The sequence below is a fragment of the Mesoplodon mirus genome (genome assembly GCF_964341445.2).
Source record: "Mesoplodon mirus genome assembly, chromosome: 1".
In the NCBI taxonomy this organism is placed as follows: Eukaryota; Metazoa; Chordata; class Mammalia; order Artiodactyla; family Ziphiidae; genus Mesoplodon; species Mesoplodon mirus.
This window is the reverse complement of record NC_138976.1, coordinates 71,194,440-71,713,455: the sequence shown is the minus strand read 5'-3', so window position 1 is coordinate 71,713,455 and position 519,016 is coordinate 71,194,440. Positions and strand designations below refer to the sequence as shown.

Here is a 519,016-nt window from a genome sequence, read left to right as displayed (position 1 = left end):
ATCTCCTCCTCCCAAGCCCGCAGTTCCCTCCCCTCCCTTTCCCTCTCCTCCTCTGCTGCTGAGCGACTTTTCCTGCTCCCTTGCTTTCTCACGCAGGCCGTTAAGGTACGTTTATCTAGGTAGAGTCCCAGTGGGTGGCAATGAACCAAAAGGGCCTTCCTCCTCATTTCACAGAAGAGGAATCCCAGTTGAAAATAAGTGAGGTGCTCTAAGTCACAGGTCTGTTGAGGGGTGTCTCTTACTTCCCAGGAGCACACTTTCGGATTCAAAAGGAACTGTTGCTTTTACGTAGCCGAGCCTAAAAGTACTGGCTCCTCCTCAGGCTCCACTGTTTGCACTGATGCCATAAATATTTATTCAGTAAAATTCCTGCTCCTTGGATTTGAAAGTCTAGTGGTGGAAGCAGGTCATAACAAGGAAACAGATAAATTAGCAGGGTAATTTGAGATAGTACTCTGAACAAAATAAAATACAATGTGTAGAGGGAGGCTGTCTTAGATTGGGTGGTCAGTAAAGCTTTGAAGAAATGCCATTTGCCCTTAGCACTGAATGGGAAGGTGGAGGGAGAGGGACAAATTCAAGGGGAAAAGGCCCTAACGTGGAATGTTTGTCATGTTCCAGGAATAGAAACACAAGACAAAAAATTTCCTACCTATTTCCTCTGTAAAATGGGCATGGAAGATTAGTATGGAGTTGTTAAAATAATGTGTGTAATGCCAGCTACAGGGTAGGTGTTCAATATTACATTAAAGTAATCCACTATTATTATCGTTTCTTTGTGGAAGGTCACTATGCTAAGGCAGAGAGAAGGCTCTGTGAAAATAAACACAGTTCCATCTTCCTCAGAAGTTGCCTAATGAGTGGCCCCAAACTGCTTTCAATTTAAAAGATAGAAATTATTTCAGAGTGAGGTGGTAAGGGAAATCTTGCTCCCCAGTGAATCTGAGCTGGGTGAGTGGATGGGGGATTTAATAGGTAGACAGTGCTGTACTTGGAAAGAAATTTAGTAGCTCGTACATATTTATTACTAAGAAAGAAAGAATGAAAATAAATGAATTAAGCATTCAACTCATATAGTTAGAAAAAAGACATCAAAATAACCCATGGAAAGCAGAGGAAGGGATTAAGTAAAGAAAAAGAACATAAATGAAAGGATCAGAGAACTTAAGAAACAGAACTAACAAAAGAATGAAAAGATCTGGACAAGTACAAGTTACAAAACACTAGAGAACTAGGTGCATAGAGAGTCCTTCTAATCTCCAAAGCTGGGAGCATTTGAGGGTTTAGCTGCAAAAGAAACCTGAAAGAAAATCCTGGGGATATTTGGCTTAGAAAGAAAACAAAATAGCAGAGAAATCATCCCATCACTGGGGAGGAAAAGCTGAGTGTTGTGGTCACATCACCAGGCCCCACAAAATGCCAACTAACTGCAGCTTTGCTAAAGTTTGTGGATTATGAATGAGGAATGAATAAGTAACTGCCAAACTGAGAAATCTCCTGGCAGCTGGGCTTAGCACAGTCATTTGGCCATGCACACACACATTTGTATGGGCTGGTTCTTCACCCTTGAACTTGCCCCAGTGGTAAAGACACTGAGCTCAAATAATACATTAATACAACAGAAAGTGTGAGTCAAAAAGAGATTTTAAAATGCTTGTATGTCGGGGCTTGCCCTCTAGGACTCCTGAGGAGGCCAGATCCAAAGAAGTCTGAGAGAAGACCATGTGGAGAGAGGGCCAGCGATCTGAGTCGGTCCAGCCATTCCAGCTGAGCTGCCAGTTGTAGCCACAGGACTGAACCCAGGGGTAGGTGGATTAGAGAGTGGAGAAAGAATTTCTCCCTGAGCTACTAGAAAAATAGAACTGTCATTACCTGAGATTGGAAAAACTGTAGGAGAAGCAAGTTTGGGGAGAATATCAGTGTTGTTTTGGGTAAGTTAAGTTGGAGATGCCTTTGGGACATCCACAGGAATTGATAAGGAAGCAGTTAGATGTACAGATTTTGACTACATAGTAGAGGTCCAGGCTGGAGATATAAAATCTGGGAGTTGTTGATATATTTAAATTCATGAGCTAGTACAAAGTCACTTAGGGAGTGAGTTTAGACAAGAGGAGAAGAGGTCTGAAATCTGAGTTCTGGGGTTCGCCAAAATTTTGGGATGAGGAAGAAACACTGAAGGAGCCTGAGAGGAGAGGCAAGTTAATTAGGAAGAAAACAGGTGAGTGCAGTATCTTGGAAGTCGATGGAGTGTGTTTCAAGAAGGAGGGAGTGATTAAATGAGTCAGATTCTGCTGATAGGACTGAGAACTGACTGAAATTATTTCTAAGTGTAAAAAAAAAAAGATTATTTTTCATTTACAACGCATAGATGAAAATATCAGAGGATAGTTTTGCCAAGAATCCCATAGCTATTCAACAACTGAATTAGTAATTTCAAAAAATGTTAGGTGAAATATAGAAAATGCTTTCTCTGAGAGGGAATTCTGGGAGTAGAATTCAAACTGTCCAGACAAGGATATTAGAGAAAAAAGAAAGAGAAGATCTAGACAAAAGTAGGGGAAGAGAACAGAGGAGGCACAAAGAAACGAAAATAAAGGGCTCTATTTAACAGCCCTTGAAAGAGCCATATGAAAAGATGTTAAATCATAGTTATGACAAAGGAAATGCAAATTAAAACTATAGTGAGATACTATTTCTCAACTATTAGATTGGCAAAAATCTAAGTTTGACAACGTAATGTGTTGACAAGGTAGTGAGGAAACAGGCATTCACATTTTGCTAGTGGGAATACAAAACTGGTACAATCCATGGAGAGAGAAATTTGGCAATATCTAGCAAAATTTCATATACGTGCACTTGTCAATCCAGAAATTCCATGTCTAAGAATCTAACCTAAAGATACACTAGCAAAAATACAAAAAGATATATACATAGGGTTGTTCAATGAACACTATTTGTAATAGCATAAGAGTGGAAACAATCCCAAAGTCCATCAGAATGGTCAAATAAATGAGGATCCACTCACATATTGGAATACTACGCAGCTGTAAAAGCAAATGAGAAATATGTCTATAGAGTGCTATGGCATGATTGCCAGTGAATAAAAGGCAAGGAGGCAAAGCTGAAGGTTATATACTACCACTTAACCGGGGTGGGGGGAGGAAGATAGGAATATATCTTTATGTTTTAGGAAAATGGAAACAAAATTAAAAAAAAAAACAAAAATTTTGTTTTATTTAAACAAACAAAAACTGATTACCTCTAGGGGAAGGAAGGAATGGGGCAGATGGAGGTCAGACTTCTCCGACTGTACTTTGGTTTATATGAGTGACTTTGTTAAGTATGTAGCAAGACTTAATTTTTTTTAATGTTTCCAAAAGCAAGCCTTAAAAGTTAAAGGCAAAATGAAACAAATGAACATGGCTGTGTAATGACTTGGTTCTGTCTATTTTTATAAATTGCTACTCCTCTTTGAATAGCTTGCAGAAATCTGAGTTGCTTCCTTTGCTACTGAGGTAACACATGTTCTGAAGTTTCATCTTGGAATTTCCCATACCATCTCACATAGCTCACTTTGTCATTCCTGCCGGGTGACAAATACTGTAACTTGGCCATAGAACATACTTCCTCACCATTTTGTCCTAGCCTGAGGCATTGTTTGTCCTTTGGGACAAAACTACTCCTATCAGAGCACTGACTTCCCTCCAGAGAGGAGACACTGTGTTACTCCCCTAATAACGCCTCGTCGGTTCTGAAGTTGTGGTCCACCCAGGGTATTTCTGTCCCAGGACCCAGGGATAGGGTAATCATATGCCCCTGAGGGTAGTCCTCCTCCTTGAAATTCAAGAGTTTTCTGGGTCACAGGATTTGGAGTTGCACACAGCTAAATTTGACTCTCACAAGCTGAGGGACCTTGAGCAAAATAATTAACCTCTCTTAGCTTCAGTTGCCTCATTTATGAAATAGGGGGAGGGTAATATTAATCCTGTGGGGTCATTGTGAGATTTAAATGGGATCGTGTAGGTAAAATGCCAGGCATATGCTAGGTGCTGCTTCTCTTCTCCTTGCTCTGCTTCCCTCCTCTTCTTTCCCACCTTCTTTTCATTCAATCTTCCCTCCACCCTTTTCTTCATTAAACAAAATAAATTAGACTAGGAAACTTTTAAGGTTCTTCTCAAACTCTGAGGTCCTTAGAAGTATTGATGAAGTGCAATGCATTCAGATGGAGGCTTGGCCACTAGAATTAGAAATTCAAAGATAAATGTAGTAGAAATGTGGGTGTAGAGGTCAATGGTGATTTTAAGTGAAGAGGCATTTAGGGGTTAAAAGCACAGAGGAATGGATTTCTTGGTGGAAATACTTTAGTCCCAATAATATTATAAATTGTGCAGATTTGTCCAAGGGAAGAGAGGAAGTAGGGAAATAAGGGAAGGACAGAAGAAAAGAGAAAAACTGGAAAGAAAGGAGGAGGTTAAAATTTAAAAGTCAGATAACAACAAGTGTGGGTGAAAATATGGAGAAATCTGAGTTTTCATGCACTGCTGTTGGAAATGTAAAATGATTCAGTCACTTTGGAAAACAGCCAGATAATTCTCAAACAATTAAACATAGAGTTATCATATAACCCAATTTCACTCCTAGGTATACACTCAAGAAAATGGAAAACATATGTCCACACAAAAACTTGTACATGAATATTCATAGCAGCATCGTTCATAATAGCCAAAAGGTGGAAACATTTCAAATGTCCATCAATGGATGAATGGATAAATGAAATGTAATATATTCATACAATGAAACTTTATTTGACCATAAAAAGGAATAAAGTACTGATACATGCTATAACATGGATGAATCTTGAAAACACTATGCTAAGTGAAAGAAGCCACATATTATATAGTTCCATTTATATGTAAGTCCAGAGTAGGGAAATCTATACAGACAGAAAGTAGATTAGTAGTGTTTGGGGCTGAGGAATATGGGGAACAAGGGGGATAGGGTGGTAATAACTAAAGGGTACAGAGTTTCTTTTTTTTTTTTATTTTTTGCTTTATAACAAATTTAATCAGTTATACATATACATATGTTTCCATATCCCCTCCCTTTTGCGTCTCCCTCCCACCCTCCCTATCCCACCCCTCCAGGCGGTCACAAAGCACCGAGCTGATCTCCCTGTGCTATGCGGCTGCTTCCCACTAGCTATCTACCTTACATTTGGTAGTGTATATATGTCCATGCCGCTCTTTCACTTTGTCACAGCTTACCCTTCCCCCTCCCCATATCCTCAAGTCCATTCTCTAGTAGGTCTGTGTCTTTATTCCTGTCTTACCCCTATGTTCTTCATGACATTTTTTTTCTTAAATTCCATATATATGTGTTAGCATACGGTATTTGTCTTTCTCTTTCTGACTTACTTCACTCTGTATGACAGACTCTAGGTCTATCCACCTCATTACAAATAGCTCAATTTCATTTCTTTTTATGGCTGAGTAATATTCCATTGTATATATGTGCCACATCTTCTTTATCCATTCATCCGATGATGGACACTTAGGTTGTTTCCATCTCCGGGTTATTGTAAGTAGGGCTGCTATGAACATTTTGGTACATGTCTCTTTTTGAATTATGGTTTTCTCAGGGTATATGCCTAGTAGTGGGATTGCTGGGTCATATGGTAGTTCTATTTGTAGTTTTTTAAGGAACCTCCATACCGTTCTCCATAGCGGCTGTACCAATTCACATTCCCACCAGCAGTGCAAGAGTGTTCCCTTTTCTCCACACCCTCTCCAGCATTTATTGTTTCTAGATTTTTTGATGATGGCCATTCTGACTGGTGTGAGATGATATCTCATTGTAGTTTTGATTTGCATTTCTCTAATGAGTAAAGATGTTGAGCATCCTTTCATGTGTTTGTTGGCAGTCTGTATATCTTCTGTGGAGAAATGTCTAGGTCTTCTGCCCATTTTTGGATTGGGTTGTTTGTTTTTTTGCTATTGAGCTGCATGAGCTGCTTATAAATTTTGGAGATTAATCCTTTGTCAGTTGCTTCATTTGCAAATATTTTCTCCTGAGGGTTGTCTTTTGGTCTTGTTTATGGTTTCCTTTGCTGTGCAAAAGCTTTTAAGTTTCATTAGGTCCCATGTGTTTATTTTTGTCTTTATTTCCATTTCTCTAGGAGGTGGGTCAAAAAGGATCTTGCTGTGATTTATGTCATAGAGTGTTCTGCCTATGTTTTCCTCTAAGAGTTTGATAGTGTCTGGCCTTACATTTAGGTCTTTAATCCATTTTGAGCTTATTTTTGTGTATGGTGTTAGGGAGTGATCTAATCTCATACTTTTACATGTCCCTATCCAGTTTTCCCAGCACCACTTATTGAAGAGACTGTCCTTTCTCCACTGTACATTCCTGCCTCCTTTATCAAAGATAAGGTGACCATATGTCCGTGGGTTTATCTCTGGGCTTTCTATCCTGTTCCATTGATCTATCTTTCTGTTTTTGTGCCAGTACCATACTGTCTTGATTACTGTAGCTTTGTAGTATAGTCTGAAGTCAGGGAGCCTGATTCCTCCAGCTCCATTTTTCGTTCTCAAGATTGCTTTGGCTATTCGGGATCTTTTGTGTTTCCATACAAATTGTGAAATTTTTTGTTCTAGTTCTGTGAAAAATGCCAGTGGTAGTTTGATAGGGATTGCATTGAATCTGTAGATTGCTTTGGGTAGTAGAGTCATTTTCACAATGTTGATCCTTCCAATCCAAGAACATGGTACATCTCTCCATCTATTTGTATCATCTTTAATTTCTTTCATCAGTGTCTTATAATTTTCTGCATACAGGTCTTTTGTCTCCTTAGGTAGGTTTATTCCTAGATATTTTATTCTTTTTGTTGCAATGGTAAATGGGAGTGTTTCCTTGATTTCACTTTCAGATTTTTCATCATTAGTATATAGGAATGCCAGAGATTTCTGTGCATTAATTTTGTATCCTGCAACTTCACCAAATTCATTGATTAGCTCTAGTAGTTTTCTGGTAGCATCTTTAGGATTCTCTATGTATAGTATCATGTCATCTGCAAACAGTGACAGCTTTACTTCTTTTCCAATTTGGATTCCTTTTATTTCCTTTTCTTCTCTGACTGCTGTGGCTAAAACTTCCAAAACTAGGTTGAATAAGAGTGGTGAGAGTGGGCAACCTTGTCTTGTTCCTGATCTTAGTGGAAATGGTTTCAGTTTTTCACCATTGAGGACAATGCTGCCTGTGGGTTTGTCATATATGGCCTTTATTATGTTGAGGAAAGTTCCCTCTATGCCTACTTTCTGCAGGGTTTTTATCATAAATGGGTGTTGAATTTTGTCGAAAGCTTTCTCTGCATCTATTTAGATGATCATATGGTTTTTCTCCTTCAATTTGTTAATATGGTGTATCATGTTGATTGATTTGCGTATATTGAAGAATCTTTGCATTCCTGGAATAAACCCCACTTGATCATGGTGTATGATCCTTTTAATGTGCTGTTGGATTCTGTTTGCTAGTATTTTGTTGAGGATTTTTGCATCTATGTTCATCAGTGATATTGGCCTGTAGTTTTCTTTCTTTGTGACATCCTTATCTGGTTTTGGTATCAAGGTGATGGTGGCCTCGTAGAATGAGTTTGGGAGTGTTCCTCCCTCTGCTATATTTTGGAAGAGTTTCAGAAGGATAGGTGTTAGCTCTTCTCTAAATGCTTGATAGAATTGGCCTGTGAAGCCATCTGGTCCTGGGCTTTTGTTTGTTGGAAGATTTTTTATCACAGTTTCAATTTCAGTGCTTGTGATTGGTCTGTTCATATTTTCTATTTCTTCCTGGTTCAGTCTCGGCAGGTTGTGCATTTCTAAGAATTTGTCCATTTCTTCCAGGTTGTCCATTTTATTGGCATAGAGTTGCTTATAGTAATCTCTCATGATCTTTTGTATTTCTGCAGTGTCAGTTGTTACTTCTCCTTTTTCATTTCTAATTCTATTGATTTGAGTCTTCTCCCTTTTTTTCTTGATGAGTCTGGCTAATGGTTTATCAATTTTGTTTATCTTCTCAAAGAACCAGCTTTTAGTTTTATTGATCTTTGCTATCGTTTCCTTCATTTCTTTTTCATTTATTTCTGATCTGATTTTTATGATTTCTTTCCTTCTGCTAACTTTGGGATGTTTTTGTTCTTCTTTCTCTAATTGCTTTAGGTGCAAGGTTAGGTTGTTTATTCGAGATGTTTCCTGTTTCTTAAGGTGGGATTGTATTGCTATAAACTTCCCTCTTAGAACTGCTTTTGCTGCATCCCATAGGTTTTGGGTCGTCGTGTCTCCATTGTCATTTGTTTCTAGGTATTTTTTAAATTCCTCTTTGATTTCTTCAGTGATCACTTCGTTATTAAGTAGTGTATTGTTTAGCCTCCATGTGTTTGTATTTTTTACAGCTCTTTTCCTGTAATTGATATCTAGTCTCATAGCATTGTGGTCGGAAAAGATACTTGATACAATTTCAATTTTCTTAAATTTACCAAGGCTTGATTTGTGACCCAAGATATGATCTATCCTGGAGAATGTTCCATGAGCACTTGAGAAAAATGTGTATTCTGTTGTTTTTGGATGGAATGTCCTATAAATATCAATTAAGTCCATCTTGTTTAATGTATCATTTAAAGCTTGTGTTTCCTTATTTATTTTCATTTTGGATGATCTGTCCATTGGTGAAAGTGGGGTGTTAAAGTCCCCTACTATGATTGTGTTACTGTCGATTTCTCCTTTTATGGCTGTTAGTATTTGCCTTATGTATTGAGGTGCTCCTATGTTGGGTGCATAAATATTTACAATTGTTATATCTTCTTCTTGGATCGATCCCTTGATCATTAGGTAGTGTCCTTCTTTGTCTCTTCTAGTAGTCTTTATTTTAAAGTCTATTTTGTCTGATATGAGAATTGCTACTCCAGCTTTCTTTTGATTTCCATTTGCATGGAATATCTTTTTCCATCCCCTTACTTTCAATCTGTATGTGTCTCTAGGTCTGAAGTGGGTTTCTTGTAGACAGCATATAGATGGGTCTTGTTTTTGTATCCATTCAGCCAATCTGTATCTTTTGGTGGGAGCATTTAGTCCATTTACATTTAAGGTAATTATCGATATGTATGTTCCTATTCCCATTTTCTTAATTGTTTTGGGTTCGTTATTGTAGGTCTTTTACTTCTGTTGTGTTTCTTGCCTAGAGAAGTTCCTTTAGCATTTGTTGTAAAGCTGGTTTGGTGGTGCTGAACTCTCTCAGCTTTTGCTTGTCTGTAAGCGTTTTAGTTTCTACATCAAATCTGAGTGAGATCCTTGCTGGGTAGAGTAATCTTGTTTGCAGGTTTTTCTCCTTCATCACTTTAATTATGTCCTGCCACTCCCTTCTGGCTTGTAGAGTTTCTGCTGAGAGATCAGCTGTTATCCTGATGGGGATTCCCTTGTGTGTTATTTGTTGTTTTTGCCTTGCTGCTTTTAATATGATTTCTTTGTGTTTAATTTTTGACAGTTTGATTAATATGTGTCTTGGCGTATTTCTCCTTGGATTTATTCTGTATGGGACTCTCTGTGCCTCCTGGACTTGATTGACTATTTCCTTTCCTATATTAGGGAAGTTTTCAACTATAATCTCTTCAAATATTTTCTCAGTCCCTTTCTTTTTCTCTTCTTCTTCTGGAACCCCTATAATTTGAATGTTGGTGCGTTTAATGTTGTCCCAGAGGTCTCTGAGACTGTCCTCTGTTCTTTTCATTCTTTTTTCTCTATTTTGCTCTGCATCAGTTATTTCCACTATTTTATCTTCCACCTCACTTATCCGTTCTTCTGCCTCAGTTATTCTGCTATTGATCCCGTCTAGAGTATTTTTTATTTCATGTTTTGTGTTTTTAATCGATGCTTGATTCATCTTTAGTTCTTCTAGGTCCTTGTTAACTGTTTCTTGCATTTTGTCTATTCTATTTCCAAGATTTTGGATCTGGGAAATAGAATCTTGGATCATCTTTACCATCATTATTCTGAATTCTTTTTCAGGTAGACTGCCTATTACCTCTTCATTTGTTAGATCTGGTGGGTTTTTATCTTGCTCCTTCTCCTGCTGTGTGTTTTTCTGTCTTCTCATTTTGCTTATGTTACTGTGTTTGGGGTCTCCTTTTTGCAGGCTGCCGGTTTGTAGTTCCCGTTGTTTTTGGTGTCTGTCCCCAGTGGCTAAGGTTGGTTTAGTGGGTTGTGTAGGCTTCCTGGTGGAGGGGACTAGTGCCTGTGTTCTGGTGGATGAGGCTGGATCTTGTCTTTCTGGTGGGCAGGTCCACGTCTGGTGGTGTGTTTTGGGGTGTCTGCGGACTTTTTATGATTTTAGGCCACCTCTCTGCTAATGGGTGGCGTTGTGTTCCTGTCTTGCTAGTTGTTTGGCATAGGGTGTCCAGCACTGTAGCTTGCTGGTCGTTGAGTGAAGCTGGGTGCTGGTGTTGAGATGGAGATCTCTGGAAGATTTTTGCCGTTTCATATTATGTGGAGCTGGGAGGTCTCTTGTGGACCAGTGTCCTGAAGTTGGCTCTCCCACCTCAGAGGCACAGCACTGACTCCGGGCTCCTCAATTTGGGATGATGTGTTGTCTATTCATGTATTCCACAGATGCAGGGTACATCAAGTTGATTGTGGAGCTTTAATCCGCTGCTTCTGAGGCTGCTGGGAGAGGTTTCCCTTTCTCTTCTTTGTTCTCACAGCTCCTGGGTCTCAGCTTTGGATTTGGCCCCGCCTGTGCGTGTAGGTCGCCGGAGGGCGTCTGTTCTTCGCTCAGACAGGACAGGGTTAAAGGAGCAGCCGCTTCGGGGACTCTTGCTCACTCAGGCCGGGCGGGAGGGAGGGGCATGGAGTGCGGGGCGAGCCTGCAGCGGCAGAGGTCGGCGTGACGTTGCACCAGCCCGAGGCGCGCCGTGCGTTCTCCCAGGGAAGCCGCCCCTGGATCCCGGGACCCCGGCAGTGGCGGGCTGCACAGGCTCCCGGAAGGGCGGTGTGGACAGTGACCTGCGCTCGCACACAGGCTTCTTGGCGGCAGCAGCAGCAGCCCCAGCGTCCCACGCCCGTCACTGGGCTCCGCGCTTTCAGTCGCGACTCGTGCCCGTCTGTGGAGCCCCTTTAAGCAGCGCTCTTAATCCCCTCTCCTCGCGCACCAGGAAACCAAGAGGGAAGAAAAAGTCTCTTGCCTCTTCGGCAGCTCCAGAGTTTTCCCGGACTCCCTGCCGGCTAGCTGTGGCACATTAGCCCCCTTCACGCTGAGTTCTCGCCACCAGCCCCAGTCCTCTCCCTGCGCTCTGACCGAAGCCTGAGCCTCAGCTTCCAGCGCTGCGCGCCCCGGCGGGCGAGCAGACAAGCCTCTCGGGCTGGTGAGTGCCGCTCGGCACCGATCCTCTGTGTGGGGATCTCTCCACTTTGCCCTACCCAGGTATGTGGGGAGTTTCTTGCCTTTTGGGAGGTCTGGGGTCTTATGCCAGCGTTCAGTAGGTGTTCTGTAGGAGTTGTTCCACGTGTAGCTGTATTTCTGGTGTATCCGTGGGGAGGAAGGTGATCTACGCGTCTTACTCTTCCGCCATCTTACCCGGAAGTCCCAGAGTTTCTTTTTGAGGTATGAAAATGTTCTAAAATGGACTGTAATGATGGTTGTACACCTTTGTGAATATATTAAAAACCGCTGAAGTGTACACTTTTAAAGTGTACACTTTAAATGAATTGTATGATGTGTGAAATATATCTCAATAGCCATTTAAAAAATCAATCAATATAATTCACCATATTATCAAATTAAAAAGAAAAACCATATGATTATCTCAATAGAGGCAAAAAATCACTTTATAAAGTTCAACACCCATTTATGATTAAAAACTCAGAAAACTAGGAATAGATGGGAACCCTCTCAGTCTGGTAAAGGGCATTTATAAAAAACCTAAGCTAACATCACAGTTAATGGTGAATGTATTCTCCCAAATGTGGGGAACAAGACCAAGATATCTGCTCTCATCGTGTCTCTTTAACAGTGTTCTGGAGCTCCTAGACAGTGCAGCAAAGCAAGGAAGATTGAAAAAGAAGAAACAAAACTGTCTTATTCACAAATAAGCATGTATATAAAAAGTCATAAGGAATCTACAAAAAAGCTACTAGAACTAATGTGTTCTGGATTCAAAGTCAAATACAAAGCAACATTGGTATCTCTACACACTAGAAACAGACAATTGCAAATAAAAAGTCTTTAAGATGCCATTTGTAATAACATCAAAAAATATTTGGGGGTAAATCTAACAAATTGAATATAAGAACCGAATATTGAAAACTACTTATTTCGGAGAAAAATTATAGAAGATCTAAATAAATGGAAAGACATACTAGTGTTTATGCATCAAAACACTCAGTTTGGTTACAATCTCAGTTGTCTCCAAATCATCTATAGATACAACATAGCCTCAATCACAGTCTCAGCAGGTTTTTTTTAAAAATAAAAATTAACAAGCTGGGCTTCCCTGGTGGCGCAGTGGTTGAGAGTCCGCCTGCCGATGCAGGGGACACGGGTTCGTGCCCCGGTCCGGGAAGATCCCACATGCCCTGGAGCGGCTGGGCCCGTGAGCCATGGCCGCTGAGCCTGCGCGTCCGGAGCCTGTGCTCCACAATGGGAGAGGCCGCAACAGTGAGAGGCCCGCATACAGCAAAAAAAAAAAAAAAAAAAAAAAAAAAAAAATTAACAAGCTTATTTTAAAATTTGTAGAAATAAAAGGAACCTAGATTAGCCAATACAATTTTGAGAAAGAACAAAAATGGAGAACTTTACCTGATTTCAAGACTTACTATAAGGCTGCAGTATTTAAGACAGTGTGGTGTTGATGTAAAGATAGGTATATGGATCAATGAAACAGAATAGAGTCCAGAAATAGACTCATACATAGGGTCAATTCATTTTTGACAAAGGAGAAAAAGATAGTCTTTTTAACAATGTTGCTGGAATAATAGGATATCCATGTGGAAAAACATAAACTCAATTCTTACCTCATGCCACATGCCATAATTAACTCAGAATGGATCATAGACCTCCATGTAAAAGTTTAAAATGATAAAACTTCTACAAGAAACCTAAGAGAAAATCTCTGTGACTTTTGTTTAGGCAAAGATTTCTTAGATAGGACACAAAAAGAATGAACCATAAAAGAAAAACAATATAAACTGGAGTTTAACCAAAATTAAAAACTTATGCTCTTTGAAAAACAATGTTTAGAGAATGTAAAGGCAAAACATACACTAGGAGAAAATCTTTGCCAAATATATATCTAATAAAAGGCTTGTATCTAAGATATGTAAAGACCTCTTACAACTCAATAATAACAAAACACACAACCTGATAACAAAATGGGCAAAAAATTTGAACAAATACTTCATCAAAGAAGCTATATGATTGAAAAACAGGCATATGAAAAGATGTTTAATATCACTGGTCACCAGGAAAATGTAAAATAAAACCATAATGAGATACCAGTGTATACCACCAGAACAGCTAAAATTTTAAAAACCAGGTCACACCAAATATTGGAGAGGATTTGGGATAACTACAACTCTCATACATTGCTGATGTGAATACAAAATGGTACAACCACTCAGGAAAAGTTTGGCAGTTTCTTGTAAAGTTAAATGCACACTTACCAAAAAACCCAAGCAGTCTCTCTCCTAGGCATTTACTCAAGAGAAATGTAAACATATTTCCAGCATTAATCTGCCGGGGTGCCGTAACAAAATACCATGGACTGAGCGGCTTAAATATTTATTTTCTTACAGCTCTGAAGGTTGGAATTCCAAGATCTAGGTGTCATTAGGATTGGTGTCTGGTGAGAGCTCTCTTCCTGGGCTGCAGATGACCACTTTCTCACTGCATCCTCACATGGCCTCTTTTCTGTGTGTGCATGCCATCATAACAGATGTGACATGTTGATTTTTTTTTACTTTTCTGTTTCATTTGAAAAAAATTTTAATGAGCATATATAATTTTTACCCCCCAAAAATCACCTTAAAAACCCCAACAAATCCCATCTAATACATCACCTTAAAAATAAAAAGGACAGGGCTTCCCTGGTGGCACAGTGGTTAAGAATCCTCCTGCCAATGCAGGGGACACGGGTTCGAGCCCTGCCTGGTCCAGGAAGATCCCACATGCCACGAAGCTACTAAGCCCGTGAGCCACGACTACTGAGCCTGTGCTCTAGAGCTCATGAACCACAACTGCTGAAGCCCACGCGCCTAGAGCCCATGCTCAGCAACAAGAGAAGCCACCGCGATGAGAAGCCTGCACACCGCAACCAAGAGTAGCCCCCACTTGCCACAGCTAGAGAAACAGAGAAAGCCTGCACACAGCAACAAAAACCCAACACAACCAAAAATAAATAAATAAATTAATTAATTAAAAAAAAAGACAGTGGATTTTCTTCAGCTTTTTAAAACTTTATTGAAGTATAATTGATGACATCATGCTTTTATTATTCATGAATTAGATTCATTTTAATCCAATTAGCATTTACTGATGTTCTAGGAATGTAGCAGCAGTGAACACAGCAAAACCTCTATACTCAAGTTTTCCTTCCCGTATGTGGAAGGGAAAGAGGCTGGTAATGAGTACTGTGAAGAAAATAAAGAATAATAATAATAATAAAGCAAAGGAAAATTTAAATCTGCAGGCAATTCTTCTAAATATCACTATCTCTTCAGTGAACATTTGCAATATCTGCCTCATCAAATACTCTCTACAACAGAATGAAGTGACTAAGAATGAAGTGCACAGTAGAAGAGCTGGGTCCTAGTCCTGCCTCAGTCACTCATTAGCTCTGTAAACTTCTGCAAGTACTTGACCTTTCTGTGCCTCACTCTCAACAGTAAAATGGAGATCACGCCTGTCCCAGAGTGGTGGTGAGGCTCTTCCTTAGGATCTTAGTGATGTGGGCACGTTTTATCATTATGTAAACAAAGGCTCTGTCTCCAAGTTATCTCTTTAGGCAAAGCTTGTAATTTGAAATTGTAAGTCTCTTTCTCTTTATTCTCTACCACCCCCATTTTCGACTCAAGGTTTTAAAGATTGCTATTAAAAGACAAACGTCTTTTAAGATAGCACATTAAGATACTATCACCTAAAATATATTTATTATAAAACAGATTTATTAAAAAATAACTTTTTAAATGTTAGTTATTCAAGTTAGTCTAAGCAGCAGAACTGTGATGCCTCAGGGCACAGTGAGATTGGGGTTTGGATATGGTGGCGGAGAATTCTAAGCTGCTCTGAAGATCCTGTGCCCAGACAGACTAAGCCAAATTGAGGGATGGGAGAGTGGTGACGAAAGAAACCAGGAGGAAAGTTGTAAAGCAACTGATGATGGGAACCTGAGATAGGGGAAACCTGTAATGCCTGAGGCTCCAAATCCCCACTCTGGATGAAGGCTGCCCCTCAGTCGTGTGTTGCAGTTCCTGAGACGCACAGAAGGAGGCGCCATTCCCGAATTATTCCTCCTCCAACCCCCGAGTAATGAAGTTCCTAGTGATAGGACTTATCACTTATATTTCATCTTACAGTTTTGTGAGCACTTTCTCATTTGGTCCTTATAACTAGTTGATAATTAGAGGCTGGTTCTATTATCCCCATTTTACAGATGGAAAACTGAGAGTCAGCCATTTTAAGTGAATATTCAATGTCAGACAATTAGGAGGCAGAGCTAGTCTTTCAACTCCTGACCCAGTGCCCTTCCCACTCTTCTGTGTAGAGTAAAGGAGGATTGTCAAATACAGCTGAGAAATGGAGTTGTATTTTTTTAATTCTTTTTTTAAAAATTAATTTATTTCATTTATTTTTTTATTTTTGGCTGTGTCGGGTCTTTGTTGCTCTGTGCGGGCTTTGTCTAGTCGTGGCGAGCAGGGGCTACTCTTCGTTGTGGTGTGAGGGCTTCTCATTGTGGTGGCTTCTCTTATTGTGGAGCACAGGCTCTAGGCACACAGGCTTCAGTAGTTGTGGCACGTGGGCCCAGTAGTTGTGGCTCACGGGCTCTAGAGCGCAGGCTCAGTAGTTGTGGCGCACAGGCTTAGTTGCTGCATGGCATGTGGGCAAATGGCTTGTCAAATACAAGAGCTCCTGACAAAGGGAAAGAAGACCCACTCTAGTAGCCAACCTATGCAGAGAATGGCTTTGGGAACAGTGCTGCTCTTAGGAGAGGTGGAGGTCAAGTTGAGCTCACCCCCAGGTTTCAAACATACAGTTAAATTTAGCTTTGTTGGGTCATTCTGTGGTCAGGGCCATGAGTTGAGCTTGGTCAAGGGGAAGGAAGGGTATAAGCAGAAGTGGGTTGGGCACCTGCCACTTTTCCGGCTCAGTGCCTCTCTTCTGTGGACATGAAGACACCCAAAGTAACCCCTCGGTGGCTACCACTTGGGAAGCCTCTAAAACGATTACTCTTGACAAAGGCTGAAAAGGCCTGGTATACTGTCAGAGATCTAGGATGCCTAGGCAGCCTCTGCTTGAGAGGAACCTAGTGTAGAGACACAAGAGTCTCTGAAACAGTGTAAAAGTTTGGCCAGAGAATGTTTTCCCGCATCAGTGTATTAGTTCACAATTGTTACCATAATGCTCTGTAACAACAACACTCATATCTTAGTGACACACAGCCAGAAACATTTGTTTTCTTGCTCACAAGTCTACAGGTTGGCTTGGCCCCCTCTGGGTTGAGGCTGCTCCCTGGTCTTCATCATTCCAGGCCCAGTGGCTAACAAGGTCATGGTTGGTGAATGGCATAAGCACAAAAGAGCAAGCAAACCTCACAAGCACCTTTAAAGCCTCTGCTTGTGTCACAGTGTCACTAATACTGCACTGGCCAGAGCAAGTCATGAATGCCAAACGGGAATGTACTCTAGCCTAGTGCAAAGTCCTTTAGCAAAGGACGTGAATGTAAAATTCTAAAACATGGAGGGACTGAAGCATTGGGAGCAATGACCCAACGTTACCACAATTAGTAATCTGGCAATAAACATCATTATGAATAATATATAAAAATTAATAAAATGATAGCTAACATCTACTGAGTCTTATTAAGTGTTGGGCACTTTTGTTAAGTACCTTGCATGTACTAACTCATTTAATCCTCACAACAACCCTATGAGGTAGATACTAATACGATCTGTATTTTACAGACGAAACAACCAAGGCATAGTGGGGTTAAGGAAGAATTAAGATCACACAGTAAACGGCGGAGGAGGGCAGTGACAATTATATTAGAAAGGGACACTGTCCATTTCCTCTCTCCCTTTTGTGTCTCTCCTACTCTTCCCTGCCCCTCCCCAACCCTGTCCCTCCCTTTGTGTGCCTTGTCTTGGGAAATGACATCTAGTCACCCAGACCAGAACCCTTAGTGTCATCCTAGGACCCCTCTCACCTGCTCCCTGCCCCGTGTGTCAGCCATTAGGTTCTACTGTCTGTACCTTCTTAACTCCTCCCGATCTGCTTCATCCTCTGCCATTGCTTCCACTCACAGCCCTGCCGCTTCTTTCCCAAGGGATGCCCTGCTTTTAGTCCTGCCCCCTGAGTTTGCTGCCAGAGGGATTTTTGCAAAATGCAGATCTGGCCAGGTCATTCTCCTGCTTAAAACATTTCTGTATTCCCTGGAGCTTTTAGGATAAAGTTAGCCTAGTATTCCAGGTCTTTCATTTTCTGACACTCTGCCACACTTCCAACCAGCTTCCCACACTGCCTGCAGTCCCAGGAAGTTGCATGACCTTTTGCCTCTGCATATGCTGCACCCTCTGCTCCCCTTCTTCACCTCATCAACTCCTATGTATCTAGAGTCTTACCTTTTGGGAAGCCTTCTCCAGTCTCTTCCCTATGCTGATTAGACATCTTTTCTCTGTGCCTCCAGTAGACCCTGCCATAGTATGTGGCATTTACCAGGCTAATTTCAATATTAGATTCCACTGTCTGCTTCTCCATCATTAGTGTCTCTCAGAATATAATCCGTGGATCCCCTGCTTCAGAATTACCTGGGAAGTTTGTTGAAAATTCAGGTTCCTGGGACCTATCTTGGTCCCACCAACTCAAAATCTTCACAGGGTAGAAGCCCAGGAGTCTGCATGTAGAAATTTCCTGAGAAGATTCTGACTTGTGCCAGGATCCTGACCACACTAGACAAAACAGTGGCCATGCTTTCTTGTACTTCTAACATCTAGCATAGTGCCTGGCACAAAGTAGGCACACAATGAATGTGTTCCGAATGAATGAGTGAAATGGGCAGCACTGGTCAAGGCAACACAAATAAAAAGCGAATATTCGGCTACTGCGATTCCAGATACCAGCAGATGGCGCTGTGACGACATATATGCTTTTACGCCGTGCGGGCGGTGGGGGGAGGAGGAAGATGGGAAATTTTGTTTTACAGGAATTCAAGACTAGACTGCTGAGTAATTGAATTTATTTTTTCCTACCCAGTTTGCTACCATTGTCCCACTTGCATGAATAAATTGCTTTCTGAAGGCATAAAGACTTAGACAAGAAAAACAAGTGGAAAGAGGCTGGTCACAGAAAGCTGAGCAGGTAATGAAAGAGAAGGGAAGGATATTCTAATTACCCCTATTCCATCCTCCTGATGGAAAGCTGCTCCCTGCGAGCGCTAAGTGTTGTGAAATTACCCAAAGCATTCAAAAGAATAAGCCATTTCAGTAAGAGGGTGGAGCCATCCTGTAATTCTGTTAGTCATCCACGTTTCCTTTACAGACTGTCAAATGCCTATGTGACTAACCTTTTAAAATCATTTCCCTTGCAATGCAACGTCTGAAAGCCTGAGTCTTCCTCCTGGGCTGATTCTCCCGAGGTGTTGGAAGTGAGCCTCACAGTCTAGAAGCCAGGGGCCCCATAGCCCACTCTTGCTCCCCCTTCCAGCCTCCCCTCTCGACCCCCAGGGGCATCCACGTGTACAGAACTGATAGGGCTGGTGTGGGGCCCTGGGAAGACTATCAGGCAGGGCCAGAGCTAGAGGCTGAGCTGTTTTCCTCCCAGCACGGAGCTTTCTGCCGGAAGCCCTCGGCAGGGAGGGGGGCCGGGTAGGGGCTTCTGCCCGAGGCCCTCCGCTGGGAGGATGGCTGGGGAGGGGCTTCCCAGTGCTCTGCAAAGGGAGGGGAGCAGTAGACACAGTGATAGACGCAAAGACGGAGAAGCAAAACCCCTGCCCTCAGCGCAGTCTCAGTCTTACTGGGAAGGCACAATTTAAAGGCATCACAGTAATTTCGACACGGTGGAAAGAACTTTCAAGTTCTGAGTGACCCAGCGTAAACTAGATGGAAGTGCTTAAAAGGAATGAGAGAAGATACAGTTTCCCTTTCTCTTTCTTTTTACTCCTTGAACTGTCAATTCAAAACTCATTAGGTGGGGAGCTAAGCAAGTTGGGACTTCCTGGCCGGCTCCTGGTCACAGCAGCAGGTGGGAGCATCCTCCCAGATCCCCCACGTGGGTTTGGTTGTCATGATGAGGGGTAGGCCCACAGCCACCTTTGGATGGGGCCAGTGGCCGGGAGGTTGGAGAGCACCACGAAGGAGAGTGTCAGGTGGCAGATGTTCTTGTCTTTGTCCAGTGTCCCCTCCCCCAAACCGGGAGGAAGGGCATGTCTGGGCCCAAGGGAGCTGTCCCCTGGAAGCAGGAGAGCCAAGTCTGCCTCAGCTGTGGACAGCACCGATGGTTTCTGGTCAGAGTGAGCCCTGGGCCTCAGGGAACATGTTTTACAGATTCTGGGCAGCCTGAGTGGTAAACGCAGCAGCACTACCAGTAATCTTTCTCTCCAGGAAGTCCAGGGCCTTGCCCTGGTGGCTGAGTTGAGAGTAAGCAGCTGGGGGCAGGTTCCAGGGGCCGCACAACACAACACGTGATGCATCAAGGGAGGCAGATCTGGCTCATGTTGTCCAGGGAGGGCCGCCTGGAGGAGGGCAGGAGGCCAGCCAGCCAGAGGCCCTATCCACACTGGCCAACGATGCCAGAACTCAGCCTCAGGACGGCCGTGGACCAGTGAGGGGCTGACGTTGACTCTCTCTGCTCATAGCAGGGAGAGCACATCCTCCAGATCAGAGAGAGGAAGATAACCTTCCTCCTGATCAACAGGGAACTGTGGAGAACAATGCTTCCTCCTGGAAGGGATCCTACCCTTGGAAGGCTGGGAGGGAGGAGCTCCCCTTCTATTGCACAGCAGTCTAGAGAGGGTGGCCCTGCTGGATGTGGGAGCCTTTGGAGAAATCTCCTTCCCTTAAGCCAGGGGAGGGTTAGGAGCAGGTGCTGCAGGGGAAGAACTTTGACCAGATTCGTCCTGCCCTGGAGGCTGTAGAAGAGAAACTCACCACTCTGTCAAAGCTGCCCTGGGCTGGGTCCCCAGCTGGGATAAGGATCAGCCACTGGCTGCCCAGAGGATTGGGTTCTGTCTGGGAGAGCTGGGTTTAAGGGATGGGGTCACAGGAGCCTGCTCCCCAGTGGCTGTTACTATTGTGATCCTAGGGCTGGTTCCTCCATCTTCTTAGATGGTTGAGTAGCTGCAACATGGAACTCCTTATTTTAATCCCCAAATCCATTCTTCTTTCATATTCCTCATCTCAGAACTGGTACCACCATCTGCCAAATTGTTTAAACCAGAGAGCTAGACATGATCTTTGATTCAGACCTTCCCTTTCATATCAAATCTGTTAGCAAGTCCTATCATTTCTACCTCTTAATCTCTACTATGACCACTTCCCTCTCTCTCCACTGCCACCACAATAATCCAAACCATTGTCATCTGCTGCCCAGACCATGGGAGGAGCCTCTTTGTTGGTCTCCCCACTTCCTCTTTCAGCAACCCCCTGCCCCCAATCAGTAGACTCTCCCTGTGATTCTTGGGCGCCCTGGTCATTTCCTTCAGAGCATCAGTCACAAGTTGCACACTTATCTTGTCATGTACTTTATTGTCTGTCTCCCCGACTAGATGCAGCACCAGGGGGCAGGGAACCTTGTCTGTTAAATGCATCCTTGTATCCTTTCTGCCTAGCACAATGCCTGGCGCAGAGTGAATAGTTTTAAAATGAATGACATTAGGTCAAATAGTTTAGATTTTAGTCAACAAACAATGAGGAGCTATCACACAGTTCAGAAAAAGTACCGATAAAACATAAGGACGTGTTGGGGGAATAATGGAGGCAGCTGGATGAACATTAACTTGAACCCTCTTACTAACATGTTTCCCATTGATGAGGCCTAGTGTGGTGTCAAGATAGAATTCTAGACAGTTTAAAGGAAAGTTCTTTTTTCCCCCCAGTTTTATTGAGAAATAATTGACACACATCACTGTACAAGTTTAAGGTGTACAGCATGATAGTTTTATTTACATATGTTGTGAAATGATAACTAAAATAGGTTTGGCTAACACCCATCTTCTAATAAAGATACAATTTAAAAAAGAAGAAAAGAATAAAGGAAAACCTTTTTCTTCTTGTGATGAGATAAAGGGAGGATTTCTATCTTTGTGAATATGTTGGGAAGAAAAGAGAAAGGCATTGATGCTGTAAGTCTGGTGAACCAGAAAAATAACATTACTTCATCTCTTAAAAAGAAAAAGGATGGGACTTCCCTGGTGGTGCAGTGGTTAAGAATCCGCCTGCCAATGCAGGGAACACGGGTTCAAGCTCTGATCTGGGAAGATCCCACACACCGAGGAGCAGCTAAGCCCGTGCACCACAACTACTGAGCCTGCGCTCTAGAGCCTGCGAGCCACAACTACGGAGCCCACGTGCCACAACTACTGAAGCCTGTGCACCTAGAGCCCATGCTCCGCAACAAGAGAAGCTATCGCAATGAGAAGCCCACGCACGGCAACGAAGAGTAGCCCCCGCTCACCACAACTAGAGAAAGCCTGCGTGTAGCAACGAAGACCCAATGCAGCTAAAAATAAATAAATAAATAAATAAATAAATAAATAAATAAATAAAAGGGGAAAAAAAAGAAGTTTTTTTCCATGACTGGAATAAAACCTCAGATTTGAGTGGAAGAGTTCAGTTTTTAGATATGTTGAGTTTGAAATGACTATAAATATTTCTTTTGGGCCATTGAAAACAACCAAACTGGGAAACTTCTTTGACAGTTTAGTCAGCCATGAAGTAGTCATAAGGTTTATTAAATTAAGGAATTACAATAAATTATTTAATTCTAGCAGAAAGGAGAGAGTTAAAACTTGAAAATTATGAATCCTGTGTTTAAGGACACAAATAATTTTGTGCCATAATTTTGTTCCATAGAACATGACCATTAGTAGGTATGCTGTTGTCTCTTGAATGTGGAAAGATTTTATTGTATGAGTACCTGTCACATATGATTTAATCTCTACTTATGTATATTTTTTTGTGTTTTCCAGTTTTTTTGATAATGTATAGTACTTTATAAACCAGGAAAAAAGTAAGAAACATTTTTTTAACTAAAAAATAAAGGCTCACTATATCTACTTCTGAATGAATATCTTTGGGGTGAGCACTTGCCTTTACACACCAAACATACGTAAATACAGAAGTTACTAAATGTACCCAGAACTCACTGGAGATCTCCCTCCAAGAAGTACACACATGTTGATGTTTCTTGGAATTCCCTACAGCTGGTTTCCCTTCTCTGGTTTTAGACAGCTTTGGTCCCCAAAATCAATGGGCTGGAATTATGCAATAAGCCCGTTGTTCCAGTACTTCTCCCTGAAGGCAAAATTCAGGGATTTGTCCTTTTTTCATTATTCTAGTCCCAGACCTAACTACTAGCTCTTCTACTCTGTGTGGTTTTGATCTCTTAGGGGATTGTGACAGCAAAAGTGTCTTTTACTGGTTTTACTATGGGAGGGCTTCCAATCCTGCAGCTACCAGCTTGGGAAGGTGGCAGTGGGGAGGAGCGAGCAGTGGAAGTGAGTAGAGACTAGTGCATGTCAAATTCAGAGTCCTCCTGATTATTAGACTGAAGAATGGTCCAGAGCTGAGGGACTGGGAAAGAGAATGGTCTGGAAATAATGACATTGAGGAACAGTGCAAATGAGCTATTAACTGCTGCAGAGTTGCAATAGCAAAACCCTGGAAATTGTGGATTGTTTAATAAAATGGCCCATCCACACAAAGGAAGTTGTAAAGAGAAATGAGAAATAACTCTATGTATTGCTGTGGAGTGATTTCTAACATATATTAATCAGTTGAAAACCGACATGAAGAAAATTCCATGTGATACGGTACTGCTTATCTAAGAAAGCTGAAGGGAGAGGGAATAAAATTATATTTTACAAAATAAGGATAAACTAAAAACTTTTTAAAAATCAGTCTTTTATGTGGGGAGGGAAGGGACAGGGTAGAAAGGATGGAGATAGTAGCTACATTTTTCTATATATACAATGTTCTGTAAATTTTATATAATTGTGAAACAAAGTTAAAATTTTTTTTTATATCCCTAAAAATTGGAAGCAAACTGAAACAAATAAGCCTAAGTCTATATTGAGTAGATGGCGCAACTACACAGAGCAGAACTATTCAAGACTTTTAAAACACAGTACATTCACTATACATCCCTCCTGGAGTATACTCTGGGGACAAAAAAAATATTGTAAACTCTTTTCTGTAACTGTATTGTTGGTGTTAGTATTGTTGTTCTGAGACTAGTTTTGCGTTTTGTGGGATAAAGCAAATGAATAATTATGTTGGGGTCCTTGGGAACCAAGTTTTTTTTGCAATGGGAGCAAAGAGATACAAATGTAAGAACAATGACGTTAACTTAAATACCTTGAATCCTGAATTTGAATGGGAAGTGCCACTGTGAATTCACAGTATATTTTGTCTTAAAAAAGAAAAGGTGTTTCTCTGCTTTGCCTACTGAAAAAGCCTAGAAACAAGGACAAAGTAGCAAAGAGTGCCCAGATTATGGCCTCTGATTCCCACTAAAAGAAGTCAGAGTTTCTTGGGGAAATGGTTGATTCCAGATTAGAGACAGAAAATATGCAAGTTGAGGCTGGAACATCTTCTCATCCAAGAAAGCAAGGAAGTTACCAGGATACACTTGAATAATGCAAAAATCCTCAACAACCAAGTTGAAGAGTCACATCTTGGAGAGAGGGGATAATTTGAACATTATTAAGAATATTAACTGCAATGGATTGAAACACATCAAATATGTTTAAATTAATGAGCTCATAAAGGCTCACACACCCCCAAATCCCCAGTGGACTCCTTTGAAGAACTCATTATTTTGAATATTGGTAGATAAATGAAAAGGAACAAACACACATCTTACCTTTCCTCTATGAACTGCACCTCAGATAACCAAATAGTGGATGAGAGTAAGTTTCTCTTTATGGAAATATTTGAGATAATAAATGGAAAATAAATAATTGAATTTGAATATTACCATTTTGCAACCTCTAATGAATTAATGGAAGTAGGCAGTGCTCATCAATGGCTGCCAACAGGCAAAAAGAAGAGACATCTAGACATTACACGCCTTATGACAGAAGTGCACATCCTACCTGTAAAGTATGCCTCCTGTTCCGTAGCCCCCTCCAAATTTGAACCTGAATCTTCTGAGTCGTCCAATATCAGTTACTCCTAGGAGATATTTAGCAACATCTGGAGATTGTTTTTGGTTGTCACAATTGGGAGAGGGAGTGCTATTGGTGTCCAGTGGTTAGAGGCCAGGATTGCTGCTAAACATTCTACACCACATAAGACAGCTACCCACAGTGAAGAAATATTTGGCCCAAAATGTCAATAGTGAGAAAACTGAGCCTGAGGAAACCCACTTGAGATAAAAAAAATCAATTTATATACAATTATATATACTGTGAACAGAGGAACATGTCAAATGACATCTTAGGGCCGCAATCGACAAAATCCAGATTGTGGGAAACTCTACATAAAAGACAATCAAAGTAGTTCCTTCAGCAAAGAAATTGCAAGGAAGAGGGAAGAGAGAGAGAGAGAGAGAAATGAGGGGCCATTAAATTAAAAGAGACCTATGAAACAAATCAAGCAGTTGATCCTGATTCAAACAAACTAAACAAATTTTCAAACCTTTGAATAGTGACTGGATATTTGACAATATTAAGAAATTATCCTTTTAGGTGTTGTAAAGGTATTTGTTTATGGTTTTTTAAAATAGATTTATTTATTTATTTTATTTTTGCCTGCATTGGGTCTTTGTTGCTGTGTGCAGGCTTTCTCTAGTTGTGGCGAACGGGGGCTATTCTTCGTTGCAATGTGTGGGCTTCTCATTGCTTCTCTTGTTGCGGAGCATGGGCTCTAGGCATGCGGGCTTCCGTAGTTGTGGTTCACGGGCTCTAGAGCACAGGTTCAGTAGTTGTGCCACACGGGCTTAGTTGCTCCATGGCATGTGGGATCTTCCCGGACCAGGGCTCGAACCCATGTCCCCTGCTTTGGCAGGCAGATTCTTAACCACCGTGCCACCAGGGAAGCTCTGGTTATGTTTAAAAGAGGGTATTTATCTTTCAGAGATATGGATCTTTTAGAAATATTTACAGATGAAACATTATGTTGTCTGGAATTTCCTTTGAAATAATTAAGATGGATATGGATGGATAGATGTGGGTCTAGATGAAATAAAGATTGGTTGTGAATTAATAATTGTTGAATTAGGTAGTTAAGTACATGAGGGTTCTTTCTCTGGTATGTTAAAATTGTACACATTAAAATGTTAAAAGATTTTAATCATGTATTTTATAAAATGATGGTTATAATAGATGGTAGTTTTTTTTTTAATGTCCTTTACTTTAAAATAAAAGGGTGGCATCTTTTTTCGTCAGTGTATTAGCTATCTATTACTGCACAACAAATTATTCCAAAACTTTGCAGGTTCAAACTTTATTATCTCATATGGTTTCTGAGTGTTAGGAATCTGAAAGCCGTGTAGCTGGGTGATTCTGGGTCAGTATCTGTCACAAGGCAGTAGTCAAGATATTGGCTGGGGCTGCAGTCATCTGAAGGCTTGACTGAGCCTGGATATTCCTCTTTCAGGATGGTTCACTCACATGGTTGTTGACTGGAGGCCTCAGTTCCTTGTCACATGGTCTCTCTACAGGGTTGCTGGAGTGACCTAATGGCATGGCAACTAGCTTCACTCACAGCGGGAAATCCAAGAGAAAGAACAGGCAGAAGCCTGCAGTGCATTTTATGACCTAGTCTTAGAAGTCAAACTGTCACTTCTACCATATTTTACTCATTAGAAGTGAGTCAGTGAGTCACTGAGTCCAACCACTCTAAAAGGAAGGTTAATTAGGATCTACCTATTGAAGGGAGTATCAGAGAATTTGTGGACATTTTTAAACCACCACAATTGGTCTCCTTTTTCCTTTTAATTTTATAGGTCTGTAACATCCTAAAGTGATAAAGCTATAGTTTCAGAAACTCTCCTAATATAAAAAAGAGTACAGAGTTGGTTTTCAATATATTGAAGGACGGTACCTACCTTTTACTCATGAGGTTAAGGTGCCTTCTTACTTATGATCAGAAGAGTCAATCTAAATGGAAGCCTAGTAGTAGATTATGGTAAATTATTTTTAAAGGTGAAAATTATATGTTGAAACAATTTGAAAGGAACATATAAGGATGAAGATTTTCAGTTAAGAAACTACTGAAGGGTAGGATAAATTCTGAAGGGTAAATTCATTTGTAATATCACTAAAAATGCTCAGTGGGATTAAAGGAGAGCAAATATACAGGATTATTACAAGTAGTGAATGAAGCCAGCTCTTAGCTTCTCATCTCTCAAATATCCCCAGGCTCGTCATTATCAGAAACATTCACAGTAGGCTGGATATAATCCTATAGTTTCCTTTATTGAAAACCCTGTCTTGTGCAAAATGTGTGATATAAGCTAAACAAGGGCACTACTTCCTCTGTACCTCCCAGACATTCATATTGGTCGTATAGCTACTCTCAGATGCCTTGTATTTTCCTTTTGCTTGTCTTTCTTCTCCATCATATCAGAGAATCTCAAAGAGTAGTTCCTGGACCCCGTGCAGCATGAGCACCTGGGAATTTTTAAAGATGTATTTCTAGAGCCAATCCCACACCTAACAAATCAGAAAATCTTAGATTGTGGCCCAGGAGTATGCATTTTTAATAAGAGCCCCAGGTGAATTTTTTGTACAATAAAGTCAAGAATCACTAGATTAGGCTGTGAATATCCTGGAAACAGGGTCTGAGTCTTTCTCATCTCTACATTCTTAGTCCTTTATCCTGTATCCTTGTACATTTCTTGGCATGGCCAACCCTGGCACTCTAGTAGGTGTTAGATAAATTTTTATGGAATTGAATTGAGTTGGGAAAATATCCACATATTGTGAAGTTTTAATTCCACAAAGTCATGAAGAGATTCTAGATAATGAGACTCTTGGGCTTTGTGTGGGTTTGGTGAAGTTGTCATGTATTGTTTTTGCCTATCTAGCATCTGTTACCTCTTGTGATAACAGAACTTTAATTTTCCTTAAGGGAGCCACTCCTCTCTCTTGCTCCATTCTTGTAGTTTGAGGGACACTGATACTACTTTTTCTACAAAGGAGAAGAGAATGTGACTTAGATTTGGCCAGTCAGAGCACCATACTCCTCCAGACAACCGTGGTCAGTTCAGAAATGAGTATGTGATCCAAGCAGGGCCAGTGAATGCTCTACCCCACATTTGCTGATGCTGCTGGGAAAGAGGTGGCTTATTCATAGTGGGTTTGCCAAACTGGTAGAACATGAGTCTGGATTTTCTAATGACCATGTTTGCCTCCATCTAATGTACTTTCTGTCTCTATAGATTTGCCTGTTTTGGACACTTAATTTAAATGGAATTATACAAAATGTGTGTGTGTGTGTGCGCGTATGTGTATAGCTTCTTCCACTTGGCATAATGTTTTCAAGGTTCATCCATGATGTAGCATGTATTAGTGCTTCATTCCTTTTTATGGCTGAATAATATTCCACTATGGATATACTGTATTTTGTTTATTCATTCATCAGTTAATGGACATTTGGATACCCTTTAACTTTTAATGAATCAATACACTCCTTTTTATGGTTAAACTTTTTTTTTTTTTTTTTTTTTTTTTTTTTTGCGGTACGTGGGCCTCTCACTGTTGTGGCCTCTCCCGTTGCGGAGCACAGGCTCCGGACGCGCAGGCTCAGCAGCCATGGCTCACAGGCCCAGCCGCTCCAGGGCATGCGGGATCCTCCTGGACCGGGGCACGAACCCGTGTCCCCTGCATCGGCAGGCGGACTCTCAACCACTGCGCCACCAGGGAAGCCCGTTAAGCATTTTTAAGACAGTGGAAGAGTTGTTATATAGATGGTTCTGAATCAAATATTGGAACATGTGATTTGTTGAGTGATGAGTGTGATTTGATGGAGATAGTGAATAAAATATAGGGACTTAAGACAGTCCTAGAAAATCAGGAATGTATCATTTATGTAACAATGCCACATTTGTGTATTAGGCATCAATTACCATTTGAAGTTTCATAGTTATAAATCCTAATATTTAATAATTATGATATGGGGCTTCCCTGGTGGCGCAGTGGTTGAGAGTCTGCCTGCTGATGCAGGGGACACTAGTTCGTGCCCTGGTCCGGGAAGATCCCACATGCCGCGGAGCGGCTGGGCCCGTGAGCCATGGCCGCTGGGCCTGCGCGTCCAGAGCCTGTGCTCCGCAACGGGAGAGGCCACAACAGTGAGAGGCCCGCGTACCCCCGCCCCCCAAAATAATAATAATTATGATATGATGGCTTCAAGATTGGCAACTTGCGGGACTTCTCTGGCAGTCCAGTGGTTAAGACTCTGTGCTTCCACTGCAGGGGGCACGAGTTTGATCCCTAGTTGGGGAACTAAGATCCCACATGCCACGTGATGTGGCCAAAAAAACAAAAACACACACAAAAAGGATTGGCAACTGGTGCCTTAAAAATTCTGCTCTGATTGTTTATCACCTGCTGATCATCCACTTCTCTTTCACTCTCACAGTCAATGAAGAGAGTTTATGATTGTGAAACAAGACTGAGGTCCCCCACCCTGCTCCTCTCCCAAAGGCTCTGAAACAAGCACAGAAAGTTTTTCAAATTTTATCAGTGTTTTTACTGTTAACAATTATAGAAAAACAGAGGTTAAATATCACAATCAGGGTGTCTCTGAGAATCATAAGCATCTTTAAAAGTGTTAGTTATGGTTGTCCCTAGTCATCATTTAAATATAAATGGGACTCAGGGTGTTGTCTTATAGTTCAATGTCCCAACCTTCTTAGACAGGCGTCCCCAACCCCTGGGCCACGGACTGGTCTGGTCTGTGGCCTGTTAGGAACCGGGCCGCACAGCAGGAGGTGAGCGGCGGCTGAGCGAGCGCAGCTTCACCTGTATTTACAGCCACGCCCCGTCGCTCGCATTACCACCTGAGCTCCGCCTCCTGTCAGATCAGCGGTCGCAATAGATTCTCGTAGGAGCGCGAACCCTACTGTGAACTGCGCATGCGAGGGATCTAGGTTGCGCGCTCCTTATGAGAATCTAATGCCTGATGATCTGAGGTGCAGCTGAGGCTGTGATGCTAGCGCTGGGGAGCGGCTGCAAATACAGATTATCGTTAGCAGAGAGGTTTGACTGCACAGAGAGTATAATAAATCATTTGCTTGCAGACTCATATCAAAACCCTATCAGTGAGTGGCAAGTGAAAACAAGCTCAGGGCTCCCACTGATTCTGCATTATGGTGAGTTGTATAATTATTTCATTATATATTACAATGTAATAATAATAGAAATAAAGTGCACAATAAATGTAATGCACTCGAATCATTCTAAAACCACCCCCCACCCCCGGTCCGTGGAAAAATTGTCTTCCACGAAACCAGTCCCTGGTGCTGAAAAGGTTTGGGACCGCTGTTCTTTGATGTTCCCTTGGGAGAGGGGCATCTGTTTATCATAGAGAGGCTGGACCATATGACTTGTGTTTCTTGAAACTTGGAAAGTCTATCACCTCCATCAACTCCTCGGTTAACACCTTTCACGAGACGTTTAATCAGGTGTAGGAGAGAGAGCACAGACTTTGGAAGCCAGACAGACCTGGATTTGAAAACCAGTGTAGTAATTTTACATAGCTGTGTAACAAATTACCACAAACTCAGTGGCTTGAACACATACTAGTTATCTCACAGTTCCTGTGGGTCAGGAGTTCAGGCATGATTTAGTTGGGTTCTGTGCTTCACAGCCTCACAAGGTTCTCATCAAGGTGTCAGCCAGGACTGGGTTCTCGTCTGGAGGCTCCACTTCTAATAAAACTTCAACTTCTAACATAGTGACTTTAACTACTTGGATGTGTAGATTTATGTATTTCATCAAACTTCGGAAGTTTTGCCCACATATTCTTTCTGTCCCTGTCTCTCCTCTCCTTCTGGGACTCCCATTCTGTGTATGTAAGTGTATGTCTTTTTTTTTTGGCCGTGCTGCATGGCTTGTGGGATCTTAGTTCCCAACCAGGGAATTGAACTTGTACCCCCTGCAGTGTAAGCGTGGAGTCCTAACCACTGGACCACCAGGGAATTCCACCCCCCCCCTTTTTTTTTAATCTTCTCAAAGTGTGATCCTTAGGCCAGAAGCATCAACATCACCTGGGAAGTTGTTAGAAATGTAAAACCTCAGGCCCTACCCCAGATGTACTGAAGAAACTCTGGGGATGAGGCCCAGCAATATGTGTTTTTTTTTTTCTTTTTGCGGTATGCGGGCCTCTCACTGTTGTGGCCTCTCCCGTTGCGGAGCACAGGCTCCGGACGCGCAGGCCCAGCGGCCATGGCTCACGGGCCCAGCCGCTCCGCGGCATATGGGATCCTCCCAGACCGGGGCACGAACCCGTATCCCCTGCATCGGCAGGCGGACTCTCAACCACTGCGCCACCAGGGAGGCCCGCAATATGTGTTTTAACAAGCCCTCCAGGCAGTTTTGATGCATGATAAAGTTTGAGAACCATTGTTTTAGACAGTTTGAGTTTATTGATTTAGGCTAGCCATGTGTGTTTTAATTAATTATAGTCACACTTATTAAACTAGAATTAATTATAGTCACACTTATTAAACGCCTACTAGATGCTAAGCACTGGGCATACAATGATAAGACGATTTCTGCTTTAAGTGATAGGACACAGTCCTCACACTCACTGGATCACAAAGTATTATTAGGTAGGCTGCCACATAAACAGGTTTCAAGAGGTTATAAGAGGATATATATGGGGGCTTCCCTGGTGGCACAGTGGTTAAGAATCTGCCTGCTAATGCAGGTGACACGGGTTCGAGCCCTGGTCTGGGAAGATCCCACATGCCGCGGAGCAACTAAGCCCGTGCACCACAACTACCGAGCCTGCGCTCTGGAGCCCGCAAGCCACAGCTATTGAAGCCTGCATGCCACAACTACTGAAGCCTGTGCGTCGAGCCCGTGCTCCGCAACAAGAGAAGCCAGCACAATGAGAAGCCTGAACAATGCAACAAAGAGTAGCCCCTGCTCGCCGCAACCAGAGAAAGTCCACGTGCAGCAACAAAGACCCAATGCAGCCAAAAATAAATAAATAATTAAAAAAGACAATATATATGCAGAAATGTACTTGTGAATAGTTATTGTGGGAGCCCAAAGGAGGAGCACTGGACACAAACATTCATTCTAAAATTGGAGTGGTGTAAGCATTAGTTCCAGGCTGAGGTGAGAAAAAGCCCATTGAACCATTATGATTTGAATAAAGGAGATGATGAGATAGCAGATGGGTAGAAGTGTGGTGTTGAGTAACTTTCTTTATGGACTGGGAAGAGTCTGTTTCTACTCTGGCCCCCAAATCCACTACTGAGCCAAGTACACTTTTATCATTATTAAAGTGGAAGTATTTGTGGAAGTGATTACAAAGCAAGGTATATGTCATTTATCATTTAGTGTGAAAGAAAAATCTATGAGCAGATTTAAAAAATTGTAATGGACGATTTTGAAAATAAACAAAAGTAGAGAGAACTGTATTATAAACCCCTATGTACTTACAACCCAACTTTTGAGGTAGTTGGTGTGAGGACCAAATGAGATCATGTGTGTAAAGCCTTTAGCATAGAGCCTTAATCTCAGTAGGCTTTCAGTAATGGCTTGTGCACCAGTCAGGGTTCAATCAAAAAAGCAGAACCACTCACTAGAGGTTTATTGTAGGGATCTGACCTTATGCTATTGTGAGGGCTGGTTTCACAGTCTGTATGAGGCTGTCGTCTTTGTGCCGGGTGATAGAGCCCAAAGTCAGAAGGATGAGCTGGAACCTGCATCAGTCTCTCACTGACTCCAAGCCTCTGACTCCAGTGATGGGAGTGACCAGCAGAAGATGGTGTCCTTTGTCATGGAGGTAGATACACAGCTGGCCCAGGAATCGGAGTTGCTAAGTAGGATCAGGTGGAAGCTGGAGGAGCTTTGGGCCTGGCTGCTGCTCCATGCCAACAAGGTAACTACGTGAGCTGCAAGAGAGCCTGGTACCCTGCAGTAGCCTTTCAAACATAAAAAATGTGGCTGTGACTTTACGTTTGCCTTTGAAATCTCATGCAAGATGTTTCTTGTGGTTTGCTAACCCAGAATTATGCAGGGAAGGGGATTCTGGGATATGTAGTTTCATTATCCATTACTGTGTAATAAACTGCCCCTGAACCCATAGCTTAAAATAGTAACAATCATTTATTTAGCCCAATTTGGGTAGGCCCCAGTGAGGATGGCTCATGTGTGCTCCATATGGTGTCAGCTAGGGTGGCTCCAAAGACTTGTCACAGGCTGGCTGGGGACTGGAATCATCTGAAGGCTTCCTCACTCCCATGTCTGGCAGATGATGCTGTCATCTGGAACAGCTGGCACTAAATCTTGGTGGTCTCTCTGGCATGGCAGCTTCATGGTAGCCAGACTTCTTTATTAGAGGTTCAGGGTTCCAAAGATATGAGATGACAGAGACAGACAGACAGTGACAGAGAGGCAGACAAAGTTTTTATTCTGGTTCTTTCATTTATTAGGGATGTCACTTTAAACAAGTCATTTATTCTCTCTGAACCTCAGTTCTTTTTTTTTTTTTTTTTTTTTGCGGTACGCGGGCCTCTCACTGTTGTGGCCTCTCCCGTTGCGGGGCACAGGCTCCGGACGCACAGGCTCAGCGGCTCACGGGCCCAGCCGCTCCGCACATGTGGGGTCTTCCCGGACCGGGGCACGAACCCGTGTCCCCTGCATCGGCAGGCGGACTCTCAACCACTGCGCCACCAGGGAAGCCCCTGAACCTCAGTTCTTAAATATTAAAAATCAGAACTTATATTGGAGGTGCCCAGAAGAAGACCCTGAGGCAGTAATTTGAGTGAAAGTAGTTTATTTGAGAATTAATCCCACGAAATATCAGAAGGGAGCTAGGAAGGATACGGGGAAGGGAAGGAAGCCAGTAAAAGGTACTTAAGCAAGTAACCCCTGTAGGCCAGCGGTCACCAACCTTTTTGGCACCAGGGACCGGTTTCGTGGAAGACAGTTTTTCCACGGGGTGCAGGCGGTAATGCGAGCGGCGCGGAGCGGCAGATGAAGCTTTGCTCGCTCGCCTGCCGCTCACCTCCTGCTGTGCGGCCCTGTTCGTAATGGGTCTCGGACCGCTACCGGCGTTGGGGACCCCTGCTGTAGGCAACTGAAGATTAAAAATCTCTGGGGGTCCCTGGGGAAACGCTGTAGAATCTGTGTCTCAGAGCCATCTCACCCAAAGTTTAAGGGCGCTGGGATATTTATACATCAACTCCCATCAGCCATTGGTTGAGGACTCTGGGGGAGGGGGCGGGGCATTAATTCCCCAGCACCTATGCCCTGTTGAGTTCCGTACTGGTGGGAAAAACCCTCAAAGAGATCTAGGTGCTGTTGGAGGATAACTAAGCAGGTTTGCACTGAAAATAGTAAGAACTGAAGGGATATGAACAGGGCACAGACAGGGGTTGCTACAGAAGATATTAGTTGTTTTTTAAGGTTGTTGAGTAATTAAGATGAGATGATATACAAAACATACACTCCTGGTGTGATGGTTCCTCTCCTTGCTTTGGCATCCTCCACAGCAGGATTCAAGGGAGGCCCTCAGAGGTTCTGGAACTTTCAATACTTTCAACTTCCTAAAAGAAGTCTCAAGAAATGGCAATAATGTGCATGGATTACTCACCTCCCTCAATGAACTTCAGGGCTGATTCTGTTAAACTCAACATACACCTCTAATAACCAGTCACCCTATAGGAGTTCAGACCTTCCAGTGGTTCCTCATAACTGAGTCTTACCCACATAACGCTAGCCACCTTCTTTAATCTTACTCAAGCTCTGACCCCTTCCAGAACCCCCTCTTCCCCCATGTGTTCTGGAACTCATAATCTGGTGACATTGTCCGAGAATCGCTACAAACCAACCGTATTATGGTATTGGACTCCCAAGTTTGTAATCATTTTATAGATAACTGCGTTATCTTTGAAGGTTTTTGAGCAGAGGAGTGACATAATCCAATCTTTGGGAAGCTTTTGGTGTGCAAATTAGAAGAGGATGGGAAAGAGGGAAGAGCTGTGTGTGTTTGTGTGTGTGTGTGTATAAGTTATTACAACTATCCATTTTGAGGCATGCAAAATGGGAGGACCTGACTTGGCAAAAAGCACAGTGGCTGTAAAGGGAAGCCACTGATGTGAAAAGGGCAAAGCCTGGTGTCTCATAAGTAATGGCCTGGTGTCGGAAGACTTTGGTTCCTGTGCATGCTGCCACTGCTAGCCTTGCAATGTCCCTCGAGTGTTTCCCCAAGTGTAGGGCGGGAATGGCACTACCTCTCAGGATTACAGCGGGCGCGAGGGGATAGGGCCGGCTGCGCGCTCAGCACGGTGTCAACAGGGTAAAGCGCGCCAATCCTGTTTTCTCTTCTACTAAGAAAAAGGCGGGGGAGCTAATAGCATACACATCCCAGAGGTTGCCGTAAGTAGTGTGGCTAAATACCGGGCATGTAGGAGGAACTCAACGCCGGTCCATCGCCTCCCCTTGCCCCCACGCGGGGAAAGACCCCGCGGAAACTGATGGGGAAGGCGTGCTCCAGCGCCTCCGCTCCCAGGCCGCTCCCCCGTCCCGCGCTCCTCCAGCCAAGCGCTGTTGCCGGGGCCCGGGCACCGCCCCGCTCCAGCGCAGGCCAATGGTAGCGTGGCCCAGGCACCGCCTAGCCCCAGTGCAGGCCTATAGCGGTGCGTCCCGGGCACCGCCCTGATCCTGCACCAGCCAATAGCGGAGTGGCCCGGTGCGGGGTCCGCCCCCAGCCGGGCCGGGAGGCGGAGAGGCGGTCACCGGCTCCGCCCCACTCCCCTCTGACCCGGTGTATCGTCTCTCTCCCTTCCTGTTCCAAACCACGTGGACGCGCCTGGGGCTGCGGGGCTGCGGGAGGGAGCCCGGGCCGCCACTGCCGCTGTCGCCGTCGCCGCCGTCGCCGCGATACCCGCGCCCGTCCAAAGTCGCCTCGCCCCGGCCGCCCGCGCCGTTGCAGAGGGCGTGCACATGGCGACCCAGGCGCACTCCCTCAGCTACGCGGGCTGCAACTTCTTGCGCCAGCGTCTGGTCCTGTCTACTCTGAGCGGGCGCCCTGTCAAAATTCGAAAGATTCGGGCCAGAGACGACAACCCCGGCCTCCGAGGTAACTCCGGGGCGGGCAGCGCGCGGCGTGGGCGTGGGGCGCGAAGGGAGACCTCGCTGACGCCCTGGGGGCCGTCGCACAAGGAGTCTCCGAGGCGCGTTGGGGAGGGCTTATTGCGTGTCGCCCCCACACCCGAACGAACGCGCAGGAGGCTGTGTGGGAGGCGGGGCCGCGCACCAGGGGCTGAGCTCTTCTGCGCTCGGCGCTCAGCGTCTCCCGGGAGCTGGTAGTAAACAGCTACACGTTTTCCAGCATTACGTGTTGCAACATATCCCAGACATCGCCCCCTCGTTTGTCTTGAGTTCCTCTTGCTCTCGCTGTAAACCTCGCAATGGAGAAAAACAGTTTGTTGGACCGAAATGTGGTGAATGGGCAGATGTAAAGATGGAAAGAGATTTGGAGAGAAAAGTACCACTGGTTGGTTTTGTCCCCTGTCCCAAAACAGGTCTCAGAAGCAGCTGCCCCCTTGGACACCACCGGCTGTCCCTGTCGTCATGATTTCTCGGCTGCCCTCACACATCTCCTTGGGTGTGGATTAAAGAATTTTTTTAAATTCTGTGTTTTTTTTCAGCAGTGGCTGTGATTGATTTGTGCAAGACAGGAGCTTTGAGATAAAATTTTAACAATCATGGGCCTAATTGCCTTGACTTTAGTAAAGGATTGGTGACAAGCGCTAAACTATAGGCTTCCAAGCTCTATTTTTGCCCTGCGAAGGTGGACAGATGAAAAATAAGGCCCCATTTAAACCCATATGAAGTTTAATTGTCTCCGAGTTTCAACTGGCCCCCTGGAATGACATATATTTAAAAGCTTCTGTCTAGTTATCCCAAATTGGGAAAATCAGTTCAAGAAAAAAAAGGAAAAACCTATCTGCAAATTGAAGGAGGAGAGGGTTTGTGGTTGGTCCTCAAAGCTTTCTGGGCCCTGTTGATGTGTTTAATTTTGCACTGGCTCCTGTACAAGGTGGCCAGCCTATTTCATCATCAGTCTGAATGCATCTTCTGGATGGTTACATTTCTGCTTCTCTTGAATGGTGATTGGTTGCACATAAGCGGAAAATGCCATGTCATTGATGGAGATAGAAGATTAGGAAGGAAAGAATCAGATGAACCTCTGTACCATGGAGAGGAACCAGGTGACAGTAACAAAGGCTTGTGTTGGTACATGATTATTACTGCCCTCACTACTGCTCGAAAACACTGAAGGAGTTGAGGGACCCCTAGCATGGTTTATGCCAGGTGCTCTTCCTCTCAACATTCCTTGCCTTTATTTTGAGTCTGGCCCTTGGGCAAAGCAGTTGCTTGACTGCTCTACTCTGTGGCCTTCCCAGCCAACTCTCCCCTTCACCCCTAAATTAGCCTAGAGAACTCACCACTCGCTGGATGTGGTAAGAAGACAGGCTTCTACTTCTATGGAACACTGGGCATAGCTTTTTTCCTAAAAGAGAAGTAGAAGTACTTTAGCCTGGAGACCTGCAATTTCTAATGGAAATATAGTGCCCATAAAATACAATTTAGTGATGTTTCCCTTTCTCCCCCGTGCACTGTTCGTGAGCATCTCTTCACTGCCACACACGTGAACGGGGCTTGGCCACTTGGCATTTTCCTGAAAAGATAACAGACTCTGGTACCTGGGGAAGGTAGTACTGGTTGGCACATGTGCTGGTATTTTATGAGGAATACTATGTATAGCCTTATTTGCCTTACCTTATTAATACACTAGGGGGAAAAAAGAGACCCCTAATTTAGACTTCCTTGGCTGGATTCAAGGCCTCAGGAGCACTGCTTAATTTCTAAAGAGGGAACTGAGATATACGTATATACATGCGTTCATAGACATATATATGTGTCTTTGTATACATACCCAAGTGTAAGTATAAGTGTATATACATGCACACATATACATAAATACATGTAGCCCCTGACACATGATATGTGATCATAGTCAAACGAGTCTGTGGTAGCTTGATTGGACATGTAGCCAACGGACTGTCTTATCTGTCATATCCCTTTCTGACTCTTCCTGTCTCAGATTCTGAGAGTTGGAAAAAACTCAGCATTTGCAATAAAATCTTCAGCTCAAGTGCAAGAATTATATCTCCTGAAGGTGCTTAATATCCCCTTAAATATCCCCCTTAAATATCCCCTCTGGTGTGAGCTTTGGAGGGTGGGGATGGTGCCTCTGGAACAGTCATTCAGTCATTCAGAAAAGGTTTATTGAGCCCCAGTATGTGCAAGGCTTTGTGGAGTTGTAAGTGTGAGAAGCTAGTTGCCCCACTCTCGAGGAGCTTTCTAAGGAAGAGCTGAGATAGTAGCCTGAGTACTTTGAAGTAGGAAGTTGTAAAGGGGCTCAGCAGAGTTAGAGCAGAGGCTTCCCCTGAGGTTATGAAGGAAGGCTCTCTGGATTTTCTGATTTGAACGGATAGGATTGAGATGGTGGCTGCAGGAATCATGGGTGGTGAAAGAAACAGCTTTTAAGCCAAAAAGTTCTTCATTTTCTTTACTATGTGGAGGTAAAGTCTTCATTTGTCATGGTCGTAGTAGCTTGGGAGTTAAGAGCTTGAGCTCAGTTAGATCTCAGTTTGAGATGGGGTTCTGCTTTTGCTATTAGCTATTGGACCTCCTGAGCCTCAGTTTTTTCATCTGTAAAGTGGGGCCAATACTACTGACTTCAGAGGGTTATTGTGAGGATTAAATAATATTTGAAAGTGCACTCAACAGTGACTGGTGTGTAGGAAGAATAGATGTGAGCTGGTTTTATTATTATGTAACTTCTGTCCACTGGTATAGTTCTATTCTCTGGCATTTGAAATCTTTTCCTGCTTCTATATGGAAACTTTTCAATTATTTAAAGAGAATTATGTCTTTTCTGTTTTCTTTTCAGTCTAAAGGTTTCCTTTTAGGTGATGGCTTCCAAATATTTGTGTGTTATATGTAAAGTGTAGCGGTTCTTAACCAGGGGAAGTTTTGTTCCCCAGGGGATATTTGGCAGTGTTTGGAGACATTTTTGGTTGTCACAACTGGGAGGCTGCTCCTGGCACCTAGTGGGTGGAGCCCAGGGGTGCCGCTAAACATCCTACAGTGCACTGGACAGCTCCCCACACAAAGCAGTATTCTGTCCAAAATATCAGCGCTCATGTTGAAAAACCCTGGTCTACTAGACTTAATTATTAACCTTTTTCTTTTCCTCGTATCCCTAGTGGTTGGGAATAGCAGCATGAGGTACTAAGAAAACTGCATAAAGATTCAGAAAGGGATGAGACACAGGTCAAACTCTGTGACTTCTGGCAGATTTGTTAATTTCTTAAATAAAACTGCCTCCTTTGAAAGAGGAATTGTAAAGAATGAGAAGAATTTGAATCCCAAAGAAAGATGATCCTGGAATGGTTTTTATTAATTATGCAGCCACATGTGTAATTTTTACTTCACTCTTGAGGAACATGAAGGATTATATTGTCTCATTATACTCTTTCCATCAGTGAGGAGGAAATAAATATTTTTTTGTTGCTGTTTTACTGAAGGTAGAAAGGCAAGACATAGTTAAGTAAGATAGCTGGTGAAGTTGAATATCCAGTCAGTGACAGAGCCGGAAACAGACAGCAGCCAGCTCCAGCCTGGAAGGCCTGTTCTCCCATCTGACTGCTTAGTGGACTTGAGTGTTCCTCAGATTATAAAGCAGCTGTCCAAAGTGCTTCTGTTTCTGGGTTTCACGAGGGCTGTATCTTGCAGGGTTCAGTTGAGTTAACATTTTCTGGATAAGGTGAGGTCCATATGGAAAGAATTCCACAAGAATGATAATTTTTTAAAGTGGGAATACAGAAATGATGGACTTGGGCAAGAGCCCTGGTTTAGCAGTTAGGACGCAGGACTGCTGCTACCCAAGTCCCTGAGTAGGTCACATGACTAAGCCTCGCTGTGAAACTGGAGAGAGGAGTTATTTGGTCTTAAACAGATGAGATTCTGAAAAAGGAGGGGTAAGTGGAATTTTAATGAAGAGAATCCTTTAAAATGTGCCGAGGAAACATACTACATAGAGATCCTTAAAGGTAAAATATCTTTTGGCAAACTGATATATTGTTTTGGGGATAAATCTGGCTGTTCATAAATTGGATCTTCTAAAAGGAGGATTGTAAGGGAAACCTATTTTTATCCTCTACTTTCAATACTTCTGACACCAGATGTGTGGGTTTTTCTCACCACACCAAGTAATTCTCCAGTTCTCAGTGGATGTTCACTGGTGTCCCAGAAATTTAACTCAATTCTGACACTGTCCTGGTGGTGATAGCCTCAAATCCCACAGGTTAAGGGCTCAATCCCACAAGACTCCCCTCCACCCCCTCAGGTGCCAGTCACAAGTCCCAGTCGTAAGTCCAGGTCACTCATACCTCTGGTTTCCCAGACCCCCTCCTGGGGTCTGATAATTTGCTAAAATTATGTCTCATGAAGCTCAGGGAAACATTTACTTACATTTACCAGTTTACAATAAAGGATATTATAAAAGATACAGATGAACAGCCAGATGAAGAGGTACATAGGGCCAGGTCCAGAAGGGTCCTGAAATAAGAGCTTCTGTTCTTGTGGAACGGGGTTGTGTTACTCTCCCAGAATGTGGATTTTTTTTTTTTTTTTTAACCAACCTGGAAGTTCTCTCCTTGTTCAAGAGTTTTTATAGGGCTTAATCTCTAGGCACACCTCGACACCCCCCCACCCCCACAGAAGTCAGTGAGTAGGACTGAAAGTTCTAACCCTCTAATCATTTGGTTTTTCTGGTGATCAGCCCCATCCTGAGGCTGTCTAGGGGCTCCATCCTAAGTCAACTCATAGCATAAACTCGGGTGTGCTCAAAAGGGCCTCTGTATATGAATAACTTAAAAGAGACTCCTGTGGCTCTGGAACTTCAGGGGTTTTAGGAGCTCTGTGCCAGGAACAAAGACCAAATACATTTCTTGTTATACCACAAGGATGCACCTATACTTTATTTCAGTATTGTTTGGGACTCAAAGTTGTTGATAACTAGAATTGGGGGAGGCCTGACAGCTATACTAATGATAAGTGTGGATTTTATATTCCTACCAGCAATGTAGGAATGATTCAGTTTCTCTGCATTCTTGCCAGCATTTGGTGTTGTGACTATTTTTAATTTTAGCCATTCTGATTAGTGTGTAGTGCCGTCTTCTAGTTTAATTTGCATATTCCTGATGGCTAATGATATTGAACAAGTTTTTATGTCTTTTGCCATTTTCTAGTAAGATTTTTTTCTTTTTCTGTTAGGTTTTGAGAGTTCTTTACATATTCTAGTCCTTTGTCAAATATGTGGTTTCCTAGTATTTTATCCCACTCTATGGCTTGTCTTTTTATTCTCTCAACATGGTGTTTTGCAGAGGGAAAGTTTTAATGAAATAGAATTTATCAAAGTTTTCTTTTATTGCTTGTGCTTTTGGTGTTAAGAACTGTTTGCCTAGCCCTAGATCCTGAAGATTTTCTTTTTTTTCCTAAAAGTTTTATAGTTTTACATTTTATATTTAAGTTAATTTTTTTGTATGAGGTTTAAAACTTAGGTCGATGTTCATTTTTTTTGCCTATGGATATCCAGCTGCTCTAGCACCCTTTGTGGAAATGGCTATCTTTCTTCCATTTAATCACTTTTGCACCTTTGTAAAAAACCAGTTGGGCAGACTGTGTGGGTCTCTTTCTGGATTCTCTGTTCTGTTCCACTGATCTATATGTCTATCCCTTTGTCAGTACCACAACTGTCTTGATTACTATATGTATATAATAAATTTTGAATTTGGGTAGGCTGATCCCTCCAACTTTATTCTTATTTTTCATGATTGTTTTAGCTATTCTAGTTCCTTTGCCTTTTCATATAAAGTTTAGAATAATCTTGTCTTCATCTATACAAAAAAATCTTGTTAGGATTTGACAGGAGCTGTGTTAAACCTATATGATAACTTAGGGAGAGTTATCATCTTTACTGTATTTGAGTCTTCCAATTCATAAACATAGTATATCTCTCCATTTATTTAGATCTTTGTTTTCGTTCATCAGCATTGTGTAGTTTTTAGCATATAAGTCCTGTACATGTTTTGTTAATTTACACCTAAATGTCTCACTTTTTTGAACAATTGTAAATGGTATCTTATTTTAAATTTTGGTCTACATGTGCTTATTGGTAGTATATAGAAATACAATTCATTTTTTTTGGATGTTTATCTTGTGTCCTGCAACCTTGCTGAATTTACTTACAAGTTCTTTTTTTTTTTGCTGCACTGGGTCTTTGTTGCTGCGTGCAGGCTTTCTGTAGTTGTGGCGAGCAGGGGATACTCTTTGTTGCAGTGTGCGGGATTCTCATTGTGGTGGCTTCTCTTGTTGTGGAGCGTGGGCTCTAGGAGCGCAGCCTTCAGTAGTTGCAGCACATGGGCTCAGTAGTTATGGCACACGGGCTTAGTTGCTTCATGGCATGTGGGATCTTCCCGGACCAGGGATCAAACCTGTGTCGCCTGCATTGGCAAGCAGATTCTCAACCACTGCGCCACCAGGGAAGCCCCTACTTAAAAGTTCTAAGTGTGTGTTTTTGCTGTTGTTGTTGTTGTTAGATTCTTTGGTATTTTTTATGTAAACAGTCATGTCATCTGCAAATAGGAACAGTTTTATTTCTTCTTTTCTGAACTTTATACCTTTTATTTCCCCCTTATTGCAGTGGGTAGGACTTCTAGGACTATGTTAAATAAAAGTAATGAGGGCAAGCTTCCTTACCTTGTTCCCTATCTTAAGGAGAAAGTGTCCACTGTTTTGCCACAAAGTATAATGTTAGCTGTATATTTTTTTACATGTTTTTTATCAAGTTGAGGAAATTCCCTTCTATTCCTATTTTTCTAAGATTATTTTTGTGTGTGTGTGAATGAGTGTTGTATTTTGTCAGATGCTTTTTCTGCACCAATTGATGTGATCATGTGATTGTTCTTCTTTAGTCTGTTAATATGGTATATTGCATGGATTGATTTTCAAATATTGAAGCGGCCTTGCATTCCTGGAATAAACCCCACTTGTTCATGGTGTGTAATTCTTTTTCTATATTGATGGATTTTATTTGCTAACATTTTGTTAAAGATTTTTGGGTATATATTCATAAGTTATACTGATTTGTAGTTTTCTTTTTTGTACTGTCTTTGTCTGGTTTTGGTATTTTAAACTAGAATAATACTAGCTTAAAATGAATTGGAAACAGTTTCCTTTTGGTCTTCTAAAAGAGATTGTGTAGAATTGATTTTAGTGCTTTAAACATTTGGTAGAATTCTCCAATGAAACTATAAAGGCCTAGAGATATCTTTTTGGGGAGTTTTAAAAAATATGCTTTCAATTTCCCGAATGGTGATAGGGCTATTTAAATTATCCATTTCATTTGATGAGTTGTGGTAGTTTGTGTTTTTTGGAGAAGTGGTTCATTTCATCTAAATTGTTTTATATATGTAGAGTTCATAGTATTCCCTTATTATCCTTTTGATGTCTGCAGGATCTGTAGTGATATTCCCTGTTGCCTGATGTTGATGATTTGTGTCATTTTTTTTTCAGTCTTGCTAGGGGTTTGTCATGTTATTTATCTTTTTAAAGAGCCATCTGTTTCACTGATTTTTCTCTATTTTTCTGTTTTCAATTTCATCTGTTTCTGCTATTTTTATTATTTCCTTCACTTCCTTTGGATTTATTTTGTGCTTTTTCTAAGTTGAGGTGATACAGATTATTGGAAACCTTTTCTCTTTTCTAATGTAGGCATTTAGTGCAATAAACTTCCCTCTCAAGACTGGTTTAGCTGTGTCCCACAAATTTTGATATGTCATGTTTTAATTTTCATTCAGTTCAATGTGTTTTTTTCTTGCCTTTAAGACTTCCTCTTTGAGGGCTTCCCTGGTGGCGCAGTGGTTGAGAGTCCGCCTGCCGATGCAGGGGACATGGGTTCGTGCCCCAGTTCGGGAACATCCCACATGTCGTGTAGCGGCTGGGCCCGTGAGCCGTGGCCGCTGAGCCTGCGCATCTGGAGCCTGTGCTCCGCAACGGGAGAGGCCACAACAGTGAGAGACCCACGTACCGCAAAAAAAAAAAAAAAAAAAAAAAAGACTTCCTCTTTGATCCATGGATTATTTATAAGTGTGTTGTTTAACTTCCACGTGTGGGTATATTTTCCAGTTATCATTTTGTTATTGATTTCAGTTTGATTTCATTATGTTTGGAGAACATGCTCTGTATTCATTTCAATTACTTTAAATTTGTTGATGTTTTTTAATGGCCCAAGATTTGGTCTATCTTCGTGTATGTTCCATGGGCTCTTGGAAAGAATGTATATTCTGCTGTTGTGAGTTGGGTGTTCTATAAATGTTGATTGGATCCTGTTGGTTGATGGCATTGTTGAGTTCTCCTTTCAGTTTGAACAGTTTTAGTTTTATATATTTTACACCTTCGTTGTTTGGTGCATTTAGGCTTGCTTTGTCTTCTTGGTGGATTGGCTCTTTTATTATTATGTAATGTCCTGCTGCATCTTTAGTAATTTCCTGAGGTGGAGGAAATACTCTAGTGCTTTAGGGTTAGAGAAAGGTTAGGTTAGAGAAAGGAAAGGACTAGAACTGAAGAAATTGGATGCAAATAGGAAACTTGAAGGTGGTAAAAACAGCATAAATCAGAGAAATAAGTTGCCCTTTGTTGATTTCACTTCTTTTACAGGTTTTTACATAAGCAAAATAAAATATCTAGGAAAATTTGAAGGTATGGGGCAAAAAAGTAACCTTCAGTGATGGTTATTATATGTAAAGCAGCAGTAAAAAATTTTTTTGTGCAATAGTCTAGCATATTTCTATTTCTGTGGGATAGAGTTCTAGATGTAGAATTGGCAGGTCAAAAATTATGCTTTAAAAAAAAATGGGAATGTGGGGTCAAATCAAAGTGTGTGAAATCCTTTTGCTTAATTGGTAAGATAGCCTTTCCCTCAATTGTTATTTCTTCCTTGTAGTGATGCTATGTTTTTTTGAGATATGTTTAACCACATTTCTAGTATCATGGTAAATTTGAGAGATGATTGGGTTTCTTTGCTTTTCTCATATTTTAAAAGATGTTATTACTTTGAACTTGATTTTTTAAAATAAACTTATCAAATTATACTACACATTAAGAAAAGTGCACAAGCTTAATGAATTGATGAATTATAACTAAGTGGATATACCCAGGTAGCCATTATGCATGTCAAGAAATAAAACATGACCAGCAACCCACAAAACCGCTCTCATGCTTGTTTCCAGTCACACCATTTCCTCCCATCCCCAGTGTAAACATTAAATTGACTTTTTACACCATAGATTAGGTTTCTAAAATATTAACCATGGTTTATATAGGTGGAGTCATAGAGTATGTATTTTGTGTGTGTCTGGCTTTAATTCTGTATTGTGTTTGTGAGATGCATCTTTGTTGTAGCAGCAATAGTTTGTGGATTTTCATTGCTGTGTCATGATACTACATTTGATTAATACGTCACAATTTATGTACTTTAGCTATGTTTAAATAACTTCATCAGTGCTCTTTTCTGTTTATTACTTGATAAATTTTTGTATTCCCTTTGTTTTGGGTTTATCTTTTTGTGCCTTTTTTAAAATTTGTTTTATCGGTTTTGATTTGTTATCTTTTTACATAACCATCCATTTTAATTCTAAATGCGTCAGTAAATAATAGAGAATAGTCTACCATAAAGGCTCTCAATCTTTTGTATTAATTATATTTTTTATTTTATTAATTCACATTTTCTTTCCTTGTACAAATGAATGAGGATATTGATTTGTGTTGTATTTCTTTCAGTGAATGAGCTTGATTTTTTTCTGCTATATTTTCCATTTTGTTTATCTCTTCTTTTGTCATTTTTTAGCTTGAAATTTTGTTCCATTTTTAAAATCTCAGTTCATTGTTCTCTTGCTTTTCTTTTTCTTAATTACTAAAGTGTTTAGAGTGCTAAGTTTTTCTTTTGTAGACTCCCATATATTTTGATAAAATTGATATGTCTCTTTAATATATTTTTCTTGACCTATTCATAATTTAGGAAAGATGTTATGTAAATTTTTCTTTTGTTTGTTTTTTTTTTTTTTTGCGGTACGCGGGCCTCTCACTGCTGTGGCCTCTCCCATTGCGGAGCACAGGCTCTGGACGCGCAGGCTCAGCGGCCATGGCTTACGGGCCCAGCCGCTCCGCGGCATGTGGGATCTTCCCGGACCGGGGCACAAACCCGTGTCCTCTGCATTGGCAGGCGGACTCTCAACCACTGCGCCACCGGGGAAGCCCTGTAAATATTTCTTTAAGTTAAAATATAATTTATTATCTATCACATTATGCATAATTACATAAAATATGTAAATTTTTATATCTACCTTATTTTCAAGTGAGCAGACATCTTTTCATTTATTCTGAGACTTGGGTATATGTAATTTCTACCTTTTTGGATTTAATGATGAAAATAATGACTCCTAATTTCATGTGTTAACAGTTTGCTGTCTTACCTTTTAGTTATCTCTAACGAAGTTGAAGTCACACTGTATATATTGCTTAAAATTTTTTCCTTAATATAGTGTGAATATTTCCCTATGTAATTAAGCAGTTTTTAAAAAAAATAATGGCTATATTGTATTATAAATATCTTTCATAGGCTATTTAATGAGAGCATTGTTTATTGGCTCTTTAAATTGTTACAATACCTTTATTTGTATTTTTCAATTTAATTTTTATGTATTTTTTAAAAACGCATACACATGACATGAAATTCAAAGGGAACAAAATGGTTTACAAAGTCTGTCTCTGTTTGTCTGTCTGTCTCTTTCCCAATCTTCTTTCCCTGTGAAGCAAACAGTGTCGTTGGTTTGTTGTGTTTCTTTTCAGGGCTGTTTTTCCCATAAATAAGCAAGTACACACTTTTTCCTTTCTCAAAGACCATCTGCATCTTACTTTTTTTCCACCCAGTATATTATGGAGATGTTTCATATCAGTATATTAAAAAACCTTATTAATTTTATAGCAGCAGTGTGTTCTGGTATGTAGATGTGTCATAATTTATTTAAGCAGACTAATATTTCTAGAATTTGAGTAGCGTTATAATACTTCTAAGTGAAACTGCTTATTGAGATTTGCTCCTTGTTTTTAAAGTATAGATCTTTTCTTTTTTTTTTTTTTTTTTTCTTTTTGCGGTATGCGGGCCTCTCACTGTTGTGGCCTCTCCCGTTGCGGAGCACAGGCTCCGGATGCGCAGGCCCAGCGGCCATGGCTCACGGGCCCAGCCGCTCCGCGGCATATGGGATCCTCCCAGACCGGGGCACGAACCCGTATCCCCTGCATCGGCAGGCGGACTCTCAACCACTGCGCCACCAGGGAGGCCCTAAAGTATAGATCTTTAGATTGTATTCCTTCTCTTGCTCCCCTTCTTGGAGACATGGTTTTGCCTTTCTTAGTTAGGAATGGGTCGGGTTGATGACCGCCACTAAGTCTTCTAGAAGTTACCAGCCCCTTTAAAGAAATGATGAGTTCACTTCTTTGGGGGCTAGGGAAGTGGGGAGGGCAGTAGGTATGGGAGTTAGTATTTAAGAAATCCCAAAACTGATGGTCCTGATAGTACAGATTTGTTTAAAATATGAAATACAATAACATAAAAAATTCATAAGACATAAAACTAGTCTTATAGGATTATAAAATGAACATCTGTATGATCCCATCCAGGTCAAGAAATAGAACATTGTGCACACCTGTGTGCCTCTTTCATTCACCACCCCCTTCCATGCCCCTAATGGTAGCCAGTCTCCTGACCCTTGTGGTCTTCATGTTTATTCTCTTTCCAGCTGTGTAACCTAATTATGTATTCCTAAACCATCCAGTAAAATTGTGCTTGTGCTTATTTTGGGGATTTTTCCCCCTAATGTTAGATATCTGACATTCTGTACTCTTAGGAGCAGTCTTGAAGAAGTGAAGGGGCAAGGAATCCTTATACATCTTGTCTTAGTGAAGTTTGAGACTTCAGTCTGACTATTATTAGGTGAACTTGAGATCTTTTTCATACCAGGTGATGCAGCTATATCTTCACTGTTACCAGGATTCTGGAACTAGCTCTGGGTTGGTTCTTTGAAGTACTGCTTCTGAAGCACCTGTTTACTGTGACCAGGGGATGGTCCTGCCTGGAGGTCTCTTTAGGTGCCCATTCTCTTCCTACTCATGTTCCTCTGCTGGGCATTTTTGGTTTTTTTTTTTTTTTTTTTTTTTTTTTTTTCGGTATGCGGGCCTCTCACTGTTGTGGCGTCTCCCGTTGTGGAGCACAGCCTCCGGACATGCAGGCTCAGCGGCCATGGCTCACAGACCCAGCCGCTCCGCGGCATGTGGGATCCTCCCGGACCGGGGCACGAACCCGTGTCCCCTGCATCGGCAGGCGGACTCTCAACCACTGCGCCACCAGGGAAGCCCTGCTGGGCATTTTTAATTGTGTTCATGCTCAAGAGCCCCTGTGGACTACAAAAAAAAAAAAAAAAAAAAAAAAAACAGCAGAAAAAAACTACTTCTAAAGTCATTTTGTTTTCTTTTCTTTCCTAATCTGTAAAAGCTATGGAGTTGATAATCTTGGGCTTTATTCATAAATGCTTGTTCCTCTCTCCCATTTAGGCACTGTGAAAGCTTGAGCAAATCAAGGGTTTTCCTTTTTTGTGCAGAATACCTTGCATTTTCTGTAAACATAAGTAGAAAGTGACATTGTGTTATGTAGATCATGCCTACTTTTTGAAAACAGAATATTCTATATAAAAAGACCATAGAAATAATTTCTAGTTCGATTTTGTAGTTGAGTTACTTTTGAACTTTTGTGTTGCTACTTATACCACAACCTAATACACATACAACTATATGTAGAACTGAGACTAGAATTTCATAAACAGCACCCTTACTATGTAACTCTGATATTGTTTATTCTGTTCTAATTTCGTTAAAAATAAATGTAGACTGGGAACTTATTAAATCATCTGCAGGGTCCTTCTGTTAAATCACTGCCTACAGTTGAAAGGTACCATGATTTTCTAGAGGAGGAGGTCGACTCTGAGGGATTAAACTGAGTATGGTATGGTTCAGAGCATGGACTTTGGAGAAGGGCAGGCTTGGGTTCAAATCCTGGCTCTGCCACTTGCCAGTTGTTTAACCAGGGCAAGCTAGAGGGCATTCTTGGGCCTCAGCCTTCTGTAAAATGGGAAACGCTTCCTGCTTACTGGTTATAAGGATTACATAGGTAAGCATTAATACACAGCTGCTGTTATTAGCCATTATGCCTTGTTTAAGGACTTAAGGGAGTTTCTCTGACTTCTGGCCCAGTGCTCTTTGTACAGATTGCAGAATCTGCTATGACAGGAGTTATGGGACAGTGTTAAGTAACTGAACAGGTAGATGGGAATTGCTTAGTCGATCTGCTTCACCCTTTGGGATCAGTTTAGGTGACTTCTAAGGTCTGTGCTCTCAAACTCTGCTAGTCTATTGTAGGAGTAGGAGCTGCCTGAAAGCGTCAGGCAGTCACCATGCCTTCAGTGCAGAAGACTTGGTCTTCCTTGTCCCTGTTCATGGGAGGGAGGTTGAAGCTGAAGCGTGTGTGTGTGTGTGTGTGTGTGTGTGTGTGTGTGTGTGTGTGTGTGTGTAAAGAGGACGTTTAATCCTGAGTCTTCACTCTACCTCTTCCCATATTTCACATTTAAAATCTACCCTCCTCCACCTTGTAAAGAATAACCAGCTTTTATATTCTTCATAACAATTTATTCATAAAAGTAATTGAAGCAAATTTACACATTAAAATTTAAACAAGAAGACTAAATTCATATAATATCCTACTATGAAGAGAAACCTATTTATTAACATTTTGTATTTTTTCTTCCAGTCTTTTTTCATGCATTAAAAAGGTGGCAGTAATACTGTATATTCAGGCACCTTTGTAATAAAATTAAAAACTGAACTGATTAGCTTCTAGATCAGTAAACGATAGAGGAGAGGAGCCAGGGATGCTTTGTTGAATGGGAGAGACGGTAACCTCTTACTGCCTCTGAGACTGAAGGGTGGTCCTCGATTTAATTTTCCTTGTCAGGTGTTCTGCGGCAAGTAAGAATTTGAGTTTAAAACTCTTTCCTACTTTCTGTTCTTTCTCCCTTATTTGGCACACACTCCTGAGGTCAGAAGGACAGATGGGTGTTATTCTGCTAAAATTAATATCCCATTAGATTGCTGGTAGAATTGCTATTTTTTGGTGGAATACGAAAACTGAGTTGTTTCTAATAGTTCTACTAAACACATATGTGCTAGTCAGTGCTTCTCAACTGCTTCAGATTCCTTAGCCAGTGAGCCACCCAGGTCCTGAGAAGAACCCAGGTATGATGCAGGAAGTAACCTACCCCACACTGCAGTACTTGAATGGGATGTACTCTGGAAATGGTGACCTAGCATGAGGCCAATCTGTTTTCTTTTCTCCCCACAGATTTTGAAGCCAGCTTCATAAGGCTGTTGGACAAAATAACTAATGGTTCTCGAATTGAAATAAACCAAACAGGTGAGCTTCTTTTCTTCCCATTCCTGAAAGCACCTATATGTAATACTTAAATATTCCTCTGTTATTCACTGTTTTTGATGGTATAAATATTGTATTTGGATGGAAAGACCCAGTTTCCTATCTGTGATACAATTGTCTGGAGATGGTATGTGAAATCTGCCAATTTAAGGAGAATACACTTGATTTAAGTAAGTTAGAAGAGTGAAAATTTCAGATCAACAGACGAGCACCTCTTCTTTTTAAACAATAAAAAATTTTATACCTAACATTTATATACAACTTTTCAATGTCCATTTAACTTATGTTGTCACAATAAAATCTTCCAACAAACTGTCTGAGGTAGTTGTATGTGCTGAATTTTTTTTGTGTGTGTCTTTTAAAGTAAGTTTTTACAAGTATATGCAAAAAATGTGAAAAATCCCTTCACCCTGTTTCCTCTTCCATTCTCTCTCCCAGGGGCAGCCGTGGTCACAGTGTGGGGACTGTGTCCTGGTCTCCTTTATGTGCATTTGCTTACGTGGGCACTTTTGTATGTCAAACCATCAACAGGGTCATGCTCTTCATGTTGTTCTGCAGCCAGTTTTTTTCATTAGCACAGATGTCTCGGAATTTTCTTGCCAGTCACATGCAGGTCCATCTCAGTATTTCAGTGGGCCTTATATTGTATTCTACCGTATGGAAGCATGATAACTTATTTAGCTGTTCCCTACTGATAAACATTTAGGTTGTTTCTAGTTTTTTGTCTGAGTGGTTTTTTGTTTTTGTTTTTGTTTTTTTGCTGTTGGAAACTCTTTTTTTAAAAAATAAAATTAATTAATTAATTTATGGCTGCATTGGGCTTCGTTGCTGCACGTGGGCTTTCTTTAGTTGTGGCGAGCAGCGGCTACTCTTCGTTGTGGCGTGCGGGCTTCTCATTGTGGTGGCTTCTCTTGTTGTGGAGCAGGGGCTCTAGGTGCGTGGGCTTCAGTAGTTGTGGCACACGGACTCAGTAGTTGTGGCTCATGGGCTTAGTTGCTCCACAGCATGTGGGATGTTCCCGGACCAGGGTTCAATCCCATGTCCCCTGCATTGGCAGGCGGATTCTTAACCACTGTGCCACCAGGGAAGCCCCCTAGAAACTCTTTTATCTACATCATAAGACGATCATGGCAAGCACCCTTTGGTTCCATTTACTATGTGCCTTTGTTCATATATTCAACAAAGGAAACTGAACTTTTCTGTGTGTTGGCTCTCTTAAGAAAGAAGACAAGCTTGGCTTCATAAGTGGCCACGGGACTTGTTGATCTGTAGCAGGTTTCAGGCATAAAACATCAGATGCCCTTTGCAAACTATGATTCCCTTAGTCTTCCTTGGCTCGTTTACTTTGAAATTGCTGGGGATTTTTTTCAGCTATTTTTATTGGTGATTCAGGGAGCAGGTAATTCTATTCTTTTCTGGTCATATCTGCAACTTAGGTTGAGAAGTAAGACATTTACATGATCCTGCTTCTTTCCACCTCATGTGTCTGTCCCCGCTCCCCCCACCCCGGGAAGCCTTCATTCTGATCATCTGGTCAGTTTATCATTTGGTTAATTTGCAGGCATAACAGATTTGCAGAGTTTAGTGGTTATAGAGTCTTTTCTGGGGGGAGGGAGGAGAGATTTTTGACCTAAAAGAAAGATTGTTTTGTGACTTTAATAGTATTTAGAATAACTGATGTAGAGTTTTTCCCACTTTGATCAGAATATGATTCTGATTGTTATGGTTGGGATTTTGGTTTTTAATATAGTAAAACCTATATTTTTTTAATGAAACTCCCAAGAGCTGCTTTTATTTTTTTTTAAAGAATGTAGGGATTTTTAAAAAATGTCTTTTTAGTTCTTTTTATTTATTTTTAATTAATTAATTTTATTTATATTTGGCTGTGTTGGGTCTTCGTTGCTGCGCGCAGGCTTTCTCTAGTTGCAGTGAGCGGGGGCTAGTCTTCATTGTGGTGCGTGGGCTTCTCATTGCAGTGGTTTCTCTTGTTGTGGAGCACAGGCTCTAGGCGCACGGGCTTCAGTAGTTGTGGCACACAGGCTCAATAGTTGTGGCTCACGGGCTCTAAAGTGAAGGCTCAGTAGATGTGGCACACGGGCTTAGTTGCTCCACGACATATGGGACCAGGACCAGGACCAGGGCTTGAACCCGTGTCCCCTGCATTGGTAGGCAGATTCTTAACCACTGCGTCACCAGGGAAGCCCAGAGCTGCTTTTCTTTTGGTGACTGAACATAGTTCCTTCCTCTGATGTTAAATTTCTTTATTGGTAAGTTGTGCCAGAAGACATTGGCCAAAGATTATTAGCATCAAAAATACTGTGTTCACTTATTCATTCTCCCTGAATCATCTATTTTATTTGGTTCTTCCTCTAATATGTAAACCTAGTAAGAAACTTTTTAGATGATGTGAATATTTGAAAGAATAAATAAAGATAACAAAGAGTTTCCACTAAAGCTGTTCAATAATTTTAGCCATTTCCATTTGTTACTGTTAAATTAAAATAGCTACTATTAATGGAAATAAGTGCCATAAAGTACTTGCCTTCTCTAGATACCTTGTTTGGTGAGTGTGGTATATGGGGAAATTCATTTCCCGGGCCTAGAAGAAGCTGATTGCCAGCATGATGATTTCAGAACATCACTTGTAAACCCCACATCAGCACAGTCTGAGAGTGTGCTGTTGGGAGACTAGGGTGCCTGTTAGGATCCCTGCCACGGCTTTGGCAGTTCAGATGGCTCAGGGAGGGGTTTAATTTATTACTGTTTATTAAATTACACTCACAGTTTATTATTGTTACAGGGGCTTGACAGTAATGAGTCAGCTTTTGGAGTGAAGTATGTGGACTCTTAGGAATGGCATTTTGAACTCTCTTGGATGCCCTTGCCAGACTTTCCCCTTGGGACTTACTGCCTTTGTTGCCTTTGTGACACTAAGTTTTTTTCCTGCTGACTTTCTTTTCTCCGGTGTAAGGAACCACCTTATATTATCAGCCTGGCCTCTTGTATGGTGGTTCTGTGGAACATGACTGCAGCATCCTTCGCAGCATTGGGTATTATCTGGAAAGTCTTCTCTGCCTGGCTCCATTTATGAAGCACCCGCTGAGAATAGTTCTGCGAGGAGTGACCAATGACCAGGTGGACCCTTCGGTGAGTAATGAGGCCACACCAAGATGTGAGTTTTATTTGTCTCTTGTCACAACCCAACTTTTGAGAAACCAGTTCCTGATAATGCACAGGTGTATTGTAGAGAGTGTTTGTTTTGTTATTTACCTAGAAATTTAGAGGTTGATCACTCCAGGAGGGAGAGGAGCCAAGACTCATAATCACCACATTCAGTCACGATGGTTAATGTTCGTCAAGGTGCCTTTCATTGTCATGTCTCAGAACCTTCAGAACAGATGCTTGCCGTCTCATCGTGGTTGACATGAAATACGACTCTGTTGGCTGAAGTGCATGAGAGTGGAGTTTTCAAAAGGTCGTGTGATGGTTGAGGTTGGAAGGCAGCAGACCAACATTTTAGGCCGAGAATAACATCTCCTTGGCATTGCTGCAGTATGATCTGGACTCAGGCTTCAGCCATACACTTTAGGACTTCCTTCTTCTGAGAAGAGTCTGCAGGTGTAGAAAAAGGGCAGGGAAGGTATATATGAGCGTTGCTAGTTTTGGGGCACCGGCACACTTCTTATTAAGCATGCTAATTTTCCTGCCTGTGTAGGGAGGATAGCTTAATATACAGATAGAGCAGTCATTGTGGCTACCACAGCTGTCTTAATGCCAGTCTGGGATGAGTTTGTTTTGTATGTGTGTGGGAGGGTGAAGCAGAAGGTGAGGGAGATTGACTGATTAGAGCAGGCCTGCCTTAGGCCTCTCGTAGTGGGGCAACGATCCCTCCCTTCGGCTGCTCTGCTGTTCAGAGAAGCTATCTTCAAGCTGAGGGCCATGATGTGAAGTTCCGACTGAGGACACTTATCTTCACCTCTGCAGACATTGGACCAAGGCCACTGAAGGGGTGGCTTCTGAGGCAGAATGTAAAGTGTGTGGCTTCCCTGACCAGGGAAGTCCAATTAGGTGGTGCAGTTAGCCCCAAAGTGGGGACTGCTGGTATTTACCAGGACACTGACTAGGGTATAAACACAGTTAATATGTTCTTAGGCATTAAGAGAATTATTCCCCAATTCTTGAATTCAGGTGCATAAACTCTTCTCAGGATCCTGAGTACAGTGCAAGATCTGAAATTCTTAGCTGTGTAGGAATGTTGCATAAACTGTTGAGAATTTTCAAGTAATTTCAAATGATTGTTTTTTTCCAGAAGATTCTAGGAAATGGGTCCTTCAGTTAAAAGTATGAGAGGAGATCTCTACCATTTCCGATTGGGATGGGAAGGGGAAGGTGCCTTGAATGTTGGGAAAAGGCCCTGAAGCAGACAGGAGACGCTGGCACTGTGTGTCCCAGTTTTGTTCTCTTTCTGTAATTGCCAGTGATCTTAAAAGCTTTTATCACTGGCAGTATTAAAATTTACATATTAACAGTGACAAAGATTAATTGATGAATTCCCTAGAAAGGGTACTTAATTCTTTTTTTTTGCAGAGTATTAAAAAACTTTGTTTGTTTGTTTGTTTTCACATGCCACAGGACTTTCTGCTTTTGCTAGCTGCATGACTAAAATGACCTTGGTTAGTACCTGGCTCCAGCCCAGGATAAAATAAATACATCTAATCCCGGATAAAGAGTAACTTCTTCAACCTGTGGCTTCTTCATTTTGAACTTTCTCTTTAACGTGTGGTTTCCCCATCAGCTTATGTCCACATCTACTGTCTGCACACAAGGATGAATACGATGAGTTCTGCCCGTAGGGAACATGGCCTCATGGGGTGGACAGCTGTGAACACAGCTAGGGAGGCCACAAGGCTGAATACCTCTGGGCTCTGGTAGAAGCACAAGCAAAGTGCTGAGGGCTAGGGAGGGCTTTCTGGAGGAAGGGAAGCCCCAGAGTCAGTCCTGGTTTTAGGAAGATAACTATGGAGGTTGAGAGAAGGATGAATTGCAGAGGTGTCCACTAATTTGAACATTATGCAGAGGGAAGTGGAAGGGTAGGGACAGATATGAAGGGCAGTGTGGAGGGAGGGACTTCATAACTATATAACTAATTGGAGATGGGATAGGAGGAAGGGGTCATAAATAACTCCATGATTTCTGTCCTGGTTGACTTGAAGGATAGTGATTAGAAAGAGGAAGATTGTGGTGGGGTGATGGATGATGTGTTTGATCTTGGTCCTGTTTCCTGAGATATTGGGGGGACATCCCTAGGGGATGTCCAGTTGAAAGTTGGAAATTATTGTCTGGAGCCTCAGAGATAGGTCATCAGGATCTTACCTACTGAAACTTCACTCCCTAGGAGACCGAGGTTGACCAGTGCCGAGGCTGGACCCTGGCGGCTTTTCGGCTCCGTCCCTCTGACAGGTGTTTTTCCTGTGGCCTGTGCAGTGCGCCGGTAGTGGTGGTGGTGTGCGTATCTGAATTGGTTGCTCACGTGTGAAACCCCAGAGTTTACATGCTCGTAGGTTGGTGTGGCAGCACTGGATGGCTGTTTCTCCACCACAGCCGTCTGTTGGAGCTGAGTAGCACCTGCCCTCTTTGGGTGAGGCATGAGATCTTCAGTTGGATACAGGTCTTAGCTGACCTCACCATTCATTTAACTTCCCTTTCTGGCCTCTGTGGGCAGTAGAATTTTGGCCCCATGGTTCCAGGGACTGAGAATAATAAAGAAGAGGAATGAGTGTGTAAGGTGTGAGTTGGGGGAAGAGGAGCTGCAGACAGTGACCGTGGAGATAGAAGTATTTGGAGAAGCCAAGCAGGAGTTGAATTCTGAGAAGCCAGGGATGATCCAAGAGTCAGTCCTTGTAGGAGCTGAGTGGGAATTGGGCAGGGAGATTCGGCAGCGAGAAGTTTTATTGACCTTTGAGAGAGCACTGCCATTGGAATGCAAGGGCAGGCACAGGTTCAGAATGAGTAGGAAATAGAACCATGGAAGGTTAGGAGATTCTTCCAGAAGTTAGATAGGATGATTCCTTAAGAGCTGAGGTTGGGAATTTTTAAACGAACAAAACTTGAACTTGTTTGCAGGCCGAGGCGAAGGTGTAATGGAGAAGGAAAGAGTTGAAATAAAAAGGGTAGTGGGGGGCTTCCCTGGTGGCGCAGTGGTTGAGAGTCTGCCTGCTGATGCAGGGGACATGGGTTCGTGCCCCGGTCCGGGAGGATCCCACATGCCGCGGAGTGGCTGGGCCTGTGAGCCATGGCCACTGAGCCTGCGTGTCCGGAGCCTGTGCTCCACAACGGGAGAGGCCGCAACAGTGAGAGGCCCGCGTACTGCAAAAAAAAAAAAAAAAAAAGGGTAGGGGGATTTGATAAGGGTAGCTCTGTAGACATCCAACGAGGATGAGAGTTGAAAGCGGCAGCAGTGGGATGTGCCATATAAAGGGGTAGGGACATTTTTCCTTGGAGGCAAAAAGATAGGAAATGGGGAGAAATTTTGAGAAGAAAACTTCTAGGAGGTCTCCTTTGAATCTCGGTGATTTGACATTAGAGCCCCCCGTAGATATTTACTGGTGCCAACAGCTGGCCAATTGGTGTGTGAAGAGTCCATTCTTTTTCAGTACTGTCCTGAAAGGGCAAAGAAGTCTACTGTGTGCTGGGCACTGTTCTAGGTGTACTTACGTCTGTATCCATATTTACTTGATTTGTGAGGTGAGGTGGGTGTTCTTATCACTGTTTCAGACAAGGGAACTGAAGAGCAGGTCGCTTCCCTTTTTCTATTTGGTGCAGTCTGATCATATTTCTACCTGTTGATTGACTGGCTGGACTGTAAGGGTGACACCTTTGCCCTGAGGTGCTACTTGGGTCAGACTTCTGCCTTTCCTCTCTGAGCACAGAGTCACAGCTTAGTTTCCGTTAAGCGAAACCTACAGACCACCCTCCCCCTGCTAGAACCAGTGTGTGGAGCCAGGGGAGGCTGTGGAACTTGTCCAGTCCAGCCCCTCTTTATACAGCAGGAAGCCAAGGCCTTGGGGAGGTAATGTCCAGGTCTCAGAGCTGGTAAGAGGCAGGGTGGGGCTTCAGCCCACAGCTGCCTTTCCAGCCTTTGTCACACCGAACCGAGTTGCCTGCCTTCCACGTCAGATGGAGAGTGACTTAGGAGACAGGACCGCATCTGGAGTTACACTTGGGCTCCTGGCTGACCCTCAGTGATTTGACCTCATCCTTTATAACTCCAGGTGTAACTAGGATGACCTGAAGGGATATTCTGTTCTCTTGCGCTTCTCTTCCCCAGGAGAGCTGGAGGCTGCCTAGTTCCAGGAGTCATGTGGGCAGGAGTGCCCTGCATTCTTGCAGCCCTCACGTTTTCCAGAATCTGGCTTGGCCTTCTCCCCAGCTGCCCTTAACACTAGCCTAGGCTGATTCATCTTGGTTCTGGCAATCCCAAATGCATATTTTAAGTTTGTGGATGTGTGTAGCTTTAATATTTAATTGAAATGAGCTCATCTTTAATGAATTTTCCCGGTAACTGCTTCTGCCCCACCTGATCCATGCTGAACATGTTCCCAGGCTTCATAGGTCATTGCTACCTCTGGTTAATTTTCTGATATGAGAATATTTAGCTGGGGCGCATTCTCTGCCGTAAAGCCTTGCTGGAGTATCGTCTATTGACTCTTAGCACGTTAGAGTTGGTAGCAACTCAGAGACAGGCAGGCTGAGCTCCTTACCTTAGAGACAAGGAAATTTAGACAGTTGAGATTTTCTTGTTTGAGGCCACGCAGCTCACTGGAGACCGAGCCTGGGCCAGGATTAGGGCTTTTCCCTGCAGCCTCTGCTTGTGCCTCTTGTGCCCTCAGCGCCTCCTGCTATAGAGTCAGCCCCCGCAGGGCCGAGAAACATCTCTTTTTCCATTGGAAACAAGCAAGGGATTGCTGTTCTTTGGCGAGTTGCCATTGATTTGAATGTCACCTTATCCTCTATGAGCAATCCACAAATGAACAAGGAAGGAGTTTTGATTGAGGAGGGGATAACAGTTACACTTGGCACTGTCTTGTCATCAACTGTGGATGCTGTCATTGCACTTTGGGGTTTGTGTCGCTTTGTGCAGTTTGAGGCTGTCCTTCCCCCGAGGCCCTCACTGCCTTGTAGAATCACCACCTTTAAATGCCTTTGTGGTGGGTGTCAGCAGGATTCTTAGGTAGGACTGTTAGGTTGAATAGTTCATTTGGTTTGCTTTAGTCTCGAGTGCCACCAGCTCTAAACATTAAACAGTCATGTTGGAAATAGAATACTAAAACAGGTGATTTTCTTGCATAGTGTTTATACCTATTAAGACTGAGCATAGGTCTCTGTTTTCTGTATGAGCCCAGCAGTTTCTTGGTGCTTTTTGCCTGATGCACGTGATGCTCACGATGACTCATAAGGTAGGTGTATGATATTGTAAATGTGGAAAAGGGGCCCACAGGAGCCCGTGGCTTATAAAGTCACAGTCTGTACTCGGGAGCAGAGCCGGCCCACACCCTCAGTTGTAAGCCAGCCTCTTTTCTCTTTACTAGACTGCTTCATCTACCTGGAGGCTAAGCCTTCACCTGCTTCGCGGGCTCTTTCTTCTTTCCATCTCTCAAGGTTTAACTAAGCTTTTTTTTTCTGAAATAATTCTACAGGTTGATGTTCTTAAGGCAACAGCGCTCCCTCTATTGAAACAGTTTGGGATTGATGGTGAATCGTTTGAGCTAAAGGTAAGAATGTACAAATTGTTAGTGGTATATATCAGTGTGAAAGATTTTCTTACCAACTCATTGGAAGAGCTATATGCCTCACGTGTGTGTGGCACATTTGCAGTCGCCATTTATTAGATGACCCACAGGATTCATGAACCAAACATTGCAGACTTTGAGCTGAAAGGGGCCCTTTAGTAATGACAGGAGTAGCCAGCAGTTATACTGCACTTATTTCATGGTAGGCAATATTGTAAGCATTCTACATGTATTAACTCCTTGGCTCATAACAACTCAGCTAATAAATAGTAGAGCCAGGATTCTGACCATGCTGCCTCTCTGATCTAGATCATTTATCTTAATTTGTGTCCAGAGCCTCCCAACCTGAATGTCCCTGAGAATTTTTAGTACATTACTTTCAAAACTTAGTCAAAGTAATTTAAGCATGTTTGCTATTTAAGGGAATTACATCAACCCAGTGTGATAACACCGGATATCTTAAGCTGTTTAGCATCTCTGTTTTTTTAAATGATGTTTTTAAACAAGGAAAATGACTTCATTTTTATTTAATAATGTAGAGTTTTGATAGATCAGTTAATTCCAGAGGAGGAGAAAAGGGTTCCTGATGGTTAAGAAGTGGGATAAGCTGATGAACTAGGCCAGTCCCTCATTTTAAGGTTGAACAAACAGGTTCTGGTGGTGAAGTGACCTGTCTGGCTTTGACTGGGCCATGCAGGCTCTGTGTCCACTGCTCTTTCTGACATACCACATGGTCTCCTTGCTTAGCACATGCCCCCATGGAGCTAACATCAGGTGCTGTTCATCTTGAAGGGACTGACAAGTTGTGTATGAAAGAGCTTGCTGCTTTCTAATGGTGGTTTTCATTCTTGGTGTAAACCAGCCAGGTTGGGTGTCATCCACTCTACTGAACCCTCACCTCTTCTTTCTCACTTGGTGCAGATTGTGCGACGGGGAATGCTCCCTGGAGGAGGAGGCGAAGTGTTTTTCTCATGTCCTGTAAGGAAGGTCCTGAAGCCCATTCAGCTCACAGATCCAGGAAAGATCAAACGTATCAGAGGAATGGCGTATCCTTTGCATTTGCTTCAGATTTCTTATTTTTTTCTTGCCTCCCTAAGATAAGAATAACTCATAACAATTTACTTCTTCCCAGGGTTATTTACATTTTAGACAACAATCTTGGAAAAGTCTTAACAATTAATTTATAATTATTGGCTGAGATAGGATATTTTATTACCTGCCTCACCATAACTAGATTGACTGATTGATTCATTTATTTTTTTAGTTAACACTTAAGCAAACAGCTCCAGTGTATGTGACACTATCCTGAGGGCTTCGATTTGGGGGCCACCAATGCATCGCAGTTCCTCCCTTAGAAGAGCTCATTGTCTGGTGAAGGAAACATATACAAACACATAATTCTGCTATACTGTGTAAAGTGATATAGATGATGTGCAGTGGGTTGAGGGAGCTAAGAGTAAAGAGTAGCAAATTTGTCTGGAAGATGTGAGAGGAATGAATAATAATAACATCTGCCATTTATTAAGTGCTTACTCTGTGTGCACTATGATAATTTATATACTTAATTTATTTTTATTTATTTTTTAAAAACCACTTTATTGAGGTGTGATTGACATAAAAAAAGCTGTATTTATTTAATGTGTACAACTTGATGTTTGGAGATACATATATACCTGTGAAACCATCAACATGATCAGTGCCATAAACATACCTATCACCTCCAAAAGTTTCTTTTCACCCTCTTTATTATTTTACATTTTTAAAATTTTAATTGTTTTGTGATAAGAACACTTAACATAAGATCTACCCTTCTAGCAAAATTTTAAGTATAGAATACAGGCATTACAGTGTACAGTAGGTCTCTAGGACTTACTTAGGTTCCTCATATAAATGGGATCATGTAGTATTTGTTCTTCTTTGTCTGGTTTATTTCATTTAGCATAATGTCTTCCAGGTTCACCCATGTTGTCACAAAGGACAGCATTTCCTTTTTTAAGGCTGAATAATATTCCATTGCATGCAAATATCACATTTTCTTTATCCATTTGTTTGTCAATGGACATGTAGGTTGCTTTCATGCCTTGGCTACTGTGAATACTGCTGAAAAGAGTATGGAAATGTGTGTATATTTCTTTGAGATCCCGATTTCAATTCCTTTAGATATACATCCAGAAATGGGATTGCTGGATCAGATGGTTAGTTCTATTTTTAATTTCTCAAGGAATCGCCATACTGTTTTCCATAGTAGCTACACTAACCTATCTTCCCACTAACAGTATACAAGGATTCCCTTTTCTCACCAACACCTGTTATTTATTTATTTATTTTTTGATAATAGCCATTCTAATGGGGTGAGATGATATCTCAGTATGGTTTTGATTTGTAGTTCCCTGGTGATTAGTGATTGTTGAGTACCTTTCCATGTTCCTGTTGGCCATTTGTGTGTCTTTTTGGGAGAAATGTCTATTCAGGTCTTTTGCCCATTTTTAAATTGGGTTGTTTGTTTATTTTGCTACTAAGTTGTATGAGTGTCTTATATTTGGGTATTAATCATATATATGAATTTCAGACAACCATTGGTTGTTCTATCCATTATTGAAAGTGGAGTACTGAAGTCTCTTATTATTATTGCATTGCTGTCTATATCTCCATTTAGATTTGTGGATGTTTGCTTTATGTATTTAGGTGGTCCGATGTTGAGTGCATATATTTATAACTGTTATATCTTCTGGTTCAACTGACCCTTTTATTATATAATAACCTTTGTCTCTAGTGACTTTGAAGCCTTTTTTGGCTTAAAGTCTATTTTGTTTGATATAAGTATAGTCACCCCTGCTCTCTTTTGGTTACCATTTGCATGGAATATCTTTTTCTTTGCCTTCACTTTCAGCCTATTTATGTCCTTATATCAAAAGTGAGTCTCTTGTGGACAGCATATAGTTGGATCTTGTTTTATCCATTCAGCCACTCTATGTCTTTTGATTGTGGAGTTTAATACATTTATATTTTATATACTTTATTCTTTTTTTTTTTTTTTTTTTCCGTACGCGGGCCTCTCACTGTTGTGGCCTCTCCCGTTGCGGAGCACAGGCTCCGGATGCGCAGGCTCAGCGGCCATGGCTCACGGGCCCAGCCGCTCCGCGGCATATGGGATCCTCCCAGACCGGGGCACGAACCCGTATCCCCTGCATCGGCAGGCGGACTCTCAACCACTGCGCCACCAGGGAGGCCCTATATACTTTATTCTTAAGCCTCAAAGTGAGTTTGAATTCTCTTACATCCTGTTTTGTAGATGGGGAAACTGAGGCTTCAGAAGGAATTTGCTCCCACGTCACATTGCTAGTAATGGTAGAGCTGGGATTTGAACCCTGTCTCTGTTAAAAGCCCAGGCTTTTAACCTCTGCTTTTTCCTATAGGGAGGATAGGGCATTTGGACTGAGCCTTGAAGAATAAAGGCTTGTAAAGTGGGGCAAAGAAGGCGGAGTTCTTCAGGCAGAAATGTGGGCCTGTGTGGAGGGAGCAGTGCACAGTGGTTCTGGGGAGTGGCAGGCAACGTGGTGTGGCCTGAATGCAGGTCAGTCAAGGGTATTTGGTAGTAGAAGATGGGACAGAAAGTTGGGGCAGGAGCCTGTAAAGGTGGGAGGCTGTGCCGAGGAGTCGACCTTCATTCAGAGTCAGTAATTTTCTTTTGGAGAGAGAATTGGCACATCAAGCAGATAACTCTGGTGGTACCGAAAGAACTTTTGGCTATTTTTGGCTCGTTGTAGAAATTTTGGTAGGTACAAGTTAAAAACAAACAAAAAAACAAACAAAAAAACCACCTAATCACCTGATGGCAATCACTTAGAGGCAAAGATAGTGGGGAATTATCATGCCCTAAAGAGAGCTGGTGAGGGTAGTGGCTGGGGGACAGGTGAGGGCTGCTAGTTTATGGAGGCCCTAGAGGCAGGATGGATAGGATGCAGCGATCACCTGGGTCTGTGCTAGAGGAACAGGGAATCCTTGAGTGTGACTTTGATGTTTCTCACTTATGCACCTGAAAAGACATATTTGTTCAGATAGAAGCTACAAATGTTTGGGGTGGCGGTGAAGATAAGTTTAGTTTTATTCATGTTGGGTTTGGTGGTTCCAGGTAGGTAAGTGGATAAGTCTAGAAAGGACTTATTAGAAGTTAGGAATGTAGAACTGTAACTGAGGGGCCAGGAGAGCTAGAAATGAAAGGTTTGGAGTCAGGTACCATGTAGAAGGCAGGCAGGAGGGTGGAACCGTGAGAGATCACTAAGACTTGAAAGCAAAAGCAAAATAAGTGCTCCCAGGAAGGAAGACTAGGGAGAATCAGAGTTGAGAGGAGAGTAAGGAAATCAAATAACTATATTTAATTTTTAAAAAATACATAAAAATTAAAAAAAAATTTTAAACTACACTGAGGTACCATCTCTCACTAATCCGACTGGTAAAAAACTAAAGTTTGACATCATATTCTGTTGAAAGGCTGGTGGGAAGGTCAGACAGTATAACCCCTATGGTTAAGAATTTGACAATATCTAGCAAAATTCGCAGAAATCAAGGAAGCTGTCACAGGCTACTAGAGTCACGTCAACTAGGCACAGAAGCCAACTTGAAGAGGCTCCTACTAGCCAAAGGTGGGACAATCCAACCACCAATAGGAACAATTACAGTCGATTGAAACACATTAAATAAGTTTACATCCACAAATTTATTATGATACTTAAAAAAAAATAAACCTTTATTCATCACACTTGGAAATCAACTCATTCTTTTGAAAACTGGTAGAGACAAGCATTTATTCTGCTTTTCCTGTACAAACTGATGAAGGGAAGTTGGTGAGGGAAAGTCTGTGTATATCAGGGATGTTAACTCTTTGTTTATGAATAAATTACAAATCGTTTTTTTCTAAAAAGAGGTAAAAAAGAAAATGTAGCTTCTTGGAAGCCCACCCAGGTCAGCGCCTTGGAAGGGCTCAGAGGAGTCAGCATTAGGATGGGGAGCAAGCTGAGGGACTCACAGCAGGCTGCTACTGATAACCCTGGGAGCTCTTTCCAGAGGGTGGTAGAGGCAGAGGCCAGATAACCAGTTCTAGGTTACAGGGTGATGGAGGGAAAGGGTGAAGAGCAGAGGCCACTCTTTCAAAAACCTTGACAAGAAAGAGAATAGAAGGAAAGATAAGGTGGTAACTTGAGGAAGAGAATTGAGAAGATTCCCTTCCTTTTTAACAGAAAGGTTGGTGATGATTTGAGTATATTTGTAGCTTGGGCAAAGTAGATTTATATATGAGAGAGGGAGACTGATAAAGCAAGGTAACAAGGTGATTAAAGCACAGGTACTAGAGTCACACAGATGTGGATTCTAACTGGCTTTGCCACTCACTGGTGGAGATGTTTGGCCCCAAGTCTTGGTTGACGCATTTATCATTGGGCCCGCTTACGACTACTCTGTGGCGCTGTAAAGAAGGTTAAATGAGGTAATAGACATATGGTACAAGACACTGGGGTGGTATATAAGTAAGTGCTTGGTAAGTTGTGGCTGCTGTTATTTTTATTACTGTTTGAGAGGGGATGGATTGAAAATGGCGGGATGGTAAGGATGGAGCAGTCTGACGATAATTGGAAGCCAGTGGGAGGGGTTTTCAATTTTACTGAGTTAGGGTGGGTTCTAGGATAAGGGCATCAGCACGGGTATGATAAGGGAATGTAACGGGGTGGTAAAGATGTGCTGTCACAGTGGCATAGGGGCCACTATGGGGGGTGGGGTGCCCATAGGGACATAGTAACTAAAGATAAGAAAAAGGCTGTGGGACTTCAATAAGGGCTCAGCTGAAGTGAAATGTTATCATGGTGCCAGCTGCGTGGCCGTGGGTCCAGCAGCAGTTGGCAGCCTAGAAAGAGAAGTAGAGGAGGCAAGGGGGCCATTTTCATCCAGGGCTGGGTGTGGATTGACAGGGTGAGTGGGTTATGCAGAAGGACGGGTTAGAGGGCGTATTGGTGAGCGTGGCATTGGAGTGACGGCCAGTGCACTCCTTACTGAGTAATGCAGCAGCGGCTCGCCAGCCTGGAGAAAGCACCTGGTCGTGGGTTTGGAATCCTTAGCAGGTTTAATGGAAGTAGATATGTGTACTGTGTAGAAGAACAAGAAATTAGGGAACTGTGTTTTGGGGTTTCAGATATTAAGAGTGGTAGAATTCTAGGTGCCAACAAGGTCTGGGTGAGGGCAAGTGTTAGAGGTGGGGTGGGGTGGGGGCTGAATGGCGTTGGGTGTGGCTTTCCTGGTGGGAATTTGACAGAGTGGGGTGGACCAGGATGTATGCTTCTTGGGGTGATAGGGGCTTAAAGTCAAGTTTTGTATTTCTCAGGAGGTTTTGGGGTGGTCCTTCTTGGAGGAAAAGAAGTATGGAGTGGACTAACTTTTCAGAGGCCTTGAGTAGATTGAACAGTGAGTGGTGAGGGCATGGTATGGGGGCGTGGCATAGCCACAGGGCAGAGAGAGCCATTGATGAGATAAAAGATCAAACTTGGGGTGCTACCTGAAGTTCTTTGTAGGCATCATCAAGAACAGAGGAATTTATAACAAAGCTTCTTCCATGGATTATGGATCAAGACCTGTGTGTATGAGGAGAGAATGGGGGAGAAATGGTTCCTGTCCTGGGGAGCCCCCAGGTTGATGGATACTTCCATTGATGTCCCAAGGTGATGTTCAACTCTCAGGTTCTCTGATTCAGAGGAGGTAGAAACAGGTTATAGAGAAATGGAAATGTGATGTGAGTAGGTGGGTTTTTTTTTTTTTTAAATATGCCTGTTCTGCTTGACCCATGTCAGTTACTTATAGCTCAACCTCATTCTCATTAACATTGTATTTCACTATGTAAAGAATTCCAAATTAAACCCTGTTGTTGGCCATTGGGGTGTCTTCTGTTTTTCACTGTTGCCAAAAATGCTGCGGTTAATGGGTTAATAGCCTTGTACACGGAGTCCTACACACACTCAGGACTATTTCAGTTTGTTTTTTCTCTTGAGATTTGTTTCCTCAATGCTATGTCGTGGCAGTGAACTCTGCTTGGAATCCATTCTCTCTAGTTTGGAAATGTGATTTCCAGCATGTGCTCTGTTTGTTTACCACAGTCCTGTGGTAACAACATGGGTTTCACAGAGGCAGTTACAGTGGGATCGCACCTGTACTCGCTGTACCGGGTGCAGAAGCCTTGTGAGAGTCTTGAAGCCTTTGATGAAGACGGCAGGAAACGGGGTTGTACAGTGTTTTACATAAAAGCTGAAAGAGCTGTTGTGCCCCGGGCACCTGGGGTGCAACATTGTTCCTCCCCGGCTTCTCTCTGGTGGTCTTCGAGCCTTCCCTGTGTAGACTCTGAGCCAGAAGGATGCCGGTGAGGTCCCAAGCCCCTCACCTTCCTTGAGGCTGGGGTAGGACACCTGAACCCTGCCCGTTACAGCCCCGACTCTAGAGCCTTCCTCTGAACTCCCCAGGAGAGTTGACACAGCACCCTTGCCTAGATCCCTGTCTGCAAACCAAATGTTCCAGCCACTGGTCTGCAAAGCTGCCTGTTTCTCGAACACCTCAAAGGAATGTGGGTTTGAATTGAGATCACCTTCTTGGCCAGCTTTGGAGCCTGGGAAAAAAGATCTGCCTTTGGAAAAAGCTTTAGCTGGTTTTGTGGTTTGTTACTTGCAAGGCCGGTTAACGGTTGGGCTGAGCTTGGAGGTTGTATTCCCCATAGGAGGGCTCGAGCTGGGAGAACTAGCCCCGCTCTCCGGTGTGTGTTTGTGGTTTTAACTGGGCTCCCCGCTGCCCCCTTCCACCCCCCAGCCCACCCACCACAGCAGAGTGCAACTCTCTGTCTCTCTGACTGATTGGCCAGGGACTTGGAGGGAGCTGGTGTTGTTCCTGCCAGCAGCTGTGACTGGACAGTGCGGTTGCCTTTTATTTACTGCCACCCACTCTCATTCTTCCCCTGCCTGAGAGAGAAAGGAACACTGTGTTTTAGTTTTGTGTTGCTGTCCCAGTAGCTCATGACTGGGTACATAAGAGTTAAGTGAAGAAGCTGGAGTAGAGGCAGAAGGGGGGCGTGAGGTAGAATTTGTTGGACAATCTGGTTTCCTTTCTCTAACTATAGGGAAGGTACTTAGAGAATCAGTCTCTTTCTTTGTACACACACACACACACACACACACACACACACACACACACCCCTTAGCTTTCTCTGACTTGTAACACCAGGGAGTGTGAAGGGCAGGAGTTCCATGTGGGCTGTAGCCATGAACTTGTGTTTCTTGGATATGAGTTCTCAGCGTGGTACTCATAAATGGCCTTCAGGACATTCACCACCCCCCAAAATTGTCTGCAAAATTATGTGTTCACGTGTTCCTTGAGAGAGGGTTCATAGCTTTCATTAGATTCTCAAGGAAGGTCTCTTACTCCTGAGAGGAAAGAACCTCTGCTTTGGGATTTGAATTTTGGACTATCAGTAGGAAAAGCAATTGTTGACATCCACTGGGCTCCGACCACACACCAGGCACCGCTGAGCACTTTACGTGCATTACTTCATTTGAGCCTCCAGACCCTGTGAGGAGAGTATTATGATTATCCTTTTCTTACTGATGAAGAGGTGGAGGCACCAAGAATAGCACATTAGTCCCAGAATGATGCAGTTTGCTGGAGCTGACACTTAACACAGATAATCTGATTCTAGAACCCTTAGCCAATCATGGTAGGGCCTCCACGCCAAGCCAGATAGCTTCATAATGACTCTGGGATGCAGCCGGCTTTAAAGTCCCTTTCCTTCCTTACTCCACTGCCTGAATTCTAGTATATGCTTCCACTGGCCCTCATTAGCACTGTTTTTAGCCACCTGGTTTCCACATCCCTGGAAGGGTGGGGGAAGAAGATTGTTTCTGGGAATATGGATTTGTTTAATTTTGAATCTTAGTTCCGTGACCCAGCTGTCCTAAGTGTGAGCCCTGGAACCAGGAATATGTGGCCCTTGCCTCAGGGTTACCATGAGCATAAAATAAGATGATCACGTACCTGAAAGAACTTTGGAAGACATGAATGCTGTGGGCTTATGTGTCAGGATAACGACATCTATATTTTCCCACAGAGAGTGGGCAGCTTCAGACCTCAGAAGGATAGCACCCACCTGGTCCAAAGGGTATGAGACCTGGGACTGTTTGTCTAAGCTGCCTGTGGTCAAAAGTACGTTCTGGACAGAAGAGGTGGTGATGTAACTGGGCTGTGTGTGTGTATTGAAAAATCCCTCTTTGCTCTTTCCTCATTTCGGGTTTGTCCTTTGAGTCAAGTCAAATATTTATCGAGCATTTCTGAGTACAAAAGTAGTGTATTAGAGACTTGTGAGGGATACAGAAGTAGAGCCCCTTTCCTTATGGAGTGTGCGGTCTCATCGAAGAGCAAGGACAGCATGAGAGTATACGAAGGGAGACATGTGGTAAGTTCAAGTGCAGGCCACAGTCGGTGCTGCCTGGAGGATTTCAGGAGGGGGGGAACTCTGGGTTGAAGAATGAAGGCAGGCAGATCAGGCTGAAGGATTTGAACACTTTGGTTGGTGGAGCTGGGGGTGGTGGTGTCGGTTTGGGGGTGAACACCGAGCAGACTAGGGGGTCCAGTCTCAAGGTCTGGGAGGGCTCGGAGTTACTGGGAGATTCTCCTTAGCATGAGGAAGCTGGATCTTTTGTGGATGTTCAGGATGGGTCAGAAAGGGGAGCCAGATGCCAGTCAAGTTCTTTGCTCAGTCTCTGAGCATATTGTTTCTGCAGCTCAAATGAAAATTAAATGTGTTATTGACAGGAATTTTCGAACAGTTGGGCGAGGCTGGGCAGACTACACACCTTGTTTTCCCTGTTGGACTTGCTGCATGGGGTTTGGATCAGAGTAGTGGGAAGATCACATGTTGTTACTTCTCTGTTTTTGGTAGCCCCTCGTCCCACATACGCAGCTGCCCCTTGACTGTACAGCGAACATCGGAAGTGCTTAGTACATACTTAACTTTTTATTTGGTAGGTGGAACTGGGGAGAGCCAGTCTCTGTAAGAAAGTCTGATTTTAAGTAATAGTTTCCACTTTCTCAAGCACCAGCCTTTTCATTTGAGTTGCTAATATCTTTCTCCTTTCCTTTCTGAGGGTGCCCTGTTGTAAAAGTGCTAATTACCAATATTTTGACCACAGGGTAGCAGTTGTGAGGAGCCTGTATCATCCATAAATAGAATCATCGATACTTAAATAACTGAAAATAGGCTCTAAAGTTAAACACAAAAACCTGTTTATACCTTTATAAACAGCCCCACTATGCTCTTTCACTAATGTTTTTCTGCCTTTCCTGTCAGCCTACCAGGGGTGGATTGGGTCACACAGGGGCCCAGGTCAGTCCCAGTGTGGTGTCTGTTCCGGCCTTAGGTTCCTAAGAGAAAGACTCAATGGTTACAGCAGTGGGGATGGTCAGAGAATACTTCAGAGGGAGCCTGGCTCATGCCCTACAGGGGGGCAATTGCCTTTACTTGTTCCAAAATTGAGGTGAACCATTTCTAGGGGAGGAGGGATGGGTAGGCAGTCTAGAGTAGGATTGACAGCTTTTATTTTATACTTTCCAAGTGTCTATATTGTTTAGATGTTTTTCACCTAGGGCTTTTTATAACAATACAAAAAATTATATAATAATATAATAATAATAAATAAAAAGAATAATGTAAAAATGAAGTTATGGTACTACAAAGTTAAGTAAATAAATACAGGTGGAGAATAGAATGGATTAGAAGTCCCAGTTTGTTATGACAGTTCCACAAATATTTGCTAGCTTTATGACTGACTTTTCTCTGTTGTGGAGTCCAAGCAGAATGACACCCTTAACTCCAGGTTGCAGGTATTCGGTACGCGTATCACCTCAGATGGCAAACCGGATTGTGGATTCTGCAAGGAGCATCCTCAACAAGTTTATACCCGATATCTATATTTACACAGACCACATGAAAGGAGTCAACTCTGGGAGGTAAGTGTCTGTGCGTTTTTGGAGCCTAATTCCCTAGCCACCCTAGCCTTTGTCATACTCCTGGTCTGATTGAAGCTAAAGTTGCCAGCTCTGAGGTTGGGCAGCCAGAGGAAGAATGATTCAGTTTTTTTCCTTCCAACTTACCGCCATTGTTACCAACAGGCATCTTTTGGGCACCTATCGCATGGAAAGCGTCACAGTGCCCAGTGCTGGGTGATGAGGGGTTGAGATGCCAGCCTAGGGGAATTAAAGCCCAGCTATTAATAAACAGTGCCGCAAGCTTTAAATCCCATCTGTCCTCTGTTCCCACAAAAAATTAAAGTAAACAAGTTCTTCCATCCTGTGTAAATATCAGTTTAGGGGAAAAAATCCTTTGTTGGTTTAAGTGCCAGTCAGCTTCTCTCTCCATCAAGGGGAAAAACACCCCTAGAGCCAAAGAAAGTTGTTATTGCAGATTTGAGTTTGGTTTAGTTAGAGCCTTTGCAGAAGACCTTACTTTAGAAAATAAAAAGTTAATGATGATCTGTGTAATGAAAATATCTGTTTTAGGCTTTGGTTGTATATTTAGAAACCAGCGAGTTAGGGAAGCAATTAAAACCTAATTTTTTATTATGAAAATGTTAAGTATACAGAAAAGTTGAAAGGGTAATACAACAAACACTTGTATATTTCTGCTACTTGTAGTTAACAATGAAAATTTTGCCAAATTTGCTTTCCTTGTGCGTGGATTTTCTTTGTTTTTGCCTAACCATTTCAATGTGAATGACAGTATCTTTACACATTGAATCTGAAGTTTTCAGGTTGTGTCTTCTAAAAATAAGAACATCAGAGACTGACTGTTGTGGGATAAAAAATCAGTTTTTTCCTAAGTTGTACTACAGCTCATCCTTTTTTCATAGCTCTTCTGTCTGAGCTTTCTTTAACTTCAGGAAAAGAAGGAAAAAGAGGGTAAAGGAGGGGTGAGTGTGTTATGGGATCTCAGACCTTCATGAGGCCCAAGGGAAAGATGAAGGTGACTTCAGAAATGCAGTGGTGGCTCATAATCCAGAGCAACAGTGGTGGTGATGTCAGAGGTTAGAGTTGGGAAAGGGTTTGTGTGCAGAGCTGGCCCTTTTTCTGGAGTTGGAAAGGTCAGTGATGGTCCCAAACCTTTGGTGTATTGCTCAAATACCATCAGTGTTTTCCTCATTCATAATGTGGGAGTGATAATAACTGCATCGCTAGGTTACTGTAAAGATGAAAAGGTCACATATGTAAGCCACCAATGCAATGCCTGGCACATAGTAGGTGCTACAGAAATGGTAGCTGCTAATGCCATTACTTCCTTTCTCTTCTCTTCTTGGCCACAGGCCTGGAACTATGTGTCAGCTGTTTTCTGGGGAGAGGGGATTACGAGGGATGGGGGAGGATAGGTAGCAGTAGCGGCTGTCTGAATGACCTGACTCGATAGTGCCTTGTCGTCCGGCCTCTCACTCTACAAAGAAGCAGAGCAGACCTGAAGGCCATGCTGCCTCCAGCTAGAGTGTGGCTTTTTATAATGCCATTGACTCAGCGGACTCTAGTGCTGGTCAAGGCCCATACTTGCTAATAATGAGAGGAAGCTCACACGTGGATGGAGATGTGGGCACAATGTAGCCTTGTGGGTTATCAACTCCAAGCTCCACTTTAAAATTTACCTCTAAAACCAATGCATGATGTTAAGTTTGTGTTCCATTTTCTAAATCTCAAGCTACAGTTGACAAACGGTGATCTTCCTTCTCCATTATGAAATTATAAAGTCGCGGGTAGGTATTTTCCTCTTCTAATTCAGTGAAATATCCACGTAAGTTAGGCTTATTGAAGTCTGGGAGTGAGAGTTATGTGTGGCCATGGCCTGGAACCTTGGTGGCCAGCAATTTTTGGTGGGCTGTGTCAGCTCTTTGTCCAGTGTACATTTGTCCAATGTGGTCCCATTTTGATTCTCACAGTCATGACTTTTTGAAAAATCTAGTCCCTCACCAGTTGGAAAGCTTTGGAGGCTGTCATTTGCAAACTGTACCGGTGTGCATCTTCAATGAGATCACTTGGTGATCAACTACATTGTTAACATGACCTGAAATAGGCCTGATAATACACATACCCCAAATTGGGGGGGGGGAATTGGCGTAGAGTACATAGAGCTTAATATGTTATTGTGTTGTTTTCTGTAAAACAAATACAATATCAAATGGAATGGTCTTGATTAAATATGAAGTTCATTGCAATAAGTACACACGCCTCAAAAATTTCACATGGATGGAAAAGTTTAGAAGTTTTTAGGAAATGCATGTAAGTGGGTTAGAGCAGTGATGGTGGCTTATCTCCTGGTGCTTCCTCCCTGCATTTTCTCCTCTTCATTTTGGCATGCCACTGCCTCTACCCACTGCCTCTACTGGTGAGCTGGGTGCCCAATCCCTCCTCCTGGTCAAGTGACTCATCGGCAACTTGAGATTGAGCTTTAAATGTCCCATGATGATGCTGGGTGGTACGGTGTTAGATTGTTAAGGGTGACTCAGAGTGCCCTGGAACCGGCATTCTCACTGCACCCTCTTCCCTTGGCAGGTGTTATTAATCCTTGGCTACATAGACAATCACTTTTTCTTAAAAGAAATTAAGGACTGACCAGTATAGTTCCTCCCTATTGTGAGCTCATATATAGTACATTTGAAACATAAATTTTACGCGTAGTTTTTCTGAAACAAATATTTTGGCTGGTTTAGTGCTAGATGCATAGAAAGTGCTTCATGAATATGTATGTTGGATTGTGTTAAAGGAGGCTTTATTAAAGCTGTATTGTGCTTGCATGTGGAGTGTACTGCTGGGAAGTAGGTACAGTCGACCCTGGAACAACGCTAGGGTTAGGCGTGCTGACCTGCCCCCGCAGTCAGGGGCCTGCGTGGGACTTAACGCCGTTGACCCTCCATATCCTCCGTTCCTCCACATCCTCGGATTCAACCAACTTAGGATCATGCAGTACTGTAGTACGTATTTAGTGAAAAAAGTCTGTAAGTGGACCTGTGCTATTCAAACCCGTGTTGTTCAAGGGTCAACTGTGTGTGTTTAAGAGGCACTGGGCAAGGTAGACGTGAGGTGTCAAATCCGGAAATTTTGTGGAGAGATGCTTGTTTTTATTGTTTGTGGACTGATTTTGTTTTGCATCAAACTGGTTGTTACTAAGCCTCGTGAGAGCAGGGACTCCTGTGCTTACCGTGGCGCCCCAGTTCCCGGGTCTGTGGAAGCTTTCCCCCAAATGTTTGTTGGATGTACACGTACATGAGACATTTGTGGTCCTGGACAGGAAGGGTGTTAGGGTCTGGCTGTTGGTGGTTGAAACACACAGGCGAGAACATGGTGCTGGCTTGTTGGTTATATTAAGTGAATTCTGAGTTAGAGATGTCCCTTGGGGACAAAAACATAAAGGTGGGCCTTCTCTAGGCCCTTTCTCCTCCTGTGGTATTTCTCATCACGGGGGAACAGCCTGCTGTCTCTCAAGGAGAGCTGTAATCAGATGGTCTCCAGGCCGCTTGTACTTCTGGGCTGGTTGTGACTGAGGGCTGAGCGAGTGCCATGGTGGAGAACTTGCATGGGCTTTGGAGTCTGAAAGCGCATCTCAGTCTCTTTCTAGCTGTATGCACTTGGTGCAGGTCACTTGATTTGTCCATTTCCTCAGTTGTAAGGTGGGGATGGTATTATTTACTCTGCAGAATAGTGTCAAGCCCCTGCCTCAGAAACTAGAGGCTCTATATGTTGATTGTTACAAACTCTCACAGCAGGATCTTTTACAATGTAGTGAGTGGGGAAAGGTAAGGGAGAGCTAGGGGAAGGGAGGGCTGAAAAGAAAAGCAATGCAAATTTGCATCACCTTTGGTTCTGTCACGTGTGTGCCCTCACTGCGTCATGTATATGTCCATTGTGAGCTGGGAGGGACTCTAATAAGACCTGATGTGACCAGACAGAATGCCATCAAAAAGATGTTTGTCTTCTCTTTTTACTGGTGAATGTGAACCCCACTCGTATGCTACTCAGTTTCTGTGCCTTTGAATCCCCAGGTCTCCGGGCTTTGGACTGTGGCTGGTTGCTGAGACCACCAACAGCACCTTCCTCAGCGCTGAACTTGTCTCCAACCACCGGGGCCAGGGGGCAGCGGTGCTTCCCGAGGACCTCGGCAGGAACTGTGCCAAGCTGCTGCTCGAAGAAATCCATAGGGTATGTCCTCCGCTTCTGCAGGTCCGGGAGAGGAGCCATCAGGGCGCAGTTCTTTCTCTGTTATTTTTATTCGTTAGCAACTTTCTTCCACTTTTAAGGGCTTCAGTCAAGGAGTTAGCCTCTTCCTACCCTTTAGACAGTTTAGCATTAACTAGCTTAATGGATTAGCTAAACTAGTCAGTGAGCAGAGGCCCAGCCCCACTGGTTTGTTACATATGGCAGGTAAGTTTTTTTTTTTAATATAAATTTATTTATTTATTTATTTTAAATGTTTGGCTGCTTTGGGTCTTTGTTGCTGCACGCGGGCTTTCTCTAGTTGCGACGAGCAGGGGCTGCTCTTTGTTGCCGTGCCCAGGCTTCTCATTGCAGTGGCTTCTCTTGTTGCGGAGCACAGGCTCTAGTGCATGGGCTTCAGTAGTTGTGGCACGTGGGCTCAGTAGTTGTGGCTCGTGGACGCCAGAGCGCAGGCTCAGTAGTTGTGGCGCACAGGCTTAGTTGCTCCACGGCATGTGGGATCTTCCTGGACCAGGGATTGAACCCGTGTCCCCTGCATTGGCAGGCGGATTCTTAACCACTGCACCACCAGGGAAGTCCTGGCGGGTAAGTTTTAATGATCGGGAGGGCAGAGAACTGGAACAGAGTCATACAGGAGAGAGAAGGTGAAAAATGAAGCAGGTTAGGCAGTGACTGGCCAATTGAAGAGCACACACCCCCCGGAGCAAAGCAGGGACCTTCTCTCAGCCCCCTGTCGTTGCCATAGGGGGATGGGGGCTCATTCTTTTCAGATTTTTCAAGAGAAGCTGGAAACCTGGATTTGCGTGATAGTTAATTCAGATAGAAAACAGTGTCAACAGGCTCGATTTTGTAGGGTGCTTGGGAGCACATAGAAGAGTGTCTAAGGGAAGGCCAGCCTGTGTCAGAGCACAGTAGGGGCTTGGGAAGAGGAGACAAAGAAAAGGTGACATGATGCTGAAGACAAGACTGCATTGATTACCATTTTGCTTCTGCTGCCCTACTGGTGGGACATGGCGTAGACCAGTCTGGCCAAGCCTGTCCCCTCAGTTGCCACAGTCCTTTTTCTCTGTTGATCCATAAGAGCAACATGCACATATGTACACACACACTTTACTCTGTTTCTCAGGGACAGCTGAGGCACGACCCAAAATAAGCAAGGAGGAACTTGGAAGAGAAGGAAAGATGGTGGCAGGAGAAATAAGATAAGCTGCCTGAAAATTCATTCTTTAAGATCCTGTATACTTGGTTAGAGGAGAGTCACAAACCTGTCTCCAAGATTTCTGTTAGTCTGCACCTCAGGAAGGTGAAAGCTTTTCCTTGACATGCAGAACCCAGGACAGGCTCCAGGGATGATCAGTCCTCTGCTGTGGATGCACACTGGGGCCCACATTCTTAAACTGAGCACTGGCAAGAACTATACACTCACCTCTTGGTGTCCACAGGTGATTGGTACCAGGACCCCTCCTCCCCCCAGTGGATACCAAAATCTGTGGATGCTCAAGTCTGTGTTTCATTACTCCCTGCCGCCCCCCGCCCCGGCCCAGTATCCACAGGTTCTGTATCCACTGATTCAGTCATCTGAAATTGAAAATCAATCTGTGGTTGGTTGAACCTGTGGATGTGGAGGGCCGACTCTATTCTGGATGATTCGCTATTGGATGGTGTAGAGTGTTTGTAAATTGTCTTTTTTCTCCAGCTGAAGAGCTGAAGAGCCTCTCATCTCTGTACTATCTGTATTTATTCTCAGTTATTAGACATCTCTGTGGTTCTTTCCTGAAGTCTTCTAGGAAGTTTTGCTCTGTTTAAAGTCACAAAAATCACACGTGAGCCCAGTGAAGTAAAATCAGTAAGGCTGGTACAGTGGTGATTTTGTTCTTTAATTCTTCCTTTTGCCACTGTAATTTATTAATCAGTGTGGCAAGGTGATGCCTGGGTCATGGGTATTGATCCCTGCACAGGCCTCACTAAGGAAAACAGCTTATTGCCACAGTCTACTCCCCTGGTCAAAGTCAGCATTTTTGAAAATATCTCATTGGTCACAAGGTGGAACAAGTAGGAATGAACAGTTTCAAAGTTCATTAAAATTTCCAGCTTATTTAATATCTATCTAATTAAATGGAAGACAAAGAACCTATAACTGTGTCTTCAGTAGAGGGACCCCATTCCCTCTACTCACCATTCAGCTAGGAAATAGTGGAGGAAGGAAATAGTCTATCACAAGAAATCCCTCTGAGCGAGGAAATATCTTCTCATAATTCTTGAGCAGTCAAGATCTGGCCTCAGCTTTTTCAATGCAAAGTCTTTCCAATGTTTGATGCTAAATTTAGTGATTTTTGAAAAATGGATAGTAACTAAAATTTGGGAGTAAATGGAGTAAATGACCAAGAGGTTGCCCTGCCAGTTACTCAGTTCAGGAAGTTTGTCATCTAGATATTTGTGAAGAAAGACTGCTGGAGACACGTGGGTCCCTCAGCCGCTATTGACTCGTGCAGGTTTCCCTGCCTTGGTCCTGGGGTGGCTGGCAGGCCTTCTCTCTGACTGTGGGGACACATCCCTCTCTTTCCAGTGGACTTGCGGGATTTGGATGTATCTCATTACAGGATAGCCCAGTGGGAGCCCCCGGACACAGCTTGAATATGGGTTTTTTTTTTTTGCAGTACGCGGGCCTCTCACTGTTGTGGCCTCTCCCGTTGCGGAGCACAGGCTCCTGACGCGCAGGCTCAGCGGCCATGGCTCACGGGCCCAGCCGCTCCACGGCATGTGGGTTCTTCCCGGACCGGGGCACGAACCCGTGTCCCCTGCATCGGCAGGCAGACTCTCAACCACTGTGCCACCAGGGAAGCCCTGGAATATGGGTTTTGTATCTCCGTAAATGGCAGAGTAAAAGCCTCAGGGTGAAAGCACAGTCCACCAATCCCCAAGAGCGAAAACATGCAGTGTGGATTAGGTTATTTTATTTTACTTTTTCTTTACTCTAGTTAAGTTCTGCTTTAAACCATTCAGTAGTGGCTGGACTGAGTTTTTTGTTTTAAGTCATTAAGAAAACTTCTTTTGTGTGTGTCTATGATCTTTATTTGCTAAAAGGATGAAAATGCATGCAGTTTTTATGATAATTCTTTGTAAGTTTGTGATGTGACATGGTTTAAATAAGTAATAAAAATCCATCCCCTTTGGTACCGTTCATTTTTACCAAAGCTTTAATCCTCTGATCTAATTCCTCTTGTTCCATTTCTGTCTCATCAGTTACCAAGCCCTCTTGATTCTGTCCCAGGCTTTCTGGAACTACCCTTTCCTATCCTTCTCTCTGCCCCCATCTACCACCCTCCTCCCTTCCATTCCCCCCTCCCCCAATATAGGTACTGGCTCTCCCTACTTGCAGAGGGGAAATCCTTTCCATACTCCTCCAGCATCCTCTTCAGCCTAAATCTCCCCCTAAAGCTGCGATCTGATCTTGGTACTCCTGTGCTCGGAGACCTTCACCAGCTTCTCACTTCCCCAGGATAAAGTCAAAACCTGTGGCCCAGTTAGAAAAGCCCTACCTCAGTCTGCCTACTCCACCTTATCCCTGCAATTCCGCATACTTCTCCGCAGAGAGCCACTCTCAGGCTGGCCTCCTGGCTGGTCCTTGCCGGCCCTGGGTTGTATTTCCCCCATCCTCCTGCTCTTCCTACCTCTCCAAACCCTGCTCATTGTTCCAGGGCCAGCTCAAGTCCCCACCTCCCCAAAGCCTCCCTCTGGTGCCAGGGGAGTGACAACCCCTCGCGCACCACCTTGGCAGTCCCGGTGCCCACAGCCCCTAGCTGCTGCATAACTTCGTCTTCACCTTCACTTGTTACTGGTTCCTGCTCATATTTCGTCTTCGTAATGAGATTGAATCTACTTTGCACAAGGCTTGTGTCCTGCTGTCCGGGCGGCCCCACCACTTCCTGTGTTGTATCCTGTACACAGACCCTAATATATTTACTGCAGTAAAACTAAAATCTTGGTTCAGTACGTAATAAAAATCAGTTGAGAACAGCAGAATAGCATCATAGCTCTAGGAAGCGGAGACTGAGGAGAACAGTTTAATTTTAGGCAGTCTTATGAAAAGGAGCAAGTTCTGTAAAACGGATAGTTTTGTTATATCTTCTCATATTAATATATTTTGTTATATATTCTTTTATTCTCCATGGGTCAGGTTTTCCGTTTAGATGGAAATACGTGTGCTGGAACTCCTCTCGTCCTAAAATTTGCTAAATGAGATAAATATTGTCCTTTATTAACTCAGGTAGATGAGGAAGAGCAGTAGATTTCATAAAGGCTGGCAGTAGGATCCACTTCTGATTTTCCTACTCCATTGTCCTCAATGAAGTCTCACAGCAGAGAATGAGTGTACCTGAGAATCGATTTATTCCCTACCTTACGTGCATTAAAAAAGGAGAGAGGTGTACCCACATAAGCAGCAGTGGTGACCACTTATCCCATTCCAAGTCTGGGAGAGTCTAGCCTTGAACAGTGATGTGCCATGGTTAGAAACTGGATTTCTTGTTGTGAAATATGCAAAATATGTAGACATTCAAGGTCATTCTGCTTTCAGTATGTACAGTGTAAATTTAAATTGTTTTAAATAAAGTTATCCCAGAGAGGATGATCTGAAATAAAGACAGTCTTTAAGGCATAAATGGAAGCAGCAGTAATACATGCATCAAGCAGAAGCAAAATGGTTGAAGTGGTTGAAAAACTCGAGAATGAAAGAAGAAAGGCAACCAAAGCAGTTGTACTTCAGGAGAAAGTTTTTGAAGAGAATTTTGTCCTGCTTATTGATTTGGAAGAACAGGGAAAATGGGGGGAAATAATGCATAAATAATAAGAATGGAGGGATCTGGTCTGAACAGTTCTCCAGTTCTAAGGCACACAGGAAGAGTTAAAGAGGGGAATCTAATGTGACGTGGCAGGCAGTTTCTGAATGTAATTGAATGTGTTGTAGGTAAGACCCTTGAAAGGGAAAGGTCCTCTCATGTCAGATTAGCTGTGGTGTTCTATGACAGATTAAATAAGTAGAAATGTCATTCACTTAACCCTTGGTAATTAACTATGCATTGCCTATAAATGATTATGCTTTTTTGCTTTTATGCCCTGCTATGGCTTTAATTACGAAGGGAAAGTTTCATTTTTCACTAGATATACCTTGGTAAACTTAAATGTCTGTTCACTCTGATAGTCTCAGCTCTTACAATTGTTTTGATTAACCGTTAGTTTAACGCCCTACAGTTACTTGATATGAGGATAACTCTTTAAAAGACACTTATTCTGTTTTATTATTGCTTGAACTTTGCCATCTGCTCTTCTGTGGTTCTGATACTCTGGGCATCTGTGTCTGTTTTTTTTTCCCTCTGTTTTGTTGGTTTTCCATTATCTGGTTTGGTACAATGATTAATCCTTAAAGTGTTTGTGTTTACAGGGTGGATGTGTGGACTCGACCAACCAAAGCCTGGCTCTGTTACTCATGACCCTTGGACAGCAGGACGTTTCCAAAGTCCTTCTCGGACCGCTCTCTCCCTACACGTGAGTTGTTTTCTTTCAGCCTCCTTATGCTGTCCAGTTTAATCCTCCAGTAGAACAAAATGATGAGCACTATCCTGTTCCCACCTGATTATGCTGATCCTTAAATGAGCTGGAGGTTGTCGCTTTCATCTGGTGTTTAACAAGGATTTTGCTTTCCTTTCTTTCCTGCAGTTTCTTCCTTCCCATCTGTCATTTCTGTGTCATTAAAACTGCGTGATCTATACTAGACAGTTCTGTCTGTGCTTTAGATATTGTTTCCATTTTGGAGGTAAACCCCCGCTTCTGTTATAGCTTGGGTTTTATTGTTAGTTTTTAAAAATCCCTCTTTTTCCTAGCTTTAGCAAAAAGGACTGCCTTTTTGTCCAAGAGGCAAAGTTCATAGTAACACCACTGGACTAGGAGGGAAATGCAGAGGTGAGTTTGAGGCCATGAGTTGTTATCAGAAGTTGACCGTTGGGGTATTAAAGCAGGCATTCTCCATAAAAGAGCAGATCCTCAGAAGACTTGAATTCTAAACAGCACAGTGAAAGAAGCCCTCCTGTTGATAGTCAGTGAGGTTGCTGTGAAACAGCCTGTTTGAGCACTGACGTCTCTGTACATGTGTCTATATACTTGAAGATCATTCTGTGGCCACCTGTGGGTGGGAAGCTGGCGGGGGGAATGTGCCTTGGGTTCGAGGAAATATTCAGGTAGATATGAGACTGAACTGTCCTTTTTCGGTTATCATGGTACCGATGCTGTATATCTGAAAGGTACAGTACTGTGATAACTGAAGAATGGTGGTGCCATCACATTGAGAAAGGAGCGGGCACTGTAGAGGGGGCAGTGTACCATTGGACCCCGGAACTGGGAGTACAGAGACCAGGAGATTCTTTTGGAGGCTTTTTTTTTTTTTTTCTGTAAGTTGGTGGTGGAAGGCTTTTTGGAACAAGGAAATGGAAGAGAATACATTGTTAGCATTGCGGGAAGACTGAAAGCAGGAAACTGGTGAGGACCGCATTATCTCCCGATAACTTGTGTAAAGTATTTCACAGGACAGGAAACCTGAAATTGAGTAATCCTAAGTGGCATGCTGACATCAGGAATCAACATTGCCGAGAGAGACTTTGTAGTTAAGGCACTTGGAGAGGAGGTGAGGGCTGGGAGCACAGCACCTTAAGTGTAGAGTTTGGCTTCCCAGCGAGTTTGCTGGAAGTGGCTGACAGCCGTGTGGCCTTCACAGCGCCCTTCACCCTCTTAGCTGGTCTTGTGGCTGCTGCTTTCCCAGCCTTGGCTTCAGGGCAGCAGAAGGCCTGGCTGCTCACACAGCATGAGGCGGTGTCTAGAAATGTGTGTGGTCGTGGGGCATGGGGTTTGGCAGAACATTATGTGAAAAATGGAATGTATATTTTTATTTTTCCTTGACACTTTTTTTTTTTTTTTTTTTGCTTTTAGAGATTTTTTTTCAGTTTGGCTACAGGGCCTTGTATAATCTTTTTAAGTCAGCAAACTCTGTGGAGACGGTCAAGATGTGACTGGACATTTTTAAAAGTTCCTGTGTCCCTGACACACCCCCTCACCAAACATTAATTGCAGTGTCTTGTCTTCCAGAAACCTTGCCTAAAATTACACATCTCCTGGGAAAACAAAGTGGTCTGCTCTGAATGGAGCTTTACAGGAGTGGGACAAATTGCAAAATTTTGTGTTTTGAGACCTGGGGCTGGGACTTGCAGGACAGTCTTCCTCTGGATTACCTGCCCACCCCCCCGCCAAGGGCTTCCTGCAAGAGGGGCGGCCAGGGGCTTGGAAAGGGCAGCCTCCCTTCTTTCAGTAAGCTAGCACAAGGGAGGAGGAGGGAGTTTCTTTTTGAAAGCTGTATCTATTTGGGACCCTTCTTGCCTTTAATCATTGTGGAAAGCTCTAGAAGCCCAAAGAGATGAAGGGCAAAGGTGGGAAGAAATAGGCGTGCTCCAGGACAGGCAAAATTATCATCGTGCGTTTGCATCCAATTAAGGGTGAAAAGGACAGAATCCACAGTCAGGATGATCATGGTGAGGGAATAGCTTATCCTAGTTGGATTCAAGAGCTTTGGAGACCATAATATCACACGTATTTTTATGTGCAATTAAAATCATAAAAATCTGCTTGCTGTAACCTCAGATTTCTGAAGAAAACCAGAAGCAAGACCCTCCTTGGTTTAAAGAAATGTATTTTTTCTGGCAGTTTGCATGTTTTGATTTGTATAAATAGCCTTTTAAATGTCTATTTACAGAGCACTGGGGATTAAGCAGGATAGTGTTTTCTAGCAGTGTTGCTTTCAAACCCTTTCTGGAAAATAAGGGTCTTTCTGTTTTTCCCCTTTCCTCTTCTCTCTGTTTTACTGCAGGACGTGGCTGGTAATGGTTTTCTGTGTTATTTGAGAAAGTAAGTCTATATGTGTGAAATTCTTTGGGAAGGCCAGAGAGGTTTTTTTTCAGTGGAATAAAATAGTATTGGATAACATGCTGGTAGGTGGAGAATCTATTTCTTTTCAATTTACTGAGTTTTAGGTGGTTTACAATTAGTGATGGTGTTCTACTTTCCCCTCAAAAAGCTTAATTTTACAGTTTAAGGATGATTTATACTTTATTTGAAAGTAGGAGTATATATCAACAAGCATCTTAATTAGCACTTTCAGAAATTGTTTATGATCAGAGACTGCAGTGACTGGAACTTTCTGCGTTCTGCCAGTGCACAGGTATTGGAGTCCAGCCTATCTGGATTTCAGTTCTGGCTCTACCTTGCAGCACTGGGAGACCATGGACAAGGTCTTTGGCATCTCTGAGCCTCAGTTTCATCCACAGAGAAAGGGAATGGTCCTGAAGTCATGGGCTTGTGAAGGTGGAGCGAGGCTTAAATGAGGTCGGGCACTTAGCTCTCCCAGCAGTGTGGTGTGCCTGGCAGAGCTCCATCAGTGCTGGACGCACATGGACGTCCAGTCTCCTGTGAAGTTCATTTTGAACACCAGGAGGCCTGGTAAACTTGCTTTGGGTAACCTCAGGCCTGAAGTTGGCTGTAAATCGTCTGCTTAGCTATCTAAATCTGTATCCACTAATCTTTATTTTTCTTAAAGATTTTAAAAATATTTATTTATTTATTTATTATTTTTTAAAATTTTTGGCTGTGTTGGGTCTTCGTAGCTGCACACGGGCTTTCTCTAGTTGCGGCGAGCGGGGGCTACTCTTTGTCACAGCGCGTGGGCTTCTCATTGCGGTGGCTTCTCTTGTTGTGGAGCACGGGCTCTAGGCCTGCAGGCTTCAGTGGTTGTGGCGCGTGGGCTTCAGTAGTTGTGGCTCGCAGGCTCTAGAGTGCAGGCTCAGTAGTTGTGGCGCACGGGCTTAGTTGGCGCACGGGCTTAGTTGCCCCACAGCATGTGGAATCTTCCTGGACCAGGGCTTGAACCTGTGTCCCCTGCATTGGCAGGCGGATTCTTAATCACTGCGCCACCAGGGAAGTCCCTGTATCCACTAATTTTTAAATTTATGACTAACTTCCTGCAGTTACATTACTAAACAAACTGCATACATCTTATTTACTGTTCCTGAGAATTCTGTAAGTGGGTGTTTATTTAACAACACTTAACAGTGTTCGCTGTGGGCCACATGTTGTTTTACGCACTTTACAAACACGAACTCTTTCAGGTTTCATGATAACCCCGCAAGGGTGGTAAAGTGATGAAGGCAGGTACACTCCATTTTACTGGTGAGCGGATTGAGACACAAGGTGGTCAAGTCATGTGCCCAGGGTCACACAGTCAGCAACTGGGGTTCGGACTCTGACGTCTCATCCAGAGTGCACGCCTCCCTGACCCACTGTGCTGTTTAGTAAAAGCTGGGGTTTCACACATGTTATTGGACTCCAGGCACCTCCCTGCCTGAGCCCAGGGTGCCCTGCTGTATCTTTTCAGAATCCTCATTTCAAATTGTCATAAAATGATCTCCTTCTGTCTTTCATTGGAAGTCTAAAATAAACTACGTCACTTTGTTTTATTCTAGTTTTAATAAATGACCTCTTTTCACTTTTGTGACGTGCTGGGGAGCGAGAGCCCAGGGTCCTTGTCAAACATGGACTGATTGGGGTAGTTGGCTCACCCAGTGTGTAGCACAGTGACGTGAAGATCAATGAGATGCTGCTCTTTGGGTTCTGTTGCCCAACCCTCTCTGGGAGCCAGCATAGCACACGCCACCTTACATCTGGGAAATGGTTTAAATGCTGCAAAGCCCAGTCTCCTTTATTATGCTCTTTGAGCCACAGGACATATTTGGCATATGGTAAAACAAGTGATATCCTTACTTTTCAGATGACAAAGAGGTCAGTCACCTGCTCATAGTGAGTTCTTGGCTGAACTTGGCCTGGTATCCATGTCTCCTGAGAGTGTAGCCAGCCTGGCTCTCTGTTTCCTGCTGCCTTTATAACGGAGTTTAATAACTTCATTCCTGGAGCAGAGGTCAGCTGGTCTTTGGGAAAACAGCTCTTCGGCAGAAAAAGTACCACCGATATATTTAAAAGATGCCGTGTAGTAACTACAGGGGGCCCTGTTGAGCAGATTCTCTTCCCACCCCCCGATCTTCCATCCCCTCAATTTGCAGAGCAACTCCTTAGATCTGAGAAGTAGGTGACCCCAGTTTCCAGGTGGCTTGGTGGAGCAGGAGGCGGGGCCCTCTATCATGGTTTGTTGTTGTAGAGCCGCCAGAGAGAGCACGTCGTGATCCCCGTCACCACCATGCTCTAGCAGGCTTCAGAGGGGGACCTGGTATGAGGGGCTGTATTTTAAGGGGCAGGGCCGGGCAACCTGGCAAGTTCCAGGCAGTTGGGATCCAATGGGCAGATGACTGTGAGCCCAGTGGCCTTCACCTGTTGACCAACAATGGTGGGAACAACCCACTCTTGGAAAATACACAGGAAGAATTACCTCTGTGCTCCAGGATTCCCTGAAGCCTGCTTGTCAGACGGACTGGAGGCGTTCATGAAAAGTAGGTTGTTGGTGGTTTTTTGTTTTTTCTTTTTTTTTTTTTTTTTGCGGTATGCGGGCCTCTCACCGTTGTGGCCTCTCCCGTTGCGGAGCACAGGCTCCGGACGCGCAGGCCCAGCGGCCATGGCTCACGGGCCCAGCCGCTCCACGGCATATGGGATCCTCCCAGACCGGGGCACGAACCCGTATCCCCTGCATCGGCAGGTGGACTCCCAACCACTGCGCCACCAGGGAGGCCCTGTTTTTTCATTTAAAAAAAAATACAAATCGCTTTGTTCTGGGGGAAGAAAGCTCACTAAGGATACTTCTCATAAGTCAGGAGTCCCAGCTGCCTAAAAGGGTTAGTCTGAAAACCTTCCAGTCACACTGTCGCGGGGATTATCTGTAGAGGAGCAGAGCTGCCCTCGGTGTCCCGGGGGTGCCTCTCCTGCCTGGCTCTGTGGCCAGGGAGCTGTGTCTAGAAAGTGTGGGTCTACTGTATGGTGTTTGGAAGAGAAAGAAAGGGGAGCGGTGCCGCGTGGGGCTGTGGAAAAGGACGCGGACCGGCCCTGGACCTGACTTTGTTCAACTGCATATAGATGTGGGTGAGTTTATTCTGTTTGGTTTTCATTTTCTTAAGGATACTGTTAGTATTTCATATCGCCTGAGGTTATTTCTCAGCTTCTGAGCGTGGTTGCTTTTCACTATCCTAGCCACAGGAGACTTAGGGAGAATGGGGCTGGCGGTGGAGGGCATCATGAAATGTACCTTAACTCAGTCCTTACACAGTCTTCCTCAGACAGGCTGAAGGGTTGGCAGAACATTATGTAAAAAGTGGAACTGACTTTGCTTTTTCTAACGATTCCAAAGGCTACAAATACCCCAAAGCTGCAACTATGCAGGCCTGCACACTCAAGCCTGTGTTTCTCCCCTCCTTCTCCAGGAGATCAGAGGCAGGCTGCGGCCTCTTAGGAATTCTGCCAGCTGGGGAGGGTGTCTGGTTTTTCCAGCACAGTTGAACGATTCAGGGTGAAGTATGAAGTAGGCTGGGGAGGCTCTGGAAGCAGAGCGTGCCTCGGGCCTGTGTTAGAACCGAGGCAGCAGCGAGAGAGAGCAGGCTGTTTCCTCCTTAGAATGCAGACAAGTGGGTGAGATGGCTGGCGTTTTCTGCGTTGCTGCCAGCCGGAAGCTATGCCCACAGATGTGGACTGTTTATCTATGGGATTTTTGGATGTGTTTGTTTTCTTTCTTTCCTAGGGCAGGATTAGGGAGGTTGTGAGGCTGGGACAGAGCAAAAACCTGAAAATTTCAAGTGGTTAGTAAAATGGGAAAGCCAGCAGGGGAAGAATTGACTTCCCTTAATTGCAAAGAATGTTGAAGTCATTTCTCAAAAGTATCCCTGGGGCTTCCCTGGTGGCGCAGTGGTTGAGAGTCCGCCTGCCGATGCAGGGGACACGGGTTTGTGCTCCAATCCGGGAAGATTCCACATGCCACGGAGCGGCTAGGCCCGTGAGCCATGGCCAGTGAGCCTGCGTGTCCGGAGCCTGTGCTCCGCAACAGGAGAGGCCACAACGGTGAGAGGCCCGCGTACCACAAAAAAAAAAAAAAAAAAAAAAAAAAAAGTATCCCTAAACCCTAACCTCCACATTCTGTTGGGTGCCCCATTCCTGAGTGCCTTATATATAGTGCCTAGCAGGTGTAATGGGTTAAGGTCATTGCCCTGGAGGTGCTTATATAATTTACCAAGAGCGGGGCGAGGGCAATTGTGAGACATTTACACGTGAGCATTTCATTAGACTCCATAAGCAGAGCCAAGAATGCTATGGAAACCCAGAGGGGTTACTGGCTAGAGAAGGCTTTGTAGAATAGGTGGCAAATTGGACATTATTTTAAAGATGGAGATGAAGTAACACAATCCAAGGTGGAAGAGAGAGCAAAGAAGTGAGGGATTTTTCTGTGAGCATGCAGCCATCACCGGGACTCCTACTGTCCAGGCTAGTTACTGTTCCATCTCTTAGCCCATCTCGCGCAGACAGGATGTGGAATTCTTCAGACCTTCTTTTCCCCTTTTTGCCTTTTCCTCGTTTGACTAGGTTAGCTAGGATAAAGGGACAGGAGAGGGTGGAAAATGCGTTGCAGTAGGCTTTATAGTTAGTTTGGTATATACTGTGTGAGGACGGGAGCCATGTATCAGTTCTTTTTTTTTTTTTAACTTCACAAATAAGTTATTTTAAGCAACTTTATTGAGATATAATTCACATACCACACAGTTTACCTATTTAAAGTGTACAATTCAGTGGGTTTTTAGTATATTCACAAAATAGTGTAAATGTAACCACAGTCTAATTTTAGAACATATCCACCACCCCGGAAAGAAACCCTTTTGCCCATTCACAGTTGTTCCTGATTCCTCTCACTCCCCCCAGCCCTAGGCAACCCCTAATCTGCTTTCTGTCGCTATAATAGATTTACCTGTTCTGTCCAATTCATATAGACTCAAACAATATGTGGTTCTTTGTGACTGGCTTGTTTCATTTAGCAGAATGTTTTCAGGGTCCATCCATATTGTAGCATGTATTAGTACTTAATTCCTTTTTATGGCTGAATAATATTCCATTGTACAGATAAACCGTCTTTTGTTTATCCATTCATCAAGTGATGGCCATCTGAGTTGTTTGTACTTTTTGACTATTATGAATAGTGCTCTTATGAACATTTGTGTGCAAGTTTTTGTGTGGATGTATGTTTTCATTTTTCTTGTGTGTATACCTTAGGGTGGAATTGCTGGATCATATGGTAACTAACTCCTTGTTTAACATTTTGAGGAACTGCCAGACTGTTTTCCACAGTGGTGGTACCATTTTACATTTCTACCAGCAGTGTTTGAGGGTTCCAATTTCTCCACATCCTTACCCACACTTTTGTTATTATCTTTTTTTTTTGATTGTAGCCTTTCTGTTGGTTTTGATTTGTGTTTCCCTAGTAACTAATGATGTTGAGTATCTTTTCATGTGGTTATTGCTATGTGCATATCTTCTTTAGAGAAATGTCTATTCAGATCCTTTGCTCATTTTAAAATTAGGTTATTTGGTTTTTTATTATTGAGTTGTATGCGTTCTTTATATGTTCCAGATACCAGACCCTTATTAGATAAATGATTTGCAAGTATTTTCTACCATTCTGGGAGTTATCTTTCCACTTTCTTGATAGTGTCCAGAAAAGATTTTAATTTTGATGAAGTTCAGTTAATCCATTTTTTCTTTTATCACTCTGCTTTTGATGCTGTATCTAAGAAATCATTGCTTAACCCAAGATCATGAAGATTTACTCCTGTGTTTTCTTCTGTGAGTTTCATAGCTTTAGCTCTTCCATGTAGGTCTTTGATCCGTTTTGAGTTAATTTTTGTGTGTGGTGTGAGGAAAGGGTCCAGCTTCATTCTTTTGCGTGTGAAGCACCATTTGTTGAGATTATTCTTTCCTCTTTGAATTATCTTGTTACCTTTTTGAAAATCCGTTGACCACGAGTGTGTGGGCTTATTTCTTGACTCTGAATTCTGTTCCATTGATCTGCATGTCAGGATCAGTATTTTGAAAGCTCCTCGGGTGATTCCATGTACATTCTGGGTGAGAACTGTTTGGATGGTTTGATTGGGAGGCAGCACAACACAGGTTGCTGAAGTACTTCATTAAAGACGTGCAGATCATCTGTTCTTAACTAAACCAGTGTTTTGCAAACTGGGCTGGTAAGAATCAACAGGGAGGATTCTGGCCCCTGTGCCCTGGGGAGACATGGCCTGTTAAGCGGTGAGGAGGGGACATGTGGCCTGTGATTCTGGGCTCTTCCACATGGACACTTCCTCTCCAGCAGTTGCCAATTGATCGAAACCTTCAGGAATCTGCTTGTTAAATGAACTCTCCAGGTGAGTCCTATAGTCAGTCTAGCTAGGTTGATGCTGAATCTGCTAGGCCAGACCAGTACCATGGTCCTTCCACGGAATTGCTGTTCCCAAGGTACTCTTGGGGTGAAGCCATCGCTCTGTCTTAAGGGAGATGACAAGAAAGAGCCCCTTGAACCTCCTCTGCATGTTTACTGTGAGCACTTCCCTGGCCACCTTATTTAGTATTGCCTTCTGCCATATACACACAAATATTTTATACCTACGTTTCCTTCTCATCTGCCTTGTTTACTTTATTTAAATTCTGACTATGGAGGAAGTATATATATATTTCAAGGACATAGATTGAAAGCTTCATGAGAGAAGGGATTTTTGGTTGACTGCAATATCTCCAGCATGAAGAACAGTGCCTGGCACATAGTAGGCACTCAATAAATATTTGTTGAATGAATGAAAGTGCTGTCGGGATTGAACAATGGAGAGAGAGACTTCTCTCTTTCAGCATCAGCAGCAGTCACCCTGCTTGGTTTTAATCTCATGATACTGTGACTCATTAAAGCACGTGTTTCTCTCTCTGCATGAGCCTCTTGAAGATTAATGCCATATTCACGTCCACTCTAATGCATGTGTAGGACTAACCTCTAACCTTTTTCTTTATTTAATTTGTCTTATGTTGTGTGCATCTCTGCAAGCTGTTTAAAATCATCTTTGGAATCTGGCAGGCTGTAAATAAATACTGCTTAATCAGCATTGATAGAAGTTCTTAATTTCAGTTATTCCTCCTGATCTGGGAAATTAAAAGCTTCAGTTCTAGGCTGGAGAAGAATTTTTTAAAAACCGAATTCCTCTTTCATTTCTCCCTCCCTTTTTTAAATTTTTATTTTTATTTTTTAGGATAGAATTTTTGCGGCATTTGAAGAGCTTTTTCCAGATTATGTTTAAAATTGAAACCAAGCCATGTGGTGAAGAACTCAAGGGAGGAGATAAAGTGCTGATGACATGTGTTGGCATTGGCTTCTCCAACCTCAGCAAGACCCTCAAGTGACACTGTCACAAGATGAAAGGCCCCAAGGCCTCTAGACACAGCAGAAGCTGCCAAGGAACCGAAGGGACCAAGTTCATCCAGGACAGGATGGCCTCTTATATTAAGGACTTTAAAAATTTTCCATTTAAAAACCATCAGCATGTCCGAATAAAAGATGTCTCTCTATCTTGTGGTTTCCAGCCATTTCTCCAGGGCAGACATTCCTCAGGAGGCCTAGTCATGATGGGAGCTCCCTTGGCTTACCTGGATGAAGAGTGTGCCTTCAGGATACAGTCGTGCTGCTAGAACAACATCACAGCTGCATTTCAGCAGTGCTTCCTCAGCCCACATCCCCAGGCTTCTGCCATATGGCTGTTTTTCCAGACCTGTGGAGTTACTGTTCGTTCTGCAAGGACTGACCTCTCTGAACCTTGGTTTCTGTGTAGGGATTAAATGAGATAATATGGGTGGAAGCCCTTTATGAGTAGTGCAGCGTTATACAAATGTCAGAAATTGGTGTAGTAGACTATTTTATCCCTTGTCTTCTGAGTGGACTGCTATCTTGGAGACATACTGCTCCCCATCTGGTTCATTGTATGTGGATTTTGGAAAGGATGAGTGACTAGGGAGAGCAGGGATCTAACGAAAGTTATTGGATGTTTTCTATATCTCAGGTGTGCTATGTGTTTTCTCATTTTATTCCCACAATAGCCCAGTGATGTAGATTTTATTATCTCCACAAGAAAAATTTAAAAAAGGGTATTTTGTTCTTTTGAAATTGATAATGTAAAGATAGTAGATCTCCTGATTTAAAAGATCTAAGTGTAATAGTGTCAGAGTCTAGAATTTCACCCTACTTGCAAGCTAATAAGTTAGATTATTACTGTTTCGTGGATGCTAGCAGAAGAAATGGGTATCTCAGGTCAGAGATAAGGAACTTTATTACTCAGAGCACAGCAAGCAGCATGAGCTTCATGTTTGTATTGGTTTTTTTCTCCCCCAAGTCCCACACTGGTGATGTGTAGGGGCCGCAGGTAGATGCCATGCATGCCAGGGGTTTGCATTAGAGCCAAGGAACATGCACACTTGGGCACTCCACCTCTTACAGCAAGCCTGCTCTTTGTTCCAGATGGGGACATTACTTCACCCCTCAAGATTGCTTGCTATGAACACATGATGAGCAAGTGTCGTGGTAAAGGCCTCCCCAGCAAGAATGTGCAGGAATACTCAGGACCTGTGGTGATTTCGTCTGCAACTAATAGAGGCTACATGTGGTGTGTGTAAGGGGTCAGAATTGGTAGAAGGGGAAATATCTGATTCTTTCTATTAGGATTCCAAATGGTGTTTTCCACCTAGGGTGGGCCTTTGAAGTAAGGAACCCCCAGTTCTCTTGCTACCCTTTTCTTTTTCAGTAAAAGGGGTCCAGAAGGAGTCTGTGCTCTCGTGTCTGGGGGTGTGGGAGGATGCGGAGGGGAAGGGCTAACACTGAAGGAGGTCAGGCCATTTTGAACTGTGGCTCTCTACTTACGGAGAGCTCTACGTAGTGTGTTAGATTTCTGTTGCTGCGTAACAAATTACTACAGACTTAGCAACTTAAAAGAATACCATTTATCATCTCACAGTTCTGTAGGTCAGAGGTCTTGGTAGGTTTGCTTGGGTTCTCTGGCTAGGGCCTCAGAAGGCTGATGTCAAGGTGTTAGCCAGGCTGGGCTCTGGGCAAGAATATGCTTCCAGCCACGTTCAGGTTGTTGGCAGAATTCAGATGGTGGGACTGGGGTCCCTGTTTCTGGCTGTCAGCTGGGGACAATTCTCAGCTTTTAGAGCCTGCCTGCACTCCTTGCAACTTGGTTCCCTCCATCTTTAAGCCAACAACAATGCACTGAATCCTTCTGTGGCATTGAATCCTTCTCATGCTTGAATCTGACTTCTTGTGATAGCAGAGTAATCTCCTTATTTTAAGGTCATCTGATTACAGCAGTACCTAGATTAGTGTTTGCATAGCCAGGGCCCAGGACTCTTGGACATCTGAGAATTCTGCCTGCCACACATACTGCAGTTTTATTTACTGCTGCTGACGTTTGAATCCAGATCTGCCCATGCTCAGATACAGAACTAAGGGACCATGTGGCTTTGGCTGTGTCCTGCAGGGGCTTCCTGTCCCTTGGGACAAGCTCTGGAAATGGTACTGTTGGTCAGTTTAGGGTAGCATGTAGACTCCAGGCAGATCATTGCAAGCAGTAGAAGGGACGTGTGCCCCTCTCTGCTCTAAACAGGGAAGTGTCCCAGCCCTCATCTGGCACAGCTACTTCTAGAGTGGTAGTGGTGATGTTATTGCCAATAGGAGGACAAATTTAATATTTATTTAAACGGCCCACTGCCAGCCCCTTCTCAGGTGCCCAAGAGAAACAATTGCACTCTTTGGGCAGAAGTTGCTGGTACATCTTAGTGACATTCAGCTCCTTCATTCTCTGCCTTATTCTTAGCTTAGCTCCTGATTGGTTCAGCTACCCCTGGTGCAGTTTGATGGGAGATTCCAGCATTTTGGACTTGGCTTTCTATCTTGACCTGTCTACTCCTCTCTGCTGACAGAGACAGACCACTCTGACTTCAGTGAGACTAGTGATTTTTTTTTTTTTTTTAAGGCATATACATCTGTGATGTTTTGGGGCTCATGGCAGAATCACAGCGTTTGCCTTCCTGTCATGTACCCGGCCCTGCTTCTGTCTTTCACCGTCCTTCTGTGTGAACACCAGCCAGCCTCCCTCCATCATGATTATTTACCATCTTCATCAAGACAGTTGATAAGGGTAGGGGGAAGCTGAGGTATTGCAACATGACGTGCTGATGGGGAAAGAGCAGTAGGAGGCACTGCTGGTATCCAGATTGCCCTCAGAGGGCAGCTGAACCTCGTGGTTTGTTTGTTTGTCTTAATCTTTTCTGATAAAAAGTGGTGAAGGACATCACTGATTACAGACCCAACCAAAAAGCCCCCAAACTTAGGTTGCACCGTGGTGCCTGTCCCCACTGTCATGCTACAATGAAAGATCGTGAGGTGGCCATTCCGCTAGGTCTTTTGTGTTTGGAGGCTCCTAGGTGAGGCCAGTGCTGGCAGTTAGTTTCGTGGTGACCGAGTAGAAGTGTTGAGGGTGTTAAAGGTCAGGGAAGGAAGTAGCAGATTGGAGTAGAGGAGGCCTGGGGAAGTGGACAAAATTGAAGGTAGATGGAGAAAAGGAAATACCAGGAAACGAAGGGATTGCTGCAGTTTTAACCATGCCCAAGGTGGGGGCGGGATTCACCTGGGTGAGGTGAGGGCACCAAGGTGGGTGCAGAAGTGGATTTTTCCAGGGTATTGGTCACGGTGGGAGGATTAGAATGTGGTGTTCCACTGACTTTACCTCTTGGTGTTTTGCTGGAAACATGTGGATGTGCCAGTGGGCAATTTTAGCCAGTCTGTGGTGAATGGGAAAGCAGCACTGCAGCCTGTGTGCCCAGCCTGGACCTCTGTTGTTCCTCACCTGACTCCAGAATAGGGGAGAAGTAACTTGCGCTTAGTCAGAGTTTCCATGTTTAGACCACCTGGCCTGTTCTTTAGAAGTGACTTAACAGTTAATAGGAATGTCAGTAGGCAAGCTGGGTCTTTCTGTACTCTAGCTGGCTAGGTCTAAGAAGCCATGTGAGGGACTTCCCTGGTGGTCAGTGGCTAAGACTCCACACTCCCAATGCAGGGGGCCCGGGTTCGATCCCTGGTCAGGGAACAAGATCCCACATGCTGCAACTGAAGATCCCGCATGCCGCAAGTGAAGATCCTGCATGCCGCAACTAAGATCCAGTGCAGCCAAATAAATAAATAAGTAAATAAATAAACACTAAAAAAAAAAGAAGCCATTTGAGTGGGACAATCTATCAGTGTTTGGCATCTTACAGAGGCTAAGCCATGTCACTCCTTTACCCAAGCAAATAAAAACTGTCATTTTGTCAGGGGCTGCCTGGGTCTGGGGATCCTCTAATTCCATGTCTCATTTGGCCCTTAATGGTCAGATAGCCTGATCCCATCCCCGAGGCACAGGCCTTGGGTCAGCACCTGTGGATGGACCAGGGCAGGGTTTTTTTGACACACGGGCCACTTCCTCTCTTTCTGGTTCTTCTGATACTGGTGGCTCTGCATGTGGATCTTGCTCTGCTGACACCCTTCTGTTGAGTCTGCAGTGGAGGTGATGGTGACCTCGCGGGCTAAGTAGCCCAGCTTGCTTTCTGGCCCACTTCAGCTACTAACCAGCTGTGATGGGATAAGTAATTCACCTCCCCACACTTGGTTTCCTGTGGGAAATCAGGGTGGATGTGTGAGATGGTGCCCTCCAAAAACAGAAAGATGTGCATCATTGCCTGCTCCACTCCTCCCCCATCATTATATGTGTTTACTTGGGGTGGCAGATAGGTTAGTTGGCGTGAGTATTTTTATTTTAAACATCAAGATGTTTCTGAGGTCTCAGGACACTCTTTATTCGTGTGTTTCTTCCCCATTCCCAACCCTCTTAAAGAGCTTTACTTCAAAAATTTCAGGTTGATTAATTTGTTAGTAATTTCTGCTGTGATTTGGGAAATCATACATTCAAACTGATGAAGGCAGGTGAATTTCTAGAAATTAGAGACCAACTTAAATGAACAAGCCCAGCAATGACACATGTGGCAACTTCATGTGTCTACTCTGTGAGTAGCCTGTCACCACAGCCGTGAGGGTGCTGGGCCTGCTGCTGGACTCATTGGTGGCTGTTTGGGTAACTGGTCTTGTCTTGGGAGTAGATGCTGCCCCAAAGGAAGGGGAATGGCAGAGGCAGCTTCCTGTTCCTGCTGCATCTGTGGAGGGTAGGACATTCCTGAAGACATCTCTTTATAGTCCTCAAGGGAAGATATTGGTGGGGATTGCGTATTTTGAAATGGTGCCTGGCTTGCTGCTTGCAGGGATCCAATTTCAGATCATGACAACTGACCTCACGCGGTTTTAAATGCTGAGTGTACTTGGCTCCCATCCTTCCTGCATTCTCTCTCCATGCTCTGTTTCCACCTCTCTGCTATTTTACCCGTTAGGCAATTAAAGGCATCGTGCCTAAGATCTGTAAGTTTTAAAGAACCAACGGAAAGGCTTGCAAAAAATATACATATATATATATATATATATATATATATATAGTGGCTCCAAATTCTGCGAAAAAAGAGCAAAAATAATTAAGTATCCACAAAACGAAACATTTCCAAACTTAAAACGTTGAGAACAATATAGCTGAGAGTTTCTTCACAAGTGTTCCCAAGCACATGCAGTGATTGCAAGGAATCATTGCTAATCATGTATTAAATGGGTTGCTGGTCAACCGAGCAATTTTTTTTTTTTTTTTTTTTGCGGTATGCGGGCCTCTCACTGTTGTGGCCTCTCCCATTGTGGAGCACAGGCTCCGGACGCGCAGGCTCAGCGGCCATGGCTCACGGGCCCAGCCGCTCCGCGGCACATGGGATCCTCCCAGACCAGGGCACGAACCAGTATCCCCTGCATCGGCAGGCGGACTCTCAACCACTGCGCCACCAGGGAGGCCCAACCGAGCAATTTAAAAGGCAAAATTATAAAGAGGCTTTCAGAAATTTGGCATGTGGCTACATTTTAATACGTGTGGTTTGGCGACACTGTCATGAGAGGCCTAGAAAGTAAAACCGCATAAGCCCTCCCCACTCCCTGAGCTACCTCTGCAATCTTAGTGCCTCAGCAGTTCCTGAGGGACCCGCCCCAACGGGGCCCCCCCAACTATACGTTCTCATACACCCCTGGGTGCCTCCCCTGTCTTCACACTTCACACGCTCAGTTGTTGCTTAATTCTCCTCTGTGTTAACCTATTATGGTGTGGAGCGGATTGATCTTTTAAAGTTTGGTGTGGCTATGATTTTAAAGTTTTTTTGAAAACCTTTATTTAAAAAAAGGATGAATTCAGTCATTTGTGAGGAAAGATTTTGGTTTCTTGAGTTTCACTAGAGCACTGCAGAAGTAACACAGGCTTAGGAATGAGACCTATGTTTGCATCTTAGCTGAGTTGGTAGACACATGGCATCAGGCAGGTCCTCCGCCTCATCTGTAAAATGGGAAATAGCTGCCATCCACCCTGGTATCGACAGGATATATTAAATGTAGTGGTTATGTATTAAATGGATTCCTTTTAGCTGATAACCCCCTGGTGAGGATTCAAAGCAGTCTTTTACCTAACAGGTTAATGTCTACATAAGTCATAGGGTTTACCTTTACATCTGGTACTTGGATGGACTCAGCCAGAAGACCAGAAGCAAGATATGGCACCTCTACATGGGTTGGGGTCAAACTGCCCCATGACAGATGTTACAGAGTTAAAAAGAGGCTTACAGGCATCTCTGTGAAGTTCTCCATGTTCCAACAGGGCCCATCTAGTCAGGGTGAAGTGAGCAAGCAGGTGGCCTCAGGGCTGTCAGAGCCTAGAGCTTCTGTGTCCGCCAAAACAAACAGGAGCTCCAGTGTCATCAGGCCACAGTGTAGCCTATGACTACCATGTAAGCAACTGCATGTCGTCAGAATTCAACTGTCTCCCATCTCCCAGTTCTGCTTTCGGCGTCTTTCCCTTCTCCGGCAGGCATTCTCTTTAATAATCAATTTTCTTAGCAACCCTCGTGGACAGACTCTCTCTACCCAATATTTTTTTTAAAAAATCCCCCAGAATTGTGTCTCCCTCTGTTGACTCCAGAATGCTTTAATTGACCAGATCTGGGTCCTGTTCCCATCCCTGGAGTGGTAGGGATGTCGGCCTCACGCAAATTGTGTGGATTGAGAGGAGCAGGAAAAGTGATTCCCGCAGGAAAAGTGATTCCCAAAGGAAAATCTGAATGCTTTTACAAAGAAGAGAATGGACACTGGGAAAGCAGAAATGAAGTTGTCCACTATAGACTACATAACCTAATTCCCTGAATACTCTTGAAAGGATATCCTACAATACTGCTTGCCCACCACCATCTTTCACCATCCAAAATCTTCCGGGATTATGGTATAGAATTGGGTGGACAAGGATGAATTCAGTTCAACACATGTTGCCTGACAAAGGCAAGACTATTGTATCCAGAAGGCCAAAGTTAATATGGACACTGGGCAAAAGTTTATCATTTTGGGTTTCCCTGGTGGCGCAGCAGTTGGGAGTCCGCCTGCCAATGCAGGGGGCACGGGTTCATGCCCCGGTCTGGGAAGATCCCACACGCCACGGAGCGGCTGGGCCCATGAACCATGGCCGCTGGGCCTGCGCGTCCGGAGCCTGTGCTCTGCAACGGGAGAGGCCACAAACAGTGAGAGGCCTGCGTATCGCAAAAAAAAAAAAAAAAAAAAAAGAAAGTTTATCATTTTAGCCAGTGGGCTAGAAGGGGGAGCATACCCAGGATGATAACACGGAGGAGAAGTGGCAGTGACCAGTTGGGTGTGGGAGCACCAAGTGGGTTGTGGGCCAGGAGGAAAGGTAAGGGCCAGCCTAAAGGAAAGAGGGGTCCCCGTGCAATGTCCATTGATCATGGTTCTGTCTTTCTCAGCCTCTGGAAAGACAGATTCAGGAGTGGGGAGGAAGATCAGGACTTTTTTTCCATTGCCAGGAATACAAGAACTAAAATGATGACTACGATGATGATGTAAAAAGCTACCCCTGGAAGAGCACTGAAGACATATATAAGGGATGACAGGAGTTAGGATGGGGGCATGATAGGTATTTCTATTATTTTCTAATAATTTGCACAATTTTGTTTCCATAGTTATATACCTGTTTCTATATGTGTATATGTTTACTTATATTAAGAATCTCAGGTACAACTCCTGTGATCTTCCATCAGCTCCAAGGCAAATAAAGATCAAGCATCCCCTTTGTCCCACACCTCTGCACCTTCCCTTAAAGAAACACACACACACACACACACAAAAGCAACTTACCTGTGATGTGGCTGGGGCCTGTGAAAGGAAGTACCACAGATGGAGAGGAATCTCAAGTCCAAGGCCTGCTCATGATGCTACCTAAGTGGCTTACTTGTACCTTGCCTCTCCAGGATTCTGGGTCAGAGCACTATGCTTCACCTCCAAATTAGATCACATTAGGTCTGCTGTAGTGCTTCCCAGAGCATGTTCCCTGGTACACTGTCATCAGGGGCTGCTTTCCCTGAAAAGCACTTAGTAGAGGTGTAGACAGTGCTGCAATCTCTAGCCCAGGTTTGGAGGTCACAACGTGCCCTAACATAGCAGAAGCTCTGAGAAATCCTGTAGCTGAAATTCTTTCTTTAGCCTACTGCTTTTCAAACTGAGTTGAGCATAGACTTTTCCATACCCTACTCGCCCCCCACACAAGTCTTACATGTAGTGCCCTTATTCTGCAGCTCATACTTTGGGGGTACTTGCTCTAGTAGGATTTTTTAGGAAAGTATAAACTCTTCCGTTTTTGATGGGAGTACTTGTAAGAAGCCGAGCAGTTGTAGGGAACCTGGTGGCTAACCCTTCCCCCACCTTACAGCACCAACATGCACACACAGGAGCTCCAAGTCACTGGCTCCACCCAGTCCCATACCATCTTCCCTTGTCTGGGCTTCTGGGAATTACAGTGGTCAGGTATGTGGTTAGGCTGGGATTTTTTTGTGTGTCATGTGATAAATTACAGTGTCTCCAATTTCTTGAGAGTCACACTGACTGTTCTTTCCTTCTTGGCTCAGAACCTTAACATATTAGTAGAACCCACTTGAGCTCTCAGTAAGAAGGCGTCAGAAGATGTGTGTAGAAGTTCTCCTGACTTGGGGGTTCAGGGAGAAGGCCAGAGCCTTGTGGAGGCTTAGCCCAAGTCTTGGTAATAGGGAGAAACCCTTGGGAAGGGAGCACCACGGAGAAAAGGTTGGCCGTACTGTTAGTACTGCCAAGGCTGAGCCCCCAAACACCTGGATTTTCAGAACTCTGACCTGGGCACCACTTGTCAGCAGCTGTCACCAAGATGTGAAGACAGGGCCCTCAAGGCAGTGAACCTGGGAATGGGGAGAGGAATTGGGCTTTTTAAATGGTCATTTTAAAAGATACATTGCACTTAAAACAAGCTCCTACCGGCCCTGCTCCTCTGCTGATGGGCTTTCCAGGAAAGAGCCTGAGTGGATACTCTGAGTGTCTTTAAAATTTAGAACTTAAGTGGGTGCTTTTTAAAGCTGTTGATGCTGTACGTCAAGGAAAAGCTTTTGCAGCTCTTAACAACCTGAGTGGGTACTATTGCAGTCCTGAGGTTTGTCTTTTGGGAGTTCGGAAGGTGAAATAGCAGCAAAGGTTCAGTCAGAGCCCTGAATGTGACCCAGGTTAGGAAAGAACAAAGCAAACTTGAACTCCTGTTCACCCACCTGAGAGGAAGAAGAGTGCAAACGGGAGTTGGAAAACAACCAAACCTCTGATGGAGGGTGTGAGTGGGGAGTGCCTTAGTTAACACTAGCAAGAAAACAGCCTTGGTACAACAGGGAGGGCTGCTGGGAGAACAGCAGGGGTCAGTCCCTCACGGGCTGTCCTACTTGTCTCATCTGTTTGCCCCTGAACTGAGGGGACTGAACACCAAATTCCTAATACCACTTGTACATTCTTGTGCGACTCCTTTACCAAATGTTAAGAACTACTGCTATTATGAATAATTTACAAATTCATGTTAAAGCAACACTGAATTCATGCTTACTCCATGAAGTGCTTTCTCAGTCAACAAATTCTATCTTGTAGAAACAGGTCTGTCTGTGAAAATTTTAGATGTTTAAAAGAGGTCCTCATACTTTCTTGAAAAGGGTGGAATGACTGTTAATATTGTGTGTAATTATTTTCTGCCCAGTAGTAGTCTCCTGTTGGTTACCTACTTGGTCATGTGATTGTTCTGGAATGTTCTGGAATGTTTGAACTTCTTGGCACAAACCTTGGCTGTCTGCTTGTGTCTGGGGGAGGAGTAGGTTAGGAGAGAGAGGCAGAGGGAAGACTGGAGGTCAGTTCAGTTATTGAGCTATTCTCAATAATCATTCAAAGAGATGAAGTTCCATTTGGCATCACAATCTGCTGATACTAAAATGTTTCCAAGCTCAGCCTCCTTGCTTCGAGATAAAGAAAGTGCTGCTTTCTTCCCTCAGAATGTTTTCTTCCACAAAGTAGCAGCCTTCCAAGGTGGCAAGTGTTCAGATTTCCTTGACTCAAAATTGTCACTCCTTTATGGATTTCAAAACACTTCCACGAACGTTATCTCATTTCATCCTCACAGGCACATATATTTAGGCTTAAAGATGCTATGAGACTTACTAATCAAGTTCACATGGTTAGTGGAGAAACTGGAACATGAACACAAAGCTTTTGGTTCCATTAGCTCCAAACCATGATATACATGTGTCTCTAGCAGGTCATACCTCTATGCCCTTTCAAATGGGTATTCGTAAATATTTGTCCAGATTTAGAGTTGAAGAGATAACAGAAATAACTCCTGTGAAGAAAGGGTAGAAAAGCAGAATGCTAGAGGTAGCATCCCAGTTTTTTACATCTCAGCAAAACTAAAGCCCTGCTTTATCATCTTTGCAGCCCAAGCATTCCCCTTGGAAGTTATATTAGTCAGGATTTTTTTTTTTTTTTTTTAGCATAAGGGACTGAAAACAAATAGGTTTAAGGAAAAAATGGGAATGTATTGAACATTTAAAGTCCAGGGAAGTATCTCACTTTGGGCATAGCTGGATCCATGGGCTTGAATGATGTCATCAAAACCCATCACTTTTGCTCCATGTCTCTGTCCTTTTTTCTCTTATTTCATTCTCCACCAGGGTCTTCTCACTGACGGTGGCAAGAGGCTCTCAGTTCTTGGCTTACATCCTATCCTTTCAGCAGCCCCAACAGAAAGAATCTCCCTAACAGTTCCCAGCAGTGTCCCCAAAGAGTTGATCATCATGGAATTGACTTGGGTCACTTGCCCAACCAGAAATCACTTACTATATATAACCAGGGGGATTTGCTGCTCTTATTGGCCACGCCTGGGTCACATGCCAATTCCTACAGCCAGATGGCGTCAAGCCATGTGGGAGTCAAGCTCCCAAACCATTTGCACTGAGAGTGGGGGAGGTGATTCCCCAAGGAAAATATTGCTTCTGGTGCCAAAAGACAAGAAGATGGATACTGGGCAGGCCAAGGCAAATACGTACTATAGAAACGTTCTTCTGTCCCCTTTAACACCCGGCAGCTTTTCGGTATATTCCTTTAAGCAACATTCAGGATGCTCCCTAAGCAGAGTGCTGATCAATACAATTTTCTCTATTCCATTACATTATAGATTAGTTCCCTGGGCATCTTACCAACTGGCTTCCTCTTATTCCACCTCTGTCTTTACCAGGTGAGGAAGTTGGAGAGCAGAGGAACTCGGCCAGGACAGGGCAGAGTTTAGATCAGATCCTGGCCCTAGACCATTGCCTGCTGGAACTAGCAAGCACCACTGGCTCTGCCGCTTGGGCAGCCCAGCAGAATAGCTTCCTTTGTCCCACAACCCACCTGGGTTCTGCTAGGACCTGAGGTTGGTGTGGGTTGTAGCTGTTTGAAGAGATATACAGACTTAGAAATTAAGCCATCCTGGCCTGAGGTAATCACAGCCTACTTAAGGCTCTGCAGTGGGTGGGTCAGTGTGCTCACTGCACTGGACTCTTTCTATCATTCAAAATATGTGCATTGATTTAGTTAAAAGAGGACGTTTAAGAGTCCCCCAACAGAAACCACGTGGGAGGAAACATGCTAGGTGTTACTAGGAGTAGCCTAGGCTTGTAAGATTGGGGAGGGGACTTTCACTTTTTGCTTTATCTCTTCTCTGTTGTCAGAGTGATTTAGGAGGAGGCACCAAGCCATAGTAGGACATCTGGGGGAATCCCTTTTGGCCCTGAACACAAGGTTTGAGGAAAACTGGCAAAGTACCGCTGATGGGAACTGGGTGGGACCTGGGGGTTGGAGAGAAGACTTGGGACCCAAACGTGAGTCTATCACAGACCCAGAAAAGTGAAGGTCTTCCAAGGATAAGGACTTTCCATGGCACTGACCCTGCGAGGAAATGTACTTGGTCCACTGGACCTAACACTGTCAAGACCTGCTTGGCTGTTGGGCATGATGATCATTGCCCCACCAGCCTGGCCTCCTCCCTTCTGGGCTATTTACAAGGTATAAGAGAAAGATAATTGCTAAGCCAGCCACACCCAGATTTTGACCTAAAAGGGAATTGCCTAGCTTCTTGGTAAGGCTTTACTCCCAATGACTTTAGACTTGTTGCTGTACTCATATGTGTCCTGAAATGATAAAGATTTGCCATTGCTGAGGACATCAGACATCTAGCATAATAAAGTATAAATCCTATAAGCAACAGAAGGTTTCCTAAATATTTATAACACAGGGCTTCTCTGTTGAAATAAGGATCTCACCTTCACAGATGATTACTTTGGGAAGATCCTGTTCATTTACGTAAGCAGGGGCGCCCTTCACACCATTGCCTGAGAGTGTCTGGTGGCTCCAGCTATATTTGGGACTTCTTCTTGCTCTTCTCTCCCTCTGCTCATTGCTTCTCAAAAAGGGCCTGGTTCGGGCTTCCCTGGTGGCGCAGTGGTTGAGAGTCCACCTGCTGATGCAGGGGACACGGGTTCATGCCCCAAAACACAAAAGAGATGTACCTGGAGTAAAGTGAAACTCTAAACTTTCATGGGGTGGGCACTAGAAGGAGATGCCCAGATGGGTGGGGGTGGGGCACAGGAGTTTGAAGGCAAGCTGGGGACAGAGCAGCTAGTCAAACCGCTACTGCGCCCCTTGGGGTCTTTTGATTAAATTTTCACTAGGCCTACGCTGGTGCATGGCATGGTGTGGGAGTGGGTTGTCTTTAAGGATAATTCCACCTTCAAGATTTGACACACTTTTAAGTGGTATATCCAAAACTGAAAGCAATGCAAAAAAAAAAAAAAAAAAATCCCAGATCCAGGATTTTATTTCTGCTCCCCAAGACAATCTCCATTGAAGAACCATCTTTGGTGGCCTTGGAGACACCAGCCTTTCTCAAGCTGGTGAAGAACTTGGTGTGGTGTGATCCTCTCCCATAGCGCCCTCATCCCTACACCCAGAGATTTCTAAAAGCTGAGGGCTCAGGTTGGGCTCACAGGTGAGTGAAGAGAAGAGTGTGGGCTGGACAGGGCCCCTGAGGCATGGACAGGTCTGGGGTGGGGTGAGGGAAAGAGAGAAGAGGCTGCTGGTCACTGACAGTGCCTGGGAGAGACATTCTCTGCATTGTGCAGAGAACCTGACCTGTACTCACTTACTGCCTGTGGGATCTCAGTTACCAAAACCCATCTGGACTAAAGGACAAGGACAGCTTTATCTACTCGTTAGAGCTGACCTCACTTGAATACTAAATCAATAGATGACAATTTAATGGAGCTGTTGCTGGGAATCAAGTATCTGACGTCTCCTAGGAGGAGTATTTTTTTTCTAAAGCCACAACTTGCTCCTTGTTGTTCTTTACGTTATTCTCTTTCGGTAGGAAAGTGGCTTCCCACCCTCTCCCCTCCATGCTCCCACCCTTTGATGAGGCTTGAAAATGCACTCAACAGCTGCTCCCACAATTAGCTGGAAGGGCCCATAGTGTCCAGGTCAGGGGGTCCTCTCAACTTGTGGAGTGAGGACTTAGAAAATGAAGGAGGAGATTATTGTCTTTTCAGAAGAAAACCTCTAAGAGGAGAAGTATTTTTTTTGTTTTGTTTTGTTTTGTTTTGCAGTACGCAGGCCTCTCACTGTTGTGGCCTCTCCTGTTGCGGAGCACAGGCTCCGGATGCGTAGGCTCAGCGGCCATGGCCCATGGGCCTAGCCGCTCCACGGCATGTGGGATCTTCCCGGACCGGGGCACGAACCCGTGTCCCCTGCTTCGGCAGGCGGACTCTCAACCACTGCGCCACCAGGGAAGCCCTAGAGGGGAAGTATTTTGATACCAGTTCATCTTCTGAATCTCTCTCCAGCTCTCTGAGACTCCACCTCCAGTGGAGCCATGTGGCTCTCAGCATGGTGCCTTTCATCTCCATCTTCCGTTAGTTTGCTGTGGAGAACAGGCAGTCAAGCTGGGTCTTCTCTCTGTTCGTCTCTCCTAGAGACAGAGATGCCAGGTTTCATACTTGCTTCACTTCTTGTCTAGCCTTCCACTCCTCTCCCTTTTTCTTTTTTAATTTATTTTTGGCTGCGTTGGGTCTTCGTTGCTGCGCGCTGTGCGCGGGATTTCTCTAGTTGCGGCGAGCCGGGCTACTCTTTGTTGCAGTGCGTGGGCTTCTCATTGGGTGGCTTCTCTTGTTGTGGAGCACGGCCTCTAGGTGCGCGGGCCTCAGTAGTTGTGGCAGGTGGGCTCAGTAGTTGTGGCTTGTGGGCTCTAGAGCACAGGCTCAGTAGTTGTGGCACACAGGCTTTGTTGCTCCGTGGCATGTAGGATCCTCCCGGACCAGGGCTCGAACCCGCGTCCCCTGCATTGGCAGGCGGATTCTTAACCACTGCGCCACCAGGGAAGCCCTCCTCTCCCTTTCTTGTGCCCTGGGAGGTAGTGTTGGATTTTGGGGCTGGCTGTTGGGAATAGAGAAGGACAAGCCCCATGTTTTCCAGGATGGTTACCAGACACACTGCCCAGACAAAGTCTGGGAATGGGGCCTTGGGTACTAGCTGTTGTGGGTGCCTGGCTCGCTGCTGGCTCTGCCAAGGCACGTGGTTCTCATCGTCTCTGTATTCCCACCTTGCAGCCAGTCAATGAACTCCCTCTTCCTCAGATGCTTGCGTCCCTCGAAACTGGGCTCTGAACCCAATTCCACTGGAGATGAACCTAGGCCACCCTATCAGAATTTTCATCTAGCCTGCAGTTTCCCTAGAGCAAAAGGAAGCTGAGAGGGGAGTAGTGGAATAGGAAGGTGGTCTAAGGACAGTTGTTCTGACCTAAATAAAATTACAACCTTGATGGGAGGCAGCGAGTGCAGCACCTTCTGTACCTGCAACCATCAACCAAACAATGAGTCATGGTTTGGGGACTGGCTTAGTTTCCTAGGGCTGCTGCAACATAGTAGCACAAATTAGGTGGCTTAAAATAACAGAAACTTATTGCCAACCAATAACCAATCTTATTGGCAGATTTGGTTCCTTCTGAGAGCTCTGAGGGGAGAATCCATTCCATGCCTCTCTCCTAGCTCTGGTGGCCCTAGGCATTCCTCAGCTTGTAGATGCATCACTCCAATCCTCCATCTTCACATGATGTGCTCTCTGGGTTTCTGTCTTCACATGGCCATCTTATAAGGACACCAGTCATAATGGATTCGTGGCCCACCCTACTGCAGTGTGACCACATCTTAACCGATTACATCTTCAGTGACTGTAATGCCAGATAAGGTCACATTCTGAGGTACTGGAGTAGGACTTCAACATATCTTTTTTTTGGGGGGGGTGTTGAGGAGAACACAGTTCAACGCATAACAGAAACCAAAGGCTGATGGATCTGCAGCAAGTGGACTGGAAGGAGTTATGGGGTTGGGAGCCCCTGCCAAAATAATGGTCTTTTTAATTCTATAGGCATAGTTTTCTAAACTCCAAGACTTCATAAAACCTTGTATTTGCTTATATTGCTCCTTTAGTTAGGATTTTGGAGACAAGTTAATAGAAATGAACTTACATGGGTCAGGGCTGTTTGGATTGCAAGTGACGGAAACCTGATTCTAGTTGGCTTAAACAAAGAAATAAATATGTTGACTTACATAACCAGAAAATCTAAGAATGGATCTGGCTTTAGTCAGGATAGAATCTAAGGTTCAGTGTTTCAGAGGTTTCTCTCTCTCTCTCTCTCTCTCTCTCTCTCTCTCTCTCTCTCTCTCTCCCTCCCTCCCTCCCTCCCTCTCTCCCTCCCACTCCCTCCCTCCCTCCCTTCATCTCTTGGATTTGGCTTGTTTCTGCTGGGTGTCATTCTGCAGACAGGGCCTCTTCACAAAGAAGGTAAAATAGTAGCTGAGTCCCAAATGCACATCATCTCAGTTTAGCCACCTCAGCAGAAACAATTTCTCTTTCCAACTCCCTGTATCAATCCTGGGGAAGACATTGACTGGCCTTCCTTGGGTCATGTGCCCATACACTAACAAATCATTGTGGTCAGGCAGATAGGGTGCCTTGATTGGCCACTGTAGATCATGTGCTCACCCTTGAGGGGAGTATCCATGATGGTTTATCCTACTGGAACCTCATGAAAATTGGGGGAGGAATTCCCCAGGGACATCCAAAGAGGGGGGTAGGGAAACACATTGTTAGACAAACACAATACCTGGTACAGTCCACTATATAATTCAAGCTAGCTTAAAGGAAAAAGGGAATTTATTAAAAGGATATAGAGGTGTCTTGTGGAATGTAAGGGAAGGCATACAGCTGGCCTTAGGGCCAGGGCCCAGGCAGCTTCATTCTGCCAATATATTTCATTTTTCTCTCTCTGAAGTCCTCCTTTCTTTGCTTAGTCTACCCAGTGGGAAGAAAGTGGTTTCCCTACAACCTCCCAGTTTTTATCTCCTTCATTCCAGGAGCTAGCCTAGTTTAAAATTCCCAAGGAATAAAATCTGATTGGCCCAGCTTGAGTCAATTCCCACCCTCAAACCAATCAATTATGCTCTGGGGGTTGGAGGGGGGAGGTCATACCCTAGAAACATGGTATACACAGAGGAAAAAGGTCCAGTAAATCCCCAACATATGTCAGTTAATCTTCGAAGAGTATACGAGGTCCCTAGAATCATCCTAAAGATCATTTATTCTAAGACTCATTTTGCAGATGAAGAAATGGAAGCCCCAAAAGGTTAAAGACTCAAGATGTCATACATACACACAGAAGCCAGATAATGACTTGGCTAGATCATGACTAGTGCGCAGGTCCCAGAACTTCCATTCCAAGTTTTTCTACAACATCATGTTTAGGCTTAATAAGTCCCATCATTCTAGTCCATAGAGAAAAGTGAGAACAACAAATAAAACCGAAGATGCACACAAAACACTGGCAAACAGGAACCTTGCCTTGCTTCTTCAGAGTCCTTACTCTTGCTGTTCCCTCTGCCTGCACCTCTCACATCCGACCCTTGGCTTACTTGATTCCTACCCATCTTTCAAAACTCTGCTCAACCATGACTTGCAGACAGATATTCTCTTGACCTCTCAAACCCGGTCAGTTCCTACCCTGTTTTATGTTTTTGTAGTACTTCTGTTCAGTCCTTCTTTTGTCATTGAATTATTTGTTAGGAAGGTTTGTGTAATTTTTTCAGTGGGTGCCTGCCCTTGAATTACAGGTGCTACAGAAACCAAGACTATGTAATATCCTGTGTTCAGCACAATGCTTCAATGGTAGGTGTGTGATGAATATTTTTCAGGAAAACCATAAAGAATGAGAAGGGAAAAACAAGAAAAAAGGAGCTTCTACCTCTACCTTTTCTCTAGGAGGAAAGATTGCTTCTGACGAGCTTCAGAAGAGCTAAGGGAATTTTCTGGGACCCTCTAAGCTGTGATAAGCACTGACTTTGCTTTGGGTGGAGACTGTGGGTGCTTCTATTTCCTTGTAAATTAAAATCCTTTAAAAGGTACAATCACACAAAGAGTACAGTTTATTTGATTTTTCTGAATCTGTTCTTTTTAAATGGGTACTTATGGCCATAAAGCGTGCCACCAGAAACTGGTTAATTGTTTTCAAACTCTTTGGTGCCTAATGTCTCACATAGTCCTCTTAGCAGCAGCCTCCTGAGGTGTGGGTGACGACTACCAGACAGGGTACTTGCAAGGGTGGACAAGGAAGCTGAGAACCAATAGGACTAGTTTCTGGTCTTACTCTGAAGCTAAGACAAAAACTGCACCTGAATCTAACCTCTCAGCCCAGTGGGCCCAGGACCTCAGGACTCTGCCGTCTGCCCATCACTACTGCCAGGATCTTATTTTTTTTTATCTTGGGCATTGTCAACCTGCAGGTTTAAATAGGCAAATTGGTTCTGAGCTGAATGCATCTCCACAAAGACCTAAGGTTGCCCTGGCTGATGCTTTTCCAATGAGGGTATGAGCATGTATTAGTTCATTTCTTCATTTATAAAAATTCACTGAGCACCTGCTATGTGCCAGGCACTGAGCTAGCTACCAGAGATACAATAATGAACGAGATACACAAATGTTGCTCTCATTGAGCTTACATCTAGTGTGGGAGTGGAGTATTAAGTAATTATAAAGTATTCAATTACAATTCTGAAAGTGGTTCCAAGGAAAATGTACAAGGGGAAATATAGTAGGGAACCCACCTTAATCTGAGGCATAGGTGTGAGGGAAAGAGTAGTGTGAGATTAGGCCAGAAAACCAGGTGCACACTAGATCACAGGGGCCTTGTTGGCTAAGCGTTTCAAGGGCCTACAATTTAATCCCAAATACAAGGAGAAGCCATTGGAGGGAAGTGATATGATCTGATTTGCAAACTCAAAAGATTTCAAAGTCCCCATGGAGAAGGGACTGTAGCAGGCTAAGAGCTGATGTGAGAGACCACGTGCAAAGGCTATTGGGCAGGGTTGGCTGAGATCCAACCAAACTGCTTTAGGGCATTTGGCTTCCCTTCTGCCCAGCCCAAGTCTGGTGCCCTTTGGCTCCTTTACCAATCTCTAATTCAGAGACCTGTGGCTAAGGCAGCATGTCTGGCTTCACCTGGTGGCAATCACAAGCCATGGCAAGTTAGGCAGGAAAGAATGAGTTTGGTTGATATTTTTCAAGAGGAGTGTGTATTTGCACCACACACCTAGGTTCTCATGGATTCTTACATCTTGTCCAGTGATATATCCAGCAGAAGGAGATATAGAACAAGGAATGAGGTGCTTACAAAATCATTGAAAGGGCTGAAGGAGAGGAAGTCACTTGGCTTTTGGTCTCAAGGTCATTCCACTGCAGCTGAGATGCAGATGTCTGCTGACCTGTCAGTCTGCCCCTGTTGTCTGTTAGGCTGTCACTGTTGTCACTGCCACCCACCCACAGTGGAGTGTGGAGTCTGGCCCCTGCCAGCACTCCCACTTGTCAGAGCCCATTTATTGACCTGAAGCTCCATGGAAAGATGGCAGAGTGGAATTGCCTTCTTTCCACTTTCCAAATCTCTCATGAATACACCTAAGTGGCAGAACCAATTCATACCCAGAAGCCTAGCTCTGAGGATACCAGGGAAATATGTTCTCCACTTTCCAACTTCTCCATATAGGAGATAGAATTTGAGAAACCAACTTAAGTATCCAGCCTGGAAGGCAGGCCAAATCTGCATGATTTCTGCCATCTCTTTTTTAAATTGAGGTATAATTTTCAAATAAACATGCACAGGTTTTGGGTGTACAGTTTGATGTTTTGACAAATGCATGCATTTATGTATCCTACACCCAAATCAAGATACAAAACATTTCCATCGTGCCAGCCTGTTCCCTTATGCCTCTTTTCAGTCAGTCCTTCCCACCTCCCACTCAGAGGTGATCACTACTCTCATTTCATCAATTTGTTTTGTCTGATAATCACAAATCAATATTGCCTGTTCTGAGACTTAAAATAGATAAAACCATGCAATATGTATTCTTCTGTGTCTGGCTTCTTTTGCTCAAAATAATATCTGAGAGATTCAACCATGTTAATGTAACAGTAGTTCTGTCCATTTTAGTGCTTGGAAGTATTCCATTGTATGAATATATCATAGGCATTCACCAGTTGATGTATGTTGACATTGTTTCCAGTTTGGACTATTATAAAAATAGCTGCTTAAGACTATTTTTTTAAAATAAATGTGCCTGGTATTTCTGATGCAAGTGGACCACATTTTGAGAAATACTGCTCTAATGCAGAAAACTGATGGTTAGAAAGGTTAAGTAAATCGTCCAAAGCCCTGTAGCCAAGAAGCCCTTGATGCCAGAGCCCAGGTTCTTCCTTCTTGCAGAATAGACCTTAGCATAGCAGGGAGACCTTCATGACTGAAATGGGATTCTTCCATGACAGAGTCAGAGAAAGGCCTTGAAAATAAGGCATATGTTTCAGTTATCAACTGCTGCATTACAAAACAACCAAAACTTTGGCTTAAACAATAATTATTTTTTATGATTCTGTGGCAAGGCTGGGAGGTTCCTCTGTTGGTCTTAACTGGGCTCTCCTGTGGCTGCATTTAGCTGGGAGGACCACTCGATGCTGGGCTCAGCTGGGCTTCTCTCTCCAGGAGCTTTCATCCTCAAGGAGTCTGGACCAGGCTTCCCCACATGGCAGTGGCAGTATTCCAAGAGACAAAGCTGCAATGCTTATCAAGCCTGTGTTTGCGTCGTGTTTGATAATGTTCACTGGCCAAAACCAAGTCATATGGCCCAGCTCAGTTTCAATGTGGGAGGGAGCTCTCCTGGGGAATGGTGTGATTCCTTGGGGATCATTAATGTAACAGTCTGTCATAGCCTGGAAATTTATGTTTCAGAGGCAGTGGGGAGCTAGAGAGGGTAGAACTAGGGAGTAAATAGTAGAGGATTAAAGAAAATTTCAATGGAGTCAGAAGAGGTCAAAAGAAGTACTCTATGAAGGAAGGGCCAGTGTTCTTCCTAGTCATCTCTGTGGCCCCCACAGCACTCGAGGCAGAGTTTGACACATGGTAGGCACTCAGGAATATTTTCTAAATTGAATCAAAGTATCTTTGATACACTGGGGTGTTAGAACCTAGAGGAAGGATGGCTAAATGATAACACACCAAAAGAAGCCAGACTTCTTTTTTTTTTTTTTTTTTTTTTTTTTTTTTGCGATACGTGGGCCTCTCACCGTTGTGGCCTCTCCCGTTGCGGAGCACAGGCTCCGGACTCACAGGCTCAGCAGCCATGGCTCACGGGACTATCTGCTCCGCGGCATGTGGGATCCTCCCGGACCGGGGCACGAACCGGTGTCCCCCTGCATCGGCAGGCGGACTCTCAACCACTGCGCCACCAGGGAAGCCCCAGACTTCTTTTTTGAATTGAAGTATAGTTGCTGTACAATACTATATAAGTTACCAGTGTACAATATAGTGATTCAGGATTTTAAAGGTTACACTCCATTTATAGTTATTATAAAATATTCTATATTCCCCGTGTTGTATAGTATATCCTTGTAGCTTTTTTTTTTTTTTTTTTTTTTTGCGGTACGCGGGCCTCTCACTGTTGTGGCCTCTCCCACTGCAGAGCACAGGCTCCGGACTCACAGGCTCAGCGGCCATGGCCCACGGGCCCAGCCGCTCCGCGACACGTGGGATCCTCCCGGACCGGGGCACGAACCCGTGTCCCCTGCATCGGCAGGCGGACTCTCAACCACTGCACCACCAGGGAAGCCCTTGTAGCTTATTTTATACCTAATAGTTTTTACCTCTTACTACCCTATCCCTATATTACCCCTCCCCCTTCCCTCTTCACACTGGTAACCACTAATTTGTTCACTATATCTGTGAGTCTGAGAAGCCAGACTTCTTAAGCACAGAAGGACAAGTGCTAACAGGAGAAAAAATTAAAACTGTGAAATGAAGACAGACATGATAGAGAACATGCACACAAACTTGTTCCATAAACAAACTGTATGTCCACCATTTCAACCAATGTTTATTATTCCTAGATGCTATGCAAAGGACTGGAGCTGTGTTTCTCAAAATGTGGGTCACCGGAGCATGTGGTATACACCCATGTAGTTGGTTAGAAATGGCTGAGAGAGGTATCTAAGTGGATGGGGCTAAGATAATGTTCTTTGTTCCATGATCTTTCCAGAACTTGTAGGGGGATGTGGAAGTCACTGTCCACCCCAACAGGGGACAGCAGATATGTGTGTCCTAACCATACCATCTTACTCTTATCACTTCAGTGCAGGACAGAACTTTCAACTGCCAGCACCTGAATGTTCTGTCTGAGGGCTCTCTGTGGCCATTCCTCAGCCAAAGACTAACAGATGTTGGCATAGAATATTAAAATGAAACTAATTATTAATTATAAATCTACAGAGAGGCAAAGGGTGCCTATTATTCTACTAATCAAAATACAAGTTCTGCTGAAAATGCAAAATACTACAATCTTGCTAATGTTCTTCCACTCAGAAAAGTTCAGTGAAGATTAAGAACCACCTCCTTCCTTGCATTTCTGAAACTGCTTCCAAGCTAGTCTTCTGGCTCCAATCTTGTTTTCCTCCAACCCACTTTCTGCACATGAGTGACCTTTGTAATATAAACATGATCATTAAGCTTTGTGAGAACAGAGATGATGCCTATCATTCTCTCCTGTAACTTCAGTACCTAGCAATGCCTGCCCATAGTGGGTACCCAGTAAATATTTATTGACTAGATATTATTGGAAACTTCCAACTCATGAACAGATTATATCCCAAACAATTTCTCTTGTAAGGAGGTCCTTTGGAATTTGGAACACATTTGGCCTTCCAAAGATAGGTGGTTTTTAGCTTGTCAGACTAGCTTATAAAAACCAAGTTCACCCATGATGTAGCTTAACCCTAGTCCCAGCTTTCCTGGTTCCTTTGAGCAGGAGAGCATACAATGAAGGAGGAAAGAAGAAGGAATGAAAGAAGGATAGGCCTTAGGAGTCATTTGGAATTGGATAAGTTATCATTAACATCTTCCTTTTTCACACTTCCACTTTTGCACTTCTCTGTCACTGTATGAATGCCTTCTCTGCCTCTGTTCCCCACCAGGCACTCCCCCAGCTATAGCAACCCTCCCTCACCCAGGGTCCTCTTATTCCTCACACTGCCAACCACAGTCCTATCCCCTGAGTGCAAGTCATTTCAGGTATTAAGAGGAAAGTGGCCTGATGGAGCAAATTCACGTTCCAGATGAATGTTTAATAGTTCTGTAACCTTCCTAGAAATATTTCCAATTTTCTAAAAGCAGCTTACATTAAATCAATCTCTAGCGGAATTCACTGTAACAAGATAAAATGAAAAAAAATATATGGTGAAAAATATTTTGGAGTATGTATATTCTCACCAACTCTTAAGCCTTTTTTCAGATTCTCCCCTTAGGGCTAACTATCTGTATTATTCTGGATTGTCATAACTTTGTGTGCTTTCAAGATCCCTCACTGCGTCTTAACCCCCATGCCTGTTCCCACAGGCCGGGTTGGGGAGGGGACATTTGAGTGAACACAGCCACAGGTGGGACGGTCTATAAAGTGGAGCCTTATTCATTGGCATCACTGATGGCTTTGCCCAGCAGTGTGCACCTTTGACATCACTCTGCCTGTGGGGACACTAGAACCAAGCCTAACATCAAACTGTGGTCAGTACTCAAAGAGCAGAAACAGGGACAATGGGAGGGAACTTCTATCTGGACAGTCTGGGGTTTTCCATCCTGACATTTGTATCCTCTTTAATTCTGTGTTATTCAAATACATTTATATTTGGCCGTGGCAAAGAACTCTGTGAGCAGGGGATTTCTGCTTTTACAGCTATAGGGAAGAAATTGGATCAGAAAGGATCAAAGTACTATTTACCCAAGGTCACACAGCTATTTAGAAGAGAGCACTTTTTCCTACCTCCTAATCCTATGTTATTTTGTTCAAAAGTAGATGCTTCATATCACTTAAAATATAAGGGTTCACTTAATAAGCTTGAAGTTTAGCTCTTCACTCTTGAGTCAGATAAAAATAATAAATATATATTTGCAGCTTTTTCCCATTGGCCTGAGATAGCATTTCTCAAAGTATGTTGTTCTACTGAACACTAGTTAATTTTAAAAAGGGTTTCATATACAGAATTCTACTGTCTGACATCTTACAGACTTATAATACACATTAGCATACTAAAGGTTCTGGGAAGTCCTGTGACAAATTAAATCAAAGTTTGTTGAAATCAGCAATCCCCAAATTTATTTGGTTAAGAATTACCTTCCTGGGCTTCCCTGGTGGCGCAGTGGTTGAGGGTCCGCCTGCCGATGCAGGGGACACAGGTTCGCGTCCCGGTCCGGGGGGATCCCACGTGCTGCGGAGCGACTGGGCCCTTGGGCCATGGCCGCTGAGCCTGTGCGTCTGGAGCCTGTGCTCTGCGACGGGAGAGGCCACAACAGTGAGAGGCCTGCATACTGAAAAAAAAAAAAAAAAAAAAAGAATTACCTTCCTTCCATCCTCCCTCCCTTCCTTCCTTCTTTCCCATAAAACAGGATTATCAAGTAATACACTTTGGGAAATATTGGATTGAGGTAAACAGAATCAAAAATCAATCTATGGCAGGCCAATAATTTTCTTCTGAGATCAAGAACTTTCTTATTGCTTTGGCTGTGTCTGTACTGTGAACAGCATGACCAAATGATAACACTGAGGTGTATAGTCAATTTGTATCCTTGGGAAGGCTTTGACTTAACTTAGGATATCTATATGCTGTCCTTTCACTGCATAAAAGACTCCTTGGTGGGTGGTGAACGGGTGTAGGTAAGGCAGATCAGCAGGTGAGATGTGTTTCTGTTGCTTTATGGTAAGTTTTGAAATTCAGTAGTTGAAGTCCTCCAACTTGTTACGCTTTTTTTTTCTTCAAAATTATCTTGGCTATTCTAGAATTTTTTTCATTTGCATATACATTTTGAAATTAGATTGTCAATGTCTGCAAAATATAAGCCTGGTAGGATTTTGATTGTGATTACATTGAATCTGTTGGCCAATTTGGGGAGGGCTGATGCCTTAAGGATACTGTGTTTTCCAGTCCATGAACATGGTTGTCATATTGTGGTATAATAAATATTTACTTGGTTTTTGTCCCTGGTTCCTGGCACAAGAACTTCTACAGAGGGATGAGTGTCTTTTTGCATGCTAATGTGATGACTGGTGGTGGTGGGGCGCCTAGATAGCTTCAAAATGGGGATTTGTTGCCAGAAAGACCAACACATGATTAGAGGGTTGGAACTTTCAGCCTCCCCCCACCTCTGTCTGACCTCCCAGGAGGGGAGAGGAACTGGAGATTGAGTTAATTACCAATGGCCAATGATTTAATCAATTATGCCTATTTAATGGCATAAAAGCCCCTCAACTAAGGGGTTTGGAGAGCTTCCAGGTTGGTGAACACATCCACGTGCCAGGAGGGTGTCACACCCCAACTCCCTGGGGACAGAAACTCCTGTACTAGGGTCCCTTCTGGACCTCGACCTATTTACGTCTTCATCTGGCTGTCCATTTGTATCCTTTATAACATTCTTTACAATAAACGGGTAATAGTAAGTAAAGTGCTTTCCTGAGTTCTGTGAGCCATTGTAGTAAATTATCAAACCTAAGGAGGGCTTCAAGGGGAATGACCAATTTATAGCAAGTTGGTCAGAAGTAGGGGAGGCCTGGGACTCTGATTAGTGTCTGAAGTGGGGGCAGACTGAGTCATAAGCTGTGGTGTTTGATGCTAACTCTGGGTATTTAGTGTCAGAATTGAAGTGAATCATTGGATACCCAGTTGGTGTCTGAAGAGCTGGAGAATTGGTTGTTGGTGTGGAAACAAACCAATACACCTTCCTTTCTTCTGACTTAGTGCTTGAGTGATTTCATCTACTCCAGTGGCTTCATCTATCATCTATATGCTTATTCCTCTCAACCTTTCATCTCTAGCCCATATCTCACTCCTGATATCTAAATAAATGTATCCAACTAACTGCCTACTTGATATCTTCACTATGAGAGATTCCATACAGGTCAGCTGAAGCTAGAAGAGACACTTTTAGCTACAGTTCACTGAGGGAGAGGCAGATTTGACATGGAGTTCAGCTAAGTTAATTGATAAAATAAACAAATCAGCACAATTCAGAGGAATATAGCAGAATCAAGAGCCTCTACAATGTTCATAGTGTCCACGTAAAATCCAAAATTTTTAGACACATAGGAAATGTTATTCCATACTCAAGAAACAAAGAGAATCAATGGAGACTAACGTTAAAATGACTCAGATGTTGGATTTGGAAAATAAATGTTTAAAAGCAGCTATTATAACTATTATAACAACAAATAGAGATAGATAAAAATATGCTCATTATATCATATATAATGATATATATGCTCAAGATCTCACTAGAAAAATAGAAATTATAAAATAAAACAAAATGGAACTTCTAGAACTAATAAATGCAATATCTTAAATAAAAATTTACTGGAAATATTAATAGCAGAATAGAGATAGCAGAAGTCAGTTAACTTGAAGATACAGCAAATATCAGACACCAGGGTAAAACTGGTAAACAATGAGGCTCATCTGGGTAGATGTCCAGTAGTATAGACTTCAGGTGCAGTATGATCAGGACTTTCAATCCATTTCTCTTCAACTGTCTTGGCTCTTTCTTCTCATATGTTTGTCTGTCCTGAGGCTGGTTTCCCTCATGGTTACAAGATGGACGCCAATAATAACTACAGCTTCTTTTCACATTCAGCAGGTAAGTGACACTGGTCTCTCTTAAAGCCAAGAAAGAATTTTCCCAGAAGTTTTTCAGCAACCGTCTACTTGTGTCTTATTGGCTGAAAGTCAATCATATACTCATTCCTGAACCAATCACTTGCTGGCTTATACTAATAATTAGTTCACCTCTGGGGTCACAAGTTATGCATGAGGAAGGAGTAGATACCTGAACAAAACTGAGGTTCAGTTAGAAATGTTGAAGGGGAGAACAACGGTGGATTCTGGCAAGACAACTGACAATATCCACTTCCCTGTGCCTTATTTTTCTTGTTCATGAAAGAGTGATAACAATCATACCTGCTTCAGAGGGTTGACGTGAGGATTAAAAATGCAAATCCTCAGTACATGGCCCAGCACATAGTAAGACCTTAACAGATGTTAGCTATATTCATAATCAGTGTTTGTTTGTGTGGTTTCTGTCTTTGGTATCATGCCCAGAAACGTCTTTCCCTCCCTAATATGATATATTCACTCAATGTTTCCTTTGATGGTCTTATGTTTTACATTTAAATCTTTTTCAAATTTTATTGTGGTAAGAATATTTAACATGAGATCCACCCTCTTAAATTTTTAATTTTATGATACAGTATTGTTAACTTAGGTACAATGTTGTACAGCAGATCTCTAGGGTTTATTCATTTTCTTTAACTGAAACTTTATACCCACTGATTAGCATCTCCCCCTTTCCTCCTCCCCCAGCCCCTGGCAACCACCATTGCACTCTATGATTCTATGAATTTGACTATTTTAGATACCTCATTCAAATGGAATCATGCAGTATTTGTCCTTCTGTGGCTGGCGTATTTCACTTACCATAACTTAGTTAAACTCACACAGCCAGAAAATGACTGAATTAATATTTGAATCCCAGTAGTCTGACTCAAAAGCCTGAAAACTTAATGAAATATGATACAGAATAGTATTTACTGTGTATACTGTTTATTTCTTGAACATAGGGGTGTTGAGAAAGCCAGCTCAGTTATTGTATGTACAAGTGCTTTGTAAACTGTAAAGGACTATGTAGTGTCGGTGAGCAGGGATTCACCTCACTGCTTGCCAGGGTATAGCAAGGAAGAGCAGCCAACATCCAGCCCATGATTGCCCAGCAGCCTCCTCTCACCTTTCTTCCTCTGGCTTCTTTCAGTCCCTGTCGTTTAAAGTGTGAAAAAAAATGTGATGAGAACACTAGATAGATAGATAGATAGATAGATAGATAGACAGATAGATAGACAGATAAAGTGTGCTGCTCAGTTGCCCACATGGAATCCCCTCAGCTAATCCAGCAGTACAAGGTGCCTCCGCAGTCCTGCCAAAAAACTCAGCAAAAAGCCTCCTTCCTATTCTCTGGGGGTGGGGGCTACTCTTCCTTGCGGTGCGCAGGCTTCTCATAGTGGTGGCTTCTCTTGTTGCAGAGCACGGGCTCTAGGCACGTGGGCTCAGTAGTTGTGGCTCGCAGGCTCTAGAGCTCAGGCTCAGTAGTTGCGGCGCATGGGCTTAGTTGCTCTACAGCATGTGGGATCTTCCCGGACCAGGGCTCGAACCCGTGTCCCCTGCATTGGCAGGTGGATTCTTAACCACTGCGCTGCCAGGGAAGTCCTCAAAGTATTTGTTTTGACTTATTGCTCCTAAAGCATGAAAGAAATAGAAAACCTGCCCACTTCTAAATGCAAACTTCTGTGGTTGACAAGACTTGGCATGGTGAAGAAATGGATCCCTGACAAGAATGGCGGATGGGAATTTCCAAATCTGCTACATTCCAGTGGATGAATGGTCAGGAGTTATGAGTGGCTCCCCAATGGGAAGAAAGCTGTTGGGATTACTGACCACAAAAAGGAAAATTTCAAAATTTCCAGTTATTTGTCACTTTAGATTGCTTTCTGTCTTTGGAAAATCCACTCTTACCAGCACTAAAGGCAATTTCTAAGGAAAAAGGGGGAAAAAAAGGAGATGCCACTTTGGAAGATGTCATTGCTTCATCCTTCAAATAGCCACATGGGGGAATGTGCAGCAATTTCCTTGTTAGGAAATTCTGTCCTGTGCTGCTCTACATGCAGACTGGAACTCTCCTGAGAGCTAGACTGACAAACCTATCACCTGATGGAACTTCGCTCATGTGGGCTACAAGGAAAAGTTGCCTAACTCAGAAGTCAGCAAATCTCACGGGTGTTTCCGAGTGAGCTCCAAACCCTGAGGCAAAGCAGGTAAGTGTTTGACTCACAAGCTCTTTGTTTTCTTATTCTTAACACATTTCTCCACAGGTGATTTCATAATATAATGGGGTTATCTAATTAATAACTATGTACATCTTTTGGAAAAAATAGTCTATATGTATAGGACATTATTATTATTGGTGTTGGGATTAAGTCTCATTACTTAATAAGTATTAGTAAATTAAGAAAAAGTGTGCAGTTCATACCATAGGCATAATGTAATACTCATTTGAAAAATCTTTAATTTGAATAATTGCTTGAAAAGGCTACTACTTTAAGATTAGGTTCACTTTACTATTGTAACCTAGAAAATTTAGAGAAGTTTTCATAACCTAAGAATCACATACCATCTCTGAATGATCACATATTTTAAATAGCTTATTATAAGTGAAGTGTCATTGTAAATTATTAGAGATCACTAGCCAGTTCCAAAGGTAGATGTTTTCCTGGAGTATGTCTAATTTCTAGGCTATTGAAGGGGAAGCTGTTGGATTTATTCATTTCATTAAAAAATAATATTTATTCTGTTTTCTAATTAAAAAGCAATACATGTTCATTGAAGAGCATGAGAGAAACATTAAAAAAACATGGAGGATATAAAATAAGGATCACCTATAACCCTTAGAGATAACTCCTATTGATATTTTGCTATTAACATTTGTCTTCCAGTCAGTATTTTCCTATCTTTCTAATTGTTTTTAAACTTACAAAAGAAATATATGCTGGGACTTCCCTGGTGACGCAGTGGTTAAGAATCCTCCTGCCAATGCAGGGGACACAGGTTCAAGCCCTGGTCCGGGAAGATCCCACATGTCGCGGAGCAAATAAGCCTGTTCACCACAACTACTGAGCCTGCACTCTAGAGCCCGCGTGCCACAACTACTGAGCCCACGTGCCACAGCTACTGAAGCCTGCGTGCCTAGAGCCCGTGCCCTGCAACAAGAGAAGCCACTGCAATGAGAGGCCCGCTCACCACAGCAAAGAGTAGCCCCCGCTCGCCGTAACTAGAGAAAGCCCGCATGCAGCAACGAAGACCCAATGTAGCCAAAAAATAAATGAATAAATAAATTTAGGGCTTCCCTGGTGGCGCAGTGGTTGAGAGTCCGCCTGCCGATGCAGGGGACACAGGTTCGTGCCCCAGTCTGGGAAGATCCCATATGCCACGGAGTGGCTGGGCCCGTGAGCCGTGGCCGCTGAGCCTGCATGTCCGGAGCCTGTGCTCCACAACGGGAAAGGCCACAACAGTGAGAGGCCCGCGTACCAAATAAATAAATAAATTAATTAATGAATTAATTAATTAAAAAAATACGTGCTTATCATAAAATTTTGAGACTAGACAAAATGCGGAAGTCACCCTATTATAGGCTGAATTGTGTCCCGCCAAATTCATATGTTGATGTCTTAACCCCCAGTACCTCAGAATGTGACTATTTGGAGAAAGGGCCTTTAAAATGTGATTAAGTTAAATGAGGCTGTTAGGGTGGGCCCTAATCCAATCAGACTGGTGTCCTGTCTGAAAAAGCCACGTGAGGATGCAGCAAGAAGGTGGCTATACACAAGCCAAGGAGAGAGGCCTCAGAAGAAACCTGTGAGCACCTTGACTTCTAGCCTCCAAAACTGCGAGAAAATAAGTTTCTGTTGGTTAAGCCACCCAGGCTGTGGTATTTTGTTACAGCAGCCCTAGCAAATGGATACACACCCTTTACCCTCTATCCTACTGTTCTCCTCAGGGGTAACCATCACCAACACTGTTCTTCCAGACCTATTTCCTATGCTTTTTCACACATGGAGTCATACATAGGAAGTTTCTTTGTTGGGCTTGTACTTTAAATAATGCTCTGTTGACTTGCTTTTTTCATTTAACAGTACATCATAGACAGCTTTCCACATCAGTACACATAGAGAACTACCTACCACATTCTATTTTTTTAATAAATTTGTTTACTTTATTTTATTATTTATTTTTGGCTGTGTTGGGTCTTCGTTGCTGCGTGCAGGCTTTCTCTAGTTGTGGCGAGCGGGGGCTACTCTTTGTTGCGATGCGCGGGCTTCTCATTGCGGTGGCTTCTCTTGTTGTGGAGCATAGGCTCTAGGCGCTCAGGCTTCAGTAGTTGCGGCACGCTCAGTAGTTGTGGCTCACAGGCTCTAGAGCACAGGCTCAGTAGTTGTGGCACACGGGCTTAATTGCTCCATGGCATGTGGGATCTTCCTGGACCAGGGCTCCAACCCGTGTCCCCTGCATTGGCAGACGGATTCTTTTTTTTTTTTTTTTTTTTTTTTGCGGTATGCGGGCCTCTCACTGTTGTGGCCTCTCCCGTTGCGGAGCACAGGCTCCGGACGCGCAGGCTCAGCGGCCATGGCTCACAGGCCCAGCCGCTCCGCGGCATGTGGGATCCTCCCGGACTGGGGCACGAACCCGTGTCCCCTGCATCGGCAGGCGGACTCTCAACCACTGCGCCACCAGGGAAGCCCATCAGGCGGATTCTTAACCACTGCACCACCAGGGAAGCCCAGAGCACATGCATTTAAAATTTGACAGCTGTTTGTCAAATTGCCTTCTACAAAGGCCTAACCAATTTCTAGTCCTATTGACATATATGAGACTCTCTGTTTCCCCAGTTAGGCTTTTTCTTTTCTTTTCCTGTTTATAGGTATGAGTGTGTGGATATACATAGACTTACAAAAATTGTACTATCAGTATTGTTTTCAGTCATAAGCATGTTTAGGACTCATTTTCAGTTTTTATGTATAGAATAATTTTGGGGGGGAAGCTCTTGTCTACATCAACGACCATTATTGCCAATGTTGGGTATTGGAACTGTGGATTTAGACCAACCTACACATACCTCTGAAGGGTGTGTCTCTGGGATGAAGATAGAAATGAGAATGTTTTTTCCCTGGAAATAAGTGAACTAATGCTTTGAAATAGTTGGCTAAGTTATCCCTCTGAAAGTTAACTTCCAATTTTCTTTTGGAAACTAGTTAAATTATTAAAATGGCATTCAAACCCTGTAGGCTTCAGCTGCCATAACAAAATACCACCAAATGGGTGGCTTAAACAACAGGAATTTATCACAATTCTGGAGGCTGGAAATCCAAGATCAGGCAGGGTGCCAGCATGGTCAGCGTCTGAGAGCTCTCCCCTCAGACCCAACAATTTCATTCCTATATATTTACCCAACAGAAATACATATATACGTGCACCAAAAGACATACAAAAGTTCATTTCAGCACTATTTGTAACACTCCTTAATTGGAAAGAATGAACAAACCACAAATATAGTGACAATATAAATTTCACAATCATGATGTTGAGCAAAGAAAGCCAGACACAGGAAAGTATATATTGTATAGTTTCATTTATATGAAGTTCAAAAAAAAAAAAAGCAAAACCAATTTATACTGTTCAAAGACAAGATATTGGCTCACCTTGTTGGAAAGAGGTAGAGTCTGGGAAAAGAACATGAGAGGGATTCTGGTATGTTAGTATGTTCTATTTCTTGATATTAGTTACCTAGTTACCATATGTTTACTATGTTAAAACTCTTCAAGCCATACACTTATGATTTTTACATTTTTTGTACGTATGCTGTCCATCATTAATAATATACAGATTTCTAAGCCCTATCTGAGCAAACAAGATAAGTGTAGCTTCAAAGCAAATGAGATCAGAAGAATATACCCAGTATCTCATGAGGATTTTGCCTATATATTGACAAGTTATGACATGCAGAGCTGATATCGTGAGGTTAGTTGTGTTACCTTGGTTTCTTATCATTCATGGAATCATGTTGAACAATATATATAAAAATATTTATAGTATTAGTGCTATACTATTTATAGTATTAGAATAGTAGAAAATAAAAAATATATATTTATCCTCTACTCTTCTATCCTGTTTAATGTCTTAAAATATAATTGTTGTGGCTCACTATGTTGATTTCATAACCCACTAATGGCTTGTGAGATGCAGTTTGAAAAACACTGCTTTAGGCTGTATCCAGTCCAATTCTAGGAATTGAAGCACAGAGAAGCTAAGTGACTTACCCAATGGCACACAGAAAAGAATAAAAAGAAGAGACCCATATTTCCTCCCACCAACTGTTTTCCCTTACAAAGCAGCTCAGTTTTTTCTGAAACTGATTTAGACAATCACTTAGACTTACCACATTTAGGTAACTGTCATTCACTTTAGACTAAATTCATGTTCTTATAATTTAGTAAATAGCCTGTAACCTGCCCCCAGAGAGAGCCATTCTTTGGGCCACTGTTTAGTGAAACTGGTAGAAATGAAGTTTTTTTTTTGGTCCTAGTCAGAGAGGAGTGTAAATGATGGAGCTCTTTAGGGCTCAGAATTTGGAGTCACACAGACATGGGTATAAATTCCAGCTCCAGCTCTCTCTAGCTTTGTGATCTGTGGGCAGGAAGCTTCTCTGTGACTCAACTTCCTCAACTATAAAATAGAGGTAATAATAATAATAATGATAATAACCTTATAGAATTGAGTGAGGTCATTCATGTGAAGTATATGTGTATTAGTTACACAATGTCTCAAGCATGGTAAGTACTCAACATATGTTGACATTATGATGATGATGGCCATCAAGGAAGTCTAGTCTAAGGGAAAATGAGGCAGTCCTGTGAACAGAACCCTGAAAATCCAGGAGAGACCAATGGAAACTACCTACAATTAAAGCTGAAAAGAGGGAACTCTACTTGGTTTCCATTGATTTCCAGGCCCATGGGCAATGAATAAGGTACTAACAAACCCACACATGGAAATTACTTACGTTGATTTACAATAGAAATGACAATAGCAGTCAATTAACAAATGATGGATTTAAATATGAACTGGCATATAGGGACTCAGTGATAAATATTCAGTATCAGTGCTCAACCCAGAATGGACTGGATATGGAGAGACACTGGACTTTCTTAAACAGGCAGACTGTAGCAGATGGCTCTCTTCTGTTGCAGTCACCTTTCAGGGCAGATGATACCAGAACATCAGCTGGCTGGAATGCTCAGTCCTTTGGCTAAGGGCTCAACCCATTCCCCTCTTCCTCTTACCTTATTACACTTCATCATAAGCACAAAGCTCCATAGGTAGCTACCTGCAGTGCGTCTGTGTCCAGCTGCCTGTATAGATGGAGAACCTAATAACAAAACTTCTGTGACTGTAAGAATTTCAAACTGAAGATAGAATAGATACTTCATAGACAAGCTGTATCTGTATCATTTAAAGGGGAATCCGAGCCTTAGAAAAGAGATTGCCAAATAGGCAGGGGCCTCTGAGCTTTTGTGTTCTGACACACTGTGATAAGAAGCATGAGAGCATCTGTGGAAAATAATCAGCTTTGGTAATTGAGACAACTTTTATGACAATGAAAGAAGCAGATAATCCTGGTATTCCTGACTTGAGCTGTTTTGGACAAAGGTAAAAATAGTCTGGGTAAGAATGAAAGTAAATCCAGTGTGCCTGAACCTCCTTGTTGGAAGTCAGTGGTGGTCTGAGGTCAGCAGTGTGACTAGAGTGCCCACATTATTTTCAAGCCTCAAATCACATTATCACTACACCTGGTAACAGTGCTGCCGCTCTTCAAATGTGCCTGGGCATTGTTGATGGTGCCCCAGAGCTGGATTCTGCAGCCGGAGGGTCTTCTGACCCCCTCATCCTTCTCATGAGGGATGAACTCTGCCCTCTTATGTAATGATGATATTGCATTGAGTCTTTGCAAATGTTAGCTCAGAGAATTCTCATTCTTCCATTTTACAGACAGGTAGTGGGGTTAAGTGACCCTTTAGGAGCAGAAATGGGGCTAGAAGTCAAATTTGGTAGCCAAACCCATGATGAAGCCACAGGGGAGGCGGTGAGCACAGAGGTGTCAGAATCAGAGGCCCAGTGTTCATATCCCAGTTCCACCTCTTACTAGCTTAGAATGTTGGAACATTTTCTTAATCTCGGTTTTCCTATCTGTAGGGTGAAGGTCATAATAGTAGCTACCTCAAGGCATTGTTTGATCACGTGAGACAATGCATGTAAATTACTTAGCACCATGTTTGACACATAGAAACTGCTCAATAGGGCCTCCCTGGTGGCGCAGTGGTTGAGAGTCCGCCTGCCGATGCAGGGGATACGGGTTCGTGCCCCGGTCTGGGAGGATCCCATATGCCGCGGAGCGGCTGGGCCCGTGAGCCATGGCCGCTGGGCCTGCGCATCCGGAGCCTGTGCTCTGCAACGGGAGAGGCCACAACAGTGAGAGGCCCGCATACCGCAAAAAGAAAAAAAAAAAAAAAAAAAAAAAAAGAAACTGCTCAATAAACATTACCTATCATCTCCTCTTTCTTTCTGGGCCTTGGAAACTAAACTATGTCCAAATTGCTATATTCAATCTCTAAAATCCCTTCAACAGATTATTTCCGGTATATTGCTGCTGGCTTTCTGGTTCTGAGCACATAATATTCTGAAATAAAATATTTAACTTTTTGAGAAAAGAAAAGTTGCAAGCAAAATACGAATTCTTGTGGACTTATTATGAATTTCTCTTGCACTGCTTACTTTAAATAGCCATCTAATCACACACAACCACCTCTGCCCTCCTTGAACTGGGTAACTGATAGGGAAAAATATCATATTGTACGAAGAAGGCTTTTTACATTTTCAGTGTGCTTACCATTAACATTGGTCTGTCATTTATGATCACTCATCTGGTAGTGATATTCCCAGTGTTGGCATTACAGAGCTTCTGGGCTAGGCCAGAGGTGGGGCTCAGGTGATTCTGATAAGAAAGCCAGACACTGATTTGCACAGGGGCCAAGGAGCGTCCTGGAACACAAGACTTGGATCCTGACACCCCTGGCTTCAGGCAGCATGCCTGATGGACTAGAATAGCTCCCACAGAAGCCCGACAAAAGGGAGAAATGACTGGAGCACTGGAGTGCTAAGTCACCATAAGGGAAGAAGGAAGCTGCCATAGCAAAGCCAAACCCAGCAGCAAGGCCATAGTGTTTTATGGAGTGGTTGCTCCTGGTGCACTATAGGGATTGCTACCAAAATCCTGACCTTACCAGCCTGGTGAGTAAGGGCCCCAAGGAAAATGTCTGTTTCTAACTTGTGAGTGAGCTGTCCAGAACAATTTGGGGACTGAACAACTTTACTGTGGAACATCCCAAACTCCCTCTCATTTTTCAAGGTCAGTTTTAGGTGACTAGGTGTCCAGCATTGGCAGGATGGTGTGACCCCCATGGTGAACTGTCAGTGCCGAAACTGCTAATAAGATGACAAAGAGTTTGCTGGACTAACCACTTAACACTTTGAGGCTCAAACAACTTTGCTATTGTGTCTTTCCCTTCTGAGTTCCCCAGCTCAGTGTTTGTGGATGTTTGTAGGTAGCTTTGCAGACTCTAGGAAATGACTTTAAAGGGGAGATTCTAAGAAACTGGACTTCCCATAGTCAAGCCAATGGGAGGCTTGGAGCTGGTGAAATTTGGGTATTAATGTTATTATTATCCTTGTTCTAATGGTGAATGAAGGCTGAGCTCTTCGGATTGCTTTTTTAAGTCTCAACATCAGAGGATTCAAAGAACGCTGATTTCTTTCTTTCTTTGAGTGCTGATTTCTTATAAAGAAAATTTCAAGTTAAGCATTCCTTATGGTCAGACACTATATCCTGTATTTTTAAAAAGAGTATTCACAAATCTTAGAAGAGTGCTAGTACACGGTAGGCTCTCAAAGAAGAAACTTAGAGTAAAATTTGTTGCTGATTCCATTCTCTTGTGACCTAAAGGCTTGGAGTGCTTATTAGTGGACCTTGGTTTCTTCTTGCAAATCATCAAATTCTTCTCTGCTATGACTCATACTAACAGGAAAACTGATGAAATTTCTTTTCAGCAGTAACCAGAATGTGTTCTTTTCTTTATTACTTAAAAGTGCAGTAGATTCACTAACACTGAAATCAGATATGGCCAAGGCTGAATGATAACAGAGAGAAGTGAAACATTTTCTTAGGGGACTGTAGTGAAACTTGCTCCCCCACCCCTTTTGTTTTTCATCAGAGGAATGCTTATAAGTGTAGCAGTAATTATATAGTCAACTGGTGTTTTGAAAAATGTGTCTACCTGCATTGAAGATGCTTTCCAAATGAATTGCAATTACTTACCACTAGGAGTAAATGATCTACAACAGGCATTCATATTTTTTATGCAGAACAAATATTAAATGTTTGGAAAATTCATTAATTAGATAAAATTACCCCCTCCCCCTCAACCACAGTACACCCATGGGTTTTGGGGAGTTTGCTTTGTTAGTTAATGTGTGAAAGACAAGAGCTTTTACTACCCTCTGAGAATTTGAAACTGTATTGATATTGGAGTGGGTAAGGGCAGGAATAACATCACTAGATTTCTTTTTCTCTTGAGAAGCCAGTGAGTAATTGGGGTGTGTCAGTTTTGCTGTAATTTTTGTCTAAGAGCATTTTCCTCTTTGAGATTTGTATTCCAAATACAATGTTATTGCTTAGATAATTTCTCTGGAATAAACGATAAATCCAGTATATGAAATATAAACTGTCATCTCGATGTCTTTAATTTTGATTCAGTAGCTAAATTAGGGATTGAGATTTAAGGTTTAGTATTGTTTTGCCTGCACTCTAGCCTCCCAGCCTTCTTTCCTCTCCCCACTCCTATGAATTTAGGCTAGAGGGGGGGAAAGTGGGAGAAAAAACTGGAGTATGACCTTTCTCTTCCCTTCCTTGGTTTTCAACCATAGTTCCCTAATAGTTATTATTTGCTGAGTGCCTACTTTGAACTAGACATTGTACAAACAATATCTTATTTAATCCATACAACAACTCTCTATGGGAGCTGCTACTATTGTCTTTGTTTACCTGATGAGAACACTGAGGTGCAGAGATTATAAGTGTGGAGCCTGATTTCAACCCAGTTCTATTTAATTCCCCAATGCTCACTCTTTCCAAACATGGAATGCACTCAGTAAATATTTGACCGCTTCTGACTCCTTCATTCCTATACCACAGAGGACATGACTGAGTTAGACACAAAACCAGGGCTTCCTCAGCCCCCTTTGACACCAGGCTTAATGGGAGAGAAGGGAGAACCTTCTAGATTTAGAAGAGAAGAAAGGAAAGAGGGTGGGAAAACAGACGAAAATAAAAGCAAAATAGAGGTGAGGCCAAGGAGAGAGAAAGGGATATTTGGGAGAATTTGTGGAGAATAGGAAAGGAAGAATTAAATTCAAGTCTTCAAAAAATCAGGAAGCTCTCCATACTTTGGCTATTTTGTATGGGGGATATTTCCTAATATTTTCACCAGTAATTCCCCAAATACTGAATACTCTGCTCTAGAATTTTTATCATTTTGAAATTTAAGGAATTCAGATAATGATGATTTAACCAGAGAAAGGAATGCATAAGAGAGGCTCAAATGACTTGTCTCCACCAACCTTTTCTGACCCTTATCATTCCACTCCTCTTTAGTTTGTTTTCCATTTCCTTCTTTCTTACCCATACCATCTTGAATTATCAATTCAAGTTGATAATCATGGTGTATCTACTGCACCCAAAATATTGTGGGGATGGCACACAAAGAGGAAGTTGCTGATCATATATAGAGGAAATAAGATACACACACAAATAATTCTGATACAAAAAATAATGGTACAGTTGAATAGAAATAGAATGTACTGTGAATATTGTAGGGATCCCTCCATGTCAAAGAGGATAGAGATCTAACAAGATAATTCCCAATGAGGTTCTGGTGACAAGTTAAAAGTGTGGCAGATGGGGAAAGAGATATTGGTGGTGGTGGTGAGGTAAATAGAGGCTCTTATGCTTCCATTTCAAATATTAGTTTTCATAAAACATGTATTTGTCTGTATTTTGTTTTGGTGGCCAATCCTGAGTCCCAAGAATTGACTTTACTTTATATTCTTATTGGTTATTGCTAATGTAGGACAACTAATGATTTTTGTATTGTCTGTCTTGAATCTTGCTATGTCATTAAATTTTTTTTTAAAGTTAATTTCCTTAGATTTTTCAAAGTTAGATATTTGGAACTAATAACAGTTTTTTTCTTCCAAGATATTTACCTTTTCTTGTCTTGTTACATTGACTATGAACTCTAGTACGGTGTTCAAAGATAGTGGTGACAGAGTTCATTCTCTTGTTTTCTCTAACAGAAATGCTTCTAATGATTCATCACTAAATATGGTGTTGAGTTTTCTGATTCTCTTTACCAAATTAAGGAAATGACATTCTTGGGAAACTCAATCACAGGGATGGACACAAGATCCAAACAGAGCCAATCAGAATCTTCTCCTGGATTGATATAAGACATCAGAGAGGGGAATTTTTCTTTTTCTACTTTGGTTTTTAAACTAGGAAGATGAAATTTTGTGGCTGTAGATGTCCATTTTCTCTGATACAAGGAGAGAGATACATGAACTGAGAGATAAGCTGAGCTGAGGGATACAGTGGGGAGAGAGATAGTCTTATGACACCGAGCCCTTGGACCCAGCCATATTGGGAACCAGCACTATTCTATGGACTTCTCAGGTATATGAATCAATATAGTACCTTTTTGCTGTAGCTATTTTGAAATGAGTGTCTGTCATTTGCATCCAAAGCAGTTTTGACTAATAAACTTCCTAAATTTTCAAATTTATGGATAGAAATAATATAGATAATTCTCTTATAATTTCAAAAATCTCTCCTATACCTGTAGTTAAGTATTTCTCATCCCTAAATTGTATTTTTTTGTAGTTCCTTTTAAAAAAATTATAGCTGTCTATAGTTATTGGTTTTTAGGAACATAGTTTTATATATTTTTATTTTTTATTTTATTTTATTTTTTTTGCGGTACACGGGCCTCTCACTGTTGTGGCCTCTTCCGTTGCCGAGCACAGGCTCCAGACGTGCAGGCTCAGTGGCCACGGCTTACGGGTCCAGCCGCTCCTTGGCATGTAGGATCTTCCTGGACCGGGGCATGAACCCGTGTCCCCTGCATCGGCAGGCAGACTGTCAATCACTGCGCCACCAGGGAAGCCCAGGAACATAGTTTTATTGATCAAGACCCCAATAATCTTATAAATTTAATAAAAATTTAATTTTTCTTTTTCCTTCCATTTATATTCTTTATATTACTTTTTAATTACATGTTATTTATTCATTTATTACTTCGTATTACTATTTTTCTTCAATTCTGTGCTCAGTTTATTTCAAACTTTATTATTTTCTAAAGGATACACTTAAGGCTACAAATATTAATTTTCCTCTGCATATTGCTTAATCCATATTGCAGAACTTCTCAGGTATAATGTACTTATGTTGTGTATTTCTAAATTATTTGTAATTTTTCTTGCCATTTTCTCTTTTACCCAAGTTATTTAGAAGGATATTTAAAATTTTCAAACTGTGCAGATATAAAACCTTCAAAATTTTTCAATTTTTATTTTTTAGAAATTTCCAGATTTACAAAAAGATTGCAGAGGTAGTACAGAAATCCCATATAGTCACCACCTTGTTTGCTCTATTATTAACATCTTACATTAATATGGTACACTTGTTATAATTAATGAATCATTACATACATCATTATTAACTAAAGTCCATACTTTATTTAGATTTCCTTAGTTTTTATCTAATGCTGTTTTACTGTTTCAGAATCCCATCTAGGACACCACATTACATCTAGTTGTCCTGTATCCATAAGCTCATCCTGGCTTTGTCAGTTTCTCAGACTTTCCTTATTTTTGATGACCTTGACAGTTTTGAGAAGTATCAGGTTTCTCAATTGTAAAGTTACTCTTTTCTCCCTTTCCACGTTGTACTCTTTGGAAGAAAGTTACTATATACTGCTCACACATAAAGAATGGGGAGTTATGCTCACCTCTTTGAGGTTGGAATACCTACACAATTTATTTTGAATTGTTCTGCAAGGGAGATTTGTCTCTTCTTATTAATTAATTCAGTCACTTATTTATATCAGTATGGGCTCATGGATATTTATTTTATACTTTGGGTTATAATCCAATAGTACCTTACTTATTTTGTTGCTTAAATTGATTCAGTTTTGGCTGTTTGGAGATATTTTACTTGGCTCTGGTGTCCCTTTTCCAAACACCCATTATTGTGGTATTGTGTATTTTTTGTAGCACTTCCTTACTTTCTGCCACTGTAAGATGCTGCAGGCTCATCTTGTATATTTCCTGTTCTGGTCCTAGAATGAGTCATTTCTCTAAAGAGCTCTGCTTCCTTTCTTTGGAGAATGGTGTTAAAAACCAACATTTGAGCACTAGATATGCTTGTTGCTACTGGGGTGTCATTGTTTCTAGACCCTCTCAGCTGACTGAACAAGGAAATATATGTGTGTAGATAATCTGTGTATATACACATATAATAAATATTTCTATATGTAATTATTTATATCTATATTAAGCTACACATGAGTTCATACTGATGTCTCTAACTCAAATCTATTACCACATGGATCATTCTAGCTTTCTTCCCTTGCTTATCTGTCTGGACTTCTACCGTCTGCCATCCATTTCCTTAATTGCTCAGTTACAATATGTAAGTATAGCAGTATCAGGATTATTAACCCATACCGTCATGGACTATAATTTTAACAACTAAAGCCCCCACTGCCCCCAAAAGTCCCCTATGCTTCATCTATTCAGATATCCCTCCTCTCCCCCTCAAGGTCCTGTGAACCACTGATCATTTTTACCCTCTATAGTTTTGCCTTTTCCAGAATGTCATATAAGGCATTATTACAGAATGTAGCATTTGCTACTGGCTTTTTTCACTTGGCAATATGCATTTAAGATTCATCTCTGTCTTTTCATGTTTGATGGCTTATTTCTTTTTATTGCTGAATAATATTCCATTGTTTAGATATGCCATAGTTTGTTTATTGATTTGTCTCTTGAAGGGCATCTTGACTGCTTCCAACTTTTGGCTATTATGAATAGAGCTGCTATACATATTTACATGCAGGTTTCGTGTGGACATAAGTTTTCAAATCAGTTGTGTAAATAACTAGGAGCATGATTGCTGGATTTTATGATAAAGCTTTGTTTACCTTTATAAGACACTGCAAAACTATCTTCCAAAGTGCCATTTTGAATAAGTGTTCCTGTTACTTTTTGCATCCTCATTAGCATTTGCTATTACCAGGGTTTTTTGTTTGGTTTTGTTTTTGGATTTTGGCTATTCTAATAGGTGTAGTCTGCCTCATTATTGTTTTAGTTTGCAATTCTCTAATGACAGGTAATGTTGAGCACATGCATTTTTGCCATCCTTACATATTCTTTGGAGAGGTACCTGTGCAGATCTTTTGCCCATTTTTAATTAGGCTGTGTTCATACTGTTGCACTGAAGAGTTCCTTGTATATTTTGGATAACTGGCCTTTATCAAGTATGCCTTTCGCAAATATTTTTTCCCCGTGTGGATTGACTTCCCTTTCCCTTGAGTGTCTTTCACATGGCAGAAGTTTTTAGTTTAATGAAGTCCAGCTTATCAATTATTTCTTTCATGAATTGTGCATTTTGCGTTGTATCTAAACTAAGTTCATCTTGATTTTCTCCTAGGTTATCTTCTAGGAGTTATATAGTTTTAGGCCTGTGATACATTTTGAGTGAATTTTTGTGAAGGGTATAAAGTCTGTGTCTAGACTCATCTTTTTGCATGTGGATGTTAAGTTGTTCCAAGCACTATTTGTTGAAATGACTGTCTTTTCTCCATTGTATTGCCTTGCTGCTTTGTCAAAAATTAGTTGAGTTTATTTATGTGGGTCTATTTCTGGGCTCTCTATTCTATTCCATTGATATATTTGTCTATTCTTTCACTAATACCACACTGTCTTGATTACTGTAGTTTTATAGTGAGTCTTTTTTGTTTTTTGTTTTTAAGTGGATCAACACTTTTTTAGATATTAACATTTAACACACTCATATAGCCATGTATAGGTGATCATTCTTCATTTGGCTGAAGAGAACCCCTTTGCATTAGACAGTTGGCTAAATGTTTTCCTTTTCTGACATGTTTCAATTAGTACAAGACTAGTGCAAACAGATATGTTAGCTCTTGGCTGGGCTGTCTGACACTCAGGCTTTATTAGTAGGGCACCTAGAGAATGTGAATTATAGTTTGTTTCAGCCTCGGCGTCCTAAACACATCACTCAGTCTAGTTGATTATTGAATTTCCTCCAGAGCTAGGGCCTCAAGAACCCTCTCCAAGCAGGACTCCAACTCTCTCCAACCCATAGTCGCTCCTGTGGCCAAAGAGAAATTTGAGGAAAAGGATACAAAGTCTGAGAAGGTGGAGCAGAAAAAGACAGACCCAGCCTCCCTAGAGCTGAGGTTTACAGCTGCTCTGTTGAAGAAAACATACTCTGCTCAGCCCTCTACTAAAGAAGATGGTATGGCAGCTGAAATGGGTGATAAAAATTTCTGGAAAATGAAATCAGTACTCACAAAGCTTGAGACCAGAATCTGTACACTGCGTATTTGAATACAGAGTGTCCTCTCATAGCTAGAGTTGGAAGTAGCTGCGTGTGGGGCTAAGATCACTAAAGGTCCAGTCTGACACACCCACTGCATCATGGGAGGCCTTATGCAGATGACCCATGTGCAAATGAGCAGCATGCAAATAACACATGGCAACCCAGTGCTGTGGGATTAAGGAAACTCCCTACCAACCACTGTGACAGCAACTACTATTATAATTACTGTATTACTACTGTATTACGATGATGACTGCTACTTCTTAACAGGTAATTGTGGTCATGTAATACTCTCCTAAATTGTCTCCCTGCTTTCTCTACTCTTCTGGTCCCCCCTCCCCCAACCCGTTGTCCACACAGCAGCCAGAGTGCTCCATTTAAAACATAGGACATATCACGTGACTTGCCAATTCTAAACCCACATAGCTTCCCATTTCACTCAGAATAAAAGCCAGTAGTTTTTATGATTCAACAACCCATGTGGTCTTGGCTTCTGTCCTCTTTCTGACCTCATCTACTACTACTCTCCCCTTACCCACTCCACTCTGACCACACCACTCCTGGCCCTTCCTTCCTTAGGGTCTTTGCACTTGTGGCTGCGCTTTACACCAGTCTTCCCCAGATGCTCTCATTGTTCCTGCCCTTACTTCATTCTGGGCTCTGCTCAAATGTCATCTGCGCTAAAAGTCTTTCCCTGACCCCCTACCCAAACTCACAAGTGCTCTATTTCCTCCCACCCTGTTGTCAGGTTGAGTTCTCCAAAAGGAAGTAGACACAGACATGGAGTTTGGGATGCAAGATATTTAAGAGGAATCAACGCCGGTGCAGAGGAGAGGGTGGAAGCAGGACTGGGCAGAGGAAGAAATGGAACTGTGATTTGGGGAGCTTGGGAACCGGTTTTGCCCATCAGAGATGGCCTAGGGGCCAAAATGACTAGGCTTTTCCAGCTTATCTTGCTTAGTTCCAGGTGGAGGCTGCCCCAGGAACAGTGGGTTGTCAGGGAGGCATCTCTCTGCAGCTGAGGCAGGTCCTGAAGGGGTGCACAGCTAGAGGCCATCAGCTGACCACACTTCCTCAGTTGGGTAGCAAGCCCTTCCCTCCTGAAGGTGGATCTCACCTCCACCACACCTGACTTGGTTTTCTTCATTGTACTTAGTACTACTTGAGATAATATTGGATATTCACTTGTTTATATGATTACTGTCTTTCTCCAGAAGGGCAGGGCCTTATTCATCTTGCTGTGTTCCTTGAGGCTAGAAAGTTGCTCAGTAAATAATTGTGGAATAAGAGGCTGCTTACTAAGTATCTTCATATATAGCACTTCATATTATTCTCCCAATGATCCTTAAAGATCAGTATTATTATTTACATTTTACACATGAGGAAATGGAGATTTAGAAAGACAATCAGACCTCAGATCCAGGGGCTGGACAGCATCTGATTCAAGATTTTTTTTACCTTCTTGTGATGAGAACTTTTAAGATTTACTTTCTTAGCAACTTTCAAATTTGCAATAAATATTATTGACTATGTTATTGAACCAATGCTCAGTAAAGCCAATCTACTGACACCAGATTGTGGTGAAAGGAAGTATAGTGTTTATTGCAAAGCCAAGCAAGGTGAATGGGCTGCTCATGCTTAAAAGACTCCTTGATGGCTTTCAGGGAAGGGCTTTTAAAGGCAAGGTGAGGGAGAGGATCACAGGGTGTGTGAACAGCTCAGGTATATCCTTCTGATTGGCTGGTGGTGAGGTAACAGGGTGGTGTTTCAGGAATCTCAATTATCAATTTTCTGGCTCCAGCTGGTCTGGGGTCTATGTAGTAGTGATCAGCAGTTAACTCCTTTCACCTGGTGGGGATTTTAGTATCTGCAAAAAAACTCAAGGATATGGCTCAGGATATTATCTATAGCCCTTGAGGAGGAACTAAAGGTCTTTGACTTTGTTTTATGGCTAAACTATTATTATTTTGTCTTGCTTGACTGTTTTCCTTTCTTTCTGCATTTTCTCACTTCTCTGGTTAAATTTGCTTTTTGGAACTTGGGGAAGGCTTAGGACGCTAGAGCTTTTCTACATACAAGAGGCAGATGAATACAGGGGATCTGCCCCTGGGAAGGCCCTGCAGTATCCTGCTCAGTTTCAATTATAGCCCCCATACTGTATATTACATCCCCATGACTTATTTATTTTATGACTGGAAGTTAGTACCTCCTGCTCCCCTTCACCCATTTCACCATTTCACCCATTTCCCACCCCCTTCCCCTCTGGCAACCACCAGTCTTTTCTCTGTATCTATGGGTTTTGTTTTGTTTTGTTTGTTCATTTGTTTTGTTTTTTAGATTCCATATATAAGTGAAATCATATGGTATTTGTCTTTCTGTAGTGAGTATTACTCTTAGGTCATGTCAGTCTTCTGGCTTTCTTCTTTTCCTTCAGTGTTGTTTGGCTATTCTGGATCTTTTTTCTTTCCATATAAACTTCAGAATCAGTTTGTCAACATCTACAAAATAACTCTCAGGGATTTTGATTAGGATTGCTTTGAATCTGTAGATCGAGTTGGGAAGAACTGACATCTTGACAGTAACTCTCCATGAACATGGACTACCTCTCCATTTATTTAGTGCTTCTTTGATTTCATTTATCAGAGTTTTGTGGATTTCCTTACATAGACCTTGTACTTATTTTGTTAGATTTATATTTAATCATTTCATTTTGGGGGTTGCTACTATAAATGGTATTATGTTTTTAATTTCAAATTTACCTTTCACCGCTGAATATAGAAATCAATTGAATTTTGTATATTACCTTTGTATCATGAAAAATTGATTATAGCAATATAATAATTATTAGTTCCAGACGTTTTGTTGTTGTTGTTGATTCTTTCTGATTTTCTACGTAGACAATTATGTCATCTGCCAACAAAGACAGTTTTTTTTTCCTTCCTTGCCAGTGTGTATACCTTTTATTTCCTTTTCTTGTCTTATTCTAATAGCTACGACTTCCAGAACTACCTTGAATAGGATTGGTTGTAGAAGACATCCTTGCCTTGTTCCTAATCTTTGGGGAAAATCATCTAGTTTCTCACCATTAAGTATGATGTTAGATATAGATTTTTAAAAGGTGTTGTTTACCAGGTTGAGGAAGTTTCCTTAGTTCTACTTTGTTGAGAGGTTTTTGTTTTGTTGTTTATTTTTAATTGCAAATGAGTGTTGGATTTCAGGAAATGTTTTTTCTGCATCAATTGATATGATCATGTGCTTTTTTTTCTTTAGCTTGTTGGTGTAATGGATTACATTAATTGAATTTTGTGAATTTTTTAAAATATTTTTTCACTCAGGTAAAATTTACCAACAGTGAAACACACAGGTGTTAAGCTTGCAATTAGATGAGTTTTATAATTAGATACAGTTATGTAACTAGCACTCTAGTCAAGATATAGAACAGTTTCTTCATCCCAGAATCATTCTCTTGTGTTCCAGTTAATCTTCATCCCTCATAAGCAACTTCTGTTCTGATTTCTATCACTTGAACTTTATAGGGATAATACAGTGTTTGATGTCCAGCTTTTATTGTTCAACGTAGTGTTTTTTGGATTCAATTATGTTGTTGTATGTATCAGTAGTTTGTTCTTTTTTATTACTGAATAGTATCCCATTGTATAAATATACTATAATTGTTGATGATCATTTTGATTATTCCTAGTCTTCAGTTATTTTCATTAAAGCTGCTATTAACATTTTCTGCAAGTCTTTTTTTTTTTTTGCGGTACATGGGCCTCTCACTGTTGTGGCCTCTCCCGTCGCGGAGCACAGGCTCCGGACGCGCAGGCCCAGCGGCCATGGCTCACGGGCCCAGCTGCTCTGCAGCATGTGGGACCCTCCCGGACCGGGGCACAAACCCGTGTCCCCTGCATCGGCAGGCGGACTCCCAACCACTGCGCCACCAGGGAAGCCCTTTCTGCAAGTCTTTTTGTGGACATGTTTTCATTCCTCTTGAGTATATAGCTAGGAGTGGAACTGGATAGATACATATTTAGTTTTATAAGAAATTCTTTTTTTTTCCATTTTAATTCCAGTATTGGCTTTACAGCTATATCTTTTTATATAATTCTTTAAATGTTTGCTCTAGTCATTAAAATATGTATTCTTAGTTTATCACGGTCTGCTTAAAGATAATATGGTGCCACTTCACATAAAAAGTAAGAATCTTACAGCAGTAATTTTTCCATCCTTTGACCTATTGTTGCTATTCATTTTACATCTACTTATGTAATAATTTCCACAATAATATCATTGTTTTTCCTCTAAACTGTCAGTTTTCTTTCACAGAAATTAAAAGGAGAAAAAAAATCACCTTTTATATGTTCCTACATATTTACCATTTCAGGCACTCTTCATTCCTCCTATTGATTCATACTTCCATCTGATACCATTTTCTTCCAGCCTGAAGAACTTCTTTTAGCATCTCTTGCTGTGTCAGTCCTCTGGCAATGGTTTTTTTAAGCTTTTCTTTCTCTGAAAATAGTTTAATTTCACCCTCAGTTTTAAAAGTTTACATTGAGAGTGTTTTTCTTACAGCACATCTGAGCTAGGGCCTGAAAATTTGCATTTCTAAGATTTCCCAAATAATGCTAATCCTAGCAGTCCCAAGGATATCCTTTGAGAACATACTCAATTTATTATCTTCTATCACTTTAACACCACTGTGCCCTTTTTACTATTAAATCACAAATTTTTGATGACATTCATTGTCAGTACTGTGTAGAAGGGAAACATGTTTATCACTCAACACCTAGTATAATGCCTAGAGAGTATAGCTCTTTGATAAAGAACTGTAATTTATTGCATAACAGTGGGAGAATTTAAGAGACCTCTCTCACAAATTAACAACTCATGCAGTCAAAAGTAAATAAGATCACTTCACACACACACTGGGATGGCTATAATCAAAAAGACAGATGATAAGTGTTGGTAAAGATGTGCAGAAATTGGAACCTATATATACTGCCAGTAGTAATGTAAAATGGTGCAGCCACTGTGGAAAAGAGCCTAGCAGTTCTTCAAGACATTAAACACAGAAATATCACGTGATCTGGCAATTTCACTTTAAGAATATATCCAAGAGAAACAGTGGGCTGCAGGGGGCAGAGAATGAAATGAGTTTGGAATTATTAGCAGTCCAGATAAGATAAGGCTTTGAGAACTACAGTCAAGAGTTTAGATTTAATTCTAAGTACAGTGGGGAACCTTTAAAAAGGTTTAAGCAGATAAATCCCATGGTCTGATTTATATTTTAAAAAGATCTCTCTTAACCATGCAATTGTACAAATGAACAAGGAGGTTTCTGTACATTAGATAGGTTATCTCTAGGATATATTTTAAATGAAGGATATATTTTAAATGAAGTATATATTTTAAATGTAGAACACTGTTTACAGTAGCCTAAATACTTTGTGTAAGGGGGGCATAAATATGTATATCTTATATTTTTAAAGCAGTTAGTTATAAATAAAAAACTAATAAAATGTGTTGCCTATGTAGAGAAACAACATTTAGGGGGGCAGGCAAGCATAATGCAAGACTTTTGTCAAATTACTTTGTTATATAGTTTTAACTTTGGAACCATGTAGATGTTTTACATATAAAAATTGAATTACTAAAGAATAAAAAGAAATCCCTAAAAATTGAAAACAAATGGCCATAACTATAGATCACGTTGATGCTAAACCCACATAAAGAAAATCATTACTAGAAGTGACTTTAAGTGTAGTATCTTGAGTTTACATCCCTAGTAGGATATATCCTAGGAACAAAACCCACAAAAATATTAAATTGCACTCAGTAGTCTTATTGTTTTAAATAATACGGGTAATGCTATTTTTTAACTATTATAGGTCTGTCATAGGATAAAGAAAGTAAATAATCATGTTAATGTTAGAAACCAAGATTTTCACTTTAGGAGAAAAAAGACATATAAATCTAGAGAAGTTAAGTAAATACTCTGTAATCTGAACTTTGAAATGGATGTATCAGTTTAATTTATGATTTATGAATTTTTTCTTTCAAAAATCAGTGTGTACTTCCTAACTCTGTCCTAACCTTCCTAATTCTGAAAAGACCTAAAAGCAATAACAATGCAGTAGCAATGAGCACCCCTAGTTTCCAAATTGTGGATTTTCAACTAAAAGGAACCTGGGCTTCTTGGAAAAATGGCTGATTGAAGGTTTGTGGTAAGAAATGTATCTAGATAAACCTGGATTATTTTATTGTACCAGAGAATATGCAAGCTATCAAAAACTAATGGAAAAAATCTAGACTTCAGAAAAAGAACAATAATTGCAATTATATCAGATATGTAAAATTTCCTAATAATGTAAAACATAACAAACCTCACTGGTTGCCACAGAAGGTTACTAGGGCACCAGCTCGTCTGCAAACTGATAAATAAAAAGAAAGAATCAGCATTTATTCTGCCTTTCAAACTTTATTTCAGAATAACCAAACCATTGATGAAAGTTCTTTATGGAAGAAGTCCAAATAATAAATGCAGAAAGAATGATAGAAGTAGAAAATCACCAGTTTGCAACCCTATGGACCTAAGCAACATGTTTGTCAGTGAATATTAAAGCCATAAAGTGAAAATTTAATGGGGGATTTTATAGTAGAGGAGTCAAGCTGTCGCCACCTTAACCCTCTGATTGCTTTGACATTCATAAAAGGAACAACCAGACATTACATCTCATGATATGACAGGAAAAATTCAGCATTACCTGAAGTATTCTTATCTATGATGTTAATTCTTTATCTAGTCAAACCCCTTTATCAGTTTACCACCCTCCCTCCCCGCAACACACATTAACTGAGACCAAGAGAAAGCAATCAACCAAAGCCCCCACTCACTGCAACTAGAGAAAGCCCACGCGCAGCAACAAAGACCTAAGGCAGCCAAAACAAACAAACAAACAAAAAACCCCCAAAATGTCAGCGAATCTACAGGACAAATCTAGAAGATAAATGACTCAGTTTCTTTAAAAATTCATGACATGAACTACAATATATCCATACAATGGAATATTATTTGTCAATAAAAAGAATGTACTGCTAAAACATCAGTGAGCCTTGAAAACATGCTAAGTGAAAGAAGCCAGTCACAATGGACTAAATATTTTATGATTCCATTTATATGAAATGTCCAGAATAGGCAAATCTATAGGGACTAAAAATAAATTGTGGTTGCCTACAACTGGTAGACAGATGGTAGGACTGGGGGATGATGGTTAAGGGGTACCAAATTTATTTTTTTAAGGGTGATTAAAATATTTTAGAATTGATTATGGTGATAGTTGCACAACTTTGCAAATATACTAAAAACCATTGAATTGTACACTCTAAGCAGGTAAATTGTATGGTGTAATTATATGTCAGTAAAGTTGTTGAAAAATCTAAGACATGAAAAAATAATAGCAGGGCCAAAAAGGTTTAAGAGACAAAACAATCTAATGTAATGTGAGAACCCTATTTAGATCTTGAGTCAAACAAATCGACTGTAAAAATATACCTTTGAGACCCTCCGGGAAGTTTAATTATGGGCTGAGTGTTAAATATTGCTATGGTCTTAATGTTTGTATCCCCTCAAATTTATATGTTGAAGTTCTAAACGTCAAGGTGATAGTATTAGGAGGTGGGGCCTTTGGGAGGTGATTAGGACACAACAGTGGAGCCCTTATGAATGTGATTAGTGCCCTTATAAAAGAAATCTTAGAAAGGTCCATTGCTCTTTGCCCTGTGAAGATTATAGTGAGAAGGCAGGCCATCGAGGAAGAAGGGGGCTCTTATGAGACACCAAACCTGCCAGTCCCATGATCTTGGACTTCTGAGCCTTCAGAAATGTGAGAAATAAATTCCTATTGTTTATAATCTACCCAGCCTGAATGAACTCAGACAGATTTTAAGAAGTAGTTGTCAATTTTGTTAGGTATGGTCATGTTATGTTGGTTATGAAAAATGTTACCAGATAATGTGCATACTGAAGTATTTATAGGTGAAACAATATGATGTTTTGGATTTGCTTTAAAATACTCAGAAAAAAATGAGGATTAGGTGAAATAATAATGGCTATTTAAACTGGGTAATGAGTCCCTTACAAAGGGACTCATTATTCTTCTTTCTTCACTTTTATAGGATTTTAATTTCTATAAGAAAACAATTTAAAAACACTATTTGTGCATTAAAAAGATCACAATGAGTGTTTTTTAAGGAACCTCAATACTGTTCTCCATAGTGGCTGTATCAATTTACATTCCCACCAACAGTGCAAGAGGGTTCCCTACCATATGACCCAGCAATCCCACTACTAGGCATATACCCTGAGAAAACCATAATTCAAAAAGAGTCATGTACCACAATGTTCATTGCAGCACTATTTACAATAGCCAGGACATGGAAGCAACCTAAGTGTCCATCGACAGATGAATGGGTAAAGAAGATGTGGCACATATATACAATGGAATATTACTCAGCCATAAAAAGAAACGAAATTGAGTTATTTGTAGTGAGGTGGATGAACCTAGAGTCTGTCATACAGAGTGAAATAAGTCAGAAAGAGAAAAACAAATACTGTATGCTAACACATATATATGAAATCTAAAAAAAATGGTTCTATTAATAATCGTTATTTTCTTCATAGCCTTTTCTTGTGTTCATTTTTTCATTTGTCTTCAGGTAATTATTTTGGTCAAAGTTCATGGACTGTAAACTTTATGAGTTCCTTCATATCTAAAAACACCTTTATTTTGCCCATATATATGAGTGATTGTTTGGCTAAGTATATAATTTGCGGCTCAAAATTTTCTTCTCTCAGGATTTAGAAGAAAGTGTGTCATTGTCTTCTGGCATTCACTATGGCAGATGAAAATTCTGACGCAAATTTTGTTTTCAGTCCTTCATAGGTATTCTTTTCCTTTCCTGTCTCTTACAGGAAGCTTTTAGATTTCTCTTTTACTTAGAAGTCATACCTCTTTCCAAGATAGGTCTAAACGTGTTTTTCTCCTCCTGACTGGTACTTGATGTGCCCTTCTTTCAACCTGAAGACTCAAGTATCCACTAAGGGAAATTTTCTCCTGTAATTTCCTTGATTATTTCTCTCCTTTCTTCAATCTCTCCTCATTTTCTGGGACTTGTGGATATATCTCCCATGTCTTTACACTTTTCTCTTGTACTTTTTCCTCTTTGCCTCTTTGCGTTGCATTCTGGGAAGATCCCTCTGCTTTCTCTGCCAGTATACCTATTCACTCCTTAGCTGTCTCCATTCAGCTGTTGAGCCCAGGGTAGAGTTTTTAATTTTGGCAATGATATATTTGATTTCCATGTACTAGTTTTACTTTTTATAGCAATATGTTCTTTTATATCACCCAGTTTCTGGGGATTTGAATTACAAGTAAAGTTCTCCCTGTTTAATCTATATTGGTAACTAGCGTGTTTTTCCTTATCCTGAATGAGCTCCCTTTTTAGCTGACAGTGACTGCAGATTCTTTTACAAGAACCCTGGGTCCATTGTTCGTTTGCTTGTTGTTTGTAATTGTGGTAAAATAAGCATAAGGTAAAATTTACCATTTTAACCATTTTGAAGTGTACAATTCAGTGGCATTAAGTGTAGTCACTATACTGTGCAGCTGTCACCACTATCCATTTCCAGAATTTTTAAAATATCCCAAACAGAAACTCTGTACCCATTAAATAACTCCCTAGTCTCTTCTTCCCAAGACCCTGGTAACCTCTATGATACTTTCTGTCTCTATGAATTTGCCTCTTCTAGGTATTTTATATAAGTTGAATCATACAATATTTGTCCTTTTGTGTCTGGCTTATTTCAGTTAGCATAATGTTTTCAATATTCATCTATGTTGTAGCATATATCAGAATTTCCTTCCTTTTAAATTTAAGGCTGAATAATATTCCATTGTATATATATAATATATTTTGTTTATTCATTCATCTGTTGATGGAATGTTTAGGTTGTTTCCATCTTGGCTATTGTGAATAATGCTGTTATGAACATTGATGTGCAAGTATCTGTTCAAATGTCTGCTTTTAGTTCTTTTTTAAAAAAATTTTTATTGGAGTATAGTTGATTTATAATGTGTTAGTTTCAGGTGTATAGCAAAGTGAATCAGTTATACATATACATATATCCACTCTTTTTTTTAAATATATTCTTTTCCCATATAGGCCATTACAAAGTATTGAGTAGAGTTCCCTATGCTATACAGCAGGTTCTTATTAGTTATCTATTTACTTTCACTTCTTTTGAGTATATCCCCAGAAGTGGGATTAGTACATCATATGGTAACTCTATGTTAAATTTTTGAGGAACCACTTAGTTTTCCACAGTGGCTGCACCATTTTACATTCCTACTAACAGTGCACCAGGGTTCCAATGTCTTCACATCCTCACTAACACTTGTTATTTTCCATTTTATTATTTTCTTTATTATAGTCATCCTCATGTGTGTGAAGTGATATTTCATCGTGATTTTGATTTGCATTACTCTAATGACTAGTAACATTGAGCATTTTTCATGTGCTTTTTGGCCACTTGTATATCTTCTTTGGAGAAATGTCTGTTCAAGTCCTTTGCCCAGTTTTGAATTGGGTTGTTTGTGTTTTTGTTGTTGTTGTGTTGTAGAAGTTCTTTATATACTCTGGATATTAATCCCTTATGAGATATATGACTTGCAAATATTTTTCCCAGATCCACTGGTTTTGGGGGGGTGTGGAGGTAGGAATATCTGACGGAGCAGGCTTCCTGTTAGAGTTTGCAATATCTTCTCTTCTGGGTACAGAGGTGGAAGCCACTTCTTTGCTGGGTTACTGTCCCACTTCTCAGGGAGCATCTTTTCTGGGAGTCTTCATCTTCAGAAACTCTACTCTGGAGCAAAGCCTGTAATCACTTACTCTGAGAAGAAAGAATTAGATAGGTATCACCACTTATATCATATTAGAATGCTTTCAGTTGCGAATACAGAACACCCAAATGAAACTGGCTTAAACAATAAGGAAGTATATTGTCTCTCTAAGAGCAAACGCAAACAGAGGATGTGCCTCAGAACTGATTGAGAAGTTCAACAGTGTCATCAAAAGCCCAGGTTCTGTTGGTTTCTCAGATTTTTCTGTATACAATGTTAATTTCATCCTAACCCTCTGTTGTAGGTTGTCTATCTTTGACAATCAGGTCTGCATACTTTTCTGTCCAGCAAATATCCACTTGTCTCCTTGGCCATTTCTGAGTCACATGCTTATTCCCGAACATGAGACATGAGACTGCACTTAGACCAAAGTCTCCCACCCTTGAAGCTGAGAGGGTTAGTCTTCCCAGAGGTATATGCCCTGTTTGGGGGAGGAGTGAAACAAAATGGGGGTTCCATTAGGAAGAAGGAGCAAATGAGTGCTGTAGGCAATCAATAATATTCACTACACCACTATTAATAAATTACCAAGCTCAAAGCTCACTATTTCTCCCCTATCCTATTATCTCTAATCTTGAGGCATTTCAGGGTTCTTTTGGGAAGCTAATTTTGGGGTGAGTGTCTTTTCTGTTGTCTGTTAGGCTTAGTAGGTTTCACTATCAACCTGCTTTATATCTTCCAATAATTTCTCACTCTTCAGGGGTCTAACAACACCCCCTTTTCCTTTCCATGTTTGCCTTGAAGTCATTTTTATGTTTGTATTTCCTCTATCATTCTAGTGAGATATTGGGAATGAGAGGAAACACAAGCATTTGGTTAGCCATATTGAACTGGAGGTCAACATACCTCTGAATTCAGGATCTTCCTATCTCTTATTCCTGACCCAATTATTTGGCTTAAAACTCTTCAGAGGGGACTTCCCTTGTGGCGCAGTGGTTAAGAATCCTCCTGCCCCCCTCCTGTGGGGACATGGGTTCGATCCCTGGTCTGGGAAGATCCCACATGCCGTGGAGCAACTAAGCCCGTGAGCCACAACTACTGAACCTGTGCTCTAGGCCCCACAAGCCACAGCTACTGAGCCCATGCGCCACAACTACTGAAGCCCACGCACCTAGAGCCTGTGTTCCGCAACAAGATAAGCCACCGCAATGAGAAGCCTGTGCACTAGGGTCATACATCTTGTAAGTGGCAGAGCCAGGAATTGAACCTAGATAGATGAACTCAAGCCCAGATAGCCTCAGAGTCCAGCTGAGGAGTCCTTTCCATTCAGGTTTGGCAAATGCATCATGTTTTTGTGGAAAAACAAGGTTATACTCTCTGTTTGATTTTCAATACCTTTATGAAAACATCTAATGGTAGTAGTTTATTATTTTTTTTGTTTGTTTTATTTTTCTCTTTGGCCTCAGAAGCAAAATGACTACAAATTTGCAGCTGATTTTTCTTAAGAATTGAAGAGGCAGATTTTTTTTAATGAGCTTATAATTGATACCTTTGAGGACACCATCTTATAAATATGTTTTGATTCAAAGCCTTGAGACCACTTTCTTTAGTTTATTCCCATCTAATTAGCATTTTTCATCATGTAGAAGAGTTATACATAATTAATATATATAAAATGTTAAGTAATCAATCATGGTACTGATCCCTAGGATACAACTAGTGTTAAAACTTCCCCACTTTCTATAATAAAAGAACCATTTAGCTTACTAATTTCATGTTTAATATGTTTTTTTATCCTTGCTCTAACTGCTTGAGAATCCCAAGTGCTGTTTTTTAAAAAAATCTTTTGATAGAGAATCTTGTTAAGAGTTTCTAAAAATGTAAATAAATGTTTATTTGTTCTCTTTAATTTGCATTCTTTTTGCTAAGATGACTTCTTGTGTTGTTTTGGAAGAAAACTGATGACATCAGGTATCTGTCCCTGTTTCATGTTTATATCTGTGAATTGCTAGAGGCTCTAAAATTTTTAAGTTTGTTCATCTGGGGAAAGAGGATATTGAATTGGGATATCTCTTTGGGTGTTACTACCCTCCTCCAAGATGACACACAATTCTTTACATATCTATTAAATAGTGAAAAGGTAGAAATCCAAGGAAGAAAAAAATATCAAGGAAAAGAACAAAAGCTCTTCTTGGTTAATTTTCCACTAGATTACTATAATCGGGCTGTATTTGTTCCTCAGCTTCATCTAACACCATGTGGTTTCCCTGTTGCAAGGGGAAGAGTCAAGGTAATTTTGATCCAGTTAGCTGAAGGAATTAGCTAGATCCTAATATATATATGACCCAGACTTCCAAACGCCTTTCTTTTTAATTTTTAAAATAAATTTATTTATTTTATTTATTTATTTTTGGCTGCATTGGGTCTTCCGTTGCTGTGCGCTGGCTTTCTCTAGTTGCGGCGAGCGGGGGCTACTCTTCGTTGTTGTGCGAGGACTTTTCATTGCAATGGCTTCTCTTGTTGTGGAGCACAGGCTCTAGGCACGCAGGCTTCAGTAGTTGTGGCACACGGGCTTCAGTAGTTGTGGCTCACGGGCTCAAGAGCACAGGCTCAGTAGTTGTGGCACACGGGCTCAAGAGCACAGGCTCAGTAGTTGTGGCACACGGGCTTAGTTACTCGGTGGCATGTGGGATCTTCCCAGACCAGGGCTCAAACCCGTGTCCCCTGCATTGGCAGGCAGATTCTTAACCACTGCGCCACCAGGGAAGCCCAAGAATTTAGGACTTTTAAAACCCAATGTATGTTCAAGAGACATTACAAAGTTCTTAGATACAGGAATCAAAGATGCATGCTATGTGCCCCAGAGTGTCTCCTAAGGAATTTACATGCATTATCTCATTTAACCCTCACAAAATAATGGAGTTAAATGATATTATTGTGATCCCCATTTTTTAGTGATGGAACCTGACACCTGAAGAGATTAAACAATTTACCCAAGATCACACAGCTAGTAGGTGCCAGAACCAGTAACCATCCCAAGCCCATTAGATTCCAGAGCCCAAGTTCTTAATCTGTATATTAACTTTATTCCAAAGAATAATTTAGATTAAAGTTTAAAATCTTTTGCCTCCAAAGATAATTGTATTCAAATAGAGAGAGACTTGAAGATGCAAAGGATTTAGTTAGAATGGTGGAATATCAGACTGGCAGAGATTTTTCTTGTCCCTCAATTTACACCAACTCTGATTATTTTCTCCTTTTTTTTACTCTACTTTGCAAATTTTTGGTATTGTATATATATTATTAAGATTTAAAAAATATAATTCATGCCACCAAGCCACCTGATTAGCTCAGGCTTCTGTCCTGTAGGTGCCTGGCACTGGCTGGTGGTAGATGAGCTGGGGTGGGCTTGCCCCCTCCCCACACAGCAGAGCCAGGCTGCCCTCTAGCTCTCCAACCAGGACCAGCAGTAGGGCATGGGGGCCTCAGGTGTCCCAAGCAAGGGTGGTGCCATCTGAGAGCATGTAGGCATTGGCCAGACCCAGTGCAATGCACAGCAGCTTGTAGCCAGTGCCCAAGGCCTCCCAAATCCCAAATCCGTACAAAGTCCAGTGCCTGCTGCAGACACCTTCTCCTCTTCACTCAGCAGGAAGCACCCCTGCCCGAACCCACTGGGAGGGGCCGGATCAGAGACCTGCCACTAGCTACATGTTTGGTAGGGAAGTGAAAGCTGGACCACCTCCTCTGAGGAAGAAAGAGGTGACACCACATCTGCCCTCAAGGAGTTTGCAATTTTGCTGAGGAAATGACATCCAAGAAACATTTTGGAGAACAGGATATGCCAGAATATGTGATGAAGTCTCAGTTCCCGTACTCCATGGAACAGATCATCTCTTCAAAGCTCCCCAGCTTGGTCTTCCTCATCCCTACCCAGCCTTCTGCCTTCACACCTGGGCCCCCAGTTTCTTCCCTCATTCCAATACAGCTCCCCAGCCCAACTCTGTCCTTACACCCAGTGCTCCATCTAATCCAAAGAGGAAACCAATGTCCCTCTGGTCTGCCTGAGAAGCCCAATAATGTTCATCCACGTATTCAATAAACATTATGTGTGCCAGGAAAAAAAATAAAAAAATAAAAAATATAATTCATTTGTTAGATTTTAGGTTCACAGCTAAACTGTGCAGGTGGTACAGAGATTTCTCATATACCACCCCCTGTAACCACTTGGCCTAGCCTTCTCTATCATCAGCACCCCCCACCAGACTGGTACGCTTGTTACAATTGATGAGCCTACACTGACACATTGTTATCACTCAAAGTCCATAGTTTACATCAAAGTTCATTCTTAATGTTGTGCATTCTATAGGTTTGGACAATGTATGACATGTTTCCACCATTATAGTGTCATACAGAGTAGTTTCACTGTCCTAAAAATCCTCTGTGCTCCACCTGTTCATTCGTCTCTCCCCGCCTAACCCCGGGCAACCACTGATCTTTTTACTGTCTTCATAGTTTTGCCTTTTCTAGAATGTCTTATAGTTGGAATCACACAGTATGTAGGCTTTTCAGATTGGTAATACACATTTAAGTTTCCTCTGCATATGCATTATTTTAAAATGGGAAAATATATGATAATTTTTTTTTTTTGAAAAAAAAAGGACCCTTCCTTAGGTGGCTGTTCTGTCTGTAAGATGGGTACCACTCTGATTTTGCCAAAAGACTAGAGAGATGTCAGGCTAGAGCTATTTGAACCATCAGGCCAAGCCCCCTCTGAAAGGAGTTTGCGAAGTTGTTGTCAGAAAAAAGCAAGCTAGAGGGAAAATCAAGCCTGCTGGTAAATGAGATGGGGTATGTAATCAAAGCTGACTTTAGAAGACCTATTTTTAGAAGAGTTCATGGCTCTCAAGAAGACTGAGTGAATGGCAGTGTTTTACTGAGAATAATAGCAAAGCTAGCATGACAGGAGCCTGGAGAGAAGACCTATGGAACTTTTAGACCCTCTAGAAAACCAAATGGTATTCCCTGAGTGGAATACGTTATAGCAATTTTAAATTGTGATACATGGTGGCAGCTGCAACATGATATCTCGGGCTCTCTCCCAAGGTCACAGGTAGGAAGAAGTTTTTCTTGCCTTTGCCACGTGCTCCTCTCCTGGGGCAGCTGGGTTAGGCTAGGCAAAAAGAGGAAGAAGTCTAGGTGTTTTCCATACCCCCTCAAGTCCTTTCCAGGAAACTGAAAGTGACTTCGGCTCTCCATGTAGCTGGAAACGCTTTTAGTTTCTGTAATGAATTTCCAGTTCAGTGGCCCACATCTCTGACCGCTTGGCCTGCCAACTCCCTGGCTCTCCTGTGTTATCTTTTCTCTCCTCAGATCCTTCTTCAGCCCTCAGTCCTGTCTTCCTCCCTACTCTCCCCTCGTCCCACACACAGGGCTTGTGGGACCAAGCTGCCAGCTTATGCCTTTAGCTTATCACTCCCCCACAGGAGTTCAGAAGAAATGAGAAGTTTCTGTCAACCTTAGAGGTGCCCTCTGCTGGTTGTTGGCAATGCAACATCAAAATTAATGTTTGGAAGCAGAGTTGTTTCATTTGTTTAATAAAAATTTGGGTTGGGGACACTAGTAGGTAGGATAAAACACAGAAGAAAAGGTTGTTATGAATTCTAAAAGCTTCTAAATGCCACTGAATTGTGTTTGATTTACTGCGGCGTGCAGTAGAGCAGTGGTTCTCAAATGGGAGTAATTTTGCCCCCTAGGGGACATGTGGCAGTGTCTGGAGACATTTTTGGTTGTCACAACATGTGGCGGGGGGGGGTCTGCTACTGGCATGGGGTGGGTAGCAGAAAGGGATGCAGAAGAGAGGCCTCCCCCCGCCCCCCAACAGATAATTATCCAGTAGAGTGGTCCTAAGTTAGATATGCCTGAGAAAGCTGAAATTAGACTTTTTGGAATTTTGGGATTTGAAGCGATTTAAAGATTAGTTGAGCCATTCTCAACCTTGATAGCCCATAGGATCACCTAGGAGGCTTTAAAATACTGACACTTGGGTCCCATTCCTGGGGATTCTGATTTAATTTAATTTCTGGTTTGAGTGTGGCCTGGGCATCAGGATTTGTAAATCTTTCCAGGTGATTTTAATATTCAGCCAAAGTTGAGAGCAATCAATGTTGTCCAAACCCTCATTTTTCTGGATAAGGCATCAGACCCTGGGGGATCAGGTCTCAGTGTTACAAAGTGGCAGAACTGGGAGTGATACACAATCTCTTGAGGAAAAGAAGATAAGGTGGCACTAGCTTGACTACACATCACACTTCGAAAGCAAAAACTGAAAATATCTTATCAGTTTTTGGAAAACTCTAAATCTTTTTTATGATCTATCCTTTCTTTAATAGTTTCAATAATTTTTTCTAAAATTGACATTTCTTTTTTAAAAATTCATGCTCAGGGAAATACAAATTAAAACCATGAGATGCTACTGCACACTTATAGTTAAAAATTAAACACACACACACACAAACACACCCAAATAACTAACAATACTAAGTGATGATGAGAAAGCAGAGCAAATGGAACTCTCACATTGCAAATGGGAATGCAAAATGGTACAGCCACTTTGGAAAACAGTTTGGCAATTTCTTATAAAGTTAAACATGTACCTACCATGTGAACTAGCATTCCTACTCTTAGGTACTTATTCAAGAGAAGCGAAAACTTACATTCACACAAAAACCATTAATACATTAATGTTTACAGTGTTTTAATTCATGATCACAAAAATAGGAGCAACCCAAATGTTCTTGAACGGGTGATGGATTAACAAACCATGGAATGTCCTTACAATGAAAATCAGTACTAAAAGTGAACAAACCACTAATACAACAGTGTAGTTGAATCTCAAATAGATTACGCTACGTGAAAGAAGCCAGACTCAAAAGACACATACTGAATTATACCATTTCTAAGAAATTATGGAAAAGCCAAAATTATAGGAAGAGAAAATGGGTTAGTGGTTTGAGGGCCAGAGAGTGGGAGGAGGAGTTGAATGCAAAGGAGGCTCAAGAGGGAAGTTTGTGGGGTGATGAAACTCTTGCACGTCTTGATTTTGGTGGCAGTTACATGACTATGCATTTGTCTGAACTCAAAAGAACCATATACCAAAAAGGGTGAATTTTACTCTATGTAAATTTTAAAAGTGACTAAAATCATGCATAAAAGGTTGGGAAATATAGAAATATAAGAAGAGACAAAAGCAGCGATTCACCTCATCCCAAAATGAGGGGGGCATTTGGTTAACTTATTTTCAAATCTCTCTCTCTGCATACAGATGAGAAACAGAAAAGGATCGGTAGAAATAAATACACCTTATACTCTGGAGTTCAACTCTATAATTGTGTTATAAATAGTATTGCTGTTTAATGTTACTTGAATTATACATAAAATCACACTATAAATAGTACTTTAATTTTATTCAAATTTAACAAAAGCAGTAGAAACTGAAGGGGTTGGTAAATTTCAGATAATGATTTTTTTCACTACAAGGATTATTTTCTAGAATATCCCTCTAGGGTTAAGAAAAGAAATTATGAAAATCATTAAGTTGGTAACTTGTAAAATAAAATATGCTTAACTTTAGACAGTACAGATGGACTCTTTGTTGGGGGAAAGGAGGTCCTATGGACACTTGTATTTGCTCCCATGTCCCTTTGCATTTACCTTCTGATTTTTGTTGCTCATGTATTTCAACATTGTTAAGAATGATAACATTTGCATTCTGGATTACAATTGTAATTCCCCCCATTGTTTAGTCTTCCCTGTTTATTTTTTGTTTTCCTAAGAAGTTTTAAAATTTAATTAATTTAAAATTTTTTACTGAAGTATAATTAACTTACAATACAGGTATACAGGTATACAACATAATGACTTGATATTTTTGTACATTACAAAATGATCACCACTGTTCAGTCTTAATTAAATATATACAAGACTTCTGTAATTACCATTAACCCTTTTACCATGACTTTTACATTTCTGAATTTAGTTTGGGTCAACTTTGGTTGGCTGGACTACATAGTTAAGTAGTTTTTCCAAGAAGAGTTTTATGGATTCTGTGTGATCTGAGTTCTCTAAAATTTTGAGAAATAATATCTGCCTGTTTAAACAAGAACTTTGCAGTCTGTGATATTTCTGGGTTACCCTTTCCATAGAACTTTGTAAGTATTATTCTCTTAATGTTGCTGAAGAGTTTTTTGAGACTAACTCAATTGTGTCCCCCAAAGTTGACAATCATTTTTCTCTTGGTCTATCATCTTTTGTCTTAACTTCCTTAATTTCTCTGTGTTTTTCTTCAGCATTAACTCTGATTATCTTTTCCTTCATGCCATCAATTCAAATTGTCATTGTTTCCACCTTCACTGGGAAAAGATTATCTTTCCCATTCTACCCCTTTTAGGAGCAACATATTGCTTTCTATCCACTTTCTGAAAACCAAGAGTGTGGGTATGGGTGTAAAGGAGGAAAGAGCTAGTCTGGACCAGGTACAGTCTTTAGCTGGGTTCTTATACGTCTGCTGAGATTTTGTGGAACCTCAGAAGAGTGAGATCAAAGAACTCACTCCATTCGACCAGTGGAATACCCTATTTCCAAGGGCTCTTACTCATTCCTTTGACTCAGCGCAGCACCCTGGAAAATGACAAGCCCCAGCAGACCTTCCTATCTCTGCAAACCCCGACTTTGACTTTTCCCAGGACTGCTTATTCATCTCTCACTTTATTTACAAATTGAGGATAATTAATGAGTTCTTACGATGTCATTGACTTAACTTTTCCTCAGTGCTATGCTTCTGTTTTTCTCTTGGTTACCAACCAAGTTTTGAAGTCTATGGCATAAGATCAATGTTCTGTAAGATTGGAAGTATCCACAGTGCTCTCTCATGTTTGGTAAATTTTTAGATTTTCTTCTCTTTTTATTGATTTCAATAATGTTGCCAGTGAAGATTCTACAGTCCTGCTTTGTTGTACCATCTTTTCCTGAAATCTGTTTGTTCCACCACTTAATATCTGAGGTCCATTTTCTCATCTATACAAATAGGAGGAGAGCCATCACTAACTGGTAAAAGGTTAAATGAGACTTAAGAAAATTCTAGCTCTCTCTCTAAATTATTTTGGGCCTAGTCACCCATCAGTGGCTCCCACTAAGGAATCCTATCATTTACTTATTTGATCTCAAGAGCTTAGAGGTCTGTCATAAATCAGCAGTATATTCCAGATGTTGGCAAACTTTTTCTGTAAAGGGCCATGTAGTAAATATTTTAGACTTTGCAGGCCACACAGTCTCTGTAGCAACTACTTCACGTTGTAGTATGAAACAAGACAAGATGTAAGTGAATGAGTGGCTGTGTTCCAATAAAACTTTATTTATAGAAACCGAAATTTGAATTTCATATTATTCTCACGTCACAAAGTATTATTCTTCTCTTGATTTTTTTCCAACAAATAAAAATATGCAAAAATATTCTTTCCTCATGGACCATACAAAAACAGGTGGTGGGCCATATTAGGCCCACAGGATATAGTTTTCTGATCTTGGTATACCTTCAGCACTCCAGGATTTTGCTAGAGAGAATAATCTGGATCTTCACAGCTCCTATTAAAATCCCCTTTGAGAGGAATGAATTTAGGAAACAGAACTCAAAGACATACTATCTATACATTCTTCTATTAACTTTAAATTCTGTCTTTTGAGTCAGGTTCAACTCCTGAAAGACTATTAACTTGGACCAACTCAGCTCAACTCCAAACAGAATCTCCTTCACTGAATTAAATTTGAATATTATGCTTTCTAATTTAATCAGTTGTTACTACAAGATAAAACAGTTTTATTTCAGCTTTTGCACTTGCAAAACAACTCCAACAAATCACTCAGTTTTCCTGTATATGGTATCCTGCAAGGAATTTGTCTCAGAATTTGTCTCTTTCCTTTCAGGCATTTTCACAGTTTTTTCTCTCAGCTAACTACACACAATTCTTACCAAGCTTTCCTCTTTACACTGGCTTCTGGGGATCTTAGAGTCAGATTTTATTCTCAATCACAGCAACAATATTCATCCAGCGCCCCTAAATTAGGAGGCTAGTGCAGACATTTAGGTGAGAAAACTGATCTCTGGAAAAGTGAAGGCCGCCTTTCTAAATCTGAGTCTGGACCTACTTTAAAGGCCTTCTTCCCTCTACCCCTTACCCAGCTGTCTTTTATTCTTCCCTAAAATAGATTATTATATTCTCTTAGAAAAAGATGGCAAAGGACACTTTCTTAGAGGAAGGTGGTAAAGGTCTCTCTTGAAACTCACCTTGAAGGGACTCACTTTCCATGATGGGTTAACTGCACAGAGAAGTGCTAGGAAAAAGCTAGAAGAAGAAACACTTGTCAGAACCTGGCAGGCCATTACTCTACTTTCCTTATGTCAAACCTAAGACAGAGGGCACCTGTTATTTGCCCTAGACTCTGAGAGGCCCTAGGTCATACAGGTCCTACCCTTACTATCCCATGAACACATGACTAAGCTTGTGCAAGATCTGATAGTTTACACAGAGGTACTCTGTAAATTTCCTAGGAAATGGTATTCATTGACTCCTCAAGCATTTCAATAATCTGAATCTTTTAGTGGTTAAGGAATAATTTTAAATAGTATTTGGACTAATATCTCCAGAATTCAGAAGGTAGTAGGGTGTGTGTGTGTGTGTGTGTGTGTGTGTGTGTGTGTGTAGATTTGAAAAAAAATCCTTCTCTCTCCTCATCTACTTTGAATTAACACTGTCTCCACTTCGGGGTGAAAGGCTACCTCTTTGTTTTCTTCTTCCTCTCAAAAGCACCCCATTGTCTTTCCTGAGATCTTTCACAGTGGGACTCTGGTTGGTTGCTCTGAATTAGGTATCAGGCCTTCTGTACTTCTGGCTACCTAGGTCAGCTGTCAGCAGGTCAAAGGAAAAATATGATTGATTTTCCCACTTCTGGGACTTGTCAAATGCCTCTAGGGACTGAGCATTTTTACTTATATTCCAGTTAGTTTTACTCCATGAATCGAATGTATTGGGACAGTTTAAATCAACAGTTATAAAGGCCTTTCCCCGTATTTGGAGTTAGGATCCATGTTCATTATCCTTTGAGTCCAACAGTGTTTCTTGAGCTGTTGGCATTATCCAGCCAACATTTGCTTCATCCAGCCTGTTTGTGGCTCACTAATCTACTTTGGCTTGTCTCTTGGTCATCTGGGCCCCTACATGCTGTTGCACTGAGAGGGGCCTGAACCCTCTATTTGGGGAAGAAGTGTACCCTATACCCACCCTTAGAAAACCAAATAAGAACTAGAGAAATGGAGGTCTGTGGGCTGCAACTCCAAGACTTCCAGAGAATCTCTCTTTTTCTGTTTTTCCTTTTGGGTTATCATACCTCCTTTCCATGAGTGGTGGGTCCAGGGGAATCGGGCCAAGAAGATGATTTTGCCAAATTTCTCTCCAAGCCACCCGACTTGCTTCTAGCCTGCACAAATGGACTCCTTTAGGTCTTTAGGTATAAGGGTGTAGAATCAATAACCAGCTAGTAAGAAAAGGCCAGTGTATGTTTAGAGTCATCTTCATTTTTTCCTCCAGCATCTGTGGTCAGTAGAGATGTCAGTGATCTGGGATCATGAATCTTCAACCCTTCTACCATCTTTCCCCCTTTCCCTCTTCTTTTCTCTCCCTCTCCCTTTTTCTTCTCCCTCTCTCTCTTTCCTTCATCACTTAGAAACATGGCTCACCCAATGTATCATAATCCCTCCCAGTCGTGCTCCTCCTATATTGCCTGTCACAGTGAATGGCACCACCCTTCTGCCAAAACCAGGCCCTGCATATTATCCATGCCTCTTCCCTGCCCACGTCTTACTGTTTGGTCATCAGATCTCATCAATTTTACCTCATCTTTAACTCTTACACCTGTATACCTCTCTCATCTCTACCAGCTCCCATTTCTAGTTCATTTTCTCTCCCGCCCACAACAGCTTCTGTCCTGCCCTGCCCTTACTCATCCTTCAGGTCTCCCTTACTCAGGAAATTCATCCCATTCCTGCAAGACACTTAGGGGACTCTTGTCTGTGCTTCTACAACATCCTGTACTTATTCATTTTATAAGTAGAGTTTCTTCCCCCACTGAACAGCAAGCTCTTTTTTTCTCCTTCACCCTTGTATCCCTAGTGCCCAGCCCAGATCTGACACACAGTAGATGCTCAATAACTCTTTGATAAGTGAATGAATGAAATATATAAAAGAAATTTGGAAAGTTGCGCTTTTAACTGGGGAGAGATATTGAGGCTAAGATAGTTTGTAATTCTTTTCTTTGCACAGATTTTGAGACATTATTAGCATTTCTACCTGTCTTTATTTTTTTTCCAAGTTATACACCATTATATGGAACTGATACATTTTATAATTATGAAGTGCTTTTTTGGTTGTTTTTCATTCTGTAATCCACATTATTGAAAGAGACACTTGGAAAGAAAGCATGTGTTTTGAATTCCCTTGATTCCCATGTGACTTTCATGCTGTCTCCCGCAGTGCCAGGACGAAGGCTGGCTTGATCAGATCTGGGCAGTGGAGGAGAGTTGGCTCTTGGAGGAATTAGCCAGCTTTCTGGATTCACTAGGTGAGAATGGTTCTTAGTAAGGTTGCCAGTAAATGTTGGAAAAAGATCAGTGCTGTGGAGCCAAAGTGGAGACAGCAAGCCAGGAACTGGGAAGGAGATGGACCACCTCATGCACACAAGGCCTGTCAGAGATTCGGATTCAAACAGTAGCAGCAGGGATTATATGACAGGGTCAGTGAAAGGATCTCACATCTGAACCAGGATTAGGCTGTACACTTTGATGCTGGTTTATGCAAATGCTAAGGAGTCTTTTAAAAGCCATGGCCCAGGGAAGCCTGCCTGGCCCTGTCCAGTCTTAAAAGAGCCCATTCTGAGGATGGCCAGGGATTTCCAACAAGTCTGTACAATTTGTTCTATTTTATTAGATGCCATGTTCAGATCTGCATTTATACTGATTTATTTTTTATGATATACTTTCAAAAAAGGATTTGAGGTGGCTTAGGATAAAAGCACAGATACACTAAGACAAACAACCAATAATACAGCTTAAAAGGCAGAAATCCAAGTAAGAGGGGGAAAATTAATACTATATTAAAAAGTTGTGGCTGAAGAAAAATGACATCAATGACATCATTAGGATCAAAATTTGGCCCTGAGCTTTCTTTTTCTTTTTCCTTCTTTTTTTTTTTTAAAGCTATTGCATTTTTGGACTTCGCTGGTGGTGCAGTGGTTAAGAATCCGCCTGCCAGTGCAGGGGACACGAGTTTGATCCCTGGTCCGGGAAGATCCCACGTGCTGTGGAGCAACTAAGCCCATGTGCCACAACTACTGAGCCTGTGCTCTAGAGCCCGTGAGCCACAACTACTGAAGCCCGCACACCTAGAGCCTGAGCTCTGCAACAAGAGAAGCCACCGCAGTGAGAAGCCCATACACCACAACGAAGAGTAGCCCCCGCTCGCTGCAACTAGAGAAGGCCCGCGCACAGCAACAAAGACCCAACACACCCAAAAAATAAATATAAATAAATAAATAAATAAGCGATTGCTTTTTCCATTTATTTATTTATTTATTTTGGCTGTGTTGGGTCTTTGTTGCCACACGTGGGCTTTTTCTAGTTGTGGAACGAGTGGGGGCTACTCTTTGTTGCGGTGCGCGGGCTTCTCATTGTGGCGGCTTCTCTTGTTCAGTAGTTGTGGTTTGCGGGCTCTAGAGCACAGGCTCAGTAGTTGTGGTGCTCTGGTTTAGTTGCTCTACGGCATGTGGATCTTCCTGGACCAGGGATCAAACCCATGTCCCTTGCATTGGCAGGCGGATTCTTAACCACTGCACCACCAGGGAAGTCCCTGGCCCTGAGCTTTCTAGTAGCTGCAAGAAAACAGGAACTACATGGATTTTGTATTTTTAAATTTTTCTGAAATAGCTCTAAAGGTTTGTATAGCTAAAAAAGAGTATCTGTTCATCAGGAGAGGAAATTCTATCTTGGGTGTGAGCTCTGAGAGGAATTTGCCATGCAAACCTTTAAGAAGCACTGAACAATATAATTAATTATTCATATATAATATATGCAGTATCCTTATTAATGCTCTATCTTTTTGATAGTGTTCTGAAAGCAGATGATTAAAATCTTGGTTGAATCTTGATCATGGTTACATTTCTACTTTATTTTTATGTTTTTACTTTAGGTATTTATTACTATATTTGCAACATACATTCAGGATTTTTTTGCACTATTTATTATGGCTTCTATTAATATTAGGTCCTTATTTATTGCTCTAAGTCCTGACTCTCAATGCCTTTTGCTATAAAATTGACATTATCAAATATGATAATTAAACCCTTAAATTGTCATTATGAGTTTGCTTAAGTTAGCCATATTTTACATAATTATTATCACAAATATTTGCTCAGTTGGTTTGATTCTCTTCTGTTCCTCCCATCAATGTTTTTAGATTTTATACCATCTTTACATGTACATTGCTATCATTCGTTCCTGCTGCACATTTCAGGTTTATGAACTTTTTGTGGCTCTTGAACTATGTATTTTCTAGATGGACTCTGCCAGTTAAACTGGGATTGTATGTACCAGCTTCAGGCAAAAGTTAATTTAGAGTGAAGCTCTGAAATTCCTCTTCTATTCTCCTTGGTTTATATATGATCTGAAAAGTTGATGCTAAAAGTGAACTGTGTTTTGTAATAAATCCTATTTACCACCCCTTCTACAAATGCCTCACCAATGAGTTTTTCAAACCTCTGGCTGCTAATATTTAAATTCCTAATTGTAATCATTACCGGAGACCTCATGCATTTTGTTTAAGATCCTTTGGAACCAGAAGTCTCTGCATCTTCTCTGTCAACAAAAGTGTGTGATGAAATCGCTTTATTTATAAATAATTGGTATCGTTTTACAATTCATTTCCTTGCAAGCCTTAAATATACTTTTTCAACTTTATTACTGCTTGATATTGAGAAAGGGAATGGGTTTTTTTTGGTTTTTTTTTTTTGCGGTACGCGGGCCTCTCACTGCTGGTGGCCTCTCCCGTTGCGGAGCACAGGCTCCGGACGTGCAGGCTCAGCGGCCGTGGCTCACAGGCCTAGCCGTTCCGCGGCATGTGGGATCTTCCCAGACCGGGGCACGAACCCGTGTCCCCTACATCGGCAGGCGGACTCTCAACCACTGCGCCACCAGGGAAGCCCGAGAAAGGGAATGATTTTGACATCAGTAGCAAAGCTATCAAGATCTTGTATAATTTATTCTTGAATTATCAGACACAAGTCTCACTGAAATGTTGATAGTTATATTTTATATACTGCAACCAAGATGTGGAATTAACTTTAGCTCATTAAATGGATATTTCTGGATCCATACTCAGATCTACAGGAACATGCGAAATCAGACAAAAATGGAAGTGATGATAAGAAATATTCAGTAATTCAAGGTAGCTGATGATAACAGCTGGGCCTTTGGAGGAAGGCCATGGAGGAATGTTTTATTAGGCTGAAGAAATATAGGTAATGAAAATGTGAATGGATATAAAGACCTTCCTAATAATGAAGGTTGTTAAGTCTTAAAATCACTTTTTAAGTGCTGATGTAATTTTCTTTGTTAAAAGGATAGATACATAACCGGCCAGGATGAGTCTTAGGGAGCTGCTACTCAAAGTGTGGTCCACAGACCAGCAACACTAGTACCACCTGTGAACTTGTTAGAACTGTGGATCCACCACAGGTCTACTGATCAGAATCTGCATTTTAACAAGATGTCCAGATTAGTTGTATGTACGTTAACATCTGAGAAGTAAATTGCCTTGGAGCACTCTTCCCAAACTTTGCTGCATATAGGAATGAACTGGGGAGATTAAAAAAATACTTATGCCGGGACTTCCCTGGTGGCGCAGTGGTTAAGGATCTGCCTTCCCATGCAGGGGACACGGGTTCGATCCCTGGTCCGGGAAGATCCCACATGTCACGGAGCAACTAAGCCTGTGCGCCACAACTACTGAAGCCCATGCGCCTAGAGCCCATGCTCCGCAACAAGAGAAACCACTACAATGAGAAGCCTGCGCGCTGCAAGGAAGAGTATCCCGTGCTCGCCACAACTAGAGAAAGCCCGTGCACAGCAACAAAGACCCAACACAGCCCAAAATAAATAAATAAATGCATTTATTAAAAAAAAAAAACAACTTATGCCAACCTCCAGAGATTCTGATTGACTAGGTCTGAGATGTGGTCCTGACAGTGGGAATTTTAAGTGTTCCCCAGATAATTCTAATGTGCAGCAGTTTCCACTGCCTTAGAACTGTTTTAGTGGCATATGGAAATTCACTGAAACCCTGGACTCAGACATACTAATTTTTTTTTAATTGTGGTAAAAAAATACATAACATATAGTTTACCATTTTAAGTGTAAAATTCATTGGCATTAAGTACTTTCACAGTGTTATGTAACTATCATCACTATCCATTTCCAGAACTTTTTCATCATCCCAAATAGAAATTCTCTACCAATTCAGCAGTTATTCCTCATTCTCACCAACCCTTATTAGTCTTCTGTCTTTCTGTATTTATTATTCTGGAATGTTTCATATAAATGGAATCACACAATATGTGGCCTTTGTGTTTGACTTATTTCACTTAGCATAGCGTTTTCAAGGTTAATCCATGATGTAGCACATACCGGAATTTTGTTTCTTTTTATGGCTGAAGGCCTCTCTCCCCACTTTCTGATAGCAGTGTTCTGAACCTCCACAAGGCTGAGGTTGCATGGGAATTTCTTTAAGGTTGGAGACTGCCTTACCTGGTTGGGGCCTAGCAGCCTGTGGTGCACATACAGGGTGATTGCGCTTTTGTTCACAAGGAGACTCACTTGAATTATCACAAGTAAGAAGAAGGAGGGCATTTTAAGGATACAAGAGAGGTTGCATCCTTCACCATTCAAGGGAAAACAAGACACCTCGATCCTTGGGGAGACAAGAGCTTTGGGTTGGTTCTGCATCCCGAGAGGCTCTGGAGACCTCTCTCTTGAGTGAATGGAGCTTTCCTCTGGCGTGCCATCATCAGTGGATCCTAGCTACTCTTTTGTATGTCTGCTTCTTTCTGTTATGCACTTGTATTCTTTCACTTTTTGATGACTATATTTCCTCTACTGCAACTTCTGCTTCTTACAAATTCATTTTGCATAAGGCTTACCAAGGCTTCTTTTAGCTCCTACAGCTGCCATTGCTAACCACCTCATTCTCTCCAGCAAAATTCTCTAGAGATACCAGAAATCTGATTGGTCCAGCTCAACTTTCTGTACCAGATAAAGTCCATCACTGTCAAGCAGTGGTCCTTCTGGTCCAGTGGTTGTTTCATAGTCTCCTTGGGCGGGGGTGGGTGGGCTGTATAGGGCAGTTGTACTTGGAAGTTGCTGGAGGGAAAGGCAGACAAAATTGGTGTGTCTAGAATAGCATGTGACTTGGAGTTGGCCTCTCTGTACTTATCACTTGTGTGCTCAGGTTGAGAGTGAACATATTTTTACATGGGAAAGTACTGGTTAATCATGAAGCCTGACTTTCCTATCCAGTGTAAAGGCAAGTGTATTCTTGAAAACATATTTAAGAAACAGTGAAAATAAGACACAGGACACTTAGTTAAATTTGACCTTCAGGTAAACAATGAATAAATTTCAGTTGAGCAACATCAATGTTTGTGACATACTCACACTAAACGATTATTCCTTGTTTTTGTTGTTGTTGTTTTCTAAATCAGGCAACCCTAATTACAAGAGATTTTTCAAAGGAAAAGCTGTTCCTCAGGTATGTTATGAAAAAGTCTGAGAATTAGGAAATGGTCTGTGTCTGAGATATTCCAGCTACCTTCTGCAGGTAGGGGAATGTACTGCATTACACCGTGTAGTTTGCAGTGTCTGTAAAATTCATTTGGTGCTTAACTTCATGCTCCAAATAATCTTAACTATGGCTACTGCTGCTGCTGGGGTTGCTACTGTGGTTCCCTGGCTGTTTTATCACATGATGCACGCCAGCTGGGTAATCTAATGAGAGTTTAACAAAGGGGCTATTTACAGTCCTGTGGGAAGTGTGTAGGAAACCACGAGGGAGACTGCAGTAACCCCAGGCAGGCACGGTAACCTCATCTAGGCCTGATGGCTGTGTGAACAGGACCACTTCATAGGCTTTGTGGCCACCTGTCAAGGGACCTCGACAGCCCCATGGCGACCCTGCAGGTAGGGACCTGGAGAATATACATCTCACCTTCACTCTCCTTCCTTCCTTCCTCCCTCCGTTCTGCTGCCAGGGCTCTCAGGTGACTAAATCCAGGCGTAAGGCTCACAGGCCAGCCTCCCCAGTGCACAAGGCGGGTGGAGAGGAGCACAGAGTGTATGGAAGGGCAAATGGAAGACTCAAGCTCAAATCCTTCCTCTGCACAGACCCTCTTAATCATTTTATGTAGTCACCTCACTTGATCTCACAGCAGCTTTATGGTGAACGTACTGCTAGTGCCCCTGTTTTACTGATGTGGTTAAAGGATTAGTAATATTGAATAACTTGCTCAGGGTCACATAGCTAGTAAACAGTGTGAGAATCTAAAACTATCTATTCACCTCCATTTCACTGTACAAGACTTCCTGGTGACATCTTTTCATTGTTATTCTTTTTTTTTTAATTTCATGGTGTTTAAATTTTTCATTGTTCACATGTCATGTTGCCAACTCTTGAAAAATCCCCCCAGATCTAGTTTAGCAGCTTATATACAAAATGTGGTCACTCAGTGTTTGTTCATTTTCTGTTTGACTTCTGGTTTGGGGTGGCAGCAGAATCAGGGAGCCCAGGTTTAAGAGTTGGGTCAGTCAGTTGTTTCCTTGCAGGAAAGCTGACAAAAGAAGACGCCTGACTCAGAATCCATGGTTCACGTGGCACAAGTGAAGTCCCGACAAGTCAAGACTCTCAGACATCCCAAAGAGTAATTTTACAGAATCTTAGGTTTGGAAGGGCCCTTAGAGGTCACCTACAACCTCGCCCTAATGTGTGACTCCTATTCAAGATTCAGTCCATCTCTTCGTCCCTAGGGTTGTCCTCTAAGTAAATACATCAAGAGAGTGTCTGACCAAGAGATTTAGGGAAGGGTCCATAACTCCCTTGAGTGATTCTTTTTTTACTACCTAAGAGTTCCATTTCACTGCTGAACTTTGAACCTTGGTTTGCCCACTGATAAGACGGTGGTGGGTAATATAAGATATAATAATCTCCTTAGTCTCCTTGAAAATTTGCAGTGCTTCCTGAAGAAAGTGCCAAGTTGTGCTGTTGAAATAAGTAGGAGCAAACTTAGACTCCCTAAGTTAATTTAGCTAAATTCCTGATTTATAAAAGTAAGGAGAAGGAAATGTGGGTTCGAATTTTAATTATGAGACAAAACATGAAAGATGATTCAGTTAGTGTATAATATAATTCGAAAAGTGGAAATAATGGACTAGAGACAAGTGTTTACTTTTGGAAAGTGAAACAGAAAGAGATAAAAGCCAAATGACTTTTTTTCTATAAAAAGCCAAGCCCATTACTCTCAAAAGCTGAAATCTTCCCTTTTATTTGGATTTTTTTTTTTTTTTTTTTTTTTTTTTTTTTGCAGTACGCGGGCCTCTCACTGTTGTGGCCTCTCCTGTTGCAGAGCACAGGCTCCGGACGCGCAGGCTCAGCAGCCATGGCTCACGGGCCCAGCCGCTCCGCTGCATGTGGGATGTTCCTGGACCGGGGCATGAACCCGTGTCCCCTGCATCGGCAGGTGGACTCTCAACCACTGCGCCACCAGGGAAGCCCCTTATTTGGATTTTTGAATCATTACACCCCTAGAAAAATAGTTTTTGAGTTTGCAGTTCCCGTAGGATTGCATAAGTTATTTACACTATTAAATTTACTTTAATTTTATATAATTTATATATATATTTTTTCTTCCAACTTGTATGTTTAGGGTTTTTCTAATAGTCAAAGAAGGTAGTTTGAGTTTAAAACTTGGTTTCAGAGGAAGGTTAGGTTAAGTGGGGAGAATTCTGCTGTTTGGATGTGGCTTTCTCTCTCAGTCTGTTATAGGAGCACAGGTGTCGTGGGCCTAAATTCTGTGTTTGCTGTGCCTATCCTGCCACCCCTGACTTCCCTCAGCTACTTTCAACCGGGATTCCCCCTTTCTGCTCCTGTGACACCTTAGGCATGCGTCTTTATGGTACTTGTATAAGTCCTTGTACGTGTTCAGTACTTGTAGAGGGTCGTGTGGGTAGAAAGAGCATCTCATTGATCTTAGTAACCGAACATGCCCGGCATGTAGTAAATGCTCAACAAATGCTTGTTGAAAGAATGAATGGATTCTCTCACTCTCTAATGAAGCCTTCCTACCTGCAGGAGCTCCACAGTACCCTCTGCATGATGGCGGGGGGTGGGGGAGTGGGGGAGGTGGGGGGAGGTAGTTGCCTGAGTGAATCTGGGCCACTGCAGATTTTCTGCTGCCAGTACCTGTGCCTGAAATTTCTCCCTTTGTTTCTATTTTCTTTGACTTAAGACAAATAGAAGCTTTAGTCCTACTTAAAATGCGTATGTCCTTTGAAGAGGTAACTCTTTAAACTTTATGAAGATGTAAACCTCATTCTAAACCTTACAATTTAGTGTAAGTCCACTTGTGACCTCCAGTTCTTGGAAGAGGGTTTGTTATAGGAGATAGGAGAGATAGAATGAAGATACCAACAGCTTGAAGAGGGTGCAGAGAAGGGGCAGCTGGGGATACAGAGGGAAACCTCTAAATAATTTTGTGTCATCCTCACCAGACTGGTTTTTTATGTTTTTCAAAAGGTTCTTTAGGTTACGCGATAAGAAGAAAGTCCTAAAAGCATCTTCCTTTCCAGGTTTGGGCTTTGTAACAAAGTCCTTCTAAAGATAATGTCTGGGCCTTTGATGTCTAATTCTAGTTGAAAAGAAAACTAATGTAAGGAATGACTCTAATGGTGGAAATTGCATGTCAGTAAAGAGGATAGTGCTATTAGAGTCTGGAGTAATTTGGGAGACAGAAAGGCCTTTCTGATAGCTCTTAAATTGTACAAAGTCAATGGCAGTTAGCTTAATCTACCTGCTTGTAAGATCGGCCCTGGATAATGCCGTGACTTATTGGTGGGAAATAAGTAGAATTGTCTTGGTTTGTCTGAGACTGTCTCCATTTTAGCACTGAAAGTTCTCTGTATCCTGGGAAACCTCCAGTACAGGTCAAACCACAGCATTTGGTCACTCCAAAGGACTCAAATATGAAGGTGCATTATGTTCTCTTAATTTTAACATTAATACAGCTTCTAACTTGGTCTCCAGTACCTGTGGGAAGAAGATACATTTTTAAATAAGTAAACAAGTCACACAGTTTGGGAGGATGTCAGCTCTCCTATCTCATTTTGATAAGGCAATCTCATAATCAGCAGAGAACTCCCAAATGTGGCTATAAAAATAGCAACAGTTACATAATTATACTTACCTGGTTTAAACCACTAATAAAACATTGCCAAATTTTAGCTTAGTGTGTGAAGATAAATATTTTTATCTGCAAAGATAAATATCTGCAGATGAAATATCTTCATCTGCAAAGATGTTGCATTACATGCACAAGAAGAGTTTTATTTTTCTGGATTAGCATACTTTTGTTTTAATTACGGCTTCCATCATTTTTCACCACATTAACAGAACACAGTTGATTTATTGTTGCAGGATATAATTTCAATGGACACCTATTGCTTTTGTTTACTGAAAGCACTATACTGTGTTATTTATTTTTAAAATATATTTAATGAGGCATCCTTTCACTTATAGATCACCTGTACTTAATATAAACTTTTAAGAGTTAGTGTCATTTATAGAGCTCTAAATATATAGAGAAGAAATAGAGAGGGGAGAGAGAGCCACCAGATGCCTGCTGCCTTCTAACACCTAAAGTGCTACATTTATTTATTATGTGAATATAGAGACAGTAAGACTATTCATGAATCACAAATCAATAATATCCACCAAAGCCATGCATTAAAAACAAATCAAAACACATTACTAAATAACTCTTGGGTTAAGGAGAAAATCAAATGGAAATTACAAAACATGTAAAGATGAATGGACACAGAAGCATTGCAAAATCTATGTAAAATCTTTACAAAATCTGTGGTTCATAGTCAACATGCTACCCAGAAGGAAACCTATAGTGTTATGTATATAGAAAATAAGGGATATTGAAAATAAATTAAGGGGACTTCCCTGGTGGTGCAGTGGTTAAGAATCCGCCTGCCAATGCAGGGGACATGGGTTCGATCCCTCGTCCAGGAAGATCTCACGTGCTGCAGAACAACAAAGCCCATGCACCACGACTACTGAGCCTGTGCTCTGGAGCCCACGAGCCACAACTACTGAGCCTGTGCACCACAACTACTGAAGCCCGTGTGCCTAGAGCCTGTACTCCGCAACAAGAGAAGCCACCTCAATGAGAAGCCCGCACATTGCAATGAAGAGTAGCCCTCACTTGCCGCAACTAGAGAAAGCCCGCGCACAGCAACAAAAGTAAAAAGTAAATTTATTTAAAAAAGAAAATAAATTAAGCAAACTTTCAAATCAAAAGTTAACCTCCCAATTCAGCAAACAAACAAACAAAAACCCCAAAATGAACACAAAAGAGAATGGAAAAATGTAAAAAATGTAATGGCAGAAAATAATGCAATAGAAAATGATAGTAGAGGCAGCTGAACTTGAGAAAGTTCTCCTTTTACATTAGAATCTCAGCTGCCTGTTCTCTGATTTGGATACTCTCCTCCCGGCCCAAGGAATATGGATTATGGACATTGAAACAGAAACAGAAGGAAGAGAGCAGGAAATCCATGATTACCTTTTTCTGGGAGACTGCAGAGGGGAGAAGAATAACTAGCATTTACTAAGATATATGTCAAACATTATGGTATGCAGGTTATATACATTTTTTGGTTTAATAATATATCTTACTCATTTACAGATGAGAATATTGAAGCTCAGAGTGGCTTAGTAATTTCTTCAACTTGACCAGACAGTAAGTAATGGTGCTTGAACTTGAATTCTAGAAGGGTTATTAATTGGAGTTTAATTTACCACGTGTTGTCAGTTAAAGATGCCATTGGTTTTAGAAACATCTTGTTTTGAAAACTCATATCTGTCTGGGAAGGTCATGGGGCTATCAGTCATTCACATTTTAGAGTGAAATGGTTCAAACAAATTGCTTTCCTCTCAACACTTAGCTGAGGTTAGCTTAGCTGTATTAAAAGAATGGGACATTTGAAATGGTTGGAGAGGGAGGAGTAATGAAGTAGGAGTGGTCCTGCTTGGAGGCTGAGGTCTGGATGAGACTGTAAGCCAAAAGTACAGAAAGGGAAGTGGGAAGATGCCAACGATAGAGTCTGACTATTTCAAAATTCTGGCTAGGGTCAGCCCCACCCACAGGAAGAGCAAGATAAGTTCTTCCTCTTCTCTCTCCTATACAAATCAGTCCCTATCCCTGGGACAAGAGGTCCAGGTCCAAGGGCTGCTCTAGGGAAAATAGAGTCGGAATGGACTTTAGAGGCTATGCATGCTACTCCCCATCAGGCTTCCCCCACACCCATACAGTACCCCCAAATTATCCCTGACATCCTTGTTGGACCAGAGTGATAAGAAACTTGTTCCCTCAGAGGACATCTCATATCCACTTTGAGTTTGAGTTTATTGTTAGAAAATCCTTCCTATCATTAGCAAAAATCTTGTCTCCCTTCAACTTCCCCTCATTGGTCTTACTTCTGCCCTCTGGAATTGCCCAGTCTGTGTGGTATTTGTTCAAATGGAATTTGATCTGTCATGTACTGTTGTTTTTGGCTGATTTGCTAAGTTGATTAGATTCCTCTATAAACTCAATGTTTCAGATCAAGGTAAATGTGGTAAAATGTTCTAGCAATTATTTTTTCAGAAAGACTGCCACTGCTTTCTTAAAATAAGAATGCTCCCAATTTACAGATTCATTTTGTGAGAACAGGCTTATATACAAATCCATAGACTAACCCACATAAAGCATCCACATAAAAAAGAAACAATCAGTATATTTTTACTGTTGATAGGCACTGCCTGAAAGCTACCTCTGTTCTTGTGTGGCAAAGTAAAATAACTAGATATTGAGAAGAGATCATCTAGTTAACCAGCTTGGGAAAATGTTCCACTTCACTTTTGATTTTAAAAAGTAACAATTAAAATGATAATGAGGTACCTTTTTTCTTCCATTCATTTAGCTACAAAACAAAGCAACACCCATAGTAATATTTAATATTTGTTGGGAAGAAGTAAAATTAGTACTCTCATCCATTACCATTAGCATTGCAAAAATCTTCTAGGAATCAATTTAGTAATATCTATGATTTAAAAGTATCAGATCCTTTGGCCCAGTAGAATCTTCTGGGAAATTGTACTAAGGAAATAATCAAAAGATTTAAAAATATGTGATGAAAATTTGCATTCTGTTACAGAACAATTATTTGTAATGGGGAAAAATTGTTCACAACGTAAAAATCCAACAATAGGAAATGGTTAATTCGATTATGGCACATCCGCTCAGTGGGAGATTAGGCAGCCATTACAAGTAACGATTACAAAAACAACACTTGGTGTAATCCTAGAGGAAAAGTCTTAAGTAAGTCATTGGGGTGGAAGCAGAAAAATGCTGAGACTCACTAGTGTGTAGGCACATAAAAAATTCTTGCAGTATATAAAAAATCATGTATACAAAGAAACACACTGAAATTATTTTTATGATAGAAAGATGAGAGAAGAGTTTTATAATTAATCAAGATAATGACCCAATGCCTCATTTTTAAACCAAAAAGTACTGTATAAATTAATTTTCATCTGGACTGTTGCCAAGAACTGCATCACTAACCTTGAGCAGCAGAAATATACAACTATTACTATAATCTTTTGGGGGATGTGTCAAGAATATACATGTAAAAGCCTCTCTCTGAAAATAAGCATCTTAGGTATATACCCAACCCCTTATTTCTTCCCGTGCTACTCCTCTAACAAAACTGGAGGAGACCACAGAGTAGAAAAGGAGCTTTTCCAGAAGCAGAATTTTGAAGTATCAATAAGATGCTAACAGATAAACCCCTTCTCCTCTCCTCTAGGATACCCTGCTTACTGCACTGAGCTCTGGGAGGAAAAAGTACTAATGTGGCTAGTTACAAATGAAGGAGAGGAAAAGGGAGGAGTTGCTGGGAGAGTAAAACACTCTGGGTCCTCTGACACCCAGAGGAAAATTCAGAGCTGGACTACATTGCTGATTCTTTGGCCACTGGAGCAGAAGGCAGATTGCTTGGTTAAATACAAACCTTCTTTCCTGCTCTTGCTGTTTCTATTGGACTTTTACAGAAGCTAGGATTTTTGCACATTTTGGCTGACTTCTTTATTCTGTTTTTCTTCTCCAACTTTATTATGGAAGGTTGTCTAGTGTTTCCTGTTTGTCTGAGGTCCCCATTGGTAGTAGCAAGAAACACTAGTTATTGGGATGTGCTTGATTATTTGAGTCTCCAAAGCTCCTGGTCATTGCAGACTGTGGGACCAAGAGTTAACATAAGGATATGACTGTCAGTCAGTTTTCAGATATGTGTATGCCACTGGGCACACCAAAATGTGGGATATATTAGTCAGCTGTTGTTACACTAAAGCTGAGTAACAGCCTCACAACTTAGTGGCTCATAAAAAACAAGAATTTATTTTCCTTGTTCATGGCTCATAGATGAGCTAGCACTGCCCTGTTTCTGCAGGTCAGCTAGGCTTGTATCAAAGCTTCAGGTTGGGATCAACTGTGCTCCATGTGTCCTCAAAATCCCATTAGCTACATGAGGTACATTCTTTTCCTGATGGATCACCAAGCACAAGAGGCAGGCCAAGTCAAACTGCTCATTTAGGGCTTGTACTCACATTTGCTGTTATTCAGTGGCCAAAGCAAGTCACATACATGACTATACCCAACGTCATTGGGATGGGGAAATAACTTTCATTAGATGTTCATGTGGCAGAGGGAGGGGGTGAAGAATTGAGAACAATTATCTAATTTACTATAAGGAACAATGTGTAAACAGATTAATTCAAATACTTCAAAAGGAAAACCCACTGACTTGCAGAATAAATAGAATTATTGCCAAGTGTGAAAAATGTTCCATTTTTCTAATTAGACTAATGAAAACAATAAAATATCTCAGTTACCTCATATTTCTTTTAAAGAATATACAGGCTCACTACATTTTAATGACAATTCCTGCTTATGACTATGTTGGGTGTCTGGCCAAGTAGGAATTGGTTCACTTGTAGGTGAGTTTCTGATTTTAGATTTTACACACACACACCAACCCACCCACAAACACACACACACACACACACACACACACACACCCCACTTGTTTTTAGGAGTTTGTAATCAGTGAGTAAAATGTGCCCTGAAAGGAAATCACTTGGTAAGAACTGCTATATGGTAAGAAAAGGTGACTCAAGAAAAGAAGTTCCTTGTGGTTGTAAACTTTACTATGTTGTGGATCTCTACAAAAATAAGCCTTCTTTTAAAAAAGAAGCTGATTTAAGGCAAAAGTTTTAAACTGGAGGTTTCTGTTTTAATTTTTCAAAATGAGAACACTTCTTAGGAAATTTTTCTATTTGTTTTAATGTAAAAAGCAAAGGCAAGGGATAAATAAAATCTGAGTTCAAGCTAGATAGGTTGCAACAACAACGATATTTATTTTTTTGAAAGCTAAATTCTTTTAAGATATTTTATTTATTTATTTATTTATTTATTTATTTATTTAGGTTGCGTCGGGTCTTAGTCGCAGGCACTCGCAGGCACATGGGATCTTCGTTGAGGCAGGCGGGATCTGTTTGTTGTGGCATGCAAGCTCTTCCTTGAGGCACTTGGGCTTCTCTCTAGTTGTGGCGCATGGGCTCCAGGGCACATGGGCTCTCTAGTTGAAGCTCAGTAGTTGTGGCACATGGGGTTAATTGCCCTGCGGCATGTGGGATCTTAGTTCCTGACCAGGGATCAAACCTGCATTCCCTGCATTGGAATGCAAATTCTTTACCACTGGACCACCAGGGAAGTCCCGCAACTATTTTTTTTTTTTTTTTTTTTTGCGGTACGCAGGCCTCTCACTGTTGTGGCCTCTCCCATTGCAGAGCACAGGCTCCGGACGCGCAGGCTCGGCGGCCATGGCTCACGGGCCCAGCCGCTCCGCGGCATGTGGGATCTTCCCGGACCAGGGCATGAACCCGTGTCCCCTGCATTGGCAGGCGGACTCTCAACCACTGCGCCACCAGGGAAGCCCAGTCCTGCAACTTTAAACTCTAGGGGAAAAGAGCTGATAGCTCAGAGTAAAACCAAGTAATAGATTCAAGGAAAACTGGTTAGGGAATTTTTTTTTGTCTGATTTTTTTAATTAACAGCGGCCTTTCTCCATATTTTTCCTGTTTTTTAAGATTCAGATTAGAAGTTGTATAGTTATGAGGGATTAGAGAAATAACAGAGAAAGATGGAGTAATTTCAGTTTCAGAAAGTTCATCTAGCTTTGCCTAGATGGATAAATGGGGGCACTAAAGCATGAGTCTGACATTTCTTGTCCCAGCTTAGTGGACTTCCTCCTGAAATGGAACTGGCACTTTAAAGCACATCTCTTTGCCTTTTTTCTAAAGAAAAAGGAAATTACATATTCTAATTAACCAGCAATTATCCCTCATTAATGAAGAAAGCACAATTTTCAACACTCCCGCTACTTGGCACTCTGGAAGCAATCAAGTGAGGCAAGATCCCTATAGCCTTAAGGGCTTTTTTTTCTTGAACAGACAAAACTAGGGTAATTTAACGAGTAATAGCAATCATTTTTTACAATCAAAAGGACTGCAGGATTTAATTAGTTCTTTGACTAATGCATAAAAGTGATATTTATGCTTTTCCAAAGGCCAGTATTCAGCATGGACTAAGAGAGGAATGTGTTTTAATAACATCTCAGCAGAGTTTTATGACTTTAATTTTTTAAAGTGTCTTTATATCCATCATTCTATTTTATTTCATAGTATTTTGGAAAGTGAGTCAGGCATTTTAATAGCCATTTTAAAGGTATCTCTAATAGGTTACATTTTCTAAATAAAGTGACAACTGCTTAGTACTAGCGCTATAGTCGGAATGTGAAGCTCTTGAGGACATCTAAACTCTGACCCCTGAAATTCATATAATGCCCTATGACTGCTCAAAGAAAATGTGCTTCGAGTAATTTATCCTTATTAAAATGATTTAATTGTGACAATAAAGTTCATTTTCTTGTGTCTTTAACATTTAAAATGGATTAATTGTTTAACTAGAAAGTTGTATTCCACTGATTAGTATAGTCATGAAAAAACCACCTATTTGTTTCTTCTTCAAGGAAATGTAGGAAGTTTTAAAAATATGAAGTACATTTTTTGTTTAAGATTAATATGCAACGTTATAAATAACTTGAAGAGTCTTCCAAAGTTGCAACATCTGAATTCAATTGTGTGTTTCCTATCAGGCTTTTTTATACATAGTTTTTTTCCAACATTTTATTAGGAAAATTGTCAAATATACTGAAAAACTGAAACATCTACATGGTGAATTATATATACTCATCAACTAGATTCTACAATTAGCAGTTAGTTTGCTTTATCACATATTTATCCAACCATCTATTTATTGATCCCTCCATCCATCAATCCATCTTATTTTTTGATGCATTTCAAAATAAGTTTAAACATCAGTATACTTCAGCTAGTACTTCAGCATACATATTATTAATGGGTTCAATATTTATTTATGGGTTTTTTTTTGAGCTAAGATTTACATATTGGGAATTCACCATCTTAAGTGTACCACTCAGTGAATTTTGACAAATGCATATACTTTGGTAACATAAACCCCTTTCAAAATATAAAATATTCCCACCTTACCAGACAGTTCACTCATGCTTCTTCTCAGACAATTCCCACATACCTATCCCTGAAAAGGCAACCACTGCTATGATATTTTTCAACACAGCTTAGTTTAGTAGCATTATATAAGTGTTTCAGTTGTTATACATCTTCTCTGATATTTGGTATTATCAGTCTTTTTATTTTAGCCACTCTTATGCATTTAGAGCAGTATCTCACTGACTAATGATTTTGAGCACTTGTTCATGTATTTATGGCATTCCTATATCTTCCTTTGTGAAATCTCAGTTTAAATCTTTGGTCATTTTTAATTGGGTTGTTTGCTTTTTTAATATTGAATTTGTAGGATTTTATATATTTTGGATAAATCTTTTGTCAGCTATATGATTTGCAAATCTTTTCTCCCAGTCTGTATCTTACCTATTCATTTGCTTAGCAGTGCCTTTTGATGCAGAATATTGGTTTACTGATTTATGTAGATCTTTCAAATGTTGACACATCTGATTATACAAAATTTAAAAGATGACATTTACTCATAGTGCTATCAGTCTTATCAGAAAAGTGTTTAAGTATTGAAAAGCTGTCAAGCTAATAATGTTGGCAGATACTAGGGTTCCAAAATTCAAGAAAATGTCTGCCATTACCCAATTCCAAATAACCATAGTTTACTGGTCATTCTTTTTTTTACATACTATTTTATTATTATTATTATTATTATTATTATTATTATTATGTTTTTGGCTGTATTGGGTCTTTGTTGCTGCATGCAGGCTTTCTCTAGCTATGGCGAGCAGGGGTTCCTCTTCGTTGTGGTGCGCGGGCTTCTCCTTGCAGTGGCTTCTCTTGTTGCTGAGCATGGGCTCTAGGTGCGTGGGCTTCAGTAGTTGTCCCGCACGGGCTCAGTAGTTGTGACATGCGGGCTCTAGAGCACAGGCTCAGTAGTTGTGGTGTATACGCTCAGTTGCTCCACAGCATGTGGGATCTTCCTGGAACCCATGTCCCCTGCATTGGCAGGTGGATTCTTAACCACTGCGCACCAGGGAAGCCCTGATTTCTTTTTTGATGTAAGCATCTACAGCTATAAATCCTACCCTAGGTCGGGCACCCCCTCCCTGGCTGCTCCCCCAAATCTCAGGGAATCCCTAGCTACCAGCCAAGGTTCTGATGGCCTTGGTAGGAGAGGGATACAACTATTTTAGATTGACAGAAAAGTTGAGTGGAAAGTACAGAAATTTCCCATACACCCCTGTCCCCATATAGGCACACAAAACCACCCCATTATCAACATCCCACACCAGAGTGATGCATTTATTACAATCAGTGAGAATACATTGACACATCATCACCCAAAACCTATAGTTTACCTTAGAGATCACTCTTGGTGTTATACATTCGTGGGTTTGGACAAATTTACAGTGACATGTATCCACCATTTTAGTATCAAGCATAGTTTCACTGCTCTAAAAAAATCCTCTGGGGCTTCCCTGGTGGTGCAGTGGTTGAGAGTCCGTGTGCCGATGCAGGGGACACGGGTTCGTGCCCCGGTCCGGGAAGATCCCACATGCCGCGGAGCGGCTGGGCCCATGAGCCATGGCCGCTGAGCCTGTGTGTCTGGAGCCTGTGCTCCGCAATGGGAGAGGCCACAACAGTGAGAGGCCCGCGTACCACACACACACAAAAAAATCCTCTGTGCTCTATGTCTATTCATCCCTTCCCCTACAATCCCCTGGCAACCACTGATCCTTTTATTGTTTTGTCTTTTCCAAAATGTCATATTGTTGGAATCATACAGTATGTAGCCTTTTCAGACTGGCTTTTTTATTAGTAATATTCATAGTAATAGTAATTTCATTAGTAAAATTCATTAGTAATATGAATGTAAGTATCCTCCGTGTCCTTTCAAGGCTTGATAGCTCATTTCTTTTTATCACTGGATAATATCCCATTGTTCTAATGTACCAGTTTATTTATTCATTCACCTACTAAAGGACATTTTGGTTGCTTCCAAGTTTGGACCATTATGAATAAAGGTTCTGTAAATGTTTGTGTGCAGGTTTTGGTGTAAATTTTCAACTCATTTAGGTAATACTAAGGGTCATGATTGCTAACTATTTGGTAAGGGTATGTTTAGTTTTGTAAGAAAATGCCAAACTGTCTTCCAAAGTGGCTGTTCCATTTTGCATTCCCACAAGCAATAAATGAGAATTTCTGTTGCTTCACACCCTTGCCAGTATTGGGTGTTGTTAGTGTTTTGGATTTTGGTCATTCTAAAAGGTGTGGAGTGGTATCTCATTGTTGTTTTAATTTACAATACCCTAGTAAATCTATGTGTCTTTGGATTTAAGACGGGTTTCTTGTGGACAGCATATAGTTGGATCTTGTTCTTTGGTCCACTTTGACACTGTCTATCTTTTTAATTGGTATATTTAGACCAATGATGTTTAAAGTTATTTCTGATATAGTTAGATTAATATCAACAGTATTTGTTACTATTTTCTGTTTTTTGCCCTTGTTCTTTTTCCTGTTTTTATCTTCCATTCTTTTTCTGTCATTTGTAGTTTTAACTGAGCATTTTATATGATTCCATTTTCTCCTCTTTCTTAGCATGGAGGTGGTACTTTTTTTTAAAACTATTTTTAGTGTTTCCCCCTTGAGTTTGCAGTATACATTTACAACAAATCCAAGTCCACTTTCGTATAACATACCTCTTCGTGTGTAGTACAAGTACTTTGTAATAACAAAATAATCCTAATTCCTCCCTCTCATCCCTTGTATCATTGCTAGCATTCATTTCACTTATACATAAACATGCATAAGGATGTGCATATATATGTTATATATTACATATATGGACATATATATTCAAATACACTGTTGCTATTTTTATTTTGAACAAATTATCTGTTAGATCAATTAAGAATAAAAAAATAAAAAGTTTTTATTTTATTTTCGCTTATTCTTTCGCCAGTGCTCTTTCTTTCCATATATAGATACAAGTGTCTGACATATATCATTTTCCTTCTCTCTGGAGAACTTCTTTTGACATTTCTTGCAAGGCAGATCTATTGGTGACAAATTCCCTCAATTCTGGTTTGTCTGAGAAAGTTTTTATTTCTCCTTCACTTTTGAGGATAATTTCACAGTGTACCAAATTTTTAGCTGGTGGTTGTTTTCTTTCAACACTTTAAATATTTCACTCTACCCTCTTCTGCTTCAATGGTTTCTTTGGCAAAGTTGTATATAATTTTAATATTTGCTCCTCTCTATATAAGGCATTTTTTCTCCTGGCTTCTTGTAAGATTTTGTCTTTATCTTTGATTTTCTTCAGTTTGAATATGATATGCCTGGGAGTAGGGTTTTCTTGTTTATTTACTTGTTTGTTTTGGCATTTACCCCACTTGGTATTCTCTGAGCTTCCCGGATATGTGGTTTGGTATCTGACATTAACTGGGGGAAATTCTCAACAATTATTGCTTCAAATAATTCTTCTGTTTCTTTCACGTGTTATACCTTTTATAGTTGTTCCACAATTTTGGGATATTCTGTGCTGTTTTATTTTTTCCAAATCTTCTTTTTGTCTTTGCTTTTCTGTTTGGGAAGTTATACTGACATATCCTCAAGCTCCGAGATTTTCCTTCAGCTGTGTGTACCCGACTAATGATCCCAGCAAAGGCATTCTTCAATTCTGTTACAGTGTTTTTGATCTCTAAAATTTCTTTTTGATTCTTTGTTACATTGCCCATATGTTCATGCATGCTGTCTACTTTATCCATTGGAACCCTTAGTGTATTAATCGTAATTATTTTCAATTCCCAGTCTGGTCATTCCAGCATCCCCACCATATCTGAGTTTGGTTCTGATGCTTGCTCTATCTCTTCAAACTGTGTTTTCTGTCTTATAATATGTCTTTTAATTTTTTGTTCTCATTGTTGACAGCCAGACACAATGTATTCGATAAAATGATCTCTGGTAAATAGGGCTTTAGTGGTGTGGTGGTAAGGTATGGGAGGAGGGGAAGCATTCTATAGTCCTATGATTAGGTCTTAGTCTTCTGGTGAGCCTGTGCCCCTGGACTGTGAACCTCACAAATACTTCTCAGTCTCTGTCTCTACTCCTGCCATGTTAGGTGGGACAGGATGGCTAGAGTGAGCTAGAATTGGGTATTTCCCTTCTCCCACGTGGAAGGCTACAATGGATTGGAATTGGGTATTTCCCTTCCTCAGGTCAGTTAGGCTCTGATAAAACCCCAGTAGTTTAGGCTCTGGTAAAATAGTTCCTCTTGAGGGTAGGCCTTGTTAAGAACAGTGGAATGCTGTGCCGTATTTGAAAATGGTTACTTTCCACCTGCCAGAAGCTAGAGGGGATTTTTCTCCAGTATTCACTGTGAGAACAAAGTTAAGCTCTTGGAGGTAAAACGTGCGAAAATGTGGTGGTCCCCTGACTGAGTCTTGTCCCTCAGGCTTGTTCACACCGAACCTCCAGCAATTTGTCAGTTACAGTTTAGGTTTTCCTAACCTGGCACTGGTTCCCTTGAAGGTTTCTACTTGAGAGTTTCTGCTCTAGTAAGCTTTGATTGTCTGTATCTGCCTCTCTGTCACTCCAATGTTTTGGGTGGCAGTTTGCTCTGTGAGTTCACTTCTCTGATGGGTCAAAGAAGAGTTGTTGGTCTTTTGTTTGTTCAGCTTTTTACTTGTTGTTAAGATGGAATGATGACTTCCAAGCTCCTGGAAGTTTCTCTTTCATTTTTGAAGCATAGTTTTGCTTTTTTTTCCTTTCAACACTTTATTTTTTTTTTTTAATTTAATTTTATTTTTTTGCTTTATAACAAATATAATCAGTTATACATATACATATGTTTCCATATCCCGTCCCTTTTGCGTCTCCCTCCCACCCTCCCTATCCCACCCCTCCAGGCGGTCACAAAGCACCGAGCTGATCTCCCTGTGCTATGCGGCTGCTTCCCACTAGCTATCTACCTCACGTTTGGTAGTGTATATATGTCCATGCCGCTCTTTCACTTTGTCACAGCTTACCCTTCCCCCTCCCCACATCCTCAAGTCCATTCTCTAGTAGGTCTGTGTCTTTATTCCTGTCTTACCCCTATGTTCTTCATGACATTTTTTTTTTCTTAAATTCCATATATATGTGTTAGCATACAGTATTTGTCTTTCTCTTTCTGACTTACTTCACTCTGTATGACAGACTCTAGGTCTATCCACCTCATTACAAATAGCTCAATTTCATTTCTTTTTATGGCTGAGTAATATTCCATTGTATATATGTGCCACATCTTCTTTATCCATTCATCCGATGATGGACACTTAGGTTGTTTCCATCTCCGGGCTATTGTAAATAGGGCTGCTATGAACATTTTGGTACATGTCTCTTTTTGAATTATGGTTTTCTCAGGGTATATGCCCAGTAGTGGGATTGCTGGGTCATATGGTAGTTCTATTTGTAGTTTTTTAAGGAACCTCCATACCGTTCTCCATAGCGGCTGTACCAATTCACATTCCCACCAGCAGTGCAAGAGTGTTCCCTTTTTTCCACACCCTCTCCAGCATTTATTGTTTCTAGATTTTTTGATGATGGCCATTCTGACTGGTGTGAGATGATATCTCATTGTAGTTTTGATTTGCATTTCTCTGATGAGTAAAGATGTTGAGCATCCTTTCATGTGTTTGTTGGCAGTCTGTATATCTTCTGTGGAGAAATGTCTATTTAGGTCTTCTGCCCATTTTTGGATTGGGTTGTTTGTTTTTTTGTTATTGAGCTGCATGAGCTGCTTATAAATTTTGGAGATTAATCCTTTGTCAGTTGCTTCATTTGCAAATATTTTCTCCCATTCTGAGGGTTGTCTTTTGGTCTTGTTTATGGTTTCCTTTGCTGTGCAAAAGCTTTTAAGTTTCATTAGGTCCCATGTGTTTATTTTTGTCTTTATTTCCATTTCTCTAGGAGGTGGGTCAAAAAGGATCTTGCTGTGATTTATGTCATAGAGTGTTCTGCCTATGTTTTCCTCTAAGAGTTTGATAGTGTCTGGCCTTACATTTAGGTCTTTAATCCATTTTGAGCTTATTTTTGTGTATGGTGTTAGGGAATGATCTAATCTCATACTTTTACATGTCCTATCCAGTTTTCCCAGCACCACTTATTGAAGAGACTGTCCTTTCTCCACTGTACATTCCTGCCTCCTTTATCAAAGATAAGCTGACCATATGTCCGTGGGTTTAACTCTGGGCTTTCTATCCTGTTCCATTGATCTATCTTTCTGTTTTTGTGCCAGTACCATACTGTCTTGATTACTGTAGCTTTGTAGTATAGTCTGAAGTCAGGGAGCCTGATTCCTCCAGCTCCATTTTTCGTTCTCAAGATTGCTTTGGCTATTCGGGGTCTTTTGTGTTTCCATACAAATTGTGAAAGTTTTTGTTCTAGTTCTGTGAAAAATGCCAGTGGTAGTTTGATAGGGATTGCATTGAACCTGTAGATTGCTTTGGGTAGTAGAGTCATTTTCACAATGTTGATTCTTCCAATCCAAGAACATGGTATATCTCTCCATCTATTTGTATCATCTTTATACATATACATCTTTATACATATACATGTATATACATATACATATACATCATCAGTGTCTTATAATTTTCTGCATACAGGTCTTTTGTCTCCTTAGGTAGGTTTATTCCTAGATATTTTATTCTTTTTGTTGCAATGGTAAATGGGAGTGTTTCCTTGATTTCACTTTCAGATTTTTCATCATCAGTATATAGGAGTGCCAGAGATTTCTGTGCATTAATTTTGTATCCTGCAACTTTACCAAATTCATTGATTAACTCTAGTAGTTTTCTGGTAGCATCTTTAGGATTCTCTATGTATAGTATCATGTCATCTGCAAACAGTGACAGCTTTACTTCTTCTTTTCCAATTTGGATTCCTTTTATTTCCTTTTCTTCTCTGATTGCTGTGGCTAAAACTTCCAAAACTAGGTTGAATAAGAGTGGTGAAAGTGGGCAACCTTGTCTAGTTCCTGATCTTAGTGGAAATGGTTTCAGTTTTTCACCATTAAGGACGATGCTGGCTGTGGGTTTGTCATATATGGCCTTTATTATGTTGAGGAAAATTCCCTCTATGCCTACTTTCTGCAGGGTTTTTATCATAAATGGGTGTTGAATTTTGTCGAAAGCTTTCTCTGCATCTATTGAGATGATCATATGGTTTTTCTCCTTCAGTTTGTTAATATGGTGTATCACGTTGATTGATTTGCGTATATTGAAGAATCCTTGCATTCCTGGAATAAACCCCACTTGATCATGGTGTATGATCCTTTTAATGTGCTGTTGGATTCTGTTTGCTAGTATTTTGTTGAGGATTTTTGCATCTATGTTCATCAGTGATATTGGCCTGTAGTTTTCTTTCTTTGTGACATCCTTGCCTGGTTTTGGTATCAAGGTGATGGTGGCCTCGTAGAATGAGTTTGGGAGTGTTCCTCCCTCTGCTATATTTTGGAAGAGTTTCAGAAGGATAGGTGTTAGCTCTTCTCTAAATGCTTGATAGAATTGGCCTGTGAAGCCATCTGGTCCTGGGCTTTTGTTTGTTGGAAGATTTTTTATCACAGTTTCAATTTCAGTGCTTGTGATTGGTCTGTTCATATTTTCTATTTCTTCCTGATTCAGTCTTGGCAGGTTGTGCATTTCTAAGAATTTGTCCATTTCTTCCAGGTTGTCCATTTTATTGGCATAGAGTTGCTTATAGTAATCTCTCATGATCTTTTGTATTTCTGTAGTGTCAGTTGTTACTTCTCCTTTTTCATTTCTAATTCTATTGATTTGAGTCTTCTCCCTTTTTTTCTTGATGAGTCTGGCTAATGGTTTATCAATTTTGTTTATCTTCTCAAAGAACCAGCTTTTAGTTTTATTGATCTTTGCTATCGTTTCCTTCATTTTTTTTCATTTATTTCTGATCTGATTTTTATGATTTCTTTCCTTCTGCTAACTTTGGGATGTTTTTGTTCTTCTTTCTCTAATTGCTTTAGGTGCAAGGTTAGGTTGTTTATTCGAGATGTTTCCTGTTTCTTAAGGTGGGATTGTATTGCTATAAACTTCCCTCTTAGAACTGCTTTTGCTGCATCCCATAGGTTTTGGGTCGTCGTGTCTCCATTGTCATTTGTTTCTAGGTATTTTTTAATTTCCTCTTTGATTTCTTCAGTGATCACTTCGTTATTAAGTAGTGTATTGTTTAGCCTCCATGTGTTTGTATTTTTTACAGCTCTTTTCCTGTAATTGATATCTAGTCTCATAGCATTGTGGTCGGAAAAGATACTTGATACAATTTCAATTTTCTTAAATTTACCAAGGCTTGATTTGTGACCCAAGATATGATCTATCCTGGAGAATGTTCCATGAGCACTTGAGAAAAATGTGTATTCTGTTGTTTTTGGATGGAATGTCCTATAAATATCAATTAAGTCCATCTTGTTTAATGTATCATTTAAAGCTTGTGTTTCCTTATTTATTTTCATTTTGGATGATCTGTCCATTGGTGAAAGTGGGGTGTTAAAGTCCCCTACTATGAGTGTGTTACTGTCGATTTCTCCTTTTATGGCTGTTAGTATTTGCCTTATGTATTGAGGTGCTCCTATGTTTGGTGCATAAATATTTACAATTGTTATATCTTCTTCTTGGATCGATCCCTTGATCATTATGTAGTGTCCTTCTTTGTCTCTTCTAGTAGTCCTTATTTTAAAGTCTATTTTGTCTGATATGAGAATTGCTACTCCAGCTTTCTTTTGATTTCCATTTGCATGGAATATCTTTTTCCATCCCCTTACTTTTAGTCTGTATGTGTCTCTAGGTCTGAAGTGGGTCTCTTGTAGACAGCATATAGATGGGTCTTGTTCTTGTATCCATTCAGCCACTCTGTGTCTTTTGGTGGGAGCATTTAGTCCATTTACATTTAAGGTAATTATCGATATGTATGTTCCTATTCCCATTTTCTTAATTGTTTTGGGTTCATTATTGTAGGTCTTTTACTTCTGTTGTGTTTCTTGCCTAGAGAAGTTCCTTTAGCATTTGTTGTAAAACTGGTTTGGTGGTGCTGAACTCTCTCAGCTTTTGCTTGTCTGTAAAGGTTTTAATTTCTCCATCAAATCTGAATGAGATCCTTGCTGGGTAGAGTAATCTTGGTTGCAGGTTTTTCTCCTTCATCACTTTAAGTATGTCCTGCCACTCCCTTCTGGCTTGTAGAGTTTCTGCTGAGAGATCAGCTGTTATCCTGATGGGGATTCCCTTGTGTGTTATTTGTTGTTTTTGCCTTGCTGCTTTTAATATGATTTCTTTGTGTTTAATTTTTGACAGTTTGATTAATATGTGTCTTGGCGTATTTCTCCTTGGATTTATTCTGTATGGGACTCTCTGTGCCTCCTGGACTTGATTAACTATTTCCTTTCCCATATTAGGGAAGTTTTCAACTATAATCTCTTCAAATATTTTTTCAGTCCCTTTCTTTTTCTCTTCTTCTTCTGGAACCCCTATAATTCGAATGTTGGTGCGTTTAATGTTGTCCCAGAGGTCTCTGAGACTGTCCTCTGTTCTTTTCATTCTTTTTTCTTTATTTTGCTCTGCAGCAGTTATTTCCACTATTTTATCTTCCACCTCACTTATCCGTTCTTCTGCCTCAGTTATTCTGCTATTGATCCCATCTAGAGTATTTTTTATTTCATGTATTGTGTTTTTAATCGATGCTTGATTCATCTTTAGTTCTTCTAGGTCCTTGTTAACTGTTTCTTGCATTTTGTCTATTCTATTTCCAAGATTTTGGATCTGGGAAATAGAATCTTGGATCATCTTTACCATCATTATTCTGAATTCTTTTTCAGGTAGAGTGCCTATTACCTCTTCATTTGTTAGGTCTGGTGGGTTTTTATCTTGCTCCTTCTCCTGCTGTGTGTTTTTCTGTCTTCTCATTTTGCTTATGTTACTGTGTTTGGGGTCTCCTTTTTGCAGGCTGCAGGTTCGTAGTTCCTGTTGTTTTTGGTGTCTGTCCCCAGTGGCTAAGGTTGGTTTAGTGGGTTGTGTAGGCTTCCTGGTGGAGGGGACTAGTGCCTGTGTTCTGGTGGATGAGGCTGGATCTTGTCTTTCTGGTGGGCAGGTCCACGTCTGGTGGTGTGTTTTGGGGTGTCTGTGGACTTTTTATGATTTTAGGCCACCTCTCTGCTAATGGGTGGCGTTGTGTTCCTGTCTTGCTAGTTGTTTGGCTTAGGGTGTCCAGCACTGTAGCCTGCTGGTCGTTGAGTGAAGCTGGGTGCTGGTGTTGAGATGGAGATCTCTGGAAGATTTTCGCCGTTTGATATTATGTGGAGCTGGGAGGTCTCTTGTGGACCAGTGTCCTGAAGTTGGCTCTCCCACCTCAGAGGCACAGCACTGACTCCGGGCTCCTCAATTTGGGATGATGTGTTGTCTATTCATGTATTCCACAGATGCAGGGTACATCAAGTTGATTGTGGAGCTTTAATCCGCTGCTTCTGAGGCTGCTGGGAGAGGTTTCCCTTTCTCTTCTTTGTTCTCACAGCTCCTAGGTCTCAGCTTTGGATTTGGCCCCGCCTCTGCGTGTAGGTCGCCGGAGGGCGTCTGTTCTTCGCTCAGATAGGACAGGGTTAAAGGAGCAGCCTCTTCGGGGACTCTGGCTCACTCAGGCCGGGAGGGAGGGAGGGGCAGGGAGTGCGGGGCGAGCCTGCAGCGGCAGAGGTCGGGGTGACGTTGCACCAGCCCGAGGCGCGCCGTGCGTTCTCCCAGGGAAGCCGCCCCTGGATCCCGGGACCCCGGCAGTGGCGGGCTGCACAGGCTCCCGGAAGGGCGGTGTGGGCAGTGACCTGCGCTCGCACACAGGCTTCTTGGCGGCGGCAGCAGCAGCCCCAGCGTCCCACGCCTGTCACTGGGCTCCGCGCTTTCAGTCGCGACTCGCGCCCGTCCGTGGAGCCCCTTTAAGCAGCGCTCTTAATCCCCTCTCCTCGCGCACCAGGAAACCAAGAGGGAAGAAAATGTCTCTTGCCTCTTCGGCAGCTCCAGAGTTTTCCCGGACTCCCTCCCGGCTAGCTGTGGCACATTAGCCCCCTTCAGGCTGAGTTCTCGCCACCAGCCCCAGTCCTCTCCCTGCGCTCTGACCGAAGCCCGAGCCTCAGCTTCCAGCGCTGCGTGCCCCGGCGGGCGAGCAGACAAGCCTCTCGGGCTGGTGAGTGCTGCTCGGCACCGATCCTCTGTGTGCGGATCTCTCCGCTTTGCCCTACCCAGGTATGTGGGGAGTTTCTTGCCTTTTGGGAGGTCTGGGGTCTTCTGCCAACGTTCAGTAGGTGTTCTGTAGGAGTTGTTCCACGTGTAGCTGTATTTCTGGTGTATCCGTGGGGAGGAAGGTGATCTCCGCGTCTTACTCTTCCGCCATCTTGTTTCTAGATCTCCTTTCAACACTTTAAATATGTCATCCCACTGCCTCATGGCTTCGTGGTTTTCAGTGGAAATCAGATTATCACATTAATCAGATTATCAGATTATTATGGATTCCTTGTACATAATGAGTTTCTTCTCTCTTGCTGCTTTCAAGATTCTCCCTTTATCTTTAGCTTTTGACAATTTGACTCTAATATGTTTCTGTATGGAACTCTTTAAGTTTATCCCACCTGGAGTCACTGAGCTTCTTGGATGTGTGGATTCATATCTTTCATCAAGTTTAGGAGGGTTTTAGCCATTACTTCTTCAAATATTCTTTCTGCACTTTTCTCTCCTCTCACTCCAGGACTCCTATTATGTGTACACTTGATGCCCCACAGGTCCCTTAGGTTCTGTACATTTTTCATCATCCTTTTCTCTTTCTGCTCCTAAGACTGTATAATTTCAACTGACCTATTCAAATTCACTAATTCTTTCTTCTTCCAGTTCAACTCTGCTGTTGAACCCTTCTAGTGAATTTTTCATTATGGCTATTTTAGTTTTTAGTTCCAGAATTTTAACTTCCATTTCTGAACGTTTGTATTCTTCCAAAATTCATATGTTGTAATGGAATCCTCAGTGTGATGGTATTTACAGGAGGGGCCTCTGTTAGGTAATTATGTCATGAGAGTTGGGCCCTGTGAATGGGATTAATGCCCTTATTAGAAGAGGCCAGATAGCTTGCTCACTCTCTTTCTGCCATGTTGAGGATACAATGAGAAGTTGACAGTCTGCAACCTGGTAGAGGTTTCTCACCAGAACCTGATCATACTAGCACCCTGATCTCAGACTTCTAACCCTCAGAACCGTGTGAGAAATAAATTTCTTGTTTATAAGCCATCCAGTCTATGATACTTTGTATAGCAGCCCAAACTGACTAACACAGTTTCTTTTTATAGTTTCTACCTCTTTACTGAGAGTCTCTATTTGGTGAGAAATCATTCTCCTAGTTTCTTTTAGCAATTTGAGCATATTAAGATGTTGATTTAAAGTCTCTGTCTAGTAAGTCCAATGCCTGGGCTTCTTCATGGCCAGTTTCTATTAATTTCTTTGTTTCCTTGAATGAGCCATACTGACTTGTTTCTTTCATGCCTCATAATATTTTTAAAATTAATTAATTTATTTATTTTTGGCTGTGTTGGGTCTTTGTTACTGCATGTAGGCTTTATCTAGTTGTGGAGAGCAGGGGCTACTCTTCGTTAGGGTGTGCAGGCTTCTCATTGCGGTGGCTTCTCTTGTTGCGGAGCACAGGCTCTAGGTGCACAGGCTTCAGTAGTTGTGGCACGTGGGCTCAATAGTTGTGGCTTGCGGGCTTTAGAGCGCAGGCTCAGTAGTTGTGGCGCATGGGCTTAGTTGCTCCGCGGGATGTGGGATCCTCCTGGACCAGGGCTCGAACCCATGTCCCCTGAGGCTTCTTACTGCATCTTTGAGGTGGAGGTGGGAGAGAGGCAGGTGTGTCTGTGGAAGGCACATTTGTCCTCTTTCCCTTGGAATTAGGATGGGAGGGTAAAGGAGAGGATCCTAAATAATCCCTCCCAGTTTGCTGGGGAGGAAGATCAGGCTCTTTTCCAGCTGCTTCTCCCGGGCCTCAGGATCCTCTAGCTTCTGATTTTTCTAGAACTCACACATGCCGCATAATTTTTTTTTTGTTGAAAACTGGACCTTTTGAATATTATAATATGGCAACTATAGAAATATGATTCTACCCCCTCTCCAGGGTTTGTTGTTGTTCTTTGTTATGGGTTGTTGTTATTTGCTTATTAACTGACTCTTCTAAACTATTTTTCTAAAGTGTGTATTCTTTGTCATGTATGGCCACTGAAATCTGTGTTCTGTTACCTAGTCATTGGTTGTGTTTTGACAGAATTACCTTAAGTGCCTGGAGCCAATGAAAGAAAAAAAGAAGGAAAAAGTCCTCTTCCAGTCTTTATAGATTGGCTCTGTGTTGGGGCACTCTGTCAATGACTTGCCACATGATTTATAACCCTGCCTTAGCCTTTAATTTTTGCTTGCATAGAATTTGCAGGCCAGCTGAATGTGAAAGCTTTGGATCTTCTTGGGGCTTTCCTGAGCATGTGTCTTGCCCTGTGTATGTTCACGGTCTTCCTGATTCCCCAGTAAACATGGGAGCCTGTACGATCCCTAATCTCCTATGTATCTCCTTTCCCAATCCCTTTCTTTCCATTGCTCTCATTCTATTTCTTATCCCAAGTGTTGTCCCTTTCTCAAGGTTGCTGTGTCTAATACCTTTGACTTTAAACACTTTCAGCAAAAACTGCCCAGGAAGTGGCCCCAGCCCTGGGAATGCTCTGAGTAGGATGAAATAAAGGGAAACCTTTGTGTAGGTCCTTGATGGAGCCATCAGAGAGGTCAAGACCCATAACCATAGAAGTTAGAGAATAAAGTTTATACTGCTCCCCTCTGGCACTAGCAACCTGCACCAAGACTGCAGGCTGCCATCCTCACCACCATTTTTCATTTGTTTGTTTGTTTTCTTTGTGGAAAAATTTTTGAACTCCAGATTAAATTTTGTATAGACATTGGACTATTCAGTTTACTCCTTCTTGAGTGACTTTTGGTAGTTTTTTCTGTTTCATCTAAGTTATCAAAATTACTGGCAGTGTGCTGTTCATAATATTCTCTTAATACCCCTTTAACTATGTGGTATGCAGTGATGTCCTCTTTCTTATCAAAATATTGGTAGTTTTTGTCTTCTGTTTCTTCTTTTTTTTTTTTGTTTTTTTTTTGTTTTTTTTTTTTTTGCGGTACGCGGGCCTCTCACTGCTGTGGCCTCTCCCGTTGCGGAGCACAGGCTCCGGACACACAGGCTCCGCGGCCATGGCTCGCGGGCCCAGCCGCTCCGCGGCATGTGGGATCTTCCGGGATCGGGGCACGAACCCGTGTCCCCTGCATCGGCAGGCGGACTCTCAACCACTGCGCCACCAGGGAAGCCCTGTTTCTTCTTTTTTATTCAGTCTATCTACAGGCTTATCAGTTTTATTGATTTTTAAAAATAACCAGCTTTTGTGTTTATTGATTTTCTCTGTTGTCTTCCTATTTTTAATTTCATTGCTTGAGAGTCTTATCTTTATAACTTTCTACCTTCTGTTTGCTTTGATTTTAATTTGCTCTTTTTTTCCTATTTTAATAAAGTAGAAACTTCTATTATTTTTTATTATTTTTTTCAAAACTATAATTTTTCTATTCACAATCAAATCTTTTAAAAAAATTTTTATTTATTTTTGGCTGTGTTAGGTCCTTGTTGCTGCACATAGGCTTTCTCTAGTTGCAGCGAGTGGGGGCTACTCTTCACTGTGGTGCATGGGCTTCTCATTGCAGTGGCTTCTCTTGTTGTGGAGCATGGGCTCTAGGTGCACAGGCTTCAGTAGTTGCAGCACATGAGCACAGAATATCTTTCCTTTTATTTGTGTCTCCTTCAGTTTCTTTCAACAGTGCCTTACAGTTTTCAATATACAGGTCTTTACCTCCTTGGTTAAATGTATTTCTAAGTATTTTACTCTTTTTGTTGTGATTGTCAATGGGATTGTTTTTCTAATTTCTCTTTCTGCTAGCTCATTGTTAATGTATAGAAATGCAACAGATTTTTGCATGTTGATTTTGTGCCTTTATTATATGCATTTATTAATTTCTAACAGTTTTTTGGTGGTATCTTTATGGTTCTCTCTATATAAAATCATGCTATTCACAAATAGTGATAATTTTACTTCTTCCTTTCCAATTTGAATGCCTTTTATTTCTTTTTCCTGCCTAACTTCTCTGGCTAGGACTTTCAATGCTAGGTTGAATAAGAGTGGCGAGAGTGGACATCCTTGTCATGTTCCTGGTTTTTGGGGGATAACTTTCAGCTTTCACCACTGAATTTGATGTTATCTCTGGGCTTGTCATATATGGCCTTCATTATGTTGAGGTATATGTCAAACTTTTTTAAAAAAATTAATTTATTTATTTTTGGTTGTGTTGTGTCTTCATTGCTGCCTGCAGGCTTTCTCTAGTTGTGGCAAGTGGGGGCTACTCTTCATCGCGGTGCATGGGCTTCTCATTGCAGTGGCTTCTCTTGTTGCAGAGCACGGGCTCTAGGCACACGGGCTTCAGTAGTTGTGGCACGCAGGCTCAGTAGCTGTAGCTCGTGGGCTCTAGAGCACAGGCTCAGTAGTTATGGTGCACGGGCTTAGTTGCTCCACGGCATGAGGGATCTTCCTGGACCAGGGCTTGAACCCATGTCCCCTGCATTGGCAGGGAGATTCTTAACCACTGGGCCACCAGGGAAGTCCCTGTACTCATTTTGTTATTGAGAAATTTTGTCATAAATGTGTGTTGAATCTTGTGATTCTGACTGTTTTAGCCAGCTCATAAGTTGCTTTTGCAGAAGGACAGAATCCTGGAGTTCTCTACTCTACCATTTTCACTCCATGATATATATTTTAATGAGCAGAATTTTGGTTGTTGAATAATATTCTATCTGGTAGATTGCCATAATTTATTTATCATTTTTCTATTATTGGATTGGACTTTTAATTTGTTTCTAATTTTTTGCTCTTTTAGATATATCTACAAGGAACATCTTTTGTACATAAAGCTTTTATCATTTCATTGGATTCTTTCTTTAGGATACATTTCAGAAGTGTAGTTACTAGGTCTGCAAGTATAACCATTTTAACATTCCTGATACTATTACTAAATTGTCAAAAGGATTATACCAACTTGTACTCCAACCTCATAAGTAATTTTAAACTTTGAATTTTTCTGCAGTGGTTCTGTAACTGACAAAAGACTTTTCGAGAAGTAATATATACTTTTACTTTCTCTTAATGTTTTAGAGAAGTGCTTCTCAAACTGCAAAAATGTGCGTAAAAGTTACCCCCAGATCTTGTTAAAATGTGAAACCTGATGCAGTACAACTGTTTGGAGACTAAGACCATGCTTTTCTAACAAGTTCCCAAGTGTTCTGATGCTGCTGGTCTGATCCCACTGTGAGTAATAAGGCTTGAGGCTTAAGCTGTGACAGAAAAGGAAGTATGAGAGCCTTTCCTGAGATTTAAAAAATAAAGCAAGTTTGAAAAATCTCACTTAAGAAAATGTTCCAAAGAAAGTAATCTCCCCAAATTATCTAAATTAATTTGAAGATTAGGAACAGAATGAAAGTTTGTTATTGATATTAGTAAAGGCAAAAGAAAAAAGAAGTAAAATTAGACATACTGCCTGTGGTTTTGACTAGAAAACCCAGCTTGAGAGCTCCTCTCTTTAAGGGGTATGTTGAGGCTTAAAGCCTGATATTAAAATTAATGTTAAAGATAGTCTTTTATCCAGATAAGCAATATTTTCAGTTTTGTCATTCATGTGCATAGGTAATTTGGTATCATGGATTTCTCTGCAGAAATTTCATATAGTATACAAATGTGTCTAAGAATATCTTTTCCATATTAAACATATTGATGTTCATCAATACCTTTATTTTTCATTAGGTCAATTTTAAAGATTACTGTTAGTCTAAATAAACTCAAATTTCTTAATAGGTGTTTAGATATTTACTCAAGGTATACAACCCACCCTCACTCAAGACATTGGATAATTTAATCATTTACTTAATGTCCTGGAAAATAAAGGATAAAATTATGTAGAAAATTATTTTAAGTTTATATAATTGAGCCTCATAATTTATTTATCCATTATCATCATTAACATGATAGAGGAACTTTCTTTTTTGTCCTCCCTGATGGGAGTGCTGGAAGAGTCGGGTAAAAGAGTTCTGGACATGCCATTTGGCTTTTCTATATCTCAAGTCAATTCAATAAGTATGTATTGAGAGAGTATTTATTGTTTTAGCTTTGTGAGAACTACAACAACTATAAGATAAAGTCCTGGACTTCCCTGGTGGCGCAGTGGTTGAGAGTCTGCCTGCCGATGCAGGGGACATGGGTTCGTGCCCCGGTCCGGGAAGATCCCATATGCCACGGAGCGGCTGGGCCCGTGAGCCATGGCCGCTGAGCCTGCGTGTCTGGAGCCTGTGCTCCGCAACGGGAGAGGCCACAACAGTGAGAGGCCTGCGTACCGCAAAAAAAAAAAAAAAAAAAAAAAAAAAGATAAAGTCCTATTCTTCAGTTGCTTCCAAATTACTTTGTGAAGTAATCACCATGTATTCTTGTTCAGAGAGAAACGTGGCAAACAAATCACTGTGACAGTCCACCTTTCAGTATTCTACAAGTTGTTTTAGTTTGGGATTTATATGAAGCACTAGAGATTTCAAAGTGAAAAAAATTCAATGCCACTCTTTACTAGCCATATTTCTGATCACAAAAACAAATGTCAAATGTTCATTCAAGAAACAGCTGTCTTTAGATGCTCAGCATAAGTAGGCTTAATACTATGCTGCAGTGGTGAGGACAGATTCCCCTGCAGAGTAATGTTTCTCAGCCTGTAATTTATGCCTCTTTTAATAAACATAACATTCACACACACACATACACACATATCCAGTGAGGTCCTGATACTAACCTCCTTTCCCTCATTGACAAGGGTCAGTCTAGAAAGTGCTGGACCAAGCATGGTATGATAACAATGGTTTTTCTTCAGTAGCCAAGAGGCCTGGCTCCTTGAGGATTATATATTATGATCAACTATTTCAAACATGTAAAAAAATCTAAGTAACTGCGTCTAGACCTAATTTCAAGGGCCATGTCAATATTGAGTCATACCCTTAAAGTAGTGTTAACTTACTGGTATTGGCATTGATACCTTAGAGTTCCATGTAGTACAATTCATCCCCCCATGTTTGGATGATAAATGAGGGTGAGAATGCTTTTGCTCTATTTTAAAATTTGGTCGATGATTCTATGGAAGGTTCTGCTTCTTTCTTGTGCTTTTAATTATTTTGTGGTTCCTTTTCCAGGTACTCCTAACTTTTACCTTATAGACCTGGACCTACATAGGCAGGGATGCTGGGGATTCTCGTGCTGAGGCAGGCAAGGTGCTGAAAGGTGAAGGAAATGGCAGAAGGGCTTTGTTAGAGTAGGTTCTGAGGAAGTATTTTCCAAGTTAAGTGGCTATCTTTACACAAACTGTGTGTTCTCCGTCTGAGCCTTCAAGCCTTTTGAGGGCTGCTAAATGAATTGGGCTTCACTCTATGCCACAGCTATAGATCTCCAATAGAGCAGAAATATTTAGGGATATTGCTGGCTATGCAAGGCCCCAGAAATTAAGTATGAGTATTCACGAGTATCTTTTTTATGCCTGCTGGATTCCTATATCTTATGAGGCAGGAGGTGGTGAGGGTGTTTTATCAATTCTAGTCTAATATTATGAATTTCACCTTAATTTGAGAATGTGTTTGTCAGCATCATGTAAAGTTGTGTTTAAACTCTAGCTGTCCATTGGGACTAACTGGGAAACTTTCAAAAACACTAGTGCTTGGGCGTCTCCCTAGACAAATTGAATCAGAGCCCCTGGGGGTAGGGTCCTCAGCACTGGTATTTTTAAAAAGCTCCTTAAGTGACTCTCACATGCAACCACACATTAGGAACCTTTAATTTAGAGAAATGATTCTCAAACTCAGCTGCACATTAGAATCACCAGGGGAATTAAAAAAAATCCAGATACTCAGGCTTCACCCTGGGCCAATTGAGTCAGAATCTGTGGGAGTGAGACCCAGGCATCAGTATTTTTTTTTTTACTCTCCCCAGATAATTAAAATGTGTGGCCAAGTTTGGTGACCTTTTGAAAACAGCCTCCTCTTCTCCATGTAAATTAGTTCACGCCTAATATGGATATGCTCTTTGCTCTGAATTAATTATATCAGTGCTTCTCAAACATATATGTTCATACATGTTTGTTCATATATGTATGTTCATATATGTCCACATGTTCATGTATGTATACCTTGGGATCTTGTTAAAATGCATATTCTGAATCAGCAGCGGTGGCACTGAGATTCTGCGTTTCCAATGAGATCCCAGGTGGTACCAGTGCTTCTGGTTACGTGGACCACACTTTGAGTAGCAATGAGTCTTGCCATTGTATGGCCATCTGGATGAAACTTCAATTAAAAAATTAAAAAGATAGAATATAGGATTTTATATAGAGGTCTGTACTTTAAGATAGTTAATTATAATTAATTAGCCTACACACTTAAAATTCTGGTAAATGATATTTTATTTGGGAAACTTAATTAAACAATTAGGGAAAAATGTGTTGTCCCAGATAACATTGAAATGTTTCAGATACAACCACTTGTCAGACAGGTTTTAAAAAAGATTCAAGCATTGGGTGGTTCACCGTACTAGAGCAGTGGCAAAGTTCTTTAAAAATTTATCTGCAAAACCCATTGTATAAAGCAGACATAATAATTATACAAATTTTACAATGCTGTTTAAATTTTTTTTGTTTGATGGGAAGATATGCCACTGTTTCTGGAAAGCCTGAACCGTTTCCATACAACCTCTGATCCCTCTGAGCACAGACTGGAATCCTTTGATTCAGTGTACAGAGAATACAAGAAATCTATTCTGAGGAATTCAGTTAGACTTAAGTGGAGCATACATCTGGAAATCTTCATTTATATAATAGCTTGTAACCATTAGGTAAATTTAGTTGTTCGTGATTTATTTAAAAACTTTCACTGTTGACTTTTTATGAGTCAGCCATAATTCTAGGAAATGGAAATACCAGTGAGAAGATCTATTCAAAATTAACAGAGAAAATAATTTTTATTCCCAAATTGAAATATATGTGATTATGCAAAAATTCAGAAGAACTTGCATTAAAGTACAAGGTGAAGTAGAAAGCACTGATGTAGAAGCTGCAGCAGGTTATCCAGATCTAGCTAAGATGAAGGTGGCTACACTAAAAAATAGATTTTCAAATGAAACAGCCTTACTTTGGAAGAAGATGGCATCTAGAACTTTCATAGCTAGAAAGGAGAAGTCAGTGCCTGGCTTCAAAGCTTCAAGGACAAGTTGACTCTCTTGTTAGGGGCTAATGCAGCTGGTGACTTTAATTTGAAGCCAGTGTTCGTTTACCATTCTGAAAATCCTGGGACCGTTAAGCATTATGCTGGGGACTTCCCTGGTGGGGCAGTGGTTGGGAATCCACCTGCCAATGCAGGGGACACAGGTTCAAGCCCTGGTCGGGGAAGATCCCACATGCCGCAGAGCAACTAAGCCCATGTACCACAACTACTGAGCCTGTGCTCTAGAGCCCGCGAGCCACATCTACTGAGCCTGTGCGCCACAACTACTGAGCCTGCACTGTAGAGCACAGAAGCCACAACTGCTGAGCCCACGTGCCACAACTACTGAGGCCCGCATGCCTAGAGCCCATCCTCCATAACGGGAGAAGCCACCGCGATGAGAAGCCCATGCACCACAATGAAGAGTGGGCCCCACTCACCACAACTGAAGAGGGCCCACACGCAGCAGTGAAGACCCAACACAGCTAAAAAATAAATAAATAAATATTTATCTCTCAAACCTATACACTTAAAAAAAAAGAATTATGCTAAATCTACCCTGTCTGTGCTCTATAAATGGAACCACAAAGCCTGAACAATAGCACGTCTGTTCACAACATCATTTACTGAGTACTTTAAGCCCTGTGTGGAGACATACTGTGCAGAAAAAAAGATACTTTTCAAAATATTACTGCTTATTGACAATGCAGCTGATCACCCCAGGAGCTCTGAGGTACAGTGAGATTAATGTTGTTTTCATGCCTGCTAACACAAATACATTCTGAAGCCCATGGATCAAGGAGTCACTTTGACCTCAAGCCTTATAAGAAATACATTTTGTAAGGCTATAGCTACTCCTCTGAAGGATCTGGGCCAAGCCAACTGAAAACATTCTGGGAAGGATTGACCATTCTAGATGCCATTAAGAACATTCATAATTCATGGGAAGAGGTCAAAATATCAACATTAACAGGAGTTTGGGAGACGTTGATTCCAACCCTGATGGATGACTTTGAGGGGTTCAAGACTTCAGTGGAGGAAGGTACTGCAGATGTGGTGGAAGTAGCAAGGGAATTAGAATCAGAAGTGGAGCTTGAGGATGTGACGGACCTGCTGCAGTCTCATGACAAAACTTTAATGGATGAGGACTAGCTTCTTATGGATGAGCAAAGAAAGTGGTTTCTTGAGATGGAAGCTACTCCTGGTGAAGGTGCTGTGGAGATTGTTGAAATGACAACAAAGAACTTAGAATACTATACAAACTTAGTTGATAAAGCAGCAGCAGGGTTTGAGAGGATTGACTCCAATTTTGAAGGAAGTTTTACTGTAGGTAAAATGCTATCAAACATCATTGCGGGCTACAGAGAAATAGTTCGTGAAAGGAAGAGTCAATCAATGCGGCAAACTTCATTGTTGTCTTATTTTAATAAATGGCCGCAGCTGTCTCAACCTTCAGCAACCACTACCCTGATCAGTCAGCAGCCGTCAACATCGAGGCAAGATCCTCAACGAGAAAAAATATTACGACTTGGGCTTCCCTGGTGGCGCGGTGGTTGGGGGTCCACCTGCTGGTGCAGGGGACGCGGGTTCGTGCCCCAGTCTGGGAGGGTCCCGCGGGCCGTGGCCGCTGGGCCTGCGCGTCCGGAGCCTGTGCTCCGCGACGGGAGAGGCTGCAGCAGTGAGAGGCCCGCGTACCGCAAAAAAAAAAAAAAAAAATTAGGACTTGCTAAAGGTTAAGTTGATGGTTAGCATTTTTTAGCAATGAAGTATTTTTTAAATAAGGTATATACATTGTTTTTTTAGACATAATGCTATTGCATAATTAGTAGACTACAGTATAGTATAAGCATAACTTTTATATGTGCTGGGAAGCCAAAAAATTCATGTGATGTGCCACTATAGCCAAAACCTCAGAATCTTAGAGGTATGCCTGTAATCGTGAAGCAAAAATATGAGGAGGGACTGTGTGAGAGAAGACTCCTCGTGGCTGCTGAACTCAGACTAGGTCAGCAGACGATAGCTCTCCAAAGCATGAGGCACAGGCAAAACCTGTTTGGAGTATAGTCGGCCCTCTGTAGCCATCGGTTCTGCATCCGTGGATTCAACCAACCACGGATTAAGAATATTAGAAAAAAAATACCAGAAAGTTCCAAAAGGCAAAACTTGAATTTGTCACATGCAGGCAACTATTTACATAGCATTTACATTGTATTTACAACTATTTACGTAACATTTAGATTGTGTTAAGTATTATAAGTAATACAGATGATTTAAAGTATACAGAAGGGTGTACATAGGTTATGTCCAAATTCTATGCCATTTTATGTAAGGGACTTGAGCATCCACCCATTTTTGGTATCCGAGGGTGTCCTGGAACCAATCCCCCTTGGTTACTGAGGGATGACTGTAATAGGAATAGAGCTGGAAAGCTGACAGCAGAAGCTTCCCTGAAACCCTACTACCTTCTGTAGTTCCACCTCCTCTATTTCTAGGTCACTCTCTCAGGTACCCTAACTCCAAGAGTCCTTCAAACAATCCCCTACTGGACAAACCACTAATTCTTTTCTGTTGCTCTCACCTACCTCGTATCTTCACTTCCTTGCTTACCGAATTAAAATTCCATGATCAACTATTATAATCAGTTATTTGCATACACCCTCAACTTCCTTGCCTCTTTTTCACTTCCTCTTACTCATCCAGGAAAACTTCAACACCGTTTTAATTAAGCTTTCTCTATTCTGAGCTTTGTCTCATACAGCTGAATGTGGGTGGAGAAAAACCCACAACCATGCTGATGAGTCTAACTTTGAATTCTTGCCGTCTAGTGGGCTCTTAACACTGCCTGGTTTTCAAACTACATCTCCTTGGTCTTTTCATCCTTCTGTTCTTCTAGATGACTTCTTCGTGCCTTCTCTTTTATCTTCAAACCTCAACATCTCTACCCACTCCCACCCAAATTCACTGTCGGTTGATGATCTTGCTTCCTATGCATAGGAAAAAAAAATCAGTTGGTGAACAGAAGCCTCAGCTGTCCGTATTGTACCCATGTAACCTGCTTTCTTTTACTTTGGGCAGCCATGGAGGTGCTCTGCTGAAGGGAACCTGCTGGGAGGTGTGGAGTTGGCTTACGGCCTCCAGTTGGTCCACTTTTAGTTTTACTGCAGAGTTGACACTGAGAGCCGTCTCCCCCCAGCTCCCTCAGGCTTCTCCTAGCCAGTGACTCAGCATGGTAGGAGTACCAGAGATGGGTCATTTTTGCTCCACGTGCAATTCCTCTAATAGGCAGTCTCTGCTTGAAGACTCCCTATTGACCCGGTCAAGACTTTCTGAGTGGTACTGCAGTTTTGAGTCTTGCTACCCAATCCTCTATTTTTCTGTCTCATTTAAAAAATCTTTATGGAGATATAATTCACATACCATACATTTCACCTATTTACAGTGTACAATTCAATCATTTTCATTCTATTCACAGAGTTGTACAACCATCACCACAATCAATTTTAGAAAATTTTCGTTACCCCCCACAAAGAAACCCATACCCTTTAGCTGTCACTCTCCAAATTCCCCATCCCCCACAACCTTAGACAACCATTAATTTACTTTTTGTCTCTATAGATTTGCCCCTTCTGGATAATTCATATAAGAGCAGTCATATACTACGTGGTCATTTGTGACCGGCTTCTTTCCCTTAGCATGTTTTAAAGGCTCATCCATGTTGTAGCATGTAACAGTACTTCCTTTTTATTGCTGAAAGTATTTAATTGTAGTGATGCACCACAGTTTATTTATTGACCCATCAGTTGATAGACATTTGGGTTGTTTACACTTTTTGCCTATCATAAATAATATTTCTGTGAACATTTGTGTACAAGTTTTTGAAAGGATATTTGTTTTCATTTCTCTTGTGTCTATACCTAGGAGTGGAATTGTTGGTCCATATAACTCTGTGTTTAACCCTTTGAGGAACTACCCAATCCTCCTTTATTCCTTCTATTTTTTTTTTAAAGAAGGTCATCAGTAGTGAATTCCCCTCTTTATTTTATTATTTTTATTATTATCTTTTTACAGAATGGTTTTTAATTTTATTTATTTATTTATGGCTGTGTTGGGTCTTTGTTTCTGTGCGAGGACTTTCTCCAATTGCAGCAAGCGGGGGCCACTCTTCATTGTGGTGCGCTGGCCTCTCACTATGGCGGCCTCTCTTGTTGTGGAGCACAGGCTCCAGGCGCGCAGGCTCAGTAGTTGTGGCTCACGGGCCTAGTTGCTCCGCGACATGTGGGATCCTCCCAGACCAGGGCTTGAACCTGTGTCCCCTGCATTGGCAGGCAGATTCTCAACCACTGCGCCACCAGGGAAGCCCCATATTCCTTCTATTTTTCACCAGGTCTCAGGCTTTCATCATGGTCTGAAGGCTCTTCCTATCTACTCCTGCTCTGTTTTCCCTTTACCCTTCACAAATGTTTCTCCTAATAAATCTCTTGCACATCTAATTTTATCCTGGCATCTGCTTCTCATAGGACCCTAACTTATATATCCTAGTTCCCCTGAGCCCTTCTCTGGTGTTTTTTTTGGACCACACTGCACAGCTTGCAGGATCTTAGTTCCCTGACCAGGGATCGAACCAGGCATCAAACCTGGGCCCGGGCAGTGAAAGCGCCAAGTCCTAACCACTGGACTGCCAGGGAATTCCCTCCTGAGCCCTTCTAGAAGAAATTAAAGGATGAACTGAGAGATGAAGAAACTATAGCACAATGACTGATGAATGTTGAATCTCTTTTACTGTAGAACTAAGAATAGAGTAAACATGAAGGTTATAGCTACAGAACATAATGTAAATTTTTAAAAGAAACAATATAAGTTATGAAAATAGTCCAGTACTACCCACTTTTTAAGCTCAAATGACATCCACTTTAAGAGGACATCTTTGTGGGGAGACAGAGCTGACTTCAAATAGCAACTTTAATACTGGGTTGGCCAAAAAGTTCGTTTGGGTTTTACCGTAAGAGGTTATGGGAAAACCCGAATGAACCTTTTGGCCAACCCAATACTTAGTGGTTATGTTACTTTGCGCCACTTAACTTTGCTGAGTTTCATTTCTTGTCTGTAAAATAGAGATATTACTTACCTAATAGAATGTATAGCAAAAATATACATGAATGAAAAGTTCACTCATTCAATAGATATTTATTGGCACCTACTATGTACCATGCACTGTCCTAGGTGCTAAGGCATATAGTATGAATATAACAGACATGGAACTCACTTTCTACTTGAGGGAAGACAGACGAACAAATAAATGAAATATATTGCATGTGAACTGGTAATGAGTGTCATGGAGAAAAACAAATCATGGTACTGGTCTAGGGAGTGCTGGGGGCTGGGAGATATTGCAGTTTCAATTACATCTCACCTGAAGGACGTGATGGAGCAAGACGTGTGGATATAGGAAGGTAGGGAGGGGCCCAGGGAAGGTCACTACCCCGATTCCTGGCTGCAGCTATGGTTACTGTTGTAGCTCTTGTAATGACCCATTTTGGCTTCCCTGAAGCAGCAACTCTGACTTCTACAACTTCAGACCAAGGTCTTCCAGTGGGATATCTCCCTGGTTGCGGTCTATAACTGAGCCACAAAAAGCTCTACCTTGAAGATAGCTAGTGGGAAGCAGCCGCATAGCACAGGGAGATCAGCTTGGTGCTTTGTGACCGCCTGGAGGGGTGGGATAGGGAGGGTGGGAGGGAGGGAGATGCAAGAGGGAAGAGATATGGGAACATATGTATATGTATAACTGATTCACTTTGTTATAAAGCAGATACTAACACACCATTGTAAAGCAATTATACTCCAATAACGATGTAAAAATTAAAAAAAAAGCTCTACCTTGAGCTTTCAGTTTCTTATAAAGGCCCTGGATATATCAGTATTTTATTTGACATGTTCTTGATTACAGTCCTCTCTCTCCATTCCCTTCCTGACTGTGACACAGGTGCTGGATGGCTGGGCTGAAGGGCAATCTTGAACAACAGCATCCTGTGCTTAACTCAGTTATCACTCATCACACATCCTGATACTCAGTCATTTTCTCCAGACTAAACTTCTGAACCTCAAATTCTTTCCTTAAGGTGAGTTACTTCCATATCCAGACCTCTGCCCAGGGAGTAAAGTGGTAACTTTTTTCCTGATAGCTTAGGGTATTATTGGTACAGAGGATTTGGTCACTGAACCCTCATATTTGTCCTGCCATTGTTCTTTTTCATTAATTCATTTATATGACAAGATTTATTTAGCACCTATGACATGTCAAACTTTGATTGATACTGGATATGTGGTGGGGAAAGAAACAGATATATTTCCTGCCTTCACAGTCTGCAAGGGTACCTTTGAGTGCTTATGCAATAGACTCTTCCTACACCTACCCTACTGACAAAAAATAGGTACATTGCTTGGGCTGCATCATCTTTGCAGCCTCTGTAACTTGTAGAATATGATATTTAGACTTGATGATTCTATCTTATCAATGATCTCTATGATCTGTAAGGTTATTCAGCATCAACCCTTTCTGATTTTAGAATTTGATTTGTATTGTTTACTCAATGCTATTGATTTAAATTCATTGCATTATAACAATGTAATCTTAATAAAACTAGGGGCTCCTATATGGTCTAGGCATTATATAGTAACTATATTCAAATAAGTACAAGTTAATAGCCAAGAGTAATTGAAGAGAAAATTTGAGTTTTTTTTAAGGGTATGAAAGTGTACCCAATCTATAACATAAAGCAAAATGTTTTGAAATTCTCTTTGCTATCCATCTCTTATTTCTTTCCACATACTACAGAAACTTGAAATAAAGATCTCTTCTTTTTGTTCATCCCTCAAGTCAGATACTATACCTGGGCATCTTTCATCTTTCCCCCTTCCCTCTCTTCTGTGCATGACTTGTTTATTATGAATGTCATCCTAAGCTCTCTGGCTTAATTTTTTTTTCCATTTCACCCATTACATGGATTCTCTACAATAGTGGTTTGTTTGTTTTTTGTTTTGTTTTGTTTTTTGAGTGGAGAAAGGTTTATTGCAATGCTAAGCAAGGAGAACAGAATGGCTCATGCTCAAAAGACCTGGACTCAGTGGTTCTTAACTTTAGCATGCCTCAGAATCATATGGAAGTCTTGTTTATTACACAAGTGACTGGGCCTCACCTCCAGAATTTGATACAGGAGGTCTGAGTTGGGGCTCAAGAATTTACATTTCTAACAAGTTCCCAGGTAGCACTGTTACTGCTGGTCCAGGGATCACATCCTGAGAACTAGTACTCTACAACATAGGAGCCAGCAGCTGTTCTAGCAAACAAGAATTTATCCCTGGGTAAAGAGGGCTTTGTTATACATTATATATAAATAATGTTACCTGATTCCTTATACGTTAATACAAAGCTTAAGAATTTAATGATTCTCAAACTCTTCCAAAATATAACAGAGGGAGGAACACCCCCAAACTCATTCTACGAGGCCAACGTCACCCTGATACCAAAACCAGAAAAAGATATCACAAAGAAAGAAAACTACAGGCCAATATCACTGATGAACATAGATGCAAAAATCCTGAACAAAATACTAGCAAACAGAATCCAACAGTACATTAAAAGGATCATACACCATGATCAAGTGGGGTTTATCCCAGGAATGCAAGGATCCTTCAATATACACAAATCAGTCAATGTGATACACCATATTAACAAATTGAAGGAGAAAAACCATATGATCATCTCAATAGATGCAGAAAAAGCTTTCAACAAAATTCAACACCCATTTATGATAAAAACCCTCCAGAAAGTAGGAGGAGGCCATATGAAAGGCCATATGACACACCCACAGCCAACATCGTTCTCAATGGTGAAAAACTGAAAGCATTTCCTCTAAGATCAGGAACAATACAAGGTTGTCCACTCTCACCACTGTTATTCAACATAGTTTTGGAAGTTTTAACCACAGCAATCAGAGAAGAAAAAGAAATGAATCGAAATCAGAAAAGAAGAAGTAAAGCTGTCACTGTTTGCAGGTGACATGATACTATACATAGAGAATCCTAAAGATGCTACCAGAAAACTACTAGAGCTAATCAATGAAATTGGTAAAGTAGCAGGATACGAAATTAATATACAGAAATCTCTTGCATTCCTATAAACTAATGATGAAAAATCTGAAAGAGAAATTAAGGAAACACTCCCATTTACCACTGCAACAAAAAGAAAAAAAAAACCTAGGAATAAACCTACCTAGGAGACAAAAACCTGTATGCAGAAAACTATAAGACACTGATGAAAGAATCTGAAGATGATACAAACAGATGGAGAGATATACCATGTTCTTGGATTGGAAGAATCAACATTGTGAAAATGACTATACTACCCAAAGCAATCTACTGATTCAGTGCAATCACTATTAAACTACCAATGGCATTTTTCACAGAACTAGAACAAAAAATTTCACAATTTGTATGGAAACACAAAAGACCCCAAATAGTCAAAGCAATCTTGAGAAAGAAAAATGGAGGAATTAGGCTCATGGACTTCAGACTATACTACAAAGCTACAGTAATCAAGACAGCATGGTACTGGCACAAAAAGAGAAATATAGATCAATGGAACAGGATAGAAAGCCCAGAGATAAACCCATGCACATATGGCCAAAACAATCTTGAGAAAGAAAAGTGGAGTGGAGGAATCAGGCTCCCAGACTTCAGACTATACTACAAAGCTACTGTAATCAAAACAGTATGGTACTGGCACAAAAACAGAAATATAGATCAATGGAACAGTATAGAAAGCCCAGAAATAAACCCACATACATATGGTCGCCTTATTTTTGATAAAGGAGGCAAGGATATACAATGGAGAAAAGACAGCCTCTTATATAAGTGGTTCTGGGAAAACTGGACAGCTCCATGTAAAAGAATGAAATTAGAACACTCCCTAACACCATACACAAAAATAAACTCAAAATGGATTAAAGACCTAAATGTAAGGCCAGAAGCTGTAAAACTCTTAGAGGAAAACATAGGCAGAACACTCTAGGACATAAATCACAGCAAGATCCTTTTTGACCCTCTCCTAGAGAAATGGAAATAAAAACAAAAATAAATGGGACCTAATGAAACTTAAAAGCTTTTGCACATTAAAGGAAACCATAAACAAGACCAAAAGACAACCCTCAGAATGGGAGAAAATATTTTCAAATGAAGCGACTGACAAAGGATTAATTTCCAAAATTTACAAGCAACTCATGCAGCTCAATATCAAAAAAACAAACAACCCAATCCAAAAATGAGCAGAAGATCTAAATAGACATTTCTCCAAAGAAGATATACAGATTGCCAACAAATGCATGAAAGGATGCTCAATATCACTAATCATTAGAGAAATGAAAATCAAAACTACAGTGAGGTATCACCTCACACCAGTCAGAATGGTCATCATCAAAAAATCCAGAAACAATAAATGCTGGAGAGGGTGTGGAGAAAAGGGAACCCTCTTGCACTGTTGGTGGGAATGTAAATTGATACAGCCACTATGGAGAACAGTATGGAGGTTCCTTAAAAAACTAAAAAACTACCATACGACCCAGCAATCCCACTACTGGGCGTATACCCTGAGAAGAACAATTCAAAAACAGTCATGTTCCACAATGTTCATTGCAGCTCTATTTACAATAGCCAGGACATGGAAGCTACCTAAGTGTCCATTGACAGATGAATGGGTAAGGAAGATGTGGCACATATATACAATGGAATATTTCTCAGCCATAAAATGAAACGAAATTGAGTTATTTGTAGTGAGGTGGATGGACCTAACACCTGTCATACAGAGTGAAGTAACTCAGAAAGAGAAACAAATACCATATGCTAACACATATATATGGACTCTAAAAAAAAAAATGGTTCTGAAGAACCTCGGGGCAGTACAGGAGTAAAGACACAGATGTAGAGAATGGACTTGAAGACATGGGGAGGGGGAAGGGTAAGCTGGGACAAAGTTAGAAAGTGGCATGGACTTATATATACTACCAAAGGTAAAATAGATAGCTAGTGGGAAGCAACCACATAGCACAGGGAGATCAGCTGGGTGCTTTGTGACCACCTAGAGGGGTGGGATAGGGAGGGTGGGAGGGAGATGCAAGGGGGAGGAGATATGGGGATATATGTATAAGTATAGCTGATTCACTTTGTTATAAAGCAGAAACTAACACACCATTGTAAAGCAATTATACTCCAATTAAGATGTTAAAGAAAAGAATTTAATGAATCATCTTCTATCAGCATATTTAACATCCTGTAGGTAGGGATGTGTATCTCATAGACTCTGGTATAATGCTCAAAGAATAAAGGAAATAATATTTATTGCTTTATTACCTCTACAGGAGACAGTATAGTGGAGTTGGTATGAGAGTTATCTCTGAAGCCAGGTCTTCTGGGATTCAGTCTTGCCTCTGCAGTGTTTCTGGAAGGCCCTGGGAAAGTTCTTCTCTGGTCTCAATTTCTTATTTTTGAAATGAAGATAACAGAGGTAGCCATCTCCTAGAGTTGTTGTGAGGCTCAAATGAGTTAATACATGTAAAGCTCTTGAAGAATGACTGGTGTGTTGCACGCACTCTGACATTACCTATTACTATCAGGAATTTGTTGTTTTCTCTATGTTATCCCATTAAAACCTGAAATTAGTTCTAAAAGGTAGGCACCCATATTATTCTCATTGTGGAGACTAGGAGACAGAAGTTCAGAAAGGTTGAATAAAGAATTCCCAGCTAGGGGACTTCCTGGTGGTCCAGTGGTTAAGACTCCGTGCTCCCAATGCAGGGGGCCTAGGCTCAATCCTTGGTCAGGGAACTAGATCCCGCATGCTGCAACTAAGATCCTACGTACCACAACTAAGACCCAGCGCAGCCAAATAAATAAGTAAATAAATATTAAAAAAAAAAAAGAATCCCCAGCTAGTAAAAATCTCTGGCCTTTGTTATTTCACCAGCATTTTCCCAAAGGAATCATTTTCTCCTGTAAGAAAAATGGTACAAGGAAGCTAATTTCAAAACTATATTCGAATATGATTGAATAATTGCTTGATCAAGATGGTTGGTGAATTTTATAATCTAATGTTATGTATACTTTAAAATGTATTAAAGAGGCAAGGATAGGTAGAATAGTGGCTGTGTAACAAACTAGTGAGTGTCTAACATTTGCAGACTACCTGTCATATAATAGGTGTTTTAAAAAATATATGTTGGGGCCTCCCTGGTGGCGCAGTGGTTGAGAGTCCGCCTGCCGATGCAGGGGATACGGGTTCGTGCCCCGGTCTGGGAGGATCCCATATGCCGCGGAGCGGCTGGGCCCGTGAGCCATGGCCGCTGGGCCTGTGCGTCCGGAGCCTGTGCTCCGCAACGGGAGAGGCCGCAACAGTGAGAGGCCCGCGTACTGCAAAAAAAAAAATAAATAAATAAAATAAAATAAAAAAAAATAAAATAAAAAATAAAATAAAATAAAAAAAATAAAAAATATATGTTGATCGATTGGAATGAATGTTATTTGGAATTTAAAATACCTAAAATTAAAGATTCATAATATCCAGAGTTAGTGAGATTATAGAGGAATGGGCATTGATATACTAGTATGAGATTTTTGAAAGTCAATTTGGCAATAGCCACCAAATTTTAAATATATATTTCTTTTGGCTCAGAGAGTCTAATTGTCTATCCTAGGGAATACTTTTGTGCCCATGGAATGTATGTACAATGATGTTCAAATTTAACACCGTTTTTTAAAAAATTAATTAATTAATATTTTTTATTTTTGGCTGCGTTGGGTCTTTGTTGTTGCGTGTGGGCTTTCTCTAGTTGGGGCGAGCAGGGGCTACTCTTTGTTGTAGTGTGCGGGCTTCTCACTGCAGTGGCTTCTCTTGTTGCGGAGCATGGGCTCTAGGGATGCGGGCTTCAGTAACTGTGACAGGCGGGCTCAGTAGTTGTGGCACGTGGGCTCAGTAGGCGTGGCATATGGGCTTAGTTGCTCTGCGGCATGTGGGATCTTCCTGGACCAGGGCTCGAACCCATGTCCCCTTCATTTGCAGGCGGATTCTTAACTACTGCGCCACCAGGGAAGTCCTAGCACTGTTTTTAATTTTGAAAATCACAAACCTAAGTGTTCATAAATGGGGGAATTATTTGGTAAGTTATGATGACCCATTTTGTTGAACACTGTGTAAAAAGTTAAAAAGAATGAGGGAGAGCAATAAATGTTGAAATGAAAGGTCTCCAGAAGGTGTTAAGTGAAAAAATGGTAACACAAAAAAGTATAGAATTATCTATTTGGTTTATAGAGTTCAAAACTAAATCTATAGGAAATAAGTAGGAAAATGCTTAGAAAAAATTCTGAAAAGTTACACATGAAATAGTTATCAGTGGTTACCTCTGGGAACTAAAGAGGGCTAGGAAGAGAGGATCAAGAGGAACTTCCACTTTGTATACTTTATCTTCCATATTAGTTGGATTTACCACAAGTAGTATGTATTAATGTTTACTTTGGGATCAAAAAGGAAAAAGTAGCTTGCTCAACAAATATACTTATAAGCCCTTTAATGAGGATAATAGATGCTAAAATGTACAAGACAACCTTTCAAAAGCCTTAAAACATGTCTATTCCAGTAATTAGCAGTTATTTAAAAATTTTCCGAAGTTATCATTCCTGCTAAAAACTTTATCACTTGTAGTGCTGTTGATCCCCAGAGCATTTCCTGTGGGTAGTAAGAGAGCTGAATTGCTATCTAAGTGGAAAGCACACAATACTAAAATTCTTGTAGCATTAGAATACCTAGCCAGAGAGTTTGCCTGAGGACTATTACATCATTTCATGCTTGATTTATAACAGATGAAGGTGACAGAGGAAAAAAAACCAAAACAAAACAAAACAAAAGTCAAAAAAACAAAACCACTATTACACAAAAGGAGAAACCAAAGAAATAGTATTTGTTTTTTTTCTCCAAATGAATGGTTATATCAGTGTTCAGTGGGAGACAGTATCAGGTGTGGATGAAAGAAGAAAGTTATTCTCCTGGTTTTTCTCAGTTTCAGTTTGAGGAATGTAGAGTAGTATATAAGTATATAGGAGTGGAAGTTAAAATTGAGAACTATGTCATGCGGCATTTTCTGGTCCATTTATGTATTTCATAGGTAACACTGAAATTCAGAGTATTTAACCACATCATTATGATGCTTTAATATCAAATCAGATTTTCCTTTGGTCAGTAGTGTAGATAGCATGGAGTGACCACAGCAATTATTATAACTATGGCCCAGAAGACTCACAAAATTGTTACAGAGAAAGTAGAGTGAAGCAACTTAGAAAAGAAAATTGAACAGTGGTGACAGGAGTGATGTTTTATAGGAGGAGGTATCTTTATTTTCTGCTAACCTATGGGTTCCGTGTAATGTCTTAGATTGTGACTAATACTTGTATAGTTATGCTTGACCTTGTGATTGAAGATAGAATTCCAAAATTGGTGGGTAAATTGGATTTTTAAAAGACATACAGTACAGCACATGGAATATAGCCAACGTTTTTTTTTTTTTTTTTTTTTTCGCGCTATCTCGGTGCACGTACGTGTCACCGGCTATTTATTTATTTATTTATTTATTTATTTATTTATTTATTTATGGCTGTGTTGGGTCTTCGTTTCTGTGCGAGGGCTTTCTCTAGTTGTGGCAAGTGGGGGCCTCTCCTCATCGCGGTGCGCGGGCCTGTCAGTATCGCGGCCTCTCTTGTTGCGGAGCACAGGCTCCAAACGCACAGGCTCAGTAATTGTGGCTCACGGGGCCAGCTGCTCCGTGGCATGTGGGATCTTCCCAGACCAGGGCTCGAACCCGTGTGTCCTGCATCGGCAGGCGGACTCTCAACCACTGTGCCACCAGGGAAGCCCTAGCCAACGTTTTATAATAACTTTAAATGGAGTATAATCTACAAAAATTTTGAATCACAAAAAAATAAATGAGAGGAGCTCATATTTCAAAAAAAAAAAGATATACATTTTCCCTGTTGTAATTTGAAGAATATTTTTTTCTTTTCTTTTTCTTTTCTTCTCATCAGTGTACTATAATATCTGTTTCACTCCAGGTTATTTCATTGCATGTACTCTGACACTACTAGATCTGGTTCAAGTAAAAAGGGGAAATTTGTCATAAGGAAGTATTTTCAAGATACCAAATACAGGAAGTTTCTTTGGGCCTTATAAGAAGAGGAAGCTGAAAAGCTAAGAGGATTCATTCCTGGTGAACTCTTTTTTTTCTCTCTTCTGTCTGTGTCAATTCTTTTCTCCCAAAGCAAGTCAGCTTTCTGTGCAACTCCATGTACATAAATACAGATGGCAGCCATAATTTTAGAGCATGGGTAACTTCACTTTAAGAGAACAAAAAAGTCTGAGCAACTGTCTTTGAATCCCAGTTCCAACTTCCTCAGGAGGGAGATCATGAATGGCTCAGCTTGAGTCAGGTGACAACTCATGGTGCGATCAAGGGGTGTGGGTAGCAGGGTCACAAACCGTAACACAGGGGCTAGAGGCTGACTACTCTGGGTGAAGAGGACAGTTCTCAAAGAAAGAAGGCAGAATCCTTAATCTAAATAAGGACTCAGGAATTAACACTCTGTACACTAATAATTATGTGAGGGGAATTTCTATTTTGAAGAGTGAATCTTGGTATGGATCCTTTTATAAAGAAAAATATTTTTAGTGAATTGGTACTATACCTCAAATGTTTTAAGTTAAATTTTTTTGTAAAGTACAGCATAATTATAATAGACATTTTGCATATTTTGCCAAATAATCATCCTTACCTGAAGGAGGTTATTAATTCCTGGCTTACAGATGGGGAAATTATTTTAGTTTTTATGCACCAACATTAAACTTATTCAGTTATCTCAAGGGAAGGAGGGACCTGCTTGCCAGGAACACCTTTTTCTTTGGGACTATAATAAAGAATGAAAGAATTGATGTAGAGATATAGATATGATAAAGGGCAGAGGAAATTTTGAAAAATTTTTTTGCCATATCCAACCAAACTTTGAAATGAATAGTCCTAAAATATCTGGATGATTCAAAGTAAAAAACATTGCTTGCTTGTCCGTCTACCTGATTCACACTCCTGACTTTGTCTTTCGGTTTATATTACTAGACCTGGGATAAATTAGCCTCTCTCCATAGCTGATGCCTTCAGAAAAGTACATCTTCTCTACCCTGAAAGGGAACAAACTTGTGGATCTATCTCCAGTCTTTTGCTTGAGCCTGTTTCCCCTTCCAAGGGGAAGGACTTTCCTGTATCTTTTTCTGCTCTCACATTTATGCTCCTCTTGAGACTGTTTTCATTATTTCATCAGTTAATGGCATAGTTTTGTTTTTTTAAAAAATACAAATGCAGGTCTTTGCGTTTATCTCTGTTACAACCCAGCCCTTATCATTCCTGCCCACACAGTTCCATGTCACACAATAAACTGTGACAAATGCTTCAGGATTACTGAGAAAATCCAGCGTATTTCTTATACCCCCCAGCTTGGGGATATCTATAATTTGTCCCCACCACAACCATAATAGGCATTTAATAACTGTGCTAAGGGTTTAAAAATACTTTTTCATCTAATCTTCAAAACAGCTCTTCAAAGAAGATATTCTTATCCTCATTATACTGATGATGAAATGGAAGCTTAGAAAATTTAAATGACTTCCTTGGTGAAAACAGTGATTCAAACCTGAGTCAGCCAGACTCAACCTTAAGTTCCTAAACGCTGAGCCATGGATTTCCAACCTTTGCACTGAAACCACTTAAGGACTTTAAAAAGAAGTGAATGCCAAAGCCCCATCTAACACATTCTGTCAGTCTTGTTGCAGGTGTGGGTTAGGGAATGGCAGTCAGGAGCCACTGCCACCATATTCTACTGCAGTAGAATGACAGAACTTGTGGCACAACACCCCATACTTGACAACTGGCTGCTAATTTTTACTTCGAGATATGGCCATACAATCAGTTTTGGATCTAAATGTGTTATCATCCAACCCAACTCACATTTCTTGTTTCTCCATGTTGTGTGAAAGAATGTCTTGAAAGACTTGGTCAAATGTCTTGGAATCCATCTTTTACCATTATCAAAGAATAGAGGAAACTTTCTGAAATATTCGCCCTGGGAGCAAATTTCTAGCTATGTCACTACCAGGGATCACGTAAAGAGTTAAAAAGTTCTCTACAGAGTGAAAAGAGCTAAACGTTCCAGGGTAATATTGGCTTAAAATCATAGTATTTTTGGTAAGGAGAGAGGCTTTCACTAGTAGAATGACACTAAGTAAGTCACCTTATCTCTCTGTATGGGTAGATTGATTTCTCATCTACAAGCCTGTGATTAATATATTTCCTTTGCCCACCCTGTCTTCCCTATCCAAATCACTATTATAAAAAAGAATCCCTTCCCCCACAAGAAACCCTCAATATTTACTCTTTCCAAATGGCCTTTCCCTGCAAAAAGGCAGTGAAGTAATAGATATCATGCCTGGTTGAATAAACACATCATTACAAAATATAGGTACATCATTTACTACAATGAATGTATCTGTACTGTTTAGAGTTCTTAAACAGGCTTTTGCCCCCCACCCCTCCCAAAGAGAATGCTTCCATTTCCACAGTTCAGATTTTCATTTTAACCCTAACATTAAGGCCGCCTTCAGCATTTTATGTTCTTTATGTGGGTCTGTGTTCTGGTTTCTACTCCAGTTAACAGTTTTTGTTTGCAGGAAAAGGGAACTCTCATGGTGGTCGCTGCTTGTAATTTCAACCTTAACATTCTAAGCAGATTTTAGATTTGCTGTTGAGTCACAACTCCTATTTCTAATTTCTTTTTAGAAATTAAACAACGACAACAACAACAACCAAGAACTCTCCAGCATATTTTGCTTGTCAGACAGTAGCCATAGGAATGCAGTTCCCCTGTAAATCCCTTAGGAGAAAACAGGGCTCTAGTTCACTACTTACTTTAAAGAAGTCAGTGTGAATTCAAGTCATTTCCTATCCTGCTATCATTTGCTCAAAGACCTTTTGCAATGGGTCTTATGTAAGAAGAAATGCAGGAGTTGCTTTGGTGAAGTTTATTTAAAGAAACCATTAAATACAAGCTTGACCTGAATCGCAGCATCATTTGTATGGGGAAACAGGGGCTATAAATGCATGTTTGTTTTTCAGATTGACAGAAGGAAGGCTGATGATGAGTGAAAAAGGCCCTACACAGTTGGGTCACAGGCTACTTCTTCGGCCTCACCTCTTACCACTGCCCCTTCCTTCACTGTCCTCCAGCCAGTGACCTCTTTCCCGGTCCTTTGAACTTGCCAGGCACCTTCACTTCTCAGGGTCTTTGCCTTTGCTAGTGTTTCTGCATGAAACTCTTTTCCCAGATAGCCACAGGACTGGCTTGTTCTCATCCTTCAGATCTCTGCTCAAACGTTAGTTTCTCTGGGAGGTCTTTCCTGGCCACCATAACTAAAGTAGCACACTGCCTCCTCACTTCCTGCTCCTTTACTTTTCCTAGCAGCAGTTATACTCTGGCACATTATACTGATAAATTGAAAGCATTTTTGTCGCGTTATCAGAATACAAGCTCCAGTGGGGCAAAGAGTGTGTGGGTTGTGTTCACATATCATCCTTGGGGTCCTACAGCCTGGCACACAGTAGGTGCTCTGTAAATATTTGTTGAATGAATGAATGAGGCTCTTTGGGGTGGTGGAAGTTGTTTCTCCTCCTTTGCCAGGCCTTGCCGCCATTCCACAGGCATCTGGGCACCTCATCCCACCCTCACCCCTTTCCAGCAGAGGTGACTGGTTGGAATCAGGCGCACGGAATTGCATTGGCGCGAAACGGTGCGTATGAACGCGTTGCCCCAACCCTCGGCGCTACTCCTCTCCGCCTAGCGGCCTGGACTGTGGAGGGGCAGGTTTGCTGCACCCCGAACGTGGGAGCAAAAGCAGAAAAAGACAACAGTGCGCGGGAGGGGAAAGTCTCTGTGCGGTGCCAGGTTGTGCGCCGGAGGCGCCTTCCCGGCGTGACTAACTCATTCCCAGCCGCCTCCACGGCGGGCGGCGGCCACGCACACGGCCATCTGCGGAGGGCCCAGCCCAGCTCAAGTCCCCCCGCCCGTTCACGCCCAGGGGCCACCGCGGGAATCTCCGCGCACGCTCGCCGGCTTCCCGAGAAGCCACGGTCCTGCGTAGCCAGTCACCGTCGGCCCCTCCGCGCGCGCCAGGGAAAGCGCGGCCTGGGTGGAGAGGCACACGCGCGCACGCGCAGACCGGGGGCGCACGCCAGGCGCCCGCCCCCGCCCCCGCCCCGCTCCGAGGCGGCCTCAGACAGCCGTGAACCGGCCGCCGGACCCGAGGCCAACTGGGAGGCTGAGTTGGACGTAAATAGGACATCCCAGACAGTGTCGCCTGCGGCGCTGAGAAGACGGTGTGGCTTGGGAGAGGGTGGAGACGACGACTGTGACGGGCTTCCCGGCTGCCCGAAGTGGGAGTGGTGTGGGCTGCCGGAAGGAGAGAGGAAGAGGAGCAGAAGGGGGCAAGAAGCGGCCTCCGCTAACGGCCTCCCTGGGCGCTGAGAGGCTGGGCCGGCTCCCGGCTCGCTCGTCAGTTCGTGCCGCCGCCTCGGCCACTCGGCCCCGGGGCCCGGACTTGCGGCGCGCGTCAGGGCGGAGGGCTGCTATCGCCGCGCAGGGAGAGGCCCGGCCCTCGCCGCCGAGGGATGTGAGTGGGAGCAGAACCCGCACGGGAGGGCCCCCGAGGGCCCAGCCTGGCGGACGCTCGGACCCTTGCCCGCTCCAGGGGCTTCGAAGATCGTGGCCGGGCGGAGGCGCCGGGTAGGAGCAGTCCCTGCGGCCTCGGGGCGCGTCCTCGTCGCCTGATCCGTGCAGCGGGTGGGTGTTATCGCTGCCTGGGCTCCGGGTGGAGGGCAGCAGTTCTCTCTTCACCCTCCCTCCCACCTGCTGATCCCCGCTTTCCCTTCGCTAGTGGCAGTAAACTTCTCGGCAAGAAAATCCTCCTCTTTAAGAGGGAACCTACAACGGAGTGTCTTGCGTTGATATTTGCATCCTTATGTGTCTGATATTCCTCCTCCCCTTTTACTTATCCCTCTTTAAAATTTTCTAGATATCTGAACAGCCTAGAAAAGAGCATCTATTTCCCCTGGATTTCTGCGGTACTAACTGCTGCTTTTTTTTTTTTTTTTTTTTTTTAGGTTTCGGAAGCAGGCAAGGCAACAAGATGTGATCTGTTTCTCTTCTGCAGAAGAGGCCCTTCCTCCCCTTCCCGCGAAGGTGGGTATGCGATCCTGGCTGCTGTCTTTTTTCGCTGCAGTAAAGACGAGGGTGTCTCGAGCTGTTGTGCGTAGGAAGGTTGGAAGCGTGTGTCGACAGGCAGGGCTCATTGTTGCTTACTCCTTTGAAAATGGCAGTACTGAACTTTGAATATTGCTCTGGGAGGGTAATTTTGGGGGTTATTGTTGCTCTTGGATCCTTTAAGAAACGTTAATTGTTTGTTTCTCTGCTGATGGTACATTGTCTTTCTTTGCAGAGAAAACGTTGTCCGTTACCCTTTCTCCTCAGGCAGCCAAAGATTGTTAATCTTTGAACGAGGAACATTTTCAAGTAATAAGAGATACCTATTGAGAGGACACGTTAGCTGCCCTTGCTGGGCTTTCTGCTACCACACTGAATGCTTCGTGAATGGTTTTATCTGCTTAAGTTTGCTGTGTCGGTTGAATTTACCCATTTTGCTTTCCGATGGTTATTAATCTGCCAGGAGAAACTCCTTTTCTCTGAATGAAAGGATAGGGGCAGCTGAGTATGTCACAGAGGGGAGGAAAAATGTGGAGAAGGAAACTACAAGTGGGAATAAGAGCTATGACGATTGCTTTTGGTTTCATAATAGGTTTGTACAAGTGAGTTGTTGGGCTACTGCAGATATTCTGATATATCACCCAATAGTTATGAAGATGAATAATCAACCTTTGGCCTACCTTTCCCTACCCCCTTCACCTTTTACCACGTTAGGTATGAGAATCACTTGCTTGTATGTGCACATATCTTTTAGTGTGTAACATATCTGCAAAGCAGATGTGTCCAACATTTGCCTTAACAAGTATTTACCTGTACAGGAAAGCTACAGTACTTGCTGACTAGTTAAGCATATAATGCTTGTTTTGGCTCTGAGTGTCCTGTGCTTGGAGTTATTTAGCATGTTTTAGGGACCTGTTAAGGAATAGTTTGTTTCATTTACTGGTTTTTCCTGGTGATTTGAGACAGGTGTCTCAGGTATAGGATGGGAACATGGTCTTTCCTCTACTTCACCTGGTTATTGCTGAAAGGTGAGATGCTTTTGAGGCAGAGTAGGGAAGGACATTGGCTTTGGGGTCAGATCTGGGTTTGAACTCTGGTGTTCCTGCCACTTAATAGTGGTATTATTTAAAATCTCTTTGAGCCGCACTTTCTTATAAGATTGTTGTGAGGATTGAATAAGATTATGCATGCGAAGTAGTACATTGCTTGGCTACTGTGAAAGTCATGGCTGGGCAGGCAAAGGATATTCAGAGAAGGGCACAGTGACTACATAATGTGATCTGACAGTGACCAGTATTTCTTCCTCTTTAGTATAAGGAGAAAAAGGACTTTTATGTCTTGAAGTGGTTAAGGGGTCTTAGAGCCTTTTTATGGAAAGGTTTGACCCTTATCATGTCTCCCCACCCCCCCCCACATTTGTGCTGCCCCTACCAACTGTTGTGCTGCCCTCTTGTGGTTAACCATGCTAATAAGAACTTTCTTTTGCTCCTCTCCCATTGCTTTTTATTCTTCTCTTTTTTAGGCCCCTTTTCTTTGTTCCCAGTTTCCCAAACTGTGTGCTGAGGTGGCCCAGAGTGCCATTGAACTCAAGCATGAACTGATAGTTTGAGGTAGTTCACAGTTTCAACATTGGATTGACACATTCCTTTCTACAATGTCATGTTTTTGCAAAGCTGTATTTTTAGAGGTTGCTCTGATAAAAAGCAACTACTGTATGAAACAGGATACTAGAGTGTCATGTTGTCCAATTTGATTCCAGGTTTGAGAGTTTGTACAGTGCCCAACAAGCACTAAGTTATAAGAACATTAACACTTAAGTGGTTTAAACCCACCTACTTAAATATTTCTTTTGGCCTAAGGGTGCTATGAAAAAATTACTAAGACTAAGGATTTCCTAAATGGAGCAAGTTTGGGAACCTTTGCCTTAGCTTTTGGCTGGATCTTCTGATAAATTTTTTTAAATGGGAAAACTGCATTTTTTAATGTTGGTCAGTAATTGATTCCCCTCCCCACCAAAATTATTGATACAGTTATTGATACAGCCAGTTATAAATTTATTGATAAAGCCATTACTAGCTGATCATAGCTTAGTATATTTACTCTCCTATTTAATATCTTTATAGCTTCTGTCTAGCTCTTTCGTTTTAGACTAATCCTGTTGATTGTCATTCTAGTTACTTTCTGGTTTTTCCAGTACTGTTTTTCTACTAGTATTTTTGACGATCTCCTTAAACTTAACATACCTTAAATGAAAATCATCTTTTTATACCCCTTTGCAATTTCCTTCTCTCCCAGCCACATAGGCTTTAAATTAGATGTCATCTTTAAACTACCTCTTTCATTTACCTCATATATTAATCCATTCAACATGTCCTATTCATATTTATTTTGTCATTCATATCTCTGCTTCCCCCACTTTTACCACCTGAATCCCGGGACTCTTATCCTCAGCCTAGAATATTGAAAGTCATATCAACCTCTTAGAATCAGAGTAGTAAGAAATCAGGTTGGAAATGTAGATTGAAATTAGATTATGGACGGTTTTAAGTACTAGGATGAGAAGAATGTATCCACACTTTGCTTCATAGGTAATAGACAAGCTTTAAAAGTTTCTGATTGAGAAGGAACTTGCTTAAAAAAGTATTTTAAGAAAATCACAGTGGCACCAGCACTGGGTAGAGTATGAGTTGGAAAGAGAAGTGATAAAGCTAGGAAAATAATCTGGGCCTGAGGTAATGAGGATTTGGCTTTAGTGAAAATAAGACTGGAGAGATGTCACACAAGGCTTAATGCTGGACTGAATAAGAAAGGCGGATGTAGTGGGGGGAGGGAGAGGAGTAATCAAAAATGACTGAAGTTTTGATCCTCAGTGACAGAGGAAATCAAAGAGTGTTGAAACTCTTAAGATATCTGAGAACATGTGCATTAGGAAACCCAGAGAGGTTTAAAAATGTGGCCAAAGTTACTCACCTAGTTGGTGACAAAAAAAACTAGGGTTTTATTCATGACAGTACTGACAGAAATAGGTATGAGGTATTAGTAGCTGGGTGATGGGATACAGACAACTGGGCTTATATTTTGGATATGTTGAGTTTGAGGTGACAGTGGGGTAAGTAAGTGAAAATAGATAGCCAGACAGTGGGACAATATGACTAGAACTTAGTAGAGAAATTTAAGGCTGGAATTGTGCTTAGAGAGAAGAGCAGCACATCTGAGATTGAGCCTTGGGAACTGCACATAATTAGAGAATGGGTGAAAGAAGAGGAATTGGCAAAGGCGACAAAGATGGAGCAGTCAGCGTGAGAAGCAGGTGGGTGGGTAGGTTAAGAAGTTGGGATTGATTAACAAGTTTACCATTGTTGATCACTGCCAAGAAGTGAGAAGAATCAGAATTTTAAAAGGTCTTGGGACTTCCCTGGTGGCTCAGTGGTTAAGAATCTGACTGCCAATGCAGGGGACATGGGTTCGAGCCCTGGTCTGGGAAGGTCCCACGTGCCACGGAGCACCTAAGCCTGTGCGCTACAACTGCTGAGCATGCATCTAGAACTCTCGAGCCACAACTACTGAGCCCACGTGCCACAACTACTGAAGCCTGTGCTCCTAGAGCCCGTGCTCCGCAACAAGAGAAGCCACTGCAATGAGAAGGCTGCACACTGCAATGAAGAGTAGCCCCCTTTCGCCACAACTAGAGAAAGCCCGTGCACAGCAACGAACACCCAATGCAGCCAAAAATAAATAAATTAATTAATTTTAAAAAAAAGAAAGAAAAAGGTCTTAAAAATGTATACTGCTGTTTTTCCTAATATAAAACCTAGAAAAGCAGAAGAAAGAAGAAAACAGCTTATGGTTTCCCCATGCAGAAATAACCATTGCAAATATTTTGTTCTCCCTAATATAACAAAAAACTGTTGAATTTGACTTTTGGTTGATCAGTGGAGACTTCTATTCAAAGCTCTCCATCCCTGGGACTAATGATGAGAATTTTAGACACAATAAAGACTAGGAGGTATTTTTTGACAGAATGTTTGTCATTAATCTGTGTCCTTTCATATCACACTACACAGGGGCCCATATTCCTTATGGGCATTAGCCCTGCATTTATATTATTTGAATGAGTAGACATTCAGTGGTTAGCATTAGACATTCATTGGTCTGTCAGTTTAGACAGATAACCTCTAGGTGCAATTGTACTGGTAAGATCTGAATAAAATGATAAGGTATTAATTACTAAAAGGAAAGAGAAATTCTTGGTAGATAACTTATAAAACCGAAGGTAGCATAATTAAGAGTATTCAGATTAGGAGAATTGGAAAGGACAAAGGAAGTGTTATCTGTTTTTGAAGCCTGTACAGTATAGCTACTCTAAAGGTGAATGAGGTAGAGATAGTCCATGGGCTATTTGTTTTGCTTGAATGAGTATTTTGATCTTCCCAAGGACACTCTTCTGCCTTTTTTGGTATCAGTCCTTGAGAATAGGGCATTCATTATTGCTTACTAAGTTATTTTAATAAATTCTGATTATGAAATATGCCAGTAGGTAGTATTTTTTATAATATAAAAGGTAGTGTGATGTGAGGAAGTACACTGTTTTGGAAATCAGGGGATCAAGGACTGACTGCTGTCAATATGGTGTGTGATTTTGAGCAAGTCACATAATCAGTGAGTCTTGTTCTTTTCCTCATTTGGAAAATGAAGGAGTGGACTAAATTTTTTAAAAAAACTGTTTACTTTAAAAAGGTGAAATCACATGGTAAAGTGTGCATAAAGTTTAAGAAGTAAATGGTTTAAATGTTTATAACAAAAACAGCAGCCCCTTGCCTCTGTCCCCCTCCCCACCATCTCTGATTGTTGTTCTCCAGGAAACCACTTTCAAATCATAAAACAGTGTCTTCTGCTACTTAGCTCCATATGTGTAAATAACACAATCCACCATCAATAGGCCCCTTTCCTCCAATTCTGTATCTGTACCTGTACTCTGCCCTTCCCTCCTTTACAATGTATGTACTATTCAGTGTCCCTTGTAAGGCTTCTTCATCTATTTGGGTAGAGGAAACCATCCCCTTTTGCCTTCAAGGACTTTAGCACTGTATTTCTCTCTCCTATTCTTGCATTCTCAATTTTTCCCTCTACTGGATCATTTCCATTAGTATGTATTTTAGTTGCTATCACTTTGTGACAAAACCACCCCAAAACTTAGTGATGAAAAATAACTACTTTATTAGACTCATATTACGAGTCACTATTTCAGATAGGGCACACCAGAGATGACTTGTTTCCACTCTACAGTGTCTAGGACCTCAGTTGGGAAGAGTTGCTGGCTGGGCGTAATTTGAAGGTAGAGGGCTAGAATCATCTGGAGGTGTCTTCACTCACATGACTGGTAATTGACACTGGCTGTTGACTGAGATCTCAGCTGGGGCTCTTAACTGGGACACGTACATGTGGCTTGGACTTCCTTAAAATATCGGGGCCTCAGGGTAGTTGGCTTTCTTACCTGGTGAGTCAGGGTTTAAAAGTGAGTATTTCAGTGAACATGGTGAGGTGGGGGTGGGGAATAGACTCTGCTTCTTGTGTTACCGAACCAGGTTCCTTTGCCTGATGTGCAGGAAGCCACATGCTGAGATGCTGAGGTTTGCAGCAGAGAAAATGTTTACTCATGGGGCAGCCGAATGAGGAGACTGGAGAACAAATCTCAAATCTGCCTTCCCGAAGGTGAAGCGCTTGGGATATTTATGGAATAAAGGAGAACGGTGGTCTGAGGCATGGGGAAAGGTGATTGGAAGCAGGAAAAAAGTGCAGTGATTGAAGTTCTGCACAGGCACAACTGAGCTACATGCTTCTTCATAGGGTGCATGTTCAGAAAATGGTGGCATTAGCATGATCTGAGGGTGGAGCTATTGGTCTTCTGACATGAAAAGGTGATCCATTGGACAATCAGGCAGTCCCAGTTGAACGGGTGGTGGTCTCAGCTGGTTTGAGCTGGTCAAGAACTAGCTCTAAGCTCCTGAAAAACAACTTAGGCAAGCATTATTATAGTGACTTATAGTCTAAGGTGTTATCTATGAGAAAGCTGTTGGGAGTTTAGATATATTGCTTGGCTAATGACTGTTAGCTATATGGATTTTAAAATCAACTAAAGGCAGGCAATTAAAATCAAGTGAGTCAGGTTAGGTTTGGTGGACCTAATCAGGTTAGCCCTCGGTATAAATTGGGGAGCGGCAAGGTCACACTGTGGAAGAAAACATGGGATGGGAGATTTTGTTATGGCTATCTCTGGACAATATTATTGCCATAATTGCCATTTTGCCACACTTCACATCCCTGCTACGTCCAAAATACACTAACTCCTTCCTCAGAGACCTCTAATTCACATCCCATAATGACATCACTCAAAATCCAGTATCTCATCATTGAAATCAGGTCCAGATGAAGATGAGGTTCCTTGGGTATGGTTTCTTGAGAATGATTCCTCTTTAACTGAAGACCTGTGAAAAGACAAGTAATATGCCTCCACGTAATTAAACTACAAGATTGGAAAGGCATGCATTAACTGCATTAGACATTCCTGTTCAAAAAAGAGGGAAAAGGGGAGTCACACGGCATTCTATGGCAATTCCGAAACCTGGCTGTGTGCATGATGGCAGTTCCTTGATTAGGGTTCAGTCCTGTTCCCTGGAAGTTGTTCTTAGTGGGCCATGGCATCTTTTGGTCTTTGGCTTCACCTTCTGAATCATTTTTTTTTTTCCCCAGAAGAACTGATCTTGTTTGCCACTGAGTAAGCTTCTGAGCTTGCTTCCTGCCTGTAGTAGTTTGGGGTCCAAAGCCTCCTTTTATTTTATATTATTACTGTCCCTTTCATTCTAAGCTAATGTAACTCCAGTAAAAACTTTGTGGACTTCCTGTGTGTCAGTTCATAATCTACTCCATCAGACAAAAGTCATACCCACAAATCTGTTTTGAGAGGAACTTTTTCCTACCTTAGGCTTCTGTGAAGCTGCTGTAGAACAATATCCTTAAGATCCTAAGGTATTCTCTTGTTTGAAAGGATCTGTGAGGTACTGATTCAGATCTTTCTGAGGTCTGAACAGTGGTCCCACTCTAGATTTGGTTTTTGCCTTGAGGCCCTTTCTTTTTTTTTTCTTTCTTTCTTTCTTTTTTTTTTTTTTTTTTGCAGTACGCAGGCCTCTCACTGTTGTGGCCTCTCCCTTTGCGGAGCACAGGCTTCGGACGCGCAGGCTCAGCGGCCATGGCTCACGGGCCCAGCTGCTCCGCGGCATGTGGGATCTTCCCAGACCGGGGCACGAACCCGTGTCCCCTGCATCAGCAGGCGGACTCTCAACCACTGCGCCACCAGGGAAGCCTGAGGCCCTTTCTTTAAGAACATTTTGCTGGCTGAAAAGACTGTTCTTAGCCCTTTACATTTCATTGAAATTCCACTCAGAAAGCGAATAGCTCATTTTTTATTTCCTCTTGCTGCTCTTTCACTTATAAAGGCAGATAGAAGAAGCTAGCTGTTTCTTCAACATTCTACCTAGAATCTTCTTAATTTATTAACTATATGTTTTATCTTCCATGTTACCATAGGTGATAGTTTTGCTAAACTTTACTATATAACAAGGGTCTCCTTTTATTTAGCTTTCAATAGCATTTTCCTCATTTTCCTTTAAGCCCTCACCGACAGCCTCCTTGAGGCCTGTTAAGTTTCCATTAAATCTCTTCAAGGCCCTTTAAATTTGTGAACACAAACTCCCGATGGGTCCCTATCTGTTCCTGGCTTTACTAGAACTGTTCCCTTACCCAGTAGTTCTTTTTTTTTTTTTTTTTTTTTTTTTTGGCGGTATGCGGGCCTCTCACTGTTGTGGCCTCTCCCGTTGCGGAGCACAGGCTCCGGACGCGCAGGCTCAGCGGCCATGGCTCACGGGCCCAGCCACCCCACAGCATGTGGGATCTGCCCGGACCGGGGCACGAACCTGTGTCCCCTGCATCGGCAGGTGGACTCTCAACCACTGTGCCACCAGGTAAGCCCCCCCAGTAGTTCTTAATCAGAATTACCTAGATAGAGGTCTTGTTTACACACAGATTGCTGGGCCCCGTGCCCAGAGTTTCTGATTCAGTAGGTCTGTGGTGGGACCTGAGAATTTGCATTTCTGATAGATTCCCACGTGATGCTGATGATGTTGGTTTGGGTACCAAACTGTGAGAGTCACTGATTTAAACCAGGATTTGGCAGTATTTCTCTTAAAGAACAGAGAGTAAATATTTTGGGCTTTTCAGGCAAGATTGTCTCTAATACAACTACTCAACTCTACCATTGTGGTGCAAAAGCAGCTATAAATAAAGAGACATGTAAAGCTTTATTTACAAAACAGGCAGTTTTGTAAAGCTTTCTTTACAAAAACAGGTAACTGTCTGAATTTGACCTGTGAGCTGTAGTTTGCCAATTCCTAATTTATACCATTACTTGACTCCATATTGTCTTCAAGCTACTGCCCCATTTCTACTGCCTTTGGAGCAAAGCTCTTTGGAAGAGTTGTCTCTATTTGTCTCTTCTCTTTATTCTCTCTTAAAATACTTATGTCCTGCTACCTGGCTCTTTGGTGGGGTTAATGGCAGACTCTGGGAGGGCTCACGCCAAGGAGTACTTCCCAGAACTGCTGCCAGTGTCGTTGTCCTCACGGTGAGCCACAGCCACCTGCCACCTCTGCAGGAGACCCTCCAACACTAGCAGGCCGCACCACAAGACTTGCAGGATCTTAGTTCCCCGACCAGGGATTGAACCTGCGCTCTGCAGTGGAAGTGCGGAGTCTTAACCACCGGACTGCCAGATGAGGACACCACATTAGTTAAATTGGCAAAGAAGGATTCAATGCCAGACAGTTGACTCAGCAAGGTCACCCACCATCCTAGAAGTCTTGCTCCTGGTAGCTGCCAAGCCTACATCTGACTAAATTTAATTCATCTTCTAAAATCTTTTTTAGAAACTCTGAGCCCTGGTCTTGACTATGATGGACAAGTCTTCAAGGAGGATTCCAAACAGAACTAATATGGCACTCAGTCTCAACTTCAATACAGAAATGAGCTGAAAAATGGTTCCAGTAAAAGGATTCTTCATGTTGAATAATCAAGCCATTATTATAGCATTATGAAAAAATGAAGACTCATCTTGGTCTAATATTTAACTGAAGGTAAAATCAATATTTATGATGACTGGAAATTTATTATATCTAATTTTTTAAGTACCAGGTTCCCAGAGTTCCTTCATTCTGGGATAGCCTCATCCACCAGAGGGAAGACAGCAGAAGCAAGAAGAACTACAATCCTGCAGCCTGTGGAACAAAAACCATATTCACAGAAAAATAGACAAGATGAAAAGGCAGAGGGCTATGTACCAGATGAAGGAACAAGATAAAACCCCAGAAAAATAACTTAATGAAGTGGAGATAGGCAACCTCCCAGAAAAACAATTCAGAATAATGATAGTGAAGATGATCCAGGACCTTGGATAAAGAATAGAGGCAAAGATCGAGAAGATGCAAAAAATGTTTAACAAAGACCTAGAAGAATTAAAGAACAAACAAACAGAGATGAACAATACAATAACTGAAACGAAAACTACACTAGAAGGAATCAATAGCAGAATAACTGAGGCAGAAGAACGGATAAGTGACCTGGAAGACAGAATGGTGGAATTCACTGATGGGAACAGAATAAAGAAAAAAGAATGAAAAGAAATGAAGACAACCTAAGAGACCTCTGGGACAACATTAAACACAACAACATTCACATTATGGGGGTCCCAGAAGGAGAAGAGAGAGAGAAAGGACCCAAGAAAATACTTGAAGAGATTATAGTGGAAAACTTCCCTAACATGGGAAAGGAAATAGCCATCCAAGTCCAGGAAGTGCAGAGAGTCCCATACAGGATTAAACGTAAGGAGGAATACACTAAGACACATAGTAATCAAATTGGCAAAAATTAAAGACAAAAAAAATTATTGAAAGCAGCAAGGGAAAAGCAACAAATAACATACAAGGGAACTCCCATAAGGTTAGCAGCTGATATCTCAGCAGAAACTCTACAAGCCAGAAGGGACTGGCATGACATATTTAAAGTGATGAAAGGGGGCCTCCCTGGTGGCGCAGTGGTTGAGAGTCCGCCTGCCGATGCAGGGGATACGGGTTCGTGCCCCGGTCTGGGAGGATCCCATATGCCGCGGAGCGGCTGGGCCCGTGAGCCATGGCCGCTGGGCCTGCGCATCCGGAGCCTGTGCTCCGCAACGGGAGAGGCCACAACAGTGAGAGGCCCGCATACCGCAAAAAGAAAAAAAAAAAAAAAGTGATGAAAGGGAAGAACCTACAACCAAGATTACTCTACCTGGCAATGATCTCATTCAGATTTGATGGAGAAATCAAAAGCTTTACAGATAAGCAAAAGCTAAGAGAATTCACCACCACCAAACCAGCTTTACAACAAATGCTAAAGGAACTTCTCTAGGCAGGAAACACAAGAGAAGGAAAAGACGTACAATAACAAACCCAAAACAATTAAGAAAATGGTAATAGGAACATACATATCGATAATTACCTTAAATGTGAATGGATTAAATGCTCCAGCCAAAAGACACAGGCTTGCTGAATGGATACAAAAACAAGACCCATATATATGCTGTCTACAAGAGACCCACTTCAGACCTAGGGACACATACAGACTGAAAGTGAGGGGATGGAAGAAAGCTGGAGTAGCAATACTCGTATCAGATAAAATAGACTTTAAAATAAAGAATGTTACAGGAGACAAGGAAGGACACTACATAATGATCAAGGGATCAATCCAAGAAGAAGATATAACAATTATAAATATATATGCACCCAACATAGGAGCACCTCAATACATAAGGCAACTGCTAACTGCTCTAAAAGAGGAAATCGATGGTAACACAATAATAGTGGAGGACATTAACACCTAACTTACACCAATGGACAGATCATCCAAACAGAAAATTAAGAAGGAAACACAAGCTTTAAATGACACAGTAGACCAGATAGATTTAACTGATATTTATAGGACATTCCATTCCAAAACAGCAGATTACACTTTCTTCTCAAGTGGACATGGAACATTCTCCAGGATAGATCACATCTTGGGTCACAAACCAAGCCTCAGTAAATTTAAGAAAACTGAAATCATATCAAGCATCTTTTCTGACCACAACGCTATGAGATTAGAAATCAATTACACGGAAAAAAACGTAAAATACACAAACACATGGAGGCTAAAAGTACGTTACTAAGTAACCAAGAGATCACTGAAGAACTCAAAGAGAATATCAAAAAATACCTAGAGACAAATGACAATGAAACCACAATGATCCAAAACCTATGGGATGCAGCAAAAGCAGTTTTAAGAGGGAAGTTGATAGCTATACAAGCCTACTTCAAGAAACAAGAAAAATCTCAATCTAACACCTAAAGGAACTAGAGAAAGTAGAACAAACAAAACCCAAAGTTAGCAGAAGGAAGGAAATCATAAAGATCAGAGCAGAAATAAATGAAATAGAAACAAAGAAAACAACAGCAAAGATCAATAAAAGTAAAAGCTGGTTCTTTGAGAAGATAAACAAAATTGATAAACCATTAGCCAGACTCATCAAGAAAAAGAGGGAGAGGACTCAAATCAATAAAATTAGAAATGAAAAAGGAAAAGTTACAACAGACACCACTGAAATACAAAGCATCCTAAGAGACTACTACAAGCAACTCTATGCTAACAAAATGGACAACCTGGAAGAAATGGACATATTCTTAGAAAGGTATAAACCTTCCAAGACTGAACCAGAAAGAAATAGAAAATATGAACAGACCAATCACAAGTAATGAAACTGAAACTGTGATTAAAAATCTCCAACAAACAAAAGTCCAGGACCAGATGGCTTCACAGGTGAATTCTATCAAACATGTAGAGAAGAGCTAACACCCATTCTTCTTAAACTCTTCCAAAAAATTGCGGAGGAAGGAACACTCCCAAACTCATTCTATGAGGCCACCATCACCCTGATACCAAAACCAGACAAAGATACTACAAAAAAAGAAAATTACAGACCAATATCACTGATGAATATAGATGCAAAAATCCTCAACAAAATACTAGCAAAGAGAATCCAACAACACATCAAAAGGATCATACACCATGATCAACTGGGATTTATCCCAGAGATGCAAGGATTCTTCAATATACGCAAATCAATCATTGTGATACACCATATCAACAAATTGAAGAATAAAGACCATGTGATCATCTCAATAGATGCAGAAAAAGCTTTTGACAAAATTCAACACCCATTTATGATAAAAACCCTCCAGAAAAAGTGGGCATAGAGGGAACTGACTTCAACATAATAAAGGCCATATACGACAAACCCACAGCATCATTCTCAATGGTGAAAAACTGAAAGCATTTCCTCTAAGATCAGGAACAAGACAAGGATGTCCACTCTCACCACTGTTACTCCACATAGTTTTGCAAGTCCTAGCCACGGCAATCAGAGAAGAAAAAGAAATAAAAGGAATACAAATTGGAAAAGAATAAGTAAAACTGTTTGCAGATGACATGATAATATACATAGAGAATCCTAAAGATGCCACCAGAAAACTACTAGCGCTAATCAATGAATTTGGTGATGTTGAAGGATACAAAATTAATGCACAGAAATCTCTTGCATTCCTGTACACTAATGATGAAAAATCTGGAAGAGAAATTAAGGAAACTCTCCCATTTACCATTGCAACAAAAATAATAAAATACCTAGGGAGACAAAAGACCTATATGCAGAAAACTGTAAGACACTGATGAAAGAAATTAAAGATGACATAAACAGATGGAGAGATATACCATTTTCTTGGATTGGAAGAATCAATATTGTGAAAATGACTATACTACCCAAAGCAATCTATAGATTCAATGCAATCCCTATCAAATTACCAGTGGCATCTTTCACAGAACTAGAACAAAAAATCTTAAAATTTGTATGGAGACACAAAAGACTCCGAATAGCCAAAGCAGTCTTGAGGGAAAAAAACGGAGCTGGAGGAATCAGACTCCCTGTCATCAAACTACACTACAAAGCTACAGTAATCAAGACAATATGGTACTGGCACAAAAACAAATAAAGATCAATGGAACAGGATAGAAAGCCCAGAGATTAACCCACGCACCTATGGTCAACTAATCTATGACAAAGGAGGCAAGGATATACGATGGAGAAAACACAGTCTCTTCAGTAAGTGGTGCTAGGAAAACTGGACAGCTCCATGTAAAAGAAAGAAATTAGAACACTCCCTAACACCATCCACAAAAATAAACTCAAAATGGATTAGAGACCTATATATAAGCCCAGGCACTATAAAACTCTTAGAGGAAAACATAAGCAGAATATTCTTTGACATAAATCACAGCAAGATATTTTTTGATCCATCTCCTAGAGTAATGGAAAGAAAAACAAAAATAAACAGATGGGACCTAATGAAACTTAAAAGCTTTTGCGCAGCAAAGGAAACCATGAACAAGACCAAAAGACAACCCTCAGAATGGGAGAAAATATTTGCAAATGAATCGTCGGACAAAGGATTACTCTCCAAAATATATAAACAACTCATGCAGCTCAATATTAAAAAAACAAACAACCCAATCCAAAAATGGGCAGAAGACCTAAATAGACATTTCTCCAAAGAAGACATGCAGATAGTCAAGAAGCACATGAAAAGCTGCTCAACATCACTAATTATTAGAGAAATGCAAATCAAAACTACAATGAAGTATCACCTCACACCAGTTAGAATGGGCATCATCAGAAAATCTACAAACAAATGCTGGAGAGGGTGTGGAGAAAAGGGAACCCTCTTGCACTGTTGGTTGGAATGTAAATTGATACAGCCACTCTGGAGAACCATATGGAGGTTCCTTAAAGAAGTAGAAATAGAATTACCATATTACCCAGCAATCCCACTACTGGGCATATACCCAGAGAAAACCATACTTCAAAAAGACAGATGCACCCCAATGTTCATTGCAGCACTATTTACAATAGCCATGTCATGGAAGTAACGTAAATGCCCTTTGACAGATGAATGGATAAAGAAGATGTAGTACATATAAACAATGGAATATTACTCAGCCATAAAAAGGAACAAAATTGGGTCATTTGTAGAGACATGGATGGATCTAGAGACTGTCATATAGAGTGAAGTAAGTCAGAAAGAGAAAAACAAATATCGCATATTAATGCATAGATGTGGAACCTAGAAAATGGTACATATGAACTGGTTTGCTGAGCAGAAATTGAGACACAGAAGTAGAGAAAAAACATATGGACAGCAAGGGGGAAGTGGCGGGGGGTGGGGGTTCTGGTGTGATGAATTGGGAGATTGGGATTGACATGTATTCACTGATGTGTATAAAATGGATGACTAATAAAAAAATAATAATTTTTCTGATCTTAAAAAATTTTATGTCCTTTTTGAACAGGTGACACATTTAAATGTTTTAGAATTCAAAAAGTAGTAAGTATTTTTGTACATAAGTCAGTTTGTGTGTATGTGTCCATAAATATAGGTTAAATAAATAGAAGAGGAATTGCTGATTTAAAAGTGGTATGTGTTATTAATTTCAATAAATATTGCCAAATTTATCTCTATAGAAATGCCAATTTATACTTTTCTACACTTTTCAGATGGTTTGATCTTTGCCAATTTGAGATGTGAAAAATGGAATCTCATTATTATTTTAACTTTAAATTTTCTTTTCCTGGGAACTGTTCACTCTCATCCTGGCTCATTTCTTTTGGATTGTTGACCTTTTACTTTGATTTGTGAGAGTTTTTTTATACTAGGGAACATAGCTCTGTGTTTGGGAAATGCATTGTAAATATTTTCTCCATGTTGTATTTTTATCTTTTTTGCGTCTCTTTATAGTGTAATTTTTTTTTGGCCATGCATACATTTTTTATTTTTCATTTTTTTCAGTCCTTTCTGTCAGTTATCAGTCTTTTTTTTGTTTTTAATCATACTTCATTAGGTCCCTCTCATCCCTGAAATCATGTTTTTGAAACTCTCCCATGTTTTGTTGATCCAGCTGGTATTTATATTGGTGCAAGGTATAAGATGGAATCCATCCTTTTCCTTCAGATCATTGTCTGATTGTTCCAACACTATCTGTTGAATAATCCATCTTTTCTCTGCTGTTGTGAAATGGTAGTGTTTTAAACTGTGTATATAGTTGGGTCCATTTCCTGACTTTGTTTCAACAAAGGCTCCTGTGAAACTGTACTGTGAGTTCTAGGTCAGGGAATATTTCTATTAGTTTCTTCATTTTCAAGTCCTATATAGTATTTGGCATGCAGGAGGTATTCAAATGTTTGAAGATAAAATGAACAAGTCAACAATTTAGAGACATAAGCAGATCTTTGTGTCAATTACACAATTTAATTATTCTATTTAATTTCCCTTTTTATTCTATTTTTTAAAAATATTTATTTATTTATTTGGCTGAGCCAGGTCTTAGTTGTGGCACGCTGGATGTTTGTTATGACATGCAGGGTCTTTAGTTGCAGCATGTAGGATCTAGTTCCCTGACCAGAGATCAAACCTGGGCTCTCTGCATTGGGAGCGTGGAATCTTAGCCACTGGACCACCAGGGAAGTCCCGTTTTTCTTATTTTTAAACTTGGATCTGACTTTGGTTTTTCCGTTTCTCTTTTACCTTTTTTTTTTGACTTTATTATGAGGTCTTATTTTTTGTATTTGATGAATGGATTTTTGCTAACTTAAGATCTTTTCTTCTCTTCCTAATCTATTTTTGGCCTTTAATTGTTAATAATTTAACAATGGTTAAATTGTGGTTTTATCTGTATCAAATTTGCATACCAAGAGAAGTTTGTCACTCATAATGGCAGTCCATAGCCTAGGGTGAATCATTTGAGAACTGGAATACCCAAGAAAAAATTAATTTAAGGGCTGATTATCACATCTGTGGATAATTGACCAGAACAGAAAAGATAGAATTAAAGGTGAGTCTGGATTTTATAACTTAATATTTTGAAAAACTGAACTTAGAATAATGTTTTTTAAGCTTTTGTAATGGATGGATACTACTTTGTATATAAAATATATATAAACAAGAGAATCAGAGTAGTAGCCTGTCTTGTTAAAAAATATTATTCCTGCTTTTACCCCCAACTCTCCTTCCCACAGACTTTTTTAAGGCAAATATTCAGTGATAATTGGAATATATTTATTACCTGGAACATTTTAAATTATTAATAATAAAATAAGTACGCCTTTCATTGTAATAAGTTTCACAGTGTGGCTGATTATGGTGGTCAATAAAAATAACATTGTATTAAGAACAGTCTTCATGGTAGGAGTTATTTCTCTCCTTTGATACTACTTTCCTTCCTCTACCTCTCACCCTTTGTTTATAGGCAACCATTAGATATATTGGTTTAACAAAGGTTTAACTTGGAAAGATTTGTTCGGAGAGGATTTCAGCACTTGGGGAATGACCAGAGAAGAAAATAGTAAATTATGGTACAAGTTCGTTTGATTTATGATGGTTAATGTGGAAGTGGAAATCCATCCAAAATAGAAAATACTTAAGTGTCTAGAAAATTAAATTTCATTTCCATGTTTATGTATTCCTGATTCTTGTTTATGCATAAGTGGTTTATTTTTTATCTGACGCATTATAATCTTTACAGGATTATTTCATTAGAATGTCTAAAATAGTATTCTTCTAAAATGGTAGTATTTTAAAAATCAGTATGAGCTTAAATTCATACTGATTTAAATAACTTTAGATTTTTTGAATATCAATAGCAAAAGATAGTGTTAAGTACTTCAATAGTAGAATTAGTTAAATATCCTGTGCAATTTTATTTTCTATAGGCAAACTCATCGCTTGTTAATATAAAAAAATTTCTTGGTAGTATAAGATTGGAGTGTGATGGTTTTGAAATGAAATCTTAAGGGTCACTCCCCCCCTCCCCCATGATGCACAGCACTTTCAGAGATCTATTCAAAGACTTTCCCCCATCTTTATTTTCACCTTTTCCTATGTAGTCATCATGAAGAATGATTCTGAGGAGTGGCTCAAAATGTGTTCCTAGGACGAAAAATAGGGGAAGGAGATAAATTTGCTGAAGAATTTACATTTTTCTCTGCTTTCTATTCGTATATAATCCATGGCGTCAGGTTTCTTAGGAGATCTTTTGAATTATTGCTGGTCATGCATATATTTCCGTGACTGGCCCAGGGTAAAATGATGAAGTTTGACTTCATTGTCCTTTAAATGTGTACCTGTTCTCATCCTTTTCTTCTCTAAAACCTCAAAGTTGAGTAAGTATTCATCTCACATCCCTTCCTTCTTACGTGAAAGAATCATGATGTTGTTTTAAAATACATACATTTGCATATATTTTATACACGGTTTTAAGAGGCAATATTAGAGTAATATACGTGTTGAACAATATCTCTTCAAACAGAAAAAGTCAGGTGCATAAACGTGGTGATCTAAAAATCACATTCATCAATCAAAGGGGAAAAAAGATTACAAGTCCTTTAGTGATTGGTTTAATAAATTGCTTAATAAATTTTAGTATCTTTCTGGATGTTTAATTTAATTTAATTTTTTTGCACTTAATGGTTTTTTAAAAAAATTTTATTGGGGATATAGTTGATTTACAGTGTTGTGTTAGTTTCAGGTGTACAGCAAGTGAATCTGTTATACATATACATATATGCACTCTTTTTTAGATACTTTTCCTGTATAGGCCATTACAGAGTATTGAGTAGAGTTCCCTGGGCTATACAGTCGGTCCTTACTAGTTATCTGTTTTATATATAGTAGTGTGTATGTGTCAATCCCAATCTTTCAGTTTATCCCTCCCCCCTGCCTTATCCCCTGGTAACCATAGGTTAATTTTCTACATCTGTAACTCTATTTCTGTTTTGTAGATAAGTTCATTTGTAGCCTTTTTTAGATTCCACATATAAGTACTATCATATGATATTTGTCTTTCTCTGACTTACTTCACTCAGTATGACAATCTCTAGGTCCATCCATGTTGCTGCAAATGGCATTATTTTGTTCTTTTTTATGGCTGAGTAATATTCCATTGTATATATGTACTACATCTTCTTTATCCAGTCCTCTGTTGATGGACATTTAGGTTGCTTCCATGTCTTGGTGGCTATTGTAAATAGTGCTGCAATGAACATTGGGGTGTGTGTATCTTTTTGAATTATGGTTTTCTCTGGGTGTATGCCCAGGAGTGGGATTGCTGGATCATATGGTAGCTCTATTTTTAGTTTTTTAAGGAAAACCTGCATACTGTTCTTCATAGTGGCTGTACCAGTTTGCATTCCCATCAACAGTGCAAGAGGGTTCCCTTTTCTCCACACCCGCTCCAGCATTTATTGTTTGTAGATATTTTGATCATGGCCATTTTGACTGGTGTGAGGTGATACCTCACTGTAGTTTTGATTTGCATTTCTCTAATAATTAGTGATGTTGAGCATCTTTTCGTGTACTTTTTAACCACCTGTATGTCTTCTTTGGAGAAACGTCTATTTAGATCTCTTGCCCATTTTTTGATTGGGTTATTTGTTTTTTTGATATTGAGCTGCCTGAGCTGTTTGTGTATTTTGGAGATTAATCCTTTGTCGGTTGTTTCATTTGCAAATATTTTCTCCCATTCTGACGGTTGTCTTTTCACTTTGTTTATGGTTTCTTTTGCTTGCTGTGCAAAAGCTTTTAATTAGGTTCCATTTGTTTATTTTTGTTTTTATTTTCTTTACTCCAGGAGGTGGATTGAAAAAGACCTTGCTGCAATTTATGTCAGAGAGTATTCTACCTATGTGTTCCTCTATCAGTTTTGTAGTGTCTGGTCTTACATTTAGGTCTTTAATCCATTTTGAGTTTATTTTTGTGTGTAGTATTAGGGTGTGTTCTAATTTTGTTCTTTCACATGTAGCTGTCCAGTTTTCCCAGCACCACTTATTGAAGAGAGTGTCTTTTCTCCAGTGTATATTCTTGCCTCTTTTGTCTTAGATTAAGTGACCTTAAGTATGTGGGTTTATTAGTGGACTTTCTATCCTGTTCCATTGATCTGTATTTCTGTTTTTGTGCCAGTACCATACTGTCTTGATTACTGTAGCTTTGTAGTATAGTCTGAAGTCTGGGCGCCTGATTCCTCCAGCTCCGTTTTTCTTTCTCAAGATTGCTTTGGCTATTCAGTGTCTTTTGTGTTTCCGTATAAATTATACAATTTTTTGTTCTAAATCTGTGAAAAATGCCATTGGTAACTTGATATGGATTGCATTGAATCTGTAGATTCCTTTGGGTAGTATAGTCATTTTGACAATATTGATTCTTCCAATCCAAGAACATTATATATTTGTTCATCTGTTTGTGTCATCTTTTATTTTTTTCATCAGTCTCTTACAGTTTTCTGAGTATAGGTCTTTTGCCTCCTTAGGTGGGTTTATTCCTAGGTATTTTATTTTTAATGTGTCAAGTACAGTTTTAAATCAATAGGGTCATCCCATTCATTCTCATTTGTGCCATTTTAACTCAAGAGTGTGTATTGTAGAGACTTTTCCATTTCACTGATTAGAGATTCATTCATTAATTCATTTATTCATTTAGTCCTTTCCTTATTCAGTCAGAGGGTCACTCAATTCAGTCTGTCACTCATTTGGTTAGTTGGTTACTCTCTTGGCTGATCATGCACTCACTCACACATTCATCCTATCAGTCACTTATTCAGCTGGTCAGTCAGTCATTCAAGTCACTCAGTGGGTCAGTTGGTCACTCAGTGTCAATCAGTCCCTCACCCACCTATGCACTCAACTATATAATCAGCATTTAATCAATCATCCATTAAATAAATAATACAATCATTCAGTAGATACTTAATGTCCATTTTAAGCTATGCACTGCATATAATGCTAAGGATAAGTCAATGGACATCATTTGTAATGTCCTCACAGTATTCTCTTCGCTAAGTATACCATAGTTAATTGATCAGGTCCCTTTAGGGTCATTAAAACTTCTTTTCATTATTATAACCAGTGTTTCATAGAATTCTTAGTATGCATATTACTGCTCTTGTCCTTTTTAAATGGAAAAAAACTTTAGATATTATTGTTTTTTTAATATCCTTGCCAACATTGGGTATTGCAGATCTTTTTAATCTATGCCATTGTGATAGGGAAGAAACAATATCTCATAATTATTTACTTTTCTCTGATTATTAATCATGTTGACCATGTTTTCAGTTTAGGGAATGTTTGTTTCTTTTGTGAAATGCCTATTCATGTTTTTTGTCCATTTTCTTACTGATTTGTAACAGTTGTATAAATACATTAAACCTTTGTAACACGTTTTTCTCTCAATTTTACAAAAACTTTTTATTATGATATTTATAATTTTATGTAGTCCAATTATGTATCAGTCTTTATTTCCTTTATTTCATTTTTTTTTGCTTAGATGTTGGGTTTGGAAAGGATGTACATATGTGAAAGATTTTTGGGTAAGAAATAATTGAAGTGGATGGATTTAAAATACACCAAAGAAATTAGTGGAAATGTCCAACTTAAAATGTGTAAGGGTACGAAGAAGAAGAACATGAGGAAGAGTCAACAGCAATGATTTTTAAAGAGAGTATTTATAAGCACTTGAAAATGTTTTAAATCATTTTAAAGGAGTAGGATCCAAATATAAAGAGAAGTATAATATGGAAATGAAATAAAGGCATATACTCATTGCACAGATTGTTTCCTAGTGACAGTTATAATAACGTAGAGGTAATTTTTATATTTTCTTATGCCTTTTAGGAGTTTCTTTTTTAAAAAATTTTCAAGCATATATGTATGTGTATATATATATATATTTCATTGTGATCAGTTTTTATAAATGGTCCATGTGTGCTCAAAATTATATATTTTAGGTGGAAGGCTGTAATATATTTGTCATTTTGTAGTGAATTGTTTGTCTTTTTTCAGTTTGTGAAGCTCTTTGTGTATTAGAGATATTGTTTGAGAAATGAATTGCAAATATTTCCGTAAGTCTACTTGTCTCTTGGTTTTGTTCATGGTCCCTTTTCTCTAGAGAAATTGAAAATTTAATATAATAGATCTTTTTCTTTATTGTAGAGGTAGAAAACTTGAATAACTTCAGTGTTGTTAATGAGTATAAAGAGGCTTGTTATGGAAGATAGTAGGGAGAAGTGGAGACCATAGGGAACTGGAGAGTGCCTGTCCTGCCTAATGCGTTGAAATTCAAGTGAGAATTAAAAAAACACTTTATTAGTCTAGGAAACTATGGACTTAGATAACCAATTTGTGTGACTTTTGTTACATGGATTTTGGGTTTCCCATTTTGTGTAAGAAAGTTTTTCCATTCCAGGTAAAGTCCTCTCAGAGATTCTTCCAGTATTTTCATTGTTTTATTTTTTACATTAAACACTTAATTCTTATTTATTTATTTATTTATTTATTGACTGATTGATTGATTGCGGTACATGGGCCTCTCACTGTTGTGGCCTCGCCCATTGTGGAGCACAGGCTCCGGATGCACAGGCTCAGCGGCCATGGTTCACGGGCCTAGCCGCTCTGCGGCATGGGGGATCTTCCTGGACCGGGGCACGAACCCGCGTCCCCTGCATCGGCAGGTGGACTCTCAACCACTGTGCCACCAGGGAAGCCCTATAATTTATTTTTATATAAAGTATATAGTAGTAGCATGTTTTCTCTAGTTACACTATCAGTCATGCCAGTGCCTTTTGTAAAAAAAAAAAAAGTCCTTTTCTACTGTATAGAAATGTCATCATTATCATATTAAGTTGCTATATATACTTGGATTTATTTCTGGATGCTCTTTTGGTCCACTGATCTGTCTAGTGCATACCAATACTATTTTGGCTGGGGTTGTTTTATAGTAAGTTTTAATATCTGATAGGGTAAATATTTTCCTGTAATTTTTCTGACAAATGTATTAAGAGTTTTGATAAATTAATTATAAAAACACAAATATGCCAAAAGACAAATAAGAAAAAGACTGAAACCGTTCATAAATCTACGTAGACAACAAATATAATCATCCTTACCAGTAATAAGGAGAATTCAGTTAAAATAGAACTAACTTCCTCCCTCCCTTCCTTTTTTTCCTTTGCAGCACAATATTTCTAATAGTTTGAATTGCAAGCCATACAAAAAAATCCCATTCACAATAGTAAGAACTTTATAATGCTTATGAAATACATTCAAACAATTTAACAGGCTCTATATTTTAAAAAAAATTCTCTTGAATTTAATCTTTTTTTTTATTAGTTTCTGCTTTATAACAAAGTGAATCAGTCATACATATACATCTGTTCCCCCATCCCTTCCCTCTAGCGTCTCCCTCCCTCCCACCCTCCCTATCCCACCCCTCCAGGCGGTCACAAAACACCGAACTGATCTCCCTGTGCTATGCGGCTGCTTCCCACTATCTATCTACCTTACGTTTGGTACTGTATATATGTCCATGCCTCTCTTTCGCTTTGTCACAGCTTACCCTTCCCCCTCCCCATATCCTCAAGTCCATTCTCAAGTAGGTCTGTGTCTTTATTCCTGTTTTACCCCTAGGTTCTTCATGACATTTTTTTCCTTAAATTCCATATATATGTGTTAGCATACGGTATTTGTCTTTCTCTTTCTGAGTTACTTCACTCTGTATGACAGACTCTAGGTCTATCCACCTCATTACAAATAGCTCAGTTTCGTTTCTTTTTATGGCTGAGTAATATTCCATTGTATATATGTGCCACATCTTCTTTATCCATTCGTCCGATGATGGACACTTACGTTGTTTCCATCTCTGGGCTATTGTGAATAGAGCTGCAATGAACATTTTGGTACATGTCTCTTTTTGAATTATGGTTTTCCCAGGGTATATGCCTAGTAGTGGGATTGCTGGGTCATATGGTAGTTCTATTTTTAGTTTTTTAAGGAACCTCCATACTGTTCTCCATAGTGGCTGTACCAATTCACATTCCCACCAGCAGTGCAAGAGTGTTCCCTTTTCTCCACACCCTCTCCAGCATTTATTGTTTCCAGATTTCTTGATGATGGCCATTCCGACTGGTGTGAGATGATATCTCATTGTAGTTTTTTTTTTTTTTTTTTTTTTTTTTCTGTACGTGGGCCTCATCACTGCTGTGGCCACTCCCGTTGTAGAGTACAGGCTCAAGCCGCTCCACGGCATGTGGGATCCTCCCGGACCGGGGCACGAACCCGTGTCCCCCGCATTGGCAGGGGGACTCCCAACCACTGCGCCACCAGGGAAGCCCCTCATTGTAGTTTTGATTTGCATTTCTCTAATGATTAATGATGTTGAGCATCCTTTCATGTGTTTGTTGGCAGTCTGTATATCTTCTTTGGAGAAATGCCTATTTAAGTCTTCTGCCCATTTTTGGATTGGGTTGTTTGTTTTTTTGCTGTTGAGCTGCATGAGCTGCTTATATATTTTGGAGATTAATCCTTTGTCAGTTGCTTCATTTGCAAATATTTTCTTCCATTCTGAGGGTTGTCTTTTGGTCTTGTTTATGGTTTCCTTTGCTGTGCAAAAGCTTTGAAGTTTCATTAGGTCCCATTTGTTTATTTTTGTTTTTATTTCCATTTCTCTAGGAGGTGGGTCCAAAAGGATCTTGCTGTGATTTATGTCCTAGAGTGTTCTGCCTATGTTTTCCTCTAAGAGTTTGATAGTTTCCGGCCTTACATTTAGGTCTTTAATCCATTTTGAGTTTATTTTTGTGTATGGTGTTAGGGAATGATCTAATCTCATACTTTTACATGTCCCTGTCCAGTTTTCCCAGCACCACTTTTTGAAGAGGCTGTCCTTTCTCCACTGTACATTCCTGCCTCCTTTATCAAAGATAAGTTGACCATATGTGCGTGGGTTTATCTCTGGGCTTTCTATCCTGTTCCATTGATCTATCTTTCTGTTTTTGTGCCAGTACCACACTGTCTTGATTACTGTAGCTTTGTAGTATAGTCTGAAGTCAGGGAGCCTGATTCCTCCAGCTCCGTTTTTCGTTCTCAAGGTTGCTTTGGCTATTCGGGGTCTTTTGTTTTTCCAAACAAATTTTGAAATTTTTTGTTCTAGTTCTGTGAAAAATGCCAGTGGTAGTTTGATAGGGATTGCATTGAATCTGTAGATTGCTTTGGGTAGTAGAGTCATTTTCACAATATTGATTCTTCCAATCCAGGAGCATGGTATATCTCTCCATCTATTTGTATCATCTTTAATTTCTTTCATCAGTGTCTTATAATTTTCTGCATACAGGTCTTTTGTCTCCTTAGGTAAGTTTATTCCTAGATATTTTATTCTTTTTGTTGCAGTGGTAAATGGGAGTGTTTTCTTGATTTCACTTTCAGATTTTTCATCATTAGTGTACAGGAATGCCAGAGATTTCTGTACATTAATTTTGTATCCTGCTACTTTACCGAATTCATTGATTAGCTCTAGTAGTTTTCTGGTAGCATCTTTAGGATTCTCTATGTATAGTATCATGTCATCTGCAAACAGTGACAGCTTTACTTCTTCTTTTCCAATTTGGATTCCTTTTATTTCCTTTTCTTCTCTGATTGCTGTTGCTAAAACTTCCAAAACTAAGTTGAATAAGAGTGGTGAGAGTGGGCAGCCTTGTCCTGTTCCTGATCTTAGTGGAAATGGTTTCAGTTTTTCACCATTGAGGACGATGCTGGCTGTGGGTTTGTCATATATGGCCTTTATTATGTTGAGGAAAGTTCCCTCTATGCCTACTTTCTGCAGGGTTTTTATCATAAATGGGTGTTGAATTTTGTCGAAAGCTTTCTCTGCATCTATTGAGATGATCATATGGTTTTTCTTCTTCAATTTGTTAATATGGTGTATCACATTGATTGATTTGCATATATTGAAGAATCCTTGCATTCCTGGAATAAACCCCACTTGATCATGGTGTATGATCCTTTTAATGTACTGTTGGATTCTGTTTGCTAGTATTTTGTTGAGGATTTTTGCATCTATGTTCATTAGTGATATTGGCCTGTAGTTTTCTTTCTTTGTGATATCCTTGCCTGGTTTTGTTATCAAGGTGATGGTGTCCTCATAGAATGAGTTTGGGAGTGCTCCTCCCTGTGCTATATTTTGGAAGAGTTTGAGAAGAATAGGTGTTAGCTCTTCTCTAAATGTTTGATAGAATTCGCCTGTGAAGCCATCTGGTCCTGGGCTTTTGTTTGTTGGAAGATTTTTAATCACAGTTTTAATTTCAGTGCATGTGATTAGTCTATTCATATTTTCTATTTCTTCCTGATTCAGTCTTGGCAGGTTGTGCATTTCTAAGAATTTGTCCATTTCTTCCACGTTGTCCATTTTATTGGCATAGAGATGCTTCTAGTAGTCTCTCATCTTTTGTATTTCTGTAGTGTCAGTTGTTACTTCTCCTTTTTCATTTCTAATTCTATTGATTTGAGTCTTCTCCCTTTTTTTCTTGTTGAGTCTGGCTAATGGTTTATCAATTTTGTTTATCTTCTCAAAGAACCAGCTTTTAGTTTTATTGATCTTTGCTATCGTTTCCTTCATTTCTTTTTCATTTATTTCTGATCTGATCTTTATGATTTCTTTCCTTCTGCTAACTATGGGGGTTTTTTGTTCTTCTTTCTCTAATTGCTTTAGGTGCAGGGTCAGGTTGTTTACTCGAGATGTTTCCTGTTTCTTAAGGTGGGATTGTATTGCTATAAACTTCCCCCTTAGAACTGCTTTTGCTGCGTCCCACAGGTTTTGGGTCGTCGTGTCTCCATTGTCATTTGTTTCTAGGTATTTTTTTATTTCCTCTTTGATTTCTTCAGTGATCACTTCCTTATTGAGTAGTGTATTGTTTAGCCTCCATGTGTTTGTATTTTTTACAGCTCTTTTCCTGTAATTGATGTCTAGTCTTGTAGCATTGTGGTCGGAAAAGATACTTGATACAATTTCAATTTTCTTAAATTTATCAGAGCTTGATTTGTGACCCAAGATATGATCTATCCTGGAGAATGTTCCATGAGCACTTGAGAAAAATGTGTATTCTGTTGTTTTTGGATGGAATGTCCTATAAATATCAATTAAGTCCATCTTGTTTAATGTATCATTTAAAGCTTGTGTTTCCTTATTTATTTTCATTTTGGATGATCTGTCCATTGGTGAAAGTGGGGTGTTAAAGTCCCCTACTATGAGTGTGTTACTGTCGATTTCCCCTTTTATGGCTGTTAGTATTTGCCTTATGTATTGAGGTGCTCCTATGTTGGGTGCATAAATATTTACAATTGTTATATCTTCTTCTTGGATCGATCCCTTTATCATTATGTAGTGTCCTTCTTTGTCTCTTCTAATAGTCTTTATTTTAAAGTCTATTTTGTCTGATATAAGAATTGCTACTCCAGCTTTCTTTTGATTTCCATTTGCATGGAATATCTTTTTCCATCCCCTTACTTTCAATCTGTATGTGTCTCTAGGTCTGAAGTGGGTCTCTTGTAGACAGCATATATATGGGTCTTGTTTTTGTATCCATTCAGCCACTCTGTGTCTTTTGGTGGGAGCATTTAGTCCATTTACATTTAAGGTAATTATTGATATATATGTTCCTATTCCCATTTCCTTAATTGCTTTGGGTTCGTTATTGTAGGTATATTCCTTCTGTTGTGTTTCTTGCCTAGAGAAGTTCCTTTAGCATTTGTTGTAAAGCTGGTTTGGTGGTGCTGAACTCTCTCAGCTTTTGCTTGTCTGTAAAGGTTTTAAGTTCTCCATCAAATCTGAATGAGATCCTTGCTGGGTAGAGTAGTCTTGGTTGCAGGTTTCTCTCTTTCATCACTTTAATTATGTCCTGCCACTCCCTTCTGGCTTGTAGAGTTTCTGCTAAGAGATCAGCTGTTATCCTGATGGGGATTCCTTTGTGTGTTATTTGTTGTTTTTGCCTTGCTGCTTTTAATATGATTTCTTTGTGTTTAATTTTTGACAGTTTGATTAATATGTGTCTTGGCGTATTTCTCCTTAGATTTATTCTGTATGGGACTCTCTGTGCCTCCTGGACTTGATTAGCTATTTCCTTTCCCATATTAGGGAAGTTTTCAACTATAATCTCTTCAAATATTTTCTCAGTCCCTTTCTTTTTCTCTTCTTCTTCTGGAACCCCTATAATTCGAATGTTGGTGCATTTAATGTTGTCCCAGAGGTCTCTGAGACTGTCCTCTGTTCTTTTCATTCTTTTTTCTTTATTTTGCTCTGCAGCAGTTATTTCCACTATTTTATCTTCCACCTCACTTATCCGTTCTTCTGCCTCAGTTATTCTGCTATTGATCCCATCTAGAGTATTTTTCATTTCATTTATTGTGTTTTTAATCGATGCTTGATTCATCTTTAGTTCTTCTAGGTCCTTGTTAACTGTTTCTTGCATTTTGTCTATTCTATTTCCAAGATTATGGATCTTGGAAATAGAATCTTGGATCAGCTTTACTATCATTATTCTGAATTCTTTTTCAGGTAGACTGCCTATTACCTCTTCATTTGTTAGGTCTGATAGGTTTTTATCTTGCTCCTTCACCTGCTGTGTTTTTCTGTCTTCTCATTTTGCTTATGTTACTGTGTTTGGGGTCTCCTTTTTGCAGGCTGCAGATTCGTAGTTCCCGTTGTTTTTGGTGTCTGTCCCCAGTGGCTAAGGTTGTTTCAGTAGGTTGTGTAGGCTTCCTGGTCGGGGGGACTAATGCCTGTGTTCTGGTGGTTGAGGCTTGATCTTGTCTTTCTGGTGGACAGGTCCACGTCTGGTGGTGTGTTTTCAGGTGCCTTTGGCCTTATTATGTTTTTAGGTAGCCTCTCTGCTAATGGGTGGGGTTGTGTTCCTGCCTTGCTAGTTGCTTGGCATAGGGTGACCAGCACTGTAGCTTGCTGGTCGTTGACTGAAGCTGGGTGCTGGTGTTGAAGTGGAGATCTCTGGGAGATTTTCGCTGCTTGATATTATGTGGAGCTGGGAGGTCTCTTGTGGACCCGTGTCCTGAAGTTGGCTCTCCCACTTCAGAGGCACAGCACTGACTCCTGGCTGCAGCACCAAGAGCCTTTCATCCACCCGGCTCAGAATAACAGGGAGAAAAAGCAGAAAGAAAGAATTAGTAGAAGAAAGAAAGAGGGAAAGAAAGGAAGAAGGGAAGAAAGGAAGGAAGGAAGGAAGAAAGAAAGGAGGGAGGGAGGGAGGAAGGATGGAAAGAGAGAAGGAAAGAAAGGAGGGAGGGAGGGAGGAATGAAAGCAAAAGGAAGAGTGAATGGAAGAAGGGAGGGAGGGAGGGAGGAAGGAAAGAAAGAAAGACAGGAGGGAGAGAGGGAGGAAAGAAAGAAAAAGAAAGTGGAAAGAAGAAGGGTGGGAGGGAGGGAGGGAGGAAAGAAAAAGAAAGAAGGAAAGGAGGAGCGGAGGGAGGGATGGAGGAAGGGAAGGTAGGAAAAAAAGAAAGAGCAGGTAAAGTAAAATAGAATAAAGTATGAAATATAGTAGCATTATTAAAATTAAAAAGTAATTATTGAAAAAAAAAACGGACCGATAGAACCCTGGGACATATGGTGGAAGCAAAGCTATACAGAGAGAATCTTACACAGAAGATTACACATACACATTCACAAAAAGAGAGCAGGGGGAAAAATCAAAAATCTTGCTCTCCAAGTCCACCTCCTCAATTTGGGATAATTCGTTATAAAAAGAGGAAAAGGGCGAGAAGTCTGAAATCTTGCTCTCTAAGTCCACCTCCTTAATTTGGGATAATTCGTTGTAAAAAGAGGAAAAGGGGGGAAAGTCTTAAGTCTTGTCCTCAAAGTCCACTTCCTCAATTTGTGATGATTCGCTGTCCATTCATGCACTCCACAGACGCAGGGCACATCAAATGGACCGTGGAGCTTTAATCCGCTGCCTCCGAGGCTGCACAGAGAGATTTCCCTGTCTCTGCTCTCACAGCTCCCGGGTCTCAGCCTTGGACCTGGCCGCGCCTCTGCGCATAGGTCGCTGGAGGGCATCCGTTCTTCGCTCAGACAGGACGGGTTTAAAGGAGCCGCTGATTCGGGGGCTCTGACTCACTCAGGCAGAGGGGAGGGAGGGGCGCGCAGTGTGGGGCGGGCCTGCGGCGGCAGAGGCCGGCGTGACGTTGCAGCAGCCCGTGGCGCTCCGTGCGCTTTCCCGGGAAAGCCGTCCCCGGGTCCCGGGACCCCGGCAGTGGCGGGGTGCACAGGCCCCCCGGAAGGCGGGGCGGACAGTGACCCGCGCTCGCACACAGGCCCGGCGGCGGCGGCGGCGGCGGCGGCCCCAGCATCCCACGCCCGTCTCCGAGGTCCGCGCCTTACCCGCGGCTCGCGCCCGTCTCCGGCGCTTCCCCAAGCAGCCCTCTTAATGCCCTCTCCTCGCGCACCAGGAAACAAAAGGAAAGAAAGTCTCTTGCCTCTTCGGCATCTCCACACCCTTTCCCCGGACTCCCTCTGGGCTAGCCGTGGTGCACTAACCCCTTCAGGCTCTCTTCCTGCCGCCAGCCCCAGTCCTCTCCCTGCGCTCCGACTGAAAGCCGATACCCGAGCCTCAGCTCCCAGCCCCGCCCGCCCCGGCGGCAGAGCAGACAAGCCTCTCGGGCTGGTGTGTGCCTGAGGGCACCGATCCTCTGTGCCAGAATCTCTCCGCTTTGCCCTCCGCACCCCTGTTGCTGTGCTCTCCTCCGCTACTCCGAAGCTTTCCCCCTCCGCCACCTGCCTGGGATATTTTTAAGGATAATTAGAGACACTTTTTTTTTTTTGTCTGAATAGAAATAAACTTTTACTGCATTTAGAGATCTTTATCTTTAAAAGATAGCTTTAGTAAATTTTACAGAGTTCTTTCACACCTGCATGAGAGGTGAATTATAAAATACAAAATAAAATCTGGGACTTTATATTCTGAAATTTTCTTATTGAATAACCTGAAAACACTCTTCTTAAGAAATGCTAGATAAAATATAACAGACATCCTTTAAAAAAAACTTTTTTGTTAGGGAGAACTTTAAACATAAAGAAGTAGAGATAATGTATAATGAACTCTCATACTTTTATCACTCAGCCTCAGTAGTCTTTATAACCTGTGGTCAGTTCGGTTCTATCTATTTTCCCCACTACTGGGTTATTTTGAAGCACATTGTAGATAGACATCATATTTTTTTTCCTTAATATTTCCTTACATACCTCTAAAATATAGGAACTTTTTAAAAAATAAAGGAATCACAATTCCTTAATATCTATAGGTATTTAGCAAGTAATTAAATTTCTAATTGATATATCATAAATGTTTTTTCTTTTTTATAGTTTTTTTAAAAATACTAAGATCCAAATAGGTCTACAGCTGTGACTTTACAGTTTCTTTTAATCTATTGATATATGTTTCCTTCATCTCTTTTTTGCTTTTTTAACTATGTTGGTTCTGGTTTCCCACAATACAGGTTTTGCTGATCATATCCTCATGGTGTAGTTTAATGTTTTCCTCTGTTCTCTGCATTTCCTATAAATTGGTATTTTACAGGCTTGATTGAATTCAAAATTCTCATATACTGCCAGAAAATATTTTACGTATTCATGTCTTCTTATTATTTTTACTTCTTCAGCTGATTCCCCTTTAGTCCTTTTTATAAGGTCCTTCCAAATTCCTTATTCCCTTATAAATTGGGTTTTCTGTAGCATCAGTTTCCTTCTGCTTTCTTACCTTCACTGAATGTTGCCTTTCCTAAAGATACTGCATTACATCTACTCTAGGGTCTAGAGGAAGTATTTACACTGCTATTTCTATAACATCTATTATGCTAATACAAAAACAAAAAATCTTGTCCTTTGAGATGATTATGATGCAGCTTATATCATCCTCAGTCAACCCTGATGTTGTCTGCTACTCTTTCCTTGTCTACTCCTATGTCATTAACTGAGAATTTTTGGCATCTAATTAGTTTTTCTTTAAACCACTTCTCCTAACATTATCATAGTTCATTTCATTATCTGTTGAAGAATTCACCCAAGGACACCTTACAGTTTCTTTCTTTGACTCTGCAGTGTTGTCCATACTTTACAATAGTAGTCCATCTCTGAAGTTGTAAACTGTTAACTATACCACTCTGGTTATATCCTCCTGTTTTTAGCTTTCTTTTTGCACACTGTGCTCTTGATCTTGTTCCTTTCTATCTATTCTAGGGCTAACACCTCGTTCCTTTGTTTGTTTTTCACCACTTTCTTTGGTATTATCATTATTTTCCCCCTGTAGCAGCTCAAGAATATGTTTTAGCTTATTTTTATATTCTCCTTTGATCTTTAACTATCAGCAGTTATCTATCCTTTTTCTGCTCTTCACCCTTAAGAATAGCCTTGCCACCTTGATTTTCTTATTTCCTAATTACTCTTATTTTTTTCCCCTAGATGTTTCATTTATATTGGTTTAAAAAGTCAGATCACACAGAAGAGCTAATAATCCACAACAATCCAGTTACAATGAAAAGCTCTGTTCTTCCAACTTTAATCCTTTTCTCCAGAGGGAGACCATTTTGACTCTGTTAACTTCTGGTATTTCAATCTCTTTGTTACCTATACCACTGTGTTCCTCCTCTTTTCCTCAGATTACACATTTCACTATTTTATTTCTTATATTAGCTATCATTGTAACCTAGGGTAATATATTTGTAACTTTATTTCTTGTTCCAGCAACCATTGGCAATATTTGTTGATTTCTCAATTTCTAAGGTTAACGCTTCTCTCCCAAGCTTCTGTTTAGCTTCCCTCCTTGCTTTCACCTCTCAGCCTCTATAATTTGTACTTTTATGTTAAGACTAACATTTATGTTCTGTTCAGTAAACCATACTTAACACTTTAGTGCTTTGTAGGTAATTTTAAATTTGAAAAACAACAACAATGCTTATATTATATTGAGGATTTTTGGTATATTATATCTTAAGAAAGTAACTTCTTAAATGCTGCTTTTGAGGTAAACTTTGAATCTTCGAATGTTTGGGAATGCCTGTATTCTTCTAAGGATTCTAAGTTGAAAGCCTTGCTTGAGATGAGAAAACTCAAAATAATGAAACCAAATGAAAATAAAAAGCCATTCTTACCCTTCGGATTCTTTACCTATCGGTAGTCTTTACTAACTTCTTAATTACCAAGTTCAGTGAATTTTTTCCCTTCTGTTTCTATCTTATTTAACCTCTTCATAATACTTGATAACTCTTCTCAAACTCTCTGCTCTTCTTTTCTTTTCTAAGGGAATCTTACTTTTATTAAAATACACAGAAAAATGCAGTAATCAATGAATTTTTACACAGTTAATTCTAGTTTTCCTCTTATTTCTGTCCCTTTCTTTTCAGGTTCTTTGCTACATTCTTCTTTTTGCCCTCCGTCCCTGACATTTCTGGGTAGTCCTTAAATGTGTGACCTCAAGGATTTGATCTATGACCTTCTTCTCGTCCTACCTTATATCTTATATCTGGGCATCATATATGTCTATGATTATAGCTACCTTCTTTATGCATAATGACTATGAAATCTGTAGCAAAAGCACATTATGTTCCCCTTAGCCTTCATAAATCTAGCTGCCTATAGGATATCTCAGTCTGGATATATTATAGGTAACTCATTTCAGAATGTGCCAAATTGAATTCATCATTCCTCCAAAACTATCCTTGTTCTGTATGTCCTATTCTGTGAATTGTAATACTGAATACCCAGCCTCTCAAATCCCAAATCAAGAAATCCTTCCTAACTACTCATATATCAAGCTGATTACTACAAATCTTCCTTTTAATTGTCTTGTAGGTGCTTCTGACTCCAAATATCTAAAATTCATCTTTCCTTTCAAGCTTACTCTTCTTCTGTGTCTTGGTGCTTCCTATATACCTACACAGTAAGAAATCTCAGATTCAGGATGGATTCCTCAGGGATCAAGTTATGCAGTGCACAGCCCAGTCATTTTCACCATATATATTCTATTATAGTTTCTGAAATACTTTATGTATTGTTTCATATCTGAGACCTTTTAAAAACAATAGTTACTGAAAAGTAGATCCAAATTCTTATTCACTGATGATTTCTGTTGAAAACATGATGTTCCTATTACCACTGACAAGAAGCTCAAACTGAACTGTCTCTGCCCTTGTGCAATTTATGTTATGTAATTTTCTTGGCTGTCCCCATACTTGGATGTTTGGTTATAGTTTAGGGAGGTATTGCATTAGATATGATTGACCAAATGTGAACTGAAAAATATGTTGGGCTAGCCAAATATGTGGTAGAAATGGACAAACTTAAAGTAGAAATGAGAAGAGATAAAGACAACAAAAGTTTAGTTGTTTTGATGCTAAACAGGTATCTGGGGTAATTGTTTAACATTTCTGTTTTTCCTAAAAATACATATACTCAAAAAAAAAGTTTTATTGAGATGTAATTCACATACCATATGATTCCCCCCAGCCATACATTTTAATTTTAAATTGAAGAAGCAAAACTAGAATCTGTATGAGCATGAATAGTGAGAAATTGTATTCAGATATTATTTCCAACACCTTTAATAATAGAGTTTATATTTTTCTCAAACTGTTCTCAAAGAACTTTTTAGGTTTAGTAGTTGAGGGTGAGGGATTATGGAAAAGACAACCATTTGTCTTCTAGAATGTGTTAAGGACAAAGGAACAGAAGGAAAGGATTTTCTGTGTTACAGATTTTCCAATCATAACTTTTTCCTCACTAGTTTCTGTGATTTTGCAGTAAATATTTCTGTGCTGTGCTTCAGCAATTTCTTATGCTTCTGTTATCAGAAACTGCTAAAATCAGACCTCAGGATGGAAACTGGTGAGAGAATGCCTTTTTGAGTACATTTCTTTTAAAAAATAAATGTACTTTTGTGTGAAATCCTTTTGATTTAATCCTGTACTATCTTGAAGATAACATATCTTCTTGACTAGGTTTGAATACAAGTAATATTTAGCATAAATGCAACATAGGAGAGTCCTGGAAGGGCAGCAATTCAAAGAAAAGATTTGCTTATTTATTGAAATGTCTTAGGTTGCATGAAGAGTTGAGAGTATATCTGGAGAAGTATATCAGTTAGGATTTGGTTTGACTGCATATTACCGAATATACAAATAATAGTGGATTTATGTTTCTCTGAAGTAAAATAAGTTTGAAACTGTATAGATTATGCTGGACTTGGTGACTCCTTGGTTGTCAGGAAGCTACTTACTTGTACTCTTTCTCTTCTTCCAACCTTTGCACTGACTTCCATTCTCAGGGTCACCTATGGTTGCAAGATGGTCATTGTATAGCTTCAGCTACTGTGTCTTCATTCTAGGTAGCCTGAAGGAGCAAGGGGCAAGGAAAAAGTATGCACTTTATAGCTAAATCACCAAGGAGTAGAATTGTTGGATCATAGTGTGAATGTATGTATAACTTTGTAAGAAAGTGCTGAACATTTTTGCAAAGTGGCTGTTCAGTTTAACATTCCTACCAGCAATGAGAGTTCCAGTTGCTCTACACCTTTTTTTTTTTGCGTTACACGAGCCTCTCACTGTTGTGGCCTCTCCCGCTGTGGAGCACAGGCTCAGTCGCCATGGCTCATGGGCCTAGCTGCTCCGCGGCATGTGTAATCCTCCTGGACCGGGGCACGAACCCATGTCCCCTGCATTGGCAGGCAGACTCCCAACCACGGCGCCACAAGGGAAGCCCCGCTCTACAACTTTTTAAACATTTGGTATTGTCAGTTTTTTAAAAATTTTCCATTTTAATGGGTGTGTAAAAGTATCTTTGGTTTTTTTTTTTTTTTTTTTTTTTTTCTTTTTGCGGTACGCGGGCCTCTCACTGTTGTGGCCTCTCCCGTTGCGGAGCACAGGCTCCGGATGCGCAGGCCCAGCGGCCATGGCTCACGGGCCCAGCCGCTCCGCGGCATATGGGATCCTCCCAGACCGGGGCACGAACCCGTATCCCCTGCACCGGCAGGCGGACTCTCAACCACTGCGCCACCAGGGAGGCCCAGTATCTTTGGTTTTAATTTGTATTTCCCTAATTAGTGATATTCAGCTGTTATTCATAAGTACTTTTGGGCAATTTTATATCTCCTTTTTAAGTTTGTTCAAATGTTCCCCACCTCTTTTTTTTTTTTGCTATATGCGGGCCTCTCACTGTTGTGGCCTCTCCCGTTGCAGAGCTCAGGCTCCGGACGCGCAGGCTCAGCGGCCATGGCTCACGGGCCCAGCCGCTCCGCGGCATGTGGGATCTTCCCGGACCGGGGCACGAACCCGTGTCCCCTGCATCGGCAGGCAGACTCTCAACCACTGCGCCACCAGGGAAGCCCCCCACCTCTTTTTTTATTACTGAATTAGAGGAGTTTCGGTTGTCATGAAGATATTCTCCATTTTTCTCTGGAATCTTTATTCCAGAAAAATGTCTATTCCTTGTTTATTCCTTGTACATATATTCATTTGTATTATTTTTTAGATTCTACATGTAAGTGATATCATACAGTATTTGTCTTTCTCTGACTTATTTCACGAAGCATAACTTTCTCTAGGTCCATCCACATTGCTGTAAATGGCAGAATTTTTTTTTCTCGCTGAGTAACATTCCATTGTGTATATATACCACATATTTTTTATTCATTCATCTGTTGCTGGGCATTTGGGTTGCTTCCATATCTTGGCTGTTGTAAATAGTGCTGCTGTGAATGTAGGGGTGCATGTAGCTTTTCGAATTAGTCTTTGTATTTTCCGAGTATATACCCAGGAGTGGAATTGCTGGATCATGTGGTCATTCTATTTTTAGTTTTTTGAGGAAACTCCACATTGTTTTCCATAGAGGCTGCACCAATTTACATTCCCACCAACATTGTAGGAGGGTTTTCTTTTCTCCACATCCTCTCCAACATTTATTATTGGTAGACTTTTTGATGATAGCCATTCTGACAGGTGTGAGGTGATATATCATTGTTTTGATTTGCATTTCTCTAATAATTAGCAATGTTGAGTATCTTTTCACGTGCCTGTTAGCCATCTCTATGTCTTCTTTAGGTAAATGTTTATTCCGGTTTTCTGGCCTTTTTTTTTTCTAACAATGTTTTAGTAGTGTTTATTGCAGAGTCCTTGTAGATATTTCAATAGATTTGTTCCTAGATATTTGACTTTTTGTTTAGTGTTGTTTACTGTTATAAATTATATTGGTTTAGGATGTTCATTTTTTAATTTTTTCTGGTATATGATATTACAATAGATTTTTATATATTGATTTTATATCTTGCGACCTTACTAAATTCACTTAGTAATTTGTGTTTATTTTTTTTAAGGGAACTTTATATTTATTTATTTATTTATTTATTGGCTGCATTGGGTCTTCGTTGCTGCGTGGGCTTTCTTTAGTTGCAGCGAGCGGGGGCAATTCTTCATTGCGGGCTTCTCATTGTGGTGGCTTCTCTTGCTGCAGAGCACAGGCTGTAGGTGTGTAGGCTCAGTAGTTGTGGCTCACGGGCTCTTGAGTGCAGGCTCAGTAGTTGTGGCCCACAGGCTTAGTTGCTCCATGGCACGTGGGATCTTCCCAGACCAGGGCTCAAACCTGTGTCCCCTGCGTTGTCAGGTGGATTCTTAACCACTGCAACACCGGGGAAGCCCACTTAGTAATTTTTAGATTCTTTTAAGTTTTCTATGTACACAGTCATATTGTGTGTGAATAATGATAGTTTTACTTTCTTCCTTTCTAATCATTATACTTTTAATTTCTTTTTCTTGCGATATTGCACTGGCCAAGACCTCCACTACAATGTTGAATAGAAGTCCTGATTTTGGACATGCATATTAAGTTTTAGAACTCAAGAAGAAGAACAAGATCAATATTTTGCCATTAAGTAATTAATTTTAGGTCTTTTGTAGTTACTGTGAATCAGAATGAAGAAGTTTGCTTTTATTTCTAGTTTGCTGAGTTTTTATCATGAACTGTTGTATAATTTTAATAGAGGCAATTTTGGCATTTATTGAAATGATTATATGTTACTTTTCTCATTTATTCTAATAATGTGGTAAATTATATTGATCGAAGTTTGATTGTTCAGTTAACCTTGCATTTCTGTTGTAAATAACTCAGTCGTTTCTGTTTTTTTGGTTTTTTTCCTGCACCACATGGCTTGCAGGATCTTAGTTCCCTGACCAGGGTATTGAACCTGGGTCCTGGCAATGAGAGTGAGTGCCAAGCCCTAACCACTGGACCACCAGGGAATTCCCAAACTCAGTCAAGATTTATCATTCTTTTAAAATTTACTGGATTCAGTTTGCCAGTGTTTTTTTGTTGTTGGTTTTTGTTTTGGTTTGGTTTTTTTAGTATTTTTTCTTATATGCTTTATGAGAGTTATTTACCCACAATTTTCTTTTCTTGTCATGTCCTTATTACATTTTGGTATCATGTTTGTGCTCTCTTAAAATGCATAGAGAAATGTTTTTAAATTTTTGTTTACTGAGTTTGTGTAAGCTCATTGTTTATTTGTTCATCAGGTGTTTGGAAAAATTCACTGAGAATGTCACTGGGCATTCATTGAATATTCTTTGTAGAAAAATTTAAAATTATATGTTCAACTCATTTAACAAATATTAAAAATTTAGAATTTTATATTTTTTCCTGTGTCAGTTTTCATAAGTTGTGTTTCTAAAGAAACTTGCCCAATTTCTTAGAATTTTTCAAACTTATTGCAGAATGTTTTTATACTCTTAAACATTTTTAATATTTAAGTTTTGGTAATGATGTCAACTTTTCAATTCCTGATTTGAGTAATTTATGTTTTCTCTGTCTTTTTTCTTTATCAATCTTTCTAGTATTTAAAAGCAGTTTATTAATGCTTCTAAAAAGCCAGCTTTTAAAGTTTGCTTTGGTCTATTTTCCTTTTCACTGATTTCTGCTTATGTATTTTTCCTTCTGTGGTCCTTAGCTGATTTGTTGTTCTTTTCCTAGCTTGTTGAAACAAAAGCTCATTAAATAATTTTGTTCAGCCTTTCTTTTTAATTGCATTTCACTCATTTTTTGGTTATCATTGAATTTAAAGTATTTTCTAACTTTTTCTTTGTCCCATGGATTATTTAAAATTATGTTGCTTAATCTCTGAATATATGGGGATTTTCTAATTATCTTTATGTTATTGATTTTTAGTTTAATCTCATTGTGATCAGAGAACATTATGGAAAATAAATTACATGGTGGGATACTTTTATCAGTGGCCATATTTTTCATAAGAAATTTTTAATTTAAGTGCCATTGGTAAGTTTACATCAGTTCAAATGCAGATCTTCATATTTTTCAGTGTTGTTTGTGCTTGTTGAAGTATTAAAAATAGCACGAATTTACAGAATACTGAGAATTATTGACTTTTTAAAAATAATGTAATATACTTTGTAACTGGAAAAATTTTTATCTAACTGTTAAGAGTGTTGATACACACTTTGCTGCACAGCAGAAATTAACACAACATTGTGAATCAACTATACTTCAATAAAATTTTTAAAAAAGAGTTGATTCAGACAATGAAAAGAATAGGTAGTGATAAAGCTGATTTTCACAGTTTTCCGTGGTCCTCTTCAGTGTTGTTATTTCTTCAATATTTTAAAGAATTACATAAATTAATCATGGTCTCTAACATTTAATCAACATCAGGGTCTTAAATAGATAAAATAGTTGCTTGCTCCATTGTTTATATTTTGAATGGAAATCATATAGAGTATGATTCCTTTAGTATTTGTTGATAATTGCTTTGTGGCCTAACATGTGGTATACTTTCATAAATATTTCAGCCACATTTGAAAAGCATGTATGTTCATCAGTTGCTAGGTGTTTCCTTTTGATTGCTTGTATTTCTCAGTGAAATGTAGGAAGTGGAAATTAAGAATGGGGGTTGCAGTTTTGGTGATTGAGGAGAAAGGTATAAGTGGTCTAGAATGAGAGTAAATGAATTAAGGAAATATAAAATGATAGGTGAGCAGCACTGAAGACCCATTTGAGGTTATCATTTATGAATTGAAAGAGCGATCAATCTGAATTCATGTATGTTTCCATCAACCATAATTATATATGTAGGTGGAAACTCTGAATAGTCAGAATTAAATTGAACTCTTTTAGAGTTTCCCCATTGTCTTTGGTGTTCTAACGCTTTGCTTTGATCTGTGCATGTATAAGTCTTTTTAAAATTAATCTTTATCTCCTCTCTTTTAATATGAGCTGAGGTATCTTTAACACCAATTAAGTTTCTTCTTTTATTAAATTTTTTTTTCTTCACTGTGTTCTTTTTCTTTATCTAGAGCTCTTAGAGTTGTACTTTCTGTGTTGGTCCTCTACATTTCTTAGTTTTTTGCCTCTCTTTCTCTCTATCTCTGATACAGGAAACTGGGAGTTTGTCTTGACTTTGTCTTCCAGATTATTACTTGTTCTCTTTAGTTGTATTCAACCCTTTCATTGAAATGTAATTGTTTAAAAAATGTAACCTGTTTTTATTTTCTGCTCCTTTTTGATGATCATCTAATGATACTTTGTATTTTCAAAATCTTCTGCAATCTCTCTGAGGGTAACAAGTAGAATATTTTTTAAAAAATTCTCTTCCTGTATTATCTCTGTTTCTTTTGGGGTCAGTTCTGCTCTTCATTTTTTTTTTAATTTAAAAAATTTATTTATATTATTTTTATTTTTGGCTGTGTTGGGTCTTCGTTGCTGCGTGCGGGCTTTCTCTAGTTGCGGCGAGTGGGGGCTACTCTTTGTTGTGGTGCATGGGCTTCTTATTGCAGTGGCTTCTCTTGTTGCAGGGCACGGGCTCTAGGCACACGGGCTTTAGTAGTTGTGGCACATGAGCTCAGTAGTTGTGACTCGCAGACTCTAGAGCACAGGCTCAGTAGTTCTGGCGCACAGGCTTAGTTGCTCAGTGGCATGTGGGATCTTCCTAGACCAGGGATCGAACCCATGTCCCCTGCATAGGCAGGCGGATTCTTAACCACTGTGCCTCCAGGGAAGCCCTGCTCTTCATTTTGATTTGACTTTTTCATGCTTCCTTCCTCTACCCCAGCTCCCAGTAGATGATGATCTTTGATTATCTTTGGATATTTGTGGGTTTTGTATGTGTGCAAAAAACTTTTTTTATGCTTGTTGATGCTTTCTTCTGTGTACTTTAAATAGAATGTATTTCCTCTGCTCTCTGTCACCTATTCCTATCTATTTTTAATCTTTCAGGAATTCTTCTACATTTCTGATTTGCTGCTGGCACCTTTTCTTCTTTTTCCAAACTATCATGAATTTATTTGTATAAAGATTTTGTTTAATTCCTTTTCATCCTTTTTAGCTATTGATGTCATCTGTTTTACTTTGACATGTATTATAAGCTACATCATACCTTATCATTAATGCTTCAAACAATTGTCAGTTGTCCTTTAGGAATTTTAAGAAATGAAAGGAAATAGTCTGATTACCCACATATGTATTATTTTAGGGTTCTTCATTCATTTTTGCAAATATGAATTTGTATCTGGTATCATCTCCCTTTAATCCAGAGAATTTCCTTGAGCATTTCTTGTAGTTTGGGTTTGTTGGTGGTGTGTTCATGCAGCATTCATTTATCCAAAAATAATGTTTGTTTTGCCATAAATTTTGAAGGTTATTTTTTGTGGGTCATAGAATTTTAGGCTAACAGCTTTCTTTCCTCCTTACCAGCCCTTTGCCTTCTGACCTCCAGTCTTTCTGAAGAGATGTCAGTTGTATTTCTTATCTTGGTGACTGTATGTTTGTGGCTGCTTTAAGATTTACTCTTTGTCTTTGATTTTTAGAAGTTTGATTATGATGTAACTAGGTATGGATTTATACTGATTGGGGTTAGGTAACTTTTTTGGATTAGTGGACTGTTGTTTTTTAAAGAACTTAGAAAAAAACTGGCTAATATTTTTCAAATATTTCTTCTGTCTGTATATATTTTCTCTACATCACATTTTTCTTTTGATAAGTAAGTTTCAACTGATGGTTGTCTGTTGTGGGTGATATATTGTATAAGCTCTGGATGGTGTAGATTTTAATTTTTCTCTGAAGTATTGAGTTTTGTTCTAGTAGGCAGTTCAGTTAAATCTACTGGCAGATTAGCTTGATCCTATGGAAACTTGGTTGTAGGCTCTGTTAGGACAGGTCTGTTTCAGTTTTGCCTTTAATTCTGATGTGGTTATTATTCCTCAAGTATGGCTTTTCTGGAAGTTTAAACAGAAAGCCTGAGGTATTTACCTTTTAACTCTAAATTCTGCCTCTCCAAGGACCAAGCAGCTGTTGAAATCTCTTCACGACTCTTTCAGGTTTCCAGTTACTGCCTCTCCCTGGGCTTCTTGGATTTTCATCTCATACACAGAGGGGAGTTCAGGAGTCAGCCCCCCATGTCTCCCTTTTTTCCCCCCTGGGATTTCTGCTTTCAACTTCTACCTCTTTTAGCAGCTCCAGAGTTCATTGCCTGATACGTATACCCAATAAGACTACAGCTTTGTACAAGAGCTCTATCCTCTTCTCCAGTGCCTACATATGCATTACACAGACTGTATAGTCCTCTCAGGATAAAGATTGATAAATGTGGACCTCATTCAGTGTGATTTCATTCTTTCAAGGATCAGATCCCATCCAGTTTCTCTCTGCTTTTGTTTGCTTGCCAGTGCCTTCAAACAGTGTTTTTAAAGATAGTTTTCCAGAGCTTGTAATTCTTCTCAGCAGGAGCATTAGCCCAGGATAAATTACTCTGTCATTACAGGAAGTCTGTATTTTTTAAATGATTTAAAATTATCATTATTATTATTTACCATTTCACTGGTGTTTGGAGCTGAAGGGGAATGCTCATGATTGTTTCAAATTTCTCTTTAAGGGAATCAATACAGTCTTGGTCTTGAGACCTTATCCTTGAGTTTTCCACACACCAAACTCCTGTAATTGTACTGTATGAAATTAATTCATGATTATGAGCATGGTATTCATTCATTAAATATTTAGTAAGATCTATGCTTCAAGACTTTTCTAGCTACTGAGAACAGATTGTTGAATAAGGCAGATGAGACCTTTTTAAATATTACAAGCTATTGAAGCCTATAATTCAGTGGTGAAAGGAGCACGTAAGAAGAGCTACATGGTGAATTGAAGAGGTAGGCAGCAGACAAGTAATGTAGGACTCGTAGAGTTTTATTCTAAGTGTAATGGAAAGCCATGAGTGCATTTACAGGACCCCCTCTCAACTCCTGCCTGTAGCTTCAGACACAGGTCTAGTGCAGTGCAGGCAAAAATGCCTGTTCCCCTTTCTCCTTGGAAGGGGCTTAATACGTACTTTTCCAGATGTTGCCTGAGGGTCTGGCTTCTAATCAGCCTGCATCTAGGGCCTGAATGCAGTATTCCTCTTTGGGACATGATGAGTCTTAGCACACCCTCAAGTACTGGGAACCACTAGGAACAAAGAAGGTGACTTGGACAGTCACAAAGGTTTGAGAGACATTGAGGAGCTTGGGCTGGGCTGATTGATGAGGTTCATCCCCTACACTAGATCTATCTGTCAAGACTGGGTGAGGTGGCTGTTTTATCCAGTGCACAGAAACCAACACAGAGAGTCAAGAAAAATGAAAAAACAGAGGAATATGTTCCAAACAAAAGAACAAGATAAGTCTCCAGAAACAGATCTTAATGAAACAGAGGTAAGTGATTTACCTGATAGAAAGTTCAAAATAAGTCATAAAGATGCTCACTGAGGTTAGGAGAGCAGTGCATGAATGAAGTGAAAATTTCAACAAAAAGATCGAAAATATTAAAAAGTACCAACAGAAATCACAGAGCTGAAGAATGCAATGACTGAACTGAAAAATTCAACAGAGGGATTCAACATCAGACTAGATCACGCAGAAGAAAGGATTAGTGAACTAGAAGACAGGACAGTGGAATTCATCCAGTCAGAGGAGCAATTAAAAAAAAAAGTGAATGTAGCTTGCGGGCCTTATCAAGAAGACTACTGTATGCATTATAGGGTTCCCAGAAGGAGAAGAGAGAGAGAGAAAGGGGCAGAAAGCTTATTTGAAGAAATAATGGCTGAAAACTTTTCTAACTTGAGGAAAGAAACAGACATCCAGATCTAGGAAGCCTGAGAATATCAAATATGATTAATTTAAAGAAGCTCACACTGAGGCACATTATAATTAAATTGTTAAAAGTTAAACACAGGCAGAGAATCTTAAAAGCAGCAAGAGAAAGAAGTTACCTAAAAGGGAATCTGTATAAGGTTATCAGCAGATTTTTTAGCAGAAACATTGCAGGCCAGAAGAGAGTGGGCTGATACATACCAAGTGCTGAAAGAAAAAATAAAGCCAACCAAGAATACTCTACCCAGGAAAGCTGTCCTTCAGAACTGAAGGAGAGATAGAGTTTTTCATACAAACAAAAACTAAAGGAATTCATTACCACTAGACCAGCCTTACAAGAAATATTAAAAGGAGTTATTTGAGCTGAAACCTAAGGATGCTAGTTAGTCACAGTAAAACACTGTGGTTAAAACTCACTGGTTAAGATAAATACATAGTTAAATTAAGAATACTGTAGTGTTGCAAAGTTGGTGGGTACACTTATAATTCTAGTATGAAGATTGAAAGAAAAGTATTAAAATAACTAATATGTTAATGGATATACAATGTAAAAAGATGTAAATTGTGACATTAAAAACATAAAATATGAGAGGGGGAAAGTAAAAATGTAGAGCCTTTGTGTGCATTAGAAATTAAGCTGTTATCAGCTTAAAAGAGACTGTTATAAAAAATAAGATATTTAATTTAAGCCTCATGGTAACCACACAAAAAAACCTATAGAATATAAACAAAAGATAAAGAGAAAGGGATCAAAGCACTCCACTACAGAAAATCATTAAATGTCAAAGTAAAAGAGCATGAAAGGAACAAAGGAATTAGAAAATGACCAGAAAACAATTAACAAAAGGGCAGTAGTACATTCATACCTTTTAATAAATACTTTAAGTGTAAATGGACTAAATTCTATAGTCAAAAGATATAGAGTGGCTGCAGCAAGAGAGTGGCAGCCGAGGAGCAGAGCACTTCACCATTGAACTGACGGAGGAGAACTTCCAGCAGCTCCAAGCTGAGCATGACAGGCTAAGGAACTGTTCCTATTGAGGAAGACCTTGGAGGAAATGGAGCTGAGAATCAAAATGCAGAAACAGACCCTCAGTGCCCGAGATGAGTCTATTAAAAAGCTTCTTGAGATGTTGCAAAGTAAAGGTTTGCTGTCCAAAAGTCTTGACAATGACAGTGAATGGACATGTAGGATGGCAGAGGCTGAGTCTCAAGTCAGCCACTTGGAAGTGATTTTAGACCAGAAAGAGAAGGAAAACATACATCTTAGAGAGATGAAGAAGCCAAAGATCAGAGAGAGGAAGTAAGCTGCTCAAGGTCATGAAGTAGGAGCTGGTAGTAGAGCTGATTGACTCTAGGGTGCAAGAGCCTACAGTATGCACGGGTGTGCCCAGTGTTTTCTGATTCCCCCTTTGCACTGACATTCCTTTAACTCAGTTGTTTTTGCCCCTGGAGCTTATGAGAACAATCCAAGAAGCTTAAAAATGCATGCAAGTTCCACCCCCAGATCTGATTAATTCAATTAGAATCACTAGAAAGGAGGCCCAGGTGATTCTACTGTGCAGAGAAGGTTGGCCAAGAATTCCTCTCCTCTCTGCCCTTTATTCCTGGTCAGTTTTGTTTTGTTTTATTAAAATAAATTTATTTATTTATTTTAAAAAAAGGAAACTCATTTCAGCTTTAAAGACACACCTAGACTGAAAATTAAGGGATGGGGAAAATATTACATCAAATGGTAGCCAAAAGAAAGCACAGATAAGTATACTTATATCAGACAAAATAGACTCTAAACCAAAGACTGTACCAAGAGATAAAGAAGGTCATTGTGTAATGATGAAGGGGGTCAGTTCATCAAGAGGAACTAGTAACTACTTATGTACCCAAAAGAGGAACACCTAAACATATGAAGCAAACATTAACTGATCTGAAGGGAAAAGTATATAGCAATACAAAACTAGTAGGGGACTTTGATACCCTGCTTTGAACAATGGATAGGTAGACAGAAAGTCAATAAGGAAATACGGGAACTAAATTACAGTTAGGTCAAGTTAGATCATATGGTCATCTCAATAGAGGCAGAAAAAGCATTTGACAGAATTCAACATCCATTTATGATAAAAACTCTCAACAATTTGGATATAGAAGAAATGTTCCTTAATTATAATAAGTCATGTATCACAAGCTCACATCTAACATCATACTCAGTGATGAAAAGCTGAAAGCTTTCCCTCAAGATCTGGAACAAGACAAGGTTACCTGTTTTCACCACTTTTATTCAAAATAGAACTGGAAGTTCTAGCCAGAACAGTTATGCAAGAAAAGAGAAATAAAAGATACCAGTATCAGAAAGGAAGAAGTAAAAATGTCTCTATTTGCAAGTGCCATGTTATTATATGTAGAAAACCCAAAAGACTCCACCAAGAAACTGTTAGAACTAATAAATTCATTATAAGTTGTAGGATATAAAGTCAGTATACAAAAATCATTTGTGTTTGTATACACTAAAAATGAACTACCAGAGAGATTAAGAAAAATAACCCCTATTACAATAGCATCAAAAATAATAAAATATTTGGGAATAAATTTAAGCAAGGAGTTAAATAACTGTACACTGAAAACTATATGACATTGATGCAAGATGTCGAAGAAGACACATATAAACAGAAAGATACGCGGTGCTCATAGACTGGAGGAATTAATACTGTTCAAATGTCCATACTACCCAAAGTGATCTGCAGATTCAATGCAGTCCCTATCAAAATTCCAATTGCATTTTTCACAGATGAAGAACAAACCTAAAATGTGTATGGAACCACAGAAGATTCCAAATAGCCAAAACTGTCTTAAGAAAGAACAAAGTTGGAGTCATCATAATTCCTAATATTAAACTATGTACAAAACTGTAGTAATCAAAACAGCATGGTATTAAAAACAAACGAGCAAGCAAACAGTATGGTATTGACATTAGAAACAGATGCATAGATCAGTGGAATGGAATAGGAGAGCCCTGAACTAAACCCATGCATATATGGTCAATTAATTTTTGACAAAGAAGCAAAGTCTATACATGCAGAAAAGATGGTCTTTTCAATATATGGTGTTGGAAAAACTGGGTAGTCACATGTGAAAGGGTAAAACGAACCCTTATCTTACACCATGCAGAAAAATTAACTCAAAATGGATTAAGGAGTTGTACTTAAGACCTAAAACATAAGGGTTATGCTCTGTTGCATTCGTCTTGGCAATGATTTTTTTTTTTGGATTTGACACAAAAGCAAAGCAAACAAAAGTAAAAAACAAGTGGGACTACATCAAACTAAAAAGCTTCTGCTTAGCAAAGGAAACCATCAACAGAATGAAAAGCCAACCTGGAGAAAATATTTGTCAACTACCCATCTGTTAAGAGGCTAATATCTGAAATACATACGGAACTCATATAATTCAATAACAACAAACCCCCAAATAACCCAATTAAAAAATGGTCAAAGGATCTGAATTTTTTCCAAAGACATACAAAAATGGCCAACAGGTACATGAGAAGGTACTCAGCATCATTAATCATCAGGGAAATGCAAATCAAGACCATAGTGAGATATCACCTCACACCTATTAGTATGTCTATCATTCAAAGGACAAAAGATAAAAAATACTGGAGAGGATGTGGGGAAAAGGATCCCTTGTAAGTTTTTGGTGGGAATGTAAACTGGAACAGCCACTATGGAGACAGTATGGCATTCCTCAAGAAATTAAAAATAAAGCTACTATATGATCCAGCAATCCCACTTCTGGGTATATGTCCAATGGAAATTTAAACATTATTCTGAAGAGATATCTGTACTTCCACATTCATTGCAGCATCATTTGCAACAGCCAAGGTATGGAAACAACCTAAGTATCTGTCAACAGACGAATGGATCAAGAAAACATGGTGTATATATATGTGCGCGTGTGCACACGCTCGCACGCACACACACAGAGAGGAATATTATTCAGCTTTTAAAAAGGAATAGTTGTCATTTGTGACAGTGTGGATGAGCCTGGAGGACATTATGCTAAGTGAAATAAGCCAGCCAGAACCACAAATACTGCATGTTATCACTTATATGTGGAATCTTAAAAAGTTTAGGAAACAGACAGTAGAAAAGTGGTTGCCAGGGTTGGGGGAAATAGAAATGGGTAAAAGGGTAGATTTTCTCTTATAAGATAAATAAGTTCTGAGGATCTGTGTATAACGTGACTGTGGTTGCTAGCACTGTGTTGTAGAATCGAAATTTTCTAAAGAGTAGAATTTAAATGTTCCCTCACCCACCAAAACGGTAAATTCATGAGGTTGATGGAGGTGTTAATTGACTTAATGGGGGGAGCCTTTCACAATGTATACATATATTAAATCATCATGTTTTATACTTTAAATATTTTATTTGTTAATTTTACCTTAGTACAGCTGAAAAAAATTTATTTCAAAGACTACAACAGAAAAACCCTTAATGCCTCACTGAGAGATCTACTAAAAAATATATTTCAGTAAGAAAAAGTGAGTCCAAAAGGAAGGCATAGGATCCAAAATAATGGTGAGCACAAACTGATGAGGTTCTAGCGTATTTGCTCTTTAATGGCTAAGAATTCATCTGATGGTTTTCCATAGCTGAGTAACAGAGATAGTGTAATAGAGTAGGAGAAATGTTTTTAAAAATTTCTATTTTTGAACAAATTAGAAGTGTTTAAATTTGCCTATCCAAATGCAGAGGAACTTCAAAAATCTTGCAGTTTTGCTCACAACTGCCAGTTTTTTGTTTTGTTTTTACACACTGATAGTTTTATGTTATTTGAATAAGTATTAACTCTAGTATTTTCTCTAATAGAATAAGGTCCTTGTAGTTGAATGTAGATTATGTTTCATATTGCAATTCACTTAGTAATCACTTCATTTATTTAATATCTGTATTTAGAACGGTGCCTGGCAGATAGTAAATGCTGTGCAAGTGTGTTTGCTATTATTCCCGTCCTCTTCCTTCACGTAGCTCATGATTTAAATGATTACATCTGTGGGGAAGGTTGTCAAATTTTCAGGTCTTCCAAATATCAGTCTCATGTTTTAGCTGCCAGCTAGATTTTGGTCTAATTGCCCTGCTTTCATTCCTGAATAAAAGTCTGTAAAACAGTAGTCTTTATTCTCCTCACCTTCCAAAGTCAAGGGACAAAGTCCTTCTAATAATGGTATTACAGATCTCCCAAGTTTGAAATCCTCATACTATCTTTTACTTCTGGCTTCTATATTCAGTTAGTCCTCATGGTGCATCAAGTCTTCCTCTTTTGTTACCTGTAACCATCCAACTGTTGCTGTTTCAGTTCAGAATCTTAGTACTGCCTAGGTTATTGTAATAGCTTTCTAACTATATCACCTCACCTTTCTAATCATTATTGACTGTGGGATAAAGTTTAAATTCTTTCGTCTGACATTTGGACCTTCTTTTATTTCGTACTGTATCAGTTAGGATTGCACTTACTTATACGTAATAAGGTGTCTGATGGTTGGTAGGGGATTCCTGACGTTGATTCAGCTGCTTAAGGTTGCCAGGTCATTTATTCTCTTGGCCTTTCCTTCATGGTTACATGGTGTTAAGGTGACTGCCCTACCTATATTCATGCCTAGATTCAGACAGAAGGTGAAGGGGAAAAAGTAAAAGGAGACATGCCAGCTACGTCAGCCTTTTTTTAAGGAGTGCTCCTGAAAGTACCACCCAGCAACTTTCACGTAACTGGTTCACATGGCTATCCATCTGTGGGAAGTAGAGGTTTTTTTGGGGGGTACATTGGTATACCCCCCCATTTGGGCCTTTGTATCAAGGAAGAAGGGGGAAGTGCATACTGGGTATGTAGCTGCAGTTTTGTTACAAGCATCCGGGTCTTAGTTGTGGCGTGCAGGCTTCTCTCTAGTTGTGGCGCACGGGCTCCAAGGTGCATGGGCTCTGTAGTTTGCAGCACATGGCCTCTCGTGTTGAGGCGTGGGAGCTCGGTAGTTGTGGCTCGTGGGCTTAGTTGCCCCGCGGCGTGTGGGATCTTAGTTCCCTGACCAGGGATTGAACCAGCGTCCCCTGCATTGCAAGGCAGATTCTTTACCACTGGACCACCAGGGAAGTCCCTATCCATCTGTATTTTTAATCCTTTCCTAAATGGTATAACTTCTCAAATACTTCACTCAGACCAATAAATTATTGAACATATCTTGTATCTTTCTACTCTTCAGAACAGTTCCACTCTTCCAGAACATTCTTCCTCTTCCATCCATCAAAATCCAATCCATGCTTCAAGAACAGTTTTAAATATGACCTCCTCTATTAAAGCTCATCAGTTAATCCCAGCTTGAAATGTTATTTTTCCCTTCCAGATTCCAATAAGCAATTGTCAGAGTAATCTGTTGAGAAATCATGTTGCTTTGTGGAATCTCTTCTTCTGTTGTCTGTAACTGATTTTGTTTGTTCTGTTAGTGTTATATATTTATATTGTGGTTCCTCAGTTAGCGTATAAGCTTCAGTTTTATTGTCATTGTCCACAAGAAGTTTATAATTTTGATATCTCTCACTGTGCTTTGTATATAGTAGTATGGGCATACCTCATTTTATTGTGCTTCCCCAATACTGGTTTTTTACAATTGAAGGTTTGTGGCAGCCCTGTGTTAAGCAAGTCTATCCGTGCCAATTTCCCAAAAACATTTGCTCACTTCATGTCTCTTTGTCACATTTTGATACTTCTTGCAATATTTCAAACTTCATTATTATTATATTTGTTACGGTGATCTATGATCAGTGATCTTTGATAATACTATTGTGAAAAGATTACAGATCGCTGAAGGCTCAGATGATGGTTAGCAATAAAGTATTTTTTAATTAAGGTATGTACAATTTTTTTTAGACATAATGCTATTGCATACTCAGTATACTACAGTATAGTGTAAATATAACTTTTATAGGTACTGGGAGACCAATAAATTTGTGTGGCTTTATTGCACTGGTCTGGAACAAAACCCTCAGTATCTGTCTGAGAAATGACTGTACATGATAGTTATTCAGTTAATGGATTTGACAGAGTCATTGCTGTCAGTGAAGACTTCTTTATATATGAAGGATAACTTATGAATATCACTTTCATTTGTAACTTTGGTTTCTCTTACAGGCAAATGTTCTGAAAAAAGACCCTGCATAGGAATGGCATGCCTTACAATGACAGAAATGGAAGGAACATCCTCATCTCCTGTACATCAGAATGGTGATATTCCTGGAAATGCTAATTCTGTGAAGCAAATAGATCCAGTCCTACAGGTCTATCTTTATCATTCCCTTGGAAAAGCCGAGGGGGATTATCTGAAGTTTCCAACTGGGGAGTATGTTGCAGAAGAGATTTGTGTTGCTGCTTCTAAAGCTTGTGGTAAGTGTTAAAAAGCAGTGTTTTTCTTCTTATTAATATATCCATGCTTTAATTATGCTACTCTTAACACAATGTACATGTATAATGTATTTTTTATGCTTCTGTGACTGACAAGTGTTTTCATATGCATATAAAATGAGAATATCACTAAAGCAGAATTTAAGGTAAATTCTGTGTTGAGCTAGTGGTATAGACTGAATGTTTGTGTTCCCCAAAATTTGTGTTGAAACCTACTCTTCTAATGTGATGAGTTTGGAAGTGGGGCTTTTGAGAGATGGATCAGTTATGAGGGTGGCTTCCTCATCAGTGGGACTGGTACCTTTGTTAAAGAGACCACTGAGAGTTCCTTTGCTCCTTCTGCCATGTGTGGACATAGCAAGAAGATGAATAAGAAGATGAACTATCTATGAACTAGGAATTGGGTCCTCATTAGACACCACATCTGCCAGCACCTTGATTTTGTACTTCCAAACCTCCAGAAATGTGAGAAATACATTTCTATTTTTTTTATAAACCACCTTGTCTGTGGTATTTTTGTTATAGTATCCTGAATGAACTAAAACAAAAATTGGTACTGAGAAGTGGAGGGGTGCTGTAATAAATTCCTAAAAATGTTGAAGTGGCTTTGGAACTGGGTAATGGGCAATGGAAGAGTTTTGAGGTGCATGCTAGAAAAAGCCTACATTGTTGTGAACAGGAGATTCTGGTGTGGACTTGAAAGGAGTTGAGGTGTACAGAAAAACCTCAATCTTCTTAGAGAACACCTGTGTAATCCTGCGCAGAATATTGGTAGAATTGTGTACTGTAAAGACCATTCTGATAAGATCTCGGGTGGAAGTGAGGACTGTGTTATTGGAAACTGAAAGAAAAGCGATCCTTGTTGTAAAGTGTCAAAGAACTTGGCTGAGTTATGTTCATGTTTTAGTGCTTTGTAGAATGTAGAACTTGTGAGCAATGAAATTGGATATTTACTTGAAGTAATTTCTAAACAAAGGTTTGAAGGTGTGGCTTGAGCCCTCCTAACTGCTTATAGTTGTAAAAAGTTAATAAACAGAAACCTCAATAAAATAGAATCAGGAGACCAGAAGGGGGAGTTCTCATGCCCTGCAAGGATACCAGAGCCCAAGAGGAAGAAGAAAGACTCCTCTTCTTTCCTGACAAGGACTCAAACAATGAAAAACCTTGGGCTCCTTGTTTACTGTAGCCCTCCCCTCTAGGAGAGTGTTCTCCTTCCCTTGCCTTGGGGGAGCTTCCATGTGGTTCACCATGATTGCAGACCCCAGATTGCAGTTCCCTGCTGATCCCAAGTAAATCCATCTTTTCTGGAAAAATACCTGGCAGCCTATTTGTTTTAGGTCAACATAGTATAATTAGAGAGAAATAACTTAAAAGCATAATTATAAATGTTAAGCAAAAAGGAAGCAGGACTTAAAAATTTGGAAAATTCCCCACCTATCCAAAAGATGAGAAAGCCTGTTCAGCAGAGAACACTAAGGGTGTGGCCAAGCAACCATTTTTTAAGATTAGTGTGGATAAACCATCTCAACAGGAACCAGATGCTGCTACCTAAAACAATAGAAGAATGACCCTGAAGACAGTTCAGAAATCACCAGGGCTGCTGTCTTAGCACAGGGTCTGGAGGCAGAATGATTTCAAAGGAGGAGATGCCAGTGTTTGGAGACCTTGAGCTTGCTGCTTGGTGCTACCTCACCTTGAGGGCTCTGCTGGTGCACTGCTGGTGCTGAGCTCCTCGGCTACCCCAGGTGTGGTTCTGGCAGCCTCTGGTGCAGCAGCTGCCTCTCAGCAGGGTGCAGGCAACAAACTGGTGGAATAAGCCATCTCCACTAGTGGAGAATGCACAGGCCCAGGGAGCGTGTCTGACTCCACCTAGATTTCAAAGAACAGGGGCCACCCAAATCCACCAGGGCAGGGCTGCCAGGAGCCTTAGGTGCCCACCCTCTGCCCAGCAAAGCTGAAGGGGCAGGAATACTGCCCAAGTGTGTCCTGTAGGTAGGACCTCTGCTTCAGTGGGCCTGGAGGGCAGAGTATCAAGTTAGAGGATTATTCATGGACCTTAAGGTCCAATGGAATTTGCCCTGTTGGGTTTTAGACTTGCTTGAGACTTGTCACACCTTTCTTCTAAATATCTGTCCTGTGCCTGTTCTGCCATTGTATTTTGGAAGCACATAACTTGTTTAATTTCACAGGTTTACAGCTGGAGAACCTCAGGATGAATTGTACCTTGAGTCTCATCCAAATTTGCTTTAGAAGATATTTAGATGAGACTTTGAACTCAGACTTTGAGTTGATGTTGGGATGAGTTAACACTTTTGGGGCTGTTGGGAATAGAATGAACATATTTTGAATGTGAGAAGGATATTATTTTGGGGGTCCAGGAACAGAATGCTATAGATTGAATGTATTTCTTCTCCCTCAAATTCATATGTTGAAACCTAATCTCCCAGTGTGATTGTATCTGGCGGTGGGGTGATCAGGTCATAAGGTTAAGTATCACCTTATCTCAGTTGATTTTCTACCCATATGTGGCTCAGTTATAGAACTTGTCTCTTTGGATTATGGATATTTGTGTCTCTTTTTTCAAGATACAGTCAGTTATGTTATAGTGTGAAATAGGTGTTCCTAAAGTGCACTGTGCTGTGCAGAATTGTGTACTAAAAACCATAGGGCTTAGAGGAAAAATGAGATTAGTGGCATAACATTCTAAACTTCATGACATTAAAAAAAACAATAAAAACAGCACATGTTAAATGGTAACAAAATATATAAAACCTGCAATATATTTGGCACTTTACCTTAAAAAAGTCTTGAAGCTTGCTTGTGGAAGTGGGCGCTGGAAAGGTTGCATCTTGTGAGTTAGTGTGAGGCTGTAGAAGGAAAGTATGTGAGATCACATGAGAAGTTGTAACACCACATATAGATGGCTGTGGCTCATAACATACATGGTAAACTGAGGTAGCCAGTAGGTGTTTGTTCCATGTATGTTCTCAGTTTGGATGCCAGGCTGAAGGAGTACCCCCTATATGAGACATGATGTTCTCCTGGTAAAAGGCAAAAAAACATGAGGGCTGCTGGAAACGAAATACCTCCCTACTGCCTCTGCTTGGAACTAACACACTCTCACTTCTGCTCAGATTCCATTGGCCAAAACAAGTCATATGGCCAAGCCAGTGTTAGTCAGATGGGGTGGTCCTCTCAGGGACTGGGAAGAGAAGAGTGAGTATTTGTGAGCAGTAATGTAGTCTGCTACACTTTTCCCTCTTGGCCACAAATAATTTCTTTATTCAGTATTGACAATAATTTTTCTCCTTCCCCAGTGAGGATACCCAGAGGTGTCATTGAATCAGGCTTAAAATCCAGGCTCTCCCTATATTCTCTCAGTCATGTCCAGATGTTATTCTGCTTGATTCAGAAAATCTGTGAACTGAAAAGACAATTATTCTGATATCATATCTACAGCCTTGATGAGTTATATTTCAGAGATATGTTATGAGATAGTTTTCCCTAGCATAGAGACAGCAAGGTTTAGACCAAATAGCTATGTAGAGTTATCTTGGAATCCTCCCACCTCTCTCTGAGCACTGTGCCAGTTACTCTTTCTTGACTGAACTACTCATGTATCTAGTATCCTCATATTCCTTTCCATTCCCATCCCCAAATGCCCTTTATTATATCTAGCTGCAATCAGAACTTACGTTGATGACCCTTTGTTAAGTATGGTTTTGATGATAAAATAATTTGCAATAAGTTATAAATGACAAATAGTTTTAATATTCAGATATTTGTATTTAATGAAGAATCTTGATCTGTAGTAACCTCTAATTGTAAAAAATGTTTAGGGGAAATGTATTCCTTTTAAATGACCTTTATTCTTTTCTCAATCCCCAAAGAGTAGAATATGGAGTTAATGTTATAGCTGTACCCCGTTCACCTCTTTCAACTAGCTAAAATTTATTGACACTGTGTTAAGTGCTTTATGTGTGTTACTCAATTCTTACAACAGCACTAGGGTGTGTAGATGTTATAGTGTAAGCACCTGACAATTAGCTTTTTAAAAAATTTTTTACTTTATATTGGAACATAGTTGATTAACAATGTTGTGTTAGTTTCAGGTGTACAGCAAAGTGATTCAGTTATACATATACATGTATCTATTCTTTTCCAATTCTTTTCCCATTTAGGTTATTACAGAATATTGAGCAGTGCTGTGCTTGCTATACAGTAGGTCCTTGTTGGTTATCTATTTTATTTTATTTATTTTTAAAAATTTATTTATTTTTATTTTTGGCTGTGTTGGGTCTTCATTGCTGCACGCGGGCTTTCTCTAGTTGCGGCGAGTGGGGTCTACTCTTCATCGAGGTGTGTGGGCTTCTCATTGCAGTGGCTTCTCTTGTTGCAGAGCACGGGCTCTAGGTGTGTGGGCTTCCGTAGTTGTGGCACGTGGGCTTCCGTAGTTGTGGCTTGTGGGCTCTAGAGCACAGGCTCAGTAATTGTGGCACACAGGCTTAGTTGCTCTGTGGCATGTGGAATCTACCCAGACCAGGGCTCAAACCTGTGTCCCCTGCATTGGCAGGCAGATTCTTAATCACTGCACCACCAGGGAAGCCCGGTTATATATTTTAAATATAGCAGTGTGTACATGTCAATCCCAAACTCCCAATCTATCCGTCTCCCCCATCCTTCCCCACCGGTAACCATAAGTTCTCTAAGTCTGTGAGTCTGTTTCTGTTTTGTAAATAAGTTCATTTGTATCATTTTTTTTAGATTCTGCATATAAGTGATATCATATGATACTTGGCTTTCTCTGTCTGACTTACTTCACTTAGTATGATAATCTCCAGATCCTCCATGTTGCCACAAATGGCATTATTTCATTCTTTTTTATGGCTGAGTAATATTCCACTGTATATATGTACCACATCTTCTTTATACATTCCTCTGTCAATGGAATTTAGGTTGCTTCCATGTATTAGCTATTGTAAATAGTGCTGCAATGAACATTGAGATGCATGTATCCTTTCAAACCATGTTTTTCTCCGGATATATGCCCAGGAGTGGGATTCCTGGCTCATATGGTAGCTCTATTTTTAGATTTTTAAGGAGCCTCCAAAATGTTCTCCATAGTGGCTGTCCCAATTTACATTCCCACTGTTGTTTGCACAACAGTGCAAAAGAGTTCCCTTTTCTCCACACCCTCTCCAGCATTTATCGTTTATAGATTTTTTTCATTATGGCCATTCTGACTGGTGTGAGGTGATATCTTGTAGATTTGATTTGTATTTCTCTAATAATTAGCAATGTTGAGTACCTTTTCCTGTGCCTCTTGGCCATCTATATGTCTTCTTTGGAGAAATGTCTATTCAGGTTTTCTGCCCATATTTTGATTGGGTTGTTTGCTTTTTTGATACGCATGAGGTGTTTGTAAATATTGGAGACTAATCCTTTGTCAGTCACATGGTTTGTAAATATTTTCTCCCGTTCTGTGGGTTGTCTTTTCGTTTTGTTTATGGTTTCCTTTGCTGTGCAAAAGCTTTTAAGTTTCATTAGGTCCCATTTATTTATTTTTGTTTTTATTTCCATTTCTGGAGGAGGTGGGTCAAAAAGGATCTTGCTGTGATTTATGTCATAGAGTGTTCTGCCTATGTTTTCCTCTTAAGAGTTTTATAGTGTCTGGCCTTACATTTAGGTCTTTAATCCATTTTGAGTTTATTTTTGTGTATGCTGTTAAGAAGTGTTCTGATTTCATTGTTTTACATGTAGCTGTCCAGTTTTCCCAGCACCACTTATTGAAGAGGCTGTCTTTTCTCCATTGTATATTCTTGCCTCCTTTATCAAAGATAAGGTGATATGTGCGTGGATTTATCTCTGGGCTTTCTGTCCTGCTCCCTTGATCTATATTTCTGTTTTTGTACCAGTACCATACTGTCTTGATTACTGTAGCTTTGTAGTAGAGTCTGAAGTCCAGGAGCCTGATTCCTTGAGCTCCGTTTTTCTTTCTCAAGATTGCTTTGGCTATTAGGGGTCTTCTGTGTTTCCATACAAATTGTGAAATTTTTTGTTCTAGTTCTGTGACAAATGCCATTGGTAATTTGATAGGGATTGCATTGAATCTGTAGATTGCCTTGGGTAGTATAGTCATTTTGATAATATTAATTGTTTCATTCCAAGAACGTGTTATATCTTTCCATCTGCTTGTATCATCTTCAATTTCTTTCATCAGCATCTTAATAGTTTTTTAGAGTACAGGTCCTTTGTCTCCTTAGATAGGTTTATTCTTAGGTATTTTATTCTTTTTGGTGTGATGGTAGATGGGATTGTTTCTTGAATTTCTCTTCCTGATCTTTCGTTGTTAGTGTATAGAATGCAACAGATTGCTATGTGTTAATTTTGTATCCTGCAACTTTACTGAATTTATTGATGAGCTCTAGTAGTTTTCTGGTAGCATCTTTAGGATTTTCCATGTATAGTATCATGTCATCTGCAAACAGTGACAGTTTTACTTCTTCTTTTCCAACTTGGATTCCTTTTATTTCTTTTTCTTATCTCATTGCTGTGGCTAGGACTTCCAAAACTATGTTGAATAAAAGTGGCGAGAGTGGACATCCTTGTTTTGTTCCTGATCTTAGAGGAAATGCTTTCAGGTTTTCACCATTGAGTATGATGTTAGCTGTAGGTTTCTCATATATGGCCTTTATTATGTTGAGGTAGGTTCCCTACATGCCCACTTTCTGGAGAGTTTTTATCATAAATGAGTATTGAGTTTTGTCAAAAGCTTTTTCTGTATCTATTGGGATTATCATATAGTTTTTATTCTTCAGTTCTTTGATGTGGTGATTCACACTGATTGATTTGAGGACATTGAAAAATCTCTGCATTCCTGGGATAAATCCCACTTTGATCATGGTGTATGATCTTTTTAATGTATTGTCGGGTTCGAATTGGTAGTACTTTGTTGAGGCTTTTTGCGTCTATGTTTATCAGTGATATTGGCCTGTAATTTTCTTTTTTTGTGGTATCTTTGTCTGGTTTTGGTATCATGGTAATGGTGGCCTCATAGAATGAGTTTGGGAGTGTTCCTTCCTCTGCAGTTTTTTGGAATAGTTGCAGAAGGATAGGTATTAATTCTTCTGTAGATGTTTGATAGAATATGCTTGTGAAGCCATCTTGTCCTGGACTTTATTAGTTGGGAGTTTTTAAATCACATTTTCAGTTTCAGTACTTCTGATCCATCTGTTCATATTTTCTATTTCTTCCTGGTTTCATTTTGGGAAATTGTACCTTTTTAAGAATTTGTCCACTTCTTCCAGGTTGTCCATTTTATTGGCATATAGTTGCATGTAGCAGTCTCTTATGATCCTTTGTATTTCTGTGATGTCCATTTTAACTTCTCCTTTTTCATTTTAAATTTTATTGGTTTGAGCCCTCTCCCCCTTTTTCTTGATGAGTCTGGCTAAAGGTTTATCAATTTTATTTATCTTTTCAAAGAACTAACCTTTAGTTTCATTGATCTTTTCTTTTTTCTTAGTTTCTATTTCATTTCTTTTTGCTCTGATCTTTATGATTTCTTTCCTTCTACTAACTTTGGGTTTTGTTTGTTCTTCTTTCTGTAGTTGCTTTAGGTGTAAGGTTAGGTTTTTCATTTGAGTTTTTTCTTGTTTCCTGAGGTAAGATTGTATTGCTGTAAACTTCCCTCTTAGAACTGCTTTTGCTGCATCCCATAGGTTTTGGATTGTCGTGCTTTTGTTTCCATTTGTCTGTAGGTATTTTTTGATTTCCTGTTTGATTTCTTCAGTGATCTGTTGGTTGTTTAGTAGCATATTGTCTAGCCTGCACGTGTTTCTGTTTTTTACAGTTTTTTTGTCTCATAGTTAATTTCTAATCTCATAGCATTTTGGTCAGAAAAGATGCTTGATATGATTTCAGTGTTCTTAAATTTACTGAGGCTGGCTTTGTGGCACAGCATGTGTTCACTCCTGGAGAATGTTCCATGTGCACTTGAGAAGAATGTGTATTCTGCAGCTTTTGGATGGAATGCTCTATAAAAATTAAATACATCTGGTCTAATTTGTCACTTAAGGCATGTATTTCCTTATTGATTTTCTGTCAGGATGATCTCTTCATTGATGGAAGTGGAGTGTTCAAGTCCCCCACTATTATTTTGTTACTGTCGATTTCTCCCTTTATGGCTGTTAGTACTTGCCTCCTTTACTGAGGTGCTCCTGTGTTGGGTACATATATATTTACAATTGTTATATCCTCTTCTTGGACTGACCCCTTGATCATTATGTAGTGTCCTTCTTTGTCTCTTATAACAGTCTTTATTTTAATGTCTATTTTGTCTGATATGAGTATTGCTACTCCAGCTTTCTTTTGATTTCCATGTGCATGAAATACCTTTTTCCATTCCCTCACTTTCAGTCTGTATGTGTTCCTAGATCTGAAGTGGACCTCGTGTAGACAGCATATATACGAGTCTAGTTTTTGTATCCATTCAGCCAGTCTGTGTCTTCTGTTTGGAGCATTTAATCTGTTTATGTTTAAGATAATTACAATATGTATATTCTTATTGCCATTTTGTTAATTGTTTTGGATTTATTTTTGTAGGTCTTTTTTCTTCCCTTACTCTTTTGTTCTCTTGAGATTTGATGACTAACTTTAGTGTTGTGTTTGGATTCCTTTCCCTTTTTTTTTTTTACGTGTATCTATTGTAGATTTTCAGTTTGCAGTGGCCATGAGGTTTTGATATAGCAGTCTGTATATAAACAAAATTGTTATAAGTTGCTGGTCTTTTAATTTCAAATGCATTTCCAGTTATCCTGCAGTTGTCCTCTCCTCTTCTCACAACTGCTGGTTTTGATATCATATTTCTGTGTGGATGATTTCCTATCTTTACTGTATGATTGCCTTTACTGGTGAGCTTTTCCATTCATAATTTTCTTGTTTCTAGTTGTGGACTTTTCTTTTCAGCTTTGAGATATTCCTTTAGCATTTGTTGCAGAGCTGTTCTGGTGGTGCTGAATTGTCTTAGCTTTCGTTTGTAAAGCTTTTGATTTCTCTGTCGAATCTGAATGAGATCCTTGCTGGGTAGAGGATTCTTGGTTGTAGGTTCTTCCCTTTCATCACTTGAAATATATTGTGCCATTCCCTTCTGACCTGCAGAGTTTCTGCTGAGAAATCAGCTGATAACCTTATGGGAGTTTCCTTATATGTTGTTTGTTACTTTTCCCTTGTTGCTTTTAATATTTTTTCTTTGTCTTTAATATTTGTCAGTTTGATTACTGTGTGTCTCAGCATGTTCCTCCTTGAATTAATCCTGTATGGGACTCTCTGTGCTTCCTTGAGTTGGGTGGCTGTCTACTTTCCCACATTAGGGAAGTTTTCAACTGTTACTCTTCAAATATTTTCTCAGGTCTTTTCTCTCTCTCTTCTCGTTATGGGACCCATATAATGTGAATGTTGGTGCGTTCAGTGTTGTTCCAGAGGTCTCTGAGGCTCTCCTCATTTCTTTCATCCTTTTTATTCTGTTGTGAGGCAGTGATTTCCACCATTCTGTCTTCCAGCTCACTTATGCATTCTTTTGCCTTAGTTATTCTGCTATTGATTCCTTCTGGTGTATTTTTCATTTCAGTTATTGTGTTGTTGATCTGTGTGTTCTTTAGTTCTAGGTCTTTGTTAAACATTTCTTGTATCTTCTCGATCTGTGCTTCCATTCTTTTTCCAAGATCTTGGTTCGTCTTCACTATCATTACTCTGAATTCTTTTTCTAGTGGATTGCCTATGTCCACTTCACTTAGCTGTTCTTCTCGGGTCTTATCTTATTCCTTCATCTGGGACATATTCCTCTGCCATCTCATTTTGTCTACCTTTCTGTGATTGCAGTTTCTTTTTCACAGACTGCAGAATTATAATTCTTCTTGCTTCTGCTGTCTTCCCTCCGGTGGATGAGGGTGTGTAAGAGGCTTGTGGGAGGGACTGGTTCCGCCCATTGGTGGGTGGAACTGGGTCTTGTCCCTCTGGTGGTCAGGGCCATGCTCAGGAAGACTTTAAACCCTGTCTGGTGATGGGTGGGGCTGTGTTCCTGACCTGTTGATTTTTTGGCCTGAGGCATCCCAGCACTGGAGCCTTCAGGCTGTTGGGTGGGGCTAGGTCTTGGGGAGAAAATGGCAGCCTCCAGGAGGGCTCACACCGATGAGTACTTTCCAGAACTACTGCTGCCAGTGTCTCTGTCCCCGCAGTGAGCCACAGCCACCCCTTGCCTATGCAGGAGACCCTCCAGTACTAACAGTTAAGTCTGGCCTGGTCTCTTATGAGGTTACTGCTTTTTCCCCTGGCCTCTGGTATGCACGAGACCTTGTGTGCACTCTTTAAGAGTGGAATTTCTGTTTCCCCTAGTCAAACCCCACTGGCCTTCAAAGCCAGATTCTCTGGGGGCTCCTCCTCCCGTTGCCTGACCCCCAGATTGGGGAGCCTGACATGGGGCCCAGGAGTTTCACTCCTGTGGGAGAACTTCTGTGGTATAATTATTTTCCAGTTTCTGGTTCACGCACCTGGTGGGTATGAGATTTGCTTTTATTGCGATTGTGCCCCTCCTATCATCTTGTTGTGGCTTCTTCTTTGTCTTTGGATGGAGGATATCTTTTTTGGTAGGATCCAGCGTTTGTTTGTCAATGGTTGTTCAGCAGCTAGTTATGATTTTGGTGTTTTCGTAAGAAGGGGTGAGTTCACGTCCTTCTCCTCCACCATCTTGAGACTTTCCCAGGAAGATTAATCTGGAAGAGGGTTCATCTTAGGAAACTTCTTGCATGAATGGCTACCAGCAGAGAAGAGCTTTCTGCTCACCACACTCCTAGTTAGTACTGTAGCCAGGAATCCCAGCTGTAGCTATTTCTTGGAAATCACAGTGAGGCTGAAAGTCAGGGTCCTGAAGGATTGTTTGCTCCTGGAGTTATCTGACAACTAGCTTTGTTGACTGCAGTGTGTCTGGTATTAAGCTTTTGATTGTCTAGGTAGTCACTTGAAAGACATCCATTTCAAATAAACAGATTGCCAGCTATAGGACTAGATAAAGAGCCAGGCCACCCCACCCATGAAGTTCCTGTTTTTAAAGAGGTCTGACTTAGATAACTTAGATACTGACCATTTGACCTCTTGCTTTTCTCTTCTTGTGCTTTCATTCCTGCTTTATGTTTTAAATTCATCAATAAAAAGAAACCTGTGAGACCCTAGGCACCTCAGTCTCAGAAAGAAACCTGTGAGACCCTAGGCACCTCACTTTCAACCCCAATAAAGACAGAACCTCAGGTTTGCATTCACTAGCTCTCTACCCGTGACCTTGCTGTGTGGCCAGGACTTGTGAATAATAAACGTTTATTTTTCGCAGTTCCCTGGTGGTTGTTGCTGAAGTACGTCTTGTAATCATAGTAAGATCCATAAGGGCTAGTCCAGCCACAGTATTGATTCTGGAAGGGGAAATGTCTGTGGGGGTTGCCTTAGTTCTGGGTGGGTCTTTAGGTACTTCTGTCCAGTAGCAACGTTATTGCTAGGCTGAGACTGACACAGAACAAGGTACTATGTTTATCTCTCTTTTAAAGTGAGGAAATTGACCAAATGACTTTTATTCTTTAATTTGATCTTAGAATCCCTTTTGGGGGTTTTGGAAGTAGAGTTTTCAGGGCCCTAATCTTTAATACTGAAAAGTGTGACCAGTCAAGAGATGGTTCAGGCATTCATTCAGCCAAGCCAACACCCATGGAGCCATCTAACCCTGAATCATAGCAGTGGGTGTGAAGTAGTATCTCATGTTTATTTTTTGTAAAAGCTGTATTGATATGTAACTCAATACCATACATTTCAAGTAATACATTTCATATATTTTTTCAAAAGCTTTATTGATATATAATTCAATATCATACATTCCAAGTCATATATTTCACGTTTTAAATATGTACAATTCAGTAGTTTGTACTATCCTCACAGAGTTGCCCAACCATCACCACAATCAATTTTAGAACTTTTTCTTCTTCCCCAAGAAAACCCTGTGCTTACTGGGTATCACTTCCCAACTTTCCATCCCTCCCCAGTCTTAGGCAACCACTAAACTACTTTCTGTCTTAGTAAATTTGCCTTTCTGTCTCAATAAATTTGGATTATATAATATTTGGCCTTTTGTTACTGGCTTCTTAAATTCATTTTAATGTTTATAAGTTTCATTTGTGTTGTATCATTTATCAGTACTTCATTCTTTCATGGCTGAATAATATTGTGTTGATATACTACATTGTGTTGTGTTGATATACCTCTTGTTTAACCACTGATCAGTTGATGGAAATTTGGGCTATTTCCAACTTTTGGCTATCGTGAATAATGTTTCTGTGAACATTTGTATACAAGTTTTTCTGTGGACGTATGACTTCATTTCTGTTGTGTATAAATCTAGGATTGCTGGGTCAAATAGTAATCTTATGTTTAACTTCTTGAGGAACTCCTAGACTGTTTTTGAAAGTGGCTGCACCATTTAACATTTATACCAGTAGTGTGCTAGGGTTCAGATTTTGGCACATCCTTATTAATAACAGTTGTAATTATCTGACTTTAAAAAATTATATCCATCCTAGTGTGTATGAAGTAATAGATCATAGTTTTTGTATTTTTCTCTGATCACTAATGATTTGAACTTCTTTGCATTGCTTATTGGCCACTGCATATTTTCTTTGGAGAAATATTCAGATCATTTGCCCACTTTTTAAATGGCTTGTTTGCTTTTTTGTTATTTTTTTAAATAGTTTTTAATAGTTTTTAATAGTTATATTTAATATTTATATTTATTTAATATTTAATATTATATTTAATAGTTATATTTTCTAGATAGAGATCCCCTATCAAGTATATGATTTGGATATATTTTCTCCCATTTTGTATTTTGTCTTTTCATTATCTGGATCTGGACGGTGTCCTTTGAAGCAAATATTTTTATTTTTATTTTTTATTTTTATTTTTATTTTTATTTTTATTTTTTTTTTGCGGTATGCGGGCCTCTCACTGTTGTGGCCTCTCCCATTGCAGAGCACAGGCTCCGGATGCGCAGGCTCAGCGGCCACGGCTCACGGGCCCAGCTGCTCCACGGCATGTGGGATCTTCCCAGACCGGGGCACGAACCCGTGTCCCCTGCATCGGCAGGCGGACTCTCAACCACTGCGCCACCAGGGAAGCCCTATTTTTAATTTTAATGAGGCCCAGTTTATCAACTTTAGTTGTTGTTGCTTGTGTTTTTATGTCATATCTAAGAATCCATTTACCAAATCTAAGGTCATGACAAACTCCCCTTACATTTTCTTTTCTAGGAGTTTTACAATTTTTGCTTTGATTCATTTTGGGTTCATTTTTGCAGATGGTCTGAGGTAGGGATTCAGTGTTATTCTTTTGCATGGGAATATCCATTTATTACTGACTTCTTCCATTTTGTATAGTGTTTATAAAGTTCATCCATGTTGTACCATAAATTAGTACATCATTCTTCTATGGCTGAATAATATCAAATACATGGTACAACATGGATGAACCTTATAAAAATTCTGTGAAGTGTAAGATGCTAGTAACACATGAATGTTTACATGTAGATCACAGCACTCTTTGATGAGGAGACTTTGATTTCCCCGCTCAGTAGTCTCAGATCACTTGGCAAAATCTTGTTGGTCCATAGACAAATGGGCTTATCTCTGGATTTCCAGTTCTATTCCATTGGGCTGTATTTCTCTCCTACTGCCAGTACCACACCGTTTGGATCATTGTAGCTTTGTAGTAAGTTTTGAAATCAGGATGTGTTAGTTTTCCAACTTTCTTGTTCTTTTTATTTTTATTTTTTTTATTTATTTTTTTTTTTTGCTGTACGCGGGCCTCTCACTGTTGTGGCCTCTCCCGTTGCGGAGCACAGGCTCCGGACGCACAGGCTCAGCGGCCATGGCTCACGGGCCCAGCCGCTCCGCGGCATATGGGATCCTCCCAGACCGGGGCACGAACCCGTATCCCCTGCATCGGCAGGCGGACTCTCAACCACTGCGCCACCAGGGAGGCCCTCTTGTTCTTTTTAAAGATTGTTTGGCCCTCTCGTCCCTTCAATATTTATATGAATTTTATGATTAACTTGTCAATTACTGCCGTAAAGACAGCTGAGATTACAGTAGGGATTGCACTGAATATATAGGTTAATTTGGGGAATATTGCCATCTTAAAGTCTTCCAGTCAGTGAACATTACATGTGTTTTTGCCTTTTTAGGTGTTCTTCAGTTTTTTCAGCAGTGTTATATAAGTGCTAAAAGTGTATAAGACTTTTACCTCTTAAATTTATTCATAGGTATTTTATTCACTTGGATGTTGTGAATGGAACTTTTTTGTTATCCTTTTTGGATTGTGCATTGCTAGTGTATAGAAGTACAACTGATTTTTGCATGTTGATCTTGTATCCTACAACTTTGCTGAATTCATTTATAAGCTCTGATTGTTCTTTTTGAGGGGGGGTTCTTTACTGTTTTCTTTATAAAGATCATGTCATGTGCAGATAGGCACAGTTTTAATTCTTCCTTCCCCATTTGGATGTCTTTTATTTCTTTTTCTTGTCTAATTGCTCTGGATATAACTTCCATTACAATGTGGAAAAAACGTGGTCAATATGGGTATCCTTGTCTTGTTGCTTTTCTTAGGGATAGGTTTTTAGTCTTTGAGCACTCATTATGAAGTTACTTGTAGGTTCTTCTTAAGTGCCCTTTATCAGGTTGAGGAAGTTCTCTTCTATTCCTAGTCTAAGTATTTAAAGTCATAAAAGGTATTGGTTTTTGTCAGGTACTTTTTGTGTATAAATTGAGATAATAATTTTCATATGTTGAACCACCCTGTATTCCTGGGATAAATCCCATCTGGTAATGGTGTATAATCCTCTTAGTATTTTGTTGGATATGGTTTGCTACTATTTTGTTGAGGATATTTGCATCTATATTCATCAAGCATATTGGTCTGTAGGTTTCTTACAGTGTCTTTGCTTGGCTTTGGTGTCAGGGTGATGCTGCCCTGATTGGATCAGTTTGGAAGCATTCCCTCTTCATTTTCTTGAAGATTTCGAGAAAGATTTCTCTCATTTCTTCTTTAAAAGATTGGTAGAATTCAGCAAGCAGGGAAATTACCTGGTTCTGAGCTTTTCTTTGTTCAGAAGTTTTTGATTACAGATTCAATTTCTTTATTTCTATTTCTTCTAGAGTCAGTTTTGATGATTAAGTTTCTAGGAATTTTTCTGTTTCACCTAGGTTATCTAATTTTTGGTAGATAATTTTTTATAGAATTTTCTTATAATCCCTTTAATTTCTTTAATTCCAATAGTGTACTGTTCCCATTTACATTTCTGATTTGGTAATTTGAATCTTTTCTCTTTTTTTTTTCTTGTTCATTCTAGCTAAAGTTTTGTCACTTTTCTTAATCTTTTTGTAGAACCCACATTTGGTTTCACTGATTTTCTCTATTTTTTGTATTCAGTCTTTCCCTTATTGCTACTCTAGTCTTTATATTTTCCTTCTTGCTATTGGCTATGGATTTAGTCTGCTCTTTTTATAGTTCGTTAAGATGTATAATGAAGTTACTGATTTGAGATCTTTATTCTTTTTTTTTCTTTCATTTTTAAAACATCTTTATTGGAATATAATTGCTTTACAATGTTGTGTTAGTTTTTGCTGTATAACAAAGTGAATCAGCTATATGTATACATATATCCCCATATCCCCTCCCTCTTGCATCTCCCTCCCACCCTCCCTATTCCACCCCTCTAGGTGGTCACACAGCACCGAGCTGATCTCCCTGTGCTATGCAGCTGCTTCCTACTAGCTATTTGTTTTACAGTTTGTAGTGTATATATGTCAGTGTTACTCTCTCACTTCATCCCAGCTTGCCCTTCGCCTTCCCCATGTCCTCAAGTCCATTCTCTACAACTGCATGTTTCTTTATTCCTGTCCTGCCCCTAGCTTCATCAGAACCGTTTTTTTTTTTTTTTTTTTTTTTTTGCTGTACGCGGGCCTCTCACTGCTGTGGCCTCTCCCGTTGCGGAGCACAGGCTCCGGACACACAGGCTCCGCGGCCATGGCTCGCGGGCCCAGCCGCTCCGCGGCATGTGGGATCCTCCGGGATCGGGGCACGAACCCGCGTCCCCTGCATCGGCAGGCGGACTCTCAACCACTGCGCCACCAGGGAAGCCCCTTTTGTTTGTTTTTGTTCTTGTTTTTTTAAGATTCCCTATATATGTGTTAGCATACAGTATTTGTTTTTCTCTTTCTGACATATTTCACTCTGTATTACAGACCCTAGGTCCATCTACCTCACTACAAATAACTCAATTTCATTTCTTATTATGGCTGAGTAATATTCCATTGTATATATGTACCACATCTTCTTTATGCATTCACCTGTCGAGGGACACTTAGGTTGCTTCCATGTCCTGGCTATTGTAAATAGAGCTGCAATGAACATTATGGTACATGATGGTTTGTTTTTTTTTTTTTTTTTTTTTTCTTTTTGCGGTATGCGGGCCTCTCACTGTTGTGGCCTCCCCCGTTGCGGAGCACAGGCTCCGGACGCGCAGGCCCAGCGGCCATGGCTCACGGGCCCAGCCGCTCCGTGGCATATGGGATCCTCCCAGACCGGGGCACAAACCCGTATCCCCTGCATCGGCAGGCGGACTCTCAACCACTGCGCCACCAGGGAGGCCCCATGATGGTTTTTAAATTATGCTTTTCTCAGGGTATATGCCCAGTAGTGGGATTGCTGGGTCATATGGTAGTTCTATTTTTAGATTTTTAAGGAACCCCCATACTGTTCTGCATACTGGCTGTATCAATTTACATTCCCACCAATAGTGCAAGAGGGTTCCCTTTTCTCTACACCCTCTCCAGCATTTATTGTTTGTAGATTTTTTGATGATGGCCATTCTGACCGGTGTGAGGTGATACCTCACTGTAGTTTTGATTTGCATTTCTCTAGTGGTTAGTGATGTTGAGCATCCTTTCATGTGTTTGTTGGCAGTTTGTATATTTTCTTTGGTGAAATGTCTATTTAGATCTTCTGCCCATTTTTGGATTGGGTTGTTTATTTTGATATTGAGGTGCATGAGCTGCTTGTATATTTTGGAGATTAATCCTTTGTCAGTTGCGTCGTTTGCAAATATTTTGTCCCATTATGAGGATTGTCTTTTTGTCTTGTTTATGGTTTCCTTTGCTCTGCAAAAGCTTTTAAGTTTCATTATGTCCCACTTGTTTATTTTTATTTCCATTTCTCTAGGAGGTGGGTCAGAAAGGATCTTGCTGTGATGTATGTCATAGAGTGTTCTGCCTGTGTCTTCCTCTAAGAGTTTTAAAGTATCTGGCCTTACATTTAGGTCTCTAATTCACTTTGAGTTTATTTTTGTGTATGGTGTTAGGGAGTGTTCTAATTTCATTCTTTTACATGGAGCTGTCCAGTTTTCCCAGCACCACTTATTGAAGAGGCTGTCTTTTCTCCATTGTATATTCATAGCTCCTTTATCAAAAATAAGGTGACCATATGTGCGTGGGTTTATCTCTGGGCTTTCTATACTGTTCCATTGATCCATATTTCTGTTTTTTGTGCCAGTACCATACTGTCATGATTACAGTAGCTTTGTAGTATAGTCTGAAGTGCAGGAGCCTGATTCCTCGAGCTCCGTTTTTCTTTCTCAAGATTGCTTTGTCTGTTGGAGGTCTTTTGTGTTTCCATTCAAATTGTGAAATTTTTTGTTCTAGTTCTGTGACAAATGCCATTGGTAATTTGATAAGGATTGCATTGAATCTGTAGATTGCTTTGGGTAGTTTAGCCATTTTCACAATGTTGATTCTTCCAATCCAAGAACATGGTATATCTCTCTGTCTGTTTGTATCATCTTTTATTTCTTTCATCACCATCTTAAACTTTTCAGAGTACAGGTCTTTCATCTCCTTAGGTGTGTTTATTCACAGGTATTTTAATGTTTTTGATGCAGTGGTAGATGGGATTGTTTCTTGAATGTCTCTTTTTGACCTTTTGTTGTTAGTGTATAGAAATGCAACCGATTGCTGTGTGTTAATTTTGTATCCTGCAACCTTACCAAATTCATTCATTAGCTTTAGTAGTTTCCTGGTATCATCTTTAGGATCCTCTATAGTATCATGTCATCTGCAAACAGTGACAGCTTTACTTCTTTTCTGATTTGGATTCATTTTATTTCTTTTTCTTCTCTGATTGCTGTGGCTAAGACTTCCAGAACTGTGTTGAATAATAGTGGTGAGAGTGGGCATCCTTATCTTGTTCCTGATTTTAGAGGAAATGGATTCAGTTTTGCACCATTGAGAACGATGTTGGCTGTGGGTTTGTCATATATGGCCTTTATTATGTTGAGGGAAGTTCCCTCTGTGCCTACTGTCTGGAGAGTTTTTATCATAAATGGGTGTTGAATTTTACTGAAAGCTTTTTCTGCGTCTATTGAGATTATCAAGTGGTTTTTATCCTTCAGTTTTTTAATATGGTGTATCACATTGGTTGATTTGTGTATATTGAAGAATTTGGGATAAACCCCACTTGATCATGGTGTATGATCCTTTTAATGTGTTCTTGGATTCTGTTTGCTAGTATTTTGTTGAGGATTTTTGCATCTATGTTCATCAGTGATATTGGCCTGTAGTTTTCTTTTTTGAGACATCTTTGTCTGGTTTTGGTATCAGGATGATGATGGCCTCATAGAATGAGTTTGCGAGTGTTCCTTCTGCTATATTTTGGAAGAGTTTGAGAAGGATAGGTGTAAGCTCTTCCCTAAATGTTCGATAGAATTCTCCTGTGAAGCCATCTGGTCCTGGGCTTTTGTTTGTTGGAAGATTTTTTTTTTTTTTTTTTTTTTTTTTTTGCGGTACACGGGCCTCTCACTGTTGTGGCCTCTCCCATTGCGGAGCATAGGCTCTGGACGCACAGGCTCAGCGGCCATGGCTCATAGGCCCAGCTGCTTTGCGGCATGCAGGATCCTCCCAAACCGGGGCATGAACCCGCGTCCCCTGCATCGGCAGGCAGACTCTCAACCACTGCGCCACCAGGGAAGCCCCCCTTGTTGGAAGATTTTTAATCACAGTTTCAATTTCCGCGCTTGTGATTGGTCTGTTTATATTTTCTATTTCTTCCTGGTTCAGTCTCAGAAGGTTGTGCTTTTCTAAGCATTTGTCCATTTCTTCCAGGTTGTCCATTTTATTGGCATATAGTTGTTTGCAGTAATCCCTCATGATCCTTTGTATTTCTGCAGTGTCAGTTGTTACTTCTTCTTCTTTTCTAATTCTGTTGATTTGAGTCTTCTCCCCTTTTTTCTTGATGAGTCTGGGTAATGGTTAATCAATTTTTTTTTATCTTCTTAGAGAACCAGCTTTTATTTTTACTGATCTTTGCTATTGTTTCGTTCATTTCTTTTCCATTTATTTCTGATCTGATCTTTATGATTTCATTCCTTCTGCTAACTTTGGGTTTTTTTTTTCTTTTTCTCTAATTGCTTTAGGTGTAAGTTTAGGTTGTTTGTTTGAAATTTTTCTTCTTTCTTGAGGGAGGATTGTATTGCTATAAACTTCCCTCTTAGAACTGCTTTTGCTGCATCCCATAGATTTTGGGTCATCATGTTTTCATTGTCATTTGTTTCTAGGTATTTTTTAATTTCCTGTTTGATTTCTTCAGTGATCTCTTGGTTATTTCGTAGCTTATTGTTTGGCCTCCCTGTGTTTGTATTTTTTACAGATTTTTTCCTGTAGTTAATATCTAGTTTCATAGTGTTGTGGTCAGAAAAGATACTTGATACCATTTCAGTTTTCTTAAATTTACCAAGGCTTGATTTGTGACCCAAGATATGATCTATCCTGGAGAATGTTCCATGAGCACTTGAGAAGAAAGTGTATTCTGTTGTTTCTGGATGGAATGTTGTCCTCTAAATATTAAATCCATCTTGTCTAATGTGTCATTTAAAGCTTATGTTTCCTTATTTATTTTCATTTTGGATGATCTGTCCATTGGTGAAAGTGGGGTGTTAAAGTTCCCTACTATTCTTGTGTTACTGTGCATTTCCCCTCTTATGGCTGTTAGCATTTGCCTTATGTATTGATGTGCTCCTATGTTGGGTACATAAATATTTACAATTGTTATATCTTCTTCTTGGACTGCCCCCTTGATCATTCTGTAGTGTCCTTCTTTGTCTCTTCTAATAGTCTTTATTTTAAAGTCTATTTTGTCTGATATAAGAATTGCTACTCCAGCTTTCTTTTGATTTCCATTTGCATGGAATGTCTTTTTCCATCCCCTCACTTTCAGTCTGTATGTGTCCCTAGGTCTGAAGTGGGTCTCCTGTAGACAGCATCTATATGCCTCTTGGTTTTCTATCCATTCAGCCAGTCTATCTTTTAGATGGAGCATTTAATACATTTATATTTAAGGTAATTATCAATATGTATGTTCCTATTACCATTTTCTTAATTTTTTTGCTTTTGTTATTGTAGGTCTTTTCCTTCTCTTGTGTTTCCTGCCTAGAGAAGTTCCTTTAGCATTTGTTGTAAAGCTGGTTTGGTGGTGCTGAATTCTCTTAGCTTTTGCCTGTCTGTAAAGGTTTTTATTTCTCTGTCAAATCTGAATGAGATTCTTGCTAGTTAGTGTAATCTTGGTTGTAGGTTTTTCCCTGTTATCACTTTAAATATGTTCTGCCATTCTCTTCTGGCTTGCAGGGTTTCTGCTGAAAGATCAGCTATTAACCTTAGTGGGATTCCCTTGTATGTTATTTGTTGTTTTTCCCTCACTGCTTTTAATATTTTTTTCTTTGTATTTTATGTTTGATAGTTTGATTAATATGTGTCTTGGCGTGTTTCTCCTTGGATTTGTCCTGTATGGGTCTCTCTGCTTCCTGGACTTGGTTGACTATTTCCTTTCCCATATTAGGTAAGTTTTCAACTATAATCTCTTCAAATATTTTCTCAGTCCCTTTATTTTTCTCTTCTTCTTCTGGGACCCCTATAATTCAAATTTTGGTGTGTTTAATGTCATCCCAGAGGTCTCTGAGACTGTGCTCAATTATTTTCATTCTTTTTTCTTTATTCTGCTGTGCATTAGTTATTTCCACTCTTTTATCTTCCAGGTTAGTTATCCGTTCTTCTGCCTCAGTTATTCTGCTATTGATTCCTTCTAGAGAATTTTTAATTTCATTTATTGTGTTGTTCATCATTCTCTGCTTTCTCTTTAGTTTTTCTAGGTCCTTGTTAAACGTTTCTTGTATTTTCTCCATTCTATTTCCAAGACTTTGGATCATCTTTACTGTCATTACTCTGAATTCTTTTTGAGGTAGAGTGCTTATTATCTGTTTTGTTTGGTCTGGTGGGTTTTTACCTTTCTGCTTCATCTGCTGCGTAACTTACTGTGTTTGGGGTCTCCTTTTTGCAGGCTGCATGTTCATAGTTCCCGTTGTTTTTGGTGTCTGCCCCCAGTGGGTAAGGTTGGTTCAGTGGCTTGTATAGGCTTCCCGGTGATGGGACTGGTACCTGTGTTCTGGTGGGTGGGGCTGGATCTAGTCTTTCTGGTGGGCAGAGCTGTGTCTGGTGGTGTGTTTTGGGGTGTCTGTGAACTTATTATGATTTTAGGCAGCCTCTCTGCTAATGAGTGGGGTTGTGTTCCTGTCTTGCTAGTTGTTTGGCATGGGGCATCGAGCACTGGAGCTTGCTGGTTGTTGGGTGGAGCTGGGTCTTAGCATTGAGACAGAGATCTCTGGGAGAGCTCTTGCCGATTGATATTACTTGCAGCTGGGAGGTCTCTGGTGGTCCTATGTCCTTATCTCAGCTCTTCAATCTCAGAGGCTCAGGCCTGACACCAGGCTGGGGCACCAAGACCCTTTTGGGAAGTCTGAGGTCTTCTGCCAGCCTTCAGTAGGTGTTCTGTAGGAGTTGTTCCACATGTAGGTGTATGTTTGATGTACTTCTGGGGAGGAAGGTGATCTCACGTCTTAGTCCTCCACCATCTTGAAGGTCCCCCCGATTCTTTTTTAATGTAGGTGCTTATAGCTATAATTTTCCCTCTATCCTCTGGTTTTGCTGCATCCCAGAAGTTTTGATATGTTGTGTTTTTGTTTTCAGTCTCATTGCTTTTTTCAATTTCTTTGATCCATGGTTTCTTCAGGGTGTGTTACTTAATTTCCACATATTTGTGAATTTTCCAGTTTTCCTTCTGTTATGATTTCTACCCTCATTCCATTGTGATCAGAGAAGATATTTTGGATGATTTAATTCTTTTTAAATGTGTTGAGATGTTTTTTTTGTGACTTAACATATGGCCTACCCTGGGGAATATTCCATGTATATTTGAGAAAAAAATGTATGTTTTGCTATTTTGTGGTCGTGTTGTGAATATGTCTGTTACATCTAGTTGATTTATAGTAATATAAATCCTCTATTTTTGTATAGTTTTTCTGTCCTTTATTCGGAATGGGGTATTGAACTCTCCAACTGTTATTGTTGAACTGTTTCTCCTTTCAGTTTTCAGTTTTTAGTCCATATATTTTGGGGCTCATTTGTTAGATATGTATATGTTTATAACTGCTGTATCTTCTTGAAGGATTGAGACTTTGATCAATAGATAATGCTCTTCTTTGTCTTTTTTAACAGTTCTTGACTTAAAATCTATTTTGCCTGATATTAGTATAGCCATCCCGGCATTCTTTTGCCTGCTCTTTGCATGGGTTATCTTTTTCTGTGCTTTCCCTTTCAACTTAAAATGTCTTTAGATTTAAAATGAGTCTCTGGTGGACAGCATATAGTTGGGTCATTTTCTTTTTTTAAACCCATCCTACCAATCTCTGCCTTTAATTGGATGGTTTTATTCATTTATGTTTGTAGTAATTCCTGGTAATGAAAGCTAGTTTCTGCCATTTTGCTCTGTTTTTTATATGTCTCAGATGTTTTTTATTCCTTGGTTCCTCCATTATTACTTTCCTTTGTGTTTAATTTTTTTATTATAACATTTTGATTCCTTTCTCATTTTCCTTTATGTGTATTTTTTAGTTATTTTCTTAGGGGTTACCCTAAGGATTTTAATTAATCTCTTGAAGTATGACAATCTGTTTTTAATTAATACCACCTTAGCTTCAGTAGTATGCAAAAACTGCTCACATACACCTGTGTCCCGCCTCCTTTTTGTTTTTGTTTTACAAATTACATCTTTATATATTACATGCCCGTTAACATAGATTTGTAATTATTGGTTTATGCATTTTTATTTTAGAGCATGAAGGGTTAAAAGAGGAATTATAACTTAAAAATTACAGTAATATTGGCTTTTGTATTTATATATAATTATCTTCATAACAGTTTAAAATTTTTTTCTCATGGCTTTGAGTTACTGTCTGATATGTTATCATTTCCACCTGAAGAATACTTTTTAGCACTTCTCGTGGGGCAGGTCTATTAGCAGTGAACTCCCTCAGCTTTTGTTTATCTGAGAATGTCTTAATTTCTACTTCATCTTTAAAGGATTATTTTGCCAGATGTAAAAGTGTTGTTTGACATTTTTCTCTTTGAGCCCTTTAATTATATCATCCAATTTCCTCATGACCTCAGTGGTTTCTGATGAGAAATTGGCTGTGAGTCTTACTGAGACTGCCTAACTGAGGATTCCTTGTATGTAATGAATCATTTGTCTCTTGCTGTTTTCCAGATTCTCTTTATCTTTGGCTTTCGGTAGTTTAATTTTAATGTGTCTCAGTGTGCGTCACGTTGCATTTATCATCTTAGAACTCACTGAGCTTCTTAGATTTGTGGGATTTGTGGTTCTCATCAAATTTGGGGAGTTTGGAGCCATTATTTCTTCAAATATTCTTTCTGTCCTTTTCTCTACTTTCTCTCCCTGTGGAACTCCCATAATGTATATGTTGATACACTTGAAGGTATCCTACAGGTGTGTTAGTTTTCTCCATTTTTTTCCTTTCCTTTTCCTTTTTCCCCCCTGCTCTTCAGAGTAGGTAATTTCAGTTGACTTGAATCAGAATCAGTTAGCTGATTCTTCTGTCTAAACATGCTTTTGAAACCCTCTAGTGAATTTTCAGTTTCAGTTATTGTAGTTCTTTGCTCCAGATTTTCTCTTTTTATACTGTTCATGTCTTAGTTGATTACATCCTTCTCCTGGTTTCCTTCAGTTCTTTGTCCATGGTTTCCTTTAGCTCTTTTGAGCACATTGAAGGCAGCAAATTAAAATCATTTTCTAGTAAAACCTACGTCTCTGTTCCTCAAGGTAGTTTCTCTTAATTTCTTCTGTGTATGGGAATTCTTTCCTCTTTCTTTGCTTGCTTCATAATTTTTGATTGAATATTCAACAAGTTGGATCTTTCAAATCTATAATGTAGTAACTGGAAATTTGAGTCTTCTCTCTTCTGTGTTTTTTGTTGCTTGCTTTAGGTGGTAGTTGTTTGTTTACTGACTTTTTGAAACTATATAAAGTCTGTATTCTTTGTCATGTGTAGTTCTAAAGTCTCTGTTCCTTTAGCTTGTGGTCAGGTTTTATTATCAGAGATTTCTTTGAAATCTGAGAACCAAAACAAAAGAAATGAGGACCAAAAACTCTCCCAGTCTTTGCAGATTGGCTCTCTGTTTGATCATTCCTTCAGTGTTTATCCAGTCCGTTTACAACTTTGCCTTAGCCTTTTCTTTCTGCTTGTGCTGAGACTGAAGATCAGCCTGAGGCGAAAGCTTTAAGGGTCTTCTCTTAAGTGTCCTTCCTTGGGCATGAATATGGCTTTCCTATCCTCCAGTATATAGAGGTGCTTTTCAATGCTTTTTTTTTTTTTTTTTTTTTTTTTCTTTTCGGTACGCGGCCTCTCGCTGTTGTGGCCTCTCCTGTTGCAGAGCACAGGCTCCGGACGTGCAGGCTCAGTGGCCATGGCTCACAGGCCCAGCCGCTCTGCAGCATGAGGGATCTTCCCGGACCGGGGCATGAACCCGTGTCCCCTGCATCGGCAGGTGGACTCTCAACCACTGCCCCACGAGGGAAGCCCCTTTTTCTTTTTCTTTTTTTTTTTAATGCTTTAATTCCCCAAAGAAACTTTCTCCCCATCATTTTCTCTTTAGCTTTCAGCATGTCTGTTTTTGGCCTCAACTTTAGAACTTTTGCCCCAGGTGGCAGCACATTGGTCATTTGCCTTACAACATTTTGGAGGAATTACCTCTATGAAGCTGCTTTTTTGCTCCGAGAAAGTTCCAAATTTGGTGAAACATAAGTATGTTCTTGCAACAATTCTTCTGTCAGTTTCCAGTCAGGTCAAAAGAGACAAAAATCAGTTGCTTGAGATTAAGGTTGGCTCTCTTCACTCCAGAGCCATGAACCAGAGTTTCACATTGGGAATACCAGCTGCCATCTCTAAGCTCTTCATGAGCAGAGAGAAAAGTAGAAATGCTGCCAATTTTTCCTACCATTTTAAAATTGCCTTTTTCTTAACTCAACAATTGCTTGGTTGTTGCATATCTTTGACTGTTTTCCAGAGTTCTCATGAAGTTGATTCTGACAGTTTTTACTCAGTTTTTCTTGTTGCTGTATAGGGATACTCCATTTTCACTGATGTCACTCTTCCTTTATTTCTGTAATCATGGTTTATTCTAGTTCTTTGAACATATTTATAGTGACTGCTTTGAAGATTTTGTTAAATCTCACATCTGGGTCTTCTCACAGGCAGTGTTTGTTGCCTTCCTTTTTTCTTGCCCAAGGATTACACTTTCCTGTTTCTTTGCATTTCTCATAATCTCTTTGTTAAAAACTGGACATTTTAGGTAATATAGGAGATCTGGATTCTGATTCCTTTTGGGGATTTTAAAATTATCCATCTGTTACTGATTTTTTTGTTTGTTTAATTTTCTATGGTCATAGTGTATACTCTGTATAATTTCAGTCCTTTGAAATTTTTTGAGACTTTCATTGTTACTTAGATTATCAACTGTCTTGTTTAATATTTCACATGCATTTGAAAATGGTGTATATTCTGCACTTGCTAGGTGTAGTGTTCTCTAAATGTAAACTAAATTTGAATTGGTTAGTTTTTAAATTTTATGTCCTTTTATTTTGATTTTTTTGTCTTTTCCCAGTTTCTGAGAGATTTTGAATGTGTTTCTCCTTCTGGTTCTATGTTTTTTTGCTTCATGTATTTTGTAGCCATGTTATTAGTTGTACACACATTTAATATTATTATGTCTTCCTGTTGAACTGACCCTTTTATCACTGTGAAGTGTTCCTTTTTTTCGCAACTAATGCTTCTTCCTAACGTTTATTTCATCTGATGCTAATGTTGACTCATCAGGTTTCTTTTGGTTTGTGTTTGCATCGTGTATCATTTTCTTACTTTTTAGCTTCAGCCTATCTATCTCACATTTAAAGTATGTCTCTTGTAAATAACACAAAGTTTTTTTTTATAATCCAGACTGATAGAATATGCATTTTAATTGGCTTATTTACATTTATGTAATATAATCAGTAATATAATTACTGATATATTTGTGTTTAAATTTATTATCTTGTTTTCTGTTTATCTGTCTTCATTTTGTTTTCCTTTTCTACCTTTTTTAGGTTGATCAAGTATTTTTCTTTTTTTCCCCTTTCTTTACTTCATCTCTTCTATTGGATTTTTTGTACTAGTTTTGGTATTTTTCTTTTGGTGGCTACCCTAGATATTATAATGTACATTTTTGGCTTATTACAGTCTTAAACTAGTATGTTATTTTTCAAACAATTCTAGAACTTTATAACAGTTTAACTCCATTTACTTCTTTTCACATTTGATGCTATTGATATAGTATACTTTACTTTTGTATACATCATAAACACACAGGGCACTTATATTATTATTACTTTAAATAGTCATTGTTCTTTTATCTTTACCTTTTCCCATGTTCTTCATTTTTCCTACAGTTCCATGCTTTCATCTGTCATCATTTTCCTTCAGTCTAAAGAACTCCTTTTAATATTTCTTGTATTGCAGATCTGCTGGTGACAAATTCCTTCAGCTCTTGTTTATCTTTACTCCTCTTGAACCTCTTGATAAATTTTTTACCTCTGTTAAAGGAAACCAGAGCCAGACAAAAGTTAAAGTGATAAAGATGGACTTTATTTAAACAACTATTGTACTAGGGGAAGCTACTCCAGTAGAGGAGTGGGCTTAATTCTAGATACAGTCTGAATGAGTGGGAATTTATAGCCAAGGAGCAAGTAGGGTGGGGGCATTGGTGAATGGAACATTACTAGAGGAGACATAAAGTCTGGGAATATTTTTGGCTGAACCAGCCTAACAGAGGATTCTTGCTGAGCAGGCCAAGGTGATCATCTACCACCTGGGGGATGGTAGGGGTGAAGAATTTGATCAGATATCAAAGGTGGCGAAATCTTGCTGAAAGGACTTAAGCAGGATTCCTGCTTAAACTGAATTCTACAAGGAAATACATGGTTGGGACTTGTTAGGGAGAGGGTTCAGAGGAGCCTGACTAAAATTTGGTCAAGCAAAGAATGTTTGTCACCTCTTTGTACTTTTGTGTTTTCTTGTTGTCTTTACTGTCGTTACACTTAATTTCTTGAATTGTAATTCTCTAATGGCTTCTCTGTGTCATCTACTACACTGTGAGATCCTTAGAGTTAGGCACTATTTTCATTTTTGTGTTTTCCATACCTATCTTGTGCATATTATAGAATAGGGACTCTGTTAATATTAGTGGAATGATGACTATTCTTGGTCTAGAATGATACAGAATTAAATCACAATTCTGGTAATGGCTTGGAAAAGAAGAAACATTTTGAACTAATTAATATTATTTTATTAATAAATAAAAATAAGAATAATTTGGACTTGGTGTGTAGGGAAAGAAAGGGAGTTAAAAATGACTTTGAGGTTTCTTTGAGGTCCAATCTATTCAAAATAATGTATATCTCAAACACAGTATCACTGCCTTTTCTTCCTTCCTAGGACAGTCCAATTAACATGAACTAGTAAGAAAAACATGAAATAAGTATTAATATATAATTGCCATTTTGGAATAAGGTAGTGTGACTAAACATGACTATAAGCACTGTCTTCTGCTTTTTTTTTTTTTTTTTTTTTTTGCTGTACATGGCCTCTCACTGTTGTGGCCTCTCCCGTTGCGGAGCACAGGCTCCGGACGTGCAGGCTCAGCAGCCATGGCTCATGGGCCCAGCCACTCCGCGGCATGCGGGATCCTCCCGGACCGGGGCACGAACCCGTGTCCCCTGCATCGGCAGGCGGACTCTCAACCACTGTGCCACCAGGGAAGCCCTGTCTTCTGCTTTTGTTTGAAGGGTGACGTAACTATTTTTCTTTTGGTGTGTGTCTCCTTGTTCTGACCCTTTTGTGCCAATGTATATGGGTACATTTATTTTCCTATCTTGATACCTGTCATTAAGGTATGGAGTCTTACTTACGTTAAGAAATCATTTTTCATCATTTTAAGAAATCCTTATGATTCATCAGTATGAGTTCACTTTTCCGGCTTTGTGTAATCATGCTATTGTTTGAAAATCATGCCATCATCTTGTTCAGAAAATATCCTTATCATCATATGCTAAGAATAATGGTTCCATATACAGTTTTATTTGCATGATTACATTTAAACTGAGTGCTACTTTTTTGCTAAGGTTCTCTTTTCAGTAGTTTTTTTTTTTTTTTTTTCCCAAGGCAATCTCATATCCGGTCTTTTGTGGTCCCTTCCTGGGCAGTTTCATCTCCCACTGTGTCTCTCATGTATATACCTGAAACACTGGCAATGTGACCCATTTTGTGCATAGAGGAGAGATAGTACCTTGTACCTTCTAGATAAAAGAACTAGTATGTGCAAGGCACACAGACATGGGATTATAATGCTAACTTTTGATTGATTAGATAATGTTCTTCAAAATTTCAAGTTTAAAATATTTTTTCGATGCATAATTAGCCTAGATCGAGATAATACTCAGGCAAAATAATTATTTCTCAAATTATTTGAATGGTATTATTTCCTGTCATCTTATGGTTATTTTAAAGTTTAGAGAATAACAAGCCATTATTCTCTACAGTTTCAAGATGATATACATGGTAAACCCTTATCTTGGTATTCATTAGTGTCTTTTTTCTTTTTTTCCCTTTCCCATTCCTTTCTTTTTGACATGAAGCTTCCTGCTTTTACTTAATGAATTCTTTTTAAAAAAAGAAGTTTCTTCTCCACTGTACTTTTACCTTCCTTTTCCCTTAGTCCCATCCTGGCAACTAAGACAATAATCTCTTGTATATCCTCCCAGAATTTTCTCCATAATCATATAATCATATAGGGACACACAATCCCCCTCCCTCCCATACCCACAGTCATTGGGATTTTGAGATTATATATTATTTTAGAAAATGGAATCATATTACATACCCTTGTGTGCTTCTTGCTTTTCTCATGAAAATATATGTTGTGAAAAATCTAATTAAGCCAACTGCTTTTGTACTAACTTATTCTTTTTATTGAATTTCATAATGGTCCACGGCATAGATTATACCACCACAATTTTTTCATATCTTCTGCTCTCAAATTTATATTTTATTTCTTTCTATTTTCTTACTACTATACTACATTTTTAGGAGTACATAGAAGAGATTGCTGGGTTAAAAGGATATTTTAAATTTTTACTGACATTGATTTCTCAAAATTGTATAGGTACTCCTTTCTCAGAAGCTGCAGTAGTTTACATTTCTAGCAATTATGTCATAGCTCCCTTTTCACTGCAATTCAGTCAGCACTAGGTGCTATCCCTCTTGCTATTTTTGCTAGTTGAATGGGGATAAAGTGATATTAATTTAAATTTGCATTTTCTTCATTACTAAGTATTACCATCCTTTCCCATGTTTATTAGTCATGTGGATTTGCTCTACTGTGAATAACTTATTTCCATTTTTTGCCATTTTCACTTTTTATTTTTCTGTTTTGCCTTTTTAATCCTGATTTTTTAATTTTAAAATATTTCAAGTAATTCTTTGTGTAGAAAGATAAAATACATATCAGTGTGCTCACCACCCAACTTTTCAGATGTATCATTTTGTCATTTTACTTCAGACTTTTTTCTACTATGTTATCGTGATGAATTATATTAATAGATTTTCCTAATTTGTCCATCTCTGCATTCTTAGAATAAATGAACTTTGTCATAATTTTTTTCTAAGAAACATTGCTGGATTTGGTTTGCAAATATTTATTTTAGGATTTTTGAATCTATTTTTGTAAGTGATATCTGTCCTTTTATGATGTCTTTATCTGGTTTTGGTATCATGCTCAAACTGAAGTCACAAAATGTGTGTCAGTTTTTCTGTTCTCTTTTTCTGTTCTCTGTAATAGTTACTTAAGATTGGAATTGTCTTCATATTTAGTTGAACTCACGTATAAATTTCATCTGAGTCTGCTGGTGGTTTTCCCTTTCTTCTTTGTCATTCTTCCTTTTTTTCCCCTTCTTCCTCCTTTCTGCTCCTCAACTTTTTTTTTTTTTTTTTTTTTTTTTTTTTTGTGGTACACAGGCCTCTCACTGTTGTGGCCTCTCCCGTTGTGGAGCACAGGCTCCGGACGCGCAGGCTCAGCGGCCATGGCTCACGGGCCTAGCCGCTCCGCGGCATGTGGGATCTTCCCAGACCGGGGCACGAACCCATGTCCCCTGCATCGGCAGGCGGACTCTCAACCACTGTGCCACCAGGGAAGCCCTGACCTCAACTTTTTAAGTGCTTAGATTGTTTCTTTAATAGGTATTTTTCTTTTGAAGTTTTAAAATTCTTGAATCCATTTTTTAAAGTTATGTAGATTTTCAAAAATTGTCCAGTTGTCTACATTTTCAAATTTACTGCCAAAATTTATTCTAACACTCTTTTTGTCTTTATAACGTATACCTGTAATTATACTTTAAAAAATTCTTAATGTTTATCTATGCCTCTTTTTTTTTTTTTCTTGATCAGGCTGGACAAAGGCTTATTTATTTTGTTAGTAATTACAAATAATCAGATTTTATTTTGTTGATTCTCTTTATTGAATCTTTATCCTCTGTTAACTTCTACTCTATCATGTCCTTCTTTCATCTGTCTTTAGGATTAATCTGTTGTTTTCTAATGTATTGAGTTAGATAATTTAGGTCATTATCTGTGATTTTCTAATATAAGCAGGTTAAAGCTACAATTTTACCTCTTGAGCATCACTTTAGTTATATTCCATCATTTAATACATGGTATTGGTCATCATTCATTATAAGTGCTTTTTAATTTCTGTTATAATTTCTCCTATGACCTGTGAGATATTTAGAAGTATTTGTAAATTCAAAAATGATGCAAGGATACAGTTTCAAAGTTGTTACTGAATACTGTTTTTATATATAACTAATTGCAATTATTACATATTTATGAGTAGACAGTTATGTTAATAACTTAAATAAAAAATTTAAATCTTCATTGTCAGTGTGTCAAGTTGGTGTCATATTGCCTACAGTGGAAAAGAATGAAAACATCACTAGAGTAAACATACTTTCTGTGAGGCTTATGTTTACAAATATATAGGATTAAAAATTTTTTTCTTAGTATTCATTTCTGATTTAATTGAAGTGTGATTAGAAAACATGGTATGTATGATCATTCTCTGGCATTTTTGGAGACTTGTTTTTAGTCTCCACATGATTGGTATTTATTTGTTTGGGTGTATGTATGTGTGAATGTTCTGTATGTGCTTGGAAATAATATGCGTTATTTAATTGTGTGACTTAGGTGTTCTGTATGTTTTTTTAAAAGTCCACTGTCCTTCAGCCTTTTGTTAATGTACCTCCTAAAATATCTTTGAAAACAATTCTTGTATTTTAAGTTGATGTTTAAAGTTTTTCATTGTAAGTTTAAATAGTGCAGAGGATATAATGACTAGTAAATTGTGTAAAACTTGACATTTAAAAATAAAACTGATTCACTGTTCTCTTTAAAGCATCTGATGACTCCTAAGTATTTTAGTTATTTGGTACCCTCATTATTATTTAAAACACACGTAACTTTATATCAACCTTACTGTACAGGACAACTAAAAAACTAGATAAAATATATTTTATAATGTGCTTGAAAGAATCCTAGCAATCAAATTTTAAAATATAGGGGAAAAATATATTTAATTAAGAATTCAGTTGTAAGTCGTGTTGAACGAGAAGATTTTGACTGCTGCTGCATTTTGTGCTGATTTTAAGTGTTGTTACTTCAGACCCATTGCAGATTATAGATGTTATGTAAATGTACTTCACTATCTAATAATTTTTTTTTCTGCTTCCTTCCTAGGAATCACACCTGTGTATCATAGTATGTTTGCTTTAATGAATGAAACAGAAAGGATCTGGTATCCACCCAACCACGTCTTCCATATAGATGAATCAACCAGGCACAATGTACTCTACAGAGTCAGGTACTTTCTCCAGTAAAGTGACTAATTAACTTAATAGTAAAAGGGCAAAGTGGGAGAAATTATCAACCATATTTTTTAATTGCAAGGTCTTTAATATCGGAGACCAGAACCAATTAGCATCTAATTTTCTTCAATTAAGACTCTCTTTCCCCACTAGAGAAAGTGTTCATACATGTTCTTTAACTAGAATGCTCTGAGAATAAAGCTGTCTTGGTGAGATGCTACTTTACCACTTAAGATAATAATTAAATTTTGAACAGGGCAAGAATGGCCTTTACTAGCAAAATCCTAAATGTTTGGAATATTGATAGTTTCCCAGGAAATTTGATGTTTTGTTCAATAATATGTAATCTCACATTTTTTCTTTTTAATAACTTTTTTTTAAGTTGAAGTGAAGGAAAGATAAGATTTTGCCAGTGATTATTTACAACCTCAAATTATAAGTTACTTTATTTGATAATCTTTGGTAATATGTAGTACCAATTTAGAGAAATCCAGAGGTACTTTTCCATTCAAAAGGATGAAACAAAGAAATAAGTTAGATCCCTGGTTCTTACTTATGAAATAGATCCATTCCATACAGGGTCAGTGTTGCATAGTAAAAAAGAAAATGGACTCATTTATGTTTCTAAAAAGAAAAGAAAAGGAGACCTTAATAAACTTAAGACTTAAAAGAGGCATCCTGGGCTTCCCTGGTGGCACAGTGGTTGAGAGTCCGCCTGCCGATGCGGGGAACACGGGTTCGTGCCTTGGTCCGGGAAGATCCCACATGCTGCGGAGCGGCTGGGCCCATGAGCCGTGGCCACTGAGCCTGCGCATCCAGAGCCTGTGCTCCGCAACAGGAGAGGCTACAACAGTGAGAGGCCAGCATACTGCAAAAAAAAAAAAAAAAAAAAAAGAGAGGCATCCTTACCACGACAAAGTATATCTGCAAAAAAAACATGTGTCAAATAATATTCTTAAATGGTAAAATGTTAGAAGCATTCTCTTTAAAATCAGGAACAAGAGATCACCTTCCTCCCCACGGATACACCAGAAATACAGCTACACGTGGAACAACTCCTACAGAACACCTACTGAATGCTGGCAGAAGACCCCAGACCTCCCAAAAGGCAAGAAACTCCCCACATACCTGGGTAGGGCAAAGCGGAGAGATTCCCGCACAGAGGATCCGTGCCGAGCGGCACTCACCAGCCCGAGAGGCTTGTCTGCTCGCCCGCCAGGGGGGGCGGTGCTGGAAGCTGAGGCTCGGGCTTCGGTCAGAGCGCAGAGAGAGGACTGGGGCTGGCGGCGAGAACTCAGCCTGAAGGGGGCTAATGTGCCACAGCTAGCCGGCAGGGAGTCCGGGAAAACTCTGGAGTTGCCGAAGAGGCAAGAGACTTTTTCTTCCCTCTTGGTTTCCTGGTGCGCAAGGAGAGGGGATTAAGAGCGCCGCTTAAAGGGGCTCCACAGACGGGCGCGAGTCACGACTGAAAGCGTGGAGCCCAGTGACGGGCGTGGGACGCTGGGGCTGCTGCTGCCGCCGCCAAGAAGCCTGTGTGCGAGCGCAGGTCACTGTCCACACCACCCTTCCGGGAGCCTGTGCAGCCCGCCACTGCCGGGGTCCCGGGATCCAGGGGCGGCTTCCCTGGGAGAACGCACGGCGCGCCTCGGGCTGGTACAACGTCACGCCGAACTCTGCCGCTGCAGGCTCACCCCGCACTCCATGCCCCTCCCTCCCGCCCGGCCTGAGTGAGCCAGAGTCCCCGAAGCGGCTGCTCCTTTAACCCTGTCCTGTCTGAGCGAAGAACAGACGCCCTCCGGCGACCTACACGCAGAGGCGGGGCCAAATCCAAAGCTGAGACCCAGGAGCTGTGAGAACAAAGAAGAGAAAGGGAAACCTCTCCCAGCAGCCTCAGAAGCAGCGGATTAAAGCTCCACAATCAACTTGATGTACCCTGCATCTGTGGAATACATGAATAGACAACAAATCATCCCAAATTGAGGAGCCAGGAGTCAGTGCTGTGCCTCTGAGGTGGGAGAGCCAACTTCAGGACACTGGTCCACAAGAGACCTCCCAGCTCCACATAATATCAAAACGGCGAAAATCTTCCAGAGATCTCCATCTCAACACCAGCACCCAGCTTCACTCAACGACCAGCAAGCTACAGTGCTGGACACCCTATGCCAAACAACTAGCAAGACAGGAACACAACGCCACCCATTAGCAGAGAGGTGGCCTAAAATCATAAAAACTCCGCAGACACCCCAAAACACACCACCAGACGTGGACCTGCCCACCAGAAAGACAAGATCCAGCCTCATCCACCAGAACACAGGCACTAGTCCCCTCCACCAGGAAGCCTACACAACCCACTAAACCAACCTTAGCCACTGGGGACAGACACCAAAAACAACGGGAACTACGAATCTGCAGCCTGCAAAAAGGAGACCCCAAACACAGTAAGATAAGCAAAATGAGAAGACAGAAAAACACACAGCAGGAGAAGGAGCAAGATAAAAACCCACCAGACCTAACAAATGAAGAGGTAATAGGCACTCTACCTGAAAAAGAATTCAGAATAATGATGGTAAAGATGATCCAAGATTCTATTTCCCAGATCCAAAATCTTGGAAATAGAATAGACAAAATGCAAGAAACAGTTAACAAGGACCTAGAAGAACTAAAGATGAATCAAGCATCGATTAAAAACACAATAAATGAAATGAAAAATACTCTAGATGGGATCAATAGCAGAATAACTGAGGCAGAAGAACGGATAAGTGAGGTGGAAGATAAAATAGTGGAAATAACTGCTGCAGAGCAAAATAAAGAAAAAAGAATGAAAAGAACAGAGGACAGTCTCAGAGACCTCTTGGACAACATTAAACGCACCAACATTCGAATTATAGGGGTTCCAGAAGAAGAAGAGAAAAAGAAAGGGACTGAAAAAATATTTGAAGAGATTATAGTTGAAAACTTCCCTAATATGGGAAAGGAAATAGTTAATCAAGTCCAGGAGGCACAGAGAGTCCCATACAGAATAAATCCAAGGAGAAATACGCCAAGACACATATTAATCAAACTGTCAAAAATTAAACACAAAGAAATCATATTAAAAGCAGCAAGGCAAAAACAACAAATAACACACAAGGGAATCCCCATCAGGATAACAGCTGATCTCTCAGCAGAAATTCTACAAGCCAGAAGGGAGTGGCAGGACATAATTAAAGTGATGAAGGAGAAAAACCTGCAACCAAGATTACTCTACCCAGCAAGGATCTCATTCAGATTTGATGGAGAAATTAAAACCTTTACAGACAAGCAAAAGCTGAGAGAGTTCAGCACCACCAAACCAGCTTTACAACAAATGCTAAAGGAACTTCTCTAGGCAAGAAACACAACAGAAGGAAAAGACCTACAATAACGAACCCAAAACAATTAAGAAAATGGGAATAGGAACAAACATATCGATAATTACCTTAAATGTAAATGGACTAAATGCTCCCACCAAAAGACACAGATTGGCTGAATGGATACAAAAACAAGACCCAGATATATGCTGTCTACAAGAGACCCACTTCAGAGCTAGAGACACATACAGACTGAAAGTAAGGGGATGGAAAAAGATATTCCATGCAAATGGAAACCAAAAGAAATCTGGAGTAGCAATTCTCATATCAGACAAAATAGACATTAAAATAAAGACTACTAGAAAAGACAAAGAAGGACACTACATAATGATCAAGGGATCGATCCAAGAAGAAGATATAACAATTGTAAATATTTATGCACCAAACATAGGAGCACCTCAATACATAAGGCAAATACTAACAGCCATAAAAGGAGAAATCGACAGTAACACAATCATAGTAGGGGACTTTAACACCCCACTTTCACCAATGGACAGATCTTCCAAAATGAAACTAAATAAGGAAACACAAGCTTTAAATGATACATTAAACAAGATGGACTTAATTGATATTTATAGGACATTCCATCCAAAAACAACAGAATACACATTTTTCTCAAGTGCTCATGGAACATTCTCCAGGATAGATCACATCTTGGGTCACAAATCAAGCCTTGGTAAATTTAAGAAATTTGAAATTGTATCAAGTATCTTTTCCGACCACAATGCTATGAGACTAGACATCAATTACAGGAAAAGAGCTGTAAAAAATACAAACACATGGAGGCTAAACAATACACTACTTAATAACGAAGTGATCACTGAAGAAATCAAAGAGGAATTTAAAAAATACCTAGAAACAAATGACAATGGAGACACGACGACCCAAAACCTATGGGATGCAGCAAAAGCAGTTCTAAGAGGGAAGTTTATAGCAATACAATCCCACCTTAAGAAACAGGAAACATCTCGAATAAACAACCTAACCTTGCACCTAAAGCAATTAGAGAAAGAAGAACAAAAACATCCCAAAGTTAGCAGAAGGAAAGAAATCATAAAAATCAGATCAGAAATAAATGAAAAAGAAATGAAGGAAACGATAGCAAAGATCAATAAAGCTAAAAGCTGGTTCTTTGAGAAGATAAACAAAATTGATAAACCATTAGCCAGACTCATCAAGAAAAGAAGGGAGAAGACTCAAATCAATAGAATTAGAAATGAAAAAGGAGAAGTAACAACTGACACTGCAGAAATACAAAAGATCATGAGAGATTACTATAAGCAACTCTATGCCCATAAAATGGGCAACCTGGAAGAGATGGACAAATTCTTAGAAATCCACAACCTGCCAAGACTGACTCAGGAAGAAATAGAAAATATGAATAGACCAATCACAAGCACTGAAATTGAAACTGTGATAAAAAATCTTCCAACAAACAAAAGCCCAGGACCAGATGGCTTCACAGGCGAATTCTATCAAACATTTAGAGAAGAGCTAACACCCATCCTTCTCAAACTCTTCCAAACAATATCAGAGGAAGGAACACTCCCAAACTCATTCTACGAGGCCACCATCACCTTGATACCAAAACCAGGCAAGGATGTCACAAAGAAAGAAAACTACAGGCCAATATCACTGATGAACATAGATGCAAAAATCCTCAACAAAATACTAGCAAACAGAATCCAACAGCACATTAAAAGGATCATACACCATGATCAAGTGGGGTTTATTCCAGGAATGCAAGGATTCTTCAATATACGCAAATCAATCAATGTGATACACCATATTAACAAGTTGAAGGAGAAAAACCATATGATCATCTCAATAGATGCAGAGAAAGCTTTTGACAAAATTCAACACCCATTTATGATAAAAACCCTGCAGAAAGTAGGCATAGAGGGAACTTTCCTCAACATAATAAAGGCCATATATGACAAACCCACAACCAACATTGTCCTCAATGGTGAAAAACTGAAACCATTTCCACTAAGATCAGGAACAAGACAAGGCTGCCCACTCTCACCACTCTTATTCAACATAGTTTTGGAAGTTTTAGCCACAGCAATCAGAGAAGAAAAGGAAATAAAAGGAATCGAAATTAGAAAAGAAGAAGTAAAGCTGTCACTGTTTGCAGATGACATGATACTATACATAGAGAATCCTAAAGATGCTACCAAAAATCTACTAGAGCTAATCAATGAATTTGGTAAAGTAGCAGGATACAAAATTAATGTACAGAAATCTCTGGCATTCCTGTACACTAGTGATGAAAAATCTGAAAATGAAATCAAGAAAACACTCCCATTTACCATTGCAACAAAAAGAATAAAATATCTAGGAATAAACCTACCTAAGGAGACAAAAGACCTGTTTGCAGAAAATTATAAGACACTGATGAAAGAAATTAAAGATGATACAAATAGATGGAGAGATATACCATGCTCCTGGATTGGAAGAATCAATATTGTGAAAATGACTCTACTACCCAAAGCAATCTACAGATTCAATGCAATCCCTATCAAACTACCACTGGCATTTTTCACAGAACTAGAACAAAAAATTTCAAAATTTGTTTGGAAAAACAAAAGACCCCGAATAGCCAAAGCAATCTTGAGAACGAAAAACGGAGCTGGAGGAATCAGGCTCCCTGACTTCAGACTATACTACAAAGCTACAGTAATCAAGACAGTGTGGTACTGGCATAAAAACAGAAAGATAGATCAGTGGATCAGGATAGAAAGCCCAGAGATATACCCACGCACATATGGCCAACTTATCTTTGATAAAGGAGGCAGGAATGTACAGTGGAGAAAGGACAGCCTCTTCAATAAGTGGTGCTGGGAAAACTGGACAGGGACATGTAAAAGTTTGAGATTAGATCATTCCCTAACACCATACACAAAAATAAGCTCAAAATGGATTAAAGACTTAAATGTAAGGCCAGAAACTATCAAACTCTTAGAGGAAAACATAGGTAGAATACTCTATGACATAAATCACATCAAGATCCTTTTGGACCCACCTCCTAGAGAAATGGAAATAAAAACAAAGATAAACACATGGGACCTAATGAAACTTAAAAGCTTTTGCACAGCAAAGGAAACCATAAACAAGACCAAAAGACAACCCTCAGAATGGGAGAAAATATTTGCAAATGAAGCAACTGACAAAGCATTAATCTCCAAAATTTATAAACAGCTCATGCAGCTCAATAGCAAAAAAACAAACAACCCAATCCAAAAATGGGCAGAAGACTTAAATAGGCATTTCTCCAAAGAAGATATACAGACTGGCAACAAACACATGAAAGAATGCTCAACATCATTAATCATTAGAGAAATGCAAATCAAAACTACAATGAGATATCATCTCATACCAGTCAGAATGGCCATCATCAAGAAATCTAGAAACAATAAATGGTGGCGAGGGTGTGGAGAAAAGGGAACACTCTTGCACTGCTGGTGGGAATGTGAATTGGTACAGCCACTATGGAGAACAGTATGGAGGTTCCTTAAAAAACTACAAATAGAACTACCATATGACCCAGCACTCCCACTACTAGGCATATACCCTGAGAAAACCATAATTCCAAAAGAGACATGTACCAAAATGTTCATTGCAGCTCTATTCACAATAGCCCGGAGCTGGAAACAACCTAAGTGTCCATCATCGGATGAATGGATAAAGAAGATGTGGCACATATATACAATGGAATATTACTCAGCCATAAAAAGAAACGAAACTGAGCTATTTGTAATGAGGTGGATAGACCTAGAGTCTGTCATACAGAGTGAAGTAAGTCAGAAAGAGAAAGACAAATACCGTATGCTAACACATATATACGGAATTAAAAAAAAAAAAATGTCATGAAGGACCTAGGGGTAAAACGGGAATAAAGACACAGACCTACTTGAGAATGGACTTGTGGATATGGGGAGGGGGAAGGGTAAGCTGTGACAAAGTGAAAGAGCGGCATGGACATATATACACTACCAAACGTAAGGTAGATAGATAGTGGCAAGCAGCCGCAGAGCAAAGGGAGATCAGCTCGGTGCTTTGTGACCGCCTGGAGGGGTGGGATGGGGAGGGTGGGAGGGAGGGAGATGCATGAGGGAAGGGATGTGGGAACAGATGTATATGTATGACTGATTCACTTTGTTATAAAGCAGAAACTAATAAAAAGAAAAAAAAGAATAAATAAACAAAAAGACCTTATTAACCCTTATTTAAAAAATAAATAAATAAAATAAAATAAAATCAGGAACAAGATGTATAGAAAACAAAGATGGCTGTGATCACTGCTTATATATAGGATTTTAGTGGAGTTCCTAAACAGTATAGTAAGACAGGAAAAATAAATAAAATATTTCATAATTGAGAACAAAGAAGCAAAAAGTCATTATTTAGGGATGATATGATTGTGAACGTAGAAAATATGAACAAATCTACAGGCATCTATAATAATCATTCAGCAGAAGGCTAGATTTATGTGATCAGTATGTTAAAAAATTAACTATTTCCATACACCACAAACAAACAGAAAGAGGTCACTTAAAATAATGACTAATAACAACAAAAAACATAAGGTACCTAGGATTAAATCTATTCAAAGTTATGTAAGACTTACGCAGATTTTAAGACTTTTCAGTTTGTGTTATTTAAAGAAGCAGGGTAATATGCATATGTTTCACAAAATATCAGTATCTTATTAAGAATATTTTCTTCATCACTTTCTATAATTACTATCTGCAATCAGCAAGTAGTATATCTTTTTTTTTAATGTTTGTAGAGCAGTGATCTGCAGTCTTTTTCTGTAAGAAGCCAGATAGTAAATGTTTTAGGCATTGAAGGCCATACTGTCTCTGTTGTAGTTATTCAACTCTATTATTATAGTGTGAAAGCAACCATAGACAGTAAGTAAATGAATGGCCATGACTGTGTTCCAGTAAAACTTTATAAAAATTGGTAGTGGACCAGATTGGGCCTGTGAGCCATAGTTTGCTGACCTCTTCTCAAGAATGAAAAAATATGTCCCTTTATCAAATTCATGACTTTCTCATATTTTTAAACTAAGGGGGCACATATCCATTGCTACCTATAATCAGAAGTTCCAAGGATAGTCTAACCAGAAACTACCCAAAAGGAGATTTTATATAATTAAAAAAAATTCCACCTACCTTTTGTTCAGAGGCTATTCTTCATTTGCTTTATTACATATTTATGGGTTATTTCAAAATCAGCATAAAAGAGCAACAATTATAAAACTGTTGGAGGGCTTATACTGTATAAAGATGTAACTTTTATGACAAATATAGAATAAAGGGAATGGAACAGAGTTTCTGTATTTTATTGAAATTAAGTTGATATGAATAAGAACTAGATTGTTTAAGTTAAAATGTCTGTTGTGGGGCCTCCCTGGTGGCGCAGTGGTTGAGAGTCCGCCTGCCGATGCAGGGGATACGGGTTCGTGCCCTGGTCTGGGAGGATCCCATATGCCGCGGAGCGGCTGGGCCCGTGAGCCATGGCCGCTGGGCCTGCGCATCCGGAGCCTGTGCTCCGCAACGGGAGAGGCCACAACAGTGAGAGGCCCGCATACCGCAAAAAGAAAAAAAAAAAAAAAAAAAAAAAATGTCTGTTGTAATCCTCTGGGAGACTCCTGTGAAAATAACTCAAAAATATATAGTAAAAGATAAAACAAGACACTTAATGTATGTAATACACTGGAAAATATCTATAGCAATAATGGAGGAATATATGGACAAAAAATCAATAAAAAGCCTAATAGAAGCAAAATGACAGATATAATAAATACTTTATTAACAGTAATTGCCTTAAATGTAAACGAATTAAACACTCAGGTCAAAAGGCAGAGATTGGAGGACTGAATTTTAAAAAAACCTTAAATTACATGCTGTCTATAAGAGGCACACTTTGCATTCAAAAACACAAATAACTTGAAAGTAAAGGATTTAAAAAGATAAAACAGGCATTCAGTAACCAAAAGAGAGCTGGAGTAGCTGTATTAATATCAGACAAAATTGTCTTTAAGATATATATTGTTGCTAGAGACAGAGGAGGGACATTTTATAATTATCAAGGAGTTAATCTGTGAGGAAACATAATAACATTTGTTTAGAATTGTTATAAGTTGTATCCAACTACAGAGCTCCAAAATAAATGAAGCAGTAATGAAAGAATTAAAAGGAAAACTAGACAATTCAACAATAATAGTTGGAGACTTCAATACGTCACTTTCAGTAATGGACAGAACAACTAGACGGAAGATCAGCAAGGAAATAGAAGACTTGACCAACACTGTAAACCAGCTAGACATACATATATAGAACACTGCACCCAACCACAGCACAATACACATTCTTTTTAAGTGCATATGGAATATTCTCCAGGATAGATAATACGTTAGTCCACAAAATGAATCTCAATAAATTTACAAAGATTGAAGTCATACAAAGTATGTTCTCTGACCACAGTGGAATTAAATTAGGAATCATTAACAGAAGGAGATCTGGAAAATTCACAAATATATGGTAATTAACAACACACTTCTAAATAACTGAGGGGTCAAAGAAGAAATCACAAAGGAAAATGGAAAATACTTTGATATGACTGAAAATGAAAACGGATCATATCAAAACTTATGGTATGCAGCTAAAACAATGCTTAAACGAAATTCATAGCTATAAGTGCCTATATTAAAAAAGAAAAAAGTTCTGAAAGCCATTAATATTCCACTTTAACAAAATAGAAAAAGAAGAGTAAATTAAATTCAAATCAAGTTGAAGGAAGGAAATAATAAAGATCAGAGTAGAAATAAATGAAATAGAGAATAGGAAGACAACAGAGAAAATCAAGAAACCAAAAGTTGGTTCTTTGAAAAGATCAACAATATCAGTAAACCTTTAGCTAGACTGACCAAGATAAAAAGAGAGAAGCTTAAATTATTAAAATCAGGAATAAAAGAGGTAACATTACTGTGACCTTACAGAAATAAAAAGGATTATAAGGAACAACTGTATGCCAACAAACTACATAACCAAATGAAGTGGACAGATGTTTAGCAAGACACAAACTGTAGAACTGACAAAGCAAGAAGTAGAATGTCTGAATAGACCTTAACAAGTAAAGAAATGGAATTCAATTAGTAATTTTAAAAAACTTTCCTGGGCTTCCCTGGTGGCGCAGTGGTTGAGAGTCTGCCTGCCGATTCAGGGGATACAGGTTTGTGCCCCAGTCCGGGAGGATCCCACATGCTGCGGAGCGGCTGGGCCCGTGAGCCATGGCCGCTGAGCCTGCGTGTCCGGAGCCTGTGCTCCGCAGCGGGAGAGGCCACAACAGTGAGGGGCCCGCGTACCGCAAAAAAAAAAAAAAAAAAACTTTTCCACAAAGGAAAGCCCAGGCCCAAGTGGCTTTACTGGTAATTCTATTAAACTTTTAAGGAAGAGTTGATACTAGTTATTCACAAAAAGTGAAAAGGAGGAAACACTTTCTAATTCATTCTGTGAGTTCACCATTACCCTGATACCAAATCCAGACAGACATCTAAAAGAAAAGAAAGCTACAGACAAATATCCGTTATAAACATAGTTGTAAAAATCATCAAGAAAATACTAGCAAACAAAATTCAGCAATATATAAAAAGGATTAAATATTGACCAGGTGGAATTTACTCCAGGAAATACGAGGTTGCTTTAACATATGAAAATCAGTCAATCAATATAACGTACCATATTAGTAGAATAAAGAATCAAATCTTATCATCTTAATAGACACAGAGAAAAACATTTGACAAAATCCAACATTCTATCGTGATCAAAATATTAAACATAATAAGGATGGAAGGGAACTTAGTCTGATTAAGGGCATCTGTGAAAAACCCAAAGCTAACCTCATGCTTGATAGTGAAAGGCTGAATGTTTTCTTCCAAAGATCAGGAACAAGACACAAATATCTGCTCTCACCACTTCTGTTTAACACTGTACCATAGATTCTAGCCAGGGAAAGTAGGCAAGAGAAAGAAATACAGGGCATCTATATTGGAAAAGAAGTGGTAAAACTCTGTTCACAGATGATATGATCTAGTATATGAAAAATCCTAAGGAATTAAGAAACTATTAGAACTAATAAATGAGGTCAGCCCAGTTACAGGATAGAAATACAAAATCAGTTGTATTTCTGTATGCTAGCTATTACAGAACAACTGTGAAATTAAGAAAATTCCATTTACCATAGCATAAAAGAATACTTAGGTATAAACCTGACAAAAGAAGTGCACAATTTGTGCACTGAGAAATACAAAATATTATTGAAAGAAATTAGAGAAACACCTAAATAAATGGAAAAATAATATAGGAAGACTTAATATTGTTAAGATGACAATGTTCCCATAATTAATCTGTATATTCAATGCAATCTCCACTGAAATTCTAGCTATCTTTATTGCAGAAATTGACAGATTTGTCATAAAATTCATAAAAAATCAAAGGGACTTAGAATAGCCAAAACAGTCTTGAAGAAGAACAAAGTTAGAAGATTCACACTTACTTCAAAACTTCGTCCACAACCGTAGTAATCAAGACAGTGTGGTTCTGACTTAAGGTTAGATAATAGATTAATGGAATAAAATTGAAAGTCCAAAAATAATCTCTCATATTATGGTAACAGACTTTAGACAAGGGTGCCAAGACAATTCATGGGGAAAGAATAGTCTTTTCAGCAAATGGTGCCGGGACAACTGAATATCCACAAGTAAAGTAATGAATTTAGACAACTCACCCTGTTTACAAAAAGGTAACTTAAAATGGATCATAGACTTAAATCTAAGAGCTAAAACTATAAATTCGTAGGAGAAAACAGGATCATGTGTTTGTGTACTTAAATTAGGCAGTGATTTCAATATGGTACCAAAAGCCCAAGCAACAAAAGAAAAATAGGTTAATTGGGATTCATCAAAGTATATGTTTGTGCATCAAAGGATACTGACAGGAATGTGAAAAGACAACCCATAGAATGAAAGAAAATGTTCATAAATTATATATCTGACAGATGTCTTATATCCAGAATATATAAAGAACTCTTACAATTCAGTACAGTGACAACTAACACAACTAAAATAAGGGCAAAGTTTTGAATAGCCCTTTCTCTAAACAAAACATACAAATGATCAATAAGCATGTGAAAAGATACTCAACATCTTTATTCATTAGAGAAATGTAAATCAAAACTACAATGGGATATCATTTTACCCACTAGGATGGCAAGCATTAAAAAGATGGATGATAGGGCTTCCCTGGTGGCACAGTGGTTGAGAGTCCGCCTGCCAATGCGGGGGATGCGGGTTCGTGCCCCGGTCTCGGAGGATCCCACATGCCGCGGAGCGGCTGGGCCCGTGAGCTATGGCCGCTGAGCCTGCGTGTCCGGAGCCTGTGCTCCGCAACGGGAGAGGCCACAGCAGTGAGATGCCCGCGTACCGCAAAAAAAAAAAAAAAAAGGTGGACGATAACACATTGTTATAAATTTGTCAAATTAGGGACTTCCCTGGTGGTCCAGTGGTTAAGACTCCATGCTGCCAATGCAGGGGGCACAGGTTCGATCCCTGGTTGGGGAACTAAGATCCCATGTGCTGTGCGACGTGGCCAAAAGATTAAAAAAAAATTGTCAAATTACCTCTTATTAAGTGGAACATAGGGTGCCACATGGTGAGCCACATTTCAACAACAGACTACAAGAGGAATTGAAGGAGAAAAAAGTTTATTACTCACAGGTTCTTGAGGAAGTACCCGCATGCCTTAAGGGGTCACATGGAGAGGTCAAGGCACAGTGCAGATAGAGTCAGGACCTGGAGCACGTGCCTTTATTAGGGTTTAAGTGTAGAGTACCTTGGGGTTCCTGGACTAAGGCCAGACTGGTCAACTCAAAAGAGTTGGGTTTTGGTAAGCCACGTAGGGATCTTATTGAAGAGGTGCATAGGACTAGACACTGGGAGGCAGGGATGACTATTGATCACAGAGGCTGTTGGGGAAGTCGTATAAGGAACTTACATTTGCTTGTGACTCTGCAAGTTGTTCTCTAGGGCATGCGTTTGTGTGGGAGCTAATGTTAGTTTAAGGTCACTACAGGACTCTTGACGAAACAAAATGAATGCTGAGTCAGCAGCACCATAGATTAACTTAGCTAAACTCTCCACCCAAGTGTTGGCAAGGATGTGACCTATTGGGACACTCATACATTGTTGTTAGAAGTATAAAATAGCGCTGCTTTGAAAGACAGTTTGGCTACTCCTTTAAAAGATAAACATGGAATTATCATATGATTCAGCAGTGCCACCCTAGGTATATATGCAAGAGAAATGAAAACATACATTCACAGGAAAGAAAACTTGTGTATGATTATTCATAGCAACATTATTCACAATAGCAAAAAGATGGAAACAAACCAAATGTCCGTGAAGTCATGAATGGTTAAGCAAAATGTGGTATATCCGTACAATGGGAATTTAATTGGGCAATAAAAAGAAATGAAGTACTGATACTGCTATAAATGCGGATGATCCTTGAAAACATTATGCTAAGTGAAAGAAGGTAGAAAAAGCCACATATTATATGATTCCATTTATATAAAATATCCAGAATAGACAAATTTATAGAGGTAGACTAGTGGTAACTTAGGGCTGAGGAGTAGATATGGGTGGCTTGGGTAGGGAATTTCTTTTATGGGAGATAAAGATGTTCTAAAGTTAGGTTGTGGTGATGTTTGTACAGTGCTTTGAATATACTAAAAACATTGAATTGTATACTTTAAATGAGTGAACTTTATGTGAATTATATCTCAGTAGAGCTGTAAATAAAAAAAGCAATATAGAATTTGTTTGTTTCTCTGAAGGACAAGTTTGTAACCTCCATTTTTTTTAACTGAAATATAGTCGATTTACAATGTTGTGTTAGTTTCTTGTGTACAGTAAAATGATTCAGTTATACATATTTATATATATTCTTTTTCATATTCTTTTCCATTATAGCTTATTACAGGATATTGAATATCCCTGTGCTATATAGTAGGACCTTGTTTATCAATTCTGTATATAATAGTTTGCATCTGCTAACCCCAAACTCAAAATCCAACCCTCCCCCACTCCCCTTCCCCTTTGGCGACCACAAGTCTGTTCTCTCTGTCTGTGAGTCTGTTTCTGTTTCATAGATAAGTTCATTTGTGTCATATTTTAGATTCCACAGATAAGTGATATCATATGGTATTTGTCTTTCTCTTTCTGACTGGCTTCGCTTAATATGATAATCTCTAGGTCTGTCTGTGTAGCTGCAAATGGCATTATTTCATTCTTTTTTATGTAATCTCTGTTTCTGTAAAGAAGAAGCAATTATTTGTTTTCACACCAAATTAGCATTTTCAGATTCCTCTACTGATGTTCCTAGAATTACATTAAAAACTTTTTTTGAATTTTATTTTATTTTTTAATACAGCAGTTTCTTATTAATTATCTATTTTATACATATTAGTGTATATATGTCATTCCCAATCTCCCAATTCATCCCACCATTACCACCCCCCCGCTTTCCCCCCTGGTGTCCATACTAAAATTTTTTTTGTTAATGTTTCATTTCTACATTTCTCTATTTTCTATTATTTGCTTCTATGTTCTGTTCATGGAAGAAGGCAGAATATGGATTTTAAACTTATGTTTCTTGTATTTTCTGGCTGTATTATTACCATGGCTTTACCCATATTTCCTTTTGTCCTCACTTTGTATTTAACACTGTTAGTTGTGTTTTCTGATTATGGGATAATACCTTTTGGTAGATCGGAAGTGGTTATATATATACAGTGTGTTTATATTAGAACTGTCGGAGGCTGACTGATTTTTTTGATTGTTTTAATTTTCTCATAGATTTTACTTTCCTTACTGGTATTGTAATGGCAGCAACAGAACCTATAGGCATGGAATATCTCGAGGTGCTGAAGCTCCTCTTCTTGATGACTTTGTCATGTCTTACCTTTTTGCTCAGGTATGTATATCTGTTAAATGATAAATATCTGGCCATGTAAATGTATCTCTTAATCAGAAAAATATTCACATATGGGAAAATTGATGTTCTGTCTGCATAGCAGGTGCAGAGAGGTAACAAAATTGAGTCTTTTATCACTAATTTTTAATCCCATGGTTTATGGATAATAGAATCTATCTTATAAAGATTCCTAGAATTGCCCCTTTTGAATTTTCTTTTTATTTTAGTGCTTTAGATCATTTTAAGGATTTCACAAGTTTCGACTGAGTTTTACAACATGATTCATGTAGACCTAAGTGGCTGGAATATAGGACAGTGAAATTTCTTTAGAGAAAAATTTTTTAAAATTCCTAAACAATTTCAGACTTAATTAGTGGGTCGTGAAATGTGAAGAAAGTAAGTAATTGCATAAAAAGTGAACTATAGTAGTTTGTGTAGCCCCTCATAGGAAGGTGGCTGGTTGTTGATACTTAGTCTGAGAACTGTGTTCCAGTTGTTTATTAATATTGTTAAATTTTTGTGGTGTTTTTGAACATTTTTAAATGCTTTTATCTATTGCCTTGATTAGTGCTCTTGTGTAAAGATACACTCTTGATATCCCCAAGGTATCAGATCAAGAAGTTCTGAATCAGATCTGCTAATATCATGGGAAATAACCTCACAGATCCTCATAGCTCACATTTCTAACATGTGTAGTAGGGCTAGTTCAGTTTGTGAGCAACAAATTGAAAAATATTTCTCTTTTGCAATATGAGAGCAACCAACTTTTTTGTGTGTGAGGGGGTAAAATATACTTAATAAAATTTACTATTTTAACCATTTTTAAGTGGTCAAATCAGTGGCATTAATTCAGTACCTTCATATTGTTCTGCAGCCATTACCACCATCCATCTCCAGAACATTTTTCATCCTCCTAAATTGAAACTTTATACCCATTAAAAAATAACTCCTCATTTCCCTCTCCTCCTGACCCCTGGCAGCCACCTTTCTACTTTCTGTCTCTATGAATTTGCTTATTCCAGGTAGCTCATATAAGTGGAATTATACAGTATTTACTCTTTTGCGACTGGCTTATTTCTCTTACCATAATGTCTTCAGGATTCATCCATGTTGTAGCATGTGTCAGAATCTCCTTCCTTTTTAAGGCTGAATAATATTCTATTGTATGTACCACATTTTGTTTACCCATTCATCTCTTGTTGGATAGTTGGGTTGCTTCTACCTTTTGGCTCTTATGAATAATACTGCAATGAACATGGGTGTACAGATATCTCTCTGAGACCCTACTTTCAATTCTTTTGGATATCCAGAAGTGGGATTACTAGACGATATGGTAGTTCTATTTTTAATTTTTTTGAGGAACTGCCATACTGTTTCCATAGCAGCAGCACCGTTTTACATTATTACCAGCAGCACACAGCATTCCACATACTCACCAACACTTACTTTATGCTTTTTTGATGATGGCCATTCTGATAGGTGTGAAGTGGTATCTCGTTGTGGTTTTGATTTGCGTTTCCATAATGATTAGTGATTTAGCACATTTTTAAAATAAGCTTATTGGCCATTTTTATATTTTCTTTGGGGAAATTTCTGTTCAAGTCTTTTGCCCATATTTTAATCAGATTGTTTTTTTGTTGTCTAGTTCTGTGTGTTCTCTCTGTGTTCTGGTTATTAACGCCTTATCAGATACATGAGTTGCAAATATTTTCTCTCATTCCTTGAGTTGCCTTTTCACTGTTGATTGTGTCCTGTGATGCACGAACATTTTAAATTTTGATGTAATGCAGTTTATCTATTTTTTCTTTTGTTATCTATGCTTTTGGTGTCAAATCCAAGAAATCATTCCCAAATCCAGTATTATGAAGCTTTCCCCCTTTATTTTTTTATATTTTATGGTTTTAACTCTTATATATAGGTCTTTGATTCATTTTGAAATAATTTTTAAAAATTGAAGTATATTTGATTTACAATGTTGTGTTAATTTCTGCTGAACAGCAACGTGATTCATTTATACATATATAATATTTACATTCTTTTTTATATTCTTTTCAATTGTGGTTTATCACAGGATATTGAATATAGTTCCCTGTGCTGTACAGTAGGACCTTGTTATTTATCCATTCTATATATTCTAGTTTGCATCTCCTAACCCCAGACTCCCACTCCGTCCCTCCCTCACCCCCACTCCCCCTTGGCAAACACATGTTCTCTATGTGAGTCTGTTTCTGTTTCATAGATAAGTTCATTTGTGTCATATTTTAGATTCCACATATAAGTGATATCATATGGTATTTGTATTTCTCTTTTTGACTTCATTTTTTTTTTTTTTTTTTTTTTTTTTGCGGTACATGGGCCTCTCACTGTTGTGGCCTCTCCCATTGCGGAGCACAGGCTCCAGATGCGCAGGCCCAGCAGCCATGGCTCACAGGCCCAGCCTTTCCACGGCATGTGGGATCCTCTCGGACCGGGGCACGAACCCGTGTCCCCTGCATCGGCAGGTGGACTCTCAACCACTGCGCCACCAGGGAAGCCCCCGACTTCATTTTTTAAAAAAATTTTTATTGGAGTATATTGCTTTACAATGTTGTGTTAGTTTCTGCTGCCTAGCAAAATAAATCAGTTATACATATACATATATCCACTCTTTTTTAGATTCCCTTCCCATTTAGTTCACCACAGAGCACTGAGTAGAGTTCCCTGTGCTATATAGTAGGTTCTCATTAGTTATCTATTTTATATATAGTAGTATATATATGTCAATCCCAGTCTCCCAGTTCATCCCACCTCCAACCCCTTGGTAACCATAAGTTTGTTTCCTACATCTGTGACTCTATTTCTGCTTTGCAAATAAGCTCGTCTGTATCATTTTTCTAGATTGCACATATAAGTGGTGTTATACAATATTTGTCTTTCTCTTTCTGACTTACTTCACTCTGTATGACAATCTCCAGATCCATCCATGTCACTGCAAATGGCATTATTTTGTTCCTTTTTATGGCTGAGTAATATTTTGTTGTATATATGTACCACATCTTCTTTATCCATTCCTCTGTCAATGGACGTTTAGGTTGCTTCCATGTCCTGGCTATTGTAAATAGTGCTGCAGTGAACATCGGGGTGCATGCATCCTTTTGAATTATGGTTTTTTTCTGGATATGTGCCCAGGAGTGGGATTGCTGGCTCATATGGTAGCTCTGTTTTTAGTTTTTTAAGGAACCTCCATACTGTTCTCCATAGTGGCTGTACCAATTTACATTCCCACCAACAGTGTAGGAGGGTTCCCTTTTCTCCACACCCTCTCCAGCATTTATTGTTTGTAGATTTTTTTTTTTTTTTTTTTGCGGTACGCGGGCCTCTCACTGTTGTGGCCTCTCCCGTTGCGGAGCACAGGCTCCGGATGCGCAGGCTCAGCGGCCATGGCTCACGGGCCCAGCCGCTCCGCGGCATATGGGATCCTCCTGGACCGGGGCACGAACCCGTATCCCCTGCATCGGCAGGCGGACTCTCAACCACTGCGCCACCAGGGAGGCCCCTGTTTGTAGATTTTTTGATGATGGCCATTTTGACTGGTATGAGGTGATACCTCATTGTAGTTTTTTTTTTTAAGTAGAGGGAAGGTTTTTTTATGTATTTATATTTATTTTTGGCTGTGTTGGGTCTTCCTTTCATGCGAGGGCTTTCTCTAGTTGCGGCGAGTGGGGGCCGCTCTTCATCACGGTGTGCAGACCTTTCACTATCGTGGCCTCTCTTGTTGCAGGGCCCAGGCTCCAGACGCGCAGGCTCAGTAGTTGTGGCTCACAGGCCTAGTTGCTCCGCGGCATGTGGGATCTTCCCAGACCAGGGCTCGAACCCGTGTCCCCTGCATTGGCAGGCAGATTCTCAACCACTGCGCCACCAGCGAAGCCCCCCTCATTGTAGTTTTGATTTGCATTTCTCCAATAATTAATGTTGAGCATCTTTTCATGTGTTTTTTGGCCATCCGTTTGTCTTCTTTGGAGAAATATCTATTTAGATCTTCTGCCCATTTTTCAATTGGGTTGTTTGGTTTTTTTTTATATTGAGCTGCATGAGCTATTTGTATATTTTGGAGATTAATCCCTTGTTGGTTGCTTCGTTTGCAAATATTTTCTCCCATTCTGAGGGTTGTCTTTTCATTTGTTTATGGTTTTCTTTGCTGTGCATAAGATTTTAAGTTTAATTAGGTCCATTTGTTTATTTTTGTTTTTATTTTCATTACTCTAGGTGGTATGACTTACTTCACTCCTATGATAATCTCTAGATCCATCCATGTTTCTGCAAATGGCATTATTTCCTTCATTTTTATGGCTGAATAGTATTCCATTGTATATATGTACCACATCTTCTTTATCCATTCATCTGTTGATGGACATTTAGGTTGTTTACATGTCTTGGCTATTGTGAATAGAGCTGCTGTGAACATAGGGATACATGTATCTTTTTTTTTTTTTTTTTTTTTGCGGTACGCGGGCCTCTCACTGTTGTGGTCTCTCCCGTTGCGGAGCACAGGCTCCTGACGCGCAGGCTCAGTGGCCATGGCTCACGGGCCCAGCCGCTCTGCGGCATGTGGGATCTTCCCGGACCGGGGCACGAACCTGTGTCCCCTGCATCGGCAGGTGGACTCTCAACCACTGCGCCACCAGGGAAGCCCTGCCTGTATCTTTTTGAATTATAGTTTTTCCAGATATATGCCAGGACTGGGATTGCTGGATCATATGGCAACTCTGTTTTTAGTTTTGAGGTGCTTCCATACTGTTCTCCATAGTGGCTGCACCAACTTACATTCCCTCCAATAGTGTAGGAGGGTTCCCTTTTCTCCACATCCTCTCCAGCATTTGTTACTTGTAGACTTTTTAATGATAGCTATTCTGACAAGTGTGAGGTGGTATCTCATAGTTTCGATTTGCATTTCTCTCACAATTAATGATGTGGAGCATCTGTTCATGTGCCTGTTGGCCATCTGTATGTCTTCTTTGGAGAAATGTCTTTATATCTTCTGCCCATTTTTCAATTAGGTTATTTGTTTTGTTGTTATTGAATTGTATGAGCTATTTGTATATTTTGGAAATTAAGCCCTTGTTTGTCACATCATTTGCAGGTATTTTCTCCCATTCTGTAGGTTGTCTTTTCATTGTGTTATGGTTTCCTTTGCTATGTAAAAGCTTGTAAGTTTGGACTAGGTCCCAGTTGTTTGTTTTTGCTTTTATTTCTATTGCCTTGGTAAACTGACCATTGGTATGATTTATGTCAGAGAGTGTTTTGCCAGTGTTCTCTTCTAGGAGTTTTCTGGTATCATGTCTTATATTTAAGTCTTTAAGCCATTTTGAGTTTATTTGTATATACAGTGTGAGGGTGTCTTCTGATTTCATTGATTAACATGCAGCTGTCCAACTTTCCCAACACCACTTGCTGAAGAGACTTTTTTCCATTGTATATTCTTGTCTCCTTTGTTGAAGATTAATTGACTGTAGGTGTGTGGGTTTATTTCTGGGCTCTATATTCTGTTTCATTGATCCACATGTCTGTTTTTGTACCAGTACCATACTGTTTTGATTACTGTAGCTTTTAATATTGTCTGAAGTCTGGGAGGGTTATGCCTCCTGCTTTGCTCTTTTTCCTCAGGATTGCCCTGGCAATTCTGGGTCTTTTATGGTTTCATACAAATTTTAAGATTATTTGGGAATTCCCTGGTGGTCTAGTGGTTAGGACTTGGCACTTTCACTGCTGGGGCCCAGGTTCAATCCCTGGTCAGGAACTAAGAATCCTGCAGGCTGCATAGCACAGCCAAAACTAAAAAATAAAAATTAGGATTATTTGTTCTAGTTCTGTGAAAAATATCATGGGTAATTTGAAGGGATTGCCTTAAATCTGTAGATTTCTTTGGGTAGTATGGCCATTTTAATAATATTAATTCTTCCAATCCAAGAGCATGGGATATCTTTGTATTTCTTCGAATCATCTTCAGTTTCCTTTATTAATGTTTTATAGTTTTCAGCATATGTCTTTCACCTCCTTGATCAGCTTTATTCCTAATTATTTTATTTTTTGGATGTGGTTTTAAAAGGGATTGTTCTTTAATGTTCCTTTTCTGATATTTCATTTTTAGGGTAAAGAAATGCAACCGTTCTGTATGTTAATCTTTTATTCTGCTACCTTGCTGAATTCGTTTTATCAGTTCTAGTAGTTTTTGTGTGGAGTCTTTAGGGTTTTCTGCATCTAGTGTCATGTCATCTGCATATAATGACAATTTTATGTTTTGAGGTAATTTTTGTATGGTGTAAGGTAAGGCTCCATCTTCATTGTTTTGCATGTGGATATCCAGTTTTTTCAGCACCATTTGTTGAAAAGACTATCCTTTCTCTGTTGAATGGTCTTGTTGCTCTTGTCAAAAACCATTTGAAAACCAACTTTTTACAGCTTCCTTTGTTTCAGTAGTCATTAAGAAAAGAGAGAGGGCTTCCCTGGTGGTGCAGTGGTTGGGAGTCCGCCTGCTGATGCAGGGGACACGGGTTCATGCCCTGGTCCAGGAGGATCCCGCATGCCGTGGAGCGGCTGGGCCCGTGAGCCATGGCCGCTGAGCCTGTGCGTCCGGAGCCTGTGCTCTGCAATGGGAGAGGCCACGGCGGTGAGAGGCCCGCGTACCGCATAAAAAAAGAAAAAAAAGAAAAGAGACAGGCCTCTGAGAATAGTGTACTATGAAGTTATGACCTTATACTGCTTTTAGAATTATATTATTTCATCTATTCTGCAGATCTGGTTTATTTTGATGGAATGCTAGTTAAGTTCCATTAATAAGGCAAGTTTTCCTAAACTATTCATTGATCTACTTTATTAGTACCCTAATATTAGTACTATGACATCTCATACTTCTGATCTAGAAAAATTATGGGTGATTTCCAGTTTTGTCTTCCTAGGAGGGATTTTCTTATTTAGGATGGCAAAATAATTTCACAGTAGAATCCAAAATTGTGTCTAGACACTACCACATGCAATTTTCTATTACTTGATGTTTCTATTTCTCTAAATCCATGCCTAGAAAATAAATAAGGTAATAATTAACTTATTCTCAGATTGTATGATATCAGGTTAGACTTTATGCATATTATAGACTAAATATAGCAGATTTGATCAGTGATGTCACCAGATTGTAAGAAAACGTTGACATTATAAAATAACTGAAAAAATAGTTCAGCCACTAAAGTTTTTAAAGCACAGTATAAAAGACAGTATTGTAGAAAGATAGATTTGGAAGCAGTAAGCAAATAAAAGCCAAAAGTGAGATGGCTCTTTTTGGCCGTGTTGGGTCTTCATTGCTGCACATGGGCTTCCTCTAGTTGTGGTGAGCGGGGGCTACTCCTCATTGCAGTGCACGAGCTTCTCATTGCAGTGGCTTCTCTTGTTGTGGAGCATGGGCTCTAAGCATGTGGGCTTCAGTAGTTGTGGCTCACGGGCTTAGTTGCTCCGCGGCATGTGGGATATTCCCGGACCAGGGCTCGAACCCGTCCCCTGCATTGGCAGGCGTATTGTTAACCACTGAGCCACCAGGGAAGTCCCGAGATGGCCCTTTTAAATTCATTTTTCTACTGAAGATTGTCCTTATATCATCAAATTTTTCTACTCAGCCAATAAATATACTGTTGCCATGTGAGTAGCCTTTAATTAATTCCTGTATGTTCAGCCAAAAAGTGGATATTTACTTTATGTTCTTTCTTGGTTCATCTTTGATTCTGTGACTGTAACTGTTTTCTTATTTTTCTGGCTGAATGCAGATAAAATTTCTTGGTTCAAATGTTGTTTTCGGCTACCCAGATGAAAAACTACTTTTCTGCAGTTTTAATTAAAGAAAATTTTTATTGATACATACTGCAGGAAGTAGGAAGGCTGGTTTAAAATAATATGCTTTGGCATTTGGGACTGTATTTCATTTGTAACTTTTCTCTAATGGATATTTGGTTGATTATGTTGTTAGCACTGCTCTCACTAATTTTATCTTTGGGTCATGAGTACCATAGAATATCCTCATAAACAGAATTTATTATCCTCTGGTCCTACATAGTATATGAAACAAAAGCAAGCTATTAAAAATAATCTACCTTGTCATCGCTAATCTGTAGCTCTTTCTTAATCAGAATGACTTACTTGCATATTTTCAAATATGTGGTGAAATAAGTATTTGAAATTGAGCAAAAAGAAATCTAACTCCTTTTATGAATTAATTTTGTATTACAGACATTTAGGCCTTTGATTTGGTTAACACTGGTTATTTCATTGTTTGTGTCTTTTAAGTAATATATTTTCTTATACAAAAATGTTTCTAATTTGTTAATAGAAAGATAAATATATTAAAAAAAATTTTTTTATTGGAGTATAGTTGATTTACAATGTTGTGTTAGTTTCAGGTACAGCAAAGTGAATCAGTTATACATATACATATAGCCCCTCTTTTTGGATTATTCTCCCATATAGGCCATTACAGAGTATTAAGTAGAGTTCCCTGTGCTATACAGTAGGTCCTTATTAGTTATCTATTTTATATATAGTAGTGTGTATATGTCAATCCCAGTCTCCCATATTATCCCTCCCCCCCTTAGCCCCTGGTAACCGTAAGTTTGTTTCTACGTGTGTAACTCTATTTCTGTTTTTGTAGATAAGTTCATTTGTACCCTGTTTTTTATTTTTTTTTTTTTTTTTTTTTTTTTTTTTTTTTTTTTGCGGTATGCGGGCCTCTCACTGTTGTGGCCTCCCCCGTTGCGGAGCACAGGCTCCGGACGCGCAGGCCCAGCGGCCATGGCTCACGGGCCCAGCCGCTCCGCGGCATATGGGATCCTCCCAGACCGGGGCACGAACCCGTATCCCCTGCATCGGCAGGCGGACTCTCAACCACTGCGCCACCAGGGAGGCCCTGTACCCTGTTTTTTAGATGCCACCTGTAAGTGATATCATATTATATTAAACAAATATACTTTTAAATGCATATTTTTAGTAAAAATTTTTTTTTTTTTTTAATTCATGTAAAACTTTAATGAGATGTTTTCATAGCAAAGAAGGGAGATACCTATATAAAATATAGAAGATCCTTTATTTCTCTTATTTAGTTTAAACCTTGGTTGGTATTTCAGCCAATATTATGGCTTTTACCTTTCTTATAAAGAAAATTGCTATTATTTTTAGAATATTGGTGCTTTTAACCTTCTATCCCTTTCTTTCTCCCCATTACTTGTCCAGTATGATTTTATCCATGTCCTTAAATCATCCAGATCAAAATCTTGGAACTTCTCTTTTTCTCTTTTCTTCATTCTTTATATATAATTATGAAGTTGGCAGATTTTTCAGACTCTTTTTATTGTCTTCTGTTCTCTACATCAGATCCTTACTATCTCATATCTGAACCATTACTGCAGCCTCTTAAAGAGTCTCATTGAATACTTTAGTTTCTTAAAGCACTTCTGTCATTGCTACTTCTACCAATGAAACAGGCTTGATGCTTTAAAAAAAGATGCTTTAGAAACTGATGCTTTGGGAATTCCCTAGTTGCACAGTGGTTAAGAATTTGCCTGCCAATGCAAGGGACATGGGTTTGAGCCCTGGTCTGGGAAGATCCCACATGTCGTGGAGCAGCTAAGTCCATGCGCCACAACTACTGAGCCTGCGCTCTAGAGCCCGCGAGCCACAACTACTGAGCCCGTGAGCCACAACTACTGAGCCCGCAAGCCACAACTACTGAAGCCCGCACGCCTAGAGCCCATGCTCCGCAACAGGAGAAGCCACCGCAACGAGAAGCCTGCACACTGCAACGAAGAGTAGCCCCCGCGTGCAGCAACGAAGACCCAACACAGCCAAAAATAAATAAATATATTAAAAAAAAAAAAAGAAACGGATGCTTTTAAGAAAATGGTTCTGTGTTGCTTCTAGGATCAAGTCATTGAAGGGTAGCTGTAGTCTGACCCCAACTTACTTTTCCAGGTTTTAATTCACTCTGTTCCCTTACAGTTGTGTGCCCCAACCAAACTACTTCACATCTCTGAACATGCCTTGTGCTTTCTTTTTGTGTCATTTCTTCTATTTCCTCATCCTCTTTTGTGTTCATCAACAATTTCTTCATTTCAAAGAATACATGAAATTTAAAATTTTCTGTGAAACCTTCCCTAATTACTCCTACTGGATATAATCTCAATTTCTTTTATGTTCTTAAAGTATCTGTTCTGTGGTACTTACTATACAGTGTCTGTCATTATAATTTTTTGTTTACTTGTTTCACATCCCTGCTACATTTTAGTCTCCTTGGAGGCTGAGGCCACATGTTACTAAGGCCAAAACAATCCTTAGTATAATGCTTTGAGCATATTTGGAACTCAGTATATATTTAATTAATATCTATTTTAATTTAGGTAATTTTGATGTAGAAGTTATAATTAAAGATATAAGCAGTGAATAGATTGATGTCATATATATATTCTATAATTGGGAACCCAATTTAAATCAGTTTCAATTTGCAAAAGAACTTCTAAAATTTTATGGCAAAATGTTTCAAAATCAAGGGAGGAGTTTTTGTTCTTTTTAAATGCATATATTCTGGAAATTACGTTATAGGTTAAAATACAACAGTAGATTAAAATGTGATAGTGAAACTAATGAGATATTTTCCTCTAAATTTCTTTTCTTTTTACTTTAGTGGAGGCATGATTTTTTGCATGGATGGATAAAAGTACCTGTTACTCATGAAACACAGGAAGAATGTCTTGGGATGGCGGTGTTAGATATGATGAGAATAGCCAAAGAAAAGGATCAGACCCCCCTGGACATCTATAGCTCTGTCAGGTAATCTCCTTATGTAAATCCATATTCATAAATATGAACAGTTACAGTTTTTGTATAAGTTATTTGTGTTTTCCGTGTTTGCACATACTTTTTTTTGGTGTGGGTTGTTTTTGTTTTTATTGAATGATTCTTTAAATTCTATAGTGCTTTACAATTTTCAAAAGTTCCAAACACATGATTTCATATAATCCCATAATCATTTTTTTCCCTCTACCCCTATAGTATCCTCTCCTCCTTTCCCTCTCCCAACTGGTAACCACTAGTTTCTTCTCCATATCTGTGAGGTGCTTCTTTTTTGTTTCATTCACTAGTTTGTTGTATTTTTTAGATTCCACATATAAGTGAAACCATACAGTATTTGTCTTTCTCCGTCTGACTTATTTCACTTAGCATAATGCCCTCCAAGTCTGTCCGTGTTGCTGTAAATGGCAAAATTTCATTCTTTTTCATGGCTAAGTAGTTTTCCATTGTGTGTATGTATGTACGTATGTACGTATGTATACTACCACATCTTCTTTATTCATTGACCTGTTAATGGACACTTACGTTGCTTCCATACCTTGGCAATTGTAAATAATGCTGCTGTGAACATTGGGGTGCATGTATCTTTTTGAATTAGTGTTTTTGTTTCTTTGGGCTGTATACCCAGGAGTGGAATTGCTAGATCATATGGTAGTTTTAATTGTAATTTTTTGAGAAGCCTCCATACTGTTTTCCACAGTGGCAGCACCAATTTACATTCCTCCCTTGCCAACATTTGTTACGCATTTTTTTTTTGATGATAGCCATTCTGATGGGTGTGAAGTGATATCTCATTGTGGCTTCGATTTGCATTTCCTTGATGATTTGTGATACTGAGCATCTTTTCATGTGCCTGATGGCCATCTGCATTTCCTCTTTGGAAATATGTCTATTCAGTTCTTTTGCCCATTTTTTAATTGGGTTGTTTATTTTTTGATGTTGAGTTGTGTGAGCTGTTTATATATGTTGGATGTTAGTCTTTCATCAGTCATATCATTTGCAAATATTTTCTCCCATTCAGTAGGTTGTCTTTTCACTTTGTTGATGGTTTCCTGTGCTGTGCAAAAGCTTTTAAGTTTCATTAGGTCCCATTTGTTTATTTTTGCTTTTATTTCCTTTGCTTTAGGAGACAGATCCAAAAAAATATTGCTGCAATTTATGTCAGAGACTGTTCTGCCTACGTTTTCCTCTAGGAATTTTATAGTATACGGTCTTACATTTAGACCTTTAATCCATTTTAAGTTTATTTTTGTGTGTGGTGTTAGAGAATATTCTAATTTCATTCTTTTACATCTAGCTGTCCAGTTTCTCCAGCACCGCTTAGAACTGTCTTTTCTCCATTGTATAGTTTTGCCTCCTTTGTCATAGAATAATTGACCATAAGTGTGTGGGTTTATTTCTGGGCTCTCTATACTATTCCATTGATCTGTGTGTCTGTTTTTGTACCAGTGCTATACTGTTTTGATGACTGTAGCTTTGTAGGATAGTCTGAAGTCAGGTAGAGTGATTCCTCCAGCTGTTTTTCTTTCTAAAGAATGTTTTGGGGATTTGGGGTCTTTTGTGTCTCTATACAAATTTTAAAATTATTTATTCTAGTTCTGTGAAAAATGCCATTGGTATTTTGATAGGGATTGCATTGAATCTGTAGATTGCCTTGGGTAGTATAGTCATTTTAACAGTATTAATTCTTCGAATCCAAGAACATGGTATATCTTCATCTGTCTGTGTCATCTTCATTTTCTCTCATCAGTGTTTTATAGTTTTCTGAATACAAGTCTTTTACCTCCTTAGGTAACTTTACTCCTAGGTATTTTATTTTTTGATTTTATAATAATTAAATATTATATGAGTAATTTTTCTTCCTTATGTACTTTGTGAGATAAAAGAAATCATTATTTTTTCCTTTTTCTTTTTCCTGTTTTATTGAAATATAGTTGACATATAGCATTGTAACAATGTAAGATGTACAGCAAATTGACTTACATAATAATGAAATTATTATCACATTAGATTTGGTTAACATCCATCATCTCATATAGATCGAAAAAAAAGAGAAAGAAAAAAATCTTTTCCTTCTGATGAGAACTCTTAGGATCTACCTTCTTAACAGCTTTCAAATAATACCATACAGCAATGCTAACTGTAGTACATTACATTCTGAGTACTTATTTATTGTATAATTAAAAGAAATTACTGAAAGAGTTGGAGTACTACAGAAAATATCATAGTGTTAACTGAACTCGGGTTCGGCTGCTCACTGCTTGAAAGCCAATACTTGAGAGACGAGTGCTTGTAGGAATGGAAAGATTGCTTTATTCTGGAGGCCAGCAACCTGGGAAGAATGCAGACTTGTGTCCCACAACCACCTCCAAATATTCTGCTCAGCCATGAAAGTTTTTAAAGGGAGAAAGGGGAAGTAATCTCAGTCTGTCATTGAGGCAGGGGTCACATTCTTCACCATCTCCCACTGCTTGTGAGTTTGTCGACTCCTAGTGATCTTTCTTTAGATGCTATCTTGTTCACACAGTTTGCTCATGAGATTACTGAAGGGGAAGCTGGGGAAAAGAGCTTATCATCTCTTAATTACTTATTCATTTCTTCCTCTTAAATCTAAGAAAAGTATCAACAGGTTAGACGAGGCGTTGGGTGATCAAAAGATTTGAAGGATATGCTTGGGCTGGAGGCTAGTTAAAATATAGCTTTGCTAAAGTGACAAGACAAAAGGGGTCCCCTGCAGAGAGCTGCTTCCTGCAAAGGGTTGCTTCCTGCAAAGAGCTGCCTACAAATTCCCGCTGTCAGACATCATTCCATTTCTATGGGATTATGGGTGAAGGTCTGTCTTCTGTAACTTCTTCATGCTGACATAGGGTGTGCTGTATTCTTAGAGTAGAAGATGTCAACATGGGTCTGTAGCATCTCTTTGCCGGCAATTTTAGTTGCCCACTTACATATATGGGTAGAGCAAGGTACAATTATTTTGAAGCCTACAAAGATACAGATTTTTTTTTTTTTTCCCAGTATGCAGGCCTCTCACTGCTGTGGCCTTTCCTGTTGCAGAGCACAGGCTCTGGACGCGCAGGCTCAGCGGCCATGGCTCATGGGCCCAGCCGCTCCACGGCATGTGGGATCTTCCTGGACCAGGGCACAAACCCGTGTCCCCTGCATTGGCAGGTGGACTCTCAACCACTGCGCCACCAGGGAAGCCCAATACAGATTATTAAGAGCAATAGTGTTATTCCCATTCTCTTGAGGCTTGTACTTGGAATTGTGCTAGCCATAGATTCAGTACTTCTCAAGATGGAGCAGCTTATGTCATGGTCACAGTCTGGTCATCATGCAGTTAGCTCTTCCCCTCTGGTGGCAGTTATAGTATCTGTACAACTCAGGAATGTACATCAGACACTGAAAGATTCTGTGACTCTATTGTCCTAATTATTAATTTCTTGGGCCTGCTCTTTGTGACTGAGGGAGTCCTGGGAGACTTCAGCTTTTTTATGTACAAGAGGGGCATTTGTACTTGGGTGGGAGCCCACAAGGTTCTGCTTGGTTTTAATAGGTGTTCAAAACCTATTTATTATTTAGTTCATTCATTCTGAAAAGACTAGGTAAGTTCAAAGGAATGAAAAGAACACCTGGAGGCATAATTTCTGGTAAGCACAAATTGTCTGTATAAATAATTGAGTCAGTATTTCTCAAGTAGTGGTCCATATTTTACTTGAATTAGTATCACCTGAGGTGCCTGTTAAAACAGAAGATTCTTGGGCTCTAACCCAAGAAGTTGGAATTAGTAAATCTGAGGTGATGCCTACAAATATGAATTTTTACAAGTGTTGTAGGAGATTTTTTAAAATTTCAGCTTTATTGAGGTGTATTTGACATATAAAATTGTAAGATATTTAAAGTGTACATCATGGTATATATACATATGCATTGTAAAACGATTCCCTCTATCTAGTTGATTAACACATCCATCACCTCACATATTTATCTTTTTTTTTTCTTTTTGGTGAGAACATTTAAGTTCTACTGTCTTAGCAAATTTCAATAATAGACTACAGTATTATCAGCTATAGTCACCATGTTTTACATTAGCTCCTCAGACCTTATTCATCTTATAACAGATCCAGCAGATTCTTGTACAAGTGATCCACATTCTCCAAATTATTCTTCTGCAAATTGAATTCTGACAGTCAAGCCTATATGATTTTTTGAAACTACTCCTACAGCCCAGCTTTAATGGCTATAAAACTTCTACTGTTTTTAAAGGTATATATGACTATTATAAGAATGCTTTGATTGTTTTTTGAAGTTTGAAGACTAAACATTTGTTTTACATATTACATGCTTACCTGATTAGAAGTTTGAGGATGTCATGATCTGGTTAAAATTCCTTTTATTCCTAGAAATCCTTTTCTCAATAACTGGCTTCATTCCCTCCTTTGCTGAGTGCCCTCAAAACAGTTAAATACCCAATTAACAGGTTATCAGTTTCTGTGTTTCCCTCTTTGGTTTTAGGTATTCTTGTTTTATTTTCAGATGTCTGGTAGTCCTTAACCTAAGGGTGCAGGCCATAGTGTATGATTTCAGGAACTCACTGAGGTGTCTTGAAGATTCCAACATCTAAAGGAAAAATGAAAACATTTCTGTTTTCCACTAATGCCTTGATCTTTATTAAAATACAAACACCTCTTAGGATAGTAACTTATTCATTTGTTCATTCATTCATTCATTTAACAACTTTTTATTGAATACCTGCTATAGCAAGACCATAGTAGAATGGAGTGAGGGAAGAAGTATCTTAGGTGTTGTTAATGGAAACTGAAGGAATTGAAAGGAACACAGTTGAAGAACAGAGAAGCTTTGAGCCACTGAAAATGAGTTTTTAAATATGAAGCCATCTCTAGGCTTAAGCTATGATAGAACACTTATGCTTTGGAGACCATAATATTGTCCAAAGTCTAGTGTCCTAAAACAAGTGAATGTTTAAAAATTGTATTTCTCTGATTATCTTTACCAGGATATAAAGGCATCTGCAGAATTCTGCATCATTTTTCCTTTATTTTACTTTTAAAACTGTGAAGATATTCATTATATTCATTATATTGATAAGATTTCATGATATTTTAAAACAGTTTTATTCAGGTATAATTTACATGTCATAAAGTTCAGTCATTTTAATTGTACAATTCAATATTTTTTATTGAGTTGTAAAGGTTCTATATATATTATGAATACAGGTCTCCAGATGTAGGTTCTCCTATTTATGATTTGCAAATATTTTTCCCATCCTGTGGATTCTTTTCACTTTCTTGAAAGGATTATTTGCAGCACAAGAGTTTAAATTTTGAAGTAATCTAATTTATCTGTATTTTCCTTTGTCTTCGGTACCATGATATTTTAATATTAGATAAATAATTTATGCCTCTACTGAAGGAAAAACATGCCTGATTTGTTTGACTTCTTAATGTAATTTAACTCACTGATGTTTTCCGAATTTTCACTTCCAGCTCATTTCTGAGAAACAATCAAGGAACTCTACTCATTTTTAAAATTTTCAGGAATAATGGAAGAACAGATGAATGATTAGTTCTTGGCAGAATGAAATAAGGTTCTTTGTTCCTAGAAATATCCAGTAGAGTATGGATCTCTGACTAGTATAACTAAAAACATATTCTTTCCCAGACTTAAAAATATATACATGTAAGATACATCTCTGTGTGTTAGGTGCATCTGTGTCTGTGAGCACATGCCTCTGTGTGTACATATGTACCTGTATATATCAATATGTCTTTGTACATCTCTTTGTGCATGTGTATGTATAAGATACTTACTCTTTTGTATGCCAGTTCCTAATTGGACATGTGGCTTAGGTATTGGAGTACAGAAAATAAAGGAAACAAATAAGATTTTTCTGTTTTCATTCTCCATTTGCTCTTTAAAATACTAAGTTTGCTAAAGGGTGGGAAGAAGAGAGCTGGAAAATGGGAAGAGTTTAAAGGAGACCCTGCTGAATTTGCGAACACTAGGCCAAGGCCAAGGCCACTTACATAGCAACTGAGGTATATTATATACCTCATATCACTAGACTCCCTTTCTAGACAACTAAGCAAATATTAGAGTTTCCAGTGGCCTACTCCAATTGTAATAATAAGATGCAGGTTTCATTTTATGGTACAAAAATAGTATAATAAGGCAAGGCTTAATTTTAGAACTTTTAGAGCCTGAATTTTAGGCTACTTTAAAAATTCAATATAAGAAAAACATCAGGAAAAATGTTTTTATGCTTCAAGAGTTAACAACTGTGTCTCTTGAAAAATTTTAGTGTTTCTAACAAGTCTTGTTCGGATAGCATGACATCAAAGTGGATTCACTATATTTAAGAAATCATACATTACTGTGGTGTTAGCAAAGGATGTATGTCTGGTCCTTTATTCCAGGGATCAAAGTGGAAAGACTCGTAGTTTGTTATCTTAAACTCTTCTTTTTATCTCCAGATAAGCTTTCAAAGCCTTGTTAAATCAAGTAGCCATTGGTGTTTATGTAAATTGTAATCCAAATTTATTAAGGCTCTTGGTATAACTAAAGTTTTTGACAGAAGGAGATAAAGTAGGAATCACTTGTATTCTGATTGTATTTTTAAGCTTTTTCAGTTTTTTTTTCCCTACACTTACTGAGGCTCTCCTATATGCTATCCAGACTTTCATTAAATTTTATATATCTGTTTATCTACAAATATATAATTGCCATGAAAAAGAAAGGAGTGTGACTTTTGATATCTGAAAAATGAGTAGAATTTAGTGGGTGGAGAGAGGTAAGTGATGGAGGTGGAGAGTAGAGGCTCATGGAAGAGGCCTTGTAGCAGAAGGGACCATAGGAAGAATGAAGAGAGTCAGTATGACTAGAGCTCAAAGAGTTAGTAGGTGATGAGGCAGGGACCAGACTATGTAGAACCTTAGCGACATGTTGATAAGGGTAAGAACACTAAGAAACGATGTAAGAGTATTAAGCAAGGGTAAAAAGATTAGATTTGTGTTTTTAAAATATCCCCATGACTCCACACCAGTGTAGAAAACAAATCAGAGAGTTGGAAGAGAAAATGGAAATGTGGGTCAACCAGAGAGTAAGGCCATTGCAGTAGTTCCTCCAGGAGATGCAGTTGATTGGGTTAATAATGAGAAAAATGGGCAAATTAGAGAAATATTTAGAAGGTAAAATCAAAGGAAAATGGTGATGGATTGAATGAATAATGGGGGTTGACAGAGAGGTGGTATGAGGGTGATTCCTGAGTTTCTGGGGCTTGTGGAAATAGGGGAACTGTAGTGCTGTGTACTCAGATAGGGAATGCTGTAAGAGGATCTTTCAGGGCAGGACGTTAGGGGGACTCATGAGTTTGGTTTGACACATTGTTTGAGGCACTTTTGAGACATCCATATTATAAGGGTAAATTGACTTGACTGTGGAAGATATGGGTCTGGAGCTTAGAGATCTGGGCTACAGCTAGAGATATCATAGTCATTTGCATATAGAGTATCTAGTGCGAAAGAAAGTATAGATAAGAAGAGAAGAGGGCCCATAATTAAGTCTTGAGGAACTCCAACAATTATCACTAGCTAAAGGGGATTGAACCTGTAAAGAAGATTGACGAGTAGCCAAAGAGATGGGAAGAAAATCAGGAAAGCTAAGGGGAGACAGTTTCAAGGAGAGCATGATCAACAGTGTTGGATGCTGCTGAAAAATGACAAGTAAAATGAACAAGGAATTTGGTTTTAGCAACATGGAAGTTTTTCTTGATTTTAGCAAGAGAAGTTTCTACGGAATGATGGAACAGAAGCCAGATTGGGGTGAGTTAAGGAGTAAATGGAAGGAAGGAAAATAGAAATGGCTATGTAAACTTCAAAAAGAAGCCAGCTAGGCTGTAGCTGGAGGAAGATGAGGGATAAGAAAATTTTACATTTAAGATAGGAAGAACATTAGTATTTTTAAAACTTGTGGATAGAAGAGAAATAATAGATAGGGTAAAATTCCCCAGAGGGTGGATATATATTAGAGGAAAAGAGGGGGTATAGGTAAGTAAGTACACGTCAAAGGAATGGCTTTAACAGATTTATACCTTATTTATTGTAACAGGTGGGAAGGAGGAGAGAATGAGTGCAGATGTATGAAAGTTTGCTAGCAAGATATTGAGGGAGCTCTACTTAGAGAAGCTTTTTTTATTTTTTCCCCCTAAGAAAGAGGTGAAGTCATTTGCCGAAAGTGAAGAGAAATGTAGCTGAGGTTTAAGGCAAAAGAAAGGTAGGAGGTTTGAGGATATTGGAGAGGGTTTGACATAGTTGTGGGACTTGGGAAAATTAATTGAACAGAGAAATGTCATAAAAGTGATGGCAGTGATAAAAGCCTATTTGAAATTGGTGATCAAGAATTTATGATGCAACCTATCTACCTTGTCAAATGACTTTCTCCAGCAGCTTTGGCTACTTGAGTAAAAAACTGAGAGTTCCTTAAGGGGATTAGGGTAGAGAGGGAAAGGGAGTAAGTAAGCAGTGGTATGCTGGTAAATGTTTAACAACCAGTTCTTAAAAAAAGTCTGATTTGTTTGTAATTTTTGCTGATATCCATGGTTTAAAAACCCTCTCTGTGGCCAGTTTCAGAGTATCAACCTGACATCGCTTAATGAAGAGTTGAAAAGACATGAGGAATAGCAAACGTTTTCCACCACTTGGATATGATAGACATTTATAACCTCAAAAGCATAGATAGTAGCAAAATGTAAAATAAAATTAAAAATGTAAAATAATTAGGAAGTGATGCCTTTTGAGTAATCATTACCTATATTTTAAATATACTTAATTTGTAAGTTTATTTAAATTAAATTTTAATGATCACTGTTTAATAATCAGTGCTGTTTAACAAATAATCCTTAAAATGTAACAATAATGTCTAGACATTAGTCAGCTCCATCACTCAGGTACGGTAGAATGTGGTAAGTGATATTATGGAATGGTGCACAGAATGCTGTCATACAAAGGGAGTAGCATCTAATGTGGTTATAGAGGTCCAGAAAGGTTTCCTGGATTTGATGATGCTTGGGCTGAGACTTGTAGAATGAGTAAGAGCTAACCAGATAAGAGATGGGTGATGGGAAGAAGGATTAGCTTATGTGAAGGCATGGAAATTTAATACAGTTGTAGCTTCAGAAATAAAATGTTTTTCATTTGTGAGACATTTGAGCAGGAGAGAAATAAGTTATCTACCTTCCTTAGGATATTTTACATAGAGATGGAAGTACAAAAGATTCAGAACATTTCCAAATGGAATGTTTTGATTGCAAAGGAGTTATTAGGAGTTATTGAAGCTTGCCTGAGAAAAATAATGCCTACAAAAGAAGTGTGTTTACCTAATGAATATCAGTAGCATCTAACAAAATGTAACAGTTTCCAGAATTCAGATACATTTTAGAGTACAGCCAAAAAATGGTATATAAGATAATCAGAGAAAATAAATTTTTAGACTCCAGTGTTAACTAGACTATGTCTTCATTTCATTAGGGAAGAAAATTAACATTTCTTGCTCTAAAAATTTATGGTGACTCAGAATTTGTAAATGCATTTCACATCATCAAACAAAACCTTAAGGTTTTATACTATATGGATGGTGGCTTTGTCACTTTTTTCCATTTGACTACTGTGCTGTTTACTTATTATGGAGAAAGGTGGTGACTTCTCTTTTAATTTTGTTTTGTTCCAATTTGTTCTGCCCTTGTGTATGCTCTTTACCCCTAGCTACAAGACATTTTTACCAAAATGTGTTCGAGCAAAGATCCAAGACTATCATATTTTGACAAGGAAGCGAATAAGGTACAGATTTCGCAGATTTATTGAGCAATTCAGCCATTGCAAAGCCACTGCCAGAAACTTGAAACTTAAGTATCTTATAAATCTGGAAACTCTTCAGTCTGCCTTCTACACAGAGCAATTTGAAGTAAAAGAACCTGGAAGAGGTCCTTCAGGTGAGGAGATTTTTGCAACCATTATAATAACTGGAAACGGTGGAATTCAGTGGTCAAGAGGGAAACATAAAGAAAGTGAGACACTGACAGAACAGGTAATCTTCAATGATATGTTCTCATTCTTTGTTAATTTAAGTAGAATGGCTGTAAAAGCAAAGTACTTTTAGTCATTTGAAACGTGGTCTTGCACTTCTCTTCTCCCATTGATACAAATGGAAGTTTTTAATAACGTGTTGCCAACAAGGTCTTACCTATAGTTCTTTTCTCATTGTTCTTAAATGGCATTTTATTTAATTTTTTATGACTAAATAATTAGTAATGGTGTTCTTGTAGTTTCACTCTTGAATTCTAAGAGTGATGTTTAAGGTAGTTTTGCTTCCTTTTTTCCTTTTACTATTATTGATAATATGAAGCACAATCATGAAATTTAATTTGAAAAGATTAATTTTTATTGATTTTATGATGTATACTTGTTAAATAATTTAGTTTTTGTTTGCATTACAAATTTTAAGTTTGTTCATATCTATGTGGTTCTTAGGATATTATCTGATATATATTTTTTTAATCTTCATTGTTTGGTAAACTTTCAATTTTCTGGCATTGGTTTCTATTAATGTTGATTGGATTGAAGGGTACTATACCACACTTTAGATTCCTGGCACCCTTTAATGCTCTCATTTTTAAGTGAAAGCAAGATACAGTTTAGTTTTAGGGTTACATTATTGGGGGAGAGAATCCCATTTAATGCTTATCTATTGGTATCAATACTTTTAAAAAAGAATTTGGAATGAAATCTCCTTCATAAGAGTCTTGTTTTAAAATGGCTCTATAAATTCTACCTGTTTTTAATATCAACTGCTCTTAATTACAGGATTTACAGTTATATTGTGATTTTCCTGATATTATTGATGTCAGTATTAAACAAGCAAACCAAGAAGGCTCAAATGAAAGCAGAATTGTAACTATTCATAAGCAAGATGGTAAAAGTCTAGTAAGTTTGCTTTATCATTAAATAATGGTTATGTTTTACAGTTGTCAGAAATAAGTATTTCAGAATCTTAATACCAAAGTTACTTTCTTATAGGGATGTTGATTATAGTTTTAAATAGAGCTGTAAACATAAACAACAATTTAGTAAGCTTTTTGATTACATCTAGCTTTTTGTATCACTACCAACACTATCTTCCCGTAGAGTGTCTTGTACGTTAATGTATTTTTCAGTCATTTTCATAATTAGCAAAAGCACCAGTTACCTCCTGCCCTCTCCTCCCCCACCCCCAGCCCCAGTTGTGCTAGTTCCCTGTTGTAATGCTCATTCCTCACTACAGTCGACCCTCTGTATCTGTGGGTTCCATATCCACAGATTCAACCAACTGCAGATTGAAAATATTCAGGAAAAAAAATTCTAGAAAGTTCCAAAAAGCAAAACTTGAATTTACTACATGCAGGCAACTATTTACATAGCATTTACATTGTACTTACAACTATTCATATAGCATTTACATTATATTAGGTATTATAAGTAATCTAGAGATGATTTAAAGTATATGGGAGGATGTAGGTAGGTTTTATGCAGATAATATGTCATTTTATATAAGAGACTTAAGGATCCACGGATTTTGGTATCTGTGGAGGGAGAGAGAGATATGGAGGGATGGAGGAACAACTGTATAATCTTTTTTACCAATAGAGATGTACGTAATTCTAGTCATACCACCTCTTTATATAACAAAATGTAAACCAATCCCAAGTGATCCCTACCCAAACTGTGAGACATGTTTGATTCTAAAAGATTAACCCCTTCTCTTTTTTAAAATAGCTTCAGAGGGAATTCCCTGGCAGTCCAGTGGTTAGGACTCTGTGCTTCCACTGCAGGGGACATGGGTTCAATCCCTGGTTGGGGAACTAAGATCCCCAATGCTGCATGGTGTGGCCAAAAAAAATAATAATAAAATAAAACAAAATAGCTTCAGACATCCCACTTACTTTAATTGAAAGGGAAGAAATGAATTCCTTTATACTCTGCTCTTAAATTGCTTATTTTTCTGGCTCTGTTTTCTTTTTAACTCAGATATTTCTTGTACTTGGAGCTTAAACGTCATATTAATGTTATTTGTTTATTTAACTTAAGTATCTATATGACTTACCTACCAGGCCATTTCAGGGTTATATGACCAAAATTATAAAACTTGCAACTCATTTTCGTCAACATGCCTTCCTTTTCTTAGGTATTAATCCTTTGTTGTACAGGTTTGCAGTTCGCCAAGTCTTTTACATTGTTTATGGTATCTTTTACAGTACCTATTTTTATGGCCTACTTGTGTTAGCTAGATACATTTTACAGTCAGATACCTCACACAGTTCTCTCCTTATTATAACTTTTGATATAAGTCCATACTCTGTGTTCTCATTGTGACTAAATATTGCTGAGCCAAGCATTATACCGTGATCACATTTCCATTCTTGTACATACAACTTTTTGTTTTTCTGGGAGTTGATCATTCCTTCAACTTTTTTCAGTATTTCTAATTAATACCAACTTTTATATCAGATTAGATAGATTTATAATTAAGATGACTAGCACATTTGTCTAATAGGTGTATTGGAAAATACAATAAAATTATGGATGTAGAGTGAACTATAACTAGAAAGGCATGATAAACTTATATTTGAGAGGGTCTTAAATATCAGACACAAGAATTTGTAATTCATATTGGGTAATTTGGGAGCCTTAAAAGACATTTGAGCAATTTAGAAGAAAACTAATTTAGAAGAATTATCTAACAACATGGAGTGAAAATAATTTTCTTCTTTTTCTTTTCTCCTCTTAGGAAATTGAACTTAGGTCATTAAGAGAAGCTTTGTCTTTCGTGTCATTAATTGATGGGTATTACAGGTTAACTGCAGATGCACATCATTATCTTTGTAAAGAAGTAGCACCTCCAATGGTGCTTGAAAATATACAAAGCAACTGTCATGGGCCAATTTCGTGAGTAATACAGACTTTAAAAGTAAATTTTTTTAAAGTAAATGAGGTATTTACATAGAAGATTTTACACAACAGAATGATATACCTAGGTTTAGGAGGTTTAGGAAAGAAATATTATCTTAATCTGACGGAAATTGTTTTGCTTTTAATGAAAGCCTATTTCCAATCAGACTACATAATAATTAGAATTATTTAGAATATAACTTACTATCTGTATCCCATTCTATAATACTAACTTGCTGTATAAGTTTGATATTTAGTTCCCTAGGTGTGTTTAATTAATTCTTCAGTGTTAATTTTTTTTTAAACCCTCCAATTTATGTTTCATTAATTTGGAAATACTGCAGAGGAGCCACAGTGCAAAATTTGATAATCATCATTATTTTTGGATAATCCATCTCCTTCTACTGAAAGCTTTGAACACAAAATGTATATGATATCCATATTTCTAGACTAGTTTTGTGCAGTATGTTCCACAGTGATGAAAATGAAAATGTTCTATATCCGTACTGTTTAATAATTGCTGCTAGCCACATGTGGCTATTTAGTATTTAAAATGTGGCTAGTGCAACTAAGGAACTGAATTTTAAATTTAATTTAGTTTTAATAACTTTACATTTACAGTTGACCCTTAAACAACACAAGGTGTTAATTCACATATAACTTATAGTCCATCCTCTGTATCAGTGGTTCCTCTGCATCCTTGGATTCAAACAACCACAGACTGTGCAGTACTGTAGTATTTACTATTGAAAAATATCTGCGAATAAGTGGACCTGTGCAGTTCAAACCCACGTTGTTCAAGGGTCAACTGTAAATAGCTTCATGTGGCTACTAGCTACCGTGTTGATACACACAGTTGTAAACCTTTACTTTAACACTGGATAAAACCAGCTATCATGCACAACATCTATTTACCCCAAGTCCTAGTTATCTTTCAGCCAGGATGTGCTTTATGATTGGCACTGGGTCTGAAGGACTTGAGCAGAAGAAACAATCTGGGATTTTGAGCATACGTTTTTTACCTTAACCTATCCTTAACTATTTGAGAAATCATGTCCTGACTGGTATTTAAGACTGATTTGACCTATACCTAATGTCTGTTTAAGAAGTACAGTTGATATGAAAAAAGTTGCACTACTTGAACATTCTATAATTTACATATTCAGTATTTTAAAAACTCCTACCATTCATTCATTCATTCATTCATTATCCATCCATCCATTCTTTCATTTATTTGTAGAACATTTACTGAGTACCTAATATGCACCAGGCACTGGGTTAGGTATGAGAAATACAGTGATAAGTGAAACAGATAATTCTTGCTTTCATGTAGATTACATTTCTTTCAAGATGTGCAGCTTCAGTTAAACATGTAGCAAATTTAAAAAATTAGTAGTCTTTGTTGCTTGCCATGGGTCTTCTATTAGACTTTGGTATTATATTAAATATTAAAGATGCACAAATTTTTATATTAGCAATTGCTGTGGTAGAAGAGACATAAGTGTCTTATGACATATTGTTTGTATTGTTAAATGAAGTTTTATGAGATTATGGGGTTTTTCTTATGTTTTTTTTTTGTTTTTTTTTTTGCGGTACGCGGGCCTGTCACTGTTGTGGCCTCTCCCGCTGCGGAGCACAGGCTCCTTACGCGCAGGCTCAGCAGCCATGGCTCACAGGCCCAGCCGCTCTGCGGCATGTGGGATCTTCCCGGACCGGGGCACGAACCTGTGTCCCCTGCATCGGCAGGCGGACTCTCAACCACTACGCCACCAGGGAAGCCCGAGATTATGGTTTTTAAAATACTAAATTTGAAATCAGAAGGCAGAAAATTCATATGAATGAATTGTCCTTTGTGATTTTGTATGTCTTATAATAACTTTTGTTTTTAAAGCAATATAATTGCCCCTTGAATCGGTTTGAACTTATTGCAGAATAGCTTGGTACTTTAATATTTTTCCTTGTAAGATTATTGACAAAAATATAAAGTAGAGGAGATTTGACTTTCGATTTTTAGATGACATTTTGGTCATAATGTCATGGTTCTTGCTACATTATCATTCAAATTACTTCTTTACCTTTAGAATGGATTTTGCCATCAGTAAACTGAAGAAAGCCGGTAATCAGACTGGACTCTATGTACTTCGATGCAGTCCTAAGGACTTTAATAAATATTTTCTGACTTTTGCTGTTGAGGTTAGTGTGTCACACTAATTAATGGTAACATCTTTATTTAGTGCATATAATTTCCCTTTTGTAATATCTACCATATTTCCTTTTTAATACTCAGAATTATGGCTTTGGATATGATAACTAGCAATTAAGTAAACTTAATTTACCTCAGCTATTCTTCATAAACAAGATATAATTTCTAGGATTTATATTAAAAATTATTTGTAATATCTTGCTATCTTTTGGAATTTGTTTTTTTGATGTTTGGGTGTTACCAGTGTGTCAGCTTTCATCGAGTCTCTTGAAGTCTCTTTTTTCACAAAAATGCATATCTTTACCAAAACATGTAGAACTAAATAAATCAGAAGTAAACTTTCCTTTTACAGATAATGGTTATAGGATTAGAGTGAAATAGGGTAATAACAAAGAAAGAGACATTATTGCACTTTTAACTAGTGGTTTTCCAATATTAAGAATAATGATCTACGATGTATGTTTTAAATGTAAAACTGCAAGGAAATCTCACTGTTAATACAGATAATTTTGGATCTCAGCTAAGATTGTTTACTATCCAAAATTATCTAAAAAGATACTATCACTTATAAGGCAGTTTCATGGTATAAATCTTGAGAAACTTTGTAGCTGCTTACAAAATTTATCTCTTTAAAATTAGAGAATGTAAGGATTGTGTTGTTATTTTAATTTTTATAAAAAGCAATCATCTTATATTTAGCATATGTAAAGTGGAGTAATTGTCCATAAATACAATACATAAAGCAGGTTGCTCCATGAGTTTAACGTTGTAAAATACTGATAATCTATTCTAATTTCACAATATCTTTACTGTCATATATGATAGTCTATTATATTCAATTATCAAATCAAAATGCATATATTTTTTATATTTACTGTATTTGCCCAGCACAGTATGAGGGCTAAATATCAGGGAGTCTATGCTATAACCCTGCTTCAAGAAATTTATCTTTTGGAAAAACAAAAATAGAGTATACCAAAAAATACTAAATCGAGCATTGTTTATTACTCAGTATATCCAGTGTAAGCAAATATTGACAATAAGAGAAGGGATTACAATTATTAAGAAAGGTCCTTTGGAGTAGGAAGCACTTGAGACTGACTGGAGATAATGAGTCAATTTTATAAAAATGGTTCTAAGTTGGTTGAATATGTTTATAAGAAGCAGTTCAAAAAATAGATGGTTGAGCAAGTTCGTAATAGAGCACATAAGACAAACATTGAAAAACTGAAAAATATTTAAATTGCCATATTAGACATCATTAACAAATACAGTAGAGGCACAATAGGTAGTCACCTTTGCTTATGGAATGGGGTCAGAGTTAGGGAGGACTTCACAGAAAACGTGGAAATTGAACTGAGTTTTAAGGATTGAATAAAAAGTACATTGCTCAAAAGGAAAGGATGTACATTCTGTAGAGAGACAGCACATACAGTTATCAAGGCATGAAACGGCATGGCATTTGCTTGAAAATTTTTAAGTCACCTAATGTAGCTAGAGCATGGGTTGTATGTTGAGAGTGGCAGGAGTTGAGGTTGGGGATGGAGGCAGAAGCCAACTCATGGAAGGCCTTATATGCTAAAATAGTTTTAGACTTTATTATGTAAATGGTGGAAAGCTGTTAAGGATGGTATTATTATTGTTTATTATTATTGCTTTCTTCCTTGCCTTTCAATAAAATAACTCTTAAGCCATTTCTGTAGGCTAGGCACTTGTAATTAGATGCCTTTTTGAGGAAGCAAACACCTCTCTCACCTTATGCTGGTATTCATGGTTCAAATGTCTAAATGTTCTTTTGGTTGTTTTGTGATATCATTTTTGTCACAGTAATCACTATTATGTCCATTGTGATTTTTCCTTCCCTCTCTTTATAATTAAACTTACATAGAGAGAAAACGTCATTGAATATAAGCACTGTTTGATTACAAAAAATGAGAATGGAGAATACAACCTCAGTGGTACAAAGAAAAACTTCAGTAATCTTAAAGATCTTTTGAATTGCTATCAGATGGAAACTGTTCGCTCAGACAGTATAATTTTCCAGTTTACTAAATGCTGTCCCCCAAAGCCAAAAGGTAAAATAGATTTCTAGTTATTTTTAAAATATTGGCCATGGATGGTGTATATGGTGGGAGATATTTTCAGCATGTTGATTTCAAAAGAAATAGGAAAGAAGAAGCTCGAAAAACAAATTAATTTTTTCCTGATATGTTGTACAGGCATCCTCTAATAGAATTGTTCAGTTTGGTTTGTGTTTTCTAGAAGTGACTTAAAGTTTTGTAATTCTAAAATGTACTTTAAAAAATAATAATTTCATGGTATCAATAAGTCACTATTTATTGAACTGAAAGACCTCAGTACCAAATTCTCATGTTATTCTAAGTAAAAACTTTAAGATTCTTTTAGAATTTTAATTTCTTTTAAATTATCTTTTAAAATAAAAATAGTAAGGTTGGAAATCCTTTGAAGTAACAGGCATATTAAAATTATTATTAAAATTCCTGAAAAATTATACTAGTTAAGGAAGGGATTATAATTTTGAATATATAAAATAACTGGTTAGAGTACATCAAAGTTCAATGAATAAACTACTAAAATAATTTTCTATGAAAAAAATGAATAAAAGGCTGTTAAGCATTTCTTGTATATAGAACACATTTTATTTTATCCCTTTGGAGCAATTTATATCCTCAGTGTGTTTTGATTTTATATATATATATATTTTTTTCATTCATTCGGTCCTTTTTTTAAACAGATAAATCAAACCTTCTAGTCTTCAGAACCAATGGTATTTCTGATGTACCAACCTCACCAACATTACAGAGGCATAATAATGTGAACCAAATGGTGTTCCACAAAATCAGAAATGAAGATTTGATATTTGTAAGTCATTAGATGCTGATTATTGTCTTTTTGTCTTTTTAAAACAACTGTTTTCTTCATGTTCTACCCCACATTACATTCATATAACATTTGGAACTATTTTATTATAACCTATGTTATAAAAATTTTATAGCAATTCACATATTTTTATTTCTTGTGAAAATGTGATACCGAACTTAAGTTAATTATTTTAAGAAAGGAATTGTATTCTCTTTTCAGGAATTAAAAAAAAATTTTAATAATTAAAAATTAAAAGTCTTCCTCTAAAAAAGTATCTTAATTCTCAAGTTCTCAAGAAAGTAAGGGAAGTTCAAAGAAGGTACTGAAAACAAAGTAGTACATAAGAGCTGATGTTTGGCAACAGAACGTTTTGGGGGATCAGGATTACCAGGACCCTCACGTAAATACATCCTCAGTGAAAAATATATGGATTGTGAAAAATTTACCTGCTAGCAAAAAGAGAAGAGTGTTGTCTGTTTTAGTTGAGCTCTTAGTTATGAAAAAGTCTGTCCTGAGAATTTGTAATTATAAACTTTTGAGTTTGGGTTTCTTTATATCACCTGCATGGTTTGAGAAACCCTAAGCCAATAAATTAAATTAAAATAACAAGTGGTATTCCCCTAGTAACACTCTGTGGTGGTTGGCAGAGCAAATATAAAATCTTTTTGGAAGAATATACTCTTAATCTAGGCCACCCAAGGCTCCCACAGTTAAAATGACTCCAAACATGAGCTTTTAGTTGAAAATTTTAAAACATACAGAGAAATAATCCCAGATTAAGCAAGAGTCAGAAGACTGACAAATATCAAATTATACTCCAAGAGCTTCATATAACAGACTTTTCAGATAGAGATTATAAAATACATGTGTGTGTGTGTGTGTGTGTGTGTGTGTGTGTGTGTGTATGTTTAAAAATAAAAAAGGAGTTGAAAACACGGGAAAAACCAAGACATCAAAACAGCCCAAAAAGATTTGGGGGGGGGGAAGTATAGAAATGAAAAATATACTCATTGACATTTAAAAAATGAACAAATTAAAAAGCAGATTACTCATAATTGAAGAGAGAACTAGTGAATTGAAAGTTAGATCTGGAAATTATTCAAAGGCAGCAGAGAGGGAGAAAGAAATGGAAGTTATGAAACAGAACTTAAGGGACATGGAGAGTAGAATGAGAAAAACCAACTGATGTCTGAGTTCCTTAAGGAGACAATAGATAGAATTATCCAGAATTATAAAGATATGAATCCTTATGTGAGTAACAAGAAGCAGAGAGTTGCCAGGTAACCTGACTAACGTTACAAAACTAATAATAATAGATTGCAGGCAGCCCTGCTTCAGAGTGCAGTCTTTCAACAATTATTCTGTAAGGATATGCAAGAAGTACTAGTGGATTTTTTAAGACTGTTTGTCATTGCACATATTTCCTAATTCCCACTTCTTTCTCCATCTTTATTCATTCTTTCTTTCCATTTTTTTCTGTTAAAGCATGAAAGCCTTGGCCAAGGAACTTTTACCAAAATTTTTAAAGGTGTAAGAAGAGAAGTAGGAGACTATGGTCAACTGCATGAAACAGAAGTTCTTTTAAAAGTTCTAGATAAAGCACATAGAAACTATTCAGAGGTTTGTATATTCCTTTTGTCGTTCATGTAGTTTATGATATTTAAAGATATGCTCTCATATGTACACAACACATTCATGTATGCAGCCTTTCAAAATTGTAATTTTTAAAAGTATATATATATCAAGGACCTTTCTGAGGATGTATTCTGGTGGGTCTAAAAAATATGAAATTTTTTCATAATAACTAATTTCCAAACTAAATATTAAGCATTGTGTTATGTGTATTATTACATCTTTGCATATACTAAAGCAGTGGCTTTTAAATTTGGCTCCCCAGAGCTTCATGGGTTTCCTCTATAATTTCATCTACTTAAAAAAAGTTTGAAAGGCAGTGTATGTGAGGAACACTCTAGGTGAAATGTTGTTACCTCTGGGCATCATCCAAAGATGCTAGCCAGCAGAAACCCAGCTGCCAGTTGTCAAAGTCCTTAGTATAGTACAATATCACCAAACATGATGTAACAAACATTTATGATACTTAAAATGTCTTAAAGGATGTTAGTAGAAGATAATGTGAAACATAGAAGCCAAAGAGTTGTTCTAATCCAGAACACCACAGTGTTGGTGATTGTGATCTTCAACAGCCATACCCAGAAGTTCAAGGCAAAGTTTAGTTGAGTTAGAGTGATGTTAATACCATGCCAGTCTCCTGACATAGTTGTTACAGCAATCATTCTTAATTTTTTAGGAAGTGTTGCTTGAAGCTCCCATCCATTTACTGCAGTCCCACATCACTGTCTTTGGTGTCTGTCTCTCTTCGTACCTCTGTTCTCTATTCTAGGTGCTGTGGGTCTAAGCCTGTTAATCTTGCATCATTCATGTTGCCCTGTACCAACCACTATTGCTCTTTCACATTGCTGTCTGCTTGAACCAAGCTTACTCAAGGTTTTCCTGAGAATGAACTCTAACATCAAGGTTGATGGCAGTTGTAAGTCCATCTGAAGGGACCAAAGCACATTGTAACCTTATCTGTAGTCCCGCTAATAGGAGAAAGTGCATTTCTCTTATGGCAGAGAGAATCTTTCTGAACTATGAATGCTTTTAGACACAAAAAATAATTCTTTTGCATCTTTTGTATATTTTTCTTTTCCTTAGTCTTTCTTTGAAGCAGCAAGCATGATGAGCCAGCTTTCTCACAAACATCTGGTTTTAAATTATGGAGTATGTGTCTGTGGAGAGGAGAGTAAGTAAAACGACTGGCTTCCTTATGTTAACGTTATGCCTTTCTCAGAACATCCATTTTTATTTATATAGAAAATTCAATTTCAGGATAATAGATATCAATATAAACTATAATTTAACAGGAATTAAATATTGTTGAAACCAAAAACGCTGTGGAACTGTTCAGTTATATCGTCTTAAAAAGGAAACCAATGAATGAAATTAAAATGCAGTAAACATTTAATATGGCTTATGTTAAAATGCCAGAACAGTAGAGTATTCTAGTAAACAAAAACAACCTTTTCTGTTGACCATAGCAATACAGATTATGGCTGGTTCAACATAACATTGTAATAACTGGCCATTTCAGTACAGATCTCTTTGAAATTATTAAGACAAAGCATATAAATGTTAGATTGAATTGTAATGGAACTGACTGAAATGATTGGATGTTGATATAGATATAATTTATGGCTAAATTTAAAACTGTTCATAAAAACTCTCAAAAGTTTACATTCAGAAATTACGTAATTAATTTTCCATTAGTAATGTAGATTAAGTATGCATCCATACTTATATAACATTTTTTCATGTTTTTGAAAATTGATAGTCTTTTCAGAGGCAATAGTTTTCAAATCTGTTCTGCAGAGGTATCTCAGGGGACTGATGAAATGGGAGTAAATCTAAATGCAGAGTGGAGAGTTCTGCCCCTCACCGCCAACTAAAGTGGTTCTGTATTTCTCTTTTTTATTTATTGATGTTTCCCATAATTTTTCATCTAGGGGAAAAAAAGAATATACTTCTTTACAAAGTTTGAAAACAATGTTTTAGAGCAAATAATCCCAGATCTTACATTTGCTTTTATACTTATTTCATTGATTCTGTGATACATTTTTTTCACATTAAAAATATCTGAAATTAGGAAATGTGATATAATTGATGGCATTTCATAATTTAATTGGCAATTTTTAAAATTTTATGACACATAATAATGGGACATATGACAGTCAGTGGTATCTCTGAAATATGGTATGTCTTACATGCCACATTAAAAAGTTTTACTAAGCTCTTGCTCATTGTAACTCTTAGGTCTTTTTTTTGACACTTGCCCTGATGTAAATTTCCCTGCAGTCAGTTCTTTATTATTGACATGTTGACTGTTCTCCAAATTAACTATAGGCAGCAAAACTTTCATAACATTTGTTTTAGTTACCCAGCAAGGTCCAAAGGTAATTTTGTCACCAAAAGTTGTTGTATATCATATGAAAACTAATTTTAATATTAGATGAAGCGGAACCAAAATTTGGGATTCGATCTACATACATCTACATATTATTATACATAATGTACAATTATATATAATATTGTGTTTATATGTAATTGTTTAGACTTTACCTCTTTCTGTTGTGAATAAACTAAAACCCCAATATACATTTTATATAGCTGTTAACCTTTCTTTAAATTAGTGAATTTTACGTAGTTTAATCTCTTTACCTATAATACCACATATAACTATAAATATAATTATAAAAGTTTAAAATTATATATATTTTACTGTACTGTACTTGAGCCTTATTATTATCATTATATTTTAATGCAGATATTCTGGTTCAGGAGTTTGTAAAATTTGGATCACTAGATATATATCTGAAAAAGAATAAAAATTCTATAAATATATTATGGAAACTTGAAGTGGCTAAACAGCTGGCATGGGCCATGCATTTTCTAGTAAGTAATTAGTATATTCTTTTGTCAAGTTACTGTTTTAGATTATGAAGCAATGTGAAAGGATCTTGACCTGGGACCAAGAAATAAATCTGTAAATGGATGTTGAGTCATTTAAAATAATCTGTGTTAGTTGATGAAAGGGATTATTTTAGGTATATATTTATGTGAAATCAATTTTGAAAGAAATAGTTTTGTCATCCCATCAATCTCTTAGAACTGCTGATGGACAGTCTGTAGTTTGTGTATCTTGGCTTCAGAGAATTTAATGAAAAATTACCAAAAAAATGTTGTGCTAACTATGAATAGCAAAAAATCCCTGCAGAAAATACCTTGTTATGGTATTTGTGGGTAATTGGACATTATGTCCATTGAGAAAGCAGTTTTGCCAGAGAAGCAGAATACCAGAGGGCCAGCTAGTGATCAGATCCTTAAGAATGCACCTACTGAACAGAAACAGTATTTCTTGCTGTTAACTACCACCTACAAATATATACTATTTAAAATCTCAGCTTAATAAAGTGAACTGGCATTAAGTAGTTTTAAAAAGTATTCGTGGACTTCCCTGGTGGCACAGTGGTTGAGAACCCACCTGCCAATGCAGGGAACATGGGTTCAATCCCTGGTCCAGGAAGATCCCATATGCCCCGCGGAGCAACTAAGCCCGTGCCACACAACTACTGAGCCTGCGCTCTAGAGCCTGCGAGCCACAACTACTGAGCCCACGTGCCACAACTACTGAAGCCTGTGCGCCTAGAGCCTGTGCTCTGCAACAAGAGAAGCCACCGCAATGAGAAGCCCACTTACTGCAATGAAGAGTAGCCCCCGCTCACCGCAACTAGAGAAAAGCCTGCGCACAGCAACGAAGACCCAATGCAGCCAAAAATAAATAATTAATTAATTTTTTTAAAAGTATTTGTTTCTTCGTGGGTATAGAGCATTGTTTCACTTAAAATGTAAAACATGAAGCACAGTGATGCCATAAAATTTCCTTTTATTTTCTCAAAGTGTGCCTCCAATTAATGTTTATTAATACTGTTTTCTTATTTTTACTTTTTAAATCCATTTTGGGGTCTTGGACATATTAAGTGCTCAAATTATTTGTGGATTAATATTTGAATGTATATGCATTTAACTTTAATAGGAAGAAAAAACCCTTATTCATGGGAATGTGTGCACCAAAAATATTCTTCTTATCAGAGAAGAAGACAGGAAGACAGGAAATCCTCCTTTCATCAAACTTAGTGACCCTGGCATTAGTATTACAGTTTTGCCAAAGGACAGTAAGTTCTACAGGGATCGAATTTAACTTTATTAAGCTTTGCTTGGAAAGAGGCATAAAGATCAGGCTGTTAATTTTTCTCAAATTCTATTTTATTGACATGTTCTTGATTAATAATAAAATTTAGTTACCATTTTTAGCAATCTAAATTAAGTTATAGTTACATCCTAGTCTCTGTTCCTCCTTTCTTATAAGCATGTTTCTACGTACTGTAAGGTGATTTTTTTAAAACAGTGTTAATCCCTAATTATATATGGAATATCGGATTTTATCCAGTTTTATTGTGAAATTTTAAAATATCATTTTTTGAGCCACAAGTAAATTTTTCTAAATTTTTCTTCCCTTTAGTCATTAAATAAAAATTTGAGAAGATATATTATCTAGTTTGAATTTTCTATTTAGTTTAATTATTCAGCTAATTATGACTTCTTAAAACTTTTGTGTTGATAACCTTCTCCTTAACACAATTAATTAAAGTAAAAATTTCAGTCAGATAGTTGAGAGGCATTTTTTTGATCCTAGTTGTGTTGTAATTGTATTTCATTACATTAGCTAATTTCTCTAATTGAATTTCTAAACTTAGAATCCAAATTTATCAACTTTTGTACACTGATGCCTGGTTTCCTATTTCAGCCAATAGTACTTAAACTTGGTGCCTTTATATGAAGTGAAGACAGAGACTGTAGGGCAGAAAATGTTATAGGATCTTAGTTAGATCTTATACTCAGGGGGACTTTACCCTTTGGAATGGGATGTGAAGAAAGAGAATATATGTTCATATGGTGAAGGAGAAAGGACTCTGTACTCTTTAAATCTCTTAATTATACAGCAAAAATTATTAATTATTAACATATATAAGAATTGTTTAATTGTGGGAACTCTTTAACCATACTTTGTTCCTATCATTTGAAAGTTCTGCAGGAGAGAATACCATGGGTACCACCTGAATGCATTGAAAATCCTAAACATCTAAATCTGGCAACAGACAAATGGAGTTTTGGTACCACTTTGTGGGAAATCTGCAGTGGAGGAGATAAGCCCCTGAGTGCTTTGGATTCTCAAAGAGTAAGTTCATGTAAATGGTGAAGTTGGAATTACCTTGTGATCCCTGATATATTTTGCACATGATTTGATTTTCTTTAGCCCATTGTATGTAAAAAAGGTTGATACGGCATTTATAATTTATTATCAATATGTGGTTCTTTAATTATAGAAACTACAGTTTTATGAAAATAGGCACCAGCTTCCTGCACCAAAGTGGACAGAATTAGCAAATCTTATTAATAATTGTATGGATTACGAACCAGATTTTAGACCTTCTTTCAGAGCCATCATACGAGATCTTAATAGTTTGTTTACCCCAGGTATGTATTGATGGAGCAATCCTAATGAGTCTCCAGCTATCTTTCTATCTTTGTTATATTTAATAAATCCATACTAATTTTGTAATCCCCTCTGGACAGTTCCCTGATATCTTTTCAACCCTCTTAATTTCTTACGTTCATTTGACTTTTCCTACTTTATACATTTTCTGGTCTCATTGACTGTGAAGTATTTCCATTTTTAAAAAAGGCTTTTTCCCTTTTAATAACCTCAGTTTGCCAGTTAATGAGTAGTAAACTATAGAAGTTTATTTGACTTATTTGACTTTTTAAGAACAATTATTTGTGTTTTTTAACTAGTTCTCATATATTCTGTAATTGATTAATTTTGTAAACATGAAGTAGATTTGTTTTTGTTTGTCCTCTTCTCCTTTAAAATACATAGCTAAATATACATGTGTCTGACCTATAAGTATTTCCTGTTCCAATACTATTTGCTGTTCTCACCACAAAAATCGGCATATAATCTTACTTTATAACTATTAAAACTACCTATTTTGGAAAGTATTCATTTACCCTTTGTAAAAATCTTTACTGAAAACATGTTAGATTATGGGTTATAATTCAAGGCTTCCATTAACATAATCAAAACTATTAGAGTTGCCCTGTATCGATTTGTATTTAGTATTTCTAACTCATTCTGATTATTTTGGTCAGCTTGAATATGTATTATTTTAACCTAGAGAATAGATTTGCCAGGTTATGGTAGAAATATTCTTTATTTCTCCAGATTACGAACTATTAACAGAAAATGACATGTTACCTAATATGAGAATAGGTGCCCTAGGGTTTTCTGGTGCTTTTGAAGACCGAGACCCTACACAATTTGAAGAGAGACACTTGAAATTTCTACAGCAACTTGGCAAGGTAAGATGTCAGAAGATTTTTAAATAGTTGAAATATAATTGTAAAACATTTTATTTAGGGAAAAAAAGGCTTAAGAGATTCTCTAAAGTTCACTTTCCACAAAATTTTAAAGACTGTTTGTATAACCAACAAGGATCTACTCTATACCACAGGGAACTCTGCTCAATATTATGTAACAACCTAAATGGGAAAATAATTTGAAAAAGAACAGATAAATGTATATGTATAACTGAATCACTTTACTCTACACCTGAAACTAACAAACATTGTTAATCAACTATACTCCAATATAAAATAAAAAGTTTAAAAAAGTGTTTGTAGAAAAAAGGTTTAGTTGTCAGATGTTGAAGAAATGCTGTGTTAAATAAACAGCTGTCTTTACTGAAGAACTTCTCAGAACCTTTAACATGTACTGTGCATTGAACATTTTCAAGAGAGATGGATAAATTAGGCAGTATTTTCCCCAATTAATTTGACCATGAGACTCTTTCTTGGTAGAGGGCGCTTTGGTTATGAGATACAGAAAGGAACAATTAATTAAGCCTTTCCACCCATGTCTTTTTTCAGTCATCTCAGAGAGAAATAATTAATCTGCTTGTTCAGAGTCTAGATGTTGACTGGACCATGTTTACTAGCAGACAGTCTGTCCCTGCTGAAAGGTCACACAGTCATGCATAGCCTACATATTTTAAGTAAGACCAAGAAAACCTTAGTTCTTAGCAGGTCCAATCATAGTGGTAAAGCCCTCTTTCTTCCTCTAAGCTTGCTAGTATAGGGTTCTGTACCATGTAGCTTTATGAACTGGATTTTGGCTTGGATGTATTATGAAGGCCTCACTTAGGTATTGAATCTAAACTAAATGTTCTGATGCAGCTTTACCAGAGCTAAATATCAGGTGTTATATTATGTATTGGCTTAGTTATATTAATACTTTGCTGTCATTCCTGGTTTGTAAAATAGTCTTGGGAATGTTTCAAAGTATGTAGCAATGACAAAAAAAAAAGTATGTATTTGGGTGTATTAGTTATCTATTGCTGTGCAACAGATTACCCTAAAACGTAACAGCTGAAAACAAAAAAGCATTTATTATAACACAGGTTAGGCGAGTCAGGAATCTGGGTGGTTATAGCTCAAGGTCTCTCACTAGACTGTAATCAAGGTGTCAGCCAGGTCTTGCAGTCTCCTCTGAAGGCTTGACTAGGGGAAGGCTTACTTCCAAGCTTACCACATGGCTATTGACAAGGCCTCAGAATATCTGCTTCCAAGCTCACTTACACGGGCCTCTCCACAGGCTGCCTCACAACACAGGAGCTGAGAGCAAATACCCAAGATCGAAGCCGTTGTCTTTTTATATCCTAATCTCAGGAGTGGCATCTTATCACTCCTGCCATATTCTGTTCATTAAAAATGAGTTAATAAATCCAGCCTGCACTCAAGGGGAGGGGATTTTAAAAGAGCTTGAATGTCAGAATGTAGAGAATATTGGGAGATAATCACAGAAGCTGCCAACCACACAGGCTGACCTTGGCTTAAACAGCAGACATTTATTCCTCATAATTCTAGAGGCTGAAAAGTCTAAGATCAAGGTTCCGGTAGGGTTCAGTTTCTGGTGAGGGCTCTTTTCTTGGCTTGCACGTGACCACCTTCTCACTGTGTCCTTATATGGCAGAGAGAACTGGTGTCTCTTCTTCTTCTTATAAAGGCACCAGCCTATTGGATGAAGGACTCACCCTTATGACCTTATTTAATCTTTATCATCTCTTCACAGGCCTTATCTCCAAATACACTCACATTCAGGGTTAGGGCTTTATCATATGAATTTGGGGGAATGGGCATGGACATTCAGTCTGTAACATACCCTTATTCCATATAGCTCACTGACAGTGACATCAAAGGCTATATTGTGAAGAAAAAAAGTTCTTCCTGGAAGTTAGTGATAGAAATTTAGGAATTCCCTGGCATGTCCCTTGGCTTATCTTAAAAATTAATGATTTGTTTAAATGCTTTTTTGAAGGTTTTATATCTCAGCCTGTAATTCCTTTTGAAGAAATTAAATATTTAAGTTTACCACTCACCTATTGAAATATTATCTCCTTTTCTTGTTCTGAAAGTTGTTTAATGTGAGTTTCGAGATACATCTTCTAGCTGCTGAAAATTGCCTGTATAATCAGAATTTATTAGTACTTTTTCTAGAAAACTTGAGATTTCTTTCTTAATGTGATGTATTGTTTAGGGTAATTTTGGGAGTGTGGAGATGTGCCGGTATGACCCTCTACAAGACAACACTGGAGAGGTGGTGGCTGTGAAGAAGCTCCAGCACAGTACTGAAGAGCACCTCAGAGACTTTGAAAGGGAAATTGAAATCCTTAAATCCTTGCAACATGACAACATTGTAAAGTACAAGGGAGTGTGCTACAGTGCTGGTATGTTGCCCATTGATACTTTTTTGAACTCAGGGTATGTCTTTGACACCCTGGGTAATATTGTAGAAACTTATAATGCCTCCAGATCTGGACTTAAAATATTCCAGTGCCCAGAGAAAGAAGCATTCTGTATGACTGGAGATTGTACTTGGTGTTGGTGGGCTGTAACTACAGGAAGTCCTTGACTACTTGATTGATCATTCTCTTCACTGAGGATGGTGGTTACCATTCTTGCTTAAACTTACCAAGGGAATGTCATTTTTAAAGAAAGAAATTTTCTGTGAAAATATTATTTTTTTTAATTAGATGCTTTTTATTCAGTATAGATGAGGAGAAAGGAAGTTTTCTCATCAGCTTATTTTGGTTTGCATAATGGGTTACAGAAGATTAAAACATAACTATTTTAAAAACTTCTATTCAAATCTTTTTGATTCAAAAAGTCATTGTTCTTGGGCTTCCCTGGTGGCACAGTGGTTGAGAGTCCGCCTGCCAATGCAGGGGACACGGGTTCGTTCCCTGGTCCGGGAGGATCCCACATGCTGCGGAGCAGCTGGGCCCGTGAGCCATGGCCGCTGAGCCTGCATGTCTGGAGCCTGTGTTCCACAACAGGAGAGGCCACAACAGTGAGAGGCCCGCCTACCGCACAAAAAAAAAAAAAAAAAAAAAAGTCATTGCTCTTAACTACTACATCACCTTTAATTTTATAATCAGGTTTTGTCATCTTAGACTCAGATTTTTTTTTTTTAATAATAACTCCAGGACTTCCCTGATGGCACAGTGGTTGAGAATCCACCTGCCAGTGCAGGGGACGTGGGTTCGATACCTGGTCCAGGATGATCCCACATGCTGCGGAGCACCTAAACCCGTTCACCACAACTACTGAGCCTGCGCTTTAGAGTCCGTGAGCCACAACTACTGAGCCCACACGCCACAACTACTGAAGCCTGCACGCCTATAGAGAAAACCCCCATGCAGCAATGAAGACCCAACGCAGCCAAAAAAAAAAAAAAAAAACTCCAGCCACACTTTATTACTATTATTATTATTTATTTTTATTTTTTTAGGTTGCACTGGGTGTTAGTTGCGGCTCCAGGGCTCCTTAGTTGTGGCATGCTAACTCTTAGTTGCAGCATGCATATGGAATCTAGTTCCCTGACCAGGGATCAAACCCAGGCCCCCTGCATTGGGAGTGTGGAATCTTATCCAGTGCACCACAAGGGAAGTCCCTTAGACTCAGATTTTATATATCTTTAAGTCATTTTTATACAGTTGTTTTCTAACAGTTCATCAGTAAAGTATAGCAGAGTAAAATATTATGTTCTCATTTGTGTGTTAATAGGCCGGCGTAATCTAAGATTAATTATGGAATATTTACCATATGGAAGTTTACGAGACTATCTCCAAAAACATAAAGAACGGATAGATCATAAAAAACTTCTTCAGTACACATCTCAGATATGCAAGGTACCTAATATCCTGGCTGTTTGTTGTAGATGAAGAGAATATGTTGAAGTAATTATTAAGAAATCCTCTAAGGTTTTTCTTAGATAATTAAGGGAGTAGAATGATACAAGACTATTTAAATTGTTTATGTTTATAAAGCTAGCTGAAAGAAAAATGTTATTTTATTCATAGGGTATGGAATATCTTGGTACAAAAAGGTATATCCACAGGGATCTAGCAACAAGGAATATATTGGTGGAGAATGAAAACAGAGTAAAAATAGGAGATTTTGGCTTAACCAAAGTGTTGCCACAAGGCAAAGAATACTACAAAGTGAAAGAACCTGGTGAAAGTCCCATATTCTGGTGAGTATATTTTAGTACAGTAAAATGAAGTTTTGGAGCACAAACTTCAAACTTTATTTTTACTATTAATAGTTTGTCATTGGGCTTCCCTGGTGGTGCAGTGGTTGAGAGTCCGTCTGCCGATGCAGGGGACGCGGGTTCGTGCCCTGGTCCAGGAAGATCCTGCGTGCCGCGGAGCGGCTGGGCCCGTGAGCCATGGCCGCTGAGCCTGCGCATCTGGACCCTGTGCTCCGCAGTGGGAGAGGCCACAACAGTGAGAGGCCCGCGTACCGCAAAAAAAAAAAAAAAAAGTTTGTCATTTATATATTTATAGTAATAATCAATGAAGTTATTTCCTATGTTTTCCTCTGGGAATTTTATGGTTTTAGGTCATACATTCAAGTCTTTAATCTATTTTGAGTTAACTTTTGTATGTGGTGTAAAATAGTGGTCTAATTTCATTCTTTTGCACGTGTCTGTCCAGTTTTCCCAACACCATTTATTGAAGAGACTGTCCTTTCTCCATTGTATGTTCTTTGCTCCTTTATTATAATTTAATTGTCCATATATATATGGTTTTATTTCTGGGCTCTCAATTCTGTTTGGTTGATCTGGGTGTCTGTTTTTATGCCAGTACTAACCTGTTTTGATCACTATGGCTTTGTAGCATATCTTGAAATCAGGGATCATGCTACCTCCAGCTTTGTTCTTCTTTCTCAAGGTTGTTCCCTTTCTCAAGGGACCTTCTGCGGTTTCATACAAATTTTAGAATTTGTTCTAGTTCTGTGAAATATGTCATTGGAATTTTGATAAGAATTGCATTAAATCTGTAGATTGCTTTTGGTAGTATGGACATTTTAACAATATTAAGTCTTCCAATCCATGAGCATGGACTGTCTTCCCATTTAATTGTGCCTTCTTTGATTTCTTTTATCAGTGTCTTAAACAGTTTTCACTGTACAGGTCATTCACCTCCTTGGTTGAACTTATTCCTAGATATTTTATTCTTTTTGATACAGTGGTAAATGGGATCGCTTTAATTTCTCTTTCTGTTTGTTTGCTATTAGTGTATAGAAATGTCACTGGCTTGTGTATATTGATTTTTTTTTGGTATCCTGTGACTTTACTGCATTTATTAGTTCTAACAGTTTTTTGTTTTTTGTTTTTCATGGAGTTTTTAGGATTTTCTCTATATAGTATAATGTCATCTGCAAATAGTGAGTTTTACTTCCTCCTTTCCAATTTGGATGCCTTTTCTTTCTTTTCCTTGCTTAATTGCTGTGACTAGAATTTCCAATACTGTGTTGAATAAAAGTGGTGAGAGTGGGCATCCCTGTCCTGTTCCTGATCTTAGAGGAAAGGCTTTCAGGTTTTCATTGTTGAGTATGATGTTAACTGTAGGTTTGTCATATATGGCCTTTATTATGTTGAGGTAGGTTCCCTCTATACCCACTTTGTTGAGAGTTTTTATCATAAATGGGTGTTAGAATTTTATCAGTTGCTTTTTCTGCATCTGTTGAGACAGTCGTATGGTATTTATCCTTCATTTTGTTCATGCAGATGTTGAACCATCCTTACAGCCCTGGAATAAATCCCACTTAATCATGGGATATGATCCTTTTGATGTATTGTTGAATTCAGTTTGCTAATATTTTGTTGAGGATTTTTGCATCTATGTTCATCCAGGTATTGGCCTGTAATTTTTTTTTTTGCAGTGTCCTTGTCTGGTTTTGGTATTAGGGTAATGTTGGCCTCATAACATGTTTAGATGTGTTCCCTCCTCTTCAGTTTTTTGGAAGAATTAAAAAGGAAAAGTATTGAATCTTACTTGGATGTTTGGAAGAATTCATCAGTGAAGCTGTCTGTTTCCTGGACTTGGTGTTTGTTGGGAGTTTTTTGATTACTGACTCAGTCTCCTTACTATTCAGGACTATTCAGGCTTTCTATTTCTGTTTCTTCACGATTCAGTCCTGGTAGATTATATGTTTCTAGGAACTTGTCTGTTCTTTCTAGGTTGTCCACTTTGTTGGCATATAATTGTTTGTAGTATTCTCTTATTATCCTTTGTATTTCTGTGGTATCAGTTGTGACTTGTCCTCTTTCGTTTCTAATTTTATTTATTTGAGCCCTCTCCTTTTTTTTCTTGGTTAGTCTAGCTAAAGGCTTCTTGATTTGTTTATCTTCTCAGAGAACCAGCTCTTGGTTTTATTGATCTGTTCTATTCTATTGTCTTTTTAGTCTCTATTTCTGCCCTCATCTTATTATTTCCTTCCTTCTACTACCTTTGGGCTTTGGTCTTTTTCTAGTTCCTTTAGGTGCAAATTCAGGTTGTTTATTTGAGACTTTATTTGTTTCTTGAGGTAGGCCTGTATTGCTATGAACTTCCTTCCTAGAACCACTTTTGCTGCATTCCATAGATTTTGGTGTGCTTTATTTTTGTTTTTATTTGTCCCTAGGCTTTTTTTCTTTTTTCTCCTTTGATTTCTTCATTGACCCATTAGTTGTTCAGTCACATGTTGTTTAATCTTCATGTTTTTGTGGTTTTCCAGTTTTCTTATTGTGATTCCTAGTTTCGTACCATTATGGTTGGAAAACGTGCTTGATATGATTTCAGTCTTCTTGAATTACTGGGACATATTGTGGGCTAACACATGATCTATCCTGGAGAATGTTCCATGTGCACCTTAGAAAAATGTGTATTCTGCTGCTTCTGGATAGAGTATTCTGAACATATCTGTGAACTCCATCTTATCTAATGTGTCATTTAAGGCCAAATGTTTCCTTTTTGATTGATTTTTTTGTGAATGATCTATCCATTGCTGTAAGTGGGGTGTTAAAATTCCCCTACTATTATTATATTGCTTTTAATTTCTCCCTTTAGGGCCAATAATATTTGCTCTATATATTTTGGTGCTCCTACGTAGTGTGCATATATATTTATAAATGTTTTATCTTCTTGCTGGATTGACCCCTTTATCATTGTATAGTGCCTTTCTTTGTCTTTTATTACAGTCTTTGTTTTAAAGTCTGTTTTATCTGCTGTGAGTATAGCTACACCAGCTTTCTTTTCATTACTTTTTCCTCACATCCAGTCTGTGTGTGTCTTTACTTCTGAAATAAATCTCTACTAGGCAGCATATAGATGGGTCTTGTTTTTTGTTTTTATCTATTCAGCCACTATATGTCTTTATATTGGCTAATTTAGTCCATTTACATTTAAAGTAATTGATATGTATGTACTTATTGCCATTTTGTTTATTGTTTTCTGGCTGTTTTTATAGTTCCTCTCTGTTCCTTTCTTCTTTCTGTCTTCCCTTTGGTTTGCTGGATTTTTTACAGGCCAATACCTGGATGAACATAGATGCAAAAATCCCATGTGGTTTGCTGGATTTTTTTAGTATTATGTTTAGATTCCATTCTCATTTTCTTTTCTGTGTGTACTGTAAGATTTTTCTTTGTGGTTACTGTGGTGTTCACATATAACATTGTATGTATATAGCAGTGTCTTCTAAGTTGATAACAACTTAAAATGTAAAGCAAAGCTTTACATTTTTACTCTCCCCCTGCCACATTTTATATTTTTGATGATGCCTTTTGCATATTCTTATTTTATGCTTCCCTTAAGTAATTAGTGTAATTTGAGTTAACTTTACTACTTTTGTCTTCATACTTGCTTTATAAGTGACTGAGCCACTACCTTTACTATATGTTTTCCGCTGAAATTTTTACTTTCATATATTTTCTTATTATTAATTAGTGCCATTTCTTTTTTAGCCTAGAGAAGTCCCTTTAACATTTCTTGTAAGGCCAGTTTAGTGGTGATGAAATCCTTTAGCTTTTGCTCATTTGTAAAACTCTTCATCTCTTCTTCAGTTCTGATTGATAATTTTGACTGGTAGAATTGATAGAGAATTCTTGGTTGGAAATTTTTTCCTTTCAGCATTTTGAATAGGTCATCCACTTCTTTCTGGCTGATAAAGTTTCTGCTGAAAAATCTGCTGATTTGGGGATTTCCCTTGTACTTAATAAGTAGTGTTTTGGGGGTTTGGGGGGCTTTTTGTTTGTTCGTTTTTGCTGCTTTTAAGATTCTTTATCCTTAACTTTTACCATCTTAATTGTAATGTGTCTTGGTATGGTTCTCTCTGGGTTCATCTTATTTGGAACTTTCTGAAATTCTTAGACCCAGAATGTCTGCTTCCTTCCCCATATTAGGGAAGTTTTCATCCATTACTTCTTCAAATTTTTCTGACCTTTTCTCCCTTTCTCTTTTCCTCTGGGACCCCTATAACATGAATGCTGTTCGCTTGATGTTGTTCCAGAAGTCCCTTAAGGTATATTCACTTTTTAAAATTTTTTTTCATTTTGCAACTGTGTCTGGGTGATTTCTATTTGTTTCATCTTCCAGCTTGCTGATTCGTTCTTCTGCTTCATCAAATCTTCTGTTGAAACCCTCAAGTATATTTTTCAGTTTAGCTATAACTTCTACTTAGTACTTTCTTATATTTTCTACCTCTTTGTTGAAGTTCTTGCTGTGTTTATCCATTCTTCTTCTGAGTTCAGTGAGCATTTTTATGACCATTGCTTTGAACTCTTTGTTGAGTGAGTTGCTTAGCTCCATTTCATTAATGTCTTTTTCTGGCCATTTGTCTTTTTCTTTGGTTTGGAACATATTCCTCTGCCTTCTCATGTTGCATAACTTTCTGTATTTGTCTAAAATTCATTAGGTGAAACGGCTACCTCTTCCAGTCTTGTTCTTGTGTAGGAGATAACACATAGGGCCCAGAAGCACAATCTCCCTGGCCACCAGACCCAGGCACTTAACAGGTGTTCTTCATGTGGACTGTGCACACCTACAAGCTGTGGTGGGGCTGCTGCTATGATGCAGGATGTGTGGGATTTGGGGTGCTCACCTGCTGGTTGTAGTGAGCTGTTGCATAGTGTGGACTGGGTTTGGGGCACTTGCTCATCCCAGTTATGGTGCAGCTACTGTGTGGGGAGGGTGGGGTATCGTGTGTTTGTCCAGCCCAATTGTGGTGTGACATCTGCACTGGGTAGGCAGGGCACTCAGGGTGCTCGCTTTGGCTCAGCTGTGGTTCAGGGTGGGAGGAGCACACCCACTGGTGCTAGGAGGCTAGAAGAAGGGCACCAAAAATAGTGCCCACTAGCTATATCACCAGCAAGTTAGAATGAGGTTGCAAAGATGTCATCTACCAGTGCTTTTGTCTCCAGAGAAAGTCCCATTAGGTTCCTGCCTCTCTAGCACCTGCTCTAAGATCAGTAAGTAGGTCTCCCTCACTTATGGTGTAGGTGTTTTCACACTGTTGCTTTTGTGCTGTTTCTCAGGGTAGGTGGGTCTGTGTGAGCTCTTTAAGAGCGGGTTCTTTGTTCCCTACAGTTATGTGGTTCTCCTGGACTTAATCCCCATTGATTTTCAAAAACAGATGTTTTAGGGGCTTGTGTCCCCAGTGCTGCACTCAAGGGTTGAGGTACGTGATTTGGAGCTCAATCCCTTTACTCCCTTTTTTTTTTTACTCCAAAAAGTTATATATTTTTGTGATCCTTCTGATTTGCTCCTGGGATGGGGTCCTGGGTGGGACTGTCTCTCTGCCTCTCCTGCCTGTTTCAATGAGTCTCTTTTATCTTTTGTTGTGGAGGTGCTGTTCATCTAGTTATCAGATACTTTTCAGAGGAAAATTACTTCATGTGTAGCTGTAAATTTGATGTGTCTGTGGGAGGAGGTGAGCTCAGAGTCTTCTTAGGCTGCTATCTTGAACCCCTTACACAGGAGAATGATTTATAATGGCATTGTGAATGTGTTTTAAAGAAGACTGCTTATGTTTTAGAGATGCATACTGGGAACGTTATGGTATGAAATATGGTTGAAATACTGTCATATCCAGAACTCATTTCATATAAATACTGTTGTGTGCAGGTGGGGAGTAGTAGATAAAACAAGGTGGGCAATGAATTTAGCTAAGTGACAGGTACATGGTTGTTCATTGTTCTCTAATTTGTGTATGTTTGAAGTTTTTTATAATACTAAAAACATTTTAAAGGAATATCCTGATGATAATTATGAGCATTAGCATTATCTAATTATTTTTAGGGTTTAAGTGAAACTAGAAAATAAGACTTTTCTAAACTTGACTGTCAATATTTTGGTCATGTCCCCAGTGATACATGAATTTCATTCTGTTTTTTCAGAATGAGAAATTAGAGAAGTTAAATGGAATTAACTAGCAATCCATAATGATTAGTTATATGGATTTCCAGTGATTTTGGCATACTTAGTGAATACAATTTAATAAATACTTATTAAGCATCTACTTATGAAGCACCTACTGTGTTCCAAACACCATACAAGGAAATTGGAATAAGAATATAGGATCAGCATCAGAAAAAAGAGAACTGTCCCTTACAAGGAAGGCTGAACTAAATGGAAAAGTTTGATACAGCGTGGAAATTCAACTGACAGGTTCACTATCCATAATCCTTTACCTTTAAGGTCTCTTACTTTAGGAAAAATCAAATGTGTAATCCAGTCATTGCAATGCAGTATGTAAGTGCAATAATGAAGAAGATGATGCAAAAACATTAGAGTGCAGTAATTCTGCTGAGGGTTTAAATTAATCAGAGAAAACCACAACTAAAAGATGGCATTTCAACTATTGATTAATAGTTCACCAGATGGACAAGAGGAAGGGTATTCCATGAGGAGGATGACTAGAACAACAGGATAAGCAGGGTTGTAAGTGAATGGTGTTACCACAGAACAAACGGAATAATACTGAGTTCTGTGTGCCATGTTAGTGCATTCAGACATTATTCATTAGACAGTGTGCAGGTGGGATATTAGAGGCTTTATCCAGGGGATAATGGTGAGATTCATATTTTAGGAAGATAGCTCCACTTTTGGTGGAGAACAGCAGTTCTCAAAGTTTGGGGACCTCTGGTACACCCTTTAGGGAGTCTGTGAGATCAAAAGTATTTTTATAATAATACTAAGATGTTATTCCCCTTTTTCACTCTCATTTTACACATACAATGGAATACTACTCAGCCTTAAAAAATAATGAAATTTTGCCATTTGCAGCAACATGGATGGATTTAGAGGGTATTGTGCTGAGTGAAATAAGTCAGAGAAAGACATACTGTATGACACCACTTATATGTAGAATCTAAAAAATACAACAAACTAGTGAACATAACAAAAAAAGAAGCAGACTCACAGATATAGATAACAAACTAGTGGTTACCAGTAGGGAGGGGCAATATAGGGATGGAGGAATGGGAGGTACAAACCATTGGGTATAAGATAGGCCAGCAGTCCCCAACCTTTTTGGCACCAGGGACCGATTTCATGGAAGACAGTTCTTCCACGGTGGGGGGAGGGCAGTGGATGGTTCAGGTGGTAATGGGAGCAATGGTGGGGATGGTTCAGGCAGTAACGCTAGTGATGGGGAATAATGGGGAGCGGCAGATGAAGCTTCACTCGCTCACCTGCCGCTCACCTCCTGCTGTGTGGCCCGGTTCCTAATAGGCTGCGGACCAGTACTGGTCTGCAGCCCGGGAGTTAGGGCCCTTTGAGATAGGCTACCAGGATGTATTGTTCAACGTGGGGAGTATAGCCAGTATTTTGTAATAACTGTAAATGAAGTATAACCTTTAAAAATTGTATAAAAATTTTTTAAAAAAACCACTCACAGAAAATGTCTTCTATTAAACCAACATTAAAGAAACTTACAAAAATGTAAAACATACTACTCTAAATACAAAATTTTTTGTTTTGGAAAATAGTTATTTTTTTATAAAAAATGTTATTTATGATAACATTACTGGGTTTATACTTTTACATTTCCTTAATTTTGAAATCTAATATGGTAAATATTGGTAAATACAACCCACATAAACGAAAGCTTTGGGGGCACTTCAATAACTTTTAAGAGTATAGGGGACTTCAAACCAAAAGTTTTGAGAACTAGAGGTATAGAGGGTACATTATATTAAGAAGAGGCTAACAGCAGAGAGAAGACTAGTTAGGCAACTTTTGCAGGAATCTAGGTCATTGATTTTCAAACCCGTTGTGCATATATACCCATTGAAAGAATTATCAAAAGCTGTATTCTTTCTGGCACATGTTTAAATTGATAGCTAATTTTTTCCTTTGTAAATTTAGATGGTTGTAAATAATGTATTTTATAAAGTATTGTAAATAATGACATTGAAGTATGGTACATCAATCTTTTAGATGTATACAAGGAAATCCAGACAACACAGCAATTTGATACCCATTGTCACCCACTTAAAAATGTATAGGAACAGACTTTCTTCTTGATAGAAACTTTGCATTATTCCTTTTTCTTCTTAAAATTATATTTCCACTTCCCATCTCAAAATTTTGTATAATGTATTATATTTTGTACTTGGAAAACCTTTTGATTACCTATCTCCGTTGTAACCAAAATACATATATAAATTTAAATTAATTTTAAAATTTCCTATGACCACAAAAAAAGTATTCACCTTTTTCTTCCAGATTAAGTTATCATTGAAGTTACTGCCAGGATGCAATTTCCAAAGCAATATAAATGAATTACTAATTTGGATAATTCTTTAAAATTTTTTATTGGAGACATTTCTTTAAAAAAATTTTTTTAAACATCTTTATTGGAGTATAATTGCTTTAGAGTGGTGTGTTAGTTTCTGCTTTATAACAAAGTGAATCAGCTATACGTATACATATATCCCCATATCCCTCCCTCTTGCGTTGGAGACATTTCTTAATAAATGGAGCTTTTCTTCCCCCTCCAACTAGTCCATATATCCTTAGATAAATATTATTTACTTCTATAATGGGACCAGATTCAACATAAATTCTAATTTTATTTCTGTATTTGTAAACATGGAGAAAACTCTTTTGTTTAAATAAGGAGATGGGAAAGGAAGGAGTTTTGTCATAACAATGTCACTCATTTCTGTGACTCCTTCTGATACGTACGTAGCAAAACAGTATATAGTGATCTACCAGTAAAATTTGTTAGCTGGCAATTTCTTTAGATCCATTCTTTTTTCAGTTTCATTGAAAACGAAGAATTAAACCCACTTGATTTTCAAAAGTGGATTTACTACCCAAACATTAGAGTCATTCATTTTCTGTTTCTGGGAAGTATACCAAAAATCTTTTAAAATTAGTTCAAATTATGATATTACTCTCATTTAGAGGCATCTTGTTTAAACTGATATATTCATAAAACAGAATGGGCTTCCCTGGTGGCGCAGTGGTTGAGAGTCCACCTGCCGATGCAGAGAACACGGGTTCGTGCCCCGGTCCGGGAAGATCCAACATGCCGCGGAGCGGCTAGGCCCGTGAGCCATGGCCGCTGAGCCTGCGCATCCGGAGCCTGTGCTCCGCAATGGGAGAGGCCACAACAGTGAGAGGCCCGCGTATCGCAAAAAAACAAAAAAAAACCACGATAAAACAGAATATTGTTAGTTTCAGTAAGGTAGTTTTAAATAACATCTTTTATCACGTTTTAAATATGTGATTTAAATATGGCAAACCCTTGCATTGCCTCTAAGATTGAGTCACTTAATGAAGAGTGTCCTTCATTACAATCTGTTTGACAATGCCAGGCCTCATAAACAAATACACTTAATTTCCAGCAGAAAAGGTCTTACTTCATTTTCAATTCAAGTAAGTATATTAATGTTATGAAATATTATTTTAAAAAACAGATATAAATTGCAGAACACATGTGCCAGAGGCATGTTTACAGTGAAGCTAACAAAGCATATCCACCAGAGTGCCTTCCTTGCGAGATTCCTTCTTTTCTAGTTTTAAATATTCGCTTTCACACCTCATTTTATATGCTTTGTCATAAAGAAAGCCCCTAAAACTTTGGGCCCAGTATTTCTCCCTGCATATCTGGAAAGATTAACCACACGGGCAGTCAGGATAAGCTTAAGATGATATATATCTAATATAATTAATTTCATAATTAAGTTATGAGAATAAGATAAACCACTTCTCATTACTTAATTTCTAATAAATAATACAGAATAAAATATAGTTAAGATTATAATTTATGAAGTAAGGCGTATGGTAAAAGACCTGTTATTCCTTCAGTAAATGTTTTGGGGAGATTGAACTCTGATGTTTGACTTTGGGGAATCACTAATAAGCTTGTATAAAAATCAGAAAGAACATTTTCATCATGGTCAAAATTTTCTTATATATTTAATGAAAAAAGAAAGAAAGCTATATACTGCTAAAAACTAATCAGATGGAGAGTTGACATATAGTTTTATTTTTATATTAGCAAGTAAAAATATTAAATGTTTTATATAATGAAATGAGGTTAACTAATTTTTATATAAGTATTTCAGAATGAGTTGATAGAATAGATTTTAGCTAACTTACTGAATAACAAACACTAAATCTGTAGTCTGAAAGAAATCACATAATTTTTATCCATAGGATTTAGCCATCATATCTTTAAAAAAATACAGTTTCACTTAAAAGAATCATTGTCTTCTATATTGCTTTTATTCAAAAGTGCTCTTTGTTTAGCTAACAGCCTGTCCTGTGGGTTGGTATTAAGAAGAACTGCGGGGAAAATGCTTCTGCTAACGTATTTTTTAAAATTGTTCAGGCAGGGTTTTGGACTCATGGAGAATCCTTATACTGTTCTTGCTATAGAGCCCCTTGGAAAATCTTTGTACATCCTTGGGCTTACTCTTCACCTGGTTTGAAGATCTCTGTACTAGTCATGAGATAAGGATCTAACCTAAGACTGTAATAGCAGTATTAGTTAGGAGACTGATTTGAGACATTTTTAAGACATACTTTAAAGGGACTTAGTGGCTCAGTAGACTTGGGAGTGAAAGATGAGTCAAAAATAATTCTTAAGATTTCCAGTTTGGGGAGTTAGATAGATTGTGATACCATTCATTGCAGAGAGAAAATAAAATAATCAGCAAGTGTTAGAGAGGTGGGGATGGAGTTCTTTTTGCCTGTGTGGAACTTTAATATGGAAATGTTCAATAAGTCTGAAACACAAAAGAAAGGTCAAAGATAGGGTGGTTATAAATTTGGGAGACTGTAGTATATAAGTGAATGATACTACCTAAGGGAAATTTTTTTACAGAGAGGAAGAGATCTGGTGATGGAACCTTCGGGGAAAGGTTAACACAGGAAATGAACCTCTCCACAAAAGCAGAATAGAAAGAAAACAGTTTCATTACTGAATAAGCAGTAATCCAGAAAGTAATGTGCATCATAAGCAATCTGCTAAGAGATTACAAAAACAGAAAGAAATCTCACCCTTTTATAAAATGGCCAAACAGATTCAACCCGTTACATACATGTTCTCAGGATAAACAATAACTAGTCCTCAAGTAAGAGGACTTGACAGCACCATCTGTCACACATTGTTCATCCTAAATTCACTTAGTAATAGGAGTGCCCATCTGTGTTAGCTAATTGGCTTTACCCAAAAGAAAAATAAACTTCTCATATCTTTATGATAGGAGATAGTTTTGCAACTTGAAGGATGCACCTGCCCAAGTTAGGATCCTGCCCTACCATTGAAACTGGGAGGTAAGGGCATGATAATCCTTAATGATTACATTCCAAAGAGGTGGTTCCCAGGTTCTTGAGAAAGACATTGCTGTATGTAAACCTGGCAAGAGGCTTTTAAGCAAAAGCTTTTAAAGAGATTTTTACATAAATTTCAGAGACAGAGAATTCACAATTGTAAATTTTCTAAAGTAAATGCTCTAAGAAAAGAGGAGAGTCATTTCTCTCCTTTTCCACACGGACAATCTTTTTTTTTTTTACTTTGTATTTATCCTTACATAAGTAATGGGAAAGAGAAAAACAGCCTTGGAGATGAAGGGGGAAACTACAAAGAGTGCCTTCATGAAAGCCAAAGCAAGAGAATATTTTTCAAGGGTTGAGGGAGTAGTACTGTCTTCAGGGAGGTTATATTCCATTTGTGGGATAAAACTAGCATATTATTTTAAAATAACATAAATATGTAACTTTTTTAAAAGACTAAATATAAAAAGAATATAACATTACATGGTTAATTGTATAGTATAGACTACAAGTACTTTAGAATTTCAGTAGCATGAGGTCATTATGACCTTAAGTAGTCAGAGGAGGATTTCTGGAAGTTAGATTTTGAAGGAGAGGTTCATTTTATGTAATTCATATTTTAAATCTCAGTCTAAAACAGATCTCCATTACAATTCTCTATAATAGGATAAATTTAGCAATGGTACCATGATATTCATAATCCATTGGCCAAAATTCTCAGTTGGGTAGTGTTGATACTTGAGTAGAGGATGACACCATTTTCCCCTATGACTTTCTATTTTCTGTGCTCCCTCTCATAATCACCCCCTTTCAGATGAACAGGTTATTTCTTTTATATGTTAGTAGCTTCAAGTCTTCTCCAGCTTAAAAGGCACTTTTTCTCTAGGATTCTTATCTGGATTCATTTTAAGCTTAACTTGGAAAGATCAGCTTTTTTTCAGTTCTTGGAAGGTACTTTGCAGTTAACCCTGATGTTACTGAGACAAAAATTAATTTTTTTGGATTTTAGTTACCTTTGTGTTTTGGAGGTTCCCAAGACCACCCTCAGGTTTGATGATTCACTAGAAGGACTCATAGGACTCAGCATACAGCCATAAGCATGGCTATGACTCATTATAGGGAAACGATGCAAAGCAAAATCAGCAAAGGGAAAAGGCGTCTGGGGGAACACCTGGAAGAAACCAAGGACAAGTTTCTAAGTGTCCTCTCCGAGTAAAGTCATATGGGACACACTTAATTCCCCCAGCAATAAATTGTGATAACATGTGTGAAATGTCATCTACTAAGGAAGCTCATTAGAGACTCAGTGCCCACAGTTTTTATTGGGACTGGCCATGTAGACATTCTTTGCCTGGCACATTACTAAGATTCTAGACTCATTTGTTTGCAGAAATGGTTTAGGTACAGTGAGCCACTTTTATTATCGTTTAGGGAATTGTGGAAACCCTCCTGAAATCTAAGATCCCAGGTACCAGTCAAGTGTCAATATTGCAAACAGACCTTTTTGAAGATGGCAGCCTCAGGCCTGCTGTGTTAACCCTTTTCTCTACAGCTTTTTTTTTTTTAATCCAATGATTTGCAGATAAAATCAAGAATTGACACATCAAGTAACTGTCTTTTAAATATACTACAGGTATGCGCCAGAATCACTGACAGAGAGCAAGTTTTCTGTGGCCTCAGATGTTTGGAGCTTTGGAGTGGTTCTGTATGAACTTTTCACATATATTGAGAAGAGTAAAAGCCCACCAGCGGTCAGTGTGCTTTTTATTTACTCTCAAGGTTTTTTTTTAACATGAGAAAAGCTTTTTCCAAAGAATAATAGTAAGCTTAGGGTTATTTTAGAGCTCCTATTGCTTATTTGTAAGACAGCAACCAACAAAATAATCCCAAACTTACTCATTAAATTAACTTGATGTTTTAAAAAGTGGGGATTGGAGTACTATTTAGTATATTCTCTTAATATTATCTTCAGTAAATTCTATTCATTCCAGGAATTATTGCAAAAGTTAAACCTTTTAAAGTAATATTTTTTCTGCTCATTGTATAATTTTAATATAGGAAAGTATAAAAAAGAAAATAAAAATAATATCTAATTCAACTACTCAGAAATAACCACTTTAATACTGTGGTATGTTTTCTTACAGGCTTCTTTTAAGTTTATATGTAAAAGCAAAATTTTATTAAAAAGATTTATAACAGGTCATACTGTACAGTTTGCTATCCTGCTTTTTCATTACATATTATAGCATGGATATTTTCCTATATTAGTAAACATTTACTGCAAATATGACTTCTAATTCCTTGGTAGCATTTCATCATAAGGATATAATTTCTGGACAATTATTTTCCATTTTTCAGTCTTTTAAGTAACACTTCATTGAACATAGTGCACATCCTTATATATATTTATGTTCATCTCTGGTTGTCATCTTAGAGAGTAAAGGTATAATTATAGGTGAAATGTTACAAACTCTTTTATAGGATTTTCATTATTTCAAAATGCTTTCCAGGAAAGCTGTACCAGATTAGACTCTCAGTAGCTGTGCATAGGGGTATACGTTTTATCATTTGCCAGTGTTGACTATTATATTTCTACACAGTTTTGCCAAATTGATGGGAGAGAAGTTGTACCTATTTGATTTTAATTTGCATTTCTGCTATTAGTGTGATTGAATACATATTTATTGGGTGTTTGGGGTGAGTCTGTGTGTGTGTGCATTGTATCCTCATGTACTTTGCCCATTTATATATTCGTAATTTTTCTTACCAGTATATAAGAGCTCTCTATGTTTAAATAAAAGATGTGTTCATTGTAAATACTTCTCTAGCTTATGGTTCAGACTTTAATTTTATGAATTTTAAACATAGAACTTTTTCTTTCTGTTGCATTTATGCTTAAATATTCATTCTGTATTTTCTTTTTATTATGTCTTCTTTTACATTCAACTTCTTTATTTCAGCTGAAATGTAATATGATGTGTTAAAACAAAGTAAGTGTTTTTAGTTCACTGGTTTTGAACCCTTTTCAGGGAATTTGTGCTGAGTATGTTACAGTTATGGAAATGGCATTATAGACGTTGCACATTTAACAATCTTTTCTGAACTGTGACTGAAAACAAAGTTTTTGAAGTTAAAATAGTCTGTTTTTAAAATGTTTCAAGGTAAGGAAACATACAGGATTTTTCCCATTTACTGGAAGAAGTTGAGAAAGAATTCTGATTCAAATTAAATGTACCAAAAATGTGTCATTGAAAAGTGGGTTTGTGTTTCAGGAATTTATGCGTATGATTGGCAATGACAAACAAGGACAGATGATTGTGTTTCATTTGATAGAACTCCTGAAGAATAATGGAAGATTACCAAGACCAGATGGATGCCCAGATGAGGTAACAAGAAAATTTTTTTATCCACAGTAATCATGCATTTTCTTTCTCTCTTTACCCAAGGATTTCAGGTCAGTTTATGTAATTTAATTTGCTGAGGTTGTAGAAAAATAGCATAATCTTGACTGTGGATATAGGTATATCCATGACACATGCCTGTACAGGCAAATTAAGTGGGAGTTCTGAATTTATGTCTTCACCAATTAAAAGATGGCACTTTGTGTTCATTGTAATTTTGGTTTATTTTCCCTTTTACAGATTTATGTAATCATGACAGAATGCTGGAACAATAATGTAAACCAACGCCCCTCTTTCAGAGACCTAGCTCTTCGAGTTGATCAAATAAGAGACAGCATGGCTGGATGAAAGAAATAAACTTCACTCTGAGACCAAAATAGACTTACAGAACAAAGTGTTGTATTTCACATTACTGTGGACTGTTATTACATATATCATTATTATGTATATCATGACTTTAGCCAGCAAAAGTGTGGAAATATCTGCTCAGAGCTTTCAAAAGTTTAGTGAGTTTTTCTTCATGAGGACACCAGCCAAAGACACTGATGAAAAGTCCTTAGCAAAGAGTTTTGTAAAAAGTTTTGTGAACCGAATCAGTCAGTTAATATCACCTTTCTTTGGCAAAAGAAGAAACTTAGACTTTTTTCAACTCAGAATTATGAGAGATGAAAAAATTGTAAATGTTAAATATGCACAGAATACGTATGTACAGTTTTTAACACAGTGAATGTATAATACCTTGGCATCTTGTGTGATGTTTTACACAAGGGCTGGTATTCATAAATAATGTTTTCTAATTTTTCCATAGTTGATCTATAATAACTTCACTGTACAAATTAAGATGCTCAGATAATTGAATAAGCACCTTTGTGTCCTTGTTCATCTATATCACTGGCCAGCAATATAAGCAGGTGTATACTTTTAACTTGTTGTTCTATGTACTGTAAATATTTTTCAAAGCAAAGGGAACAAATGTTTAGTTTTATTTGTATAAGGAACTTCCCTGACTCTAAAGAATACATTTTGAAATGGAACAAGTTTACAAAGATATAACACAATCTATTTTCTTATTTCTCTCCCTTGTATCTGTTTGTGGTGAGTGTGTTTTTTAAATAGAACTATCTCCAGGTTTTTCTCAGACTACAGTGAACAGTTTTAAAATTTTGAGATGATGAATGCCAGGAATATTGTCATCCCTTGAGCTACTGGCTGCCAATAAGGCTCTTCAACCCCTGGGACCTATAGTCATGGATTAAATTTAAGTGTAAGCCATAAAATAGATTGTTTTTACTATATATAAGCCTATTAAGATGCACAATGGGTTAGGAATTTTTTTCTAAAGAATGTATATTTTAGGGATTTCAGAAATCTATTGCCGTTATAAAAGAGATTTTCTTTTGTTAGATTCTTACAAGGGAGAAATGAGAGTAAATTGGTAAAATTAAAAAAAAGTATGCTTGTTAATTTTATTCAAGAATGCCAGTAGAAAATTCATAATGTCTTGAAGAAAAATCAGCATTTTTCAACTGAGTATACAGGGTCGTTTGTTACTGTTGTTGTTTGTTTTAGTGCTACTCCATTTTAGACACGATACCTAAAATATGGTGGAGTTTTTTGTCTGTGTGTTATTTATACAAAGTTTAAAATACTTGGCATTTTGGTTAAAAAGAAAATAGCTTCTTTATTTTCAGTGCTATATGTATTTTTTTTTAACTTAAGACTTTTGATTATCTTTCTAATTTTTGGAGCTGGTTTTAAAATGAATATTATATAAGAAAAAAATGCCTCACATACAAAGTTTGAGTTTTTTGTTGGAAGGAAAGGGAAGAAATGCTTTTTATGCTATCTTTTTTTTTTTTTTTTTTTGCGGTACGCGGGCCTCTCCCCGCCGTGGCCTCTCCCGTTGCGGAGCACGGGCTCCGGGCGCGCAGGCTCAGCAGCCATGGCTGACGGGCCCAGCCGCTCCGCGGCATGTGGGATCCTCCCGGGCCGGGGCACAAACCCCTGTCCCCTGCCACCAGGGAAGCCCCTATGCTGTCTTTAAAGCATTTTACCAAATAGTAGTTACACCAAATCCACAAATCATCTAAAATGATAATATATTAGATTTTAAAAGATTTCTAGTAAACATTATATTTTGATGAAAGTTGAATATAATTTTTGTTTAATTTGTAAAGACTCCTCCAGGATCTGTGTATGTAATTCATTTAAGAGATTTTCTGTTCTGCTACTTTTCATGTCAAAAGTAGCATATCATATAATATGTTTGATTGCAGATTTTTGTACTAAAACTTAAGTACCTAAAAGTAGATTTTTAAAGCTTGATAACATTTTGTTTATAAAAACAAGGATGTTAACTAGGTTTCTTTTTTTAAAGTTTTTCTTTTAATGTTTCCATTTTTAGTTTTAGGAGAAAAACCCCACATAAACATCTTAAGATTTTAGAATGAAATGACTGCCTTATTGTAAAATTCTAAGTTTTCAAGAAAATTATTATTTATTGAGGGTTTGTGATGTTTTAAATTTTGATTCTGACCATACATAAAAGGAAATTAACCATGCAGCTGTTTAGTTGGTTCTGCACAAGACACAGGTAAGTCAGTACTGTACCCGTTAATGCCAAAATGTTTCTTCAAAGTAATACTCTTCATAAATGACGGTAAAGATTTTCTTAAAATTCTGCAATTCTGTAAATATTCCAGTATTTTAAGTTACACAGTCTTTATATAAATAATTCCCTATATCCATGGCTACTTGCTTTGGGAAATAGTCACTTTTTCATGTTATTTATATATGCTGCCAGTAGCACTATAATTTGCTATGGAAGAGTGCTTTCTGTAAAGAAAAAAGTGCTTTCTTTAAAGAAAAGCACTCTTTCTATGGAAGAGTGCTTTTCTTTAAAGCAGAACCCAAGACTTCTGCTTTAAAGTCAAGTGAAATTTTTATCAAAACCATAACTCCTGATATTTAAATTTTATTTAAAGAGTTTTGTTATAGAGTAGACTTTAGAAAATACCTATAGTTCTATACCTGGGGAGCCATTCTCTTTGGGGTGACATGATGTGGTCACATTGAGACTGTATTATTTTCTTCATTGTGCCTTTAGCATGTTCCCACAAAACTAAAATACTCATGTAATAAATATTCAGAAGTTATTTTCTTTTGTATTGTCACCTAACCAAGGAACTGCAGGTACACACACTGATTTAGGGATGTGCAGAGAAAGACTTTTATAAAGTAAACTTACCTTTCAGTTTAAAAGAAGTGCTTCCTAAGAGTGCTATCAACTACTTTGTGCTGTTTATGAACACTGCTATATCCACCCTAGGTCTGGTATGTAAATTATTTCTAATGAAAGTTTCTCTAATTTTCCAGTACAACTTACTAAAGATCTTTAATCTCCTATATTAGAATAAATAATAACAGTAAGTCAGCAGAATTATCCAAACAAAAGACTGGGTTATATGAGATAATCTTCATTTTATTTAAGAAAAAAAAAGTATAAATATCAGAAAATACTTTATATTGACACCTTGATTTGGGTTGGTTGTACTTAATTTCAAGATAACTAGCTGCTAACTGTTTTATGATACTGACAGTAACATTAGAGAGATTTCAGAATGACAGAGAATTTTTAAACTGTCACATTAATCAAATGCATATAATATGCATATCACATTATATACCTAAATATTAAAATTACCAATTTTACTTTTTTTTTTTTTTTTTTTCCCGGTACACGGGCCTCTCACTGCTGTGGCCTCTCCTGTTGCGGAACACAGGCTCCGGACACGCAGGCTCAGCAGCCATGGCTTACAGGCCCAGCTGCCCTGCGGCATGTGGGATACTCCCGGACCGGGGCATGAACCCGTGTCCCCCGCACCGGCAGGCGGACTCTCAACCACTGCACCACCAGGGAAGCCCTTGTTTTACTTTATTACAGTATGTTCTTCATAGGTTAAGAAATTAACTTCTACTGTGCTTATGCTAGATGTTATTGCTTAGTGCAGGCCCTAAATATTGTTCTTTTCCAGTCTTACAAATTTATAAGGAAAATCCTTATCTCCAACTGAAACACCAATCATTATTAATATGTTTTTTAAAGTTTTTAATTATCATTTTCCATTATAAGGCCTTTCCTTGCATAGCAAATTGCTTAACATCTTATTTTGAACTGGAACAGATATATAAAATGAGATCATTAAAAGAGCTTCTAGGAGTCCTTGTTCCAGTTATCCATATTCTTAGTTTTTGTGAATATGTGTTATGTTTTTAATACCTGTACTAGGAAGCACTCCTATAGATGCTATTTATTGGGGTCAAGCAAGTCAACTTTGAGCAGTGTGAACAGACAGTAGCATAGCTTTTAAGTCTGACAACAGGTAAATAGCATTAATAAACAGAGGTGGTAAGGAAAAGGCATATAGCAGGATTTTATAGAGACAGCAGGCAGCTGGAAAGGCAACTTAACAGTTGCAGATGATAAGCAGAACAAGTACACTAAAAACACAAATGAAAGTATGCAATAGAAAGGTTTGTTCATCAATTATCCTTTCAAGAACATAGTTGAAAATGTTTAGGTGCTTTTCACACACAAAAAAAGATAATTAAGTATTTTTAATGAAAAAGTTTAGGGTGTTTCAAATGCTTGGAATATATGTGAATCTCAGAGCATGAATTTTCTAGTAGCATGGAGTATAAGCTTGTGAGTTGCAATTTAATTTACTGAAACTAAAAACGTTAGAGATTAAGAAAGTTGTAGATACTAAAGAAAATGAAAATAAAATGAGAAAGATAAACCTACACTCAATTATGAAAATATCTACTTGAAATTTTTTTCAACTTCAGCAACTTGAAATACACATATGATACTTTCTTCTTCTGCAATAATAGTTTTGTTGAAGGTTGCTGTAATGAACTTTTATAACTATCCCCAAATTTTGTGTGTGTGTGTGTGGTACACGGGCCTCTCACTGTTGTGGCCTCTCCCGTTATGGAGCACAGGCTCCAGACACACAGGCCCAGCAGCCATGGCTCACAGGCCCAGCCGCTCCGCGGCATGTGGGATCCTCCCGGTCCAGAGCACGAACCCGTGTCCCCTGCATCAGCAGGCAGACTCTCAACCACTGCGCCACCAGGGAAGCCCCCAAATTTTAAGTATATAAGAACAAAATTTATTTTATATCCTTAGTAACATTTAGGATGTTGGATTAATTTTGGTTGGAGAGGAATGAGAAGAAAGTTGTTTGCAGAATCAAAGACTTCACCTTGATTCTTAAGAGCAAAAAACTGAATTCTCCAACAGTACTGATTAAAATACTTTTCATCTGCATAACCAAGGTAGCCTAAGCCCTTGAGTGCAAGATGCAGGTAGCACAGATCTAAATGACAAATTTGAAGTAGTTTGTGTCAAATGATAGCACTTATTGTCTACTGTTCACAAAGCATTTTAAAAACAAAAGTCACTGTTTCCCACAAATTCTGCCAGAATATTGTTTCCTTCTTTTCTTCTTTAAAAAGTGTTTTAAATCCTTGTTTCTATCAGTAATTTGAAGATAGCATGAATCCCATGGTACCACTTCTTTTCCTTCCTGTTACTAGTTTTGTAACATTATAATGCAGCTTACTGAATAGGAATTCTTGATAATATAGTAAAGGTATTGGTGACAAAAAAAATTGAAACAAAGTCTTACCTTTTTATTGAAGGACTTTGAGAAATGTTGAAGTTGAATTCTAAAACTCTTGAGTATACCATTATAATTCTTTAAGGTGGCCCAGTTTACTTCCAAAGCTACTATTACAGAGGAAGAAATTTCCAAAAATTGAGACTACCATTGAGGACAGTCTTTTTCCTAAAAATGATTTGGAAATCTGAGACCTAAGGAATGATGAGTGTGGTGATGGGAAAAGGGAATTTCTAAATTTCTGTCAGATCTCAGAATAAACTCAAATTTAATAGGAATTTTTTTCTAACATCTTGAATTTCTCTTATTTTAGGATTACTGTGATAAATGTAGGTTAGAGTATGGATAGCTCAAATGCCAACCACTATGGGTCTAGTAATTATCTAGGTCATTTTCTTATAATTGCTCCAATGTGGCCACTTAAGGGTCAGATTCTTAGTAGAGTCATTTTTCTTTTCTAAACTTAAAAAAAAAAAAAAGACCATATCCACATTGTATACCACTTCAGACCTTCCTATATATGCACTCACTTACCAATGCTGACAAATGCAAGCTCCCTACGACTTTCAAGTTGCATCAGATAATTCATGTTAATGGTTGTAGTAATGAAGCCATCACCTCTTGATAAAATCCTAAATCCCATTCACATATTGAGAATAAAGAAGAGTAGATAGTGCAGTTGTGGATATAGACAAAGGAATCCTGGGTAATCTTATGGGAGGGTTAATCCTGAAGGTATTTCACCTTAGAATTCCCTGTTAAGTAAACATTCAGAGAAAACCAAGAGATTTAAACTTTCAGTTCTGCTGCAGCTTTGAGGATATGAGCGCTAATTATGGTGTTTTCAGGGAATCTAGTTTGGTGTGGCCCAAAATGATCTCAAATATAAAGGATCCATAGAAAGGATATCTTGGGCCTGGGCCTAATATGAGAATTGGGGTTTCATGTATTGCTTCTCTTTAGAGCATGCTTTTTCAGCAGAGGTGATATCAACTCTCAGGGTGAGTATTGACGAAAAACCTCATTCTTTTTATGTATAAAGCACAGAAATACATACAGTACATAAATAGGTATGCAATTATATGAAAATTTCATGGTGAAAGAGATTAGGAGAAAATGTCTAAAAACCTTCCAAAGATGGGAAATAATGCAAAGAAAGTAGAGAAACACTGCTCTGAAGTGTACTTATGTGGACATGGGCCAAACCAGCACTACCTCAGAAGTGACTTCAGTAAGAGAGGGAAGATATGTCAGTGTGAGGACACTGAGAGTATTATATATTTTTGTTTTTAATTTATTATTTTTATTTATTTATTTTTGGCTGTGTTGGGCTTTCATTGCTGCACGCAGGCTTTCTCTAGTTGCAGCGAGTGGGGGCTACTCTTTGCAGTGCTCAGGCTTCTCATTGCGGTGGCTTCTCGTTTTGGAGCACGGGCTCTAGGTGTGCGGGCTTCAGTAGCTGTAGCACGCAGGCTCAGTAGTTGTGGCTCACAGGCTCTAGAGCACAGGCTCAGTAGTTGTGGCACACAGGCTTAGTTGCTCCAGGACATGTGGGATCTTCCTGGACCAGGGCTCAAGCCCGTGTCCTCTGCTTTGACAGGCGGATTCTGTGCCACCAGGGAAGCCCTGAGAGTATTAGATCTTTAAGCAAATATTCTAAATAGTGTATATAAACTAAAAAAGAAAAAAATTAGTTAATATGTAATCTTTTTTAAAAGTCATCCAATTTTAATCTCTCTAGAATTTAAGGACTTTCCTTAACAGATACAAAAATTAAGTCTTCTTCAATGGAGATACATCCCTGAGTACCATCCTGTTGTCTTGTTTTTACATTTCACAATAAATCAATGATACAATAATCTCAAAAAACTTAGGGTATTTTAATGATATGCAGTGTATTAGCAGTTTTTCTTCTTGATCATAAGAGGTAATAAAATACTAAAACCATGGCATATTACTGTATATTAAAGTCAAAAGAAAATTTACACAGAAATAGTAAAGAAACTAACAATACCAAATGAAGATCATATCTGTGCTATGAAATTACCCAGTCAAGGCATTCATCTTTGAAAAGTGCTGCAGCTTTTATTTTTTCTCTTTTATTGTATCCATCTTAATGGGTGTGACGTTGTTTAGCATTGTGGTTTTCATTTACATTTCACTAATGATTAATGGTGTTAAGCATCTTTTAATATGCAATTTTACTGGCCATTTTTTTAATCTTTGGAGAAATGTTTAAGTCATTTTCCCATTTTAAAACTGGGTTCTTTTTTTGTTAAGCTGTAGAAGTTCTTTCTATATTCTGGATATTAACCCCTTATTATATATATAATTTGCAAATATTTTTCCCATTCTGTGGGTTGCCATTTTATTCTGTTGATTATATCCTCTTATGCACAAAAGTTTTTAATTTTGATAATTCCAAGTTAACTACTTTTACTTTTGCTGTCATATTCAAGAAATCATTGCCAAATCCACTGTTAGAAGAAAACATTAGGAAAAAGCTTCAAAAGTGTGTCATGGCTTTAACTTTTGACATTTAGGTCTTTGATCCATTTGGGGTTAATTTTTCTGTATGTTGAAAGGTAAGGGTCCATTTTTTTTGCATGTAGATTTCTAGTTTTCCCAACGCCGCTTCTTGAAAAGAGTGTCCTTCTCCCATTGAATGATCTTGGGGGTACCCTTGTTGAAAACTGTTTCACTATATACATTAGTGATTATGTCTGAGCTTTCTGTTTTATGCCATTAGTCTTTATGTTTGTCTTTATGCCAGTACCACACTGTTTTTATTACTGTAGCTTTTGTAGTAAGTTTTGAAATCAGGAAGTGTGAGACCTCAAATTTTGTTGTTCTTTTTAAAAATTGTTTTGGCTATTTGGTGTCCCTTGAGATTGCATATGAATTTTAGGATGGGCTTTTCTATTTCTGCAAAAAAAATTCATTGGGATTTTGATAGGGATTGCATTAAATCTGTAGATTGTACTTAGGGTAGGGGTAGTATCCTCCTACGTAGATTACCTTATTTTATCCTCACAACTCTGAGGTAGGTACTATTATTTTTCTCATTTTAAGTATGTAGACACTGAAATTTAGCAAGATACAAATTTCCAAGTCCCACGTGTAGAAAGAAGGGATGTTGGAGTTTGAATTTAGGCAGTCTGAGTCCAATGCCAGAGTTCATAACCACTTCACTATGCTGCCTTTCACAGCTTTGGCAGCATGCATATAAAGCAGCAGTAAACTAGATAAGCTTTGTGCAGTGATCCAGGATTGTATTTCCCAGGTGGCAAGATGACAGAATCAATCATTTCAGTTCCCAGTGAAAATTATTTGAATATATTTTTACGTGTACTCTCACATCCTATCCTCCAAAACAGAATTTAAGTGCACGACAATTTGATAAAATGTATAAAAGTAAGTCTTTGTAGAATGAGCAATGTAAGGGATAATAATACCTTTTGCTAGATGACAAGAGAAAGTTGAAAGTAAATGAACTTAAAAAAAAAAAAGGTTTGGGAGGTACAATATGACTGTGAGCTGAACAGGAAGGAGCAGGTGTAGCAGATGCCAGGATGGAGCACACAAGGTCTCCAGGACCCAGGGTACCAGCACCCAGGGCAAAAGCAGTGACTTCATAGGAGCCTGGGCCAGACATACCTGCTGGTATTGGATGGTCTCCTGGGGAGGCAGGGGGTCTCTGTGGCTGTCTCTGGGGTCATAAAAGCTGGTGGCGGAAATATTTGGGGAGAGTTCATCTACTGGAACTCTTGCTGGAGGCAGATATTTCGCTTGGGTCTATACCACCAAGACCTGGCCCCACTCAACAACCTGTAGGCTCTAGTGCTGGGATGCATCAGGCCAAAGAACCAACAGGGCAGGAGCACAGCCCCACCCATTAGCAGACAGGCTGCCTAAAAACTTCTTGAGCCCACCTCAGACATGGCCACCTTGAGACATGGCCCCTGACACGTCCCAGCCCAGCAGAGGGCCAAGACCCAGTTCTATCCACCAGTGGGCAGGCATCAGCCCATTCCACAAGGAAGCCTACCCAAGCCTCTATACCAGACTCATCTGCCAAGCGGCAGACAGCAGAAGCAAGAAAACTGCAATCCTGCAGCCTGTGGAACTGAGTCTGCAAACACAGGTCAGAACCTACCCTGGGACCAGGTTGTCCCTGGCCCTTGGGCAACAAGAGTGGAATCAACTGCTAGGACACATGGGACATCCCCTACAGAGGGCCACTTATTCAGGGTTGAGAAACATAACTAACCTTCCATATACATAAGAATACAAACATAAACTTAAGACAATGAGACAGCAGAGGAATATGTTCCAGATGGAGGAACAAGATAAAACCCCAAAGCAACAACTAAGTAACATGGAGATAGGCAATACACCCAAAAGAACTTAGAATAATGATTGTAAAGATGATCCAAGAACACGAAAAAGAATGGATGCACAGAGCAAGAAGTTACAAGAAGTTTTTAACAAAGAGAAAATATAAAGAAAAAAAAAGATGAGCAATAAAATAAAAAGTACTAGAAGGAATCAGTGGCGGACTAACTGAGGCAGAAGAATGCCTAAGTGAGATGGAAGAATAGTGGAAATCACTGCATGGAACAGAATACAGAAAAAAGAATGAAAAGAAATGAGGATGGTCTAAGAGACCTCTGGGATAACATTAAATGCACCAACATTCATATTATAGGGGTCCCAGAAGGAGAAAAGAGACAGACGACCTGAGAAAATATTTGAAGAGATAATAGCTGAAAACTTCCCTAACATGGGAAAGGAAACAGTCACCCAAATTCAGGAAGCACAGAGAGTCCCATACAGGATTAATGCAAGGAGGAACACGCTGAGAGTAATCAAATTGACAAAAATTATAGACAAAAAAATTAAAGCAACAAGGGAAAAGCAACAAATAACAGACAAAGGAACTCCCATAGGTTATCATCAGCTGATTTCTCAGCAGAAACTCTGCAGGCCAGAAGGGAGTGGCACAGTATATTTAAAGTGATGAAAGGGAAGAACCTATAACCAAGAATAGTCTCCCCAGCAAGGGTCTCATTCAGATTCTAAGGAAATCAAAGGTTTACAGACAAACAAAAACTAAGAGAATTTATCACCACCAGACCAGCTTTGCAACAAATGCTTAACTTCTCTAGGGGGAAAAGAAAAGGCCACAACTAGAAACAAGAAACTTACGAATGGGAAACCTCACTGGTAAAGGCAAACATACAGTAAAGGTGGGAAATCATCTACACACAAATATATCAGAATGAGCAATCGTGAGAAGAGGAGAGCACAAATGCAAGATATTGGAAATGCATTTGAAATTAAAAGACCAGCAACTTAAAACAATCTTGCTTATATATAGACTGCTATATCAAAACCTCAGGTTAACTGCAAACTGAAAATCTACAACATATACACAAAAAAGAAAAGAATCCAAACCCACACTAAAGATAGTCATCAAATCACAAGGGGATAAAAAATCACAAGAGAACAAAAGAGGAAGGGGAAAAAAAGGCCTACAAAAACAAATCCAAAACAATTAACAAAATGGCAATAAGAACATACATATCAATAATTACCTTAAATGTAAATGGATTAAATGCTCCAACCAAAAGACACTGACTGAATCGATACAAAAACAACACCCATATGTCTGCTGTCTACAAGATCTGGATCTGAAGACCCACTTCAGATCCAGGGACACATACAGACTGAAAGTGAAGGGATGGAAAAATGTATTCCATGCAAATGGAAATCAAAAGAAAGCTGGAGTAGCAATACTCATATCAGACAAAATAGACTTTAAAATAAAGACTGTTACAAGAGACAAAGAAGGACACTACATAATGATCAAGAGATCAATCCAAAGAGAAGATATAACAATTGTAAATAAATATGCACCCAACATAGGAACACCTCAACATACGAGGTAAATACTAACAGCCATAAAGGGAGTAATCAATAGTAACACAATAATAGTGGGGGACTTTAACACTCCACTTATATCAATGGACAGATCATACAGACAGAAATCAATAAGGAAAAACAGGCCTTAAATGACACATTAGACCAGATGGACTTAACTGATATTTATAGAGCATTCCATCCAAAACCAGCAGAATACACATCTCAAGTGTACATGGAACAGTCTCCAGGATTGATCACATGCTGGCCAACAAAGTGAGCCTTGGTAAATTTAAGAAAGTGAAATCACATCAAGCATCTTTTCCGACCACAACACTGAGATTAGAAGTCAACTACAAGAAAAAAATTGTAAAAAAACAAACACATGAAGGCTAAAAAATATGCTACTAAACCGTCAATGAATCACTAAAGAAATCAAAGAGGAAATCGAAAAGTACTGAGACAAAAGTATGATGATCCAAAACCTATGGGATGCAGCAAAAGCAGTTCTAAGATGAAGTTTATAGCAATACAGTCTTACCTTAGGAAACAAGAAAAATCTGAAATAAACGACTTAAACTTATACCTAAAGCAACTACAGAAAGAAGAACAAAAAAACCCAAGTTTAGTAGAATGAAAGAAATCATAAGGATCAGAGCAGAAATGAATGAAATAGAGACTAAGAAAACAACAGAAAAGATCAATGAAACTAAAAGCTGATTCTTAGAAAAGATAAACAAAATTGATAAACCTTTAGCCAGACTTATAAACTAAAAGAGGGAGAGGGCTCAAAACAATAAAACTAGAAATGAAAAAGGAGAAGTTAGAGTGGACATCACAGAAACACAAAGGATCATAAGAGACTACTACAAGCAACTATATGCCAATAAAAGGGACAACCTGGAAGAAATGGACAAATTCCTAGAAAAGCACAACCTTCCAAGACTGAATCGGGAAGAAATAGAAAATATAAACAGAGCAATCACAAGCACTGAAATTGAGACTGTGATTAAAAATCTTCCAACAAACAAAAGTCTAGGACCAGATGGCTTCACAGGCGAATTCTATCAAACATTTAGAGAAGAGCTAACACCTTCTCAAACTCTTCCAAAATATAGCAGAGGCAGGAACACTCCCAAACTCATTCTATGAGGCCACCATCACCCTGATACCAAAACCAGACAAAGATGTCACAAAGGAAGAAAACTACAGGCCAATATCACTGATGAACATAGATGCAAAAATCCTCAATAAAATCTAGCAAACAGAATCCAACAGCACATTAAAAGGATCATACACCATGATCAAGTGGGGTTTATCCCAGGAATGCAAGGATTCTTCAATATACAGAAATCAATCAACGTGATACACCATATTAACAAATTGAAGGAGAAAAATCATGTGATCATCTCTATAGATGCAGAGAAAGCTTTCGACAAAATTCAACACCCATTTATGATAAAAACCCTCCAGAAAGTACGCATAGAGGGAACTTACCTCAACATAATAAAGGCCATATATGACAAACCCACAGCCAACACTGTTCTCAATGGTGAAAAACTGAAACCATTTTCTCCAAGATCAGGAACAAGACAATGTCGTCCACTCTCACCACTATTATTCAACATAGTTTTGGAAGTTTTAACCACAGCAATCAGAGAAGAAAAAGAAATAAAATGAATCCAAATCAGAAAAGAAGTAAAGCTGTCACTGTTTGCAGATGACATGATAGTATACATAGAGAATCCTAAAAATGCTACCAGAAAACTACTAGAGCTAATCAATGAATTTGGTAGAGTAGCAGGATACAAAATTAATGCACAGAAATCTCTTGCATTCCTATACACTAATGATGAAAAATCTGAAAGAGAAATTAAGGAAACACTCCCATTTACCACTGCAACAAAAAAAATAAAATACCTAGGAATAAACCTACTTAAGGAGGAAAAAGACCTGTAGGCAGAAAACTATAAGACACTGATGAAAGAAATTAAAGATGATACGAACAGATGGAGAGATATACCATGTTCTTGGATTGGAAAAATCAACATTGTGAAAATGACTATAATACCTAAAGCAATCTACAGATCCAATGCAATCCCTATCAAACTACCAATGGCATTTTTCACAGAACTAGAACAAAAAAATTTCACAATTTGTATGGAAACACAAAAGATCCCAAATAGCCAAAGCAATCTTGAGAAAGAAAAGCAGAGCTGGAGGAATCAGGCTCCCTGACTTCACACTATACTACAAAGCCACAGTAATCAAGACAGTATAGTACTGGCACAAAAACAGAAATATAGATCAATGGAACAGGATAGAAAGCACAGAGATAATCCCACACACATATGGTCACCTTATTTTTGATAAAGGAGGCAAGGCTATACAATGGAGAAAACACAGCCCCTTTAATAAGTGGTGCTGGGAAAACTGGACAGCTACATGTAAAAGAATGAAATTAGAACACTTCCCAATACCATACACAAAAATAAACTCAAAATGGATTAAAGACATAAATGTATGGCCAGACACTATCAAACTCTTAGAGGAAAACATAGGCAGAACACTCTATGACATAAATCACAGCAAGATCCTTTTAGACCCACCTCCTAGAGAAATGGAAATAAAAACAAAAAGAAACAAATGGGACCTAATGAAACTTCAAAGCTTTTGCACAGCAAAGGAAACCATAAACAAGACGAAAAGACAACCCTCAGAATGGGAGAAAATATTTGCAAATGAAGCAACTGAAAAAGGATTAATCTCCAAAATTTACAAGCCGCTCATGGAGCTCAATATCAAAAAAACAAACCAATCCAAAACTGGGCAGAAGACCTAAATAGACATTTCTCCAAAGGAGGTATACAGATTGCCAACGAACACATGAAAGGATGCTCAACATCACTAATCATTAGAGAAATGCAAATCAAAACTACAATGAGGTATCACCTCACACCCGTCAGAATGGCCATCATCAAAATATCTACAAACAATAAATGCTGGAGAGGGTGTGGAGAAAAGAGAACCCTCTTGCACTGTTGGTGGGAATGGAAATTGATATAGCCAGTATGGAGAACAGTATGGAGGTTCCTTAAAAAACTAAAAATAGAACTACCATACGACCCAGCAATCCCACAACCGGGCATATACCCTGAGAAAACCATAATTCAAAGAGAGTCAAGGACCACAATGTTCATTGCAATTCTATTTACAATAGCCAGGACATGGAAGCAACCTAAGTGTCCATCGACAGATGAATGGATAAAGAAGATGTGGCACATATTTACAATGGAATATTACTCAGCCATAAAAGGAAATGAAATTGAGTTATTTGTAGTGAGGTGGATGGACCTAGAGTCTGTCATACAGTGAAGTAAGTCAGAAAGAGAAAAACAAATACCCATGCTAACATATATGTATGGAATCTAGGGACAAGACAGGAATAAAGATGCAGACCTGCTAGAGAATGGACTTGAGGATACGGGGAGGGCGAAGGCTAAGCTGGGACAGAGAGTGGCATGCACATATATACACTACCAAACGTAAAATAGATAGCTAGTGGGAAGCAGCCGCATAGCATAGGGAGATCAGCTCAGTGCTTTGTGACCACCTAGAGGGGTGGGATAGGGAGGGTGGGAGAGAGGGACATGCAAGAGGGAAGAGATATGGGGATATATGTCTATGTATAACTGATTCACTTTGTTATAAAGCAGAAACTAACACACCATTGTAAAGCAATTATACTCCCATAAAGATCTTTAAAAAAAATTGAAATAAAATACCAGAATTTCCGAAAAAAATAAATAAAGACTTATTTAATAAAAGGCTATAGTAGTCAAGACAGTGTGATACTGACATTAGGATAAATGTATAGATTAATGGAACAGGACAGAGTGTTAGTAATAAACCCACTTATATATATTGTCAATTGATTTTTGTAAGACAGGCCAAGGTGACCGGATAAAAGGATAGTCTTTACAAAAAGGTACTAGAACTACTGAGAAGCCATTTTGAAAAGACAAAAAAAAACTCACAAAAACGCAGCCTCTATTTTCACCATACACAAAAATGAACTCAAACAAATCACAGACCTTAAATATATGTTAAAACTATAAAACTTCTAGAAGAAAACTTGAGAGAATATCTTAACTTGGAAAAGGCAAAGATTTGTTAGATAGAAAATGCAAAATATCACCAGTTATAAGAGAAATTTGATAAATGGATCTTCACCGAAATAAAAAACTTCTCTTTTAAAGATTCTCTTAAGGAAATGGAAAAGGAAGACCGAGTGAGAGAAAAGATTTGCATCTCACATACCTGACAGGATTTGTATCAAGAATTTATAAAGGGGTTTCCCTGGTGGCACAGTGGTTAAGAATCTGCCTGCCAATGCAGGGGCACGGGTTTGAGCCCTGTTCTGGGAAGATCCCACATGCCATGAAGCAACTAAGCCCGTGCGCCACAACTACTAAGCCTGTGCTCTAGAGCCCGTGAGCCACAACTACTGAATCCCATGCACCTAGAGCCCGTGCTCTGCAACAAGAGAAGCCACTGCAATGAGAAGCCCATGCACCACAAGCAAGAGTAGCCCCAGCTTTCTGCAACTAGAGAAAAACCCACGCGCAGCCACGAAGACCCAACACAGCCAAAAATAAGATAAATTTATTTTAAAAAATTTATAGACCTCTTAAAATTCATGAATAAAAAAACAGGCAAAAGAGTTGTACAAAAACTTCATAAAAGAAGATATACGAATGATCTGTAAGTGTATGAAAAGAAGCTCAACATCATTAGTCATCAGGAAATTGCAAATTAAAACCACAGTGAGATAGCACAACACTCATACTAGAATAGCTAAAATTAAAAAGACTGGTAATACTAAGTGTTGATAAGATGGAGCAACTGTAGCTCACTTTGGAAAACAATTTGACAATTTTTTATGAAGTTAAATTTATACTTACCATATGCCACAGCACTGCCACTCCTACATACTTACCCGAGAGAAATAAAACCATATGTCCACACTAAAACTTGTACGTGAACACTCATAGCAACTTTATTCCAAATACAATGAAATGCTATGAAAAAATTAAAAGGAACAAATTACTGGTTCATGCAACAGCACTGATGTATCTCAAAAACCTTATGCTAAGTGAAAAGTAGGCAGACATTAGAGTATGTACTGTATGACTCCATTTATATTTAATTCTACAACAGGAAATACATCTATAGTGAGAGTGGTTACCTGGGCCAGGATTGACTGCAAACAGGCAAGCCACTACTACTCATTTGGAGTTTTCATTGAAGATAAAACCCATTTGCTACCATCCTTGCCCTGAACCAATTCAAATCCACTGTCAGGGATTTTACTTTTCAAGTCCACCCAAGGAAGCAGAAACCACATCAGGTATTTTAACAGAAAATTTAATATATTCAAATGTTAGACTCATATTAGAGGACTTAAAAGGAAAAAGTCAAACACTAAGGTAACACAAAGATTAAAAAAAAATTTAGGAAGCAGTTACCATGCCTAAACAAAGGAAATAAATTTAGGTTATCGCAACCTAAAAGCTTGGCAAACGGGCACTCATGGAGCTCTGAGGAGAACGTTCTGCCAAGCTGGTGCTTGTACCAGGAGCTTGGTGTAAGGTACCCACAGAGATGGGACTCAGACCTTTGAAAAAGGGTCACCAGAAAGCTGGTGTTGGTATCTCTGAGGGAAAGTGATAAAGCTGTTATGGAAGTTAAGGATAAAACAAAACACACTGCCACTACCAGTGTGCAGAAATGCGCTGGGCAATGCCGAAAGACTAGCACCCCACTGGGAGAACCTAACAGGAAGCCAGCTAGTAAAGGAAAAGCATGGTTTACAGAATCCAAGTCCCAGCGTCACATAGCAGAGTTAAGAATAGAAAATTTGGGGCTGAGAGTCAACACATTATTAACCAACACAGATGCTAAACAAAACAAAGTAGAGGCCAAATAAATGAACTCCAAACAAAAACATATGGATAATTTCTGCTCATGATCTTATTGACATCAGGAATACTGAACAAGATGCTATAATTAAAATCTTCATCCAGCTCTACCACTAACTAGCAAGTAACTTAACATGAAGGAGCCTCAACAAGCTGCATAATATCAAGGTACCCCAGCTTTCATTCATTTTTTTTCTACTTCAGGATTGCTCTAAGGAGTCCATAAGGAATATATGAGTGTTCTATCCAAATGCACAAAATCACTGTTAGCACAATTATAAATATTAAAAGGCACAAAGTCAAGAAGCAAATTAAATACACCCTAACATAAAAATTATTAAAGTGTGTAAGGAAGTATATAGCTATGCAGATAAAAAATTTTCTAATTTAGACTTTTGATGTCTACATATTAGTAAGCTAATAAACTGCATTTTTATTCTTAAACAACAAGTACAGACCCATACTTCTTCAAACTGGTTCAATAGGCAACTCAATGCAACATTGTCATCACACACCTAGCAGACTTACTCCACCACTCAGCCATGATATAATCTGTCATTTTGTATCAAAACGGGTGGTTCCCTATATTTAAAAAGATAACTGAATGTAGACTGTACCTTGGAACTGGTAAAAAAAAAATTCAAACATATTAATGCATTGTAAGTGTATATTATATAGATATAGATATGTGGAAAAGAACCTTTGTCCTAAGAAATAACAGAGCCAAATAGGAATTTAAAAATTTAATTGAAAAGAACATTACAGTACATATTTGGGAAAGAAACTAGAAAAAGATTTCAAATGATACTTACCCCCTAATTAATGGCAGAAAAGTAGGAATTTCACTTTTGATTCTATGTATAAACTTTGCTCTAATTTGTAGCATTAAAAAATTTTCACATGTGGACATAAAGTGGAAAAACACACCAAAAACTTAAGTGTTATAACATCTATATTGAGTTGAGATATGAAAGACATAAATAGCAGAATTTCTGCAATATTCATATAGTGACTCTATTACCAGTGGTTCTTAACCTTTAACCTACTTCAGAATGACCCAGAAGGCCTATAAAAACGCAGACCACTGAGCCCCATACCCAGAGTTTCTGATTCAGTAGATCTGGGGGAGGACCTTAGAACTATATTTCTAACAAGTTCCCAGGTGATAATGACACTGCTAACCTGGTCAGCCCTCTATTCTGACCAAGGCAGAATAAAATTTCACATTATATCAGTACCTTCAAAGCAAAGACAGGATCTTGGAGAGATATTACAACCTAAAGAAAGTTACTGAACTCTAAGTCCTCAATAGAAACTGAAAAAACTTCTGACTGACCGGTTACTATTATAAAACACAAAAAATTTTAAATGTACCTACTATTACAGTATAAGAGCTCCTACTAGGAGTAGTAGTTGGTTAGTTTTAAATTGGTAGGACAGATGTATTAGCATACTGGAGTGAGCGTAATAGTCATGGGCACCAGTCTGTATATCATACACATGGAATGCAGAACATTCCATAATCCATTTAAATGTAGCTTAAGAGAGTTTCAATCATAATGACAAGAATAAACAGGTTAATTCTTAGATGTCTACAATGATCATGCCATGTCCAGTAACATCTTCTTCAAATATAAAAATATATGAAAAATAGGGCACCAAAGAAAATACTAAGATTCCTATTACCACCATAAAATATTGTCAAGTGCTTGCAAGTACATTCAGATGTTGTTCACAGTAGAGAACTTACAAGGACAATCACCAAAAAAATAAAATAAAAGTAAAATATATTAAGCTTTTTATTAAGTTAGTATAATTCCTATGATGGTTAGTATATCTCAGTCACAACTGCTGATGCTTCTTTAAGTTTTTACAATCAATATATGGAAGGCATGCAATAATAAGTTCTTCTTTTGTACATCCCTTCAGACGACATTTTTCTGAGTATGCTCTGCACTTTCTTTGGGGATGATTCCCCCAAAACAAATTGCTTAAGATTTTAATTTTGTTTGTATTTTTCTTGTGAAATTCTACAATCTCATGAATATATGGACTGATATCTTGTGATGAGGAAAATATCTCTTGTCTTGTCTTAAAAGGCAAGTTGGCCTTTTTGTACTGATGCTCAGGCAGTGACTGCACCTTCAAATTGTTTAATGCTTTTTCCTGAGAGGCAAAAGTAGAGACTGTTTTGAGAGACAAGAAAAAATCCTACTTTATTAAAATCTTCCTTTAGCTGAAAGTTTAAATATAATGCTGTAATACTAGAGTCAGCTAATTTTGAAAACACAAGTAATCACATTTTAACTAGTAAAATGGTTATTTGAAAGCAATGTATATTTTTAACTAAAATAGTTGTAGGTATTGTTTTCCTATAAAAAAGGCCTAGAAACGTTTGCACATTTTTATGCAAAAATATTTTTGAGATATAACTCATATGCCATAAAATTGAGCATTTTAAAGTATACAATTAATATATTCACAAGGTTGTGCAAACATCACCACCACCTAATTCCAGAACATTTCTATCACCCACAAAAGAAACCCCCACCCATTAGCAGTCACTCCCATTTCCCTCTTCCTCTAGCCCCTGGCACCTACTAATCTACATTCTATTCTATGGATCTGCCTAAATCATACCATATGTGGCCACCTGTGTCTGGTTTCTTTCACTGAGCATAATATTTTCAAGGTTCAACCATGTTGTAGCATCTCTAGCAATACTTTATTCTTTTTATGGCTGAATAATTTTCCATTGTATGGATATATCACATTTTGTTTACCTGTTTATCAGTTGATGAACATTTGGGCTGTTTCTACTTTTTGACTATTATGAATAGCACTGCTCTGAACACCCACATACAAGTTTTCGTGTGAACACATTTTCAATTTTCTTGGATACATACCTAGGAGTAGAACTGCTGGATCATATGGTAAATTTGTTTAACTTTTTTAGGAACCGCCAAACTATTTTCCACAGTGGTTGTACCATTTTACAATCCCACCACTAGGCTTCCAACTGCTACACATCTTCACCAACATTTGATATTTTCCATTTTTTGATGAGAGCCATCCTAATGGATGTGAAGTGGTATCCCATTGTGGTTTTGATTTGCAATGACCTTGCAACTAATGATGTTGAGCATTTTTCATGTGCTTATCATATATCCTCCTTGTAGAAATGTCTATTCAAATCCTTTGCCAATTTCTAATTGAGTTATTTGTCTTTTACACACATTTTTAACTAAGTGGTTACTAGAAGCCATTTTGGTTTTTGTTGAAATATAAAGAAATGGAGAAGTGGTGATACCCTCAATGAACTGATTATTTCTATTATACTGCTCTTACTCAATATTACTCATAATAAATTAAAATAACACCAGAAGGTAATTAATTGGCAGCTTGTTGGATTTCCATCATTGCCCTTGCCCATCTACAGTCCCTTTTGGAAGATATATTTGCCTCTAGCCACTGCTGTAGAGTCACCCATAGGCAGTCATAGAGTGATTCCACATTATATCCACAGATGAATAGTCAGGAGGTTGGCACCTGACCCCAAACAAACCAATCTACTACAGTGGCCAGCAATCCACACCATGTGAAAAATAAGTTGGCTCAATCAGATTTCCTTCATTTTCTTTAAAATTAGAACTAAGAAGTAATGAGAACAAGATGAGTTAGAACGAAAACTGAAAGGATACTGTGAAGCTTATCATGACAAGCTAAAGTTATAAAGGAACATAGATATTAGAGGAGAAAAGATCCAGAGAGAGAAAGAGAGAAGGTGTTTTTAGCACTGACTTGATTCCTTAGGCTTTCCAGGGCCTTTCCAGATCCATTTACAGATCTTGTTTTTATAATAACTATCCTCCGCTTTTTTCTTGAGGGTATTTAGGAGAAACTCTGTCTCTTGCAGTGACAGTCCTATTAGAATACTCTATAACTCTGTATTTAGTAAATGCCTAAGATGAAATGTGGAATAGTAAAACTTTAGGACAGATATTAATCTATTCTAAAGTAGCAAATAAATAATGTCATCTAAGACAGATAAATATGTGATCAATTAAAGTGTGTCACGATGAAGAGAGTACACTGAAGGGAAAAGTGAATTAGGTTGTCTATGCAGGTTGAAGAAAGACCTTCCTGGATGAGATGTGCCACGTTCTGTCACTTAAAGGGAAAAAAAAGGCAGACAATAAGAAGGAAATTTGTTCATGAATGAAGACAACTAGGGACTAGTTAATGAAAAGTACATGTCAAATTGGAGAGGGAACTTAAAGGGAAACAAGCTGTACTCATCAGGAAACAAGAAAGGTTAAAAATGAGTATTCAAATCAATGAACTTGAAAAAGAGCAACAGAGATAACTCAAATAAGAAGGAAAGAAATCAATGAATTGTAGAAACAAAACAATATAAAGGTTTAGAAAACCAAAAGTTGGTTCTTTTAAAGGATTAATAAAATAGAACTTTAGCCAGACTAATCAAGGAAAAAAAAAGATGAAAGTGAACAAAATACACTAGGAAAAAAAGGACTACAATACAGATACAACTGCGGTTCATGCAAATCAACATCAAAAAAACAAAACAGGGCTTCCCTGGTGGCGCAGTGGGTGAGAGTCCGCCTGCTGATGCAGGGGACACGGGTTCGTGCCCCGGTCCGGGAAGATCCCACATGCCGTGGAGCGGCTGGGCCTGTGAGCCATGGCCGCTGGGCCTGCGCGTCCGGAGCCTGTGCTCCGCAACGGGAGAGGCCACAACAGTGAGAGGCCCGCGTACCGAAAAAAAAAAAAAAAAAAAAAAACCCAATCAAAAAATGTACAGAAGAACTGAACAGACATTTTTCCAGAGAGGAAATGCAGATGGCCCACAGGAACATGAAAAGATGCTCAACCTCGCTAATCATCAAGGAAATGAGTCAAATCAAAACCACAGTGAGATATAACCTCATACCTACCAGAATGGCTATCATCAAAACTAACATAAATAACCATTGTTGGCAAGGATGAGGGGAAAAGGGAACCCTTGTACTGTTGGTGAGAATGTAAACTGGTGCAGCCACTCTAGAAAACAGTCTGGAGGTTTCTCAGAAAACTAAAACTAGAACTACCATATGACCCAGCAATTTCACTTCTGGGTATATATATATCCAAAAGAAACAATACACTAATTCGAAAAGATACAGGCACCCCAATGTTCGTAGCAGCATATTTACAATTGCCAAGATATGGAAGCAATCTAAGTGTCCATCAACATATAAATGGATAGAAAAAGATGTGAGAGAGATATATATGTATGTATGTATGTATGTATGTATGTATGTATGTATGTTTGTATGTATATATAATGGAATATTACTCAGCCATAAAAAGAATGAGATTTTGCCATCTGCAGCAACATGGATAGACTTGGAGGGTATTATGCTAAGTGAAGTAAGTCAGACAGAGAAAGACAAATACTGTATGATATCACTATATGTGGAATCTAAAAAATACAACAAATAGTGAATATAACAAAAAAGAAGCAGTCTCACAGATATAGAGAAGAAATGAATGGTTACCAGTGAGGAGAGGGAAGGGAGGAGAGGTAAGATAGGGGTGGGGGATTATGAGGTAAAACAATTATGTATAAAATAAGCTACAAGGATATATTGAACAATACCAGCAATATAGCCAATATTTTATAATAGCCAATATTTTATAACTATAAATGGAGTATAAAAATTGGACACCTGTAACATATAATATTGTACACCAACTATACTTCAATTAAAAACATTTTTTTAAACCATAAGCCTATTTCACTTACAAATGTTTGTTTGAAAGTCCCAAATAAGGTATTAGTTAACTGAATCCATGAACGTATTTTACAAATATATTAAGAAAGTGTTTATCCCAGAAATGCAAGATCACAAAATCTATCAATGCAATTTACTATATTAATAGACTCCCATCCTCACTCTCAGCTGGTTTTGCTTTCTACTTTATAAGAAAATTGAAGGAATCAGAAGATAACTTGTATTTGTTCCCTTCACCATCTTTTTACTCATCTCTTAACATCCATACCCATAATTCTGCCTTCCTAAGTATTTCCATAGATGAATTATCCACTCTAAAACCAATTCCTCCACTTATGGACTAGATCTACTTCCTCCTGCCCACTCCAGGATATCACTCCAGTAGTGCTTCTCTTTATCTTTCTTTCATCATTATTTTTTCACTTCTAGCGAACCACTCCTATCAGCAAACAAATGTGCTATTTCTCCCACTTAAAAAAAAACAAACAAAAAACAAGAAACACTTCTCTTGGCCCTGCTTACCATCCAATTTTTTTTCTCTCCTCTGTAGCAAAACTCCTTCTGTATTTATTAATTCATTTCTCTTCTCTTATTCTGTCTGAAACGCATTCTATACAGGCTTTTATTCCATCACTCCACCAAAACTTCTCTCATCAAGCTCACAAATGACCTCTATATTGCTAAATTCAACAGCCAACTCTCATTTAACTAATAAAAACCACTCCTTCTTGATATGCTTTCTTCACTTGGTTTTCAGGATACCACATTTTCTCTCCTTCCCACCTAACTATTTGCCCCTTTCTACCTCCTTTGCAAGTACTTCCTCTTCAGTTTTTTTAATGTTGATGTCTCCCAGAGCTCAGTCCTTGGTACTCTTTTCAATCTATACTTACTCTATTCATGATTTCATCCAGTATTATGGCTTAAAAAATTATCTATATACCTATGGCTCCTTAATTTCTTTCTTTAAGCAAATTTTTTCTTCCAAACTCCAGATTCATATATCCTACTTGCTACTCAACACCTCCACTCTGATGTCTCAAACTCAACATGTTTAAAACTCCACCTGAATTTTTCAAACTCAAAATGTCCAAAGCTGAACTACTAATACTGTTTTCCAAACCTGTTCCACTTGAGGCCTTTCCTATTTCAGTTGATAGTAACCCTATCCTTCCAGGTGTTCAAAGCAAAAACTCTGAAATCACATATTTTTTTAACATATTGGAGTAATTCCTGATTTTTCTTTTTTATCATCTCTTACATCATATCTGCCCAAATATATCTAGATTATAACAGTTTTCACTGCTTCCACTCACTGCTACCATCCTTATCCAGATGCTATCCTCTCTAATACCTTCCTAATAGGTCTCTCTGTTTCTACTCTTGCCTCCCTACAGTCTATCCTCAACACAGTGGTGAAAGTGATCCCTTTAAAATGTCAATTGTGTCACTCCTCTGCTCAAAAACCTGTAACGACTCCTTGCAAATGCTATAAGAAAAAAAAAAGAAGAGTGGTATAAAGTTTAGAAAGTAAGTGACAAAAAACTATTAAGATAGTTCCACATAATTACTGGATTAAAATCAACCTGTAAAACTCAACTGCATTTCTCTAACCAATGATCACTAACTAGAAATATAATTAACAAGTATTTACAATAGCAACAAAATTAAAGTATTAAGCATTAACTTAGCCAACAATACAGAAAGTCTCTATAGAGAAAACTTTAAAATTCTAATGACAGAATACAAAGATATTCCATGTTTTTGGCTGGGATGACTTTTTGTTAAAAAGATGTCAATTCTCTTCAAATTATTCTCTGTAATTCCATGCATCCAATTTAAATTCCAGATGGGTTTTTATAAAATAAATTCAATAAGCTTACTCTTAAATATATATGTAAGGATAAAGGCAGAGGATTAGTTCAGTCAATCTTAAGGGAAAAAAATAAACATTGGAGACTTGCTCTCCAAGATAAATGACATCCTACAGAGTCATAGTACTAAAACAGTGTAGTAATAATACAAAGTCAAACAAAAAGACCAATTAAATAAGAATCTCAGACAAACTTAATAAACAATAAAAGTGGCTCTACAATCAATGGGAAAAAACCGATTGTTCAGTAGATGGTATTCAGAAAATTATCTCCTCACGTAGAGAAAAGTAAGACACTGAGAAAACGAAGATAGTATCCCTAGCAGAACAGAACCAAAAATGGGCCCCAGAATTAAGGACCTAATGAGAACAGTAAAACTATAAAATTAACAGAAGAACAGAAAAGGAACCTCTAAAACTTTTGAAAGTTTTATTCATACTTTGGAAAGTATGAACAATAAGGCAAAACACTTATCGTCTAATTGTATAAAAATTAAGACTTTCTGTCAAACACCAGCAGACAGATGACAGAATAGGAGAACATATTTGTAATATCTAAAACCTACAGATGATTATTATTGTATCTAGATTTTGAATAACTCTTACAAATCAACTGGAAGATGACAATTCCAACAAAAAGTGAGCAAAATGTATAAACAGGAAATTTTCAGAAAAAAGGAACCCAAGAGGCTAATATGTATATGAAGAGGTGCTCAAATTCAGAGCAAATTAAGACAAAAATGAGACACTATTTCACACCTGTGGCACGGGCAAAAGTTAAAAATTGTATAATGTTAATTCTTGACACGGATGCAAGAGCACAGGAATCCTCATGTACTAGTGGTGCAACTATACATCGGTGTAACCATTCTGCAAAGCAATCTGAATGCACCTCAAGTAAATTAAGCATACATATATTTTATGATACGTCATTTCTACCCCTAGGTATATATCCCAGAGAAATGTCCACACAGATCCATAAGGGGGCATATACAATGATGCTCACTGCAGTGTTATTTATACTGGCAGGGAGTTGAAGGCTATATAGGTTAGATGTTCATCACTATGAGAAAGAATAAGTAAAATGTGAGGAATGTGTATGAATATTATGCAGCAGTTTGAAGCAATGACTAAAAGTTCACATAGCAATAATAAGATATAGATCTCAAATGCCATTTAGATATATTTTTAAAATACATGCACAGGAAATAATGCACAATTTGCAATAAAATGTATACAAACAAAAATACATAATAAAACATTGGAATGGCTGCCTATGGGAGGAGGAGAATGGGCATGAAGAAAGGAGGTATGTGGAGACTAATCATCTTCTAACATACCATATAATTTATTTATGTTTATTGTCTATCTTCACTCTTCTGTAAGCTTCATGAAGGCAAGAACCTTCACTGCCTCCTGAGTGAAACTGTTCACTCTTATATCCCAAGCAGCATGAATAATACCTAATATACAACAGGCACACAAATTTTGTTGAATTAATATATAAATAGAGAGGCTCTGCATAGCCAGTTGTGATAATGATATCTAAAGAAACAAGCAAATGAACAAAAAACAAGAGCAGATGAATGAAGACCAAGAATGGGGGAATACAGCCTATCTAACTGGAATAGGGGTTATGGATTATGAAAAACTGGTGATGAAACTTTGATGATTTCACCTGGCACTAAGAGTTAGGCAGCACCATGCTCAGCCAGAATTTAGAAATATGACATTAGCTTCATGGTGCCACACTATGAGGTAAGCATGAGACATGGCCCATACATTCAGGATCCACTAACAAGAAGCACACATCTCAAATTCAAGTTATGCATGAGTACTCCTGAAAAAAAGCATTTTTGAATATCAGTGTATCAAACTATCTTTTCCTGTGTCAGACTCAAATAGATCATCAGAAGATTAAAGTTGTTGATAACTGACTTGATCTAATATAGAAATATATTCTGCTGATATAAGCTAAATAAAAATTAATCAACTTTACAGCAACATTCACATGTAAAAGAAATTGCATACTTATATATTCTATGTTGGAATTCTATATTGGAAACACATACCTCTCTACAACTTCTAAATTAGTCACTAGAAATTAATAGGACTACATGTCATCTTTCCTTATAGATTAAGAATTCTTTAAATTTTAATTACACATTCATATTGACAACTTAAATCTATTTTTCATTTTTCCATATATCTTAAAACAACCATGGTTTTATTGCCACATGATATTTCCACTTCATCAAACTGTCCTTTATATAGTTCCCATAGTAACATGTTTAATGGGTATGAGAACTCTGAAATATTATCAGATGTATTTTCATTTCCTACGAATCCTGTTTCATTGCAGATCCCTCCTCATTGAATTATGACATGTTCTCCTTCAGGGGATTGTGAATAATACCTGAGACAAAGGAGTCATTAATCAGCTCTGAGTTTTAAAGTTGACTTTTTATTAATGAAAAAAGAGTCTCCTCCAGAGTAGGCTTTGTTGAGAAAAAGGATTCTAAACTCTTTTTCAATAATAAACTCAAGCTTGGATGACTGAAGGTAAAATTTTGACTAGGGTATAGGTAATGAGAGCACAGTATTTGATGTGAGAGAAATGCCCACTGAACATGAAGTAGAAAGGGTAGGTCCACCTTGCATTTCTGGGAGAAAAGAGTAATGAAGAAATAGAGAAGTGAACTAGTCCCTTGTTACTCAAAGAGCGGTGTCCAACTAACGGAATAAGCATCACCTGGGAGCTTATAAAAATGTAGACTCTCAGGTCCCACCCCAGACCTACTGAATCAGAATCTGTATATTAACAGTATTCCCCAGGTGATTCATATACACATTAAAGTATGAATATCAACTGAACTAAGGTACTATTTAGAGACTGGTGAGAAACAGTTCCTTCTTTGTAAGAGCAGGATAAAGTGAGTTTATATGTAGGTGGTTTTGATGGTGGAAAATGATCAAGATTCAGTCTGATGCTTTCTATTGTTTCTGTCTTTAAAAGTTTTCATTCCCCTTATATGCAGATGGCATGATACTCTATATAGAAAACCCTAAAGACTCCACACAAAAACTACTAGAACTGCTAAACAAATTTAGCAAGGTAGTAGGATACAAGATTAACATACAGAAATCTGTTGCATTTATTTACACTAACAATGAGATATCAGAAACAGATAGTAAAAAAAAAAATCCCTTTTAAAATCACATCAAAAAAAAGAAAAATACCTAGGAATAAACCTGACCAAGGAGAGAAAGACTTATACCCTGAGAACTATAAAACATTGATAAAGGAAACTGAAGATGATTCAAAGAAATGGAAAGATATCCCATGCTCTTGGATTGGAAGAAATCTACAGATTTAATGCGATCCCTGTCAAATGACCCATGACATTTTTCACAGAACTAGAACAAATAATCCTAAAATTAATATGGACCCACAAAAGACGCAGAATTGCCAAAGCAATCCTAAGGAAAAAGAACAAAGCTGGAGACATAACCCTCTCAGACTTTAGACAATACTACAATCCTATAGTCGTCAAAACAGTGTGATATTGGCACAAAAATAGACATAAGGATCAACTGAACAGACTAGAGAGCCCAGAAATAAACTGACACACCTACGGTCAATTAATCTTCAACAAAAGAGACAAGAATATACAATGGAGAAAAGACAGTCTTTTCAGCAAGTGGTGCTGGGAAAGCTGGACAGCCCCACATAAATCAATGAGGGTAGAACACTCCCTCACACCATACACAAAAATAAACTCAAAATGTCTTAAAGACTTAAATATAAGACATGACACCATATAACTCCTAGTAGAGAACATAGGCAAAACATTCTCTGACATAAATCATACCAATGTTTTCTTAGGTCAGTCTCCCAAGGCAATAGAAATAAAAGCAAAAATGAGCAAAGGGGACCTAATCAAACTTATAAGCTTTTGCACAGCAAAGGAAACCATAAACGAAATGAAAAGACAACCTACAGAATTGGAGAAAATATTTGCAAATGATGTGACCAACAAGGGCTTAATTTCCAAAATATACAAACAGCTCATATAGCTCAATATAAAACAAAATAAACAACCCAGTCAAAAACTGGGCAGAAGAACTAAATAGACACTTCTCCAAAGAAGACTGCAGATGGCCAATGGGCACATGAAAAGGTGCTCAACATCGCTAGTTATTAGAGAAATGCAAATCAAAACTACAATGAGGTATTACCTCACACTGGTCAGAATGGCCATCATCAAAAGGTCTACAAATAATAAATGCTGGAGAGGGTGTGGAGTAAAGGGAACCCTCCTACACTGTTGGTGGGAATGTAAATTGGTACAGCCACTATGAAGAACAGTATGGAGGTTCCTTTAAAAATTATTGGGTTGGCCAAAATGTTCATTTGTTTTTGTTTTTTTTTTCCCATAAGATGGCTCTGGTAGCATTTAGTTGTCTTTAACTTCATTCGAAACAATTTTGTTAGTTTGTATTGTGACAGCTGTCATATCAGCATATTAAAAAAAAAAAAAAACTTATCAGGGGTTTCCCTGGCGGTCCGGTGGTTAAGACTTCGCCTTCCAATGCAGGGGTTTGGGTTCAATCCCTGACAGAGAGTTAAGATCCCACATGCCTCTCAGCCAAAAAACGAAAACATAAAACAGAAGCAATATTGTAACAAATTCAATAAAGACTTTAAAAATGGTCCACACCAAAAAAAATCTAAAAAGAAAAAAAACCTTATCAAAATTGGTGAATTTTTGTGTAGCCATCTTAATATTGAAGATGGAAGAAAAATAGCAACATTTTCAGTAGATTATGCTTCATTAATATTTCAAGAAAGGTAAAAATGCAACTGAAACACAAAAAAAATATTTGTGCAGTGTATGGAGAAGGTGCTGTGACTGATCGACTGTGTCAAAAGTGATTTGCGAAGTTTTGTGCTGGAGGTTGCTCACTGGACAATGATCCATAGTCGGGTAGACCAGTTGAAGTTGACAGCGATCAAATCGAGACATTAATTGAGAACAATCAACGTTATACCATGCAGGAGATAGCCGACATACTCAAAATATCCAAATCAAGCAATGAAAATCATTTTCACTAGCTTGGTTATATTAATCACTTTGATGTTTGGGTTCCACATAAGTTAAGCAAAAAACCTTCTTGACCATATTTCCACATGTGATTCTCTACTGAAATGTAATGAAAACATTCCGTTTTTAAAACAAATTGTGACAGGCGATGAAAAGTGGACACTGTACAATGAAGTGGAATGGAAGAGATCATGGGGCAAGTGAAATGAACCACCACCAACCACACCAAAGGCTGGTCTTCAGCCAAAGAAGGGGATGTTGTGTATATTGTGGGACTGGAAGGGAATCCTCTACTATGAGCTCCTTCCTGAAAACCAAACAATTAATTCCAACAAGCACTGCTCCCAATTAGACCAACTGAAAGCAGCACTCAACGAAAAGCGTCTGGAATTAGTCAACAGAAACCACATAATCTTCCATCAGGATAACGCAAGACCACATGTTCCTCTGATGACCAGGCAAAAACTGTTACAGCTTGGCTGGGAAGTTCTGATTCATCTGCCATATTAACCAGACACTGCATCTTCAGATTTCCATTTATTTTGGTCTTTACAAAATTCTCTTAATGGAAAAAATTTCAATTCCCTGGAAGATTGTAAAAGGCACCTGGAACAGTTCTTTGCTCAAAAAGATATAAAGTTTTGGGAAGATGGAATTATGAAGTTGCCTGGAAAATGGCAGAGGGTAGTGGGACAAAATGGTGAATACATTGTTCAACAGTTATTGGTGAAAATGAAAAATGTGTCTTTTATTTTTACTTAAAAGCCAAAGGAACACACACAATGGAATATTACTCATCCATAAAAAAGAATGAAATAATGCCATTTGCAGCAACATGGATGGACCTAGAGATTATCATATTAAGTGAAGTAAGTCAGACAGAGAAAGACAAATATCATGATTATCACTTATATGTGGAATCTTAAAAAATGATACAAATGAACTTATTTACAAACAGAAATAGACATAGAAAACAAACTTATGGTTACTAAAGGGGAAAGGGGGGAGGGACAAATTAGAAGTACGGGACTAACAGATACACACTACTATATATAAAGTAAATTAAAAAAGGACTTCCTGTGTAGCACAGAGAACTATATTCAATATCTTGTAATAACCTATAATGGAAAAAAATCTGAAAAAGAATATATACAAATATACATATATAACTAATCTAATAACTAAACTAATATTATATATAAATATAACTGAGTCAATTTGCTGTACACCCGAAACTAACACATTGTAAATCAAATACACATCAATAAAAACAGTTTTATTCTCTTAGCAGCAATAATCTTATAAGATTTATTCATTCATTCATTAAAGAAGAATAAGTGCTTATCAGAATATAGCTAATACTTTATAACTTTAAATGGAATATAATCTATAGAAATTTTGATTCACCATGTTATACACCTGAGACTAATATTGTAAACCAACTATACCTCAAAACAAAAAAAAAGAATAAGTGCTTATAATGTGCTAGGCAATGTTTTAGTTTGTTTCAGTCATCTACATTAGGGTCTCTCTTTTGGCACGATAGTCTAACTCCTTTCCTTAATTTCAGAAATCTTGACTTTTGCAAAACTTGTCCAAATCGAATCAACTGAATTACTATAAAAGGCAATAACTTCAATGACACTACACTCTATAGACCACAGTCTACAAATAAAGTGCATTTTCTTTTAAAATGGCAAACATATTGGAACTAAAATGTGTTAGTCACAAAATGTAAAAACAGAAGAATGGATCTGAAACAAAAACATTCTTCCTAAAGACTGCTTAAAAGCATTAAGTATAAATTCAATACATATTAAGCACATACCCTGTGCTCAGCCCTCTGCTAGACATTTCAGATAAAAACATACATGAGCAATCCCTATAATATGGTATGGCATACAGGGCTGGCCTTAAGAGATTGAGACTTGCCAGTAGCACAAGCCTAGTTCTTAGAAAGACCCTGCATTTTGTTTAATGCTCTGTTGTCCCAGTCTTGAAATTCTCAATAATTTTATTTTTTGGCTTGTATGTGAAGTCTGATGGTACAGAGGACCATGTGTCTGAGCAGAGGAGATACGCACAAGAAAGGTAAAAAGCTTTATATTTTAGTACCTTTAACGGTTTTTCCTGCTTTTCGAACAAGGGGCCCTGCATTTTTATTTGCACTAGGCCGGGCCAATTATGTAGCAGGTCCTGATGGTAGTTAAATATTAGAGTTAAATATAAATAGTTAAATAGAATTATGTGTTTGGGCTTCCCTGGTGGCGCAGTGGTTGAGAGTCCGCCTGCCGATGCAGGGGACACAGGCTCGTGCCCCGGTCCGGGGGGATCTCACATGCTGTGGAGCAGCTAGGCCCGTGAGCCATGGCCGCTGAGCCTGCGCGTCCGGAGCCTGTGCTCCGCAACGGGAGAGGCCACAACAGTGAGAGGCCCACGTACTGCAAAAAAAAAAAAAAAAAAAAAAAGAATTATGTGTTAGATATTGCGGTAGAATGGAGAATGGAGTGAGTAGCTATGATATGGTCAGTGATGAGTTCACAGGTAAAATGATACCTAAATCAGGCTTTGAAGGACAAAATAGAGTTTGCCAGGTGACAAGGGCACTGCAGAAAGGGAAAGCGAGGGAAACAGCATTATTCTTATACAAATGTGTTGACTTACATGTGTACACTTCTTTCCTCCAAGTTACAAAAAACAAAAACAAAAACTTCATAGAGGTTTTGTATATGTATTAGGCACAAATTCCATTTCCTGCAGAAGTTCCATGCCTGGCAGAGCAAATTCGGGAATAAGAAATGTACAAAGATGAAGAAACATGCCTCTGGTTTAGATTTTTACCTGGGTTTGTCGCTCTCCTCCAGACCGGGAAAGTGGTTTGGGAGCTTTCTAACCGGTCAGGGATGAAGGTGTCAACCTTCTCCAAGGCCTGGGAAAGCAGCTGTGTGAAAGGCTTTTCCTCCTCAATGTGGCTCTAGTTAACACTGCCACAGAGTTTTACTATTTCTTGCAGTAGATGCCTGCCGCACAATTTCCTGGCTCGACTAATGTCGTTCAGCTCACGGGAGACCCGAACTAGCAGGATCCTGACACACAAGCAGAGGAGCCGCGGCATCCCTGGACCCCCGATACAGACAAGTCCGCCGAGGGCCCTAACTGCCGGCTGCCCCACGACTGCGCGTGCGCACCTGGAGACCTTCTGATTCTCGCGTGCGGACCTCGCGAGAACTTCAAGACTAGGTGAGCGGCGCGGGCGCCTAAACTTCCCGCGTTACACGGGGCTCTCAGGTCGTCCCAGGTGGCTGCCTGTAATTTTTAAAATGATTGATTAGTTTTTCTTGCCATCCTCACTAGGGAGACTCATCAAATGAAATATGGGGCCGTAGTTAACGTGTCCCTCTAGTGGAATGCGTTTCCCGTCTCTTTTACCTGTTGGGACGTCGCTTCCTTCGAGAAACCTCTCATTTTCTTCATGGCGTTTATCTAGGTAGGTTTCCTCACATTTATTTGTGCGCCTGTTTGATAATTTCTTCCCCTAATCCCCGGGTTTCACGAAGGCAATGCCGGCGTCTGTTCTTGCTTCCCATTGTACCTCAGGGCCTGACGCATAGTTGGCAATCAAATATGTCGAAACGTGTGCACGTTTTAAAGTCCGCTGCAAAGCTTTCTGAGGAAATTCCTACCAGTTCTGCAGGGAGAAATGGGCCTTAGCCTCAATCTCCAGAACAAAGAGAGGACTTGGGATAATCTAGTTTTTTTTGTTTATAGATTATAGAGGATTGTCCATTGCCAAATTATTAGTGTCAAGTTTAGTACTAGCCGGTTATTTTATCAGCAAAAGTGAGCTTATTCAGGAATAGCCAGAGGAATGCAATTCAGGACATGTGAACCATGACAGGCCGTATGCAAATCCAGAGAACGAGGAAGAGAACTTGCTTTTATAGAGAAAAGGGGGGGAAGGTGGGAGGGGGTGTGATAACCAAAGAGTCCACTGAGGAAGCTGGGAGTCCAAAGTATGGGGTCTTCTCCTTGGCTGGACTGCTTAGTCTCCGATTGGCTGGGATATGCGGGCCGGAGAGAAGCTTTTTTTCTTCCTGCTGGATTATAAGTAGAGGCGCCGTCCTCTTGGATATGTAGGCAACTGTCTCTTCATGTGTGGAGCAATTGATGATGCATGGCAGGGCCTGAGAGTGCCCCCTTCAGGTCTATCTTGGCTACAATTTTAGTTGATGGTGTGACAGGGCCTTGTAGAGGATTTGTCTTGTAAGAATATCAGCATTTCGCTAAACTAAGAGGGAAGGGGCAGGGAAGTGCAGCATAATCGGTATAGGTTGCCTTGTCATTTTCAATGAAATTTTATTTTATTAGAGTGTGTCGGCGCTGAAGGGTGTGCTAGCAGCCACAAGGGGGCAGTCAGGGGCCGTCTCAGGAGTAGTCAACTTCAGGATGCCAAAGCCTCAGAGGCTCCAGCAATTGTCAACGCTATTCTCACCTCTTTCCTTTAAAATGTTATTTTTTCCCCTTCTCCTTTCTGCCTTCTGCCTCTATACCTTTTTCTCCATTTCCTGTTCGCCCAGCCTTGCCCTGCTTCCCAGAGGCATCCATGAGTGCTGTTACATTAACTGGCAGTCGGATTTTTTTAAAGATTGATGTAATTTGATTAGCACAATTTCATCACCTACTTTGATAAACAATTCATGTCCAAACTATAGTGGCCATGAGTCCTAGGCAGAACTTTATCTGGGAAACCCTGTGAGAAAGGAAAATTATCATTATACTGAGAGGAAGATTTTTTTAAAAGCAAAAAAAAGCCAAAACCAAACAAAAAACACCTCTCAAGCAATGTATGTCAGAACCACGCAAATTTATACTCCCATTCTCTTTGTACTCTCTATATTCTCACCCTCCTTTGTACTTCTTCATACCATTCATTAAAGACTGACATACTATATATTTTACTTCTCCATATTTTCTGTCTTCTCCTACCAAATGTAAGCTCCATGCAGTTGATGGTGAAAGACTTCAGTGTTATTCAAGTATGATGTGAGAACTAGTGGGGTGGGGAGCAGACCTCAGAGCAAATGGAGTTCTGGAATTGACAATGAGCAATATGCTGGGGAATAAGTAAGATATGAATGGAAGTGTTAAAATCAGCAACAGAGATTTCATGATGAAAGTGTAACTCTTGGAAAATGTTGACTTTCTCCCTGAAGAGTTACATTCTGTTGGTCTCTGCTTCCCTAATGAGAAGGAACTCTTTGGGAGGTGGCCTTGGGGAGGACATGATGAACTTCAGAGGTTTGGTTATGATTAGCCATATAAGTACATTTTCTCTACAAAAGCTAGCTAACAATGTATTGATATGTAGGTTAAAGAAACTGACTAAATACTAGATGATACCGTGCTGGTTTACCATTCTAACAAATGTTCATATCATTTCACAGTTTATTTTGCTTACGTAAATGTTCCGTAAATTCTAAAATGGTGAACCTGAATGCATTTTTTTTTTTACCAATCTAGTTCTTTTCTAAAAAAAAAATTGACTTATTTTTTTCAGTTCTCAATATGACTGTTCATTTATGTCACTTAAAAATATTTACTTGAATCTCTTAGAAGCATGAAAGTACTGTAACTTGAAAAACATTTGAGTTCATTTGGGTGCAAAAATCCATATGTATCTGGTGTTGAATCTGACTGTTTTCAAACATTATTTCAACAAGACAAAACCCAAAAAACAAAAAAAAACACCTGCTATGGCTCAAGTAGAAAATCGCAAGGTTTGTGGTTTAATGTTCACAGTCTATATTGACAATATCAATTAAATTTTTTTATTACTTTTGTATGTACCTGGTGTTAGGTGTGTATAAAATGAGTTATTATGTCAGTTAAATAATAAAGCTTTTAAAATCATTATAAAGTTAATAAGATACAAAAGTAATTGATGCAATGATACCATTAATAAAAAAGACAAAGACTTCTTTAGCAGGAAAAGGATTAATTTTTGAGAGAAATTATGATGTGGGAAGACAATACTGTTCCAGGACACTTGAAAAATGTAAACACTAGTAATGATTTCTCATATTCTAATAATCAGTGGTGACTAATTTGGACATTGGTAAACGCATCATTGAGAATATACATGAAGGTAAATGAGAAATCAATAATTACTCTATATTGTGCATATTTTAAGAAAAGGTTTTTGTTGTCATTGTTGTTACAACATTTTTCACAACATAAGTTAATTACATCGATTGCTTCCTTTTCCTTTTGTTCGGAAAGTAGTACCTCCATCAAAGATGGCTGCCTTTCAGACAGTGTTGTCTTCAGCTCCTGTGGCAAATTAGGAATGCTTTCTGACATTGTATTTAAGGTTTCTGCATGTTTATTGATGGAGGATAACAAGATTTATGTTAAATTAAAAAAGAGAGGTGGGAGGTGTGGAAAAATATTCCTGTCAAGCAGAATCAGGAAAATTATAAAATTTTGCATAGACCAAAAGGTAACCATTGCCTCAGTGTAATCAAATATGAAACAGAATCAGCAAGTGTCGCAATAGCTAAACTTAGCTTACTTAGAGTTGAAGCATTACATTACCAACTTCTGCCTCCTCCACCCAGTCCCTCTCTGGACTCATCCCAAGACTGCATTAATGCTGGTCTCGTGGTACTTTTGACTCTCCCTCAGATTATTTGATAGATTACTTCCATCTGCATCAGCAGGGTGGAGCTGAGCGCAGACAGCTAATGAGCTCTTGAGCTGGTTGTGCATATTGCCATTCCAGCTGGTTGGCAGCCTGATGGCAACCAATGGGAGTTATGGACCAGCAGGGGCAACAGCTTTCACCTGCAGGGGTTTCAGGTCCCAGTAGCAGCTCTTCCTGGATGTTGGAAATTCTCCTGTGGCATTTCTCACACATAATCATCACAGATTCTAGGAACTTGATGTCACATAACTTTACCTTTCATCACTCACCCACTGGGTCGTGCTTTCTCTAGAGAGTTGGCTCAGCAGCAGCCAGATTCCTAGCAGATGAAAAAAAAATAGGCTCCACATCCTGGATCTGGTCTCTCCTGCTCCGCCAGTTCAGTTTTTTCTGGTGACTGCAGCTGCCATTGCTATGGCCTTCGCCTGTATGCCTGTCCTGAGCTTCCGAATATTTTTCCTCCCTGGCTCCAGATAGCTTTTAAAACCCTTGGGCTATCACTCAGCTCTTGAGTCAGTGGTCCCAACCCTTTCCCCAACAGCTTCCAAAGAATTTTCTCTCTCAGATCTTGTTCACCCTCTACCCATCTCCTCCCCACATCCCATTCCCTTCCATGCTCTCAGTGTTTTTCTACTCCTGGCTTGTTTTAAAATTTTAATTTACCTCTTCTTCTTCCTTTCCTCCTCCACAACTATTTTTGTACTTACTTAAATATTTGTAATTTTTAATGTCATTTCCTCATGTAAAGGTATCTATATAATTAGATTGATTTCTGTAGTGCCTTGTGTATCCATCTATAGTATTATGATGGGTGGATGGAAAATTGTGCACAAAGGAAAGAAAACTGATTATGTTTGAGCCAAGTTATGTGAAAATATTAAAATTTCCAAAATATCACTTTTAGTTTGTACAGCGTTTAAACTTTACCCAGACTTTCTTATTCATTATTGCAGAGGACCCGTATCTTAAGCCTGGAGGGGACTTCAGCTCTCTGGAGATTCTGACAAGGATTAAGAAAACACATGGACCTCTAGGGTTGCCTTTTTTTTTTTTTTAACATGTATATACTGCAGTTTTATTTCAATTGCACAAACGAAGTTTGCGTGTAGGAAATTTAAATGAAACAGTACAGTAAAAGAAGCAGAGAACCAAAAACTCTAAAAAGGAAGTACACCTAAAGCATGAGAATTCAACATTCATTAGTGTTTCATCTTCAGTTTTGATTGACACTTGATGCTTGCAAATTTTGAAACATACTTTGAGATCATAATGACTATCCTGAAGAGATTTCAGCACCAGCACTAAAATTTGTATGTTCAGTTGGTTTGCAATTGACTTGTTAGCCATTTACATAGTGTATAGTACAGATTTGTCACAGGTAGGGTTGCCTTCTAAGTCTTGGAAGAGCACCGGATTGGAAGATCTTCTTACCGTGGTAGGTGATCATACTCTCACTTTATACCAATTTCTTATTTTCTTCTAACTTCCCTAGGTGATTGGTAAATTGTTACCAGCTATCTGAACTTTTTAATTTGAAATTGTTATCTCTAGAGACTGGAGGACATATACACAAACACACACACACACACACTCACAACCAAAAGAAAAGGAAAAGCAATAGAATTTCACAATCCCAGGAAGAATAGGTTGGTAACACACGTTCGTGTGCAAAAATTTATATCTTTATGATGGATTTATGGTATTCTATGTGTGTTGTATTTTGTGATCCGAAGTTTGTATCACTGTTTAAATTTTTAAGCAAGTCAGTAGGGTTTGGGGTGCAATGGGCTCATTAAATGACTCTCAAAGTATACATAAACTTTTAAATGCAAATAGGCCCACATATCTATAAACCTGATTAATTTGTGTTCAAAATCTAGTCAAAATCCACTGAGGTAAGCCTGAGGGCTTGATGGAAGTTATGGTATTTTGGGGTTTTTTTTTAATGTTTTGTAATTTTTTTAAAATAAATTTATTTATTTTATTTATTTATTTTTGGCTACATTGGGTCTTCGTTGCTGTGCGCGGGCTTTCTCTAGTTGTGGCGAGCGGGAGCTGCTCTTCATTTCAGTGTACAGGCTTCTCACTGTGGTGGCTTCTCTTGTTGTGGAGCACAGGCTCTAGGCACGTGGGCTTCAGTAGTTGCAGCACGTGGGCTCAGTAGTTGTGGCTTGCGGGCTCTAGACGCAGGCTCAGTAATTGTGGTGCACGGGCTTAGTTGCTCCGCGGCATGTGAGATCTTCCCAGACCAGGGCTCAAACCCGTGTCCCCTGCATCGGCAGGTGGATTTTTAACCACTGTGCCACGAGGGAAGTCCAGAAGTTATGGTACTTTTGAAATAAACTAGTAAATACTCTTAGATTCCAATAAAAAAGATATGATCTAGGTCCCTCATAATTGGAGGAAGACATAGTCATCATTCATCAAATACTGGGCATTGTGTAAGTCCACATAGTACCTGTCTAGAGCTACAGAATGGGGTGGTCGGAGTAGTCATTCTAGGTGCATTTTTCATTAAGACAAGCAGTTTGGGAGGGTCTTTTCAAAACTGAGGTTTTGAACGTATTTTTATGGGTTAACTGATTTTGGAGAACATTCCACGTGCACTGCTGTTGTACAAAGTAATTGATTATTTTAAAAATGAATTTCCAGGTGTCTGTTCATGTCATTCTAAAAATTCTTTCTAAACATTGTTTTCTATTTTATATGTTCTGGATATTAAACTTTTATCTTTTATTTGATTTGAAATTGTTTTCTCCCATGTTGTGAGTTTCCTTTCACTCTTATGATAGTGTCTTTTGATATACAAATGTTTTAAATTTTGACGAAGTCCATTATATCTTTCTTTTGTTGCCTGTGCTTTTGGTGTCATATTTGTTAAATCGTTGCCTCATCTGCTGTCAAGAAGATTTTCCCTATGTGTTCTTCTAAGAATTAGAAGAAAGATTAGAAGAACTAATTAGAAGATTATTTTTAGCTCTTACATTTAGAGTTAAATTTTGATACATTTAGTTAACTTTTGCATATCCTGTGATGTCAGCATCCAAGTTCTTCTTTTGCAGGTGGATAATCAGTTTTCTCAGCACCACTTGTTGAAAAGATTGTCCTTTCCCCATTAAATGTCTTGACACTGTTGTCAAAAACCATTTGACCAAAAATGCAAGTTTTTTTCTGGGCACTCTGTTCCATTCCATTGATTTACGTGACTGTCCTTATGCCAGTACCTCACTGTTTTTATTACTGTAGCTACAGCCTTGTAGAAGGTTCAAAATCAGGAAGTCGAGTCTGCCAACTTTCTTCCTTTTTAAGGAAAAAAGATTTTTTTCTTATTGATCCTTGTTCTATTTCTGCAAAAAAAAAAAAGTCATTGGCATTTAAATAGGAATGGCATTGAAAATGTAGATCGCTTTGGGTAGTATTTACCTTGTAACAATATTAAATCTTCCAATCATGAATGTAGTATGTGTTTCCATTTATTTATGCCTTCTTTAATTGCTTTTTACCAATGTTTTGTAGGTTTCTCCTAGTTTAACTCTACTCCTAAGTATTTTATTGTTTTTGATGCTCTTGTAGATGCTCCATTTCATTTATGGGTGTTCGTTGTTAGTATATATAAATACACCCAATTTTTACATGTTAATTTTGTATCCTACTTTACTGAAATCGTTTATTAGTTCTAAAAGTTGTTTTGTGGAATCTCTAGCTGTTTCTACATGTAAGAGTATATCATCTTCAGGCAGAGAATATTTTATTTCTTTTACATTTTGCATGCTTTTTTAAATTTTTCTTGTCTAATTTCTCTGGCTGCTACATTGAATTGAAGGTGTGAAAGCGGGCATCTTTGTCTTGTTACTGATCTTAAGGAATAAGCTTTCAGTCCTTCATCACTGAGAATGATGTTAAGTGTGGGTTTTCCATACACAGACTATCATGTTGAAGAAGAGTATTTCTATTCCTAGTTTGTTGGTTGTTTTTTAATCATGAAATGGTGTTGAATTTTGTCATTCTTTTATTACATGTTTTTTCTTCCATCATTCTATTAATGTGATATAATACATTAATTGATTTTTGTATGTTAACCTATCCTTGCATTCCAAGAATAAATCTCACTTAGTCACGGTGTATCATCCTTTTAATATTCTGTTGAATTCAGTTTGCTGTTTTTTGTCAAGGATTTTGGCATCAATATTCATAAAGGATATTGACCTGTCATTTTCTTTTCTATGTAGTGTCTTTGTCTGGCTTTGGTATTACGGTAATTTTGGCCCTGAGAATAAGTTAGGAAGTGTTCTACCTCTTCAGTTTTTTCTATAAGTTTGAGAAGGATTGGTTTTAATTCTCCTTTAAACGTTTGGTAGAATTCACCAGTGAAACCATCTCGTCCTGAGCTTTTCTTTGTTGGCAGGTGTTTGATTACTGATTCAATCTCCTTACTAAGTACAGAGTTATTTAGATTTCCTATTTCTTCATAATTCATTCTTGGTAGATAGTTTCTTTCTATGAATATATCCATTTCATCTCCTTATTCCTTTTGTGTACATACAATAGTTAATAGTATTCTGTTATAACACCTTTTACTTCTTTACAGTCAACAGTATTGTCCCTGGTTTCATTTCTGATTTTAGTCAATAGAGTCTTCTCTGTCTTCATTAATTAACCAGCTAAATGTTTGTCAATTTTGTTCATCTTTTCAACAAAAATGGAAATCTCCAACTTGTGTGGTAGAGCTGTATACTTCTCCATTGAATTTTATCCATGTTTGCTTCATATATTTTGGAGCTCTGGAGAATGTTATATATATGTTTGTAACGGTCATATATTCTGAACGAATATGCCCATTTATTAATATATAACATTCTCATTGTCACTTGTAACAGCTTTTGACTAGGGGGTCTGTTTAATCTGATATTAGTATAGAGTCTCAGTCTGTTCAGTCTGGCATAACAAAATACTATAGGCTGGGTGGCTTATAAACAACAAACATTTCTTTCTCTCAGTTTCAGAGGCCAGAAGTCTGAGATCAGGGTGCTAGCATCACTGAATTCTGGTGAAGGCTATCTTCTGGGTTTCAGACTGTCCACTCCTCGCTGTGTCCTCATATAGTGGAAGGCAGTAGAGAGCTCTCTGGGGTCTCTTTTATAAAAACGTTAATTCCCATTCATGAGGGCTCCCCCATCATGACCTAAGCACCTACTAAAGGCCTTACCTCCTAATACCATTACATAGGACATCAAGCTTTCAACATATCAATTTTGAGGGCACACAAACATTCAGACCATAGCATAATGCTTTTATTTCAACCTTAAGGACTCCCTTTACCATTTCTTTTAGGGCAGACACAGTGGTGATAAACTCCGTCAACTTTTGCTTATCTCAGATGTCTTTTACTTTTGAAGGACAGTTTGCTAGATATAGAATTCTTGGTTGGTGACTTTTATTTTTCAGCACTTTAAATACGTCGTCCCACTGCCTTCTGGACTCCATGGTTGTCACTGAGAAATCAGATGATAAAGTAATTGAGGAGCCCTTGTATATGATAAATAGCTTCTCTCTTGCTTATTTAAAGATTCTTTCCTCACCTTTGTCTTTTGTTTTTTGCTTTGCTTATAATGTGTCTGTTTGGTTTACTTTGTATTTATCCAGCTTGGACTTTGTTGAGCTTCTTGGGTTATACATTTTTGTCTTTCATCAAATTTAGGAAGTTTTGGCCATTATTTTTTCAAGTAATTTATCTTCCCCATCTCCCTCTTTCTCCTCCTTGTGAGATTCCCATAATGTGTATAATGGCCAGTTAATGGTGCCCCAAAAGTCCCTTGGGGTCTATTTATTTTTCTTCATTTTTTATAGTTCTGTTTCTCAGACTTAGTTATTTCAATTGTCCTTTCTTCAAGTTTCCTAATTGTCTCTTCTGACTGTTCAAATCTGCTGTTGATCCCCTCTAGTAACTTTTCAATTTAGTAATTTATTTTTCAGCTCCAGAATAATAAATTCATATTCATTAATATATTTGTTTGGCTCCTTTTATAATTTCTATTTCTTTGTTGATATTCTCATTTTGTTCACATATCAATTTATTAATTTCCTTTAGATCTTTGCACATATATTCCTTTAGTTCTTTCAGCATACTTAAGACAGTTTTATTAAAGTGTTTGCCTAGTACATCCAATGTCTGGGCTTCCTTAGGGTTGTTTTCTGTCTATTTATATTGTTCCCTTGAATGGTCTGTTTTCCTCTTTCTTTATATGCATTGTGATTTTTGGTTGGAAATGAGACAGTTGGAAGTACAGTCACCTCTACCACTTTTTGAAGGTTGTCTCCATACTGGTGCAGTCCTTCACCAATGAGTTAGACTTGCTCTGAGCCTAGAGATCAGCCAAAGGTGAAAGGTGGTTTTTTTTCAGGTCTCTTCTAAGCCTGTGTCTTGCTTTGGTCTTTCTGTGCTTTTCTTAATTCCTTTGTATACACAGCTGCTTTGAAATTTATTAATTTCCTAAACAGTCTTGTCCCACTTCTTGTCAGGGCCTGAGTTTGTCTGTTGTGTGTCTCTGCTCATAATCTCTTGCCCCACTTGTCTGTAGGTCTGTAGTCTCATTGCAGCTTTCTTGAGCAGTGCCTTCTATTTTCCCACCTGAGATCTGAGTTCGGTTAAACAAATGTCAGTCCTTCAGATAGCTGTCAAACATACATGATAATTTATAAATAATGTCTGCTCTTCACTCTGGTTCAAGAGAGGGCAAGGGTTACTGGACTGCCTCCTTTTCCAGACCAACACTAGCACTCCATGAAAGGGTGGGGTACGGGCCGGGTAAGGGCAATTAAAACATCACAAATCTTCCCTGCTGTTCTGAAGGTGGCTTTATCTTTTGGGGCTTTTGTTAAGTTACTCTAATCCAATTTTTTTCATGGTTTTCCAGAATTATTCTGACGTTCTACCAATTTCCACACAGGGGAACAAGATCCTGTAGCTTCCAACTCTGCCATTTTGCTCTGTTTTCTATTATTAAAAGGCATTTTGTAAAATATCCTTAATCTTCCTTAGCTGAAATAATGCAGTGCAAAAATAGAAAAATACTTTACAAATATACTGAAGTCCTTAAGTTGAAAACAACATGATAGCTATAACTTATTTCATGTTTTTACACATTTTATGTTTTTTCATGTATATTTCATGTTTTTATGTATTTTTTCACATCTTTTTTCTGAGCAAGGTACTCTTTTTATTGTGACTTGCAGAGGAAAAAATTGAGGCATAGAGAAGCTAAGAGAACTTGTTCGTAGTCATACATATAGAGGCACACCTTGTTTTATTGTACTTCACTTTATTGCACTTTGCAGATACTGTGCTTTTTACAAATTAAAGGTTTGTGGCAACCCTGCTTCAAGCAAATCTGTGGTGCTATTTTTCCAACAGCATTTGTTCACTTCATATCTCTGTGTCACATTTTAGTAATTCTCCCAATATTTTAAACTTTTTCATTATTATTGTATTTGTTATGGTTAGCTGTGATCAGTGATCTTTTATGTTACTATTACAAAAAGATTACAACTCGCTCAGATAATGGTTAGCATTTTTTAACAATAATATATTTTTAATTAAGGTATGTACATTGTTTTTTTTAATACACAATGCCATTGCACACTTAATAGACTACAGTAGTGTAAACAGAACTTTTATAATTTTGTGGAAACCAAAAAAAATTTGTGTGTGACTCATTCTCTTGCAGTACTCACTTTATTGCTGTGGTCTGGAACCAAACCCTCAGTATCTCCAGGGTATGCCTGTAGTAGGTACAAGATCTGGGATTCAGATCCATGTGTGACTCGATTGTCAATCTTTTTACCTAGGATTCTCAGCTGTTAAGCTTCTAGACCTCTTTGCTTTTTATTGACCATTTTGTAAAGGTTATAATAACAACTATATTCGTTTATTATGAGCTTTAATTGAGACTTTATATATAAATTGAAGTATATAGAATACCTGGTACAGAGTATGACCCCATAAATATTAGTTGCTTTGAAATCCAATTTTTATTGAAACTCTCCCATAAAATGTATAATAACTCTATTAAATAAATTAATGATAGTATTGCATTCACCAAGTGTACCTAAAGATAGGTGTTGCACAAACTTAGCTTAAGAGAAAAGAAGCACAGAGATCATAGACCAAACTTTTTTCATTGTATCGAAATCTTTGACACTTTAAAGATACAGCTAAATAAGTGGCCAGATAATGCAGGAGGCATTTTATGATCCTGTAGTTCAAATGCTTGTTTGCGTCCTTTATTAGATTTCTATGAAAGTCTAGAAGGTGGGAAACAGAAGGCAATGCAACCAAGAACAGTACAACTCCGATCATTTCTTTTGACAGCACAACTGTTTCATCATAACTTGGTTATTAAGCAGATGTCAAAATAGACTTGAAGCTCCAGGGACTCCAGCTTTATAAAATTATTCAAAATACAAATTAAAATGAGACTTTTTATGATGGAAATAATGTTATGATTTATTCCTCTGCTGGGAGTGCCTATTTCCAATAGGATATTTAATATCAGAGATAATAAGTAAAGAGAGGTAATAAATAACAGTTAAAATATATAGACATTAATACATAAACAAAGAAATCTTGTTTGAAAACAAGAACGTAAACTCTAAGAAAATAAAGCATAATAATAAAGCCATATATTCTAAAAGTAAAAAGTGAACATAGAAATATTAACACATTGTCTTGTAAAAGTGTAGATAGCAGGATATCTTCCAAACTCTGAAAACAATGTATTGCTTGGCTTATTTATTTGTGTCTGACATGTCATGGCACAAAGCCAAGAAGATGCAACAAAAGATGTATATTTCTGCATAAACTCTATCTGCCTACCTGCAGGTATCGTTATTCTGATTTGGGAATCAGTATATGGTTGGATGTCAAGATGTATGGGCCCTGTCATTTTTAGTTGAATAGACATATGCATGTGAGACCTTTTAATTCCCAATAACTTATTTTTCACATTTAATTAAGGAATTATCTTGCATCATTTTTAAATCTTGTCTGAAAAATTGGGTTTATTTCATATAAAATGATAGAAGTATAACCACTGGTATTTAAAATAATATAGGTTGATTCAATCAAATGTAGCTTAGATAATATATTGAATCTCACATATAGTTATTTTCTAAATGATTTACACAAGTAATAGCTTCCCTCATCATGCCTATTTCTGCCATCTCTCATTCTTTTTGCACTGTCAAAAAGGTCAAACCACAGCACAATATACAGGGCATTTTCTACTTTGATTATGTATAGGTTACATAATAAAATAGGTGTAAAGGACTTATAAGCCATAAAGGGAAATAAATTCATCAGGACAAAATAACTGAATAATAACAAAGGAACACTAGCTAAATAAGAATTACCATATGAGGAGCAGAATTATAAATGTATTATATGGAGAAAACCCTTTGTTTTATAAATCTACGTTGAGGTCTATAAGTTTTAGAACTACTTTTCACATAATATCCTTTTGACTATTGTGCAGCTTTTTGAAAGAAGTTACTTGCCTGGAATTGCATGGCTTTAATATGGTAAAGTTCTTATTGAAACCAAAATATTCTGACTTTGTATTTATTGATCATTTTGCTGTTTTGGATAAAGTCAAAATCACACAGAACCATGATAACTTATTTAACCAAAGGATTATTCAACTTTTGAAATGATCTTGAAAATTTAAGTTCATCAAGTAATTTTGGTGGGGGCGTGGGTTCAAATGTATTGTCTAGCCAGCAGTTTATTGCTTATACTCATAAATATTCATGTTTAACAAACCTACCTTTTCCTATGTTTGTGCCTTAAATGAGAATGTCTGATCTTTGAGTCACTGTTAATTTTTTTTTTTGCTTTATAACAAATTAAATCAGTTATACATATACATATGTTCCCATATCCCCTCCCTTTTGCGTCTCCCTCCCACCCTCCCTATCCCACCCGTCCAGGTGGTCACAAAGCACCGAGCTGATCTCCCTGTGCTATGCGGCTGCTTCCCACTAGCTATCTACCTTACGTTTGGTAGTGTATATATGTCCATGCCGCTCTTTCACTTTGTCACAGCTTACCCTTCCCCCTCCCCATATCCTCAAGTCCATTCTCTAGTAGGTCTGTGTCTTTATTCCTGTCTTACCCCTATGTTCTTCATGACATTTTTTTTCTTAAATTCCATATATATGTGTCAGCATACAGTATTTGTCTTTCTCTTTCTGACTTACTTCACTCTGTATGACAGACTCTAGGTCCATCCACCTCATTACAAATAGCTCAATTTCATTTCTTTTTATGGCTGAGTAATATTCCATTGTATATATGTGCCACATCTTCTTTACCCATTCATCCGATGATGGACACTTAGGTTGTTTCCATCTCCGGGCTATTGTAAATAGGGCTGCTATGAACATTTTGGTACATGTCTCATTTTGAATTATGGTTTTCTCAGGGTATATGCCCAGTAGTGGGATTGCTGGGTCATATGGTAGTTCTGTTTTTAGTTTTTTAAGGAACCTCCATACCGTTCTCCATAGTGGCTGTACCAATTCACATTCCCACCAGCAGTGCAAGAGTGTTCCCTTTTCTCCACACCCTCTCCAGCATTTATTGTTTCTAGATTTTTTGATGATGGCCATTCTTTTTTTTTTAAGATGTTGGGGATAGGAGTTTATTTATTTATTTATTTATTTATTTATTTATTTATTTATTTATTTATTTATTTATTTTTGCTGTGTTGGGTCTTCATTTCTGTGTGAGGGCTTTCTCTAGTTGTGGCAAGTGGGGGCCACTCTTCATTGCAGTGCACGGGCCTCTCACTATCACGGCCTCTCTCGTTGCGGAGCACAGGCTCCAGACGCGCAGGCTCAGTAGTTGTGGCTCACGGGCCTAGTTGCTCCGTGGCATGTGGGATCCTCCCAGCCCAGGGCTCGAACCCATGTCCCCTGCATTAGCAGGCAGATTCTCAACCACTGCGCCACCAGGGAAGCCCTGATGATGGCCATTCTGACTGGTGTGAGATGATATCTCATTGTAGTTTTGATTTGCATTTCTCTGATGAGTAAAGATGTTGAGCATCCTTTCATGTGTTTGTTGGCAGTCTGTATATCTTCTGTGGAGAAATGTCTATTTAGATCTTCTGCCCATTTTTGGATTGGGTTGTTTGTTTTTTTGTTATTGAGCTGCCTGAGCTGCTTATAAATTTTGGAGATTAATCCTTTGTCAGTTGCTTCATTTGGAAATATTTTCTCCCATTCTGAGGGTTGTCTTTTGGTCTTGTTTATGGTTTCCTTTGCTGTGCAAAAGCTTTTAAGTTTCATTAGGTCCCATGTGTTTATTTTTGTCTTTATTTCCATTTCTCTAGGAGGTGGGTCAAAAAGGATCTTGCTGTGATTTATGTCATAGAGTGTTCTGCCTATGTTTTCCTCTAAGAGTTTGATAGTTTCTGGCCTTACATTTAGGTCTTTAATCCATTTTGAGCTTATTTTTGTGTATGGTGTTAGGGAGTGATCTAATCTCATACTTTTACATGTCCCTATCCAGTTTTCCCAGCACCACTTATTGAAGAGACTGTCTTTTCTCCACTGTACATTCCTGCCTCCTTTATCAAAGATAAAGTGACCATATGTCTGTGGGTTTATCTCTGGGCTTTCTATCCTGTTCCATTGATCTATCTTTCTGTTTTTGTGCCAGTACCACACTATCGATTACTGTAGCTTTGTAGTATAGTCTGAAGTCAGGGAGCCTGATTCCTCCAGCTCCATTTTTCGTTCTCAAGATTGCTTTGGCTATTCGGGGTCTTTTGTGTTTCCATACAAATTGTGAAATTTTTTGCTCTAGTTCTGTGAAAAATGCCAGTGGTAGTTTGATAGGGATTGCATTGAATCTGTAGATTGCTTTGGGTAGTAGAGTCATTTTCACAATGTTGATTCTTCCAATCCAAGAGCATGGTACATCTCTCCATCTATTTGTATCATCTTTAATTTCTTTCATCAGTGTCTTATAATTTTCTGCATACAGGTCTTTTGTCTCCTTAGGTAGGTTTATTCCTAGATATTTTATTCTTTTTGTTGCAATGGTAAATGGGAGTGTTTCCTTGATTTCACTTTCAGATTTTTCATCATTAGTATATAGGAATGCCAGAGATTTCTGTGCATTAATTTTGTATCCGGCAACTTTACCAAATTCATTGATTAGCTCTAGTAGTTTTCTGGTAGCATCTTTAGGATTCTCTATGTATAGTATCATGTCATCTGCAAACAGTGACAGCTTTACTTCTTCTTTTCCGATTTGGATTCCTTTTATTTCCTTTTCTTCTCTGATTGCTGTGGCTAAAACTTCCAAAACTAGGTTGAATAAGAGTGGTGAGAGTGGGCAACCTTGTCTTGTTCCTGATCTCAGTGGAAATGGTTTCAGTTTTTCACCATTTAAGACGATGCTGGCTGTGGGTTTGTCATATATGGCCTTTATTATGTTGAGGAAAGTTCCCTCTATGCCTACTTTCTGCAGGGTTTTTATCATAAATGGGTGTTGAATTTTGTCGAAAGCTTTCTCTGCATCTATTGAGATGATCATATGGTTTTTCTCCTTCAATTTGTTAATATGGTGTATCACGTTGATTGATTTGCGTATATTGAAGAATCCTTGCATTCCTGGAATAAACCCCACTTGATCATGGTGTATGATCCTTTTAATGTGCTGTTGGATTCTGTTTGCTAGTATTTTGTTGAGGATTTTTGCATCTATGTTCATCAGTGATATTGGCCTGTAGTTTTCTTTCTTTGTGACATCCTTGTCTGGTTTTGGTATCAAGGTGATGATGGTCTCGTAGAATGAGTTTGGGAGTGTTCCCCCCTCTGCTATATTTTGGAAGAGTTTGAGAAGGATAGATGTTAGCTCTTCTCTAAATGCTTGATAGAATTCACCTGTGAAGCCATCTGGTCCTGGGCTTTTGTTTGTTGGAAGATTTTTTATCACAGTTTCAATTTCAGTGCTTGTGATTGGTCTGTTCATATTTTCTACTTCTTCCTGATTCAGTCTTGGCAGGTTGTGCATTTCTAAGAATTTGTCCATTTCTTCCAGGTTGTCCATTTTATTGGCATAGAGTTGCTTGTAGTAATCTCTCATGATCTTTTGTATTTCTGCAGTGTCAGTTGTTACTTCTCCTTTTTCATTTCTAATTCTATTGATTTGAGTCTTCTCCCTTTTTTTCTTGATGAGTCTGGCTAATGGTTTATCAATTTTGTTTATCTTCTCAAAGAACCAGCTTTTAGTTTTATTGATCTTTGCTATCGTTTCCTTCATTTCTTTTTCATTTATTTCTGATCTGATTTTTATGATTTCTTTCCTTCTGCTAACTTTGGGATGTTTTTGTTCTTCTTTCTCTAATTGCTTTAGGTGCAAGGTTAGGTTGTTTATTCGAGATGTTTCCTGTTTCTTAAGGTGGGATTGTATTGCTATAAACTTCCCTCTTAGAACTGCTTTTGCTGCATCCCATAGGTTTTGGGTCGTCGTGTCTCCATTGTCATTTGTTTCTAGGTATTTTTTAATTTCCTCTTTGATTTCTTCAGTGATCACTTCGTTATTGAGTAGTGTATTGTTTAGCCTCCATGTGTTTGTATTTTTTACAGATCTTTTCCTGTAATTGATGTCTAGTCTCATAGCATTGTGGTCGGAAAAGATACTTGATACAATTTCAATTTTCTTAAATTTACCAAGGCTTGATTTGTGACCCAAGATATGATCTATCCTGGAGAATGTTCCATGAGCACTTGAGAAAAATGTGTATTCTGTTGTTTTTGGATGGAATGTCCTATAAATATCAATTAAGTCCATCTTGTTTAATGTATCATTTAAAGCTTGTGTTTCCTTATTTATTTTCATTTTGGATGATCTGTCCATTGGTGAAAGTGGGGTGTTAAAGTCCCCTACTATGATTGTGTTACTGTCGATTTCTCCTTTTATGGCTGTTAGTATTTGCCTTATGTATTGAGGTGCTCCTATGTTGGGTGCATAAATATTTACAATTGTTATATCTTCTTCTTGGATCGATCCCTTGATCATTAGGTAGTGTCCTTCTTTGTCTCTTCTAGTAGTCTTTATTTTAAAGTCTATTTTGTCTGATATGAGAATTGCTACTCCAGCTTTCTTTTGGTTTCCATTTGCATGGAATATCTTTTTCCATCCCTTTACTTTCAGTCTGTATGTGTCTCTAGGTCTGAAGTGGGTCTCTTGTAGACAGCATATATATGGGTCTTGTTTTTGTATCCATTCAGCCAATCTGTGTCTTTTGGTGGGAGCATTTAGTCCATTTACATTTAAGGTAATTATCGATATGTTTGTTCCTATTCCCACTTTCTTAATTGTTTTGGGTTCGTTATTGTAGGTCTTTTCCTTCTGTTGTGTTTCTTGCCTAGAGAAGTTCCTTTAGCATTTGTTGTAAAGCTGGTTTGGTGGTGCTGAACTCTCTCAGCTTTTGCTTGTCTGTAAAGGTTTTAATTTCTCCATCAAATCTGAATGAGATCCTTGCTGGGTAGAGTAATCTTGGTTGCAGGTTTTTCTCCTTCATCACTTTAATTATGTCCTGCCACTCCCTTCTGGCTTGTAGAGTTTCTGCTGAGAGATCAGCTGTTATCCTGATGGGGATTCCCTTGTGTGTTATTTGTTGTTTTTGCCTTGCTGCTTTTAATATGATTTCTTTGTGTTTAATTTTTGACAGTTTGATTAATATGTGTCTTGGTGTATTTCTCCTTGGATTTATTCTGTATGGGACTCTCTCTGCCTCCTGGACTTGATTAACTATTTCCTTTCCCATATTAGGGAAGTTTTCAACTATAATCTCTTCAAATATTTTCTCAGTCCCTTTCTTTTTCTCTTCTTCTTCTGGAACCCCTATAATTCGAATGTTGCTGCGTTTAATGTTGTCCCAGAGGTCTCTGAGACTGTCCTCTGTTCTTTTCATTCTTTTTTCTTTATTTTGCTCTGCAGCAGTTATTTCCACTATTTTATCTTCCACCTCACTTATCCGTTCTTCTGCCTCAGTTATTCTGCTATTGATCCCATCTAGAGTATTTTTCATTTCATTTATTGTGTTTTTAATCGATGCTTGATTCATCTTTAGTTCTTCTAGGTCCTTGTTAACTGTTTCTTGCATTTTGTCTATTTCCAAGATTATGGATCTTGGAAATAGAATCTTGGATCATCTTTACCATCATTATTCTGAATTCTTTTTCAGGTAGACTGCCTATTACCTCTTCATTTGTTAGGTCTGGTGGGTTTTTATCTTGCTCCTTCTCCTGCTGTGTGTTTTTCTGTCTTCTCATTTTGCTTATGTTACTGTGTTTGGGGTCTCCTTTTTGCAGGCTGCAGGTTCGTAGTTCCCGTTGTTTTTGGTGTCTGTCCCCAGTGGCTAAGGTTGGTTTAGTGGGTTGTGTAGGCTTCCTGGTGGCGGGGACTAGTGCCTGTGTTCCGGTGGATGAGGCTGGATCTTGTCTTTCTGGTGGGCAGGTCCACGTCTGATGGTGTGTTTTGGGGTGTCTGCGGAGTTTTTATGATTTTAGGCCACCTCTCTGCTAATGGGTGGCGTTGTGTTCCTGTCTTGCTAGTTGTTTGGCATAGGGTGTCCAGCACTGTAGCTTGCTGGTCGTTGAGTGAAGCTGGGTGCTGGTGTTGAGATGGAGATCTCTGGAAGATTTTCGCCGTTTGATATTATGTGGAGCTGGGAGGTCTCTTGTGGACCAGTGTCCTGAAGTTGGCTCTCCCACCTCAGAGGCACAGCACTGACTCCTGGCTCCTCAATTTGGGATGATTTGTTGTCTATTCATGTATTCCACAGATGCAGGGTACATCAAGTTGATTGTGGAGCTTTAATCCGCTGCTTCTGAGGCTGCTGGGAGAGGTTTCCCTTTCTCTTCTTTGTTCTCACAGCTCCTGGGTCTCAGCTTTGAATTTGGCCCTGCCTCTGCGTGTAGGTCGCCGGAGGGCGTCTGTTCTTCGCTCAGACAGGACAGGGTTAAAGGAGCAGCCTCTTCGGGGACTCTGGCTCACTCAGGCCGGGCGGGAGGGAGGGGCACGGAGTGCGGGGCGAACCTGCAGCGGCAGAGTTCGGCGTGACGTTGCACCAGCCCGAGGCACGCCGTGCGTTCTCCCAGGGAAGCCGCCCCTGGATCCCGGGACCCCGGCAGTGGCGGGCTGCACAGGCTCCCGGAAGGGCGGTGTGGACAGTGACCTGCGCTCGCACACAGGCTTCTTGGCGGCGGCAGCAGCAGCCCCAGCGTCCCACGCCCGTCACTGGGCTCCGCGCTTTCAGTCGTGACTCGCGCCCGTCTGTGGAGCCCCTTTAAGCGGCGCTCTTAATCCCCTCTCCTTGCGCACCAGGAAACCAAGAGGGAAGAAAAAGTCTCTTGCCTCTTCGGCAGCTCCAGAGTTTTCCCGGACTCCCTGCCGGCTAGCTGTGGCACATTAGCCCCCTTCAGGCTGAGTTCTCGCCGCCAGCCCCAGTCCTCTCCCTGCGCTCTGACTGAAGCCCGAGCCTCAGCTTCCAGCGCCGCCTGCCCCGGCGGGCGAGCAGACAAGCCTCTCGGGCTGGTGAGTGCCGCTCGGCACGGATCCTCTGTGCGGGAATCTCTCCGCTTTGCCCTACCCAGGTATGTGGGGAGTTTCTTGCCTTTTGGGAGGTCTGGGGTCTTCTGCCAGCATTCAGTAGGTGTTCTGTAGGAGTTGTTCCACGTGTAGCTGTATTTCTGGTGTATCCGTGGGGAGGAAGGTGATCTACGCGTCTTACTCTTCCGCCATCTTACCCGGAAGTCCCCTTTCACATCTTTATCTGAAGACACATCTTGTTTCTTCTGCAACCAGGAAAGATAATGCTTATTATTTTCTTTTCAATGTAGCATAAATTTTTTCAGATACTTTTATTTTTTACTTTGAAATTCTTTCAACTCTGGCAAGAGAAACTAGTATCAACTCATCTGTGTAAGAAATAATTGAGCAAAGCAGCAAAGAATTATTTGTTCAGACTATCATTTGTGGTGTACCTAGTACATAATAGGCACTGTCATAGGAGATGCAAAGAATATGAATATAAGATTTTCAACTCAAGGGGCTCATAAACTGTTTAGACATATTTCCTGAGGCCTGACTGCCTTGACGAATGAGAGTTAAATGGATCATAAAGCATCCTAAGCAGACCATAGGTTGGAATTGAGAAGAGGAAAAGAACACATATAATGAGTGCTTAGGTGGTTTGTGGTTACTCTACAAGGGTGGTATTATGGAGTCCTCACCACTGACCACTGATATGTTCATTTTTCCTACTTTACAAAGACAGGAATCAAGTTAAGAGAGATGAAGGAACTTTCCAGTGTAACTTTGACTTGTATGTGCAATATATGTGCTTACTTTCTAGTTAAGGGTCACTGAGAAATTCAGGATTCATGGCCCTTTGGGGTATAGCTAAAGTGCTTTGCATGTACTTAAATACTAATATGTATAAAACAGATAACTAATGAGAACCTGCTGTATAGCACAGGGAACTCCACTTTGTTGTACAGTAGAAACTAACACAACATTGTAAAACAACTATACCCCAATTAAAATAAATAAATTTAAAAATAATAATAAATAAATAAAAGATTTGAAGTAAAAAAAAGAAACCAAAAAACTATTTAAAGAGAAAGTATAAATGTGCCAATGAATATAGCTGGTGAGTTCTGGATCTGGGATTTCTGCATGTCTATTGGATTCCAGCACCCCTTTTTTGTTGCCATTGTATCTATCCCTTGAATCCAGCTCCAGTTGGAGTTAACCATAACAGTGAAGGTAAGTAGATGCAGATTAATGTCTTTGAATGGGTAATTGGTGGTATCAGAGTAGCAAGCATGAGCAAAACTTTAGTTAGGTTGGCTGACCCAGTCTCCTTTTTAGCCTCTTCTCCCTTGATTATTTCAACTCTTGAGGCTGTTGGTGATAGAAATGATTTCCCAAGTCTCTTGCAGTGTTAATGGACTTAATTGTGTTCACCCCCTCCCCAGATTCATTTGTTGTAGCCCAAACCCCCAATACCTTAGGATGTGATTGTTTTGGGAGATGGGGCTTATCAGGAGGTAATTAAGTTTAAATGAGGTCATAAAGGTTGGTTCTTAATCCAGTATGACTGATGTCCTTACAAGAAGAGAAAGGGTCACAGAGATGTGTGCAAACAGAGAAAAAGCCATGGATATAGCAAGGAGGCAGATGTCGGGAAGTCAAAGAGAGAGGTCCCAGGAGAAATTAAGCCTGCCAGCACTTAGATATACTTCCAGCTTCAGAACTGTGAGAAAATAAATTACTGTTGTTCAAGCCACTCAGACTGTGCTGCTTTAATATGGCAGCCCTAGCAGACTATCAGATTTTGGTACTGAGAAGTGAGTCGCTGCTGTAACAAAAACCTAAAAATGTGCAAGTGGCTTTAAAGCTGGGTCATGGTTAGAGGCTGGATGAGTTTTGAAAGTACGCTAAAACAAGCCTAGATTGCCTTGAAGAGATTGTTGGTAGGATATGAATGGTAATGGTGTTTCTGTGTGAGATCTCAGACAGAAATGAGGAATGTGTTATTGAAACTATAGGGAAGGTGATCCCTTCTTATGAAGTGACAAAGAACTTGTCTGATTGTGTTTTAGTGTTGTGTAGAAAGTAGAAGTTAAAAGTGATTAATGTAGGGCCTCCCTGGTGGCGCAGTGGTTGAGAGTCCGCCTGCCGATGCAGGGGATACGGGTTCGTGCCCCGGTCTGGGAGGATCCCATATGCCGCGGAGCGGCTGGGCCCGTGAGCCATGGCCGCTGGGCCTGCGCATCCGGAGCCTGTGCTCCGCAACGGGAGAGGCCACAACAGTGAGAGGCCCGCATACCGCAAAAAGAAAAAAAAAAAAAAGTGATTAATGTAGATAATTAGCTGAGGAGATTACTAAGTAAAGTATTCAAGGTACAAGCCTGTTTTCTCCTTACTGCTTAAAGCAAAATACTAGAGGACAGAGATAAAGTGAAGGAATTGTTAAGTAAAAGGGACCCAGAATTTGAAGATTTGGAAAATTCTCAGCCTATCCATATTGAAAAAAATGGAAAGTGTATTCTGGAGAGGACACCAAGAATGTGGCTGTATAATCACTCCATAAAGAGATTACCCGTGGATCTAGGCACCCATCTCAGCAGAAACCAGGAATAAAGATGGGTCTATAGTAGCAGAAATACATGCAGCTTGGACAAAAAGGACAAACACAAAACAAAATGAAGGAAGACTCTCAGGCTTCTAGGAGTCTACAAAATGGAACAATAGAGCTACTCAGCTGTGAATATACATTATTCTTCAGGAAAATGGAAGAATGATCCCATGGGTGATTCAGGGATTGGCAGGGCCGACCCCCTGCACCACAGGTCCAGGGACAAGACTGTCTCTTCTCTGGTTTCAAAAGACCAGGCTGCTACTTCCCATTGCCTCGGGGGCAAGGCTGATGTTCACAGTTGTGGGGCAGTCCACTGTCCAAAGTAGAGCCCCAGTGGGCCTGAAACAGCATTGAGCCAAAGAGGATTATACTCTAACATTAAAATCTAATGGAATTTACCTTGACATGTTATAGACTTGCTTGGGACCTATCACCTTTCTTTTTCTTTCTTTTTTCTTTTCTTTTCTTTTCTCCCCTCCCTCCCTCCCAACCTCCCTCCCTCCCTCCCTCCCTTCCTTCCTTCCCTCCCTCCCTCCTTCCTCCGTTCCTTTTGGAATGGGCATGTCTATCCTATGCCTGTCCCATTGTTTTCCACCATTATATTTTGGAGGCATACGAATTATGTGGTTTCACAGGTTGTCAGCTGGAGAGGAATTTTGCCTCAGGCTGAATCATACCTCAAGTCTCACCCATACATGATTTAGAAGTTATTTAGATGAAACTTTGGAACTAGAATTGAGGCTGGAATGGGTTAAGAACTGGGGGCTCTTGTGATGGGAGTGAATGTATTTTGCATGTGAGGAGGACATGAATTTTGGGGGTCTAGGGGGTGGAATTTTATAGACTGAATTGTGTTCCCTCAAAATTCATATGTGGAAGGCCTAAGACCTAAACCCTAGAACTTTAGAATATGACTGTATTTGGAGATAGAGCTTTTCAAGAAGTAATTAGGGTTAAATGTCATATAGGTGAGGTCCTAATTTAAAAGACTGGTTTCCTTATAAGAAGAAGAAGAGACACATAGAATGTGAGCACACAGAGCAAACAACATGTGAGGACGCGGGAAGAAAGCAGTTGTCTGCAAGCCAAGGAGAAAGGCCTCAGGAGAAACTAATTTTGCAAGCACCTTAATCTTGTACTTCCAGCATCTAAAACTATGGGAAAATACAGTTCTATTCTTTAAATGATCCAGTCTGTGGTATTGTGTTATGGCAGCCATAGCAAACTGATATATGCAGGTAGCAGTGTTTGTGTGACACAGTTCTGCCCAATACAACATAAGTACATATATGGAAGTTTCTGGCAAAGCCTTTGCTTTCCTGATCCAGGCACTAAGCCTTCTTGTGTCTTCGTCTTTCCCTGCTTATAATGCACACTGATACTTGAAAATGCAGCGGTCATCTTGGAACCATGAGGTGGGAGCATATGGAGGAATGCCTATATGGTAAGCATAGCTGATAGGAAAAGTGAGAGGAACCTGCTGGCATCACTGAATTGCTGGATCAGGGTTGGATGTTTACTACTTAGGCTTATTTAAGTCACTGTGGTATGGTATTCTATTATTTACAGAGAACACAGTCCTAACCAATACAAATATATAAGTGGTGTAAATTTTTTATGTGAAATAAATTAAGCACACATTCATCAGTTTCTCATGAGAGTTTTAGGCATACTTTAGTAGCACTTGAAATAGATATTTAAAGAGTGAATCTCTTGTTCTTTTATATTTCACAACCAATATCTTTCCAGCAGACAATTCACAACTAATCCCTATAAGTCTTAGGGCTTTGAGGAATTTTTTAAATTAATTTTTAAATTTTGAGATAATACAAATTCACACATGTGAATGAATGTAAGAAATCATGCAGAGAGATCCCTTTTCTCCAGTGGTAACATCTTGTAAAATTATAGTACAATATCACAACTAGGATGCTGACATTGTTATAGTCAAGAGATAGAACCATTCTAATACCACAAAGTTCCTTACAGTCATACCAACTTCCCTCCCAAACAACTCCTCCTGGCCTTAACCTTTGGTGAAATGGTTCTCCATTTACATAACTTTGTCATTTCAAGATTATTTATAAAGAAGTCATACAGTATGTAACCTTTAGGACTGGCTTTTTTTACTCACCCTAGTTCTGTGGATTTTCACCTAGGTTACTATATTCATCAATACTTGGTTGCTTTTACTTGCTGACTATTATTCCATAATATGTACCATGGTACTAACAATCTAACTTTATATCTTAATAAACTAGAAAAAGAACGAACAACTCAAAGCTAGCAAAAGGAGGAAAATAATAAATATTAGAGCAGAGATAAATAAAATAAGGAATAGAAAAACAATAAGAAAAAATTTTAAGGTAGATCTTTGTAAAGATCAACAAAACTGACAAAATGCTACTAGCTATATTGACAATGATAAAGAGAAGACAGATTACTAAAATCAAAAATGACATTGGAGACATTACTACTGATTTTACAGAAATGAATTATAATAGTGTACCATGAACAATTGTATGTCATCAAATTGCATAACTTACAGGAAACAGACAAATTTCTAGAAAAACAAAACCTCCCATAATGTATCATGAAGACATAGAAGATCTGAATAGACTTATAAACTAGTAAAGAGATTGCATCAGTAATCAAAAACCTCCTAACAAAGAGAAGCCCTAGACCAGTTAAATTCATTGGTGAATTCTACCTGACATTTAGGGAAGAATTATCAATAACATTTCTCAAACTCTTCCAAGAAATTGAAGAAGAAGAGACTCTTCCTAACTCATTCTATGAGGTCAGCATTACCCTGATACCAAAACCATGCAAAGACACTACAAGAAAAACTACAGACCAAGGCCACTTATGAATATGGAGGCAGAAATGCTCAACAGAATATTAACAAACAAAACTGAGCAGCATATTCTAAGGACCATACACCAGGACCAAGTGGGATTTATTCTTGGAATACTAGAATGGTTCAACATCTGAAAATCAATGTAGTACACCACATAAACAGAAATGACAGAAAAAAATCCACATGATCATCTCAATTGATGCAAAAAAAGCTTTGACAGTATTCAACACCTTTTCATGAGAAAATACTCAACAAGCTAGAAATAAAAGGAATACTTCAACATAATAAAGGCTATGTATGAAAAACCCACAGCTAATATCATGTTCAATGGTGAAACACTGAAAGCTTTTCCTCTAAGATGAGGAGCAAGACAACAATGCCCATTTTTGCGACTTCTTTTCAACATAGTATTGGTAGTTATAGCCAGCACAACTCAGCAAGAAAAAGAAATAAAAGCATCCAAATTGGAAAGGAGAAGTAAAATTTTCTCTATTTCTAGATGATATGATGTAGAAAACCCTAAAGATCACACACACACACACAAACTGCTGGGCTAATAAATGAATTCAGTGAAATTGCAGTATAAAAAAATCAACGCGAAAAAATCAATTAAATTTCTATACACCAACAGTGAACAATCTGAAAGGGATATTTTAAAAACTAGTCAATTTAAAATAGCATCAAAAAGAATAATATTTAGGAATAAACTTAATAAAGGATGTCAATGATTTGTACACTGAAAACTACAAAATATTGCTGAAAGAAACTAAAGAAGGCATAACTATGTGGAAAGACATCTGATGTTCATAGGTTGAAAGACTTAATATTGTTAAGATGTCAGTACTACCCAAAGCAATATGCGGATTCAGTGCAATCCCTATCAAAATCCCAATGATTTTTTTTGCAGAAATAGAAAAACACATCCTGAAATTCATATGAGATCACAAGGGACCCTGAATAGCCAAAACAATCTTGAAAAAAAGAATAGAATTGGAGGTCTCATACTTCCTGATTTCAAAACTTACTACAAAGCTACCGTAATCAAAGCATTGTTGTAGTGGCATTAGAAAGGACATATAGATCAAAGGAATAGAATACAGAGCCTAGAAATAAACCCTTACACATATGTTCAAATTATTTCTGACAAGGTGCCAAGACCATTCAATGGGGAAATGACTTTTTTTCAATAAATAATGCAGGAAATCTGGATATCCACATGAAAATGGATGAAGTTTGACCCTTACCTTATATCATATAAAAAATTAACTCAAATGGATCAAAGACCTAAATGTAAGAGCTAAAACTATAAATCTCTCAGAAGGCAACACAGGGGAAAAACTTCATGACAAATGATTTGGGAATGCTTTCTTGGATGTGACACCAAAAGCATAGGAAACAAAGAAAAAATAGATAAATTTGACTAACACTTAAAATCTTTTATGCATCAAAAAACTATCAACAGGGAGAACTGTCAACCCTCTGAAACCTGGTGCAGCTGCTACTAGACTATCTGTGTGTTTTGAAGTTTCTGCCAAATCCAAATTGGAAAGAACATTTTTCATACAGATAATGCACAACATTGAAAGTTAGGCAACTGGTAAGTTAGAGCTGTTTTCCTGCGGAGGAGGTTTGACTTCATTAAAAATGGTGGTTGTCGGGCTTCCCTGGTGGTGCAGTGGTTGAGAGTCCACCTGCCGATGCAGGGGACATGGGTTCGTGCCCTGGTCTGGGAAGATCCCACATGCTGCGGAGCAGCTAGGCCCGTGAGCCATGGCCACTGGGCCTGCGCGTCCGGAGCCTGTGTTCCGCAGTGGGAGAGGCCACAACAGTGAGAGGCCCACGTACCGCAAAAAAAAAAAAAAAAATTGGTGGTTGTCATAAAGAGAACATAGGCAAAACATTCTCTGACATAAATCCTACCAATATTTTCTTAGGTCAGTCTCCCAAGGCAATAGAAATAAAAGCAAAATGTTTAAGTGGGACCTTGTCAAACTTACAAGCTTCTCTACAGCAAAGGAAACCATAAACAAAATGAAAAGCAACCTACAGACTGGGAGAAAATCTTTGCAAGTGATGAGACCTACAAGGGCTTAATTTCCAAAATATACAAACAACTCATACAACTCAACAAGAAAAAAACAAACAACCCGATAGAAAAATGGGCAGAAGATCTAAATAGACATTTCTCCAAAGAGGACATACAGACGGCCAACAAGTACATGAAAAGATGCTCAACATCCCTAATTCTTAGAGAAATATAAATCAAAACTACAATGAGGTACCACCTCACACCAGTCAGAATGGCCATCATTAAAAAGTCTGCAAATATATGATACAGCAGGAATTAACACAACATTTTAAAGCAATTTTACTCCAATAAAAAATAAATATTAAAAAAAGGTCTGCAAATAAAAATGGTCATTATTATGGGTTGAACTGTGTGTCCCCCCACCCCCCTTTCATATGTTGAAGTTCTAACCTGTAATGTGACTGTATTTGGAGATAAGGCATTTAATGGAGATAGTTAAGGTTCAAGGAAATTGTAAGGGTGGAGGTGTGATCCTTGTAAGAAGACAAAGAGACACCAAAGATCTCCCTCTTTCCATGCACTTGCAGAGAAGAGGCCATGTGAAAACATGGTGTGAAGGTGGCATCTACAAGCCAGGAAGAGAGGGCTCACCAGAAGCCAACCCTGACAGCAACTTGATCTTGAACTTCTAGCCTCCAGAATTATAAGAAAATAAATTTTGTTGTTTAAGCCAAAAAAAAAAAAAAAAAAAAAAGACTATCAATAGAGTGAAAGGCAACTCATGGAATGGAAGAAAATATTTTCAAATTACATATCGAAAAAGGTATTAACATCTAGAATATATAAAGAACTCCTACAACTCAACAACATAAAAACAAATAAACCAATTAAAATAGGTGAAGGACTTGAATAGACATTTCTCCAAAGAAGATGGCCAATAAGCACATGAAACGATGCTCAACATAACTAGTTGTTAGGGAAATGCAAATCAGCACAATGAGATTTCACTTCACATCCATTAGGATGGCTATTAACAAAACAAAAATAAGTGTTGGCAAGCATGTGGAGAAATTGGAACTCGTGGGCACTGCTAGTGGGAATGTAAGATGGTACAGCATCTGTGGAAGACAGTATGATGGTTCCTCAAAAAGTTAAGAATAGAATGATCATAGGATCCAGCAATTTTATTCCGAGGTATGTACTGAAAAGAACTCAAAGCAGGAACTTAAATATTTATACACCCATGTTCATAGCATTATTCATGAAAGCCAAAAGGTGGAAACAACCCAAATGTCCATCAGTGGATGAATGGATAAAGAAAATGTGGCATATACATACAATGAAACATTATTCCACCATAAAAAGGAATGAATTTCTGATATGTGCTATAAGATGGATGAACCTTAAAACATTATGCTAAGTGAAATAAGCCACACACAAAAGGACAAATATTGTATGACCTTACTTATATGAGGATCTAGAGAAGCAGTTTCGTAGAGACAGAAAATAGAATAGTGGTTACCAGAGGCTTGCAGGGGTGGAATGTGGAGTTTCTATTTAGTGGGTATAGAGGTTCTGTGTGAGATAATAAAAAAGCTCCAGACATGAATAGTGATAATTGCACAACAGTGTGAATGTACTTAATACCAGTGAACTGTACACTTAAAAATGGTTAAAATGGGGGACTTCCCTGGTGGTCCAGTGGTTAAGATTCCACGCTCCCAATTCAGGGGGCCCAGGTTCAATCTCTGGTCAGGGAACTAGATCCCGCGTGCAAAAGATCCCACACGCCGCAACTAAGACCCAGCACAGCCAAAATAAAGAAAAAAAAAAAAACCTCCCACAGAGGTGGATGCTATTTTAAAAAAATCGTTAAAGTGGTAAATTTTATGGTATGTGTATTTTATCACAATAAAAAGAAATGCAAAGCTATAAACCTCCTAGAAGATACCACTGGAGAAAATCTGAATGATGTTGGGTTTGTCAATGACTTTTTAGATATAATACCAGAAGCATGATTTATGAAAATATAAATTGGTAAGCTGGACTTAATTAAAATTAGAACCTTCTCCTCTATGAAACACACTCTTGAAAGAATGAAACAATAATCCATAGACTGGACAAAATATTTGTAAAACACATATCTAATAAATGACTGGTATCCAAAATATACAGAGAACTCTTAAAACTCAACAATAAGAGAACAAACATCCCAATTTAAAAATGGACAAAAGATCTAAACAGACACCTCACCAAATAAGATATACAGATAGCTAATAAGATGGATTTGAAAAGATGCTCAACATCATACATCATTAGGCAATTGCAAATTAAAACAACAATGAGATACCACTACCTATTAGTTTGGCCTAAATCCAGAACACTGACAGCACCAAATGCTGGTGAGTTGTGGAGTAAACGGAACTCTCATTCATTGCTGGTGGAAATGCGAAATGGTACAGCCACTTTGGAAAACAGTTTAGCAGTTTTTTCAAAACTAAACATATTCTTATCATATAACCTAGCAATTATGTTCCTTGGTATTTACCCAAATGAGTTGAAAACTTATGTCCTGCACAAAAAAACCTGCACACGAAAGTTTATAGCAGATTTATTTATAACTGCCAAAACTTGGATGCACCCAAGATGTTCTTTAATAGGTGAAAGGATAAACAAACTGTGGTATATCCATATAATGGAGTGTTATTCAGTGCTATCAAGAAATGAACTATCAAGCCTTGAAAAGATGTGGAGGAATGTTAAACTCATATTACTAAGTGAAAGAAGACAATCTGAAAAGGCTATATACTGAGTGATAACTATATGAGTTTCTGGAAAGGCAAAACTGTGGAGACTAAAAAGATTGGTGGTTGCCAGGGTCTGGAGGGAAGGAGGGAGTACAGGGGATTTTTAGGGCAAGGAAACTGTTCTGTATGATACTATAAGGATGGATACATGTCATTAAACGCTTGCCAAAATCTGTAGAATGTACAACACCAAGTTTGAACCACAGTGTAAACTATGGGCTTTGGCTGATAATGATATGTCAGTGTGGTTCATCAATCCTAACAGATATACCACATGAAACAAATGTACAAACGTTGGGGGGAAGCTGGGGAGATGAACCTTCTGTACTTATCACTCAGATTTTCTGTGAACTTAAAAACTGATCTAAAAACAAATAATTTTTAAAAAAAACATAGAATGTACAACAAAGAATGAACCCTAATATAAACCACAGATCTTAGTTAATAATAATATATCAATATTGGTTCATCAGTTGATGCAATTTTACCACACTAATACAAGGTGTTAATACTGGGGAAACTGTATTTGTGGATGAGAGGGCAAATTGGAACTCTATACTTTTCATTATATTTTTCTGTAAACTAACTAGAAATAGAACTACCATATTACCCAGCAATTCCACTCCTGGGTATATATCTGAAGAAAACAAAAACACTAATTCAAAAGGATACATGCACTCCAATGTTCATAGCAGCGTTATTTACAATTGGAAGCAACCTAAGTGTCCATTACAGATGAATAGATAAAGAAGTTGTTGTATACATACACACACACACACACACACACACACTACAGGAATACTACTCAGCCATAAAAAAATGAAATTTTGCCATTTGCAGCAACATGGATGGACTTGGAGGATATTATGCTAAGTGAAAAGTCAGAGAAAGACAAATACTGTATGATATCACTCCTATGTAGAATCTAAAAAATACAGCAAACCAGTGAATGTAACAAAAAAGAAGCAGACTCACAGATATAGAGAAGAAACTAGTGGTTACCAGAGGGGAGAGGGAAGTGGGGAGGTGCACTGTAGGGGTAGGGGAGTAAGAGGTACAAACTATTATGCATAAGATAAGCTATATAGAAATATTGTACAACACAGGGAATATAATCAATATTTTATAATAACTGTAAGTGGAGCATAACCTTTAAAAATTGTGAATCACTGTATTGTACACCTGTAACATAATGTACAGCAACTATACTTCAATTAAAAAATAATGTCTGTTAACTCAGAAATTAAAATGTTTTCAGTCAAGACAAAAGAAAGACAACTTTTTAAAGAGAAATATTAAATGTGCCCATGCACATAGCTGGTAAGTGCTAGAGCATTCCTACCCATGTCTACCGTATTCCAAAGACTTCTTTCTTTTTCTCATATCATTTGGATCCAACTCCAACTGGAGTTCATCTTAATGGTGAAAGTTAATAAATAAAGATTAATGTATTTGAAACAGACATTGTAGGTACAAGAACAGCAAGTATGAGCAAAGCTGTAGGTTGACTGATCCAATCTCCTTTCTAGACCCTTCTCCCTTGCCTACCTCAACTCTCTAGTCTCTAAGTGGTAGAAATTATCTCCCAATGTCTCTTGCTGGTAGTAGTATCCATGTGACACAGTTCTGGCTAATGTGAAGTAAGCACATACGTGGAGGTTTCTGGCAAAGGCTTTGCTTTTCTGATCCAGGCACTAAGCCTTCTTATGTCCTAAAATCTACACAGATCTAGATGTGCAGCAGCCATCTTGGGCTCATGAGGAGAAAGAAGTGCATAAGGAGGAAGGCCTATATGTTAAGCAGAACTGACTGGAAAGGTGGTAGGAGCCTGCTGGCATCATTCAGTGTTGGATGTTCACTCCACAGTCTTCTTTGAAGCCACTGTTGTAGGGCTTTCTGTTATTTACAGGGAACACAATCCTTACTGATACATATATATAAACAGTGGGTTTTTTGGGCTGCATTGGGTCTTCGCTGCTACGCATGGGCTTCTCATTGTGGTGGCTTCTCTTGTTGCGGAGCACGGGCTCTAGGTGCTTGGGCTTCAGTAATTGCAGTACGTGGGCTCAGTAGTTGTGTCTCGCAGGCTCTGGACGCAGGCTCAGTAATTGTGGTGCATGGGCTTACTTGCTCCACAGCATGTGGGATCTTCCCAGACCAGGGCTCGAACCCATGTCCCCTGCATTGGCAGGTGGATTCTTAACCACTGTGCCACCAGGGAAGCCCCCTGAGTAAATTTTTTATATGAGAAATAAATTAAGCATACAAACATCAGTTTCTCATGAGAGTTTTAGGAGGACTTTAGCAGCCCAAGAATTAGATATCTTAAAGATGTTAACTAATTATCGTAGTATTTATAGTAGATGGTTAACCACAGACTGTCTTTGTAGCACTTAAAAAGTGATATCATCAGAGGTAGTGAATACAGATTCTTGGGCTAGGAGCCCTGTCTTCAGGGCTTTTGTGGAGAAGCAGATGAGGGACATGGGCCAGGGCAGGGTCTGAGGAGATGCCTCTTGTGTCTGGGGATGCCTCTTTGTCCTTTCTGGGCTGTAAGCTTCCTGGTAACTGCCCTTGTTCTCCTGTGTTGGGTTTTCCATTTCAGACAGTACTCTTCCAGGCTTTGTCCAAGGTGGCTTATGGCCTCTGAGGTTCCACAGCCTTTTATGAAGTTTTACAAGGTGGCCTTAGTTGGAGGCCTGATTATGATTAATCATGTATGGGAATTTGAAATATGGGAGTTGCTGTTTTAATCCTTTTAAATTCTATTTACAGACATATGATGGAGATTAAATTGCTATTTAACTGCACTTTTTTCTATAAATGCTGCCTAAAAATTTAAGTGTATGTAAATCAAAGGAACTGGCTAAACACTAAGATGATAACTCTGTTAATTTACTATACTAACAAGTTTTCATATCATTTCAGTTATTTTATTACAGAAATAGTTTGTAAATTCTAAAATAGCAAAGTATGTTCCCTTGCTAATACAGTTTTTCTATAATATATGACACTGAATTGTTTATTCTCTTTTATATGTATTATATATTCATTTTTCTCCTTAAAAAATTATAATTTACTTTTTAGTTTTAGACAGTAGAATTAAGGTAAGAACCCTAGTTTGAAAAATACTTGAGTTTATATGACCTCAACTAAATTAAATTGATTTAGGGTCCAATCTGATTTTTTTGCAATTAATAGTTCAGTAAGACACAAAAAAAATTTTTAAATCTACTAGAAAAGTTCAAATCTTGTGACTTCATATTCGATCTAAGAGTTAATGTCAATAAAAAAGTTTTGGTCCACTTTATGTACCTGGTGTTAGGTATTGTGTAAGTTATTTTTAAATTTTTATTTATTTTTTTGCTATTAAAATGATTCACTTGACATTAAGTTGTGAAAGAACATTTGGGCATTATGTTTGGAGGAAAAATGGTGACAGATTATAATTTATCAGGTACAAATTTCAAAAATAGACTTGTCCATTCTCACTTTTGCAAGACATAGCATTTTACTAAGCTATCTAGTTCTAAAATTTTCTTTGAGTTATTGTGTGCGGCTAAAGTGATAAAGATTTTATTGTCATTTTAAGTTAGTAGCATTAAAAAAGCAATAACATAATTATATCATTAATAAAAAACAAAAATATCTTCTCACATAAAAAGTATTATTATCAGAAACTACAATAATGCAAGGGACATTTTCTTACACATCAAATGAAAAACCTAAACACTAAAAATAATTTCTCATATTCTAGTAATCAGTGGAGCGACAGAGGCATCAGTGAATGTGTCAGTGAGAATACATGTGAACATTAGATGAAATACACAGCTTCATCTCAGCATAATCTAGCAATATCTTTTCTGATACAACCTACTTGACAACATTTCTCACTCAGTGTCATACGGAACAGTCTCTTTTTTCGGGAATGTTTATCTAAGCCTAAGTTTTTTAATTCTGAAAGACTTTTGTCTTCTGCTTCATTTTGTCTATTAAGAATAATTTTCTTAAATTCTTCAAAGTTAAGATTTGAATCCTTTAATGCAGATTGTTGTAGCTCTCTCAGTGATGGCTGCCTCTCAGACAGTGTTGCCTTCAGCTCCTGTGGCAAATTAGGAACGAATTCCAACAGCATCTTTAAGGTTTCTGCATCTTTGGTGATGGAGGGTGGCATGATTTCTAATTTAAAAAAGAGGGGGAAGAGAAAAAATATTCATGTTAAAGTACATCAGGAAAACTATAAAATTTTGCATAGACACAAAGGAAAACATTGCCTCAATAGAATTCAACAATAAAAATCAGAATCAGAATCAGCAGGTGTCCTGATATCTAAAAAGCTTAGTTTATTATAGTTGGACAGGTTAAACAACATTACCAAAGTTCTGCTTTACTCCACTCGTACCCTTGTCATCTCTCCTCATGTCCCTTTAATGCTTTCACCATAGCACTTTTTTATCTCTGACACTTGAAGTCATCTTGATCCTCAAAAACACTCAGTTTGACCACAGATGAATTTTTATTACCTGAGTAATTTATTTCCATGACTAAGCAACTTCTGAGTTATGATAGTAATCCTTGAAAAGTATATTAATTATTTTAAACTATCAACTGTTCCATGGTGGCAAGTTACTGCTTCAGGATAAAGTTAAAAAGGCAGAATTTCCAACTGCTCTGATCTAGCAGGCAGGAGATACCAGTCTCTGATGCTCCTCATGCATGTATTTAATAATTTCTCTTCCCTAGAGTATTTACTGCAAATCAATAATGTTTTACTTTATGGAGAAATGGGTTAAAAGAACACTAACCAACAAATCACTGACTATAAGAGATTTTTAATCTGTTGTGGTGTGTGTCTACTGACTACTGTGTATGGTTTTTGTTCCAATGTTGTAGATCATAAACTATGCAAGTTCTGTGTGTTGCCTAGGAAGGGAGCCTGGTCTTAAGTAGCATTCCAGGATTGGGTATACATGAAGGTTGAGACTTGGGCTGGGAACTTTCAGGGACCAGCTGACATCTTCCTTCTTTACACTCATTCAGTTCAGTTGAACATCCATTGATAGTTTCCATGTCTCTGGTTCTGCCAGATTAGAGATATAAATTAAAAGAAAGCATCTTTCCTGCCCTCAAAAAACTTCCAGGTAAATTCTATCCTAACCTTACCTATCCCCATTACACAATTTTGAGAGTTACAGCACCAAAAAAAAGTTGAAACACAGATGAAGTTTAAATTATAGTGTAGACCTGGATCACTACTTGCTGTTTTTCATGGACAGCAAAACTGTCCATTTCAGCTTATAATAAGACATTCCTCCTGAAATAGTGGAAACAATGAGGTCAAGAGATATAAATCTAAGCATGGAAAGTGGATTCCTGGGCAACCACTGATGCCTACAGATCAGAGAAAACCATGCCCCCTCACCCAGGCAGGAATGGTCTCGGCTTGTTCACTTCCTGAGTTCTGTAGCAAGGATCTCAGCCAACAACAAACTTCAACAATTGGAGTTTTCAGTGGAAAGAAAACAATACTCTAACATTTTATTTTTCCTCCCAATGTTTTCTCTCATTCAAGTTCCAAACTGGCAATGACAGATGAGAATTTATACCATTTTTTGGTAGTCAGAAATGTTCACATTTTCCCTCAGTAAGACATCCTAAATTCAATTCAATCTCCTCATAAAAACTCTCCTTGCTCTAACTTAAACCTTCTCTAATTAGAGCTTTATTGAATACAATGAAAAGCTGATTGTAACTTTCCATATACTTAAAGCCAGTTAATGAATCAGGCAAAACATTTGTAGTTTCTATTACATTTATTCATAGGTTGTTGTTTTTGGCACTTTTTTTTTTCAATTTAAAAACTTGTTATTTTGAAATACTTTTAAAGTTACAGAAAATTCACAAAAATATGACAGAGTTCCCATATATCTTTTTTTTTTTTTTTGGTAAGAACATTTAACATGAGATCTACCCTTTTAACAGAATTTTAAGTGCCCAGTACACCATGATTATCTATAGGTACAGTGTTATAAATCAGATTTCTAGAACCAATTCATCTTGCATAATTGAAATTTTATACATAATTAGCAGCTCCCCATTTTTCCCTCCTCCCAATCCTGGTAACCACCATTTATTCTTTGCTTCTATGAGTTTGACCATTTTAGATACTTATAATAGTGGAATCAAGCAGTATTTGTCCTTCTCAGACAGGCATTTTTCAGTTAGCATAATGTCCTCCAGGTTCATCCATGTTGTTGCATATTTCAGGATTTCCTTTTTTAAGGCCAAATCATACTCCATTGTATGTATATACCACCTTTTCTTTATTCATTCCTCTGTGGATGGACATTTAAGTTGTTTCCACATCTTGGCTATTGTGAATATTGCTGCAGTGATTATGGGAGTGGTAATGTCTCTTCAAGATCCTGATTTCAATTCTTTTGAATAAATACCCAGAAGGGGATTGCTGATCATATGGTAGTTCTTTTTTTTCTGAGGAACCTCCACACTCTTTTCCATAGCGAATGCACAAATTTGCTTTCCCACCAACAGTTACTATACATGGGTTTCAATTTCTCCACATTCTTTTTTTTTTTTTTGCGATATGCGGGCCTCTCACTGTTGTGGCCTCTCCCGTTGCGGAGCACAGGCTCCGGACGCGCAGGCTCAGCGGCCATGGCTCACGGGCCCAGCCGCTCCGCGACATGTGGGATCTTCCCAGACCGGGGCACGAACCCGTGTCCCCTGCATCAGCAGGCGGGCTCTCAACCACTGCGCCACCAGGGAAGCCCTCTCCACATTCTTAACCACACTTTTCTTTTGGTTTTTGATAATAGCCATCCTGACAGGTGTGAAGTGATAGCTCATTGTGGTTTTGATTTCCATTTCCCTGATGATTAGTGATATATAGCATTGCTTCTTATACCTGTTGGCCATTTGTATGTCTTCTTTGGAGAAATGTCTGTTCAAGTCTTTAGCCCATTTTAAAACCAGGTTATTAGTTTTTTTGCTATTGAGTTGTAAGAGTTCTTTATATATTTTGGAAATTAACCCCTTATCAGGTACATGGCTTGCAAATATTTTCTCCTATTTCATAGGTTGCCCCTTCATTATTGAGTATGTCCTTTGCTGTGGCAGAAGTTTTTTCTATTGATGTAGCCTCACTTGTCTAATTTTGCTTTTGTTGCCTGCATTGTACTCTTTATTAAAATTATTTTTTAAATTTATTTTGAAACATTTTGCAATTCACAACAACTTTAGGTTCTGGAGTCTAAAAGATAATATCCTAATCAACCTGAATTCATACAAGAGCCTCCATTATAATCAGTATATTTTGGACTAAACTCTTACTAACATAGACTTCTTCTAATTAAAAATATCTATCTTGTTTTTAAAACAGTATAGTGAGTATTATTTCTGCACACATTGTGGGAAAATAATTTAATAATGTAAAAACAGATAGAAACTATCAAACAATAGAGGTTTTAAACCTCATGAATCACAGATTATTGACATGTACTTCCAAAGTGATTCTTAACTAGTAATTTAAACACTTCCCTTGATCCTCATTTGCAGGCAATATTTTGTTAGATTATTTCCAGTCAAATTATGTACTGAGCAGTGACAAAGACAGTTCTTTAAAAATATTTTAAAATCACTATCCTGTTCTACAGAAATAGAAGTTTGGCCAAATATCTAGATAGGTATAAATGTAGTCAGAAAACCATTTTTAAGCAACAATCTGGAGACAACCTAAATGTCTACTAAGAATGGTTAAATATATATGGTAGATTTATGACGTGGAATACCAGAAAGAACTTTTAAATTATCTTTTTGGAGTCTAACAATGTGAGAAAATGCTCACAATATAATGTTAAATGAAAATGCAGGAGATACACATACCTATTGCCAAATATTATTATTGCTTTCCATTTCCTCATTTAATATAGATATTTTCATTTTCTCATTAAATTCACAGATTTTTTTCAGTCTTTAATATCTAATGGTGCTCTTCATTATTGTATTTATGTACATTTTTCAGTCTTTAATATGAGCATATTATTTATTCAGAAAAAGTGAAACAATGAAGCAAGTGCAATCTGGTCTTACCTACTTTGAATCAGTGAATTCCTAAACTCTGTGGTACTCTTCTATTAATATTATACAAGAAGTATGTAAAAACTTGCATTAAATAAATCAGTCTCTGACCAACAATGTAGAAAAGTTAGGTAAAAAACTTTATAATCATATTTTAAGTCCCATAAAAGGACAGTAAATGTACTTAGTGTGCACAATGATTTTACATGAGGGTCACTTATATAGAGGATATGCATATAGCCTATAAATATAGTTGTGATTTATCATAAATTGCATGTGTTATGAAATATAAAACAAGTATTCATAATTGAGCTTGCCCTCTCTGATTTTAACATGACCCATTACAGTGATTAGACTAGGCTATACCTCAGTGAAAGTTTCCATTGTTACTTAAACTTAGCTTCCAATTTATCTTTATAAATGCTTTATAACTTAACAGTGTTTTTTTAAAAAAAATCCAGATTTAATTCTGAGATCTTGCTTTTTTAAAGAAAATCCATTGCAGCTTCTAAATGCTTGAAGCATCAATCACGCTTCCTGCTTTGTTTGGCTGAAGGGCAAACTTCCCTTGACTCTTGTTCCCCTTCAGTTTCTCTTGTAGACCATCAGGCCCTTTTCTTTCTCTTTAATCCCTTCTCTCACACATGAACTTCAAGACTCAGTTCAAAGAAGTGGGAGGTTAGGTCCTCCCCTTTGGTGAAGTTAACAAATAAAAATAAAAGAGTAAGTTTTCGATGGCGTGGGCCACAGCCGAGATTGCTTTTTTTTTTTTAAACAAAGGAGGGTCGTTCAATTTAAGGCCCCCTTTTATGTTTACACTTCAGGACCCTATCATAGGTCTCTGCCCTATGCCCTTTGGTGCGCAAATACGCTTGATAACCAGCTCACACCTCACTGTTTGCCCCCTGTCATCTCAAGTTAAGATGCCCTGTCCAGTTGCCCCATCCACCAACAAGCCTTCAGTCCTGCCCTCGGACTGATTCTCTGGCCTGAGTACGGATCCTCCGGGCTGAGTACGTCCCGCCTACTGTGGGTCTTTGAGCACTTACCTCCCTCTGTAGCTTCCTCCTTCTCCCTCCCTACCCCGCCACCCGGACTGCCAGGAGGTGAAGGTACCAAGTGCCTCTCAGGTAAGGCCACTTGCTGTTCCCGCTGCTTTCTCTCCCTGTGGTGAAATCCCGGGTGAAATCCTGACTAGAAAGCAAGTTACGAGGCAAAATCCCAAACTTTTAGGCACCGGCAGCTTCAGAGTCATGTGTGCCACCCTTCCCATTGCTCGTCAGCCGGACATCAACCAATGGGAAGTGCGGAGCGGCTGGTCGGGGGCGGGGGTTGGGTGCTCTCACCTGCTGGCGGTCCGGATCCCAGCCAAGGCTCCTCCAGGCTCAGAGCCGTTCTCCCCCAGGAGACCGAGCCACAGATCTCGACCCAGAGGCGGACTAATTCTCGGCCGCATGCCTTAATAAGGTCGTTCGTCCTCTGGCCTGAAATCTCTCTGGGAAGTTGACTCAGTAGCAGCCAGACCCCTAGCAGGTGGGACAAGAACAGGCGCGGCATCCTGGACCTCATCTCGTCTGCTCTGAGCGTTTTAGCCTTTCTCGAGATACTGCACCTGCTGTAGCCTACCGGCCTCCGTCAGTGTGCTAATCCTGGCCTTTAGGTTGCTTTCCCTGCCTGGCTCCACCAAGCTTTTATAGCCCTCTGGCTACCACTTAGACCTTGAGTCAAGGGTCCAAGCTCCACCCCTTTCCCCACCCACCTGTTTGAAATACCCCCTTCCCCCACCAGCTCTGGTTTACCCTTACAAACTTTTCTCCATTTGCCCATCCTTCTGTTCGTGGCCCTTTTACAGTTGTTTGGGGGTTTTTTCCTCTCTTTTTTCTTTCCCTCAAACCATTTTGTATACTTGGGTAGGGTTAGTCAATATTTGAAGTCTTTATTATAAAGCTAGGCATGGCCACTGTGCTAAATTATATCAAGAATAAAATTGAAATCACCCATATTCTCACAACCCAGTGTAAGCCTTCAAATCTAAATAAGATTATAGTTAGATTAATTAATATTGTGTCTGGTATATCAGTAAATAAAAATATAATGAATGAATGGATATATCATTGACAAGAGAGGGAGAACTGATGACTTTTTATCTAAATACTGGTGAAAACATTAAAATCCTCAATGCATCGCTTTAGGCTTGTATGGTATCCTAAGTTTACAATGCACTTTCTCCACTGACTTTCCTTGGACTCCTCTGGGACATAGCTTGATTGTAACCAGTTACTTGAGTATTTTAATTTGAGATTGTATTCTGTGTCTCGAGAGAGACCAAAAAAGAAAAGAAAAAAAGCAATGGAATCCCACAGTTGCAGAAAGAATATTTTGGAATATAATGCAGATTAGAGCACAAAAATTATATGATTATTTTATTTTTGCTGTACTCTATGTTTGCTGTATTTGGTGAGGTAATTTTTAACACCTTCTAATTTAACTTTTAAAAAATTCAATATAGTTTGAGCTGATATGTTCATTAAGGTTTTCTAGATGGACAGTAAACTTGTAAGTTCAAATAGGTTCATTTTTCAATAATTTATTTGCTTGTTTTCATAATGTACTCAGATTACCTCAGCTCCACCAGGTAAATCAGAGACCTGGAAGAAGTTAGGGTAGCTCTGAATTTAAGTAAAAAAGTCAACAATCACTTAGTTACAAATATAGCTATGGAATAGAATAGTTCTAATTTGTAGATTGCTGCTAATTTTAACAGGGCACACTCAGCACTGGTCATATGCTATGCATTGCATAATTGCTCAAAAAAATCTGACCAAAGCTGTGGGATGATCACGATAGTGCTTTTAGATGGGTTTCTGCTAAGACAAGCAATTTGGGACAGGCTTCTCAAAACTGAGGTTTGATGGTATTTTTGTGGGTTCACAGTTATTGCAAAAAATAATCCATTTACAGGGCTGTCCTCCAAAGTAACTGCTCATTTAAAATATAAATTTCCAGGGGAGTGTAATTTTTTACCTTACTTAGGTAAGCTTATTGAGTCCTCACAACTGTCCAGTGAAGTGGCCATTTTCTCATTTTACAGAGAGAGGAAGCAAGCTGAGAGTAGTCAAGTTAACTTGTGCAACCTTGTCTAGCACATGTGCCAGATGTGGGCTTGCCCTGCTGTTAAGGGTAACAGGCAAATTCAGGATTCATAGCCTTTATAGACACAACTAAACGGTATTTCATATTCTTAAAACAAACGCAACAACAAAACCCAAAGAAACCTCTTTAAAGAGAAAAACCAAATGTGTGCCATGCACACACCTGGAAAGTGCTGGAGCTGGGATTCCTACCCATGTCTACTGGATTCCAAAGCCCCCTTTCTTTGATTCCACTGTATCCCTTGGATCTAGCTCCAGTTAGGATTAATCTGCATGGTGAAAGTTAATGGATAAACAATAATGTCTTTAAAACAGCTGTTGGAGGTACAAAGCAGTAAGCAAACCTATAGTAACAGTAAGTGAAACTGCCTCAGTCTCCTTTTTAGACCTTTCACCCTTAACTACCTCAAGACTCTCTACCAAGCTCAAGCTGTAAGGGGTAGATATGGTTTTCTAATGTCTCCTGCAGGTAGCAGTGTCCATGTGACATAGTTCTGGCCAGTAGGACATAAGCACACGGGTGGACGTTTCTGGCAAAGCCTTTGCTTTTCTGATCCAGGCACTAAGTCTTCTTCTGTCCCCTCCTTGTCCTATCTGAAACACGTACACTGAGCAGCTGTCTTGGAACCCAGAGGTGGGGAAAATAGGAGGTAGCAACAGGAAAAGTGTGAGGAGCCTGCTGGCATCATTCAGATGCTAAACAGGGTTGGATGTTTACCCAACAGACTTCTTTGAAGCTACTCTTTTAGCATTTTCTGTTATTTACAGAGAACACATTTCTAATTGATACATATATATAAGTGGAGGAAATATTTTATACAAGAAATAAATTAAGTTTACATTCATCAGTTTCTCATGAGAGTTTTAGGTATGCTTTAGTAGCGATTGAATAAGATATTTTAAAGACTGCAGTAATTATTTAAGTGCTTATGCTAGATGGTTTACCACAGATTATTTTTGTACCACTTAAAAACCCGTCATATAATAAGAAGCAGTGAATGCAGATTCTGGGACTAGGAACACTGCCTCCAGGGATTTTGTGGAGGAGGGGATGAGGGACATAGGTCAGGGCAGGGTTTGGGGAGCTGGTTTTTGTCTCTGGGGCTGCATCTTTGTCCTGCCCAGGGTATAAGTTTCCTGGGCACTGCCACTGTTCTTCTGGGTTAGAATCTCCATTTCCAATAAACTTTGTCCTGGGTGGCAGACACTCTGAGGTTCTGTAGTCCTTTATTGAATTCCCTTGCTTGTGGCCTTCTATCTGCATTACCTTCCAGCCTCCACTATATCCAGTTGGTGTTGGCCAGTGGTTCTCAGAGAAACTCACTTTTTAAAAGATATGAGACTCTGCTCTTTTATATTTCACCACTAATATCTTTCTACAAGCTTTATGTCTTGTAATAAATTTTCATTGTTTTCTCTGATCTGTCAATATCAGACAACCCCACTCAATCCCCATGATAATCAGGACCACATTGGATCTATTTTTGCTTGTATATTTCTTCTGTCATTTAACTGGGATTTGGGGAAGGAGGAGAGGTAAACCTTTGTAATTTTTCGAGCATCCTGGTCAGAAGTCATTGCTGACTCTATATCTCATAGAGATAAGATGTTTTGTGCTTTCACTTCAGATTATCATGCTGCTTTATCAGGAAGACTGAAACAAAAAGTAAAGAGAAATTGGGGTCTTCAAAAAGTCCTCTTGTCATCAAACCTTTGGAAATCTCTTGGTTAAGAGGTTAGAAAGGATAAATAACTTCACTTTTTTCTTTCTTCTTATTTCTACACAAATAATAATACATGTGCTAAGGGAATGTTCAGAAAGAATCATGCCACCCGATGGAAACTCCATGTGAATAGGGATCTTAGTTCTGTTCACTGATGATACATGCTTGTCATGTGGTAGGCACTCAAAAATAGGTCTGCAAATATGCTAGTTTTTTAAATCAACATAAATGTTAATTTACTGAGTCTAAAATTAAGGCCTAATATTATATGTTGCCTTAATATCTGGTGAAACTAGGAGGGACTTAAATGGCTTAACCACAAGTTCCCCTCCCTATTCTGCTCCCACAGGTGGAGTCCCCTAGTCCCTCCTCAGCAAGAGGACCAGGCACAATTCCTGCTTATCTCTGAGTAATGGGTTTCATTTCCCTGCTAGCCAATGGAATTATTCAAAGCCAATTACATTCTCTCACAGTAACCAGGGTTAGCTCTCTCTCTTGATACTACAAGGCCTGCCTCCTACAGCCCCTGGTTGTTCATTCTGTTCTGAATACAGCTCCCATGTCGCCTTGTGTGGCATGCAGTGTCTTCCTACCCTGGGCTGTGAGTATATGACTAATAAACTGCTGCCCATCTCATCTTTCCAGTGTCGGGTGTTGAATGTTGTATGTGGCCATCCTATAACTCTGGGGTGGAATTCCCTCCTTACCAACTGGATAAAAAGGAGGCAATTAAAACAATGGCATCATGAACAAGATGGCTAGTCATCACCAAGGACACTTTTTCAGATTTAATGAACTTCTCTTGGCTAACTAATTGGTTCCATGTTATGGCAAAGGCCACCTGAGACAGAACTACCAGTTGCTGTAGTCCTATGCTTTGGGTATACTTTGTGTCTTTGTCAGTATTGCCAACTCTTTCTACCCTGAAATACTCTCATTCCCAAGACAAGAATTGTCGTTAATTTACTATACCACAGCTTGACATGTTGTTGGGTTTGGCCCATTTTTAGCAGGTGGTCTCTGAGGCTCCTACCTGTTAAGGTGGGGACAGCTAACCTTAACTGATTGGCTCTTGGGTCCCAATATTCAAGGATCCAGCTAGAATGATCTGGTCACTGCATCTAGCCTGGTGATCGTAACTGGCAGCTTGGGGACAGCCATATGGATATTGTTTGTGATTGTGCTCCTCTGAGACAGGCTCAGGGATGGACCTCTGTGAGCTTTATGAAAAGGAAGGACACCACCATCCCCGGGAGAATTAAGCATGGCGCCCCAGTTGCTTAAGAAGAATTGTTGCTCAGGCAAAGGTAGTGCCTGTCTCCTGTGCTGCTGCTTCCCTTGCTTCTGTCATATGCACTCATTTGACCCCCAAGTGTATCAAGGTGTAAAGCCATAGAGGCCTGTGGCCAGGGGCTGAGGAGAAAAGAAAAGCAAGGGAGCATTTGGTACCAGCCCCTCCCCAAACACCAGAGGATGTAACTCAACTGCTCTCCTATTGCAAAATCCCTATCCAGTGTACCTCAGCTTTGCTCAGTGTTGCTGATTACCAGGATGCCAAAGGGCTAATCTGACAATCCCAGAGCTTGATGGCCCTCAAACAGGCCATAGACAAAATTACCTTCTTGGATGTGGACCCTGACTCCTGGGAGATTGACTGGTATTCCCTGGAGGAAGAGGTGGCCACCCACAAGGCTTACTGCTCAGCTCCTGAACTTTTCCCACAACCACCCAGCAGATCTGCGCTCTAGGTGATTGGATGGAGACAGAAACTGAAAGCTATGACTTTTTGTAGCTAGAAATACAAAATGTTCTGAGGGAAATTGAACAGAGAGAGAGAGAGAGAAGCCAACAGGTTTGGTGCTGTAGTTCACATACCTAGTAGCAGACAGCTCAGCAAGACCCTTAAATACCTCTTCTGTTGCTGCTGCCGCCTATGCTTCTGTCACAGCAAACATCCTGAGCCTCAGGGTTATAGGGAAAAATATCCATAGCACCCCTGTGGCACAGCAAAGGAGTTAATTCAAACCTGACTTAAGCCTGGGGTCCTTAAACCCTAAAAAACAACCACTGCCATGGAGGTGGCCCCTAAGCCTGGTGATTTGAGACTCTGGAAGAAGAAATTTATAAATAAGTGCAGGGTAGAGAGCGCCCCCCCCCCGAAAAAAAAACTGTATCTAGTGATCAACCAAAAAAAGGGAGAGGGAGAAAGAAAAAAATGGAGACGGGGAGAGAGGGAGGGAGGAAGGAAGGGAAGGAGGGAGGGAGGAAGGGAAGGAGGGAGGAAGGAAGGAAGGAAGGAGGGAGGGCAGGAACCTAGGTATAGGGGAAGGAAAAAAACAAAAAGAAAACAGAAACGAAGATCCATAATTTGACCTAATTAGAAATCCAAATTTACTCAAATAATGTATATAACAAAGATATACAAGTGTGCTGGTTGGCTCTTGAACCTCTACAACATCTGCTGAAATGCAACTGTTGGCAAACTTTCATGGACTTAATCAATACTGGATCTCAAATTATAGTTATACCTAGGGATCCCACTAAATATTAACATGGCACCACCTATGATCATAAGGGAGTTACTACATATAAAATAGAGAACCAATAGGTATGACCTGACCATTGGAATTATTGTTTTGCCTAAATTCCCCATTGCACCCATTGCCCTAAAATAGACCATAGTAAGCATAGATGCCCTGACCTAATGGGTGATAAATTAAAATTAAGTCTTTGGCACTTACAAATTGCCTTCACAAAATGGGACCCCACTGACCACCTCCCTCCCCAATTAAAATAGCTAATATGGCCCAATGTAAATTAAAACAGGGCCTTCAAGAATTGAAGCTTATAAGATCTAATGAGGGAAGGGGTGATATCCCCCCTGCTTCTCCATTTAATAGCCCAATTTGGCCTGTTCTTAAACCCAGAATGAATGAATGAATGCACCTCATGGTAAATTATTGCAACCTTAATGTAGTACCATCCATTACGGCCCCAATAGCCAGTACCTAGTATTTTTGTAATTACTAATTCCATCTAATCAGCAACTGGTAAATATTTCGCTATTATAGATTTAGCTAATATGTCTTATTCAGTGTCTATTTCAACAGCCTTTCAGCTGTAGTTTGCCTTCACCTCTGAAGGGATACAATGCATATTTACCTATGAGGTACCTCAGCAGCCTTGCTATCATACACAATCTTTGCAGGCAAAAGCTTAACATCTACCTTCCTCCAAGAGCACAGGTATGACATCACCTTGATGACATTCTCCTCTGAGGAGATTTATTTGACATACTCATTAAGAACATAACAAATACAAAGGAGCTCATAAAAGGGATGGGCTGTTGCTGCACACATAATGCAAGGCCCTTCCACCTCTTTTAAATCCCTGAAAATTATTTAGTAAACGGAGGGCTTCTTCACCCCTGACACTGTCAAGAAACAGCTGTTGACATTCTTAGCACCCACAGTGTTGATACAAATCCATCATGTTTTAGTCCTTGTTGGGTTATGGAGTCAACATATTCCTTATTTACAACTTTTACTTAATCACACTGATACTGTAACTTACAAATCATCCCACCTGGAATGGGCCACCCTCCATAAAATGTCTCCAGAACCGGTCCAATTTGAAATCAAAGGGCACTCCAGTTAGTGCCTTACAAGATGCCTTCACTGTACAGGCTTTAATAACCTCCTTTTGTGCCTCCTGGAGTCTCTGGACCACCTATGTTGGTAAATTGCCCATGGGCTTCTGATGCAAGAAACTGCCTTCCTGGGCCCTATACTATACACCATTAGAACATTAGTTGCTGGCCACATACTTTCTTCTCCTGGAAACAGAGGTTCTTAGAGCCCCTGGTCCTGTGACCCTCCATACCCAGCTTCCCATTGTGTCTTGGGTCATGGAAGCAGCACCCCACAAGCTGTAGAATGTCGCCATATCTGGACCTGAAGAAAGAGGTGGCCTTCCGTGTCCTCAAACCCTTGCAAGATGGCATGATGCTGGAGGAGGGCACCCCTCTCCCAGACCCCTTGGCTACCTGGGGAGTCCTTTGGGATCAACTGAGTGAACAACAATGGAGTTAGTATACTTTATGGATGATATCATCTCTGTATATGTGCTGAAGCAACATTCAGTGGAATTCCTTAACTTGGATTTCCCTCATAAAGGGAATCCAACAATCAGCACAGTTGGCCAAACTTCAGGTAGTCATCTTAGCACTGGATGCCTTGGCCAATAAATGGCTCCATCTGCACATTTTTATAGACTATTCAGCAATTGTGTAAGAGTTGCCCCAGGACACTACTTATCCCCATTCCCCATAATCTAGAATTTTTTCCTGAATAGGATGACTGATCCCTCAGATTAGCCAATGGCCCATGGCTCCCACTCCCAACCTGGGCCCTTACCTCAGCCCAAAGTTTCACCAACATTGTAGCACATTAGAATCACCTGGGGAGCTTTAAGAACCACCACCCCCCCAATGCTTATGTTGCATGCCAAAACAATTAAATCAGGATAGCCTGGTGTGGGAACCAGGCATCAGCACTTTCAAAGATCCCTAGTTGTCTACAGTGCACCAAATAATTGGTAAACTACAGCGTAGCCACTGGCCAAAGACTGGTGAATGATTTTGGGAATAATTTCATTGAATTTGTTACTTAATGAAATCCTGAAGAAATTGATAGAGTTAAAATTCCTAAATACAGCAGTCTTCAGCATAAATGGGTTATGCAATACTTTAAATGTGTTATAAAGAGCTAATGTCAGTAATACAAGGATATGCTAATTAATATGGTGAAAAACAAAAACAAATGTGTATATATGGAAAGGGAAGTATATTTTGTAACTAGAACTTCTAAGGTTCTAGCCAGTGTTTTATAGAAACACATTAATTACTTTACTTCAATCTAACAGCAATGGAATACATGAAAATTTAATATGAAAATGTTTACTCATGAATATAGAACCTGAACAATCATACTTCATTCCTTCCTACTTGACTTTCAACATTAACATTTTATTATTCAGGGACATCAAATGTCATTTATAATTTGCATATATTTGAAGAAATTAACAAGTTATATTTACTTGTACCTGGCTCAACATACCAACCTTGAAACATCTCAGAATAATCCCTATTAATTGTTCTCAGACAATTCTCAAGCCCTTATTAGCATGCCAGAGATGACATTTTAAGGCTTTAGAAAAACATACAATTCTGTTGCTATTCAAAAAGTATTGTTTTCATAGCAGCGTTTGAACAGAATTGTAAGTTGTGAATTGCGCTTCTTATAAATGAAGTTTAATTCTACTTTTTATATTAACATTGATTGATAGGTATGATTGGCTATATATGTAATTTTTTAAGTAAGGGGGCTACCCAAAAACATTTGACAAAAGAAAATCATTCTGAACTAAGCTGACCAATGGAGAAGAAAATTGATTAAGAATCTAGGGAAAGTTGTATGCATTTATATGATTATGAACTCTCTTCATCTATGATTCAGTGGTTTCTAACAAGTGATTTATTAATTTTTGATGAGGGTGATCTTCCTGCTCTTTGCTGTGTGTGCATAATATCTGCTCATTTCATCACAATGAATGGAGATACCTTCTTCTCACTTCTAGGGTTTGAGTCTATTGGTCTCAAAAACCAGCTGTTTTAAATGCCTAGGACTACTTCCCTAAAAGACACTATTTTCTCTGAACACCCCATTTTCCTGCTTTCAGGGTTTTTTTTTGTCCACAGGGCCAGATACCTCACATTCTGGATTTTCCAAGACAGCCGTGATTTCAGTTTTATTCTTTTCTGTAAATATCATTTGTTTAGTGCACATCTAAATGTTAGTTGAATTTATACCTTTTGTGTGAAGTTTCATCTAGATGTGTCAGTCAAATATGGCCCCCTGTCACATCACTTACTCTAGTTTTAATGATCAAATATGTTCACTGTTTCCATAGCATAGTCATTTTCTGAGAAATAAGGTATACAGTCAACTGCTTAACAGAGAAGGGTTTGCAGTCAGCTATCAGTTTCTCCTGTGTAAAGTAAAACTCATCAAGTTGTAGGGTAGAGTGAAAATAGCAATAGACATGGAATATGTCTATTTTGGAGAATGTCAATAAACATAACCCAATAATACTAGGAAATATTGAGTTCTTATCATCTGCCAAACACTATGCATTATTTCATTTTTATCCCTCTCAGCAGCCCTCTGACCTGAGTAATATTTATATCATCAAACTACAAATGAGGTGATAGAGGAACACAGATTCAGTCACATGTTCAGGTCTTGTGAGCCGAGAGAGGGGTGAGGGTTCAAACAGACCATCTGTCTGCAGAGCTTGGGCTCTTAACACTTGGCTGTCAGTTGCAGTTTCCTGAGAAATTTTACGAACATGATTTCATTTTGCCCACACAACAATCATGTTACATGGGTATTTGGTCCATTTTACAGGTAAAATTCAGAGTTGCTTTGCCAGAGATCACACAGTTAGTAAGAGTGTATGGTAGGACTCAAGCAAAGACTTCAGACATCAAGTTCAGTGCCTTTTCTAACACACCAAAGTGTCATCTCCCCTTAGTGCCTACTTGGCAGTCAACACAGCAATGACATGTTGATTCGATTTTGAAATTTAACTATAGTTTGGATTTTTATAATTAACATACGCACCTATATAACACACACCTTCATCCTTTGAAGCTGAAGGATGTTTTCTAACCCTTTAATTCCTTCACCCACTTAAAGCAAATCAACAAGTTTAAAATACCAGTTATAAAACTCTGCCCTACTTAAGATCCCAGTGGAGGGACATGGGCTGTTCCTGTTTACCCTCTGAAAATTTGGAGCTTGAGAAATGAATTAATAAAGAGAATAGATCATAAAGAAAAATGTCTATAATATTAAAATCATAGCAAGAATATTTTAATTAATATATAGCAAAGTACCAGTCAAATGTTGGTACATTGCACGTATGAGACACGAACATTGCCAAAACAATTTAAAGTACAGTCTTTTTTTCCAAAATGATTTTGAGGTTAGAACCTTTCATATGACTCCAAGCTAAGTAAATAAATAAGGATCTGAAGCACCAGTGAAATAGTTTTTAAATTAAATAATTTGTTTCAGAAAGTGTTGACAACTTGAGTTTGACAGATAAACTTTCTCCCTGGAATATATTTTTAAAATCCAATTCCTTTTTGTTGCTCAGTTTTTGCTTTCAGCCACCTTTTAATATGGTTACTTAAAAACCTGTGAAATAGGAAGTCTTAGAACTTGAAGAGGAGATAATAGTGGAAATTAACATAAGCTGAGTACATTTTAAATTAGCATTTTATGTTGCTGCCATCAATAGCAATCTTTCAATAATCATCTGTTAATTTTGTGTAGCTGGGAAGCTAAAAAGCAATGGTTGTTCATCACTTCTGGGGAAAAAGATACATTTTGAACAAAAATAGAAGGGAGTCTAAATGATTAAAGTATAAATTCAAAGCAGTGATTCTCACCTAGGGATGATTTGGAGACATCTTTGATTATCCAACTGGAATAGAGGGGGGTTGCTATTGACATCTTGTGGATAGAGCCCAGGAATGGTGCTAAACATCCTACAATGCACAGGACAGCACCCCCCCACCCCCGCCAAAGAATTATCTGGCCCCAAATGTGCTAAGGTTGAAAAATCCTGGATTAAAGAAACAGAATAGTTTCATTTACACTATTAAAATTTTACACTGATATACACTATTAGAATTATTCAAGTAATTGCAAATGCTGAAATGGTGATGCATTTAATAAGTAAATTTATGAGGCTAATGATTAGGCATTTTGAGTATAATAGCATATTTTAGTGAGTTCTAAAATATGTTGCTTTAAGGCTAGTGTTTAGACTTGAGTTCTCAATTAATTGCCAGAGTACTGGATATTCAAATATTTCAAGGGCCAACACGCTTCCTGAGAGTATTTGCATCCCATACAGAATCTGGTCAGTGGCTCAAGACTCAGTCCTCTTTTGTTGAGGAGGGGGTTCCTTGGTTGCTTTGCCCTTGAAATGCAGCTCTCTGCTCTCTGGCATTGCTAGAACAATTCACTGGAGTACTTTTCTCCAGTTAGCTTGAGTACTCTTTAGTGAAAACCTCTATATCTGACTTCTAAATAAAAGGATCTGGCCTGTAAAATCAATACCATTAACATATAATTTTAAAGTAATTTTGTTTAAAAAATTCTAAAATATATATATTAGGTGACAAATGTTAAAATTCAGTTATTTTACTCTTCCTCTTCCCTTTTCTTTCTGAATAATTCCACGCTAAAGACTTTAGGAAGGGCAGAACAAAGGATGTGTCCATGCTGGTAGGGGTTGGGGAAGGCTGTGGTGGCTCAGAGGTGGGTGTTGGACCCTGAGAAGAGTGAGGAGGGCATTCACACTGGGGTCAGAGAGAAAGAGAAGGTGGTCCGGTGAGACCATCTCCAGGTCTGAGCTGGTTAAGGAGGGCTTCTGCACAGTGGGGCTAGTGTGTCAGCATGTGAGTGGGATGAGGAAAACATCTGTCTGTGTGATGGGTAGCCAGAGTGAGTGGCTAGAGCTCAAGCAGGGTAAGGAGGGGGATCTGTGTAGGATGGCTTCCTGGCAAGGATGCTGACACTGAAGCAGGCTGAGAAATGCGAAAAGAAAATGAGATAATATCTTAGAAATCCTGATGGAAAATTATTAATAACCAGAAATTTTGTACTCAACCAAACTATCAGTCAAGTGTCAGAAGAGAATAAAGTTACTTTTAGGTATGTAAGGTCTCAACATTTTTCTTCCATTCACTTTTTCTCACGAAGCTATAGGAGGATAAGTTCCAGCAAATGAGGGAGCCCAACACAGAATGTAGGAAGCAAAAGGCCCAACACAGGGATAACCTCCAACATGGTGGTGAAGGGAGAACTTAGGATGAGAGCTGAGTACCAGATGTAGCGGGAAAACAGTCCAGGTGAGAGCATGTCAGAAGTCTCCAAATTTCTTCAAGAAGATATTGATTGAATAACTGATTTGAATGAATGTCTTGGGAGGAGATTTAGAAACCAACAAAGAGTTAGGGGTTAAAGAAGTGATAAATGCATAGAACATTAAGCACACAAAACATCAACAAGACTAATTGCAGAGAAAGCAGGAAGCTGAGCAAGAAAGGAAAAGTAATTATACTTTATTTCATGGCACAGCTGTGAAAAGTGTTTTCATCATCATTATAATGTGAACATTGAATATTTATCTAACTAAAATGATTATCTACCAGTACTTGAAGGATGGGGGAATGGGAAGGATGCAAGTGTGTGGCAGTTGTGGTGGAGGTGGTGTGGTGGGAAAGCTAAGAGAGCAACTTCTTCATGATCAAAATAGTATGTCAAGAAATAGTATCAAAAAAATATTTTGAAACATTAAGAAGTAACTACAGGGACTTCCCTGGTGGTCCAGTGGGTAAGACTCTGCTCTCCCAATGCAGGGGGCCTGGGTTCGATCCCTGGTCGGGGAACTAGATCCCGCATGCATGCTGCAACTAAGAATGCGCATGCCACAACTAAAGAGTCCGCATGTTGCAACTAAGAAGTCCGCATGCCGCAACTAAGACGCATCACAACCAAAATAAATAAATATTAAAAAATAAATAAAAGCATTTAAAAAAAAAGAAGTAACTACACTGGAATGTTACTTGAGGTAAAGTTACACGAAGTAACACAGTCATTAACTAAAATATGAGTGCTTTCCACCAAAGGAAACCATAAACAAGACGAAAAGACAACCCTCAGAATGGGAGAAAATATTTGCAAACGAAACAACCAACAGAGGATTAATCTCCAAAATATACAAATAGCTCATGCAGCTCAATATCAAAACAACAAAAAACCCAATCAAAAAATGGGTGGAAGACCTAAACAGACATTTCTCCAAAGAAGACATACAGATGGCCAACAAACACATGAAAAGATGCTTAACATCACTAATTACTAGAGAAATGCAAATCAGAACTACAATGAGGTATCACCTCACACCTGTCAAAATGGCCATCATCAAAACATCTACAAACAATAAATGCTGGAGAGGGTGGGAGAAAAGGGAACCCTCGCACACTGTTGGTGGGAATGTAAATTGATACAGCCACTATGGAGAACAGTATGGAGGTTCCTTAAAAAACTAAAAATTAAACTACCATACGACCCAGCAATCCCACTACTGGGCGTATACCCTGAGAAAACCATAATTCAAAAAGAGTCATGTACCACAATGTTCATTGCAGCTCTGTTTACAATAGCCAGGACATGGAAGCAACCTAAATGTCCATCAACAAAGGAATGGATAAAGAAGATGTGGCACATATATACAATGGAATATTACTCAGCCATAAAAAGGAACGAAATTGGGTCATTTGTAGAGACATCGATGGACCTAGAGTCTGTCATACAGAGTGAAGTAAGTCAGAAAAACAGATATCGTACATTAATGCATATACATGGAATCTGAAAAAATTGATATAGATGATCTTATTTACAAAGCAGAAATAGAGATACAGACGTAGAGAACAAACATATGGATACCAATGGGGAAGGGGGGGTGGGATGAGTTGAGAGATTGTGACATATATACACTACTGATACTATGTATAAAATAGATAACTAATGAGAACCTACTGTATAACACAGGGAACTCTACTCAATGCTATGTGGTAACCTAAATGAGAAGGAAAACCAAAAAAGAGGGGATATATGTATACACATAGCTGATTCACATTGCTGTATAGTATAAACTAACACAATATTGTAAAGCAACTATACTCCAATAAAAATTTTATAAATATTATGACATAGTATGAGTCTGTTCCATGTTTGGTAATTGCAGTCATTGTTGCTTTTGTTGTGATCATCCATTTACAATGCTTGGTGTCAGTTTATTTATTTGTTTTTTGTGGTACGCGGGCCTCTCACTGTTGTGGCCTCTCCCGTTGCGGAGCACAGGCTCCGGACACGCAGGCTCAGTGACCATGGCTCACGGGCCCAGCCGCTCCGCGGCATGTGGGACCTTCCCGGACCGGGGCATGAACCCGTGTCCCCTGCATTGGCAGGCGAACTCTTAACCACTGCACCACCAGGGAAGCCCAGTTTATTTATCACTTGTAAAAATAAAATACTGTGTGTGTGTGTGTGTGTGTGTGTGTGTGTGTGAAAAATTTATAAATAAATAAATAGATAGATAAATAAATAAATATGAGTGCTTTCAACTACTTCCCATTGGCCCTTACCATTTCAGTTTGACTGGATCTGACTTTCAACTTGTAGCACCTGCACTCTTCTTTTTTTTTTAACGTCTCTATTGGAGTATAATTGCTTTACAACGTAGTGTTACTTTCTGTATAGTGTTACTTTCTGCTGTATAACAAAGTGAATCAGCTATATGTATACATGTATCCCCATGTATCCCCTCCCTCTTGCATCTCCCTCCCACCCTCCCTATCCAACCCCTCTAGGTGGTCACAAAGCACCGAGCTGATCTCCCTGTGCTATGCAGCTGCTTCCCACTAGCTATCTGTTTTACATTTGGTAGTGTATATATGTCCATGCCACTCTCTCACTTCGTCCCAGCTTACCCTTCCCCCTCCCCGTGTCCTCAAGTCCATTCTCTATGTCTGCATCTTTATTCCTGTCCTGCCCCTAGGTTCTTCAGAACCACTTTTTTTTTTTAGATTCCATATATATGTGTTAGCATACAGTATTTGTTTTACTCTTTCAGACTTATTCCACTCTATGACAGACTCTAGGTCCATCCACCTCACTACAAATAACTCAATTTTGTTTCTTTTTATGGCTGAGTAATATTCCATTGTATATATGTGCCACATCTTTATCCATTCATCTGTTAATGGACACTTAGGTTGCTTCCATGTCATGGCTGTTGTAAATAGAGCTGCAATGAACATTGTGGTACATGACTCTTTTTGAATTATGGTTTTCTCAGGGTATATGCCCAGTAGTGGGATTGCTGGGTCGTATGGTAGTTCTATTTTTAGTTTTTTAAGGAACCTCCATACTGTTCTCCATAGTGGCTGTATCAGTTTCCATTCCCACCAATAGTGCAAGAGGGTTCCCTTTTCTCCACACCCTCTCCAGCATTTATTGTTTGTAGATTTTTTGATGATGGCCATTCTGACTGGTGTGAGGTGATACCTCACTGTAGTTTTGATTTGCATTTCTCTAATGATTAGTGATGTTGAGCATCCTTTCATGGGTTTCTTGGGCATCTGTATATCTTTGGAGAAATGTCTATTTAGGTCTTCTGCCCACTTTTTGATTAGGTTGCTTGGTTTCTTTCTTTTTTAAATTTTATTTATTTATTTATTTATGGTTGTGTTGGGTCTTCGTTTCTGTGCGTGGACTTTCTCCAGTTGCGGCGAGCGGGGGCCACTCTTCATCGCGGTGCGCGGGCCTCTCACTGTTGCGGCCTCTCTTGTTGTGGAGCACAGGCTCCAGATGCACAGGCTCAGTAGTTGTGGCACATGGGCCTAGTTGCTCCGCGGCATGTACGATCTTCTCAGACCAGGGCTCGAACCCATGTCCCCTGCATGGCAGGCAGATTCTCAACCACTGCACCACGAGGGAAGCCCGGTTGCTTGGTTTTTTGATATTGAGCTACGTGCGCTGCTTGTATATTTTGGAGATTAAACCTTTGTCAGTTCTTTTGTTTGCAAATATTTTCTCCCATTCTGAAGGTTGTCTTTTCTTCTTGTTTATGGTTTCCTTTGCTGTGCAAAAGCTTTGAAGTTTCATTAGGTCCCATTTATTTATTTTTGTTTTTATTTCCATTTCTCTAGGAGGTGGGTCTAAAAGGATCTTGCTGTGATTTATGTCAGAGTGTTCTTCCTATGTTTTCCTCTAAGAGTTTTATAGTGTCTGGCCTTACTTTAGGTCTTTAACCCATTTTGAGTTTATTTTTGTGTATGGTGTTAGGGAATGTTCTAATTTCATTCTTTTACAGGTAGCTGTCCAGTGTTCCCAGCACCACTTATTGAAGAGGCTGTCTTTTCTCCATTGTACATTCTTGCCTCCTTTATCAAAGATAAGGTGACCATATGTGCATGAGTTTATCTCTGGGCTTTCTATCTTGTTCCATTTATCTCTTTTTTTTTTTTTTTTTGCCAGTACCATACTGCCTTGATTACTGTAGCTTTGTAGTATAGTCTGAAGTCAGGGAGCCTGGTTCCTCCAGCTCCCTTTTTCTTTCTCAAGATTGCTTTGGCTATTCGGGGTCTTTTGTGTTTCCATACAAATTGTGCAATTTTTTGTTCTAGTTCTGTGAAAAATGCCATTGGTAGTTTGATAGGGATTGCATTGAATCTGTAGATTGCTTTGGGTAGTATAGTCATTTTCACAATGTTGAGTCTTCCAATCCAAGAACATGGTATATCTCTCCATCTGTTTGTATCATCTTTAATTTCTTTCATCAGTGTCCTATGGTTTTCTGCATACAGGTCTTTTGTCTCCTTAGGTAGGTTTATTCCTAGGTATTTTATTCTTTTTGTTGCAATGGTAAATGGGGGTGTTTCCTTAATTTCTCTTTCAGATTTTTCATCATTAGTGTATAGGAATGCAAGAGATTTCTGTGCATTAATTTTGTATCCTGCTACTTTACCAAATTCATTGATTAGCTCTAGTAGTTTTCTGGTAGTATCTTTAGGATTCTCCATGTATACTATCATGTCATCTGCAAACAGTGACAGCTTTACTTCTCCTTTTCCGATTTGGATTCCTTTTATTTCTTTTTCTTCTCTGATTGCTGTGGCTAATACTTCCACAACTATGTTGAATAATAGTGGTGAGAGTGGACAATGTTGTCTTGTTCCTGATATTAGAAGCAATGGTTTCAGTTTTTCACCATTGAGAACGATGTTGGCTGTGGGTTTGTCATATATGGCCTTTATTATGTTGAGGTAAGTTCCCTTTAGGCCTACTTTCTGGAGAGTTTTTATCATAAATGGATGTTGAATTTTGTCAAAAGCTTTTTCTGCATCTATTGAGATGGTCATATGGTTTTTCTCCTTCAGTTTGTTAATATGGTGTATCACATTGATTGATTTCCGTATATTGAAGAATCCTTGCATTCCTGGAATAAACCCCACTTGATCATGGTGTATGATCCTTTTAATGTGCTGTTGGATTCTGTTTGCTAGTATTTTGTTGAGGATTTTTGCATCTATGTTCATCAGTGATATTGGCCTGTAGTTTTCTTTCTTTGTGACATCTTTGTCTGGTTTTGGTATCAGGGTGATGGTGGCCTCGTAGAATGAGTTTGGGAGTGTTCCTCCATCTGCTATATTTTGGAAGAGTTGGAGAAGGATAGGTATTAGCTCTTCTCTAAATGTTTGATAGAATTCGCCTGTGAAGCCATCTGGTCCTGGGCTTTTGTTTATTGGAAGATTTTTTTTTATGGTTCTGGCAGCTTTATTGAGGTATAATTAGCATACAATCAATGTAAATATTTAAAGTGTATAATTTTTTTTAAAGTGTATAATTTGATAAGTTTTGACATATGTATATACCCATGAAATGACAGCCACAATCAAGATAATATTCATCATCTCTGAAAGTTTCCTTGTCCCCTTGGTAATCCTTACACCTGCCTTTCCCTGTCTTGCCCCTTCCCTGTTCCTATGTAACCACTAATCTACTCCCTGTCATTATAGATTTTATGAATTTTCTAGAATTTATATAAATGGATTCATATGGTAGGTACTATTTTGTCTGACTTATTTCACTGTCTGGCCTAATTATTTTGAAGTTGTGTGCACCAATAATTCACTCATTTTTATTGTTGAGTGGTATTTCATTGTATGGGTGTACCAAATTTGTTTATCCACTCACCTGTTGAGGGACATTTGGTTTGTTTTCAGATTTTGTCTGTCACAAATAAATGTGCTATAAACATTCAGGAAGAAGTCTTGGGTCTTCCCTGGCAGTCCAGTGGCCAAGAATCCACACTTCCAACGCAGAAGGCATGGGCTCAATCCCTGATCAGAGAACCAAAACCCCACGTGCAGCTCAGCATGGCCGAAAAATCAAAAAAACAAAAACCAAACAAAATAGTTTCAATTTCAGTGCTTGTGATTGGTCTGTTCATATTTTCTATTTTTTCCTGGTTCAGTCTCAGAAGGTTGTGCTTTTCTAAGAATTTGTCCATTTCTTCCAGGTTGTTCATTTTATTGGCATAGAGTTGCTTGTAGTAATCTCTCATGATCTTTTGTATTTCTGCAGTGTCAGTTGTTACTTCTCCTTTTTCATTTCTAATTCTGTTGCTTTGAGTCTTCTCCCTTTTTTTCTTGATGAGTGTGGTTAATGGTTTATCAATTTTGTTTATCTTCTCAGAGAAGCAGCTTTTAGTTTTATTGATCTTTCCTATTGTTTCCTTCATTTCCTTTTCATTTATTTCTCATCTGATCTTTATAATTTCTTTCCTTTTGCTAACTGGGTTTTTTTTTTGTTCTTCTTTCTCTAGTTGCTTTAGGTGTAAGGTTAGGTTGTTTATTTGAGATGTTTCTTGTTTCTTAAGGTAGGATTGTATTGCTATAAACTTCCCTCTTAAAACTGCTTTTGCTGCATCCCATAGGTTTTGTGTCCTTGTGTTTTCACTCTCATTTGTTTCTAGGTATTTTTTTTATTTCCTCTTTGATTTCTTCAGTCATCTCTTGGTTATTTAGTAGCGTACTGTTTAGCCTCCATGTGTTTGCATTTTTTACTGTTTTTTTTCCTGTAATTCATATCTAGTCTCATAGAGTTGTGGTCGGAAAAGCTACTTGATACAATTTCAATTTTCTTAAATTTAGCAAGGCTTGATTTCTGACCCAAGATATGATCTATCCTGGAGAATGTTCCAGGAGCACTTGAGAAGAAAGTGTATTCTGTTGTTTTTGGATGGAATGTCCTGTAAATATCAATTAGTCCATCTTGTTTAATGTATCATTTAAAGCTTGTGTTTCCTTTTTTATTTTCATTTTGGATGATCTGTCCATTGGTGACAGTAGGGTGTTAAAGTCCCCAGTATGATTGTGTTACTGTCCATTTCCCCTTTTATGGCTGTTAGCATTTGCCTTATGTATTGAGGTGCTCCTATATTGAATGCATAAATGTTTACAATTGTTATATCTTCTTGTGTTGATCCATTGATCATTCTGTAGTGTCCTTCTTTGTCTCTTATAATAGTCTTTATTTTAAAGTCTATTTTGTCTGATATGAGAATTGCTAGTCCAGCTTTCTTTTGATTTCCATTTACATGGAATATCTTTTTCCATCCCCTCACTTTCCGTCTGTATGTGTCCCTAGGTCTGAAGTGGGTCTCTTATAGACAGCCCATATATGGGTCTTATTTTTGTATCCCTTCAGCCAGTCTATGTCTTTTGTTTGGAGCATTTAATCCATTTACATTTAAGGTAATTATGGATATGTATGTTCCTATTACCATTTTCTTAATTGTTTTGGGTTTGTTTTTGTAGGTCTTTTCCTTCTCTTTTGTTTTCTGCCTAGAGAAGTTCCTTTAGCATTTGTTGTAAAGCTGGTTTGGTGGTGCTGAATTCTCTTAACTTTTGCTTGTCTGTAAAGGTTTTAATTTCTCCATCGAATCTGAATGAGCTCCTTGTTGGGTAGAGTAATCTTGGTTGTAGGTTTTTCCCTTTCATCACTTTAAATATGTCCTGCCCTCCCTTCAGGCTTGCAGAGTTTCTGCTGAAAGATCAGCCGTTAACCTTATGGGGATTCCCTTGTATGATATTTGTTACTTTTCCCTTGCTGCTTTTAATGTTTTTTCATTATTTTTAATTTTTGATAGTTTGATTAATATGTGTCTTGGCATGTTTCTCCTTGGATTTATCCTGTATGGGACTCCCTGTGCTTCCTGGACTTGACTATTTCCTTTCCCATGTTAGGGAAGTTTTCAACTATAATCTCTTCAAATATTTTCTCAGACCCTTTCTTTTTCTCTTCTTCTTCTGGGACCCCTATAATTTGAATGTTGCTGCATTTAATGTTGTCCCAGAGGTCTCTGAGACTGTCCTCAATTCTTTTCATTCTTTTTTCTTTATTCTGCTCTGTGGTAATTATTTCCACTATTTTATCTTCCAGGTCTCTTATCCATTCTTCTGCCTCCATTATTCTGCTGTTGAGGCCTTCTAGAGAATTTTAATTTCATTTATTGTGTTGTTCATCATTGTTTGCTCTTTAGTTCTTTTAGGTCCTTGTTAAACATTTCTTGTGTTTTCTCTGTTCTATTTCCAAGATTTTGGATCATCTTTACTGTCATTACTCTGAATTCTTTTCCAGGTAGACTGCCTATTTCCTCTTCATTTTTAACTTACTGTGTTTGGGGTCTCCTTATCGCAGACTGCTAGTTCATAGTTCCCATTGTTTTTGCTGTCTGCCTCCAGTGGGTAAGGTTGGTTCATTGGGTTTTGTAGGCTTCCTGGTGGAGGGGACTGGTGCCTGTGTTCTGGTGGGTGGGGCTGAATCTTTTCTTTCTGCTGGGCAGGGCCAAGTCTCGTGGTATGTTTTGGGGTGTCTGGGTACTTAGTATGATTTTAGGCAGTCTCTCTGCTTATGGGTGGGGTTGTGTTCCTCTCTTGCTAGTTGTTTGGCATGGGGCATCCAGCACTGGAGCTTGCTGGCTGTTGAGTGGATCTGGGTCTTAGCGCTGAGATGGAGATCTCTGGGAGAGCTCTCATCGAATGATATTATGTGGCGCCCGGAGTTCTCTTGTGGTCCACTGTCCTGAATTCGGCTTTCCCACCTCAGTAGCTCAGGCCTGACACCTGAGCACCAAGACCCTGTCAGCCACGTGGCTCAGAAGACAAGGGAGAAAAAAAGAAAGAAAAATAAATAATAAATAAGTAAAAAATTTTAAATTATTAAAATAAAAAAGTAATAATAATTTTTTTAAAAAAGAAGGGAGCAACAAAACCAATAAACAAATCCATCAATGATAACAAGTGCTAAAAACTATACTAAGATAACCATAAAAATCAAAAACAGGGCTTCCCTGGTGGCGCAGTGGTTGAGAGTCCGCCTGCCAATGCAGGGGACACGGGTTCGTGCCCCGGTCCGGGAAGATCCCACATGCCGTGGAGCGGCTGGGCCCGTGAGCCATGGCCACTGAGCCTGCGCATCCGGAGCCTGTGCTCTGCAACAGGAGAGGCCACAGCAGAGAGAGGCCCGTGTACTGCCAAAAAAAAAAAAAAATCAAAAACAAATTAGTCACATACAGCAAACCCCAAGTCTACAGTTGCTCCCAAAGCCCCCTGACTCAATTTTGGGATGATTTGTTGTCTATTCAGGTATTCCACAGATGCAGGGTACATCAAGTTGATTGTGTGGATTTACTCCGCTGCTCCTGAGGCTGCAGGGAGAGATTTCCCTTTCTCTTCTTTGTTCGCACAGCTCCTGGGGTTCAGCTTTGGTTTTGGCCCCACCTCTGCATGTAGGTTGCCCTCAGGCATCTGTTCCTGGCCAGACATGAGGGGGTTAAAGCAGCGGCTGATTAGACTCTGGCTCACTCAGACCAGGGGGAGGGTGGGGTATGGTAGTTATAACTGGAATGCGAGGCGAGCCTGCAGCAGCAGAGGACAGTGTGATGTTGGCACAGACTGAGGTGCGCTGTGTGTTCTCCCAGGGAAGTTGTCCCTGAATCATGGGACCCTAGCAATGGCGGGCAGGCTCCCGGGGGGCAGGGGAGGTGTGGATAGTGACCTGTGCTTGCACACAGGATTCTTGGCTGCAGCAGCAGTGTTAGCATTTCATGCCCATCTCTGGTGTCCGAGATGATAGCTGCGGCTCACACCCATCTCTGGAGCTCGTTTAGGCAGTGCTCTGCCTTCTGTGGGCAGACGGGGAAGGAATCCCCTCTCCTCCTGCACCCCGATACAATGGTCTCTTGCCTCTTAGGCAGCTCCAGACTTTTTCCCGGACTCCCTCCCGGCTAGCTGTGGCGCACTAGCCCCTTCAGGCTGTGTTCACACAGCCAACCCCAGTCCTCTCCCTGGGATCTGACCTCCGAAGCCTGGGCCTCAGCTGCCAGCCCCCACCGGCCCCGGCGGGTGAGCAGACAAGCCTCTCAGGCTGGTGAGTGCTGGTTGGCACCAATTCTCTGTGCAGGAATCTCTCCGCTTTGCCCTGTGCACCCCTGTTGCTGCGCTCTTCTCCGTGGCTCCGACGCTTCCCCCGCTTTCCACACCCCGTCTCCACCAGTGAAGGGGCCCTAATGTGTGGAAACTTTTCCTCCTTCACAGCTCCCTCCCAGAGGTGCAGGTCCTGTCCCTATTCTTTTGTCTCTGTTTTTCCTTTTTTCTTTTGCCCTACCCAGGTACATGGGGATTTTCTTGCCTTTTGGGAAGCCTGAGGTCTTCTGCCAGTGTACAGTAGGTGTTCTGTAGGAGTTGTTCCACATGTAGATGTATTTTTGATGTACTTGTGGGGAGGAAGGTGATCTCCACGTCTTACTCCTCTGCCATCTTGAAGGTCCCCCCACCTGTACTCTTATCTGATGGTTTTCTTTGGTCTCTAGATCCCACTTTGCCTGAACACCATTTGTGCTGGAGAAATAACACACCAGGAGCTGCCCTCCACCAATTAACTCAAGAGTGGGTTATAAATACCCCAGCTCTTTCACTCCTTGGGTGGGATAACTCTGGCCTGAGGGGAGGGTGTGTTCTAAACCATTTCTCAGAGTTCCCCAGCAAGATTAAGCTCCAGTTGCCCACAGAAGTAATTTCCTGGGTCAGACTTCATTTACTGGCTTCCTTTTCTTCCCCAATTCCCCACAAGTGTTTCTATGAGCATCTCCCAAATAAATGCCTTGATCAAGCCATTATTGCAAAATTCGCTTCAAGGAGAACCTACACAGAGACAGCTAAAAGAGATAAAAGTGAACATATCTGAGGAAAAGAAAATGCGAAGGAGAACAGAATGCCTTTTAACTATGACCCATGAGCCTGTTTGAATTGTTCCTTTTCCTAAAATTCTCCTGTTCTAGTAGGAAATTGATGTCTCTGCTTGAATTGCTGAAAAGAACTTACGAAAGTCAGAACCTGAACAGAACCTCCTTTGCCTGCGTAGTTAGACTTTCAGGCTGTTTCAGAGGTAGTGGGCTTGTCCTAAGTCTGCAGTTCAGAAAAGGAAACTGGCTGGAAGGTCAGTCCAGCACCCTGTGTTTTCCATGGCTATTGAATTCAGAGAAGTAACTATCCATAGGCACAAACTGTATTCAAACCCCAGGTATCTTTTTATTATTGCTAGTTTGAAATAGGTAGCATTAGTTGGACTCTTCAAAAATTTTAGTTCTTTGAAGATGAAAAGGAAAGCATTCCAGAGGCCAGTTTTTCTCTCTGTTATTTTAGGAAGATGTAAAATTGTCAAGTATCTCAGAATCCATATTGGGTTCCTAGCGCTCTCTCTGCCTCTGTCTCTCTCTCTTTTACAAAATCACCTTGGTGGATAGAGTTGGTGCTACCTTCTACTCAAGTCAGATCTTCATCAGTAGTACTTTAATGGTGTGGGGATGGTGGGAAGAGAAGGAAAAATAGTCACCTATATTCCTCAAAGCCCAACCATATTATCCTGACATCCTGACAGCTTTTCACTGACTTCCCTTATCACACTTCAGTGTCTATTAATATCTCTAGTCTGTTGACTTTCACATACATTCAGTAGCTGAGTCCTTACAGTTTTTTGAAACCTTCAAGCTATGATAGATCTCTGATTGCCAGTCTTCCATGGGACTTAACTTCATTTGGACACATTCTTAACTCTGTTCTCCTAACACCAAATGAAATGCCAAAACCAACTTGGGTTCAGGGTCTGTCTGTCCCTTATGTCCAGGCAGAGCAGAAAACACCCACAAAGTGCCACTGACCGTAGATGAAGTCCTCCAAAAAAAACCAGGTAAACTGAGGTTAGCATTGCATCATTCAGCCCCGTGACACTTGTGGATTAAGAAATTGTATACAAAAATGTCATCCAAACCTCAGACTCAGTAATACTACTGAGTCGTTATCAGTGGGGTACAGATTTCCATTTGCTTTTATCTGTGGTCATGATGAATTTGTGCCGCCCCAGGCACACTTCTTACTGTCTTCCAAGTAGCCAGAGGAACAAGTTAGCACAGCAAAATAAACTGGCCTGTGAGGGGATCCCATGGGTGACTTTGGTCCCTGGGGGCCTCAGCTCCCCCAAACAAGCTAGTAACTGAACCCTGGCAGCCATTCTTGAGCTGTTTACTGTGAAAGACATTTGAGTCAGCTCTATTCCTTTATGAGACTACACTTCCTTGGTCCTCTTCTTATTTTCTAGGCCTTTCTCACTTCCCCTTCTCTACCCCTGGCCATTCTGGGCTTCCTGGTGCACCTATAGCCCAAGTACTGCTCCAACCTTCATAAACTCCAAGACTGACACAAAGTTACTGTAGAAAAATCAGCAGAGGTGCTAAATAGTTAGCCCTGAATGTTAGAAACAACTCTCTACAAATTGACAGTGGGTAGTATGCAGGGTATTCCTGAAATCTCCTGTAGGCATCCACAAGGCCAAACCTAAGGAAACATTTCCAACCCTCATGCAAAACAGACACACTCGAAGGCCAAGAGAAACCACACCGCCTGCGTTACAGGCTTTATTTAAAAATATTTTCTCAAAAAATAATATTAAAAAAATATATTTTCTCAGTAAGAGTTTGTTCCTTTCCCAGAATAATGGAGGGGAATAGGTTCTGGCAAGGGTCTCTAGAATATCCCATTTGAACATGTGAATATTAAAATTGTTGAAGTCTATAAAAATGTTTTCAATTTCATATTGCTCATATTCCCATTACATTGTTGTAGATTATTTTTGCATTCTGAGTCTGATTCCTCCCCATCCTCTTCTAACTCATGCCCTTTTAACCTCACTTTAGGACACCTTCTAAGGCTCTGAAACTGAGCATATGTGATAGTTTTTAAAAATTATTTTTGATTTTGACTTTGTCACTGTCCTCTTAGAGTCAGGCAGCATGTTGCATTGGAAAAAATCCTGCCAGTTATACCAAACACCAAAGTTCTAGTACAAACTACCATTACCAGATGTGAAACTTTAGGTAAATCACTAAGTGCCCCCATTTTCTCAATAGTAAAAATGGGGGCTTAGACTAGACCATTTCTAAAGGTCTTCCCTCCCTCTTTAACATCTTGACAATAATTTCAGTATTTGTCATTAAAACTGTTTTGAGTAGATTTGGGACACTGCTATAATCTTTACAAAGTGCAGTTAAGTACTACGCCACTAAGGACCATTCAACATTACCCCCAAACACAAACTGAATTGGGTGGAACACCATATAAACTTTATTTATTTGTAATTTTACTCCCCAGTTGTCTCATTTAAATATGAATTTAAAACATTCAAAACACTTAGGTACTGTGATGTCATAAATTACATTTTTAATATTACAATATTATTTACTATTGTAAAGTGATTTCCAAGAAGGGTCATTCTGCTGTAGAGAATTTCTGGACCCGTATTTATCTCCTTTAAACTATGACAACCTCTGCATACACTAAGAGAGTCTCTGTGTTGCTTTAGTTGAACCAACAATGTTTGGGGAGAAATGGATAGCCACATGGACTGAAGGTGAGATTCCCCCCCCAGCTTTGTTCCTAATCACTGACAAAGACATTGGATGAGGCTACCGTTATTTTAATCTCTAAATCTTTGCTCATAATCAGACAATAGTTTCTCATCCTTCTCCTTAAACACTTTCTCAGAATAATTTCCTCATTCTTCTTGTAATATCACAAAAATTTGTGGTTATAAGGTAGCTGAACAAAGACCCTATCAGGTTCAGTATTTGGAAATGTCAGATGTCTAGTTGTTAATCAGGGCTTATTATTAATGCAAGTATTAATTAACATAAATGACTAAGGAATAGCTCAAGAATCAGGGCATAAATGTTTGTCTTTTCAATTAAATGATACTGTAAACAATAAATTAGGGGGAAAGCTTTGGATAATCAGTAATACCAAAGACAATTGGGATATATTTTAATATAGTCGAGTTGCAAAGCCATTAGTTAATAGCTCTGCTTTGATTTTTGCCTCACCACACAATTGGGAGCAAATGAAAGTGTGAGTATGTGCGTGTGTTTAGCAGGGGCTCTATTCAGTAACAATTACTAATTAACTCAGGGTCAATGCCAAGAAGCCAAGACAAATGAATGGCCTGGTGGTTCAGAGGGGGCTCAGGGCCTGGATATGTTTCACAGCAACACAAATCCCATGTAAGTTATTTAGCCAGTCAACCCTTGCAGGGGACTCAAACCCACTCTTGGTAAGCCCTGGCTAGACTATGTCAGGAATATTTGGACAGCATGATTGAATTTAAGGGGAAAGAAAGACTTACAATTCCAGATTCTGACATGGTCTACAAACCAATGCTAGATATTAGATATCCAGTAGACTACCAGTATGCCTCCCAATCACTTCTTTCCCATGTTCTCCAGGGGCCCCAGATAATCCATGTGGATTAAATGAAAGAAAATCACCTTCTCCCTCTAAAACCTCAAGCTGGTTTCCTAGTCCTGTTATTATTCCTTTTCATTTTCCTGAATCCATCCCCAAAGCCACGCCTTAGCCAAATTTGGGCCCTGGTGAATGCTCAGGTGGACCGTTGCAGCAATTGATTGGGCGCTGGGATCTTCCCCCCGCAATTGACTAATCCCGATCCCAATTCAGATTCTTTCATGCCCATCACACAGAGATAGAGTGCAAACTATAGAGTGTTACACCCAAGGTCCTTCAGGAGTTGAGCTGTGCCTCCAGGCTCACTTCTTAAAAGTACCCCATGTAAGGAACCTTTTGCCCCAGGCAAACTGAACAACCAGCAGCCGATCCCCAGACTTGGCACAGATGGACGTGCCTTTAATCAGTCTTCTTCTGCCCAAGATGCCCTTCCTCTTCACTTCCTTATCTTCCTGGAGAAATTCAGTGGATCCTTCAAGATCTGGCCCAAGTTCTCTACAGCTTTAATTTCAAAACAGTTTCAAAACCATATCTTGCTATGCTTGGGGGTAGTGGCCATTATATTCATAATTGTTTCCCCCCTTCAGATTTCATCTTCCACTATTCTCTCTGGCCTTCTTTCTATTCTCTGGCCATGCCAATTCTCAGAGCTTTTCCTCTGGCTCTTCCCTTCGCCTAGAGATCCCTTCCCTGTCCCCATATGTGCTCTTCACAGGACTGCCTCATTCACGTCTTAGCTCAAATGTCACCTCTGCAGAGAGGCAGTCCCTACTGTCTCAGATCTAAAGTAGCCTCCCCCAATAGTCTTCTAATCATTCTTTTATTATCCTGTTTTCATTTGTCTCCATCAGAAATGAACTTATCTTCATGTTTATTTCTTCTCTCCCCAGCTCTCCCACTCCTCACTAGAACATATTTCTCTGCCTAGGATATAGCAACCTTGTCTATGCATTCACTCATGTAGCCCCAGTGCCTACAACAGTGGCTGACACATAGCAGGTATTAATAAATATCTTTGGAATTAGTGTATGTAGGGTTTGCAACTGTAGGAATGGATATAAATAGGATTATTTTATGAGTATAGGTTTCCTGGTGAGTGGAAATAAAAAGGTGGACATCCTAATCAACCTTCCCCTCCTTCCCACCTCTCTAGAAACTGTGCCCTGAGTCATTATTTGAATGTTTTTACCTTTTGTCTTTCACAATTGTCTTTGCATGTCAAGAATGCATTAAGGCATAACTTTTTCAAGACCTTTTAGAGTATAGACAATGGAGCCAAACCATTTAGGGTTATGTCCCAGTTCTGTCTGTATGACCTTAGGCAAGCAATTCAATCTCTTTATGCCACAGTTTCCACATCTATAAAAATGATGGGGGCTTCCCTGGTGGTGCAGTGGTTAAGAATCCGCCAATGCAGGGGTCACGGGTCCGGGAAGATCCCACATACTGCAGCAACTAAGCCCATGCACCACAACTACTGAGCCTGCGCTCTAGAGCCCACAAGCCAAAACTACTGAGCCCTCATGCCACAACTACTGAAGTCCATGCGCCTAGAGCCCGTGCTCCGCAACAAGAGAAGCCACTGCAATGAGAAGCCAATGCACCGCAACGAAGAGTAGCCCCCACTCACCGCAACTAGAGAAAGTCCGTGCACAGCAATGAAGACCCAACACAGCCAAAAATAAATTTATTTTTAAAAAAATGATGGCTGCCTCATGGGATTGTTGGGATAATTACAAGAATATGTGCAAAACAATCAGACAATGGCCATAGCAAATGCAATATACATGTTAATCATTAATATTAGTTGTTTTCTATTATGTGGAGACAGGACACAATTGACAAATCCAAATAAAAGCAGTATCTGTGGTAGATTAATGTAATGGGGTAAGTGTGTGCAACAGAGAAATGAGAACAACAGAACTTTTGCTTCCAGAAATTCAAAATAATATAGTTTATTAATTTTACATTTAGATGTTTGTGATACACACACATATATAGGAAATCTGAAAGTTAGAGTACCTCCATGATTTTGTGTTGAATGTTATACATTTTATTTTAAAATAATTTAACAAAGTTCATCTTAAATTTTATTATTTTAAAATAAAAACCATTATATCAAAATCTCAAGCATTTAAAAAATTGTAAAGGCCATGATTCAAGTCAACAATTCTGTATTTTGAGATTTGGTGGGTAAACATGATTTCATTTGTCTATGAAGAATTTACTCTGTTCCCTTCTTGCTTTTTCAAGGTTTTCAAAAGTGATCATTCCTTTTGGCAGCTGCAACTTACTCTTCTCTGTTTCCAGTATGTTCTCAGCTTCACCTTAAATAAAGTACAGAAATGTGCAAGGTGACAAAGGGGTCATCAGCATTTTATGAGAGGACCTACTTGTTGTGTTCCACTGACATGCTGTAACACTGTGTGGAGGCATGCCCCCAGATCTCACAGTTAAATATTTCACCCACTGACCCCGGTGAAGTGACCTCCCAAAGGAAACACAATAATGAATTCTGAAGATTCATAAAGAGATAAATCAGATGCCAGAGACTTTGACAGAAGACAGCATTTTAAAATGTAGAAGAGAAAGAATACCAAGTACTATTTTTTTCCTTGAAGGAAAGTCAGGATGGTAACTATTAGTTGTGTTAGGAGGGGTTTAGGGTGGTGAAACCCCATATGGTTCTTCTTGTTGCCCCTTATTATATCATAAGTCACGTGAGAAGAAAATAAAGTTTACAAAAAAACTGTAATTTTTCAGGGAAGCTAATCTTTGACTTGAAACTACTTATAAATACCCCAAATAATATTAAATGTTCTTTAGTCCATATATACATACATACACACACATATACACATTTTTATAAACAATTCCTCTTAAATAATAGCTAGTAATTTCTTGGGCACAGTGACATTTGCCAACTTTTATTGTTGAAGACTAGCGAAATTTTGGAAAACTATAATATATGTTGTTGACATTCCATAAACTTTCCTTGGGAATAAAGGCAGTTGTTTTCTTGACGTAGTCCTCTTTTAATGCACAATTAATTTATACTCCAAACCCAACAGGGCAGGCTACAATTTGCAAATTATCACAGCATTCCAACAATCTGCAAACATTTTTTTTCTCAGTCTTAAATACTAAGTAAAAATCATTATAAAATTGTCTGTAATTGGGCAGGCTATTGATGACAGACTAGATGTTTCCATGGGAGAGTGCCTTCCATATGGCAGATTCTTAGTATGTATTTACAGAATGGCTAATAATAAAGTCAATTAAACAGGAAGTATATATCTTGGGGTCATCTCTAGTTAACAGGGCTATATATTATAAACTAAACTTTTTAATATGATAAATTTCCTGGTGGATTCTAAGGTTTGTTTTTTAAATAGGAAATTTCCATAACATGCCTTGGAAGTTAAATTTTTATATTCTATAGACTCTGATGGACCTGTAATAAAATTACTTCCCAATTATACAATCAAAATATTCCTAGAAAATAAATTTGCTCTCCATTAGTAATACATTCAAGTGAATGCTGTATAATAGAGTTGAGATTTCTTAATACTACATACTAACTTTTATGAGGGACTGAGAACTCTAATGTTTTTATAAACAGTGAGACATAGTTGAGCTCAGACTAATGAATTCTTAAGCAGATGAGTAACATGAACCTGAGCAGGTTATTGAAATGAGTTTTAACATAAGTAAATCAGTTTTGTACAGTTAGTTTCCAGCTTAAAATGGAATTGTACTCCAAAAGTTAATTTGTAGATCAGTGTTTTAGAATTCAGAATACATTTTCCCACAGTAATATATGCTATAAATAAATTTCTAGGCCGTCAACAGAACACTGTTTAGCCCACAATATAGCTGAACTATGATACCAATAATGTCTGACCCCAAAGGACATTTTAATATAGTTTCTATGTGGAAAATGTACTTCTGTTTTCAAATGGCAATTTTTAAGAACATATAATCCCTCCATTTCCCTAAGTCTGTGAATGAAATGTTCTACTGCCTACTCCCAATACCTGCACCTTCTTTTTTCCAATACTAAACCAGTCCCCACAGAGCCTCAGGGATAGTGATGGGCCTATAGCCCAGGAGAGAACAGGATGGCAAAAATGAAGACTTGGGAAAGCACTGTTTCCAGCATGCTCTGGGTTGAAGGCTTGAGGAGTAGGGAAATAGGGATCCTCATGAGAGGTGTGTAGTGGTGGGAATTTGGAAGACATGGATATCCTAGACTAATGGGAAACTCTGTCTTCTTGGGACAGGAGTGGCATCTGTGGCAGCAGTGCTATTTTCTAGGGCAATAAAAGCCAGAGTTCAGTGAGAGCAGGACGGTGCTGGTGAAAATTTAACAATCAGCTTTCCAGAACAAAAACAAATGTACATAAGTTTATTATGTACATAAGTTTATTATAAATTTTACTTCTATGAAATGTATGTAGAGTACAATTTATAAATGATAATAACAGGTACAGGACCCTTTATCATAAATTCCATATAGCAAATTGATCCTCAAAGAATGTTTTTATTGATTTTTGCTGAACTCTTTTATCCATAGCTCGCCTAAGCAGTTGATGAGAAAGTATAATTTCAACATGAATGATGGTTGGTGTTTTCATTTACGTTAATGAGTAGGACAAAAGTGAAACAGTGACATATGTTGGAACTTTAGTTGTTTGAGAATATTGTGGACTTTGTTGAATCAGATAGCAGTTTTTAAATATTAGGACATTTCCTGAAATTTTTTATGCTATTCACAACATAATGGATATGGACACAACACACTTTTAAGACTAATATACATTATTAACATTTTCTTCATTATTTTCTTAAGTCTAGACCACGGGTTGGCAGACTTTCTTAAAGGGCCAGATAGTAAATATTTTAGGCTTGTGGGGACTTGCATATCTGTTGCAGTGACTCGGCTCTGTCATGGAAATGGAAAAGCAGAAATGAATGGGTATGTCTGTGTTCCAATAAAACTTTATTTTCAAAAATAGGTGGCCAGCCTGCAGACCATAGTTTGTCAACCCTGATCTAGACAATCAACAAAATAGTAAGTCAAGCCTTGATTTGGTATTTGTAGATTTCCATGGTGTAAATACTCCCACCATGACCACCTTCAAGCTGACATACCAATGGGATGTCACTGAAGTCAGAGTTGTATCTGTATTTTATTGTTTCTATATATTGTATCTGCATTTCCACCATACAGATATAGTAGATATACATAAAAGAATAGATATACATAACTTAAGAGTACAGATATTTGTAAAATAATTAGAAACTAAGTTCTGATTATTTATTATTGTTTTTAATATAATTTAATATTATGTATTTTCTGTAATTTATTTAATTGTAAGTTTATATAATTTAATTTTTAAAAAAATTTTATTGGAATATAGCTGATTTACAATGCTGTGTTAGTTTACATAATTTAATTTTTAATAATGATTATATTTAACAACCAGCTTGCAAAATTCCTGAACATTTGACAGTTGGTTCTTGTGAGCTGGTATGAGGTGACTCCAGCATACCACTATGTGAGAGGGGGCAGAAATATCAGTCATTGGTAGCTCAGGGAAAGTCTTGTCAGAATTTTCATAAGTCAAGGGGGTGTAAGGAGTGGATCCTGGAACCAGAAAATGAATCAGAAATTGAGACTCTGGTTTATCAAAGACTTACCTTTCATTCTTTGTATAAGGGTCCCGTAGCCCATGTCATACTGGTAGGTAAGGACAAATCCTAATGGAACAATAGGGAAGAGGAAGGCAGGCTTCTTCTTTTTAATTGCTCTGATTCAAGAACAAAAAAGAATGAATATCAAGGAATAACCTGTAAATAAATATCTCGGTACTTGATGAAAGGAAAAAAGTTATCCGCTTTTGGGAAGAATATCCTCCATTTCAGAAGTTACTTAATTCTTCTATGGAAATAGGATTTGCCTACCCATAATCCCTCAGCGGATTCTGCAGTTCTTGGGTAGGGTCTATGATTTGTTCATCTTTATTTGATGCTGAGGCTCAGATTACTCATTTTAAAAATATTTTAAGTATTGATATCTATCCCTTAGGGACTGTGGAGATGAATTTGTAGAGACTTCCTTCTGTCTTGGTGCAAAGTCAGTACTCTCTCTTACTTATAAAATGGAGAAAAGTACAGAAGAAATCTAAGAAACTAAAGGAAGAATTAACTATTACTATCCTGGTTCTACAGAGTTACCGCCAAGGACTTGGCTATCAGGGTTACTTTGTTTGCCTATACGTGTACTATTTGGATCAAAGTCCTATCTTGGCCAACTTAATAATATGATCATGGCAGAGACAAAAAGAAGTAGAAGAAAATTTTAAAGTAAGTAGCAAATATACCCAGCTGTTAAAGAGATGGCTGCAACGCCAAAAAAAGTTCCAAAATATTTGAAGAATTCCCGAGACCAAGCAATCTGCATAGCCATTTGTCTTTCTCTCATTTCATTCTGCATCATTAGCTGCCTTTCCAGCTGAGGACAGAACAAAAGACAAAGTGTGGTTATTCATCTTTTGAATCTGAGTACAGAGTTAATAATTTGCTTTTCTAGTGGATTTTCTTTCTTCAGTAGCTTTAATTCATGTTTTTTCTTTTTTTAATCTCAAGAGACTTTGACTAAAGTCCCTCTGGACTGCTATCCCCAACTGTAACCTTGGCAGTGAAATCTGGAATATATATGGAATAAGTATGATATTCTTCTTCAGCTCTTGTATGCATGTAGTCTGGAACGTTTATCCAAGCCCAAAATATATGTTCAGCTTACTATATGAAATGTGAGAAAAATATCTATGTGCCTTTAAATACAGAAACACTTTATTGGCCTTAATTACCATTTGCACTGAAATCATTTTGTCTTCCAAAACCATCCAACTCCACACTGAAATTCATTTGAAGTATTGGGTCCATATTGCATCATAATATGATGGTAGAGGGGGTATTATTTTGAGATATCAATAGAGATTTTTCTTTGCCACATTTTTCTTGTTGCCTCAAGTCCTTCACCACTTTAGTCAGTGCCTTTCACTGCCTTAGAACAGAAAGCAGATACAGCCCAGAACACAGGAGACCGTATTCTGAATGGATTTTTAGAAAATACATAGGAGAAGCAACAGTCTGAAAGCCCAAGCCCATTATTTTGAAAGAGTTAGATTCTTGAGAGAGAAAAGAGCTCTTTTTAAATTCTCAAATCTTGGCACTGTGTATCATTAGCAAAGCCTAGAGGATAGCAAGCATATAAACCATAGTGTGAGAGGAATGAGTGATAATGTGACTCAATTTTCCTTCCATGCCTTCTTTCTCCTGTGGGAGGGGACTGGAAGAGGAGAATAAGATTTTATGAAAAAAGATGGGGCTTGGCTCCATGACCCCTCGTGGGGGTTGAAGCCCCAGGGGATGTGATGGATTTCGAGTTTGAGAATCCTCAGACAGAGAGCACTTGTAGTTCTGCCTCCTGTCAAGAATTCTGGGAAGGGGCATCTAAAGTAAAGCAGAAATGGTTGCAGAGCAGATCTAGGCTTATAGAAGGCCTGAGAGAGGCCACCCCAGTCTCCCTCAGCTGCCAAGGGTTGTGGATAAAGTCTGCAAGGTTCCCAGGTCAACCTGGAGAGGGTCATAGAAGGTAGCTGATAATTGAAAGCATGTGGCTTACTAGAGCGTCACCAAAGCCTAGGGCCCAGGAACCCAATAATAGACACTTGGGTAAAAACTAAGGATATTCAGAAACTCTGAATACCCTAACTTTACTTATCTATAAATCTGAAACTATTCTAAAATTTAAGTTTATTTTTTTTAATGGTTATAAACAAATCTTATATTCTAGGTCTCTACTCTCTACCAATAAGAATAGAAGCAATCATCTCCATATATCATAGGGAAATTGTGAAAATCAGCAAGACTGTATATCTGCAATAAACTAAGTCTAGAGTTGAAAAAAAAATCCATGCAGACCCCCTCTTTCATGGGCAAAAAATCCTGATGAAGGACATCATTGAGCTATAATGCTAATTATCAATTAAAACTTTATTAATTACCACATACTTTATAAAATTGTGTTTAAAGCCACAGGTCTAGGTCCAAATACATTTTAAAATTCAAATTAATTAATAAATTTTATCACCAAACTTTTTCAATAGACATAAGGGGATAATTACATTAATGTAATTATTAATTTACCAGTAATAGGCATTATTTAACTAAATGTACATTCATTTTCACCCTTCTTCCCCAAATATTGACACTAATAACGAGCAAAAGAGAACATGTACAGTAAGTTTCTGTAACAGTCTTTAACCCAAATCATAAATATAAAATTCTTTATCCTATTTTAAAAGAATTTTACACCTTTTTATAATAATTATTTTCCTATCTCTGTTACTTTTGATACTGCTTTATAGAACAATTTGAAATTAAAATGTTCCTCATTATGACTTCAGACTAAGATGATTTTACAGGCTTAGCTGGTACTAGTTTAACAATTACAGAGCCACAATTAATTTTAAAGAGAATATAATAAAAGGGAGCTAGCTTATTAAAAATTATTGTTCAGGGGCTTTCCTGGTGGCACAGTGGTTAAGAATCCACCTGCCAATGCAGGGGACATGGATTTGATCCCAGGTCCGGGAAGATCCCACATGCCACAGAGCAACTAAGCCCGTGCGCCACAACTACTGAGCCTGTGCTCTAGAGCCCGCAAGCCACAACTACGAAACTGCGCGCCTAGAGCCTGAAGCCCACACACCTAGAGCCCGTGCTCTGCAACGAGAAGCCACTGCAATGCGAAGCCCGTGCACTGCATCCAAGAGTAGCCCCCACTCGCTGCAACTAGAGAAAGCCCGCGTGCAGCAGCAAAGACCCAACGCAGCCAAAAGTAAATAATAAATGAATTAATTTAAAAAATCATCATAGCGTTTCTTTAAAAAAAAATTATTGTTCATAGTAGGAGAAACCACATTCTGACCACCTTCATGAAACTGTTACATTCACTCTTGTGTATTTTAACTCTTCAAATTTTTTGTTTAAAAAATATTAAGGGCAGCCACAAAATTACTGACCTCAGTAATTTGTCAATCTTTTGAGTCTCAGAAGGGGCAACTATGTAAAGATCCACAGACCATTTAATACGTTTCCCTTTAATACAATCTTAAAATGATTAAATTTCATGTGGACACATAAAACATTTTCATAGCACAAAAAAGGCAATGACATTGTCCTATAAATTATCTTCATTGTAGTTTTAATTTTTTATTAATTAGAGCCTTTCCTATTTTTGAGAAATAATTAGGCCAACCTTGAAAAAAAATCCGTATACTTCTGTGTTTTTAGTTTCCAACAGTCTTTTAATTTATGCATAATATATTCACATGTAATAGAAAAGTTGTCTTTTTATTTGCCTAACTGTACAATGTCAAAAAGCTATTCTGCATGTTTTGTCACAAAAGAGATTTTGTTTTTATCAGAAATGAATATTTTATATTTGTCTATGCCTTTTTAAAATTAACAGAGACATTATTGATACCTTCTAAACTAAAAGCAAAATCAGAATTTCAGGTAAACAAACCATAAAGATCATTAAAATAAAGCAACCATAATGAAAGCTGTGACAAGTGGCATTTAACTTTAACTTGCTCTACAGATATTTTAAATGTTCAACATCCAGTAAGTAGTTTGGGAAGAATCTGGAACGGGAAATGAATAACAAATTGAAGCTTTTAAAAAATAAGTCCAGGGCTTCCCTGGTGGTGCAGTGGTTGAGAGTCTGCCTGCCAATGCAGGGGACATGGGTTCGAGCCCTGGTCTGGGAAGGTCCCACATTCTGCAGAGCAACTAGGCCCGTGAGCCACAACTACTGAGCCTGCGTGTCTGGAGCCTGTGCTCCACAACAAGAGAGGCTGCAGTAGTGAGAGGCCTGCGCACCGCGATGAAGAGTGGCCCCCGTTTGCTACAACTAGAGAAAGCCCTCGCACAGAGACAAAGACCCAACACAGCCAAAAATAAATAAATAAATAGATTTAAAAATAAGTCCATTGTTTAATCAATGACTTGAAAATAAAAAAATTGAAGTATTATTCAGAAGCTTAAAAGCTTTGGTTACAGCATCTTGTTACATACCTTCCAATAAAGATTACAACAATTAAATCCACTCTTACTCTCAGATGTTTGTAAACAATAAGGTCACCCTACGTAAAAACTAAGAATTCCAGTTTGGCAAAAGCCCTTTATATTACTTATGGATTCTAAAGTATATGGACTTTCTCCAGCAAGATCAGAAGATGCTGACAAGATGAGTAGAGCCTGGGAAAGAACGAAAGATCAATGACGTTCTCGTCCATTATCTAAAATTCTTTAAAGACATAGCTGCTAACAGTGTCTGGTACATTATAAAAGCTATTAACTGAAGTTGAAGGCAATTCCAGAACTTAAGTAAAAAACAATAATAAGCATATTTTCTTTTATCCTGGACTTCCTCATTTTAAAGGGTACATATTTCTTACTCTGATACTTAATGTTCCTCTATGTCAATCCTAGCTGTGCACAAAGCTAAGACTTCTATTCTATAATACTTAGAACAAAAAATCTTAGAAACAAAATATGCTTCAAAAATAAAATTAGAAAATCATTAAGATATTGTAAGATGCTTACTTCTACTTTATTGTGGCAGCTGATACACTGATAGGAATAATAATGTGGCTCACCAGGTGCTAAGCACTGTACTTAATTTACATATTTTGACTTTCCTGCAAAACCCTATGAGGCTGGTCTATGAGTTGAAGATAATGGAATCCACTCCAATTAGTAATTTAGACAGAATGGGAATTATTGCAAGGTATTTGGCAGGTTAAGAATTTCTAGGGGAGCCATGGAAGTTAGTTTGTATTCTATACTATCAGGAATAACATAGCAGGGAGAAATGCTCAGCCAGAACAGGGGACTCTCTTATGGGAACCCCACAGCTACTGCCTTCTGTCATAGATGCTCAGAACCAAATACTGAAATTCCACCTCCACATTCCCAAATGTCAGTCAGCTCCACTACAGTGATTACAAGAAGATCCAACATCTTCTAGAAGCTTTATACTGCCCATGTCCACCTCCCAGGTTTCCTTCAGGTGTGCCTAGATGGCAGAACCATGTCAGATGTGAAACCCAGCTGCAAGAGTCTGAGAAATCTGCCTCTGGCTTTCCAGCCTCTGTTGTACTGGCAGGCACGCCATAAGGGAGTTGGATGGAATGGAAGCTGAGCAGAGGATGTTTTGACTCAGTTTACAGTTGAGGAAACTGAGGATCAGAGTTCAACTGATTTTTCCTGTGGCCTCAGTTATCAAATGGCAGATCTAGGATTCAAACCCAGGCCTGCCTGTTCCAAGGCCCAACCTTGCAGTCTACTCTCAGTTCACTGGCAATAATCAAGTCAATGTGGAAAATGGGAGTAAAGCAGGCAGGGTATGTTGTTACCATCTGAAAAGCCTTTGGCCTTCTGTTATAATTAATACAAGAATTTTAAAAAGACACTACGTAACAAGCTCTAAATTTACCGGGATACAGCCTGACCTGAATTAATCTGTTTAATTCCTCTTAAAAGAGCCTCTCTACACACTGTCTCTGATTTTATTCCCCCATCCCTGTAGTGATTTCAGTGACCAGCACTCTGAATGTGATCCTCCTAAGGCCCCTGTGACCTCCTCCTCGTTGTCATATCTAATTTCTCAGAGAACTAAGGGCAACCACCACATCCAAATAATGACCATGGCCTGCAGACTTGATTTCTAAACATTTCTTGAGATGTGGCCTCTCCTACGCTGTTGCGCAAGCGTGGGTTTGGGGCTCAGGCCAAGGGCCCTGGGAGAGAACAAGGCCAGCCTGTGGCTCTATAAGGAAACTAGTGTCTGTGCTCAAGGTGAGGGCAGAAGAGGAAGCTAAGGAAGTTCTGAAAAGTCAAGACCTGCTCCCCTTCCATAAATGAAATACAAAGGGGAAAGGCAACTCCTAAAAACAAAGAGGTACTAGAACCTTTTCCAGAGAAGGTCTTTCAAATCCAATCCTCTATTTGTTTACTTTCCCTTAGAATTTTTTTCTCCTCCATCTCCTCTTGGTCTTCGCAGCTCCTGGTGATATTATCACTTTCCAGGATCCAACTACCACTTCTTGCTGATGATGTCTGAATTCTAAATCTCTACCCTGGAGCTCTTTTCAGTGGTAGATTGTGTTTCCAACTGTCTTCTGAGCATCTCCACGGGGAGATAGACAGCCAAGTCTTACCTAAATGTCTCTGCACACCTCTTAAATCCAGCCTTCTTCCTGCTGTTCCTGCTCCAGCTCAGAGCATCATTACCCATCAACAAAAGCACTATATTACCACCAATCTGTCTCTATCCTAGTTTCTTCTCCCTCCAATCCATCTTTTATAAGGCTCTCTCTATATTTATTTACATTTCTATTCCTATCTCAAAAGCAATCTCATATTACTTTCCTACTTAAAAAATTTTACTGGTTCTTTAATTCCTAGACATGACATGGCCTTTAAAAATCCTATTCCAATTTACCTCTTGGGCTTCATGTCCTGCTAGTCTTCCCCTAGACCACAGCCAGCAATCCTTACCCAGACTAGGCACGTTCATCTTTCCACAGCTTTTTGCTTATAGAAAGAGACAGACATTGGAGTCACTTGGACTGGGTTCAAATTCTAGTTCTGTCACTAACTTGCTATGTGATTGTGCACAAGCCTCCTAAATGTCTTGACTCCAATTTCTCCATCTCTAGGAGCAACACAGTTACCTTACAGGGATGCTCTCCTAAAGAAGATGGCATATTTGAAAGGGAGTTTTGCACTGCAGGCATTGGAATGTGTTAGACCCTCTGTCTTGCTTTCTCCTCTTGTCTCCTGTCCCAATGGTTACCTAGACTTAGAGCCTTTTTCATTCACTATCTTCCCTCTCTCTTTCTAGGACAGTTCACCTGTTTTCTGACTTCAAAGTTTCTCTTTGCTGAATATGCCCACATCTCTATCCGGAGCCCCATCAACTCACTGAGCAATGCTGCCAGCTGCAGTTGGCTGACTCGTGTTCCTGGTACTACACTGAATTCAGTACTCCCTGCACTGTGACTGTTAGTTCCTCCAGACCAGCCTTCCTGCCAGCTCCTTGTACTCCTCAGAGGCTCCATGATTCTCCCAGAGGAATGAAAACTTTGGTTTCCATCTTCAACTCACTCTTCTTCTTAACCCCCCACGTATCTAGTTAGTCCAGAAATTCTACCACCAGCTTTTCCTCTGAAATCTTCCCTTTTCTCCATTCTTGCTGCCTCCCCTGAAATCCAAATCCCTATCACCTTAGACTTTGGGTACTGCAATGGCCCCATGTTATCCTTATATGTCTAGCCTGTGGTATAGATCTATTAATAAAAAAGCACTGTGGCCCAGAAGTTAATACTATGGACACTGGAGCCAGACTGCCTGAAATTGAAGCCTGGCTCCACCACTTGCAAGCTGTGTAGCTTCTGGCAAGTTCTTGCATCTCACTGTGCCTCAGTTTTCTCATCTGCAAAATGGGGCAAATGACAATGCCTACCTTAAGGGGTTGTTGTTGTAAGGATTAAATGGGCAAACACATGTTAAGGTCTTAGAGCAGAGCTTTAATAAAGATTCAATAAAAGTTAGCTGCTATTATTTGCCTTGAAAATAGACATAAGATTGCAAGATTATTTTAAAATATTTTAAATTAAACATAATAAAAAGTTCTGCTCCTGTCATTCCCCTGCTCAAAAACTTCTAAAACTTCTGTTTTCTGCCACATCATGTATAAATGCTCTACTCAGCTTTCTGAGCCCTCTGGACCAGATTTGTGCCCCACCTCATTTTCTACTGTAGCCCTTCCCAGCTTTGGTCAGCTGGACTTCCTGCAGTTTTCCAAATGTGGCTCTATCTGACTCTTCCTGGCCTTGTGACTTTAGGTGAGTCACAGCATGTCTAAACAGCCTGTTTTCTCATCTGTAAAGTGGGGATAATAACAGTACCTTCCTGGTGGGATTTTTTTTTTTATGAGACTAAAAAGGAATTAAAGCATCTTTTTTTTTTTTAACATGCCTGTAGTTGTTGAAGGAGAGCAGGCTTGTATGGGAAAAGCAGCAGCAGTCTACATAGTGTCAATCAGAAATACATTTCTGTAAATCTTGAAGCCTAGGGAGATAAAAATACGTTTCAGGAGAAAAAGACAAAGTTTCCACAGAAATGAACATAGTATCCTTAAAGGCTAATGGTTATTGAGTCATTTACTCTTTATAACAGTTTGGCAGGTGTCACTAATATTCCATTTTTCCAGATGAGAAAACTGGTGGTAAGAATGATTAAGTAACTTGCCATTGCCTGTAGCTCTCGTACATCCTGGGTGTTTCTTTTACTTCTTAGTAATACTACTTAACACCTTTTATAATAATAGCCAGGAAATTAATAAAGTACTTATTTTCAGAATACAAGCCAAGGCAAAAGAGAAGTAAAACAAAAAAGACAAAACTAAACCCCAATGAATACAACTGTGACCATGTAGAACATTCTTTAATTAGTTTCACTTCTATCGTCTCAATGAGTTGTGTGTGCTTCTGACCCTACATTTCAGTATCCATGGAATCCCCAAAACTAGAGGGTTTTTTTTAATCCAATAAAAAGTATTTCTGTACTTTGATGTGCTTGTCTTACATTTATAAGTAATATAAAATAATTCTTCTAAAATGCTTCAGAAGATGGAGGAAGCCAAAGCAAGAAATAAGAGGGATTAAAAGCATTGTTGAACAAAGGACTTTCCACCTGGTTGACAGGAATTTTTTAAAAATTTGCTTGACAAACTGATTCGAAAAGTCCCTTGGAGGAGAAACATCCCACAACATGGATGAACCCCAAAAATATTATGCTAGGGAAAGAAGCCAGACACAAAAGACCACAAATTGTATGATTCCACTTCTGTGAAATATCCAGAAAAGGCAAATCTATGGAGACAAAAAGTAGATTAATGATTTCCTGGGTCTGGAGTTGGGATCAAAGATTTTACTATACTTGAGCACAAGTGAACTTTTGGGGATGATGGAAATGTTCTAAAACTGGATTATGGTGATGGTTGTACAACTCTATAAAAATACGAAAAATCATTGAATTGTACCCGCACAATGTGTACCCCTACAGTTTTAGAGTATGTGAATTACTCAATAAAGATGTTTAAAAAATAGAAGTAGGACAGAGTAGCCTTTCAGCATCAGTAAGTAACAGCATGCGTTTATTTTAAATCATTAACAAAAATGATGATGCTTTGTGGTGATATAGCTGCCTGACCACACAATTATTCCTGTGTCTTAATGAGGTTTTTCATGTTCCACTCTCAAGAACTGTTCAGAAACATCTGAGCCACTTGGTAAGGAATAACTCTATTCAGATGCAAAGACTTTATAAATCATTTTATAATAATATATTCCATCTTTATATTTATCAAAGAGGGAAGAAAAAACTTTTTAGCATTATATATATAGTCCTTTTCATAAATAATTAGTTTTAAGCTTTATATTCCATACATTTCCTATTTTCATACTAAAGCACACCACCGAAATTTTCCTTGCAATGTCAAGAGGTGGGGAGGATATTGTTTTTTCTCTGTAAATGTTTCTATTTTCTCTTCAAGCATTCCTATCCCTAATACTCATATCACCCTCCCTGGGTATTATACCTTATTTGCCCTAAAGAGGTGCAATATATACCACAGCAAATTTTTGGTTAAAAGGGTGGGTTGAGCTGATCTATCTTACTTTAAAACATTGCTCAAATATCGGCTCATCACCAGTTTTGCAAGCTATTTTGGGAGCTCAGCTTAGATGGCTGTTAATCTAGAGATTCTTTTATTTAGAGGAAAATACATTTATACAGCAGCTAAAATCAGAATCCAGTTAACACCAGAACGTTAACCTAGTGATATAATAATTGTTAATGGGAAGAATTTGTGGGGCAAGTCATTTCCAATTCTAATTAATTTTAGGCAAGCCTTTAAATTAGAAATTTATGTAAACCTGATTTCAATATGAAAACAAAAGTAGATTGTGGAAAGAATTCATTATTTAGTTATCCATTTCTGGGAAAAGATACTTCTGATAATTCATGTTCATATGAATTTAAAAATAAAATATCATCTCACTATTATAAGAAAATAATCATTAATTCCTGAAATGGAAAAACATGTTATTTTTACATGTTGTCCTGTTCTGATTTGTATGGATCTCAGAGTTCTGCAGAAAGGTGAGCCTGACCCAGTCAAGACCAATAAGTCTTAGATTTGCTGTTTAATCCCTGTAGTGACACTCATTTCTTTTCAAATACAATGATAAATAAAAACCTAAACTAAATAGCCACAGATAGGGAGAGAGAGTCAAACTGAGAAATAAACATAAATGTAATTAGAGTTTTATGTCATAAGATTTTTTTGTATTATAAACGTTTTCACACAGGCTTTTTGTAATCAAAATTTTTTTTAGTGGCTTCTTTTTTAATTTTTATCTTATTTTGGAGTATAATTGATTTACAATGTTGTGTTAGTTTCAGATGTACAGCAAAATGATTCAGTGTCATATGTATTTTTTTTTCACATTTTTTTCCCATTTAGGTTATTACAGAATATTGAATTGACTTCCCTGTGCTATACAACAGGTCCTTGTTGATTATCTATTTTATATATAGTAGTGTATATATGTTAATCCCAAACTCCTAATTTATCCCTCCTCACCACCTTTCTCCTTTGGTAACTATAAGTTTGTTTTCTAAGTTTGTGGGTCTGTTTCTGTTTTGTAAATGAGTTCGTTTGTATCATTTTTTTAGATTTCACATACAAATGGACAAATATCATATGATATTTGTCTTTCTCTGTCTGACTTACTTCTCTAGGTCCATCCATGTTGCTGTTAATGGCATTATTTCATTCTTTTTTATGGCTGAGTAATATTCCATTGTATATATGTACCACATCTTCTTTATCCATTACTCTGTTGAGGGACATTTAGGTCGCTTCAATGTCTTGACTATTGTAAATAGTGCTACAATGAATATTGGGGTGCATGTATCTTTTTGAATATATGCCCAGGAGTGGGATTGCTGGATAATATGGTACCTCTATTTTTAGTTTTTTAAGGAACCTCCATACTGTTCTCCATAGTGGCTGTACCAATTTACATTCTCACCAACCGTGCAAGAGGGTTCCCTTTTCTCCACACCCTCTCCAGCATTTATTGTTTGTAGACTTTTTGATGATGGCTATTCTGTAGTTTTGATTTGCATTTCTCTAATAATTAGCGATGTAGTGCATCTTTTCATGTGCTTTTTGGCCATCTGTATGTCTTCTTTGGAGAAATGCCTCTTTAGACTTGCCCATTTTTTGACTGAGTTGTTATTTTGATATTGAGCTGCATGAGCTGTTTGTATATTTTGGAGATTAATCCCTTGTCAGTCACATCATTTGCAAATATATTCTCCCATTCTGTGGGTTGTCTTTTCATTTTGTTTATGGTTTCCATTGCTGTGCAAAAGCTTTTAAGTTTGATTAGGTCCCATTTGTTTATTTTTATTTTTATTTTCATTACTCTAGGAAGTGGATCAAAAAAGATATTTCTGTAATTTATGTCAAAGAATGTTCTGCCTATATTTTCCTGTAAGAGTTATATAGTATCCAGTCTTACGTTTAGGTCCTCAATCCATTTTGAGTTTATTTTTGTGTATGGCGTTAGAGAATGTTCTAATTTCATTCTTTTTACATGTAGCTGTCTAGTTTTCTCAGCACTACTTATTGAAGAGGCTGTCTTTTCTCCATTGTATATTCTTGACTCCTTTGTTGTAGATTAATTGACCATAGGTGCATGGGTTTATTTCTGGGCTTTCTATCCTGTTCCATGATCTATATTTCTGAGACACATATTAATCAAATTGACAAAAATTAAAGACAAAGAGAAAATATTAAAAGCCACAAGGGAAAAGCAACAAATAACATACAAGGGAATCCCCATAAGGTTATCAGCTGATTTTTCAGCAGAAACTCTATAGGCCAGAAGGGAGTGGAACAATATATTTAAGGTGATGAAAGGGAAAAATGTACAACCAAGAATACTCTACCCAGCAAGGGTCTCATTCAGATTCGACTGAGAAATCAAAACCTTTACAGACAAACAAAAGCTAAGAGAATTCAGCACCACCAAACCAGATTTACAACAAATGCTCAAGGAATTTCTCAAGGCAAAAAAGAAAAGGCCACAACTAGAAAACAAGAAACTTATGAACGGAAAAGCTCACCAGTAAAGACAAACATACAGTAAAGGTAGGAAATCATCCACACACAAATATGATATCAATGGGAGCAATCGTGAGAAGAGGAGAGCACAAATGCAGGATATTGGAAATGCATTTGATATTAAAAGAACAGCAACTTAAAACAATCTTGTATATATATAGTCTGCTATATCAAAACCTCATGGTAACTACAAACCAAAAATCTACAATAGATACACAACAAAAAAGAAAAAGCAACTGAAACACAACACTAAAGATAGTCATCAAATCACAAGAGAAGGGAACAAAAGAGGAAGGGAAGAAAAAAGACCTATAAAAACAAATACAAAACAATTAAAAAGATGACAATAAGAACACACATATCAATAATTACCTTAAATGTAAATGGATTAAATGCTCCAACCAAAAGACACAGACTGGCTGGATGGATACAAAAACAAGACTAGTACATATGCTGTCTACAAGAGACCCACTTCAGATCTAGGGACACACACAGACTGAAAGTGAGAGGATGGATAAAGGTATTCCATGCAAATGGAAATCCAAAGAAAGCTGGAGAAGCAATACTCATATCAGACAAAACAGACCTTAAAATAAAGGCTGTTACAAGAGACAAAGAAAGACACTACATAATGTTCAAGGGATCAATCCAAGAAGATATAATAGTTGTAAATATATATGCACCCAACATAGGGGCACCTCAGTATATAAGGCAAATGATAACAGCCATAAGATTTTCTTTTATAATCCTCCTGAATGTTTTATTTTCATAAGAAAGGTACATTTTTTATTATGGGCTGTTTATTCACACTCACTTTCTTGCGATAAAAGTAAGCCTAATTTGATAGCATTGATAAGCAAGCAAAGATAGGAATATTAAAAACAACAGTGGCTCAGTATTGGCCCTGGGTTGGGGGGTGGGGGAGCCACAGGAAAGTCAGAGTGGTAGAAAGGGAAAGGCATGAACTATCAGGAATGACACTTGCATCACTGACTCTTCAGTCTGGAAGAAGACAGTTAGTACTCCCTATCTTAAATCAAATAGAAAATTAATTCCAGGTGAATCAAAGCCCTGAATGTACCAAATGAAGTGATAAATATAAGGAAAATTTGGAGACTGCTTGTATAACCTTAGGAAGTCAAAGACCTTTCCAACAAAAACAGGAAACATGAAGGAAAAGATTAACAGATTTTATACATGAAAAATAAAAAAATTCACACCTATTAGGATGGTTATTATGAACAACAACAACAGAAAATAACAAATATTGGCCTGGGGCAAAGATATGGAAAAACTGAAACCCTTGTACGTTGCTGGTGGGAATGTACAGTGGTGCAGCTGCTAGGGAAAATGACATGGCAATTCCTTAAAAAAAAATTACAGAACTACCATATGATCCAGTAATTCCACTTCTGGGTGTATACCCCAAAACAATGGAAGCAGGGACTCGAGTAGACACTTATACACCCATGTTCACTGCAGTATTATTCCCAATACCCCAAAAGTAGAAGCAACCCAAATGGCCACCAACAGGTGAACGAGTAAACAAAATGTGACATATACATGGAATATTATTCAGCTTTAAAAAGGAAGAAACTTCTAACACATGCTCCAACATGGAAGAAACTCAAGGACATTGTGCCAGTTGAAATAAGCAGATCATGAAATAACAAATATTATATAATTCTACTAATACGAGGTACCTATAGGAGTCAAATTCATAGAGACAGAAAGTAGAATGATGCATGCCAGGGGTTGGGGAGAGGGGGGAGTGGAGAGTGAGTGTTTGATGAGTACAGAGTTTCAGTTGGGAAAGATGAAAATGTTCTTAGAGTTGGATGGTAGTGATGGTTACACGAGAGAGGCACAGTGAAGGGGTTAAGAGTGTGGGCCTTGAAATCAGACTGCCTGCATTTGAGTCTGATGCCACCACTTATTAACACTGTGTCCTTGGGCAAGTCACTTAATCTCTCTGTACCTCAGTTTCTTCATCTGTAAAATATAGAAAATAATAGTAACTACCTCGTGGGGTTGTCTTGAGGACTACATTATTAAGGAGAATAGCATGTAGAAATAATACAACCCTATGGTTGAATTTGGAAACATCTATTTTAAATGCACCTACCCCTTGATCTAGCAATTCAACTTTCAGGCTGAGTCAATACTTAATAAAAACTAGTTGTTTTTTCTGTTCTTCTTATCATCATCATCATCATTATTCCTATGCAGCTATATATTCTGATGTGGAAAAATCTTTCAGCCTAATATATATATATATATATATATATGCATGGCTATATATGTATTTTTTTGCCTTTTTTAAACGTCTTTATTGGAGTATAATTGCTTTAAAATAGTGTGTTACTTTCCGCTTTATAACAAAGTGAATCAGCTATACATATACATATATCCCCATATATATGTATTTTTTTCCCTGACATCTGTTTCTTCCCTTTCCACCATCACCACTACTTAATCTTAGTCTTCCCATGTCCTTCACCTATAATTATACTCTGGGTTCATTCTTTATGGGTAAAAAGAAGTTAGCTACCATAATGTGAAATTAAGGTCACATGGTAAGCCGACAACTGGGTCAGGAGAAGAAACTGCTGACCAGGTCCTGCTCACACAACCTCTCGATGATGAGCACGTCTGGGGTATCTAAGGAACAGCAAAGTAACCGGTGTAGCCAGAGAGGAATGAGCAAGGGGGAAAGTGGTAGATGATGAGGTCAGAGAGGTGATGGCAAAGGGATAGATCACCAAGGGCAGTGCTTCTCAGACATGCATGTGAATCACCTGGGGGATATATTAAAAGCAGATTCTGATTCAGTAGAACAAGGAGGGACACATGATTCTGTATTTCTAACAAGCTCCAGTGTTGATGCTTTTAAAAAGTGGACCATATTTGAGAACAAGTCTTGTAGGCCTTTGCTGGAACTTCAGTAAAAACTGTGAGGAAGATGAGAAGCTGCTGGAGGGCTTTGAGCAAGAAGCTATGTGATATGACATTTTAACGGATCAGTCTGACTTTGAAGAATATGATGTACCCAAGAGATGTGAGCACATACGTTTACCACTCATAGCAGCAATATTCATAATAGACCCAAACTGGAATCAATCTAAATATCTATCAACAGTAGGATGGATACATAAATTATGGTATATTCATATAATGGAATACTACAAAGCATGGAAAAAGAATGAATTACTGCTACAACTAATAATGTGGATAAATCTTACAGGCATGAATTTAAAAAAAATGAAAAAGAGTACATACTGTATGATCCCATATATATGAAGCATTAAAAAGGCAAAACTAATTTATAGAGGCAGAGGTCTGGATAGTGGTTGCTTTTAGCAGTGGAAGAGGCAGGAGGAAGCTTCCTGGGCTGGAAATATTGTATATATTGATCTGGATGGTAATTATATGGGTATAAACATATGTAGAAATTCACTGAGCTCTGCACACAAGATTTGTGCACTTCACTGTGTTTATGATATACTTCAAGAAAATAAGAAGTTGTAGGGGAGCAAGTGTAAAAACTGCGAAAGCAGCTGGGAGGCTGTAGCACTAATCCAAGCAAAAGATGGGGGTTTGGAGTAGAGTGACAGCAGTGAAGGTGGTAAGTGGTTGGATTCTGGATATGTTTAGAATTTAGAGCTGAAAATCATTTTCTGATGGACTTGATAAAGGGATGTGAGAAAAAGGGAAGATTAAGAGGCGATCCCAGGTTTGTAGCCTGACCACGGCATGGTGGTGCCACTTATGGAGATGGAGAAGCCTGCAGGATGAGCAGATTTGATGGATAAGAATGGGGTCAGAATGGGTGAGAATGAGGAATTGTGGTTTGCATAGTTAGTTTGAGATGTTTGTGGATATCCAGATGGATATGTCAAGTCAGCAGTCTATAGTTACAGCCAAAGTCTGGGCTAGCAATAGAAATTTGAAGTCATCCGTTATATATGTGGTATTTGAAATTATGAGACTAGATGAGCTCCCCTAGGAAGTGCGTATAGATGGAGAAGACAAGTGTGATCTGAGCCAGGGCCACTCCAGGAATATGCAGGAGTCAAGGAGAAGAGGAGGCAAAGGGGACTGAGCTGGTGTGGTCAGGGAAGTAGGGAGAGAACTAAGAGGTGTGTTTTCCCAGAAAGGAACTGAAGAATGTGTTTCAAGGAGGGAGTGATCAATGGTCAATTGTGTCAAGAGTTGCTGAGAAATTGAGTGTGATGAGGACTGAGATATTAATTATGTTGACTAGTAAACATCTGAAACTACACCTGTCACATAGTTAAGTGTTCAAATATCATAGGCTATATGGAGAATATCATGGAGGATATACATTAAAACCTATATATATCAAATAATTGTTCTTGGCAGGAGATCATGTTTTGCAGTGAAGAAAATAAAAGTTCTTCTGAAATGAGCTCACGCTTCTACTCTTTCCCCTTGGCCCTTGAGGTTTTGGCTTAAGATGGGCAAGTGGAAAGGATCTTCTCCCCATTTGGAACAGCCCTAGGGAACTAGCCTAGCCTTCAGTCACCTCGGTCCTAGAGATCATAGAGAAATGAAGTGTTTTCTTGGCCTGTTCTGTAGCTTAAAGACCACCCAAACTCATGAGGGAATATCCTTCTTCAGGGAAACAGGACTATCACATAGTCAAGCTCCCCGTGCTTCAGTTTCCTCATCAACAAGATGGGACTAATTATCATGCCCATTTCATGATGTGTAATAAGGATTACAGGTATTAATATATACAAACAGCTTAGAACAGACCTTGGCACATAGTAAGTGCTAAATAAACAGTAGACATTTATCACATTATCATAGTGATATCAATGTCCTCCAGCTAAAGAATACCAGGAACATACCTATAGTCAGAAAAAGTAGGGTTCATGGACTTGTTGCAGTAAAGAAGACACATACTATGGGGAACTGTGGGGAGTCTCAGTGAGAAGGTATTAGAAAAAGATTTATACCATCTGGACTTATGTCAAGTGATTTGGGGGAGGTTCAAAGATCATTTGGACAGGGTGCTGCCAGGAAGTGGGAGTAATCTTGCCTGGGCTCTATCCCCACAGGGTCCAAGGGCACAATGTGAATACTATTACATCATTCTCACCTTTACTCTACTATGTTTATTCTCTGTGGCATTACATGATTCACCAAATCAAGTTGGGGTCTGTGGCTCTGGAGCCAGAGGGACCAGATTATCAGCGTCCTTTGATTACTAGTTATCTGATCTCAAGCATGGAACTCTACACCGCAGTTTCCTTAACCTGTAAAATGCAGCCAGTAATACCTCCCTTGCAAGGTTATTGTGAGACTTAGAGATAATATTTGTAAAAAGGCAAGCCCAGGGTGTAGGAAACAAAGGATGATGATAGCCAGTCAAATCTACATCTGTGCTGCCTTCCACATCTCATGTTAAGTGGGAACATTTTCAGGGAGGAATTTTTAAATGTCTTCCAAATATAAAATGACTTAAAAAATCTATTGACTAACGTAATGCTCAACTGTCAGAAAAATTGTAACAAAGGGACATTTGTTCTTTTACATTACTAAGTCTCTCTACCCTAAATATCAAAGTAGCAAGATTTTCTAGGAACAGCAATTGAAGGATATTTAGCATATCCTAATAGCCAGAAAAATAATTTGCTGAGCTGATGTTGGCCACAAAAGACCTTAAATTTGTCTCCTATGGTTAAATGTTTGTGTGTGCGTAAAGCATCATTAACTTTATCTAAAATCATTGATTTGAGTAAACTTTGGATGAAGCAATATGATTTTGATTTGTGCTAAATCAAAATAAGATTACTTTCTTTGAAGCAATCTCAATTGATGACATTTGTTTACTCAGTGTAGAAAAGAAAATAGCCAAGATGTCCTAAAACATGGTCTGGGGGGAAAGGTTAAGATAAAGGAAGGAAGTCATAACCTACTGCAATGCTAATTTTATCTAGATTATCATAGTATTTCTCATGAGGGTAGCATACTTTAGTTTTCTATTAGAAAATTCCACAGAAGTAGTTTGTCACATGTAGGAAACAAAGGATGTGCTGTTGGGCACAAAGGTGATGTCGCATTGACCAGTTCTTAGAGCTTTGGTCAGAAGCAGTGAGAAACTGGTGTTGATTGAGCTCTGCCTTCTGTGCATCATCCTGTGATCAGTGGCACACATTTCTGAGATTGTCCTCCACAGTCAAAGGCAGGGTCTGTGGCCTTGAAGCAAGGGTAAGGTTGGCCCTAAACTGTCGAACCATGCAACAAAGCAGGCAGCCGCATAGGTGTCCTGGTATGTGCATTGATTTTTGTGCTTTGTCCTTCTCAGCTGTCCTCAATCTTTTAGCTAGCCAAGACACCCTGAAGCTGGTGACTTACTAGGTTCAGTATAAAATTTGGGGAAAGAAGGGTTGGTTGGAAAGCCTCACAGGTAATTTGGATACACCTCCCCCTTACCCACTGCTAACATGCTGAAGGGTGTGGGCATGTTCTCCTCAACTGGGCAGTCCTAGGCCAACCTCCTTAGCTGCAAGGATGCACAGAGGTGAGAAGTTGGCCTGGCCTGGACAGCACTGAACTCATTTCTTAGATTTCTGACATTGGTACTATGATATCCAGAGGGGGAAAGGCAGCAAATCTCTTAGAACAACAATGCTGGGGAACTAGGGTTTAATCAAAATGAGACTTAAGCAGGCTGAACACTGTGGAATAAATCTGATTTTTCCTTGCCTTTGGTTTTTTCCCATTTCTGTTTTAGACATGGCGATAACTGTTATATAATCTGCTTTCCTCAGGACTGCTCCAGAGAGGAACTCTTAGAATAAATTAAGTGACACTTGCCAAGTTGTTATAGATGCTTACAATAAAGATGATATCATAATTCAGATTAATTGCTGAGGGTTGATATGCTCATATAAATTAATTTTCATTGACAATAAGACCCAGGAGAGTATATTTCTTATTTCCACAGCTTATGCTAAATTTTATCTTAAAACTCCTACTCACACTTCCTGTATCATTACTGTGCAATTACTACATAGATATTCATAAGCCAAACTGTTTAAGGTTAACTCACCTTCTCATATTAGGTAATTACCCTGGGCTTTTGTATATGTTTTGCGAAAAACTACTTGAAGCAGAAAGAGACAAGTATTGTTATGTAAAAGTGCAAATACTGTAGTCAGACTCCCTGGTTTGAATCTTACTATATACACTATATACTGACTATGTGACTTCAGGCAAGCTACTTAACCTCTCTGGGCTTCAGTTTCCTCATCTATAAAATGGGAATAATAATTGGATCTCCTTATTAGGTTATCATGAAATAAAATAAGAGAATACATAAAATGCTCAGAATAGTGGCTGGCATTTAGTAAGCACTCAGTAAAAATTAGCTATTAGTTTTATCGACATGTTTCTTTATTAAAATAATTCATGGATTAAAAAAATAATTTGTGGGCTTCCCTGGTGGCGCAGTGGTTAAGAATCTGCCCGCCAACGCAGGAGACACGGGTTCAAGCCCTGGTCTGGGAAGATCCCACATGCCACAGAGCAACTAAGCCCATGTGCCACAACTACTGAGCCTGTGCTCTAGGGCCCACGAGCCACAACTACTGAGCCCGTGTACCACAACTACTGAAGCCCATGTGCCTAGAGCCCATGCTCCACAACAAGAGAAGCCACAGCAATAAGCCTGCGCACCACAATGAAGAGTAGCCCCCGCTCACCGTAACTAGAGAAAAGCCCACGTGCAGCAACGAGGACCCAATGCAGGCAAAAATAAATAAAATAAAATAATTAATTTTAAAAAGTAAAATAATTTTCAATGTTATAGTAAAGAGACTTCATCCTGCCATTTTCACTTCTCTCTTGATTGGTGGAAGTTGGGGCAGGGGGTGATGAATAGTATTCTTTATTTTTCTCCTATCATCAACTCAGTAATAAGAAATAGCTGGTTTGAACAATGAACATCTCATAATAATATGAAACAAATTTTAAGGCTTCTATGTATATCTTATACCTCCTGTTGATTGTTAGCATAGTTACTGTGAAAGGTATAAATTTTTTAAAAATTGGCTCTAGCAGTTAAATAATGTTGCTGTAAAAATCTCACTAAGGCATGTGTGAATAGGTATAACTGTTTTTTCATAACCAGACCCCTCAAAGCAGTTTCTTCTATAATTTAATATGGTCTTTCAACATTAATCTTTTTACTTAGCAACAGATAATATGTGCTTTCTCAAAGGGAACTGCAGATTAACAGAACTAACAATTTTCTTTTTTTTCTTATCTATTATTTTCTTTTGGTTCCAGATATTCTGTTACTAGTTTGTAGTTTATATTCAGGTTTTTATTGCTTTAATAAGCTGATAATAAAGACCAGCAAACTCAAGGAATCAAGTAATTTCCTTCTAATAATATTTAACCATTTGTTGATTTAAAGTAACACTAGTTCTTCCTAGGTAGTTTCTAAAGATAATATATTTCTATTTTAAAGATTTATATGATTGGTAATAACAAACAGGCTAATCAAATACAAACCTGTGCCTTCATGGAAATGACCATTAAAAAAAACTGAATTGTGATAACTGTACTTAGACATCTGATGATTTGGGAATGAAAGAATCTTATATTTTATAGAGATTCATTCTCCTTCAATTAGTAAATCTGTAGAATGACCATCTCCCTAGCTCAGTATTCCAACTAGTGTTGCTATTTTTATTATTAACACCAAGTTTCATATATATGAACACATTCCTAAGGAACTGTGAACACATTAGTTATAATTTACTTGGTTAAGTGAATTTTTCAAAGGCTTAATGGTCTAGACTTTTTGATATAGTGACTGAGGTTTTTGAAGTTCTTGGGAAGTAAGAACATGCAGGCTTTATCACTTACTGATCAATGTGGTATGAGGAGACGGAAAGTAGAGGAGGCAACATAGTCACTGAGAAAAAAAGCAAAACAAATGGTCAAGATGTAAGGAAATAAAAAGGGGGAAAGAATTGGAAGTAATATAACTGTATGAAACTTCTCAATGTAAGTTCTCTTTCATGAAAGGCTTTTTAAAAGTAACTTTTCATTTAGAAAAAGCCAAATATTGGATGCTGTAGACAAAATACACCATCAGTTCCCTCTAGCACCAATTTAAACACGTCTGTTTTTCATCAACTCTCTTTTTGCCTGAGATAGAGCCTAAAGTTAAACTATTTCCAAACAGCAATCTGAGGTGTTGCTGGCTGCAACAGACACCTATGTGAAGGTGGTGATTGCTCAGTGGGTAGAGAGATCAGGGGCAGAGGCGCTCCCATTCTGCCCATTCTGCAAGGCTGCAGCAATGACAGATTCAGACATGTTTTATTTCACTAATTATTTTATTAGCAAACCATTATTACAACAAAACATTATACTCAAAACATCACACTTAGATTTTCCTAGCTGTGAAAAGATTTTGCTAAAAGAAAACTTTGTGAAACATCATCTTCAAATAGTTGCTGTATACAAAAGTTGGGAGGGGGGCGTCTTTCTTATCAATTTGCATGAGAAGTACTCAAGAAATAACGGTAGTTAAGTGCCTGCACATGCACATTAAGCGGACAGACTTGTATTAAGATTCACGTTAAATTAGTGGGTTGGCCAAAAAGTTCGTTCAGGATTTTTCTGTACTTATGTAAGCTATAGAAGCATGTAACTGAAAAAAGAATTTTCCCTAACTGTGTGATCGTTACTCTGAGGCATGATATTAGTTTCTGTAATAATTGGCAAGAAAGCTACCCAGTCAATTACCTAAACCAGAAGTCACTGAAAGCCTGGTTAGTGGTTCTAACCATCTCTCTGTAGGTAACTTCGCAGAAACATGGAGCAATTTTAGAAAATAAGGGCAGTGATCATTAGGAAAAAAAAAAGTATGAACTCATACAGCAGAAAATAAGAGAAGGTGAAAAGAAAAGTTTAAATTTAAGAACATCTTTAGAACAGGGCACATTCCTTTGTATAATAATCTATTCACAACTTCAAGAAATTTTTGTCCTCCTGTGTGATTGCATTATAATTTGGAAGCCTGCCTCTTCCCTTTTATCTGTCACATGGGCAGATTTTTTTCCCCTTTTTTTCAGAGGTGTGCATTTTGGGTTTCCGGTTCTTGAAAATGACAGTTATATTGCAAATGAAAGTTCTAATTGACGTACTTATTAAAGAGGCACACCAACAGAGTGTTAATTATATCAATTTTAATACATTAAAAAAAAAAACTAACCTAATAGAGTTTCCTTTGCTTTCAAGTTCCTAAAGGTTTTAAATATGCAAATATTTAAATACTAAAAACATGAACAAAGTATTCTATTAAAATATACATTCCCAAGCAGCTTTTATGGTGGAATTGATTTTTATTATGATATGTGCAAAAAACCTTTTACCAGAAGCCTGTGGGTAGACTGGCAGTTGCTAATGCTAAGGTACGAGGTCTACAACTGCAGCTCTCCCTGTTTACTTGTTTGTGTATATTATAAAGATACATATAATCACAGAAAGATTTTTCAAGAGAGGAAAAACACTGATAATCACCTATTCTAATATAATTTTTTTAAGCTTTGAAGTCTTCATGTTCAATTTTTCCTCCAAACAAACATGGCTTCAAAATAATATTTTTCTTTTTGGGTGCATAACTGAAAATAAATATTTCATACTATATAATTCAGTGTCCGAGCCATGTACAATGATTTAAAAATCAAGTGAATGTGCTCATACATAAGAAAATTTCAAAGTCTAAATTATATATTACCATTAATGTAATAAATCTAAAATTTAATAGCCTACACATTTCTAATTTTTCATCAGTAAATATACCCAAGCTGAACCTAACCCAAAACCTAAAACTATCGTTAATTTACCGAATAGATTCAAAGAGAACACAAAATTTTTCTTTACTGAAAATGACCCAACCATTTCTTCTTCCAAGAAAAGCACTCTGTGAAATAATATGAACCATTTCAGAACATAATACAGTTACTCAACTTTGTCTTTTCATCTTTATATCCTCGTTGACTAGCACACGGCCTGGCATGTGGTCAGTGTTCAATAAGCATTGAATTAATAAAGCAGTATCAGAATAGTCTCTTTGGAGTTCTATTCTTTGCATAAACATTAATAAGAAGCAAACAGAAATGACAACATGTCAATTACAATGCTAGGCAGCAAAGTTAATGTAATTCTAGCATATTTTTCTAGAAACATTCTGAGGCATTGCTTTGCAAATGCCTAAGTTTCTGGACAAATGTAAAAGTTGGGTATTGGGAGAGTTTATCCTTAAAAACCCCAGAAACCAAGTTAGAGAGATCATAAAATTGGATTAGAGTTTTAAAGTAATGTTTTGATTTTAAAACTTTATTTTCGAAAGGAAGGAAAATTTGCTGCTGCTGGAGTTGACTGTACCTCCTTGTGTGTGTGTGTGTGTGTGTGTGTGTGTGTGTGTGTGATTGATATGAGCTTTTAAGGCTGTCATTTTCAAGTACAGAAGTTTAGTGTTCTATTATCCAGTCTGTACAATAGACATTACTATAAGTTCAAACATGAAAATTAACAGATGTTCATCAAAGACATTAAGAATAACTTAAGCAATAAGAAGTTTAAGTGTAGGAAGGGCTGTAAAAATTATGTTTTAGAACCACCTCCAGAACTCACTGCCTTCCCACCCTCCAGGCTCCTGCTGGTGCATCCCAATGAATGGTCCAACCAGAAGCCAGAGGGGAAGGGAGTCTGGGAGATGCAAGGCCAAGGGTCAGACCCCCAGTGCAGGGTAGACAAGGGCAGAGAATGGATCTAGGTGGGGGCAGGGAAAGGGGTGTCGAACAAAGAATAACCAACAAAGTGGTGACCTGATTTATATGAAATAATGATTTGATTCTGTATGAAAGAATGTTTTCAGAGTTCTGGTTTAGATCAGATCCAAAAGTCTTAGAAAGTATTAAAGACGGGCAACAAATTGTAAATCACTTTTTAATTTTTTTGTAGATAATATGGTCATATACAAATCAATATTAGTTGTTAAGTAAGTGCTAAGTATTAGAATAGGTATCAGATCTCTTGACAAGAAAAATTAGGTATAAGAAATACTTTTTTTTTTTTTTTTTTTTGCGGTACGTGGGCCTCTCACTGTTGTGGCCTCTCCCGTTGCGAAGCACAGGCTCTGGACGCACAGACTCAGCGGCCATGGCTCACGGGCCTAGCTGCTCCGCGGCATGTGGGATCTTCCCAGACCGGGGCACGAACCCGTGTCCCCTGCATCGGCAGGCGGACTCTCAACCACTGCGCCACCAGGAAAGCCCAAGAAATACTTTTATTCAATGATTATAATAGAAGCAATTATACTTTAAATTGCTATTATAGTCAGTCAGATTTAAATAAATGGCTCTTAAGAGAGAGAAGCTAGTTTCTCCCCAATTACTCTGGTTCTTCAGGACAATGTCTACTCAGTACCTATCTAAATCTGTGCTGTTTCCTTTGCAGTATTTCACATACATCACAACTAAATTGGTATTTAGTGAACTCACTTTAAGCTGGGATTCTTTTTTGTTCTGAAATTTCCCGGGGGAAGAAAGCATAAAAACCCTGAAATATCGTATGTGCAAAAGAAATGAACAAGAAGTGATTCCTTTTTGTACCAAGGTGGGCACACAGGAATACATCCATGTCCTCTGGACCAGGTCACAGGGATCTTTTGGAATGACTTAGGTTCTGCCATGGCTCTGGAGGGGACACTTGCTAAGGTCTCTTAGTGTCTCAAGGCTGAGCGTACTCAGTGGGATCAGGAATGCCTATGAGAGTATGTGGGGCTAAAAGGCTAATTAGTCCCCTTTTCTCATTACCAGAATTGATTTTTTAAAGTGCTAAACATCCTGCAAGACAGAAAGAGAAGTAGAAAAGCATATGCCTGACCACAGAATTGAAGAGGTGGGGAAAGATAAAAAATGATAAAGAATGAAAAATGGAGAATGAAATTAGAGATGGAAGAAAGAATGAAGTAGAGACTATGAGTAAATAAGAGAAAAGAAAGTAGAAAAATTGGAAATAAGGGAACATTTATTGAGCATCTCCTTTGCCATACAAGTCAGTAGTACTTGGGTATCCTTCTCCCCATTTTAGTGATGAAGCTGAGGCTCAGAGAGCCTACGTCATTTATCCAAGGTTAGACAACTAGTAAGTGATGGAGCCAGGGTTGGCCCTAGATATTTCTGTCTCCAATGCCTGTGAACATCTCATTGCAAGAAGATTAAATCCACAGTCCTTAGCACCCATAGCCTGGCCTTACATCCAGCAGGCAACGGTCTGGGGCCCAGTTTCTCTTTCTAGATTTCCCATTGTGCCATCCCAACCTGCCTGGAGGTTCTGCCATTCTCTCTCTTTCTAGTCTTCAGTCTCACACATTTCAGAATAAGAATGTCCCTCCCTCATGTGCACTGGTAACATAGTCCCTTGCCAAACAGGTAAGGAATCCAACTTTAAGAATATTTGTATGATCATTTACAGGAAATTTTAAATTTTAACTTAAATTTTTCCCTTTTTTAACCAAAAACACTTTGGGTTAGTCTGTAATTCATTTATAAACTCCTGGAAGACATAAAAATAGACCCAAACAAATGGAAAAACATTCCTTGTTCTTGGATAGGATTACTTAACAGTTCTTCCTAAATAAATTTATAAAAGCATGCAATCCCAATTTTAAAAATTGACAAACTGTTTTAAAGAGTTGGACAAGTTGACACTAAAGTTTCTATGAAAAAGCAAGCATGTAATAACATTGAAAAGATAAATTACAAAGGCATACTAGCTTAACCAGGCATCAAAATATATTATAAAGCACCTTTAATTACAATACTGTGGTACTGGTACACGAATAAACAAGTAGGCCAGTGGAACAGCATGTCCAGAGACAGATCTAAGTACATATAGAAGGTTATTAAAGGTGACATCTCAAATCACTGAGGGTAAAGATGGAGTTTTCAATAAATATTGCAGGTACCACTAGGCAGCCATTTGGGAAAAGATAAAAATTAAAATCATATCTCACACCATGTATGGAACAAACTCCACATGGATGAGGGATCTAAATGCAAAGGAAAAAGAATGAAGCTATACAAGTACTGTAGGGAAACATGGGTGACTGCCTCTTTAACTTTAGTACAGGAAAAGGCTTTCAAGATAAAGACTCAAAATGCAGAGGCAATAAAGGATTGTTCATTTGAATACATAAAAATTTTTAAATTTTTTCATGGCAAAAAAAGAAAACCATCATAAACAAAGTCAAAGACAAATGATAACCTGCAAGAAAATATTTGCAATATATTCCACAGGCAAGAGATCAATACCTCCAATGTATAAAGAACTCTTAAAAGTTGAGACAAGGGATAAAAACCCAATAAACAGACAATTCACAAAAACAAGATATATAAATGGCCCTCAAACATGTGAGAAAATGTTCAAGTTTACTCATAATTAAAGAAATGCAAATTAAAGCAAGACTGAGATTCCATTTCTTGCCTATCGGATTGGCAAAAATTAAAAAGCAAGTACATATTCTGCTGGGGAGACTTCGGGAAAACAGGCACTCTCAAATTGGTACAACCTTTCTGAAGGGAAATGTGGCAATACCTAACAAAACTACAAGGCACGTGCCTTTGACCTAGCAATCCCACTTCTAGACTTCTACCCTGAAGGTATACCTCAACAGCACAAAAATGTAAAAGCACAAGGTTATTCATTGAAGGACTATTTGTAACAGCAAAATATTGGAAATAACCTAAGCACCTGTGGTAGGCAGAATAATGCCTCCCCCCAAGAGAAGTCCATGTCCTAATCCCCAGAACCCATGAATATATTACATTACATGGCAAAAGGGACTATGCAGATATGATTAGTTAAGGAATTTGAGATGCGGAGATTAGCCTGGATTATCCAGGTTGGCCCAATGTGCTTAGCATGTAGCACATTATTTCATATATATTAAATAACTGTATTTTTGGTTTATAACTACCTCATTTTCTTAACACCAAACACTACGTAGACTTACAGGTCAAAGGCTGGCTCTTTCTCTAATTGTGGCGGGGGGGGGGCGCTTTTCGTTGTGGTGTGCGGGCCTCTCATTGTGGTGGCTTCTCTTGTTGCAGAGCACCGGCTCTAGGCGTGCGGGCTTCAGCAGTTGTGGCATGTAGGCTCAGTAGTTGTGGCTTGTGGGCTCCAGAACACAGGCTCAGTAGTTGTGGCACATGGGCTTAGTTGCTCCGCGGCATGTGGGATCTTCCCAGACCAGGGCTTGAACCCGTGTCCCCTGCATTGGCAGGCGGATTCTCAACCACTGCACCACCAGGGAAGTCCCTCATGTATTTTTTTAAGTCACTAGTTTGTTGCCTGCTCATAGTGAACAATGAATAAACTGCCCTACTAATCTTATACATGGATCATGACTGCTTTTCCTACAAAGCACTACAGCACAGCAAAACCCATGGAATCTTCCTTCATTTTTTCTGTTTTATACTTCCAGTTTCTATCCTATTTTATACCATCAAAATGCTTTTCTGGCCACTTAGGTCATATAAAATTGGTTTAGGTGTGCCATCTAGTGGCATTTTTAAGGAAGTATTCATTTTTACCTGATTGATACTTGGCTTAATGAATACAGCCATCCATCCACCATCCTCAGTAACAGAGGCTAGACAGAGCAGTGAGAAACTGACTTTTGCTGATGATCTGAAAACATTATTATACCGAGTAGTATGAATCCCCTCTAGCTCATCTGGAACCAACTTGTTAATAAAAAAGAAACCATTTTGATTTGAAGCCTTTTATAAATTTTTATTAACCAGACTCCAGTGATTGATTTAATTTCATGATTAACTTACCTAAATTGAAAACTTATTTGGGTTTATCTCCAATGTGTGCAATATTAAATCACTGCCAATCACCAATTACAATTATGTAGCAAAAGGAAAGGGCAAAGGTTCTCAACCCAGGCTGTGCATTATAGTCCCCTGGAGAGCTTAAAGCAACTACATGTCTGGCCATGAAGAGATCTGATTGGTCTGGGGTGGGACCTGTACATTCAAAAGCCCCTCTGAATCGAATATACAGCCAGAGGCGGGAACCTGGTATAAGATGTAGCTGAATCTCTAATTCTGGTCCTTTCTTCTGAAAGATAAGCACCAATAATATGGAATTATCAAGTTATGATTTATCCTTTTTTACCAAAAAAAAAAGTAGAACTTAAAAAAACCCACTGGGAAAAGGATTATAGTTATTAGGCTTCTTTTTAATAAATGTTTTGCTTTATCTCTTCTATTTATCCTTTTTAATTGAAGTGCCATCAAATAGGAAAAGAGCCAAAAGACATGCCATCACAGGCTAGAGATATTAGTAGGCCTGGTATTTCAACTGGGGTTTTTTAAACCTCCCCTTTGAAGAACTGACATGCCATCTCCCACCCCAGTGGCCCATTCCTTCCATTTTCAGAGTCATGCTTAGTTCTAGGAACTCTGGGACATTCCAGCCCAGCTTTAGCTGTTTGGGTTCATTCAGCATATAGGGAGGAACCCATATGTAGCTTCAGGGGTATTGTGATAATATAATTCTTCAATTTAGTGATGGGTTCATTGGTGTTGATTTTATTATGGTTCATAATTTATAAATATATTCTCTTGTATATATAAAATATTTCATGATATTTCATATATATATATATATATATATATATATATATAAAAGAATAGCTCTAAGCCTTAAAATGATGCTAGATGTTTAGTTTCTTTAAATGAGGAACATCAAGGACCAACCCAATCTTCCAAAACTGCTACAGATGAGTATGTTTCTCCCTTGGCTGTCCCAGTTAGGATGAGAACTCAAGCAGCTTTAGGGTTGGAAGGCTGCTTCAACTGTATTGATCTATATTCTTTTTGTCATCCTTTCCTGAAATTAAAAGATAATTAATAAAATATATCCCACTCAACAAGGAAAAACTAATCATCTTAACCAACACATGTGTTGGAAGAATCAATCTGCCATGGGCCCTAAGCATTCTTGCTGAGTAGGCCAAGGATGCAGGCCCTGATTACTCTTTGCCCAGGCCATTTGTCAGGGTTGTGTTTGCAGTAAGCAACTTTGAGGGATGAAGTAACATCTCTTCCCAGTCAAAGAGCAGCCTTGCTCACCATTCATGACAAAAGTGATAGATTCTGTAAGCTCACTGTTCCTCACCTATGTCACAAACCCAGGCACGCACCTAAGCATACAACTAGGCCCACCTCCATCACCTCCACGGGACTTGGAGTGCGTAGAAAACTGGCAGCAACACCAAGCTTATGCTCCTTGTTGTGCTGTGAGTAACAAAATCTTCTGCCAGCATCTGTGAAACAGTAACAGGCTAACTTGTTAATTTGCAAGTAGGGTAAAATCCCAGACCCTTCATGCGGCCTGCCAGTTTGGGTGACAAGGATAAGATACTGATAGAGATGGCGTTCTGGAAGAGGGCCCTTGTTGGTCAGGTTAGAGGATATCAGAAGGCTCCCTGAGATCTGGAAGTAAATGCTTTTGCATAGGTGGTGGTGAAAGTAAGAAGGTAGAGTGAAGATCTCTCACTATCTTTTTTTTTTTTTTTTTTTTTTAGCAGTACGCGGGCCTCTCACTGCTGTGACCTCACCCATTGCGGAGCACAGGCTCCGGACGCGCAGGCTCAGCAGCCATGGCTCACGGGCCCAGCCGCTCTGCGGCATGTGGGATCTTCCCGGACCGGGAAACGAACCCGTGTCCCCTGCATCGGCAGGCGGACTCTCAACCACTGCGCCACCAGGGAAGCCCTCTCACTATCTTATGTGTTAAATGAGGCTGAGAAACAAAAGGTAGGGTCCAAACACGACTCCCAGATGGTGCTTTGGTTGTGGCACATTCTCCTCTGGAGTGGGAGAAGGAAAGGATGTTTTCATGACATCAGTGGGGCAGCAAGCCCCACACCCCAGCCAAAAGTCATGCAATGTGGCTATGGCTGATGGGTCAATGCTTCCCCAAAGCTGAAATAATGGTGTTAGCAATGAAGATATAGAACTTTGCATAGGCTAAATATGTTAGAAATCTGTTTGTTGAGTCCAGCCACGGGAGGCTCTTTGAAACAGAGTAAATTCAAACCCTTGCTGACTGGCACCGAGCTGCTTTTTCCCTCCTCCACTCCTCCAACTTGAGCTGCTTTAGGGAAGAAGGCTGAGTGTGCCAGGGAATTTCAGGGAGGGGAGAGGAGGAACTCAATGTTTATAGCTTTGTTGGATGTGGGCGCCCATGTCTACTTGGTCCCATACAGGGAGGATGTGCTAAGTGCCAGCATGGCCCAAAGTGCTGAGGATACAGGGCAGAGCAGTGGCACCAGTGTTGGCTAAAAGAATGATATCCCTTGAGCCCCAGTGCTCTCCAGAAGCCAAGGGAGCCCAGGGGAGGAAGTAATACCAATTCTGGGATGAGAAACCAAAGGGCAAATACACATTTGTATTCTCTATCTCCCCCAGCTGGGAAACAGCCTAATCTCCTGAAACTGTCATGATAACCCCTGAAGTACCTATGTTAATATCTTTGATCTGTGCTCCCATAGAGCAAAATTCAACTGATAGGGTTTGAGCAGTTTGCAGTGAGAAAGGGAAGTTAAAGAACATTCAGCTGATTCAACGTACTGCAGTTGTGTCCCCTGAATATAAATATATAATGTATTCTGTGTTACTTGCTTTTATTGTAAACATACATAGTGATGAGAGGACATTCTCCCATTCAGGGATTCTCTGACCCCTTCCAAGTGGTCCAATAGAAACAATATAGAATCCCAGGGCGAAAAAGAGAAAATCACAGCCATCTTCAGAGGCCATTGCCCAGTACAGCAGCGACACACGCTGGACACAGGCACCAGATACATCCTGTATTAGTTTTCTGGGGCTGCCATAACAAAGTATCACAAACTGGGTGGCTTAAGCAACAGAAATATATTGTCTCAGTTTTGGAGGCTGTAAGTCCAAAGTTAGGGTGTCAGCAGGGTTGGTTGCTTGTGAGGGCTATGAAGGAAGGCTCTGTTTCAGGACTCTCTTCCTGGCTTGTAGATGGTGTCTTCATATTCACACAGCCTTTTCCCTGTATGCACGTCTCTGTGTCCAAATTTTATAAGGACACAAGTCATATTGGATTAGGGCCCATCCTAATGACCTCATTTTAACTTGATTACCTCTGTAGAGACTCTATCTCCAAATAAGGTCACATTCTGAGGTAGTGGGGGTTTGGTCTTTAACATATGAATTTGGAGGGGGGGATGGGACACAAACCCATAACAGACCCCTTTCAAAATGGGGAGGCAGTTATTGGCCTATTACTGAGCTCCTGTTAAAAATGAACACCTGGGCCTCCCTGGTGGCGCAGTGGTTGAGAGTCCGCCTGCCGATGCAGGGGATACGGGTTCGTGCCCCGGTCTGGGAGGATCCCATATGCCGCGGGGCGGCTGGGCCCGTGAGCCATGGCCGCTGGGCCTGCGCATCCGGAGCCTGTGCTCCGCAACGGGAGAGGCCACAACAGTGAGAGGCCCGCATACCGCAAAAAGAAAAAAAAAAAAAATAAAAAAAATAAAAATGAACACCTTACCCCTGGAGAATTTGTGACTCAGGCCTGACATCCCCATTTTTGGGTGGGTCAACTAGGAGATGACAACTACAAGGAAAGCACCCATTTGCTGGTTAAATGCAAATAATGTATTTGAGGATGTGCCTAGCCTGGCCCTGGTGTCATCTCAGTTTTGCATAAAGGAGTAGTAGCTACCCTTTGGTGAAAACTTTATCCCCGACTCTGCCACCTGTAGCAAAGCTACTGGCTCAAAAGGGCCTTGGATTCACAGAGACTGTCCTAAATGCCTGGGCCTGGTTCACCTTTGGTTCACCTAAGCTGAAAACTAATGGTGCTGATAGTGTTCCGGCCAGTTTGACCCTCAGCACCAGCTATAATGGTCGCTGGGATCAGTGGGCAGAAGTCAAGGCTGTTCTCAAAGCTCTGGTCAATTGCACTGAGGGGGCAATCTGCCATGGTCTCTGAAGGTCCCCCCACATTCTGGGTAACCCAAGAATGCAAGGCCCAGACTGCTGTTTATTCAGACCATTTCTTGAGGTTGTGTTTGCAGGGAACAACCTTGAGGAAGGAGTTAAAGTTCTCCCCACCTCAACTCCACCAGCTCCTCATTAACTAGAAAAGCAGCAGATTCCCCAAGTTCAAGGGTGCTACAACCCACCGAGTGCACAGCACCCATGTGAACCCATCTTTGTCACCTGTGTGAGACTTGAGAGGCATGGGGAATTGACAAGAACCTCATGCTTATGCTCTTGCTGTGCTGTGAGTAATAAAGTCCTCTGTGATGTAGGTGTCTCCTGTGTTCTGCCAGCATCCATGGGATAGTAATAAGCTAATCTCTTAGCTTGCAAGTAGGGTAAAATCCCAAACCCTTCACAGACCCTGACTTCTGACATAAAAGTAAAAGCCCTGTAGTTTCTAGAGGTCTTGGACAAGGACTCTGAGTATGTGACATACTTTGCTGGTTCATAAACCTAATGTTTGGTCTCCTCTAGGTCACTTTGTTCTGTTAAACAATTCAATTACCTATTCTTTCAACAGTTCCATTCCCTCCAAAGAGATCTTCATCCTGCACAAGACAGTCTTATCACTCTTTAATAGCAATAATAACAGCAACAGCTAATGCTTATAGAGTGAGAGACATTGTTCGAAAGACCTGAGGTGTTGTTCTACACACTCTCTATATACCGTCATCTTTACTCCTCATAGCAACCCTCTGAGGGGAATACTATAACCTCCAGTTTACAGGTTAGGAGACTGAAGCAGAAGCCACACAGTTAGTCAGGAGGTGGAACTAGGATTCAAACCCAGGCTGCCTGGCTTTGGTCCTCACTTTTAACCACTCACTATATGTCTCACAATAGGACCGTCTACTCCCAGGGCCATAATGAACCACAGAGGCCTAGAGATCTTTGTTAGACGTCTTAGGAAAATAATTTCAGTCAAACTTTTAATACTTGATTGATGTACAATATTTTAAAATACCTTTTGATGACCTATATTAGGCATTTAGACAATCTTCTACTTTGCTTTGATCTTTTTATCCAGCCATTGTATAAATCCAATGTCAAATGTTTCCACTGTATTAAAATTTCCTATTGCTGCTATAGCAAGTTATCAAACTTAGTGGCTTAAAACAACACAAATTGATTACCTTACAGTTCTGAAGGACAGAAGTCCAGAATGGACTGGAGGGACTGCATTCCCTCTGGAGGCTCTAGGGGAGAATCTGTATCCTTCCCTTTTCCAGTTTCTAGAGGTTGCCTGAATCTTTTGGCTCATGGCCCTTTTACTCCATCTTCAAAGTCATCAATCAGCATAGCATCTTCAAATCTCTCTCTCTCTCTAACTCTGACCGTCTTGCCTCCCTCTTTCCCTTATAAGGACCCTTATGATTACACTGGGCCCATCCAGATAAACCAGGATAATCCAGGGTCTTCCCCAATTCAAACTCCTCAGCTTAATCACATTGTAAAGTCCCTTTTGCCATGTAAGGTAACATATTCACAGGGATTAGGATGCAGGTGTCTTTTTGGCAGGGTTGGGGAGGGGCATTACTCTACCATACACTCTAAGCAGTTATCTCTTCCTGCAGTATGGAAATTTTTACATTAGATATCTAGATTAGAGATTTAAACAAGCCCATTCACCAGATAGTTAGTAGTCCACTTCATCTTGACTTTGAGGGTACAGCACCGAGGGCATCTTACCTTTTGGGAGGTTAAGGAGAACACAGTGCTGGAGCACATGTGACGGAAACTTTAACCACTGTAACAACATAAAAGCTTAATTATCTAAAAATGTATCTGAAGGACTTCCCTGGTGACACAGTGGTTAAGAAGCCGCCTGCCAATGCAGGGAACTCAGGTTCAAGTCCTGGTCCAGGAATATCCCACATGCCGCGCAGCAACTAAACCCATGCGCCACAACTACTGAGCCTGCGCTCTAGAGCCCGTGAGCCACAACTACTGAGCCCACGTGCCACAACTACTGAAGCCCATGCTCCTAGAGCCCGTGCTCTGCAATGAAGACTAGCCCCCGCTCACTGCAACTAGAGAAAGCCCACGTGCAGCAACAAAGGCCCAATGCTGCCAAAAATAAATAAAAAATTTTTTTAATTAAAAAAATTAAAATGTACCTGAAGTCGGGCATTCATAAGCATGAACTCCTGCTGGCTTTTCATGTTCTCATTCATAGATTTTGAAAATATAAACCCCATCTTGACCTAAAATGTAAAAAAGCAAAGTTTAAAACAATATATTCTACAGGCATCCTCACATGCTCTGTTTTCAGGCTACCATGAGCCTAAGACAAAGTAAAAAAAGAAAATTTTCTGACCTGGGAACACAGTATGGACACTAGTCTTTGCTCCTAACTAGCTATCTGATCTTGGACAAACTTAACCAGTCTGGCCATCATTTACTTACACAAGAACAGCTGATTGAACTGGATGATTTCCAAAATCTTTTCCTGCTCTATAGCTTCATGTTTCCTGATTTTTCTTCCCACTGTATACCTTGAAGAACTGAGCACTTAAAAACAAACCAAAAAAAAAAAAAAAACCCTCTCATTTTTAGGAGGGGCAGGGTGAATACCATCCACCCTCTTACCTTCTGTACAGCTGGATGACAGAACCTTTGCTTCTGAGGAGGAGTGATTTAGAAGATGCATTGTTCACCTTGAAGACCGATTTCTCTGTGCTCCTTGCATTTGTATATTAGGACGTTTCAGGTATCTCAAGGTTACTATATCAATACTCTTCCTATAATCCCTACCCACTTGCTCTTTCCATCCACCCACTGCTAACATCCCTTGGCCATCCTCCTCTAGCCTCACTTTTTTCTTCTTAAGCTACTACTGAAGTTCCCAAAAGGGGGAAAACCTAAGGATACTTAAATGTTCTGGGAAACACAAATTTTAAATGAATACATGGTATCGTCTATCTTATTTATCTTACTTAAGAAGTTCTTAAGTGGGCTGGCAATTTTAGATGGTCCAGAACTCCAATTTTTGTTCTTAAGTCAATTGGGTGGGTACAGAAGACCTCAGTTAGTTGTTGATTCTACCTTCAGAAGACTGCAGAACTCAGGGAAGTTACGACTACTCTACCCGCTTCAACGATGTTGCTGATTCTCTTTGGTAGGCTGTTGAGCACTTTGTGAACATCAGGTCAGAGTGGCCATTCCTAATGCTTTCTACCCAGAATTCACAATATTCTGTGGGAAGCCCAGACAGAGTTCCTATTTTCCATAGCCTCAGCAGAAAATCTTGGGTTCTAGCTAACTGGTGAGAAGATGGTGGGAGAGGGACGATATTTCATGCCAGATGCAATGGGTTATCCCTGCTAACGGGGCTCCAAGTGAGTGTATACTATAAGCCAGACTTCAGTGGCTTCCCTGTATTTTGGCCAGAGATGCACCCTGGATTTATAGGGGTCTCCGAGCTAGAGTCAGCTTCAATGCTAGGCACAGGAGGCTGAGCCAGAGGAGGAGAGGCAGAGTCCTGAACAGGCCTGGGAGGTCATGAGATTTCCCTACCCACCCGACCCCTCGGCCACTGCCCTGCTCCATCCTGTGAGTGACCAGAGGCAGAGTCACCCAGTAAGCATGGGCAGGTCTAGCAGAAGTTCTCTGCTGTCTCCAGATTTGACAGCCCCAAGTCCATTGTCTCCAACAGCAGAGCAGAACTTGCCTGAAGGCAGAAGCAATATATTATCCATTTTGGCAGTCACCAAGGTGTCTCTTTCCCACAAATGTGCAGAAAGCATGAGTGATACAAGAGAAAGTGTAGCTCAGGCAGTTGCCATTCCTTATTTTTTCTTTTGCATGTAGGAGTAGATCATTGAATTTTTACATATGCAGCAAACATTTATAAAGAAAACAGCTGTCCTCTAATCCCATTTACACACACACACACACCCTGTATGTCAGAGTTATGTCCCTTAGAGTGCTCCTATTTATAAGGGGGTGGACTCTTCCCTAAGTGGAGTGACAATCCTCATGTCAGTCATCCAGGGAAGAGAAACTATGTGGAAAGTTAGGACTTAGGCTTACCTTTTTCTTGGCCTTGCTCTCTTGGGTCTGGATTGTAGTTTCGATGTATCAGGGGATATTCCCACAGGTTAAAGGTAGAAGCCAAGCAGGAAGAAGAGCTTTCCCTTGGTTCCCAAAGGAGACCACACCTGAAAATGAGTGCACCACACCTTGTAAACTGTGCCCTGGAATTCGGTATTTTCAACCCTCTTCTCCTTTTCCCACCCTAAGAAAGCCATTTTCCAAAGTCTGGGAGGTTCCTTAGGGTATCCAGAATACTCTCAGCTTTCACTCTCCCACTCACAAAATATATATCAGAAAATAAACAAGAGTGACCTTGCAATAGGAGTAACTTTGAATTCACCAAGTTGTATAAGGTGAGTCTTTCAAAAATGCTAACACTTTGTCATTGGTGACAAACGCCTTGCTACTTACAACTTTGACACCAGAGTGTGTCAGAGGGCTAAGAATGCTGATTTGGGTCCTTTCTGCCTTCGTTTTTCCTTCAGTTACTCCTGAGACCTTAGAAAGGACTCTTTAATGCTCCAACCCTGCCTCAGCTGTGCTACAGATAACAACAGGCATGGGTATTTCTGAGGAAGAAGTGTTGGGACCGCAAGTTCCGGGCAGCCCTTCTCAGGTTGCATCTAGGAACCAGGATTTGATTTTACTTTAAAAAGAAAAAAAAAGGATAATTCCATGACCCATAACCTCTGTCATCCAAGTTTCTGCGCTGACTCATTTCCTGATCGAATGACACATTAACTACCTACATTTCTGACTGGTTGCATGATTACAATCATTTTCAATAAGTCTTTGGGTTCCATTCCAACTAGCTCATTTCCCCTGCAAATTCCAGCCGAGAACTCACAGCTTCCGGTAGGTTTTCTGTAATTTATAACTCCACCCGCTCATCCTGGACCCAATCACAGTAACTTGGGAATTCCTGCAGTGGTATGCTGATTTCCGTTGATAACGCTCTGCCTACTTCCCCCAACTTAATTACAACGGTATGGGAGAGGTCTGGAGTCTTAGCACTAGAACCGGTTCCTCCGAAACGAGGTTGGCGATACTAGGAGCGGGAGAGCCAAGGGCACTCACGAGGAGAGGGCACCCAGCGCGGCCCGGCAAGCCCGGGGCCCCGAGCTCGGCGCCGGCAGACGCAGACGCAGCCCCGCGGACCCGCCCTCCCCAGCAGCCTGCGACTGGTCTGGCACGCACGGCCGGCGCTCACTCACTAGGCAGTGGGCACTGGAAGTGCGGGGACACTGATCAAAGCAGAGGCCTCCAGGCCAGAGTCCCAGACCGCCGCACGGACCGGGTCTCGCCCCGCAGAGCTTTGGGATTGGCTGGCCATGGCAGGGATTCCGAGCCTCAGCCTATCAGCGCAGCTCTCGTCTCCCTTAAAGGGCCCGCTTGCCTGACCGAGGAGGCCTGGTGTTTTCTTTTCCGCCTGGCGCCTGGGAGGGGCAGGTTAAAAAGGCAAATTCAAAATCCAGCGACTCAAATTTTGAGGGGAGGCAGAAGAAGCATAATGGAAATCTCACTTAAAGTCCTCAGTGAGGTTTGTCAGTTACCCACGAGGAGCCTGAGCAATGCATGCTCCCTCGCAGAGCTAAAACCTCCATAGAGCTTAATGAGCCATCTCACAGTTCTTCACATACGATGTCAACCACCACTTGTAGGCTCTGTTTCTAGAAGAGAATGTGTCTCGTGAGCGGTTGTCACTTAAGCATAATCCACAGTTATAAACATTTGTAAGGGCTTTGCTACTTATAGAACAGGTTTATGTTGAGCGTGGACTTTTTTTTCCCATTTGAATCTCAGCACAGACATAGTTTATTTAATTTGTTAGAGCCTCAGCCTACTCCATCTGTTGAGCTGCCACCTTAAAGTGGCAAAAAGATTAAGACAGGAAACGAGAAAGAGCAGACTTGACCAGAGTTACCAAATTAATTTTTTTTTTTTGACAGAGCTATCTTTCTCCCCTTCTGCTCTGAGAGATTCATTTCTTCTCACCCCACTAGTAATTTCTATCTTGAGTAAGTGAAGCCTCTCTCCCAGCTTCATTGAGAGAATACTTGAGGAACTGTTGGCATTCTGTTCTTTGTTATTAAATGGCTTGGAAGAATAGCATGGACTTCACCAGGCTCTGACCTTGAGGAAGGTCAATGAGGAAGGTCACTGCCCTTAGCCCTGGCTGACCATCACGTCTGTGGAGAAGGGATCTAACCTTCCCCAGGCTCTGTATGTGAGCAAACACCACACCGACCTGTTGCCAGAGTGACCGGGGCACCACAGAAGCAAAGCCACGTGGAATTTTGACTCTTTAAGAGGGGATAACAATTGGTATGATAGCATTTGAGTACTTGGACTCTAGCGTAAGCACACCTATATTTGATTTGATTTCCAGCTCCATCACTGTCACTCTTCATCCTCTCCAAAACTTACTTTTATCATCTCTACAATAGGACTACAGCCATCTAATGTATTGGATTGTGAAAACTAAATGAGATAATATATTCAGGCACTTAGCACCATGTCTGGCACACAGTTAGCATTAAATAAACAGTAGTAACCAGCAACAGTGGGATCCTGTTACTAACTCTAGGTCTGAAGGGACAAAGGTAAGGGAGCAGTTACTAAAACCAGGTGAGAGCCATAGCTGTGGCTGTATAAGAGGGCTACCAACAGGAGCTATGTTGTTCAGGAGAGGAAAGCAGTCGATGCTGACCTTTGGCCCAGGAGGGTAAGATCCTATAGTTGTAGCCACTGCTAGCACCTCAGCTCCAAGTGGGGATAGGGTGGAAAAGAAAGATACATCCTTCTGTCCTTCCATGCTCTGATATCCTGCTGAAATCTTCCATTGGCTGGATCCACAAGAAAGCCAGAAGATGGGGGAGCCAGATCCATACAGTCTGTAGAGGTTCCTAGGCACAAAGACCTAGGACAAATGAAAATATCCAGCACACCATTTCTACAACCTTGGGTTTATCATACTTTGAAGTCCTAGTTCAAAAGGAAGAAATGCTTCCACTAGAGGACCCAGCCATAGCTCCATTGAATTGGAAGCTGAAACTGCCCCCGATCAGTTTGGTTCCTCATGATGATGGAATTGGAATAACTGATCCTAATTACCAAGAGGAAATGGGGTTGCAGCTATACAATGAGGGCAAGGAGAAATGTGCATGACTCCCAAAGATTCACTGAGCATATCTTAATACTCCCATGTGCAATAATAATGATCATTAGATAACTACAGTAACCTGATAAAGTCAGGAGCACTTAAATTTCAGACCGTACAGGAATTAAAGTGTTGTATCACCATACCAGGTAAAAAATCCTAATCTACTAAGATACTGTATACGGTAAGGGAAACATGAATGAAGTAGGAAATTATGATTATCAATTTTAGCCTAGCAACAAGCTATAGAGGCAGGGACTACTGTAGCTCTGTATATAAAACGTTAATTGATTATTTCTTCCCTGCCCTTCCTTTCCCTGTTTCCTTGGATGAAGAGTACTGATGGAGACAAACATTATAATTTAGTTTCTAGGTCAGAGTATTGCCGTCACCTCAAAGCAATATAGTACTTGGTAGGACTCTGTGATTCTTATGTTTAGGGGATGCATTTCTCTCCATCTGAGCAAAGGGAAAGAATAAATACTGAGTGGCAAAACAGGTAGACTATCTGGGTGTTCTATTTGCCTCCCCTCATATCCATTCTCCTCCCTTCCTTGCCCTATTCTATACCCCAGCAGCTGAGCTCTTTGGAAAACAGCACCTGGGCTCTTCTCAGCTGGCTTCCATTTGGGTTGGGACTTTGGAGGCATCCACAGGAGACAGGAGGGAGGAGAAAAGAGAGGTAGGGTATGTTTTATCCATTCTTTGTTTAAGGATCTGGCAGTGGTTGTGTCCCTCCACAACTGCAGCTCTTGACCCGCGGCCCCTCCTCTGTGGCTCCAGCTCACAGAGCTCTGGATATGCTCTCCTCCCTTGCTCTTCAGCTTAGAGATGCTATGGGTTTCCCGCTGCTCTCAACCTGATGGTTCTTCACCCCAACTTGGTGGTTGGGATAACTCGGCTGGATGGTTCTCTTAACCCTACCCCAACTCCTTTAATTAGCATCTAAGATCTCTTTAGTCAAACCAACTGAGTAGAATTCTGATTCCTGATGGAAACCCAATGGATACACTTTATACACATAAATACTCTTGTATGTATTTTAAAATATAAGTGAAAAAAGTGACTATGAGAATATCTACTCTGGGAATTGAGAGAAATCTTGGTATAGATATTGAACATATTTTATAGACTGTGGGGTGAGAATATTAAAGGAAAATTATTTCAATATCAAATGACATATAACTTTAACTGGTGTGTACATTATTTCTAATTGTATGAATTTGTGAATGTATGTATATGTGCTTTATACACACATACAAATAGGCACTTTTAAAAATCATTTTGCATTATAGCATAAGGATTTTCATGTTGTTAAATGGAATTCATATATACCATTTAACATATGTAAGATTTTCAGCAAGTATGTATACAATTTCCATCATTGGATATTTCTGATTTTTTTTGCTACTGTCAGTAACATCATTGTTAATCAACTATGCTCCAATATAAAATAAAAATTATAAAAAAAGAATTAGATGGCTTCCCAGAGCCTAAAAAAAAAAATCATAGTGATCGCCTCATATATATATAGCTTTTTAATATTTTGATTGGAAATACTGGGTTAAATAGTATACATATTATAGAAAGAATTGATGTAAAATCCGTAAAGTCCTCAACTCATTTAAAGTCCCCTACCTCAGGACAGTAAAGTTACTCAATGTTTCCCTGTATATCCATAAAGTAGTTTTTTAAGAAAAGTTTTTAATTGGGGGATTGGGATTGACATATACACATTACTATGTATGGAATGGATAACTGATGAGGACCTACTGTGTGGCACAAGGAACTCTAATCAGTGCTCTTCCGTGGCCTATATGGGAGGGGAATCTAAGGAAGAGTGGATATGTGTATGTGTGTAGCTGACTCACTTTGCTGTGCACCTGAAGCTGGCACAGAATTGTAGATCAACTATACTCCAATGAGAATTTATTTTTTTATTTTTAAAATTTATTTATTTATTTATTTATTTATTTATTTGGCTGCATCAGGTCTTAGTGACAGCACGCAGGATCTTCGTTGTGGCATGTGGGACCTAGGTCCCTGATCAGGGATGGAACTTGGGCCCCCTGCATTGCGAGCATGGATTCTTAGCCACTGGACCACCAGGGAAGTCCCAGAATTTAAAAAAGAATATTTAGAATAATAAATAAAAGTTTATAGAGTAATATATTTTTTTAAAGTTTTTGAGGGCTTCCTTGGTGGCGCAGTGGTTGAGAGTCCGCCTGTCAATGCAGGGGACACGGGTTCGTGCCCCGGTCCAGGAAGATCCCACATGCCACAGAGTGGCTAGGCCCATGAGCCATGGCCGCTGAGCCTGCGCGTCCAGAGCCTGTGCTCTGCAACGGGAGAGGCCACAACAGTGAGAGGCCCGTGTACCTCAAAAAAAAAAAAAAAGTTTTTGAAAGTTCAAGAGGTATTCCCTTTTTCTTTTCTTTTTTTTTTTTTTTGCGGTACACGGGCCTCTCACTGTTGTGGCCTCTCCTGTTGCGGAGCACAGGCTCCGGATGCACAGGCTCAGAGGCCATGGCTCACAGGCCCAGCCGCTCTGCAGCATGTGGGATCTTCCCGGACCGGGGCATGAACCCATGTCCTTTGCGTTGGCAGGCGGACTCCCAACCACTGGGCCACCAGGGAAGCCCAAGGTATTCCCTTTTAAAGGGATGCTTTTGAAAGGAGTGTGAATTTCTTCATTAAAATGGGAAACAGGTTTAGCCAAGAACTTCAGTCTATGAAGGAGAGCATGTTTGGGGATAAGGATAGAAGCTCTTCAGTATTAAGCTATTCTGGAATTGTGTTGCTCATACTCTGGAACACAGCCTGAATTTTAACTTTAGACTTCATTCATGGGGCATACTGTAGCCTGGGCACAATCTGAACCAGCAGAGCATCACTGAGCTTTGGACAGCCTTCTTTGGACTTTGTCCATTCCTCAAGTGACACCATATGACACTGTAATATAATGGCAGCAGTGGACTCAAATCTTGTTTTCTCCCTACCTAGAAAATTTTAGATTGAAATATAATTCACATATCATAAAAGTTGCCATTTAAAATAGTACAGTTTAGTGGCTTTTAGTATATTCAAAATGTTCAACTATCACCCCTATCTAATTCCATAACATTTTCATCACCCCAAAAAGAAACCCCATACCCATTAGAAGTCACTCCCCATTGTCCCCCTTCCACCCCAGCCCCTGGCAACTCTTAATCTGCTCTCTGTCTCAATAGATTTGCCTATTCTAGACATTTTATATAAATAGAATCATACAACATATGGCCTTTTGTATATGGCTTCTTTCACATAGCATAAGGTTTTCAGGGTTCATCCAAGTTGTAACATGTATCAGTACTTCATTCCTTTTAATGACTGAGTAATATTTCATTGTATAGATATACCACATTTTGTTTATCCATTCACAACTGATGAACATTTGGATTGTTCCTAGTTTTTTGCTGTTATGAATAGTGCTGCTATGTACATTCATGTACAACTTTTTATATCTATGTTTTCAATTCTCTTGGTTATATACATAGGAGTAGAATTAGCTGGGTTAAATGGTAACTCTATGTTTAATTTTTTGAGGTTGAACAAATACGTGATGCCACCAGCAGTGAACAAGGATACACTTGTATGGTAGTTAAGGGCATAGACACTAAAGCCACAGTACCTGGGTTTGAATCTCAGCTGTACCACTTCCTAGTTATATAAGCTCAGACACGTTACTTAAGTTTTGTGCCTTGGTATCCGCATGTCTAAAATAGGGGTGATAGGGACTTCCCTGGTGGTGCAGTGGTTAAGAATCCTCCTGCCAATGCAGGGGACACGGGTTTGATCCCTGGTCTGGGAAGATCCCACATGCCTTGGGGCAATGAAGCCCAAGCGCCACAACTACTGAGCCTGCACTCTAGAGCCCACGAGCCACAACTACTGGGCTCACACGCCAGAATTACTGAAGCCCATGTGCCTAGAGCCCGTGCTCCTCAACAAAGGAAGCCACCGCAATGAGAAGCCCACACACAGCAACGAAGAGTAGCCCCCCTCGCCGCAACCAGAGAAAACCCACATGCAGCAATGAAGACCCAACGCAGCCATTAATTAATTAATTAAAAAATAAAATAGGGGCGATAATAGTATCTTCTTCATAGGATTGTTGTAAAATGTAGACTAGCTAATGTAGGTAAATCACCAAGACACGGTGTCTGACAAAAAATGCTATATATTTTATAAAAATGCTATATTTATAATCTTTATTATAATTATTGCATTTTGTTTTGTTAACTTGATAGTTGAAAAAGTGATGATATAGTTTGTTGAGGTTTGCCATTGAAATGGAGTAATCAGAGATGATAGTAATTTAAGGAGGCAGCCAAGTCACGGAAAGCTTTTTTGAGCAGTGGGTGATTATATTTCAGAGTGTAACCTGAATAAAACTGAAGCTTCACATGGTTCAGTCCAAGCATATAATAGCAATCTAAGAAAACATCAACTGACAGCTGAAGCACTTAAGAATAATACATAAGCTTTCTTAAGCAGTCCCTGCAAATGATCTGCACAGCATATTTAACAGGAAACACCTAAAATCTTCTCTAGATATTTCTCTTTCCAAATATTTTTTCCACTTACAGTAGCTGCTTATATTTTTCCTTCTTCTCAACCATGAGGCTTCCATATCACTAGACTAAACCCCTGATAAGTTCCTTCACCTACAGCCCATGCCACTCACATAAGCCCTGTTCCTAGCCAGTGACTCTCAGCCTCCTGCACCTCTGAGAAATTCAGCCTGGTCTCCTACCTGGAATCCCAGGTAGCATTTCAATTTAAGTTGAAAACAGTCCCTGAGCTCTGATTAATAAAATTATCTACCTTATTATATATTCTCTCTTTTGCAGCTCTTCACAAGAGGGACACAACATCTGTTTGGGCCATCCAGGGACATCAAAAAACCATACCCAGAGTTCATTCTTCATTCTTTTTCTCTTCCTTCTGGGGCAAGAATCTCTGGAAGTGCTGCAAAGCTTGGCCTGACAGTGTCCATTAAAATTCTTCCAAGCAAACCTTGGAACAAGCATGTCAATGTTAGACTTTATTCTTCCCCATGCCAACTCCCCATCTTCCTCTTAGGATCTCCAAGAACACATGAAAAATGATGAGTTCACTGGGTTAATTTTTTTGTGGTTACAGCAGGCATTAATTATCCCCTTTATCAA

The 519,016-nt window shown here is 39.2% G+C and overlaps 5 protein-coding genes and 1 long non-coding RNA gene across 15 annotated transcripts in view; 2 read left to right on the top strand and 4 right to left on the bottom strand.

Annotated features, from left to right (window-relative positions):
- Nucleotides 1-32,747: 32,747 nt before the first annotated feature.
- LOC309801486 lies at nucleotides 32,748-35,179 on the bottom strand. 2 transcript variants are annotated; one of them, XR_014293599.1, is made up of 3 exons: nucleotides 35,066-35,179; nucleotides 34,095-34,190; nucleotides 32,748-32,975 (listed from the first exon to the last, which is right to left on the bottom strand). It is a non-coding gene; the product is annotated as an uncharacterized lncRNA (long non-coding RNA). The 2 variants fall into 2 exon arrangements; XR_014293600.1 differs by having other exon boundaries at nucleotides 32,748-32,972.
- Nucleotides 35,180-35,435: 256 nt separating this feature from the next.
- RCL1 (RNA terminal phosphate cyclase like 1) lies at nucleotides 35,436-89,995 on the top strand. The gene is made up of 9 exons (XM_082618169.1): nucleotides 35,436-35,729; nucleotides 50,235-50,306; nucleotides 53,296-53,471; nucleotides 59,021-59,095; nucleotides 60,035-60,159; nucleotides 70,013-70,138; nucleotides 74,206-74,362; nucleotides 79,818-79,921; nucleotides 89,680-89,995. The coding sequence occupies exons 1-9, from the start codon at nucleotides 35,594-35,596 to the stop codon at nucleotides 89,828-89,830; spliced, it is 1,122 nt and encodes a 373-aa protein (XP_082474295.1). The 5' UTR covers nucleotides 35,436-35,593; the 3' UTR covers nucleotides 89,831-89,995.
- A 27,876-nt stretch (nucleotides 89,996-117,871) lies between these two features.
- JAK2 (Janus kinase 2) lies at nucleotides 117,872-370,758 on the top strand. Of its 4 annotated transcripts, XM_082605231.1 has the most exons (27): nucleotides 117,872-118,489; nucleotides 167,037-167,090; nucleotides 199,422-199,557; nucleotides 212,731-212,809; nucleotides 263,223-263,474; nucleotides 295,855-295,978; nucleotides 311,295-311,412; nucleotides 322,106-322,251; nucleotides 332,052-332,373; nucleotides 333,150-333,269; nucleotides 335,110-335,267; nucleotides 337,352-337,463; nucleotides 339,362-339,548; nucleotides 340,229-340,356; nucleotides 341,842-341,976; nucleotides 343,072-343,159; nucleotides 344,738-344,865; nucleotides 346,007-346,145; nucleotides 347,058-347,209; nucleotides 347,358-347,508; nucleotides 348,257-348,393; nucleotides 350,627-350,816; nucleotides 352,156-352,280; nucleotides 352,452-352,624; nucleotides 365,836-365,953; nucleotides 367,475-367,588; nucleotides 367,844-370,758. In XM_082605231.1, exons 5-27 carry the CDS (start codon nucleotides 263,255-263,257, stop codon nucleotides 367,949-367,951), a joined length of 3,393 nt encoding a protein of 1,130 aa, XP_082461357.1. In that variant the 5' UTR covers nucleotides 117,872-118,489; nucleotides 167,037-167,090; nucleotides 199,422-199,557; nucleotides 212,731-212,809; nucleotides 263,223-263,254; the 3' UTR covers nucleotides 367,952-370,758. The 4 variants fall into 4 exon arrangements, with proteins under 4 accessions (XP_082461357.1, XP_082461358.1, XP_082461356.1 ...); XM_082605232.1 differs by lacking the exon at nucleotides 167,037-167,090; XM_082605230.1 differs by lacking the exons at nucleotides 117,872-118,489; nucleotides 167,037-167,090; nucleotides 199,422-199,557 and adding exons at nucleotides 212,228-212,410; nucleotides 221,809-222,015.
- A 16,190-nt stretch (nucleotides 370,759-386,948) lies between these two features.
- Nucleotides 386,949-401,078, bottom strand: INSL6 (insulin like 6; the record flags this gene model as incomplete). Its single annotated transcript, XM_082625941.1, is given in 5 exon segments — nucleotides 386,949-387,020; nucleotides 387,022-387,044; nucleotides 387,047-387,376; nucleotides 400,805-400,937; nucleotides 400,941-401,078. Coding segments are annotated over 5 exon segments (696 nt in total).
- Nucleotides 401,079-435,348: 34,270 nt separating this feature from the next.
- Nucleotides 435,349-441,239, bottom strand: LOC309806892 (prorelaxin-like; the record flags this gene model as incomplete). Its single annotated transcript, XM_082625925.1, has 3 exons — nucleotides 435,349-435,764; nucleotides 440,732-440,872; nucleotides 441,029-441,239. The coding sequence occupies 3 exons, from the start codon at nucleotides 441,237-441,239 to the stop codon at nucleotides 435,424-435,426; spliced, it is 693 nt and encodes a 230-aa protein (XP_082482051.1). The 3' UTR covers nucleotides 435,349-435,423.
- A 28,838-nt stretch (nucleotides 441,240-470,077) lies between these two features.
- The window catches only part of PLGRKT (plasminogen receptor with a C-terminal lysine), a 53,394-nt gene continuing 4,455 nt past the window's right edge, over nucleotides 470,078-519,016 (bottom strand). The window contains exons 1-7 of one of the 6 annotated variants that reach the window (XM_082611226.1): nucleotides 511,058-511,253; nucleotides 510,644-510,771; nucleotides 509,018-509,122; nucleotides 508,729-508,815; nucleotides 474,505-474,635; nucleotides 473,822-473,931; nucleotides 470,078-470,445 (exon numbers count right to left, since the gene is read on the bottom strand). In XM_082611226.1, the coding sequence (XP_082467352.1) occupies nucleotides 470,324-470,445; nucleotides 473,822-473,931; nucleotides 474,505-474,635; nucleotides 508,729-508,809 (444 nt within the window). In that variant the 5' untranslated portion in view covers nucleotides 508,810-508,815; nucleotides 509,018-509,122; nucleotides 510,644-510,771; nucleotides 511,058-511,253 and the 3' untranslated portion in view covers nucleotides 470,078-470,323. The other 5 variants (XM_082611222.1, XM_082611224.1, XM_082611221.1 and 2 more) reach the window with 5 other exon arrangements.

What these genes read in the sequence shown, in the direction of transcription:
- JAK2 (XM_082605232.1), top strand. Translation starts at nt 263,255, where the DNA reads ATGGCATGCCTTACAATGACAGAAATGGAAGGAACATCCTCATCTCCT. An exon ending in GTGAGACACTGACAGAACAG is followed by an intron (nt 332,374 to 333,149) that starts GTAATCTTCAAT and finishes TCTTAATTACAG; the next exon opens with GATTTACAGTTATATTGTGA. An exon ending in ACACATCTCAGATATGCAAG is followed by an intron (nt 352,281 to 352,451) that starts GTACCTAATATC and finishes TTTTATTCATAG; the next exon opens with GGTATGGAATATCTTGGTAC.
- RCL1 (XM_082618169.1), top strand. Translation starts at nt 35,594, where the DNA reads ATGGCGACCCAGGCGCACTCCCTCAGCTACGCGGGCTGCAACTTCTTG. An exon ending in AAACGTATCAGAGGAATGGC is followed by an intron (nt 60,160 to 70,012) that starts GTATCCTTTGCA and finishes TCCAGGTTGCAG; the next exon opens with GTATTCGGTACGCGTATCAC. An exon ending in GGACCGCTCTCTCCCTACAC is followed by an intron (nt 79,922 to 89,679) that starts GTGAGTTGTTTT and finishes TTTATTTTTTAG; the next exon opens with GATAGAATTTTTGCGGCATT.